Source organism: Ascaphus truei, chromosome 1 (genome assembly GCF_040206685.1).
Source record: "Ascaphus truei isolate aAscTru1 chromosome 1, aAscTru1.hap1, whole genome shotgun sequence".
NCBI classification, from domain to species: domain Eukaryota; kingdom Metazoa; phylum Chordata; class Amphibia; order Anura; family Ascaphidae; genus Ascaphus; species Ascaphus truei.
In genome coordinates this window covers 140,124,550-140,701,265 of record NC_134483.1, presented here as the reverse complement: position 1 = coordinate 140,701,265, position 576,716 = coordinate 140,124,550, and the positions used below count along the sequence as shown (strand labels likewise).

Genomic DNA, 576,716 nt, shown 5'->3' with positions numbered 1-576,716 from the left:
CTGATGTCATTATGCTACTTTGAGATGTGAATTGTATGCCGAAGGGAATCCCTCCTATCCACATGAATTGAATTCTTGTGAGGACCGGATCCATCTGCACCTACACTGCTGTTTAACAGCCTAGAGAAGCAGGCTCATAAGCAGGAGGCGTCTCAGACTCGCACTCACCAACCGGTTCACGTTCTGGAAGTTCCCCCAGCTGACGGTGGCTATTATAGCAGTACCGTTACAAAGATACCTTTATGTGAATTATATTTTTATTCATCTTGTAAGTGGACATTGTCTTCCCTCTTTTTTTATAATAAATCCTATTTATGATGTAATGCACTAGGGTTGTGTGCTATTTCTCATATATATGTATGTGTTATTTATAAAATGTTTACCAGGAAATAATACATTGAGAGTAACCTCTTGTTTTCAAGTATGTCCTGTGCATAGTTGACAAATACATGGTTACATTAAATGAACAGGGTTATACATGATACTGTTTATTAAGACATTAAAGATAATGTATGTTATAGGCATATGGAACCGTTTACAGACAGATTAAAATGTGCTTAACTTTTTTGAAATAATTTAGACTGGCGGCGGATTTGAGATTCTCAGGTAGGTTGTCCCAGTTGTGAGTAGCACAGTAAAAGAAGGAGGATTGGTCAGATTTTTGGTTTAACCTTAGGACTCTGAACAGTCATTTGACATCAGATCTCATGTGATAAGTGCTGCGTGTGGTAGGGGTGAGGAGATTGTTCAAATAGGTGGGTAGCTTGTCCAGATAGTATTTGAAGACAGGAAAAATAATTATTGCACCTAGACTCAAGTAATGGCCAGTCTAGTTCTTTGAGCATTTTGCAGTGATGTGTGTTGTAATTACATTGAGGACAAAGCAGTAAGTTGAATTGTAGAGGGTGTCTATTTTGCCAAGTTGAGTTTGGGCTGCTGTACTGTATACTATGTCCCCATGGTATTGGCATCTGCTGTGCAATGTGCTTTCTGTCCAGCTGCTTTAGAAATGATTTGTTCCTATAAAGTACACCTAGTTTGGCATAGGTTTTGGATGTCAGGGTATAAATGTGCAATCCAAATATTACATGGGATTCAAACCATATGCCCAGATATTTAAAACTAGTGACAGGGAGGACGTAAACCAGAGTGGCCGCATGTCAACTCAGCTCTGACAATAAACGAAATATAAACACCCCCAAAAAAGTTAAAAATGCCCAAAAAACAAAACATAAAGGATGTAAGTCCTGGTACCTTAACATCTTGGACCAGAACAGGAGCCATTCGGGACGCGAGAGCCAGAGACTTGAAAACCACGGGTCCCCCTCTAGCACGGTGCGGGGACTCAAAATTGCCGACAGCTACACATAATGACTCTAACTTAATATCGAGACCCCAGTCCGCTGCAAGTGAGTGGAGTGGACGAGAGTGGGTGCAGGGGGCTGTGCAACCGAGGGGGGAGAAGCAGACCCTAAATAACAGGAGGGGGACCGGACTGCAGATCAGCTCCACAGCCAAGAAAGCGCCAACCTCAGCAGCGAAGTAGCACGAGGGATCTAAGATGGCTGCTGGACCTGCGTGGCTTTGACCCACATACCTGGCGATCGTACAACTGGACAGCGGCAGAGGCCTGGCGGTAGCCAATTGGGGAGGAAGGAGCCGGTGCTTGTCCAGAGCTAAAGGCCCCTTTCCTGATGACCCCACAAGTACATAAGATTGGCTGCCGGGCCTGCGAGCCTCCCGTGAGATCATCGGTCAGGCATCCATCCTACCTGGAGCTAGGTTGGTGATGTCACTGGAGCAGAGGGACTGGCACCAATGGAGTTGAGCAGGATGCAAGTCTGATGGCAGGGAGAATGGAGGGGAGGCGGTTACAGTGAGGCCCTGGCGCGTGTCGGCAAAAACCACAGAAGATGGCCACCACGGGCCTGTAAGGTGGTGGGGTCATAGCGGCTGAATGAGAAGCGGAGGTGGGCCCTTACTCCCCAAGACCACATACGGAGCAGCCACTGTAACTGACAGGCCTGCTCTTCCCTTGGAGCTTAGACCAACAGGCTGGGCAAGAAAGTGCATGAAGAATAGTCTGTGGAACAATACTGATAGCTGAGGGAAACCCAACTTGAGATCCAATGGTAAGTGGGTCACCATCAACTAATTAATCACACAGGACAGGGCTAATAGGACTGATATGCCTTATTGAGACCTAGGTGCTGTGCTAATACCAAGGGTGCCCCCAAAAGCAGTGGCTACTATAAAAATGTACAGAATACAAACTACAGGTTATGATCTAAGAAAATCAAGTATCCTACCACCTATCAAGGGCATGTGGAAGGGGGGCGCGCGGGTGATGCATGTCCGTGCTGGCATGGCTTGGTACTACTTCATTCCCAGGGGACTCACATGAGCGGTTAAATGCTATGAGAAGCTCCTAAATAAAACCCAAAATTCAAACCTACATTAGTGGAATAACCAGAGCCCATAATCATGCCTCCAAAACCTAAAAAAAACAGACGTACCAAACTTCTTTAAAAAGTAAATGCGCGACCACACAAATGCAACAAGGTGATGACTCCTTGCCCACTCAGCCGATTGAGACCAGGAAGAAGACCTGGACCCACAAATATGTACAAAAAAACATACACCGATATATAAACTTGACAAATACCTTTCATTTAGAGGCCCAAAAAGGTTGGAAGAACTGAGTGAGAATATTGAAAAGCTATAGGAGCATACCAATGATATGGAGATGCACATGAAGGAGGCTGCGGCCATGCAAGAGGATCTTACCACAAAATGATCCGAGTTAAGGAAAATGTCGAGGAATTGGTCATCAAGAAGATCAAGATAATAGATTATGTAGAAATAACCTGTGTCTGCGAGGAATACCAGAGGCAATAACGGGTCTCGTGGATTATGTGACCCGACTCTTCCTCATGCTATGCCCAAACACCCCTCAACCACAACTGTTTCTCGATAGGGTGCACAGAACCATAAGACCAAGTCTGCTTAATCCTGATGTCCCTCGAGATGTAATCCTCAGACTACACTATTTTGATGTAAAAGAAGCTATCATGACAGCAGCTAGTAACCGAGAAGCAATAGAAATGGAAGAGGGCAAGATCCAAATCTTTGCGGACTTATCCCCTGCAAAGCTCCAGAGACGTAGAAGCCTCAAAGCAATTATGGAAACCTTGCATGAACACAGGGTGAAATACAAATGGGGTTTTCCTTTTCATCTCATTGTGCTTAAAAATTGACATCAGTATGCCATAAAAGAAATAAAAGAAATAGTGGAGGCGCAGGCTAATGGAGGTGTTGGGTATCTAGACAACAAAGTTCCAGCGACCCTCCGATGACCCGATGGAAGGGGGGAAAAAGCAAGCGCCTTGGACAAAAGTGGGCCCAAAATGCTAGGGTCAGAAGCACACTCAAAGTGAACATACCATTGAGGTTTGCGAAGTTGACCATGACAATTACGACAATTGATGATTGATGTTTAATGGTGATTGATGTTTTGGGTAATTATAGAATTATATGGTGCAAATGAATGTAAAAAGGATATGGCAAAATTATTGCAAACTGATTCATGCTATATGAATCTGCACCATAGATACATAAGATAGAAGGAGGATTATAAGTTTAGTGAGCCTCCTGGGAAGCGCGAGTTTCACGTTACCATGTTACACCCCTTTAGTTTTTCCTTACATAGCTCGTTGCTATATAAATATGTGCCATTGTTGTTGGACAACAGATATGGTACCAACGGACCCAAGCCCTCCTGGATTTCCAGGTTCCCCTTGGGTATGTAATATGTGTTATATTTCCTCTTATACAGTATGTTCTGTTTTTTCCCCATGTGCTTCCTTACCCAATCCCCTATGTATGTATCTCGACACCTGTTCTACAGTTTATCCATGCTCCAAGGTCCCTCTCCACACTAACTCTGGGGTGAAATATCAGTTTCCTGGTATACAGTATAAAGAGCCAATATCACTCTCATGCTAAAATAAATATGTACCTCTAAAACACTCTTTATGGCAGCGGTAAAAATCATCTCCCACAATGTGAAAGATTTCAATAGCCATAAAGAAGAGTTGGCCTCTGCTCAGCCTGTATGATCCTACGTATCTGAGGGGTGCAGCTAGGGATAAAGTATATCAGAAAAGCAACGAAGAGGAATCCCAAATAAGTGCACTCAACCTCTATATTGACAAAGTAATAGTTATAAACTGGTAGGAGATGGGAATCCATCTCCACTAATCCTGATTTTATTAATTTTATAGAAACAAAAGAGATTGTTGTTTAAAACCTAAGAACTAAAAGCGCTATAAGACAATGGTAATTTCATGGTCTGGGAAAACTCGCTGCTCCTTTTTTATGTCTTATATTGCATGCTTCGCTATACTAAAACAGAAGACTCTAATTGCAGAGGAGAATACTATGAAGCAGTAATGTAATACAGGGCTATAGGCTCAAAATGCCAAAGGCTAAAAATGTGCATATATACAAATATTTACAGGGTGATAGTGAAAGAATCATATGATCAGTCCCAGATGTATAAGGGTATAGTGAGTCACAGCTCCTGATACAGAGGATAATAAATGCTGCAGAATTACAATATAAAATCTGCAGTTAGTGTAAGAAAATATTGGCATAAGCAAATTCTCCCTGATTCAAGAAATCTCTGCATAAATGATATTCAAATTCTCTGTTGGTAAATTATCACATCAACATCTATTAAGCTAACTAAATCATAGTATTGGGCTATAAGTACATATGTAGACAAGATTGAATCTATACTGACTACAGTACATGGGATACATGTGATAGTTACCTCATATAGTATAATGTAGCAATTCAGCTTTCAAAGTTGCTACTAACGTATTTAGCCATCTGCACCACAAACTAGTATCAGTGGATACAGAGTAGCTATATATAGTAACGTATTATGGTGAACGTGTACGGAGGCCATTCAATGTTCCCCACACTTGGCTACTGTGAGCCTGCTATTAGCTTAAACTTTCTTTGCTTAATAGAGTTTCAAACAATGGACAAATATGCAAAGCTACAAAGTAACGTGCAACCCGCGTTGCCGTCGCGCTATTGAAAAGAAGACGATGACGTCAGCACTACCCAAAAGTGATTAAGCAAAGAAAGTTTAACAAAGTTGTGGTCTGACGAGGCATCCACTAGCAGATTGGGCTAATAGCAGGCTAACACTTGGGACCATGAACAGTCTTTTGGAGTCAGATCTCAGATGATATATATACACATACGGTATATAATCTGTATGTATTTATGTATGTATGTAAGTGCATATATATTTATATAAGAGATGTAATAGTTATAAACCGGTATATATATATATGTATGTACTTTATGGTTGCTTATATATTTGTGGGTGGGAGGGGGTGGGAATATGCATGTGAGAATTTGGCTCTTTGTTTTTTGAAGTGCTTGCCGGCGCTGGTGAATGCTGCGCATGTGCATATAAACGGCTAAGGCGCATGTACATTTTGTGTGGTGATTCCGCGTAAAAGCGTACAATGAAAATCTGTTGGAATATATGCCCACGATTCAAGTCTGAAGGGCATGTGTAGTAGCTCAGGGGAGCGCGTGCATGACACGTGTACGCTCCTGAAATCCCTGCAACTTACTGGGTCACAGAGGAGAGCGAGTCTGAGTTCTGATGGTTATGTAGGGGGAGGCCGTGCATGGCGCATGAACGCTCCCGAGATTCCTGGCACTTTCAGTCTCGCAGAGCAGAGTGAGAACCGGAGGTGTGATGCGGTGCACTGCGCGCGCACACTCCCCATCTCAGTTTCGTCCAGCCAACACAGACAGAGATGCAGATAACTTGTGCAAAAAAAGATATTGCACTGGTGAAAACACCTGGAGTGCAAGATGGGTGCGCTAATAATACACAGACTACTTCAAACCGTAGATACCAGGGAGGGGGTGTAGCAAAGGAGGGATCCTCCAGAGAGCATAAATCACAATTGAATAATGATGATGAGAGTATTAGACAATACAGTTGCTTACAGTCCTAATGTGCAAAATGATAAATATAAAATAAATAAAAAATAACCACTGATACTTGCAATCCCTAAAAACGGCTCAGCACTAGTTTACCTCCTGTGTCATGCAGGATACTATTGAAACGTCCAATATATAAAGTCCAATTGAAAGATGAATATATGGCAAATCCTCCAAAAATTGGTGAAAGTATCCTTGTAGGTGTACTGTATACTACTGCCTGCCCACACAAGAGGATACCACACCTCTTATAGATAAACCTCAAGGGAAAAGAAAATAAATTAAGTGGAGGCGCAGTAACAAGTAAATTCAACTTTATACTGTATTAACCTATGAAGATCATATAAACATGAAAACTGCACATAAATTACACTAGTGCATAGACACAAACTAAACAACCACATAGATTAAATGTAGTTCTGATAAAAATGAAATTGCTACAGTATAATGATCAGTTCAAGAAATGAACTGATAGTGGTGTGTAAAAGGACAGAGATATTGCCCGTTTGGGTGGATGCTGTCTGGATTGCAGCTCTTGGCTGTCAGTTCCTGTGAAGTCTTTCCTCTCTGGGGTTAACACCAGATAGTTCCTGCTTCAGGGCTGGATCGGGCGTATACACTGTTGAATTTACTTGTTACTGCGCCTCCACTTAATTTCTTTTCCCCTGCAGATAACTTGTGCCCCCCTTCTGCTGCTCCAGTATGCACATGCGCAGTATGCAACTTCCGTTTCATAATAAGTCCCAACTCCAATTCATGTTACCCTATGAGATTTTCCAATGAGCCACTGTCAGCTAAGAAGTTTCACTTCAAGAAGGGTGTTTAATCAATATCCAAATGTATCCAATGTTTCGTAGCCATCTCAGGGACCCTTCATCAGGGGTGTACATGGACAAACACTGACATACAAACATTTATATGTGCTTGAAACAGAAAATTGATACTGCTTGAAAAATGTGCCAAAAAGCAAAACTTTGTGAGTTACTACCTGTTTCTAAGCAACCATTAAAGCCAGTGTAAACAAAAAAAAACAAAACACTACAACCCTGTGATATATTTATATATCACAAGGTTATATGTTGCTAGCAGGAGCAATACCAACATATTAATCCTACATCAGAGCGAGGGCTTGAGAGGATGGCAACTAAGTAACTAGATCAGTATAAGGAATCATGGAACAGTCTCATATCTGTCAGCACAGATCCCAGCCTCAGTGTAACTGAAAGAAGGGCCATCTAAAAGCAGCAGGTGGTGTATGAATATGAGCTGACAGTAAAGGCAAACAGGCATTGGCTAGTACGAGTGCACTGAAGCAACCATATAAATAAAATGTGACAAAGTGACTAATATGAATGTATACTGGGAAGAAAATTATAATAAATAAAGACTGGAAAAAGAAACAAATTGTCTAAGCAAATTAAACTAAAGAAAAATGAAATATGTGAAACATGTACTTGTAACATGCAGTCATCAATACAAGGCACTTATTGAATGGTCCAAAACCACAGTGTGTCAAATAGTGTCTCATTTGTGTATCAAGTATATTAAAAGTAAAAGGGGGAGAGAAAGGAAGGATGAGAAACGAACAAGAAATAGGAATGGGGGGGGAGGGATTGAAAATTGTTATGCTTGAATTGGTCTGATTGGAATGTGGAGAGATGACCACATTCAGACACAGAACCTACAGAGACATTCAAGCCACAGAACCAGAAAGAATAAGAGCTATACAGTACAAGAGTGCTGGTATCTACAGTATACACTCAGGGAGACAATGTTCCCAAGGTGTAGACCCAAAATGTCTCTTATTGGAGAGTGGCTACCTGCACCCCCTATGGAGGTTTATATCTGCAGATGCTGGGAGTCCCTGGAGTTGAAATTGGTGGGGTTCACCTCTGGAGCCCCTCTGCTTCCATACAGTTTATAAAAATAAAAATAACAAAACAGTGAAACCTTGGCTAACTGCTAAGCTAATGAAGGGGTTAACCTCTCCAGCGAACCCCCCCAGAAGATATAACCACCCACCCTGGGGCAACTATCCCCTTCACCCTACTCTTCTACCAACAACAGCACACACAGAAATGGGCAACAGACCTATTAGCCAAAAAAAGCTAATAGCACCTATGCCAATTCAAATATAATGTACAATAAAATACAAATTACATAAAAACTTGTTGCTTACCCCTCCTCATCCTAACCAGCACCAACATCCCAAAAAGGGGCAGATGACCAACCATTAAGTAAGAACTGCTAAAGTATTTAAGGGGTTAGCCCATCCAACTATACCCCCCCCCCAGGTGCCTAACCATTTACCCCAGAGCAGCTAAATAAAAAGTTAAAATATAAACATGCAATATGTAATCATTTCATAAAGATGCATAATGTTTTATACATTTTTGAATTTTCCAATGCTAGTTTTATGAAATTTGTTGATATGTAAAACTGTAGCACTTAAAAAAAAAACTGATGTAGTCAATGTTATTGCAACGCATGGCACGCTCTTGTCAATGAAATGGCTATACAGCCTTGCCCTGTTCTTGTGTGCAGATCCTTTAAAACAATGGCCACTTCTCCTGCTGGCACACGGGGTATGTCCCAATGCAGTGCATCACAGGTTGGAAAAACCTTGGCTACATATGTAGCTAACATTATTGCACACTTTAACATGTGGTAAATAACGAAGTCATGAGATTTTATAACTTTCAGCTCCATTGAATTCAATTGCAAATTGTACGATAACACTTAAAAAGTCACGCAATACAGATATACAGATGTAGTCAGTGTTATTGCAACCATGCGATAACTGGTGCAATCACGTTGGCTACATTTTTATATTGCAATTGCACTAAAGTAAAAACATTGTTTATAATGTATATCTTTTTTCTTAAATATTTAATGCTGAAACCATAATTCCATCCAAAGAAATGTACGATTTTGTAATTAATTAGAATAAAAACACATTATTTGTTACACAAAATAGATCCTAATTAGTCTTGAACTGAAGCAGAAAATACATATAGGTGCCTATGCACTAAGCGCCGGGAAAAAAAATTGCCGGGCTGTTTAAATCACCAGTTTTGACAGCACATATACGCAGAAAGCCCAGAATACCTATGATAGCAACATTTGCAAAACTGGTGAGTTGTTGGCGGCGTAATGATCGCCTCTCTGAAAAGGGCTCACCTGGCAATTTCTTTCTGCTGCAGAGAGAGAGAGCCGCCTCTCCCTGTGCAAATCTCGACATAGATCAAAAGTTCTAAATATAAAATGTAATACTAGTGTATTGTAGCAGGGGGTCTCCGGAGCAGAACCTCATTGATTTGAGGTCCAGGGACCCCATGCTTCCCGAGATACAGGCCCCGTTATGTGGTGCCTGTATCTCCTATGCATTTTATTCCCACAGTCACGTGACACGGGACATTTAGCCCGTTCTTTTATTTATTGAATTGGGGTGTTTAGGTGCTTGTGTATATCTTTTTTTCTTGTGTTATTTTTGGCCTTCATGCTTTTATATTAGGGTGACCATTGAGTATATATAGTACCCTATCATGCCCCTATTATATAGGTATGATATACCACTGTGCCAATCAATAGGTACAGGGTTGGTATAGTGTGTCTGGGGTGGGTGGTTAGGCTACATGGGTGGGTAGCGGGGGATGGGGGTTAACTCCTTAATTACTATAGAGTTTATTAACCGCTAAGGTGATTAAGGGGTTAGGGGCCATTAGATTGTATTATTGTGATGGTAGGGGGTAACAGGCTCTCAATAAAGGTCAAGCCCATGAATGGTTACTCCAGATCCATGTGTAAGGGTTCAAGAAGTCAGCTCTCGAGCCTATCGACTGTCAAAGCATAATGCGTAATGTGTGACAATAAATACTTTTTTGTGTTTTTACCTTTCCAGGGATGCCAGCGAGCAGGGATTGCTAGGGCATGAGTTTCAAGGGGGGGGTTGCAGAGGAATTGTTGTCAGAATTTTCCTAGGTAGTTGGGGTCTGGAGTTGTCGGTTCCCCTAAAAATATACCTGAGAATCATGCATGATTCTCGGATACATGTAGGCACATTGTCCCGGCAATATCTCCCCTTGGAAACGCTTGCACGACTCACCGTTAGGGTTCCCTGCTTCAGCATAGCCCAGAAAGGTAAATGTGGCAAAGGGATGCAAAGAGTCCCTGTAACTATAAGGGGTCCCTAGGTTAAGGGGGATACCCAGTTAATGCCCAGATGCAGATGGGGTGAGTGAAGGGCCAAGTACCCCCTTCTCTCACCCACTTCCCCAATAAAGCTGCTGCTGTTTCTTCACCCCTTCATTGCCTTAGCGGTTACAAGTTGCTTGTAAATGCATTTTTATTGCATGGGATGGGTATTAATGCCAGGGATTAATGGGATAATAATGGGTATTAGCTCCGCAGAACCCCAGCATCAATTTGATGTCCCCTCTCACCGCTTATCGGCAGCTTCTCACCATCTTCCTGCCAACTTTTCCTGATGGGAGGATTTTGTTAGGAATTCTCCATTCTAGAGCCGCAATTAGCCCCGATAAATCGGGGCTTCTAGAATTGCGACTTATTGGGGCTTACTGAATCGCAGTGGGCCTTTTTGGCAAAAATGCCTCGATAAGTGGCTTATCAGAGATTAGTGCATAGGCCCCATAGTATCTTGGAGAATCTGTTGTACTTTTTGAGAGATATTTTAGAAATAAATGTTCACTGCTACCTAGATCATGCGTTATCTTTTTTCAGTCCCTATTCTAAAATTAATGAATCTACTGTACTTGGAATTATAAATTCACAATGTTATTGTATGTATGTCTTTATTTATATAGCACACAAGGTATAACAGTACTGCACACCTAAATTATAAATCAGAAAAAGGCAAAATACTTGCAGTTTTGTACCAGTGTTCTTGGTCCAAGGAAAACCTGCTTACAGAGATCCTGCGCATAGAAGATCTAAGGTACTACATATTTTTTCAAAAGGTTTTTAGTGTCAAAACAGCACACAGCATCACGTTTCGACTTACTCAGAGGTCTTTTTCAAGTGAATGGCCAGTCACATTCTGAGAGACCATGTGGCTACCAAGCTTTGTGCCATCAAGTCTGCACGGTTCCCGATCATGAAAGCCTCAGATGTTGCCAATTTGTTAAAGCCATTTGGGCAGCGGTGTTAATTTCACATCCTGGGATGAATGGAAGTCATTGGACAATAATTTGCCCAGCCCAGACTTTGATGTGCCCAACCTCGCAGAGGTGGCAGGTTGGCGAATTGTCAGATTGTCAGATTCCGAATCCGAGCTTGACTGGCAGTGCTATGATAGGCTGATAGGATTTTTCCCATGCTCGGATTGGCTGGAGTATTTCATGAATGAACTCTGAAATACTATAAGAAAGCAAGCAGTCAATCCATTTGCGAGATTCTAAGCGCCAAGATAACAGCGGCAAATTCGAAATTACCAAAAGATGCTCTTGGAGAAATAGCAGCGAGCCGTCTTCAGAAATTTCAAGGCGAGAAATTGTCCCATTTTTCGGGTCCAAGTTCTGAGAATAGAATGTAGCGGTCCCGGCTGGGAATACAAGCCAAAAAGCATACCAGGATGTTTGGTACTGTCTCCCGGTCAAGGGATTTCGGCAGGTCCGGAGCGGATACAGCGGCGGTATCAGGAACTTCATGCCGATTTCAGTTCCTGGACATTTTGGGACAAGTCACGGTCAACCAAAAGACTTTATTTTATGTGCCATTATACCTAGGAAAGTTCAGTTTTGTAGCCCAGACCCCCAGTATGTGTGTTTTCTTCTGTATTTTGTAATCCACTGTGTGTACGTCTGTTTCTATGGAATTGTTAGGAATGTGAGAACAGAGCGCCACAGGCGGAGCTCACGGCTCTCTCCTTACACTGCTCAGACCCTTCCACTACAACCACGCAAGCCCCCTTCAGCTGCATCACATACCCCTCGGCATGGTGGGACGCTCCACGAGGTACTTCCTCCACGCTCTACACCTCAGCCGTCGGCGCGGAATCGCCGATCCACATGCACGCACCCCACGTTGCTTCCTCTCATGCGCACATTGGACTTATAGTGCACACACAACAGCCCCTTACCTTATCCCCGCTCAGGCTCCGCCCCCAAACACCGCACGGTTACAATCTGGCTCTTGCTGAGTGTCACCTGGGCTCTAAGAACAGCAACCAATGCACGGAAGCTCCCTGGGCTCCTCCAGACACGCCCTCTCTCCTGGTTGGCTGTTCCAGTTTTATATACCCTCTCTGTCTTGTGCTTCCTCGCTCGTCATAGTTTTTGTATGGTTAATTCACAGTGCTTGTTCTTTGATTCTCTTGGTTTTGACGCGGCTTGGTAGACTTCCCCCTTTGGCTCTCGACTTCGGATTGATCCTGTTTACGTACCTTCTGGCTCCCTTCGACCACGGCTCTCACCTCGATTCTTCCATACTTCTCCTACCCCTGATCTCGGCATCGGCAACGACCATTCTTCTAGAAAAAACTGTACCGGCAAGTATTCATGCAATACTCCCCATCTGGCCTGGCACCATCTAATACCACAACCCGGACACGTCCCATCACTCTGTCGGTGTATGTATTCATATCTGCCTCCTCAGTTCTAGGGACAGGTCTAGGGCCGGGCTACTCCGGCGTAACATTATAACGAGTCCACAAGACGCAGACCAGTCCAAACTGACGCAAGCAATCTCTACGCTGATACAGCAAAACCAGGCCATGGCCGATCAGATTGTGGCCCTAACACACCAAATGGCCAAACATTCGGCTCAGGTACTGGAAGCACCTGTTCCTCTTTCTCCTCCACAGGCTGCAGACCCAGTCAGACCCAGCAGTCAAGACGTGAAGATACCGCCTCCCAAGCCGTACGCCGGCAACCCGCAGGAGTGCAGAGGTTTCCTTAACCAGTGTGAGGTTCAATTTGAAATGGCACCCCTTCAGTACGACACCGGCCGGAAGAAGGTAGCCTACACGTACAACCTACTGACGGGCAGCACGCTGGCATGGGCCTCGCCAGTCTGGGAGTTGCGCCCGGACCTGACACAAGACTACCTAGCCTTCAAGGGTGAGTTCCAACAAGTCTTTGATTCCCCTTCACGCCGGGAGATGGCGTCTGTTTCCCTCCTCCAGATAACTCAGGGGCGAAGATCGGTGACACAGTATGCGGTGGAATTTTGCACGCTCGCCGCCGAGACAAACTGGGGACAAGAGCCGCTCATCTCCGTCTTCTGTCAAGGTCTCTTGGAGTCCATCAAGGATGAGCTTGCTCGGCAACCCAGGCCAGACCAATTGGAGGCGCTCATCGACTTGGCCGTACGCATTGATAAATGCATCCAGGTACGACATTCGGAGCATCAGCATGCCCAGCCACTAACCTTCCAAGCATCCTTCCCCAACTCTCCTCTAGTTCCTAGACGGTCTCCTTCACAAAAGCTGGCACTGGAGCCTCCCGAGCCAATGCAATTAGGGCTGCAACAGATCCGGAATCCACTACAACAACACCGCTACGCCGGCGGACTCTGTTTCTACTGTGGATCCCCTGAACATCTGGTCCATGCATGCCCTTTGCGTCCAGGAAATGGGAACACTCAGTGAGTATGGAGGGGCTCTCACTGGGTGTTATCTATTCTCGTCCCCTCTCCAAGGAGGCACTGCCTAAGAAACTTACGATTCCTATTTCTCTCGCAGGCGCTGAGTTTCGCACATCTACTGCTGCCTTTATCGACTCCAGTGCTGGAGGAAACTTTGTAGACCTCGATTTCGCCAAACAGAACTGGATACCTTTGGTGAAGAAGGCCCAACCTATTGCCTTGGTTGGGATTGACGGACGTTCTCTGTCAACAGCCTATATCTCGCTACAGACCGTACCTCTCCTCCTATCTACCTACTCCCACAGCGAGACCCTGGTCCTTGATGCCATCCAGGCCCCAACCCTTGGCCTACCCTGGTTGCAGAAGACCAACCCTCCAATTGACTGGGTCTCACCTACCCCCATCACCTGGAAACCAAGGTCAGGGAAGTCTCCCAAACTCTTGGCTAACACAATGACTCAGGATTCCATTCTTCCCCCGTGTACCACCCTTTCCGCGAGGTCTTTAACAAGGTCCGCTCAGAACAATTGCCTCCTCATCGGTCCTACGATTGCCCCATCAATTTGGTCCCAGGATACACCTTCCCAAGTCCAAGACTTACCCATTTTCGATACCTGAGTCTCAAGCCATAGATTCATACGGTCCTCCAGTTCCCCGGCGGGAGCGGGGTTCTTCTTCGTGAAGAAAAAGGATGGTACTCTGAGGCCATGTATTGATTACCGGGGCTTGAACGGTATCACCATCAAGAACCGCTATCCTCTCCCCTTGCTCACGGAACTCTTCAATAAACTGCGAGGGGCTAAGATCTTTTCCAAATTGGATATCCGTGGGGCTTACAACTTGGTCCGCATCAGGCAGCGCGACGAGTGGAAGGCGGCCTTCAACACTCGCTGTGGGCATTATGAGTACCTCGTCATGCCTTTTGGTTTATGTAACGCCCCGGCCGTCTTTCAGGACTTTATTAATGACGTATTTTGTGAAGTGCTCAACATCTTTGTTATTGTCTATTTAGATGACATTTTGATCTTTTCCAAAAATTTCCAGGATCACATTCGTCACACCTCGTACGTCCTCTCACGTCTACTCAAACATCACCTGTACGCCAAACTAGAGAAATGTACCTTCCATCAATGCTCTACCCAATTTCTGGGCTACATTATTTCGGACGAAGGCTTTTTGATGGATCCAGGTAAACTCCAGGCAGTTACGGAATGGCCCAGACTAGAAACTCTCAAGGCTATCCAGCGCTTTTTAGGATTTGCAAACTACTATCGGAAGTTCATTTGTAATTTCTCCACCCTAGTGGCCCCCATCACGGCGTTGACTAGAAAAGGGGATGACCTTTCTGCCTGATCCGCCAAAGCTATCTCCGCCTTCCAGGCCCTTAAAGAGGCATTCGTCACGGCACCGATCCTGCGCCACCCCAACACAGATCTTCCCTTTGTCATAGAAGTTGATGCATCGGACTGCGGTGCAGGGGCAGTACTATCACAGAGGTTCTCGCCCCAGGATAAACTTCACCCTTGTGCGTATTTCTCCAAGAAAATATCCTCCGCCGAGAGGAATTACGACGTTGGCAACAGAGAGTTTTTGGCCGTTAAGATGGCACTACAAGAGTGGAGACATCTGTTGGAAGGGTCAAGAGAGCTATTTTCTATCTTAATGGACCAGAAAAATGTACTGTATATTGAAGGAGCACGTCGTCTCGGTCCTCGACAAGCTCGCTGGGCACTCTTCTTCTCTCGCTTCAACTATCACATATCCTACATCCCTGGAACGAAGAATGTGAAGGCAGATGCGTTGTCCAGACAATACTGAGGCATCTTTGGAACCTATCCTACCTCACGAAAGAATTTTGGCTACCTCCACCTTCAAATTGCTAGACAAGATCAAAAGAGACCAGCAACAGATCCCTTCAAACACGGCGATCCCCTCTAACAGGCTCTTTGTCTCGCCCAGATTCATTCCAGAGGTCCTATATTGAGGACACTCTTCTAAACCCGCAGGTCACCCGGGATTCAGAAGGATGTTAGACTTAATTCGTCGGAACTTTTGCTGGCCCAGTATGTCTAAAGACATTGCGGAATACACTCACGCTTTTCCTGTATGCGCCCAGAACAAGACACTTCCACAGAGACCTCAGGGCATAATACCTTTATTTACCCCTTCACCGTCACAGCAAGCATAGGCTAAGATATTTAGTGGATCATCTACGGGAGAGATACTGAATTGCAATTACATAAATAACCCCACAAATAATTCTGCTGGTCTGCACATAGCCGACCTGTGGACAAGCAACGGTGAAAATGTTACATTTACATGGATAAATTTAAATAACGAATTAATTGGAAATTATGTATCATGCTTAATGATTTACAAAGAACCCGGAAATTACACGGTACTTGGCACTATTTTACCTAAATTACCTGGACCCGGCACAAGGGGGCTGGATCTGGTCCCGGGTAATTTCCTTTCTGCTCTGCTCCCTTGGTCCTCCTCTTGGAGAATGGCAGCAGAACACTTACAGAAACACTTACCTGCAGCAGGCAGTGGAGGGTGAGGAGGACCAATGAAGAGGGTGAGGAAAACCACAATGACATTGTGGGAGCAGCAGCAGACATCCTGGTGGTGGTGGCAGCAGAGGACGTCATTCTAGAGCCGGTAAGAGCAGCGGAACACATCCTATCACAGTTGATGCCGTTGGGAGTCATGGAACATGTGACTGGAGCAGGAGCGTTACTTTTGGATAGTCATCACCTCCCCGGTTATAACCAGGATGTGTGTAGCTGCTCCCACGATGTTGCCGTGGTCCTCCTCACTCTCCGCAGCAGTCCTCCACACCCTCCATCACTGGCTGAAGGTAAGCCAAAGCTACCCGACCGGGTACCCAGTTCCCGGCCTGCAAAGTTCCCTGAGACCGGGTACCCGGCAATCCTCAGGACCCAGTTCAACACTAATAATGCTTACAGTTTTTGCTGATAGCAACATGAGAGATCAAAAACAAGTTATCAAAAAAGTGTCACTCTCTTTGACATAAAAGTTGATTTATTGTAGATTTTAAAATCTTTTACAGGATCAACATAAGATTTTTTTCATAGGTTAAATTAAAGTGTACAAAGCTTTAAAATCCTCATAGGTTACACATTGTGTGCTCATTTGCATATCAATTCCCAGAACCCCTTGCTGCAGTGGGAGCACTGTATGCTAGGTGATAATGGTTGAAAGGCAGGGTTGCAGACCTGTCTAAGATACTGTATGTGAATGTGCTCACAAGTGATATTCTTTATTGGCTATATGCTAATGGTGGAGGTTTTTTTGTTGCCTTTTTCACCCACCATAACTTATAATATATATGGTAAACCTACCCAGCCTAGAAATATTGCAAAACAAGAATAAACCAACCTCACACTGATGATACTGACAAAGTGAGAATATGAAGTAAGGGGGAGGTCTGACATAACAGCACTGGGATCTAAGCAACCATTTTGAGTCAGCATCCATCTTAGGTGCCTGATATTGTCTATTGTCGGTATGAAAGTGGAATGAACGTTAGTTTAAAATACATTTTTTTCTTCTGAAGTTCCAATTGATATTGAGCGGTTCAGCTAAGCCAAAAACCTTGAGAACAAGAGCAATGTGCCAATGTTATGAAAATACGAGACAGATAGGCACTGTCCGAGGGGGGGGGGCAATGTGTTCTGTATGTAGAGTAAAAGTCACCGGCTTGTATAAGGAATATTAGCTGAGTCATTTAATTTCTAATATGCATCCCATAATAATGCTTTAACTCGATGTGTTCGTGTGCATAAGTTTGTTTACCTTTTACGCTTACGTAGTGACGATACGCAACCTTGTAGAGGGGGCGTGGGTTTAGTATTTTGTGTATAAATAATGCCTGTATGCCACCATGTCTTTGGGAGGGTTTTATTTTGAAACTCTCCTCTGCGTGTGCACCGCACAAGCAATAAACTTATCTGTCATTCTGCAAAATATATCCTCAGACTTGTGTTTTTATTCACAACTTTTAACAGATGGCGCCCAGAATAGAAACCCAGAAATACCGGAAGCTGAGCACCTGGAAAAACCACTCCTCGGTCACTCAAATCTGAGCGCTCGTAAGAATCAAGGTTAAAGCACCTTTTGAGGAAAGCCTGAGTTAAAAAAGTTGTTTTGAGTGATGTGGAGAGAGATGTGTTTTGAAGGGTGTCTCAATCTGTGTTGACGGGTTAACCTAGCAGTGTCAAATAAGTTTATTTGTCTGTTCCTGTATCCATTTTAAAGTGTTATAGATGTTAAGTTTTATTGGGATTAAGGTGAGAGTCCCGTTAAAAGTTTTGGTGTTTTGGTGATGAAGGTGAGTGTTTGTATGCTTAAGGGATTGTTTTTCAGACTGTCCTGGATTTTGATAAATATTTTTGTTTCTGAGCAGGAAGGGTCCCTGATTGTACATTTGCTCTGTCTTGTCATTAACATACCAAATGAGGTTATTTATGGATATCTGTTTAGAAGGTCTTATCTGTATCCATGTTATAAAAGTATAAGGTTTATCAGGACTGGGTTGGACCCGCTGAAGTAATTCAAGTGTTTTTCTTGGGTATAGTTATCTTGAAAAAATCAGAACAATAACATGCCAAAAGAGTTGTACGTGATCAGCGTGCGCTGATTATTGTATCAGGTGTATTGTACAGGTCAATTAAATGTGATTATGTAACAGGAGAATAATGGGAAACCAAAGTTCTAAAAATTTGCCGTTAGAGGTTGTGTGTCTGCAGACAAAAATAATAAGGAATGGATACAGAGAACAAGAAGAGACAATGTAAATATGTTTTGTTGGCCAATGAAAATACATGCAAGTTCAAATGAAAATACACATGCAAGTCCCAGTGAAAAACATGCCACCCCAATGAAAAAAGTTTGTTTGCAATAAATTACTATAGAAGGAAGCGTGAACCTATGAGCAGCCGCACCGGTTTTCTTATTCGTAAGAATGCGAACGCAAGGGCTCATAGTGGAACCTTTTAACTTTCAGTAATCCCTGTGTGTCTGTGGTAGTATAAATCTTTGGATTTTATGAGGTTTTTGTGGCAAAAGCCATGCATGACAGGCCCGGTTGGCGGACGCCGCACAAATCAGTTATGAACGTATCATCTTTTCCTTCCATTTCCCCACAAGAAATAAGTGGTTATAAATCATTTCCTGATATAAACTGAAGTTTCGGTGCCGGCAAGTAAAATTGTTGCGCCCTTAATGGAGAGGGGTTAGATGGATTTGATACCCTGAATGATTACCTGTGTGAAAGATAAACCATGCTAAGTATCACCTGTGTGCACAAATCACCATCCAAAAACTTGCAAGTACGTACAAAAACATGAATATTATTTGCTCACAATAAAATCAAATGTCTCCAAGAAAGAGAATCAAAATCGCAGCAGCACAGAGCGTGCCCCCACTTTTTTTCTCCAGCGCGAGGAATGTGCTAAGATACGAAAGTTAACTCAAAAAGTTCCGGAGCATCAGAGTAGTTTTAAAGTCAGGTTATTTATGAGAGTAAAGAAAGAGAAGGGAACTTTTTTTAATATAGTTGCAGGGTGAAATTGTGGGGTAATAGGGGAGAAATGTTTTTTCTTTTATTTTTTTGTTATTTTTGTGATGTTTTTTGGCTGTGTGTGAGAGAAGTTTTTTGTATTGTGTGTGTTCTGTATTGTGTTTAACGAGTAAAAACACATTTCAATTTTATTTCTATAGGATAAGGATATGTTTGGGAATATTTTGTGTTTAAAAATGTGGGTAAAAGATCATAAGCATTGTTTGAAGTATATATTGTATCGGATGTTTTTATGTATATAACATCATTAATATGCACAGCGCTTCACAGGAGTGGTGCACGTCGTAATCATATAGGTAGCAAATGATAAAGGTAAGAGGTCATGGATTAAGTGATCCAGACATAAAAGTAACATTAAGGAAGAGAAGTCCCTGCTCTGAGGAGCTTACAATCTAATTGGTAGGTAGGGAAAGTGTACAGAAACAGTAGGATTTGATTAGCAGCCAGGAGAGGAATTTCAGGAAGGGAAACGCAGAATCAGAGTTTAAAGAGTAGAGTGATTCTGGCAGCAGCATTTGGGATAGATAGTAGGGAAGACAGGTGAAAGTCAGGAAGCTGGGATAGCAGGGAATTACAGTTATGAAGATGGGAGAGAATGAGGATCTGAATCAGAGTTTTTAACAGTTGAGCAACAGAGGAACAGGTGTATCTTTGTGATATTGTGGAGGAAAAAGTGACAGTTATAGAAATGTTTTGAATGAAAGAGGAGAATATGAGAGAGGAGTTGGGAGTGACCCCTAAGCAGCGTGCTTGAGCTACTCCATGGAAGATTCAAGAGTAATGTGGAAGGAGATAATAGGGTCAGGTTTGGGAGGAAGTATGAGGAACTCTGTTTTTGCCATGTTAAATTTAAGGCAAAGAAGGGTCTTCCAGGATGAGATAACAGAGAGACATTCACAAACTTAGGTTTGTATGGCAGGTGTAAGGTCAGGGGTTGAAAAGAAAATGAGGGTGTTGTCAGCATAGTGGTGATATTTAAACCTAAGAGATGTTATTAGGTCACCTAGAGAGAGTGTGTACAGAGAAAAGAGAAGAGTGTGGTCCACAGAGGCAAATGCTTCAGAGAGGTGGATTAATAGGAGCAGAGTGTAATAACCTCTGTCTGGGGCAGCATATAGGTCATCAGTTATTGTAGTGAGAATTGTCTCCATGGAGGGAGCAGTGCAGAAGTCAGATTGTAGAGGGTTAAGGAGAGAATGGGTGTTGAGACAATGGAGCAAGCAAGAGATTACAAGACAAGTTCAGTAGTTAGAAAGACAGGTCAGGTCAAGCTTGCTATTTTTGAGTCATGGTATAACTAATACATGTTTTAAGGAGAATGGAAATGTAGCAGAGTGAGGGAGAAAGGAGATCCACAGTGATGGTGACACTCTTTTGAGACAGTGGAAAAAGAGTCAAGGAAAGCAGGAAGAGAGTAGGAAGCGAAGTAGGATAGGAGGAAAAAGAGGGAATGTTCTGGTGTATGGATTCAACCTCTTGCTGCAGCAAAAGTCCTGAGGTGAGATAAAGGAAGAGTTAGTGAGGGTTAGACTTGTGAGTGTTGATTAATGGAGAGAAATAGGTTTGTGACGCGTGAGAAAGGACAGAATTGCAACAGGATAGCATAAATTTGTAGTGAATGAAGTCAGTGAAACGATGAAAGTTCAAAACAGAAAGCATTAAAAAGAACTGAGTGTAGGGAGATAGCATGAGCGTGTGAAGTTATTTGAGTGTTAAGAAGTTATATAAATCTTAGCTATATAAAAGCCTGTGGGTTAATTTTTGAGAGGCCATAAAAAATGTAGTTCTTAGGGCTCTGGATAAAGCTCCATGTATTTAAACTTTAAGCAAAAGTTCCATTCCAATAATTGTTATTTTTCAGGAAGAAGCCGTGGTGTACGTTATCTTATCTTTTCAGGGTCAATTGGCGAAACGCCCAGAAACAAAATGGCTTGTTGCCCAGAAACAAGCTTATAATATTTTTTTTCTTTAGTCAGATGAATACGCAGAGTGTCTTTAAAATTATAAAGCTGACCGTGTGCTCAGCACTGTGCAAAGAGATTATATAAAGCAAGACATTAGTGTGAAGTCTTATACAAAATCATTTGTCTATTAACTGAATATGTGATGTATGTTATAACTTTTAACCATTTATTTTTTCCAAAGGTGTCCGTAAGCAGTGGTTATTGTAAAAATTGCTGTGAAATCTAGAATGGGTTTGCCAGGAAGGGGTGAATTTGAGAGTCACCTCTCATTTGTGGGGGTATCTTGTGCATAGGGTTAAATACAGGGGGCATAGTTGCAAAAGCAATTACATAAGTGAATAAGGTATGCTTTATATACAAGGCATTTCAATTTTTTAGCAGAATAGTTACAGTGGAGTGTTTGGGGTAAAAACTAGATAGGGATTGGCTAGGGAAATTTGTATGGGTAAAATAATGGCTTAATTGGGAGGGAATATTTTTTCCATGACAGTGGATAGTATTGGGAGAAGAGAGATTGGCCTGTAGTGTGAGACAGTGTTTTTTGTCCCCACTTTTGAAGATTGGGACAAACTCTGGTAGTTTCCCAAGTCTTAGGGATATGGCCTGCAGACAGGATAGAATTAATTATGGAAGCAAGTGGTTTAGCAAGGGATGAGGCCCCAAAGTTTCAGGAACTTAGATTGTATTGAAGTCAGGTTCACATTGGCTACTTAGTTTTAATTTGAGGAATTAATTAGGAACATTAATAGGGAATACCTCTGTCAATATGCGGATGCTAAGACAGGAGTAAACACATTGATACAAAAATTTAGTTCTACGTATAAATTATCTCCCTATGAGACACATATGGGATGACTTGTGACTATCAACAGTCCAAAGGAAAGAATTAAGGACCATGTTATTGATAATAAAACAATAAGTTGTATGCAACTAATACATTTTTGAGTCTCTCTAGGCAAAGTTGAAAGTGCACCTACTCGAGATGGGGTTAATAGTCACATATTTCCTGCGCAAGCATGCTTTTCATCCCAGGTGAAAAGGCCTAAAGTAATCACCAAGACAGAAATTAAAGTGGCAGAGTCATTTTCCTGGACCCAAAGCACGTAAAGCTCGTTCCAGTTCCACCAAACGTTCCAGCGCCACCAAAGACCAAAGTCACCTAAAGCACAGCCGCATCAAGTTAACGTCTTGCCGAGTCAAAACTCTAACCGTTAACCAACGAGGAAAATAAGACACCAGGCTAAGGCCAGGTTTTATCAGAACATTTCATTTTTTCAGAGACTCAATATTTTTATTCTTTAGAGTGTGTTAAGTTAGAAATTTAAGGTGTATGTACAATTGAGCCTTGATGGGAGGATTGGTTTCCTGGAAGCGTGGCTTGTGAATGCTCTTGTATGTGTTTTGGCAGTACTCATCACTCTCTATGTATGTCCCATGTGCAGCAAAACTTTGATCCAGAAGTGTGTTGCACCTCCACCGAAAGGAGGGGGTCACCCAGGGGCGTGTGTCAGCCACAAGGAAAGGATCATAAGTCAGCCATGTTGACCATCGCAGACATTGTCTGTTCTGATATTCTGAGTGAATGATGTATACAATGCGTGCAGGGTGTGACAGATGGCACTTCCTGGTAACCCTCTTGGGTCCTGCAGGACACCCTCCCCACCAGACCTGGACCAGCATTCAGTATACGACCATTGCTCATTATTCTTGAAGTATGGGTCAGGTGCTATAAGGGTTAATGTTCTGCCGGTGATCCATCCTGTCATCTTAGTTGTCTCTATCCACCTCTAACTAGACCCTTTACAGCAGGTGAGCTGATGTTTTCTTTTACATCTTATACCCTAGAGGGATTTGGACCCGTCTTTGGTATTTAGGTGTGGATGTGATTTTTTAACCTTTTCTAAGCCCTCTCATTTGGTCTCTCTCTTTTTAGGGGCCTGTCTGTTTATTTTTAGCTATTTAGGTATATACCTGAATAGCCTGTCATTGCCTTAATACTTATGTTTTGCCTTCTGTTTGGTTTGGGAGTCTTTACAGGAGCACCCAGTGTGTTACTGCAGAACACTATGTGCTAGCAACAAGAATGCAAGCAGCACAACCTTTCCATCTACTCAGAGGCTGCAAAGATCAAGTACTGTGTGATCGGGACCTTGCACATGCGCAGTGAGAGACAAGCAGCAGGAACATGATTTACATAGCTTCAAAGGCAGCTGAGACAGAAGCACTCTACGCTGTTCAAAGACCATTCATACAGAATCCTGGGCTTGCTCAGTGACATTCCTCATGAGCAGTGAAGGGGAAAAGTATGCACAGGCGCTCTCGTGACTTGCCACGTCTGCAGATTTCTGTGGAGGACCCTGTCAGTGACGTCACCAGCCAGACGACAGGAGCTGTTAATCATCACTACTACTTAAAGCAATGTATTCAGCTTGTTCAATCCCAAGAACTTGACAAGGCACCAGGAAGAGGGTTTGCTTATACTTGTTCACTGATTGATATCTGATATCTGCATATGTTCTGTGTCTTTCACAATATTCTTGTATCTACATTCAGTGGTTGATATTTGATATCTGCTTATGTGATTTGCCCTCTTTAGACTTTAGATTTATATCATTAGCTGAGTGTGGGATCATTTGACAGTGGTGAGGGAAGGCTTATGGAAGTACCTCTGGGACCCTTTGGGACCAGGGGGAATGGGCCAGATGAAGAGGTCACCCCTCGAAACGTCGCCCCCCTAGTTTGCTTTCCTTTTTCTATTTTTGTGATTTTTTGCTTTTCTTTTGTGTTTTTTTCCCCTTCTCCTTCTATCCCCTCTACCCCCTATATTTTCATTTCCTCTATGGTGATATTTATTCTTGCATTGGCGTATTGGCTATTGTTGCTATATTTTCAGTTTATTATTAGTGTCATTAAATTATTAATTTGCCCTACACTGGTATTCGCTTATATCTGTAGCTGTGAGACAGAGAGTGCTGGTACTATTTTTTGAATTGTTAGTACTTCTGAAGGGTATTAGGGTCCCTTCCTGTTCCGTGCACCCTGCAACCTTGCTGAGTCATTGTGTCAGAGTGCTGTCTATCACCCCCCCCTTTCTACCATGTCTGTTAGTGGTTTGACTTGCTTTGCTAGTCCCATGCTGTGCTTTAAAGCTGTGTGAATGGCGATGCATTTGCTTAAATGGGCTCCATGTGAATGGATTTTCCTAGCAAAAGGTGACACATTGTGTGCTCATTTGCATGTCATTTCCCAGAATCCCTGGCTGCAGTTGGTGCACTGTATGCTGGGTGATAATAGTTGAAATGCAGGTTTGCAGACCTGTCAAAGACATGTGGATGTGCTCACAAGTGATATTCTTTAATATATTATATATATATAATTTTTGGCTTTTGCTAAGTTTATAACATTTGTAATTGTAGTTATGTTTTCCTGACGGTGTCTGCTATCATGTCGTTTATAGTTCTTGTTGTACTGATCACTGAGATGTGTAGATTTTTAAAAATGTGTACACTTTAATTGACCAACATGAGAGATCTTCATTGATTTTGCAGTACCGTTCAAGAGCTCTCAAGAACTCTCAAGTCATTTTCCTTGCTGTGATAACATGTGCACTAAGCAACAGTTTACAAAATAAATGTGTGTCCACTTTTATACTTTAAAAACAACTTAGCCTAGGGACAAAGGACAAGATGAAAAGATAAGTATTTAGTGATTTATGTATTACTGACTGGCGCTTCAAGGTTATTTAATAATTCCACTATGTATCCAGTCTACTGTAGCTACCTGTATCTGGATTTCTGTCTTGCTTTGTTTCTTTGTCTCCCATTTGATCTCTTTTGGTGCTGTGAATAAACTTTAAATAGCTCGTAATTATTAATTATATACTACATTGAATCAATGGATTTACATCTGAAGCTTATAAATCAAGCTTTTTCTAGTTCACATTTAATGAGACTTTAAAGTATACAGAAGAATAGAATCAAGTAGGGGTAAGGAGGAGGGAATGGAAAAAATACCATTAATAAATTAAGAATCATCGGCCTGGAGACATCAAACACCATTAAAGTGAAGTTAATATCGCACACGGTCAAAAAAAAAAAAAAGGACCAGTGTTATTATTTCAATTTTAAGTTGGTATTCATCAACATAGTGATAATAATATACCAAGTTCGATATTTGGGTCAAAATCATGATACAAATTTAGCACGACTGTTAATAATGTGTTAATACTGCATCACGATAATATTTCTATCATAGGCTTTGGTAATATCTTTTATTACAGAAGCCTCTGATAGAAATAACATTAAACCGTTTGATGCTTGTGATTACCAAGGTATACCACAGACACCAAACGGTTAATACTATAAAAAACACTACCTAACTCAATTGTCCACCTTAGTGGTTAATAAAGCATTACACTAAGGTAATGAAGGGGTTAACCCCTCCCACCCTCCTCAGATCAGAGCAACTACCAATGTCCAATCATAAAAATAAAGATGATGAACAATCCCAACCCGATGGCCAATAAAAATAAAAAACACAAATTCCATGAAAAAGAATCCCTGCCTGATGGCTTAAAAATAAACAAAAAGTGACAATCAGGTAAAATAGATCAGGTCTTTTTGACTTCTTCCTGCCATCCGCTGTCATCCTGGGTGAAGGTTGATGCATCGTCAGCTCATTCATTCATTTGGTTGAGGTCTAGCCCCAGGGCCCTGGGGCATCTATCTAGATGCAGTTCCGCCTCCTATTTATCCGGCATCACAGATGTCAGCCATTTCATAATGAATTCTTCCACATCTGTTATGCTTTCTGAGACACCACAAACTCTTATGTTATTTCTCCTGTCCCTATTTTCAGCACCCTCTTGCCTGTCAGTGATGGTAGAGATCTGATTTTTAGGTAAGAATTAGTTTTTTTCCATCTAACACACTGACTTTATTGTGGCATTTACAGTAGTTTGGACTCTAGTTCATCTGTCTGGATTCCAATGGAGGTGATGTCTTTCCTCAGTTCTTGCATTTCCTCATGGAACAGGTATTTTAGTTCACAGAAGACATTTTTTAAGTCAGATTTTCAGTGACTTTTTGTGACTAAGTCCTTCTCCCTGCTTTTACTCCGCTCTCTCCCTGTGTCTCTTTCCGAGTCGGAGCCATACTGTGGCCGTGGGTCTGCCCGCCCGTGCCATTTCAGCCGATTGGAAATAATTTGTTAACTTTGAGGACGGTTTCTTCCTTAATGCTTTCTTGGACATCCTTAACTAATCCGAATTTAATTGCCGGGTCCTACGGGTTCGATCGTGTTAGTTTCAAAGTGTTTTACTTTATTTTAGTGCTGCATGGTAATGGAGCAAGGCATCTGTCCCTCCACAGCCGTCGCTCATGTGCCCTTCATTTGTTTGTTTTTTATGACTTGTTCTTTATTTTATTTTTTTCCCCTTTCCCACCACCTATGGATTTATTTCAATACAGTTTTTATATTTAGTACAGTTTTCGATATTTATTTCAGGCACTAGTGTAGCACATTAGATAGAGGGTACGAGATGGGGACTCTAGCATTTGTAACTGTAGCTTTGTTTTTTACTCTCCGCAGCCCCGGACCTCTTCTGATTTAACTGTGCTGCCTCCAAGGTCAGCTGCAGCTTTCTTTTACTGGCTGTGGAGGCATACTCGGGGGGTGGTCCAGCTCCCCGGTTCACTTATAGCTTCATCAATAGCGCAGGATGCATTTGGGGTGTGCGCAGGGGTGTGGGGGACGCGGAAGCAAGTCTGCGCGCTTTGACTGCATTAATTCAGAATGCAGGAGTTAGACCGTTGCTCCATCTCTCTCCTTCAAAGATCTGCAGCGGCCATCTTGACGCTCGATTTGGTCGGGGTCTTTACCGGGAAGACTTGGGCCTCCCCCCACCTGGGGAAAAGGTCCATTGAGCCCACCACTACCCCAGGAAGGAGTGGGAGAGAATTAACTTGCCTTTGCAACACTGACGCGGCAGGGCCTGAAAGAAGATGGCTGCTGTAGGTCTTTTGCAGCTGCTTCCACCTAAGGGCTGACGGTGGCCATCTTTCGGCAGAGCTGGGAAGTAGAATTGGGGCCCAATTTCCCTCATTCCAACCTCCCTTAAGGGTATGGGGGTTCTATCTGAGGCTTCAATCTATTAGGGGAGCTGGTCTTGCTGCATCCGCGACTCCGCATCCAGGTAAAATGTCTTTATTTATTTATATATATTCAGTGTTCATTAATGCTCTTCCCACAGCTTGTAAGGAAGCCTCAATACACATGTATGCAGATGACACAATCCTATATGCACAAAGCCATAGCCTCTCTGACCTTCAACACATACTTCAGTCTGACTTTTTGAGACTCGAAAACTGGATTTCCCAAAACAAACTGTTTTTAAACACTGACAAGACTGTAACAATGGTATTTGGGACCAAGACTAAATTTGTAAAGCTTCCAGTGACTGAGCTCCTGATTAGAACCAATGCTAACACCACCCTAACACCTGTCATTAGTTTTAAATACCTGGGCTTATGGTTTGACTCCCACTTAACATTCAGGATGCACATTGATACCCTGACAAACAAGACCTATGCCAAACTAGGGGTACTTTACAGGAACAAATCCTCCCTAAGTCTCCTGGTCAGAAAGCGTATCGCACAGCAGATGCTAATGCCAATTATTGACTACAGAGACATAGTATATGGCTCGGCTCCTCAAACCCACCTTAGCAAACTTGACACCCTCTACAATTCAATTTGTCATTTTGTTCTCCAATGCAACTACAACACACATCACTGCGAAATGCTCAAAGAACTAGATTGGTCATCACTAGAGTCTAGGCGCAAAGTTCACCTTTCCTGTCTTGCCTTTAAATTCTTCATGGGCAAGCTACCCAGCTAACTGAACAAGCTCCTCAACCCTACCACTTGCAGCACTTATCACCTGAGATCAGACTCCAAAAGACTATTCATGGTCCCAAGGCTCAACAAAGTATCCGGACGTTCCTCCTTCTCCTTCCGTGCACCCAAAACTGGAACAACCTACCAGAGACTCTCACATCCACCACCAGTTTAAGTTCTTTCAAATCTAAGGCTGTCTCACATTTTAACCTGGTCTGTAACTGTTTCATACGCTCATAATATATATTTTCTTTAATTGTGCACGCAATGTCTTGTATATAATGTATACCCTGTTCATTTATGTAACTGTACTTGTAACCATGTATTATTTGTTTTACTCTGTGCCCAGGAAATACTTGAAAACGAGAGGTAACTCTCAAGGTATTACTTCCTGGTAAAATATTTTATAAATAAATAAATAAACAAATATTCTGTCCTCCCCCTGGGACCTCCCCAACCCACAGTGGATAGGACAGCGTACCCTATCTTTCCCGCTGGTCTCTGGATTTGTACCCTTTTCCGGATCGCCGCACTCAAGCTTTAAGATTGTCACTTATCTTTTGCGCATGGCGGCTATTTTTTATTTTCGACAATGCCTAAAGCAACACCGGTTTTTCATTTGTTGACTTCAGCCCCTTGTTTCTTCTGGTATTTCGGGACTCCCTGTGCATACAGCGGGTCGTCTCCTAGCTAAGTTTATGTTTTGTTAGGGTATACACAGGGCCATCTTAACAAGATTAGGGGCCCCCGGGCAAAGCAGTACACGGGGCCCTGCCCACACTGTCGCTCCCAGCCTACCACGCGCTCACTAGCAGCAGCAGGCACTGGAAGTGCTGCACTGCTAGGCTGCGAGTGGCTGTGACGTGACCCGGGGTGCCGGGCGGGCGGAGAGCGAGCGGAGCCGGGGTGCGGGGCGGGGGAGAGTGAGCGGAGCCGAGGAACCGGGGTGCCGGGCGGGTGGAAAGCGAGTAGGGTTGTCCAAAAATACTGGGCATAATGATGAAAGATGCAATGCACGCGAGAATCGTTGGTGGAGAAGAATGTTATTTATAAATGACCTGACTGTCATGTCATTTGTTCTAAATTTCACTCCAAGTATTCACCAATTTATATTCTATTTCATAAAAAATCTGGGGAAAAGTCTTGTGAGGGAGTGCCCTTCCGAGGATTGTTTAGGAAATAGAATATGAAATACTGCAAATTGGTGCATGCTTGGAGTGAAATTTAGAACAAATGACATAATGGTCAGATCATTTATAAATAACTGACCTGCAGTCATACTGTACATAGCGAGCAATACTGATCTTATTGCTCCTCCCACAAATTCCATGATTGTTGCACCCCCTCCTCATCCTCTCTCTCTCTCTCCCCCCTTGTCCTTTCACCCCCCTTTGTCCTCTCACCCCTCCCTTCATCTTCTCTCATCCCACCACCCCTCTTGTCCTTTCACCCCCCCCTTGTCCTCTCACCCCCCTTTGTCCTCTCACTCCCCCCTTGTCCTCTCACCCCCTCCCTTCATCTTCTCCCATCACCCCATCCACCCTCCCTTCATCATCTGTTACTCCCATCCCTTCATTCTCTCCCACCCTCTCCCTTCGTCCTCTTTTACCCCCATCCCTCCATCCTCTCACCCCCCCCCTCCCTGTCATTATCAGTACAGTAGCTTTCAAATTTAGACTTCAAAATCCTGCTTTAAATTGCATATTGAATCATGCCTTTGAATAAGTAACCTGCTCTGCCTTGTGGGGGATGATCTGTAAGTATGAGTGCTGCAGAGATTGCAATGCTGCTGTGATGAGAGCTGAGTTATGGAGCCTTTCTGAGAATTTACAATTGGGGTTATTTTTAATAGATCTTGCTAATGGGAAGACTGTTAGTTGTCAGGACGAGCTCACCACAAATGAGGCGGGGCCGCGGTGCTGAGGTGGGATAGGATATAACGCCACCCACAGCCTCGAGGGCACGTCTTGAGAGTAGAGTGGTCTGGGAGTCCGAGTCGGGGCAGGAGAGGTACGGATGGTAGAGGGTGCTGTTCGCCAAGTCCGGGGTTAGAGAGAGGGACGTAATCGTTTACCGTTTGCCGGGTTCGGGGTACCAGAGGTGCGGAGAGACGTATTGCCGTATGCCAAGTTCGGGATGCCAGAGGTGCGGAGAGACGTTTTGCCGTATGCCAAGTTCGGGATGCCGGAGGTGCGGATAGTCGTAGGGGAAGCCGGTTCGGTACACGAGGAAGACTGCAAAACAAGACAGGACAAGACAGGACTAGGGAGGCAGAGAGTGATGAGAACAACTGGTTCTATGCTCAGCCGACGAGTTAATGAAGCTGCAGGGTATATATAGGTAAGAGGGTCCAATGGCAGAGTAGCAAGGTGGGGGGTGTAGATGGGCCAGGCTGAGACAGGGATAGGTCCAGGGGAGTTCCTGGAGGAGGGACTATCGATCCTAGAAGAAAGGGTACATTTGTTTGCAGCATTGAAAAGAGGAGATGTGCCTTTAAGAGGCTGGAGCGCCTCCGTGTGGCCGCACCTGCAGGCGCGTGACCCGGCGCACGCCCCGGCCCTAGAAGGAGAACGCTGCCGTGCGCACGCGCGCTTAGGCAAGATGGCGATCGGCGTCCTGGAGGGAGGATCACTGCGAGGCGCGGAAGGTCCCGGCGGCACCGCGGGTAAGTGGGGAGCACGCCGAGGGCGGCGTGACTCCCGGGTCCTTATTACTATAGTAAAAGAAAAGTAAGGGTGAGTGAGCAAATAAACAAAGTTGCCAGTACTGTTTGACTGTACACACACACACACACACACACACACACACACACACACACACACACACACACACACACACACACACACACACACACACACACACACACACACACACACACACAAGAACTATAGGAAAAAATGACAAAAAAGAGAAAAAAAGTACAAAAGCCCATAGAGTAGTATAGTCAGTATTTATGAAAATTAAAACACAGTTATAAACACTTAGAAACGTAAGTTGAAACAGGCACTTCGGTACTTAGAAAGACCGCCGGTAGTAGTCCACCTCTCTGATAGCTGGGTGCTTGGAGTCCTTCCTTTGCTTCCTTCCACTCGATCAGCGGCGTGCATCCGCTTCCGCGTCACGTGGCTGGTGACGTCAGCGTCTGTGTCGTCGATCGGGGGTTTGGCTTGTGGAAGACACTAGCTCCCCCTCCAGACCAGACAGACAGGGACTCTATCTGCGCGAAATTCAAAGTGTCCTTAGCGCAAACACAGGCAACCTATAGCAGGAACAGCCCTACACGTTTCAAGGACCTTGTCCTCTTCATCAGGGGCGCTATTACTGCCTGGTTGCAATGATCCCCATATATATGGGTACTGATTAACCCATTAGGGGACATTGTATTGAGCTGATGTATCCAGTAGGTTTCTTGCTGTCTTAGTATTAGTACACGATCACCTCCATGATTATTGGGTTTAATATACTCTATCCCTGTAATTTTAAGATTAGTAGGGTCCTTGTTATGTTTAAAACTGAAATGTCTAGAGACTCCATGGGTCATTACTCCATTTAAAATGTTCCCTCTATGTTCTAAAAATCGCTGTTTTAAGCTCCTTTTGGTCCTCCTTACATATTGTAAAACACAGGTGCATTCTAAAAAATATACCACAAAGGATGTCTTGCAATTGATCAAATCTTTGATCGGATATGTATGGGAGGAATGTTTAGATTTGAATGATGTAGCACCATTAGTAATGTGCTTGCACGTAATGCACCTACCACCACATTTATAGTTACCTATGAGCTTGTTGGGCAGAACAATAGCTTCTGAAGCACTATGGACCTTTTTAAGTTTGGATGGTGCTAATAAATTTTTTAAAGTCCGTGCTCTCCTATAAATTACCTTAGGTCTATTGGTAATAATGGGAGCTAATATTGGATCGCACTGTAGTACATTCCAATGTTTGATCATTATATCATTGATTTGTTTGGCTGCAACATTATATCTGGTAATAAATAGTACATCCTTATTGCCCAAATCTTTTATTCTTTCATCTTTCTTTCTCAACGTAATTGATCTCTCCATTTGAAGTGCTTTATGATATGCTTGGTCAATATTGTGTACATTATGACCCTTATTAAGCAATTTGGTTTTGAGTATACCTGACTGTCTAATGAAATCTTCCTTCCTATTGCAATTACGCCTAATCCTTAAAAATTGGCTATAGGCTATGTTTGTAATCCATCTAGGATGATGGTTACTAGCTGCATCTAAAAATTTGTTACAGTCCACCTCTTTATACATGTGTTGTAGTAATAATCTCATTATTAGCGTTGCTTGTTATCGCCAAATCTAAAAATACTATATTGGTTGGACTACATTTGTGTGTGAATTTAAGGTTAAAAGGATTAAAATTTATGTGGTCTACAAATTGCTTTAATTCTAATAGACTACCATCCCATATAATTATAATGTCATCAATGAACCATTTAAAAAGTACAAGCTGGGCAATGTGGGGATTGTTTTCCCAAATATAAAATTCCTCCCAATACCCCTTCATAAGATTAGCGTAACTCGGGACGAAGGGTGTCCCCATGGCAGTACCTTTTTTCTGGAGATAAAATGCATCTTGAAATTTAAAATAATTTCTGGTCAATATGAACTGCACACTGTCTAAAATGAATTCCCATTGTGGGATTGACAAAGAGACATTCTTCATTAGAAAATATTCTGTCGCCAATAGTCCTTCATTGTGTAAGATTCTAGTGTACAATGTTTCCACATCGCATGTTACCCATATATAATCCTGTTTCCATTGAATATCTTTAAGTAAATTGAGTGCATGGGTGGTGTCTTTGATGTGGTAGAGGAGTTGGATAACATATTCTTTGAGAAATGTATCCACATATTGAGAGAGATGTGACGTGAGGCTATCTATACCAGCCACAATAGGCCTACCAGGGGGTTGTATAAGTGTTTTATATATTTTGGGCAAGTGGTATAAAAAAGGAATTTTGGGATGAGTTATTGTTAGATAACCATACTCTCTTTTATTGTGTATACCCACCGTAAGTGCTTCATTGAGCATCACATCTAAATCTGATTTAAAATCTATTGTGGGATCCCCTTTGAGTAATTGATAAGTTGTGTTATCGTTAATCAAGCGAAGGCCTTCCTCGACATAATCTTTCCTATCTTGCACCACCATTCCCCCCCACATTTGCCAGCCTGCTTGATCACTATGTTGGTATCAATTTTGAGTTCTTCTATGGCTTTAGTTTCCCATCTATACAGATTATTGATCATGACATTAGTATTAAAATCTTGTTCACACATTAATTTAAAATCCCTATATACCAAAGCGAAATACAGTATGTATCTAATTATGTCCCTTTGGATTGTACTGGGTTAAAAATGGATTTGGGTCTAAAAGCGGTATGTTTAAAACCTGCCTCCATATCATTAAAAATCATCATTTGAAAGTATGTGCAGTGAATTTTCATGAATAGTGAATTCACCTTGGTCAATTGGAAACTGATCTACATCATTGGTCATAGAGTTTAAGACTTCTATATTGGTACAATCATTATTAATATTAATTAGATTCTGTATCTTTGAGTAATGAAGTTTTAACGTCATTTTCCTAATGAATTTCTTTAAGTCAATAAATAAATCAAATAATTTGGGTTTGCTTGTGGATGCAAAAGACAACCCTTTCTTTAAAATGTACATTTGTTCATTGTTAATAGCCTTGGAGGATAGGTTAAAAATACCGACTTCTTTAAGCATTTCTTTATTAGGGTACCAAATGACTTCCTTCTTCTGTCTCTTGTCGCATCCTCTCTTTCCCCTTCCTGTACCTGACGAAGAGGACAAGTTCCTTGAAACGCGTAGTGCTGTTCCTGCTATAGGTTGCTTGTGTTCGCGCTAAGGACACTTTGAATTTCGCGCAATCAGATAGAGTCCCTGCCTGTCTGGTCTGAAGGGGGAGCTAGTGTCTTCCACAAGCCAAACCCCGATCGACGACACAGACGCTGATGTCACAAGCCACGTGACGCGGAAGCGGATTCACGCCACTGATCGAGTGGAAGGAAGCAAAGGAAGGACTCCAAGCACCCAGCTATCAGAGAGGTGGACTACTACTGTTCCGGTGGTCTTTCTAAGTACCGAAGTGCCTGTTACAACTTACGTTTGTAAGTGCTTATAACCGTGTTTTAATTTTCATAAATACCGACTATACTACTCTATGGGCTTTTGTGCTTTTTTCTCTTTTTTGTCATTTTTTACACACATACAGTATACAGGCAGAACACAGGACATAGACAGAAAGACAGACACACTGAGAAACACACATACACTCACACACAGATACACACATACAGATATATACACACACACAAACACACAGATAGACAGACACACACATATACAGACAGGACACAGACAGACAATCAGACACACACAGACAGACAGACACGCATATACAGACAGGACACAGATAGACAGACACACACTGAGACACACACACAGGCAGGACACTGAGACACACTGAGATACACACACACACACACACACTGAGACACCCACATGGGAGAGCGAGCGGAGCCAGGGTGCCGGGCGGGGGGAGAGCGAGCGGAGCCGGGGAGCCGGGGTGCCGGGCGGGGCGAGAGCATTGGTGGGCACGCATGGGCCGGGTGCGTGGGGCCCCCCTGTGCTGTGGGGCACCCGGGCAACTGCCCATCGTGCCCATACGGTAAGACGGCCCTGGTATACATGGGTTTTGTTGCCCTTTAATCTCTCTTTTTTGATCCTGAGGGATGGAGCTTTCTTGCTACATGTCCTCCTCATTTGGTGTCTTGGCCACGCCCCCAGACCTTTTGGATCTGGAGGGCAGAATCACCATTAAAACATTCGACCAGAAAAAGACTTTCCTAACACAGAATTCTTTAGGTGCCTCCAGAACAGGGCATTTTATACCAAACACACTATACGTCCACCGTTGATGAATTGTTAAACGCTCTGTGTGCTGGGTAGTGACACACGGGGACTAACATCTAGGATATATAGAGAGGTGATCAGTCCGGGAAAGGACTACTCCCAGAAATGAAGTTTTATGTGTTAGGGCTGTTATATCGTGTGTGCGGCCGTGTGCGCACGCGTGCTTGTGAGAAGGCGTGTGCACGTGTCGCACAAGTTTTGTAAGTATACTGTGAGCGACTGTATGTGTGTGTGTGTGTGTATGTATGTGCATGTATGTGTATGTATATGTGTGTATGTGTGTGTTCTGAGGAACTGGCCTTGTGGGATTTTATTGATCTATCTATCCATCTAGGATTATGGTGACTAGAGGCCAATAGATATGTATTAGCATCTACCTCTTTGTAGAAGATTTTAGTTTGTATAGCCCCCTGCTCAATGAAGAGAGCTAGATCAAGGAAGTCGATCGTGGAATTATTACTCTTAAATGTGAAGCTAAGATTCCAATCTTTTATATTTATTTGACTTTTAAAGCTGTTAATTTGTATTAATGTAATATGTGGGATTTTACAAACACATTAATAGTTATTGTATTGTATTGTATGTCTTTATTTATATAGCGCCAAAAGTGTACTCAGCACTTCACAAAGAATACAGTACAGGGAATTAAAATGATACAATAAGTGCAGCAAAATCAGACAAAATGAAAGGAAATCCCTGCCCCGAAGAACTTACAATCTAAGTGGTATGGTGGGAGACTTACAGAGACAGCAGGTGAGGGAATAAGTGCTGTGTATGGCAGTGCTTGTCAACAATGGGTGGTAGGAGTGGCTGAGTGTGGGACAGTAACCATTTGTGCAGGCTGTTGGTATGCTTAACTTGTGGGATGAGGTTTAAGGTTAGTCAGTATTAAATCAGAAGGTTAACACCATTTACAGGGAAAGAGATGGCAGGCTGCATGTGTGATATCAGGTGTGTGTCTCGGTTCAGGCTTAGGGTAGATCCCCAGCAGCAGGAAGGAGTAGATAGAGGGTATGAATTGAGGATTTGTATGGGTGCTTTTTATTGAGGGGTAAAGAAGTTATTGATTGTATTTGAAACTAGTCACTTTGGTATTCACTGTGCACTTCATATTGGGTTATCACCCATGTAAGTATAATCTAGCCCTTGAATATTACCACCAATTCTATTAATTTATTGTTGTTGTATGTAGCATTGTAGTCAATTCTTTGTTATTTATCACAGGGTATTTCTATTGTTACAATTAGTTTTTTGTTTTTCACTGTGCACTATATACTGTACTAGGTTACCACTTATGTAGCACCAATTTCATCAACCATTGTTTTTGTTTTTTGTAGCATTTTAGGCACTCTTGTGTTGTATATCATAGTGCACTTTTATTGTCACAAATAGTTCTTGCTATATTAGAAGTTAACACTCCAGTATTTTTAATATTTAAGATCGCTTTGCTGTATATTTTCATCAATATTGTTACTAATGAGGTGGTACCTCACCCCAGTAAAACTCTCTAAATTTGTCCCAGGTTACTCCCCTTGTATCCTAAACAATGCGGAGAGCCAGCATACCTGCTACAAATGCGGTGGTCCTGCCCTCGAATAGCCTCACTGTGGAAGAAAATTTGTGATTGGCTAAAGAGGATTTTGGGCCTTGAGATTCAGATTAACCACTGGCTATTTTTGTTAAACAAACCTGAACAGGAACTAGCCAGACCGGAAAACAAATTAGTTGCTCGTTTTGCAACGGCATGAGGTGCGAGATCGCAGCACTGTGGAAACAAAATGCAACTCCATCTATAGATAAGATTCGGAACAAAATTTGGTTTGTTTGCCTGATGGAAAAATTAACAAGTTTGGTTAACGACACTGGCACAAATTTCCAAACGTCTGGCTGCCATGGCTGGCCAGACGGACATACAGGGGGTAAGCAATGCCACTGCGTGGCTATAATAGATACGGGTGCATTCTCCTTTGACTAATGCCAGAGGATATAGCATCAGACGGTCCCTTCCAGGATACACATAGGGACAAATGGCAGATTCAAAAAGACGCCGACGAGGACTCTGGAAAGTGGCTAGAAGGATTCAAAGCTCATCCGTGGTGGAATAAAAATAAAAATATTGCAATTTAAACCCCCCCCCCCCCTGTGTTTTCTGTGTCATGAGGGATGATTCAGACATTTATGTGAGGGAGCTCATGTGATAAAATGTCTGTAATGCCTAAAATTTTAAGTTGAAAAAAAAAGCACAGCTTTTCATAAACACTGTTACTTAATATTCCCATATTTTCTTCCTTTCTGGAAACCTTGATGACTCATTTTATTGACTGCCCTGAGAAAATGAAGAGCATAATCATAACTATAAACACCAGATGGAAGACAATTGATACTGTATATTGAACAAAAGAAATAACAGATTTTGCATTCATACAATCCACAAGAGACAGATAGAAACTGCAGGAACAAGATGGAAATGAAGAAGCAGCAAAATATAGGGTAGCAGAATTTTCCATTTTGAACAAGCTTGTTAATTTTGCTAACAATATATAGTAATGTTCAGAAACAGCACATATCAAAGAAAATGATTTTGCAACAGTGTTTTTTCAAAACCTTTTCAATGCCCATCAACATATTTTGCAATATCTATGTAAAGCATTTTTTTTTTACTTTGAAGTGTTGCTTAATTTGACAGGGGTAGCAGACAATATTACCTTAAATAATGCAAAATAATGTACAAAATAACGTGATTTATAATGCTTGTTTATCTCCTTAACCATTGTTTTCTATAGCGCTGCTGTTTAATAATGCGCCAATCTTAATGCAATAAATCACGTTGCCAGGACCAGTAATGTCTGCTACATTTGTACATAGAACTAAACAAACATGAAAAAGTAGAAAATGATTAATGAATTCAAAGTTAGTACATAATATATGAGTATGTCAGTATTAGGTGATACAGTAGCTTTTTATTTGGACTAACAATTGATATTATAAGACAAGCTTTCGAGAGTTCTCTCTTTTCCTAAGGTCACTCCATTATTATGCATATCATGTATTCATGTGTGGCCTGCAGTTCCCCTGTATAAGCTGAGATCCTAAGCCCGCCAAGTCACCACTTGGGCTAAAAAGGGCCAGGTTTGAAATGCGAAGGAGTTGGGGTTCGTGTGCATATCCCTCTCACAGTTGGGAAGCTTGGTGAGTGTAAGATCCTTTGTTTACAGTAAGACTGAGAGTCCCACTGCTAATTGGTAAAGGGTATAACTGCCTACTGGCCCAAGACACTGTGTTCATCTTTTTTGTTCCCTGGGTACATACACTAAGACCTGCATCCCATGTGAATCGAGTTACCTGCGTCCATACATCTGGTGTCTAGGCTGCACAGAACACCCTCAGAAGGAAGCATACCAGTACTGTTCAGGACCGCATCACTCCGGGAAAGAAGCATTTTTTCTGGACCCATAAATCGATCTTGTGAGGTAAACCAGATACAGTATGGCATTACCCTCTATCTATATCGACTAGGTATTCCCAGGTTTCCCATTGTGTGGCTCGCTCCAAAATAATCACTTTTTGTCCTTCCACTAAAAAGGACCAGAGATATCTTGGCTATGGCAATACCTGGCATCTAGTATAACTAGGTGCTCCCTTTTGTTCCTGAGTCCCTATGTTATATCCTTTGCACTGTATGTATTGTGTGATTTGCTGTTAGCTGCTACTAAATAAACTTCGGGTTGTTAACTGCATTCTTTCTGGCAATCTAAAATCCTTAGTAGTTCGAGCAATCCTGATCGTGACAGATTTTTTCTGACGGGAGCAGTGTGATCGCCAGGCTCAGGGCTGAAATACTCATTAGTATTTCGTAGTCACTAGGTCTCTCTGTCAGTGATCTCAGAACCAGAGTTTACAGAAGCCTTCTACATTGCAAAAGGTTCTTCTCCGTTTTATTATTTTATGGGTTCCTGTTCAGATGAAGATGGATTACAAGTAGAAGACCCGTGGATTGATTTGGATTTTTAGTTTAATGTTTATTTTTTTGTATGGTTTATTATTTTATGGGTTCCTGTTCGTGGATTGGTTCGTGAGTAAGCTGTTCAACGGGAGTCGGTGAGTGGGTCAAATAATGGTAAGTGAACTAAAGAAATGTATTTAATGTAACTGTGTTTTTTGTTGCTTTTTACGTGTGTTTTTTTTTTATTGTACATCATTTCTTGCCACTGTATGTATGTATGTATGTATGTATGTATGTATGTATGTATGTCTAGAGAGATATATACATACAGGGTAAGAAATGATATTGTTTTAAAAGTTTGCTTTGCACTATTTTAAATGATTGTGGCTATGCTGCTATGCATAGATGTGTGTTCAATGTATTTTATAATTAGATAGATGTAATTTTTGGGCTTCTATGCTGTACTTTAGGTAATGGTGAGGCTTGCTTTAGTATATTGTAATTGTTGGTGTCCTATTTTGTATGCTGGTAACTTGTTCTCTGTAACGGTTGCTATAGTTAATTGTGTAATTGGTATGGATGCTATTTTAATTGTTTTGGGATGTAATTCATGTATGTTAATTGATTGATGGTGACTTTATTGGATTACATAGTATACTTCTTTTGATGTAATGCTATTTTATTTGAAATATTGTATTGTTAATATTGATTTGCTGCATCTACATGTAGCTTACATTTTATGCAGCATGTATACAATGTAAATGCAATGTTTTAAGTGGCATGTGAGACTTTGGATTTGCATTGGATGCTTTAGATTGGATAATTACATTTGATTTGTTTAGGAAATTGCATTGTATTTCATTGAGGATGTTATGGATAAGTAGTATTTTTATTGGAGCATGTTTTTGTTAACCCTGACACATTTAGTTGTATATTGGTTCATCATGTGTGTATATATATATATATATATATTTTGTTTCTTTTATTTTTATTTTATCATGATGAAGCCACTGTACAAAGGAATGTGTGAAGGGTGGGTATGTGGCCAGGATGGCTTAACCCCTTAATAACCTTTGTGGTTAGTACCCGATAAGGTGATTAAGGGGTTCATTGATATGTGAATGTCATTGCAATGTATTGGCTATGTATTATTTTGGCAACGGACCACAAGGATGATGCTGGAGATGGGCCTTCTTATTGAAGAGGTCAGTAGAATTTTCTTTATTTTACTATGCTAGTTAATGTGTTTAATAATGGCAAAATAATGTATTATCCCTACCTGGATAATAGTTATTTGTCACATTATTGTACTGTATGTGGTGGGGTGGGGGGAGGGGGTATTGGCCCCAAGGGTTTGTGGTAGGACTCCCTTGTGGGTAGTGGGTGAGGGTGGTTAGGCCTCAGGGGGTGGGGAGGTAGTGGGGGAGGGTATGTGGCTGATGGTGGGTTAACCCCTTAATGACTGTAGTTATTAATAACCGCTATGGTGATTAAGGGGTTAGGGGACATTACATTGGATGTTTTTATTCTTGTGTCTGTTTTGCAGAAGCGGATGGGGCATTAGCAGAATGAAGATGAGGATGGCCTTCATCGTGGCAGCTGGACATGGGTGAGTGCTACATGTATTTAATGTTTTTATTGTTCTGTATGTATTTTAAATGGACACATGCACTATTATCCATTTGTGGATAATAGTCATTGTGCCCATTACTATATTGTATGTTAGGGGGGTATAGGTGTTGTTGGTGTAATATATATATATATATATATATATATATATATATATATATATATATATATATATATATATATATATATATATATATATAGAAACCCTGTCTTCCCATAAGAGAAGGCACAAAAGCAGCAACACTCAGCTAAAGCAAAAAGACATGTATTAGCAGTTACAAAACAGCACACTATAAATGGGTTTATAGTGTGCTGTTTTGTAACTGCTAATACATGTCTTTTTGCTTTATCTGAGTGTTGCTGCTTTTGTGCCTTCTCTTATGGGAAGACAGGGTTTCTATATTGATTTCTATGGAGCATGCACCTTGACTTTACATTTGTTGCTTGGAGTGCTGGCTGCTGCTTTTTGTTATATATATATATATATATATATATATATATATATATATATATATATTTATATATATATATATATATATATATATTTCTTTAGTTAGTGTGGGGCTGTTGTGTGTGTTTTCTTTTTATTGTGGGTAGCGGGGGTGGGTGAAGGGGGTAGTAACCCCAACGGGGGTTTGTTTAGGACTTGCTTGTGGGTAGCGGGAGGGTTTAACCCCTTCATGACCGTAGCGGTATTAACTGCTACGGTCGTGAAGGGGTTAAGCGCACCCGCAACCCCCTCGCAAGCCCTAAACAAACAACAAGGGCCAATTACCCCCTTCACCCACCCCCGCTACCCACAATAAACCTGGCACGGCTGTTTAGCCCCTTCATTGCCTTAGCGGTTAGCCACTAAGGTCATGAAGTGGCCTTTAAATGCATTTTTCCTGCCTCGGATGCATGCCAGGGGGGGGGTCCGGTGCTGGTTTTAATGTATCAGCTCCGGAGACCACCGACATCAATCCCAGCCAGGAAAAAGGCCAGAAATTTTTCGAAGTGCCAATCCGCCACTCATCAGCAGCCTCTCACCATCAACTTGCCAACTTTTTCTTGCGTGGCTGATTCGCCATAAAAACGCCATTCTAGAGTGGCGAATCGCTCCGCTAAGCTACTCGCCACTACTAGAATACAGCGTGGCGGAAAATGTTTCTATTTTTATTGGAAAGTGCCTTCTCGCCTCGCCACCGGCGGGGAAAAAAAACCGCCAACAAAACTGGCGTTTTTTTTTTATTCTCGCCACTTTCTCGCCCCTTACTGAATAGAGGTAGCCATTTTTGGTGGGAAAGTGGCGAGAACTGCTTACTGCATGATGCCCTATGTCCACTGAACCGTGTCTCCCTATTCCTAACCGCTATGCTAGTGACACCCATGAATATAGAGGTTTTCTAAACCAATATGAGATTCAATTCGAATTAACCCCTACTCCTTTTCCCTCTGTATGGTTGAAAGTAGCTTATATCATCGTCCTGCTGACCGGTGACGCCCTGGACTGGGCATCCCCCATTTGGGAACAAAAAACAGAGATTACCCAGGATTACTCTCGCTTTATAAAGGAATTTAAGCAGGTTTTTGACACCCCGGGTCGCAAGATGACGACAACATCCTCTCTCTTTCATATCTCTGGTCTTCGGCCAGTCGCTAAGTACGCTCTCGAATTCCGGACCATCACAGCTGAGACACCCTGGAATAAATGAAGCACTGTCTGCGGCCTTCTGACATGGGTTAGCCAAATCCCTCAAGGATCAACTGGCTGCTCAGGAAAGACCTACTAATTTAGAGGATCTCATTGCGGTATATATCCATCAGGGTGTGGAACTGGGGCGCTCCCCGAAATAAGTGGCTAATAGTTATTTAGACGCCTATGAACATAAAAGACTGTGGCAAAAATAATAAAAAATTGTAAAAAATTGGTATACTGGCCCTTTGTTGGTTTTGCTGCTGCTTGACCTTGAAGAAGACAAATCCCAAGTTCTTCTTATGATTGCAATTGGAGTATGATGCTGGTCAGTGCAAGCTCGTGGAACTCAAGGTAATGGTGAATAATAAAACAGAACGCAGTATTAGTGCATAAATCAGTGTAGATAGGGAGGGAAGGGGGAGGGGGGGCAGGGAACGGAGAGGGAGGGATAGTGGTGAATACCACTAGATAGAAAGTAAATGAAACATAAAATGCAAGTTTCAACGACTCACACGGGCTTGTGTGAGACTTCACCCTCAGCGATGGATGTGATGGGTAAATTAAAACTCCTAAAGCGGAGAAATAATAGATTAAACTCACACGGCCATATGTGAGTTTGTTCCCTCAGTGGGTGTTGTCAGCACACTCAGATGGTGTAGATGCGTCTTAGTGTTCAGTCCCAATGGGTATGGTGCATGAGTGGCTCCTCTCCCAGACGCCCATAAACCAAAGGATGGGCAAAGTCTGAATTAGTCGCTGATAAAGTTTTATTTGTAACAGTATAAAAGGTATATAAAAAACAGTGAACACACTCACACAAAATAACACTGCCCAGCATCAGCCGCGAGGCTATCCGGAAAGACCTCTTCTACCGCTTGTGCTCCCGCTGACGCGTCCGACAGTGGGACCGGGAGAGAGGATCTAAACCGGATGTCCGGCGGTTGTCTGGTTCCCTCTTTCAATGAGCTCCGGCAGGGAACTACGCATTTCGCTGTAAGCTTCGTCAGGTTCCTGCCGGATGCTCACTGTATACGGTATATATAGGCGCAGTGATAGCAACAACATAATTGCTTAATAGATTTTTAAAAACGGTTTAATCGAAAAACCTGACTGTCTATCACCTATGCCCTGCTTCATTTTGTGACTCCCTCTGCAAGGTTGAAAGTAGCCTATATCATCGTCCTGCTGACCGGTGACGCCCTGGACTGGGCATCCCCCATTTGGGAACAAAAAACAGAGATTACCCAGGATTACTCTCGCTTTATAAAGGAATTTAAGCAGGTTTTTGACACCCCGGGTCGCAAGATGACGACAACATCCTCTCTCTTTCATATCTCTGGTCTTCGGCCAGTCGCTAAGTACGCTCTCGAATTCCGGACCAACACAGCTGAGACACCCTGGAATAAATGAAGCACTGTCTGCGGCCTTCTGACATGGGTTAGCCAAATCCCTCAAGGATCAACTGGCTGCTCAGGAAAGACCTACTAATTTAGAGGATCTCATTGTGGTATATATCCATGTCGACCAGCGTCTCCAGGAGAGGAACGTCAAACGCTCTTCCTCTCGGCCTCTCCCAGCCAGACCTTCTATCCACAATCTTTTTCCTATGGATTCTTTACTTTCTGGCGATCCTGAACCTATGCAAATGGGAAGCAACCAATTATCTTTCACTGAGAAACAACGCCGGCGGGACAGTGGACTCTGTCACTATTGCGGTCATCCTGGCCAATAACTATCTCGCTGCACACTTAAACCGGAAAACGCAAAAGCTCAATGAGGTGTAAGGGGATCACATTGGGCACTATTTCTTCTTCCCAGGAAACTTTGCCAAGCCGGATCATGCTGCCCATTCTCCTCAAGGGTGACAACTTCCAGGTCTCTACATCCACCTTAAATGACTCTGGCTCAGGAGGTAATTTTATTGATCAACACTTTGCTCTAAGAAACAGGATCCCGCTTCTTCGCAAATCTGTGCCTATTGGGAAGGAATTGGTTTGGAGTGGAAAGGGAGCGCTCCAGTCAGGGACACATCATGTAAATAAAAAACATAGAAAACAATAATTGTGCAGTATGTTAATTCAAATGTTGATCGGACGTAGTTCTTGGCTCTTGGGGCAATTCTACTTACAGCAATAATGAATATTTAAAGCCTGTATCTGACTTAGTCAGAAGATGTGTAGATTGTTGGTATTGAGCTTTCAATTATTCCCCAGACATTTCTCCCGCAGTTTGGGCTGTTCCAGAGTTGAAGATACTCAAAATCCCATGTGGCAATATGTAAGTGAAGAGATATAAAAAGCCCAATGGTGCAGATTGCAAAAACAGTAGCTTTTATAAAAGTAATGGGTAAATAGATGTACTCACACTTTGTACATACACATTGTACACATAAAGGTGTCTTTCGAAGTACAGTATTGGTGTGTGTGGCGGTGGTTTTTCTCTCCCGATCCTCCTGTGTGTCCAGCCGCGCTGTCGGCAGTGAAGTCTGACGTCACTTCCCTTTCGCGGTCAATCGCATCAGCCGGGAATGGATTGTGACGTGCTGGAGGGAGGTCTGTAGGGGAGTTCCAGCGTCTGGCGTCTTCTCGTGAAGGCAGCTGCAGCAAGGCTCTACGCGTTTCGCTGTTACTCACAGCTTCGTCAGCTACTGTTTTTGCAATCTGCACCATTGGGCTATTTTATCTCTTCACTTACATATTGCCACATGGGATTTTGAGTATCTTCAACTCTGGAACAGCCCAAACTGCGGGAGAAATGTCTGGGGAATAATTGAAAGCTCAATACCAACAATCTACACATCTTCTGACTAAGTCAGATACAGGCTTTAAATATTAATTATTGCTGTAAGTAGAATTGCCAAAAGAGCCAAGAACTACGTCCGATCAACATTTGAATTAACATACTGCACAATTATTGTTTTCTATGTTTTTTATTTACATGATGTGTCCCTGACTGGAGCGCTCCCTTTCCACTCCAAACCAAGACTTCTATCGTGGGAAATCTTAGTACATTTCCAGGAGAGGTTGAGAAGTATTCGGTTGGGTAACACTTCATGGTTATTATATATTTTTTTGTATTGTTTCACCACTGTCATTATTTAAGGAAACGGTGGCGCCAGCGCAGATCATTTAAATACATTGTGCCTATTGGGAAGGAAGCCATCGACGGACGTCCTCTCCAGCCAGCCTTCATCTCTCTGAAGACTTGTGAACTTTCTCTCATCACTAAAGATGGCCATAAGGAGGAGATTGTTCTGGACGTTATTCATACACCATCCGTTGAGGTAATCTCAGGCCTTCCCTGGCTTCAATGACACAACCCACAGTTGGATTGGACCAACAACGGACCCATATTGAGGAGTCCCCAATGTACCAAGTCTTGTTTTTCTCCGAGTCCACAAATCTGCGGTTTAAGCGTCCCTATTGAAAACAAACCTACTATTCCTGAAGTTTATGTTGAGTTTAAAGATGTCTTCAACAAGGTACGCTCCAAGGTTCTTCCCCCACATCGGCCCTTTGATTTCCCGATTGAACTTTTGCCAGGCTCTGTTCTTCCCAAAGCCAGATCATACACTCTTTCTCTTCCTGAGACCAAAGCTACGTTCGAATATATTCAAGAGAACCTGAAGAGGGGATTTATTTGGAATTCTTCATCCCCAGCTGGGGCTGGCTTTTTCTTTGTTAAAAAGAAATACGGGTCTCTCCGCCCTTGTATCGACTACAGAGGGCTCAATAAGATCACTGTGAAGAACCACTACCCCTTACCGCTCATTTCTGAGCTTTTTGATCTCTTACAAGGGTCCACAATCTTCTCCAAATTGGACCTTCGAGGAGTATATAATCTTGTCCATATACGCCAAGGTGATGAATGGAAGACGGCCTTCAATACTTGTGATGGACATTACGAATATCTAGTCATGCCCTTTGGCCTTTGTAATGCTCCATCAGTATTCCAAGAATTCATAAATGAGCTTTTTCGAGATCTTCTCAATCTTCTTGTCATAGTCTATCTTGACGACATCATCATCTTTTATAAATCTCTCTCTGAACACATCCATCACACTAAGCTAGTCTTGTCTCGCCTTCGGGAGAATCTTCTATATGCCAAACTAGAGAAGTAAAAACACAGAAATCACCAGGCGCTCCTAAGGGTGTTCCAGATGGGAGGAATTAATACAATATAATGAAACAAGAATACAGATAATAAAATGAAAATATACAACCAGTGTTCAAATTGCAGCTCGACCTTCAATGGATCTTCCTTGTAGATCCTTAACTAGTTGCAGTGTCAAGAAGTCAGGGAGCGCAGACACCAGGATGAACATGTGGGGAAAAAAACATAACACATATGATAGTGCGATCCTGTGTGATTGGAAAATGATGCAACTGGAAATGCAAACATACACAGTGGACAATGATATGAATTGCCACTACTTAAAACCTGTATGATTGGGTGGAAATGCAAACATGCACAGTGGACACAAAAAAATAAATAAATAAATAAAATAAAAAAAAATAAAAATTGCCACACAAATGTGGGAACAGAAATGGGTTTAGTTGGTAAACATCAGGCAGCACACAGATGCAGTGGGAACTTACAGAAAAGCCCCAGAAATAAGGCAATGGAAATAGAGCTCAGTCTGTGTCCGTTGTGGGAGATGAAACCTGTATGTGGTGAAACTGCTGCAGGGGGTCAAGCTGCGCCGGCGATTCCTCCACTGCCAGCCATCGCAGGACTTCCGGGTTTGGTTCTCTCCACCAGTCTTCTGCACCACGTGACTGCATCACACTGCGGGCACAGCGGGCTTCTATAGGATCAGGAACCAGAGACTCAACGCAAGGGCACTTCTGCGTTTCGCTCGCGGATTCCTCAGGAGTCTTTGGTACATGTCAGGGGCTAGCCTGCACAATATGCAGAGGCACAGCCAATCGGGAGTCGCGTGTGACATCATTCTTCCAATCAACTGCCTGCATCATTTCCACCAATGGTGGTGCGAATTGCTCGATGTTGAGCCTATCATCCTCCAGTGGGGCGGGGCTAATGTCCGATATGAAACACAAATCCCTATTATGATTTAAATGAAAAACGTATATGGATTCCCTATAAGACATGAGACTGGGAGGTAAGCAACATTAAAAAACTGGCAACATTAAAAAACTGTGTAGATAAAACCAACGCCAATCATTTGGATACCAACTTGAAGAGAAGGGATATAACATATCATCCTCCAAGGGGCAGAGCTAATGTTCGTACATATTTATACAAATATAATAATAATTTTAATAAAGCACATGATATAAGGTCGCTATAAATATAATATTAAAGAACACAAAACATAAAGAATGGTCGTTAAAAAGCTGTGAGAGTTAGAACCAGCAACAATCAGATATCAACTTGGGGGGAAGGGAGGGTACAATACAAACAAGAAACATAAAAGTGGAAGATTATATAAAACCATATAAAATAAACCTATGGAGACAATAAAAATGAATTATATATCAATATATTGTTATATAAAAGACATGATCCTATAGAAAGGCGGCAATATCAATATCAATATTAAGACCATCAGGTTACAAAGTTTTTAATTTAAAGATCCAGTAGCTCTCATGCTGGATTAATCTCCTGTCCCTATCCCCCCTCTCCAATGGGGGTCTACACATTCAATAGCTCTATATGTGAGGCCTGCAGGATTACCATTGTGTGCTTGCATAAAATGTTTTGGCACACTATGCGTTAATAACTTCCTTCTGATATTTCCCACATGTTCCAAAATGCGTGTCCTAAGGGGTCTTATAGTCTTTCCCACATATTGGAGGCCACAGGGGCACTCCAATAAGTAGACAACGAAATTGGTCCTACAATTGGCAAAATGTTTCCTTTTAAAGACCTCACCAGTTATGTTTGATTTAAAATCTAATTTATTTTTGGAAGCGAAAGAGCAGGCCTTACAGTTAATACATTTATAACATCCTTTTGGTTTTGTTAGCCACCCCTCTTGTGTTTCTGTTTTGAAAGCGCTTGGAGCCAAACGTTTTTTAAATTGGGGGCTCTTTTAAAAATTACCCTGAGTCTATCTTCTAATACACTACCCAACACTGGATCATCTTTTAAAATGTGCCAATATTTATTGATAATACCTTTAATTTCTGCAGCCTTCCTATTGTAAGGCGTAGTAAAAGCAGTTTGAAAGCTTATTTCATTCTGTTGTCTTAATTTAGGTTGCAGAAGAGAGGCATGATCAATTTCATTGGTTTTTCGCATTGCCTCCATAACGGTTGATGTGTCATACTTTCTATCTAAAAATCTTTTTTGTATAATGTTTAATTGACTCTGAAAGTCTGGCTCCTTACTGCAATTACACTTAATGCGTTTCAACTGCCCAAATGGTATATTCCGTATCCAGCCTGGATGGTGGCAGCTGGATCGTAGAACGTAATTATTGGAATCAACAGGTTTGAAAAAAGTTTTAGTGTTCAGTTGATCATTCTCGATGAAAATTAATAGGTCTAAAAACTCAACTTGGACTGGACTATACTTGCTAGTGAAGCGAAGATTAAAGGGGTTTATATCTAGGTATTGTAAAAAGCAATTTAGGGATGTCTCATCACCTTGCCAAATAAAAAAAAATGTCATCGATATATCTATGCCAGAGGACCAGGTTCAAGCCAAATGGGTTCTGAGACCAGATGTAATCTAGTTCCCAGACGCCCATGAACAAGTTCGCATAGCTTGGAGCGAACCTGGTCCCCATAGCGGTCCCACACTTTTGTACATAAAACATATCTTTAAAAGAAAAATAATTGTGTTCCAGGATAAAAATTATGCTATCTACTATAAAGTCAACTTGGTCCGGCATCAGATCCTGATCTCCCATCAAGGTTCTCCGTATGGCACCTACACCTTGATTGTGATTTTTTGAAGTGTATAGTGACATCTGTTGTCACTAAAAAGCAACCCTTTTCCCATTTTGTTTTGTTGAGGATTTCTAATACCATCATGGTGTCTCTTAAATAAGATCGTATCTTCGTAACGTATTTAATTAAAAAAAAGGTCAATATATTCTGACATATTTTCTGTTATAGACCCAATCCCTGAGAGAATATGTCTCCCGGGCTGTTCTTGTAAATTTTTGTGAATCTTCGGGAGAAAATAAATTACCGGTATAATCGGTTTTGGTACACTAAGATATAGAAATTATTTTTCATTCAAAATATCTTTTTGTTTCCCCTTTAATAAATGTGCATCTAAAGCATCTAAAAACATTTTCGTGGGATCTCCTGTAAGTTTCTCATAGGTTGTGGTGTCACTTAAAATTCTGGCTGCCTCTGTAATATAGTAACTCTTATCCATTACAACCACACCTCCCCCCTTATCGGCTTGCATTATGATGATCCTATCATCATCCATTAATTGTTTAAACGCTGTGCGCTCTGCAGGGCTTAGATTGTTACGAAAAGGCTTATTATCTTGCAATTTGCCGAAGCTTTTTAAGACTAAATGGTAAAAGGTGTCTAGATGTGGACCTTTACTGAAACTTGGGTAAAAGGTTGATTTCCTCTTTAGAGAAGTATGCCTAAAATGAGGACTCGTCTCATTCTCATCTCCTATATTAATGGACTGATTGGTCATGTCTCTCTCATTAGATTGCGAGGTACTATTTTTTAACAGAAAAAATATTTTCAATGCCAGTTTCCGTAGATACTTGTTTGCATCTAAAAATAGCTCAAAGCTATTGGGTCCTATGGTGGGAGCAAAATTAAGCCCTTTCTTTAGGATAGAATTTTATGCTGGGGTTAAAACTATAGTGCTAAGATTGAAGATACTACTCAATGATTCGTTGGTCTCGACCTTTTTCCCCCTTCTTCCTCTCTTTCCCCTAGGCTTCTTTTCCTTTGTGGTTTTGGTGTCTTGTGTTCCCAACTCTGATCCTCCAGTACTGCATACCTGTTCGGGTCTTCCCATCTGCTGTGATGGGGGACGTTGTCTAAAAAATAGGAGTTCGTATTCTTACTACTAACATTCTTCTGCTGCTCTTTCCTGGGACTATGGATAAATCTGCTGGATTTTCTCAATGGTCTGCCTTCTTCTCTCCTTTCTAAATCTTTAGATTTCTCGTCTCTGCCTGATCTATCTCTGGATTTATCCCTTCTAGTTGGTAGGCCTCTCAGGTCTTCTCTATATGATTCTTTAGATTCAGGGGATTTTCTTGGAGATCTCATATCTCGTGTGGGACTATTCTTTCGGGGTAATCTTGGTGATTTATCTCTATGACCCCCTCTATTGGATGGACTTTTGGTCTCTTGTTTATTAGTGGCAGATTGGGCTTCCCCCTGAGACGTTCTTCGTCGAATGGGGGATTCTGATTTAGATGGCTTAGAGTAAGTCACTCCTCCTTTAGCTTGAGTAGGAAAAGGTCTATAATGGTTACTGGGATCTCGTTTATTAAAGAAATTCTTATTATCAGCGATCTTAAGTTTCTTCCAACTTCTATAATTTCCACTAATATAATCCTCTTCATCCCTATCGAATTTAAATGATTTAGCTTCTATAATGCCAATCTCTAATTTATCAATCACCTCTTGTACTTCTTTATCTTTTTTCTTAAACTCTTCTGTATGTTCTAAAGACTCTATTGCAATTTGGATTTTATTGATTTCTGTATCCATTAATCCTAGAGATTTTTTATGATAAGCCGTTCTGAGGCGCATCAACTCGAAGGAACATTCATATAAGGTTTTGTCCCAAACTTTATCAAATTTCTCATCCTCAAAATCAAAAGTAGGATTCTTAATTAATCTCAGGCCCCTCGGGATCCTTCCTTCATCTAAGTATTTTTCCAGAAAGATGAGATCCCACCATTTTCGGGTCTCTTTGAAAAGTAATCGTTCTAATTTATTGAACTCATTTATTAAAAAATCCTGTTTGGATACTTCTGATTTAATCAGTAAAGTTTTGATGTCTCTACTTCTCAAAAGACGTCTTGTGAAGACGTTATCTGTGACACTGTCTGAAAAATCTTCAACAATGGTATCCATTGTATCTGGAACAGCCACAGGTTCAGCCATTAGTGACAGGAAGTGAATGAGAGAACACAGAAATCCCCAGGCGCTCCTAAGGGTGTTCCAGATGGGAGGAATTATTACAATATAATGAAACAAGAAAACAGATAATAAAATGAAAATATACAACCAGTGTTCAAATTGCAGCTCGACCTTCAATGGATCTTCCTTGTAGATCCTTAACTAGTTGCAGTGTCAAGAAGTCAGGGAGCGCAGACACCAGGATGAACATGTGGGGAAAAAAACATAACACATATGATAGTGCGATCCTGTATGATTGGGAAATGATGCAACTGGAAATGCAAACATACACAGTGGACAAAGATATGAATTGCCACTACTTAAAACCTGTATGATTGGGTGGAAATGCAAGCATGCACAGTGGACACAAAAAAATAAAAAATAAAATAAAAAAAATTGCCACACAAATGTGGGAACAGAAATGGGTTTAGTTGGTAAACATCAGGGAGCACACAGATGCAGTGGGAACTTACAGAAAAGCCCAGAAATAAGGCAATGGAAATAGAGCTCAGTTTGTGTCCGTTGTGGGAGATGAAACCTGTATGTGGTGAAACTGCTGCAGGGGGTCAAGCTGCGCCGGCGATTCCTCCACTGCCAGCCACCGCAGGAATTCCGGGTTTGGTTCTCTCCACCAGTCTTCTACACCACGTGACTACGTCACACTGCGGGCACAGCGGGCTTCGATAGGTACAGGAACCAGAGACTCAACGCAAGGGCACTTCTGTGTTTCGCTGGCGGCTTCCTCAGGAGTCTTTGGTACCTGTCAGGGGCTAGCCTGCACAATATGCAGAGGCACAGCCAATCGGGAGTCGCATGTGACATCATTCTTCCAATCAACTGCGTGCATCATTTCCACCAATGGTGGTGCGAATTTCTCGATGTTGAGCCTATCATCCTCCAGAGGGGCGGGGCTAATGTCCAATATGAAACACAAATCCCTATAATGATTTGAATGAAAAACGTATATGGATTCCCTATAAGACATGAGACTGGGAGGTAGACAACATTAAAAAACTGGCAACATTAAAAACTGTGTAGATAAAACCAACGCCAATCATTTGGATACCAACTTAAAGAGAAGGTATATAACATATCATCCTCCAAGGAGCGGAGCTAATGTTCGTACATATTTATATAAATATAATAATAATTTTAATAAAGCACATGATATAAGGTCACTATAAATATAATATTAAAGAACACAAAACATAAAGAATGGTCGTTAAAAAGCTGGGAGAGTTAGAACCAGCAACAATCAGATATCAACTTGGGGGGAAGGGAGGGTAAAATACAAACAAGAAACATAAAAGTGGAAGATTATATAAAACCATATAAAATAAACCTATGGAAACAATAACAATGAATTATATATCAATATATTGTTATATAAAAGACATGATCCTATAGAAAGGCGGCAATATCAATATCAATATTAAGACCATCAGGTTCCAAAGTTTTTAATTTAAAGATCCAGTAGCTCTCACGCTGGATTAATCTCCTGTCCCTATATCCCCCTCTCCAATGGGGGTCTACACATTAAATAGCTCTATATGTGAGGCCTGCAGGATTGCCATTGTGTGCTTGCATAAAATGTTTTGGCACACAATGCGTTAATAACTTCCTTCTGATATTTCCCACATGTTCCAAAATGCGTGTCCTAAGGGGTCTTATAGTCTTTCCCACATATTGGAGGCCACAGGGGCACTCCAATAAGTAGACAACGAAATTGGTCCTACAATTGGCAAAATGTTTCATTTTAAAGACCTCACCAGTTTTGTTTGATTTAAAATCTAATTTATTTTTGGAAGCGAAAGAGCAGGCCTTACAGTTAATACATTTGTAAAATCCTTTTGGTTTTGTTAGCCACCCCTCTTGTGTTTCTGTTTTAAAAGTGCTTGGAACCAAACGTTTTTTTAAATTGGGGGCTCTTTTAAAAATTACCCTGGGTCTATCTTCTAATACACTACCCAACACTGGATCATCTTTTAAAATGTGCCAATATTTATTGATAATACCTTTAATTTCTGCAGCCTTCCTATTGTAAGGCGTAATAAAAGCAGTTTGAAAGCTTATTTCATTCTGTTGTCTTAATTTAGGTTGCAGAAGAGAGGCACGATCAATTTCATTGGTTTTTCGCATTGCCTCCATAACGGTTGATGTGTCATACTTTCTATCTAAAAATCTTTTTTGTATAATGTTCGATTGACTCTGAAAGTCTCTGAAAGTCTGCCTCCTTACTGCAATTACGCTTAATGCGTTTCAACTGCCCAAATGGTATATTCTGTATCCAGACTGGATTGTGGCAGCTGGATCGTAGAACGTAATTATTGGAATCAACGGGTTTGAAAAAGTGATGATAGCATAATTTTTACAGCAAGGATGAAGAGGAGCACAGCAGCGTTTCCCAGCAGCTTCCAGCTAGTAGATCGCCAAAAAATAAGGGTAACTCCAAACAGGGATGAGTATTAAAAAGGGAATGTAATGGTCAGTTGCAGAGAACAAACAATGGCAGGAACGCACCTACGCGTTTCGTCCTTGAGAAAGTCCTTTACGGACGAAACGCGTAGGTGCGTTCCTGCCATTGTTTGTTCTCTGTAACTGACCATTAAATTCCCTCTTTAATACTCATCCCTGTTTGGAGTTACCCTTATTTTTTGGCGATCTACTAGCTGGAAGCTGCTTGGAAACGCTGCTGTGCTCCTCTTCATCCTTGCTGTTTGTGTTTACCTTCAGAGGACAGCACGCTGGAATTGATCCATCAGCCGAGGACACCACCAAGGAAGGTAAAGGGCTATAGCCCATTATACTCTTACCATCCAGTGCTGGACTGACTTGAGTTATTTCCCCAGGGTTGAGTATACCACTATTAGGAGACCTATTTCGGGGTACCCACGTGGGGACCACCAGGCCTCTAGTTTCTCACCCTGGGATGTTATGAATTATACTCTATGTCCTTGAATTTGGATCTATTATGGAAAATGGAATTATTCTACTATTAATGAGCTACTCATAGTGATGCACCAATACACTGCCTGTCTAGCATAATTTTTATCCTGGAATACAATTATTTTTCTTTTAAAGATATGTTTTATGTACAAAAGTGTGGGACCGCTATTTGACCCAGGTTCGCTCCAAGCTATGCGAACTTGTTCATGGGCGTCTGGGAATTAGATTACATCTGGTCCCAGAACCCATTTGGCGCGAACCTGGTCCTCTGGCATAGATATATCGATGACATTTTTTTTATTTGGCGAGGTGATGAGACATCCCTAAATTGCTTTTTACAATACCTAGATATAAACCCCTTTAATCTTCGCTTCACTAGCAAGTATAGTCCAGTCCAAGTTGAGTTTTTAGACCTATTAATTTTCATCGAGAATGATCAACTGAACACTAAAACTTTTTTCAAACCTGTTGATTCCAATAATTACGTTCTATGATCCAGCTGCCACCATCCAGGCTGGATACGGAATATACCATTTGGGCAGTTGAAACGCATTAAGCGTAATTGCAGTAAGGAGGCAGACTTTCAGAGTCAATCGAACATTATACAAAAAAGATTTTTAGATAGAAAGTATGACACATCAACCGTTATGGAGGCAATGCGAAAAACCAATGAAATTGATCGTGCCTCTCTTCTGCAACCTAAATTAAGACAACAGAATGAAATAAGCTTTCAAACTGCTTTTATTACGCCTTACAATAGGAAGGCTGCAGAAATTAAAGGTATTATCAATAAATATTGGCACATTTTAAAAGATGATCCAGTGTTGGGTAGTGTATTAGAAGATAGACTCAGGGTAATTTTTAAAAGAGCCCCCAATTTAAAAAACGTTTGGCTCCAAGCGCTTTCAAAACAGAAACACAAGAGGGGTGGCTAACAAAACCAAAAGGATTTTATAAATGTATTAACTGTAAGGCCTGCTCTTTTGCTTCCAAAAATAAATTAGATTTTAAATCAAACAAAATTGGTGAGGTCTTTAAAATGAAACATTTTGCCAATTGTAGGACCAATTTCGTTGTCTACTTATTGGGGTGCCCCTGTGGCATCCAATATGTGGGAAAGACTATAAGACCCCTTAGGACACGCATTTTGGAACATGTGGGAAATATCAGAAGGAAGTTATTAATGCATAGTGTGCCAAAACATTTTATGCAAGCACACAATGGTAATCCTGCTGGCCTCACATATAGAGCTATTTAATGCGTAGACACCCATTGGAGAGGGGGGGATAGGGACAGGAGATTAATCCAGCGTGGGAGCTACTGGATCTTTAAATTAAAAACTTTGGAACCTGATGGTCTTACAGTAATATTGATATTGATATTGCCGCCTTTCTATAGGATCATGTCTTTTATATAACAATATATTGATATATAATTCATTTTTATTGTCTCCATAGGTTTATTTTATATGGTTTTATATGATCTTCCCCTTTTATGTTTCTTGTTTGTATTGTACCCTCCCATCCCCCCAAGTTGATATCTGATTGTTGCTGGTTCTAACTCTCCCAGCTTTTTAACGACCATTCTTTATGTTTTGTGTTCTTTAATATTATATTTATAGCGACCTTATATCATGTGCTTTATTAAAATTATAATTATATTTGTATAAATATGTACGAACATTAGCTCCGCCCCTTGGAGGATATGTTATATCCCTTCTCTTCAAGTTGGTATCCAAATGATTGGCGTTGGTTTTATCTACACAGTTTTTTAATGTTGCCAGTTTTTTAATGTTGTTTATATCCCAGTCTCATGTCTTATAGGGAATCCATATACGTTTTTCATTCAAATCATTATAGGGATTTGTGTTTCATATCGGACATTAGCCCCGCCCCTCTGGAGGATGATAGGCTCAAAATCGAGCAATTCGCACCACCATTGGTGGAAATTATGCAGGCAGTTGATTGGAAGAATGATGTCACACGCGACTCCCGATTGGCTGTGCCTCTGCATATTGTGCAGGCTAGCCCCTGACAGGTACCAAAGACTCCTGAGAAAGCCGCCAGTGACACGCAGAGGTGCCCTTGCGTTGAGTCTCTGGTTCCTGTACTTATAGAAGCCCGCTGTGCCCGCAGTGTGACGCAGTCACGTGGTGCGGAAGACTGGTGGAGAGAACCAAACCCGGAAGTCCTGCTGTGGCTGGCAGTGGAGGAATCACCGGCGCAGCTTGACCCCCTGCAGCAGTTTCACCACATACAGGTTTCATCTCCCACAACGGACAAAGACTGAGCTCTATATCCATTGCCTTATTTCTGGGGCTTTTCTGTAAGTTCCCACTGCATCTGTGTGCTCCCTGATGTTTACCAACTAAACCCATTTATGTTCCCTCATTTGTGTGGCAATTTTTTTTATTTTATTTTTTATTTTTTTGTGTCCACTGTGCATGTTTGCATTTCCACCCAATCATACAGGTTTTAAGTAGTGGCAATTCATATCTTTGTCCACTGTGTATGTTTGCATTTCCAGTTGCATCATTTCCCAATCATACAGGATCGCACTATCATATGTGTTATGTTTTTTTCCCCACATGTTCATCCTGGTGTCTGCGCTCCCTGACTTCTTGACACTGAAACTAGAGAAGTGCCTATTTCACCAGAAATCCATTTCTTTCCTGGGCTATATTATTTAAGATACCGGATTCTCCATGGACCCTGCCAAACTCAAGGCAGTGCTAGAATGGCCACAGACAACCTCCTTAAAAGCAATCCAATGATTCCTAGGATTTGTCAATTATAATCGCAAATTCATCAAAAAAAATTCCTCTATAGTAGCTCCTATCACAGCCTTGACTAAGAAAAAAGCTAACACCTCCTTCTGGCCACCTGCTGCACTTCAAGCCTTCAAATCTCTCAAAGAAGCTTTTGGTTCTGCTCCTATCCTGTGTCATCCAGATCCCAAACTACCTTTTACTCTGGAGGTGGATGCATCTGGCGTTGGCGCAGGCACCATTCTTTCTCAAAGGAAATCCCCTCAGGCCAAACGTCACCCCTGCGGTTTCTTTTCCAAGAAGTTTACCTTGGTTGAACAGAATTATGACATTGGCAACAGGGAGATCCTCATTATCAAACTTGCACAACAACAGTGGAGACATCTCTTGGAAGGTACTGAAAATCCCATTTTAATTCTTACAGATCATAAAACTTGCTGTACATTGAAAACGCCCATCGCCTTGGAGCTCGTCAGACCCACTGGTCTCTCTTCTCCAGATTCAATTATCTGATTTCTTATATTCCCGGGTCAAAAAACCTGAAAGCTGATGCACTGTCCTGCCAGTTCGCGGTTGAAGACAAGTCTGAAGATTTATCGGAGACTATCCTCCCTTCCAAATACGTTATTTTTGCCAATTCTTTTCACGTCCTGGATGACATTTTGGCTACTTGAACACGCATTCCCGATGGTCTTGAGGTGCCGGATGGTTGTCTATATGCTGCTCCTCAATTTCGTAATTTTTTTTTGACTTGGGTCATTCATCTAAGTCTGCCGGTCACCCTGGTTTAAGAAGAACCTCTATCCTCATCAGACTAACCTTCTGGTTGCCTACTATGCTTAAAGACATTGAGAGTTCATTAAGTCCTGCTCTATCTGCGCTCAGGTTAAACTACACGCAACAAACCACCGGGTCTCCTACGCCCATTGCGAGTTCCTGAACGTCCCTTGAGTCATCTCTCTATGGATTTCATTGTTGAGCTTCCTATTTCCAAAGGAATGAATACTATTTTGGTCGTCGTCGCCAGATTTTCTAAACAGTCTCACTTAATTCCCTTGAAGGACCTACCCAATTCGCTTCTTTAGCAGATATCTTTATCAAAGAAATTTTTCGTATCCACGGGCACCATTGACATAGTATCCAACCGTGGTCCTCATTTTGTCTCTAAATGTTGGCATGCATTCGCCCAAAGAATGGATATTGCCCTTCATTTTTCTTCAGGGTATCACCCCCAGACCAACAGGCAGACTGAAAGAACTAACCAATCTTTTGAACAATATTTACAGATCTTCATTTCCGACGCCCAAGATGACTGGGTGGATCTTCTCCCATTGGCAGAGTTTGCTCACAATTCTTTAAGGAACGAATCTGTACAGGAATCACCATTCTTTATCAGTTATGGATTTCATCCAGCACGGCTTACCATTTCTTCTTCTCCCTCCGTTGTCCCAGCAGCATACAACAGAATCAATTTTTTACAAGAATCTTGGAAAAGGATTCAGAGGACTCTTGTGGAGGCAACTCACAGATAAAAAGTTCAAGCGGACCGTCACCGGCGCAAGGTGCCCGACTTCAAACCAGGAGACAGGATGTGTCTCTCTTCAAAAATATCAGGCTGAAGACACCAACCCTCAAACTGTCTCCCAGGTGCCTGGGCCCTTTTTCCATTTTGGAGAAAATCAATCCGGTTGCGTACCGGTTACAACTGCCTCCTTCTATGAATATACCTCAGTCTTTCATGTTTCTCTTCTTAAGCCTGTGTTTCAAAGATCTCAATTTCCCAACACTTCTTCTACTCCTAAGCCAGTGATCGTACAAGGCCAAGAGGAGTGCAAGATACAGTCCATTATCGACTCTAGAAGATCAAGGGGATCAGTCCAGGACTTGTCCACTGGAAAGGGTTTGGACCTGAAGAGAGGTCCTAGATACCTCATTACCAAGTACATGCTCCCAATTTGTTGAGACGCTTCCATGCCAGGTACCCCCATAAGCCATATTGTAGTCATCCTGAGGCCGTTCCTCCAGGGGGCGTGTAAGAGACGTGTGCAGAGGTACGCAATGAAGACAGTTTAAAGTGAAATAAAATTAGGCTTTATTGCGCCTGTCCCTGTAACACAGCAAAATATATTAAAATAAGCCAAAGAAAAACCTGCTCTGTTTTGGAGACTATCTACACATGTAGTCAAGGCCTCTCTAACTGGGTGGTTAGCTAATCTAATTACCAGCCCATATATATACATACATTATATTACCAGCCATATATATACATATAAACATATGTATACAGTCCCATAAGAAAGTCTTATCTGTATCTTTTAGCTGTAGGGGAAGTCCTCTCTGCTCTCCTTGTGTGCTATAGCAATATCAGGATCCAGGTTTAGAAATCTTCTCCCCTTTGTCTTGTTGTCAGCCTGCAGTCTCTTTGCAGCTCAAGACATCTGTCCTTCCTGGGTCAGACCCAATTGTGGGACTCAGGAAATCTGTCTGTCCATCCTTGGCTCAGCCCCCAATAGTGAGACTAAGGAATCCTCCTTCCTGTGTCTCAGAACAGGCCTTTCTGACAGAGTTCTGATTGGACAGGTGGGGTTTGTTGATTGCAGGTGTGCAATGAACCAGCACACTGCTGGATTAGAGGAATGTTTCTTAACAGTGGTAAGTCCCTGTTACAGGGTGGTACTGTAAGGAATCGGGAAGCACGTACCTTGCAGGCATCTTCCCTCCTTACCTCCTGCTGCACAGCATCCCGCTGCAAATGATTTGAGAGGAGGTCCCCTGCAGTATGCCTCCTCCTGGCCTCCTGCTGTACAGCCTCCTGCGCACCATACAGAGTGCGCGTATCCACGCAGGGCTTTCACATATCCAATGAAGCTTGGCTCCGCCCCGCCACACGCGTGCATCGCTCCCCAGCTGCGCATCAACTCTGAACACCTCACCTATCTCCTGCCTCTCACAGCCTATCCCAGCCTCCGCAGAGGTCGCTCCTCCGCTCCACCCCCTTCTCAAATGGACTCTTGCCTCCATATATGCTCAGCTCTGTCACTTCCTCTTTGGCTGAGCATAGTTATTGGAAGCCCTGTGTTCCCACGTCTCTGTCTCTGCCTTGTGCCTTCTTCTGTGTTTAATCTGTTGCTGCTTGCTTCCTTGTGTACTGACCCGGCTAGACTTTGGACCCTGCTCTGGATTATCGACCCCGGCTTGCCTCAGACCATCCAGACTTCTCCATTCCTGACCAAAGCTGGACCATTCACTACTCTCCTGGCTTCAACTCTTGACCATGGCACTATGGACTCTAACTATCCTCCTGGTACCTACCCACAACCTTGGCAAGTATCACGACTAACCCACTCTCTCCAACCCAGACCCGGCAATCTTGACTATCCACCCTCCAGGCATGCCTCCGCTGCTGTGGGTGTGCAATTTTATACTTTCCCACCCCAGTACCAGGGGCGCCTTGTTCGTGGTGAGCGCAAGCGTTACAAATGATAGAGGTTGGTAGTCTCTGTACGATATACGTTTTTTTGTATATCTGCTTTAACCTGTATTTGTTTGCAGAAACAGGTGGATGGATGGTACCCACATTGGATCCAAGCGAGGCATTGCATGTTTCAACTAGGGAGAGTATAGCCATGGCTGGTCCAGCTATCTCTATACCTTCCCTGTTACGTAAGTTCTAGTAGCACTTGTAGTCCCCTTTCCCCATGGCTAAGGTAACTATGTGTGCAGACTTTACCTTTGGCTCACAGAAGGCCTAACCCTCTGCCGCTGGGAGCCTGGGTGAGCTCTCGCCCTTCTCGGTACAGCGCCTCCACCTGATGAGGGATCCCAACATAGCGGTATAACCCCTCACAGGAACCAATACAATTATAGTAATACACAAATGCAGGTATAATATAACTGTTTACTAACACACTAATAATAACAGTATTGCCCCCAACACCACATCCCCACAATACACTGACCCAACACAATTTTCACACCCTAGTGGGGTTCTCCCAAAATACTGAGGGTGCCCTGGACACCTAGCCACTCCGGTGTCCACAGAGCAAGGCCCACCCAAAGTGTGTGGAGTAGCGCTACCCCTTTGTGAGATCGTTGGTGCACTTGCGATACCTCCCTGGACACTCCTGTACCCAGGTGCCACCGTGGGCATGGGATCAGTCTGGTTCCATGACGTGGGGCCTGCAAATCCACCTCTCGCCTTATCAAGTCCACTGCGTGGGGCAAGCTCCAGCTGGAGGGTCTCACTGGTAGAGTGTATAGTGTGGCCTGTGGTCTGGTCCCAGACCACAGGCTGCAGATCACCGCATGGTCATCCGGTCACCACAGAAGTACTAATGCTGTGCAATAAGGGGAAACGTCCCCATCTGGGGCCTTCCGTACAGGACACACAATCTAACAGGGTTCAGGGGCCTAGCTGGGGTCTGCGTGGGAGATCTGGCCTAGTTTAGGGGCTTCTGGCACCCTGAGCATGTCTTCTCCCCTTCTCTCCTTCCAACTGAGCGTGCAGTCTCTCTTCACGCCAAATCCCTATCTCCCCTGCCATGAGGATTCTTGGACATATAGACTCTTACGGAGCTGTGAGCAAGATGGCCGCCACAACACTGACTGCGCATGCACACGGACTCCTATGCGCATGCACTATGCCCAAAATGGTAGCCCCCTGTGCCGCCGGTCCTCCACGGAGCTCCAGCGCTCCAACACCCTGCAGCCGTCCTCCTCCCTGGCACAGGGGGTAAGAGGGATCCCGGCTACACACGTATTCACATTTAAATAAAAGCAGTTTGATCAGTTGTGAGAGCTGTGCAGGGGGGTGCAGCTCTCTCTGTGCAGCTCTCTATGCAGCTCTTACAGACTGCGGCCAGATCGAACGGTGGAGAACTTTGAGAGAGGCTGAGACCTCATTGCTGCTGTCCTGATCGGTATTGGCATTTTCCTACCTCACGGTTTGTGAAAAGCTTCTTTCTGAATACCGTAATACAAATGACAAATCATTCGGTGGGCACATGCCACACCATTCGAGATGGCAGCAAAGTTATCAAACCTATTAGAATAGGCCCCAAAGAGAGGCTGGAGATAGGAGATTGAGTTGTGCTTTAATGGTGCTGTAACACCTGCTAGCTGAGAGAAGGACGATATCCAGCAGTCTGTTGGTCCTATGCATTAAAGGTTCATAAAAAAATCGCCGGGCCATTTAAATCGCCGTTTTTGTGAGCATTGCTATCACGGTATTCATAAAGCGACGATTACCTGTGATAGTAAAATTCACAAAATGGGTGAGTTGCAGGGGCCTGATGATCGCCTCTCAGAAAAGGCCTAACCAGGCAATTCCTTTCTAATGCAGAGAGAGCTGCTCAGAGAGAGGCGCCTCTCCCTGCACAAATCTCGTCCAAAATGCATGCTTTGTAAAATACATTTTATTACTAGTGTAGATGAGCAGGGGGGCTCTGGAGCAGAACAGTGTTGATTTCAGGTTCGGGGTCCACCTGCTTCCCGAGATAAAGGTCCCGATATGGGGTGCCGGTATCTCCTACGTATGCATTTGAATCCCACGGTCAAGTGACGCAGGGCATTTACATTTATAGGAGATACCGGCACCCCACAACGGGGCCTGTATCTCGGGAAGCAGAGGGTCCCTGAGGCTGAAATCAAAGTGAGAGCTCAGGAGACACCCTGCTCCCACACACAATTAATAAAAATTACATTAATGCAGCTTAATTACCTTAGCGGATATCCGCTAAGGCAATGAAGGGGTTAAACAACAGTGCCATGCTTATTGTGGGTGGCGGGGGTGAGTGAAGGTGGTATTTGGCTCTTGGTGGATGATTAGGCTTTGCAGGGGGTTTGTGGGAGGAGTTAACCCATTCATAACTGTAGCGGTTAATACTGCTAAGGTAATGAAGGGGTTAACCCCTCCAGCTACCCACCAAGTAGGCCTAAACATACATTCTTGGGGCTACTACCCTCTGCACCCACCATCGCTAACCACAATAAAACAAACTACTCACAACAGGCCCACTACCCACCTCCTAGGCCCTCAATAAACCATTAGAATCTTTACATATATAACTGAAAACGTTGTTTGTTTGCTGTGCTTCTGGGCAATCTGATTGGTCCGTTGGTCTGTCACTCAGCCTCTGGCCAATCTGATTGGTCCATGGCCCGGCCCGGACCCCGCTTGCCTCTCATTTGCCTGTGTGGTTTTATGACTTCACATACCCAACTGTCACACTCTCACCCGCCGCCGACACAGCTCCACATGGGGGGGGGGACTAAGACACACAACCACCTGGCCACTCTACCCTTCTCCTCCTCACCCCGCAGCCCGGCGACAAAGGTGAGGGGGGAATGTGACTGTCGCCTCTGCTGGTTCCTCCGTTGCAGGCTCCGTTTTGGGGGAAAACCTCCAGTTTCACTCAGGAGGTGGGGTGGAAGGAGTGCACGCTGCTTCTCCTCACCACCCGCGGGCCCCGTTATCTCTCCCCTCCTCTCAGCGGGGACCGCTGGGAGCGCCAGGGAGGGGTGGAGAGGTGGGAACACGTGCATGGTACAAGGGAGGAGAGAAACACCGCTGGTGGGGGGACATGGGGAGCCTTCAGCCTTCTTCCGCGCATGCCTCCTGCCCCATGTCGCCATTCACAGGTCCCCCCCACCTCACAACCTGGGACGGAGTGGAAGCCACACTTCCCCCTCACCGCGCCCTGCAGGACATCTGTCAGCCCTCCTCCAGAAGCCTCTGCAGGTGGATGGGGATCCCCGCCACCCGCTCCAGCACCTCGACCAGCTTTCCCACCTTCATGTGATGGTTGCAGCCAGGCACTGTGAAGATCTTCCCACTCTCCCGCAGCAGCACTCGCACCCGGTACCAGCCCTCACGGCGGGCGGAAGAATGCGCCTTCAGCAGGTGTGGGGACCAGCCGAGGAATGCTGTGTGAATCAGGGGGAACAGCATGCCACTCCGCAATGACTTCTCGCCAGAACCGCCCGGGCTAGGTTGCACTGTGTACATCCTCCGGGGAGACGCGTCGCTAGGTAACGGGAGAATTGTGCGCATGCGCACTCCCAGCGCGTGCCAGATACCAGAGGCGCAATGGTCCTGGCAGTACTGCGCATGTGCAGGGCGAGTCAGGGCTGTAGCAAGATTCACAAGCACACACCCACCCACGATTCACAATCCACGATTCACAACCACCGACCCACTATTTACAACCCACCCACCCACAATTCATACACCCCCACCCATGATTCACACACAATCCCCCACCCACCCACGATTCACAGTCCTTTTCTTCTTTCTTTATTTTCTTCTGTAAATTGTAATCCATTTTCATCACTTTCGGGGTCTTCTGGGAACTTCATCTGTATCTTCTTCTTCATCTGTATCTTCCGCAGGCACGCCCTTGTCCTTCTATTGGAGGAGGTCCTTCCTCCCCGGCTTCTTGCCGTAAAATGAGGCTGCATAGGCTTTAATAGACCAATGATGTCCCATTTTTGGCAAATGGTTCCCACGGCTCTGTTTGGCCAGTGAAAACCATGTACCTTTTTGTTGGTGACGTCATGTAAAGGAAATGAAGCCAGTTAATCAGAAAATCAGAATTGCTGTGCTTCATTTCCCTTTAAGAAGACGTCACTAAATCCAAGATGGCCGATGTCACATGGTATTTCAGCCAATCAGTTGTGGGAACTATATCCCAATCTGATTGGTTGTTGTAGACCATGTGACAGAGTTTTTTGGGGAAAGGATATGATGTTATCCAGAGGAAGTCACATGGTCTACGGTTTACTAAGGTGTTTTTTTGTGGGTAGCGGTGGTTGGTGAAGGAGGTAGTAGCCCCAAAGATGAGTGTTTAGGCCTACCGGGTGGGTAGCGGGACTCCTGTGGGCCTGGGGTATGAATCCTGTATGTAAAATAATAAATCATGTATTTATGGGGGGGCACAGGGGGTGGGTTATGTATTTAATAAATAGAATGATGTTTATTGTGGGGCAGTGTATTGTTTTTATTGTGGGTACTGGGGGGGGGGGGAAGGGGGTATTGACCCAAGGGTATGTGGGTAGGCCTCCCGGCTTGGTATTGGGTGAGAGTGGTTAGGCCTCACAGGGTGGGGGGTTAATGGGGGAGGGTATGTAGGCCTCCCGAGTGGTGTGTGAGGGTGGGTTAACCCCTTAATGACTGTAGCGGTTAATAACCGCTATGGCGATTAAGGGGTTAGGGGACATTACATTGGATGTTTTTATTCTTGTGTATGTTTTGCAGCATCGGAGGGGGCATGGGCAGGATGAAGATGAGGATGAAGACGGCCTTCATCGTGGGTGCCTGTAAAAGGTAAGTGTAATATGTTTTTACTGTATTTATTGAAAGTTATATGTATTTAAAATGGGCAAATGCATTATTATCCATACGTGGATAATAGTAATTTTGCCCATTACTGTATTGTATGAGTTAGGGGGTGTATTTAGTTATAAATATTGTTTATTATTTTTGGAGGTGCAACATTGGTACCGCAGGCCCGCGGGTACCCCGGGACTCCCTCGGGGACCCCGGGATGACTGGGGGACCCCCAGACTCCTGCGGGGACCCCTGGACTCCCATGGGGACCCCCGCTTGGTGAGCCAGGGACCCCCAGAACCCCGCGGGGTCAGCCGGGGACACCCGCCAGCCTTTTGTATGGGTGTTGCGCATGCAAAAATGTAAAGCAATAATTTTTTCTAAGTCCAGATTTTTTTGTGTCTAACTTGAGCTGATGTGTTCTGATCAACGCAACTTTCGCGTACGCTAAGGTTGCGTTGCTTAGTGCATCCCGCTTAAGGGCAGAATTTAACGCAAACAGGGTAACGAACGAGCAAAGTTGGACTTAGAAAAAATTCCTGAAAAAAGTCTGTTTTAGAGCGCAAAGTGCCTGTTTGCGTTGCTTAGTGCATCGGGTTCAGCGCAACATCACGTTCTAAGAGCACTTTGCGCTCTAAAAGTGACTTAACGGAGCTTAGTGCATGACCCACTTTCTGTCTTAGGGAGTAACACTGAAAGGTCTAACACTGCCATCTATACACTGATTGAAAGAGCATTATGTTGTCTTTGCAACCACTGACAACATCTCAAAATAATGTGATGTGATTGTGGTATTCCGCTGTGAAAGTACTGATCGGGAGACCAGCATGTGAAAACTTACACTCAAGTCAATGGCAGCGTCCTTGCAATAGTTTCCCAATTACCATAATTCCCTAAAATATCAAACCCCAAAATATAGAAGAAAAACATAATACAGTATTTACTTTTGCATTTTTATCAAAACATTATTATTACAGTTTACAGTTGAAACAGGCTCCTTAATATTTTTTTCTAACAAACAGTAACACTGTGATACATGCACAAGAAAATCAACAAAAATCAAGGTAATTGGATACACGGCTTAAGAAAAGGTTCCTTGAGTCCGATTAAGTTCTGAGACTTTAAAATTCAAAATATTTGCAGTATCCTTGGACCCTCCTGAGTTTATTTAGCAAACAATGTTCCTGACTCCCTATGGAGTACTAACACAAATCAAATTAGTGCAGTAAAGGAAAATAGGTCACGTTCACTCACTGTTTCAAAAGCAAAGCCACATTAAAATTCACAAAGTTGTCTTTTCAAGATCAGAAAGAATGTGATTATTTTTCATGCCCAGTTTGGCAGGTGGTTTCAATTAAAATACGATAACTTTGACAATTGTTTCCCTAAAATTTAAACTGACAGAAAAGTGGAATTATATTGTATTGTATGTCTTTATTTAAATAGCGCCATTAATGTACATAGCGCTTCACAGTAGTAATACATGTGGTAATCGAATAAATAACAGATAATATAAATAACAGATCATGGGAATAAGAGCTTTAGACATAAACATAACATTAAGGAAGAGGAGTCCCTGCCCCGAGGAGCTGACAATCTAATTGGTAGGTAGGGAGAACGTACAGAGACAGTAGGAGGGAGTTCTGGTAAGTGCGTCTGCAGGGGGCCAAGTTTTATGTATCATGTGTTCAGAATGTTCACAGTGCTATTCGTATGCTTCTTTAAGCAAGTGTGTCTTAAGGTGGGTCTTAAAGGTGGATAGAGAGGGTGCTAGTCGGGTACTGAGGGGAAGGGCATTCCAGAGGTGTGGGGCAGTCAGTGAAAAAGGTTTAAGGCGGGAGAGGGCTTTAGATAAAAAGGGGGTGGAAAGAAGACATCGTTGAGCAGAACGCAAGAGTCGGGATGGTGCATAGCGAGAAATTAGGGCTGAGATGTAAGGAGGGGCAGAAGAGTGTAAAGCTTTAAAAGTGAGGAGAAGAATGGAGTGTGAGATGCGGGAATTGATTGGAAGCCAGGAGAGGGATTTCACGAGGGGAGATGCTGAGACAGATCTAGGAAAGAGTAGAGTGATTCTGCCAGCAGCATTTAGGATAGATTGTAGGGGAGACAGGTGAGAGGCAGGAAGGCCGAACAGCAGGAGGTTACAGTAATCAAGATGGGAGAGAATGAGGGCCTGAGTCAGAGTTTTAGCAGTCGAGCAACAGAGGAAAGGGCGAATTTTTGTTATATTGCGGAGGAAAAAGCAACAAGTTTTAGAAATGTTTTGAATGTGAGGGGCGAATGTGAGAGAGGAGTCGAGTGTGACCCCTAGGCAGCGTGCTTGGGCTACTGGGTGAATGATCGTAGTTCCAACAGTAATGTGGAAGGAGGTAGTAGGGCCAGGTTTGGGAGGAAGTATGAGGAGCTCTGTTTTAGCCATGTTGAGTTTAAGGCGACGGAGGGCCATCCAGGATGATATAGCAGAGAGACATTCAGAAACTTTGGTCTGTATAGCAGGTGTAAGGTCAGGTGTTGAAAAGTATATTTGTGTGTCGTCAGCATAGAGGTTATATTTAAACCCAAAAACTGTTATTAGGTCACCTAGAGAGAGTGTGTACAGAGAAAAGAGAAGAGGTCCCAGGACAGAGCCCTGGGGTACCCCCACAGAGAGATCAATAGAGGAGGAGGAGGTGTTAGCAGAAGAGACACTGAAAGTACGATGGGAGAGGTAGGATGAGATCCAGGATAGAGCTTTGTTCCAAATACCAAGAGTATTGGGAATGTGAAGGAGAAGAGGGTGATCCACAATATCAAATGCTGCAGAGAGGTCGAGTAATATGAGCAGAGTGTAATGACCTCTGTCTTTGGCAGCATGGAGGTCGTCAGTTATTTTAGTGAGGGCTGTTTCCATGGAGTGAGCAGTGTGGAAGCCAGATTGTAGAGGGTCAAGGAGAGAATAGGTGTTGAGAAAATGGAGCAAGCGAGAGAATACAAGACGTTCAAGGAGTTTAGAGGCAAAAGGCAGGAGGGAGACAGGTCAATAGTTAGAAAGACAGGTAGGGTCAAGCTTGCTGTTTGTGAGTAATGTTATGACTGTTGCATGTTTGAAGGAGGATGGAAAGGTTCCAGAGCAGAGGGAGGAGTTAAAAATATGTGTGAGCGTAGGGAATATAGTAGGAGCAAGAGGTTTTAGGAGATGGGAGGGAATGGGGTCAAGAGGGCAAGTGGTAGAGGGAGAACAGGCGATCAACAGCGACACATCCTCCTCTGAGACAGTGGAATAAGAGTCAAGGAAGGCAGGAGGAGAGTTAGGAAGAGGTGTAGGATGGGAGGAAGAAACAGAGGGGATGTTCTGACGTATGGATTCCACCCTTTCCTTAAAATAGTCAGCAAAGTCCTGAGCGGAGATGGAGGAAGGAGAGGCAGCTGAGGGTGGTTTGAGTAGAGTATCAAAGACAGAGTGAAACCGGATAAACAGGTTATCCCATCAGGTGCATCAGAAAATGATATGGTAGTTGCTGCATACATGAATACATAGTATAAGGATACATAACACGATTAGACGTGATCTCTGTATATGTGTAGTTAGTGTGGCAACTCTCCCAGCTCTGGGCACAAATTTTTGCAGACACTCACGGTTTGGAGAATAGAAATCGCCGTGACTCAGTCCTCTGTATCTTGAATGTTGCACCGCCAACCCTTCCGTGACTATGACGTCACGTAGGGCGGTCGTGTGACCGGCGGTGATCTCCTCCAGGAGCAGCGACTACCTGGCGTGCAGTCCAGCGGGGAAATGCAGGCGAACTCCTCCAGCAGCAGGAGCAGGAAGCAAAGGCCTGAGGGCTGAAACGCGTTAGAGGATCCATCAGCTACACATGTCTGTTTAATAAATCTTTCTAGTCACCACCCACGTCCAAACCCTGTTTGATTTACGGCTGTGCTCCGCTTTGCTTCCTGCTGCTGCTGCTTGAGGAGTTCGCCTATCAAAGACAGAGAACAGTCGGCGTGGGTTAGACTTGAGTATGTTGATTAGTGCAGAAAAGTAGGCTTGTTTAGCTTGCGAGAGGGCAGAGTTGAAACAGGATACCATAAATTTGTAGTGAATGAAGTCTGCGAGAGTGTGAGACTTCCTCCAGAGGCAATCAGAGGAACGAGTGGAGGCACGCAGCATGCGTGTGGGAATTTAGCCAGGGTCTAGGGTTAGAAGGGCGAGTGCGGCAGAGAGAAAGTGCGGCATGTAGATCAAGAAAGGAGGACAAGACAAAGTTGAAGTTCCTGATCAGGTTGTCGGGGTCTGTAGCAGAGCTGAGAGAGGAGAGGGAGGAGCGTAAAGTGGACTCAAAGTCAGGTAAGTGAATAGAGCGCAGGTTTATGCAGAACCGGGGTGTAGATGGAGGTGGAGAAGTGGAGAAGCGAGATAGAGAGAATGAGATGAGATGATGGTCAGAGAGAGGAAAAGGGGAAATGGAGAAATCGGAGAGAAGTTCTTAGTGAAAACCAGGTCTAAGTAGTGGCCATCCTTGTGGGTGCTGGCTGCAGTCCACTGTTGAAGGCCAAAAGAAGAGGTTAGAGAAAGAAAGTGGGAAGCCCAAGGGAGAGAGGAGTCATCAATGTGGCAATTGAAGTCCCCAAGGAGAAGAACAGGGGAGTCTGAGGAGAGGAAGAAAGAGAGCCAGGATTCAAAGTGACAGAGAAAGGCAGAAGGGGGATAAGTAGAGGTAGGTGGGCGATAGATGACCACCACATGAACAGGGAGAGGAGAGAAAATCTGGACAGTGTGAGCCTCAAAGGAGGGAAAAGCAAGAGGGGGAGGAATAGGAAGGGTTCGGTAACGACAGAGAGAGGAGAGCAGGATCCCCACGCCTCCACCCCTGCCATCAGTGCGCAGAGTGTGGGAGAAGGAAAAGCCACGAGCGCATGTAGGAATAAGACAGGGACCAGGATTGGGAGAGATATCCCCAGAAGCAAGGAGGAGAAGCATGGATAGAAAAAGGATGTGTGAGGATGATTTGTAGGGGTGTTTTTTAGTGCAGGGGATATAGCTGTGTGGTGTCAGAGTACGCAGGTAAGAAAGGAGTTCATGTGAACAGAGAAGTGGTGAAAGAAGGAGAGATGGAGATATATGAATAGAGTTAGAGACATACTGAGACTGGTAAAAAGAAGTGCATAATTTGAGAAGAATTGAAGTCACAGCAAATATAAATGTTAAAGGCAGCATCACAGCAGTAATGATGCAGTCTGGTATTGATGATATCCTCCTTTCCAGCGTAGTTCAAATGCAGGAATCAGGGCCAGATGGGGTGTCCACTTCTTCCTCATTTCTTTTGAACTTCCTTTTAAACTTCAGTTGTTCAGTAGTCATGCCACTTATAATGGGCCACTTCCTTTTAAACTTTAGTTGTTCAGTAGTCATGCCACTTATAATGGGCCACTTCCTTTTAAACTTCAGTTGTTCAGTAGTCATGCCACTTATAATGGGCCACTTGGATATGGGCTGCAGGCAGACTAGCTGTTCTGACTGGGTTTATATAGGCCTAAAAAGTCACCTGACAGTGGGGTACTGTCTGCTTAATTAGCACATCTGAGGCACATTCAAACAAATGGTTTTCTACACAGGGTGTTCCCTTTCTCGGTGGCAACACTTAATTTGATTAGGGGTAGACAGAAAACAGCATTCAAATATGGTTTTTACCTAGCCTTGGATCACTTGCATATATTATATAATACACACAGCAAAGGCTTCAATGAGGATTTAGAGATGGTTTTTACCTAGCATTGGATCACTTGCATATACTATATAATACACACAGCAAAGGCTTCAATGAGGATTTAGAGATGGTTTTTACCTAGCATTGGATCACTTGCATATACTATATAATACACACAGCAAAGGCTTCAATGAGGATTTAGAGATGGTTTTTACCTAGCGTTGGATCACTTGCATATACTATATAATACACACAGCAAAGGCTTCAATGAGGATTTAGAGATGGTTTTTACCTAGCATTGGATCACTTGCATATACTATATAATACACACAGCAAAGGCTTCAATGAGGATTTAGAGATGGTTTTTACCTAGCATTGGATCACTTGCATATACTATATAATACACACAGCAAAGGCTTCAATGAGGATTTAGAGATGGTTTTTACCTAGCATTGGATCACTTGCATATACTATATAATACACACAGCAAAGGCTTCAATGAGGATTTAGAGATGGTTTTTACCTAGCATTGGATCACTTGCATATACTATATAATACACACAGCAAAGGCTTCAATGAGGATTTAGAGATGGTTTTTACCTAGCATTGATAGATAGATAGATAGATAGATAGATAGATAGATAGATAGATAGATAGATAGATAGATAGACAGACAGACAGACAGACAGACAGACAGACAGACAGACAGACAGACTATAGTAGCTAATATGCTCACACATAAAGACTAACGCAGTGTACATTTGTTACATTAGGTTATCTGAATTACATTTTAACAAATGTGTTTGTACAGTAAAAATCATCACATTCCAATGCAAATGAATATATACAGTAGTACACTGAATGTGTAAAAACATGTATGAACTCAACTAAATTGTACACATACTGTAATATGCTATAAATAATACAGATTGTGAATTCTCTACTTTTTAAATATGAATAATATAAAGCCTATTGGAATGCTAAGTAATTTTTTTTAGTGCAATTCCAGTATATGTAATTAAGTGGGACTGCAACCTTTAATCACAACATTGTGCTTAAAGAGAATAGAAAAATAAAGTGGATGAGGAATATAGCAGTGCCTCGTGGTTGATGATATAACATCATAGAAAGTAACTTCTGGATAAATGCCCATGTATTACTTCCATAATATATGTTGTCATATTCATTGTTCTGGCATTTCTGCTCATAAAGTGACCACGGTTTCAAGACTAGAAGAGTACTAAATGTCAGAGGAGGTTGTTAATTTCTTCTTTCTTTTGTCCACAGCTTTCTTGCTTTGCTTAAAAATGTAATATCATGACATTTGTAGAGATCTTAAATCAGCTTCATAGATAACAGCCTAATTTTTATAAATTCACAAGAAAATTGCCATGGCTCTTATAATTAAAATGAAAGCACATTCAAATAAATAGCATTCATTACCAACCTAAAACTACCAACAATATTTTGTAATATTAAATATACTTTATAGACTGTGACCTAAAATCCCATTAAGATGCATGCTATAAAATCACATTATGGAACTGTTGAACACTAATTTGAAGAATTTAGTAGTATACAGTGGCGGCCGCCTTTAGCCTCGTGCGGCCGTAGCGGCACAATTCTGATAACCGCGGGCAGATTCAGTATATATTTTTTTGTCCGGAGTGTATTGTGGTATTTTAGCACTCGTAATGTATTAGCATTTTATTATCTCTGTGTGCCATACTGCAATACCATCTAAAAACTAAGGGGGGCGTTCGCGAGGTGTTGTCTTCGAAGTCTAATACTTTAGCAGTTCAACCTACGTCAGTACACAGTCTGTGTGTGCGTGCGCAGTGCTGTACTGTATGTCTCATTTGAAAATTGTTGAAACGCATAGGCGTGTGCTGTAACAGTATCACATTTCGGCATATACAGCGCTCTCCCCTCGTTCGCTCCCGCACACACACAGGATAATTTACTGCACTGCAGTATTTCAACTTATTATCTTATCCACGGTGCAGTACACCTCTCCCACATCATTCCTGTGAATGTGTGTCTTTCTGGTTTCACTCACATTCCTGCTTGATAGCTGATGATTACTGCGCATGCGCCTATAAATTCACCACTGCTTGCTTGCGAAGTTCAAGAGTGAGTGACCAAAAAAAAAATATATATATTTTTTTCTCCTCATTTTTTATTTTTATTTTCTCCACAAACCTGCCTAGACCAACTTGATATTACGATATTCAATCTGTGCTGTGGCTTTTGACTGCGACCCTGTGCGTTTGACTGCACATGGTTGATTTTTCTGCTTTTTATGTACTGTATTTGGGGGTGTAGGGATAAAATTAATATGTTGACCTGCCTTTTGAAATTGTCATTTCTTTGAACTGCAGTACAGCTAATCCTTCATGCAGCTGTACCCTGTACCCCTCCCCCACGCACACACACAAGGCTCGCTCAAGGATTTGAAACTCTTATCGACAGACACCTCTGCCGAGTAATTCAGTTTCTGAAGCTTGCCATTGTGTTTTTAATCTGTCCCTAGCCGTGCATCACCTCTCTGCTGCGCCTGCGTGTAATCCTTTTTGGGATGGGAGCTACTGCTGCGGCCCCTTTTATCCTCCTACATCCCAGAGTTGTTCTCCGATGTTCTCCGTATGCCACGCACGTTCACGCATTCAGCCGCATTCAGCGCTGAACTGCTAGACAGCGCAAATAGCGCTAAACAATGAAAAACGCCTGTGGCGCCTAAAACGGCCGGAACACGTCCGGAACATGCCGCATCTGCCAGCAAGTTTAAATTTCACGCCGAAACTGCCGCAGGAGGCTAAAGGTGGCCAACACTGTAGTTGATGATTACTGCGCATGCGCCTGTAAATTCACCACTGCTTGCTTGCGAAGTTCAAGAGTGAGTGACCAAAAAAAAAATATATTTTTTTTCTCCTCATTTTTATTTTTATTTTCTCCACAAACCTGCCTAGACCAACTTGATATTACGATATTCAATCTGTGCTGTGGCTTTTGACTGCAACCCTGTGCGTTTCACTGCATATGGTTGATTTGTGTGCTTTTTATGTACTGTATTTGGGGGTGTAGGGATCAAATTATTATGATGACCTGCCTTTTGAAATTATGTCATTTCTTTGAACTGCAGTACAGGTACAGCTAATCCTTCATGCAACTGTACCCTGTACCCCCCTTTCCCACGCACACACACAAGGCTCGCTCAAGGATTTGAAACTCTTATCGACAGACACCTCTACAGAGTCATTTAGTTTCTGAAGCTTGCCATTGTATTTTGAATCCGTCCCTAGCCGAGCATCACCTCTCTGCTGCGCCTGCGTGTAATCCTCTTTGGGATGGGAGCTACTGCTGCGGCCCCTTTTATCCTCCTACATCCCAGAGTTGTTCTCCGATGTTCTCCGTATGCCACGCACTTTCACGCGTTCAGCCGCATTCAGCACTGAACTGCTAGACAGCGCTAATAGCGCTAAACAATGAAAAACAATGAAAACCGCCCGCGGCGCCTAAAACGGCCGGAACACGGCTGGAACATGCCGCATCTGCCCGCACGTTTAAATTTTGTGCCGAAACTGCCGCAGGAGGCTAAAGGCGACCAACACTGTAGTTGATGATTAGTGCGCATGCGCCTGTAAATTCACCACTGCTTGCTTGCGAAGTTCAAGAGTGAGTGACCAAAAAAAAAATATATATTTTTTTTCTCCTCATTTTTTATTTTCTCCACAAACCTGCCTAGACCAACTTGATATTACGATATTCAATCTGTGCTGTGGCTTTTGACTGCGACCCTGTGCGTTTCACTGCACATGGTTGATTTGTGTGCTTTTTATGTACTGTATTTGGGGGTGTAGGGATGAAATTATTATGATGACCTGCCTTTTGAAATTATGTCATTTCTTTGAATTGCAGTACAGCTAATCCTTCATGCAGCTGTACCCTGTACCCCCCTTTACCACGCACACACACAAGGCTCGCTCAAGGATTTGAAACTCTTATCGACAGACACATCTACAGAGTCATTCAGTTTCTGAAGCTTGCCATTGTGTTTTTAATCTGTCCCTAGCCGACCATCACCTCTCTGCTGCACCTGCGTGCAATCCTCTTTGGGATGGGAGCTAGTTGATGACTAAAGCGCATGACTCACCCATCCCCCCCCAACCCTTTGAGGCTTTGTTTACGGTAACGCTTTTGAAAATCCCTTCTCGAAATTGATTTGTAAATTTGATTTGCACAGCACTGTGAGAATTGAGAGTTAAAATAACCATTATCTGATTCGTGTTGTTGGTGCAGTAAATTACCACTTTTTGTCATTCTTTCTTTTTCTTTGGTGTAGGTGTGAGGGTGGGTTGTTGTCAATGATTATGATTATCATGAATGTAAATAAATATTTATTTTATTTTATCAGGAACAAAAAAAAACAATATAAAAATAATCATGAATAATACAAAATGCAGTCTTTATTAAGTTCTTCTGTCAGATGGAAATTGAGGGCCGGTGGATAATCATGAATAATGCACATTGATAATAATATTAATTAATTATATATAATATATAATAATATATATATATAAAGTAATATAATTGTTTCCGTCTTTATCTTCTTCCTCATTCTGTGTACAGTACAGTAGTTCATTGAGAGAGGAGAGGTTTTGTGTACATCATGACTGCAGTTTAGATACTCTACACTTAACTGTACAAACAGTTCACAGACTTTACACGATACCCCCCTCTCCCCCAGTCCATCCTTTTTTTCTGAAAAGACAAGAAAACAACAAATGAGTGCAGTTACTGTATGTGCATACTGTATTATGGCATTGTGTGCTGTGTAGTACTGTCAAACTAGTCTATACTGGAAGTACTGTATACTGTGACTACTGTTAAATACTTTGTAACCAGATGGCTGGTGTTGCTCTCTCTGGAAAGAAAAAAATTGAGCAGTTACAGTAGGTGCATACTGTATTATGGCATTGCGTACTGTATAGCTACTCCATATTGGACTACAGTATGCAGTTAGTAATGTCAAACTAGTCTATACTGGAACTACTGTATAGTCTGACTACTAGGAAAGAAAAAATCTGTGCCATACTTACCTGTATCATACTTTACTTGCCCATTACGCGCGATCACAATGGGCAACACAGTCGCAATATGGTCAATATATTTATTGCATCGTTCCACGGTGAGTACATCATTCCAAAAACTCAATATGCCTTGCGCCAACTCATCCTTTTTGGAGGGTTTCACGACTTTTCAGATTTGGTCCTTCAGCTGATGCCAGACAATTTCGATAGGATTGAAGTCTGGCGATCTGTCATTGGAGGGAGGCGGGAAAAATGACAATTAGTTTAAGAGATACAGTACACAGTAAAAACAGTGGGAAAAAATGAGACACGGTTACCGCACTTGCTTTGCTGGCGTCTTCACCCAGTTGATACCGCGCTCAAGGATATGCACTGTTGACGCGGTGTGCTTCGGATCGTTGTCCTGCACACTAGTACAGTACAGTGTGTAAGGCAAAAGCGTGTGACATATATTTTACTGTTTAAAACCAGAGACAGAACATAAAACACAGACAGAGCTCAGTTTTAGCGTTAGGGACCCCTGAATTGTGGTCTGCCGTGCAGTTGGCTCAGGGGCTTACAACAATTTTGGCCAAAAATGTCAAACTAAAAGACCATTTTACTTAATAGATATTTATACATATATATTTAGGCACTGTACCATGTATGAGTTTCACTGGATGTGCTAAAACTGAGCTCTGTCTGTGTTTTATGTTCTGTCTCTGGTTTTAAATATATATTGCCATGCTCAGTAGCACTCCTCTGTGACACTCATATGCTTATATATATGTTGTGGTTATTTTGGGGGTTCAATAGGAGCTTGTTAGGTGTCCAGTATATTTTACAATTGTGTTTCAGCTAGTCTTGGCTGATTGGAGGGTGGCAACCTCCTACTTAATTGAAGCTCACCCCCTCCCACATGTAAATGGTTAAGGGCTCACTCCATAGCATCTTCCACACAGGGGAACTTGTTTGCTTGCAGGATGGTTGTGACAACTCTAATACAGAGTGCTTTTCCTGGTAATGTACTGGTTAATAAAGGCTTCAATCAGACTTAGAACTTTGCAACTAATATTGACAGATTTACTATAAATCATTCTTCCTGTTATTACACAGGTTATTAAGAATTTATATTAGCGGTAGGGACCCCTGAATTGTGGTCTGCCGTGCAGTTGGCTCAGGGGCTTACAACAATTTTGGCCAAAAATGTCAAACTAAAAGACCATTTTACTTAATAGATATTTATACATATATATTTAGGCACTGTACCGTGTATGAGTTTCACTGGATGTGCTAAAACTGAGCTCTGTCTGTGTTTTATGTTCTGTCTCTGGTTTTAAATATATATTGCCATGCTCAGTAGCACTCCTCTGTGACACTCATATGCTTATATATATGTTGTGGTTATTTTGGGGGTTCAATAGGAGCTTGTTAGGTGTCCAGTATATTATACATTTTACTGTACCTTCAAAGATGACGATGCATCCTGGTCCACGCCTAGAGATGGCACCCCACACATGCATCTTCACTGGGTGTTTTGGACGCGGCTTCATAGATATGCGACCTTTTTTGTGGAATGCAAAGGTGGCAAATCTCTCCAGCGAAACAGTAGACTCGTCAGTGAAGATGCAATCCTGGAAAGTTTCTCCACTGTCGATCCATGCCTGGGCCTGGACCATCTCTTGATTTTGTTAACGTCACTTATCATAGGGTACGCTCTGTAATGGCAAGGAATAAATAATTTTAGATGTACAGTACAGTTTCTTAAGCAACACTTTTACCTCCTGTACTGTCCAGTACTAACCTCACACGTCCATATTTCCATCCAATTCTGCGTCTCATCTTCTTTATGCTGGTCTCGGAAACAGTGAGATTGTGATTTTGCTGCAGAGTGTATTTGACCCTTAATGCACTCTTCTCATCATTCTCTTCACTTATTTTGTCGACCAGAAGAGTTGTCTCCCTACAATGTACAGAAAAACAACAATCCGGTAAGTTACAGTGCGGTAGGCCACAAGCACAGCACATAATTTGCAGTAAAAATAATACACAATGAGATAGATCTACACAATATATTGTTCTATAAATATGCAGCAATATAAACAATATATATACTGTAGTTATATAAATATACCGAAATAACTATAACATTAGAGAGATCTACACAATATATTGTTCTATTAATATGCAGCAATATCAACAATATATATACTGTATATATAGTTATATAAATATACTTACACGTTAGTTGCCGTTGGTGTCCTCGTGCGTTGTTTGGTTTTTCCGAGTGCATGATAGCACACGGTGGTTGATGGCACAATGAGGCCAGAAGCAGCTAACCCGCGTTAGATATCTGCAATTCGGTGTCCGCTCGTGTACATTTCCTTAATTCTCATGCTGAGATCCTTTGAAATCTTTTTAACAGGCATTGCTGCAAGTAGAAAGAAATACAAACACAAGAATGTATATTCAATATTTAGTCTGTGTATTCAATGTGCAGTGAATCCACAAAATGGATGGTGTATTTATACGTTAATGACTCACATTAGAGTACGCCCACTTTCAACACCTGTACCTCGTCGCCATGCATAATAGGTTACATACTTTGCATAGCCTCCCACTCGATGATCTGTATCTGAACTTGCCCTTGTCCAGATACTGCATTGTGCCATCTGCTTCCATGGATCAGCCCCGATTCTACGGACGCAGGAAGCCACTCGCCTCTGCCGTGCCTGTCACACAGAAAAAGCGAAAGGCGGCAGCCGTTTCCAAGCCAAGGCCAAAGCGACAGGCTAAGGCCATTAAAGAAAACCTTCTGCTGACCCCAAAGGCTAAGGGTTTTAAAACACGTAAGCCTTATTATGTCAAGAAGAAATACTGTGATGTACACTCAACGCAAAACAAATGGCAGCCAACCCATCGAACCCGCAGACCACTTCCTTCAATACACTTCGACGACTCTGCCGCCGTTCTCCCAGAAATCTTCAGCCCATCTTCTCCACTACTCATCCACGACACTGCCGCTGCTCTCCCGGAAACCCAGAGGCCATATTCGCCACTGCTCTTCGACGACGCTGGTGCCCTTGAAATCCACGGGTCACTTTCTCCATTACGCTTAGACGACTCTGCCGCTTCTCTCCCGGAAATCCACAGATCACTTTCTCCATCCCTCTTTGACGACGCTGCAACTTCTTATCTCCCGGAAATCCAAAGGACACCTCCTCCATCCTTTTTTGGCGATGCTGCCGCTTCTCTCCATGGAACCCCCATCTCATCCTCCGTAGCACCCATCCACCCAGATGTCCACAGCACGCCATGCACAAGAACCAGCTCTTTAGACTGCATGCTAAATGGGTTAAGTGTGGATATCCCCGGGAACTCTACTGTGCTAGTCAAGATAGATCTGCTTCTGAAGACCATGCTAAATATGGATCAACGGATGCAGAAGATGGATCAACGGATGGAGAAGATGGATCGACGGATGGAGAAAATAGAGACTGACATAGCGGGGAAACATAATTTGCTCGGTGTTCATGTCCCTGTATCCCCGATGCCGGAGCAGGAGGGTGGCATGGATGTGATGAATGAGACCTTCGACCACCTTCCATCAGCAAGACAACACCCTCCACCAGAAGATTTTGTGTACATGTATGCCGTTGAGGAGGAGGATAACATGACAACCCTGTCAAAACCATGCCAACACGGCGACCAAGACAGGAGGAAAGCTTCCTCCCAGACAACCTACACTCGCCCGCCGCCACAAGCACACCCGCTCACAGAAGAACACCCGCTCCCAGAACCCAAACTACATACGCTTGCATCGATACGGTGCCTGACATCATCCTGCGCGAGGTGCAACCGGCACTCAGGGAGAAGTATAGGTTGATGAGTGCTGGTTTACCCCACAAGTATTGAGGAAAAGAAGGGATCCAGCGCTCCACGGATTTCTGAATAAGAAAGATTTATTGTGCCACACAACGTTTCGACCTTATGGTCTTTATCAATTGACTAGGCATACATAAGTCAGGATCTACCCAGTATATACATTCTTGACCATTACCCATATACAGGTGAATAACAAGTGAAAAAAACAAGTGAACATTACCCACAGCTGACCCCAATTCGCCTCCCCTGATCAGTCCTTTGCTCATACAGTGTCCATACAATGCTCAAACAGTTCGTGAATGTCTACTTCCGGTTTTCTCTTCCTCTTCCGGTTTTTGCGTTCCAGTGACGTCATCACTTGCGTTCCAGCGTCGTCTCCCTCTCTCCATTGGTCAGGTCTGACATCAGCCACCTCAGTCTGATTGGTTATCCTCTTTTCCTCATCCTGTAGGTAGTGATTCTTCATCCACATGTTCTTTCTTCTTTCTTTGTGCTGCGCTGCAGTTTTAAAAGATTCTGCTTAGTACATCTGTCGTCATGGTTCTGTTGCTGCAATCTTTTTCATCGTAAAAACCTGTATAGTGAGCATATTTCCATGAGTATCAGTTAAATGTCTGTACTTATTCTTTATGGAAAAAATCATTGTATGTGATCAGGGGTGGTAACTTTTAGTGTTTAAAAGTGCCACAAAGATGTAAGTTTTAAAACAACATTTAATAAAAAACTTATGAAGTGCCTGCCAATCTGTTCTGTAACTTAAAGAAAACAACCAGGGAAGCGCTATATTAGTTGGGATCAGGCTCAGCAGCCAATTTTATGTATAAACCACATATAAAACAATAGCATAAAATAGCATGAATGAATACACAAAAATATAATATATAAAATGAGTAACACAAGTCTCTGCCAGTTGGAGATTGTCCAGGTGATGTAAGTGCAAGTTAATGCCCCTGTCTGATGTGACAGACTCGGGCAAGAGTGACCTTTGAGAGGTATAAATCCAGAGTGGTAGCTGGGATGGAAAGCGCTACCAGCTGTGCAGGTAATGAAGTGTGTAGAAATGGGAAGGTGCCGTAGGCATCAAATATGGAAAAAGCTCACCCAGACTTCAAACTCTTTGCGCTGGTGGCTCCTTTTGTTTCCTCCTTCACAGCCTCGCTGCAGAAACTCCGCTGCACAGCTCTCCTGGGCTTGCACACCAGGGATTGAACTACTCACAGGGCGCCGGGTTTCCGGGTATGACGTCACGGCCGGACGTGACGCACCAACCCTTCCCGGCTGTGCCTGGAGCTGCCGCAGCACACAGGGGCTGAGAGCCGAATTTCACACACCTCACACAGCTTCAAAGTTCCACAGCCTCCGCAGTACACTCTCCAAGGGACTCCACGTTAGACCACCAGGACTGGGGCAATGAGACAGGGATGCACAAGAGCTGCAACCCCTCTAGACTCCTCCTCCTACGCGTTTCAGCACGTGACGTGCTTTCATCAGGGATACCATGGGGGTGTTTAGAGTGGACTATAAATACCCATCTAGACAGCGGTCATCAATTAGCCTAATTGGCTTCCAATGACAATCTCACACCCTCAGTACAACAGTGCATCTCAGCACAACCCCCATGTAATGGTTCATGTCACAAAAAAACAAGGTGTATAAAGAAAAATTACAATACAACAACATAACATTTGAATGAATTGATACATTATTATTAAACATTACAAAGTCCCACTGTTTATACTACATAACAAATATGCAAACACTAAACAACACATAAAGAGTAAATGTAAATCCTGAATTCATTAACTCAATTTAACATTTCAACATTACATCTTGGGATATTCCTCAAATTTGCCACAAGTATATAAATCAATAAATGGCATATAATAAAAATGTGCTAAAAATACTATACAACACTCCAAGAGTACACTTAAATGATGAACTCCCTTACTTAATTGGATACCCAATCGGTGAGTCCTGTGATGTTCAACAGAATAGCCTTAAATGCATGATTAAATTGCATCCCATACAAGAAGAGTATGGATCCCCTGGGTAGAAAAAAAAAAAAAAAAAAACACACATTACACTAAAATAACATTTGGAGAACCTAGATGGAGGGGGACGTATTGGATTAATAAAAACATGTTAAAAATATAAATATAGTTTTAAAAATCTGTGTTTAAAACTATATTATAAGATATATAAAAACCCCTCAACTTCATTGAAAGGCAAGGAGATCTAAGTCCTCATTTAGACCTTTGGGGCTTAGTGTCTGTAGTTTAAAAATCCAATACGTCTCTTGTTTTCTCAATTTTAAAAGTCTATCCCCTCTCATATTTGTTTTTCCAATGTGTTCTATACCCGTGACTGTTAAACCTTCTGTACACATATTGTGTTTAATTAAAAAATGGCGTGAAACTCCATGACCTGTGAAGCCTTTTAGGATGTTTCGTCTATGTTCAGTGAACCTTTCTTTAAGACTTCGCTTGGTTCTTCCTATATAGTGGAGACCACAGGGGCAGGTAAGCAAGTAAATAATAAAATCTGTATTGCAGTTGATAAAATGCTTAATTTTAAAACTTCTCCTGTGGTCTTTGATTTAAATTCGATACTTTTATTAGTTATGTGTTTGCAGGTCAAGCAGTTATTTCTTCCACATTTGTAACATCCTTGGGGGGGTGCTGGTAACCACATATTTGTATTTGGTATTGGGGTTTCCTTCATGTCTGGTTCTAATTTCCTTAAAATTGTTGGAGCTAGGACGTTTTTCAGGTTCCTTGCCCGCCTGAACACGATCTCTGGTTTGTTTTTCAGGACTTTACCTAAAATTGGATCATTTTGTAAAATCCCCCAATGCTTAGTTAAAATCTTTTTTATTTCATTTGATGCCCTATTAAATCTTGTAATAAATGAACAGCTGCCTACATTACGTGGATCAATATTTACATCCTCACTTTTTTTGGATTTTCCTGTAATCAATCCATTTTGATTATATTCCTTTACCTTGGAAACTAGTGCTTCTAATTTGTCTTTTTGGTAACCTTTCGCTAGAAATTTGTTAACAAGAACAGTGGATTGTTCTTCAAAATCTGAATTCCTTGTACAATTTCTGCGCACTCTCAATAGCTGCCCGTAGGGGATGTTATTTAGCCAGGTCTTTGAATGATTACTTTTTTGATCTAAATAGCTATTGGAGTCCACCGTCTTAAAAAAGGTTTTTGTTAAGATTTTGTCCCCTTCATTAAATAAGGTTAAATCCAAAAAATTGATTCTGGAAGGGTTATGCTCATGGGTGAACTGTAGATTGACACTGTTATCATTAATATACTTATAAAATTGTAAAAGCTCCACTTCAGTGCCCTTCCAAATAATTAACAGGTCGTCTATGAAGCGTTTATAAAAATATATATTTTTATGGAAGGGATTATTTTTCCATATATTGTCATCCTCCCATTTCCCCATGAACAAATTAGCAAAACTGGGGGCAAATTTTGTCCCCATTGCAGTTCCAATGTTTTGAATATAAAATTTGCCTTCAAATAAAAAATAGTTATTCTTTAAAATGAATTCAATACTTTTTAAGATAAAAGCTCTTTGGTCAGCATGCATAAAAGGGTCCTGTTTTAAAAAATAGTCCACAGCCTCTAGACCTTTTTCGTGTAAAATGCTGGTATACAATGCTGTGACATCGCATGTAACCCATAAAAGATCATCAGCCCATAGAACATTCTTTAAAAGTTGTAAAATGTGTTGTGTATCTCTTGTATGGGATTTAAGTTCTCTCACATGTTTCTGTAGAAAAGAATCCACAAATTCCGACAAAGCTGATGTTAGCGAGTTTATGCCTGAAATAATCGGCCGGCCTGGTGGATTGATGAGGCTCTTATGAATTTTCGGCAAATGATATAGTACAGGAGTGCTGGGTTGCTCGATGTTTAAAAACTTGAATTCTGCTGTATTAAGAACATTATTCGCCAAACCTTCCTTCAAGTGTTTTAGAAGGTTGATCTGAAATTTAGTGAGGGGGTCCCCCACTAGAAGTGAATAGGATTCCCTATCTCCTAGTATCCTTAGGGCTTCCGCAACATACTCTTCTTTGTCTTGGATGACAATTCCACCCCCTTTGTCGGCTTGACGGATAACTATTCCACTATTTCCTTTCAGATCCTCGACTGCTTTTAATTCTTTTGGTGATAAGTTAAACTTTGTTTTCGGTGGATGTTCGCATAAATACTCTAAATCCTTAAAAACCAGATCATAAAACACTTCTACATTAAGTCCTTTTGAATAAGAGGGATAAAAATTAGATTTCGGTTTAAAATGTGTGTGAGAAATTTCATAAGGTTTAGTCATTGAATTAAAAAGTGAAGCTGCTTCCTCTGGCCCCTCGTTTTCTTCAAATAGTGCAACCATAGATTTTACGTATTCCTCTTCTCTCGTTTGAGCCATGCTATCATAGATAGGAACTGGAGTTGTTCCATTTTTCAGAAAATGGCGTTTAAGCGTTAGTTTTCTTGTGAATCTATGTAAATCAATGAACAAATCGAACAATACTGGTCCACTGGTGGGTGCAAAGGTCAAACCCCTCTCAAGTACTTTACTTTGGTCAGAAGTTAAAATAACCTTGGATAGGTTGAAAATACTTCCCTGTTTGCTTAACCTATCTAGTTTGCACTGTCTTTTTCTTTGAATTTCCTTTCCCCCTCTGCTACCTCTCTTTCGAGTTTTCTTAGGTCTTTCTGGGTTTGGATCAGTAACTGCTTCCGTTTCTCCTGAAGTGCTCTTTCTTTCTCCTTCAGATCTTTCAACTCCTTCTCTTTCAGATATTTTGCATCTAGGAGCAACTGTTTTCTTCCCTTTTGGTCTCTCTCTAAAAAAGATACCGCTGTTGAATTTCTAGAGCTATCCACAATTCCCAACCTGATTTTGGGTTTGGCTCCCAGATTAGGCTCAATGTGCGAGACTTCAGTAATTCTAAAAGTATCAGAGGTCGGTCTTGTGGAGTCTGATCCCAGACCTTTTGGTGTTGATAAATGGAAGGCTCCCCTTGATTGTGGATGCCTTATGGTTCCTAAAACTTTATGAGACTTGTTATCCTCAAACCTACTTATATTCTCAGACATAGCTATGGGTTTTCTATGTTTGTCGGTTGGGATATATCTTGGTGAATCAAGAGGCTGTTTGCCACTAACATTAATATTACGATTCTGTTACGATTTTTAGCACATTTTTATTATATGCCATTTATTGATTTATATACTTGTGGCAAATTTGAGGAATATCCCAAGATGTAATGTTGAAATGTTAAATTGAGTTAATGAATTCAGGATTTACATTTACTCTTTATGTGTTGTTTAGTGTTTGCATATTTGTTATGTAGTATAAACAGTGGGACTTTGTAATGTTTAATAATAATGTATCAATTCATTCAAATGTTATGTTGTTGTATTGTAATTTTTCTTTATACACCTTGTTTTTTTGTGACATGAACCATTACATGGGGGTTGTGCTGAGATGCACTGTTGTACTGAGGGTGTGAGATTGTCATTGGAAGCCAATTAGGCTAATTGATGACCACTGTCTAGATGGGTATTTATAGTCCACTCTAAACACCCCCATGGTATCCCTGATGAAAGCACGTCACGTGCTGAAACGCGTAGGAGGAGGAGTCTAGAGGGGTTGCAGCTCTTGTGCATCCCTGTCTCATTGCCCCAGTCCTGGTGGTCTAACGTGGAGTCCCTTGGAGAGTGTACTGCGGAGGCTGTGGAACTTTGAAGCTGTGTGAGGTGTGTGAAATTCGGCTCTCAGCCCCTGTGTGCTGCGGCAGCTCCAGGCACAGCCGGGAAGGGTTGGTGCGTCACATCCGGCCGTGACGTCATACCCGGAAACCCGGCGCCCTGTGAGTAGTTCCATCCCTGGTGTGCAAGCCCAGGAGAGCTGTGCAGCGGAGTTTCTGCAGCGAGGCTGTGAAGGAGGAAACAAAAGGAGCCACCAGCGCAAAGAGTTTGAAGTCTGGGTGAGCTTTTTCCATATTTGATGCCTACGGCACCTTCCCATTTCTACACACTTCATTACCTGCACAGCTGGTAGCGCTTTCCATCCCAGCTACCACTCTGGATTTATACCTCTCAAAGGTCACTCTTGCCCGAGTCTGTCACATCAGACAGGGGCATTAACTTGCACTTACATCACCTGGACAATCTCCAACTGGCAGAGACTTGTGTTACTCATTTTATATATTATATTTTTGTGTATTCATTCATGCTATTTTATGCTATTGTTTTATATGTGGTTTATACATAAAATTGGCTGCTGAGCCTGATCCCAACTAATATAGCGCTTCCCTGGTTGTTTTCTTTATTGTCCTTATTCAGCAAGGTTTGGGTACCTTGCATTGGAAGCTGCTTATGTGTTTGGATCATTTTGGTTCCGTCTGCCATTTTTTGTGCTATAACCACAATTAACCCCTCTCACTCCTAATGGTTCATGTCACATAACCTATTAATGGTATAAAAGTATATGTATTCATAGGATTTAACTACTTACATCATCAAGGTGTATTTTCGTTTCCATTCAATTTATTATTTAAATTTTTTTTTTTTTTCCACCCCCCCCGACCCCTTTTTTTTTTTTTTTTTTTTTTTAATCACACTTGGATTTATTTAATAATCCATTTTACGGTGAGTGGTTTCAGGAACAGATCACCAGGCGCACGAATTTTTCTATTGTTTGCCTTTCTGTAACTTACTCACTTTTAGGCTTTCCACCAACAGCAACCATGCCACCTAAGAAACATTCTATCTCCTATTAAGAAAGCAGTTATATGATATATAGTCATTGAGCCCTTTTGGATATACTGTATCTAATGTGTAAGTCCAGTATGATTCACGCTGTAATAAAGATGTATTTATATCAATGCCCGTGGCCTTTCTTTTTATGTGTTCAATCCCCATTAAACGCAGGGAAGAAACTGGGTGTTTGAACTCTACACAATGATCAATAAAAACAGTATTCTCAGATTTATTGCTAATTCTGCTTTTGTGTTCAATAAATCTTGTTTTTAGACTCCTACTGGTTTTACCCACATATACAAGTCCACACGGGCATTTGATAATATATATGACTTGTGTGGTGGTACAGGTGATCCGTTTCTTAATTTAAAATTTTGCACCACTACTTGGGTGACAAAATGAATCACCTGTCATCAGGCTATTACATACTGAACAATTAAAACACTTAAAACAGCCTGGTTTAGGGTCACTGAGAAAGTATGTTCCTATATAGTGTTCTTGCCGGTCTGCTTTATTAAGAATATCCTTGATATTTTCTCCTCTCTGGTAGGCAAATCTAGGTGTTTCTTTACATATTTGACCTAATATCAGATCTGCTTGTAAGATTTTCCAGTGTCTTAGTATTGTTTGTTTTACAAATCTACTTGCGGTTGTATATTTGCTGACAAAGGTCAGTTATTCTTCTTCATTTTCTGATGATCTTATGTTATCTAGTGGTTCTTTTTCTAATGATTTCTCCACTACCGATGCCTTATGTCCTCTTTCAATAAACCTTGTTTTTATCTCATTCAAGGTTCTGACCAAATGTGAGGGTCTGTCAACTATCTTTCCCGCCCTTATTTTTTTGTGAATAAGGTAACATTCTTTTCAATGGGTCTGGGTGAAAGCTTGACCCATGTAGTGTGGAATTTCTATCCGTAGGTTTTCTGAATAGATCTGTATGCAGTTCGTGTTCTTTGTATGTGACCAAAACATCTAAGTAAGCTATATCTGACTTACTCCAATTTTTTGTAAACTTTACAGGCGTTGGTAGCTCTGCTAAGTACGTAAAAAATTCAATAAGCTCATTCTCAGTTCCCCCCCAGATAAAGAAGAGGTAGTCTATGTAGCGACAATAGAAGAGCATCTTGTTATAAAATTGTGTGTTATAGATGTATTGTTCCTCAAAGTTTGTCATATATAAATTCGCATATGACGGTGCTACATTGCTACCCATGGTGGTACCTGTTGTTTGCAAGTAGAAGTTTGTCTCAAATTTAAAATAATTCTTATGTAAGAAAAAATGTAGTAGGAGCATGATATAGTCAGTTGGTGGACCTTTTTTGTGATATGTTTCTAATTTTTCTCTGACCACATTTAAGCCATCAGTGTGAGGGATGATGTTATAGAGACTCGTGACGTCCATGGTCACCAAAATTATGTCTCTCTCATTTAATTCTGTAGATTTTATTTTATTCAGAAAATCAAATGTGTCTCTGATATAAGATCTTCCCTTTACTACTATTGGCTGTAGAAATGTATCTACAAACATCGACAATGGTTGGTTTATTGAATTTGTAGCCGATATTATCGGTCTACCTGGGGGATTATGGAGACTCTTGTGTATCTTTGGTAAAAGATATAACACTGGACGGCGTGGGTGTTCCATTGTTAAAAATTCAATCTCTTTTTCAGTAAGCCATGTGTTACCTAGGCCCCGTTCTAAAATTTGTTTTATTTCCTTGATATGAGAACGTGGGGTCATGTGTTAATTTAGTGTAGCAGTTAGTATCTGCTAATTGTCTGTTGGCTTCTGTCCTATATTGTGTATAGTTTTGTAGAACTAGTGCCCCTCCCTTGTCAGCTCTCTTTAAAATAATGTTTGGATTATCTGCCAGTTGTTTTAAACACTTTTTTTGACTAATACTAAGGTTGTAATGTGCATGGTGTTTTTTCTTAAAATATGCATTTACATCATATTTTACCAAGTTCATATAGGCTTGTACTGCTGAGTTTTTAACAGGAGGTACAAAATTAGATTTAAGCTTACATACCGTTTCTTTTGTCAAACCTTGTGCGGCTACCGGTGGCTGCTGCTGCTGTATGGCCGGCGTCCTGTTAAGGAAAAAAGATTTCAAATTTAGTTTTCTTTCCATTTTAAAGAGTTCCACCTCTAAGTCAAATCTATTTGCTATAGTGGTGGGTACAAATGAGGGCCCTCTTGATAGAATTTCTAGTTCTATATCGGACAGTGAGTAATCAGAGAGATTAATAACAAGGCTATGCACTCTACTTATTGCCGGGGTCTCAAAATGAGTGGTGTCCGCGGGTTTGTGTCTCCCCCTCCTTGTCTTTTTTCTTTCGCCTTTGTTCCCGTCCCTCTTCCTCCTCCTAAAAAAGATGAAGATGAAGAGGTAGAGGGTCCTGCTGTCTGTCCCCTTATTTCATCAGCAGATGAACTGGCCTCTTGGTCACTGGAAAAATCTTCTCCTCTTTTTTTAATCTTTTTGGCCTTTCCTTTATTTGTGAATCTGGTGCGTTTATCTTGTTTAGTCCATATGTATACACTATTTTCTTTGTAGTCTCCTACTACTTTTTTAAACTTCTGCTTTTTAAAGTGGACTAAATCCTCCTTGAACTTCTTAAGTTTAGTTTTAAGGTCATCCAATAATTTGAGGGTTACATCACTCTGGTGTGTGTGCTCTATTGTAACCTCTAATTTAAGAATCTCATGTCTGGTATTGGATACTTGTTTTCCTGCCTCTTCTATAACTAATACCATCAAGTCCAGGTATGCTCTATTCAATATCTTGCACCAGTTCATACAAAAAATTGGATTATCTATGCCAATGGTTGGACGGTTTCGGATCCTAAACCCTCTGGGAATAAGCCTTTGTTTGTAGTATTCACTTAAGGTGGCTCCATGTGAGAAAAATTCAATTTCCTTCTTTTTTAATCTTTCTAAATCTTGGATAAAATCGGCTGGTCTGTCTGGACCAAACGCCTCCTCTGGAGTAGTTTTAAACAAAATATTGCTTATCTCCTCCTCATTAAAAGTTTTAATCTCAGCTTTATTTGTAAGTCCAAGAGATAGATTGGCAAGCCCTTCCATAAAGTATAGCCTTACACTTGAACCAGCCTAACACTGCGGAAAACTGGAATACACTGGGAGAAATTTAACGTCTCTTATATAAACAATTAAATATAATGATACACAGAAATGAATCTGTAAAGTATCTTAAGTCAATCCAAAAGGATTTTAAAGGGTGCCAGCCCAAAAGACAGGAAATAATCACACTGTAAAAGGGGTTAAGGCTGCACTCCACAAAAAAGAAAATGCATACAATTTACCGGTGCTGCTGGTTCAAGGAAGTACCTGCCATAAACTCCAAAGTACACTGAGGAAAAGAAGGGATCCAGCGCTCCACGGATTTCTGAATAAGAAAAATGTATTGTGCCACACAATGTTTCGACCTTAAGGTCTTTATCAAGTGACTAGGCATACATAAGTCAGGATCTACCCAGTATATATATCCTTGACCATTACCCATATACAGGTGAACAACAAGTGAAAAAAACAAGTGAACATTACCCCCAGCTGACCCCAATTCACCTCCCCTGATCAGTCCTTTGCTCATACAGTGTCCATACAATGCTCAAACAGTTCTTATCTTACATAAGAATTATTTTAAATTTGAGACAAACTTCTACTTGCAAACAACAGGTACCGCCATGGGTAGCAATGTAGCACCGTCATATGCGAATTTATATATGACAAACTTTGAGGAACAATACATCTATAACACACAATTTTTTAACAAGATGCTCTTCTATTGTCGCTACTTAGACGACCTCTTCTTTATCTGGGGGGAACTGAGAATGAGCTTATTGAATTTTTTACATACTTAGCAGAGCTACCAACGCCTGTAAAGTTTACAAAAAATTGGAGTAAGTCAGAGATAGCTTACTTAGATGTTTTGGTCAGATACAAAGAACACGAACTGCATACAGATCTATTCAGAAAACCTACGGATAGAAATTCCACACTACATGGGTCAAGCTTTCACCCAGACCCATTGAAAAGAATGTTACCTTATTCACAAAAAAATAAGGGCGGGAAAGATAGTTGACAGACCCTCACATTTGGTCAGAACCTTGGATGAGATAAAAACAAGGTTTATTGAAAGAGGACATAAGGCATCGGTAGTGGAGAAATCATTAGAAAAAGAACCACTAGATAACATAAGATCATCAGAAAATGAAGAAGAAAAACTGACCTTTGTCAGCAAATATACAACCGCAAGTAGATTTGTAAAACAAACAATACTAAGACACTGGAAAATCTTACAAGCAGATCTGATATTAGGTCAAATATGTAAAGAAACGCCTAGATTTGCCTACCAGAGAGGAGAAAATATCAAGGATATTCTTAATAAAGCAGACCGACAAGAACACTATATAGGAACATACTTTCTCAGTGACCTTAAACCAGGCTGTTTTAAGTGTTTTAATTGTTCAGTATGTAATAGCCTGATGACAGGTGATTCATTTTGTCACCCAAGTAGTGGTGCAAAATTTTAAATTAAGAAACGGATCACCTGTACCACCACACAAGTCATATATATTATCAAATGCCCGTGTGGACTTGTATATGTGGGTAAAACCAGTAGGAGTCTAAAAACAAGATTTATTGAACACAAAAGCAGAATTAGCAATAAATCTGAGAATACTGTTTTTATTGATCATTGTGTAGAGTTCAAACACCCAGTTTCTTCCCTGCGTTTAATGGGGATTGAACACATAAAAAGAAAGGCCACGGGCATTGATATAAATACATCTTTATTACAGCGTGAATCATACTGGACTTACACATTAGATACAGTATATCCAAAAGGGCTCAATGACTATATATCATATAACTGCTTTCTTAATAGGAGATAGAATGTTTCTTAGGTGGCATGGCTGCTGTTGGTGGAAAGCCTAAAAGTGATTAAGTTACAGAACAGATTGGCAGGCACTTCATAAGTTTTTTATTAAATGTTGTTTTAAAACTTACATCTTTGTGGCACTTTTAAACACTAAAAGTTACCACCCCTGATCACATACAATGATTTTTTCCATAAAGAATAAGTACAGACATTTAACTGATACTCATGGAAATATGCTCACTATACAGGTTTTTACGATGAAAAAGATTGCAGCCACAGAACCAGGACGACAGATGTACTAAGCAGAATCTTTTAAAACTGCAGCGCAGCACAAAGAAAGAAGAAAGAACACGTGGATGAAGAATCACTACCTACAGGATGAGGAAAAGAGGATAACCAATCAGACTGAGGTGACTGACGTCAGATCTGACCAATGGAGAGAGGGAGACGACGCTGGAACGCAAGTGATGACGTCACTGGAACGCAAAAACCGGAAGAGGAAGAGAAAACCAGAAGTAGACTTTCACGAACTGTTTGAGCATTGTATGGACACTATATGACTTGTTATTCACTTGTTATTCACCTGTATATGGGTAATGGTCAAGGATATATATACTGGGTAGATCCTGACTTATGTATGCCTAGTCACTTGATAAAGACCATAAGGTCGAAACGTTGCGTGGCACAATAAATCTTTCTTATTCAGAAATCCGTGGAGCGCTGGATCCCTTCTTTTCCTCAGTGTACTTTGGAGTTTATGGCAGGTACTTCCTTGAACCAGCAGCACCGGTAAATTGTATGCATTTTCTTTTTTGTGGAGTGCAGCCTTAACCCTTTTTACAGTGTTACCCCACAAGTATGCCAAGTTAATTTTATGCACCACGTGTCCTACGTGGTGTACTGTGGGTGGGCCTACAAAGTGACTTACGAAGGAAATCGCGAAAAAAGGGCGCTTCCTGAAAATTTCAGAAGGACTATTGTGGAGGAATTGCGGCGCTATTTTTCAATTACAGATCCTTTAATGAAAAGCGTTCGAGACTCCATTAATGGCATTTTGCGCCATACAAGGCATCGGCCCTGGAAGGACAATCTGGTTGTTATCCCATTTGTGTGACTGTTCAACTGTTGTTTATTTTTTGTAAATGTTTTTGTAAATGTTTTGACTTTCTGTACTTTAATAAAGGAGATGTTGCGTGTTTTAACTTGTATTAATAAAGAAATGTTTTTACTTACTGTACACACAGGACCTGCACAATTCCAGTCCCCAAGGGCCGCAAACAGGCCCGGTTTTCAAGGTTATCCTGAAAACTGGGTCTGTTTGCGGCCCTCGAGGACTGGAGTTGTGCAGGCCTGACTGACTGTTTTGTACACCATCCTACTGTAAATGTTTTGACTTTCTGTACTTTAATAAAGGAGATGTTGCGTTTTTTAAATTTCATGAATAACGAATTTTTTTTAATAACACCATACTGTTGTGCTGTACTGTACATGTTTTGACTTTCTGTACTTTAATAAAGGAGATGTTGCCTTTTTTAAATTTCATGAATATTTTTTTTTTAATAACACAATGTGACTGTAAACCATACTGACTGACTGTAAATGTTTTGACTTTCTGTACATAAATGTTTTCACTAGCAGTAAACCATACACCTGTTGATGTTTTGAATTGCTGTACACTTAAAATGTTTTTACATTGCACAGTATTTGTAAATAAATGTTTTTGTACTTACTCCACCAATAAAAGAAAATGTTGATTTGTATTAAATTGTTCCATTGTCTCCTTTTATACTGTAACAAAATACAGTGTTTCTAGAATATACAGTACTATCCATGCATACTGTACTGTATAATGTAGGCATCCTCAGTACTGTACATCACAAGAGTATTAAAATAATACATGCTGTACGGGTATAGAATACACATATGTACTTGAATACATGTAGAATAAATGCATACTTTTTTATTATCTCTGGTTTATTATACAGTATATATAAAAAAAGTATTGTATACAGTACGGTCTGAAAACATCAGCATACTGTTTCAGGTATTCTATCCTAATCAATAACAACGGCCACTAAACTGTAGACTCCAGTACGTGGTTTTTTAAATTCGATTCAGCAATGTGCAGGCATTGTTACACAAAGCGATATTATCCATCGAAATCCCTCCATTTGCTGTTTTCCGCATGAGATGACAAAGTTTTCTTTTCTGAGGAAAAACAAAAGTAAAAGTTTTACTGTAATGGTCAGTCCCCTAAAGAAGTTCCCACAGTCAGTCCCACCAATAATTTTCTTGGGGGGCGTCTCCTGTTCACACGCGCATGCACCAACTGTCGATGTGATGACACGCATATGCGTTTCAAGAAGGTTCCATTGCGCATGCGCCTAGCTTTTGACCAATTGTGCAGTATCTACTGTAGAAGCCACTCAGCCAATGATATTGCTTACAGGAGAATCGCTTGACTTTTGAATCGCACTGATATTGATATTTTCAAAATAAAAAAAACAGGATAAAATACAGCAACATTACTCACCACAGACTTTCCCAATCAGCTGGCGCCGAGCCACTGCCAGTCCTGTATTCTTGATCATACATGTCGTTAACAGGTGACAGCGGGACTACTACACCTGTAGTCAGCTGATGAGGCTGGAAAGCGCTTAGGTACATGCAAGCTTGCTCGAAACTGTATGCGAAATCCGGCTCAGGCTACGGGTATCTGGGCGTGGACAGACAGCAAGGGTTGTCACTGATGGTCAGACCGTTATTGGAAGCCGGTGCTGGTGCTGGCGCATTGCTTGCCAGCGACTGACGTTTCTTACTTGGTTTTAACACGACTTTTCGCCTTTTGCCGTCTGCATGATCATAGATACGGGAAAAACCCGGTGATACACACCAATACCCTCCAATAAAATCGGGATCAATACGAAAAAACATGGATCGCTACATAACTTTTTCCTTATTGCACGCTTCCAAACATGAGGATCTGGTAAAAATTTGTAAAAGTCATAGTTTTCGATAAAATACTGATAAATTTGAACAACTGTTGCCATCTTATCATCTGTTGCATTAATCGCGGCCCATATTAAATAAGCGTACATTCTGTCGGGTTTTTGGAACACGGGCTGCAGTTGTGCACTCATGGCGGGACTCTCTGGACAATAACCAGACCAGAAACTGGTGCTTGTCTTTCTTTAATATGAAAAGCCTAAATTGATACATTTTTGTAACCTCTTCCTTCAGTCCCAAGGCCAATTTACAATAGACCACTGTGGTATCTTTTTAAAGGAAACACCTGCAAGTCGACACATTACTGAAGCGCATGCGCATTACAATTCATGAATATCTGCCATCTGGCGGATATGCGAAGAATTGCAACCAATTAAATCCGAACCATTATCAATAAACACATCAACCGCGCATCAACCGCAGCTGTGAATGCAACATGAATGCGGTATGAATGCGGTCAGAATGTGGCATGAACGTGGTTAAGTGCGGTGAAGTGTGTGGCATTCCAAAAAAAATCCCGGAAAAATGCGGTGATGTTGGAGAATAAAAGGGGCCGCGGCTGTACAAACACGTTGTGGTACTTCCTAGAATATTTTACAAAGGTAGTTAGTACAGTATGTTTTCTGCAAAAAACTACAAAATCCCAAGTAGAAAAAAATGATCAATTGGAGAACAACAATGTTGACAGCTTGTATTCAATTAATTTGGAGCTAATTACTGGCTTACAAACAACTGCCCATCTGCAGTGAACATACTGTATGTAATAAAAATGTGTCCAATCATTTTTTTTCCGTGCAGTTTGAGTTTGACACTATAAGTTGAAACAGCAGTCCTTCCTAAAAATGAACATATCATCTCTTCTCAATTAATTTCAATAAAGATGCACTTTTTATCAGCTTCAATTTATCGGGTAAAAACAATCTGGCACATCCCGCCATCCTACCAAATTCTGAGTTGTTGATTTGAGAAAAGAAGAGGAAGCTTGTCCTGCACTAATAAATTCCTTGCATTTCCTTACATTTCTCCTACAGTAACTATTCCAAGCCTGACATTTAAGCTGCCCCGAATAAATCAATCTATATGGAACCCTTTCATTGAAAAAAATATACTGTAAGATTATACAACATTTATGTTATCAAATTGTCTAAACGTTTGATTTTTCACTCCACCGCTGGAGTTTTTAAAAGCATGTAGGAGCAGGGTTCGCTGTGTGTATGCGTTATAGATTGATTGAGATACTGTAGGTAAACAAAGCTAGTGCAATGTCCTTTCCTGCAGTATTTTATAAATCAATGTATGAATGGGTAGAGAGGGCATTACTAATTGATAGGGAAGATCAGTAGTTGTATATATTGTTAGAACCATTAATCCTTTTTTTAAATCTCTGGGCCAGGCTTATTAGAAAAAAAAGCTTTACATTTATGCACCTAAAGCCTTAACGTGCATTAAGGATTAGTCCTACCTTAGTTAATTACTCTACTCTAAAAAAATCAAATATTAAATTGGATGAATGGAACTGCATCTCCTCAACATACAATACATTTATTACTTTGACCCATGGCAGATTAAGACATTTTAACAAGATCAGACACCATTTGACATGACTTTCAAGAAAACTTAACATTTAAGGCAATATTACTGGGCAGTGCTAAACTATAAGACACCTTATTGTGTCTTAATACACCTTCCATAATTCAAGTGAACCCTTAAAGTGAATGGGCATAAGGTATGTTGTAAGGTATGTTGTAAGGTGTGTTATGTTTTAGCAAATCTAAAACACTTCCATAATCGTCAAGTATTATACAATTTACTTGTTAAGATTACCAGAATTTTTTACTCTTGTGAATCCATATTTCAATAAAATGGGAACTATTAATTTGAACTATCTGGCAGAAGTTTTAATTGCATTTTTTTTTTCATTTTTGTTTGCTCTTTTGTCATATCACTTCCTTTAAAAACATGATATTTGAAAATTATTTAAAAATCTACCAATGTGTTTTATCAGCCTCTAATTTCTCCGCTTCATTTCCCACAGTTGAGTATAGTGGATTTTAAAAGGCAGAGTACACTAGCATTTATTTACTAAGCAGTGCTATACCATAAGGGAGCTTTTGGTGCCTGAAGAATCCCTACAGCCTATTTAAGTGAATGGGCTGTAATGTGCCTTCAAACACCAGAAGGTGTTTTCTAGCATAGCACCACTAAGTAAATATGGCCTGTCACATAACGCTACTGAGCAGACCCCGCAAGTTCATTGGATCACCAACCCAAGACACGGAGTTCAATAAACTATGTTTTTTTGCCAGGGCAGCAGAATGGAAGCAAACAATTGTACACAAAACACACAGTTATCCACTTTGTGACCCACCCCTAACTTGGGAAGGGATTGGATTTCTCCCCACAGAGTAGGTTACCAGGAGGTGGTGCCAGGGGTAAGCACAATTGTCCCTCTGTTTCCGGGTTGGGAAACAGTCCGTTATTGGGAACAGCAATGTCCTGGGGCCGCTGGGAGAGCAGACACACAATGGATAAAGTCTATTAAACCCAAGTGATTCAGAACGGCGCTAGACAACATTAATAACCATAAGTGTGTGGTGAAAAAATAAAACTTGGTGTAACGTGAAATAGAAAGATTCTCAACCTTCACAGGGAATTGTACAGGTTCCTTTGTAAACAGCAATAGACATCTAGGGTATGAAGGGAGCGATTATTCAGGAACACCCCAAAAGAGAAATAAACAATGATGGTGCAGTAAAATCACAAAAATGTGATGAAGCAGTGAAATCTTGGCTCATATGAAATACTTACTTACAACAGGTAAGTGAAGAGTCAGCATTAGCAGGGAACACGATAGGTAGAAGATCTGGAGGGCTCTCACTCAGGATAGTACTCATGAAAAACAACAGTGAGAGACCATGGTGTGGACCAATAGACGAATTTATATCGGTATAAAAGCTTTAAGAAATGTACTCACAATGTGTACATCAATAATGGGAACATAAGATTGTCTTGAGGCAGTAGATCTCACGCCGGGAGAGGTGGTAATCTGGCCATCTTCCTTCGGAACTCCCTCAGTCAGACCGCATTGGACGGCGTCGGACGTCACATCCGTTGCGGACTGAACAGCTTCCGGTTGGATGGGAGAAGGGGCAGATGCACGGCACGGCAGTCTCTACACCTCCGGAACAGGAGCAACTACTTGCGATGTTGAAGCTCTACGTGTTTCGCTGAACTAATGTCAGCTTCCTCAGGATATTCCCCTGCCGCTTTTCAGAATTGAAAACCATGGCTGTCTAGCTTCAGGGTACCGGCAAACGCTGATAGGCTGGTGGCAAAATTCCCATGCTCTGATTGGCTGAGGTATTCTGTGAATGGGACTGAAATCCTATAAGAAACAAAGCAGCCAATCAGCTCAGGAGATTCTAAGCACCAAGACAGCAGTGGCAGATTTGAACTGACCAAAAGATGCTATGTGAGAAATAGACGCAAACTTCATGCCGATTTAAGTTTCAGGCGGTTTGGGACTTACTCGCGGTCAACGTATTTCAACGCTCCGGAGCTTATCAGCGGTGGCGTATGGAACTTCATGCCGAGTTGAGTTCCAGGACGAAATACACTGGTTAGCTGGTGCAAGGGTTAAAGATATCAGCTCTCTGCGGCAGGCAGAAGCTGATGGCTGAAGAAATTCATCAAAAAGTGTTTGGTAGCTTTGGCTTGGTTTCTTGGCTCAGGACGCACCAGAGCATACGGAATTGAGCCCTCACACAGACAGGGGTTTATTTCCGCTAGTCCACTCAGATTCCTCCTGTAAACTGGAACCATAGAACATATAGAACACCCACAAGCTCATATTGAACCCCAAAATAACCACAACATATATATAAGCGTATAAGTGTCACAGAGGAGTGCTACTGAGCATGGCAATATACATTTAAAACCAGAGACGAACATGAAACACAGACATGAATCAGCGGGTCTTGGCTGATTGGAGGGTGGCAACCTCCTACCTAGTTTAAGCTCACCCCCTCCCACTTTTAAATGGTTAGAAGCTCACTCCATAGCATCTCCCACTCTCAGGGGAACTTGCCTGTTTGCAGTGTGATTGTGACAAATCTAATACAGAGTGCTTTTCCTGGTAATGTACAGGTTAATAAAAGCTTCAATCAGACTTTGAACTTTGCAACTAATTTTGACAGATTTATTATAAATCATTCTTCCTGACAATGCACAGGTTATTAAGAATTTATATTAGTGTAAGGACCCTTGAGGTGTGGTCTGCCATGCAGTGGCTCAGGGGCTTACAACAATTTGGCCAAAATGTTAAACTAAAAGACCATTTTATTTAATAGATATCAATACATGTATATTTAGGCACTGTACCGTGTATAAAGTTTCGCTGGATGTGCATTGAGCTCTGTCTGTGTTTCATTTTCATCTCTGTTTTTAAATGTAAACTGGAACAAGTAACTTAGTCTCCAGCAAGAGACTCCCAGCAAGTGACACCCCACAAGGTATACAGATACAGTCTGTCACGGGACACCAATTTATTTATACCTTTTTACCAGGATCATTCATTGAGCAAAACAAGGTAATAAAATAAATTGAAGTTTATTCGTCATAAATTTGCTTACACATAATGGAACACGAAATACAGACAAAAAGACACACTTACGTTGGGACTGGGGTCAAAAAGTAGACTTTCCTAGGTGCAGGGTACTCTATTGGAGTGTTTTTATATTCCAGCAAAATAATCATTTTTCGATTACCAGGAAGGGGTTCCCCGAGACTCTGGGTTTTTCGCCCCTTCTATCAAGGGGTTGGCGGTACCAGAAAGTAGTTGCTAGCCCCAAAGGTTCTGGCATTATAACCCAAAACAGGCTACTTAGGAAATGGCTCCAATCCCACTTAGCCCACAAACAATACAATACAAACACCTTAGAAGGGACAGGAACATACATTCACATGAGAAACACAGCAATAATACATTTATATACATGTTCCCATGATGTGGGGCGTATCTTCAGGGTGCAACACAGAGATATCATAGCACCCCTCATCACATTGCCCAATCTGTTGATAAAGATAAGATCCATTTATGAACAGAAAGACAATATAAAAAATGGAGAAGGGCAAAACTGGGTATGTGAAATCAGAACTACAGGACCTTACATTTCAAAACCAAATACAAAACCTTCAATAATTTTAGACCCAAAATCTAAACCAGAATATGGAGCCAGGTGTGTGTCTCTCTCTCCCTAGTTATTTCACGCCATAATGTCATTGTTATTATAACTGTTTTCAGTTATATTATTTTACTTCTCAATTTTCTTTTAATAATTGTATACATATCTGAGACATGTTCCATGCTTTTTAACATGCTATTTTAGCCATTTCCTCACATTTTTTAAATAATTGTTTTACATAATTATGTAACAATCCCAAACCAAAACGAATAGAACGAATTTTGGCAAAACCAATATCTAAGCATGATAATTTTTTTGAAGAAAAAACATGTTCTAAACCAAACACAACCTTTCTTAATAACAAAATCAATACAGGAGTGAACGTGCCCACACTGTGAATTCCCTTGAATAGTATCATAAGTGCCTGCTATCACATTATTCTTGTATGAAAGTCAGTGACAGATAACGTTTGGTTCTAAATTCCTTGGAAATTAAAGATAATGGAGAGTATTTAAACAGAGTTTTATAGTCAATTAAAGGCAATTGTGGCCATTCTGTATAACAATTGGGTCTGTTGTCTAGTTTATTATCTATTATCACTCTAAGATGCTAACATGCTGGAATCCCAGTTAGTCATATTCATTACTTTGATAACATTAATTACATTTGATATCATTTGGATGAAAAAATGTAAAACTCACTTGAGAAACATGTGCTTTGGCTATGTTTAAACTGAAATTAATACAGTACACCATACCAAATAATTTTTAATGCATACTGTAGAGAGAATAAAAAATGGGCATGCATTTCATTTCCACTGAGACAGCAAAACAAAGATGCTATATCATTTTTCATTCATCCTGGGGTATAAAGTTGTCATTCAATGAAAAACTATAGTGTTGTCATATGATAAATATTCTTTTTCTGCTATAGGTGATTAATTACAGGAATAAAAGTGATGCTGACGCCTACAGCAACCTTGGTCTGTGAATTTCTTCCCTCTATTTATTTACCAAAGCCAAAGTGCCAACAGTGCTTGATTTAGATCTATGTTTCCTAATATTATTTGATGTTGTTTTTTGTAGTCTGGTGTGCCAGGATCATATAATTCAATGAGTACCCATACTCCTGGTATAAAATATTCCTTGTATTTGGTATAGCATTATAAGGGATAAAGTATTAGAGACCTGTTGTGGTAATAATGAAACCCCCCTGACTCTTATCACTTATAATATTATTAGAGCCGCCGACAGTGGGGGACAGCCGGGACAGGTGTCCAGGGCCCTGTGGCGGTGAGGGGGCTTGTGGCCAGCACTGCAAGTTGGCCCCAACCTCTGGCCTGGCCCGGCTGCTGGTCATGGCCAGGCCCCAGCTCTCCATCAGCTGCAGGCTCCTCTTCCTAACTCTGTGTCCCACGCTGAGCTTCCAACGCTGGTGGTGCACAATGAGCCTCTCTGACATCAGCGCGCCGGAAGTAAGCTGGGCCTCAGTTTCCGGTGCACACTGACTTTGGAAGATCAGCGTTGGACAGGTTAAAGAAGAGGCCTGCAGCTGATGAAGAGCCGAGGCCTGGCTACGACTGGCAGCCAGGCCTGGCCAGAAGTCGGGGCCAACTTAACGCGCCAGCCGCTTGGGCCCAGGCAGCCACCAGGCCTGGCCTGACCATCCCCAAGGTAAGTCTATTTTTATATGTATTGGGGGGAGTGTGGGTCTTTTATATGTATTGAGGGGAGTGTTGGTCTTTTTATATTTATTGGGGGGAATAGGGCTCTTTCTATATGTATTCAGGGGAGTGTTGGTCTTTTATATGTATTGGGGTGGAGTGGGAGTCTTTTTATATGTATTGGGTGGAGTGTGGTTCGTTTAATATTTATTGGGGGGTGGGTGTCTTTTTATTATGTATTCAGGAGTGGTTTTTTTGGTCTGTATTTTGTGAGGGGGGATTGAGTGAGAGTGGGGTAATTGACGGAAGGTGGGGGCGAGTGAGTTAAAGAGGGAGTAAGAGTAAGATGCAGGGGAGATGAATACATGCGAGGAAGGAGGGGTGTGAGTGAGGAAGAGGGAGTGAGACGGAGGGGAGAGAAATACATGAGAAGAGGAGGGGAAATAGAGGGGGTTCATGAGATGTGAAATGGGGGGGCTCACAATACCACCGACATGCTAAGGGGGGGCAGGGGGGCCGGACATAACTATAGTCCTTGGCCCTGGGAAATCTCTCTGCGGCCCTGTTTATTATTATACAATGAAAATCCTTTAATTCATTTTTGATTGCGTAACTCAAACAAGTCTATACTGATTCAGATAGAGTATCCCCAAGAGTCAGCAAGCATAACTTACATTCTACTGTATGAAAACTGTAAAAGTACAAAATCTGAAATGTGATCAGGAGCACAAAGCAATCAGTCTGGCTTGTCTAAGGCAATTGTGACCTATTCAGGCTCCTAGATCCCAGGGCATATGATCAGAGAACTAAAAATAACTACAGACAAAAATAATATGTGGAATTATTTTCTAAACTCATGACATTTTGTTTAAAATTACACTAGTATTATTGTTGAATTGTCTTTAAATACATCTAAGTTTAAATGCATCATCAAATGTATTCTGAATTTGTTTATATAATGATTATGCAGCTCATAGATGAGGAGTAGTCGAGTCTATTAGTCTGAACCTGGTTTGAATCTCACTGTCAGTTGCTTGTGATACTGGGCAACTAACACATGCACTTAAAAACTTTATTTTTAGGGGATTGGCCTCAATTTGCAAAAGCCCAGCCTCACAGATGGAAGCTCTGTAGTATAATGACTGAGAAAACAAACTACCAGACGGCAGAGACAAAAATGAAAACTCTAATTTATCAGAGATGAAAATTTGAATAACTAATAATAATACTTTATCTAGACATAGGAGTTAGTTAATGCTAATTGCTTTCCATGTTGAGGGATGGGTATTTAAACCCCACATCATGATGGGCTGACTCACTCCAGAAGTAGAGATGGGATCTGCAGTCCAAAGGAACTGGCCAATCTGCTATGGATCCAAATTAGCTCCAACAATTTGCTTCTCTCTACCTGAAAGTAATGCCTTCTAGCGAAACACACGTTGTTTGGGCTAGCTACCTCCAAGCTGTCTTTAACGACATAATGTCGCCTGGGGCGAGAGGGCATTGTACAGCTGAGCGCTGATCTTTCCCATCTAGTTCAGCATGATATCTTTACTACTTACACAATTCTCCTTCTCTCTTTTAAGGCAATACACTCTTCTTCTAAAATGTCAGCCCCAATTTCTCACTGTAAACCCTCCTGACTCATGTATTCTGCTCAAAGATGTCTTCTGTCTACCCATTTTGTTTCTAAATTCCTCGCCTGCCTAAAACCTCTCTCACTCACCACCCCACACCTCTGGAAGGCCATTCCCCTAAATATCCGACTAGCACCCTCTATCCACCCTTAAGACCTAGCTTAAACTACACCTCCTTAATAAAGCATATGGGTAGCTCTGTGGCTGATTCTATACACCTCATACAACTACTTCGGCCCTTTGCAGACATACCAGCACACCATCCTATTGTCTCTGTTAGTTCTTCGTATAACCACTTAGTTTGTAAGCCCTTCAGGGCAGGTACTTGTTTTCCTAATGTTACTTATGTCTCAAGGGCTTATTCCCATTATGTGTTATATTATTATGTGCATTACAAAATCCAGGGGGAGCCTGTAGGGAGAAAGACAATAAAACGCAACAAACTAAGTGTAGACAATAATAATATGTGCATACATTTCTATTCAATCTTGGCTCTTCTGTGCAGCCTACTCACAAAATATCAGTGGTTTTAGGGCAACATCAATTAACTGTGGTGAGTATATTCTTCTGGACTCGGGGAAAGGATGTACTCCATATCAGATTCCGACAAAGTGTGGAGATGCAAAGAAAATATGCATCCATAGTGCAGATCAATATAGTAAAAGGTATACATTTTATATAGCACCACAAAAATGCGCACTTACAGACGAGACCACGACTATTCTAAAGCTTGCCTTAAACTAGCCCGGTTACATTCTGGGTATGTGCTGGACTAGTTTAAGGCAAGTTTCAGGCATTTCTGCATTGACTAATGACCCATAGGATTAACACAGCAGGGGTCCCTGGCAGTCCCATTCAGTTTGAATGGGTCTGCCAGGGACCCCCGCTGTTAATCTGATGGGCCATTAATCAATGCAGAAATGCTGGGGCTAGTTTAAGGCAAGTTTAAGGCATGTATCCAGCATGTACCTGGGTCTTTTTGGTGATTGCCACTGGTTTGTGTTAGAATAGTCGCAGTCTCTGCTGTACTGCACCGACACACTTTATTCGAGCAAATACCCAGTATGTACCTGGCAGATACCTGGAATGCGCCGCTCCTCACCTCTGACAAGCCCCATTGCATTTGCCTTCCCAGCCTGGGTTCATGCTTGGCTGATGGGCGGCTGATCTGTTAAATGATAATGATTAGGATTTAATAGGCTGCAATGCTTCGCGTGTCTACCAGATGGCATAAATTCATGAATTGTAATGCAGTATATATATATATATACTGTGCAGTATTGCAGCCAGCGGGAATAAAATGCTTCAATCCCTGCCTGGAAAATAACGCAATGCACTCGGGCAGAAAACAGTCACAAACCTCAATACAACCGGGTATACCCGAATTCGTGGGACTAGCCGAGCTCGAATAAAGTGTGTCGCCAGTGTACAATAAAACAATGTAAAATCAGCATGCATCAATAATTGTGATAGTAGGAGAGATCAACCAGTGTCGGGGCTCACCACACCGCCTTTGTTGGATGTCTGCTATGGTTAATGGGGACTCCGTGTATAGCTGTCTGTCTCCCGATCGCTCACCAGGACTCAATTCCGTCGCAGTCTCTCGGATGGTGCGTCACTTACGGTTAGACAAAATTCTACTGTACATTTTGGGGACGAGTGAAGACCATACCAGTGGGTTTGAGCAGGGAGTCACAACGTTTATTTATTTATATCACTGTTTTTGCACATTTATTGTCACTATTTTTCACGAGTGCAAATTAATTGCTGTTTAATGTTTATTGTCACTTTATAGTTAGTGACCACTTTTAGTGTTTAGCACCTTCTTTTCACACCATCACTTAAATTATGAAGTCACATGTATTTAGGGTTGGCTGGTGTCCATTTTTCAACTGGACAGGCCGGTGTTTCTGATGCCTGTCCGGTATAAAATCGGATATAATCGGACGTAATACCGGACACATGCGCTTCCAACCATTTGTATGGTTGGAAGCGCGAGGGAAGCAAGTGAGGGCGGCGGTCTAATGCGATGACAAGCTCGAGGATAGCGCAGCTGAAAGAGCTGGCCTGGTGCTGAGACTGGAGACGAGGGGGTGGGGGCGCGGACGGTTGCCAGGCACAGTCAGTAACACTCATGAGTGTCATGGGCAGCCTGTCCCTGATTGGTGGAGCAATCAGCAAATCAGAGGACAGCAGGGGAGGAGCCCACACCCCGGCGGCCCGGAGAAGTCTGCGTCCTGCCTGGAAATAAGGTAAGAACACAATTTAGGGGGGAATAAGATGATGGGGGTCCAGGATGACCTGAGATGATGATGGGGGCCAGGATGAGATGATGTGGGGAAATAAGATGATGATGATGGGGGGTGGGGAATGAGATGATGATGGGGGTGGAGGATAAGATGATGATGGGGGCCATGCTGGTGGGATAAGATGATGATGGGTGGCCAAGATGAGCTGAGATGGTGATGTGGCCCAGGATGAGATGATGGGGGGGATAAGATGATGATCATGTGGGGGTGGGTCATAAGATGATGATGGGGGTGGGGGAAAAGATGATGCTGGGGGCCAGCCTGGGGGGATAAAATGTTGATGGGTGGCCAAGATGAGCTGAGATGATGATTGAGGGCCAGGATGAACTGAGGTGATGAGGATGGGGGGCCAGGATGAGCTGAGATGATGACGGGAGGGCAGGATAAGATGATAATGGGGGCCAGTCCGGGGGGATAAGATGATAATGGGGGGGCAGGATGAGCTGAAATTATTATGATTGGGGCCAGGATGAGCTGAGATGATGATGGGGGAGGGGTGGAGGATAAGATGGTGATGGGGCCAGTCTGGGGAGATGAGATGATGATAATGGGGGGCCAGGATGAGATGAGGATGATGGGGGGGGGGTAAGATGATGATATGGGGGGGATAATATGAGGATGGGGGACAGCCTGGGAAGATGAAATGAGATCATGATGATGGGGGCCAGGATGAGATGGGGATGATGGGGGGATAAGATAATGATGATGATATGGTGAGCCCCTGCATCCACTGACCCCCGCCACCTCTGCAGCCACCGCCCCTCCCCCACCCTGCAGCCACCGGGCCCGACCGGACACCATCCCAAGGTAAGTCTGAATTGTGTATGTATTGGGGTGGTGGGTGTAATTTTTATATGTATTTGGGGGGGGGGGTATTTTTTATATGTATTCGGGGGGGTTTGCATCTTTTATCACTGTGTCCAGTATTTTTGGACAAGCCACATGTATTACTGCTCTGGAGCGCTATGTATACAGATGTGCTATATAAATAATGACATACAGGCATAGTGAAGATAGAACAATTTCAAGACAGAATAATAAAGACGCTATATTATCTAAATCCATAGAAATTATATTGGAAAATTATGCCTCTGCAAAGATAAGGCATAGATCAGTCTGAAGGCAGGTGTACAAATGTTTTACGCAAGTCAAGAATCCATCTTGTTTTATTCATTTCCATTTTGTATAAAACATGGTATGTTTAATGTCTGCTGAGTTGAATAGTATAGGGTCATGAGTTTGGAATGTGAGGGCAGCTAGAAACAGTTGGTTAGTAGAAAAATATAATAGACTGATCTGTATTTATTTACTTATATGCATCCATCTAAGAAGCAAATTTCACATACAGTAGTAATGTTTTATATACATTAACAGCCAGTCCTTTTCTTTCCTTTTTTTTTTAAATTGCTGGAAACATACAGTAGGGAGGAAGGCATGGCAGCAATGATCCACACAGAGAAGAAAGCAACAATATATTCCATGATAGATTGTGTAACAAAACCTGTGTTTTATCAGGTTTAAAGTAGTAAAACACAAAAACAAAAAGCAGGAGACTTAGCATATGAGAAGCAGTTTCTAAATCTCTCTCTATCGACGCCGCATATTATTTGTGGTCAGCGACCAGACCACCGCCGCGCGATACAGAGACTCTCTTCACGATAGGACACTCCAGTGGGAGTCCACCCCACGTAGAGGCGGATGCCATCGGTGACGGCGTGGAACCAGGTGGCCTCTTTCATCAGTTGGTGGTACCGGGTGCCAGAGCACCTGGCAAGTATCACATCCAAACAAAGTGCACCAACGGCCAAACATACTGTGGGCAGCGCTGTCACACACATTTGGGGTGTGAGTGACAATTGTGGGCTGGACACTGGGACACTGGTGCCCCTGCACCAAAGTACTGTGGAGATACTTTGCAGGTCTATGTACATATATGTATGGTGTGTGTTGTATCGCATTCTCTGTGTTATAAGTACGTGCCCAGTAAATATTGTTATACCATACTCTGTTGTGTATTACATAGTAATGTTACATAGTAGATGAGGTTGAAAAATGACATACAGTACGTCCATCAAGTTCAACCTATGCTATATTTAGACAACAGATACATTATCCTATATCTATATTTCCTTATTGATCCAGAGGAAGGCAAAAGAAAAAAAAACCCTAGTGACATATCATCCAATGAAATCTCATAAGGGGAAAAATAAATTCCTTCCTGACTCCATGAATTGAGAATCGGATTAATCCCTGGATCAACATCCTTCCCATGTTTACGTATTTGTTATATCCCTGTATACCTTTCCTTTTTAAAAAGATGTCCAACCTTTATTTGAACAAATCTATTGTATCTGCTATCACAGTCTCCATGGGTAATGAATTCTACATTTTTTTTTTCTGTTGCAAATGTTTTTATTATTTTGTGAAAACAACATAGGAGTTATATGAAATTATCTATACTACAGCACAGTAAATGCCACTTTTAACATTTTTTTTTTTTAAACTTCTGGAAACATACAGTGATATTAGATCAAAATAATTTTCTAAAGAAAAAAGGTTATAACTTATTTGTGCCATTTTCTCTTATTCACTTTGTTCTTGTGATTTGCATATTTTTCCCCTATTACATTAAACACGGATGATATTATAAAAAGAAAGGAAGTAAGAAAGGACCGAGGAGAGGGGAAGAAGAGAGAGGGGAGAAAAAAAATTGGGGGGAAAAGGGCTCAGATAATAGGGGAGTGGAATTCTACATTTTAACTGCCCTTACTGTAAATAACCCTTTCCTTTGTTGCTAGTGAATTCTCCTCTCATCCAACCTTAAGGGATGCCCTGAGTTCTTTGTACTGTACTTCCCTTGGGATGAATAGTTATTTTGAATGCTCCCTGTACTGTCCCCGAATATATTTGTATATAGTTATCATATCCCCTATTAGACGCCTCTTTTCTAATGTAAATAAATCTTATTTAGTTAGCCTCTCCTCATAAGTTTGATTCTCCATATCCTTTATTAATTTGGTGGCTCTTCTCTCCATTCTCTCTAGTTCCATAATGTATTTTCTATGGAGTGGTGCCGAAAATTGGACTCCATATTCAAGGTGTGGTCTTACTACTGCTTTGTAAAGGGGCATAATTATGTTTACTTCCCTTCCATCCATTGCCCATTTAATGCAAGATAAGCTATCGTTTGCCTGTGCAGCTACTACATAACTTTGGGCACTATTGCTAAGCCTGCTGTCCACAAGCACTCCTAAATCCTTCTCCATCAAGGATTCCCCCAATTTATCCCCATTTAATGTGTAAGTTGACTGTTTATTCTTGCTTCCCAAATGCATAACCTTACATGTATCTGTATTAAACCTCATCTGCCCTTTACCTGCGCAAGTTTCCAGTCTCTCCAAGTTCTTCTGAAGAGAAACTACATCCTGCTCTGACTCTACTACCTTACACAATTTAGTATCATCAGCAAAGATGGAGACTTTGCTCTCGATGCCAACCTCAAGGTAATTAATAAACAAGTTAAAAAGCAGGGGTCCCAGTACCAATCCCTGGTGTACTCCACTCACGACCTTAGACCAACGTGAAAAAGTTCAATTTATGACAACCCTCTGTTTGTCCTTAAACCAGTTTTTAATCCAGGTGCATATATTTTTAATGAGACCAATTTGCTTTATTTCGTACACCAGCTCTTGTTTGGAACCGTATCAAATGTCTTTGCAAAATCTAAGTAGACCACATCATCTGCATTACCCTGTTCTAAATTCCTACTTACCTCCTCAAAGAAACTAATACGGTGAGTTTGACATGATCTAACCTTCATAAATATATGCTGACTATTACTAATAATTTTGTTTTCCATTAGGTATTCCTGAATAGTATCCCATATTAAACCTTAAGTAGTTTCCCCACTATTGAAGTCAAGCTTACAGGACTGCTATGCCCCGATTGTGATCTAGCTCCCTTTTTAAATATTGGCACCACATCTGTTTTACGCCAATCTTGTGGTACTGACCCTGTGCTAATGGAGTCCTTGAATATTAAGTGTAATAGTTTGGCTATTTACTTTACATTTTTCAACCTATGAACTTTTTCCTCAGTTACCCAATTGTTCATTAATATGGAGGTTGTGGCTTCCTCCTGCAGCACTACTATTGAAATTGATTATTCCCTGGTAAACACAGGGCAAAGAATTTGTTTAATACCTCTGGTTTTCCTTATCGCCAATAATCTGCCTGTCCATCTCACACAGAAAGGGTCCTATATTTTCTTTACTCATTTTTTTTGTTATAAAGGTATTTAAAGAACTTGTTAGGGTTGATCTTACTTTCTATTGCAATCCTTTTTTCAATAACCATTTTTGCTAATTTGATTGCTCTTTTGCAATTGTTGTTACATTCCTTATAATTCTGATACGATGCCTCCGTCCCTTGTAACTTAAGAATCTAAACGCCTGCCTCTTCTTTTCCATTTCCTCCCCTACCTGTTTATTTAGCCACATTGGTTTTGTCTTGTTTCTTTTATACTTATTACCCAAGGGTATACACTGATGATTGTGCTTTTTTTTAACAATGTTTTAAAGACTGCCCATTTATCTTCTACATGTTTCCCTGCAAAAATATCATCCCAATGTATTACTTGTAGATTAGTCCTCAGTTTATTAAAATCTGCCTTTCTAAAGTTTAAGGTATTTGTTGAACCCAAGTAATCTGTTTTTTGATAATTTATTTAAAATGAGACCATGTTATGATCACTGTTACCCAAATGTTCTAGGACTTGAATATTTGCCATTCCTTCCACATTATTTGATATTACCAAATCCAGTACCGCCCCTCTTCTGGTTGGTTCCTCAATAATTTCGGTCATATAATTGTCTTTAAGCACCCCCCAAAAAACTGTTTCCTTTTGTTGTAATGCTAATCTCATTGCCCCAGTTTATTTCTGGATAATTAAAATCACCCATTATGCAGACATCTTTTTATGTCTAGTTTTGATGCCTTCTAAATTTGCAAAAGTATTATAGCTTCCTCAATCTCACTGATATTTGGTGGTTTGAGGCAAATCCCTACAAACATTTTCTTTATACTGTACTTTACCTCCACTGCTAATTTCTATCCACTAGGTCTCTACTTTTTTATCATTCCCTTCATAAACATCTTCCCTTATAATAGGTTTTAAAAACGATTTAACATATAAGCATACTCCAACTCCTCTTCTCTTTGCTTGATCCTTCCGAAAAAGGGAATAACCCTCTAAATTAACTGCCCAGTCATGAGTTTCATCCAACCATGTTTCAGTAATGCCTATGATATCATACTGCTCCCTTGCAGCTATTAATTCAAGTTCCCCCATTTTATCTGTCAGTTTTCTTGCATTAGTAAGCATGCATTTAAGTTTTTTTTCAGCCTGTACTATTATCTTATCTGCTTCTTCCTTTCTCCACCAACTTGGATTAGTCTTTAGAAGTTTTCTAGTATTATATGTGTTTATTATGAGCGTTTCGCTGCTTGTCAAATTAGAACTTGCCCCAATTCTACCTCCATAACCCCTTGTTTCATCATCTATTCTATTTAGTTAATTATCTGTTTCATTCCCCTCCCCCCTCCATCAAAGTTTAACATCTCCTCCAACCTTTTTATCATTCCCCCCCCTAGCACAGAAGATGCCTCTTCATTGAGATGTAATCCATCCCTAGAATAAAGATGGTACCTCTCAGAAAAGGAGTCCCAGTGCTCTGAAACCCCCAAACCCTCCTTCCTACACCACTTTCTTAGCCATGCATTAACCTCCCTAAGCTTTTACTGTCCCCCTGCAGTAGTGCATGTCACTGGTAGTATTTCAGAAAATACTTCCTTGGAGGCCCTTGCCTTAAGCTTTTGGCCTAGATCCCTGAAATATTTTTTTAGGACCCTCCATCTTTCTCTAACTTTATCATTGGTGCCAACATATTCCAAGAGCATCTGGTCAATCTCAGCCTCTCCCAACAATCTGTCTACCCGATCCATAATGTACCGAACCGAAGACCCGGGAGGAAAATAACTGTTCGGTTCATGCGGTCATGGCAACAGATTGTCCTAATAATTGAGTGCCCTGCCACCACAATCTGCCTTGGTATCTGAGCATTCTGAGCCCCCTCTGTGCTGGAGGAACTATTCCCCTGGCTGCTAGAGGAATCAGTCTCACCCAGCCTTGCCACTTCTACCCTGACCCTCCCAATATCTTCACTAAACATGGCATATCTACTGCTGCGGCAGCTTTATTTTTACAAATCACTGGCTTTTACCTGGCTTGTTCCTGGAATGCCACGCTGTTCACCTGGAGCATGCCGTGCTCCTTTTGCCGTCCCAGCCAGGGTCATGCCCGGCTGACGTGCGGTTGATGGGTTTATTGATAATGGTTCGGATTCAAATAGGCTGCAATGCTTCGCATGTCCGCCAGATGGCATACATTCCTGACTTGTAAAGCGCTGAATCAGTAATGTGTGGGCTTGCAGGTGTTTCGTTTAAAAAAGATACTGTACCACAGTGTGCCATTATAACTTGGCCTTGGCCTTGAGACTGAAGGAAGAGTTGCCAAAATGTATCAATTTAGGCTTTTCATATTAAAGAAAGACAAAGACCAGTTTCAGTTTGTGTTACACTATTCTGCAGAGACCCACCATGAGTGTTCAAGTGTAGCCTGCTTTCCAAAAACCTGACAAAAGTAACGCGTATTTGATATGGGCCGCGATTAATGCAACAGAGGATAAGATGGCAACAGTTGCTCAAATTTATCAGTATTTTATCGAAAACTATGACTTTTACAAATTTTCGCCAACTCCTCATACGTGGAAGCGTGCAGTAAGGAAAAGGTTATGTAGTGACCCCTGTTTTCACCGTATTGAGCCCCAATTTGTTGGAGGGTATTGGTGTGTATCACCGGGCTTTTCCTATATCTATGATCATGGAGGCGGCAAAAGGCAAAGGGTCGTGTTAAAACCAACTAAGAAGCGACAGTCGCTGCCAAGCAATGCACCAACACCAGCACCGGCTTCCAATGACGGTCCCACTGTCAGTGACAACCCTGAGCCTGAGCCTGAGGCTGAGCTGGATTTGGCGTGCAGTTTTGATGAAGCTTGCATGTACCTAAGCGATTTAAAGCCTCACCTGCTGACTACAGGTGGACTAGTCCCACTGCCAACTATCGACGTGAATGATGAAGAAAGCTGGACTGGCAGTGGACCGGCGCCGGCGCAAGCTGAATGGGAAATTCAATGGTGAGTACTGTCTTGTTGCCGTATTATTTTGGTGGGGCTGGCTGGGTACTTCTTTAGGGGGCTGACCATTACTGTACATTAAAACTTTTCTTTTTTTTTCCTCAGAAAAGAAAACGGCTAATGGGGGGATTTCGATGGATAATATTGTACTGTATGCTGATGTTTTCCGGCCGTACAGTATACTGTGTAATAAACCCGAATAAATAAAACTATGCATTTATTCTACATATTCAGTATCGTTTCATTATGTGTCTTCCACAGTATACTGTACAGTGGTATACAGTGCCTAACATCTATGGGCAAAAATAATTTTATTCCTAGGTGCCCTAGAACAGAAGTTCCCATGCCAATTGCCCATGAACTTGACCGCGGCCCTAAGTAGTTCCCACGCCAATTGTGCGAATATAATGTAAAATAACCCGTTCTGTGGGTCTGAGCGGGTTGAAATTTACCTGGTCCTCATGCGGGAGGACCCTTGCCATAGTGGCAAAATTTCAGCCTTCCAAGACCCCTGAAACCGGAGATACAAAAAGACAGTTTAAAAGCACATTACCAAAGTGGCTTTTTTTCTGCCATGCAAGTCAATGGCAGAAACCTGAAATTTAACATCACCCTGACTCCGTTCTGTTGCCACGAGAGGGTCGCAATTTGTCATGCAATCCTGCCGCAAGTAGGATTACATGGTCACCGAATCTGAGCCCTCTAGGTCGAACAGAACCGGAGTTGTGGGTTCCAGGTTTCTGCTCATTCTGACTTAGCCGGTTCAAAGCTTTCTCCGCCATTGCGCTCAATGGTAGGACCCTCCTCACCGGCGTGACCCTTTCTCGTCGCCATTACTGCTGGGACCCTGTTGGGGTCAAGTGAGGAGGTTCCTAACATCTAGGGGCAAAATGAATTTTATTTCTAGGTGCCCTAGAACAGAAGTTCCCACGCCAATTGACCTAGTTCCCACGCCAATTGCCGTAGTTCCTACGCCAATTGCGCGACCAGCCAGTTAAAAAACAGTGCAGCAAGCCTCTACAGTACATTTGTTACACTGGCAAAGGAGCAAATGGAAACAATGTGAGGCATTTCAACATGGTCTTTTATTGGTGGAGTCAGTACAAAAACATTTATTTATAATATTGAAACATTTAAAGTGCACAGCAATTCTAACCATCAACACACAATAATACATTCTGCAGCCTTTATTAAATTCTTCTGCCACAAAACATTTTTGGTGCATGGGGCAAAGGGAGTTAAAGTGACATTTTAAGTAACATCTCCTTTCTTAAAGAAACCCAGTACTGTATACAGTACAGTACAATGGGATGGTGCGCAACACTGTCAGTCAGACCTGCACCAGTTCAGTCCTAGAGGGCAGCAAACAGGGCAGGTTTTCAGGGCAACATTGAAAACCGTGCCTGTTTGCGGCCCTCAGGGACTGGAGTTGTGCATGTCCTGAAAAAAAAACACACAACAACATCTCCTTTGTTTGAGTACAGCAGGTACTGTAGGGCAAAACATGTAGAGTACAATACATTCAGCACAACCGTATGGTCTCACTGACAGTCCTCCACATTGTCCATCCATGGCCGATTCCTTGCATGGCGCAAAACGCCATTAATGCAGTCTCTAACGCCTTTCATTACAGGATCTGTAACTGTATAAAAGCGCCGCAATTCTTCCACAATGTTTTTCCTTAAATTGGCAGGAAGGGCCTTTTTTATGCGATTCCCATCGTAGTTCACTTTGAACACCCATTCGCAGTACAACATGTAGGGAACATGGTGCTTAAAAATGATCAAGGCATACTTGTGGGGTGCACCAGCACTCATCACCCTATACTTCTCCCTAAGCGCCGCTGTCAGATCGCGCAGGGTGATGTCGGGCACTGTTTCGATGCGAGCGGGTGTAGGTCTTTTGGGAGCGGGTGTGCTTGTGGCGACGGGCGATGGTAGGATGTCTGGGAGGAAGCTTTCCTCCGGTCGTGGTCACCGTGTTGTCTCCTGGCGTGGTCTTGACGGGGTTGTCATGTCCTCCACAACGGCATACATGTACACTACATCTTGTGGTGGAGGGGGGGCGCTTGGTGATGGAAGGGGGTCGAAGGTCCCATTCATCACATCCATGTCACCCTCCTGCTCCGGCATCGGGTAAACAGGGGCATTAGCACCGAGCAAATAATGTATGCCCGCAATGTCAGCCTCTATCTTCTCCATCCGTTGATCCATCCGTTGCTCCATTTGTAGCATCCGTTGCTCCACATTTAACATGGTCTCCAGAAGCAGATCTATCTTTGCCAGCACAATAGAATTCCCGGGGAGATCCACACTTATCCCATTCAGCATCCGGTCCAACGAGTTGCTTCTTGTGCATGGCGTCTGGACATCTGGGGGGATGGGTGCAACGGAGGATGAGATGGGGGTTCCATGGAGAGAAGCGGCATCGATGGAGAGTGGAGGAGGTGACCTGTGGACACCCGGTAGAGGAGAAGCGGAAGCGTCGAAGAGGGATGGAGAAGGTGACCTTTTGATTTCCGGGCGAGAAGCAGAGTCATCCAAGAGCAAAGGAGAAAGTGACCCGTGGATTTCAGAGTCGGCAGCGTCGTCAGATGGAACAGGAGAAGATGGGGGTGGAGAAGACGGGATATAGATTTCCGGGACAGCTAAAGCAGAGTCGTCGAAGCATATGGGAGGAAGTGGTCTGCGTGTCCGATGGGTTGGCTGCCATTCGTTTTGCGTAGAGAGCGTATTACCGTATATCTTCTTCACATAATGAGGCTTACGTCTAAGAAAACCCTTAACCTTTGGGGTCAGCAGAAGGTTTTCTTTATTGGCCCTAGCCTGTCGCTTTGCCCTTGGCGTGGAAACGGCAACCGCTTTTCGCTTTTTCAGCATGACAGGCACGGCAGAGGTGAGAGGGTTCTTGCGTCCATAGAACCGGGGATGCTCCATGGAAGCAGGTGGCACGATGCAGTACAGTATCTGGACAAGGGCAAGTTCAGATAAAGATCCTGGAGTGGTGGCCTATGCAAAGTGTGTGACCTTTTATGCATGGCTGCCAGGTACAGGTGTTGAAAGTGGGCGTGTGAGTCATTACCGTATAAATACACAATCCATTTTGTGTATTGACTGCACATAGAATACACATCGACTAAACATCGAATATACATTCTTGTGTTTGTATTTCTTTCTACTAGAAGCAATGCCTGTTAAAAAGATTTCAAAGGATCTCAGCATGCGAATTAAGGAGATGTACAGGAGCGGACACCGAATTGCTGCTATTCAACGCTGGTTAGCTACTTCTGACCTCGTTGTGCCATTAACCACCGTGAGCTATCATGCACAAGGAAAAAACAGAGACCGGAAAAAGGCACCAAGGGTAACAAACGCTTAAGTATATTTATAAAACTTAACAAAAAAAAATATAGAAAACTGTACTGTACATCTACAGTACAGTTCTGTATCTACTGTAATACTGTTGTTATTTCTGTTGATTTATATTACAACATACTGTACAGTAGTTTGTCTATTTATATTTATAGTACAGCAGTATACATTTTTTGTATATTTCAATTAATCTTACAACGGTATATACTGAATAGGATGTACTGTATATTTATATTGATATTACAACAGTATATTTGTTTTGTATATTTATATTTATAGTACAACAGTATATATATTTTGTCTATTTATATTTATAGTACAGCAGTATACATTTTTTGTATATTTCAATTAATCTTACAACGGTATATACTGAATAGGATGTACTGTATATTTATATTTATATTACAACAGTATATTTATTTTGTATATTTATATTTATAGTACACTGGCGACACACTTTATTCGAGCTCGGCTAGTCCCACGAATTCGGGTATACCCGGGTGTATTGAGGTTTGTGACTGTTTTCTGCCCGAGTGCATTGAGGTATTTTCCAAGCAGGGATTGAAGCATTTTATTCCCGCTGGCTGCAATACTGCACAGTATATATATATATATACTGCATTACAATTCATGAATTTATGCCATCTGGTAGACACGCGAAGCATTGCAGCCTATTAAATCCTAATCATTATCATTTAACAGATCAGCCGCCCGTCAGCCAGGCATGAACCCAGGCTGGGAAGGCAAACGCAACGGGGCTTGTCAGAGGTGAGGAGCGGCGCATTCCAGGTATCTGCCAGGTACATACCGGGTATTTGCTCGAATAAAGTGTGTCGGTGCAGTACAAAAGTATATATATTTTGTCTATTTATATTTATAGTACAGCAGTATACATTTTTTGTATATTTCAATTAATCTTACAACGGTATATACTGAATAGGATGTACTGTATATTTATATTTATATTACAACAGTATATTTATTTTGTATATTTATATTTATAGTACAACAGTATATAAATTTTGTCTATTTATATTTAATGTACTGTATATTACAACATTACATTTACAGTATATACATTTTATATTGCTGCATATTAATAAAACAATATAATTTCTTTACATTGTAAGGAGACAACTGTTCTGGTGGACAAAATACTGTAAGTGAGGAGAATGATGAGAGGAGTGCATTAAGGGTCAAATACACTCTGCAGGAAAAGCAGAATCTGACTGTATCCGAGAGCAGCATAAAGAAGATGAGACGCAGCATTGGATGGAAATATGGACGTGTGAGCTTAGTACTGGACAGTACAGGAGGTAAAAGTGTTGTTTCGCAAACTGTACTGCACTGTGCCGCAATTTTTTTTTATTCCTTGTCATTACAGAGTGTACCCCATGATACGGGACGCAAACAAAATCAAAAGAGTGCTCCAGGCCCAGGCATGGATCGACAGCGGGGAGACTTTCCAGGATTGCATCTTCACTGATGAGTCTACTGTGTCGCTGGAGAGATTTGCACGATTTGCGTTCCACAAAAAAGGCCGCTTATCTTTGAAGCCGCAGCCAAAACACACTGTGAAGCTGTATGTGTATGTGTGGGGTGCCATATCTAGGCGTGGACCGGGATGCATTGTCATCTTTGAAGGTAAAATGTATCAAATATAATGTCGCGTAATGCACTGTACTTGAATAGTGTTGCCTTACCGTATGCACTGTACTGTACTATTGTGCAGTTTTTTGAGCACTTTTCTTTTCTTGCTATAGGAATCATGAATAAAGCTTTCTTCCAAGACAACATTGTGCAATACATCACACGCGACTTCCCAATGGTCACCGCTTCTACCAGGACAACGATCCCAAGCACACTGCGTCAACGGCGCATATCCTTGAGCGCAGCATCAACTGGGTGAAGACGCCAGCAGAGTAAGTGAAGTAGACCGTGTCCCATTTTTGTTCCCCACTATTTTTAGCTCTTAAACCAATTGTCCTTTCTTTCCAATGACAGGTCGCCAGACTTCAATCAGATCGAAATGGTCTGGCATCAGCTGAAGGACCATATCCGGAAAGTGGTGAAACCCTCCAAAAAGGACGAGTTGTTGAAAGGCATACTGAGTTTTTGGAACGATGTACTCACCGTGGAACGCTGCAATAAATATATAGACCATATTGCCACTGTGTTGCCCAGTGTCATCTCGCGTAATGGGCAAGCATCAGGAAAGTAGTACTGTGCTGTAGTATTGTAAGTACAGTATGTTACAGGTAAGTATGGCAAAGATTTTTTCTTTCCAGATAGTAAGAGTACTAGTACTGTATACAGTAGTTAGTTTTTTCTTTACAGAGAGAGCAGCACCAGCCATCAGGTTACAGTACATAGAATTTAACAGTAGTCAGAGTATACAGTAGTTCCAGAACAGTATACAGTACACTAGTTTGACAGTACTACAGTAACTACCTACTACAGTAACTGCCCCATTTTTTTTCTTTCCAGAGAAAGCTGCACCAGCCACCTACAGTAGTTCTTCCATAATACAGTACAGTAACTGCACTAATTTTTGGTTTTCTTGTCGTTCCAGGAAAAACGGTGGCCTAGGGGGATGGGGGCGTTGTGTCCAGTCAAATCTGCTTGTACAGTCAAATGTACAGTATATAAACAGCAGCAATGATGTACACAAAACCTCTCCTCTCTCAATGAACTACTGTACTGCAGACAGAATGAGGAAAAGATAGAGACTAACGAAAAAATAATTTTACTATACAGAATATACAGTACAGTATATTAAACAGTACATTACAGTACTGTACTGTATATACTGTAGTATTAAATAATATTCTTATAAATGTGCATTACTCATGTTTCCCCATGTTTTACAAAGGTTTTCCAAATGGTTATCCAATTTCAAGCTGCCAAAATAACTTAATAAAGACTGCATTACTTTATGTATTATTCCTGATTATTTTTATATTTGTATTTTTTGGTTCCTGATAAAATAAAATAAATATTTATTCACTTTCCTGCGAATCATAATCATTGACAGCCACCCCTACAGTGCACCAATGAATTATTTTATTTATTTATTTATAAAATATTTTACCAGGATTTATATATTTTTATTTTAAAGATATTAAAGAATGTACTGTATTGTAGTAAAAACATGTGACTGTAAACCATAGTGACTGACAAATATTTTCACACCCTGATGAAATACTGTATCAGTGTACTCTCAATTATCACAGTGCTGTGCACATCAGATTTACATTTCAAATTCGAGAGGGGATTTTTCAAAGCATTACCGTTCAAACAACAGGCCTCTAAGGGTTGGGGGAGGGGGATGGTGTGATTAGACGCAGGCGTGCTGAGTGTTTGTAGCTCGGCTATGGGTGGATTAAGAACACAATGGCAATATGCAGAAAATCAACGACCCAGTGGAGAGAGGGGGATGGTAGGCTAGGGTGACTGAGCCGATTGACGCTTGGCTAGGGAAGGATTAAAAACTCTGGAGGTGTGTGGCTGAAATAGTTAACAGCAGTGTCATTTCAAAAGGCAGTTCATCATAATAATTTGATGAATAAACCCCCAAAGACAACCCCCAAATACAGTACATAAAAAGCAAGTCACTTTAACTCCCTGTGCCCCATGCACCAAAAATGTTTTGTGGCAGAAGAATTTAATAAAGGCTGCAGAATGTATTAGTGTGTGTTGATGGTTAGAATTGCTGTGCACTTTAAATGTTTCAATATTGTAAATAAATGTTTTTGTACTGACTCCACCAATAAAAGACCATGTTGAATTGCCTCACATTGTTTCCATTTGCTCCTCTGCAAGTGTAACAAATGTACTGTAGAGGCTTGCTGCACTGTTTTTTAACTGGCTGGTCGCGCAATTGGCGTAGGAACTACGGCAATTGGCGTGGGAACTAGGTCAATTGGCGTGGGAACTTCTGTTCTAGGGCACCTAGAAATAAAATTCATTTTGCCCCTAGATGTTAGGAACCTCCTCACTTGACCCCAAAAGTGTCCCAGCAGTAATGGCGGCGAGAAAGGGTCACGCCGGCGAGGAGGGTCCTACCATTGAGCGCAATGGCGGAGAAAGCTTTGAACCGGCTAAGTCAGAATGAGCAGAAACCTGGAACCCACAACTCCGGTTCTGTTCGACCTAGAGGGCTCAGATTCGGTGACAATGTAGTCCCAGTTGCGGCAGGGTTGCATGGCAAATTGCGACCCTCGCGTGGCAACAGAACGGAGTCAGGGTGATGTTAAAGTTCAGGTTTCTGCCATTGACTTGCATGGCAGAAAAAAAGCCACTTTGGTAATGTTCTTTTAAACTGTCTTTTTGTATCTCCGGTTTCGGGGGTCTTGGAAGGCTGATATTTTGCCACTATGGCAAGGGTCCTCCCGCATGAGGACCAGGTAAATTTCAACCCGCTCAGACCCACAGAACGGGTTATTTTACATTATATGTACTTACAGTACATACAGGATTTATATATTTTTATTTTAAAGATATTTTAAAGATATTAAAGAATGTACTGTATTGTATTAAAAACATGTGACTGTAAACCATAGTGACTGACAAATATTTTCACACCCTGATGAAATACTGTATCAGTGTACTCTCAATTCTCACAGTGCTGTGCACATCAGATTTACATTTCAAATTCGAGAGGGGATTTTTCAAAGAATTACCGTTCAAACAACAGGCCTCTAAGGGTTGGGGGAGGGGGATGGTGTGATTAGACGCAGGCATGCTGAGTGTTTGTAGCTCGGCTATGGGTGGATTAAGAACACAATGGCAATATGCAGAAAATCAACGACCCAGTGGAGAGAGGGGGATGGTAGGCTAGGGTGACTCAGCCGATTGACGCTTGGCTAGGGAGGGAATAAAAACTCTGGAGGTGTGTGGCTGAAATAGTTAACAGCAGTGTCATTTCAAAAGGCAGTTCATCATAATAATTTGATGAATAAACCCCCAAAGACAACCCCCAAATACAGTACATAAAAAGCAAGTCACTTTAACTCCCTGTGCCCCATGCACCAAAAATATTTTGTGGCAGAAGAATTTAATAAAGGCTGCAGAATGTATTATTGTGTGTTGATGGTTAGAATTGCTGTGCACTTTAAATGGTTCAATATTGTAAATAAATGTTTTTGTACTGACTCCACCAATAAAAGACCATGTTGCATTGCCTCACATTGTTTCCATTTGCTCCTTTGCCAGTGTAACAAATGTACTGTAGAGGCTTGCTGCACTGTTTTTTAACTGGCTGGTCGCGCAATTGGCGTAGGAACTACGGCAATTGGCGTGGGAACTAGGTCAATTGGCGTGGGAACTTCTGTTCTAGGGCACCTAGAAATAAAATTCATTTTGCCCCTAGATGTTAGGAACCTCCTCACTTGACCCCAACAGGGTCCCAGCAGTAATGGCGACGAGAAAGGGTCACGCCGGTGAGGAGGGTCCTACCATTGAGCGCAATGGCGGAGAAAGCTTTGAACCGGCTAAGTCAAAAAGAGCAGAAACCTAGAACCCACAACTCCGGTTCTGTTCGACCTAGAGGGCTCAGATTCGGTGACCATGTAGTCTTAGTTGCGGCAGGATTGCATGGCAAATTGCGACCCTCTCGTGGCAACAGAACGGAGTCAGGGTGATGTTAAAGTTCAGGTTTCTGCCATTGACTTGCATGGCAGAAAAAAAGCCACTTTGGTAATGTGCTTTAAAACTGTCTTTTTGTATCTCCGGTTTCGGGGGTCTTGGAAGGCTGATATTTTGCCACTATGGCAAGGGTCCTCCCGCATGAGGACCAGGTAAATTTCAACCCGCTCAGACCCACAGAACGGGTTATTTTACATTATATTCACGCAATTGGCGTGGGAACTACTTAGGGCCACGGTCAAGTTCACGGGCAATTGGCGTGGGAACTTCTGTTCTAGGGCACCTAGGAATAAAATTATTTTTGCCCATAGATGTTAGGCACTGTATACCACTGTACAGTATACTGTGGAAGACACATAATGAAACGATACTGAATATGTAGAATAAATGCATAGTTTTATTTATTCAGGGTTTATTACACAGTATACTGTATGGCCGGAAAACATCAGCATAAAGTACAATATTATCCATCGAAATCCCCCCATTAGCCGTTTTCTTTTCTGAGGAAAAAAAAAGAAAAGTTTTAATGTACAGTAATGGTCAGCCCCCTAAAGAAGTACCCAACCAGCCCCACCAAAATAATACGCCAACAAGACAGTACTCACCATAGAATTAAAATTCATTTTCCCCCAGATGTTAGGAACCCCCTCACTTCACCCCAACAGGGTCCGAGCATGTACAGTACTGTACTTTAAAATAAATTAAATATGCAATTTTACTATTACTGCGCGCGCACGCACAGACTGTGTACTGTAGGTTGAACCGCGAAGGTATTAGACTTCAGAGACAACAGCTCGCAAACGCCCCCATGCGTTTTTACATGGCATTGCAGTATTGCAGACAGCGGGAATAAAATGCTTAAATCACAGCCGAGAAAATAACGCTATACACCCCGAGAGAAAACGACACAAAACCGCATATCACTGGGATCTTCTGAAATTCGCGGAGCTAGCCATGTAAGAATAAAGTTGGTCGTCAGTGTATTAGGATGGGTCAGCTCAGAACTGAGCTGCCTCTCACTATTGCAGCTGCTTCCCCTTCTAACTGTTACCCAGCTACCTACCTGCTCCTCACTAACAGCGCCACCATCTGCACCACTAGTTGAAGCAAGGGCCTGATCTGTGAGCACTAAACCCTTTTCAAGATTGTCAATGTCCCTCAATATTGCAAGTTTCCTCTTCAGATCGGCAATCTCTGACTTTAAAGAGACCACCTGCTCACACTTCTCACAGCAGTATGCTCCCTGAAATGACTGTTCCAAGTGCACATACATGTGGCAAGATATGCATTGAGTGGCATCTTCAATCCTGCTCATTATAGCAACTATGAAGTTTTTAAGTACTAACAATAAACTGTACTTTAATATACTATACCTTGTTTAACTCCTTCCTTGTTCAAACTGCTTCTAGTTCTAACTGCACACTTTATACAACCAGCACTTGAAATCAACCAGCCACAGAGATCAGGACACGCAAGCTCAGGATTCGTGAGCAACCGCGACAGACACCAGGTGTGCTAGGTTAGCAATCAGCCAAACACAGCCACTGCTGGCTCAGGCAGAAGAAAATTTACTGGGTATATTGTCTTGGGAGGGGCTAGCCCACTGTGTGAGGATCCTTCTCAAGTGGGGGCGCTGGTAGAATACATGTTAATTACACCCCAGGCTCCCTGCAGTGGAGGATCAGGCCTCCTGTGAGCCATCAGGTAAAGAACTGCACGTAGTCACCCTAGACACGGAGGAAAAGGGGCTACATATAGTTGGATCTGACCACTTTAGTATCCTGCAAGTTGTAGCAGATGTTTTTGCACCGATTAATTCCATGCTTTATTTAATAGTAGTGCTATTGAAAATGATGGTTAAAGACGAAATCCATGGTTAGTTTTTTTCCTCTTCATTTTTTAATACAGGGAGGAAGGAGAGGGTCTCCGTAGCTGAATTAATTTCAGCTCCGGAGACTTCTGCATCAAGAAATTCTTACCTCCAAAGGGTGTGCTGGTATCTCTTGCAGTTTATTGCCACTGGTAACATGGGCCACACTGTGTAATGTCATGGCTCTCTATTGGCCCGCAGGGCCCAGGAGCTTTGAAAAGCAGCTATAAAGTTAAGCCTGGCGTGGCTACCGGCACAAACTACGAGGTAAGTAACTCTGGATGCAGGGTGTCCCCGGAGATGAAATATATGGGGTTCAGCTCCGGAGACGCTCTGCTTAAATCCTGTATTAAAAAAATTAAAACAAATAAAACCTGGTTTTGATTGCCTCTTTACGGAGATAACATCTGTACATCCAAAATCCTTCCATTATAGATATGGGAATTTCTCCAAGTATTTTGGACTTGTGTGAGAGAGATGCCACCAACATTACAGTACTGTTAACCAAATTGTAGTGAATTGAATAAAGGGCTGCTCTTTATTACATAATGGTCAATAAATGAAGAAAATTGACATTAGCATTATTTAATTCCAATTTCATTAATCGACAAGTCCACTAAAGTCATATAATCAATGGTAAAGCAGAGATAATGGACTTCTTACTTAGGCAATATTTTAGCGATAGTTTTAATTCTAGTGTATGCAAATAAGTAAGTAAATAAAATCATTAATGCCTAGGTACTTACCATATTCACATGCAGTTGAATAAAGTATGATATCTAACGATATTGGGCTGCTGCCAAGAAAGTATCGACTATGTAGATAATGGCAGGATACGATTAGTTAACCTAGAATAGATTATCAAAAACCCTACAGTAATATTACCATTGTAACACATAATAATACAGTATATTACCCCATTAGTAGCTCAACTGGCCAGCTACTGTACTCATGAATGATCAACCCATGTCTTGCTGGACACTTGGGCTATTTTGTGATTAATCCTACTGTGTGTTTCTAATTGCAACCTTCTTCTCTGCTTCATATTGTACCTTTTGTTATTACTTTGTTGATGTCCCATAAAAGTTTGATTAGTGGAAAAATTCTGCCTACACCCCTGTGACTCTCCTTAGTTTTTTGCGTTGGTTTGCTGCTCCCTGTGTATGTCCTATACCTTTTCCAAGGCTGTCTAATATTTGCCCTTCCTGTCTCCACTGCTCTCTTTCTTTAAAACGGTCTCATTCGTTGATCACTTCTTTTGGTACTCCCAAACCCTATTTTTTTTTTGCCAATCTCCAGTTCTCTCCATTTTCAAGGCCCATCTAAAACCTCACAATTGTAAAAATAATTTTTATTAAGAAATTATTTTATCTCAATGTGTGCATTAATTTTATGCATTTGTTCTTATTTATTTCATTCTTTTCATCATTAGAGCTCTGAATAAAACAATCTAAAATATTTATGCCAAAATTCATAAATATTATTAGCTTTATTTCAATAATTCAATTATTTCAGTCTTTTTGCAATGTCATTTTCATGTTTTATGAGGAAATAAACTATGTACAATTAGTTTCATCTTATAAAAGTAGTAAGTAGAAAAGATAAATCCTCCACTTACTTAGTATATCGTCTGGGTTACATTTTTGATCGGGAGTTAAACTGTTAATAATTTACAGTATATCATATATCTATTTTGTCCAATAGTGCAGCTAATAGTGTCCCCATAACATTGAATGCAATCTCACAGTTTAGATGGACATTTTCCATTCTGTCTTTGATGTGTCAAAAATAATTGAGTGCATTCAGATAATTAGTAGGAGATGGTTTACTGTAGGTCCCTTTTATAGAAAGGAAAAGATATGTGAAATTTCTGAAATGCATGCTATAAACATGTGCAGTTCATACTAGATATACTTAACATAAGGAATACAAGACCAAATAATGATATGAACAGTCTTGAAACATACACATCTTTCAGTACTAAGTATTAGGGCATTCCTATTAAATTACTAGAAATATAAGATAATAAAAAATAGATACAGTAATATTCTTGTGAAAAATGATTGATTGATGGAAAAATTTGAGGAAAGGCAGTCTTTAACACATCAAATCTATCTGCTGCCTTTTCACAACGGAATGGTTTCATTTTCAGAGAGGCATTTGTTCAAACTACTTTCTCAGACATAATGTATGTTTCTTTTTATGATGAATGTCATGATGAATTGAAATATCAACTATACTAGATCAGACAAAAATGGTTCGGAATCTATCAGACATACGTGTCCTCCTATTGATACAGGGATTAACTTGGCAATACAGACAAAGCAAAAAATGCTATATGCCATTAAACCAAATTATTTTGGTCTTGAGAACAAGCAGATAAAAATTGATAGACTTATACTATGATTATACTGGCCAACTATCGCTGTTTATGTGGGAGATTCCTCATAGTACATTAAAAAATGTATCATTTACCTTCTCCCTGAAATTACTCTATTATTGTCAAGTCAATGGAATTGGAAAAGATCTCCTGCATTTTTCCATAAAATGTCCCTGTCACGTACGGCACCCTGCGAGCATGCGACCTGCATACGAGACAAGGGTTAATACTCACGCCCTCAAGCGCTCCCATTTGTTACCTTCGCAGAGGTCCCTCAAATGGACAATATCTCCCCTAAATGACATGGATCAATACACAACCTGCAAGCTGCCCCACTTTTTACCTCCGCAAAGGTTCCTCATATGAGTTCTATCTCTCCTGAATACGTCCCAATATACCACCGCCACAAACAGCACACAAGTGAGCACATGACTTAGATATGCCAGCAGGGTTAATACACACAGCCACCCTAGCCAACTCACCTTTTGCCTGCACAAGGTACCTCCAGTGAGTTAATATTAATCCCTACTCAATTGCAAATCATATCTATCCACCGCCTCCACCTGAGATAGTTATTCAAACAAAATATGTAAAATTATTATTTGCCAGGGGACCAGTTGTAGCAAAATGTGTCTGAAAATGTATTTACTTTCTCATGAGCGTGCAACAGTTCATTCAGACCTGTACTGGTAGAGAAGTTGAGGTCTCATGGATTTAGTCCTAAATCCACCTCTGTTGATATCTAATTGTTCATCATCTTTCCTTGGAATATAAATCCAATTTTTCCCATTGTCCTAACCTAGACCCACCCCGTCATAAATCGGCTGTGAGATTAACAGTTTTATGACAGAGAGACAAAACATCATATTTTCTTTGAAGCTGACAGAGCCCAGTTGGCTTATTGTTTATGACCTTCTAAACATCAGTGTCACCTCAAGTGGGCTATCCTCCATAGCCCCCTCAATTAAGTCCCTTTGAAGCTCTGCACCAAGCCCTAGAGGGTTCTGGCCTTTTACAAACCCAGATATAGGGGTCTATTCTTGTAGCCTCAAAGAGTTAGCTGCTACATCGCAAGGTTTGGCACGTTTTCGCCAAATGGTTTTTCAGTTGTTATCACAGTACAGGTAGTCCTCGGTTATCCGACACAATGCGTTACTCAAAATGGCGTTGTAAAGCGAAACGTTGTAAAGCGAAACACGTTTTCCCATAGGAACACTGTTTAAATGAAAGGTTCCGTTCCTGAAGGCATTTTTAACACTAAAACACACCAAATATTTTATGCAGGCAATAAGATATGCAGCACACACATAAATTATATAGTGTATATACTGTATTATATATATAATATAACATAATAAATAATATATTATATAATATATAGTATAATATTATATATATACGCTCTTAGGACGCTTTGCAACGTTGTTTATGTGAATGTGTATATATATACACATATACACAACGTTGCAAAGCGTCGTAAGAACGTTGGATAAGCCATTTTGGCGTTGTAAAAATGAATATAAGTATGCATTGCATAGCGTTGGATAAGCCATTCGTTGTAAAGCGAAGTGTTGTAAAACGAGGACTGCCTGTATTACGAACGAATCTGAAACCATGCGACGGGAAAATGCTTAAACCGTTCGGCAAAGCAGCAAACTCATCTCAGCCTCTCTCAAAGTTCTCTCCATACAATCTGGCCCAGCTGCATAGAGAGCAGCACAAAGAGAGCCACCTCTCCCTGCACAATTCTCACAGGCGATTGCACAGTTTTAATTAAAAAAATTATACTAGTGGGGTTTCCAGAGAAGAACCGTGTTGATTTCAGGTTCGTGGACCCCCTGCTTCCCTAGATACAGGCCATGTTATGTGGTGTCGGTATCTGCTCTGCATTTAAATGTCCCGGTCACGTAAGGCACCACATAACAGGGCCTGTATCTCGGGAAGCAGGGAGTTCCCGGACCTGAAATCAATAAAGTTCTTCTCCGGAGACCCTCTGTTCCCACACACTACTATTAAAATTTGTAATTAAGGGGTTAATACCGCTACCCACCTGAGGGGCCACTATCCCCACCCTCTACCGATTGATTGGCACAGTGGTACATAATGCTCATATAATATGGGCATGATAATCCACTCTAGCAGTCAGTGGACAGCCTAAAAAAATTAACAGGCCCAAAAATACACAACAATAAAATAAATGTAACGTCTAACAAACAGAACAATTAAATTAAATGCCTAAACTATCCAAAAATGTAATAACAAAAAGCCCATAAATACATAACAATTAACTTAAAACAATAAACAGAAATAGAACACATAATAATTAATTCGAAACAAGCATTTGCCAAAAAATGCATTGTCTGTCACTGTATTTATCTATGCCCCAAAGGGGCATAGATAAATACATTAGCAGTCAATGGGCAAGCAAAAACATAAAAATACATTAAAAAAAAACCTGAAAATTTAAAATTACATACATTCAATATTTTTTTAACCTTTTAGATGCCTTCACCCTCTGAATCCCGGCGTATCAGGAAGCTCTTGATCGGCCACAACATCCTCTAACTTTGTAAGAACTACAGATAGTTGATTTTATTGCACCCATTATTACACATTAAGGCACCAATTGGCACGTTGTGGTATACAGATATTATTTGGTAACTCGTTGCTCTATTTATTGCAAAAGACCCGATAACGCAAATCAGCTGGTAAAACGTAAAATGGAACATTAACAGATGCAATTATGTCTGCTATACCGGTATGGGTGGATGACTATGCCTTAAACAAAACATTCAAAACATAACTTTCATGCTCTCATACAAACCAGATTTTGTTAACCCCTTTTACAGTATATCAGTTAGTCAATAAAGCTACTTGTCATCCAGTATCATGATTCCTCTATCTACATTTACTTTCACATTCTTTCCCTTACTAAAATGTGCCTTTTTTCTTTTGCAATATACTGTACTACAATTCTCCACAACATGCTACCACCTGACCTTTAATGAATTGCTCTACAACTAAAATGCTAATCCATGTACTCAACCTTTCCTGCTTTGACTGTTGCAATCTTCTATTAACTGACCATCTTGCATCAAAGCTCTCTAAGGGCCTCATGCACTAAGCGCCGAAAAGGCTTTTATCGCCATTTTCTCGCCAAAATTGCCTTCCCGATTCAGTAAGCCCCGATAAGTGGGAAAAATCGGCAATTTTTGTTCCCAATAAAAAATTATCGGCAGCCGGGTGCCGATAAGCCACTTATCGGCACTTTTTGAACTCGGCTGAATTCAGGTAGCCCCGATCAGCTTTTCGCTGCTGATCGGCATTCCAGAATTGAGAGTTTTATGCCAATCCGTCCCGCCAACTAAAGTTGGCGGGTTGGTGGTGTATAAGCATTGGCAAAAGAGACACTTAGAAAAAATCAGGCCTTTTTCCTGGCTGGGATTGATGCCGGGGGTCTCCGGAGCTGATACCCATTAATACCAGCACAGGAGGCCCCCGGCATGCATCCGAGGCAGGAAAAATGCATTTAAAGCTCACTTCATTACCTTAGCGGCTAACCGCTAAGGCAATGAAGGGGTTAACCCACCGTGCCAGGTTTATTGTGGGTAGCGGGGGTGGGTGAAGGGGGTATTTGGCCCTTGTTGCTTGTTTAGGGCTTGCGGGGGGGGTTGCGGATGCACTTAACCCCTTCACGACCGTAGCGGTTATGACCGCTACGGTCATGAAGTGGTTAAGCCCTCCCGCTAGCCACCCGCAAGCACTAAACAACCACCATTGGGGCCAAATACCCCCTTCACCCACCCCCGCTACCCACAATAAAAAATTACACACACAACAGCCCCACACTAAATAAATAAATATAAAAAAATATATATATATATATATATATATATATATATATATATATATAAAATCAAAAAATAAATAGATGATACCGTTCTGTGGCTAACAAAATGCTTTTATTTGTGCGAGCTTTTGAGATACACTGATCTCTTCTTCTGGCGATGTTACAATGAATGAAGCAAAAGGTATACTTAAAAACAGTGTCTCTTGGAATGTTATCTGTGCTGTTCCTTCCCCCGGTGTGGATGTGTTTTATGGCTAGAGGTGTCAAAAGGTTACTGAAAGCAAGTGAAGAAAGAGTGTGTATGTGTATCAATGTGAATAAAAATGAATGGAGAGCCCACAGTATATACAGTGCTTTACACAAGGTGTGTGTGGAGTGGGAGTGGATATAAATGGTGTGGGTGTGGAAATGTGAGAGTTTGTAGCACAACTAAAAGTGTGTGTGGATACTTAGTGGTCCCTATTGGTATATATGGATGGAAAAACAAGGAGTATTAGTATGTGTGAGAGACAGCTGTGTGTGCATACATATAGCACAGTATGTACAGACATGGCCTTTAGCGCTCATGGGACGAGAGTTCACTACTGTCAGTAATGACTCATAAAATTTCGATCTCTGTTTAGGCCACTGCTAAGTGTCCCGAACAGTTGCATAAATTTGTATTCATGCAACCGTCTCTCTTTCGGGGTTTTAAGATTACCTTTGAGTATTGCAACCCTCAGATCGTTCATCTTATGGCCAGAGTCAGAGAAATGTTCGCCAACAGGACTGTCTCTTGTACCGCGTGTGATGCTGTGCCGATGCAGGTTCATTCTCTTGTTTAGCCCCTGCCCTGTCTCACCTATGTAGTAGCAGCCCCCTGGGCATTTCATGCACATGATGAGGTACACGACATTGCTGGAAGAACAGGTGAACCTATATATATATATATATTACCCCAACAACCCCTATACCCCCCTAACATACACATATATGCACATGAATGATACTAGAGGCCGGCGGGGGCCCTAGAGTGTTACCCGCAGGCCTGCACTACCAATTCTGTGCTCCCCCAATTAATGTCAAAACACATACAGTACATACTTATAAAGAAATTACCCCCCCCCCCCCATAACACATACAGTATAGTTATGGGCGCAATTACTATTATCCACAAATGGATAATAGTGAATGTGCCCATTTTAAATACATAAAGAACAATAAATACATTAAATACATATTGCACTCACCCTTGTCCGGCTGCCACGATGAAGGCCATCCTCATCTTCATCCTGCCCATGCCCCCTCCGCTGCTGCAAAACAGAAACAAGAATAAAAACATCCAATGTAATGTCCCATAACCCCTTAATCACCATAGCGGTTATTAAACGCTACAGTCATTAAGGGGTTTACCCACCCTCACCAACTACACGGGAGGCCTACATACCCTACCCCACTAAACCCCCACCCCGTGATGCCTAATCACCCTCACCCAATACCCAGCCGAGAGGCCTACCCACATACCCTTGGGCCAATACCCCCTCCCCCCACACCCAGAACCCACAATAAAAACAATACGCTTCCCCACAATAAACATCATTCTATTTATTAAGTACATAACCCACCCCCTGTGCCCCCCCCCCCCTTTTGCATACCGGGTTAATACCCTGGTGGGCCTGACGGGTCACCTCACAGACCTACAGGTTACCAGCAACTTGTTTCCTACAGGTTCTGGAGGCCTATTGGTGGGTCCCGCCAGGTGCCATGGCCCACCAGGTGGTCTCCGTGGGTCACTGTGGGCCACAATTGGGTCCTCACGGTAGGCCTGCGGATGTATGGGAGCCTGAGTCAGACCCACAGGTGTCTCCCCACGGGGGTCTGGGGACACACGGGTGGGCACTATGGGTCCGCGGTGCCCCCATAGATGTGGGGCCACCGGTTCTTCCCCACACACTACGGGTCCACGGTGCCCCCACCGATGTGAGGCCATCGGTTCTTCCCCACACACTACGGGTCCGCGGTGCCCCCACAGATGTGGGGCCACCGGTTCTTCCCTGGAGGTGTCCCTCGTGGACCCACCAGCCTGATACCCGTGAGATACCCGAGGATACCGCAGGTGGTCTCCAGGGGTCTCACGCAGAACCAAAAGGAACCAACCCTGAATGTAAAATAAATAACCCTGACCTATACATTCAATACATCAATCCCCCCCCAACACATACAGTACAATAATGTGCAAAAAAACTATTATCCAGATAGGGATAATAGATTATTTGCCCATTATTAAACACATTAACTAGCATATTAAAATAAATAAAGTACTTTGGAGTTCCCACGCTCTGATTGGCTACCGTACCATGTGAGGCCGGCCATCTTTCTTTTCATGACGTCATCTTAAAGGCAATTGAAGCACAGCCATTCTGATTGGCTGTGCTTTCATTGCCTTTAAATGACGTCATCATTTTTTTTTCTCAGCCAAAGCACATGGTTTTCACGGCCCAATTAGGGCCGTGGGAACCATATAACGAAAATGTGACGTCATAGGCCTATAAAAGCCTATGTCGTCTCATTTTGAAGACACCGAGGAGGAAGGACCTCCTACAAAAGAAGAAGGCCAGGGTGTGGCCGAAGAAGACAAGAAGACCCCGGAAGAGACCGCTAGAAGATACAAGAAGGAAGAATACAGATGAAGATGGATTACAAATAGAAGATCCCTGGATTGTTTTGTTTTTTTAATTTAATGTTTATTATTTTATGGTTTATTATTTTATGGGTTCCTGTGCGTGGATTGGGTCGAGAGTAACCTGTTCAATGGGAGTCGGTGAGTGGGTCAAGTAATGATAAGTGAACAAAAGAAATGTATTTAATTTAACTTGTTAATTTTTTTTTGTTTTTTTACATGTGTTTTTTATTTTTTTTGGTATATCATTTCTTGCCACTGTATGTATGTATGTATATGTATGTATGTATGTATGTATGTATGTATGTATGTATGTATGTATGTATGTATGTATGTATGTCTAGATTGATATATACATACAGGGTAAGAAATGGTGTTGTTTTAAAAGCTTGTTTTGCTGTGTTTAAAATGTTTTTGGCTATGCTGCTATGCATAAATGTGTGTGTCATGTATTTTAAAATTAGATAGATGTAATTTTTGGTCTTGTGTGGTGTACTTTAGGTCAGGGTGAGGCTTGCTTTTGTATATTGTATTCTTTGTGGTACTAATATTTTCTATGAGGATAACTTGTTCTGTTTAACGATTGAAATAGTTAATTATTTAATTGTTATGGATGGAATTTAAATTGTTTAGTGATTTAATTAATGAATGCTAATTGATTTATGGTTACTTGATTGGTTTAAATAGTATACTTGTTTGGATGTATTGGTATTTTGTTTGGAATATGTTATTGTTAACATTCATTGGCAGAGTGTACATGTTCATAGATTGTATGCATCATATATACAATGTAAATTCAATGTTTTGATTGGCATTTGAGGCTTTTGATTGGCATTTGAGGATTTTGATTGGCATTTGAGGATTTTGATTGGAAGATGAGATTGGATTTTTTTAAGGAAATATAATTTTACTGTACTGTGTCTGTATGGAAAAGTGGTATTTGTAGTAGAGCATGTTTTTGATAACCCTTCTACATTTATTTGTATATTGGTTCATCATGTGTGTATATATCTCTATATCTCTCTCTATATATACAGGTATATATATATGTGTGTGTATATATATATAGTTGAATGATGAAGCCACGGTACAAATTAATGGGTGAACGGTGGGTATCAGGCCAGGGTGGCTTAACCCCTTAATTACCTTTGCGGTTATTATCCGATACGGTGATTAAGGGGTTAATTGATATCTGAATGTAATTGCAATGTATTTGCTATTTATTGGCTATGTATTTTGTGGGCAATGGAGGACAAGGATTTTGCTGGCGATGGGGGTTTCTTCTTGATGAGGTCAGTAGTATTTTATTTATTTTAATATGCTAGTTAATGTTTTTAATTATGGACAAATAATCTATTATCCCTATCTGGATAATAGTTTTTTTGCACATTATTGTACTGTATGTGTTGGGGGGGGATTGATGTATTGAATGTATAGGTCAGGGTTATTTATTTTACATTCAGGGTTGGTTCCTTTTGGTTCTGCGTGAGACCTCTGGAGACCACCTGCGGTATCCTCGGGTATCTCACGGGTATCAGGCTGGTGGGTCCACGGGGGACACCTGCGGGGAAAAACCGGTGGCCCCACATCTGTGGGGGCACAGCGGACCCGTAGAGTGTGGGGAAGTATCGGTGGCGCCACATCTGTGGGGGCACCGCGGACCCGTAGTGCCCACCTGTGGGTCCCCAGACCCCGTGGGAACCACCCGAGGCCCCACAGACATCTTTGGGTCTGACCCGGGGCTCCCAGACATCCGCGGGCCTACCGTGGGGACCCAATTGTGGCCCACGGTGACCCACGGAGCCCACCAACAGGCCTCCAGAACCTGTATGAAACAAGTTGCTGGTAACCTGTTGGTCTGTGAGGTGACCCGTCGGGCCTACCGGGGACGCATGGGCCTGGGGTATGAACCCTGTATGTAAAAGGAAAAATCATGTATTTATTGGGTGGCACTTGGGGTGGGTTATGTACTTAATAAATAGAATGATGTTTATTGTGGGGCAGTGTATTGTTTTTATTGTGGGTACTGGGGGTGGGGGAAGGGGGTATTGGCCCCAAGGGTATGTGGGTAGGCCTCCCGGCTGGGTATTGGGTGAGGGTGGTTAGGCTTCACGGGGTGGGGGTTAGTGGGGGAGGGTATGTAGGCCTCCTGAGTGGTGGGTGAGGGTGGGTTAACCCCTTGATGACTGTAGTGATTAATAACCGCTATGGTGATTAAGGGGTTAGGGGACATTACATTGGATGTTTTTATTCTTGTTTCTGTTTTGCAGCATCGGAAGGGGCATGGGCAGGATGAAGATGAGGATGGCCTTCATCGTGGCAGCCGGACAAGGGTGAGTGCAATATGTATTTAATGTATATATTGTTCTTTATGTATTTTAAATGGACAAATGCACTATTATCCATTTGTGGATAATAGTAATTTTGCCCATTACTGTATTGTATGTTTTAGGGGGGGTGTATTTATTGTAAAGTATTTGTGTTGTTGTATTTTTGGGGGGGGTGGGCATAGAATTGGTACTGCAGGCCTGCAGGGAACACCCGAGGGCCCCCACAGGCCTCTAGTATCATTGCTGTGCATCCCAAAAATGAGATATATGTAATGGGGGTATAGGGGTTGTTGGGGCACAGGGGTGTATATTGTGTATTGCAATGTTTATTGGGGGCAATTGTCCCCAATAAACATGCTATTATGCCTTAACCCCTTCATTGCCTTAGCGGCTATCCGCTACGGTAATGAAATAGCATTAATGTATTTTAATAATATTGCGCGGGAGCAGGGGTTTCCCTAAGCTGAACCGCATTGATTTGTGGCTCAGGGACCCCCTTCTTCCCGAGTTACAGGCCCCAGTTTGGGGCATTGGTTCCAGTGTCACCGCCATCTTTATAGCATCCAAGACGCGCCGTGGGCTCTATAAAGATGGCGGCGACACTGGCATCCGATGCCCCTTACCGGGGCCTGTAACTCGGGAAGAGCAGGGGTTCCCTGAGACACAAATCAATGTGGTTCAGCTCAGGGGACCCCCTGCTCCAGCACACTATTATTAAAAATACATTAAGGCTGCTTAAATACCATAGCGTATAGCCGCTAAGGTAAGGAATGATTGTTTATTTATATGTGTGTTTTACTTATAGTGTAGATGTGCAGAGGGTCTCCGGAGCTGAACCGCTTTGGTTTTAGGTCCAGGGACCCCCTGCTTCCCGAGATACAGGCCCCTCTAGGGGGTGCTGGTATCCCTCTGCTTTGTTTACATTCCGTGGTCACGTGATCGGGACATTAAATGCAGAGGGATACCGGCACCTCATAACGGGGCCTGTATCTCGGGAAGTAGGGGGTCCCCGGACCTGAAACCAATGCGGTTCAGCTCTGGAGACCCCCTGCACATGTACACTATGAATAAAATAAAATTTGTTTGGAAAGATTTTTAATGTGCCGATGTTTGCGCAGAGAGAGCGGCGGGTCTCTCTCTGCTGCAAACACATATCGGCATTAATGGCCTATCACCAGGCTATCGGGAGCCAGGCTCTTTTATCACTGGCTCATCTGCATTTTGCTTTAGCAGAAATTTGGCAGGGATTCGGCATGGATTCGGCCCTTACTGAATACTTCGAGGGCAAATCGCCAAAATCATGCCGATAGGGAACACTTGGCGATTGCACTTTTTTGGCGCTTAGTGCATGAGGCCCTAAGTTACAGTCTATTTAAACATTGCTGTTAGGCTCATGCCACTGTTTTTAAGATCTGTCTCTACCTTCCCCACTGTGAAATTTTTTTGCACGTTTCCTATTCGTTTCTCCAGAAAGAAAATAAAGACAACAGAAAACTGGAACCTCTTAATAAATAACTAGAACATTCAAAAGTCAAAAATATTATAATTTATTTCTATCTGTTCAGAAGAAAATTCAGATTGATTAGAAAAAAGTTTAATACTCTGTAATTACAAAATTTGTTTATTAAAAAATATAGATACTGTTACACACATACCGAAAAATTCCTATAAATGCTCACATCAAATGGTAATGTTACCAACCTCCTAATACACTCATAATTATACAAACATATAATAAAGCAAATTCTTTGTGAGTTATGTATAATTTGTTTCATTTTATTGGAGATTGAATTTTAATTTGCATCAATTTTCTCCAGCTCCTCAAGTACAGTTTGAAGCTTGTGTGTATCTTCAATCTCATTGAGTAAAATAGGCCAATGCCCACCCAAGTCTTAAGGAATAAATTGATACAACACTGCCCAAATTTTCATACATACATTTATATAATTGGTCCAAGCAACTCCTCTTCTAACTGCTTCCAATCGCAAACTCATGCAAGTGTAGCAAAACTAATATGCACACCAAACATTGATACAAGAGTGACACAAAAAGTACAAAAGGTGCAATTTGCATAATTTGGGAAGCAATGCAACATATGTATTCCAATGCAACCCATCATACTTATCCCTTTGATTTTATGGTCCCTATACCGTTTTGTTTTTCTTTCTTATGGACACCAATGCTTTTTTTCTAATTTCAGTACAGCTTTGTAAGTTAGTTACCTCAACCATGTTTTATTCTCTTGTACCAGCATCTTACTAATAGTGACACTAAAAGGAGCAATCCTTTATGTGTGTTTTTTTTCTTCTTCAATAAATCAGCTCTATAGTATCAGATAATACTTGCCACAGGAGACCAGGACTAATACCAGGGATCAAGTCGCCATACAGAAACACAAGAGTCTATCAAATTAATTTACTGAATAAAGTATCCACAACTGACATATAAACAGACAACACACTATAGCAAATGGTTCCCTCTATGACGTGCTGTGTAACATGCGGGGAGTCACGCCGCCATCGGCGTGCTCCCCACTCACCGGCACCACTGCGGGTCCCCCCGTACCATGCACGTTAGCCTCCCTCCATGCCACCCGATCGCCACCGTACTAAGGCCCGCACGCGCACGCAGGCAACTCCTAAATAGTGCCGGCTCTTGGCGTGTACCCGGCAACGCACACGGAAGCACGCTCCAGCCTCTTAAAGGCACAATGTCCCGGATGGCACTCGCGCAATCAGTTGCATGGACACTACTCTGCCCTCCCTAGCTCCATCCCAGGTAGCTCACCTAGACCTGTCTCCTATCACAGCCTCACTCGTTCACACACCTCCATATTGCTGTTCTGCCACTGGACCCTCTCACCTACATATGCTCAGCTGTGCCACTGGCACTTCGGCTGAGCATAGATCCTGTTGCTGTACTCATCACTCTCTGCCTCCTTAGTCCTGTCTTGTCTTTCAGTCCTGACCATGTGTACCAAACCGGCTTCCTCCTCAACTACTCCGAACCTCTGGCACCCGACCTTGGCTTACGTCAATACGACTACTCTGCTCTCTCCGCTCCCAACCTTGGATACGGCAATACGACCACTCCGCACTCTCCGCACCCGATCTTGGCTTGGTAATATGACTACGTTCCTCTCTCTAACCCCGGACTTGGCTAACAGAACCTTCTACTAACCATACTTCTCCTGCACCGGCCCAGATATCCAGACTATTCTACACACAAGACGTGCCCTCGTGGCTGTGGGTGGTGTAATATCCATTCCCACCTCAGCACCGTGGTCCCGCCTAGTTTGTGATGAGCACAGCGTGACACACTGCCGTTTGCCCAGGCTCTTCGTGACACAGTCTTCAAGGATTTAATTTGTAGCAAAGGGGAACAAACACGTGTATACACACAAGAGGCACTCAGCCCTCAACCTTCAGCGGTTTATTTTTCCATTAGTGACACTAAACATTTTAAACATTGTCACTTTAAGAAACAAAATAAATCATTAAAACAAACATCTACACCTGTCAGGAGTCTAACTCACATCTGCAATGTTGGCTGTCTAAGCCAGTTACAAACTTTAAATAAAACACAGTTAAACATTGAGTCATAACTGTCAGATGGGGACAGCATCCCAGTAGATCAGGCCTGCACAACTCGTAAAGCGAGAAAAGCCGAGGAAAAAATCTGTTCCAAGGAAAAAAAATTGGGCTGCCTGGATACAATCATCATCATCATCATCATCATCATCATCATCATCATCATCATCATCATCATCATCATCATCATCATCATCATCATCATCATCATCATCATCATCATCATCATCATCATCATCATCATCATCTCTCCTCCAGCACCACTCATCATCATCATCATCCTCATATATCTCCCCCAGCACCCCTCATCATCATCCTCATATCTCCCCCAGAACCCCTCACTATCAACCTTTGCGATACTCCCCATCTATCTCTCATACCCCCATCTCTCCCCCTCACCCACACATAATACTCCCCCTCCACATCAAACACACAATACCCCCCTGCACACCACACACATCCCACCCCCCCTGTACCTCACATTTTTCTCCCCCCTGCACCTCACATCATTCTCCCGGTGTGCACCTCACATTGTGCTCCCCCTGCACCTCACATCATTCTCCCCCCCTGCACCTCACATATCTCTCCCCCCTGCAAATCACATCACTCTCCCCCCTGCACCTCACATCATTCTCCCCCATTGCACCTCCAATCACCCTCCCCTGCACCTCCAATGACCCCCCTTACACCTCCAATGATCCTCCCCTGCACCTCCAATCACCCCCTTGCACCTCCAATCACCCTCCCCTGCACCTCCAATGACCCTCCCTTGCACCTTCAATGACCCTCCCCTGCACCTCCTATCGCCCCCCCTGCACCTCCAATCAGCCCCCGCACCTCCAATCACCCTCCCCTGCACCTCCAGTGACCCCCTCTGCACCTCCAATCACCACCCCTGCACCTCCAATCACCCCCTGCATCTCCAATCACCCCCGTTCATCTCCAATCACCCCCTGCACCTCCAATCACACTCCCCTGCACTCCAATGACCCCCCCTGCACTTCCAATCAACCCCCTGCACCTCCAATTACCCCCCCTGCACCTCCAATCAGCCTCCCTGCAACTCACATCATTCTCCCCCCCTGCACCTCACATCATTCTCCCCCCTGCACCTCCAGTCACCTTCCCCTGCACCTCAAATCACCCTCCTCTGCACTTCAAATCACCCCCCTGCACTTCAAATCACCCCCTGCACTTCAAATCACCCTCCCCTTTGCACTTCAAATTGCCCCCCACCTTGCACTTCAAATCGCCCCCCTGCACTTCAAATCGACCCCCTGCACTTCAAATCGCCCCCCCCCTGCACTTCAAATCACCCCGCCTGCACTTCAAATCACCCCCCCTGCACTTCAAATCACATCATCTTGCCCCCCCTCCCTTCCCTACCTTATCTTACCTTGCGGTGGACGAGGCGGCGGAAAAGCAGGCAGGACTGCACACACGCTCTAGCAAGCAGCAGGCAGGAAGTGCCTCAATGCAAGAGCGTGCTGCTACTCTGCGAGGGGGAAAGCGGGCTCGTGGGGAGGATGACAGCGGGCTCGCGGGGAGGGTGACAACACTCTCGCGGGGTCGCGGGAGAGCGGGGGCGCGGGAGAGCAGAGGGGGAGAGCAGAAAGCCGCCACGGGCCACACAGTGAGTGCAGGCGGGCCCCATGCGGCCCACGGGCCGCGTGTTGTGCAGGCCTGCAATAGATCCTTAGATGCAGCAACACTTGGGGGGCCGTCTACCCCGAACTGGACCCTGGGAAGCAGCGTCCTCCCAACTTCAGGCTCTAAGCGAGACTGAAGCAGCCAACCTAACTGCAATATATACCTCTTCCTCAATTTGGAGAGCAGGTGAGGGAAAACCAGAACCACTGTAAACTCTGGCCTGAAGTTTCTATCCTACAGTCTCAGCAAATGTGAAACTGTGGAATGGATCATTTTTTCCTTTTTTTGCACTTTCTGCCTTAAATTGGACAGACAGCTGCCAAATTTTCTGCGACTATGTTACAGCACATACTCACACTAATGAAACTGTGGATACCCTGCAGGCATAGTCGCAGAGACCTCCCTATGGAGATTTTCCCCATTATCCCCCACTGCAGTGCTTACAGGAACTGTTCTTGGACCTGACACGGGGATATGGATACAATGATGTCTCTATGGCCTTGGAACAGGCCAAAAGCTTTGATAGAAGCAGATTGCTGATACCAAAAGACAAAAAAACAGACGATAACCGATTTAACATCAGAAGCACCTTCAGTACGGCCTCTGGTTTCATCAAGAGGACCATTCGGAAACACAGCTATATTCTGACCAATGACAAGGCTATTGGCAAAAAAATTGTCAAACCACCAAGATTCTGCTATCACAGAGGCCGGAACCTGGGAGACTACCTCATGAAGGCAGACCCCACAGCTAAGTACCCTGTAAAACCAACATGGCTGACTAGACCAACGGGCGTGTACAAATACCACGGTTACATAAATTGCCAGTATATGATACTGGGGAATTCATATTCACATCCGCATAATGGCAATCGGCTAAAGATGAAGGACATAATGAACTGTATATCGAAATATGTAGTGCATTTCATTCGATGCCCATGTGGCCTATATTACGTGGGCAAGACAATGAGGATGCTCAAAGAGTGATTGTGCCTTCATCAGTCAATATCCAGAAGTCACTGGCCGAAACTGAAGACAAGGAGGCTTTGACACATCATCCTGTGGCCAGGCATTTTAAAGAGAAGAAGCATGGACTATCTACCTTGTGCTGCATGCCAAACACCCAGGTTCCTACTGTACCTCTGGGACAGGAGGTAACCGCAACAGAATATTGTTGCTGCTGGAAGCAAGATTGATTTTCAGCTTGGTACTCTGAGCCCTCGAGGCTTAAATGAGGACTTTAAACTCAGCTGCTTCCTGTAAATCTGTGCCTGTCACAATACGTTGCCCGCTGATACTAGGGATCCTTACCACAGCGGAACAAGTACATATTTTCGATGGATGTTTGCCTGTCAGCCACATTCTAACAATGTAAATGACTCTTATTGGGCGCTGAGGGACATTGGCAATCATCTGCGCTTTGATGGACTACTACACCCTCTGGACTATAATATATCTGATGAACACAGCAGCAAATATGCAATCCATACCTATTGGCATTTTTCTGAATTTGGCAATCTGCATTGGCATATTATTACATTTGGTCATTGGTATACTATTGATACCTCTATTTGTCACATCTTTATTCTTTTTACAGCAACTATGCGCTCATGCCCTTAGATTATCTCAGAACATCTTTTTGGACAGGCCTTGCTTCATGTGTACAGACACTACTTAATTGCAATATTCAGCAAATTGTGTACCACATTACTTATCTATACTCTTTATTGTTTTTAAATGTATCATTTTGTGCCAGTACTTACAAGATGTGTACAATCCACTATTTAGTCTCATGGAGCTTTGACTGTGGGCATCACTGATACATATTGTAATTTGTTTCACACACTGATAGACATTGCGTGCCCAACACTTGATGGATTCAGCGTACGAGAAATTCCATACAGCCACGTCATCCTTGTGTATATACATTTTATCCCTACACGATTCTCTGCACTTTTTTGGTGAGCACATTAGGGGTTCCAAAGTATTTGCTTCTGGGAAGATTCGCAACTGTCTTGAATGTTTTCCACTTTTGAATAATCTTTCTCACTGTAGAATGATGGACTTTAAATTGTTTGGAAATGGCCTCATAACCCTTTCCAGATTGATGGGCAGCAACAATTGCTTCTCTAAGATCATTGCTGATGTATTTCCTCCATGGCATTGTGTTAACACACACCTGAGTGCTCCAGACCAGCAAACTGCTAAAACTTCGGCTTTTATAGAGGTGGTCACACTTGCTGATGATCAATTAATCAAGGGCATTTGATTAGCAGCACCTGTCTGCTACTTAGCATCTTAATTCATATGGAAGCAGTAAGGGTGTACTTAGTTTTTCACACAGAGCTTCTCCATTTTGGCTTTATTTTTGTAGCTGATATTATGGCTTCTGTTATTTTCCGTTAGCAAGGGAAATAATTGTGGCAAGTGGGAAGCATGGTATGGTACAAATAAAGATTAAGATCGCTTGCTGCCCATGCTAGTCATGATGGCGACCCAGCCAAAGGTCAATCGGTCATCTCAGGGCTGGAAAAAGGCTGCCTGCCCTACAGTAACTGTGTGTCTCATTGTGTGCCTGTACTAGGGACAATGGCTTGCATGAGGCACACAATGATTCACAGGGCAAGCCTTTGTGTAGAGTCAGGTGCAGTTCTTGCACAGAATGGTAAGGTGGGTGAGGGCTAGCCCACATGCTGGGACAGAATACACTCCAAAGGCGGGACATTGTTCTCTCCTCAGCAGCAAAGTGTCTATCTCCTTCAATTTACCTACTAAATAACCTAGTTTTTGTACAGCATTGGAACCAGACGGTCCTCCAGAGCTGAACTGTACTATTTTCAGCTCTGTGGATCCCCCCATTCCAGAGCTACAGACTGGTGGTCCCACTATTACTTCCTGATTTTTAAAGGGGATTTAAATGACCATCCAATAGAAAGTCACAACCAATGATGTTCAGCTTCCTATTGGCCCAAAATGTTGCAGTCATTTTGTTTTTATCCAAATAAAAGATAATAGCACTCACCTGAATGTAAATTTATTAAATATGAAAAATACCCATAAAGCGCATAATTTTGGTGAGATAAAGTAAACAGTGCAGACAAAAAGTTTTAATATAGTATTGTGTTTCCTCTGATGGATATATGAAACCAGTAACTTCACCAGTAAGTATCCTGGGTTCCAGGAGCTAAACATAATTGAGTTTGGCTCAGGGGAAACCCTAGTTCCCACCCTGTGAAACAATTTAAGATAGGCACTAGTAATAGATATATGCAGGAAGAACTGCCCCTTTAATAAAGAATAAGTAGGATTTCTCATCAACAACCTTTTCTTTTTTGTAAATGATATTTTAAGCATTTTTATTTACCTACTTGAAAACAAATTTCCTTTTGGGTAATTTGACACAGAGAGAGGCTGTGTGTGTGTGGAATGGTTCATAGCTTCTTGCCAATAGATACTTTGTTCTTAACTCACACGGTATAATTTTGCTTGTTTGTTCAGTGGCTTAACGTATCATACCAAATGCTTTCAAATTATGTTAACTGAAAAAATACAAAATGAGTTTAATGGCTCACATATGCCCAAGAGAGTGTAAGCAGAACACTTTATATATGAGTGTGCAGCCACCTGAAGTAATCTTGGTGAGAATGATATTAATTTATCTGCATGCTTAGCTTAAATAATGTTGTTTATGATGTTGTAGAAGATGTGGGGACCTACAGTAATTGTAATGGCAATCGATGCATTATGACAATGGCACCGTTTCTGATCTGAAATCTAATCGTTATAAAATGGATGCTCTCATGTAACCTATTTTTTAGAATATAATTACAAAATCACAAATGATTGTAATCTTTACACAGAAATTTACAGGATGAAATACTGTAAAATAAATTAATCTATGATTAATATAAGGATAAGTGCTACATGCATAAATGAAAATAAATGTAACTCCACATTCTGGAATGATTTCAATTTAAGGTCTAGATTTCCTAAATTCTGTAAGGTAGCACACGTAGATCATTTATCTCCAGAGGGACTTGAATAGACTGGATACTTGGGCAGGTAAATGGCAGATGAAGTTCAATACTGATAAATGTAAGGTTATGCTTTCAGATGCAAGAATAAATAGGCTATTTACAAATTAAAGGTGTCAGGGGAATAAAACCCCAATTGAGCCGAAGTCTGGAAAGCAGAGGTTTCATAAAAATTATTTATTGGACACAGAATACAAGGAAACACCAATGATCCCTAAATCCCTATAATAAAAACATTTCATGTTATGAAGGATTCCGTGGATACAGAGGTGCAAATCTCTTTCAATAAACAAGTTTTGTGGTATAATTATATACTCATAGAGAATGCTGCCATACACCAGTTGTATTAATTGGTCCTACCTAGGTTTAAATGTATTTCCATGTTGCAAAATGAATTGCAACACTGATGTAACTGTTGTTATAGAGATGATTTGCTACTTGGAAACTCTTGCAAAAGTAACATGTGATTGATTTATAAAGTGTCAAGATACATCATCAGACAAATGATGTTAACAGGCAATTCTAGTTCTATGCACATGGGCTAGACTAGAGCAGCAGTGCGCAAAGTGGGGGCGCTAGATTTTATAGGGTGCGCAGCTGTTACAGGGGCCCCGCACTTCCCTGAAGGCATTTAAATACATGCCGGGAATCACGTGAGGCCTCTGTAAATTCTTAATTTACCTTGGTTCCATTACAACCGGCATCAAGTGACGCCATGGGGGCATTGATGCCAGAGCCGTGCGGGGTGGGGAGAAAGGGGAGCGCATGAAGGTAAGTTTGTGCACCCCTGGGCTAGAGTACTGATGATTCCAAGGTCATAAAGAATTTCATAAATTGGGGTGAAATCTCAGTATAGCGTAATATTGTCACAGGACTATAGGAGTGCTCACCACAAACCGGACTGGACCGCGAGGCCGAGGTGGGGATACAGGAAAACCACCGCCCTACAGCCACGTGAGCGGGTCTGGTAAGCAGAGTAGTGTGGATAGCCTAGTTCGGGGCAGGAGAGTGTAGAATCGTAGAGGTACTTGCCAGATTCGGGGTCGGAGAGATCAAGAGTAGTCGGAGTCCAAAGCCAAAGTCGAGGAGAAGAGAAGGTAGAAGTCCGTAGGTGAGCCGGGTTTCGACGGTGCCAGAGGTCGGGAGTACAGATTCAAGCAAGGGTCTGTAAATGGAAGACAAGAGCAGACTGCGAAGTAGCTTGTAGCAAGCACAACTAGAGACTGACTATGCTCAGCAATCAGCACAGGGCTGGTAGCACTAAATACTGATAGGAGCCAATGAGAACCCCCAGCGGTGATGTCAGATGAAGGTAGAGCGCTGATAGGCTGAGGCAGGATGCAGGACAGGTGTGGGAGGAACAAGTACATTGGCGGCAGTGGAGATGGACATAGTAGCGCGTGCATGCAACGCGCGCGACGGAAGGGGCGGAGTGAGTCTGCCGGGAAGGAAAGCCGGAACTGTAGACGCGCGCGGGGGTCTGCCCCGGCGGCGCGCATGTGCAGCAGGGCCTGCAGGGAGAGAGGAGAGGCCACGGGACCGGACGCCGCGCGACCCGACGGCAGAGGTAAGAGCCGAAGCGGGCACCGTGGGTAGCGCATTACAGTACCCCCCCCTTCAGGGTCGGACTCCGGACGATCCATACCAGGTTTAAGTGGAAATTTGAGATGAAATGCCCAGACCAGCCTGGGAGCGTGTACCTGGACTTGCGGAATCCATGCCCTCTCTTCGGGTCCAAAATCCCTCCAATGCACCAAGTACTGGAGACCTCCTCTTGAGATATGAGAATCCAGGATGGACTGTACCTCAAATTCTTCTTGTCCATTGACCAGTTTGGGACGAGGTGCGCTGTGTCGGATCTGAAAATTGGGTATGAATGGTTTAAATAGAGAACAATGAAAGATAGAGGGAATTTTCATAGTTGCAGGTAGTTTCAGTCAGTAGGTAACCGGATTGATCCTCTCCAATATAGAGAATGGGCCGATAAATCGGGGTGCCAGCTGTGGAGATGTGACTTTTAACCGTATGTTCTTTGTGGATAGCCATACTTTCTGACCCGGGGCATAATTGGGTGGTTTCAGACAATGGCGATCAGCCTGCCTCTTCTGCATAGCCGTGGCCTGTTTGAGATTATCCTGAATCCTAGACCAGGAAGCTTGAAGATCCCGAATCCTCTCCTCCACGGCCGGAACTCCTGTACTAGGTCCAGACTGAGGAAGGGCGGAGGGATGAAAGCCAAAATTAGAAAAGAATAGAGACTGTAGTGTGGACTCATTCCTGAGGTTATTATGAGCGAATTCTGCCCAGGGGAGTAGGTCGAGCCAATTGTCCTGAGAGTCAGATATAAAACAACGAAGGAACTGCTCCAGGGACTGATTGGTTCGTTCAGTTTGACCATTGGTCTGTGGGTGGTATCCAGAGGAGAAGTGAAGCGCCACGTTAAGTTTCTTACAGATGGCCCTCCAGAATCTCGAAACAAATTGCAACCCACGATCAGAAACTATGGTTTGGGGTGACCCATGGAGCCTGAAGACTTCCCTCACAAACACCTCGGCAAGTTTAGGGGCGCTAGGTAGGCCTTTGAGTGGGATAAAGTGCGCTTGTTTTGAAAAGCAGTCGACCACTACTAGTATAGTGTCCATACCCTTATATTTGGGGTGGTCGACAATAAAGTCCATTGAGAGATGTTCCCATGGTCGAACGGGAATGGGAAGGGGTTGCCGGAGTCCTGGAGGTTTATTCCGTGGTATCTTGTTTTGTGCGCAGGTGGGACATGCAGAGACGAAATGTTGAATGTCCTTGCGCATGCCTGGTCACCAAAAGGTTCGTTACAAGAGGTTGATAGTCCCTTTGATCCCTGTGTGACCTGCCATTTAGGTGGCGTGCCCCCATTGATTACCTTCTGGTGGAAGGTAGGGGGTGTGAGCACCCTGAGACCCTGAGGGATTTGATCTTGAACCTTGGTGATCTCCGTCAGTGCGTCAAAGGTATTGGCAGACAGGACACATTTAGGAGGAAGGATAGTCTCTTGAGGGTCTTCGGTTTTATCTTCTACAGAGAATTGACGAGACAGAGCGTCAGCTTTAATATTTTTAGAACCAGGGAGGTATGAAATAAGGAAGTTGAACCGGGTGAAGAAGAGGGACCAAGGTGCCTGCCGGGCACTCAGACGGCGGGCAGTCTCAATATATAAGAGGTGTTTATGGTCCATAAGGATGGTGACGGGGTACTCAGCGCCCTCCAGCAGGTGACGCCACTCCTCCAAGGCCATCTTGATCGCGAGGAGCTCACGGTTACCCACGTCATAGTTCCGTTCTGCTGCGGAGAATTTTTTAGAAAAAAATGCACAGGGATGCAATCTGGCCTGTGGGTTCTTCATTTGGGATAAGATCGCCCCTGTCCCAATGTCCGAAGCATCCACCTCGAGAGTGAAGGGTTTTGCTGGATCAGGATGCACCAAGATAGGTGCTGTGACAAAGGCTTCCTTGAGAACCTGAAAAGCCATGATGGCCTCGGGGGACCACAGTGCGAGATTGGCGCTCTTCTGAGTGAGGGCTGTAATGGGTGCGACCAACGTGGAAAAGTTCTTTATGAACCTGCGGTAATAATTGGCAAAGCCTAAGAACCTCTGTACCGCTTTCAGAGAGAGGGGTCGGGGCCAATCCAAGACAGCTTCCACCTTGGTAGGGTCCATCGCGAGTCCAGTGTATGAGATTATGTAACCCAAAAATGATGTGGATGACTGGTGGAACTGGCATTTTTCAAGTTTGGCGAACAGACGGTTCTCCCGCAACCTCTGAAGAACTTGTTTGACGTGCCGAGTATGTTTAAGGGGATTCTGGGAGAATATAAGGATGTCGTCTAGGTAGACCACCACGTGTTGATCCAGAAGATCTCTGAAGACGTCGTTAACGGAATCCTGGAAGACGGCTGGTGCGTTACAGAGACCGAAGGGCATCATGAGGTACTCATAGTGCCCATCACGCGTGTTGAAGGCCGTCTTTCACTCATCTCCCTTATGAATCCGAACCAGATTTTAGGCTCCCCGGAGATCCAGCTTGGAGAAGATAGTTGCGCCTTGTAACCTGTCGAAAAGTTCGGCAATCAAGGGAAGTGGATACCGATTCTTGACAGTCACCTTGTTGAGGCCACTATAATCAATGCAAGGGCAAAGTGTGCCATCCTTTTTCTTTACAAAAAAGAAGATCCACCTCCTGCCGGAGAGGAAGACTTATAATGAAGCCTCTCTGGAGGTTCTACTGTATATAAAGTTTCATAGCCTTGGTCTCGGGGGGGGGGGGAAGCGGGTAGGTACAACATCTGGGGGGAATCGCGCCAGGAAGAAGGTCGATCGGGCAATCGTAGGCGCGATGGGGTGGTAATTCCTCCGCCTGAATTTTATCAAAGACATCTCTGAACTCCCAGTAGGCGTCCGGAAGCAGGGAATTCTTGGATTCTGGATGTGTGGCACTGTGACAGGGTAAATAAAAGCCACCAGCTATGCCTGGAAAACCTATGTCTAGTCTGCAGTGCAGCACTGACTAGGTTAACTTCAGCTGGGAACCTCAGGACAATTAGTTTGATCCCAGCTGCCTAATCATGGTGTGTTAAAAACCCAGGCTGTAGACACATGGGGCTGGCTGTTGAGGAGAGAGGAGTAAGCTACTGAAGAGATTACTGATACAAGGTCTGTGAGCAAAGTAGATAAATTATGAACTGTCTGTCCCCTGCATAGAAAAGGGTAGCTGCCTTATTTTTAGACTGTCTGCTAAAGAGAAACTGTTTTGTTTGGTCTGCTGAAGAAAAAGCCATTTTTCTTTTGTTTGCTGATGAAAAGCTATTTTTGTTTTGTGTGCTGTATATCTTTTAAGGCTAAATAAATAAGCCTTGTCAAGAAACCCGCATGTGTAGTTGCATGTACCCTGCAACAGGCACCTACTAGGGCCTTAGGCGAATCCAGACAAATGTCTTGACACCGGTCTCTCCAGGTGATGGTTTGTGACTGGAGCCAGTCGATCTGGGGGTTATGGTGCTGGAGCCAGGGAAGACCCAATATCACGTCTACAGCCGGCGTGTGGATGGCATCCAACTGAATATGTTCGGAATGATGACCAGTCATCTTAAGACGGATGGGGAATGGTCTGCTGTGAAATGAATGCGGGCTGCAAAGGCCTACCGTCAGTGGCTTCAAGGCCCATGGGCCAATCCTTGGCTACCAGAGGAATTTGATTCTTCTCCACAAAAGCCTGATCGACAAAGGTCTTACCAGAACCGGAGTCTAGGAAGGCCTTCGTGGTGATGTCCCCAAATCCTCCTGATAGGGTTATAGGAAGGAGTATCTTGGATGGTAGTTTGGGAGAGGAAGGAGAGGTTACCATGCCCAGTGTAGTTCTCCCAGTACTCACTGGGGGCTGGTGTTTCCCGACTTGGAAGGACAGGAACTCACCAGGTGTCCACTATTTCCACAGTAAAGGCAGAGGCCCGCCCGACGCCGGCGTAGTCTTTCTGTCAACGAAAAACGAGTCCCACCCAGCTGCATGGGTTCTTCGGAAGATACGGCGACGGACTCCCCTGGAGTTGTATGTGAGAAGGAAGTGGGTTTGGTACCTTTTTGACGCTTCCCCTTCTCTGCTCTTCGCTCCTGGAGCCGCTGGTCCATACGGATACAAAGCGCGATGAGTTCCTCCAACGATGTAGGATGCTCCAGGGCTGCCAGTTCGTCTTTGAGGGAGTCATTTAAACCCTGCCAGAACACTGCGGTGAGTGCTTCATCATTCCACCTTGTTTCTGCCGCAATAGTGCGAAATTCAAGTGCTTAGCGAGCCACCGAACGATTTCCCTGCATTACATTGAGGAGAGAAGATGCGGCTGTTACCATCCTACCTGGTGTATCGAACACCCTCCGGAATTCAACACAGAATCGGTCCAGGTTGGAAGTCAGATCCGGCCGTTGCTCCCATATGGGTGTAGCCCAGGCCAAGGCATCATCGGTCAACAGCGAGATAATGTACGCGACCTTGGAACGGGGAGTAGGAAAATGAGAGGGTAGAAGCTCAAATTGGATGGAACACTGCCCCAGGAAGCCACGACATGCTGAAGGCTCTCCCGCATAGCGATTGGGAGTAGGTAGGCGAGGTTCAGGAGGGTGAGTTGGAGGTACCGGCGGGGAGAAGATAGGAGCAGGAGGAGCGGCAGCAGTATCGGGAGAGGACAGAAGGGATTTGAGTTGCTCCGAAATGGTACCCAAGGAGTTTTGGAGCAGTTCCATACGCTGGTTATTTTGGGAGAGACAAGTCTCTACTTCCTTGAACAGGCCATCGTGTTCGCTTAAGCGTCGACCCACCTCGGCGGAGTCCAGGTCTGTTGGGCTGTGCATAATGTCACGGGACTATAGGAGTGCTCACCACAAACCGGACTGGACCGCGAGGCCGAGGTGGGGATACAGGAAAACCACCGCCCTACAGCCGCGTGAGCGGGTCCGGTAAGCAGAGTAATGTGGATAGCCTGGTTCGGGGCAGGAGAGTGTAGAATCGTAGAGGTACTTGAGAGATTCGGGGTTGGAGAGATCAAGAGTAGTCGGAGTCCAAAGCCAAAGTCGAGGAGAGGAGAAGGTAGAAGTCCGTAGGGCGAACCGGGGTTCGAGGGTGCCAGAGGTTGGGAGTCCAGATTCAAGCAAGGGTCTGTAAATGGAAGACAAGAGCAGAATGCGAAGTAGCTTGTAGCAAGCACAACTAGAGACTGACTATGCTCAGCAATCAGCACAGGGCTGGTAGCACTAAATACTGATAGGAGCCAATGGGAACCCCCAGCGGTGATGTCAGATGAAGGTAAAGCGCTGATAGGCTGAGGCAGGATGCAGGACAGGTGTGGGAGGAACAAGTACATTGGCACCAGTGGAGATGGACATAGTGGCGCGTGTGCGCGACGCGCGCAACGCGCGCGACGGAAGGGGCGGAGTGAGTCTGCCGGGAAGGAAAGCCGGAACTGTAGACGCGCGCGGGGGTCTGCCCCGGCGGCGCGCATGTGCAGCAGGGCCTGCAGGGAGAGAGGAGAGGCCATGGGACCGGACGCTGTGCGGCCCGACGGCAGAGGTAAGAGCCAAAGTGGGAGCTGTGGGTGGCGGCATTACAAATATACACCTGATGGTGACAGAAGCAAAGTTGGGCCTTGTTATCTGCATTTAAATGAAAGGTGAAAATGTGTATCCTTTTGTTAAGGCTCTTAGGAGGTAGTGTTTGAGGGTATAAATTTACCTTGCTTTCTTTTTAAGCAGTTCTTGATCCCAGTCGCCCTTTCTGATGCGTATATACAGCTGGTCAATGACTTTAAATTTTAATACTGAAGTGTCACCTTAATGGCACCCATTGATGTGTTTCAAAATCGACGTGTACCCAATAATCTTTTGTACACATATCCTGCAATCTTTGGTCCCACGCTTTTTTCCAAGACAGTTGCACCGCCATCCACGAATTCCTGCATCTTATACTCCTTTGGTAGGAGCACGCCCAACAGCACCTGGACCTCTAGCAAATTATTCATGTGAGTTTACTCCTATTTGCTTTTCAGTTTATCCAATTTTACTGCATCATTGTACCTTTAGCCAGTGACACCCATACAAGATATACCTACTCTAAAGGTTAGTGGGAGTCCACACAGAGTGGCTTTTAAGGGTCTGCAAGTGATATTACTGATTGGAAGGTCTGATTTCAAGCATGCTGTTTGTTTCTGGAAAGACAATTGTGATATAAGGACTTATCTATACATGGACGTTCCCTGTGAGCATTGCATAGGAGTTAGTTCTCCTATTCTATCACCTTGATCAAAATTGATGTGTCAAGTGTATTTGTTTTTTGTCCAGGAATCATGGATAAAGTCCATACATTAGGCAAGAATTCCCATCTCGTCACTGGTTCTTCCAAGACAACGACCCAAAGCACAGTGCCTTTGCCACCTTTATTTAGAAATGTGGAATTAACTGGCTCAGAAAACCGCCAGAATACTGTAAGTATTGTGACTGTTTTGAGCAGTAATACTGTATACTATAAACTATAATGTACTGCTGTGTGTGCTTGCTTTTTTTCTTGTTAATAACTGTACTGTCTTCGTCTCTGTTTGCAGATCCCCCAATTTGAACCCTATAGAACTAGTGTGGCATGCTATGAAAAGTCACCTGAGGAAATGTGTCAAGTCGGCACACAAAGAAGAATTCACAAGGGAATTCTTAGTTACTGGAATGAGACTCTAAATGTCAAAATGTGCAATAATTAGACAAATCATATAAATAATTTTACCCATTGTTTTATAATGTGCTACTAGAATGTGATAATATTTGAGTATAAAAAAAATTATAGTATTTTATACTAAACTTATTTTTGTACTCTTCCAGATTCAGGGTTCTGTGGCAGCAGCCACAGGTGTCCGTTTCTGACAGCAAGAGTATTGGCCACATCTAATGATTTGTCAACAATTTGGAGATAATCTTTCAGCAATTAGTGAGTCATACCTGATGAGCAGTAATCCTAGGGGATAATATAAGAGTATAATAATCCACCTTTTCCAGTTTTCAGGTTCCTCAAGTCAGATATCATGTTGAATGTCCAGCCCACTTCATACCTACTGTTGTGTGTAGCTCCAGCAGGATAATTCTTGATTGGGGGTCATTGTGGTCCAGGGATGATGTCACATCCTTTAAAAAAAACTGAAAGTTGTCACATGGTTTACTACAACCAATATGATGAACCCTAATCCTATTGGTTCTACTACCATGTGATGGCAGCAATTTTGGTTTTGGTGACGTCATCTTAAAGGGAAGGAATCAGTGCCTTTCTGATTGGCTGGCTTCCCTACATTTTAATGTTACATCCGTAAAAAAAAACTGTCACATGGTAATCCAGCCAATCAGATTGGCTGGGAACCATTCGTCAGTCAAATGTGATGTCAGGTCTTATATAAGGCCTGTCCGTCTCATTTGATGTCAAGAAGCTGAAAAGTCAACAACTCCCCCAATTGGATTAAAAGTACAGATGAAGATAAAGAAGAACCACACGTTGATTTCAATTACAGATGAAGATAAAGAAGAACCCCAATTGTATTACAATTTACAGATGAAGAAAAGAAAGAATTAAAGAATTAAAGAATTTACCAGTGGACCGTTGCTGTTGAGGAGCATTGCATTGTGGACCAGGAGTTGCTGCTGCTGCTACTGCTGCTGCTGCAGCTGGAGTTGGATTCAGTGGGTGAAGACATCAAAAGTAAGAAAAACATGGATTGTATTTTATTACATTTTGCGTTTTGTTTTAGGTTGGCATTTGCAGTGGCATTATTTTTTTTATTCCAATGTAAATGTCTTTTGTTTGGTGCTTGTTTTTTGATTTGCTGGTGATCATAAAGCATTGGTGTGGCACAGTGCCAATCAATTGGTTTATTGGCCTTTTTTTTCACGGCAATGCAATGTGGTTTTTATTTGCTAGAGGTTATTTTGTTTTGGAGGTGACCCATTGACTGACATAGTGACAAACCATGCCCAATAGGATGTCCATATATACAGTTAGGTCCAAAAATAATTGGACACTGATAAAAGTTTTGTTATTTCGGCTGTGTACCAAAATAAATTAAAGTTACAGTTAAATAATGAATATGGGCTTAAAGTGCAGTCTATCAGATTTAATTTGAGGATATTTACATCCAAATTGGAGGAAGGGTTTAGGAATTACATCTCTTTAATATGTAGCCCCCTCTTTTTCAAGGGACCAAAAATAATTGGACAATTGACTCAAAAACTGTTTCATGGACAGGTGTGGGCTATTTCTTCGTTATTTCATCATCAACTAAGCAGGTAAAAGGTCTGGAGTTGATTCCAGGTGTGGCATTCACATTTGGAAGCTGTTGCTGTGAACCCACAACATGCTGTCAAAAGAGCTCTCAATGGAAGTGAAACAGGGCATCCTTAGGCTGCAAAAAAAATAAAATCCATCAGAGAGATAGCAGAAACATTAGGAGTGGCCAAATCAACAGTTTGGTACATTGTGAGAAAAAAGAACGCACTGGTAAGCTCTGCAACACAAAAATGACTTGACATCCACGGAAGACAACTGGGGTGGATGATCGTAAGAGCCTTCCATGGTAAAGAAAAACCCCTTCACAACATCCAGCCAAGTGAAGAGCACTCTCCTGGAGGTAGGCATATCATTATCCAAGTCTACCATAAAGAGAAGACTTCACGAGAGCAAATACAGAGGGTTCACCACAGGGTGCAAACCATTCATAAGCCTCAAGAATAGAAAGGCCAGATTAGACTTTGCTAAACAATATCTAAAAAAGCCAGCCCAGTTCTGGAACAGCATTCTTTGGACAGATGAAACCAAGATCAACCTGTACCAGAATGATGGTAAGAAAAAAGTATGGAGAAGGCTTGGAACGGCTCATGATCCGAAGCATACCACATCATCTGTAAAACACGGTGGAGGCAGTGTGATGGCATGGGCATGAATGGCTTACAATGGCACTGGGTCATTAGTGTTTATTGATGATGTGACAGAAGACAGAAGCAGCAGGATGAATTCTGAAGTGTATAGGGATATATTGTCTGATCAGATTCAGCCAAATTCAGCGAAGTTGATTGGACGGCGCTTCACTTTACAGATGGACAATGACCCAAAACATACTGCGAAAGCAACCCAGGAGTTTTTTAAGGCAAAGAAGTGGAATATTCTACAATGGCCGAGTCAATCACCTGATCTCAACCCGATCGAGCATGCATTTCACTTGCTGAAGACAAAACTTAAGGCAGAAAGACCCACAAACAAACAACAACTGAAGACATCTGCAGTAAAGGTCTGGCAAAGCATCACAAAGGAGGAAACCCAGCGTTTGGTGATGTCCATGCGTTCCAGACTTTAAGCAGTTATTGTATTAATCAACAAAGTATTAAAAATGAACATTTTAATTATGATTTTGTTAATTTGTCCAATTACATTTGAGCCCCTGAAATAAGGGGACTGTGTATGAAAATGGTTGCAATTCCTAAACGTTTCATACGATATTTTTGATCAACCCCTTGAATTAAAGCTGAAAGTCTGCACTTCTATTGCATCTCGCTTGTTTAATTTCAAATCCATTGTGGTGGCGTACAGAGCCCAAATTATGAAAATTGTGTCAGTGTCCAATTATTTCCGGACCTAACTGTACATCTATATAAATCTGGTGTCCCTTGGCATTAAAGTGTCAGGGATATGGCCTGCATGCGCTGTTGTCCCTAGGGGTAAAGGACACGCACATGTGGTCTGTACACAGATCAAAGAGAGAAAAAGAAACAGTTCCTTTTCCTGCATTTTAAACCCCCTTCTAGACTCAGCTGGGCTCGTTAGTAATCCTGCCTTGTAAACAGGCTTGCCTGTGTTACACTTTGTAATAGTTCAATGATGATTGTTAAGCTTGTCAGAGCAGTGATTACTTTTTCCCTCATATTTCCTTTACTATATTATCATTCCCAATATTCGGATGCATCTATGTTAGTTCCATGCAGCTCCACATAGTTGAAGTGACACTGCAAACAAAATATGCATACATTTTTATTACAGCCTAGATCCGAGTCAGAACATTCTTAGCAAGGCAAATATGAAATTACGTTACATATATTATATAAATAAATGTCCAACTTTTCTTTTTTCAGGCGCTTTTAACTCCATTCAATAATGATATTAACAATATTAGCTTCCCTTTAACTGAGTTTGATGTATCGGGGCCTTAGATTCTTATATTATGTTGCAGATTTCTTAAGAAGCTGTACAGTCCTTTTTAAATTAAGTGCTACTCTATGTTGCATAGATACCACAGATACAGTAGTAATCAGACATGGAGATGCTCTTATAAACCTAATACATTCAACACACTAGCATTAGAAACACTACCTACTGAAGCAGCATATATTTTTCACATTTGCAATACAGTTGTCAGATATAATTTTAAGTACATTTAAAGTACAGATAAATAACTTCAGATCAGAAAAAAACATCAAAAGTAACTTAGATATCAGCATTCCACATGTATATTTTTTAAGGTCATACAGTACATACACATCCAAAGCAACAATCACCAAGATAAAAGGCCCCTTATTCTTTCATTTCTCTCAATTTCTACATCTTTATTCATGTTTTCAGTACGTTATTGATTATCTACATACAACCACAACAAAGATTATATACTTTCTAATGTACTCACAAGCAATTCCTAGTCTTTACGAGCTAGAGGAATTCCCTCTTGGTTTCTTTTGACAGCTCATTTTTAATAGCGTGACTATTCTAATCTCATCAAACATCAGGGGCCATAAGGTTGATATAGTTCCTTGTTGGCCTACAATATTTCATCATAACCCCCAACCACTCTGTGTAAAATTCAAGTTTACTGCCATGTACTGTACGGTACTGTATATAATTGCAATGCACAGGCTGTGATGGAGAACTCAGGCTACAAAATCAGTAGTGTTCGATTTCACCATAATAGATCTGTCTGTATTATGTGAAGGATAACATCATCACAAATTCTGTTGTTTCCTTCTAAAGTTTTAACCTGCTATGCACTGGCACCCCTTCCAGCATCCTTGTTATGTGATCACTAGTATAGCAAGCAATGGCTCTGACATTGGAAATGGAAGATAAATAAGTCATCTTATTCCATTCTGATGATGAAACCTAAGGTTATGGTCATCTATAAATTGGCAAACATTTATTGAATTAGGGCAATGTTATATGGAGCATCATAGGCCCACCAGGGTGCCGCGTAATATTATTTGCCCCAAAATAATTGGGCATTCAAATAGTTAAAGCTCCTCCATATAAAACATTACATACCTCATTATCCCTTTCAATTGATATGGTTCTGTAAAATCTTTTTTTCAACTTATTTTTTAAGGTAACATGTTTGTCATTAATGTTTTGCTAATTTCTAAAGGAGAAAAGGACCGGGTGCAATATGGAAATTACGATAGGTATGTGTTAATTAACTTCACTGATAAATAGGCGTTAATTTCCGCTGGCGATGCAATATAGGAGGGTCATCTAATTTGCCTATACCATTGGGTTGTGTAATAAGAGTTACCACAAACCAAATAGAAAAAATACATAAGCCCCTTTGATGCCCAAGGCTACCAATGCATCACACATGCACTAAAATGGTTCATAGCATTCTTAAATTTAAACTACCTACCCTCCTTGCATACCTAAGAGGCTAGTAAGGCATTGTATGACAATGATTTACTAATCAGTAAGGCAACCAAGTGGTTAATCTCTACCACCTTTCCCTATCTGCTCTTCCTGGGTCACCTAACACATCACTTACCAGCTCTATCCTACACACTTAGGACCTAACAAACCTGTTCTCTAGGAATAGCTAACAGCCCTATTACAGTAACTATGGGCCTCATGCAGAGAACAGCGCTAATAGCAATCTCGCCATTTTCCGGCAAAATTCGCGCTAAAAACAGCCGAAAATGGCGAGATTTGAAAAAAGCGCCATTTTTATTTTTTTTCCCTTGAAATTCGCCGCGCGGCTGGAGAGTTTCTAATCTCTCCAGTTTTTTTTTCTGCCGTATGCAGAGAGCCGCGATCGCCATCTAGTGGCTGTTCGCGCCAAAAAAATGGCGCAATTTTCAACATTTTTCCTCTCCACCAAGCAGCTGGCGCTCCGCGGCCGGTGGAGGGGAAAAAAAAAAAACGCAATTTTTTCCCCACTAGTTTCAACAGCGCTTATAGCGCTGGTTGAAACTCTCCATATGCAGAAAGGCTTGTAAATGCAGTTTTCTGCCCTTTCTGCATATGGAGAAAAAAACTCTCCAATAAAGCTAAATTTTATTCCCCTCTCCAATTCTAAAATTCGCTGCTCTCTGCATGAGGCCCTATGTATTTATAATAAAGCACTGATAGACAAAAGGACCACTTGAGTGCCTGTGAAGCTACCTACATGGTAGGTCACCCCATTTGGCACCAAAGAGGTTAATTCAATAAATATCTATAATTTACCCTCATTTGTAGGGTTCAGGTACCCTGGAAATATTCCATTAAATTGCCAAAATACGTATATATTAGACTACAGCGCTATTACCCATCTTTGGGCTATACAGTATAATCTTATCATCTTTTCCAGGTTGGTTTAGGTTATATCTTACCTATACTGTATGCATATAATTACCATTACACACGGTACATTAGGCAATATTTACCCAACTCCAAACTGGGGCAGGCGATAAAAATTTACGGAAGATTTTAACGCTAATATCGCCAGAGATCGGAGACTAATGAGTAGCATCAAAATAGCATTATTTTCTCATTTTGAAGCTCAGTTACGATATATTTAAAGCACAAGTTAAAATACTGTATGTCATTTTATGATGTAATAAGTTGATGACTTGCATACTTAAAAGGATGCATTTTTTTGTTAATTGCGACCTTTACATTATTGCCTTTCATAATTCTAGGGATTAGTGAAGGTGGGTTACTAAGATTCAAAATTAATGTTATCTTGAAATTAGTATAGTGTGCCAGTGAAAAGGTTGATGTATAAAATCTCTTCAAATATTTGAACGTCCTCTTGCATTACATGTATTTATTATTATACTGTTGTTGACAGGGTTTTTTTTCTGCAAGACTTTCCCAAGTACTCAAGTGTTGGTTGTTGCTATGGAAACATTTGTGACTGAACTACTGTAAATTTTTTTTTTTTTTTTTTGGAACAATGGCAGTAAACCTAAATGTCAGCAGTAAGAAGCACAAATGTATTTTAAATAAATATTGTACCAGTACCAAAATAAAATAAATGTGTGTATTTATTTCAGGAAGGAGAAATCAATGTTACTCTTCTAATAATAAAAATAGTTTGTTCTTGTATAGCACTGCTTGTTTTATGTAGTGCTTTACAGAGACATTTTGCAGACACAGACCCTGCCCCATAGAGCTTACAATCTATGTATTTGTGCATGAGGCACAGGGAGATAAAGTGACTTGTCCTAAGGTCAGATGGAGCCAACACCAGAAATTGAACCAGGTTCCCCTGCTTAAAACTCAGTGTCAGAATCAGTGTCTTTACTCACTGAGCCACGTCTTCTCTTTTTTTAATGCAGATCTGACTAAGCAGAAATGTATTTGATACATTTGATGACATTTATCTGCTGTAATACTAGGACATTTGTATTGGCTTTAATGGAAATTACTAAATTGTAGAGATGGGCACATTTTTCTTTGGAATTTGAATCCGATGGGCCAGCTCTTTTCATCTGCGGAATTCTGTGAATCAGTGACAAAAGGATCACTTTCCCCAGGCGTTTCAGGCTGTGAAATATGGGTTTTGCTGGATAGGGGTCAATTTGGCTAGAGTCCCAAGCACAATACAATAAAACCTACCTTCAAACAACACATGGTGAAACACCTCTGTGCACAAAAGGGAGCACATGTGAGATACTTCGGATATATGTTAATAGAATATGTCAAGTATATCTAAATGACACCTACAGTATTAGTATAAGTCTCAGGTGAGTGTGCATCATGTATCCCCACAAACCCACCTTCAAATAACACGTGGAGACACACCTATGAACAAAACGGATAACATCTGTGATACCTGCAATATAATCTAAAATAAGTCATTTAAATTTACTTTGCATATATTCCAGATAATTTACAGTAGATGTGCCCACTTTTTAGCCACAGTTGTCTCTCCATAACTTAGAATAGTTTTCTAGTCCTCCTCCTCCCCCCATTCGAAATGGAATGTCAAAACATTCACATTTGAATGTCTGGTGGCAGCTGATGATATTACGTACAATTGAACAAAGGTAGTCTAAAACCAAGACGCGAATATCCGTGGCTGTGAAAAAATTACACATTCGCAGCAAAATCTAAACTTATCAAAAAACTTGCACATTTCCAGTTTCCAGGCAAAATCTTAGGGTATGAATTTCCCTTCTACACTGATGAGAGTTATGTAAACTTCTAAAGCTATCCCAATTATCTGTACGTACTTTGGTACAAAAAAATTTGGAGTCTGGGGAGTCGGCTTAAGAGGTATATACTGTATATGTATAATATGCTTCTATATTTAGCTACCTTTCCTATTATAAGCTACTAGATCTTAAGCAGCATTTGGTACTTCCCAGCAAAACAATATCGCTAGACTACCACATACTATTAGATACATATATACTGCTGCAGCTAGCTCCTTTCTGACAATCAGTGCCAAAAAATCTCCCCCCCCCCCCACATGTTTTACTATAACCACCTGCTCCACTATATTCTCTTCACAACTGTGCAGTTTCCGAACAACCAGACATCTGGAACAGAGATAATAGGATAACCTTTAAGAGAAGTGCCGTTAATGTGTAGTGTATAAAGCTAGATTTCTGATTCATACATTCAGAATCATATACATATACTTATAAGTATCTCTGAGGCAGCTCTGGTTTTATTACTTTATTTATTAACTTAGGTGTTGGGTCTTGGTATACATTCTATGTGTATGTTTGCTATACATTGTTTTTCTGTCTGTCTGACCATCACATATAAATAATAATAGCAGACATCAGTCTCAAGAGACAAATTAGTCTCTTTATTTTACCTATACTTTTAAAGGTTACTTTTTAACTCACTCATAGACCAACCCAGGTGTGCACCAATATAGGATTTTGCTTCTGTGCCTCGCATACACCACTTTACAAATTTGACAAACAGTAAATCCTAGGCAGCACCCTTTCTGACCCTTTCTCACATTACCTTTTGGTTGAGCAAGATTAAACCACACTTCCCCCCACCCCCACTACCACCACCCCATTGTATATGATTCCTAAAGCTGTACAGTACAATCTACCCTATTCGAGATATCCCTGCATTATTAGCAATACATACAATTTAATCCTTATATTGAATGCAAAGGAAGTGGTTTGATTGAAAAAGCATTTGTTCTTTGAACCAAATCCTCACTTTATGCTATGTGGAGTAGGCCTATAATACATTGTAATTGTATTGTATCTATCAAGGTTTAGCTGTGATGTTAAATGTCAAAGCTATTTCAATACCTGAGTTGTGTTAGTTTATAAAATGTAGCTGGCAAATCAACATGCAAAATGTTAATGCATCTATTAAAGGTTAGTGTGAGCTTCAATGTCAAAGCTTTCTTTTTGGATAGTTTTCTGCACAATAAAGTATGCACATTTGATATATTTTCATGTAATAATCCTCATTCGTTCAATATTGTATCTGTTTGTTAATCTGCTTTGGTGGGAATTTAGGAATGTTACCTGTCTGGTACTGGTATATACAGTATATGAAAATGTTAAAATAAAACATACTGTAGTTGCTGAAGGACACCTCTCATGTGGTTATTCATTAAACTGTTCTGGGCACTATCGCACGGAAACTGCAATTGTAGTCAATCAGTATTTCAGTGAGATATTGCTACAAACTGTACTATCACAGCTTAATAAATAAGCCCCTTTAGTCTTCCATATTTACAATACTAATTTGCTATATTATGCAACACAAGTGGCATTGCCCATTACAACAAGCTTGTAAAGCATGGGTTATAAAATTGTTTCCTGAACCACATTCCATGAAAAATGTGTCTCCATTTTCATGGAGTGCAGACCATGTGATACAGCAAGCAATTTACACAATGTAGAAGCCTTCATTATATGCGGTATGTTGACATCTACAGTACTGTCAAAATGTACCATTCAACACTATAGAAACTGTGAGTTATACTAGGATATGTTGTGTTACCTGGGGCAACAAAATCAGGCACTACATCTAGAGATTGGGTCTTTGGGGAGCAGTTGAAATACTATGTATCCCCTTATGGTTAGTAACACCATGCATTGAAATGCCTTACTAACCTATTTAGTATTTTAAACCAGAGACAGAACATAAAACACAGACAGAGCTCAGTGCACATCCAGTGAAACTCATACACGGTACAGTGCCAAAATATATATGTATAAATCTATTAAATAAAAGCATATGAGTGTCACAGAGGAGTGCTACTGAGCATGGCAATATATATTTAAAATCAGAGACAGAACATAAAAAACAGACAGAGCTCAGTGCACATCCAGTGAAACTCATACACTGTACAGTGCCTAAATAGATATTTATACATATATATGTATATGGTTTTAAATATATATTGCCATGCTCAGTAGCACTCCTCTGTGACACCCATATGCTTATATATATGTTGTGGTTATTTTGGGGGTTCAATAGGAGCTTGTTAGGTGTCCAGTATGTTTTCAATTCTTGTTCAGCTAGTCTTAGCTGATTGGAGGGTGGCAACCTCCTACCTAATTGAAGCTTACCCCCTCCCACATTTAAATGGTTAAAAGCTCACTCCATAGCATCTCCCACTCTCAGGGGAACTTGCTTGCTTGCAGTATGATTGTGACAAATCTAATACAGAGTGCTTTTCCTGGTAATGTACAGGTGAATAAAAGCTTCAATCAGACTTAGAACTTTGCAACTAATATTGACAGATTTATTATAAATCATTCTTACTGGTATTGCACAGGTTATTAAGAATTTATATTAGTGTTAGGGACCCTTGAGAATGTGGTCTGCCGTGCAGTGGCTCAGGGGCTTACAACAATTTGGCCAAAATGTTAAACTAAAAGACCATTTTATTTAATAGATATTTATACATATATATATTTAGGCACTGTACCGTGTATGAGTTTCACTGGATGTGCACTGAGCTCTGTTTGTGTTTTATGTTCTGTCTCTGGTTTTGAATATATATTGCCATGCTCAGTAGCACTCCTCTGTGACACTCATATGCTTATATATATGTTGTGGTTATTTTGGGGGTTCAATAGGAGCTTGTTAGGTGTCCAGTATGTTTAACCTATTTAGTATTAAAAGGTTTAAGTAGAATGATTGCAGTTTAGGGTATTAGTTACATTAAACTCTTATTAATTCATTTAATTGGGAAGGGATGCTTTGGTCATACCATAATCACCACTGTGGCAACAAAGAATGTAATAAATAACATTAATTATGGAATACATTAATTGTGTATGCTACTATAGCAAGGCCTCATGGACAACTTGTTTTTTTTTTCTTATGGTGGCAAAACAAAAATTGCCAGTTTGTCAATTCTGTCTTAAATAAAATAATCTAAAAGTGAAATGAAGACGAGTGATCCTGCCATCGAAGATCTTTACAGTTTATTCATTTGTTTATTAATTAATAAGTGGTTTTGTTTAAAAAAAATGTATTTAGATGATCATTTGTAATTTTTGTTTTAAACATTCCTTTAACAGAATGATCAATGTAGCATCATATTGGTTTTCCCACAACAATTCCCTGACTGAAATCCAACAATACAGTACTGTATGTTTTCATATAAACCCAGGAGCATACTGTACCTGATACAGTATGTCTCTTGGAGTATATACACAGTAATAAAACATGTACTGTACTTTGATGGCAGATTGCAACCATTTGGCCAAATTGTTTAAATCAAAGTACACTACTGGACAATTCAACGTAATTTTGGGGATCATATTTAGTAAAATAAATAATTTTTAATAAATCCATAATTTCCTTTTCTCAAGGCTTCTATTTTATGTCTGTTGGTCATGCCACTGAATGCATAGTTATCTACATCCTAATTGTCTCCATGCCCATCAAATAAATCAGTAAATACAATATAAAAATATTAGTACATACATAATTTTATAAACAATAAACAAAATATATATAGCACTAAAAAGCACTTGATATACAAGTGGTGACCAGGGTGAACTGTCCCTAATGATTATGCTGCTGGAATAAAATGACTGTTCCTCTGTACATTGTAATTGTAGAATAAAGAAGAAATTCCAGCACAGAGATTGAGGGGGGAGGGGCGGGGGGGAAATGGGGGGGGGGGGCAAGAAAGGGAGCAAAATGGGGGAACATAAAAGGAGAAAAAGGAGAAATATAGTGTCATATGTATTTTAATTATCCTTGATATCACAAAATAAAGACATTAAACTCACATTTAGTGCCTTGAATATTGACATTCATTCACAAGGTGAATCTCCATGTTTTTTTGTTGCAGACTTTTGTCACAGGGAACATATGGAGGAAATAAGAAAACTGGCATGGGGGGGGTTGTTGGGGATAGAAGGGGTGTATGGACGGGGTAGTTGCCTCAGGGTGGGTGGGTATGCCTAATGGGGGGTGGTCAGGGTGTAGCGGGAGGAGTTAACCCCTTAATTACCTGAACTATTCCTACCACTATGGTACTTAAGGTGTTGCTTTCCATTAGACAGTATTTTAATGCTTTGGCATCTACCTTGTCTTGGATGTTGGTGCCAGTGAGTATGAGGATGAGGAGGAGGAGGACTGCCTTCATCTTGGCAGGAGTAAGTTAATTTGCATATATGCATTTATTTATTACAGGGCATCCATTGATAGCCAATGTGGGTCTTTATGCCCTCGTTAATGGCAGTGAAAATCAATGGATTAAAAGGCCAGTGTTTGTTTTAATTGGAATGAAATTTGTATTTTATTGTATTGTGTATCTGAATGGGCAAAAGCGCTAATAGTCCTATTTGGCTGATAGGGCTATTGCCCATTACTATGTGTGGTGTTGAGGGATGAGTTTGTTAGGGGTAAAGTGGGTGCCTTAGTGGGTACTTCCCCTGTGGTCAGTATTTAAGCCATCCCCTTCAATACCTTAATGGTTAGCCACTAAGGTAATGAAGGGGGTAATTAATGTTTAAGGTTTTACTGTATTTTATTATTATTTTTTTTTTTTACGGTATTAAAGAAGGGTGAACCTCATTAATTTCCAACATGGGGACTTCTGCTTCAAGAGATACAGATCTCCGTAGGGGGTGCCGGTAGCTGCTCCTGCTGGGCCCACGTGGCATGGCACGGGAGCTTTAAACCCCAGCCAGAGCGGCTACAGGTTCCCCCTATGGAAATCTATATCTCTGGAAGCAGGGGGTTCCCAGAGTTGAAATTAATGGGGTTCACCTACAGAGACCCCCTGATTCAACAGTACATAAAAATAATTAAATATTCGATCGCTGTAACAGCTGCCCAAGGAGACACAGAGAGAGACAGCTTCTCTCTGGGACTCCTCTGCGGAGCTATTACAGACGCGTAGCTGGCCTGGTAGAATTACCTCAGCAGTGGTTCTATTCAGTGGCAGGTACACAAGTTGATTTAATCATCTGGGTCATTTCCTGGTTGTCGCCCTGCCACGCTCTGGTGCCGCAACCTCACGCGCCAGAGGCAGTACATTTTGCTACAACTGTACTAGTGTACATTATATTTTTCCATTCCCCCTTAATCTTTGCGCTGGAAATTTTCTTTATTCTTTATTGTAGACAATCAAAATGCACTAAGGAATAGTCCTTTTATTACAGCAGCATAATCATTTGGAACAGAGCTCTATATAGTTTTTATTTGTAGACCTATACATAATGGAAGGCTTTCTAATGTTATTACTGTATACAGTAATGCACTCATCATATTCATTAGTGTTTATTTAGGTTTGTGGGGATCAACACTGTTTTTAGCATTGTAGAAAACATACGTTATTTAGTAGAATTTTCTATGTATATTTTTAGTAGCATACTGACACATCTATATTATCAGAAATCTGGTATATATATATATGTTCACTATCATTTTACACTTTGAATCCTTTTGTATTTAGCCATGCAATGCGATTAGTACTATGAGAAAGCAGATTTTCTAAAATAACTTCTGAATAATAATTATTTGGATGGGGCTGTGCTTCATATCATATACTGTACTTGTAATGAAGCAGGCTATGCAGTTGGCAAAATTCAGCATTGGCTTATAGTAGCTATTGCAGTATGGCATAGTCAGATTTAACATTTTGGTGACATAAGCCAATAATAAAGCAAATAAACCATCTGCTCAAAGATTATATGGAATTGCACTTAGTAAATTGGCACCTGATCTCTCACTCTACTTGTTCACTTCAAGAGAATATTATTAGTGGATAACAAAGTGTTTTCTTCTGCATTCTGCAATAGTTTTATAGGGTTACCTTTAAACAAGTTATTGACATGTCTTATCTTGGGATACTAAGGTAATTTAAAAGGGTAATCTAGAAAACAGAATATTTGCATATCCCTTCAACCAAGAGAAATTAGATAATTGATGATTTTTTTCAAATAACTGCAATACAGTATAACTAAAGCATATACATCAGTATTTATATCAATGTATTGTAATCTACATTCTGGTTCTGCATGTGTTTTTGTCAGTGTTGAGGTTTCTCCATAGTCAGATTTCTCTTTCACTCAAAACACGGCACAGTGCTATAAATAGTCTATTCATTTGGCAGTAACCATGGTAACCCAAAGGCTTCGTACATTGATGTTTAAGGCATATATCAGGCCGACAGTATTGTACAATAGCATGATAAATCCTCCTTGACATCATTGCACTTGGCATTTGTGGGCTTCATTTAACACAGCAATGTATTTTATGTTTTTGTCCCTGGAGAAGAGTGGTGTTGTAACTAGTTGGGTTCAGATGGGCAGCACAAATTAATTTTTCAAGAACCTTAACCTGCATTTATTAGGATATGGGGCATTGAAGATCAGACACCAGATGTTTTTTTTTTCTTACAAGATAAATAAATGGAGATACATATATATTTTTTATGAAAAAAAAATCCATCTGGTTAAATGCATTGTATAAACAATTTGTCAATTAACCTGGGATTCAAAAATCAGATAACATATAAAGAATACTCACAAAGGCAATGAACTTACCCTCGAAGGAGGTAAGTATCTCAGGAAGCAGGGGGTCCCTGGAGCTGAAATTAATGTGGTTCAGCTCCGGAGACCCCCTAATTCCTACCTGGTGGAAGGGGAAAATGTTTTAAGGAAAAACATTTTTGGGAGTGTAAGAGATGTGTGCAGAGGTATGCTATGGAGACTTTTTAAGGTGAAATTAAAATAAGGTGGGGGCGTGGTCTGGAGCCTGACCAAGATGGCTGCTTTAAAGTGAAGCTCCTTGAGTAAAGAATTTCAATCCAGAGTAATCATTGCTCCTATCAAGTCATCCTAAATAAACCTTACACAATGGGATAGCCCCAGAAATAGGGATCATTGAGAGCCCGCAATTGTTAAATTTGGACATAATTTAGCCAATAAACCAAGAATGTGACTTGAGGCCTAGTTGTTGAGGCCAGATTCCCTGAAACCAATCTGTTCATAATTTTGGACCACCAGGGTCCCCTGCCATCCTGGAGTCACCCGCCTGGATGAGCAACCACAGAGGAGGTGAATAATAATAAAAGAAAGTGTAAATTATTGATTCACCTCCCCTGGCCTTCCCCCCCTCCCCCTAAAAAAAAGGCAAAAAACCCAGAAACAAATTTCAGAGAGGCCATATACACAGAACTGGGGTCTCCAACTCACCTCCTGTACTAGTACTACAAATATAAACACCCACATTCATAAGTGGTGGGTGTCCCAGAGGTTTCCCCCCCCCCCCCAACAAAACAATAAACTTTAACATTCACCTGCTTATGGTGGACGCGGGAGATCAGGAGAGAGGGATTGAGCATCCATCTAGTCCCCTAAAGGCTGCTGTGGGGGAGTGAGCCTCATCCACCAGGCGTTTTGGAGCCACTGCTGGGTCTGGTGATCAGGAGCCCCTGGGAAGTCTGGCAGTCCCTAAAAGAACATCAGTAGAGGGCCCCGAGGACTCCTTCTCCTTTCCCATTTGAAAATAAATAAATACAAATGTTCCAAACTGAGGTCTGTGCCCCTCTGCCGGCCGACCACGACCCTGATCTGTGGAGTGTGGAGAGCTCGAGAGGACGCAAGACGCCCTCCTCCCCCCCCCAGGGTTCGGGGCTTGCTCCAACGGGCATGCGCGGCTCTTTGAGGTGCAGTGCCATTAACAAGATGTAAGGAGAAGAGGAGGTGGGCAACCGATCTGCCTTGGCTCCAGCTGTCACAGGCAGGGTGATCGCAGGGGAGAAGCGTTGGCTGATAAACCCTGCTCCGGGACTCAAAGGGCACGGGGGTGCCATCCTGTCTATGCGTTCCAGCCTGAGCTCCACCTGCGTTCCATCTGCATTTCAACAGTATCCAAGATTGCCACCGCCAGCCAGAATTAAAGGCACAGCCCACCCAGACCATTGGAGAACAAAACAAGAGAGTGAGAAAGTAGCTCTGCTCTGATAGTCCCCTCTTCCTATCATATTATCAATAAATTTGATTCCTTCTCAAACGACCAAAAACACCAACAAACCATAAAAATTGCCGAACATCCTAGGATGCAAACGGGAGCACCAAAAAGAAAGAATTTGAGGGATTTTAAGTCATATTTTCCCACCGCTGAGCTGACAAGAGTGGGAAGGTTCCACATCGAGATCAGAGTGTGGTTCCGACTCAGAGATGGATTCGCAGGAGGGCAGAGAGGACAGTGAAAACATGGATTTGATTACCAGATGTGACTTGAAAAAAGACCTAAAATCCCTGTTTAATGATCTCAAATCACTTTTCCAATCTGAGATTGCAAAACGAAGAAAATACATTAATCAGATCGGGGACAGGACTGATGAACTAGAAAAGAAAATGGAGACTACAGTAAAAGCTGTAAGGAAAAATGAAAAGACAGCTTACCTGAAAATGCAGTTAGCTAACATTGTGGAGTGGCAAAAGTCGCTGAAAATCAGGATAGGAGGAATAATATCAGAATAAGGGGGATCCCAGAGGCGATTGTTATCCTGGAGGCGATTGTTGATACTGTACAGAATGCTTTGTCTCCAAGTGGGTGAACTCAGTTTTACCAGACAAGACTGAGGCAGAGATCCAACTTGATCACTGCCACAGAGCACTTAGAGCCAGACCACAGGCAGCGGAGTCACTCTGGGACATTATAGTTCAAGTTCACTATTACAAAATAAAAGAGGCTCTTGTGCAGGTTACCCGAAACACCCTCAGCAACTCCTTTTGAAGATATAGACTTTCAGGTGTTGCAGGACCTGTTCCCAAGTATCTTAGATCGGAGATGCAGGCTGCAGCCCGTGACCAAAATCCTGAGGGGAAATGACGTCCATTATTGCTGGACTTTCCCATTCGGATTATTGGTCATTAAAAACGGCCAGGCTGTAGCCATACGATCGCTGGATGAAGGAGAAGATTTCCTAAAGGAGCTGGAAATTAAGTAGTCCTTTACTCACCATTTTGCAAAATTAACTCATCAGGGCTTCCCATTGGATTTATTTCAAATCAAGAATGGTACCAGGCAGGGGTGTCCACTCACCACTGTTGTTCACCTTATGCATGGAACCACTAGCAGCTCAAATTAGAAAAAAAAACAGATATATCTGGCATCCAAATTAATGACCAAACCCATAAGATTGCTCTGTATGCAGATTATATCTTGCTTACATTATCAAAACCTCTCACCTCCCTGCCTAACCTGTTTAGTATTCTAGGCAAATGTAATAGACTTTCAGGCTTCAAAATTAATTAATCCAAATCCGAGGCCCTAAATGTGAATCTACAAAGAGGTGGAAAAGCTCATATCATTAAACTTTAATTTCAGTTGGCAACCCAAAGCTATTAAAGACCTAGGGATCTATATTACGAATAGTTATAGGACACTGTAAAGAGCAAATTACCTTACACTGCTACAAACACTAAAAATAGATATTGGGCGGTGGTCATCATACAGCTTTTCTTGGCTGGATAGAATACACTGAGCTAAAATGAATTTACTACCTCGCCTCCTTTTTTATTCCAAACCCTGCCAGTACCAGTGTGTAACACTGTGCTCACCACAAACACATTGGGGCCCCGGTACTGAGGTGGGAATGGATATAAACGCCACCCACAGCCACGGGGGCTCGTCTGGAGTGTGGCTGGTCAGGAAGCTGGGTCAGAATTGAAGAGAGAAGAATTATTAGGTACTTGCCGAGTTCCAAGGTAGGAGCTGGTAGAATGGTCAATGTCCGTTTAGCCGCAGTGAGGGGTTGGAACCAATAGAAGCGTAGAAGACCGTAAGCCGTGGTAAGGATTGGAGAGATGCAGAAGGTCAGAGGTAAGCCAGGTCGGTAAGCCAGAAGTGCAGGGTCCAAAGTAATAGCCGGGTCTGTACACAGGAGGTCAATCTTAAACAAGGAGCTAGGAGACAATGTGGAGAGACATCTGACTTGTTGCACATGCTGTGGTCTTGCCCTCGTCTGAAACCCTTATGGGAACAAATTAAAGATTGGCTAAAGAGGGTTTTGGGCCTTGTAGACGGACGTTCACAGAGGTACACAATTTGGAGACGTTTATAATGTGAAATTATAATAGGCTTTATTGTGCCTTTTCCTTTTTATCAGGAAATTATCCAAACACAGGGGGGGAACAAAGCTTCCATTCACTTAGGAGTATTTCTAGTGAAATCCTTGCAATTAGTTCACATCTCCATTAGTTAAGCTTTTCCCAGCCAAACACATAACATGAAAATAAGCCGATATAAGCAGTCTCTTAATAATGAAAGTCTTATCTGTTTAGTTGCTGTAGAGTAAGCTTCTCTGCTCTCCTGGAACCGCACCCGTGCGTGCACAGAAAAATATCAGCATCCAGGTTTAGAAGTCTTATTTGGTGTCTTGCAATCAGCTCTGCTGTGTGGCTGGCAGAGCTCAAGACTGGTCAGCTCCAGAGATCTGGGTTTCTTTTGGTCAGTCTCTCCTGGGACTCAAGAACCTCTGCTCTGTCTCTCCAAAGGTCAGCTCTCAGTCAGAGCTAAAGAGAGTCACTTCCTGTCTCAAAGGCAGGCTTTTTGTAAACAATCTAATCAGGCAGGTGGTGTTTAGTAATTAACTACCATACTGCTAGATTAAAGGAACATTACTGAACAGGGATAAGTCCCCTGTTACAGGCCTCAACATTCTCTTGGACCCCTGAGTATTTTTACTGAACAGACCGATACAGGGTGTTTCCATATCAGGACATTTCAATGCATAGGAGATACCGGCACACCATAACGGGGCCTGTATCTCGGGAAGTAGGGGGTCCCTGTACCTGAAATCAATGCGGTTCAGCTCCCGAGACGCCCTGCTACATTACTGCAATGTTTAAAATTAAATAAAACCCTGCGATCGCCTGTGAGAGGTGCATAGTTAGATTGAGTGATTCAGCCAATCTCTTACTGCGCCTCTATTACAGACAGGCAGACCCCGGTAGGACTCACAGAGCAGGGATCTCTGCTGTGTTAATCCGATGGGCCATTATAGTCTGCCCCGACAAAACTTGTGAGGATCACGGACAAATCTTGAAATCCATTTTGAGATTTGTTCGAATAGCGGCCGCTGCATCAGTAAGTAAATTTTCGCTTTACATACATGCTCTGGACCCATTGCGCATTTTAATGCGGGGTATGCCTGTAGTTCACTTGACAGGGATGTTTATGCATCCTCATACCACTGGAAATATTAAAACACATTATTTAATGCAAGAAAAATAAGAAAAATGACTATAAAATATAGATTTTGATACATTTTATCATAATATTTGAACCACTTAAAGCAGCAAAAGATTTGAAATCTTATATGGTTTATTTTTTATTTTTTAATATAACTGTTCTGTAGTATTATACAGCAGTGACTGTGCTTTTTTTTTTTAATTCGACACCTAATGCCAATCCCAATGAGCTTCAACACACCAAAAACCTCCCAACCTCTACAGCAAGCCCCAGCACACCTCCCCAGCAGCACAGGACACCCGCAATACCCCCCTGCCCATGATGCCCTGCCGACAATGCTCCCAACCATCCGAGCTGCAAACTGTCCAAACAGTAAATGCCACCCCAACAACACCAGGAAATATTGCAGCTCCTGAGCGACACCGACCGAAGGACTGACCGAAACCGAAAGGCGACCACTATGTTAGTCACACAATCAGGATCCTTACAGTTGCTCAACAGGAGCACCAAACGACTGCCATGCCAGGTAAGAATGTAGAATTATACATGGCCACATGCTTCACACATTTACACATTTTAATATATGCAGTATTTTAATATATACTTATTGAAAACTAATCACCTACGCTGCCGTTCAATTAGCTCCCCCGTGACGGATCAGCAAAGATCCTGCTAACCAGGGTTCACTAAATGGCCGCCCCAAAGCTCCAATGAACCATCAAGCCAGTGCAACTCAGCAACCACAATGCACTCCCACATTACCAAGGCAACATTATCCACTGTCACAGCCCGCATCCCAGATGGCCGGGAACACCGGCAACAATCTATTCCAATCAGGAAAGTGTCACAAAGACCCTGCACCCCCAGGGATGCGTGCCAAAGCCCGCCACAGAAATCAAAGGACACTCTGCATACCAAAGCTCATCAAAAATGACACCATGAGCCGAATAATTTTTTTAGGAAGTATTATATAACAATATACAGAACTGATTTAGTTTAAACTCAAATTGTCTTGATTTTTAACAAGTTCATGGGGATACAGAAAATAAAATAGAGAGGGGTGAGGGAGGTTACAGAATAGTAAAAGCGTAGTGTACAGTAGTCAGAGAAACATGTTGTCTCGCAGGACGGCTCAGTAAAATGTAAAGGTGGGTTATGAGGATAGACAAAGGTAGAGGTTGGTGGGATCCAACCCAAACCCAGAGGGGTACTTACAATTTGTAGGTATGTTCGGGCACATCCCTATCTGCCATGACAAATGACAACCAAGCATGCAGCTCTGTAATCTACTTCCCACCTTTTATTTCGGGTTAGTGGAGTGGGGCGTTAAAAGATCGGTAGAAGCCTCCCTGTGGACTTATAAAACTGGAGCCAAGGTTTCTAAATCAGCGAACATGAACGATAGTTGTCATTTAACAAGCCCGTCAAGGTGCTCATCTGTCATTCATACCATATTTTATTCCTAATCTGGGGCATGGATGGTATTGACTGCCTTGACCAGTAAGTGACTATTGCACATCTAGTGGCCATGACAATCTGCGTGATCAATTTATTTTATTTTCTGCTGAATTTTACTGACAGTCTGCAGAGCAGAAACATCCATTGGTCCAGATCACATGGTTGAGAGGTTATTCTCTGGATCCACCTCGTTACACCAGCCTAAATCTTTTAGATTTTTAGACAGTTCCACCACATATTGATATAGGTTTCCCTGTTATCACACCGCTCCAAAATCTCATTCCCTCTCCTTGATAAACTTGGGGTTTCCACTGGGGGAGGGGCCCACTGCTAGATCGTATAGGGACGAGATCAAGCCCTTCGTGCTTGCTGCCTCTAGGCATAGTTTCTCAAATGTTCTGAGGGTGTCCCTAGGATTCTTTTTCCTGTAAAACTCTCTAAGATGTAAGAAACTAAATGCCTCCCTTCTCTGGCTTGGTATGTCCAGAAAGAAGTCCGCAAGTTGTTAGTATCTTCTCTACCTTTCAAATCTCTCAGGCGAGTCACTCCCACTTTCTGCCAGTGGCGAAAATCTAGTCTCGATTGCCTCGGTGGGAATTCAGGATTGTCGTAGAGGGATGTTAGTGGGGAGTTAGAATCTGTAAGACTCTTCCTGGTGGAATTAGACCTCCAGCACCCCAGGGCATGTGATGTAATTGGAAGGATCCCATGCATCTCCTTTCTCTAGGCCCTGGCAGCCATAATATAGATTTGGAGATACTGGGCTCATTAGGTTAGATTCAAGTTGTACCCTCTCCTCAGGGATCCTTCCTCATGCCAATTGACCAGGTGGTTAGTTTTGCTTCCTAATAGGAGTACAGACATGGCTGACCTAATCCCCTTTGCTGACAGCAGTGTCATAACATTTTGCTTACTATAGGTCTTTTTCCTGACCAAATAAAATTAGTGATAATCCTTTGGAGGTTGTTAAAGTCATTAACTATTAGGGGGACAGGCTGGTCCAACAGGCTGGTCCAATTAGGTACTGTACAACAGAAACAGATGAGACTTTCTTGTTGGACAGGTTTATGACTACATGATTGGGGTGGTAACTAGTTTAGCTAGCTATCCAGTTAGTAAGGGCTGGTGTAAATATTTAGTCAGACTCCTGAATAGGAGCAAATATTTGTCAGGATATAATTTCATCCTAATCGGTCTCCATTAAATGTACCACTGCACACAATACTGTTCATGTTATTTTATCACTTAAAAAACAAAAACATCCATCAGTGAACATGAAAGAGACAGAGAAATCTAAAATGTAATGTGTCACCAGTTGTGTGTATGTGTGTATATATATATTTATATACCTGTCTAAGAAATACAAATTAGCCCACAGTAATATTTCCATTTGCTATAAGCTTTACGGTGTAGGGTTTTTGTCACATTTTTACCCACCATAACTTAAATAATGTGTGGTGGATGCCTGTCCAAAGATTCAAATTGCAAAGCCAGTATAGTCAGTGTAACCAACCCCACACTGATTGCACCCAAAAGTTGAAACAGCTGTCTGTGGGTAGGTTTACTGGCTATGCATCTTAACCCAGGCTGTACTGAAAAGCTGTGCAATGCAGCAAGCATAAGCTTATAGGGATCCATGTCAAAATGGATTTGAAGGAAAAGGTGGCACTGTGTGCTCATTTGCATGACATTTCCCAGAATCCTTTGCTGCAGTGAAAGCACTATATGCTGGATAATAATAGTGAAAGACATGGTTGCAGACCTGTCTAAGACATGCAAATGAGCACACGGTAATATTTCCATTTGCTATATACAGTATATATATCCCCTCAAATTAATTAAAGAGACATGCCTGTGCTGAATAAGAAGCACACCTGAGATATGCAAAGTATATTTAAATGAGTCCCATCTGCCATTTGCTAAAATAATTTTTATACCAACTATATAGTTTATAAACCTAAGGCACCAACCTAATGACTGAAACAGTATCAACCCCAATAGGACAAAAAACTCTGCTACACTTCCCAAATGTGCGCTGGGAATATTTAAACCTGGCAGAAGAATTTAACACAGTATTTCATATTTAACACTGACAGAAGAAAATTAATTTTCTACCCATGTAGATAAAAGGATAGATATATACACACATACCTGTACACCCACTTCCAGATACTCTGAAGCCACCCCCTCCAATCTTTTGGGTCTAAACTGATGCTATTAGAGGCATACAGTATCTCAACGTGCATCTGGAATTTTGGTGCATACTGTTTGCTGAAAATTGCATTTAGCAAAGTCTCTACATAGAGGTTCACCATAGATAACTATGATAGTGGTGATCTCCAATTAAAAGACATTACAACAGTTCACTTTTAATATTTTTGATAGGCATTATATATCCTTGAGTTAATTTATTTTCATGCATAGTTCCCCCTTTTTTAGTTTGCTTGAAAACATAAAAAATTATATTTTAATATAAATCACTCATTTTCATTAACATATATTGTGTAAAGAGTGCTCTATCCTTGGATTCTCTCTTCTTTTGTGTCACTGTTTGTGTAACATCCCATTAGAGCACCTTTGTTTAATATATACGTCTAGGCTGAGCAAGGAGATATTTCTCCTTTGCTATTGAGATTCCTAGTATGCCACATGCAATAAATAAAGATTGACAATTACACCTAAATTATAATCTTTACGGAGGAAATTGTACCATGCCCTGTTCTTCAAAAATGGTTTCAAATTATTTATATTATAGGGAACAAATTCCATTTGGAGATCTACATTAATTAATCTTGTGTAAAAAACTGTGTGGATTTGCACCAGTATGAACAAGTAATAAACAATGAAAACATCAAGCATCAACTAGTTTCCATGTGTATAAATATAACATGATTATATAGTGGAAGACAACCAAAACTTTGGTGTCTCGTGTTATCATCAATCATCCTACAAAGGAATTTAAATATTCATTGTATTTCACTATGTATTTATACAGTTTGAATATAAATTAAAACAAAAATGGCTTGCTGTGATGTTTTTGTCATTGCTTATCCCATTTTTATTTGTTAAACTCAAATTTTATCCTTTCTTTATTATGATTTATTTTTAATTTATGCAGACTTCATTTAGCAACCATTTGGTAATTTGCAGAGGAATGCAAACAACACAATTGTTTGGAAGAAATTATTGATTTATTATTAGTGAATGAGGTTTGACCTGGAAAGTAATATATTTACATATACACAGCCGATACATGCCAACTCTTGGCAGCTGGGATATTTGGTCCTACACATTATATTATTCACCATGCCCCAAAATATGGACTAGTCCGACCCCAGAAAGACTGCCATTCCCGCCTCTCCATGCTATATATGGGCCTATGCACTAAGCTCCGATAAGTCACTTATCGCCATCTTATCACCAAAAAAGCCTACTGCTATTCAGTTAGTCTCGATAAGTCAGCGATAAGAGAGCTTTTCGCCCAAAAAATTTGCAGAGAAAAAAAAATCTCAAACTGAGCGGCGAAAAGCCACTTATCGCCACTTATCGCCAGCTTTTCAAACCCATGCTATTCTAGTAGCCCCAAGTAGCCCCAATTAGCTTATCGAGGCTAATCACAGCTCAAGAATTGATATTTCCTCTCAAAATTGTCTTGCCAGGAAAAGTTGACAAGAGGGTGGTGAGAAGATGCAGATAAGCGGCGAGACAGGACTTTGAAAAAATTATTAATTTTTCCTGCATCAGATTGATGCTGGCAGTGTCTGGAGCTGATTAATAGCAGCACTGGAGACCCCCCGGCATCAATCCAATGATATAAAAATGCATTAAAAGTCAACTTCATTACCTTAGCGGCTAACCGCTAAGGCAATGAAGGGGTTAAGGAACAATAGCAGCTTTATTGGGGGCAGAGGGGGTTAGTGAAGTGGGTACTTGGCCCTTCATTCCCCCCCTTTTTCCCCCAATAAACATTACAATATGTTCTATCCACCAATACACAACCCACCCACTTTGCCCCCACATAAAACCATAAATTATTTTTTTATACACAGGATTGATACAAGAGGCCAGCGGGTGTCCCCGGTTGGTCCCCGCTGGTGTCTGTGTGCCTCCAAGTGGTTTCTGAGGGTGTCTGGGGATCATCGGGTGGTCCCCGTGGGTCCCCTCTGGCCTGCGGTACCAATCCTGTATAAAAAAACAAGTGGGTGTGCTGAGCACGTGCATTTTAAGTGAAACTTCTTAGTCTTTTGTCACTGTTTTGTCATAGAAATTGTATTTGTAATGGTGATGTTTTTAATTAAAAATCAAAACACAATGTCAGTGCCAAAACGCAATGAAGTTTGACTTAGACATGTTTTAGCTATTTGCACTTCTATATTTATAATAACTGTGAATTCCTTGTGTGTGTGTGTGTATGTGTGTGTCACTCAGTGTGTGTGTGTGTGTGTGTCAGTCAGTCAATGTGTCAGTCAGTGTGTGTGTGTGTGTGTGTGTCAGTCAGTGTGTGTGTCAATGTGTGTGTTATTCTCAGGGTCCTGCCCCTATATATCCTGACTCTCTTCACCCCCCGGCAGAGCTGCAGACATGGCTGTGTGTGCTGGTGCCTTCTGTTGGAGCAGCCTCTCATCCCAACCTTAGCGGAGGTATGTAGACACCGGGAGGGGAGGTCTGTCTGAGTGCCCCGGAGCAGCCCCCACTCTTTCCCCTGGCGGAGCTGTGTCCTGCTCGGCGGAGGTACACAGGGTGTTCATAACATTTTGCTTACTATACAAATGTGTGGTGGGAATATTTAAACCTGGCAGAAGAATTTAACACAGAATTTAATATTTAACACTGGCAGAAGAAAATTAATTTTCTACCCATGTAGACAAAAGGATAGATATGCTCGGCGGAGGTACAGGGACACAGGGTGTTCATCGGCTGATGGGAGGGGGGGTGTCCTCGGCGGCTCCCTGGGTGGGGAAGAGTGTGTGCTCAGTGGCTCAGTGGGTGGGGGTGTGTTCTTGGCAGGGATGTACCGGGGAAACAGTAACCAAGCTGGTGCAGGTGAACTCCATATCCCCGCCGCTGTCTGAGTCCCGGAGCAGCCCCTATTCTCGCCCCCCCCGTTGAAGCTGCGGCCTGAATTGTTTGTGTGTGTCAGTTTGTGTGTGTGTGTCCATCCCCATCCGTCCAGCGCTGCCTCCTCCAAGTGGAAGCTGGCAACACCGACGGCCTCTTCTGCCAGGAGTGGTCACTTTCGTCACCACTGACTTCCGTCTCCAATCAACTGCATTCACGCCGCTAAAGAAGGTTCACTTCAAAAATAAAATTTGGCATACATTGCAATAAATACACCTCTCTCCCCCCCCTCCCCCAACACATTCAGTACATTAATGGCAGAATAACTATTATCCAGATAAGAATAATAGCTCATTTTCCCATTATTAAATTAAACATTAGCCAGGCAGTATAAATAAAGTAAATAAACCTTTCTACTTACCCCTGCCATTTTGAAGAGCATCCTCATAAGCATACTGCAGGGCCATGTCCTCCGTTGCCAGAAATAATACATTAAATAAAACAATCTAATGGCCCCTAATCCCTAAATCACCGTAGAGATTAATAACCGCTATGGTGATTAAGGGGTTAACCCACCCTCCCCTGCTACCCACCTGGGAGTCCTAACTACCTATCCCTGACCCAGTATACCAACCCTGTACCCATTGATTGGCATAGTGGTACATCATACCCATATAATATGTGCATGATAAGACACTATAGCAGTCAATGGTCACCGTATTAAAAATACATGAAGGCCCAAAATACAATAATACAACATACACAATCACCTAAACACCACAATTCAAGAAATAAAAGCACTACAAATTCAATTAATAAAAGCACTAAGAAACAAAACAATTAAATAATTTTAATTAGTAACCAACCCATCAATTAATTAATAATTACGTCAACAAAATAATACATTAATTTAAAATGCTAATCAATAGAAAAAACATAAAAACATGCCATCCAAATTACAAACAAATGAATCCAAACAATCAAAAAAATAGAAAAAATAGCACTAAATAGATAAAAAGCATTTGGCCAACAATTCATTGGCTATCACTGTATTAATACAATATGTTTCCTAAACGGTCACAGATTAATACATTAGCAGTCAATGGGCAATGAAAAACATTAAAAGAAAGAAATACAATAAAAAAACCTGTGGGGAAACAAATTACATGCATTCAATATTTTACTTACCTTTAGAAGCATTGACACTCTGAATCCAAGGGTATCAGGAAGCTCTCGTACCGCGACGTCATCCAACTCAATCCGACACCATCCACCTTAATGTTCCGGACCAAGTAACAAAATTCTTCTTTCTTTGATCTTAAATCACCTTCTTTCTTGATCTATCATTATTTCTGTCTTTTTTCATCTTCTTTCCTTATCTGTTAATCCAAAAACCCAATGTTAAATCCACAACATGATGTTGACTCGTTAGGTCAGATGGTATAGCTCCAATTTGATTGGATGCTGTTTCATGTGCCCGCCTCTTTTTTTTGTGAAGGATGTGACGTCATCTCCAAGGGAGGGAAAAAGGTTTATTTTTTTTATTTATGCTGCCTACTAATGTTTGATTTAATAATGGGCAAATGAGTTATTATCCAAATCTGGATAATAGTTATTTTGCCCAGTACTGTATTGTATGTGTTGGGGGAGAGGTGTATATTTATTGCAATGTAGCAACATTTTATGTTTTGATACATGATTGGTACTGCAGGCCAGCTGGGACCAACGGGGACTACCCGAGGACCCCTGTACACTCACTGGGACCCCCGAGGACACCCAGACACCCACGAGGACAACCTGAGGACCCCTGTACACCCGTGGGGAACACCTGCCCCCAGACACCAGTTGGAATCACCCAAGGGCGCCAGACATCCGTGGGGACCACCCGGATACCGCATTGGGGCCCCTGGATTCCCGCAGGGACCACCTGGAGGCCCATGGACACCCGAGGGGACAACCCAGGGACCCCTGCTGGCCTCTGGTATCAATCCTATGTATAAAAATATCAAATCTGGTTTTATGTGGGGCCCAGGGGGTGGGTGTTGTATTCGTGTTTAGTACATATTACAATGATTATTGGGGGCAGAGGGGGTGAGTGAAGGGCCAAGTATCCGCTTCACTCATCACCTCTGCCCTCAATAAAGCTGCTATTGTGCCTTAACCCATTCATTGCCTAAGCGGTAAAGGTATTGAAGTGCTGTAATGTAAATTTTTATTATTAATGTGTGGGGCAGGGTGTCTTCTGAGCTGAACTGATTTTTTTACAGGCCCAGATATGGGGTGCCGGTATCGCCTTCATTATTTAAATCCCCTGTCATGTGACATGGATGATTTAAAAATGGCGGCGATACTAGCACCTGATGCCCCACACCAGGGCCCATAACTCGAGAAGCAGGGGGTCGATGAGACTGAAATCAAAGCGGTTCAGCTGAGGAGAACCTCTGCTCCTGCACATTATTAATAAAAATTACATTAAAGGAGCTTCATTATCATAGCAGATAGCCGCTACGGTAACAAATGTGTTGCAATTTTAATTAGGGTTTTAGTACTAGTGTATTTTATTGGTCTCCGGAGCAAAACCTTGTTGATTTGAGGTCCGGGGACCCCATGCTTCCTGAGATACAGACCCCAATATGGTGTGCTAGTATCTCCTATACATTTCAAAGTCCCGCATCACATGACTGGGGGAATCAAATGCATAGGAGATACCAGCACCCCATAACGGGGCTTGTATCTTGGGAAGCAGGGGGTCATCGAACCTGAAATCAATGTGGTTCTGCTCGGGAGACCCCCTGTTACAACACACATTAATATAAGGTAAATTTAAAAAAAAACATCTCTCTCTCTGCAGCAGAAAGAACTTGCCGTGTGAGCCCTTTTCTGAGAGGTGATCTTCACGCCACCAGCTACTTATCATTTTTGCAAATGTTGCTATCACTGGTATTCAGGGATTTCTGCATACCATGACAGCAACACTCTCAAAAATGGTGATTTAAAAACCCTGGTGATTTTTTCTATCGGAGTTTAGTGCATAGGCCCCATAGTGTTTTCTTTTGCCTCCTCCCTCTTCCAAATACAAACATATGTAATCTCCTGGGATCAATTAAACTTGTCTGGTAGGGGCATATTCATTGTTAATTTTGTGCTCTGCAGGCGTTTGGAAGAGTCAGGGGTAAAAGAGAGAAGGAGGATGATGAGTAACATCAAAATCAGGAGTCTCCCTCTGAAATCGGAAGGTCTGGTGCGTATCACACCTAGAATCTGAATATCTTGAGTTTGAGAACTGTATGGTACTGTATGTTCGAGATGAGGACAGTCTTGGAATACTTTTTGGATATAAACATTCATATTAACAAGATCTCGCTGAAGCAAGGAAAGCGCCCCTATAGTAGCACTCAATTCTTTTGTAAAATTAATGATCTAATAAATATCTTTTATTGGGTCTGTAATATAAAATTAGGGTACACCACCCCTTCCCCCATATCCTATTTGTTGGATGTAAACATTCAAAACATCAAAAGCTTCAACAACTTTTGACATATTTTAACAGATTTAATGATTAGTATAGATACGTGTATCTATGGCCACATCAATACAATGAGTTAGAAGATTAGAATATTAAAAAATGTCAAATTATAAAAATGCCTTTTAGGAAATGTAGACTAAACTGGAAGAAGCAGCAGGCAGTTTCCTTGCTACTCAGCAGCTTTTGCTCCCTTCTCTCAAAGCGACAAATAATAAAAATTACTGTATTTGCACTTCAGGTAAAGTACCTGGCAATCTTGAAGAACTGAGTTAATTTACAAGCTACTAATTGGAATACTAATACATTATCCTACCCAATGTGTTTTTGAGGTACTGTTGTATTTTATCAACATTATGCAAAATAGATTTTTTTAAATATAATCTACTGAAATCGTTCCCCGCAAAGAGAACCAGTAGATATGTTTTTAGATGGGATCTATATAACATCATATGCTATGTATTTTATATTTCTGAGAATGGACTCAGGCCTAAATATCAAATCAATGGAAAGTCTTTATGGTTTAAAATGTTCACAAGTGGAAAATTTCCCAGCAGTTTGTATGAGCTGAATATACAGAAAGTATATAGATTAAACAGCAGTGAAATATGAATGTGGTGCAACGGGAACCTGGTGGGACCCTATACCCTCCTTCAAATAATATAACAAAAGAAAGGGGGAGTTCCAAGCACTCAAACCGATAAATGAAGAAAAAATGCTAGAAATAGCTTTTACTAGAATATATACAAATATACACACAGGGCATAGATACTGAAAATATAATCAATGTTAACAGCACAATTGATCAGTGCAAACAAGGTCCATATATCCTCCTAATGAGATACCACAGCATATAATGCAACAGAGATCCACAGCAGTGGGCCCCCACTGCTTTAAGGTGTTAAACACTGTGATGAATACTTGCTATATCCTAAATGTAACGCAGACTGTACTGAGTATAGCAACATAGGGATAACAAGGATACAATTCTGAACAATAGTGGTGCCTATTCTGGGAGAGATATATACCCCCTCACTTGTAATTCATATATAGACTGTGTAGCTGATATCACTGATCTCACACTAAACTAAAACAGCTCCATAACGGAGACTGATGATCTTCCCCGTCATGAAACACGTAGGGAGGAGCCTAAGGAGACGCTGACCTGTTCACTCATTCAATCACTCTTCTGGCACGGAGGCGGTGACATCATCACGTTTGCGCCGGAACAACGCAAGTCACACGCAGTACCGGCAAGGACTACCAGAGACTGGGTGTTGATGTGTAACCAGGCCAGGCACTTCTTTTTCGATTTTAACTCACAGGTTTTTGTGAGTATACTGTATTTCTGTTTTAGTCTTAGGAGGCGTCATTAAAGTTTTTACGTTATTGCGCAATCCCCTGTTTTTCTTTATATCCCTTGTTGGAGATTTTAACACAGGAATTCTAGGACAGACTCAGGAGAAATATTTTCCTGAGAAGGAGGTTCTCTCAGTATCCATCCGAATCGGGGACACCATGTGGGGTTCGTGTTACCCTGAAGACGCCTGAATCTGGAAGAACCCACATACAGTTTCTCTCCACGGCATGTGACCTACCTTCCTCTAGTAAGTAGACATTTTTTTGAGTTTCATATGTGAGGGCTTCATTGCTGAAAAACAATACTGCGCAATGTGTTTTCCCTGGTTTATGTCTCAATCTACAGGATAACAAATGCTGTGAGGAGGAACTTTTCAGCGTGCTTTGAGAACGGAGTCTATTCTCTATTCAGTAACCATCCATTTTGGAAGAAAGGACTCAACTCACTTCAGTCACATATATCCTTTATTGGACTATACAGTTTTGTGTTTTTTCACCTATTTGTTTATTTTACAATTTTGTATACACACATGCGCCAGGTTTATTTCTATTTTTGTATTTTCTTGTAATCTACTACTGCCTGCTTGTGACTAAGCACACTCACCCCAAGAATAATCTTTAAAAAAAAAAAAAACATGTTTAAATACTGTACTTACAGTATACTGTACTTGTTTTGCTTGTAGCATTTGTGAAAGACAAGCTGCTCACCAACTGTTTAAGTGTTGTAAAGCCTAACCTCTATTAATTAACAATCTGTTCTTACGGTTAGTGGGATAAAACAGATTCCTAGATAACTGGAGACACATTGTTTAGTGTGGTAGCTCCTTGTATAAAAGAAATCCAGGAATTAGATTTTGAAGCTTTGCATAAAATTGAAGAGCAAATAATATAAAGAACTTCCCATGACATTGCACTTGCCATTTAGCGTTGCATAAATGAATACTGATTTAAAATTCTTCTTTCCATGCAATTAACAATATTACCCCCTAACCATCCAACTTCTTAAAAAGCCTGTGAATATTCAAAATACCAGAGCAGATGGTAGTGCAAATTCTTTCAGGGCATAAAACGAAAGGGAGATGAGGAGAAAAATGTTTAAAAGTAAAATAAGTAGCTCTAAAAATGTAACCATTGCACTCATATGTGTAGAAGGTTTTCAGGCTTTTTAAATTTGGTGCTGAATGTTCTGTGGATACTTTGCATACTCTGTGTATTCTTCCCAGTATACCTCATGACATATAAAAGGGATGGACGTACTGTAGTGCAAAAAATATTTTACAATTCAAAGGCAGAACATACCCTGTACAGATGTAGAAAGACTTGCTGTTCTCTGTGCCGGTGTACAGATACAGCGGCCATTATTCGAACAAATCTTGAAATGGATTTCGAGATATCATCGTGAACCGCAGAAGTTTTGCCGGAGCAGACATAATGGCCCATTGGATTAACACTGCAGGGGTCCCTGCTGTGCGAGTCCTGCAGGAGTCTGCCTTTCAGTAATACAGTAGATGCGCAGTAAGAGATTGACTGATTCAGCCTCTCTGCTGTGCGCCTCTCACAGGCGATCGCGGGGGTTTTATTTAATTTTAAACATTACAGTAATGTAGTAGGGGGTCTCAGGAGCTGAACCGCATTGATTTCAAGTCCGGGGACCCCCTACTTCCCGAAATACAGGCCCTGTTACAGGGGTGCCGGTATCTTCAATCCATGCAGCATAAATCAAGTAAATAAAATAGTTCTACTTACCTCTTTAACATGACGTCACACTGGTCTACTACAGCCAATCAGATTGGGCATATAGTTTCCACAATCTGATTGGCTGAAGTACCACGTGAGGGCAGCCATTTTAGATTTAGTGATGTCATGTTAAAGGGAAAGGAAGCACAGCCATTCTGATTGGCTGGCTTCACTTCCTTTACATGACGTCATTCCCCCCCCCAAAAAGGCACATGATTGCCAGAGCCAATCACAGGCGTGAGAACCATTTGTCAATCAAATGTGACGTTACAGGCCATATTTAATGCCGTGACGGCTCATTTGAGCTCAAGAAGCCGTTGTGGCAACATTGTGGATTTAACATGGGGTTGGATTGACAGATGAAGAAAGAAGATAAAGAAAGGAGATAAAGAAAAAAAGAAATGGTCACATAGGAAGAAAGAAGATGGTAATACCAGATGAAAGAAAGTAGAATTTTGTTACCTGGCCCGGATCTTCACTGTGGATGGCATCGGATTGTGTTCCGTGATGTCACCGGAGGAGAGCTTACTGATTCCCCGGGATTCGGAGGGCCAACACTTCTAAAGGTAAGATCAATATTAAATGTATGTACTTTTATTTTTACAGGTTTTTGGATTGTATTTTTCTATTTTTATGTTTTTCAATGCCCATTGACTGCTAATGTATTAATCTGTACCTGTTTATGGTACATATGAGTACAGTAATAGCCAATGCATTTTTTGGCAAAAGCATTTCTTCTGTTCACTGTTACTGTATATTGTTTTGTTTTGATTAAATTGTGTTTAATTGTGATGGCTTTTTTTGCTTTGTATTATTTTACAGATTGTTTAGCGTTTTTATTTAATCATGTAATTTGTTGTCTAATGGTTACATTTATGTGTTGACTAGTGGATGTATTAAATAGTTGATGTGTTGGTTACTGCTTTTATATATGGAATGTTTTGTTTAGTTAGTGGTGTGAATTCTTGAATTGATTGTCTAGTGTTGGGACTTATTCGTTGGCTAGTGATTTTATTTATGTAATTGCTTGATTGCCTATTTAATTTTATAGTTTGGGGTTTAGGTGCTTGATGTATACTGTAGGTTTTATTATTGTGTATTTTGGATAGTCAGGCTTTTGTATTAGAGTGACCATTGACTGCTATAGTAGCGTATCATGTCATATTATATGGATATGATGTACTACTATAACAATCAATGGGTACAGGGTAGGAATAGTGGTTCTGGGGTGGGTGTTAGGCCTCCTAGGTGGGTAGATGGGCAGGATGGGTTAACCCCTTAATTACTATAATGGTTATTAACCACTAAGGTGATTAAGGGGCTAGAACCATTAGAATGTATTTTGCTATGTGTTTTTTCTGGCAACGGAGGACATGGACCTGCAGTAAGCTGACGAGGATGCCATTCATATTGCCAGGGATTAGTAGAACTGTTTTATTTACTTTATTTATTCTGCATGGTAATGTTTTGTTTAATAATGGGAAAATAATCTATTATCTATATCTGGATAATAGTTATTTTGCCCATTACTGTACTGTATGTGTTTTTTTTGGGGGGAGGGGTGTTTTTATTGAAATGTAGGCCATGTTTATTTTTTTTTAAATACAGGAATGGTACCGCAGGCCTGCGGGGACCCACGGGAACCCATTCAGTCCCATTCAGTTCCATTCAGAAGCAGGAACACCCGCTGTGTTAATCCCTTCAGGGCAGCAAGTATTACTGGCCTTATGGGCGTGGGAAACTGCGATTGGGCCGGGGTCAGAATCAGTATGAATTTGTCAGCACTTTTCCTTGTGCCCACACCAAAAGTAAATAGCACCAGAGCTGTAGCAGAGAGTGTGTTGTCAGTATGCTTTTAGACCTCCCATGTTACTCAGCCATTAGATATATATTTAGTGATGTGCTGGTTTTAGAATTTAAAGAGGGAGTGGATCCGTTCTTAATAGGAGTGAACAAAAGAATATCAAGTGCAACTTACTTAAAGTCTAGAAGTGAATAAAGTACTTTATATAGATTAATCTAATTCTTTGAGACCCACATAAAAATGCAAATGTAGCTGATCTAAACCCTATTCTAAACCCTATTTAATTAGGTGCTGCACTGTGAGCACCTTCCACAGAGTAAAACAAACGCAATTTTACAGTGCTTCATTTTGCAGTGCTTCATTTTATAGTATTTAGTTTTAATAGGGACTTTTTTCTCTCTCTATCCCCTATAACTTCTATAATAATATGGTTCAATGATAGTTATCCTTTAGTATATTTATAAGCCTATGATCTTATATTTATAAGCCTAAGTACTGCAGCATTAACAGACATTACTGTAGATACTGAAATAACTACTACTGTACAACCTAAAAGTAGCAACCAATACTTAGAATTAGATGCATTGCTTTATACTGCTCTATTGAGACTAGTCTGCTTAGCAACAATATTATTGCTCACTCTAGACAAATCAACTCCTCATCCCTTACCTACTGTTACAGTAGCATGAGTGAGTTGTTTTTAATCAACCTGCTGAGGTGAATTAATTCTATTAAAGTAACATGACCCTTAGCTCAAAGAGCCCCGAAGAAAGAGATGAAGAGGAGGGGGGAAGGACTAAGTTTTTTTAAGAGGCGTTTGACTTGTGCCTACCTCTTTCTCTTCCTGCTCCCACCTCAAAAGTTTCCTGCCTGCCCACACAATTTGTAGGGTAAGGTGTAATTTTATTGTATTAAGTGTTTAATTATATTTGTTGCATTTTATTAACAAATTATATGTATATATAAAAATAGGTATTATGAAATGTGATAGTGGTTGGTGTTACATTTGTTATAGCTGGAGGGTTGCGGACTGGTCAGTTTTGCCCAGGTGGGTAGTTTGGAGGAATGTTAGGGTTTTGAAGGACGCAGGTTTAGGTCAGGGCCAGGTGCAGTATGCCTATAGGTGTCCTCCTAAAAGGAACCCCAGCTGTTCTGGCACTAAGACTGTTCACTGGGTCAAGAGCGGCAGTGAGCTTGATCATGTTCACAGGTTTTGGGGTTACTTTCTGACCAGGGATTATTTTGTGGTTGATTATATGGTTAATAAATTGCTGTGCCATGTGAATCCAAATTAAAGGTGTCTGTTTATTGACATTGGTGGGTACACAAAATGGTGTGAAGAGTCGAGGGTGCAAGGGTCTTCATGTTCATGGTTGTATCGCCTATGATAGTTTCAATCTATTTAAAATATATATTTTGCGTACTGGGATATCGAGCGCTGTAATTAGGGGCCTTGGTATCACTTAAATCCTGAGGGTATTATTTTATTGCGATTGTTCATCACTTAACCTTAGTGCACCTATCCAAGTTATTTTGAGGTTAAGCTTGTGTTTGTGTTTTGTGTTTAGACAAAATCTTAATAGCAATATAAAAAAAGAATTAACATCAAACAAAAGATAATATTCTTAGTGTCAGTGAGAGGCTTAAAACATTTACATGATTAAAAATGACACATAGAAGACTATTAAAGTAATCTTTCTGGTCTTGAATAAAAAATGTATAATGTATAATGTGTGAGACTTTCAGTAATATACTGTAAATATATAGCATCAAGAATTAAACATGATGATGGAATAAAGTTGCTCCTTTCAAACATTTACTGCTTCTGACAAATATGTATTGAATGTTTCAACCAGGCTTATACGCAACTTTAATTGCTCTAAATAATTAAGTTAAGAGATCTGCAAACATTTCCAATATTTCTCCCAAGTTATTGTGTTATACTCTTTTAGTGCTGCAAAAACAACTAATTAATTAGTAATGTTAGTCATGTTTTGTATCTGCAGATGTAGCAACCTTTAGAATTCCCAAAGCCATGGGGTGAGATGTCAAATTATGCACCAGGAGATATCTCCAGTTCCATATTTTCCCAATATAGAGGCGCAGCACCAAGGCCACATGCAGTGAGGCTTTGCAAACTCCACACCATAGTACAGTATATCTTTATCATTAATGAATAGTAATATCAGGTGTTTCTTTGTGTACAGTATTCATTTTTATTTTTCAGTTTGTCATCATTGGCTCTTAGGATGATAATATGTGAGTGTTGGAGTTCCTGTAAATCAAATGTCTTATGTGGCTTACACTAGATTTCTTTATTTAACATATGTGTTACCTTTGCAAAGTTAGGAGAATTGTATCCTTGTAACTTAATGAAGAAAAGAGCACTTGTCAATGCATAACTCCCTAATTCCTCCATTTGTGATATCTAAATGTTATTATAGTGATCATGATTAGTGGGGTTCATATTTTGAATTTTGATTTATGGGGAGCAAGTCTTGTAGCATCAAAACTGCAAATGATGTATATTATTATTAAGGTAGAAAAAACAGGATATTCAGCGCTCGTGCTGTATGATGGTGTGGATGATCCCTTTGCAGCATGTACATAAAGCGTCTCCCCAGAAACTCTCAAATCTAGGTGAACCCCCCTTAAAAAGGGGGGAGAGCACCCTGAAATACAAGATAATAAAAAATGCACAAATGCGCACCAGGGATTAGTGGAAGGTGATTTATTAAAAAATACACACAAACTCTGAGGGGATCCAACCCCACCTCAGAACAGCTGTGCAGCTGGACGGCTAAGTACTACCCAGGAGAACACCTGATGGTGACTAAACCCTAAGCTGCACAGTATACAAATACAGTAAAATTTATATAAAAACACATGAAAGAAAAAAACAAACATGAAAACAACCTATCAACAGATTTGTATAGAAACCGCCATAGGGTTGGGCACTGGCAAGGGGAAACGGACACTCACACTGAGACAGTCAGCAGACTTGCGGTGGCTGCACAGGATCCGGATCTCGGCACCGTGGAGATGGATAAAACCGCTGCTGTCTCCTGCAGGCTCCGTCTCAGCTTACCAGCATACACGCGCAGGATGACCTGTCGTGACCTCTACGCGTTTCGTACCAAGTACTTCGTCATTACTATTTATTATTAACTATTATGTACTGCATATGAAAATGTTGGACATTTGACCCATGTAATGCAGAAATGTCCACTTCCAAGGAGTGGGATTTTGGACCAAAAGGTGTTATTTTGTTTAAACAATATTGATTAATACCAGTGAGGCTCTATGGGAGCACTTATGCTCAAAAACAGTGAGTGATTCAAAATCAGTGAAACTCAAAGAAAATGAGTGAGAGTTGACATATGAATGTTCACTGCTAATGTAGTTATTGTGGCTATGAAAATACTGTACTATTTGGAACCCTCGTGGATAACTCTTAACCTTTCTGTACCAATTGGATATTTCTTGTTGACTTATCACATGGAAAATAAATGTTAACATCATTGAGCTTAGCATTAAATATTTATGATTGAAGTATATTTTGAAATTATGTCCTTTTTAGAATAAATCTGAACACATCAATCTCAGTCAAAGCAGTTAAATCAGTCATGTCCATTGTACTATGGGTCATTGCTTGAGTCAATTAAACCTTTTTCTCTTTCCAATGAAAAATATCACAATTCTAAAGCCATTAAAAATGTATTATCATTCCACTCTATCATACTGCTGTTATGTACTATAAATATGTTATTGTATTAAGTTGAAGTAATATAACTATATTAGGCTTTTCCTTGTTCAGAGTCTTGGAGGCAGATACATTTAACTAACAATGAGAACTGTCATCTCAAATAGGAGCTTGTAATGAAATTGGTCTCCGAACAGTGCCAACAACCGTCCATTTACTCTAAATGGACATTTCTAATGTGGAAATGTGTGGGTACATTTGGAATTGTGTTAAGATAAATAGTAAGCACAGGTTGGTGGGTGCATACAGCATCATTCAGTAAGTATAGTTGTGAAGCAGCACACTGACCTGTTTCCCTGCTAATCTCTTTCAGCGTTTGAGGGAGCTTGCAATGCTTTGTATGCTATTTCAAACAAGCTCATCAGTCGTTAATTACAGTCAGGGTTTGTGCAACCACTATGCGACAGGGCGGCATATTTTTGGGGGGTGGCAGTGGCTGCGTGAGGGAGGCCAGGAGCAGAGCAGGGGGGGTGAGAGAGGGAGGGGTGGAGGTGGTCAGAGAGAAATGAGTGGAGGGAAATTGGAGAAAGATGGATGGAGGGGCTGTGAGAGAGACAGAGAGGGGTGGAGGGGTGGAACAGCGAGGTTGGGAGGGGTGAGTTAGAGAGGGCTGGAGTCGATGAGAGAGACCAGGGTGGAGGAGTGACATTGCCTATGTGCAATTAACCAGCTCAGTGCTGGATTTAGAGACAGTTTCTCTCAAACAGTGATAATTCCCTGTTTGTGGGAAGCTCGGGCTTATCACAGCCGAAGCCCATCCTTCCACTCTCACTCGAGATATCCCTGCTGCTCGAATGAGAGAGTGGATGGAGAATGAGATCCCTCAGTCCCGCTGGGATTAGAGCCCTTTCTCCAGGTTATTAGTGTCTGCTCCAGAAGGTGAGATCAGCACCCCTCAGTCGCTCGAGATCAGCACCCCTCAGTCACTTGATGAGGACTTTTTCCAAGTACAGTCTTTCTTCTGACCGCTTGGTCAGGAGTTTTCCCCAGCGTTGGGCGATCGTTTCTTTATAGGCAGACTGTATGGTGACAGTCGAAGAGTGTTTCCACTAATAGCTTTCTCTCGCCATCTTTTCCATGGACTCAAATTTAGCACTAAATGTCCATTCCTTGTAATCCTTGCTCAGGTCTTGCAAAGCTTCTGTCAGCTTACTTTTGAATTCTGAAACAGAAAAATGTGAGGCGCTTCTAATAGGCTCAAAATAAACTGTGAATTACACTGTGAACAATTATTAAAGGTGCTCAAATGTGATGCAAAAAAATATAATATAATAAAATGTAATGAATGGTGAACTTCGCTGCTCGACCCTCTGTGGAGGAGATCCAGTCCTCCTATCATGGAATGGTGAAGAGAAGCTTGTGGGGAGCGCAGATATCACCACATACAGGGAGAAAAAAAATATATACAGTGCAGAGTGTATATACAAATTAGGCACTTGAAAATCGTGATTTACTTTTCAAGTGCCTAATTTGTATATACACTCTGCATAATATATATATTTTTTCTCCCTGTATGTGGTGATATCTGTGCTCCCCACAAGCTTCTCTTTGCCATACTTTTGAATTCTGTCTGATGTCTAATCTTTTTCTACTATCCTAGAATCGTGCCATTTCATGGTATCACTTAAAGAACATTCAAGAATAGTTCAGTTTTCAGCTCTTAAAACTGTCCTTTTTTTCCCACTCAATGCAGTTTCTAGTTCAGCTTCTTTGGAAATAAGTCGCAATTCAACATCTCCCAGTAGACTCAGAGCAAGACTTAAATCTGTTTCCTTTACTCTATTTCTGACCTGAAGCTGCTGGTGCTTCTCCTGAATGTTGTCCAGTTCAAGCCTGGCCCTCTCATTGGCCATGTGGTCCAGTAATTAGCGGGCATCGGCCATCTTGGCCTCATAGCACAGATTCAGACTGGCACTTGACGAATGGACCATTATTTACTCACTTCCTTTTTGGCAAGCTGTAACTTGAGCTCAGCAATCTGTGTCTGCAGAGCTGTAAGTTGCTGGGATGTGTGTTTAGCAGCCAGCTTTAGCACTTCCACTTCTAGGCTTTGCTGCAAGATCAACTCATCAGCGAGAGATCCCTGTTTCTTGAGTGCATCCTGCAATTCTCCTCTCAGGGTCTTCATCTCTTCACTGTGCTTTCTCTGAGCTTGCTTCCACATATCCATCATATTTTGGAGCTTTGCAGATATCCCCAGGGTTCTTGCTGCTTTCGATTTACATGACTCTTTCTCCTGGGCGTACTGACTTTTGGGGATGGAGCAGCCACTCTTCTTCTTCATCTCTTGCTCTAGTTTCTGGACCATCTCGTGCTCCCTCTCATACAGAGTCACCTGGCCTCTAAGCTTGGCCTCCAGCAATGCTCTGGTGATGCTCACGTTATCCTTCAGTTCTTGATGCTGTTCTGCAAGGACATACTTGGTTCTTAGACGTTCCTACAGCACTTGTACTTTTTTAGCAGCCTGCAGATTTTCTTCCTGCAGAGTTTCCTGCTTCTCCTTGGCATTCTGTAGGTGCGTACGCAGACCTTATAGTTGTTCTGCAATAGGTAGGTTCTCTGCTTGTGTGCGATTCTCCAATGCTTCTAACTTTTCATGTTTCAGCCTTGTATTTTCTCATTTTACAGTCTCTATAATATTCAGGGCCTCCTTGCAGTCCTCCTTCCATGTATGTACTTCTGAGTTGAGACTCCCCGTCTCCTGGTGTGAGACTTCTATCTTAGGGTTGAGGGTGTGAGTCTGAGAGACTTTAAGATACATACTTAGACTGTAGATAGCTTTATGAGAGATGTCCAGGTCCCCATCGAGACTGTGAAGAAGTTCCTTTTCAAAGACTTCTATTTCTGTATGGCTGAGAAAAAAGGTGATTTCTGGCGCACAGCCAAAAGTGTGTCCCAAACAATTTGAATTCAAAATATTCTTTTATTAATCCATCTAAAAAGGTGGAGGCACACACCCTCCTACGCGTTTCGTGTTGAAGAACACTTTATTAAGGAGTATATATTATCATAACCATACTTCCTTATATACCCATTCAAATTGCCCGTTTTCGCGCCACAGGTGATGACGTAGCCACGCCCACACTGCGTGATGACATCACGCTCCCCTCGGACATGCTCCCAAGCGCTCCCGAACGAACCTGGAGTGCTAAACCCTCCCTGTACAGCCACATAGGCATCAAAGCTCTGCGGAAACAGACCCCAAACCCCTGTACTCACCACCGTGGAACCGCTAATCCGGTGAGTGCGGCGACACAGAGTACTTCCCCGTTCGTCGCATCAGTAGTGGTAGTTGTAGTACCGAGTCAAGGCACCTCCACCCTTCATGGGGTATTTTGTGGGGTTTCTCATTTTGGGTTCCCCATAAGAGATATTTTCATCGTTATCGTATCCTCATAGAACCAGGAAGAGCCACTCTTCCATGGGGTGGGGTTCATTCAGAAACGCCACATCTTGTCCTCCATTTTGGTGGCATCAGGTGTATTTTTCTTCCTGACCTCAGGAGGCGCTATTGCAGCTGTTTTCACTGTATTTGTTGATGGTAGTTGACTGGTAGGCCTACAGGTTAGCAGACTTTGTTTGCAGAGTTTGTTGCTCTCACAGGCGTCTCTGTAGACTTTTTCTTTTTCTTCACTGTTGCAGATTCTGAGACATCAGCAATGCTGTGCACACATTCTTTCTCATCAGTGATACTGGATGTGCACTTGCTAAGAAAAACGTCTATATTTTTCTTGTGACCACAGTGCATTTCTTGCTGCTGCAGATTCCTCTGGCCACTGCCCTTTTAATGGGGCCAAATAGAAATCATCCTCATCATCCGAATAAGTCCTGAAGGGACACTGCTCTGAGTGGCTGGGCTCTTTAAACCAGAAAGACATTTTCTTCCCCATTCCTGCAGAGTCTGTATTTGAAATCAGCTGAGCGACCATTTTAAAATCGCTTGGGGTTTTTTTTTCTATCACAAAAGTGGCGGCGTAAACTCAGCTCACAGCATCAGTACCTTGTTTGGGTCACCGTCAGTCACAGTCCTCCCAGTCAAACTGTAGAGTTGTGGCTTTCTCTAGTGCAGTTGTAGTTTTTCTGCCTGGATGTGTAGCTTTTAATTCTGGTCACTTCTACATGTGATTCTTTATTTTGCTGCTAAGGCTGTTGTAGGAACTTATGCAGGCAAAAGCACAACATTGCCTGTGAAACATTCTCCGTAGGGCAAACAAGGCAGCCAGCCCTGAGTCACGCTGCACCACAAAAATGTAAGGAAAGGGTTTTCCTCAGCCTCTTCTCAATGCTATATGTTGTTAAGGATTCTGGATACTAAAGATTTATTTTCTATTGAAACACCATTTATTAGAGCCCCAGTCATCTTCACTGTGTGAGGGTTATCTACAGTCTCCGGAGGGCTACCTCTCATTCCAACTTCTGACACCATATGTAAGAGATGTGTGCAGAGGTACATAAAATGGAGACCGATTTGCTTGAAATTATATCTTGGCTTTATTTAGCCTGTTCCCTTATCCAGGCAAAACATAAATAAAACAACAAAATAACAAACCCCCCCTTTGTAAGGGCTAACTTACTTCCCCAGAACCTATCTCCAGGACTGGAAGGATATTCCAATTACCTGCCTATCACCCTAAAATCTCAGGAGGTACCTTAAGCAGGTGGCCCTCCATGTCAGTCTCTGTCAGGTTCCTGGGTCTTCTGTGCGCAGAAATATAGGTCTCTGGGTGTCTTGATCTCAGCACAGCCTTTGTGCTCAAGACAGTGCGTGTGTGCATTTCTTCTGTCAGCCCAAATGTGAGCAAAGGAATCTTTCTCCTGTGTCTCACATCAGCATTTTCTCAGAGTCCTAATCAGCCAGGTGTAATCTGGTTCATTGCCTGTGTGCAATTAACCAGCTTGCTGCTGGATTTTGAGGCTGTTTCTCTTAAACAGTGATAACTCCCTGTTACTCTGATTGTGTGTTTTGTGCTGTGCTTGCTGGATTCAGCTACAATAAAACATTTTTATTGAATTGCTTTGACCCATCTTGTCCTTTGATTCCTGGTTTATTTCAGGTCTACCTTGACAATAGGGACTGATTCCTTGTTTTTAAGTCGGACAACCATACTGTTTGCATTTTAACATTTTTTATTGCTTAGCTTCATCAGTTTACATGAACACTGGAAACTTGGGAGACAATTAATTTCATTAGGATACTCCTATATTGTGTGTGTAGCCCTCTTTCCCCCTTAATATAGAGACTACTGGTACTGCCGTTACCTGTTGGCTCACAAAAGGCCGGAGCCTCCACCACAGGGAGCCTGGGGTGAATGGATAACCACCTTGGTGCAGCGCCTCCACCTGAAAGGGATCCTGATGCAGCAGGATAAGCCCCTCCAAGGAACAATACCAGTAATACAGTAATACTGTTGATTGGCGTGCGCTCCCAGGCTTTGTGGGTGCGCGGCCAGGCTCTATATGAACCCGCCCCTAACGAGCAGCCTCCCTTGTGATTGGTTGAGGCTCCTGCTCGCCACTGATTGTCTGCTGCTCTCCGCTTTGTTATCCGGTGGCTCCTTCCCTTTTTCAGTTCCGGGCCCCGCCTTGCTCTCTGCACACGCGCACACTCACCCGTCTGCTGATTACCCGCCGGCGTTGTGTGCCAAGTCTTGTGCTCCCAGCCAATCGCCGCCTCGCATTGCATCCTCACGCCGTGCCCCGTGCTGTGATTGGTGGGTTCCCTTCCCCTGGTCCCGCCCCTGCTCAGATTTTCCACTGTCTCCCTTTCTTCCAGCTGTGATTGGTGTGCTCCCTGCTCTGAGCGGATTGGCCACTGGTTCGCGTGGTGATTGGTCACTCTCTCTCCGTGCCGGCGCGCGTCCCCGCTGTACCGCCTCCCCATTGCGGGTCCGTGGACTGCAAACCCGTCAGCCCCCGAGGAGAGGCCTGGACATCGGGGAGCAGAGAGGCCTCTGGGAGGTAACGAGCGATGTCAGAGGCCCTGAGCAGAGAGGAATGTGGGAGCGGAGGAGTGACGCGGGGGTGAGAGACCCAGGAGAGGCAGAGCGAGTGTACAGGAAGGTGTGTGTGTGTGAGAGTGTGTGTGTGTGTGTGTGAGAGAGAGTGTGTGTGTGTGTGTGTGTGTGTGTGTGTGTGTGTGTGTGTGTGTGTGTGTGTGTGTGTGTGTGTGTGTGTGTGTGTGTGTGTGTGTGTGTGTGTGTGTGTGTGAGAGAGGTGTGTGTGAGAGAGGTGTGTGTGTGAGAGAGGTGTGTGTGTGAGAGAGAGTGTGTGAGAGAGTGTGTGTGTGAGAGAGAGAGTGTGAGATAGAGAGTGTGTGTGTTAGAGAGTGTGTGAGAGTGTGTAAGAGTGTGAGTGTGTGAGTGTGTGTATATATATATATATATATATATACCTGGTCAGGAACTACAACTCTGCCTTATCTTCCTCTCTTGATCATCATGCCCCGCTTTCTCTCTGCCGCCCTGGCCTTCTAACCCCAGACCCTGGCTAAACTCTCGCACACGCATGCTGCGTTCCTCCACTCATTCCTCTGAACGCCTCTGGAGGAAATCTCATACGCTCGCAGACTTCATTCACTACAAATTTATGCTGTCCTGTTTCAACTCTGCCCTCTCTCAGACTAAACAACCCTACTTTTCATCACTAATCAACACACACAAGTCTAACCCACGCCAAAACATTTCTGTCTTTGACTCTCTACTCAGACCACCCTCGGCTGCCTCCTCTTCTGCCTCCATCTCACCTCAGGACTTTGCTGACTTTTTAAAAGAAAATGTGGAATCCATACGTCAGAACATCCCATCTGTTGCCTCCCCCCATCCCACACTGCATCCCAACTCTCCTCCTGCCTTTCTTGACACTTTTTCTGCTATCTCGGAGGAGGATGTGTCATTGCTGATCTCCTCTTCTCTCTTTACCACTTGTCCTCTTGATCCCATTCCCTCCCATCTCCTAAAACCTCTTGCTCCTTCTAGGATCCCTATGCTCATACAGATCTTTAACTCTTCCCTTTACTCTGGTACCTATCAAGCATGCAACCGTTATACCATTACTCAAAAACAGCAAGCTTGACCCTACCTGTCCTTCTAACTATCGACCTCTCTCCCTCCTGCCTTTTGCCTCCAAACTCCTTGAACGTCTTGTATTCTCTCGATTGCTACACTTTCTCAACACCTATTCTCTTCTAGACCCTCTACAATCTAGCTTCCGCACTGCTCACTCCACGGAAACAGCCCTCACTAAAATAACTGACGACCTCCATGCTGCCAAAGACAGAGGTCATTACACTGTGCTCATATTACTCAACCTCTCTGCAGCATTCGACACCGTGGACCACCCTCTTTTCCTTCACTTTCTCCATACTCTTGGTATACGGAATAAAGCTCTAGCCTGGATCTCCTCTTACCTCTACCATCGTACTTTCAGTGTCTCTTTTGCTAACACCTCCTCCTCCTCTATTGATTTCTCTGTGGGGGTACCCCAGGGCTCTGTCCTGGGACCCCTTCTCTTTTCTCTGTACACACTCTCTCTAGGTGACCTAATCACATCTTTTGGGGTTAAATATCACCTCTATGCTGACGACACACAAATTTACCTTTCAACCCCTGACCTTACACCTGCTGTACAGACCAACATTTCTGAATGCCTCTCTGGAATATCAACCTGGATGGCCAACCGCCGACTGAAACTTAACATGGCAAAAACAGAGCTCCTTATACATCCTCCCAAACCTGGCCCTACTACTGCCTTCCACATTACTATTGGAAATACGATCATTCACCCAGTAGCCAAAGCACGCTGCCTAGGGGTTACACTTGATTCCTCTCTCTCATTCTCCTCTCATATTCAAAACGTTTCTAAAACTTGTCGCTTTTTCCTCCGCAATATCACAAAGATACGCCCTTTCCTCTGTTACTCCACTGCTAAAACTCTGACTCAGGCCCTCATTCTCTCACGTCTCGAATACTGCAACCTCCTGCTGTTCGGCCTTTATGCCTCTCACCTTTCTCCCCCACAATCTATCCTAAACGCTACTGCCAGAATCACTGTACTCTTTCCTAAATCTGTCTCCGCATCTCCCCTCCTGAAATCCCTCTCCTGGCTTCCGATCAAATCCCGTATCTCGCACTCAATTCTCCTCCTCACTTTTAAACCTTTACATTCTTCTGCCCCTCATTACATCTCAGCCCTAATGTCTCGCTATGCACCATCCCGACTCTTGTGTTCTTCTCAAGGATCTCTTCTTTCTACCCCCTTTGTATCTAAAGCTCTCTCCCGCCTTAAACCTTTCTCACTTTCTGCCCCGCACCTCTGGAATGCCCTTACCCTCAATACCCGACTAGTACTCTCTCTATCCACTTTTAAGACCCACCTTAAGACACATCTGCTTAAAGTAGCATATGAATAGCACTGGATAATCATGGACACATGATACATAAAGCTTGGCCCCCTGCAGACGCACTTACTAGAATTCCCTCCTACTGTCTCTGTACATTCTCCCTACCTACCAATTAGATTGTAAGCTCCTTGGAGCAGGGACTCCTCTTCCTTAATGTTACTTTTATGTCTGAAGCATAAATCCCATGACCTGATTTATATTATTCATTATTTATATGATATGTATTACTACTGTGAAGCGCTATGTACATTTATGGCGCTATATAAATAAAGACATACAATACAATACAATATATATATAATACAGTGGTCGACAAATCACCCAACAATCTACTCGTCGAACAAAAAAGTCTACTCGCCACTTAGCCCCGCCCCCAGCCCACCATTAGCCCCACCCCCAGCCCACCATTAGCCCCGCCCCAGCCCTGTTCTTTTTTTTAATTGAATAAATTCCTAGTAAGAACATCATTCGTTTTTGACATAACAGTTTATTTATTGTATTACATTTATACTTTACTACAATTAGTCCTTGATACATAATTGTGTATGTGTGTGTCTGTGTGTCTGTGTGTAAATGTTGGATCTAGAGAAAAAGCCAGATGTGAATTACTAGTTTCCTGAACCCTTTACCAAGTGCCTGGATGTCCACGCTTCACAATATCTAAATCCGCAATCCCACCTGGGATCTTACCTGATTCGCAGTCCCTCAATGTCCAGCTACCCTCATTCCCGCAATATTATACATTGGAGGGGAGGTGTTCCCTACCTGTCTTTTGAGTTAGGGGGGATTCCGCTTTCTCCCGTGTGAAGCTCGAGAATTAGATCTGGAAGAAAGCAGTATAGGTTATTTCGGTGTAGATATAGGGCAGTTAAGATATATAGGGTAAATAAGATATCCAGATCCAGAGTGTGAGAGAGTGTGGGTGACAGACAGAGAGAGAGAGTGTGGGTGACAGAGAGAGAGTGTGGGTGACAGACAGAGAGAAAGAGTGTGGGTGACAGAGAGAGAGAGAATGTGGGTGACAGACAGAGAGAGAGAGAGTGTGGGTGACAGACAGAGATAGAGTGTGTGGGTGACAGACAGAGAGAATCGGTGCGACAGAGGATGACAGAGAGATGGTGACAGAGAGAGGGTGACAGAGAGAGGGCGACAGAGAGGGTGACAGACACATACAGACACACACACATACACACACAGAGACACACACACAGAGACATACACACACACACACACACACATACAGACACACAGACAGACACACACAAACCCAGACACACACACTCACAGACACACACACACTCACAGACAGACAGAGACAGACTCACAGACACACACAGACAGACTCACAGACACACACAGACAGACTCACAGACACACACACACACTCACAGACACTTGCACCCAGACACACACACACACACACACACACACACACACACACACACACACACACACACACACACACACACACACACACACACACACACACACACACACACACACACACACACACACACACACACACACACTATCTCACACATACACTCTCACATACACACACACACACACACACTCAGACACACACTCAGACACACACACACACACACACTCAGACATGCACACACCCTCACACACACACACACTCAGACACACACACACTCAGACACACACACACACTCAGACACACACACACACACAGTGGGTGCGACAGAGGGTGACAGAGAGAGGGAGACAGAGATGGGGCAACAGAGAGAGGGCGACATAGAGAGGGTGACATACACACACAGACACACACAGAGACACACACAGAGACACACACACTCACAGACACACACACACTCACAGACACACATACACAGACACACACACACACACACACACACACACACACACACACACACACACACACACACACACACACACACACAGAGACACACACTCAGACACACACACACATTCAGACACACACTCAGACACACACACTCAGACACACACACACAGTGGGTGCGACAGAGGGTGACAGAGAGAAGGTGACAGAGAGGGCGACAGAGAGAGGGCGACAGAGAGAGAGAGAGGGCAACAAACACACAGACAGAGACACACACAGAGACACACAGACACTCACAGACATTCACACTCATACACAGACAGACACACACACAGACACACACACACACACACACACACACACACACACACACACACACACACACACACACACACACACACACACACACACACACACACACACACACACACACACACACACACACACACACACACACACACACTCAGACACTCAGACACACACACACACACACACTCACACACACACACACACTCACAGACACACACAGCCACTCACATACACACACACACACTCACACACACACTCACAGACACACACAAACACACTCAGACACACATGCACTCACACACACACATACTCAGACACACACACACACAAAAAGACAAACACACACACTCTCTCAGACACACTCAGACACACACACACACACACACAGACACACACAAACACACACACACACACACACATATACACACACACACACTCACTGGGTGGGTGACTGGGTGGGTATTCATTGGAAGGGAGGGGGTCCACCTGTGCAGTTCATCCAGGGCTTGCTCGTCCTCCACATGCAGCCAGCTGGGCAGCCGGACGCGGGGGTCAGGCAGCCAGACAGGGGTGCGTCAGGCAGCCGGGCGGGGGGGACTGAAAGCCGGGTGGTGGGGACTGAAAGCCGGGTGGGGGGACTGAAAGCCAGGCGGGTGGGACTGAAAGCCAGGTGGGGGGGCCTGGAAGCCGTGCGAGAGGTGAAGGAGGGCCTGGAATCCGGCTCCAATCGGTGTCTTGTGCTACCATGGCTGCCTCCTCAGCTCCTTGATGCTGCGTGATGTCACGAGCATCATGTTGGCATGGCAACGCGGTGTCTGACGCCACACGGCCATTGCAGTTGCAGGAGGCAAATAATAATGCCCATAGAAGCGCGGACTCATAGCGCGAGCAGGGAAAATTGCGTGCGCTGCCATGTGGTCGCCACAGGGTCAAATCCAGTCGCCCCGGGGCATGCGGGCGACCGGATTTGTAGAACACTGTATATATAAATATATATATACACACAGAAAATACAAGATGTTAAGGGCACTCACATAAGTTAAAGGGAAGGATAAAATACTTATCTTGAGATCAGGGTGCCAGCAGTGCAGCCAGGCCACCATCCAGCAGCAAAATTAAAAGCACACCAGTCAAAGAAATCTGCAGCACTCTGGTAAAATTGTAAATAGAAATCAGATTTAATGCATCAGGAAGCATAAGGGGTCAGTTCAAGAATGGGGGAGTGGCGTTTCAGACCTCCCGGTCTTTTATCTAGCTCCCATCTCAATGTACAGCACACTGGGTATACATATAGTGAGTGAAACAATCAAACAATCAAAAATGGTGCCAAATCGTAGTCCGTCCAGCTAGGTATGGTGCTCAAAGTGGTCAACCTTAATGACCTTCGCACATGCACAGGCGCGCTCCTATCAAAAGCTTACAAAGTAATATGACTAGGATGGTATAGAGAGGGCAAGAAATTTTTGGGGTGCTGTGTCTATTTTAGAGGGTAAAATGTCCTCACTGTTGTGAGATTCCATGCCAGCTGGAGTGGAATTTAAGGAATGACATGGGGTTTTGACCCGGTTCGGTCTGGGAAGGGAGTAACAAAACATTAGCTTACAGCTTGTGTTACTCTAACCTTTGGTTTATTATGCTAGATGTGGCCACTTAGCAGTAATGTCAGTGGATGGAATATTTTTTAAGGCTATATTAGAGATGTTACAGTACATATGTTAAAGTGTTTAATTGCTAATAAATGTTGTGGGCGTTTTTATCCAAATTAGTGTCTTATGTATTATTTGGTGTAGGGTGGGACAACCTTTTGGGAAGAATATGAAGGAATCCAAAAGTCAAACGAAAATGCTGGCAGCAGAGCAATTCATAGATAATGAGGTAGCAAGTGAGGCATTTGGGGGAAGACCGAGGAATTCAACATGTGATTTGAAGAATAAAAGGAACAGATTGTTTTGTCTATGATGGAAATAAAGGCAATAGGGCCTACAGTATATAAGCAATGAATAACGAGAAGCCTAGTCTTGGACATATTAATATTTGGATATTTTAGCACTTATAAGAAAATGTTTTTGAAAAGTTGAAGCATATTGTATATTTTGGTAGAGATGGGTGGATTTTTTGCTGACATTACAAATTCCCAGCAAATATGGTGTTTCTGTGGAGCCTTGGAAATTTGTAGCTTGGTTTTAAAAAGTGATATTCGCCTACCCTCTTTCGAGTGTATGCAATAGCACTGCACATTCTATTCATCCTAAAGTTCAAGGTCCTGGAATATGTTTTTTTTTTTCTGGGGAGGTGGAGAGATGCAGGGAGGAGAACTATTTTACTAAAATGTAATGTGCTATACAGTACACATCACCTCATACCTACCTACAGACAAGTGGAGAAACACCTGTGCACAAAAAGAAGCTTACCTGAGATACCTGGGATTATAAAAGGAGTCAATTAAATTTACTTTGCGTATCTGATTAGCATAAATCCAACGTGTGCTCCTTTTTGTGCTCCATGTGTTGTGTGAAGGTAGTTTTTAGGGGATAAATACTGTATAGCACTTCAAACTCTATTTAAATAGAGTCTGTCTCCACAGAAAAACCCATATTTCAGGGTCTGCACATTGGCCCGCTACTATTATGAAATTCGCAGGGGGTGGGTTGGGGGGTTAAAATGACCCTGTTTTTTATGGTCAAAACAACCCTTGAATGTCACACTGAATGTTACTGGAAAAACAGTAAAACATTTGAGATTCGTGTTGACACATTTGCCCATCTCTATATTTTAGTATATTTTAGGCTAAGCATTTTTCCTTACCTTTAAGCGCCTCTCTCACTGTAAACAATGCTGAAACTCATTATTTACTGCAACAATAAATACTCTTCTACCAGACATTACAATGATGCTGCAGTATTCCTGTGACCTATTTTCCCAAATGCAGTCACAAGGGATCATCTAAAATGTCATCAGACTAACACAATGGGAATAATATTTCTATGATCATACAGATAAAATATTTGTTAAGAAATACAGTAGGATCCAATGTACTTCTTTCCATTAACATGATACAGTACAGTATATGAATTTGCTATTTGTTACAGTATTGATTAATTTGCAATATATTTGACATTACACAGAGCTTCGTTGAAGAGAATGCATTCATGTTTTACACAGACCACTATTTTATGGGACAACCAAAATGAAAAACAAGACAGTGCATTCAATTTCACACCAGCCCAACAGTATATATTTGTGTATAGTTTTTACAGTATATATTGGCAGCAGCTAGTTCTTCACATTCTTCACAAGCTGTCCTGTTTTCCTTAAAAACAGATTCTCAGTATGGGGTTTCATACAAGTACTTTAGTATTTAATTGAATAAACCTAGAAGATTCCTTTGTGTTACAATGTTGAATTAGGCAGCTGTTCTTTCACATACAGACTGGGACTAGGGCTATTTTCATCCAAAATTAGTTGACTTTAGAGTTTGTCATACCACTGAATGTATACCACCCCTCTCCCCTGTATTTCCATTAACATTTGTTGTAATGATATTGAAAGGATTCAAATTATACAGACACTTATTATTTATCTATATCTCATCACTTGAAGCCTTCACATAACTAATACTAATACTCACTAAAATATTCAACAGAATAAAACAAAGGTATCTGTACTGTATGTAAGTAGGAAAACTTTAATGTTTGGCCCAGTGAAGTATTTTCTTGTTTGGATTCTAAATATGCAAATAAAAGTACATTTGATATGCATTGCTATCTACATTGTCAATGCAATCAGAATCTATTATTTCATGGTTTGCCAATTGCCATACAGTACTATACAAAAAAAACATACTGTATAAAATCAAACAACATAATCCTGTTGCTCTACAGATGTAGCATGCTATATACTGTGTGATAATGGGAGATGGAGTAATATTGCGCACATAAATAATAACTCCTGCTACATTTGTATTATATGTAGCCCCCTTTCCCCGTAACTGTAACGCGCGTGCTTGCCACAAACCGGGACCGGACTGCAGGGCTGAGTGGGGATGTGAATACACCGACCTTAAACCATGAAGCCGGTTCTGGATTGCGCAGTTCATAGTCATTCGTATCCGGTTCAGGGTTGGAGAAGGCCAGGGTAATCCAAGGGCGAGCCGGGGTCAGAGTTGGAGACATCAGAGTAGTCTATGTCCAGGCTGGAGTTCGGCAACAGGGAGTCAGGTACACATCGCTTCAGCATAGCAGCTGAAGCGCGGGAATGGCCTCTGCGCGAGGAGCGGGAGCGGCCCATGATAAGGTCTCTGCAAAAGATGAATGGAGGTCACAGGAACAAGGCAAGGCTGGCGCTGGGGATCCAGCATTTCCGCACAGGTACCAGGAAGCAGACCTCTGCCTGGGGTGAATGCAGGAGGTCTCAGGAATAGGGTAATGGTAGCACTCGGGATCCAGTGCTTCAGCGCAGGAACAGACCTCTGCCAGGGATGAGTGCAGCGGGTCACAGGAACAAGGCTAGAGTAGGAGTGTTGTGGCAAAGACTATTACATCCAAGTGAACTTGAATTATGCTCAGCCATGAGTCAAAGGGAGAAGCCAGTATAAGAAGGGCAGATAGCCAATCCCAAGACAGGGGTGTGTGGGAATTCTTCCAATGCCAGAGCAGAGAGACAGAGCTGCAGTGATTGCAAGCACAGGTGAAAGTGATAGCAATTCCAAGGGGAGGTTTGTTTGAAAGCTCACCAGCTCCCGCCAAACCCAGGAACAGATTCCTCACAGTAACTAAAGGAACTACGCGTGCTGTCTTTACCTGTGGCTCATAGAATATCTAAGCCTCCGCCACTTGGAGCCTCAGGTGAGCTTGTCTATCTGGATACAGCGCCTCCACCTGGGAGCGATCCTAGAATTGCTGGACAACCCCTCAAAGCACCCAAATACAGTAGCAAGAAATACGCATACAGGTGTAGTATAACAGTTCATTAACACACACACCCTAATGATAACAATAACCATATACAGTACACCGACACAATACCCACAATACAATGACACACACAATGTTCACCACCCCAGGTAGGGTACCCCAAAATACTGAGGGTGCCTGGGCACCTAACCACCTTAGTGTCTACAGACAATGCCCACCAAAAGAGTGTGTGTGTGGAGTAGTGCTGCCCCCTGTGTAAGGCTGTTGGTGCACGTGGGTACCTTTCCTGTTCTTAGGCCACACCAGGACAATCTGGAGATGGTTGATCCGTAGGACTGCACTTTCAGCCCACGACGCGGAATTCACCAAATATTCTTGTGACGATAGCCTATGACAGGTTGTAATTTACACAAATAACTGGGTTTGAACTGAACGAGGCTTAGATATAATAAATTGTATTTATTCCTTTGGATAGGTGAACACACGAAATTGTACAGTAACAAGACAAGAAGTACACTTACTTTGGGGATGGGGGATGAGAAGTATGTTGCATAGCAATTCTCTCGCAATCAGGTAACAATTCAGATGATATCAGAAGACAAAGGATAAAGGGTGGACAACAGTTTATAAATCTTTTGTACCCTATCCTTAACATTGAGTACAGGTGATTGGTCTTCACCCCCTGTCACGCATGTGCGATATCCAAAATGGCATCCCCCTGTGCCACCGTGTACTCCGTGGAGCTACAGCGATCCAGTCGCCCTGCAGCCTTTCCCACCCGCCATGGAGGTAAGCGGGGACCTAGCTGCATATATTTATAGTAATCTTAATAGTAATGGACATGCTAGCGTACTGTATGTAACAGTTTTCACTGGTACACACAAAACACACAAAACAAAATGTACTGTATGTAATAATGATAGCTTGAAACTCCAAGGCTGGGTGTTTTCAATAACATGGAAATACTTGAGTAATATGCTTGTGGTAGAAAAAAGCAAGTGACCTTGGACTTTGATAATGAATCAGCATCTCATTTTGGTCCTACACACTATATTGTTAAATAACAGTACATTTCCTACACAAAAACTTACCTACATAAACACAACCATTCACTATAGCTTTAAGAATTCTTATCACTTGGATTTACCCAATGTCTTTTGGCCTTAGTCTCAATCAAAATCCATTGATTCGTTTATTGATTTGTTCTGCAACATTGAGATTTTGGATGGGAGTAAAATTGTGAAATAGATTAATAAAAAAAGAGAGTTATGGGCCTCTCTCTAATGGATGTATACTTTACTGAAAAAGTAGTTTACTGTTTGGGAAAAAAAATAATGTTGTAGCAGTTTTAGAGCGCTAGAGAATGACCAACAGTGTGATTTTCAGTACAGTAACAGTCATGAACACTCCAAGTTATTTTAATACAGTAAATGTAATTTAGATGGGACATGCATGCGTGGTTTTACTTTGTTGCAATTCCAATATACTGTTCATTGGTAAATATGTGAGACTGCCTTTATCTAATCTGGCAATTGTGCACCAAATCAGTGTCTTTCTCATTGATACAGTAGACTAAACCTCCAGAGAAACATTACAAATATCTTCATGGCTTTATAATAAGTGCAAGTAATTATTTGGTGACCAAAAAGTCAATTAAAAAGCTGGGTAAGAGGGGACTATGATTGGAATGAATATTAATAGCTTCCAATTACTCGGTTTATGGCACGCTCGTGAAATTCTGTATGACAAAAATATCATGATTAAATACAAACAAGTAAATAATAAAATGTATATTGATTTGCTCGAAGTCTCAAAGATCAGGACTTTAACCACCATATGTAAATTAAGCTTTAATTTCTCTATCTTTTTACAAGTACAGTACAAACACAAACAGAACAATTATTGGAAAGTTACTTTTTAATGAGCTTATTCATTGATACCGTTATAGCAAATATTTTAAGCTATCCAAGCTCTAACAATTTGAATATGTTAAGACTTAATGTATGAAATGATCATCCCTCTGTACACTTGCATACAGGAAGTAGTTGTAGCATAATAGTACGGGGGGGCAAGGAGTACCATTACTTTTTAATGTACAATCCTAGAGTACTACTTTTTATTGACAGACTAATGGTTCCACTTTCTATTTAAAGAACAAATTAATTTACTTTAGGAAGCCTTTTTCCCTTTCTGCTTTCTAAGCATAAATGTTGTATAAATCATTTAAAAAAAAAAAAAAAAAAGCGTTTCCTGAATGTTTAATACATTTAGAATTTTTTAAGACTGGCACTATTACTTTTGTTTTAGCACCCTTGCTCCACTTTCAATGGGTATATAATATAGTTAAACTATCTCTGAATTTCTGAATAACTGTCTCTAATTCTTTAATGCTTACTGGCAGCTTCCAGTTTCCAGAAAGCCACAACTAATTGATCAATGATAAATTATGCTTCCATTAATTCTACTATGGCTTTCATATTTAGTCTTTAGTAGAATGCTGTTAACATGTAAACTCAGTTTTTTTGTGGAGCAAAATGTGGCGCTTATGGCATGATGGGTGATTTAATGCCAGTGTTACCAGGATTGAATTGAGCAAGTATAAGGAATATAAATATGCATGAAGATATGCAAGAAAGAAATTTACATCCTTTGAGGATTGAGAAACAGAGCAATCCTACTTGATTGATTCCCCCGCTATCCAACAAGTACATACAATTGCTATCCAAGTAAATTAATTTGCTTAATAGAAGCAGTGGCATCTGGTGATAATTCCAACAGTCTAAGTAAAAGTGTTATGAGTGTGCTGACCCTCAGAGCTGGTGGGTCTTGCCAGAGCCGTATCAAAATAAAAAATAGACAGCACTAAAACAATAAGATACCGTAAATTTAGATGGTGCAGCGTGGAACAAGGAGGAACCCTATTTCCTCCAAACAAACAATAAACACAAATATAATGTTCCCAGCACTTATTAAAGACAAATTGGAAAAAGAATAAGCCAAATGTTTTAATGAAGAAGAAAAGCACAACCCATAAGGGGTATAAGTAAATCACAATACCGGAACAAATGTGATAAGGGAGAAGGGAAAAAACAAGGTGAAGGGAAAGGCTGGGGAGGGGTGGGGAAGGGGCGAGGGGGATTTGTGCAAACAAGGTGAAAATGCAGGGAAAAGGGGGCAACTTTTTGGGGTTAGGACCCCTTCTTCAGGCCCGTTCCCAAAGGACAACAAATAATGTCCCCCTTCCCCTGCATTTTTACCCTGTTTTCACAAGCCCCCACCTCACCCTTTCCCTTCACCTTGTTTTAAGAGAACTGTGTTTCCTCTGCCCTTGGACTCTTCCCTCTTACCCAGACACATATACTACAAGTACGGGAATATAAAGATTGACTATTCTTACCATCACTTACACCAACCTATCTCAAATTTGAGCATCTTTTATAGCGTGCCCAAAGCGAAGAAGTTTAGTACTACTACCTTTTTCTCATTAACACATTTGACTGCCACATACCATCAGCTGGACTTCATTGGTTTTATTGATATAACATGTTTATGTGATTTCTCCTTGGAGTCAGCTATTTGTGATCATCCGTGTTGGGTTCTGTTTGTACCACCTAGGGGTTCACAAAAAGGATCCAATAGTCTTAATTGTTCCCCAGGGAGGACGTACAAGCTCACCATAGAGATCACTAATACTGCAGACAATCTAAATGTTTATATATACAGTATGCATGCAAGTAAATATATGTACTCAAGGGGTGCTTTCTAAAGTGAAAAGTGCCTGCGTTTTAAGAAGCTTATACTAAGATAAATGTTTTATTTTTAGTTGAAATGCTTAATATTGTGTTGGTGTAATTTGCACCCCGCTGGGACAACTGTTTTTTAAGTATCAAGTTTTTGTTTTATTTTTATTAAAATTAATTTTATTTGTACCACACACATCTAGGGTGAGGTCTTATTTGGAATTCCTTGGCCTCTGAGATAGAGGGTTCTCTTTTCAATTGATTCCATGCGCTGAAGTATATTTTCTTTTCATTTATTCTTTATATACATATGGGAATTGACGGCTCCCTTCTAATATACCTCAGCAGCAGACGTCATTCCTTTTATATAGTGATAACAAAACCATTACTACCATTGTTGCAAGCTCATTTAGCGCCATCTTTTTCCTTTCATTTTTGCTATTGGCTAAAATGGGATGAGAATGAGGAGGATAGTGGTAGAGCAGGAGGGCAGCAGTACTGGTGTGAGGTGGCAGAAGATGGCAGAGTGAACCTGCCCCTGCGGTCTCACCCCAAAGTCAGTGAAGAAAGGACACCTGCAGAAAGGAACTCCCCCACTCCACTCCACAGCCAGGTAGGGACTGAGAGGGGGCTGAGGGAGAGAGAGAATGAGAGAGGAAGGGGCAGAGATAATGAGAGGAGTGGGTGAGAGACGATGAGTGAGGAACGGGTGGAGAGAATGAAATAGGAGGGGGTGGGAAAAAATAAGAGAGGAGGAGGGGGAGAGAGAATGAGAGAGGGGGAAGTGAGAATGATAGGGGGAGGGAGAAGGAGAGAGGGGGGAATAAGAGAATCAAAGGGGGGAAATGAGAGGGGTAGACAAAGAATGGGAGGGAGAATGATAGGGGTTGAGGTGAGTTAGAGAATGGGGGAGGGAGATAGAGAGTATGGAGGGAGAGAAAGATAATGGGGGAGAGTAAATAGGGGCAAGAGGGAGTGTGTGTGAGGGACGGGGTTTTGTCAGAGCCGAGACAAGTCTCAGCAACATACACATTTTTCACAAATAATGTTACAAATTAGATGATTGCTTTGCCATGGTTCTTTAAATTAGGGCCAGGGGTGCAGTTGGTGGAACTTGATTGTGTTTAACAATGCACGATATACAGTATACGTCACTCGTATATATTGGATGTTTTATTTGCAGAAAGTTAGAAAAAATTACATTGGTTATAAAATTACAAAATTTCAGTTTACTTGACATCATGGCAGATATCATTTTTTCCCCCGAATGTTTGTTGCGGGGAGGAGAGGCGCAAGACTGAAGGCTCGCCGAATAACTTTGCCCCTAACCTGGCTCTTGTAAGGCATGATATGAAGGCTTCTGTAGCTCTGAAAAATAAACCCAGCTGTATTAAGTTTTTTCTGTATTCTTTTTTCATTCCCTAAATATGTATGTCATGATCTCCCCCCTAAACAAAAATATTTGTATTCTCTCTAGATTTATATTGAGGGAGAAATGCGTTCTATTTCAATTAGTTGTTTTATTTGTCTTCATCTAGTCCTTTTAAAATACCAATGCAGGTGCCATTAAAATCTAGTGGACAATGAAGTTGATCTGCTATAATATATTTAATTATTGTATCCTGAGGGTAACATATAAATGTATTCATTTTTGGAGTAATTCCTAAACCTTTCCTCCAATTTGGATGTGAATACCCTCAAATTAAAGCTGATAGACTGCACTTTAAGCCCATATTCATTATTTAACTGTAATTTGAACTTATTTTGGTACACAGCCAAAATAACAAAACTTGTATCAGTGTCCAATTATTTCCAGACCTAGCTGTATTTAAGAGGTTGTTAAGAACTTTTGCTTGACTTGAATACCCGTCCACGAAACGCGGTTGTAGCCGCAGAAACTGTTGTACTGCATGCGAAAGAATACTGAACATATATATATATGTATACACAGCTCCCCCCACCCGGTTATGCACGACCATGCCCTCCAGTAACCACCAACCCGGTCCACACACTGGCAATATAGTCCCACAAAGTCCTGAGGGGCCCTCGGGCACCCAACCACCCTGGTGTCCCGAGTAGCAACTCCCGCCCAAATGTGTGAGACAGCGCTGCCCCCACTAATGTGTTTATAGTTGGTGCACTTGTAGTACCTGCCAGGTGCTCCGACACACGGTAACACCACACTGAAAGATAGGATCCAGGGATTGCGGTTGTCAGGATCCTTCAAGGAGTGTATCACCTTTGCAGATAGTCTCTTAGTATGGTGGTCGGTTCCCAGACCACCGTATCCCCATTCCACAGCAGCGTCCTTGCTGTGACCCTGAGCTGGGGTGCTAATCAGGCAATTTCCCTACCAAAGGGCAATTCCCTAGCATAGCCACAATCTATGTGGGAGTTGGGGCCTAGCTGGGGCCTAAAAGGTCTCTGGCCTAGTGCAGGGATCACTGACACCCTGCACATGCACACGCTACCCCTCCCTTGTCCCAGCTCTGACTAGTATGCTCCCCTGCGTGCAAATGTACAATTCTCCAGACAGGAGAATCTGGCCATGCTATTGGCTGCTGCAGCCCATGTGGTCCGTCGCCCTAGTACATCCTGGGAGCTGTGGACCCCTGCAGATCTATTCTTCCTAATTTCCGCCTCGCGCACCTATACTGCGCATGTGCTGCATCTTGCGCTTGCGCAATCAGGACCAAGATCGTGGCGCCACCTATAAGGGGCGCTGCCAGTAACCTCCAGCGATCAAATCACCTGCAGCAACCTCCCCATGCTCTCCCCCATCCTCTGCTGCCAGACGCAGCTGCAGCCAAAGGTAGGGGGGCCCAGGCTATATAAGGTTTATCAGAAATGCAAAATCTAAAGAAATTAAGTTCTTGCAAAACCAAAACATGTGTATATTTTTTAACCAGAACCACATTCAAAACACCAGTCTTTAAGAGCCAAAACACCACAGGAAAGTGTCCACCCTCATAATATACTCTACGGTATAATAATGTGGAAGTTGGTTGATATTTGTAATCTGAAACATAGCGCCCTCACAGCAAATCTGAGTTGATTTTACTATCTGGAGACCACAGCTCCACTGGGAAGCAAATTTCAGGAACTTCAGGAAATAATTGGGGTTGTCAGCAGCACCATGTAGTCAATCAAATTAATGAGAGCAGTGCTGATATTGTTGCTGCATTCTCCTTATTGATTGACATTCATTCATTTTGGTACAGGCACCTTGCTGGTAAAGAAGTAGAATAAACAAAGCATATGGCTACTAGGGGAAATAAAAGAAAAACACAATCTACAAAGTGCAGAGAATCCAACAAAATTAGAAGCAAAAAGAGAAAAAATATTAAAAAATAGGAGGTATCCCACTCACATGCTGCAAGATGATAACAAGCATATATAGATAAATCTCTAGATGGAACTGTTGATTCATGACACAGTAGATGTAGCAGGATGCACCAAACTTCCAATATGTGGAAAAAGAAAGGAAGAAAAGAAAGGAAGGCAAAAATAGTGCAAAAATGTTTGCATTGAAAAGAAGAAATCAAGTAATGCACTTTTAATAAGACAAAAAGTGAGCCTACACAGAGTCAGGGGAAGGAACGCTGAATCCTCGTGGGACCCATGCCGTGTCTGCTCAGCTGGTATTCGCGGGGCCCTGGCGATCCGATGACGTCACAGCTGCAGTCGGAATAAAGCAGAGGAATAAAGCAGAGGGAGAGTCAGTTAGCGCAATTTTTGCACTTGTTTTCTGCCCTCACCTAGCTGGTAAGACCTAATAGTTTTTATTATAGTTGACCCCCCAGTTCAGGGTAAAAGCCTAAAACAAGACATCCATGAGGATTACTGCTGTTAGAATAGTTATCTCAGATACTTTCCAAAGGGGAATTTTTTTGTTTATAATACCTTGTGCTATTAGAGTTCTTTATAGATTATAGTGTATAGAGCTTGCAAAATATCATGTCTCTTCTTCAAATTTACTCTACTAATTGCAGAGTTTGAGTAGTCCTCGGTAATACAGTGAAATGCTAGAATCAATATATTTTACAGTTACTATGTTAAGAGAATCTGCTCAAAAAGAAACATTAACATAAGCAAATAGTGCCATCTTCTAAAGTAGTCGCCTAAAAACTGGGTACAATTTTAATGTGCATATTTCCTTTCCACAGATGGGAACAATTTGAAAACTACAGGGGTTGTACCTAAATTAATGCCGTAGAGTTTATTCTGCTGAATCCCATTCTGTAAATCTTTTTACATGGTTACATTATTTATGATGATTAATAGCAGTGTCTGCCTTATCCACATAATAACAACAGAAATAACTTATTCATGCAGTGATATTGTCTCTTTTGACAAGATAATTTTTACACGCTGTGACTTAGGGGGTAACCAGGCTTTCAAATAAAGGTTAAGCTCGTTTTGGTTACCCCTGATCCGTGTATAAGGGTCCAAGAGAGTTAGCTCTGGGGCCTGGTAACAGTGTACCATTCCTATATACTGTTTGTAATAAAAGTATTTTTTGTGTTTTTCCCTTTCCGGGCATGCAATCAAGAAGGGAGTGCTAGGGCATGAGTTTCAAGGGGGGAGGGGGGTTGCAGAGGAACCATTGGCAGAATGTGCCTAGGAGGTTGTGGTCTGGAGTTGTCGGTTCCCCTATAAATGTACCCGGGAATCATGCCTGATACTTGGATACATGTAGGCACCTTGTCCAGCAATACCTCCCCTTGAAAACACAAGCGCGACTCACCACTAGGGTACCCTGCTTCAGCATAGCCCAGAAAAGAGAATTAGGCACACTGATGAAACATATATTCCTGTTGCTGAGGGAATCCCTATGTTGAGGGGGTACCCCAGATAGTGCCAAGGTGACCCACATCCAGAATAGGGTTTGTGGGTGCCCCAAACATATATAAGGTTGAGGGGGGAGTCTGAGAGTCCAGACTGAGTCCAAGGGAAAGTGTGTGGGGATTAAGGCAGATAGAAATAAACCTACAATATTTTTTCTTCTCTGTCCCCTGTAACCAGAGACTCAGAAGTATATGAAAATATACTTTAATGTAATGTAATGTGCTTTTTACATTCAGAACCAATGTCCAAACAGGCTGCCTGAGCTAACCCATAGGCACCGGTAAGTCTGCTGGACATCGGAGTACAAAGCAGCCAGAGGAAGCCCAGAGGTGTGAATAGCATTTTGTCAGCGGGGAAAGGCGGAGTACTAGGTCCAGAGATCAATAGCAGTCCTCCGGGATGCCACTTGCTCTTCCAGACCTGGTGGAGCCTGCCCAGCGGGTGGCAATGAGATAGCCAGGGAGAGAGGTAGCAGGCTTGCGCATGTCTCTTGGCTGTTTCGGATTTCCTGCTGACCTGGTTTTTCTAGCCGGCTTGGCTCTGATTGGCTGCTTGGGAAATTTCCCACACAATGATTGGCTGTTCAGTTTTGTGAATGAAACTGAAAATACTATAAGACTCGATGAGCCAATCAGATTAGCTCTCCCCAGTTGTAAGAGTGCCGGCGGGCCTTTCAAAGTTGCTTCTATACGAATAGCAGAGCAACCGGCTTTGAGTTTGAGCCTGAGAAGCCTGCCCGCCAAAGTCTAAGTCTCGACTTTTGCGCCCAAGTTATCAGAAACGATCATAGCGGATGCGGCTGGGATTTTATGCCGATTTGAGTTCCAGGACGTTTGGGCTGACTCGCGGTCAGGGGGACCAAGTTGTCAGAAGAGGCCATGTCCCGGTCAGGGGGAAACTTTTCTATAGAATTCCCTACACCAAGGAAAGTCTAGTTATCGACCCCAGTCCCAAAGTAAGTGTGTCTTTTTGTCTGTATTTTGTGTATCATTGTGTTTAAAGGAATTTAAGCCGAATAAATTACAATTTATTTCATTGCCTTGTGGCAAGGGGAGATTCCTGGAGCAGGTAGGACCTCGGTGACCAGAACAATGGGGAGCAGGTAAGGATTGTTGGGGTCACAAGCAGGTTTTGGTGGCAGGAAGAAAGCAGGATTGTTGTGGTCACAAGCAGGGTTCGGTGGCAGGCAGCAAGCAGGATAGTCAGGGTCACAAGTAGGGTTCAGTGGCAGGCAGCAAGCAGGATGGTCATGGTCATGGGCATGGTCAGCAATAGGAAGGCAGGAGCAGGGAAGGGGAGCAGAAACTGAGACTAGGGAGCAGGAACAGGAGTGGGACTTAGTAGCAGGAAACAGAATAGCAAGGGCATTTAATAAGTAATCTGGACTACAGGATACAGGGAACAGGTATCACTTAATGAGCATTAAAGACCAGCTATTTGAGTTTTCAGCTCGTGAAGCTGTCCTTCTGCATTTATTTTCCCACAATGCAATTGCTAGTTCAGCTTCTTTGGAATTGAGTCGCAATTCCACATCTCCCAGCTGACTCAGAGCAAGGCTTAAATCTGTTTCCTTTTCTTTATTTCTGACCTGCAGCTGCTGGTACTCCTCCCGGACCTTGACCAGCTCCATCTGCAGCCGGGCCTTCTCACGGGCTGTGTCGTCCAGCAATTTGCAGGCATCGGCAATTTTGACCTCATAGTGCAGAGTCAGGCCAGCCACTTGACGGATGGACACCTCCTCTCTCTTCCTTTTTGGCGAGCTGTATCTTGAGCTCAGCGATCTGCACCTACAGTGATGTGAGTTGCTGGGTTGTGTGTTCAGCTTCCAGCTTTAGCTCTTCCACTTCCAGCCTTTACTGCAACTTCCACTCCTCTGTGAGAGACCACTATTTGAATGCATCCTGCAATTCTCCTCTCAGAGCCTTCATCTCTTCACTGTGCTCGCTCTGAGCTTGCATCCACGCATCCTTCATTACGTATATGAGCTCTGCCAATTCCTTTGTTAGGGTCCCAGCAGCTTGCCTTTTCCAGGTTTCTTTCTCCTGGATGTACTGACTGTTGGGGATGGAGCAGTGTCTCCTCTTCCCTAGCTCTTACTTCAGTTTTTGGACAGCCTCGTGCTCCCTCTCATACAGAGTTACATGGCCTCTAAACTCCTCCTCCAGCAAGGATCTGGTTATGCTCAGTGTGGCCTTCAGCTCCTCATGCTGCTCTTTGAGGACACATTGGGTATTCAAGTGCTCCTGCAGAATTTTTACTTTGTTAGTATTCTGGATACTTTCTTCCTGAAGAACTCGCTGCTTCTCCTCAGCATTAACCTGTTTCTCATTGGCATCCTGCAGACTCGGACGCAGTTCTTGCAGCTGGCTCTGTAGCATGTTTTCTGCTTATGTGCACTGCTCCAAGGTGACACATTCTTATTGCTTTATTGAGTGTTTTATCGTATATGTGTTTGTATTGATCCTACTATTGGGGTTATTAATAAACTAGTTTGTGTCCCTCAGTGCGCCTATCTGCCTATTTTCTTTTCTTGTCTGTGAGCTCCCATTCAGGAGCTCACGCTTGTAGGGGTTGTGGAGTCCCTTAGTCAGACGGCAGCAAGAGGGACCTTTCCAATTGGCAGCACCAGCGCGGAGTGAGTCTTCTGTACCTTGTATAGCATTAGAACATATATTTATCCCAAAACGGGGAGATAACAGGGTTAATCTATTATATCAAAGAACGGCTTTTTGGGTCTTCACCCATAACACTTTATAACCTCACGGGACCTTAAATACTTTCTCTGATTCCATGTATAGCCAGGTGTCCCCTCTGGTCTCCTCTCTGGTCTCCTGGTCCTTCGTTACCCCTCCCTTACCTTGGCTGTGCGGGTGGCGACGGGCTCGCCGGCGGCTCCCTCTGCATGGTGCCTCCATGTTTTGTGCGCACGTGTGAAGGTTCACACATGCGCAGAAGCAGCGGTTCGTCAGATAGGGGCCTTCCCAGTTTGCGCATGCTCAGGGCACCCCCACGGTGCCCATTAGGAGTTGCGCAGGCGCAGCACGCCATGCGCACGTGGCCCCCATGTAATACAGACCCTTTGGGGACTACAAGCCCCATAGTGCTTAGGGGCTGTGTATCACCTGATGCCAGGGAACCAATGAAATGGCTGGGTTTCTCCTGGAAAGGGAAAGAGTATTGCATGCTGGGCAGAAAGAAGGGGAGTTTTTTAAAAGATCTGTGCAGAAAGGGTGCAGAGGACACTATTAGCTGTCCATCTCATAGGGAGGTGAAGGAGGGGCCAACCAGCAAAAAGAGTAGGATCATTATGGAGGAATGTACCTGCTCTATGTTATGTGAGATCTGCATGAAATAAAAACCATGAAAAGACAAAGAAGTGTGTTTAATATCTGCTGCTGGAAAGGAGAGTGTCAGTAGGAGCCATCCTCTGCTCAATCCCAGAGGATCCCTACTGTCTGGAGGCGCTGCATCAAACAAAAACTAAGGTAATCTGCACCCGTCCTGTTTCTCCCCACAACACTGCAGAGCGCTCAGCCCTCCTGTTTCCAACAGATACACAGCACAACACCTAGAAGTAGCTGGAGAAAGCATACCCACCCCAATCTCACTTAGGGTGGGGGTACAAGGGCTACACATGTATTATACATTTCTCCTTAGTGACGATCCTCAAGATAATATATTTATAGAAATGGTCATAAATTAGGTGAGACTTATCCCGTCTGAACATTGTCAGGATTATTAGAATCAATATGGCTTTAATTTAACGCAAATTTTTATGTACAGGTATGTCTATATGATTTTTCTTGTTCTTCAATAATATAGCATTTCTGATTGAGTTTCATTGAACTCATTCACTAATGTCTATAGAAATGTATTATTCATAATCACACAGTATATGGTGTATATACACATATATTGTAATAATCAATTATATTTAAGTTCATATTCTTCCTAAAAATGTATCAATTTTAGACACTTTCACATGTTATTGTGATTATTAAATACTATTATCCAGACGGGTCAGATCAACTCAATTATCTACTTTATCTACAGAGATCTTTTATTAATAGTAAAAGTATACATGGTCTCAGGTGTAGATCTTTGGGAACCTTTTCATCAGCTGGAATCAGGATGTGTGTCCTTTTTAAATTTAATAGCATTTTCACTGTGTTTTAATGACATTCAACTGTGTCTGATTGTTTTAATTTTTGTGGCTCTATCAATGCTCCCCCTCCGACCAAAAGAATTTCTTGAGAAAGTGCCACAAAGGAGATTTATTTCTGATCAAGACCACTATTTTGTGTACGTATATCCAAATAAAGCATTTAATATTTTTTCACTTACCTGGGTTCCCGTGCTATCTTCGGTGTGATTTAACTGACACGCTGCTGTTCTGAATCTTCTCTCTTCATATGTCTACGTCATTATCTATCCAGGAAGCACGCAATCAGGGAGCTACAAAAAGTCCAGACCACTGCAGTAGACGCTACTGCATGGATGGCCACTAAAACACCATCAATCCTGGGTTCACAAGAGGAGGTAAGATCATCTTATATCTTCCTATAGGACCCGGGTAGGTGTATGAGAGGTGGATGGACTTTGAATTCATTATCTCAATGTGAAACCCAAAACCATATGAAAACGCAAGTACTAAGTCTTCTCCTGAGCGCAGAACAGTGGACTTTTTCAATCTTATCGAAGCTACCTGAATAGGTCCCTATGCGTGTTATATCTATGTGAATCAATGTATTGCCACTAGTCTATTAGCATTGAGTGACTGACTATGAATGAGTTGAGTAATTCAGTAATAACACGTAGTTAACACAACTCGTCAGAGGCAGACAGTCTTAGATAAACTAAAATTAGCTAAACTTTCTGGCTGCATAATTAGTAAAAGACTGACTTGCAACTGTGTCGGTCAGTGTCACTGTGTGCTGTCAGTGGCTTGTTGTGTGTTGTTCATCTGCTCAAAGCAACAACATCTATCCCCACCAGTACACCACCAACATCATTATCCATCATCATCATCATTATCTTATTGCTAAAACCAAAATGTGCAAATATGGCATCATGAATGATATTAGTTACAGTATATGTTTTTTGAACTGTCCATGTAGTAAGTACCCAAACAAGACAGCACACAAACTTCCGTGCTATGCTAGGTAGTTCCATAGCATAACATCTAGGGTAGAATAACTGACACCTCACACTGATTTGCAGGATGGCCAGCAGCCACAATTATGTTGTTTAACATTTGTATGTCCTAAACTACAGTTACTGTTCCATTTCTTAATAACACATGGTTGGGAAGGACATACTGTACTTCTTTTATTATTTTTTTATTTGACTCACAATAATTGTTAACTTGTGAATACTAAGGAGTAAGGAATGGATACATTAAGCACCAGTAAGGGGAAAATGCGATGTTATTTCCAATTTTTTTTTTTAATATAGAGCAATACTGTACATCAAGATTGCACTGCTAAAAATAGCACATTTTTTATCGGGTCTGTTATAATATCAGATCTGTCCTAATACTGCATTTGTAGGTATTATCATGAGCTGTATCACGTTCCAATATCGGAATTTGATTAACGCCAGAAAAAGCACACTTTTTTATCACCTACTCCAGGCTGGCATTGCAGTAAATATTAACCCCTTATTAGTCCGAGTGGTTAACTAGTTTCCGTGACTAGCTAATGCTTAAAAGGGGTTAATATCAACATTAATCTACACTACCTACTCCCCTTTGGCCACCTTAGTAACTGCTAAGGTAGAAAAGGGGTTAACCCCTACCATTAGCACCACTCCTCAGCAGTCCTAACCCCCAAACCCAAGGCCACTAACCCCATAACACACCCTCCTATACCTACCACCCCCAACAAACATAATCCTCACCCCTAGATTTATGGCAATATTCTATTAGCCAAATGTGGCTAATGGAGCTTTTGGTAATTTCGAATAGAACAATACTGCTGCGGCACAGTTTATTCGAGCATTTGCCCGTTCTGTGCCGCAGCAGTAGCCTGGCGCGCGCCCGAGTGTGACGGGCGCGCGCCGAAGCAGCGGAAGAGCGCCCTCCGATCGGGGCGCTCTCCCTCCCGCTGCCGGGTCCGCCGGGTCCCCCGGAACCCCCTGCCGCCGTCCCGCAGATCGCGGGACACCAGGGCTCCCTCGGGGAGCCCTGGACGCGCGTGCAGGGGGCGCAGGCTCCCGAAGACGCGTGACCGCGCGTCTATGACGCGCGGCACGCCGAGGGGCGGCCACTAGCAAGCCGGGAAATCTCCCGGCTTGCGGATCTGGCCGCACTGCGATAAAGTGTGTCGCCAGTGTAACTGTCTTAAATCCTTCCCACTACATAATAAATAAATAATATAGCCACATTAGCAATCAATTGTGAACTGTAATAGAAATATGATTACTTACCAACATTACAATACACTACCTAACCCCCTTGGCCACTTTACTGGCTAGTAAAGCATTGCCAAGCATATTTTTATTGTGTATGTTTTTTATTATGTGGGTTTTTGTTGCTTTAGAATGGCTAAATGTGCCATTGCCTAGCAGTCTAGTGGGGGTAAATTTGCTGGGAGGTGCGGGGATAAGAGGGAAGGGTAATGGAGGTTGTTTCCCCTTGGATGGGGCATTAGGCCTCCTGGAGGGAAAGGGCGGGGGTGGTTGGGGGGGGGGGGGTCTATGGTGTAATGTGATTAATCCCTTTATTACCTTAACTGTTAGTAAAGTATTGAATAGCAATTATTTGGTAGCCAGTAAGGTAGCCATGTGGGTAGTTGATGTAGTTTAATGTTGGTACGTTATCACATTTCTATTTCAGGTCACAATTGATAGCTGCATTTGCAATCTAGGACCCATTGAGAGACCCTATATATCCATAGTGGCAATCAATGGATTTATTGTTTACACTTATTTTTTTATTATTTGTTACTGTATGTTGTTTTTTTTGTATGTGGAATGGCCAAAAGCCACATTTGGCTATTAGGGCTACTGGGAAGGGGGGAGGGGGGGCTCTGTTTGTTGTTGGCATGCGTAATGGTGGTAGTTGCCAAGAGGAGAGTGATTAGGCCCCCTGGGGGGGAGGGGTGACTGTAATGGTTAACCCCTTGTTTGCCTTAGCAATGCTTTACTATGCATTAAGATAGCCAAGTATGGTAGGTAGTGATTATTTGGGGTGCCCCTTTGATGCCCTTGGTAGCCACAGGCATCAAAGTGCTAATGTTATTTCTACCATATGGTTTTGTAATAAAGCCTATGATAGAAATAGTAATGTGATCATACACCTATGGAAGTACCAGCACTCTCTGTCTGACAGCTAAATATTCTAATGAATACAAATATCATGAAGGTGAATACATTTAATGACACTAAAAATAAACCAGAATCATAGCAATAATAGCAAATGTATGAGGAAAAAATAAAGTGTCACCATGGGAAATGTCTCAACGTGAGGGGTGGAGGGGAAAGAAGGAGAAGGGGGAAAAAAATACATGAAACATAGGAAAAACACAATATGGAGAAAAGAAAGCAAGCTAGGGGGGCGGTATTTCGAGGGACTACCTCTTCATCTGGCCCATTCCCCCTGGTCCCAAAGGGTCCCAGAGGTACTTCTCTAAGCCTTCCCTCCCCTGTAGAAAGTCAGACCAAACACCACTGCAAATTGCTATTAGTCATACACTGTAGGCAGGACAGAGTTCGCATAAAGATACAGACATCCAAAACAGTTAATGTGATAAGCAGTCAAACCCTCTGTCCTCTGCTCCTCGTGTTCTGTGGAGTGCTGGGGACCGAGGTAGCTGTGTTCACTTCTCTAAATAGTGGAGCAGGCTGCTGTTCTGCTGTGTGGGGCTGATGACGTCACCACAAGGATATCCAATGAGGGCAAACCAGCTCCGTGACGTCACTGGGAACAACCCTAGGATTGCCCCCCACGGCCCGAGTAATATGGCCAGGGGAAGCACCCGCTTTCCCTCAGCCTCCGCGCGCCTTCACACAGCTGCACTCTTTATGGACGCAGTTGAAGACAGCAGTTGAGTGTTATATCTGTGTGACTGAATGCTCTGTCCACTGCCACTACTCTAGTAGCAATGAGTGACTGCACTGTCCACTGCCACTACTCTAGTAGCAATGAGTGACTGACTCTGAATGAGTATATTATTGAGTAGTAGATTAAATTCAGTAACAACAATAAGTAAATAACAGAACGGGTCAGAGGGGCTGTCAGGCTGACTGTCTGACGTAAGCTACAATTGGGTAAACTTTATGGCTGCATAATTGGCCATGGACTGGCTTGCCACTGTCACTTCTGTGAATTCCGTGTGTGTTCAAACACCACCTCCACCATCATCAATCATCATCATTTATCTCATTGCCATTGCAAAACCAAAATGGTCAAATATGGCATCATGAATGTGATTAGTTAGATTTTTTTTTGTTGATCTAGTGAGGGCTAAAAACAAGTCAGCACACAAACTGCAGTGCTATGTCAGACAGTGGCACAACATGACAATTAGTTTGCAAGTGACATTTGGCAACTGGTACTGCAGTTCAACTAACCGCCATCAATTACATAACATCCATGAGGACACGCAGTGCTTGGCTTGTTTAATATTATGTATATTTATGTCCTAAACCACAGTTACTGTTCCCTCTTTCAATAATGCATAGTTGGTAAGGAGGTCCCCAGGACATACACCTTTTTATTTATTTTTTAAACTTATGTTGAAAAATGCTTCATCTTTGAATGCATTTTTGCTGTTATCTTTGACAATCATATTGACAATTATGTAATTGTTTGAAAGGTTTTTCACATCACTACATTATGCTGTCGATTTCTTAATATGTTGGCAACTGTCTTGTTGTATTATTGTTCTATTTTGTGCTCTAACTCCACCACAACTAAATTATTAAGCTTATTCATCAGCAATTCAGCCCATCACAATTTCTACCTCTAGAATAGTGATCAGAGAAAATTAGTGAAAGCAAGTAGTGATGAGAGAGTGAGACTGCGAAAAGTGAAGCTGCTGCTAGTGCAGTCAGTGATGATAAGTATTGATTTGAACGGTGAACTGAGGGGCTTACTAACTGAATTGCCAATGCCCATGGTGGCAAAGATGGTGCTGTCTTTTCCACCACATCAACTGTAGTGTTTCTAGTCAACTACACTCACTGACAATACTGTAGTTAACAAATAAAACTGTCACTCCCAGTGCCAGTCACTGTCTGCAACACTGCCACCACCACCGATCCATCATCATCATAATCTCATTGTCAAAAATTAAAAATGGCATTTTATTTTAATTTGACCAACTAATGGGGGCCCAGACAAGCCAGTACACAAACTGCCATGCTATGCCAGGTTGGCTCAACATAATATCTAGGTTAACTTGCAATTGACACCTGGTTGGTACAGCAGGTCGGCTACCAGCCCCCATTATGTAACACCTAGGTTGGCAGTTGTTACAGTACAAATGGTAAAGAAGTCAAGGACTGAAAGTCCAAAAATGAATTAGTGTTTCATCTCTCAGTAACACATTTCTCAATAATTTATATTTATTACACTGTGAAAAACAATCTTGTTTTGAGTGTTATACATTATGTGTGAATGACACTGACCCAGCCACGGCCAATCAATATTATTCACATGTATAGGGTTGATAAATATAATTTAGATAATCATTTTTTTCTTTAAGTAATAACAGAGAGGAATAACAGAAAGTCTCTCAACATAGGAGAGAAGAAACTCATGCTCCCTAAACTTCTAGACTCTGCATCAAGTGGCTTATCTCAACTAGTAGTGACTTTGCAGAGTCCCTTTTGGGCTTTGAATAAACCTCTTCAAAGTCCCGGAATGAGGACTCCAAGCCACTGAGTCTGGCATCATAGCAGACATGTGCTTAGCTCTATTAAACCACAGAGGGAGACCCCTCTTCCCCCATCCCTAGAGTCCTGAAACCTAGAGTCGTGACTCACCCTTGGAAGTCTGCCCCAAAACTTTTTGCCAATAATAGTTCTGGCCAGTGCGATGCCCAGTGTCCTTTTACTTTTAACGTGCTTCCTTTACCTCACTTATTTAGTGCACTATATATTCCAATTACAGTGCACTTAATTATTGGTTTATTTTATTCTGTTTAAGTGGTTCTCTTTTTCCTATATTGTCCTTACAAAACAATTGGATTCCAGTGCAACTGATGAAACCATTATACAATAATAGACTGCTACAACAGCCATCACTGTAACAGCTGGGTTGGTAAACTTAATATGTGACTTGGAAGCACTTTACACAGACAGGACTCTGTCTCATGTGATGTGATGTGATGTGATGAGAGAGAGAGAGAGAGAGAGAGAGAGAGAGAGAGAGAGAGAGAGAGAGAGAGAGAGAGATACATCAAATCTAATGTAATCCTTCATGATGAAACTGATGTCACACTCCTACATAATATGATTTTACCAAGATACAAAAATATAAGACTGACCCAAAAAATGAATTGGAGAATGGCGGGTAAACGATTCTTCATAATTAAACATAATAACTTCAAATCGTGTTCCTTTTTCATGATTTACAATTTAACATAAGTCCAACTTGTTGTTTCTTTCTTCTTCTTTTGTTTTTTACATTATCAACAACTAAGAGCACTATTACAATGTTTTTGTAATAAATTACATAACATGTAGTAGTTATTAAATATGTCAATGATTGAATGCCATTAAATGCAATTCAATATATTGCATATTAATCAGAAAAAAGGCGATTAACACAGCCTTGAACTAGAAAAACATAATTAATGTAAGTATAAGTGTATGCCCTCTGTAGGACTGGTTATGGTACCAGTGCAGATAGGAGAGACCTCATATAGGATTCATCATTTTCATAATATTATTACTATAGCTGTATACAGTCTATAGCACCATGCATTATACTTCTATGGTACCAGTGGGAGTCACGAGGTACGACTACACCGTTGGGCTCCCCGCTATGAATGGGCAGCCTGGAAGGGGTTGATAAGAAATGTAATATTTATAAGTTAATAAATTCAATAAAGCAGTGACTTTGTTCTTCCAAATTAAAGTAAGTGTCCGGTATTGTTATTGGTTGGAGGGGAAGAGTGCGGGTGTTAACTAACTATGGCTTCCTTAAACAAATGTAACAATGCCTAAAGCACACATTTGGCTTTTTTTTTTGTTTCTTTGGACATTATACATGATTTAATTTTTCTATGTAGTCTTCTGAAAGGGGGATTGTTTCTCAATCAAGTGTTTGCTTTTCACTTGTTTTTATGAGAGAGACAATAATTGTAAGGGAGAGGGAGAGAAAAATATCGGCCGGTGGAAACTGACATTGGAAAAAATGGAGCATCAGAGGGAAAAAAACTCCCCATCTCAGATCACCATGTTTAAAAACTAAATTTAAAAAATACATTTTCGAATGTTTACAGGTGTCTGATATATACATATGTATTCCCTTTACTATATCACTGCACTTTAGTCCGATGAAGGACTGCAGCTTTTTAAGCATGTTTGCTCATATACATATAGGTAAACAAAAACATTAGAAGGATAGTGTAGCCCTCTTTCCCCTTAATAAAGAGTCCACCGGTACTGCCGTTAACTCTTGGCTCACAGAAGGCCAGATCCTCCACCACTGGGAACCTGGGGTGATCAGATGTCCACCTCTGTGCAGCGCCTCCACCTGAATGGAATCCTGATGCAGCAGGATAAGCCCCTCCCAGGAACAGTACCAGTAATGCACACACACCCACTAGCAAGGAAAGGGGCTCACTCAGAGTGTATTTTCAGCGTGCAGGACGCTCTCAGCTACCCTAGCTGGTTGCCAGCTGATCGTGTGAGTACCATACACTCGGTGCCTCCATGATTCAAAGACACCACTGATCACACACAGTGGATATATTCCACATGCTATGTTACCACTTTGGGATACATACAGTACCTATCACCTACACACTCTACCCCTATTTACCTTCATAAGTTAACTGCCAGTGTGTCTATAGGTACAGAGTTCGGGCAGAAAAGAAATATGTCTAGCAGATTACTATAGGCCTTGCACTAACAGATAGATAGCTCTTAAAATTTGAATCATCTACAGCTGGGTTCTATTGTACCTTGGGCTATCTATATTCTCTGGCTCCATATGGCATACAGCTAGCTATTGACTACACAATGTCTATGAGTCAATCTAGTACTATATGCCATTTATGGTGTAAATGTTAAGTGACTGACACTCCGAGTATATCTCTGAGGGTGTCCTCTAAACCAGGTCAATATTATATTGTTTAAAACCAGAGACAGAACATAAAACACAGACAAAGCTCAGTTTTAGCACATCCAGTGAGACTCGTACACGGTACAGTGCCTAAATATATATGTATAAATATCTAATAAGTAAAATGGTCTTTTAGTTTGACATTTTTGGCCAAAATTGTTGTAAGCCCCTGAGCCAACGCCACGGCAGACCACATATCAGGGGTCCCTAATGCTAATAAAAAAATTCTTAATAACCTGTGTAATAACAGGAAGAATGATTTATAGTAAATCTGTCAATATTAGTTGCAAAGTTCTAAGTCTGACTGAAGCTTTTATTAACCTGTACATTACCAGGAAAAGCACTCGGTATTAGAGATGTCACAGCCAAACTGCAAGCAGGCAAGTACCCCTGAGTGGAAGATGCTATGGAGTGAGCCCATAACCATTTAAATGTGTGAGGGGGTGAGCTTAAATTAGGAAGGAGGTTGCCACCCTCCAATCAGCCATGACTAGCTGGACAAGAATTATAAAACATACTGAACACCTAACAAGCTCCTATTGAACCCCCAAAATGACCACAACATATATATAAGCATATGAGTGTCACAGAGGAGTGCTACTGAGCATGGCAATATATACTTAAAACCAGAGACAGAACATAAAACACAGACAAAGCTCAGTTTTAGCACATCCAGTGAGACTCATACACGGTACAGTGCCTAAATATATATGGATACATATCTAATAAGTAAATGGTCTTTTAGTTTGACATTTTTGGCCAAAATTGTTGTAAGCCCCTGAGCCAACAGCAATATTATATTGTGTCTGGTGTATGGTCACCTAACATCAAGGTCTGGGAGTTATCTATGGCAATTCTGCCCATTCAGCTGTTTCAGTGTAGCGCTATCTTAAGGTTTTAATCAGCTTATATTTATGTATATCAATAAAATTTTATTATTTTGACTGACAATCAGTGAGTGCATCTATAGGGATTCTTTTTCTGTATCACATGCATGCCCTCACCCTTGATAGCACCACTCGTAGTTTCTTCTCACTTAACCGCTGAGTAGGGTCATCCAATTCTCTCCCCTTACCCTCAATATTCAGAATTACTAGCCAGCCAGCTTCAGTAATTTCAAGAAAAAAAGTCCTATATTTCGGGGCCAAGTTCTGAAAAGAGAACGTAGCAGTCGTGGCTGGGATTGCAAGCCGAAAAGAGTACCAGGTTGTTTGGTACTATCTCTCGGTTAAGGGATTTTGGGAGCTCCCGAGCAAATACAGCGGTGGCGTCAGCAACTTCATGCTGATTTGAGTTCCAGGACATTATGGGCCAAGTCCCAGTCAAACTAAAGACTTTGTTTTATGGACTGTTTCACTAGGAAATGCTAGCTTTGCAGCCCAGACTCCCACTAAGTGTGTTTTCCCTTGTATTTTGTAATCCACTGTGTGTATGTCTGTTTCTATGGAATAAAGGACAATTTATTTTACTATTTGGTTTTGCTCAGTGATATGATCCCAGTATAAAGATGTAGAATGCCTGGTCTCCCGTGACACCGAGGGGAGAGAAATACATGAGCAGAAGGTGGGCAAAAGAGGGGGCTCGTGAGGTTTTAAATGGGGGGGATCGCTATACCGCCGGGGGGGGGGGCAGGGCCCGGACATAACTCTAGTCCTGGGCCCCGGAAAATCTGTCTGTGACCCTGCATTTCAGTATTCTAAACAGCACTGGCTTTGGTGTCCTCTCAAATATCATATCTGGAATAATTTTATGTCCATTTCCCAAATGTGTATCCGTGACATGTTATGTTTCCTTGATGGAGGTTTGACTCTGACCCATACGTATGTGCACTTTATTTAATCTTGTCCGTATACTCTTCAAAAAAAAAAAAAGAAAGAAAACGTGGCAACACAATATGAAAAGTAAGCAATAATTCAAAGACTGTTCATGAGCTGACATATGTTTTACTATTTTTAGGCTTATTATGCGACATCAAGTGGGCAATGTTGTAGACTAAAACATTGTAGGCGATCTAGTAACACATGTCAAATCCTGAGATGAAAAGTAAATGTCGGATTGGGAGGTGTATGCAGTTTTATTGTTTAACATAACTTTCTCCATCGTTAGTTTTATTTTAATGCGTATAAGATTTTTAAAAAATGTTAAGAAATTCAGAAGCATGCAGGTAATCTATAATATATTTTATAGCCATTTTCTTTACTCTTTACCCAGTGGAGTGTTTGGGTGCCTGAAAGAGAGACACTAATGATCTCAACTGCGCATGCTTATTGTGCTTCTCAATACCCCTCCTCCTCCTTCTCTCCCCAGCAAGTAGCTCTCTAATTCCTGCCATTAATACAAACTGGGGAAGCCTGATAAACCTGGACCTATTTGAAAGACGGAGAGAAAGAGGTAGAAAAAAAGCAGCGAGCGGAATGGTTGAGGCAAACAACCCGGATTAAAAGTCAGAAGCATCAGCATTAGCAGCAGCAGCAGCAGCAAAAAAAAAAAACGGATCACAGAACAGGGATCAGGATGCATTTATTTGGGATTTTGTCTCCTGCAAGTTGGACAGGATATTGGGATTCCTAGCTTGACAGACTGGCTGGAAAGGAAAGAATTCAGCGAAGGTAAGAGGCACAAAGAGGTGTTATGACAGGCACACGGTGTGCATAAGGAATAATGCTATGAGGGTACAAAATCAGGCACTTTCGTAGACACTGGTAATTTGGTATTTTTCAGTATAACAGGGAATGATGCTGTGTATCTGACACGCAATATGTCAGTGGTTTACATGGAAATGGTTTGACAATGTGTATTATACTGTAGTTCACAAGGATAATAAAAGAATATATGGTTTATATAAAATTAACACAACATGCACCTTCTTTATGTACATCAACATTTTTTTTGTTGTCATTTTGAATTGCCCAGGGAATTGCAACCTAGGATATGACCTACAATATAAGATGTATCATCTGCCAAAAAACAGCTCATTCAGCTCAGCATAAATAGGTCCTGTATTTGCCTTTTTGCAATAGTCTCAGATCTAGAATTTGGGAAGACAATTTCCAGCAATTGAATGACTGGGATCAAATGTCCAGTCAGAATGAACTAGCAAAGGAGCAGCTTTAAAATCATTGTGAAATTGTAAATCAAAGAGGGATTTTTATATATATAAATAAAATTATATATATAAATTATATATGCCTTATCTTGTGCTGGATTGAAAAATAAAAAAACCGTGATACTGAGGTCAACAGGAGACATGAGTTATTCTTTAAGACAACCACAAAAGGTCTGAGGGCTTGTGAAATAAACTGGGGGCTGGTGTTGCTTTCAAATAATGATCGGTGACCAAACTCCCAAAGGGAAGGGGAGGAGGGGAACGAAATCTGCAGAGTGAAATTGTGTTTCACTAATGACAGGGGTAGAAGATGTGAACCAGTCTGGTCATTCATATTTAATATGTTCCAAATATTAATTTATCTACTGTATGTAGCTTATTCCATGTCTCACAGTTCATCTTTCCATACCTATATAATCTAGAGCACATACCTCTGCTTGCAGAATCTCCTACATTTATCGTCATTTGTCATATTCACGCATCACCAGTTCTCTCCATTAATTAATTTTTTTTTATACAGAATGATCATACTGATGATAGGCAAAGAAAGGGACATTATAGCTTGGGAAGCGGTGGATGGATATCCACTATGTGAATTCAAGTTGCATCTGCTGTGTGTACATTTAAGATGGGAATGCTGTGTGTGTGATCACTCTCTGGGGTAGGGACAATGGCTAGCCTGGCTTTGAATGAAAAGGGGGCGGATCTGGTCTGCTCAACAACAACTTGAAAGAGTTTAGATTAAATTTGATCCTGCTTGTTAGTGGATGCACAGATAACAGAGTGAGAAGCAAATGTTACATAACCTCAGTCTGTTGTGTTTACAATTTGACTGATTTTTATGTATTTATTTATTTGATTTTACAAGATTCTGTACCATATTTGTTCATGAGGACATAGTGCAGAGCATGATATTATATACTGTAATATATAAGAAAAAGAAAATATGCATTCCTATTAGATACATGTTTTTTTAATTTTAATAATTAATGATGTAACAGCATGAAATCGTAATTGATGCTTTGAAAACATTAACTTTAATAGGAAGATAATGGTATTTACACAGTAATTTTCATTAAAATAAGATTACATTAATAAATAAGCACATGCAACATGAAAATAGATTTGTGGTATAAAAATGTCTGTTGTACAGTACATTGATATATATATATATATATATATATATATATATATATATATATATATATATAAAATTATACATATGACTGTCTGTTTTATGTTATTGATTAACAGTTTTTCCACTTTTAACCATTTAAGTTGTGTAGGTGAACTGAAGCACGTGAAGTAGTGTCTGCAAGCTTCTTAAGCACTGTAGGGGAAAAAAACATTGTTTAATGGCTGCACCCAGAGTCAGTTTCCATGCTGAGACATATTTTGGGCTGTTCAGTAAATACTTGTAGTGAATTCTGACAGTTTTTGACACTACTACCAAAATAATGGTCACCTACTGATTATGGGATACTTTGTAATATGGAAATAAGTAGAATGTCATCCTTCCCTGTTGTTCTATGTTTTTGGACTTATTTAAGAAAAAAATAATTGTAGCTTTGCTGGTCCCTTACTTCATGTGAAAAATAAAAAATTAAATGAATAAAAGGTGGTATTATGTCTTATATTGGACCAAAAATTGTTTGGAACTGTAAAGGAACCCTGAGAGGGTTTAAAGATTGTATACAGTACATTTTCAATTGACAGTCTAATGAAAGATCTCATAATGCCTATTTTTTGGTTTATTTTCCTTTAGTCTTGTTACCTTTTGTCAGTAGTAGTGTCCTGAAGGAAACTTCGATACTGCAGGTGCTAGAGAGCTCAAGCATTACAGAAAATGTAGGAAATTCAAAAACAGTGCATCTGTGTATCATGCAATGTACACTTTATCACTAAATAACAATGTTTGACCTCATGTTTTCTATACTATACAGTGTATACACCTTATCAGTTTTTACATGCAGTACTTTAATTTAAAAAGCCCAATTCAGGAAGGAATTTATTTTCCCCCTTATGAGGTATCATTGGATGGTATTTAACGGGGGGGGGGGGGGGGTTTGTTTGCCTCATCTTGATCAAAATACTGGAAATATAAATATAGGATAAAGTATCTGTTGACTACATTTAGCATAGGTTGAACTTGATGGATATACAGTGTCTTTTTTCAACCTCATCTACTATTGTAACTTTGTAACTTGTTCAGATGAAATAGAAGGTTTGTAAATCACACATATGCAATTTATGATTTACATGTGTAGGGATGGTTTGTTCAATAGTCTATTTGTAACCATAGAATCACCTAAAAATAATACTAATCAGGATGTGTGAAAAAATGCAGTCTCAAAATATTTTTAAAAAAAATTCTTTAAAGAGCTAATTATTTTGCAGAAACCACACACATTATCACAATTTGAAGTTTTGTTAACAAATTACAGCTCTGTCATGGTTCACAAGTGATTCACCAATAAGTTCACACTATGAAAAAGGGCAAAAACGGTGGTGGTGGTGGTTATGTAGGAGAAGGAGGATCTCATATGAACGTTTTGCACATCTCCTATTACTAGTAATCGTCTTAGTTCTGTGTGTTTTAGTAATATGATTCTGGGTGCATAGCAATTATATTCGACTCATCGGGAGCCACTATTTACTGCACTCCACAAAAATGAAGTGGTAGAGAAATCTGAAGCATAACAAAAACAAATTAGTTGTTTCTTCAAATTAGATCACTTAATTATATACTCCCCCTCCCCATTCTAAATTAGACTGGGCTACTAACAGCAAGGAAGTAAATATCTATGAAATAGAAAAGATGTTGCTAAAATCATACCAACAGAGATTAAATCATTATGAAAGCAAATGTATCCAAATTCCAGAATACTGAAAAACAGTGCCTGTAAACGTTTTGTGAACCACTTACTGGATTTTGTTTGACAATTTTTTTCCCCACTCGCTATTAGAGTACTTTACATTACTTGCCTTTTCAAAGATAGAACATTGTGACATATAGTAGTTACAAATGATAAAACAGTGCTTCATCACACCACACACTGACAGCCAGTGCAGCATGGGAGCTCCTGCCAAGTTTAAGATATCGAAACTCACAATTTGCCAATAATATGTTTCCCACATTTGATTCAACTAGGGTCATCAAAAATTGAATAGTGGGTAAAACGTACTTTTTCTGTGCATTAATTCACAGGCCCCACAAAGTTTTTTCATGTGACCTCTACATTGTTTCCAAGAGGTCTATCACATATGGTTAAAAACCCTACAAATCTGTTGCACAGATGTAGCAAGCAGAATTGCAAACTGCCAGCATGTGCATTGAGATGTTAGTCCTGCCCTCTTCTCGCTAGTGGCTAATTCACAACAATTCTCCCTCTGGCACATGGTGTATATACTGATGCAACACTCTAGTGGGAATAATAATGTCTTCTATTTGACGATTGTACCCTTGACTCTTGCCCATTCCATGTATTAACTGACCCAAATAAACACAAACACATTGATTGAGTACAAATGTCCACAGCCTTTATTAAACATAAACACCAACACTCTTAGATCCGGTCAGCAAGTTGTGAACATGATTATGCTCACTGCTGCTACATGACCCAGTGAGCACCCTTAGGTCGTAACACCTGGGGTCGCTCTAAGGCCGAGTCCATAGCAGGGGAGGCCACGTTGAGCCGTGCTGATGCTCCGCGCTGAGCCCCTGCATCCTCCATGAGGATGTCTTCAGAGGGGGCTCACGTGAGCGTCCGCAGGCATGCTGAGGCGCTGGATTTTTCAGCCGACAGCCAAGCTGTTTTTCAGAGCGCTGTCGGCTGAAAACATCCAATCAGCGTGGAGCAGCATCAACATCACGGCGCCGTGACGTCGGCGCTGTGACGTTGACGTCTGTGCGTCGCAGGCGATTGGCCCAGCGACATCACTGCCCCGCCTCCCTCTGTCTCTCCCCGCCTCCCGATCGCGCCCGCTGGCTCGCCTGCATGGGCATGAAATCGCGCAGATTTCAGCAGGCGAGCCTCAGCGTCAGCGCGCCTCAGCCCTGCTACCCCCTCTATGGACTCCGCCTAAGGAGTACTACCTTCGAAAATCCGCTCCTGGCCCTAACCAAAGACTGCATCCTTTGACCCCGTCACATTTCTCCAAATTAACCACCTGACAAAAACTGACTAGTCCACACAACTTCATCTGTGACAAACGTGATAACACCACCGACCAGTTTTAACTATACATTGCTTTCTCTTTAACATGAAAAAAATATGTAACAATGTCATAACAAAACAGCTTAAAATGTAACATTACCCAATAATCCTGAACCCCAAAAGGAGTTGTGTGGATGGGAAGCTTGTGCAGAGGGCACAAGAGCAGTAGGGTACAAGGCAACGGCCTCTTAAATAACCTAACCCTCCCTCTCCAACGCATTGCTCCATGGCCCAATGGACCATGGCTCATGCCTAACTTCCCCTTATTGGGCAGAGTTTTCTAACTTGTCTGATCTTTATACTATTTTAAAGTCTTAGCTCCTGTCTTTAGCAATGTTTTTTTTTCTTTAATTATTCTGTAGTAACATTCTAGAGACATCTGTTGTTGAAAATGTGCCTTTTAGGAAAGTAAAAATGTTGACTGCCGTTTTACACATGAACATACAGATTATCATGGTAACAGCTGATGCCAGTTACATCCTAAACAGGTGAATACTTTGCTGAATATTCTTTTTCTAAAAAATGAACACAAAAAATAGATCCTTAGATCATGAACCATGACTGTATGTTACTTGATTTTTTTGGTTTCTTTAAGGCAAGTACTGCTTCAAAAGGTGCAGCAGAGGAAGGAATATTCTATGCCTCCAACTAAATTAGTTAACAGATTGGCATTCACAAATCAGTATTGAACTAATGAGTTCACACATTTTAGAGATGATTAAGCTTGCATAGTCTATATCATGATTGCATCATAAGCGCAAACATGTTTTTTTCCATTTGACTTAGCTTACCAAAGAATCTATTTTTGTCATGATATGAGCATTCTGATGCAGGCTCATCTCAAGTGGATGTATTTCAGTTCAGTCAAAGGATATGTATTGATTAAGACAGGCAAAGTCGAATGTATGAAATCAGAATCTACAGTACCAGAACCTTACATTCTAAAACCAAATACAAAAACAAATCCATTCAAATTTTTAAAAACAAAACACAAAAAAAATTTAGAACCAAAACCAGAGCACCAGACCAAGTGTCCATGTCTAGTTGTTTCAAGCCATATTTTTGATGATTTTATACTTTATTTAATCATGTTTCATGCTTTATTATGCGATTTCAGCACTTTCTTGCATATTTAGATTCTTTTTCATATTTTAATAAATATTTCAAATCAAAATACAAAACAAAATGTAGAACTAAAATCATATCCAGAGTAAAAGGGCCCACTTTAATTGATACTGGTAAGTTCCTTTTCATTGCCCAATGCATATATATATATATATATATATATATATATATATATATATATATATATATATATATATATATATATATATATATATATATATATATATATATATATATAAAGTTGTATATATATATATATACCTAACAGTTGCAGTGCGCAGTTGGTGTCTCTCTCACACAGACTCTCACACTCTCACACAGACTCTCACCCAGACTCACACACACACACAGACACACACACACACACACACACACACACACACACACACACACACACACACACACACACACACACACACACACACACACACACACACACACACACACACACACACACACACACACACACACTCACATACTCACACACTCTCACACACTCTCACACACTCTCACACAGACTCTCACACTCTCACACAGACTCTCACACTCTCACACAGACTCTCACACTCTCACACAGACTCTCACACTCTCACAGACTCTCACTCTCTCTCTCACACTCTCACACAGGGCTCGCCCCCCCCCCCCCCCACACACGCTCGCCTGCACACTACACTATAGAACGGGCCACATCCGCCGCTTGGCTTGCCGACGGCCACCCGCAAATTGTCAACCGGACAGGCATCAGAATTATCGGCCTGTCCAGTTGAAATCGCGGTGCCCCTCTAGCCAAGCCACAGCGCACCAGGACGCCGCGGCGCACAGTTTGGGAACCACTGCTCTAAATAGATGTAAAACACTTTTTAAAATTCAGTGGATCTCTACAAAAAAACCTTTCAATAATTAAAGGATATTTTCAGAGTTTCTTTTTTTTTACATGAAGATTAATTACAGATGCAGCCACCAGCATCCGATGATTTGCCTTTGAAAATCTGGGGCAATCTCCCAGTAAACTGCAACATTTCTGTGAGATTTCTGCAGCCAGACTAATGGCCCATTGGATTAACACAGTGGGGGTTCCTGAAGGTCCTTCGCTGTGTTAATCTGATGAGACATTAGTCTGGCTGCAGAATCTCACAGAAATGTTGCAGCATTTACTGTGAGATAGCCCCAGTATTTTCACAGGCAAGTCATCGGATACTAGTGGCTACATCTGTATTTAGGTTTCTTTTACTGAATTGTAAAATATCAAGACCTTGTTCGCAAATAATATAATATGACCCATATTTTACTTCTTAAAATATTTTAGTAAGTGGACTGTAAGGTGTTATCTGGCATAAACCACTTTGTAAATGTGAGCCAGATACATAGGGAGGGGAAACTCTCAGCTCTTGGATTGCTATCAGGACATCATCTACATTGAGCAGGGTTGTGCAAACTGGGGGGCACAAGATTTTCATTGGGGGGGATGAAAGGCGATAACAGGGTCCCACGTTGTTCCCCAAAGCATTTAAATTAAATGTCGAGGGAGCACGCGAGGCCTCTGTGACTCATTTACCTGACGTCAGAAGATGCCGGAGAACAGCTAGGGAGGAAGAGGAGGCGCGAGCAGTGGGGGGAGAGCAGACAGGGGAGCGCAGACTGAAGAGTTTGCACACCCCTGACATAGAGTATCCATTTCTGCAGCACTGTTCATGTAGATTTTGGAAGTTTAATTGGGGAAGAATGTTAGGTTACTGTAGCAAGAGTTTGCCGAGATTTATACCTAAAATTATCAGGAATCTACACCAACAAAGAGAAAATAGGTTTTGATGTAGACACAGAAGAGCACAGAGAAGTTATGAAATGGATCAAGACATCATTTGATTTACATTTCAAATAATTTATCTGAAGCGTTTTTCACAGGGAAGTAATGTTCTGACATTTTCCCATTAACCCTGGTTTTTAGGGTCACAAAGCAGGTCTCTGGATTGTCGCATTGTTAATTTTATTGTAATATCATGGAAGCAGCAGTAAATACATTTTGCAAGTGCTTTTTATTTGGTTACATGTACTGTTAAGGATTTATAACTTTAGTTTTATCATGGAGAATCTGGTATGGGGTATGCATTTTGGCCTCTTATCTCTTATACAGTACAGTCCTCAATTATGTGTTTAAAAAATAGTTAATTAAAAAAGTTCACTTCGAAAGAGAGGAAGGGAGATACAGAACATGTATGAACAGAAATCCTCATGGGAACTAATGTACGTAGTACTAAAAGTTGTTTGGCTAGGTCCCCACTGCAGCCAGTGGTGCATGACCGCACGTCTCTCACCAGCCCCTAACCTCCTCCCTAGCTGTCCCTGGTGAATCCTCGCTTCCTTGGTCACTGCATACTATGATGTGTCAACCAGCAGGTGATACAACTGGATTGTGTTCCCATGTGGCAACGCATCACATGGTGCGCCAGGGCGCCAATTAGAGACGTGGGTCGCTCCTGCCCCGCCCTGCCCCTCCCATCACATCACCTCGTCCACTTGCAGGTCCACTTTGAAACTTTTAAACCCATTCACATGCTTGATCACCTCTCTGCTATTCCTCTTCAGCTTCTTGATCTCGGTGATCTCTTTCATCTTTCATTCAGTGGCTTTTCCACGGCCCCTCGTACAGCATTTTCAAGTTTTTCATTTTGGGGGGGGGGGCGAGGGGGGGAAGCGGTGGGGAGAAAAAAGCTGCTAGTGCCCTTCTGCTATACTGCGCTGTGCAGCTGCAATGGGGAGCAGTGTGTAGTATTTACTATGTATTAGTATCTCATGAAGTAGGGGACCCCATGAGTGATTCTAATGCGGTTCAGCTCAGGAGACCCCTTCTCATGTACACTAGTATTAAAATCTATATTTTTACAGTACGATCGCCTGTAAGAGTCGTGCATGCAGACGCAGCGCCTCCATGCAGCTCATACAGGCTGCTTTTTTTTTCTATCAGCTGTCGTGCTCTACAAGTATAAGCACGATAACAGGGGGAAAAAAACAGCTTGCGCGATACAGCAGTTTTGTGATCGGCCTTAACAAAATACCCTTCACTTTATAGTGAATCCCGCCCCTGGCTTCATTTTTTTTAGTACGATCACAAAATGCCTATGCGAAAACAAAAGCTCACTGCTGAGTGCATAGTCCCCATAGTCATTTCATTTCTCTTTCATTCATCATTAGACTCTGCACCTGTGGCAGAGGTCACACAAAAAACATAATTTTGTTATAAGAGGTTCTTACACGGCAAAACTATGGAGCAAGGGTGCGCTTTTCTGGGGGGTGCGGGCAGTTGTTGAGGGCCCGCACTCTTCCCCAAGACATTAAAATTAAATGCTGGGGGATCGTGTGAGGCATCTGTAACCTCAACTTACCTCGCTTCAGCGGCGTCTGGAAGCATCTGTATGGCAACGCAGGGTCATGCGTCGTGATGTCACACGCGCATTACCATAGCAACATGGCATCAAGAGGCAGAGGGGCGCAGGAGCAAAAGTTTGCGCACCCCTGCTATTGAGTATGTCCGAAGGTCGTCCTTCCCACTTTTCATAACAGATGGAACAGTTTGTACATATAATCTACAAGCCAAGCACTGTGACAACCTAGATGTTATGTTTGTGCTTGGCAAAGCTGTACTGTATGAGTGCTGCATTGTTTGGGCCACCACAAAATGGTTACTAAAAAATAAATAAAGGGGTGGTGGTGATATCTGCCAAGGTTGGATGGCACTGGTGGCAGCTCCGTCAGTTCTGTTGTCTGCCAATCAGAACATTGTAATTTAATTTGGGAATAATTAACTAAACAAAACAATTGTACACAATATGTAATCTGTAATTTAATCTGCTTCCTCCAACATAAATTGTTGACATGGAGATCATCTTATCATAGTCTTGGGAATTGTTATTAATGTGCGCATACCCACACTGCTACTGGACTAAACGATCTGTTATGATGGACCCAGCAGTGCTGAACATTCATTCAGATAACACTCTGGCTGGTGAACAGCTGAGGCATTCTGGTGACACACATGCAGCTCATGCCACATTTTTTTTTCACCCTGTAATTTAGACAGTCATTCAGGAACGAGATATGTTATTTATTTTGCTCCCAAAACTTCCTCTGTTTGGGTCCCTCACACACCAAAATAACATGGACACAATCCCACAGGGAACAACCTTGGCTACTGCTACAAACATTACAGCCAGTACCACTATCATGCCCCTCCCCATACCTTGGCTTGATGTTGGGTTACTGCGTTGGCTACTACTACCAGGGGTGTCCATATGCCCACTAATCTCAAGTGATGGTTCTGTTTGTTTAGAGGTTGCTGGCGTGTTTGAGCATTGATTCCATGCCCTTAATTTTCCTCCTCCGTCCTTTCCCTCTCCATCAACGTTTTCATTCTACATACATGTTTCATATAGCAGACATTATTGCTCCCGCTGACGTGTTGTAGCAGGTCACACACAATGCAAGGGCAGGCACCATTGTGTTTGAATTAGGCGCAATTGCAAAAAAGGAATGCAGCACCCGCTGCCTTAAGCAATAATACCTGATACACAGATGTATCTGTACTGTGCTACTGACTGTTTCCCCTTAGACAAAATCTTTAATTTTCCCTTTGAAGCAAGGGTGTAGAGAAGGGGACAGAAGATATTCCTTAGTTTCCACAGACAGTGCCTGGGAATAATTTCTCAGCCAGTAAAGCATGCCTTCCACGAGCCTCTATAACTTAGCATTATCATTACTCTCCCATTCATGTTGCATGCAAACATGTGTCTTGTCTAGTATGTGGGAATACTTGGTTTATGCCAGCTTTGTCTCTGCAGCCCAGAATGGTAGCCTCATCCAACAGCCTCAGAAACCCACATAGCTCCCCCATCAGATACATCAGATGCAACAAGTACGAGCTGATGTACTCCATGAAGTAATCATTCAGTGCTTTGTGCTGATCATGATGCTGCTTTGTACCGGTTTGATACCGAGAGGGTTCCTATATTTTGAGCGTGTGATATTAGAGATTTTTAGGCAGAGTGCCATATGAGCTACGTAGAAGTGGCTAGAGTGGGCACAGATTTTTCAAGATGGTGATAATATTAATTGCACTTCCTCACAAAAGTCTAAGAAATGGTAAACAATCTAGTTGGGTACATGGGCAAAGCAGGGAATGTTCATAAGCTTGCCTTCAGATAATGCTTCTATTATCTCCAGCGACTAGTCAAACCACCAGGAACCCTAGAGAAAGGCAGCTATCACTGCTTGATCACTGTCTACATTGTGTAAAACTCTAACTGCCTGAGCACCCTACCAAAATCACATGGTGAATGTTCCCTAATTATTGTCTCAGCATTAAGCAAATCTAGCGATCTTGGAGAATTTCCCAATTTGGCTATACTGAAATTTGCGATCTACAGACATTGACTAATTGGCCAGTGGCACATCGCTTGCAAACTGGTGAGACTTAAAATATTTTTGCAGAAAAAATGGCAAATTTTGCATGGTTCCAGACCTCCTACAAAAGATTCACAAATATTGTCATGATGGCCATTTATGTCCAGATTTGCAGTGATATCTCCTAGCACAGGTTTAATACCTCTCATGTCAATCTATATCACGCTAATATTGCATCAAACACTGTCTTGAATGAGTGATATATTACAAACACTAGAGGAGACTTAACCTGTTTTAGCTGTTAAGCTAGAGAAATCAACAGTATGGGTCTCTCCTATATTGAATATATATGTGTGTGTGTGTATATATACAGTATATATATATATATATATATATATATATATATATATATATATATATATATATATATATATACAGTATATATATATATATATAACAAAAGTCTGTTAGCCGGCACTCTGAATAGTGATGTATAGTGGCGGTGCTAGTCCCAAATAAATTATGTAAACAATATTACCATTCTCGCCTCTGGTAAGAAGAGACAGCACTCACATCCAGTAATCCAAAAATCATTGTATTAGGCATATACAAAAAGACACCCAATCTGACGTTTCGGTCACGGAACGGGACCTTTCTCAAGGGGGGTGCAATAACAAACTGACAGAGAAGGATACAGTATATATACATTCACCAAATGTGTTCAACCACCTGTGCTTAATTACATACTGCTGCTGAGAAGCCCGCGAAAATCAAGGTTAGATGTGTAAACGGAGCTGCCATTTGGAGGGGGCCGTGTGCCGTCTCAGCATTACAACCGCCCTACGCATCAGCAGCATCCTGGTTACCAAGGTAACTGCAATGCGCATGCGTGATAGAATAAGAGAGTCTGCAAAGCCATATGAACACATAATAATATAAACTTCCTCAATATGGCTATAGCTAGTATTATACTGTTCACTGCCACAACGCCCAAACAGATCCAACATATACTGGCTAATTATAGTTGCCCTGAGGGAATCCAGCGCAAGATCCTATACATTGTCGCTCCCTAATAGGCGGAATAATGGTAGTGCACGCACTCAAACAAACAGGTTATAGTGGGGTACTTAACCGCTGTTGCGCTGGTTCCGGGGAGCTCCTAATGTCCCAAATAGATCCAGTGAAGAAGAAGAATCAGGCACATGGTCTTAATCATCAATGAAAAGGGGGGGTTATTGTGCCAAGGAATCCAACGTTTCGGCAGTAATACTGCCTTTCTCAAGGTGTATGCTACACCTTGAGAAAGGCAGTATTACTGCCGAAATGTTGGATTCCTTGGCACAATAAACCCCCCTTTTCATTGATGAATAAGACCATGTGCCTGATTCTTCTTCTTCACTGCTCACTAATAGGCACCACATACTATGTCTCTACCAAGCGAACACTTCTATGTTAAAAGGGTGGCCTCAATGCGCATGTGCACTACTATAAATGGCTAGAACGGCCAAATACAAGTTTCTAATGCTTTGTTACATACATCATATATACATATAAAGCACTTGATACCCCAGTGCCTGGTGCCATTAAAACATTATCGCTCTTAGTGTGTCTAAGCTATTCTGAAGTGCCACAAAATTGTATGCAATTATATGCAAAATTGCACCAGATCACCTACCACACATGTATACATACCTGTACTGGCGTCTGTGGTCCACTAGCTATGTCAGACATTTACTACAATACAACCAGCACAAAAGAGTCTGTCAGCCAATGTATGTGACAGATTACAACTAAAATTGACTAATATCTATCTGATTTTTAGGGCTTCTCGTAAACCAACATATGTGAGGATAATGGGTGAGGAAACAGAAAGGAATCCTACATCCAAACATAGATAGGAATATAAAAAAACACCAATGAGTCATGCAGTGTCTGAATAGTATCCAAAGTTTGATAAACCCAGAGAGAGATGTAGATATCATAAAAGATATACAGTATTTATAAAAAACTACAGACTGCGAAATACAATTAGTTGATCCTGCACCTAGCACCATGTTCCATGAGGGACAGCAAATAGACAACGAGATAGGCAAAAATACCTGCCCCTCTGTACATTACAAGAAGCAACCCAAATTGAAATCTTTGTTAAGACCCTTTGGGATCATTGTATTTAAACTGTATATAAACTTTGCTTCCATCTGTAATGACATTTTATTCCTATTTCCACCTCTCTCATGGAGTAAATAAGTAAATATATTGTGACAATAGGAAAGAAATACAGTGCGCAGCTAATATAACCTATATAACTATTATCCTACTATAAGGGAAATGTGAAATTATTTCGATATAAACCTTAGTGACAACCCTTAACCTTAGAGTGTATAATGAAACATACAATATCTGTAATAACAATTGGCGGCTGCAGCTGTAGTATTTCAGGGTGGCTCAACACTCCGACAGCACTAGACAGACAAGAAACAAAAAACACAGCGCAAAACCGCATAGTGAAGTATATCAAAATATATAATTATATAAAAATGGTGAGTATTCAGCGTACATTAGGTAGAAGAAACAAGTGCATTGAGTGCATTAAGCACAACAGGTTACCACACTGTAGCAGATGCCGTGATTCACTGGTAATCTCCGTTGGAAAGATTTGTGATGTCAGCCCCACGTTCTCGGTAGATGGTGTTACAGGAACTCCGTCTATCCTATGGTCTCAACCCCATCAAAGGAGGATTCCTCTCGGGGATATCGGTGTGTAAGTGCTCATACTGCAGGATCGCGTTGCCACTGGGTGACGTCACAGTCACATGGATGATAGTCTCTTCCGCATACATAGTGCAGGAATCAGTCCAAGGCGGAACAGAGTATTGATCTCACCGTAGCAGTGATAGTAAAAAAGTTACTAAGAGTCACGAAACTGATAACTAAATCAGCCACTTAGCATATAGCAGCACTGGAAGTTGGGCTAAAAATCGTTGCAAAAGAAGGACTTATACTACGCGTTTCGAAGCAATCAGCGCTAATTCATCAGGGATTTAAAGCTATAGACAGCATAAGGATGAATCGAATACATATTTATTTGCTGATTAAGGTTTGACTACATGGTTAAAAAAGCCTCTTTGGATATATGTGGACTAATATTCTTCATTGTAGAACTAATTTACAAACACTGTAGATACTACAATATATAGGGTTAAATATCTATATGGAGGAATGCTGTAGAGTTTTTCAAGACACATTCCAATTTAAATTAGCTATAGAACAATAATTTATTTGGAGTATATGTTAGACCCATGGCGATCTTCACTAAAAATCCTCATGAAATAAACTTCATTAAGAAAGTCACATTTGCATGTGATTATAGAAATTAGGGACCTATTTCTAAACATACAGATCTAGGAAATGAATAATGCATTTTAGACGTGTATTTATATGCTGATTTTATAATATTTGTACTGTGTCCATCTTTAGCCATGCATATTTTCACATGTATTTCCCCAATGTGTACTCTATCTGTAAAAGTATCAATAAAGTTAATTATAGAGTAGCGATAGACAGGGTACATAAAGGAAACAGGATAACTCACAATACAAACCACTAAGGAAGAAGGAACGCCTTTCGAAACGCATAGGGTTGCCGGGGGGACCAGTTTGGAGAGCGCAGTGAGCCACCGGAAGTGACGCAAGATGCCGGAGGGAACGGCAAAAGTTGCTGTCTATGAAGCGAGTTTGTGTGTGTTTGTAGCTGGTTTCCCTCTAAAACACTATGTAAGTGTGAACGTGTCCTTTATATAAAAGTTGAACTTTTTAATCAACAAAGGCTTCGGAGCTCATCTGTATTTGTTTGCAAGCTGAGAGAAAAATAAACCTTTACTTGCCTAGACGTAAGTGCATATCTCACCAGCCCACATATTTTAATAGAGTTGCAAGGACGTGCATCACTATTTTCTTTTCTCTGCTTTTTATTTTTGAGGTGCACTGATTTTCCTTAACAAATCTTTAACTCAAGAACTGGGAACAGTTCTTTCTTCAAGCAGCACCTTGTCACTAGTTTATTTAGTTTAGACATCACCATTTTGTAAGCGCTTCTTTATTGTGTTGTATTTAGGGATTCACTCCTTACTTTCAAATGTTCGGGCGAGAAGCACGGTTCCTGTAGATATATATGTCTGAGGGCATCTACGGGGTACCCAACAGCACTCACGTCTGATATGTACAGCGGCTCCAAGAAAGCCTGCAACGAGCCTACCAGCTAGAAGAAAAAGCTTCCACTCATCTGAATACCAAAAACAAAAGGCGCTACAATCATAAGGTCCGCCATCGGGAAATTTGTCCTGGTGATTCTTTTCTCCATAACGTTGGGATCCCCGGCAAACACAAATTGGCAGAGCATTGGCATGACGGGGTATTCAAGGTCGAATTACAGATGCCGGGCCTCCCTGTCTTCACATAAAAGATGTGAATGGCCGGGTAAAGGTCTGGCACCGCAATCATCTTCTACCTATCCCACAAGTGAGGCTTGACGAACCAGAAACAGAGGTTTCACCATTGGCCAGTGAGCCAGAAGAGACACTAACTGAAACAACTGAGGATCCTATGGAAGGACCCTCTAGTAACGCAGACCAAAGTCAAGGGGCACCTCCCAAAGGAACAGCGGGTAATGGTCTCAGGCAGCAGACTCCTACTCAGGTGGTTCCAATGAGCTCTCCTCTGGACCCCAGAAGTCCTTGTTTTATACCTGACAGAGACATTTCAGAGACTGTAGTACCCCCAAAGAGAAAGACTGAGCTTCAAGATTACGGTCACTACTCCCCAGAGGGAGTTGAAGAGCTTCGCTGAGGCCAGCGTGTAAGGTATCCTCCCAACTGGGTAGTCTATGATTAATTTGGGGCACCTCACTATGAGGCTAAGCAGTGGTCTCAAAGCAAAATTAAATCGGTCATTTTGATGTTCACGGAAATGTATAACTTGATGTAGAGTTATGACACTGTGCTAAGTTGTATATATTGAAATGCATTTTTATTATATCATTTGGTTGTGATTATGGGTTATATTATTTGGTGTGGTTGTTGCCTTATTATTCCTAACCTCATTTGCATGCAGTAAACTTTTATCTATACCAGTGTGTGTAGTTTTTGTATTGGGTCCTGTGACGGGGTAATCCAACATAGTGGAGGCGCTGTTACCAGACAGATCAGGTACACCCCATGCTCCCAGCAGCGGAGGTTCAGGCCTCCTGTGAGCCACTGGTAAAGCACCACAAACTCAGTAACCACCACATCTCCCATAGGGTGGAGGAAACTGTGCTACATGTATGAGGTGTTAATTATCAGCCATGGAGCTACTCATATGCTTCCTTAAGCAGATGTGTTTTAAGGTGAGTCGTAAAGGTGGATAGAGAGGGTGCTAGTTGGATATTGAGGGGAAGGGCATTCCAGAGGTTTGAGGCAGTCAGTGATAAGGGTTTAAGGTGGGATATGGCTTTAGATACAAAATGGGTAGAGAGAAGACATCCTTGTGCAGAACGCAAGTGTCAGGATGGTGTATAGAGAAAAATTAGGGTTGAGATGTAAGGAGGAGCAGAAGAATATATAGCTTTAAAAGTGAGGAGGAGAATTGAATGAGTGATGTGGGATTTGATTGGAAGCCAGGAAAGGGATTTCAGCAGGGGAGACGCTGAGACAGATTTCGGAAAGAGTAGAGTAATTCTGGCAGCAGCATTTAGAATAGGTTGTACTGTAGCTGAGACAGGTAAGAGGCAGGATAGCCAGAAAGCAGGAGGTTACAGTAGTCGAGACGGGAGAGAATGAGGGTCTGTGTCAGAGTTTTTGCAGTCGATCAACAGAGGAAATGGTGTATCTTGGTAATATTGCGTAGGAAAAAACAACAGTTTTTTGCTACCTTTTCAATGTGAGCAGAGAATGTGAGAGAGGAGTCGAGTTTGACCCTTAGGCAGCGAACTTGGGCTACTAGGTGAATGATGGTACTTCCAACAGTAATGTGGAAGGAGGAAATAGGGCCAGTGATTAGGTTACCAGAAATTATATTTACAAATGTCTGCTTCAAACAGTATGCAGCTAATGCAAACATATTATGTTTGTCATTGTAGTTGCAGAGAATCATGTTCAATAAAGCACATTTTCACAAATATCAGATAAGGATTTTTTTTTATATATTTTTTCCTTTTAATTAAGCACATGGAATTTTTCTTTGCCATGCTCTATTTTGGGCACCAATCCTAAGAAAAGACATTATGGAACTAGAGAGAGTGCAGAGAAGAGTCACCAAATTAATAAAGGGGATGGACAATCTAACTTATGAGAGGCTAGCTAAATTAGATTTATTTACATTAGAAAAGAGGCGTCTAAGAGGGGATATGATAACTATATACAAATATATTTGGGGATAATACAAGGAGCTTTCAAAAGAACTATTTATCCCACGGGCAGTACAAAGGACTCTGGGCCATCCCTTAAGGTTGGAGGAAAGGAGATTTTACCAGCAACAAAGGAAAGGGTTCTTTAAAGTAAGGGCAGTTAAAATGTGGAATTCATTACCCATGGAGACTGTGACAGCAGATACAATAGATTTGTTCAAAAAAAGGTTGGACGTCTTTTTAGATAGGAAAGGTATACAGGGATATACCAAACAAGTATACACGGGAAGGATGTTGATCCAGAGATTCATCCGATTGCCAATTCTTGGAGTCAGGAAGGAATTAATTTTTCCCCTTATGAGATATCATTGGATGATATGACTCTGGGGATTTTTTTTTGCCTTACTCTGGATCAATAAGTAAGTACTGCTGCGGCACAGTTTATTCGAGCATTTGCCCGTTCTGTGCCGCAGCAGTAGCCTGGCGCGCGCCCGAGTGTGACGGGCGCACGCCGAAGCAGCGGAAGAGCGCCCTCCGATCGGGGCGCTCTCCCTACCGCTGCCGGGTCCGCCGGGTCCCCCGGAACCCCCTGCCGCTCCCTCGGGGAGCCCCTGGACACGCGTGCAGCGGGCGCACGCTCCCGATGACGCGTGACCGCGCGTCTATGACGCGCGGCACGCCGAGGGGCGGCCACTAGCAAGCCGGGAGATTTCCCGGCTTGCGGTACCGACCACACTTCAATAAAGTGTGTCGGTAGTGTATAGATATAGGATAACGTATCTGTTATCTAAATTTAGCATAGGTTGAACTTGATGGACGTATGTCTTTTTCAACCTCATCTACTATGTAACTATGTAACTATATTCCTTGCTATGCATCAACATCTTCAAGGAAGGACTACAGTATATGGAAATGCAATACAATTTGTTCAGTAAATTAATTAATTTAATTTATAGAGTTCAACTAATAATTCTTCATCCCAAACCAATTTCAATTTTTATTATAAAATACAAATTGCATACTGGACAATGTAATTTGTCTGATACATTTTTCCTAAACATTGGCATTTTAATGTACTGTATATACTGTGTATTAGGATTATAGATGTGAAAATGTTATGCTGAAGTACTATTATTTTATATTTTAAATTCCATGCTTTGTAAAAAATACGCTAAGCATTAAAAGTCAATGTGCAAGGTCACGTGGCTGTGTACTGCTATTTAATGGTAAATTCTGGAGAGAAGTGGTGGAATTCTAGTCAAATTTCAAACAATGTGAACTTTCACAAGCATTTTGCAAAAACACGAGATTTAAGAGAAAAATGCTAAAACAATTCAGAAACAAGTTTAAAGACATTCATTTAACAGAGATGTTATTTACAACTATTCTATAAATTAAAATACAGTATCTTCACTAAAGCCGCAATTGCAATTTCTGTGAATTTATTATTGATTACACAAGCTGGAAGATTGAGATGCAATAGTTCTTGCAAACACATGCAACTGTGACAGGTTCAATTATTTTAATATTTCCTACTGAATAAATCCTGCAGATTATTCAAATATACATCGACCCTCACTTACAGTATGTGCTTAGATGCAAAGTTTGAACAACCCTCACAAAAAGGCTCAGCATGGGATGATAACGTCAAAGTGGTTAGAAGCCAATTTTCATTTGTGTCACCCTGATAAATGGGACCATCATTTGTCAAAGCACATTGAATAGGTGTGGATAAGCCTTATAATAAATGGATAGAAAAATAGAACTTATGTAACACCATAACCTTAAAAACATAACTTCAGTTACATAAGTGACTAGGGCACAGGTTACAATAAACAACATGTAGATATTGTTTACCCCCAAAATTAACTTGTTCAAGTAGGAAATCAGATTAATATTGGCAACATTGTGGATCCATAATGAGTATTGCTCAAATCAATGAAAAATGTGTTTGGACAAACACTTGAAATGGGTGTTGAAAGAGTGGCTCTATGTGAAACAATGATCCTGACTTTAAAGTAGGGTTCTGGGTTCAAATCCCAGCATTAGTTCCTTTTGACATCAGATAATGCACTTTATGACCCTATGTCTTAGGCACTAAAATTAGATTGTAATATATGGACTGCAAAATTCTATGCACATTGATTCACGCACCATTAGTGCTGTTTCAGAAAAAAATATGGTTATGAAATAAAGACAAATTATCAATAGATGCTCTACCTGACTCATCAAATCCTTACATATGTAGCCCCTCACACGGCCTTGTGCAAATGCTTGCGCATCAAGGTATCTTTACGTCCTCACTTCTTTTCCTTGTGGATTCGATCTCCGCCTCTCGTCTAAGCTCTTTCTTTCTTTCTTTATTGGTGTGATGTCACCTTCTTTGCCTTGTAGGTTCGGTCTCCGCCTCTCGTCCGTGCTTTTTCTCTCCTTTTTCTTATGTGTGGTGTCACCCTCGGAATAAATGCATATAAATAGGAACAAAATATGAACAAAACAAGAACAAAATGTACAAGGGAACAATATAACCAGAGGTTATACTCTTCAAAATTAAGATTTGTTAACAAACACTCACACGGGCATGTGTAGGTGCGCTCTAAGGGGTGGTATCTTTGGGCTCCCAGGGGTAGTCCCACTGCTCCAAATGGCAAAACTTGACTAAGTGGCAAGTAGTAGGGGGGATGAAAAAGATATATCAAAGTATTACTACTCACACGGCCAAGTGTGAGTGCACACTTGGAAAGGTATCTTTAGTTGTTTCTATCGTCCTAGGGTGGGGAATTTGTAGCAGCCTCTGGTGTTGATTTCTTACTCCCAGAATGATGAATAAAATTATAAGCCCAGAGTCAAGGCTAAAGTCTTTATTCAAAAAATTAAAACAATGATAAACAACAGACCCCCCGCTTACTCAACTAGTGAGCTGCGGTGTGGGATGGGATTAAAGGCCAGTCTCTAGGGGATGTTTAGCAGGGCTCGTGGTGCTGCAGTAGCTCGCTCCGCATCCGGATGGAGCTCTGTACTTCCCGTGTCCTGCTCCCGACGGTGGCCGCAACAGATCAAACTGGCTGGGGGATTTTGAGCAACGCGTTTCGCCCTATGGGCTTCCTCAGGCTCCGTAGTTAGAATGGGTATGGCACGCCGCTCCCCCTTTATATACTGCGGTCATCCAGACTACTGAGGAAAAAAGAGAGATCCAGCGCTCCACGGATTTCAAGATAATGAATTTATTGTGCCACACGACGTTTCGACCAACAGGTCTTTTTCAAGTGATAAGGCCTTATCACTTGAAAAAGACCTGTTGGTCGAAACGTCGTGTGGCACAATAAATTCAATATCTTGAAATCCGTGGAGCGCTGGATCTCTCTTTTTTCCTCAGTGTACTTTGGAATTTCCTGGCAGGTACTTCCTTGAACCAGCAGCACCGGTAAACTGTATGTATTTATTCATATATTGTGGTGTGCAGCCTTAAACCCTTTTACATTAGTCATCCAGACTACTACACCCCCCTCAATCTTCTAAGAACAGCTGGTCTAAGTGAATTATTAGACATGTAGTGTATGTAGTTTAGCCTGATTTGAATCATCCTTAGATCGATTTTCATGACGTCACAAACGCCCTAACTCAGTAAAAAAAAAACATGGTACTTTCTGTGGCTAAAGAAAAGTTATCTCTGATTAAAATATGGTTGTCTCTGCTTGATCTCGTTTTTATCTTAATATGATTAATACATTAACATTTCCAAAAACATTTGAATAGATAGTAGAAAGTATGTTTATCCCCTAAAAAGGTTTAAACCATTGTCATTTTTTAATTCAGCAAAAAAGTGGAATGTAATTAAGAGAATCTCAAAGTATAAATGAAAATCTTGTGCACAAGTCATCATAAACATCATTGATGGCCGCAAATAAAGTTTATATCCTATGCATATCAATATAATAAAATACCTTAAATGAATTAATATTTAAAAATTGCTGTAAATTTTTTTTACTTAAAAAAAATTAATATGTAGTCGTAGCTATGTAAACCCTTCACCTTAAAAATAGTGTATTTGATGATCCAAATCTGCAAGATGAATCAAAAACATAATTAGTACCCTATAATTAGGCATGACGTATATCGTGTAGAAATTAGACTAAGGAACGGGGGGAAAGGGGGGGGGGAGGGGGGGGAGGGGGGGGGAAAGGGGGGGGGGGAGGGGGGAGGGAGAGGGAGGGTGGGGGGGAGCTGGGAGGGGGGGGCTGGTGAGGGAGAAATGCACTGGAACATGCAGGGTGAACATCTAAAAATAATAGACTCCTAAGATAGTGGGAGGGATGATGTGAAATACTGTCTGCTCAATAAAATGCCCCTACTGTAAGTCTATGTCTATGTTAAGACCCTTTGGGGCTAGAGTCTGGAGTCTATATATCCAGAACGTCTCGCGTTGTGCAAGTTTATTGAACTGGTCTCCACCCCTCCAATGTACCTCAACTTTCTCTATGCCTTGAGGCACATTGGAGGGGTGGAGACCAGCTCAATAAACTTGCACAATGCGAGACGTTCTGGATATATAGACTCCAGACTCTAGCCCCAAAGGATCTTAACATAGACATAGACTTTTGCATTTTATTGAGCAGACAGTATTTCACATCATCCCTCCCACTATCTTAGGAGTCTATTATTTTTAGATGTGCACCCTGCATGTTCCAGTGCATTTCTCCCTCACCAGCCCCCCTCCCTCCCCCCCCTCCCCCCACCCTCCCTCCCCCCCTTCCCCCCCCCCTCCCTCCCCCCCCTCCCTCCCCCCCTCCCCCCCACCCTCCCTCCCCCTCCCCCCCCACCCTCCCTCCCCCTCCCCCCCCCCTTTCCCCCCGTTCCTTAGTCTAATTTCTACACGATATACCTCATGCCTAATTATAGGGTACTAATTATGTTTTTGATTCATCTTGCAGATTTGGATCATCAAACACACTATTTTTAAGGTGAAGGGTTTACATAGCTACGACTACATATTAATTTTTTTTAAGTAAAAAAAATTTACAGCAATTTTTAAATATTAATTCATTTAAGGTATTTTATTATATTGATATGCATAGGATATAAACTTTATTTGCTGCGATCAATGATGTTTATGATGACTTGTGCACAAGATTTTCATTTATACTTTGAGATTCTCTTAATTACATTCCACTTTTTTGCTGAATTAAAAAATGACAATGGTTTAAACCTTTTTAGGGGATAAACATACTTTCTACTATCTATTCAAATGTTTTTGGAAATGTTAATGTATTAATCATATTAAGATAAAAACGAGATCAAGCAGAGACAACCATATTTTAATCAGAAATAACTTTTCTTTAGCCACAGAAAGTACCATGTTTTTTTTTTACTGAGTTAGGGCGTTTGTGACGTCATGAAAATCGATCTAAGGACGATTCAAATCAGGCTAAACTACATACACTACATGTCTAATAATTCACTTAGACCAGCTGTTCTTAGAAGATTGAGGTGGGTGTAGTAGTCTGGATGACCGCAGTATATAAAGGAGGAGCGGCGTGCCATACCCATTCTAACTACGGAGCCTGAGGAAGCCCATAGGGCGAAACGCGTTGCTCAAAATCCCCCAGCCAGTTTGATCTGTTGCGGCCACCGTCGGGAGCAGGACACGGGAAGTACAGAGCTCCATCCGGACGCGGAGCGAGCTACTGCAGCACCACGAGACCTGCTAAACATCCCCTAGAGACTGGCCTTTAATCCCATCCCACACCGCAGCTCACTAGTTGAGTAAGCGGGGGGACTGTTGTTTATCATTGTTTTAATTTTTTGAATAAAGACTTTAGCCTTGACTCTCTGGGCTTATAATTTTATTCATCATTCTGGGAGTAAGAAATCAACACCAGAGGCTGCTACAAATTCCCCACCCTAGGACGATAGAAACAACTAAAGATACCTTTCCAAGTGTGCACTCACACTTGGCCGTGTGAGTAGTAATACTTTGATATATCTTTTCCATCCCCCCATCTACTTGCCACTTAGTCAAGTTTTGCCATTTGGAGCAGTGGGACTACCCCTGGGAGCCCAAAGATACCACCCCTTAGAGCGCACCTACACATGCCCGTGTGAGTGTTTGTTAACAAATCTTAATTTTGAAGATTATAACCTCTGGTTATATTGTTCCCTTGTACATTTTGTTCTTGTTTTGTTCATATTTTGTTCCTATTTATATGCATTTATTCCGAGGGTGACACCACACATAAGAAAAAGGAGAGAAAAAGCACGGACGAGAGGCGGAGACCGAACCTACAAGGCAAAGAAGGTGACATCACACCAATAAAGAAAGAAAGGAAGAGCTTAGACGAGAGGCGGAGATCGAATCCACAAGGAAAAGAAGTGAGGACGTAAAGATACCTTGATGCGCAAGCATTTGCACAAGGCCGTGTGAGTGTTTAAAACTATTTTAGATTTAAAACATCCACCTTAGCATTTCAGAGTCATACACACCTGAATCAGACTGTACCATACTCTATTATTCCACCAGTGCTCCCCCATCCCCTTCTCCTGTCTCCTTTATTTTGAAGGATCCTGGGTAGATCCTCCTTTGGGGTCGTTAGAGTCACAGGAGGAAAAGAAACAGAGGGAAACTTTGCCCACTACCAAGGTTGTTATTACACCCTTATCCAACTTTTAATTATCTACAGGTAGCGCCCGGGTATTTCTCTTCTATATGTAGCCCCTGTAAGAAATAGTGGGCTACCAATCCTTCTCCTACTGGAGTAATCCCTGGTAAGGGCAGGCGCCAGTAGTAATCATGGGTTTTCCCCCCACCAAGCCCTGCCTTGCTTGATAGAGGTAGGCCCCTGACTGTGGCAGGTCTGAGACAGAGGGCAGGTCCTGCTGACATCATAAGGGGCAGGGCTGTATCTATTTAGTGGGCTGCTCCTGTGTATGTCTGGATCAGTCTGTTGAAGTGTTCAGTCAGTGTGCAGTCAGTTGTTGAAGAGTCAGTAGCTGGAGTGTGGAGGTCGTGAGTCTGATGAGAGAGGAGAATGTGACAGATAGTCCAGTCTGTCCTGGGAGCTGATGAGCGGAGTATGTGAGCTGCACAGTTCAGAGAGAAAGAGCTGAGTACATTTGGAGGAGACAGGAGAGAAGAACTCAGAGCCCATCTGAGTAGAGCTGATACAGTTATAGTGGACCAATGCCCCTCACCCTGCTGAGGGGGTGATGGGGGAGATCTAGCCTTACCCAGAGGGCTTGCCCTCGGGTGGAGGTAGGGGTATTGAGGCCCCATTACAGCCATCCTGCAGGGGTACAAATCCTGGAGGAAGAGGAGAGGAGGTCAGATACCTATGTACTGCCGTGACTAATACTGCCCATCAACTGCTGCTGTGTGTTGCATCACTGAGAAAAGACAATAAAGACATTGCTGTTTTATATAAGACTGTGTGAAATTGGAATCTCTCGCCCTGAGACCAGGGCTTTCTCTGAGAAGATTCCAACCTATCCCCTAGGTTTCACCAGAGAATGGAGGCGCTGCACCACAACCACTAAAGAAATTAGGCATATACCCCAGAAGCCTGGCCTTGTCATCCCCCATACCACCGCGGGAGACTCAGGCCCTCCTGTTCCAAGCAGGTACGCACCACACTAATACATGTAGCCAGCCCTCAATACACCCTAGAGGTCCAATCTGCGACCGGGGGGGGGGGGGAAGAACATGGGCTACACATAAAAAAATATATTTTAGCTGTCTACAGGACCCACCACGTCCTATTATAAAAAGAGACCCTCTATTGTCTTGAAATATTTGCTTTTCTCCTATTCCTCTTCTGTACCCGTAATTTTCTGCATTTAAGATTATTTTATTAAGACCTTTAAAAAAACAAAAACATTTTTTATATTGGCAGAAGTATGTAAAAATAATACGTTAATAATGTTATATGATATCCATACTGTAGATACAAAAATAATTAAAAATTAAAATCAACAAACTGAATCAACTGTGAAAATGCATGTCAATGCTAACGAATCTATTGAAAAGCCATTATTTACATATGGATATGGTTGATATTTACAAAGCTTTAGAATCTCCATGTTTTCTACTATCTACAATAAAGGAAGCATGGAATTAATAACTGGTGAAAATCATAACCATTTAAATGAAAGCTAGGTAAATTTGCAGGTTTAGAATGCATGAACACATGAACAGGGGAGTGACCCAAATCCAGGAACTGGTAACACTCACTTTCCGGGTTGATTTGGACATTGTGATCATAATTACATAGAAAACTCAAACACTGTAGAAACAAAAACCAAACCTAATTTTTGGTTTCCGATCGGATCTATTCTTGTTATATTTACAGTTGTGTGAAAAGAAAGTGCACCCTCTTTGAATTCTATGGTTTTACATATCAGGACATAATAACAATGATCTGATCCTTAGCAGGTCTTAAAATTATGTAAATACAACCTAAGATGAACAACAATACATGACATATTACATCATTTCATGATTTATTTAACAAAAATAAAGCCAAAATGGAGAAGATATGTGTGAAAAACTAAGTACACCCTTACTGCTTCCATAGGAATTAAGAGACTAAGTATCAGACAGATGCTGCTAATCAAATGCCCTTGATTAATTGATCATCAACAGGTGTGACCACCTCTATAAAAGCTGAAGTTTTAGCAGTTTGCTGATCTGGAGCATTCAGGTGTGTGTTAACACAATGCCAAGGAGGAAAGACATCAGCAATGATCTTAGAGAAGCATGTTTTGCTGCCTATCAAGCTGGGAAGGGTTAAAGGCCATTTCCAAACAATTTAAAGTCCATTATTCTACAGTGAGAAAGATTATTCGAAAGTGGAAAACATTGAAGACAGTTGCCAGTCTTCCCAGGAGGGGACGTCAAAGCAAATTCACCCCAAGGTCAGACCGTGCAATGCTCAGAGAAATTGCAAAAAAAACAAGAGTTACATCTCAGACTCTAAAGGCCTCAGTTAGCATGTTAAATGTTAAAGTTTATGACAGTACAATTAGAAAAAGACTGAACAAGTATGGTTTGTTTGAAAGGGTTGCCAGGAGAAAGCCTATTCTCTCTAAAAGAACATGGCAGCACGGCTTAGATTTGCAAAGTTGCATCTGAACAAACCACAAGACTTCTGGAACAATGTCTTTTGGACAGACTAGACCAATGGGGAGATGTTTGGCCATAATGCACAGCGCCACGTTTGGCGAAAACAAAACACAGCATATCAGCACAAAACCCTTATACCAACTGTCAAGCATGGTGGTGGAGGGGTGATGATTTGGGCTTGTTTTGCAGCCACAGGACCTGGGAACCTTGCAGTCATTGAGTCGACCAGGAACTTTTCTTTATACCAAAGTAGTCTAGAGTCAAATGTGAGGCCATCTGTCCGACAGCTAAAGCTTGGCCAAAATTGGGTCATGCAACAGGACAATGATCCCAATCACACCAGCAAATCTATAACAGAATGGCTGAAAAAGAAAAGAATCAAGGTGTTGCAATGGCCCAGTCAAAGTCCAGACCTCAACCCAATTGAAATGCTGTGGATGGACCTTAAGAGAGCTGTGCATAAACAAATGCCCACAAACCTCAATGAACTGAAGCAACGTTGTAAAGAAGAGTGGGCCAACATTTCTCCACAACGATGTGAGAGACTGATAAAGTCATACAGAAAACGATTACTTCAAGTTATTGCTGCTAAAGATGGTTCTACAAGCTATTGAATCATAAGGTATACTTAGTTTTTCACACATGGCTTCTCCATTTTGGCTTTATTTTTGTTAAATAAATCATGACACGGTGTAATAAGTCATGTGTTGTTGTTCATCTGAGGTTGTATTTACCTAATTCTAAGACCTGCTAAAGAACAGATGATTGTTATTATGTCCTGATATATAAAACCATAGAATTTAAATAATAAATAATAAATAAATAAAAATAAATAATACAAAAATAATAATTTTATATATATATATATATATATATATATATATATATATATATATATATATATATATATATATATATATACTGTTCAAATGTTAACCTAGACGCAAACAGTAAAGGAAGAAAAAACAACATGGTGTAGTATATCAAGGATATATTATGAGACTGATACTTTATTGGTGTTGCACTCACTGATTTTCCAATTTAGTTTTAAGTGTGATATTTTATTAAAGTTAGGAATGCATGTAAATGCGTCAGTCGGTCCTTTTAGTGTCTGCAGCACTAGATTGAAAACCAGGAAATAGTGTAATACTGATAAAATATATTTATCCACAGTAATAGAGAGTAACTTGCAATCTTGAAGTTAAAACTGGCATTTGTTGGGAAATAGTCCAGCACAGCCAGAACTGCAAACCCAAGAGTCTGCTATTCCTCATCTCTGCAAAATGATGTCAGTTGAGAAGGCATTGGCTTGTGCTGCTGTGAGAGTCTAACAAACTGTGTATCCTTAGAGGTTTTCAACAATGTCCAGCGAGTTAACCCTCTGTGTTTCACTGGAATAGCTTCATCAGGGGTATTTGCAGTATATAAGCATGCACCTTTCCTTGCTTCCATTTTGCTTTATCGGAATTGTGGATGGGAGTGGGACTACACTGTTGTAGGCTGTGTACTTGAGTATATATATATATTCCCCCCCCCTCCTTACCACCCTCCCCTTTTTTTCCCCCACAGAAAATTTATATATATCTATATACATATTAAGTCTTTACACATATTTCTATTTATTTCATATTTTATTTTTTATATTTTTCATTTTTTTTATTATTCATTTTTTCCAATTCAATATTTGTATGTCCTCGTCATGGTCGCTTGTCCTCTCTCTTTCTCTTAGCCTATGGGCCCCTCTGATATTGTTCATTGATATATTGGGCTGTATTTATGATTTAATCTGGGGCCGCTTCTGTATTTTCTACATCATTCTCTTGTTAAACTGTCTAATAGTATATATATATGTATACATATATATATTTTATTTTTTATTTTTTGGGCTAGTATATATTTTATATTTGTGATTAACTATCACTCTATATGTATATATGTATATATAGCTTACTAGAATCAAATAGTTAGGTATTTTTTTAATTTTTATATTTTATTTTCACTTCTATTTTTGTTATATGATTTATCATTTATAATATCTATATTCTCTGGTTGTATTTGCAGTGTCTAATATGTTTATATTTAACTATATTTGTATTCATTTATTCATCTTTTTAATTTTTGTGTGTAAATGTTTTTATTAATATATGTATTTGTGTTGATATGTTTATATATATATATATATATATATATATATATATATATATATATATGTGTGTAAACGGCTATGCAATTGAGGTGTTTCCTCCACTATAATATCCTTCTCATTATTGTTATTATTATAAATGACCTAGGTGTCATTTGTATGTTTATTGATGGCTGGAATTTTTTATATCATTTATATCAGTAATTTTATCATTTTGGTTCTATTTTTAGTCATTTTTATGGTTTTATTTTTGTAGTTTATCCTTCCTATTACGTGCTCTCCATTACTTTTAACTGTGTACCTGTGCCAGTGATTACATAATCCACCTAATATGGGACCTTCAGTCTCAGCTAGAATTTAACAGGTTAATATATCCCGCGTCAATTACGGGTTGCCAGGCAACCAACTGGCTATAAGTATACTGAATCTCTGTCCATTCACTATCAGCCCTTTGAGAAAGTCGCCCTCTGGTGACGAAACGCATCAGGGAATCCGATTGCGTCATTACGTCATCACGACGCTGCGCACGCGCACGAGGCCGCACTGAGAGCGGGACCAATACTGCGGCCATTCAAGTTTGAGAGGCGATCTCTGGGACCTTCATACAGTAGACTGATTTCCAGTCGGCGAACTACACCTCTGGCCTCCTGTGAGCAGTACCATCTTCACGCAGCCCTGAGGGAGATTTCATTTGCACACGTTTACAGTGCAGAGACCGGATGGTGGTGATTTATTCACAAATTGCTTTATTGAATTTTACTCTTGTGAGTGCATTTCTTCCCCCCCCCCTTACCCTCCCTTTTAACATTAAATCTACCATTTTACGCTATGGGGCGTGCGCTTTCTCTTCTTTTTCTTTTCTTTTATATATATATGTATATACAGCTCAACCCCATTATAGCGCGATTCGCTATTACACACACTCACAGCACCAGCACACACTGCACACATGCACACACTCACAGCACACTGCACACACTCACTGCATACTGCATACACTCACTGCACACACAGCAACAGCACACACTCACAGCACACAGCATACACTCACTTCACACAGCATACACTCACTGTACACAGCACATTGCATGCACACACAGCATACACTCACTGCACACAGCATGCACTCAATGCACACTGCACACACTCACTACACACTGCACACACTCACTGCACACAGCACACACTCACAGCACACAGCATGCACTCACTGCACACTCTCACTGCACACATCACACTGCATACACTCACAACACCAGCACACACTCACAGCACACAGCATACACTCACTGTACACTGCATACACTCACTGCATGCTCTCACTGCACACACAGCACCCACACCACACCACACACACACACAGCACCCCCCTCCTACCTTTGGTGTCACAGCCCACCTTTGGGTGCATTGTGGGGCTGCTGGGTGGGGGAGGGAGGAACAGCGCGAGGCTGGGGAATCTGCGTGAGGCTGGGGTGGGGGGGGTGCGTGGATTAGCGCGAAGTTGTGGGGGGGCGGTGCGGCGATCGGCACTTGGCTGGGAGGGGGCTTTTGGTGCGGGGATCGGCGTAAGGCTGGGGGGGGCGGTGCAAGGCTGGGGCCGGTGCGGGGATCAGTGGGGGAGGGGAAATTGGTGCGTGGTTGGCTGCTGAGGGGAGTGCTGGGGAACTATTGTGGCTGCTAGGGGCCATGTAGGGCTGCCGGAGCCTCACTCCTCCTCCCTCCTCCCCCCGATTGGGCACGCGGCGACTCCAGTTAGAGCGCGGTCGGATTGGGTGGCCCCCGAGTACCACGCTATAACGGAGTTGAGCTGTATGTATGTCTTTATATAGAACCATTAATGTACATAGCGATTCACAGCAATAATACATGTGAGAATCAAATAAATCGGGTGCGCAATCTTTTCCCTCTGTGCTCTCACTGCCGGCTCTCCCCCACTCCTTAGCTTGGCTCTGGCGCACTGACGTCACAACATCAAGTTGCCATGGCGGTGCATCGCCTTAAGCCGTCTGAGCCAAGGTAAGTGAAGTTACAGAGGCCTTTGACGCTCCCCTGGCATTTAAGTTAAATGCCTTCGGGAGGCGTGTGGCATCTCTGTAACCACTGCGTCCCCCCAAGTTTGCGCACCCATGATATAAATAAATAATACATAATGGTTCAATATGATATCTGAGTCCAGATGTACACAGTCCCTTATTATTAGGGTAGTTGCTCTAATACCAATGGTGCTGTCAGTCATTGGTACAAGTGAATTCAAAATTAGCCACTATTTGATGCTTTAAATAATAAAATGAATAAAGGTACTGTAGTGCCCACGGTTATTCTAACACAAACCAGTGGCAATCGCCAAAAAGACCCAGGTACACCCAGGTACCTGCTGGATACATACCTTAAACTTGCCTTAAACTAGACCCAGCATTTCTCCATTGATTAATGGCCCATCAGATTAACAGTGGGGGTCCCTGGCAGTCCCATTCAAACTGAATGGAACTGCCAGGACCCCTGCTGTGTTAATCCTATGGGTCATTAGTCAATGCAGAAATGCCTTAAACTAGCCAGGTTACACCCAGAACATACCCAGAATATAACCGGGCTAGTTTAAGGCAAGCTTTAGAATACTCGTGGTCTCGTCTGTATGTCAGTGCCTGTCATTATTGTCTGATCTATGATTTAATTAGAACTTGGAAAATTAGTTAATAACCATACCAGGTAGGTGTTAGAGGAGTTAGAATGTGCATCATGAGAAATGTGACTAATAGTATCCTGAAATTTGATAAGTACAGACCAGGACTAATTGGGCTAAACACAAAACCTTCATTGAGCCCTATAGGTGACAATGCTTGCAGCGTATAAATCCACTGTGCCTCTTTCTGAAGTATAATGGAATCCAAATCACCTCGCCTTGGACCGGTGGAAAATTGGTCAATGCCTATGAATTCAATGGCCTCTTGGTCACCAATATGGCGATACGCTTTCTGACCAGCAGACTTAGGGAGGATTTGTTCCTATAAAATTCACCTAGTTTGACATAGGTTTTGGATGTCAGGGTATCAATGTGCATCACAAATGTTAAGTGGGATTCAAACCATATGCCCAAGTATTTAAAACTAGTAACAGGAGTTAAGGTGGTTTTAGCTTTGGTTCTGATCTGGAGCTCAGTCATTGGTAGTTTTAAAAATATAGCCTTTGTCCCAAATACCACTGTTACAGTCTTGTCAGTGTTTAAAACAGTTTGTTTTGGGAAATCCAATTTTAAAGTCTCAAAAGTCAGATTGGAGTATGTGTTCAAGGTCAAAGAGGCTAGGGCTGTGTGCATATATGATTGTGTCATCTGCATACATGTGCATTGAAGCTCCCTTACAAGCTGAAGGAAGATCACTGATGAACACTGAGAAGAGAAGGGGGCCGAGAACAGAGCCTTGCGGGACACCACAGGTGATATCCAAGGAGTCAGAGTTAGAGCTTGAGATAGACACATGTTGGGATCTACTTGATAGGTAGGAATGAAACCAGTTTAAAGCATGCTTCCCTATTCCAGAGCACTGGAGTTTGTTAAGCAAAATAACATGATCAACAGAATCAAAAGCCTTTGCAAAATCTAGGAATACTGCACCAGTGAGTTGTCCCAGTTCCATTCCACACTGAATTTCATTTCAAAATTTTAGCAGGGTAGTTACCAGGGAGTGTTTGGGGCGAAACCCAGATTGGAATTAGCTAGGGAAATTTGTCTTGTTATAGTAATCGCTTAGTTGGGAGTTAACACATTTTTCCATGACTTTGGATAGTATTGGGAGAAGAGAGATTAGCCTGTAGTTTGAGACAGTGTTTTTATCTCCACTTTTGAAGATTGGGACAATTCTGGCAGTTTTTCAGGTTTTAGGGATATGGCCTACAGACAGAATAGAGTTGACTATGGAAGCAATTGGTTTAGCAATGGCTGGGGAACCAAGTCTTAGGAACTTAGATTGCAGTAAATCAGGTCCACACTGGCTGCATAGTTTTAATTTGAAGAGCGCTTGTGTAATCTCCTCTTCAGATTCTGGGACAAATTGAAAACTGTGAGCAGTGTTGGGAGAGGGTGGGGCTATAGGGGTACTCTGAAAATTAGGTTCATGTTTGTAGTTTGGGTTGCGTTTCGCTAATAAGTTTGTAGCGCACCCCACAAAGTAATCGTTGAATGCATTTGCAATGTCACTGGGATTTGTCAGCATAATATCCTCCTTAGTGATATTTCTTGGTTGTTAATGGCTAGAAGGCTGGAATATATTGTTGATAACCATCCAGAAATTAGCTGGGTTTGATGTATTCTGGTGAAGATTGTCAGCGTAATATTGTGCTTTTGAATTTCTTGTTTGCCTTGTGCACATATTCCGCAGGCATTGGTAGCTTTGTAGCTTTCCTAAAAAGCATCCCTGAAATGGTAGAGATCTATAAGGTCAGTTGTAACCCACGGAAGGTGGGCCCCCTGTACTCGTATTCTGTGTAGTGGTGCATGGGTATCACAGAGTTTTAAGAACTCGGATTGGAAATAGTAGAGCACAGAATCAGGATCGGGAATTAAGTCGATTCTGTACCAAGGGCAGTTGGTAAGGTCTGCTAGAAACTGTTGTCGGTTAAATTTTCTAAACGTTATAGTGAGGAGAACTTTAGGGCTTGATTTGGGTGGTTTAATTTTCCATACACAGTACACTATTGCATGTTGACTTAAAATGTCAATAAGGATGCCAGAGGATTGGATTCTGCTGGGATTTGAGGAGAGAATCCAGTCTAGCAAGGAATTGTTGTAAGATTTCAGGTTTGTCCGTGTGGATTGGGAAATGAGTTGTGTTAGGTCAAGTGACTTGAGTTGTATCTGGATTTTATGGTTTTTTGGGTCGAGTCAATTGTAGTTGAAATTCCCAAGAACAAGCAGCTCACTCTTCTCATTCAGAGAGGAAATGGAGGCAAGAAACTGGGTGATATCAATCAGGGATTGTAGAGGGGCTTTAGGGGAGCTTAATTATATGCATCAGTTTACTATGATTCTGAGTCTAAGCATTATTGTACTGTAGATTGAGCTCAATAATCCTATCCTGGGGTTATTTAGGTATACTTTGAAGATTATACTGTGGTGTTTAGTTCAGGGAGTTGTTCTATAACTTTATCAACCTCTGAGGTACCTTATCATGACCATGATTATACTCATGGCACACTATTTAGCTGCAGGGTTCTTTATTTAGAGAACATAACTTCTAATTTATAACACAGTTTATCGTATAGTTGCGGTCGCCTTTATTTTGAACACAGGAGTTCTAGCAGTGTTCTTATTAATTACGCAGCTGTTCCGGATATCCATTGGACACAGGGTATCCATGTCTGCATAGATCTATCATCAAAGATCCCTGCTCACACGTCTGTTTGCGGTTTTTATACGCATGAACTCATTTATGTGTAGGCAATCATCTGCTAATAAGATCATTGCCCACTCGTTTGGTAATATTGGTTCACCTGTACCGTAGTATGTTTACAGTTATCTGACACCACAGATTATTACCAACACATTGGATAACGTGCAAACCACTGTGTACTGCATACTGCTGCGACACATCTTATTCTTACATTTGCCCCTAATTGACCGGGGTTTTACTCCGGCTGGTGCTGAAACTAGACTGCGCGCCAGCCGCATCTCCTCCGTGCACCCCCTCCACTCGCGCGCATTTTTCTGCCCCTTCCCGACCCCCTGGCTGCTCCTGCTGTGCTCCTTCTGCTTCCCCGTACCCCCGCTTACCTTCAGGGGATGGTCAGGGAAGCCGGGGAAGCCGGGCGCGCCACGTGGCAGTTATGTCACAGAGACGAGCGGACATGCCGCGTCACCACGTGGCCCGCACGCATACTGCCGTGTGGGCAATGTTAGAATAGGATGTGTCGCCACTGTATATACGTTTACCTATTTATTAGGTTTCTTTAATTGTGCAACAATTAGTCACTCTGATCAGCTGCTGGCATTTTAATCATGGTTTTTAGTCACATTTCCCTTCTCTACCCCTTTCCCTTGGTGGCTGATCTTCATACAGATAACACCAAGGACAGTGTTTATTATGAAAACACGGTATCAAGCATTGTCCAATATCCAGTGTTATAACACTCCAACTGGATTAACAATGCGCTATGTAATTGTTTATTTTAAAGCCCTGTATTTTATCATTTGTTCATATTAAAATATATTTTATTATACAGTAATCATTCGATTAGGTGAGAGAGTGCTACAAAATTAGAGTCCTTTTCCTCTATAGTTGCTACGTCATTTTCGCCCCAACTAGGACCATCACCTTTACTACATCATTATTAAGCTGAAGCGGGGGGTTCCTCTCTAGTTTATCTTATTATTATTATGTATTATCTTCTATTTCTGTGTTTGACGCTGAATAAAGGATGGGATGATAATTGTTGCACATGAAAAAGAACAGAAGAAAATGGTGTTCGTGAATCATGTGTCTATAGATATAGGAAATATTTAAGAAGTGATCTTCTGCCATAAGAAACCTTACAGAGCTGGTGGATACCTTACGGCCCTTTCAAATCAATAAAGGTATTTTATGGCAGAAGACTGCTTAGTAAAATTCGGCCATAGTCATCACAAGTGAAAAATAATAATAATAATAATAAAATGTTCTTGTATAGCGCTGCTAGTTGTATGCGCTTTACAGAGAAATTTTGCAGGCACAAGTCCCTGCCCCATGGAGCTTACAATCTATGTTTTTGGTGCCTGAGGCACAGGGAGATAAAGTGTCTTGCCCAAGGAGCCGACATTGGGAATTGAACCAGGCTTCCCTGCTTCAAACTCTCAGTGCTAATTAGTGTTTTTATTCACTGAGCCACTCCCTCTCCCAGAATGAGTAAACATACTATAAACACTATAAAAAAAAGCAATTTGGTTACTCATGAAAACATTAAAGGTTTGCAAGAAAAATTATTTAAAAAAAAATATGTATTCATTTATATACTTATATGTGTAGCTTGGTAAGAAATTGGGCTATATGTCTTTTTTCCTTCTGGTATAAGCCCTGGTAAGGGCAGGCTGCCAGAAGTTATCATGTGTTTCCCTCACTTCAAGCACTGCCCTGAGTGGTGGAGGTAGGTCAGCAGACCCTGTGTCTAAGGCAATAGACACAGGGGAGGGGCCTGCTGAAATCATAAAGAGCAGGGCGCTGCCTATTTAGTTGGTCATTCTGTTAGTTAGTCTAGTGAGTCTGAGGTTAAGAGTCTGCTGAGCCTGTCACCTGGCTGGGCCAGGGTGACAGAGAGAGCCATATATCAATTGGCAGTTGGAGGAGGAGAGCCATCAGCCTCTGAGTAGAGCTGATTCCACTTTAGTTAGGGAGGTGGACCAATTCCTCTCACCCTGTTTAGGGGGTGAGGGAAGAGCTAGCCCCACCCTGGGTGCCCTTGACCTGGGGTTGTGGCAGGGATACAGAGACCATCTTGAGGGAGAACAGTTTGGAGGAAGAAAGACAACCTGTACCTGATTGACAGTTGTGTTGCTGTTGTTGCTGCTATTCTGCTGCTGTGAAAATAAAGAGCTGCTGCTGCTTTTAAGAAAAGACTGTGTGAGACTGGAATCTCTCGTTCCCGAGTGGGGAACTCTCTGGAAGGATTCCACCCCGCGTTCCTGGGGCTTACCAGAGATGGAGGCGCTGCACCATTAAATGAGACGGAGGCATTCACCCCAGAAACCTGATCCTGTCCTCCCCCATACCATCGTGGGAGACTCAGGCCCTCCTGTTGCCAGCAGGTATGCACCACCCTAAGATACGTAGCCAGACCCTATCACAGATGAGGGGGGCCGATCTGCGATTGGCCCCGGGAAGGGGGGCTAGAGTTGGAAGCACTGCTGAGATAAACAGGACAGGTTTTCAGCAAAGCAGAGCTGGAAGCGTTAGTTACACCTTCCAAGCAAGTGCTACAGAGAGTAGGGCATGTTTGCATACTAGGGGAAGTCAGGAGAGAAAGTCCTCTTACACAGTACGCCCTGGGTGCCCTAAGAGGGTGTGGTAAATGTGGGTGACATGGCTATAGCTGTCCTAGTCCCTTGAGGCAGATAGTGTGAGACAACTGGGGGGGTTAGCCTGTTAACTTGTCCAGGGACCATGGCCCAGGGTCCTCGCTATGAGTGGCCAAAAGTAGGAGACGCCCAGTACTTAGGAGATGCCTAGTTCCCTAGCCAGTACCCATGAACACACCACAGAGTGCTTGTGGAAAACCGTCAGCGAGTGCGGTGTACTAAGAAGGAGTTCTGCCTAGCCTTGGGTATGCCATACGTTTTATTCGTGGGTTAGAGCACCAGAGAGCATTAGAGAGCACAGTCAGTGTCTAGCAACGTGTTGCACAGTAGACACTGAGAGAAGCGCTATTGTGGGCTTAGAGGGCTCATTAAAGATGGCGGACAGAGATACATGTGCTCTGCGGGGCTTAGAGGAGGTTAAAATGGCGACAGCAGCGTCATTCACTACAACGCGGGTTGCAGCCGATCCAAAATGGCGATTCCTGCCGAGTCTGGAGCGCGCACATGTGGCGTGCAAAAAGACTGTGCAAAATATGTAGCGAGAGATGTGCAGGGGTTTGGCTCCAAACCCAGATCCCCAGGAGAGAGAGCGGAGCGGCGCAAAAGCCGAAAGCACGCCCACCTGTGCAGTGACTGGCCGACAAACGAAGCCACGTCACGCAGAGCGAGAGAGTGCCCCTCCTCTTGTTTCCACCAGAGGGAAGGGGCACACCAAGAGCCAATCAGAGCTGTCCTCTCCAGCAGAAGGAGGGACAGGAAGTGAGAGCGAGGAACTTCACTTCTGCCTGACCATTGAAGAAGAAGGAGCTAAGAGCGAGCTGAACTACTCAACCCCCGCGCAAAAAGATGGCTGATCTGAGTTTGACCACCAATCAGTTTCCAGGAGGCTTCCTGGTTGTGGAGGTTGATGGGCAAGAATATCTCCGGTGCCTGTGTGTACACTGCAAGACACCCGGAGCGGCCCCGAGCTCAACCGCACGATGCCCCCAGTGTGGCAGGTTCTACTTATGGCCCGTCGAGCCATGGCCTATGCTTAAGACCCCGCGAGGTGCCTCTGCAGGAACCCTGATCGAGGTGGCGGAGGCCGAGGAGAAGGCTCTCCTGGTCCCCTATATCACCCCTGAGGCAGGGACAGAGTCCCAGCCAACCAGAGATGTTCCGGCGGCGGAGAGCGCGACCACAGTGGAGGTACCGGAGCGGGCCTGTTTCATACCACTACCCACTGGCGGTGTGGCAAGAGCTCAAGGTGACTCCCAAGCGGAGGAACCGTTGCGGTCCTTGTCAGCGGAAGGAGATGGCCTATCATCGGTGGCGATGCGCCTGCCGGCGAACCACCCCAGCTGTAATAAAGATGCTGTTCCACTTACCTTTGCAAAGGAGCAGACGAGTCCGGAGACCCCCCGACAGCGAGCACTGATGCGGCCTGAGCCGCGTAGCAGTCCCACTGTCGTGGCGACTCCCAGTGCGGTGGAGATGGGATCCGAGATGGCTACGGAGGAATCGACAAGCATCAGCCAGCAGCGGAGCGGTAAGGAGACACCACCCCCCCCTTACTCTCACCAGGCGAAGACGGAATCGGAGTAGAGAAAAAGGCTTGCGGCCAACCTGCCCATCCGCAATCCAGATGGTCCACCACCGCCCCTTCCAGTCCTCTACGCACTTCCGATGCGAGACCACGGAGCGGATGGAAATTCCGCGGGCACCAGCGGTGACGTCACTTTTGGATCCGACTGGCGCAGAGGCCCGGAAGCTTTGTTCTCTTCAATGAGGAGAGCGGGAATGGAGGCAGAATTTGAAGAATTCAAGGCCCAGATAGCCAAGCGAGGAGCACGAAGTGTGGCAGAAAGGGCAAGTAGGAAGATACCTACCGGTCGTGGCATTGCCCGACTCAGAGACACTTTGCAGGAAATTGCTGATCCCATGGTCACCACCCTTAGCGCCATTGCCCCGGCCACTGCACCTGCCCCATCACGTGTCATGCCACCGGGTCCTAGTGGGGTTAAGCGGGGATAGACGACCAACTATTCCACAAATTGGAGGGATTGGGAACTCAGTGATGGAGGGTCTGATGGGGAGATACCGGTACTCAATGTTATTGATTCGTCATCTGGGTGGGACAGTCTGATGTGTACGCACTGATTAACTTGTGTTTGTAATCCACAGATTGTTCGCCTGCAGGATGGTACAGTAAATTAAGGTCCAAGTGGGGACCATTGGATTCCACCTGAGGGAGAGTGTAGCCCTGGTAAGAAATTGGGCTATATGTCTTTCCTCCTTCTGGTATAAGCCCTGGTAAGGGCAGGCTGCCAGAAGTTATCATGTGTTTCCCCCACTTCAAGCACTGCCCTGAGTTGTGGAGGTAGGTCACCTGACCCTGTGTCTAAGGCAAGAGACACAGGGGAGGGGCCTACTGAAATCATAGAGCGCAGGGCAATGCCTATTTAGTTGGCCATTCTGTTAGTTAGTCTAGTGAATCTGAGGTTAAGAGTCTGCTGAGCCTGTCACCTGGCTGAGCCAGGGTGACGGAGAGAGCCATATATCAATTGGCAGTTGGAGGAGGAGAGCCATCAGCCTCTGAGTAGAGCTGATTCCACTTTAGTTAGGGAGGTGGACCAATTCCTCTCACCCTGTTTAGGGGGTGAGGGAAGAGCTAGCCCCACCCTGGGTGCCCTTGACCTGGGGTTGTGGCAGGGATACAGAGACCATCTTGAGGGAGAACAGTTTGGAGGAAGAAAGACAACCTGTACCTGATTGACAGTTGTGTTGCTGTTGTTGCTGCTATTCTGCTGCTGTGAAAATAAAGAGCTGCTGCTGCTTTTAAGAAAAGACTGTGTGAGACTGGAATCTCTCGTTCCCGAGTGGGGAACTCTCTGGAAGGATTCCACCCCGCGTTCCTGGGGCTTACCAGAGATGGAGGCGCTGCACCATTAAATGAGACGGAGGCATTCACCCCAGAAACCTGATCCTGTCCTCCCCCATACCATCGTGGGAGACTCAGGCCCTCCTGTTGCCAGCAGGTATGCACCACCCTAAGATACGTAGCCAGACCCTATCACAGATGAGGGGGGCCGATCTGCGATTGGCCCCGGGAAGGGGGGCTAGAGTTGGAAGCACTGCTGAGATAAACAGGACAGGTTTTCAGCAAAGCAGAGCTGGAAGCGTTAGTTACACCTTCCAAGCAAGTGCTACAGAGAGTAGGGCATGTTTGCATACTAGGGGAAGTCAGGAGAGAAAGTCCTCTTACACAGTACGCCCTGGGTGCCCTAAGAGGGTGTGGTAAATGTGGGTGACATGGCTATAGCTGTCCTAGTCCCTTGAGGCAGATAGTGTGAGACAACTGGGGGGGTTAGCCTGTTAACTTGTCCAGGGACCATGGCCCAGGGTCCTCGCTATGAGTGGCCAAAAGTAGGAGACGCCCAGTACTTAGGAGATGCCTAGTTCCCTAGCCAGTACCCATGAACACACCACAGAGTGCTTGTGGAAAACCGTCAGCGAGTGCGGTGTACTAAGAAGGAGTTCTGCCTAGCCTTGGGTATGCCATACGTTTTATTCGTGGGTTAGAGCACCAGAGAGCATTAGAGAGCACAGTCAGTGTCTAGCAACGTGTTGCACAGTAGACACTGAGAGAAGCGCTATTGTGGGCTTAGAGGGCTCATTAAAGATGGCGGACAGAGATACATGTGCTCTGCGGGGCTTAGAGGAGGTTAAAATGGCGACAGCAGCGTCATTCACTACAACGCGGGTTGCAGTCGATCCAAAATGGCGATTCCTGCCGAGTCTGGAGCGCGCACATGTGGCGTGCAAAAAGACTGTGCAAAATATGTAGCGAGAGATGTGCAGGGGTTTGGCTCCAAACCCAGATCCCCAGGAGAGAGAGCGGAGCGGCGCAAAAGCCGAAAGCACGCCCACCTGTGCAGTGACTGGCCGACAAACGAAGCCACGTCACGCAGAGCGAGAGAGTGCCCCTCCTCTTGTTTCCACCAGAGGGAAGGGGCACACCAAGAGCCAATCAGAGCTGTCCTCTCCAGCAGAAGGAGGGACAGGAAGTGAGAGCGAGGAACTTCACTTCTGCCTGACCATTGAAGAAGAAGGAGCTAAGAGCGAGCTGAACTACTCAACCCCCGCGCAAAAAGATGGCTGATCTGAGTTTGACCACCAATCAGTTTCCAGGAGGCTTCCTGGTTGTGGAGGTTGATGGGCAAGAATATCTCCGGTGCCTGTGTGTACACTGCAAGACACCCGGAGCGGCCCCGAGCTCAACCGCACGATGCCCCCAGTGTGGCAGGTTCTACTTATGGCCCGTCGAGCCATGGCCTATGCTTAAGACCCCGCGAGGTGCCTCTGCAGGAACCCTGATCGAGGTGGCGGAGGCAGAGGAGAAGGCTCTCCTGGTCCCCTATATCACCCCTGAGGCAGGGACAGAGTCCCAGCCAACCAGAGATGTTCCGGCGGCGGAGAGCGCGACCACAGTGGAGGTACCGGAGCGGGCCTGTTTCATACCACTACCCACTGGCGGTGTGGCAAGAGCTCAAGGTGACTCCCAAGCGGAGGAACCGTTGCGGTCCTTGTCAGCGGAAGGAGATGGCCTATCATCGGTGGCGATGCGCCTGCCGGCGAACCACCCCAGCTGTAATAAAGATGCTGTTCCACTTACCTTTGCAAAGGAGCAGACGAGTCCGGAGACCCCCCGACAGCGAGCACTGATGCGGCCTGAGCCGCGTAGCAGTCCCACTGTCGTGGCGACTCCCAGTGCGGTGGAGATGGGATCCGAGATGGCTACGGAGGAATCGACAAGCATCAGCCAGCAGCGGAGCGGTAAGGAGACACCACCCCCCCCCTTACTCTCACCAGGCGAAGACGGAATCGGAGTAGAGAAAAAGGCTTGCGGCCAACCTGCCCATCCGCAATCCAGATGGTCCACCACCGCCCCTTCCAGTCCTCTACGCACTTCCGATGCGAGACCACGGAGCGGATGGAAATTCCGCGGGCACCAGCGGTGACGTCACTTTTGGATCCGACTGGCGCAGAGGCCCGGAAGCTTTGTTCTCTTCAATGAGGAGAGCGGGAATGGAGGCAGAATTTGAAGAATTCAAGGCCCAGATAGCCAAGCGAGGAGCACGAAGTGTGGCAGAAAGGGCAAGTAGGAAGATACCTACCGGTCGTGGCATTGCCCGACTCAGAGACACTTTGCAGGAAATTGCTGATCCCATGGTCACCACCCTTAGCGCCATTGCCCCGGCCACTGCACCTGCCCCATCACGTGTCATGCCACCGGGTCCTAGTGGGGTTAAGCGGGGATAGACGACCAACTATTCCACAAATTGGAGGGATTGGGAACTCAGTGATGGAGGGTCTGATGGGGAGATACCGGTACTCAATGTTATTGATTCGTCATCTGGGTGGGACAGTCTGATGTGTACGCACTGATTAACTTGTGTTTGTAATCCACAGATTGTTCGCCTGCAGGATGGTACAGTAAATTAAGGTCCAAGTGGGGACCATTGGATTCCACCTGAGGGAGAGTGTAGCCCTGGTAAGAAATTGGGCTATATGTCTTTCCTCCTTCTGGTATAAGCCCTGGTAAGGGCAGGCTGCCAGAAGTTATCATGTGTTTCCCCCACTTCAAGCACTGCCCTGAGTTGTGGAGGTAGGTCACCTGACCCTGTGTCTAAGGCAAGAGACACAGGGGAGGGGCCTACTGAAATCATAGAGCGCAGGGCAATGCCTATTTAGTTGGCCATTCTGTTAGTTAGTCTAGTGAATCTGAGGTTAAGAGTCTGCTGAGCCTGTCACCTGGCTGAGCCAGGGTGACGGAGAGAGCCATATATCAATTGGCAGTTGGAGGAGGAGAGCCATCAGCCTCTGAGTAGAGCTGATGCCACTTTAGTTAGGGAGGTGGACCAATTCCTCTCACCCTGTTTAGGGGGCGAGGGAAGAGCTAGCCCCACCCTGGGTGCCCTTGACCTGGTGTGGTGGCAGGGACAATGAGACCATCATGAGGGAGAACAGTTTGGAGGAAGAATGACAATCTGTACCTGATTGACAGTTGTGTTGCTGTTGTTGCTGCTATTCTGCTGCTGTGACAATAAAGAGCTGCTGCTGCTTTTAAGAAAAGACTGTGTGAGACTGGAATCTCTCGTCCCCGAGTGGGGGACTCTCTGGAAGGATTCCACCCTGTGTTCCTGGGGCTTACCAGAGATGGAGGCGCTGCACCATTAAATGAGACGGAGGCATTCACCCCAGAAACCTGATCCTGTCCTCCCCATACCATCGCGGGAGATTCAGGCCCTCCTGTTGCCAGCAGGTATGCACCACCCTAAGACACGTAGCCAGACCCTAGCACAGATGAGGGGGGCCAATTTGCGATTGGCCCCGGGAAGGGGGGCTACATATGAATGACTATTTTAGTCTCTTAAGAGAAATGTGGAGGGGAGGGCAGTGATTTTTATTGGGAAAATGGGAAAGCGTTCAGGAAAGACAATAATAAACAAGAAGTGATCTGCTATGATTATAAAAACACTGGCTGTGGTATAATGACAGCTTTGTGATTAAGAAAACATTATGGTAATTTGTTAACATGCTAGCCAGAGCCACCAAAAGAAATCTTGTGGGCCAGGACAAATTAATAGAGAAGGGCCCCCCTAAATGGGAATCCCTGATGGAGAGAGAAAAATATATGGGTCTCGGGGGTTGGGTAGGAAACATAAGGAGATAAGGACCTGGGGTGGGTAGTTATAGACTTGACGGGGGAGGGGTTTGGAAGAGGGGGAGTGAGAGAGGGGAAGGAGAGAGAGAGGGGAAGCGAGTTGGTGGGAAAACACGGCGGAGAGAGATGGGAAAAGTGGGTGGGAAGGGAATGGGTGAGAGGAGGGTGAAAGTGGGACATAGGGGGAAAGACAGAGAGAAGGGGAAATAGAGAGAGGAGGGGAGATGGGGAAAAAGAGAGACGAGGAAAAAGAAAGGGAAAATAGAGGAGGGCCTGGAAAAAGAAAGAGGGGGGGGAGAGAAAAAGTGGAAGAGAAAGGGTTTTGAAAGAAGAGGGAGAGAGAAGGGGGAGGGGAGAGGTGGAGGAAAGTAGTGGGTAGAGAGAGAGAAGCAGGGGAAAAGTGAGGGGGGAGAGATAAAGTGGAAAAGGAGGGGGAGGATGGGGGAATGGAGGGGCGGGAGAGAGAGGGAAAGAGAGATCGGGAGAGGGAGGGGGAAAGAGAGAAAGGGGGAGGAGGGAGAAATGAAGGGTAGAGAACGGGGTGAGAGAAAGGTGGAAAGAGAAGGGGAGACAGGGAGGAGAGAGAAGAGGAGGAGGAAAGTGGGAGAGAAATTGGGAAATACGAGGAGGAGAGATAGAGATAGAGAGAGAGAGAGAGAGAGAGAGAGAGAGAGAGAGAGAGAGAGAGAGAGAGAGAGAGAGAGAGAGAGAGAGAGAGAGAGAGAGGAGCTGAGTGTACCTACTTCCTATCTGCAGCCCTGGGGGGCCTGTAGAGGGAGCCTGCAGAGCTACCTTCCACCGACCTACAACATACTGCCTTAGGCTGCATCCACTGTTCTGCTGAGCGTGCTCATGCTTGAGAGCAGTGACGTCCCCAACTCTCCAAGCATGAGTGCATACTGTCCTGCATAATTTTGGAAGCGTGAGCGGGGGGACATGGATCGGAGCTATTTCTGTGGGTAATGTGTGTGGCTGTGTGTGTGTGGCTGTGTTCTGTGTGCATTCACTGCTGCTGAGCGCGCATAAAAGTCAATTTTCTTTGTCTCCCCAAGCGCCGAGCTTTGGAGGGCATATGTGCCCGTGCACGAGCATGGGCCGCGTGAGCGTGGCCGTTCAGATTCACTGAAGCAAATGCGTCAAGCGCGGTCAGCAGAACAGTGGACGCAGCCTTAGAAAGACACCTTCAAAGACAAAATTCAGCAGGCCCCCTCTGCAACACCCTCCAAGAAGCTTCTCTGCTGATCTGGCCACATGTTATGGTCAAAAAACATACAGAACACCTACAAGCTCAAATTGAACCCCCAAAATACCCACAACATATATATAAGCATATAAGTTTCACAGAGGAGTGCTACTGAGCATGGCAATATATATTTAAAACCAAAGACATTCTTCCTGGCAATGCACAGGTTATTAAGAATTTATATTAGTGTAGGGACCCTTGAAACGTGGTCTGCCGTGAAGTTTGGCTCAAGGGCTTACAACAATTTGGCCAAAATGTTAAACTAAAAGACCATTTTATTTATTAGTTATTTATACATGTATATTTAGGCACTGTACCGTATATAAGTTTTTCTGGATGTGCACTGAGCTTTGTCTGTGTTTTATGTTATGTCTTTGGTTTTACACATGTTATGGTCACCAGCAGGGGGCCCGGGCCACTTTATTCACAAGGCCCGGGATAGGAGTCCTTGCTGTATAGCCCTGTTGCTAGCAGTTTCTTATAAAATGTCAGATTTATGTTATTGAATGGTGTCCTAAACAATATTGCCTACATTTACTAAGCAATGCTATTCCGGTGCCTGAAGTGAATGGGCCATTATGTGTTGCCCAGTGCTGGATAGTATTATATGTGTAGCATAGCCCCTGGCCGCTACCTTTTTCCTCTGGTCCCTAACAGTATAAGTCCTGCTAGTGACAGGCACTGGTGGGGTTGAGTCCTCATGAAGGCCTAGTTTGCTATTGCAGCCTTGGTTATACTTACTGTATCCAATGGCGGGTGTAGCAACAACCTGATTGTGTCAGTCTGGGGGGGGAGTATACTAGCTGGGTTACATGAGGTTGCTGGAACTCTTGTCATTATTAGACCTGCTCTGTTATGGGGCTGGGTTACAAGCCCAACCCCCCAGGTTATATACTGGCAATCTCCAGAAATCAGTGTGTCTCTTTCCTCCCGCTGTGGAGTGGACAACAACTACCCTGTATCCCACAAGGGGATACAGGAGGAGCATCAGAAGTGAACCTAGATGGGCCTCAAGCCTTAAGGTAACTGTCCAGGAGAAGCAAAGCATGCTGTAACTCTGCTGAGTGCAATAAATACCGGTTGAATCATAACAAGGTGTGGTTAACTACTTGGAGAGAACATAGTGTCATTATGGACCATCATGCACAAGTTCCATAATCCATGCTGACTTGAGGCGCTGCCAAAGAATGAAGTATCCTAAAAGCCTGTCCTGATTCTCCCCACACTATCGCGGAGCAACTCAGAGCCCTCCTATTGCCTCACAGGTATGCAGGCACCATGGAACATACAGGTAGCGACCAAACCTCACAGAGGGTGGGGATAAAGGGGCTAAATAGGGATAGAGAATTCCAAGCTTTTTGCAAAAGTACGCAAACTACAGAATTGCATATTTTTTGTAAAAACAAATTGAAAACGATATTTAAAATTTTGCAAATACAGTATGTAGATCACATTGATCAAGTGACCTCGTTGTTATAATGCAATGAATGAAAACATTGGTGAAAATTCCAAACGTTCACCATACAGATGCAGTGGCCGTTATTCGAACAAATCACAGAGCCGTTTTCGTGTGCTCTGCTGTACGCTACGCGGCCAATCACGCAGTTTCTTTGTTTGAATTTCATGGATTACGATTTCTTTGGGCCGCAATTCTTCGCTTTTCCGTGGCAGAAATGAATGAATTGTGATTTGTACAGTACAGCACTGTGTCAATTTTGCAGGTTTTTAAAAACCAGAACACTAAAATGCCATTTTCTGCACTAGATAAAAACTAGTCACGACACGGTAATGACGCGCCACGACATGGGTATTCCGAGGTATACAACGCGTGAAATGTTCGAATAACCGCAGCTGCATCTGTATTCAGCAAATGAAAAAAGGAGAAATGTAGCCTCTTTTTTGCATTGGAAAACGTTTGTCAAAATGCTCAAATACCTAGCCTGCATGAAAAGGTAATAAGTCCCAGAGCATAGGTAGGTGTATTCAATATACAAGTTAGTAGGTCCACAGCCAAATGTAACCAGAGCTCCCTGAAAACTGAGAGTTAATGAGATAAACCCACCACTCACAATTTCATTGGGAATGATGAGGCAATAAGGCAATAATAAGGTTACAACTCACGAACACCTCCTTATAGGGAAGACGTGCTGATGCTGAAGTAGTCCAAATCGAGATGAGAAGAATAGAGCACAGCCAAAGAACGGGAGTCAGGAAAGAATACAAAATACAAAAATCTTTAAAGGAGTGAATACAGCATAGGAAAAAACCTCCTACGCGTTTCGAACGTCTTGTTCTACAGTATATCAAGGAGTAAAGAACTAGTGCAGATCTGTCTCCTTTTAAACACAGCTGATCCACCGTCATTTCACGCCAAAAGAACAGGCAGTTGCTGTTTTTCTTCCTTCTGTTTATCAGTGGGAATGGATCGACAGCACCTGAGATTGGGCATTTTGTAGTCTCTCACAGCTTTGCTTCTTTTATTTTTGTCCATTGTGGCGATCCGTCACTGCTCTGCCCAAGGGAAGCTGGATGATTGAACTTTCTTCTGATGCGCTCGCACTCAGCTGGATGCGGCTGTGTTTAAAAGGGGACAGATCTGCACTAGTTCTTTACTCCTTGATAAAGAACAAGACGTTAAAGATTTTTGTATTGTGTATTTTGGATCCTCTCCTGACTCTCGTTCTTTGGCTGGGCTCTACTCTTCTTATCTCTTTTTTGCATTGACTTGCAAAACTTATTTATTCCCAAAATAAATTGTGAACAGAAGACCAGCAATTTGCACAACTCTATCTATGGAATAGCACTAATTGGTATACATAGGCCTATATCTATTTTTTTAATCTGCTTTCAAGATTTTCCCAAAAAATCCAATTTATTAAATAAATCAGGTAAATCAATGCATTTTGATTTTAAAGAAATAAAAACAGAGATCATGGTTTGTGATTCTTTTGACAATTGCATAGCTAAATGTTGGAATATCAGCAATTGCATTAAATAAAATGTAATCATTGTGTTATTTATTATCAATTATAATACACAAATGTGTCTGATTCCACCTCCACAGAAATCTACCTATGAATTGTATTACATACAGTTACTGTAGCTAGCATCACTCTTGATGCAGTCAAACACTGTACAACTTGTGCTTTCATTCAACTTTAGTCCTTGCCTGCATAGGCAAAAGCCATAATCATGAATCTATCATTCTGGCAGTAACATATGGGTCAACTTTAGGTACCATCTTTTTCTTTGATTTTGAGATGATGATATGACTCAGCTAGTGTTAAAAGGAGAGCATTCTGTCTGTGACTGATGATACTACAGTACAGTATATTTGTTCTTGCTGCCTGAATGGCTTTCCTCTTAAAACTGCTAACCCGTGTTGCAATTCTTCATGTGATTGCAATGCTTTAGCAACAGAGTCAAACCATCATGCTTCCAAGCAATACATCCTATAGAACAATGATCTATGAATTTACTGACACAACCTTTATATCATATCACCTGTTATACTGCTATATATCTCATCAGTGAAAGGGGGTATCTAAATGAAGGGCAAATAAAGGTTTATTTTGACCATTTTCTCAAGTTGTGGCTTGAATGTGCAACAAATGTAAGCTGGGCTGGTGCAATGGTATTCAGAACCCTAGGTGAACATTCAGCCCTGCGCCCCTCTCCCCCCTCCTCCTCTTCCTCAATCACCCGTCTTCCCCCCTTCCTCTCACCTCTCTGTCTCTCCTTCCTCTTTCACCACCTCCTTCTCTTCTCTAAGCCCCCTTCTCTTTCTCTCTCATCCTCCTTCTCTTTCTCTCTCACCCCTCCTCTCTCAACCCCATCCTTCTCATCTTCCTTTCATCCTCCTCCTTCTCTCTCACCCCCATCTTTCTCCTCTTCCTTTCACCCCCTCATTCTCTTCTCTCATCCTTCCTCTTCTGCTCTCACCCCTCCTCTTCCATCCCTCCTTATCTTCTTCTCACACTCCTTCTCCTCCCACCCGCCCTCCTCTTCCTCTCTCACTCACTTGGCTTTGGTGGAGATGGGCAGCAGAGGAGGACGAAGATAGGTGGCAGTGGGTGAAGAGAACAGGAGGAGGATATCAGGTGGTGGGGGGAGAAGAGGATGGAGAATAGCAGGGGCAGGGCAATAGAGGAGGAAGATGGTGAGTGGCAGCAGAAGAAGAGGACTGAGTACTGTGGGAGCAAAGCAGGTTAGCAGAGGAGGAAACAGTGGGTGATGGTGGGAGAACAGGACTGAGGACCATGTGAGTGGAGATGTGTGGCACAGGACAACAGCCTGTGATGAGCTGAGCTATAGCAGCAGCATACACCAGAAGTCAGTAAAGACTTCCGTGTTAGATCGCTAAAACGTGCTCCTCTCCAGCCTCCATCCTGTGCCACCCTGCTCCATCACATGGTCCTCAGTCCTCCTCCCTCCATTACCCACTGTCTTCTTCCTCTGCTTCTCTGCTTAGCTCCTGCCATCCCCCTCTCCCACCACTGCCCGCTGTCCTCCTCCTCCTCCATCCTTTTCTCCCACAGCCGATGGTCATCATCCTCCTTTACTTCCAACGCCGCCCAAAATGTGCCACCCTAGTCACCTAGTGGTAGCTCTGGCATAACTTGGTGCACTTCATTATAATCTGAATATGAAACTCCCTCTCTCCTCTGACACTCCCTAAAACACACACTACAAACATTATAAACTGACATTGTCCATACAGTTTTGCCTGTAAATACGTAGACTCTACTAGATTACTACTTTCATATTTAGGATAGCCTTGTTTCTATCCCAAGTGTTTTATAAACCTCCGAATATATGAGTATCCCAAACAGAGGTGGTAGAGATTAATTAACACCAACAGAAAGTATACAGGTAATAATGGACTAGAGAGTAATCCACATGTCCGGTGCTCTAAAAACGTTAGAGTAATGTTAAAGCTAGACCATAGCAGTGCGTTTTTTAAATGGATATTGTCATGTCTCCTGTATATATATTGTGAGAATCCCCTGATGTACCCGCTGATAACGGAAAAGGGAGTAGCCTGATTGTATACTGCTAGTTCAGCTAAAGTTATGAGATCAATATATAGCCCAAATGCAACTGGCTTAGCAAATAAAGCCCAATGATATTGTTGCGGCTTTTACTCACGGCACACAGAGGCGGACTCTGATGGCTTCAGCACGACACGGTCTCCGGCACAGCAAAAATTCACTCGAGAGGACCGGAAGGAACGTCCAATCCTAAGCACCAAAGCATGCAGCAAACAGCAGGTCTAGCACAGTGTGCTCCCAGGCGGGCAATCAGTAAAGATAGAATCCGAGTAGGAAGCCGGTGCACAGCTGAAGAATGTAACTTGGACGGAAATGACCATTGAAAAATATTTATTCATTAAAAAAACTTACAGGTAGAGTTCTGACAGATCCTCTGACGCATTTCACGCACAGGGCGCTTTGTCAAAGAGTGATCTGTCAGGATAAAAAGTGCATTCATATAGTGTCTTGCTGATGAATCCGCTGGATCTAACATAATTTCGCTATCACTAGTACACCTGTGTAAGATGTCAAAGTACTATGATGCACAAGAAAAACAAGGTATAACTATAAATAAGAAAAATACATTCAAACAGATGATCTGCAATTAATAGATTAAGCAGACTTACCTCCAGTAGAAAAATCATAATGAAAATAAAACGTGTGCAAAACATAATAAAAAATAACAACTGTTAAAAGACAAAAACTATGTAAACAAAGCCAATAACCACCTAATTACTAATAGGAATAAAAAAAACTGAATACTATACAGCCTAAGTTTAAATATAAAATTTCCTCCTTTATCAATTGTCACAAAAGTTATGTAATTTATGTCATTGTGTGTGGCTGTGATAAAAAAAAATATATGGGGAGGACTATTAGACCTTTAAAAACTAGAGTAGAAGAACATGCCAGATTGATTAAAAAGAAGGATATTATACATCCAGTGTCTAGGCATTTTTCTGAATGCAGATTAGGGGGTATACTGTAGATAACTTTTCAGTTTTTTTGGTGTTGAACACACCAAACAACACAATAGGGGGAGATGACAGACTTAATTCACTGAATAAAAGAGAAATGTACTGGATCTTCACCTTAGACAATCTTGTTCCCAAAGGTCTAAATGTTAAATGGCAACTTAAACATTTTTTACATGACTGAACATTTCTTCGATCTTTAAGATCATATTGAATTATAGTGTCCATTATTCTACATTAACTTTGAGTCCCTTCTTTTTCAGTTATATTATCTGGTTCTATATTAGGAGACCCATTGTTCTTCCATATTTTTAGATTTATATGTACTTTTTCCAATATGCAATTTTCTCCATATACTGTATGTATATATATTCCTATTAGTAAGTAGGTTGTTATTGGCTTTTTTTTTACATAGTTTTTGTCTTTTAACAGTTGTTATTTTTTATTATGTTTTGCACACACTTTATTTTCATTATGATTTTTCTACTGGAAGTAAGTTGCACAATCTATTTATTGCAGATAATCTGTTTGTATGTATTTTTCTTATTAATAGTTTTTTTTATACCTTGTTTGTCTTGTGCATCATAGTACATTGACATCTTACACAGGTGTACTTAATGACTGTAATTTTTTTAGATCCAGCGGATTCATCAGCAAGACACTATTAAGACACTTTTTTATCCAGACAGATCACTCTTTGACAAAGTGCCCTGTGCGTGAAATGCGTCAAAGGATCTGTCAGGACTCTACCTGTATGTTTTTTATTGAATAAATATTTTTCAATGGTCATTTCTGTCCAAGTTGCATTCTTCAGCTGTGCACCGGCTTCCTTCTCGGATTCTACCAACAGAAAGTAGCCATTTTTTGCCAGTACATTTATTTTACACCTATTTTACTCTGACCATGCACAGTATATTCTAACTAAGTTTTTTTTTTGGGGGGGGGGGGGTTAATCCATTGTACTATAACATCGCCCAAAGAAGAGATCATTGTATCTCGAAAGCTCGTGATAGATGAAAACAAGAGATCGAGTGCAAAATACTGTCTATAGAAAAGTATAAACTTGATGATAAATATTGCGTAAGTAGGTGAATAGTCCTGTGATGGGTGCAGCAATGGTGTAGATTCAATCCAAATCCACTACAGAGGTTGCAGTAAGAAGGGTCCGAAGCTCACTCTCATCCAGAAAAAATAGAACAAAAAACAGGAAAGGCACAAATAGTGTAATACTGCAAAAAAATAATAAAAATTGTAGAAAGTATGATGATTATACTCACATTTTATGAGAGCAAAAAAAGCAATTCGGTTGTTCCAAATAACCAACTTATATGATGTGATGAGACATCACTGGAAGGACAGAATACTCCCGGCAAACGAAAGCAGAGGACACAGGGATAATGTAGAAAACTTTATAAATGCAATAATAAAAAAATTGCAAACACATACGGGTAAGTATGCAAACATAGACAGTAGGACACTCTAGGTCAGGTGGTGGGTGGTGCAGTCCTGGAGAAACCCTTATTGTAGCAAACCCTCGTGGTGGCCACCCACAAAAAGTCACTTTAAATAGAACTTCAAATGTCCTGTTGATCCTCCACACTCCCTCTGGTTCAGTAGGCTATACTTCATCTCTGCAGTGAAGCCCTACACATTTTTTCACATGTGACTTCTTCAAGGGGCGCTCTGATCCTTCCCCTGGTGTCCTCTCCCTTAAATCTTTAAAATTTGCGCCTATTCTCCTTCCTTGGTGACGTCATTCTATCAGCGTGTCAAGTGTTGCGTTCCATTGCCAGACGTGTGCCAACATATTCCTAGGGATGTGGGAGGAAGACTTCATCCTACACAATAATCCCTTTGGTGCAAACCTTGTCCTATGGTGGCGCTATGTTGATCATATCATTTTTATATGGAATGGCGAAGAAAATACTTTGAAATTCTTTTTAAGCTATCTCAATATTAATAATCTTAATATTTATTTTACGTCCAGTTTTAATAAAACAGAGATTTCCTTTTTAGATCTTACAATATATGTTAAAAATAAAACCATTCACACCAAAACTTTTTTTTAAATTCGTCGACTGTAATAATTTTATATTGAATAATGTCTGGTTAAACAATATCCCCCACGGGACATCTAAGAAGAATTAAACGTAATTGTTCAGAAGCTGAAGTATTTCATGAACAAGCAGAAATCCTTGAGAAGAGATTCCTTGAGAAAAAATATGACAATATAATAATAAAGAAAGCTAGGGATAAGGTTGATGCAATGAGCAGAGAGAATCTTGTAACAATACACATTGAGAAGAAAAAATGAAAGACAATTTTATACCATTCATTACATACTTTAATTGCGAATCTCATAAAATACAAAAAAATATCAAACAACATTGGCATGTCCTGAAGAGAAATCCTTTCATGTCTGACTTTCTCGCAGAGCAACCTCAGGTGGTGTTTACACGTGCCAAAAACCTAAAGGATGTTCTTTCCCCAAGTGCCCTAAAAAAAAAAAAAAACAGTTAATAGAAATGAGACATGGCTACCAGCTCCACCAAATGGTTTCTATAAATGCATCACATGCAAAGCATGTAAAAATGGACACACTAAAACTGACACAATCAATTCAAACATCACATGAAAGTCATTTAAAATCAACTCCTTTAATTGTAGGAGTATGCACATTGCTTTTAGGAATAGCTAAGAAATATTACCTTAGGTGTAGAAAACCATAGTGTTTCTGTGCCTTTTAAAAAACATCATAATTCAGACCCTACAGGCCTTATTTATTTGAGGGTAGAGCAGGTCCAGACACACTGGAGAGGTGGTAAAGACTACAGCAATTATCCCAAAGAGAATCCTTTTGGATATATGAACTAAGAACACTGCAACCTAAGGGACTAAATGTAGACTTCAATTTTAATGCCTTTTTAATGTAATGTTTTATAATCATTCTAAAATATCTGCTTTTTTTTGTCTCATGTAAGGTTTTATATCCGAGTTTTGTTCTTAGTCTATATCTATATATGTATTGGCTTTTGCACTGATTGGATCTTTGCTTTTATATTTATATATTTTACCATGTGTGCTTTTATGCTGCTTTCTAGAACTATTATTGTATCTTTATTTATGACTCTGGGAGTTTGTATATACTATAACGGAGCTCTCTGTACAAACGGAGCTCTCTGCACTAACTAGAGGCATCTCCTATTGGCTACTGTGCTGGGGGGCAGGTGCTACCATGTCACACATCTGTGACACGCACACGTCTACACGTTTAGTCACAATACAACAAACTTGTGATCAACTTACCTGTGTGCTGTCCCTTAATGTCGTGCTACCATCGGTATCGTATGGTATATATATATATATATATATATATATATATATATATATATATATATATAAATATATGTGTGTGTGTGTGTGTGTGTGTGTGTGTGTGTGTGTGTGTGTGTGTGTGTGTGTGTGTGTGTGTGTGTGTGTGTGTGTGTGTGTGTGTGTGTGTGTGTATCTGTACCGTATACTCAGGAAAATAGATAGACAGCACTCTATACTCTAATATTGAAAGTAAAAGTGTCTTATAGTTTAAGTGATAAATAACCAATGGAAACATATAAATATAACTTAGGTATGTAAATATAGCACAATATGTGAGGTGTACCCAATGTACAAAATAAAGATATTAGCTGTGTACCAAAGGTAATACCAGTGAATGATAAAAACATATATGAAAAGTAATTTCAATAAAGTCTTGATAATGTACCGTAGTATAACAAGTAAAAAAATGTAGGAGATTCAGGCTGTTTCTTCAAGGATTAACCACTTCCTATGATGATACTTACTGTATAAAAACAAGAGAAGAATGTGCACGCTCCATGTGTAAAATCAATGAGATATTTTAATTATATGAACAAATCAAAAAACATTGCACTCACAAACACTGGATAATTTGGAGCATTTCAAAAAAACCTCTAATTTTTAAATTATCAAGAATTTTCTAATTAACCCATTGTATCCAATAAATTATTGAATATATAGACTTTATAGAGACCATGCCAACGAAAATGACTCAATATAATATTAATATATAGTGTGTTTATAGTCACTTTAGCAAATCACATTAATTTATAAAGCAGTAACATATATATATATATATCTACTGTACATTCACAATATATATTATTTACAGTTATAAACACTCTATAGATATTACAAAGGATATAGCATTTTTATATTCCATTTACAGTGTATTAATAATACATTTTAAATGTTTATCCTATATTTTTACATTGTTGACAACTTTTGAGTTTTCGCGTAAGAGGTTTCATGGTAGAGATTTAATCACCTTTCATATGTTAAAATAAGCATGTTATTTATAATGTCACACAGACGAATACTGGTGTGGACATATTAATTTAAGTGTAGCTGATGCTGCAAAATTGCTACTATGATACTACTTGTCAGTCAGTATGTTATCAGTTTTTCTTCCAATTCTACCAACTGGAAAACACTTGTTTAATTGCTAGTAAAGTAATGTTTGCCGTAATTAAAGACAAAGCTTCAAAAAGAACACTAGAGCAAGGATCTACAAAATTTAGAGGATTTAAACATTGTGATATGAAATTGTAGGTCGTATGTTAATCCAAAATGAAACCTTTTTGCAGATGTTTTGATTTAACAAGCTAGCACGTCACTGTAGTATGGTTATAAATAATTGAAAAATTACAAATGGCTAACGTGTATCTTCCAAAAGCTACTGAACATCGTAACATTTCCTTGATCACTTTAACTTTGTACAGCCAAAAGCAGTTTTACTTTCATGGAATAGAATGTCTGAGGTAAACACGTGAGGGACCATGGATACCAAGACAGATCATTTGGAACCTGGGTTTAAACTATGGAATAATTAACTGTTTATACCCCTATACACCACAGTGGGGTAGAATACAGATAAGAAGGGTGTTTGAATATCACTAGCAGCTGAATGTGTTTCAGGACAATACAAGACCACCCCAGTAAAAACTTACAGTACCGCCAGAAATGTGCATTGTGAAAACTTATCTAGAGCTCCTATATGATATGAGATCGCGTTGCCATGCCAGAATCTTGCATGGGCACAGGACCTTGCATAGATGACATCCTATCCTCACCCTTCTTTTGATTAGTATCTGATGGAATCAAACCAATTTAGTGTAAAGGAAACATACTTGGACAGTGCATTTTCATTCTTCCAGATGAGAATAAACACATTCCAAATGAACCCAAGGAAAGTCATATGTTACTGTAAGGAACATTACAAATATTTAAGGATGCCAAGTTTTTGGAAAAGTTATTGACTTTATGACCTAAGCAGGACCCCATCTAGAAAAAATATACAAACCATATTACCAGCAGTAATATATATTCCTAGCAGTCATTTAACTAAATGCCTGTACCCAGGGCTGCCAACAGAAATCATGGGGCCCAGGACAAATGAAAGGAGACCTTGGCTCTGCACATGCGCAAGGGGATCGCCGGCATTTTTTCCCCTGAATTTTTTTTAATAAAACGGGCATGGCCGTGCAGGGGGCGCAGGGGGCCGGGCCCCTGACTTACGGGGCATGGGACGCCAAGCCCCGGCAAACCCCCCCCCCTGTTGGCGGGCTTGCCTATACCCATCACAAACTGCTATCTCTTAGTTAATAACATTCTACTGTTATATTGCTCTGTGTAATAATTTTGTTGTTATTTAATAAACAAATGTCCCTCCACATTGGTTGTTAGATAACAGCTAAATATGAAAGCCACAAATCGTTACATTTGTCTTTAAGCAGCAATCCCTCTACTAATCAGCATGACGTTTGCTTGAAAATGCATTTTTTTACTAAGAAAATATTAATTTGTAATCTGCATTTTTGGAATAAAATGATCTATTTCTACATGATTTAACGCACATGGTTAATGCAAGTGAAAAAGTGTGCCTGAAAAAAATGCCTATTGCAGCATTTCTCACTGTCTGCTTGAAAGACAATTAATTTATCTAATAGAAGCATTGAATTTCTTCCAAGACATAATCTGGCTAACAGACTGAAACCTCCCTGAGGTTTTGATGTTTATGAACCTTAACAAAGGATAAGAGGAGAAAGCTCAATGCTTTGTTTCTCTAAATTAAGACTTTTTTTCCTATTATAAACTCTGCATGGTGCACAGTGGAGGAAATGTTAACCATGGAAATGTTAAATGAAATGTTAACCAAAGCAAATTTGACTTACAAGGCAGTTTATATTTCCCTAATTACAAGACAATACTGCAATACAATTATATTTCCTTAACAACTGCTGCAATAGCAAAGGTAGGGAATGGAAACCGCTCTTGGTATTTGTACAATTGCAAGTAAATTGCTATTGGTGATAATTAACACATGCAACAACAGTAAAACACAATTACCTGAGAAACTATTTAATGCATATGTTCAAATTTCTTCATATACAATTGAATCTATTCTTGTGAACTGTTCGTTATGTTCTTTGATGTTGGAACATGTTGGATCCTTTTTGTTGCATTTGGGTATTCTTAACTGGTTAAAATGTAGAAATAACAGTTTGCAAGCATTACAACATTGGTTTCATAAACTGAGGATGTTCCACTCCTGTAATTACTTCATAGTCGACAACATGTCCAGGAATGAAAACACGAGCATTACAGCATTTATACATCAATAACATTCAAATTGGTCAGAGAGCCATAGACTTGCAGCTGTATACATAGAAAAACATTTATAAATGAAACATTGAACACTCATTGCAATTTGCATGGTTTAAAACTGTAAACTGGGCATAGCCAACCAGTGTGTTAGTTAGACACGGTGGTCTAGTTAGCCTCCCAATCATGGAGTAGGCTTTCATTTTATGCTTTGGTATTTTCCTTAAAGGGATAGTGTGCCTGAGTTATATTGTCTGTCATTGTTATGAAGCACAACCCACTAAAGGTTAAGGACTGAGTACCTCAAATGTACTATATACCAGTGAAAGTTGCGGTCCCTTAATGGGTCAGAATAAAACAGGCCAAATGATACAATATTGTGCTGCGTGTTATCCCTTTGTCTGTTTAGCAACCCTAGAAGACTGTGTCATAAAGAGCCCAGACAGACAGCAGCGCCACGTAAGGGAGCTGTTGTCACAATTATAAACACCAACCATTTTTTATATGTATTCAACACAATATTATTACGATTTTTCTACATTCCTACCTGGCAGTTACTGTCTCGTTCATTGATATTTATTATTATGAAGCTTGCGGGGCGGACTGTGTATTAACCGAAATTAAACTTTGCTCTGGTGTGGGCTGCGTTCTATGGTAATATGCTACATTACTGTCATCACTTGCTCTAGGGATCGTGACTTTGTGGTGTGCGGGATCCTTTCACTTTTGGTTTAGTTTTTTCTTTATATTCTTGGTGTTATATATATATATATATATATATATATATATATATATATATATATATATTATATAAAACACAAAAAGAGAGCCTGCAACAGACCATAGGTAAATAGTGCTAAAGCCAGTTAAATGAAGTTTAAAAAATAAACACTACTGATGGTGCTAGGGATAATAAATATATGGAAACAGAAACAGAAAAAAAGAATCCCGAATACAGCACTCTAGCATACAAAAAATATCAAAATATATTCATCACATACAACAATAAACAATAAAAAGTTCTGCGATGTCCACAAAGCTGATCTAACACTGAACACTAAATAGGTAAGTCAGCAATAAGCTACAAACAGCTGTGTATAAATGCCACAAATCCTAATCTGAATAACAGAGTATCCTAACCCTCAAGTGTGGAGACAAGGAGAAAGGAAATGAGCAATGAGCTAAAGGTAACTATGTATACAAATACCACATATCCCAAAATGAGAGCCAAAACGTCCTAACCCTCAAGTGTGGAGGCAAGGAAATAGCCTCCTATCACTTGGACCGGCTGGTCATAAGCTCTAGTGATACTGGCCCTAAAGGTTAAATGCATGTGAGAGTTAGTGCATAAACATGACAAGGTCACAGTATAAGTTAATATAGCACACACAGTGGGGCAGCAGAGCTAGAGACAGATGTCATCAGAGCCAAAAATGGGGCAAAGAATACTTAGCACAAGTCCAAAGGGGTGAATAGTAGTCACACGTCCACAACTGGAGGGGTGGTTATAAGTTCAGAAGAATTTAGCCGCCACAGTACGCATGCTCCATAAGCAATGAGTGCGTCAGAGAGGAAACCGGAGCGGGGAGAAGTAGAGCAGCTTTGGACACAAACAAACAAGAGAGGCCAGACACGCACGTTTCGCCACCTGCTTCGTCCAGGGGCTTAACGTAATGACTAATTACAGCCGTTTATGTAGTCGCTGTTGTTATGACGTACGAACTATCAGATGAGTGATTCAGCTGGAGATGGCAAGACTGATAGGTTGGCTCCAGAACTCCTCCTTCATGGGAGGAATGATTGGAGCAAGCCTGAAATTGAATGCCTAGATGCAAAACAAAGACACACAGGAATTTAAAAAGAAGGCCTGTTATAAAATAGAAATAGCCATAAGGGATATTCACAATCAAGGCAAATATAGTATAAAAATCTTGATCACAATTAAATGCCTAAACACAGAGATCTCTAGACATAGTAATACTGAGGTATTACTGTCTCACAGAATTATCAGAAAGGATAACATAGTCTCTTTTAATACGAATATAAACTATTATAGGAGAAACATAAGATAAATGTAAGTATACTAGAGCTGCCCTAAATCTAGATAATCCAGTGACTCACTTTTCTCAGGAATTTTAATGTATATTCTGTGTATAGCTGTCTTTATTTTCCTTTTTAATATACTTTGCAATTTTATTTGAAAAACTTTGATGGGCCTTCCCACCCCGTGTTAACATATCCTTTACCCGCACTGACCTGTATCTCTAATATATTTGGGGACAGTTCAAGGAGCTTTCAAAAGAACTATATATCCCAAGGACAGTACAAAGGACTCGGGGTCATCCCTTAAGGTTAGCGAAAAAGAGATTTCACCAGCAACAAAGGAAAGGGTTCTTTACAGTAAGGGTAGTTAAAATGTGGAATTCATTACCCATGGACACTGTGATGGCAGAAACAATAGATTTGTTCAAAACAAGTTTGGACATATTTTTTTGAAAGGAAAGGTATACAGGGATATAGCAAATAAGTAAAAATGGGAAAGATGTTGATCAGGGAGTAATCCGATTGCCAATTCTTGGAGTCAGGAATTAATTTATTTTCCCCCTTATGAGATATCATTGGATGATATGTTTCTGGGGTTTATTGCTTGCCTTCCTCTGGATGAAGAAGTCAATATATATATATATATATATATATATATATATATATATATATATATATATATATATATATATATGATAAGTATCTGTTGTCTAAATTAGCATAGGTTGAACTTGATGGACGCATGTCTTTTTTCAACCTCATCTACTATGTAACTATGTAACCGATAAATTGCTAAAAGAATTTAATGGTATCACATGGCAACCACAGCAAAAAAGGGTGATGTTTCAGACCCCACATTTTCTTTATCAAGCTCCTGGTATATATAGTGAGTGTTTTGTCGCCAAAACGTCCGTAATTGGAACTGTCACATAGTAAACAGGTGTGTATGACTAAGGAAAAAACACATAATGCATATGTGCAAAGTTAAAAATCCACAACAGTGAGCCAATTAATTAATTGGTCACACCTTCCATCCACCATTGGCACTCAGGATATATTTATCCACTCTAGCCATATTGTATTTTTGACCTGGGTAGGATACCCCTCTGACACCACTCCCTTAGCCATGCCAGGAGTCCCACACTGGTTCCATGGGACTCCCACTATACCCATGACCCCCTGGACCATTCATGGTAGAGTTCTACCACTCCATCCTTTGAGTCTCAAATTTAGCTTTTTGGCACTAGACTGGAGATGTCTCTCTCAGTACTGCCTGGACATACATATCCATGTACATAACCCTTGAGACAGTGTCCAGAACTGTTACACATCCCTGTGAAACTTCTGTTACACATTCCCACATTTCCATGTCTCTATCCCCTTTTTCTTTGACATGTAACTGTCCACTGCCATTGTTTTATATCATTTTGTTATTGGCATGCTTTACTGTCACATTAGTGTATTTTTGTACCTATCCACATGCCCAAATCCATAGCCACAATGCTGCTCCACTTAAGCACATAGCACTGACTTATTTCTCAGAGGTGTGCTGTTAGTAAGGACTCTCGTGAATATCGCTACTATCCATTTCCAGGACTGATTGGTGATCCTTGTCCTTCTGCTTGCACCCCATACTAAACTAAGATTTTACCTGCTCAGACAACAGTGTGCACCAGATGTATTTGTCTCTCTGTGTGTCTCTGTGTGTCTGTGTGTCTCTGTCTTTCTCTCTCTCTCTCAAAGTTTGTGCACTGCAATGATAATTATGGAAATTCCATTCTCTTTCCATGATAAACTTCTTGAAGCCAAACCAGTCTTTTCTTAAATCTCCAATATAGGAATAGGGTTTATATGTCCATCTCTTTTAAAGCAAAGTATGTATGAATTAGACAAACAATGAGTAATTGTCAGTGTGAAAAAATGAGTGAAACCCTGGTTTTATCAGCAAAATTAAAGGGGAGAATTAGAATCAGGTGTCTAAATAATTAGATAGATTTTCAGGTGTGAGTTTGGGAGGCCCCACCCTATATGAAGATCCAAAATGTTGTGAGTTTGGCTTTCACCATACAGTTGTGTGGAAACACATCATGCCACAATTAAAATAAATCTCTGATAAACTCAGAAAAATTGATATTGATGTTCATCAGTCTAGAAAGGGTTAAAGAACATTTCTAAGGATTTGGGGCTCCACCAATCCACTATCATACAAATGGAGAACGTTCAAGATCGGTAGGCTACTCTCACGCAAGTGTTAGTGTTCATTACTCAACTATCAGAAAAAGACTGAACTAGAATGGTGTTCATGGAAGGATAGCCAGGAGGAAAGCACTGCTCTCTAAAAAGAACATTGTGGCCTGTTTGAAGTTTGCCAAAGAGAACATAGATGGTCTACATGACTTCTGCAACAATGTTCTCTGGACAGATGAGTCAAAGATAGAACATTTTGGCCTCAATAAGAAATGTTGTGTTTGGCAAAAAAAACAAACATTTCATTCGAATAGAAGAACCTCACCCAACTGTCAAGCATGGCAGTGGGAGTGTGATGGTTTTTGGGCTTCTTTGCTGCCTTAGATCCTGGATGGTTAGCCATCATTGGCACAACTATGAGTTCTGCATTGTATCAGAAGATTCTAGAGGAAAATGTCAGGCCACCCATCTGTGAGATAAAGCTGAAACAAAGTGGGTCATGCAGTAAGACAATGATCCTAAACATACAAGCAGATTGCCAAAGAATGGCTGCAGAAGAAGAAATTCTGCATTTTAGAATGGCCTAATCAAAGTCCAGATCTAAACCCCATCTAAATATTGGGGCAGGACCTGATGTGAGCTGTCCATGGAAGTACATGCCCTCAAATGTCACTTAGTTAAAGCAGTTCTGCATACATGCCCTCAGATGTCACTTAGTTGAAACAGTTATGTAAGGAGGAATGGGACAAAATTCCTCAAAACCAATGTTTGAGACTGACCAGCAGTTACAAGAAATGCTTATGTAGCCCTCTTTCCTGCTGCTCTAGAGTGACTACTGGTACTGTACACACCTGCTGGCTCAGCGAGATCTGGGCCTCCGCTAACTGGGAGCCTGGGGCAATAATAATACTTTTGGCAGCGCCTCCACTTACCCAGGATCCCCAATGAGTGAGATTCCCCTACGCAAGAACAATAGTAACACACTTCAGTATGGTAACCGTTTACTGATACGCATAAGTAGAACCTTATCTTATAACTATAAGTAATAACACACATATGATATAGCATTGAACTGACTGACTTGCAATAACGTCAACAAGTGGCTCGGCCACTCTCCTATAGAGAAATGTCACTTCCCCGCCACCGCGTGCACCCCACACCGTGTCCATTGTTATGTATAGATATATATGCGCAGTTCTCTGGTCACTCAACCCAGTGTCCCAAAGAGTCCTCCCCCAAGGCGGGATCAGCGCCTGATGGTACCGGTGTTGGTGCACTTATAAAATACCTTCCGGTCACTGCGGTGACAAGCAACAAACTTCGAAAAGGATCCGCCGATCCAGCGCAGTCTCCCATGAGTGGATGATGTCCAGCAGCTTGGGCCCAAACGACTGTCACCACTGCAGCTCCGCGACACTGTGTCCCTATCTGTCTATGCAGTTAGTGACTAGTTGTCGCTACCTATATAGGGCGTCCCTGCAGCACCACAAGCTTATGGTGACTCAGGGTCTACACTGGGGCCTGAGGGGAAATCTGGCCTACGCAGGTGGGTACCCCCTGCACACACACACAACCTCTCCCCTTGCTCCTCCGGTGCCCTCTGGCTAGCGTGGTCTCTCCGCCACGCTTCCCTGTCCTGCCTGTCAGCAATCCCTGCAATCCTATTCGCTCCCTGGCGTCAGGTGACTCCTGGGGTTTGTAGTTTACTGCAAAGCCTCTCTGTGATTGGCCAGCCGTTCGCGCGCTTTGCACTGCGCATGCGCGAACTCTCTCCGCTCTGACAGTTACCCCTACTATTGCACAACAACATTGCAGTGCCCTGTGCTGCCGGGCCACCGCGGAACATCCGAACACTCCCTCAAGAGGCACCCTGCAGCGGAGGTAGACAAGCAAACCAGGACATCCCTACACTCAGTTGGGGTTATTGCTGCTCAATGTGGTGTCACCAGGCACTGAATCTAAAGGGTCACATAGTGTGTGGGTGTATATACATATATGGTATATGAGTGCACACACACACACACATCTCTCTCTCAAAAAAGAAAAATTGAGCTCCATTAAAGAAAGTGCGTAAACAAACTAGTATTAAAAAAAATTGCTAAATGGGGTAACTATGTGAATAAGAAAAAAAAATAAAAAGTGACTTGTGTGAAATATTCAGTGACGTGATAAGTTATACATAGGCATACTGAGGATGAAATACCTCTACTAAAGTGAGTGCTAGGGTATGCTACTGTGTGGTGTAGACCACAAATGAATACTTAAAGTGAAAGTGTATCCGAAAAGGTGCTAGGATGATAAATAATAAAGACAATATGATAACAGTATAGATATTGACCTATATTCCCTTCAGCTCTCATAGGGAGAACCAGTCCAAAAAGAGGATAGAGAGAAAATGATTTTTAACATTAAATGTCTATCTGTAGCTGTGGAATTTAGCCAATTATATGTAATGTATCTATTGATGACCCAGTTTATGTTCCAGTATATAGGAAAGGGTTAAATCATGATCTTATATATTAGTTCACACCACCTGCTGTATATTATCCAGGTGTAGATACGTTCTGCCCCTATTTAAATGAACTAGCCTCAATACCCAACAACCCTGATGAAGTCACCTGACAGTGGGATGAAATGTGTTGGAATTGCATCACAGACTTTGCAATACTGAGTGTGTTAGACTGTGGTTTGTCTCACTCAGTCTTATCCATATTGGAATTTTTACGTAATGCAATTGTGTAGCAGCCTGGAAATCCTATAGCTGTTTTTTACTACAGTATATCAAACTGCATCATACCAGTGGAATTGGAAGACGCACAGAAGGGGTAACTAATAGACCACATTGAAGCAAGGCTTACTACAGTATATACCTGTCATTCACTTTCACTCTCTGGTTTCTATGAGCTCTGAAGTTTTTCTTTATTACATCACTGCTGAAGAAATGTCTGTGCGCTGATTGTGAGAGACTTAAGGAACGTCTTACTCTCAGCACTGATGCAGTTTTTAAGGTGCTGCTTTAACACACTTCCAGCTGGGAGTCACATGTATCAGACTGCACAAGTCTGCAAATCTCTATTTTCAGCAAGTGCAAAATTGCTAATACTGTACATCTAATTCTCCACTTCTGAGATATATATGGACAAAATTTTATCCATTCATTGTATGATGACTTTATCTATCAATTTTTTTTGCACTTTTATACTTTTAATGGACTTTTAAAATGTGAGTATCATTGCTAACAATTTATACAGTATGTATTATTGTGTCATTAAATTGTCTTATATACATAGGGGAAAAGGGTAAGGTTTGAGCACTGCATAAAGCTGGGCTGGAGGCGGGTAAAATGTAATTATTTAATGGGCATATAGTCAAACCACAAACATACAGGTGTAACGGTTTTTCTGAACTGGCCTGACCCACCCAATCTCACATTGGCCCCTGTGGTCTAACCAGTCCCCATTACATGGTAGTGTCTTGTGGTGCACCTGTTGGCAACAGGACTCCTGAGTCTCCCGCATGATGGTGTGTGGGGATTTGCCAACCCAGACAGGCAGCTGAGATAGTGTGCTTGAGTCCTACCTAGATCCAGTGCAGCGCCTCCACCTCATCAGGATCCCAGCGTCCGCTTGGGGATGAGTCTGATGAGTAACTCCTCTGTGGTGCTTCTCTCTGTGCAATAACTCCACACTTGCACACGAGAGTGTTGTTAATCAGGAAAATCTTTATTAGAACGGTGGGCCAGCTGCCCTCCACAATGGGGTGTATCTAGCCCTCCATTGTTCACCGTACTTCCATTTGAAAGGTATGTCTTCCCTTAATTGGTGGGTTCCCTATCTCACCTTTAGGGAGATAGTCCCTGTGCCAGGTCCCTGGTCACAGTCTTATAAGCTGTCTCCTCCCAAGCCTGCACTCAGACTTGCTCCTTGTCTAATAGCTCTTACATAACACTCCAACAGCTTTTCTCTGTCTGCCTTGTGCTGCCAGACTCACAGCTCTGCATCAGCCTACTGCAACAGTGTTGCAGACCTCCATGTGCCTCTTACTGAAAAGAGGCAGCACAACAACAGGAACTCAACTAACTTTAGACAGTGCTGTGTATTATATCACCTCGGAACAGGCACATCTCTGATGTCACTAACCGTGGACACTCAGCATGTTGTCACTTCCTATGAGACATATGACACCTCACCAGGGTGTGAGGGCAAACCTCCATGATAACTGCTGGCATGCCCATAACTTACCAGGCCTTACCGTCAGCAGGAGAGATGACTGCAGCCATTTTACAGCATGGTTACATTCTCCCCCTGGTGAATCCCACCTTCCCCGGCTGGGACCTAAATTTGAAGTACCTTTCTTCAGGAAGCACTGTAAAATGGAAAACACACATAATTAGTCACAACATCTCTTCTTCATAACATAATAACAGATACATCCTAACGTAGATGTGTCACAACCAGGATTACTCCATGCTGGAGTATCCATTACTGGTACCCCCCATAACCTCTTAAGGTGGCTTGCGCACAGCATGGTCCACTGGGCTTAGAGCAGCAATGCTGTAACCCTCTGGGTGACACTTCTCATGTAACCCGCCAGGATCCCAATCTTCTTCCCCTGATCCTTCCTCCTCATCAGTACCATATCCCCTATCCTCTGCCTCACTCTCCTCCATAAGGGGTTCAGGTACATACGGGTACTCCAACCCGTGGGACGCTTGTATTTGGCAATAATGGCCCTCTTGGCCTGGCTACACCGGGTTAGCTCAGCATTCCCTGCCCGTCTGATAGGATGTCAGGACCCATGGGCTCTATTTCCTTGCGCTCAATTTTGAATCACCTCTCTTGCAGCTCCCTTTCCCTCTGCGCGGGTGTGAACTCTCCTACTGCCCACCAGTAATCCACTATATCCTCCCTTCGGATAAGGAATCGCGTATGATCCATCCAGGCCACATAGCCCTCAAATAATGGGGCCCACCACCGGGTTTCTTTACCTTTCTCTGACTCTATTGAGTCCCCTTCCTCTGCATCCCCCCAAGAGGATATCCCCGAGGTTCTTTCCGAGCGAGGCTTGGACCATGGGTATGATCCCGGTACCTTTTCCTCTGCCGAATCGGGTACATTAGGCACCCACCGGTCCACCGATGCCATACCCAGTTGCCCTCCACCCCTGGAACCCCCGTCTGAAGCGTAACTGTTCAGTCTCTCCCCAGTCCGTTCCTCACCGGTTCTCTGGGACCCTCCCGACATTCCCAAACTGGACGTGGACCCACGGGAAAAGGTGACTGGGACAGGGGCTTTATCTAGGGCATGGGTTTGGGCGTAGGGACGGGCAAATGGTATCCGCGGGGTTCCGACCCGCTCTCTACCCTTTGATTGTCCCGGATCACTGCGAGGACTCACCGCTGGCTGAGCCTCACCCTTCTCGGCTCTCCTCGCAGCCTGCCTGCTCTTTGTTGTCACAGGTGATCGGGAAGCACTGCCCGATCGCCGAGGCGTTGTGGTTCTCTCTCTGGTCGTTCCGCTACCTCCGCCGGAAGTGACGTTATCACCGGAACCGGATACTCCGCCATCTTGCGATGGATCCCCATGCGGGATCTCTTCCTCCACAACGACATCCGCCGCCGGAAGTGATGGTTCTGCTCTCCGCTCCGCTCGGGCCCGGACTAGGCCTTTCTCCGCCGTTGCCACCACCGGCGCCTGGGGAGGGTAAGGATGTATCTCACCGCTCCGTCGGCTCGGGATGGGATCTTTTCCTCCTTCCGCGCTGTAAGTCACCACGGCCGTGGGACTCCGCCCGCTCCGGTTTTCTCCGCACAGGCGATCTCGGCACCTCGAGACTCCGCTCCGCTGCGACACAGGTAAGTGCTGGTTCTTTTGCAGCACCGCTGTAGTGGTCCGCCGGTAGGCGCATCACCACCGATGTCGGGCTTGCCTGCTCCTCATCCGATGAAGCAGACTCCGACGCTAGTAGTGGCACTTCCGCAGGGGACCGACGGTGAGGTTCCGGGTTCTTACCACGGTTGTAGACCCCTTTCTCTCTAGGCTCCGTTGCGATCATTAGGAGCGATCCCCATTCTCCGGGATCAACTGGTTCGGTGCAGGCTGCCCGCGGGGCTTCAGCCGTCAGCATGGCTGTGTCCGCTCCCGCCTTGACTACCAGGGAGCCTCCTGGCAATGAATAGGGATATACCCCAATGTCCATCTCGCTATTTGTTGTGCTGTTTACGGGAGACACTTTGCACATTGGTCTCTCCTGTCCACCAGATCGCAACTGTGGGCCAGGAAGCTCACACCCAGCTCCTCCCTCAGACAACTCGGGTCTTGCCGGGCAGAGATAGAGACCCCTCCCCCTGGTGAATATTTGGGGAGGGTCCCACAAGTTAATTGGATGCCCCGGCATAGGGGCTGAACTTTTCACAGTCCTCGGGGGTGTGGCTTCAGGTTTCGCGCCAACACCCAAGCACCACTCCTTATTTGGCGCCATCCCCAGCCAAATTTGCTCAGTCTCTTTATCCTTTCCCTCACACGCAGCACCAATTATAGGGATTACATTCTGTAAGGGTGCGGCCGGCTCACCAGTTCCTTGCTCCGCTGGATTCATGCCCACGGGGCATAATTGGAAACCACCCCCCCTGGTTGAGATTAGGGGCGGGTCCCACAACGGGATAGGATGTCTTTAAATTAAGGCCGCACCTCTTTCATTCCTAGTGGCCGCGGTCACAGCTTTCGCGCCCTTATCCCCAACAGGGTGGGGTTCCTCTTTTGCCGCCAATTCCAGCCGTTTTCTTTCAGCTGCCTCGCGTGCAAAGTACCCTTCCTTTTTGCACGCCACTCCAGCAGCCGGAACTACTTCAGGTAATTGCGCCGTCAGTGCACCAGTTCCTGGGTCCGCTGTACTCATGCCCACGGGGCATAATTGGAAGCCACTCCCCCTGGTTGAGATTAGGGGAGGGTCCCACAGACTAATCGGTTGACTCAACACGGGGGCTGAGCTGGTCACTGTCCATGAGGGCGCGCCCTCAGCTATCGCGCCATACCCCCCAAGAGGGCGGGGTTTTCCTGTTGGCGCCACTCCTGGCCAACTCTCTGCAAGTTTTGCATTTGCAGAATTCTCTGCACTCGGGCCACGCGGCCTCCCAGGGAAGCGGGAGCTGCCATTTTGGGTTGCACTGTCAGTCTGTTCAATGAATGAGATAGCGTTCATCTGTTTGTATGTCGACTGACAGTCACTCTCACAATGTTCTCCACTTGTTACAACAATGTCCTCCAGGGTAGTACCCTGCGGTCCTAAGATGGACGAAAACGGTGCGGCTACAGCCTTCGCTCCATTCCATAGCAAGCTTGTGAAAGACATGTCAGCAACAGCTTGCTCTTCAGTGGGGCGCACGCCACGTGTGCTTTCCCCATCAGCCTCCGGTCACCATTTTGGACTATCCGCATCGCGCGGATCCTCCATTCTTGCGGTCGACATTCTCTCGTAGCAGTTATCGTACATGGGGCTCCTCTCTGCGGGGCAGCCACCACACCGGTACAATAAAGATTGCCTTGATGCACCACCTTGTGTACCTAATGTAGGCTGGACTCGTGTTGCACTACCTCAGGCTAGGCTCACTCTCTCAGTGTCTGCTGTATCTCCTTCCTCCCAGTCTGTGCTCCCTTCGGTGAGTGGTCTGGAATGGGCTAGAGTACTCTGGGGCTTCCATGCAGTACTTGGGCGTCTACCTATCTTGGTCAGCCTAGCGCAGACCCTCTCCAGGATTCCTGACCACGTTAACAGGCTATCCCTTTAGGCATCCTACCAACTAGCACTGCCTCAAGGTGACTAGGACAGCTTTAGCCCGGCTCCAAACCCCTCACTCCTTTCAGGCCCCTAGGTCGTCCCTGCGAACTGACAAACTCCATCAGCCCCCTAACTACCCCTAGGTCCATCCCAACGCAGCACAAAGTGGCAGCAGACACTCTCCCTGTTTCCCAGTGACCTAGCAAAAGCCTGTCCTGTTGACAGGTCTATCTCAGCAGCGCCTCCAAATGTAACGGGTTTTCTGGACTGGCCTGCAGCGCCTCCACCTCATCAGGATCCCAGCGTCTGCTTGAGGATGAGTCTAATGAGGAACTCCTCTGTGGTGCTTCTCTCTGTGCAATAACTCCACACTTGCACACGAGAGTGTTGTTAATCAGGAACATCTTTATTAGTACGGTGGGCCAGCTGCCCTCCACAATGGGGTATATCTAGCCCTCCATTGTTCACCGTACTTCCCTTTGAAAGGTATGTCTTCCCTTAATTGGTGGGTTCCCTATCTCCCCTTTAAGGAGATAGTCCCTGTTCCAGGTCCCTGGTCACAGTCTTATAAGCTGTCTCCTCCCAAGCCTGCACTCAGACTTGCTCCTTGTCTCATAGCTCTTACATAACACTCCAACAGCTTTTCTCTGTCTGCCTTGTGCTGCCAGACTCACAGCTCTGCATCAGCCTACTGCAACAGTGTTGCAGACCTCCATGTGCCTCTTACTGAAAAGAGGCAGCACAACAACAGGAACTCAACTAACTTTAGACAGTGCTGTGTCTTATATCACCTAGGAACAGGCACATCTCTGATGTCACTAACCGTGGACACACAGCATGTTGTCACTTCCTATGAGACATATGACACCTCACCAGGGTGTGAGGGCAAACCTCCATGATAACTGCTGGCATGCCCATAACTTACCAGGCCTTACTGTCAGCAGGAGAGATGACTGCAGCCATTTTACAGCATGGTTACACAGGTAATAGTCCTCTGACACATTTCCAGTCTCAACGGCACTTTATCAAAGAGTAACTACATGTTCAGAAACAGATCCTTAACTAGACGCCTCCCTGTTTGCACAGAACCACCTACTCTGCCCCTTATCAGACAAAAATTGTCTGAAACCAGGTGATAATCCATTTCCATCTCTTACATGAAGACTACGGTCTCTTTCCACCAGCCTAGATATAAATTGGCATAGGTGTGTGTGACCGTGGTCCCCATGGCGGTTCCCTGTGTTTGATGATAATATCGATAATTGAATAAAAAATTGTTTTTTGTAAGAACAAATCTGAGCAAATTGGTCACGAATTGATTAGGCTTGAAAGAATGTATATTACGTGATTTTAGGAAATGTTGAATTGCCTGAACACCAGCATCATGTGGGATGCTGATGTATAGATTCTCCACATCCCTACCCACCATAAAAGTTTAACTAGCTGACTGCATTATTGGCAATGTTGATCTGGGGCTGCAGCGTGCTTTAATTTTAGTTGATTGCACGGTGGATAGTGCGGAGTGGTGGCAACATGGGATGTTACATTTTGCGCATTAATATAGTTAATATAGGTGAAAGTATATATCTAATCATTATGCTAAATACATTTAATGATGACCAAAAACTATTAGTGCTCCTAACTATGTGGAGCTCAGACTGCCCATACAGATCATTATACAGTTGTGTTATTGGTAATGCTGAACTGGTGCTGCAGTTTTCTCTTTTTTATCCTAGCTGATTGCGCTGTGGATGGTGTTGAGTGGTGATAACATCAGTTGTTCAGCCTGGAGAAAAATATAGCCAATACGGCCTTAAGCATACACTGAATTATTGTGCTAAACATCTCTATTGATGGCTACTAACTAACAACGTCTATGGCTATGTGGGACTCAGGCTGACCACACGGATTAAAACACAAGCTGACCACATTACCCAAAATATAGGGGTTTACTGCAGCGAGTCTGTGTTTTTTACCTGATTGCGCTAAGGACTATGCTGCTTGATTACACCAGATACTTGGCTTTAATAACCAATTCGAGCATATACAATACATATGTGACACCAGTTACTATATAGTAATATAAATAGGTGGTTATGTATTAAGACTGAACTGCTCTATGTCAGATCTTAAACCTACTACATGCTCGGTGAACCAGCTGGACAATTGGAACATCACCTGGCTATCTGCGCTAATACTGTAACCATTGCTATATCAGATACTGAGGATATATACTCTATGGCTCTATAGAAGCAATTCCTTACATGACATAATATCTATTGTTGGGAATAGACATAGTCTTGCTGTATTTCTATGTGGAGTTATATACTATACACAGCAGACTACATACCAGCGCAGATACATATAGATCAGGCATCACTGCTATACAAGTATCAGGATTCAAGGCTGGTTAGGACTATATTGACAGAATAATTTGTGATGTCAATACAATGTATAGCTAATCACTAAGAGGAGTTATGTAGTGATATAACGTCCAATTTATAGCCAACTCAATATGAGTAATATTCATCCTACTGCATGCAATATGCTCCTATTTTTTCGGTTAATAGTTGGATCATAATCTATTAGAAGTTCTAATCATACAACATTGGTACTAAAATATTTACATACCATCAGAATCATATTGCAGTCTCTCACATGGGGAATTGTTATCACTTGAAAATAATACATAGTCGTTGATTGATTTAATACAACTTTATTATGTTCATTTTAGTGGTGCATAGGAGGATTACTATACAATAAAATATTTCCTCCTTTAGGATATTGATTTTCTTGGGATTACTATATCTCTGTTGTAAAAGAATGTACTTTGAGTGAAAATTATAGGGATCTTGATGTGGGGATTCTTTCTCCACATATTAGTTTACGATTTGACAAATTTACCCCTGTGCACTTCAGTCTACCAAATACAGTGGCGGCCGCCTTTAGCCTCCTGCGGCCGTTTCAGCACGAAATGTAAAACCGCGGGCAGATGCAGTGTTTGATGCGGCATGTTCCGGTATTTAAAGCCGCGGTCGCGTGCATTGACAGTATTAGCGCTGTGCTTATTTCATTGTTTTCAACTGTTTTCAACATTACAGTCTCACAGTTATGTGAGGTCTGTATTAGGCTGCGTCCATAGAGGGGGTAGCAGTGCTGAACCGCGCTGACGCTGAGGCTCGCCTGTTGAAGCGGGTGCGATCGGGAGGCGGGGGGAGGCTGAGGGAGGAGGGCAGTGACGTCGCTAGGCCAATCGCCCGCGACGCACTGACGTCAACGTCACGGCGCCGTGACATTGACGCTGCTTCGCGCTGATTAGATGTTTTCAACCGACAGCGCGCTGAAAAACAGCTTGGCTGTCGGCTGAAAAATCCAACTCCTCAGCACACCTGCGGACGCTCGCGTGAGCCCCCTCTAAAGACATCCAAAATTGAGGATGCCGGGGCTCAGCGCGGAGCGTCCGCACGGCTCAGCGCGGCTTGTCCTTCTATGGACGTGGCCTTAGAGGTACAAAAGCAAGCTACTTGTAACATTATGGGCGGCGTGCGTGCAACATTATGGGCGGCGTGCTGTATACAAACTTTCACTGATAACTATAGTACTATTGGCACTGTCTCGGCATGAATGCGGCATGAACGCAGTGAAGTGCGTGGCATTCGAAAAAAAATACCCAAACAAACCGGAGATGTTGGAGAATAAAAGGGGCCGTGACAGTATATACATTTACTTATAGGCATTTAGGATTGAGCAGCAAGTTTTCTCTATACAAAGTTATTGCAGTCCAATAGGGGTAACCGAAGCAGCCTGGGAGCAGTCTATCTTTCAGCACCTTACAATAAAATACGTATGTAAACCACTTATTAGGAAAAGTTGCTCACAGTACCGCTCATATCTCTCCTAATATAGTATGATCTATGCACATGTATAATACATGTTGCAATAAAGGCAACATATTAACCCAGCAATACTAATGTAGCCATTTAGTAAACAATCCCTAAATAGAGAAACAATTTAAAGAATCCAAAATAACCCAACACCATAAAATCTGAACATAAAATATAACCAACACTACATTTAAAAAAATACAAAAATCTGTATATAACCACAAGAGGTAAATTGATTTGATGAACATGATATATATAATAAACATTTACTTTTATCTTGTCATATGTTGAAAGAACACCCTACAAGGGTAACATAACTAAGAATATACTGTATATACATAGTTGATCCCCTATTAATGAACCACATTAATTTTGGAGTACTATAAATTCTATTGAAGTCTATTACTGACTAAAAGTATCCTCCGGTGTGAGTCCATAGGTAGTCCAACTCTGACCATATACTGTATATACATAAATAAATCCCAATCTACGAGAGACAATAATAAATCATGTACTGTATGGTCAATGATAATCATAAAGCACACTTTGATTAATGGACTTCGTATATAGGTGTATAGGCATACCATGTATCAACCACATATTTAATGGACATTTGTACATGGATGATCTATTGAACAGAAACAGCATTATGACACCATTAGGAGACCTATATATAATATAATTAATCATAATAGAGTACTACATGAAATTAAAATAGACGACTCTATATTGGTATCAACATCACTGATATATACAGTACAATAGCCAATGTATATGACATCAGAGTCCTAATAACCTTAAGCAGCAGAATATATCTATGATCTAGCTTGATATCTGAGTTTAAAGAGAAGTACATATATGATTCCGAGATGGAGTGAATAGAATAGGATCAAAAGCTAATTAGCGTAAAAGACTTTCGTATAGTCTCCCATTATAAAAAAATGTGTGTTCCCAATCTAGAATACTATAATTGTACCACACAACACCGGGCTATTCTGTAGCATGTATACAGCATGATAATTGTTTATGGTCCATTCTGTCCAGAACCTGGTAATTTGGGAATACTTATTTGATATACATGGACACATTGCAGGACATTAGAAGCATCCTTTCAGGATTTACGTCCTACTCCACATTTATATACATATGCCCTACTGTGTGCGCGCTCTTCCTGTCTCCCTCTCCATACACAGTAAGTGATTGGGATATTATGGATGTACATTAGCATTAAGGTTTTAAAGACATCTATTATAAAGCCCCTTTTTCAGTTGCTTATAACTGAAAAATTCACCACTGCGACTGAAATTTGGGATTTCAGGTCGGTTTGGTAAAGTACATGTTTGTGGAAAGTTTGAGCTCAATTGGTTGTACCCATTTGATACAATTTTACAACATGTCATTGCAAGGTATCTATTCTCTCCTAGATTCTCCTCAATCTGGTTTCCACACTGCTTATTCCATTAATACAGCCCTCACTAAAATAACTAATTACCTCCCTGCTGCTAAAGACAAAGGCCATTACACTCTTCTCATACTACTTGACCTCTCTTCAGCCTTTGATACGGTGGACCACCCATCTGCTCCTTCATATTCTCCATACCATTGGTATCCACAACAGAGCTCTATCCTGAATTTCCTCTTACCTCTCTCATTGTACTTTCAGTGTCTCATTTACTAACTCCTCCTCCTCCTCCTCCTCCTCCTCCTCCTCCTCCTCCTCCTCCTCCTCCTCCTCTGTAGACCTCTATGTGGCCATACTCCAGGTGTATGTCCTGGGACCTCTTCTCTTTTCTCGTACCAGAATGCCCTCCTACTGTCTCTATGTTCTCCACACTTATCACTTAGATTGTAAGCTCTTCAGGGCAGGGACTCCTTTTCCTATTGTTTGAAGCACTTATTCCCTTGTGTTATATTATGTTATGTGTATTGTAAAGCACTATGTACATGGATGGTGCTATATAAATAAAGATATACGTACAACAATTTCATAGTGAAATATTTGAATGAAAGAGTCCTTGTGATCAATTGCTATACTGTGCATGGTTGTAGGAGACGAGTGCAGAGACATAGATTTGGAGGAAATAAATATTGGCTTTTATTTAGCCCGTATCTTCAAACAACACAGCTTTAAGGCAAGATAAAAAAAAACTGCCTATCCCTTTGTAAGGGCTAACTCATACTTCCCAGTCCCTATCTGAAGGGCCGGGAGGATATGCCTTTTACCAGCCTCTGACACCAAAGTCCATATAGGTACATGTAAGCAAGGGGCTCTTTATATCAGTCTCTGGATCTGAGTTGGTGTCCATGGAGCGCACTGTCTGGCGGGTTCCAGTGACCTAAACAAACTAGTGTTCGTGGTGCAAAATTAATGTGAATATAACAGTGCAATATAACCGTACAATAAACCCAATGAATATAAATAGACACTGATATCACTTATATTGCAACTCCATGGAACATGATCATCCAAAGAGGTTCTTTCTTGAAAAACCTCTTGTAGAAAAGAAACCACAGATGCATGCAATATGGTGCATTAATATTTGACTTTCATTGACAAACAAAACAGGGAGGGAAAGGATAACTCACACTTTCCCAGCTGGTCAAAAGCAGAGAGTGACTTTGGGTGCACGCTAACCCTACTCCAGACTTAGCTCCAGACTCGGCTCCTTGCTTTGTGGGTACCCACATGCACGGCTTCCCCTTTCGGCGTCTCTCACTCGCTTCCGGGGTTGCCTTGCATCAGCCTCGCATCATCCGCTCTGGTGGAGTGGGTACGGTGGCCTCTGCAGTCCAAAATGCCCAACGTGAACACGTTTCGTCTGTGTATTGACTTCTTCTTGGTTTCCAGTGACCGCTGTGACCTGGAATAGAGTGTCTGTTTCCTTGGGATTCCTCTCTGTCAGCATACTCTTTCCATGTACTAGAGTGAGAATCCCCGCAGATTAAGCAGGAGGCTTTTCTATATGACTTATGAGCCAGGTAGAGACTGGTTAATTGTCTTTGGCTGCGATTAACCAGCTCCCTGCTGGACTCATCAGCCAGATACAGGCTTTCTATTTGGAACCCTTTTAGATAGGGGTTAAGGTCCTGTCACATTGGTCCGTATGATAAAAATCATGGAAATTAAATTGAAAAAAAAAAAAAACTTAAGTAGCTAAGGTTTGTAAGCAAATCCTACAAAAGTCTGGACATTTCGAAGTTAAGGTGATATGCAACCTTTAGTCTCCCCACCATACCTGACATACACAGTCTTAGCAAGCTTAAACCCCAAACCCCAAATATATATATATATATATATATATATATATATATATATATATATCTGAACCCCGTTATAACACTACAATGAGACCACATTATAACCGGGATCGCGAAATGGCTGCTGCACGAGGACTTACCCGGCATCTGCAGCTCTCTCCTCTCTGCAGCTCTCTGAAGCTCACTCCTGTCTCCCTGCTTCTCTCCTGATTATAGAGACAATGTCATCACACCAATCCCATGGTGTAGCAGGTAAAGAATTGCTCCCAGTGTATGAAGGATCATGGGTTCAATTCCTGAATGGCATACTAAAATTATTAGTGGTGGGGGTGAGGTGTGTGTGTGCGTGTGCGTGTTTGTCCGTTAGCAATAAAGCATTGAATGCTCTAAAAAAAACTTGGAGATATGCGCCGCGCATGTGGACGCAGCCTGATGAAGCAGGGAGAGAGGAGAGAGCAGCAGGTCCTCGCACGATGGCCATTTTGCTTAAAAAAAAAAACAAACAAAACAAAAAAAAAAACTAAATCGGGAGCCACACTCAGACCGCATTATAAGATGATATATACGGGTTGTGCTCATTTGCATGTAATTTCCCAGAATCTCTTGCTGCAGTGGGAGTGCTGTGTCCTGGGTGATAATGGTGAAAGGCAGGGTTGCAGACCTGCCTAAGACATGCAAATGAGCATACAGTTATATATCCATTTGATATATAAATATACATATACAGTGGCGACCAACTTTATTCGAACTCGGCTAGTTCCGCGAATTTCAGCATATCCCGGTGATGTGCGGTTTTGTATCGTTTTCTCCCGGAGTGTATTGCGTTATTTCGCGCTCGTGATTTAAGCATTTTATTAACGCTGGCTGCAATACTGCAATGCCGTGTAAAAACACATGGGGGCGTTTGCGAGCTGTTGTCTTTGAAGTCTAATACCTTCGCGGTTCAACCTACAGTACACAGTCTGTGCGTGCGCGCGCAGTAATAGTAAAATTGCATATATAATTTTATTTTAAAGTACAGTACTGTACTGTACATGCTCGGACCCTGTTGGGGTGAAGTGAGGGGGTTCCTGACATCTGGGGGAAAATGAATTTTAATTCTATGGTGAGTACTGTCTTGTTGCCATATTATTTTGGTGGGACTGGCTGGGTACTTATTTAGGGGGCTGACCATTACTGTACATTAAAACTTTTCTTTTTGTTTTTTCTCAGAAAAGAAAACGGCTAATGGGGGGATTTCGATGGATAATATTGTACTGTATGCTGATGTTTTCCGGCCGTACAATGCATTTATTCTACATGTTCAGTATCGTTTCATTATTTGTCTTCCACAGTATACTGTACAGTGGTATACAGTGCCTAACATCTGGGGGCAAAAATAATTTTATTTCTAGGTGCCCTAGAACAGAAGTTCCCACGCCAATTGCCCGTGAACTTGACCGCGGCCCTAAGTAGTTCCCACACCAATTGCGTGAATATAATGTAAAATAACCCGTTCTGTGGGTCTGAGCGGGTTGAAATTTACCTGGTCCTCATGCGGGAGAACCCTTGCCATAGTGGCAAAATATCAGCCTTGCACGACCCCCGAAACCGGAGATACAAAAAGACAGTTTAAAAGCACATTACCAAAGTGGCTTTTTTTCTGCCATGCAAGTCAATGGCAGAAACCTGAACTTTAACATCACCCTGACTCCGTTCTGTTGCCATGAGAGGGTCGCAATTTGCCATGCAATCCTGTTGCAACTAGGACTACATGGTGACCGAATCTGAGCCCTCTAGGTCGAACAGAACCGGAGTTGTGGGTTCCATGTTTCTTCTCATTCTGACTTAGCCAGTTCAAAGCTTTCTCCGCCATTGCGCTCAATGGTAGGACCCTCATCGCCGGCATGACACTTTCTCGTCGCCATTACTGCTCGGACCCTGTTGGGGTCAAGTGAGGGGGTTCCTAACATCTAGGGGCAAAATGAATTTTATTTCTAGGTGCCCTAGAACAGAAGTTCCCACGCCAATTGACCTAGTTCCCACGCCAATTGCCGTAGTTCCTACGCCAATTGCGCGACCAGGCAGTAACAAAACAGTGCAGCAAGCCTCTACATTTGTTACACTGTCAAAGGAGCAAATGGAAACAATGTGAGGCAATTCAACATGTTCTTTTATTGGTGGAGTCAGTACAAAAACATTTAATTACAAATACTGTACAATGTTGAAACATTTAAAGTGCACAGCAATTCTAACCATCAACACACAATAATACATTCTGCAGCCTTTATTAAATTCTTCTGTCACAAAACATTTTTGGTGCATGGGGCACAGGGAGTTAAAGTGACTTGCTTTTTATGTACTGTATTTGGGGGTTGTCTTTGGGGGTTTATTCATCAAATTATTATGATGAACTGCCTTTTGAAATGACACTGCTGTTAACTATTTCAGCCACACACCTTCAGAGTTTTTAAACCCTCCCTAGCCAAGCGTCAATCGGCTGAGTCACCCTAGCCTACCATCCCCCTCTCTCCACTGGGTCGTTGATCTTCTGCATATTGCCATTGTGTTCTTAATCCGCCCATAGCCGAGCTACAAACACTCAGTACGCCTGCGTCTAATCACACCATCCCCCTCCCCCAACCTTTAGAGGCCTGTTGTTTGAACGGTAATGCTTTGGAAAATCCCCTCTCGAATTTGAAATGTAAATCTGATGTGCACAGCACTGTGAGGATTGAGAGTACACTGATACAGTATTTCATCAGGGTGTGAAAATATTTGTCAGTCACTATGGTTTACAGTCACATGTTTTTAATACAATACAGTACATTCTTTAATATCTTTAAAATAAAAATATATAAATCCTGGTATAAATCCTGGTAAAATATTTTATAAATAAATAAAATAATTCATTGGTGCACTGTAGGGGTGGCTGTCAATGATTATGATTCGAAGGAACTCCTTTCTTACCTGCATCCTCTGTCACCACACAACTATACACCCTGCACTAAAACACACCCCTATAAATCATCCTCTTTCTATCCATGCTTCTACTCCTTGCTTCTGGGGATATCTCTCCCAATCCTGGTCCCTGCCTTATTTCTACTTGCTCTCGTCCTCGCCTCCCACATACAACTTCTACTCCTTCTGGTGTTAACCCCTCCAACCTCATACCCATCCCCTGCCACCCTCCCTCCTCTCTCCCTTTCTCCTGTGCCCTATGGAATGCTCGCTCCCTCTCTAACAGGTTCCTCTCTGTGCATGACTTCCTTCTCTCTCACTCCCTGCTTCTCTTTGCTATAACTGAGACCTGGCTCACTCAGTCTGACTCTGCTCTGTAAGCTGCCCTCTCTTATGGTGGCCTTTCCTTCTCCCACACTCCGCACCTTGATGGCAGGGGTGGAGGTGTGGGGCTCCTGCTCTCCTCTCTCTGCCGTTACCAAACTATTCCTATTCCCCCCTCTCTTGCCTTTCCCTCCTTTGAGGTTCACACTGTCCAGATCTTCTCTCCTCTCCCTGTTCATGTGGCGGTCATGTATCGCCCACCTACCTCTACTCATCCCCCTTCTGCCTTTCTCTCTCACTTTGAATCCTGGCTCTCTTTCTTCCTCTCCTCAGACTCCCCTGTTCTTCTCCTTGGGGACTTCAATTGCCACATTGATGACCCCTCTCTCCCTTGGGCTTCCCGCTTTCTTTCTCTAACCTCTTCTTTTGGCCTTCAACAGTGGACTGCAGCCAGCACCCACAAGGATGGCCACTACTTAGACCTGGTTTTCACTAAAAACTTCTCTCTCTCTGATTTCTCCATTTCCCCTTTTCCTCTCTCTGACCATCACCTCATCTCATTCTCTCTATCTCGCTTCTCCCCTTCTCCACCTCCATCTACCCCCCGGTTCTGCAGAAACCTGCGCTCTATTCACTTACCTGACTTTGAGTCCACGTTACACTCCTCCCTCTCCTCTCTAAGCTCTGCTTCAGACCCTGACAAACTGGTCAGGAACTACAACTCTGCCTTGTCCTCCTCTCTTGATCTACATGCCCCGCTTTCTCTCTGCCGCACTCGCCCTTTTAACCCTAGGCCCTGGTTAAATTCCCACACGCGCATGCTGCGTTCCTCCACTCGTTCCTCTGAATGCCTCTGGAGGAAATCTCATACTCTCGCAGACTTCCTTCACTACAAATTTATGCTATCCTGTTTCAATTCTGCCCTCTCGCAAGCTAAACAAGCCTACTTTTCTTCACTAATCAACATGCACAAGTCTAACCCACGCCGACTGTTCTCTGTCTTTGATACTCTACTCAAACCACCCTCAGCTGCCACTCCTTCCTCCATCTCCGCTCAGGACTTTGCTGACTATTTTAAGGAAAAGTTGGAATCCATACGTCAGAACATCCCCTCTGTTTCTTCCTCCCATCCTACACTTCTTCCTAACTCTCCTCCTGCTTTCCTTGACTCTTTTTCCACTGTCTCAGAGGAGGATGTGTCGCTGTTGATCGCCTCTTCTCCCTCTACCACTTGCCCTCTTGACCCCATTCCCTCCCATCTCCTAAAACCTCTTGCTCCTACTATAATCCCTATGCTCACACACATTTTTAACTCCTCCCTCTGCTCTGGAACCTTTCCATCCTCCTTCAAACATGCAACAGTCATACCATTACTGAAAAACAGCAAGCTTGACGCTACCTGTCTTTCTAACTATCGACCTGTCTCCCTCCTGCCTTTTGCCTCTAAAGTCCTTGAACGTCTTGTATTCTGTCGCTTGCTCCATTTTCTCAACACCTATTCTCAGAGGAGGATGTGTCGCTGTTGATCGCCTCTTCTCCCTCTACCACTTGCCCTCTTGACCCCATTCCCTCCCATCTCCTAAAACCTCTTGCTCCTACTATAATCCCTATGCTCACACACATTTTTAACTCCTCCCTCTGCTCTGGAACCTTTCCATCCTCCTTCAAACATGCAACAGTCATACCATTACTGAAAAACAGCAAGCTTGACGCTACCTGTCTTTCTAACTATCGACCTGTCTCCCTCCTGCCTTTTGCCTCTAAAGTCCTTGAACGTCTTGTATTCTGTCGCTTGCTCCATTTTCTCAACACCTATTCTCTCCTAGACCCTCTACAATCTGGCTTCCGCACTGCTCACTCCACGGAAACAGCCCTCACTAAAATAACTGACGACCTCCATGCTGCCAAAGACAGAGGTCATTACACTCTGCTCATATTACTCGACCTCTCTGCAGCATTTGACACCGTGGACCACCCTCTTCTCCTTCACATTCTCCATACTCTTGGCATTCGGAACAAAGCTCTATCCTGGATCTCATCCTACCTCTCCCATCGTACTTTCAGTGTCTCTTCTGCTAATACCTCCTCCTCTATTGATCTCTCTGTGGGGGTACCCCAGGGCTCTGTCCTGGGACCTCTTCTCTTTTCTCTGTATACTCTCTCTCTAGGTGACCTAATAACATCTTTTGGGTTTAATTATCACCTCTATGCTGACGACACACAAATATATTTCTCAACACCCGACCTTACACCTACTGTACAAACCAAAGTTTCTGAATGTCTCTCTGCTATATCATCCTGGATGGCCCTCCGCCGCCTTAAACTCAACATGGCTAAAACAGAGCTCCTCATACTTCCTCCCAAACCTGGCCCTACTACCTCCTTCCACATTACTGTTGGAACTACGATCATTCACCCAGTAGCCCAAGCACGCTGCCTTGGGGTCACACTCGACTCCTCTCTCACATTTGCCCCTCACATTCAAAACATTTCTAAAACCTGTCGCTTTTTCCTCCGCAATATAACAAAGATACGCCCTTTCCTCTGTTGCTCGACTGCTAAAACTCTGACTCAGGCCCTCATTCTCTCCCGTCTTGATTACTGTAACCTCCTGCTGTCCGGCCTTCCTGCCTCTCACCTGTCTCCCCTACAATCTATCCTTAACGCTGCTGCCAGAATCACTCTACTCTTTCCTAGATCTGTCTCAGCATCTCCCCTCATGGAATCCCTCTCCTGGCTTCCGATCAAATCCCGCATCTCACACTCCATTCTTCTCCTCACTTTTAAAGCTTTACACTCTTCTGCCCCTCCTTACATCTCAGCCCTAATTTCTCGTTATGCACCATCCAGACTCTTGCGTTCTTCTCAAGGATGTCTTCTTTCTACCCCCTTTGTATCTAAAGCCCTCTCCCGCCTTAAACCTTTTTCATTGACTGCCCCTCACCTCTGGAATGCCCTTCCCCTCAGTACCCGACTAGCACCCTCTCTATCCACCTTTAAGACCCACCTTAAGACACACTTGCTTAAAGAAGCATATGAATAGCACTGTGGCTATTCTGAACACATGGCACATAAAGCTTGGCCCCCTGCAGATGCACTTACCAGAACTCCCTCCTACTGTCTCTGTACGTTCTCCCTTCCTACCAATTAGACTGTAAGCTCCTCGGAGCAGGGACTCCTCTTCCTTAATGTCTAAAGCACTTATTCCCATGATCTGTTATTTATATTATCTGTTATTTATTGGATTACCACATGTATTACTGCTGTGAAGCGCTATGTACATTAATGGCGCTATATAAATAAAGACATACAATACAATACAATACAATACAATACAAAGTGAACTACGAAGGAAATCGCGTTAAAAAGGCCCTTCCTGCCAATTTAAGGAAAAACATTGTGGAAGAAATGCGGCGCTTTTATACAGTTACAGATCCTGTAATGAAAGGCGTTCGAGACTGCATTAATGGCGTTTTGCGCCATGCAAGGAATCGGCCATGGCTGGACAATGTGGAGGACTGTCAGTGAGACCATACTGTTGTGCTGAACTGTATTGTACTGTACATGTTTTGCCCTACAGTACCTGCTGTACTTAAACAAAGGAGATGTTGTTGTGTGTTTTTTTTCACAGGACATGCACAACTCCAGTCCCTGAGGGCCGCAAACAGGCACGGTTTTCAATGTTGCCCTGAAAACCTGCCCTGTTTGCTGCCCTCTAGGACTGAACTGGTGCAGGTCTGATTGACAGTGTTGCGCACCATCCCACTGTACTGTACTGTATACAGTACTGGGTTTCTTTAATAAAGGAGATGTTACTTAAAATGTCACTTTAACTCCCTTTGCCCCATGCACCAAAAATGTTTTGTGGCAGAAGAATTTAATAAAGGCTGCAGTATGTATTATTGTGTGTTGATGGTTAGAATTGCTGTGCACTTTAAATGTTTCAACATTGTACAGTATTTGTAAATAAATGTTTTTGTACTGACTCCACCAATAAAAGAACATGTTGAATTGCCTCACATTGTTTCCATTTGCTCCTTTGCCAGTGTAACAAATGTAGAGGCTTGCTGCACTGTTTTTTTACTGCCTGGTCGCACAATTGGCGTAGGAACTAGGTCAATTGGCGTGGGAACTAGGTCAATTGGCGTGGGAACTTCTGTTCTAGGGCACCTAGAAATAAAATTCATTTTGCCCCTAGATGTTAGGAACCCCCTCACTTGACCCCAAAGGGTCCGAACAGTAATGGCGGCGAGAAAGGGCCACTTTGGTAATGTGCTTTTAAACTGTCTTTTTGTATCTCCGGTTTCAGGGGTCGTGCAAGACTGATATTTTGCCACTATGGCAAGGGTCCTCCTGCATGAGGACCAGGTACATTTCAACCCGCTCAGACCCACAGAACGGGTTATTTTACATTATATTCGCGCAATTGGCGTGGGAACTACTTAGGGCCGCGGTCAAGTTCACGGGCAATTGGCGTGGGAACTTCTGTTCTAGTGGACCTAGAAATAAAATTATTTTTGCCCCCAGATGTTAGGCACTGTATACCACTGTACAGTATACTGTAGAAGACAAATAATGAAACGATACTGAACATGTAGAATAAATGCATTGTACGGCCGGAAAACATCAGCATACAGTACAATATTATCCATCGAAATCCCCCCATTAGCCGTTTTCTTTTCTGAGAAAAAACAAAAAGAAAAGTTTTAATGTACAGTAATGGTCAGCCCCCTAAAGAAGTACCCAGCCAGCCCCACCAAAATAATACGGCAACAAGACATTACTCACCATTGAATTTCCCATTCAGCTGGCGCCGGCGCCGGTCCACTGCCAGTCCAGCTTTCTTCATCATCCACATCGATAGTTGGCTGCGGGACTAGTCCACCTGTAGTCAGCAGGTGAGGCTTTAAATCGCTTAGGTACATGCAAGCTTCATCAAAACTGCACGCCAAATCCAGCTCAGCCTCAGGCTCAGGCTCAGGGTTGTCACTGACAGTGGGACCGTCATTGGAAGCCGGTGCTGGTGCTGGTGCTGGTGTATTGCTTGGCACCGACTTTCGCTTCTTAGTTGGTTTTAACACGACCCTTTGCCTTTTGCCGCCTCCATGATCACAGATACGGGAAAAATACGGTGACACACAACAATACCCTCCAACAAATTGGGGCTCAATATGGTGAAAACAGGGGTCACTACATAACCTTTTCCTTACTGCACGCTTCCACGTATGAGGAGTTGGCGAAAATTTGTAAAAGTCATATTTTTCGATAAAATACTGATAAATTTGAGCAACTGTTGCCATCTTATCCTCTGTTGCATTAATCGCGGCCCATATCAAATACGCGTAACTTCTGTCAGGTTTTTGGAAAGCAGGCTGCACTTGAACACTCATGGTGGGTCTCTGCAGAATAGTGTAACAAAAACTGAAACTGGTCTTTGTCTTTCTTTAATATGAAAAGCCTAAATTGATACATTTTTGCAACCTCTTCCTTCAGTCTCAAGGCCAAGGCCAAGTTACAATAGCACACTGTGGTACGGTATCTTTTTTAAACGAAACACCTGCAAGCCGACACATTACTGATTCGGCGCATTACAATTCATGAATTTCTGCCATCTGGCGGACACGCGAAGCATTGCAGCCTATTAAAATCCGAACCATTATCAATAAACACATCAACCGCGCGTCAGCCGGGCATGACCCTGGCTGGGAGCCCGGCATGCTCCGGGTGAACAGTGTGGCATTCCAGGAACATGCCAGGTACAAGCCAGTGATTACTTCGAATAAAAGCTGCCGCTGCTGTATATATATATATAAATATATATATATATATATATATATATATATATATATATATATGCAGTGGTCGACAAATCACCCAAAAATCTACTCACCGAACAAAAAATCTACTCGCCACCTAGTCCCGCCCCCAACCCTGCTCTAGTCCCGCCTCCAACCCCGCCCGCTTTAAAAAATCAAATCAAATAAATTTAATAAATTCCTAGAAAGAACAACATTAATTTTTAACATAAGTTTATTTATTGTACTACATTATACTACAATTAGTCCTTGTTACGTGTGTGTGTGTGGGTGTGTGTGTATGTGTGTGTATGTGTGTATGTATGTGTGATCTTACCTGATCTGCAGTCCAGGTACCTCATTCTCGCAATGTTATATGTTGAAGGTGAGGTGTTTCTTACCTGTCTTCTAGGTTAGGGGGGATTCCAATGTCTCCTGTGTGAAGCTTGAGTCAGATCTGGAAGTAAGCCTTATAGGTTATTTCAGTGTAGGTATAGGGCAGTTAAGATATATAGGGTAAGTAAGATATCCAGGTTCAGAGTGTGAGACAGTGTGAGAGAGAAACAGAGAGTGGGTGAGAGAGAGAGAGTGACACAGAGAGAGAGAGAGAGCGAGAGCGACACAGAGAGAGAGAGCGACACAGAGAGAGCGACACAGAGAGAGCGACACACACAGAGAGAGAGAGAGCGACACATAGAGAGAGAGATAGAGCGACACAGAGAGAGAGAGAGCGACACACAGAGAACGACACAGAGAGAGAGCGACACACACACACACACAGAGAGCGACACACACACACAGAGAGCGACACACACACACAGAGAGGGTGAGAGAGAGAGAGACCAAGTCAGTCATCCTACTCTCACACACTCTCACACACACTCTCACACACACTGACACACACTGACACACACACAAACACACACACTCTCTGACAGACACACACTCACACACACACTCTGACAGACACACATACACACACACACTCTCTGACAGACACACACACACTCAGACACACACACACTCTGAAAGACACACATACACACACACTCACTGACAGACACACACACACCCACCCACACACTGACAAACACACACACACACTCTGACAGACACATACACACTCTGACGGACACATACACACACACACACACTCTCTCTCTGACAGACAGACACACACACACACACACACACACTGACAGACACACACTCTGACAGACACACACACACACACACACTCACACACACACTCTCTCTCTCTCACACACACTCCCACACACACTCTGACAGACACACACTACCAGAAACGGCGTCGGGAGTCCAGCTGACCATCAGAGGTATGCTGGAGTCATCGGGGGCTGCGGGCAACATCGGGAGCTTGCGGGAGACATCAGAGGTTTGAGGGGGCCTGCGGGGCATACGACGGCCAATGGCAGTATGCGGGGGCCTGCGGCGGCAGCAATTGGGGGTATGCGGCGACCATTGGGGGTATGTGGGAGCCTGTGGGGTAAGCGGGGGGCATTGGGAGGTATGCGGGGGCCAATGGGGATATGCGGGGGCCATTGGGGATATGTGGGGGCCTGCGGAGGCACTCTCTGGCTGCTACAGGGAGGATAAACGTGCTCAGAGAGGCGGGGGAGGAGGGAGGGCACTGCTCAGGGTGCCGGAGGCGGGTTCATGTTGCTGCAGGAGCTTACTCCGCTTTTTTTTTTTCCTCCAGAGCGAGCGGGGGAAATTAAACAGCAGCGTGAGCAGGGAAAAATTAAAAAAAAAAACATGTGTGCTGCTTGGGCCAATAGGAGCTCACCATGGTGTTAAATCCACTCACCCGTGGCGTGCAGATGTATAGGTTTGTCGAACACTGTATATATATATATATATGTCATTTGGATTGCTACTGGGTTTGTAACCAAAATGTATACAAGAGAGAAAGTCCCCAATAAAACATCCAAATCATTTAGTACATTAATACAGTATGTATTTTATCTGTATTCTTTGTTCATAAATTAGTCATTTAATTCAATATTTTGCTCAAAATATTTTAAGCCTACAACCACATTACAATAAACCCATTTCAGTAACAACCAATATTACCCTGTCTTATTTATTTCTTCCACTGCATAGAGAGCAGAGAGGAAACAGAAAATACTGCAGCCAGACAGATATGCGATACCTAAAGGGTTACAATTTAAGAAACACTAAGGGGCTTATGCAGAGAGGATCGGAAAGTGAATTGCGCCATCTTCTGGCCAAAAAACTTGCCAGAAAACCTTTTAGTCAGGAGAAAATGGCGCGATTTTTAAAATCCGCCAGAACAGTTTTGTAAAGTGTAAAAGTCGCCACACTCGTGGCGAGAACCTGGAACTCGCCATGCTATTTTAGCGTGCAATGCCAGAAGGACCGAAGCGCTGGAACGCGCCATTCTGCCCTTTACTATGGCGTGTTCCAGGTAGCCAGGAAAACTTGGCTATTTTACTAACATCTGCTAAAAGAAGGTAAAGGCGCTTTCTGCATACGGCCATAATTTATCCCAAATTTGTGGATATTTCATTGCCATTTTCCCTGTTAATCTCTATCCTCTCTGCATAAGCCCCTAAATGTGCTATGTATGAGCTATAGTGCAGTTAAGTGTGGAAGAGAAGAGGTGGAAGCAGTTCAACCCAATGCCGTGTCTAAGTGGATATACATTTCCATAACATATTTTTAAGCGTCTTATTAAACCGTTCAACTAGTCCATCTGTTTGCAGATGATAAACCGAGGGCCGTACCGACTTCAATTTTAACAGACCACAGACATCCTTCATGAGCCTGGACATAAAATTTGTTCCCTGGTCTGTTAAAATTTCAGTAGGAAACCCCACTCGGGAGAAGACCTTAATTAATTTGGTCGCTACAACCTTAGCGGATGTCATTCTCAATGGAATAGCTTCTGGGTACCTTGTAGTATAATCTACTTTGATGGGTATATACTGGCACCCTGCAGCACTTTTTTCCAGGGACCCACAATATCCACACCTATCCTTTTGAAAGGGGTCTGTACTATTGGGATAGGCACCAAAGGGATCCAACATTCTGACACTCAGGGCATGAATCACAGAAGTCCCTTACCGCTCTTTAAATTCCTGGCCAATAGACAAACGTTCCATGAGGTGGATTCGGGTTTTCTCCCTTCCCAGATGCCCTGAACAAGAAAGAGTATGAGCTAAATGTAATACCTCTTTTCTATAGGGTCTTGGCACTAACAGTTGCATTTGTATCTTTTGAGTTTGCTTCTATTTCTCAACTCGATATAAGAGATCGTTATACAACTCAAAATGAGGAAAAATACTGACTCCCTGTGGGTTTATTACTTCCTTGTCTACCACTGCCACATGGTCATATACCCGGCTTAAGGAATCGTCATTTTTTTCTCTACCAGAAAATTTGAAAAACCCAACAACATCTCAGCCTCTAGTAAGTGAGGGTTATCTATTCCCTGCCCCTTCACCCATTGGGGAACACATTTCTGACTAGTTTGGGGTACCTCTAACTGTTGGGCGGTACAACTCTTACAACCTGGCGGGTACCTTTCTTTTTTTTTTCTATCCTGTGCTGATTTTTGGATTCCGGGGGCGGAACCTGGAAGGAAACAGTTCTAGGTCACTAAAAGGGACCAATTCCCCCAGCATTATCTCTGTATTTCTCGTCGCCTGGGGGCTAAGGGACAAAAAGAAGTTGTGAATAATTTGTCAAAGAACCTCCAATCCCAACCTAAGATCACTGGGTATGAGATTTCTTTGCCGACTCCCACCAACAAACCTTTGTGTGTCCTCCGACCGTTAGTTTTACTTCTTCACCAGGGAACTCCTTGACATCCCTATGTATACATTCAATTCATACCTGGGACAACCCTTTAAATGTATATAAGGCCACCAGGTCCTGTTGTACCAGTGTCTGGCTACAGCCAAAATCCACCAACCCCTTCACCTTAATTCCTTCTACTTCCAAAGATATGAGGAATTTAATTCTGGCAGGGCCTATTGCCTCCCTCAGGGTCAAGTAGGCATTTGCATAGTTACAGTCCATTTGGGGACAATGTCGGGACATGTGACCCGGTTCACCACACGAAAAACACACTATGGGATCTGCGACAGACACCAACTTCCTTCCCGCTTCTGGAGCCTCTTGTAGCCTCATGGGACAACCCTCTAGTAGGGCCTGGTTGGCGCATACAAGGTCCCATATTGAATGCAGCCGGAACCCTCCATTTGGCCCCTGAGCCTCTTCCTGGTGGAGGAAAATTGCCTTTTCCAAATATTCTGGGTGTCTTTAATGGCCACCTTTACCCCCCCCCCCCTCAGACCATGCGCACAGGACTGTTCTGCAGCCAAAAAGTTCTCCATTAGTCTGGAAGCTTCAACGAGGGTCATGGCTGAATGCCGACAAACCCATTCCATTCCACCTAGCAGCAAAACCCGCAAAAACTGTTCTAGGATGACTAACTCTTGACCTTGAAGGAACTGTGGGTCTCTGGTTTTAGCCAGCAACAGCAGTAGTCCTGTACACTTTGGGCTAGGACTTGGGGTCGCATACCTGGGGTATACCGCTCTTCTCAGAAGTGTTGACGATAGGTATTCTTTGTTATCCCTATGCGATCCAGGGTTGATGCCATGACTTGGGTGTAGTCGAGTGCTGCTGTATTGTCAAGGGCACAATATCCATGACCAGGCGGGCGGTCCAGTTCTCCTTGGGTTACCGTGAACAAAATGCCGCTCACTCGAATATTATGAGGTAGGCTGTCTGTCTTTTAAACCTCCCCTTTACAATCAGCTAGCAGACCTACCAGGTAGGATGTGGTTCTTTTGGTCTGCTAAAGTGAGAGAGTTTTTAAACATCTTGTATACTCCCTCACGTGCCCTAATAATTATAATGAACAAAAAAAGAGAGCGCAAAATAAATCATATATATATATATATATATGTAGCCCTTTTTCTGAACCCTCCCAAAGGAACTACTGGTCGCTGTACAACACCTGCGGCTCCAGGAGATCTGAGCCTCCGCTAGCTGGGAGCTTGGGGTAACACTTACACCTTTACATAGCGCAGCGCCTCAACTTACCCAGGATCCCCGTGACGTGAGATTCCCCTGGGCAAGAAATACAACAACACACATACTAATACTTTACTAACGTACATAGAAAACATAACACAACATAACCTGCACAGAATGACGGGTGTCCCTCTCTGGAGGAAACACTAGCTACTATGCCTCGCAGGACACTTCCCCAACACCAGGTGATCCCACCCAGTGTCAAAAGAACCCCACCCAATGTCCCGCACTCTTGCAGAGATCGTGGGTGACTGCGCAGTCACAATTAAGCTAAGGGCCCGGTGGTACACTTATGTATTGTAGATACCTGCCGAGCACTCCGGTGCTCGGATCAGCAACGCTTCACAAAGGGTCAGACGTACAATGAATCCGTCTGATCCTATCCTGGCGATATTCTCTGTGGACCCCAACGTGGGTCCGAACTCCGTCACTGGAACCGCAGCATCCGCTGAGTCCCTAACTATCTAGGTGGCATTCGCTACACTATAGGCCGTCACTATAGCACAGCAACCTGTAGTGACTTTGGGGAAACTCCTAGGGGCCTACAGGGGTTAATGACCTGTCCCACTCCCCTAACTCTCCAAGTCCCCTAAGCCTCACTAACAACTAGCTAACTAACAGCGCCTGCAGCAGACACACTGCACACACAGTCAACCTGCAGCAACAGCAACACACGCTGCACACACTGTGCCTACTTGTCAGGGCTCACAGCACTACCAGCCGTGATTCACTGACAAGCCTGCACCCTCTCACACCTAAGGGCAACCTCCCTATCTCGGGCCGTCCCTTATCAATTACCCACTACCCTAACAGGGAATGGGGCCTGCCTGGGACTTGGGATCCTTACCTGGTGTAGAAGCCACGTGCTCCTTACACCCTTCCTTCCCCTTCCTGTGCCCAGCTCCAACTCCTGTAAGTGACAGAGCCCCTATCCTTAGGCTATCCCTGGCAACACTTACTTCACTGAGCGACTCAGAGCTATCTTGGGCCTTGGGAACTGCTGGCCTAGTGCACGGAGTCACTCCCTCCTGCACCCAACCTCCTTCCCTTGGCTGCGCCTCGTTCTCACTGCCTAGCGTGGCCTCAGCACGCGAAATGTATCTCTTCTGGCTGTCTGGGAATCCTTGGCCCTCATTGGCCACTATCAGACACCTGGTGCCTGCCTCCCTATGCCTCCTGGGAGTTGTAGTTCCCAGGAGGCTGCTAAAGCATTGGGGCCGCGTGCGCAATTCTCCTGCGCATGCGCGACCAGTCTGGGTCCTTCCCTGCGCATGCTGGCCACTGCGCATGCGCGAACTATCGCGCAATGGCGGCACCCCGTTCCGCGAGCCGCCCGGACCCCAGCAACGCGATCGCGGCCCTAACAACGGGCCGCTCGCGTCCCCGGCAACCGGCCGCCTCAGGGAACAGCGCCCGGCTCCCTGCACTAGCCCCTACCCTCGCGTTATGCCGGCGGGTCCATCAGTGGCAACGGCGGCACCCGCGATCGCTCGGCACTCGCGGAGGGGGCTGCCAGAGGGAGAAAACAGACCAGGGCTACATATATATATATATATATATATATATATATATATATATATATATATATATATATTGTCAGTAGCAGATACAGTACAACTCCACCCCTCCCCTTGGGGGAGGGGGGGGGGGGATGAAGAGATCTCTTAATAAGCTATTCATTCACATTTGTGTGCAAGGATCCAAAGATTTAGTGGGATGCGTGAGCTTAACCAAAGGAATAGGGTTCACGTGACATCCCAAAATTGTTACCAATTTACCTAGACATGCGCAATTTATCAAGTACAAAGCCCAAACCTATTTCATTGTATATATTACCTGTATTTGTATCATTTGGAGTGCTACTGGATTTTGACTAAAATGTATACAAGAGACAAACATATTTTTTTATCTTTTTATGCTATTTCCTCCCCAAACTTACTTTGGAAAGAGGAATTACACAGTCCTGATATTTGCTAGGAATTTACTCTCTAATAAACCGTCGGTGTTCTGAGAAGGAGCTTAGTGTATCCAAATAAGGCCTCTGCAAGCAGGTAATGTGTTCAGGTTTCTATAGAACATTCACAAGTAACAATAGTCCTTGAAAAGGCTTAATACTGTAGTTACAATTTTTGAGTCCCAATCAAACCATTCCTGCTTTGTACAATATGATGAATCATACAAGGAAAGAAAATAGTGCCTTTGGCTTCTTCAGTGTAATATACTGTACATGTGCTCTGTATTTGAGAAATACATATTTTCAAATCCCTTAATATAATGCATTGCGTCCCTCATTCTTGCACCTGAAGCAAAGGGGTTAACAAAACAAAGGAAATTCCAAATCAGATCATGCAGGCAAAGCAATTCTTCTTTGTTCTGCTTTGGCATCTGAGAAACCACCTAAACAGTAGGACTCCACTCTACAGTACAGGTAATTAATCTTTTCTGCTAGAAGCTAGGATTTCTATGTAGGAAGTCAGGGATTTGAGTTAAGTCAATGACAAGAGCTACTGTTATAAAATAAGAGATGGGGATTATGGGCCAGTTTTCACTACATAACTTTTCTGATGAAATGTCACAACTATTTAGACAACGCTTATGATGCCAGCTAATCTTTAAGGTTGACTGAGAGTAGCAACCCTCCCCAGAAGCCTTTGGAGCCTATTCACTAATCTTTGATAAGTGACTGAATGCTGGTTAAGTTCACTTTTCAAGTGATTTTGCATTCACAGATCTTTGATAACATGGCAAAATCGCGTGAAAATTGCTTTGTAATGAGCGTTATCACTCTTGCTATAACAATTAGTGCGGTAGCTAGAAAAATGCCCCAAATCGATTTTTTTTTGCAGTAACTGCTATTCACAAAGCTCTGAGATGCAAATCACTGGTTAAACAATCATATTTTTTTCTCACTATCTAAAGGGTGGTGAAATCGAAAACGTGTGTAGCCCTGTGTTGTTTGGGCTATAGTTCTGCCCTCCTCCTGGCAGTAATCCTTGCGTAAGGGAGGTTTGCCAGGAGTTATCATGGGTTTTCCTCACCTCAAGCACGTAAACTGAGACAGTGAAGGCAGGTCACCTGACTCTGTGTCCAATCAAGAGACACAGGGGCGGTGCCTGTTGAAACTACTTAGAGCATTACACTTCCTATTTAGTTCAGTTGAAGTGTTGGAGTGGAGAGAGGAGTGAGAAAAACAGAATTACACTACCGACACACTTTATCACACTGCGGCCAGATCCGCAAGCCGGGAGATTTCCCGGCTTGCTAGTGGCCGCCCCTCGGCGTGCCGCGCGTCATAGACGCGCGGTCACGCGTCTTCGGGAGCGTGCGCCCCCTGCACGCGCGTCCAGGGGCTCCCCGAGGGAGCCCTGGTGTCCCGCGATCGCGGACAGCGGCAGGGGGTTCCGGGGGACCCGGCGGACCCGGCAGCGGTAGGGAGAGTGCCCCGATCGGAGGGCGCTCTTCCGCTGCTTCGGCGCGCGCCCGTCACTCTCGGGCGCGCGCCAGGCTACTGCTGCGGCCAAGAACGGGCAAATGCTCGAATAAACTTGGCCGCAGCAGTAATTGAGCTCAAACCTGCCCCTATAACGAAATGTATCAATGACCCTATACCTTTATGGAGAATGGAGCTGGAAAATAATTGTCGATACATTTATGGAAAACAAATATTCAAATCCTGTAATCCTCCCAAATTGGCTTGCAATTATTAGTGAAATTCTATATTCCATCACATACCATCTTGCTTAAATTGCTTTTGCCTCACGAAGTCCAGTATGCTGATTTGAAGCTTTTAAAAAGTAAAGTTGACAGAAAGCTCTTCCAAAGCTTGTTTTGGGTATGAGGTTGAGCACTAAGCACTTGTCCAAACTATGCGGCAATGGTTTTTTGATGCAATTTGATGCTTGCTGTGTAATTTTATGCCATATGCTAATTTTGTATGCAAGTGAGGCAAACCCTAAAATTTTAAGACTCCAATTTAATATGCTGTGAAGTCACTTCACAGTGTTGGAAAGCGAGCAGCTCCATTCAAATGAATGGAACAAACTTTCTGCTTTGACACCAAGAAGCAGTTTCACAGCATATTAAATAAGGTCCTAGGAATAAGATCTGGCTAGAGATAACAGATGTAAGTTAGTTTTGTGGCATTTGGAAGGAGAACTCAAAGAAATGTGAACTAGTCCATTGAAGCTATCATGTCATGCTACTGTATATTGCAAGTATGTATGTGTACGTATAGTGTGAGAGGCCATGGGAAAATTGCATAGTCTTTCTGGGTACAAATTCCAGACAGAATGGTACAGCAAGGACAGATGTTTTGGTAATTTGAGATACAGTATGCAAAATAATTGCACAAATTTGCAAATTTGGCACATTTTGATATTATCAGCCACTCATTAATTAAATTACAAGGCAGAAAGAAGGCCAGCATTTATTATGATTTTGTTACTGTATACAGTATATATATAAAATGGTAACTATCAGCTAATATTTAAACATGCTATGCATATACATTTACCTACCTAACCCACGTTGGCAGTAAACTATTAAATTAACTTATTCAGAAAAGAGAAAGCGACTGGTTTCATTTTTCACTATGATTAGTAACAGAGCATGGGTTAATTGTCACAAAAATTGCTGCTAGCTATGAGAGGATTAATGAACGATATATTCATATAGCCAGTGGTCGACAAATCACCCAAAAATCTACACGCCGAACAAAAAATCTACTCGCCACCTAGCCCCGCCCCCAGTCCCACCCCTTTAAAAAAAAAAAATTACTAGTAAGAACAACATTCGTTTTTGACATTAGTTTATTTATTGTATTACATTATACTACGATTAGTTCTTGTTATGTGTGTGTGTCTGTGTGTGTGTGTGTGTGTGTGTATGTGTGTATGTGTGTGTAAATGTCGGATTTAGAAAAAAAAGCCAGATGCGAATGACTAGTTTCCTGCACCCTTTAACCAGTGTCTGGACGCCCCCGCTTAACATTAACTAAAGCAGCAATCCCACCTGGGATCTTATCTGACTCGCAGTCCCTCAATGTCCAGGTACCCTCATTCCCGCAATGTTATAAGTTGGAGGGGAGGGGTTCCCTACCTATCTTCTGAGTTAGGGGGAATCCCGATGTCTCCCATGTGAAGCTTGAGTCAGATATGAAAGAAAGCAGTATACGTTATTTCAGTGTAGGTATAGGGCAGTTAAGATATATAGGGTAAATAAGATATCCAGAGAGTGAGACAGAAAGAGTGTGAGAGAGAGTGAGACAGTGTGAGAGAGTGAGACAGAGTGTGAGAGAGTGAGACAGAGTGTGAGAGAGAGTGAGACAGAGTGTGAGAGAGTGAGACAGAGTGTGAGAGAGAGTGAGACAGAGTGTGAGAGAGAGTGAGAGAGAGAGTGAGACAGAGTGTGAGAGAGTAAGACAGAGTGTGAGAGAGTGAGACAGAGTGTGAGAGAGTGAGACAGAGTGTGAGAGAGTGAGACAGAGTGTGAGAGAGTGAGACAGAGACAGTGTGAGAGAGAGTGAGACAGAGAGAGTGTGAGAGAGCGAGACAGAGAGAGAGAGACAGAGAGAGAGACAGAGAGAGAGCGAGAGACAGAGAGAGAGCGAGAGACAGAGAGAGAGCGAGAGACAGAGAGAGAGCGAGAGACAGAGAGAGAGCGAGAGAGAGCGACAGACAGAGAGAGAGCGAGAGACAGATAGAGAGCGAGAGACAGAGAGAGAGCGAGAGACAGAGAGAGAGCGAGAGAGAGAGCGAGAGACAGAGAGAGACAGAGAGAGAGCACGAGAGACAGAGAGAGAGCACGAGAGACAGAGAGAGAGCGCGAGAGACAGAGAGAGAGAGACAGAGAGAGAGACAGAGAGACAGAGAGAGAGAGACAGAGAGACAGAGAGAGAGAGCGAGCGACAGAGAGAGAGCGCGAGAGACAGAGAGAGAGCGCGAGAGACAGAGAGAGCAAGAGATAGAGAGAGAGAGAGCGACAGAGAGAGAGAGCGAGAGTTGTGCGACAGAGAGAGACAGAGAGAGTGAGAGAGACAGACAGAGCGAGAGAGGGAGACAGAGAGAGCTTGAGAGAGAGGGAGACAGATACTGGGTGGGGGGGTGACTGGGTGAATGGGTGGGGGTGAGGTGACTGGGTGACTGGGTGGGAGTGGGGTGACTGACTGGGTAGGGGGGGGGGGGGGTAATTCTGGTGTCCTGCACACACACACTCACTTTCTCTCCCATACACAGACACACTTTCTCTCTCATACACAGACACACGCTCTCTCTCATATACACAGACACACTCTTTCTCTCATACACACACACACACACATACACTCATATACACACGCATGAGGGGCGTAAAGTGCAGGGGGAACTGCAGCAGAGGAGTGGAGGGGAAAGGGTGCTGCTGAAGGGAGGCTCTTAGCAGCTGTAGGTGGGGGGGGGTGATCGGTACCTGGGCACCCTGGGGGTGGTGGTATGTGGGCTGCCAGGGAGGGGGGTCTCAGAAGGCTGTGGGGGACTATGGCTCCTTGGGGGAGCGGTGAGGGAGGGGATTCCTGCAACCGAAGTCTCTCTTACCTTCATGGCAGTGGCTGGAGCCGGCTGGCTTCTCTCTCTCCCTGCAGTTCTCTCTCTCCTCTTCCTCTCCAGCAGGCACCGGAGTGAGGCGAGGGGGGGGTGGCTGGCTTCCTATTCCTGCTGCAGCTTCTCCTCTGTCCCTGGCTGCCGGTAAAGGAAGGAGGGGGGAGATTCCTCTCCGTGCTGCAGCTTCTCCTCTGTCCCTGCGGCTGCCGGTGCAGGAAGGGGGGGGGGAGATTCCTCTCTGTGCTGCAGCTTCTTTTCTCCCTGCCGGTGTAGTGCGGTGGGCTGGTCTCCAGCACAGGACGGATGGGCTGCGAGGGGGAATCCACACACAAATTTTCAGCGTCCCTGTAGGCCAGCCACGCGGCGCACCGATTGGGAACCACAGAGCTAGAGAAATTTTTTTTTTTTTTTTTTTTTGGTGCAGGGGATTTTTTTTTTTTTTGCAGAGCAGGGGAAATCTACTGGCCACGAGCCAATTTCCACTCGCCAGGTGCGAGTGGGGTAATAGGTTTGTCGATCACTGCATATAGCACTGAGAAGGCTAACTAGCTCACTAATTAAAGTAGTGGGGTCAGGTTATCATGGAAAGATTTATTATTACTGCAACCGAGGGATTATTAAAAAGTTGACAACAGTTTATGAGCCAAATTGACTGAGGAGTTTTTTTTAGGAAAAAGATGGTAAATTTCCGCCCCCCCCCCCCTCCCCCAAAAATGCTAGGTAAGGTGATCGAAATATGAAGTCGCATGACTCTGCATATATGGTCATCTGGCAAAAATCAATAATGTTTTAATTTTTTTACAGCTTTTGGGGAAAACTTCATCAAAATGATGACATTTCACCCATTTTGGAGCAATTTTAGCTGTTGAAAAAAATGTCTGTACAATTTGCTCCACAAGATTGCATACTACAATTGCCATTTCTGATACATTATGTGAACACCTGTATGTTACATGTCTGGGTAAGGCTAGCATGTTTTGTTATTTATAAGTATAAATATGACATAAAATGAAAGGACTGAAATGAGGTGGGTGGCCTCTGATATAAGCTACAATAAGTCACTTGAGTTATATAACACATTTTATTGGTCTGCCGTTTTCTATAAAACCATAATCCATGAGGATTTCAAAATAGTTACATATTTCTTTTATTTCTTTAACAATGTTTGAGATTGTATTAACAGCTACAGCATGAAAATGCATCAACATTAGTAGGTAAATTAGGTATTGTAGTCTGTGATGTTCAATATACTGCTGTTAAAATCACAAAGTTTTTCAGGTAGTATGCAGAAGGCAGTTTGGATTGTTTCAAAAATGAGTACAAAATCAGAGGAAGATTCACCTGTTCCTACAGCAATGTCGTCTACCTCATCATGTGCATGAAATGCCCAGGGGGCTGCTACTACATAGGTGAGACGGGACAGGGGCTAAACAAGAGAATGAATCTGTATAGCCACAGCATCACACACGGAATAAGAGACAGTCCTGTCAACAAACATTTCTCTGACCATAAGATGAACGATCTGAAGGTGGCCATACTCAAAGGCAATCATAGAACACCGAAAGAGACAAACGGTTGCATGAATACAAATTTATGCAACTGTTCGCGACTCTTAGCAGTGGCCTAAACCGAGACCGAAGTTTTATGAGTCACTACTGACATGAGAGAACTCTCTTCCCATGAGTGCTAAAGGCCATGTCTATCCATACAGTACTATGCTATATGTATGCACACAGCTTTCTCTTACACATACAAATACTCTATGTAATTCCATCCCTATATACCAATAGGGACCACATAGTATCTGCACACACTTTTAGTAATGCAACACCCTCTCAAATTTCCACACCTACCCACACCATTGATATATTTAGGGAGGGATGATCTCTAGTCACATTCCAAGATGCACTGTATTTGAGTAAACCCTCTGCCTGCTTTATTCAATGTAACATCGCCGGAAGAAGAGATCAGTGTATCTCGAAAGCTCGCACAAATAAAAGCATTTTGTTAGCCACAGAACGGTATAGTCTATTTATTTTATATATATATATATATATATAGATATATATATGAACAAAAAACAAACAAAAGCGCAAGCTCCATAGCATGTAACTGAGTAATAAATAAGGTACATTTATTTAAAAAATCAGCAACCCATAAGAATGTGCACTTACAGGATTTCAAACAGAACCATTCGTGGGAGAGAAATCTCTATTGTGGTCATCTGCGGTGGTAGGGTGAGTTCCAGGTTTGCAGAGTGGATGTAAACAGCCCAGGTTCACCATGAATTGGCAGCAAGATATAAAGGCATCCAATGCCTGCACGTCTTTTGCTTCCTCATACAATGATTGCTAACACTTGAAATTACCGCCAGCCGGAGCGCAGGGAAACCAGGGACTCCATATACACCAACACAAACGCAATGACGTCACAGCTCTACGCGTTTTGTCACACTGCGGCGACTTCCTTATTTTTTACTCAGTTACGTGCTATGGAGCTTGCGCTTTTGTTTGTTTTTTGTTCATAGATTCCAAAAGTGGTTGGCTATACCACTCCCCTTAAAGCTGCAAAGACGCTCCCTGGATCTTCTATTGGGACTATATTTCTCTCTGGATTTTTTGTTTGAGTGGAACATTCAATTTGGATTTTCCTTTTTTTTCACTATCACGATATGGTTTGTAGATATTATTAGGTTAATTGTGGTAATTTTAATTTATTTAAATATTTTAAATATGTTATTATAATTTATCATTTATTAGGGTTATTTCACATCCTCTTTAGTGCTACTTAATTTTTGTGTTGTCTTTGTTAGATATATATATATATATATATATATATATATATGTATATATATATATATATATATATAGAGAGAGAGAGAGAGAGAGAGAGAGAGAGAGAGAGAGAGAGAGAGAGAGAGAGAGAGAGAGAGAGAGAGAGAGAGAGAGAGAGAGAGAGAGAGAGTAAGGTTTACAAAATGTGTACAAACAATATCAGATTGTATCAATGGATGCTGCCACAAGGTATAAGTTATACTCATGACAAGAGTTATATAAGAAAAAGAAACAAATGGCGCAAACCGAAAATAGATGGATGAAAAATAGTTAAAAACCACCTACAGTGGACAAATAGGAGATCTGGCACATATTTGGTGGTATTGTCTAGTAATGGTTATGGATTATGGATTTATGACAAGTTCCTATCTTCCTTCATTTCTACAATTCTACTCTGAGTCTACACTGATATTGAGCGTCAGTCTTCACATCACTTTACAATTGTATTGTCTAGTAATGCAGACGTACTGGAGGATAGTTCTGAAACTAATAAAGGATGTGACAGATATCATGATCCTGTTAGATCCAATTCTAATCATTCTGTAGCAGCAGCATAGAAAAAGACACTCCCGTCCTCCAGAAGAGGTAATCAGAAGGGTCAATGGTGTTCTATTAATGGAGAAACTTACCTCATTCTTGAATGATACCACAAGGAAGTATGATAGGCTCTGCCAGCCCTGAGATGTTGGATAGAGGTATGACCCCGGAAGGAGAGAGGGTCTGGGAGTGCTGAGTGTAAAATATGTTGTTTATCAAATGTTGTATGATATGTAATGTGACTGTTGTGTTGGTAAGAAATGTGATACACAATGGTTGTCTCTCCCCCCTTTCCTTTTTTCTTTTTTGTACCCCTTCCTTTCCCATTTATGTTTGAAAAATCTCATTAAAATATAAGTAAAACAAAAAAAAAACACCTACAGGGACATTGATACAATGAAAGTCCATAAATAATTTCAGGATGAGGCAAGACCTAAAAAACGAGAGTTGCCAAATATAGTGAAGTAAGCTGTATTAGGATTACAGCGCACGTACAGAAGCTACTTACAATGTAGCAGTAGGTATCAAGCGTTTCAGGATAAAATCCTATCCTTGCTGCAATGGTGAGCTGTGTAGCTTTGGGATCAGGGCTCCATAAGGAACTCCATTTGAACGCCGTAGCTAGCACTGTCACTCCAGTTCCCCTCCTCCTAAATCACAAAATCTTGCGATATTTTTACAAGGATGCCCCCTGCATGGAGCCCTTAAATAAGCAGACTCTAGCTATGGTACTGTATGCTGGAGATCCCACTGGTTGTACCAATCACAAAAGAGCAGTATGCAGGTGATAGGCATGTACAAACTGCATAAATAATGATTAGTTAATAGGAACACTTTTATAACTTAACAGAGTTAATAAAAATTCATATTTTATACTTTATTGTAAACTAAAAAGGTATAATAAAAATATAAGATATAATAAAAAGGCAGATGGAGGTACTATATGTCAGTATTACAGAAAGGTATATTCGAAGTTGCAGGCATTGTGAAAATTATATAAAAATTCAATTTATAGGTGATTGGCCATAGCCTATCTGAATACAATTTAATGTGTTTATTCAGTAAAAAATGCACCTAAGTCAGTGTCCAAATTGAGACCTAAAGGTACTACAGTTCTCATAGTGAGTATCCATCTAGTCTCAAGTTTGGATATGGCATTGATAGTCAGCAATTGTTTATGCAGTCTGTTAATGCCTATCACCTGCATTCTGCTCCTTTGTGATTGGTACAACTATTGGGTCTCCAGCCTATCATAGCTTGAGTCTGCCTATTTAAGGGCTCCATGCAGGTGACAAGACATACCCCGAAGAAGTCTTTTTAGAAAAAACGCGTAGGGTTAAGGTCTACTGCAAGATCGTTTCCATTTAGCTCTTCCACTGACTTTTTATATACTTATATATGCTGCATTAAGGCAATTGGGACTGCAAATATTAATTTCCCAAGAGAAATGGAGACACTTCCGGGTTTTGACGTCATCCTCGCCAAAATATAAAGAGATTTGGTGTTTTAGGAGGAGGGGTACTGGAGCATCAGTGATGGCGTTCGAACGGCATTCCTCATGGAGAACTGATCCCAAAGCTACCCAGCTGACTGCTGAAGCAAAGATAGGATTTTATCCTGAAACGCTTGAAACCTACTGCTACATTGTAATTAGCTTCTGTACTTGCGTTGTACTCCTAATATAATATACTTCACTATATTTGGCATCAATCTAATTTTTTAGGTTTTTAGGTCTTGCCTAATCCTGGTATTACAGCTAAACCCCGTTATAACGTGGTGCTCGGGGTCCACCCCGAGTCCACCGCGTTAGTAACGGGGTCGCGCTAATTAAAAAAAAAAAATGGCCGCCGCGCTCCTGATCGGGAGTGAGGAGGGAAGGAAGTTAAATAAATAAATAATTTTTTTTTAAAAATGGCGGCGATTCATCCGTCCTCCCTCTCAGCCCCCTGGTTTTGCACGTGTCTGTGTCCTCCCAGCGTGTGTGTGTGTGCGTGCGTGTGTGAGAGAGAGACAGACAGTGTGTGTGTGCGTGCGTGTGTGAGAGAGAGAGAGACAGAGTGTGTGTGTGTGTGAGTGTGAGTGTGAGTGTGTGTGTGTGTGTGTGTGTGTGTGTGTGTGTGTGTGTGTGTGTGTGTGTGTGTGTGTGTGTGTGTGTGTGTGTGTGTGTGTGTTTGTGTGTGTGTGATGGTGAGAAGGGGTGGGCAGGGTGAGGAGACACTAATCTCTCTCAGGCTTTAATGCAGGGTCCCCTACCTGTTCGTCATCACCGCTACGCCCTGCATCAGAGCCGCTGTGCGGGGTCAGGGAGGGTGTGACAGATACCAGCACCTCGCACAGCCTGCGGGACTTGGGTTAGCTGCAGCTCCGGTCACTGAGTCCTGGTGAGCGGCGGGAAGGAGGGAGAGGGGTGGGGAGGAGAGGCTGGGAGAGGGTCCCGGAGTGCGAGGCTCCCCCTCCCCGGCCGGGTCCACCACGCCCGGCTCTGACTCACCTCCGCCCACCCTGCACTGCAAATCACCCGGGCAGGAGGATTTGCCATAGAGACAAAGGGGGGTAAAGGATGCAAGCCAGGCCCACTTACATCCTCCTATATGGCACCAATGACTGCAGAACAAGCATCCCACATCCGGGCACTCTTACTGCCTGGCCTCATTCAGTCGCCCCGCCCACAGCCCTCTTCTTGTCAATCAAGCCGTCCGCTCTCCGCCCCCTGCGGGTGATGTCATTATTCCAACCTCCACCGGGCTGGTGGGCTGCTGACATGTTAAAAACTGGCTGGTGGGCTGCTGACATGTGAAAAACTGGCTGGTGGGCTGCTGACATGTGAAAAATGGGCTGGTGGGCTGCTGACATGTGAGAGGGGGGGGGGGTGGGCTGCTGACATGTGAGAGGGAGGGGGGTGGACTGCTGAAATGTGAGAGGGGGGGGGTGGTCTGCTGACATGTGAGGGGGGGGGTGGGCTGCTGACATGTGAGGGGGGGGTGGGCTGCTGACATGTGAGGGGGGGTGGGCTGCTGACATGTGAGGGGGGGGTAGGCTGCTGACATGTGAGTGTATTGTGAGAGCTGTGTGCAGTAAGTGTGAGCAATGAGCAGTGTCTGTGCAGTGTGTGTCAGTGTGTGTCAGTGTGTGTCAGTGTGAGCAGTGTGTGTGCAGTGTGCAGTGTGTGTCAGTGTGAGCAGTGTGTGTGCAGTGTGTGTCAGTGTGAGCAGTGTGCAGTGTGTGTCAGTGTGAGCAATGAGCAGTGTGTCAGTGTGTGCAGTGTGAGCAATGAGCAGTGTCTGTGCAGTGTGTGTCAGTGTGTGCAGTGTGAGCAATGAGCAGTGTCTGTGCAGTGTGTGTCAGTGTGAGCAGTGTCTGTGCAGTGTGTGTCAGTGTGAGCAGTGTGCAGTGTGTGTCAGTGTGAGCAATGAGCAGTGTATCAGTGTGTGCAGTGTGAGCAATGAGCAGTGTCTGTGCAGTGTGTGTCAGTGTGAGCAGTGTGCAGTGTGTGTCAGTGTGAGCAATGAGCAGTGTGTCAGTGTGTGCAGTGTGAGCAATGAGGAGTGTGTGTGCAGTGTACAATGTGTGTGCAGTGTGTGCAGTGTGAGCAATGAGCAGTGTGTGTGCAGTGTGCAGTGTGTGTGCAGTGTGTGTGCAGTGTGCAGTGTGTGTGCAGTGTGTGTGCAGTGTGTCAGTGTGTGCAGTGTGAGCAATGAGCAGTGTGTGTGCAGTGTGCAGTGTGTGTGCAGTGTGTGTGCAGTGTGTCATTGTGTGCAGTGTGAGCAATGAGCAGTGTGTGTGCAGTGTGCAGTGTGTGTGCAGTGTGGCAGTGTGAGCAATGAGCAGTGTGTGTGCAGTGAGTGTGTGCAGTGTGTGCAGTGTGCAAAAAAAAAAAAATGTAAAAAAAAAACTTTTTTTTTAATTTTTTTTTTTTTAAAACGAGAGCCACGGGAAAACCGCGTTATAACCGAATCGCAGTATAACGAGGCGCGTTATAACGGGGTTTAGCTGTATCTATAGACTTTCATTGTATCTATGTCCCTGTAGGAGGGTTTTTAACTATTTTTCATCCACCTATTTTTGGTTTGCGTCTTTTGTTTCTTTTTTCTTCTATATATATTTTAATTTGACATGTGCATTTTTCATTGCAAACCCAAGGTATCAGGATTTATTAGGAAAGTAACAGATAATATAAAACAAAAATACGTATATAGAGAGAATGACTTACTAGGGAAGTAAAAGTATTGAAGTTGAACATAGACAAATACTCATATCTACATAGATATACATTTTAAGTTATGGTGGGTGAAAAAGGCGACAAAAAACCTCCACCGTTAGTATATATATATTGAGTTAAGTTATGGTGAGTAAAAAAAAGTGGCAAAAACCCTCCACAGCAAAGCAAATATGCAAATGTAAATACAACTGTATGCTCATTTGCATGTCTTAGGCAGGTCTGCAACCCCACCTTTCACCATTATCACCCAGCACACTGCACTTTCACTGCAGCAAGGGATTCTGGGAAATGACATGCAAATGAGCACACAGTGCCACTTTTTGCTTCAAAAACCATTTTTAACATGGTCCCTAATAGGCTTAAGCTTGCTGCATGGTCACAGCTTAGAGCACAGCCAGGGTTAAGGTGCATACCCAGAAAACCCACCCACAGACAGCTTTTTTTTTTTTTTTTTCCCGAGAGGGTAAACCCTCTCGCTCATCGGATCCCAGTCCACTTCAGTGGATAGGGAGCTTGCCTTTGGACTGTCCAACCGAAGTCAGACCCACCCTCAGTGCACAGTTTCCCTGAAGGTTTCAGCCCGAAAGCCTAGGTCTCCAGGGACATTGATGCCTTCCTCCGTTAGGATTCAGGACATCCGTCTCTTCATCCCTCTGGCCCGAGGCCCACAAGGGAGTTCGCATCATCTCCCCTCTTTCGAGGGTTGTGTAGGTGCACCCCAACCCCGAAGGGCTGGTTGTTCAAATGCCATCCCCCCTCAGGGGTTCTGTGGTCCGGGGTCTGGACACCACCTCTCAACGAGCTAGAGGGCCAAATGCTTGCCACAGACCTTTCCTACTGAAACCCCAGATAGGATAGTACTGCATTTGGTCATAGCTGTGCAGGTCCAGAGGAGCACTCATATTGCCTTGATCTAAGCCAAAGGGCCAAGGCACCCACAGACAGCTGTTTCGACCTTAATGGGTCGCATCAGTGTGGGGTTGGTAAACTGGGATGCAGAGAAGCTAAAGGACGGGGTTTATCATACTGAGTTAAGTTATGGTGAGTAAAAAAAGTGACAAAAACCCTCCACAGCAAAGCAAATATGCAAATGTAAATACAACTGTATGCTTATTTGCATGTCTTAGGCAGCTTTGACCATGCAGCAAGCTTAAGCCTATATGGAACCATGTTAAAAATGGTTTTTGAAGCAAAAAGTGGCACTGTGTGCTCATTTGCATGTCATTTCCCAGAATCCCTTGATGCAGTGAAAGTGCAGTGTGCTGGGTGATAATGGTGAAAGGTGGGGTTGCAGACCTGCCTAAGACATGCAAATGAACATACAGTTGTATGTATATATATATAATAGTAGGTAACATAGATTAGTAGGAGAAACGATTGAGCTTGTACATTGAAAATACTCATAACTATATCTATTGACAATGTTGCATGCTTTTCTATCTATACCAGTGAATTAAGGCAGCACACTGTCTTGCCCTATTTTGTCACTTACATTGTTTCCATGGAGAAGAATTAGCAGTTTCAGGCTTCTCCTTATTCATTAGTATGCCATAGTACACATTTTTTAGAAGCTTGTTAAATCACCACAGCATATTACCAGAATCCAGTGATTCTAAATCTACCTATAACTTTACAGTCAATATTTTGAACTGCGTGCAAAATTGACATAATTTGCCTTTTTTTGTTGCTTTGTGCCATTCTGCAGGGCTTGAGAAACTTCCTATTAATATCCAGAGAATAATAGTATTATAGCCTAGAGTATATTAAAATTAGTACTGTAGATCAGGGTGCATAAGACAAGCATATGATGTGATTTAACATGATTTTTGAACCACCATACAGTATACTGTATCACGTTCATACTCGCCCACACAGACATGTTTGTAACAGAAAATTGGTCATTCAGTTGTCACTCACCACCCCACAGGAAACAAGAATGAGTATTCACATCTCAAAAATACTCAAACTGCACCCCAATTATGCTGCCAAGACCACGATACAATTTATATAGTAACCTTGAGGGTTTACACCTAAAGAGTCAGCAACTTTAACAAAATTTCAATGCAACAAAAGAGGGTGGTAAAACATGTCTGAAAATGAGGACAGCCACTGTGAGTGCTAATTTAACCTGTTTACATTCAAAGACAGTGCTTATTACATTTTAGATTTAATGTGACAAAAAGAGTTAAAGTGCTGATACCTAATGATTACAAAATAACATACATTAAACCAATACTATACAGTTTATAAAATAAAAGGGAGTAAAGCAGAAAGCATATCATTGCCAACTGAAGTCTTAACAGGTACCCAAGATGCCTTGTGATAGTCTTGCTATAGGATCATATGGTGAAAATGGGCAATTGACACACCTGCAGGTATATCCCCAAGATTAATTTAATTGTGATAGTCTCTGAAATTAATTTATGTAACCTATTTATTTTCTGCGCAGAGATGATCTTTTGGGGGTCGGGAGGTCGGGGGGTCCTGAGGCTGACAATAATTTGTCACATCCCAATACCTACTTGATAGTTTTACAATGTGGCAGCTGGAAGGGAATGATTCTTTTATATCCAATTTAACATCTCCCAATAATTACCAAATTCATTTTGGAAGTTGCCTACTATTTAGGATAACATCTCCATTTTAAATGTAGCCCCCTTTCCCCTGTGACTAAGGGGAACCACGTGTGCTGCCATTACCTGCGGCTCACTGAAGGCATGAGCCTCTGCCACTGGAGCCTGGGGTGATCTGTCATTCTACCTGATGCAACGCCTCCACCTGGGAGAGATCCTAACGCAGTAGAATAAACTCTCTCAGGAACCCAATACATAAAGTAAATACTCACACCTGTATATAACAATTGGTTTACTGAATACGAACACAGTAATATAATATACAGTACACTCACAATATACTGTCCCCACAGTAACACCACCCTGGTGGAACCCCCAAAGTACTGAGGTGCCTGGGCACTTAATCAACCAGTGTCCGCAGACTAGGCCCACCCAAAGAGTGTGTAGAGTAGCGCTACCCACGATGCATTTATGGCCATTGGTGCCTTGATGCGATACCTTCCTGGTCTTAGTCCAGACCAGGCCGCCTTGGCTGAGGGTTCGCTGGTCCGCAACGTGTCCCATGCCATGCGGATCCTCAGGCGTTCGGTCAACCTCTGAGGGTGCTCCCGTTGGAGTGTGTCCCTTTTCAAGTGTCTCTGATAATAAAGGCCCAGGTCTGGTCCCAGACCATAGGCCAACATTTATCATATGGCGTCTGTCACCAGTGCAATGATAATATATAGTTACTGTGGAAGCATCCTTACCTATGGGCCTTCCCTGAAGCAACCACAACCTATAGTGAGTCAGGGCCTAGCTTGGACCTGGGGGGAACTCTGGCCTAGTCCAGCAGAGCACTGCTCCCTGGACACTACCTTCCTCCTCTCCGTCCTGCTCCCGACTGGCGTGGTCCCCGCAGAATGCCAAATATATCCTTTCTACCAGCTCCCTGCAAACTCCCCTAAGGCTCATGGGACTTGTAGTTCCCTTGCGGAACCATGGGCAAGATGTCTGCCACATATTCCTTCTGCGCATTCGCGAGTGTCCTATCGCGCATGCGCGATAATACAAAATGGTGACGCCGTGTGCTGGCGTCCCATTGCGGAACTCCGGCGCTCCGGATGAGCTGCAGCCTCCACTGCACCCGCTACAGAGGTGAGCGTTAATCCGGCAACATATACATATGCAGTGTTCGACAAACCTATACATTTGCTCGCCCGGGCGAGTGGATTTAACATCGTGGCGAGCTCCTTTTGGCCCAAGCAGCATACGTTTGGTACTAGGTGGCGAGTAGATTTTTTTGTGTGGCGAGTAGATTTTTTGGTGATTTGTCAACCACTGTACATATGCATTGTAAGAGCCTTCTTTGCAACCTTAAAGGTGAAATAATTGACCTGGATAATTGTCTCAGGGGTGACAGTTCACAGACTTATAAGGGGTACTCAAAGGTTTGAACAAAACTAATACTGTTCTAATAGTTATGTTTAAAGCGGAATATATTCTTAGTCTTCCTGAAAAAAAAATGGCATTTATCACCAACTGGCGAGCACTACAACTGCCACACTTGTAACAAATGCTCTCCAATTATGAGTCAGTACTGTTTAAATTGATTTACTGTAACTTAAACAATCATGAATTGAAGGTTCCATTGAAGATTACAACATTTTCCTGGTGGATTTTCCTTTGGATTTTACAAATAAGAACATAAGTCACAGTCACTGTACAAAGCCCTTTTGACATTATATTTGGGGATACTATTTTAATCTTTTTGATCTTCTGCCCCTGAGTCCTGAGGGTTACAGATGGAAAAACTAGTCCAAATCCATTACCCGGAATTCTGTGGGTTTGGTTAGACCAATAATGTCCACACCCCCACCAAAATCCATCTACAGTTTGGGTACTAAAAAATGCAAGCGGATTAATTCAAATCCATCAATGAATATAATCTGGATGTATTTTAGTGAAGAAGTGTATGCTGTGACAATTGTGTAAACCATTAGCTAGTTTATCTGACACTACTAAAGCTGTTGTTCTGAATAACAGAGGTTGTGTGGAGCCTTATTAGAGCTTTATTTATTTTAAAGTATTTCAATTCAGTATGTGTCTGGCACTCTGGCAAATGGCACTATAAATATTTTTGTCCCTGTTACTGTATGCTATACCGTAGCCACCTTTGTACATATCCATCATGTAGCACTAAATGAGGGCTCATACCTGTCTGGCTTCCTTTAAAAGCAGACCACTTCCTGGTTGACAGTATAATGTTCCCTGTGGAGTACACCTGAGATACATGTGAGATATGATAATCGCTGGATTAGCTTCATTTGTGAACTGTGAGCAGCTCAAACGTATGATGTGATAGGGATACTACCCATCCACTGGCTTAGCTCACACTACTAGAGTTGCTGCCTAGGAAAGCAGTGGTTATGGGTTCTAGTCCTGTTGTTTCAGAGACCAGTACACCATTCCATTCATTAAGTTGGAGCCTTACGTTTATGAACTCCATATATTCTTTTAGAAAGTGTGGGATGGAACTAATTTAAATATACTTTTTATAGTTATTAGTATATCTCCCAGCTGGATATTTATGTTTGAGGGGATATATATACCACTGGAGACACTGCTAAATTGAAAGTCTCCCTGCCCAAGAAAATAAATAAAAATGAAATGGGAGATGGGCCTTTTTTGAGACTGATCCGCGTTCCAAAGGAACCGGCTGATAAAATTGTCTATTTACACTGCGGATGTTTGTACCCCCTAAGTGCTGAAGACATTTTGGTGCTAGCAAAGATCAAGCCACAATACTGATAATATTCCTAATATAAATCTAAACAAATCATATATTATTTTTGCAACAGCACCTAAAGTTTATAAATCCATGACGTAATGTTATTTTCTGATATTACATACAATTCAGTCTAAATTCTGAAACAATGCATTTAAAAAAAATGTAATGTTAAGTGAATATCAACTTGTATAAATCCTTTCTTTAGGGGTGTCAGATTTGGTCTAAAAAATATCTGGAAACTTTGGGAAACGGATTTTGACTTGTTCGCCCACCTCTGTTAAACAGTCACAGATCAAAACCGAAAAAAAGTTAGATGTTAGTTGTTTTGTTTCAGGGGACCATTATGAGTTCATTTTATTATTTTATTTATATATTATTTGATTGGACGCAGGTAATGCACAAACATCAATGATCTAATTGCAAAATGCACTGTTTATTAATTACAGTGAAATTATTGAATACAATGATGGCAATAATCTGAGAAGAAAAATACACATAAAGCGCACCAGAGATTAATATGTATACTCAAAATATAATATATATAAATAAAATCAAATGAAGGAATGATTTGGATAATAACCACTTTAATAAGTGGTCTAACTAGACCATATATGTTAAAATTCATTAAACACACAGCATCAATACCGCTACGACAGGGAAGTATATACTCCTACTACATAACATATATAAATTTAAACAAACACAGTACACATATGCAGAGACTAAAAAATCTAAAATGGCAACAGACTAGCAGGTTAACACTCAAATATAGTGTAATGCAAGGACTGGGCGGTGGAACTGCATAGAGGTAAACAGGCACTGACCCAAGAAAGGGCGAGCAGGTGACCTCTTGCTGGCGCTGATATGTCCAGACCGCACCAACAGCGAAGATCGCTACTCCACCTGAGCTTCCTGGTTGTCCTGTCTCAGCCAATCAGTGAGTGCGTTGAGTGGCCTCTCGTGACCTCAGCGGGTTTTGCAACAGCGTTCTTCGTCAGGTGTAGATAATGTGATATTAACCTTATATAGCAAGGCAGATTTCCTGTTTGTTTTTTTTACTACTGTAAGCATTGCCTGGTTATAAGGTATGTTTTATTAAATTGAGAGTGTTAAATTAGCTACAGAAAATGAAGAATAAAGGTGATAATTTTTAATCAATGTTCAATGAAGTTGTAACCATATATTCAAATGATTTTTTCTTTTTTTTTTAATAATAGCAAGCAATATTGTACATTTCTGACTTACTGCACTCTGTGTGTACTGAACACATCACTGTTCAAGTCAAGCTGATACAACAAAAATACTACAGTATTTTATTTTTGAGGGGGAAAAATTATCCCAGAAATTACACATACGTTCTTGGCTTTTGATTCCCTGACCAGTACATTCATCATAAAATAAAGAGTGATGGCTTCTAGGGCATAAAGGTGCCTTATAGCAGAAGACTGCTTAGTAAATACTGTATGGGCCTTTGTCTCTACTTTCATCTATGGCTAAATTTATTTCATACAACCATTCTGTTGAATTGCCAAAAAAAAGTACACTAATGGTTAATTTGCATGTAAATATATCATAAAGCTACCAGGCAAAAAAATGCTTTAGTTGCAATACTAATTTCTTGATATAGCAAATCACAGCTTTTCTGGTAAATGTTAATGTTTGTTGAAACAATTATTGCAGAAAACTACGATGCTGCAAATTTGAATTTCACAGATGTTGGGCACTCGTATTATGTTACCAGTATGTACGCAGTCAGCTGGGTATATCACACAGTCAGCTGGGTATATCACAGGGTTACTGTGGAGGGTAAATTGGAGGAAAACTGAAGCAATAATGTGGCTCCAAGTGTATCAAAGAAAAAAATCCCATTGCTTTTAATGGGATTTATTTTCTTTGAGAAATCTGGTGCTGTTCTTTGCTTCATTTGTGCAACAGGGAGGCTTTGATAAATATATCCATAAGTGTGTTTATATCTGGTACATATTCTAATGATTTACAAACCCTCAACAATTTATTCCGATGCTAACTTTATATACAGGACTAGCACCAGATCAGACCTGTCAATTTGTAATAATGATTTATCAACTAATGAACCGCTACCAAGTAAACAATGACATGTACCAATATTAAACAATGACATGTAACAATATTATTAACTTGTGTGCAATATAAAAAAACTTCCAAATACAGGGCAATTACAAATAGAAGAAATCATAGTAAACAGTTTATTTATCAACTTTTCAACGTGTTCTGTTTCTTTTTGCATATCTTACAAAATGTCTTACTTAGAAAAAGAAAATACAACAAAGTTTTCATTTTCTAAGATGTCTGATGTTTTTAAGACATCACATTATTGCAAGCATTAAAAAAACAAACATTTATATTCGCTAACTGTCACGATTCGGGGTTGACCTGACTACTAGGGATCATAATCCTCACCAGGTATAACACAGGTTAATAAACTGTAATGTATTCGGTCATAGCCCACAGTGAGCAATGCACGCTATACCCCACAAATAGGGACTTACGAGGGCCTACTAGCTTGCAGTGTGCTGCAAAAGCTAGCTTACCCTAGTTGCTGCCTTAATAGTCTTTTTGGAATATTCAGTCACAAGGGATGACTGTCCCAGGTCCACAGTCCTCAGCTAGGGTTGCCAGGTGGCTTCTCCAAAAATACTGGACACATTGGAGAAAAGTGTAATGCGCTCAAGAGACACACACACTCCTCTCACGCTCCATGCTGTTTCATCCTCTCCTTGGCCCCATCACCAGGATCATGATACCTCCTCCTGATTGGCTGCATTATCCAGCAGCAGCAGCCACTCAGGATGGAGAAAGCTTCTCAGCCCCCTAACAACACCCCTGCTCTCTCCCTGCTTGGGGAAATCATGCAGCCCCCCCCCCCCCCCAAGCCGGGCAGGTCACTAAATCCAGAGAGGTAACACATACATGTCCAGTATTACCTCTAATTTTTAACTGGACAGAGCATCCAAATACAGGACAGTCTGGTTCAAAACTGGACACCTGACAACCATATAACTAATGCAGTGGGTCGCCATTTTGACTAGCAGGGTTATCACGCAAGCTTAACCTTTATTTGGAGATGCCATGCTGCCCGTGCAATCACACTAACTTATGCATGTACGGTGTTAACAAAACTAATTTAAGATACATATGTGCCACACTGGGGAGGGTTATGGTGGGAAATTATAAAGATTGTAAAGGGTGTTAATGTGTTTTGAAATTAAATCAATTTAAATTTACTGAGAAAAAGTTAAGGTGGATCTCCAAACTACAGTATGTGAAACAAATGTGTCTACAGTATTTGTACCCTGTGTGTTTTGACACATGGAATGTACAGTCCCAACAATTTAAGCATATTCATAAAGGGTATCATTACACCATGCTGCCAAGACAAAATTAACAAACTGGAATTGAGTAATAAAATAATTCTCTGCAGTTGTAAAATGGAAGTGAGCTCCCTGGAATATATGTTAGTATTTTATAAACCACTCAATATGTTTGCAGTGCTATAATATTAGTGCTGAATAAAGTGTAACTTGTCAATTAAGTAAAATAACACTTATCTGCAACTGACATTTATCTATGTTTTTCTCAATATGTAACACATTAGAAATATACAGTATATGCTCATTTAATACAAATGGTAAAACCTTATGATACAAGACTTTCAGCTTGAAAGCACTCATCACTATAGAATTCTACTGTAAAGCAAGTTAAACATGGGTTCTGCAGCAAACTGTGAAGATAATAGTTGTATTACGGGGACTAAGCCAAACTAGGCTGAAAGCTTGAACGTTGTCCGATAATAATTTATTTTGTTTTGTTTTCCAGACATTTTAAGTATCACAGACCAATACGTTTGAGAAATGGCTTTAGAGAACACGCATCGCAGTTTCTCAATTATACCATGCTTCATCTTTGTGGAGGTAAGTATAATTTTTAGTAGGGTGGGCCCTTTTTCACGTGTGTTTTGGTTAAATAAAAATGCTTGTGTTATGTTCCTGTTTTGATTTTTGCCTGAACTCGATTTAATTTTTTTTAAATCTGACACATTTCCCCCCCAACGAAAAAAAAAACACAAAACAACTAATCTCCAAGTCCCTGAGTTCTGACACAAACAATGGCCTCTCTTACCCTCAGCCGATTGAAAGGGAGTGGCGGTGACAGGCGCCTCGTGGCATCCAATTACATATTTAGGCAACTTAAATTATCTTGAAAAGCTGCTGATACATACTGTAGTATTCAATATTTCTGAGTTTTACTACTACCCAGAAAACTGGACATTAACATCAAAGAAAAAGATATAGTGTAGCAGATAGGTGTTTATGTAAATAATACAATATTAATATTGGTATATTTTGCTCCTTATTACAAGGTTAATTTTAACTATTGTTAGCAAAATTTCTTTTAATCCTTTTTTGGTCATATAATATTGGGTGACATTTTTTAAGAGCATAAATACATTATATTATAAAATTGTATATGTTGGTGTGTATCATAAATGGATACTTGGACTTTGCCCACTTTCTTTTTTTTCCTGTGTAGAATTGACACCTCCCACCCCCTCCATGAGATATTTGGTGGAGGTGTCAGTTATTAACAATTAAACTAAAATTGGAATAGCCTAAAACTCTGAGCAATCAGTTTCTATTGTATGTGTGAATTTGAATGTTGGCAAGAAATGTGCCCATCTCTAGTCATAATTTTACTAAACAAATTGTAAAAACAGACACAGATATTCATAATTAAAGGTACTGTACTGTATACTCAATTGATAAACAAATTGTGCAATCTCAGTGTGAGCAAGTATATGAAATAAAGATAATTAGAATTCTTTAGCTGGAGTACACTTAAGGTATCAATAGATGAGGTAATCTCCTATGAAACCAATCAACTGGTAGTATCCCACATTGCATTGTAGTAAGGTATACACACAATAAAGTGTGCAGACACATATATGAAATAATATAGTGTGATGAATGGTAGAAGAGATATAATTCTCAAGGACTCACATGTAGTGCAGCATCCTTGGGTGATGATTAACGTCCTCCACGTCCTCACCTTGATAAAGAGCTAACGCTTGAAACATGTAGGTGGCGGCTTTTTTTTTTGCCTCTGTATGCTGTATGTATCCATGCTGCTAATAAATTAGCTCTGTTTTTCACTTTGGGAACGCTCTCCCTGCTTTTTTGATCATTTCTACCTGCTGGAAAGTAGTGCTTTGTCTTTTTTGGTTCCTGGTACTGTATACTCAGACATATTTTATACTGATTCCCTAAAGGCCACTATAATGTAAGGTATTTTGCCTTAGAGTGGACCACGGAAATATTATATATAGTATTGGAATTGTACCTTATGTCAAATAATTTACTGAACTCAAGCATCACAATATAAAGTGCATAACGTGTACCTGCTGTGTTCTTTCCCTTCAATGGGACTTTCTATTCCAATGCACTTTACACATAACGGCCATAAAAACGTAGACTTTTACAGCAGTTAAGAAACACTTTGACAATCATGTTTGTTATAAAACTCCAGACCCTTTTTGATCCATGGTTTTCTTTTATATTTAGTATAGATGTCTCTTCCAGCCATTTTATAATACCCTTACTGTGTCGGTCTCACCATTACTGTTGGGATCTATTCCACAAATACACAACCCTTCATGTGAAGTTCTCACTCACATTTTTCTCTGTGTTTAACAACTTGCAGCTTCAGAGCATGACCTCTTATTATACTTATCTTTCTCTGAAATATGCTTTCTCCTGTGCTTTTTACCCTTAATAAATTTGAACATTTCTATCATATCCCCATCTCCTGTCTCTCCTCCGAGCTGTACATATTGATGTCATTCCTGATCAGTTTTATGATGGAGACCAAGGGTGCGCAAACTTTTGCAGCTGCACCCCCCTGTCTGCTGCCCTCTGTGCTCACGCACCCCTCACGTCTATTCCCGGCATTAAATTACGCTGCGTTGTCATGACGACGCTTCAACACAGTCATCTGAATCTCTACATTTAGGTTGCAGAGGCCTCATGCGATCCCCCGGCATTTAATTGAAATGCCGTGGGGAAGAGTGCAGGGTCTCTGCAACTGCCGCGCCCCCCCAGATAAATCTCCCGCCCCCCAGTTTGCCTGATGTAGACCATCCATAATTTTAGAAGCCCTTTAATATATTTACAGTCAGCCCTTCTGCAGATATGGTTCCAGAACAGAACATAGTATTCTATGGCCTAGATTAATTAAATGTCAATAAAAGAAAATAAAGCCAATCTATACTAGGTGATAAAAATACATCACTTTCGGGGCGTGGAAAGGACGTGGAGCAGGGAAGTCGCAAGTTAGATCGGCTCCGTCCTAAAGTCAGGGTTAAGCGGGAGAAAATACCCTTTTAAACTCCCTCAAAATAAAGATCTATTAGCTGCCCAACCACCCGGAAAGTTTGGCCCCACTCTACAAATAGTGTGCTGCTCTGGCGAGTGCTTGGAGACCCGCGGCCACCGGTGACTTATCTCCCTCTGTCCCCGATTCCGCGTGGTTCTCCTGAGGATCGGCGGTTCAAGTGTCGGCTGAGGTGGCTGGGGCGTACGGACGGGAGAGTTCCAACCCCCGGTGGTGATCCCCCTCGGCTACAACAAAACGGGGGGATAGTGAAACTGGCCCTGCAGTGACAAAGAGTGACGTCCCCCCAAAAAATGGCCGCTGGTCCCGCGCTGCAACACTAGAGCACCCGCAGGGTGATCACCTGTCCGGGGGGTAAGATCTGCGCTCTCATCTGAGCTGAGCTGCTGCCTTGCTCCGTGCATTCCAGCCGGAGCCAAAATGGCCGCTACCGGTCTGTATTAAAGGCACAGCTTCCCCAGGAAAATAAATCGGAGCCCAGGTGAAGGGGGGCTATTGGAGCCTTGACGCCACCTAGGGGGAGCGCAAAGCTGCCTCCCTTTCATCCCCTCCCCCAACTGAGATCTGACAGTAGTCCCTTGGGGCCGCACAGAATCTGCGCCCCCCCCCCTCTGTCCCCACTGCTTCAAAAGACCAATCAATAGGGAAGAGAGACTGACATTAATACATTAAAAATGTTTATTCGGAGTCTTCCCATGCCGTCGGCCTTGATGGTGGCCTAGGGAGCTAGCTCCAGAGCCCCCTCACAAAGAAGCTCTTAGAAAAGCACCTTTTCCAGATCGCTGATGCACAAAAACAACTTTAAATGCTAGACGAAGCAACAGAGATGTCGAATAAATATAGCAAAAAGAATCAACAAAGCGTCTCAACTTATTTCCAGCCAGGACCGCGACACCTCCCCCCAAGTGAATCCTCACAAGATGGCACTGCCACAGATGCTCCAGGGACACTTGAAAACACCCCCCTATTGGAGCAAGGCCCAGAGAAAGGAGCCCTTGACAGGGACTACATGGAAGACCTATTCACTCGCATGCGTAGAGGATTTCAAGATGATTTGACCGCAGCAATAAAAGACCAGCAATATAAGATATGAAAGCTGAAATACACACACTGACGGAACGAACAAATGCAATTGAATGCAGAGTGGAGGAGGTGGGGGTGTCGCAATCTGCCATTGAGGATGATATGTCCCGATTAGGAGTTGAACTGAGAGCTCTGAGGGATCAGGTAGAAGAGCAGGAGAACCGGGAGAGGAGACAAAACCTCTGCATTCATTATATCCCCGAATAAATTACAAGTGACCTCCTAGAAGATTTCCTGAAAGACCTGTTGATAGAACTGGTCCCTACCTTGAACAGATGCTCAATAGAAATTGACAGGGCCCACAGGGATCCAGGCCCAAAGCATGCAGACCCCAAGAGAATGAGAGACACCCTTGTGAAATTCTGTCTGCAAGTCGCTAATTCTGTCTGCAAGTCGCAAAAAGTCTGAGTTACCTTACCGCGGCTCGCTGCTCCAAATCAACAGCGATCTCTCCAGATCCACGATTGACCGCAGAAGAGAGTTGAAACCGCTCACTGAACTACTGCGAAGCAATGGAATCCGGTATAGGTGAGGATTCCCCTTCAAAATCACTGTTCCCCAGAATGGCAAATTCTACACGCTTTCCTACCCAGAGGACACACCGAGGCTTCTCAAAAACCTAGGCCTCAGCATCAGACAATACACGTAAAATTATAAACATCATCAACCATGTACATCTCTCTAAAACAAAGGCTTTTATTTTTGAGCCTCGATGCTGAAAAAGCATTTGATAGAATTAGATGGGACTTTTTAGATCACAATGATCAAATTTGGCTTCCGAGGTCCTTTTCTCGAGGGAATCAGTGCTCTGTATAAAAACCCGTCTGCATTGGTGAAGCTCCCGGGCGGAGGCTCAAGTCAGGTAATAATAAAAAACGGTACAAGACAGGGCTGCCCCTTGTCCCCTCTCCTCTTTGCCCTATCGATCGAACCCCTGGCGGCCACCATCCGATAGGATATCAATATAAAGGGAATTAAAATAGGCCAAGAGGAATACAAGATATCCCTGTTTGCCGACGATGTAATATTGTCTCTGGTGGAGCCCCTGACATCCCTTCCCAACCTTTAATCACAGGAACACCTCGTGGAGGAGAAGAGCGCGATGCACTGCCATGCAAACAGAGCGAAGGCTGGTCAGGTGATACAAAAACACTTTATTGCTACAAGTGTGGAGCTAGTCAGATACTTTGACGCGTTTCAGCCGGTTGGCCTTTGTCAAAAAGCCAACCGGCTGAAACGCGTCAAAGTATCTGCTAGCTCCACACTTGTAGCAATAAAGTTTTTTTGTATCACCTGACCAGCCTTCGCTCTGTTTGCACGGCAGTGCGTCGCGCTCTTCTCATCCAAGAGGTGTTCCTGTTCATCTACTTCTCCCGGTCGCACGCCGGGTTGCTGGATCGGCCGCATTTCCACACACTGCCGGTCATAGACCACATTCACGACGGACGAGTCGTTCGAGGGTTGGCGGTGCAACACATCAAGAAGATTGCTACAGGCACGGCACCGACAGCTACACCAGGGTGAGTCCTCCATACAATTATCATAGTGCTCCGCAGCCAATTTAATGTGAGAGACAATAATCACCTGGTGAGCTTTGCCTAAGTCCTACAACATACATATATAAACTGGCCATTTCTCAGCAACTGATGTATACTTCTTGAGCACCTACTTGGTCCACTCTATGTGTACCTGTTTTAACAAACCTTTAATCACAACTAGAAAAATTCGGCCAGGTGTCAGGATATAAAATTAATAATGACAAATCTGAAGCCTTAAATTTATCGCTGACACCATCCGAGGTAAAACTTTTACAAATTAATTTCAGCTATAAATGGAACTCCTCCCATATTCGATACCTCTGAATTAAAATGACGAATTCATGAGACATTGTTTAAGCATTATTTCCCCCCACTATTTGCAAAAATTAAAGGAGATCTACAGAGCTGGAACGAATACCATATCTCCTGGCTGGGTAGAGTTGCTTCAGTAAAAATGAATATCCTCCCCAGAATTCTGTACTTATTCCAGACGCTCCCAATCCAGATCACAGGAGCTGAACTCAAAAATATCCAAAAAAATACTCCAATTTATTTGGAATGGGAAAAAGTCAAGAGGGCAAGATCGGTTATGATGGCCCCAAGATAGAGTGGAGGTCTGGGAGTACCAGATATTTCCAAATACTATCTTGCAGCCCACCTAAAACAGGATGGCACTTTGAATAATGACCCAGCGTCTAGCAGCTGGTTGGAGATTGAAGCCTCCTACATCTCTCCCCCCTCCCTTTTTGTTGGCGGGTTGGAGGTGGGCGGTGGACAACGCCGGGCAGGATGGGCCTGGGAGCAATGGAGGATATGGTCAAAAACAAGAATTAAATTTGGCCTATCATCTTCCCCTTCAATTTTGACCCCCCTTTTGGCAACCCGGACTTCCCCCCGGGTTGTGACCCCAGGGACTTCAGACGGTTCAAAGCAGCCAATATAACAAAAGCGTCTGATCTCCTAATCAAAGGACAGCCTATGAAATTCTCCGAAGCTCAGGAAAAATATGCCCCCTTATTCGCTTTCCTCCAGATCAGGCACTTCTTAACACGATCTCCCACAACTCCAAGTTTGAAAACTCCTCTAACTTTTAAAAGATATGTGCAGTAGGAGCATATCGGATGGGTCTGATCTCTGAGATTTATATGGGACTCGCACGCTCCCTGATACCCGTCAACCACAGCTATATGCTTAAGTGGACTGCAGACCTCAATATAGAAATAGATAGAGAAGACTGGGAGGATATCTGGGATGCCGCAACCAAAACCTCAATTTGTACCACCATCAATGAAAATTTTATTCCACTGGTACCTCACCCCGAGTAGGCTGAGCCAGACCTTCCATGGCCTGTTAGACCTCTGTTGGAGGTCCCCTCTTATGCCGCTCCACCCCCCGCCTTCTTCCCTCCCATTCCTCTCCACCTCTCTTGCGTGCCTCTTTCTTCCTCTCTTCCTTTTAACTATCCTCACTCCACTTGAAAAAGAGGGAAGGGTGCACATTCATAACACCCCCCCTCCGGACGGAGGGGCGGGCCTGATACTCTTGGATCTTAACAGGTTGTGCGGAAGCTATTTCATTGTCAATTTGTTCAAAAAATACCCAATGACTTCTGTACCAGCTTGTTGTGACATGATATGCTGTACCCTACCCTCTGAAAAACCCAATAATTTTTTTTTGAAAAAAAAAAAATACATCACTTTAACATAAAAAAAACTATTCATTTATCAACCCATGACTAGCTGGCCAGTTGGACTCTACTAAGAAGTTAATATTTGCACCTTTAGATGTAATCACTTTTGTTTTTTTTGTATGGTGTTTATGTTTATTTTAACAAGGAACACAAGAAGAGATGGGGGAGCACAGCGTGAGGAAAGATGGGGTTAAAGTGTGTTTTCTCTCGCTGATGGTCAATGGGGTGCTCACACCTTCAATGTACCCTCAAAGAGAGATGGGCAACCCCTTGGATGGGGGGTTGACGTATATGGGTAAATGTGTCTAGGTTCACAAATTAAAATCAATAAATGAATAACTTACACGGCCTTGTGTAAGTTGAATCCCATCAAGGTTTCTTTTGTATTCGTATCTTTCTTCTAGGAGATGGTTCTTCTTGCTTTCTGATCCTCTCTTCTTGTCTTTTCCTCTTACTCCGTCCTTGATGATTGTCGTTGGGTAAACAGATTCTTCACAGTAGTTCGCCTAGTCGCGAGCTGCCCTCAGGCGCTGATTGGTGATGTCGAGTTGGCTGCGGTTGTCCGATTCTGTTTTTGTATGGCTCCTCTCTCTTCCAGATACTCCGTCTCCTTGTTCATTCAGAATCAAGAAGCATGAGGTCACATGGGAATTCCCCTAGAAGAAAGATACGAATACAAAAGAAACCTTGATGGGATACAACTTACACAAGGCCGTGTAAGCTATCCATTTATTGATTTTAATTTGTGAACCTAGACACATTTACCCATATACGTCAACCCCCCATCCAAGGGGTTGCCCATCTCTCTTTGAGGGTACATTGAAGGTGTGAGCACCCCATTGACCATCAGCGAGAGAAAACACACTTTAACCCCATCTTTCCTCACGCTGTGCTCCCCCATCTCTTCTTGTGTTCCATATTTATCAAGGGTCCTGGATAGACCCTAGTGGGGTCTTTTGAGTCACACAAGGACATCTCAAGCGAATTATAACAAGGTTGTATTACACCTTTTTCTGTTTAATAAGATATTTAGATCTAACACAAACCACGGTCAGAGTTAGCGCCCAGGTAACACACTACAAGTATTTTAACAAGGACTAGAGTGGAGCAGGAAAGCACTGGAATGCCAAGGAAAGCACTGGAATGCCATTCTGGAACTTATTTTAGAAGCTGAAATGTCATTCTGTCTTTTTGGAATGCACTATGCCTCCTGTCCCAGGTTATACCTGGGGAAGTGGGTGCAGAGTTTTATATCTACCTGACGGGAGAGGTGGCCCACCCCGGAGGTCTGAACTTGCAAGTTAGGCCCGGCCAGAAGTCGGGATAAACTTGTGGTTTTGGCCACCTAGGTGGGACCTCCTCCATCGCTGAGAAGCTCCGCACCAACATTACTTAGATAGGGTCTGGAGATTTGTGTTGGAGTAAAAATAGAGGTAACTGTGGGGAGTAAAAACAGAGGGATGAAGCATGTAAGAGACTGTGGGGGAGAAAAGTGAAGGGAGAAGAATAAGAGTGAGAAAAAGGGGGCATGTTGGGGAGAAGCAGATGAGGAAGCTAGCATGTTCAGGGAAGAAGCTGGTGAGGAGAGAAGATGCAGGTGAGGTGGGGAGCATGCGGTGGAGAAGCAGGTGAGGAGGGAAGTACTGTATAACCCTGAAATATTCTGTTTATTATACTAGGAAACTGGGGGAAAATATTAATTGCTGTATTTATTGTGTTGTTGGGGGAAAAAGGAGAGTTACAGCACGTTCCTTTAGTATTCTTGCACTGATGTTATCCCTAAAGACATTCCGTTTCAATACATTGACATCCTTTGGCATTAAAGGGATTAATTTTTTTGCCATGAGGTTTTGTGATAGAGGATGATACCATGTACGGTATAGTAGACACTCAGAAAGGAAGACTTTGGTAATAAAAAAAGAACAAAAGTAAGAAAAAACTGATAACTTTTATGGATAATAAATGTTTAAAAAGAGTGTAAAATATCAGGACCACTCACATTTAGGATTATTTTTTATAAAGACACATATACAAATGTACTCAAAGAATGGACTTGCACTCTCTTTAAACATGTATCAGCTGTGAAAGGTATTTATTCCAGGGTTTATTTTCTATTACATACCCCTCATGCAAGATTTGTAACTCAATTTTACCTCAAATTTAATTAATCACAAAAAAAACTGCATTCTTTTTACAATGTGTAACATCAAATTATATGGTATTAATTTTCATGATATTTTGGAGATAAAAATGCATGACTCTTTTCTTTTACAGTGTGCGATATTACTGAAACTTAAGGTTAATGAAGGTCAGTAAATATAGGCCTCTCCATTTGTATTCAGCAGCACTGCTCAAAACCTGTCAAGTTTTTACCAAACACCTTGTTAGACTTAGACATCTTACCATAATTGCTTGTGTAGCCAGGACACCCCCCTTTTCCCTGCGACCCCCCTTACCTCCGTGGCCAGGATCGATGGTGGGTGCTGCCGGAGCCAAGCGGCAGACCCGACGGCCATTCGGGAGGGTGGGGGCCGAGCAGGGAGCGCTTCGGTGCTCCGGAGGTCCCTGGCGGCTCCCGTGAAGGGCGCTGCCATGTTGCGCGAGGTTGCGCATGCGCAGTGATTGCCGGCGGCCCTGAGTAGTCGCACATGCGCAGTGATAAGCACGCGAACGCTAGCCTACCAGGGAAGGCTCTTGGAAGGGACTACAAGTCCCATGAGCCTCAGCAGCGCCCCATGTGATGCCAGGGAGCCAATAGGGCTGAAGGATTGCCCTGCAGACCTGAAACTAGGCCAGCAGCCCCTTAGGCCCCAGATAGCCCTGAGCCACCAGTAGTGTTGTATTGTTTAAGGGACAGGCCCCAGGTTAGGGACCCTGCCCCCTTATTATCCAAAGTCAGTTAGGGACACAGCGGACGCTGCGCGTCCATCCAGAGGTCTGGGCTCAGACTTCGCTGTTGCTGCAGCAGCCATCCGGGTGGGATCGCCCCGGACGGTAGTTCCTGTGGTCAGCGGTCATCGGATCCTTTGTGATGCTCCTTGGCAGGCCCAGGCACTGGAGTGCTCGGCAGGTAACCATCACCAAGTGCAACAACTGTACTCTATCATACTTACACGGGACTAGTGGCTGCGCAGTCACACATATCTATCTCACGTGAAGGGACATATTGTGTGGGGTTACTGGACATGGGGTGGGATCACCCGGTGAAAGGGGGTAGCATCCTGCGAGACGCAGTAGTTAGTGTCTCCTCTAGAGAGGGACACCTGTTGATATATATGAATAAGTACGGTTGCTACAGTAAAGTTATTGGTTGTTTTACATGCTGTGTGTGATATATATATATATATTGTCCTGCGACGAACCACTTCCCCCTCCGGTGGGAGCCATCGCAGGTGGAGGCGCTGCACCGAGTACGAGGTTACTCCTATTATTTATATGTGCCCCAGGCTCCCCGTGGCAGAGGTTTAGGCCTCCTGTGAGCCTAACAGGTAAAGCACCACACTTGGTAACATTAAGTCCCCCGCACACACATACTATATGCTATTGGGTGGGGGAATACCCATTACATTTGGAGGTGCTGCTGAGATTCTACCTGGGGTGCCCTATTCCTTATCAAATTGTCCAAATTGAACTCCATCATGTCCGTGCCCTCAAAGCAAGACGTAATCGACTGGGCCTTAGCGCGCCGCGTGTCCCCAAGTCGTGTGGTTGCAGTGGCGGGAGTATCCAATGATACGGGCTTCTACACGTTACGCACACAAGCAAGAAATTTTCCGGGACTGGCCACTGCACGGGTGGTAGACTATAAACTTGATGTTAACGGCCGGGGAGCCACCTACCTCATGGCCACTGAATGTGACATATGCCCAGAGACTGTTCCCCAGGTATTAAACCTACCAGAACCCTCCACAGAGGACTGTCCCATGATATACCCTGACCCACAGGCTCCCGAAGAACCGTCCGCCAGTGCTGCGCCAACCACGAACCCTCGGATGACCAGTACGCCTCCCGGGGTAAATCCCCCCAAGGTCTCCTTCGCTCGAGCGGCTTCAGGGGAGTCAGCAGCTGGGCGGGGAGTCCACCCACCTCGCCTACTCCTGAGAGATGGCCAAGCGGCCTCCCAACCATGCCTAGCGTAGGAGCTGGAACCAGTAGTCAGCCCCTTAGTGGAGATCTTTCCTTGAATGTGATAGCCTCCCAACTAGTAGAAGCTGTAACCATCTCGACCCAAGCACAGAACTACAGGAAACTAAAGGCCTTTTCTGGGATTCTGCCGACGCCTTCAGGAGAAGAAGGGATCGAGACATGGAGGGACCATACTCTCCAAGCAATAGCGGAGTGGTCGTGCTCCGAAGCCAGCAAAAGGCAGAGGCTGGTTGAGTGCCTCCGAGCCCCAGCCTCCCAGCTGGTACGGACGCATCGTGAAGTGGAAGGAGAAGTTACGGCACAGAAACTGGTGGAAATGCTCACTCAGTCCTATACCCGAGAAGACGACGAGGATGAGCTGATGGCCCAGTTCAAAGCTCTTCGCCAAAAAGAAGGAGAGGATTTGTCTGCCTTCGTCCGCAAACTACAGCTGTCACTGGGGACCCTCCTATCCAAAAACATCATTTCAGTCGCCGAAGTGGACCGGTACCGATTCAAACAGTTACTAAATGGGTCATTGCCTGATCACTACATAGCTATAATGATGCGGGCCACCCCGATCGCTGCTGTACCACCCAGTTACATGGAATTGTTGCATCACATCAGAAGACAAGAGGTGCAGCTACATTTTCATGAATCAAAAAAAACCAAGGATACCATCAAGGGTGACACCTCTGCTCCCTCCGCCCCAAAAGGCAAGAAATCTTCCAACCAGGGGGAGGAGGTGGCTCACAAATTGCCTGCCTTGAAGGGCCGTACCTCCGAGAGATCAGCCTCTACGTACAAAGGTCACCCTGAACGCCGCGAAGCAGTTTGCTATAACTGTGGGAAGAAGGGCCACTTCTCCAGCGATTGCCCGGAGACGGAGGACTCTCCGGAGGAAGAACCTCCCGATAGAGAAAATTCAGCCCGGTCAATGATCTGCCGCGTACAACGGGCAGAGTCTGACCCAGAAACTCCTACTGGAAACGAAGATGTTCCTTCTAACTCTGGTTCCAGTGATGACGCCTTACCAAGGGAAGCTTACAGTCAAGTAGGCCCCTCGGCCATCGTGCCTGTTGTCCTGGAAGGGATCTATGCATCTGCCCTACTGGACACTGGATCTCAAGTGACCATTATATACCCCAAGTTCTATGACCAGCACCTTAGACACTGCCCCGTGAGGTCGGCCGAACACATGAAGGTTAGGGGGTTAAGTAATGAAGACTACCCCATCGATGGGATTGTAAGGGTTCAACTGGAAATACTCCAACTGAACACTGGCAAGTGACACCCCATGCATGTAGCGGCAATGGTATGCCCGGAGCCCCAAGACCAGTGCAAGTATCCGATCATCTTGGGAACCAATACTGATATAGTACAAGCTGTAATCAGAGCATACCTGAAAGAGACCAATGAGTTGCCGCTAGCCAATTCGCTCCTAGACCCCGAGAGGAGTGCAACCGGGTATATGCCTTGGAGCGTCACGGGGATCTCTACAATCGTCAACGCGGACTGACGACCATATTACCAGGGGGAGTGCAACGAATGGCCATCTGGTGCTGTTATCCCGAGCGAGATGAGAATGATCAGCTCTTCTCTCTGGAGAGTGCCCCTGAGGAAGAAGTTCAGAGAGGTTATAGGGTACTACCCGAAGTAAGGGAGTGGACGACTAAGATCCCTCTACGAACTTACGTATATGTACAGAACATCTCCCCATTCCTGATGGAACTTGATGCCGGACAGAGTCTGGGTTGCATATATCTGGTCAGCCCTGTGGAAACCACTCCCCAGGTGAACGCAGTTGCAGTGGATGAGCGGTTAGTCGATTTGGACTTCAACTTCGGTGAGTCGGCATTGCCCAGTGAGTGGAAAGAGCGGCTAACGACCAAGTTGAATAAACGACGGACGGTGTTCTCCACGAGTGAGATGGATGTGGGGTGCAGTCGCAGCGCTCAACATGCCATTAGACTGAGTGACACCACTCCGTTCCATGAACGCTCTCGTCGCATCGCCCCTAGAGATGTGGACGATGTAAGGAGCGTCTTGCAGGAAATGGAGACCGCTGGGATATTGACGGAGTCTCTGAGTCCTTACGCCTCTCCCATAGTGGTGGCAAGGAAGAAGAATGGATCCGTACGACTGTGTGTCGACTATCGAACCCTGAACAACCGTACGATACCGGACCAGTACAACCTTCCTCGCATTGAAGAGATCCTGAATGCTCTGAATGGAAGCCAATGGTTCAGCGTGCTCGATCTACGATCCGGGTACTATCAGGTACCCATGAATGCAGAGGATCAGGAGAAAACAGCCTTCGTCTGCCCACTGGGGTTCTACCAATTTACACGTATGCCCCAAGATATATGTGGGGCCCCTGCTACTTTCCAAAGACTGATGGAGAAGACTATCGGGGACATGAAACCTCGGGAGTGTCTCGTCTACCTGGATGACATCATTGTCTTCGGAAGGACCCTGGAAGAGCACGAAAAGCGGCTGCTTAAAGTGATAGACCGTCTTGGGAATGAAGGGTTGAAATTGTCCATAGACAAGTGCCGGTTTTGTCACACCTCGGTGACCTACGTGGGACACATCGTGTCTGCTCAAGGAATCGCCACTGACCCAGCCAAAGTGGAAGCGGTCGTGAACTGGCCGCGTCCTGAGAATGTCACGTAACTACGATCCTTCCTGGGGTTCTGTGGGTATTACCGTCGCTTCGTGGAAGGGTACTCTAGTAGAGCTTAACCCCTGAACAATCTGTTGAAGATATACCCCAAAGATACAGGACGGAAGGCCGTATCGGCCCGCCAGCCATTTTGTGATAATGGACGTCTGAGTGTGAACAGGCCTTCCTGAAATTGAAGAAGTGCCTGACCAAAGCACCAGTGCTTGCGTATGCTGATCCCGAACAACCATACTGTACGTTCTGCATGTGGATGCCAGTCTCAATGGACTGGGTACCGTCCTGCACCAGAAGCACCTAGAGGGCCTTCGGCCTGTAACCTACATCAGCCGCAGTCTGACACCCAGTGAACAGAAATACCCCGTCCACAAGTTGGAGTTCCTGGCTCTCAAGTGGGCGATCACTGAGAAGCTCCACGATTACCTTTACGGTGTTACGTTTGAGGTAAGGACGGATAACAATCCCCTCACGTACATCAATACCTCGGCCGAATTGGATGCAGCAGGACACCGATGGCTGGCAGCTCTGAACAATTACCGATTCTCCCTGAAGTATAAGCCGGGACCCTTGAATGTCGGGGCTGACGCCCTCTCCCAACGGCCAGGGCTAAGGGCTACTCAAGATGATGAGGAATGGGAAGAACTTCCAGGACCAGGTGTGCGAGCTATGTGTAGCACCGCCGCCATCATCAACGATCATGTGGCCTTCTCAGAATTACGGGTTGCGGATTCCTTGGGATGCCAGTCGCAGGCTGTCCAAGCCGCCTACTGCGATCCGAAGGGGATGAACATAACTCATGACAAAGTGCTACGGTGGAAAGATCTGGTAGACTACCAAATACGAGATCCTGTCATTAGTATCATCAGGCAAGCCGTTGAAAAAAAGAATCCGGCCCTTCTGAAGCGTTCTCCCAACGACTTGGTTGCCTCGCTCATGCGGGAAGCGGACAAATTCTAAATAGACAACTGCTTACTCTATCGGGTGGTGCAATACCACAACCACCTGGATAGACGACAACTAGTCCTCCCTAAGAACTTGCAATACATGGTGTTAAAGTCCCTACATGATGAACATGGACAGCTCGGTGTGGAGAAGACCTTTGGGTTGGTCTGAGATCGTTTTTTCTGGCCCAAGATGCGAGAGGCCGTAGAACGCCATTGTTGCCGTTGTACTCTGTGTATACAACGCAAGACCCTGCCTACCAGAGCAGCCCCCATGGGCCATCTGAAGAGTTCTGGCCCAATGGATCTTGTGTGTATGGACTTTCTGTGCATTGAACCTGATAGCCGGGGAATCTGCAATGTGCTGGTCATCACGGACCATTACACCCGGTATGCCCAGACCTTCCCCACGAAAGACCAGAAAGCCATCACAGTGGCAAAAGTATTATGGGAGAAGTACTTCGTTCACTACGGTCTTCCCAACCGCCTTCACTCAGACCAAGGTCGGGACTTCGAGAGCACGTTGATCCGAGAACTGCTCAAAATGCTGAACATTTCTAAATCACGAACGACCCCGTATCATCCCGAAGGAGATGCGTTGCCAGAACGATTTAATCGAACCTTACTGGACATGCTCGGAACTCTAAAGGGTGCTCAGAAGACTGAATGGAGTCTACATGTAGAGGCCTTGGTTCACGCGTACAACTGTACCCGACACGAGTCAACTGGATTCTCTCCCTACTTCCTCATGTTCGGACGAGAGGCGAGACTGCCAGTAGATGTACGCCTGCGCGTATCGACAGATGGGATACACAATGCTACCCATTTCAAATACGTGCAAAGACTCAAAGACAGCTTGCAACAGGCTTACCAACATGCTGAGAAATCTACAGCTAAGCTGAATGCTGACAATAAAAGGCGATACGACCATAAGATCAAATATCGGAAACTTCGTCCTGGAGACGCTGTGTTACTTCGCAATCTGGGAGTCCCGGGAAAACACAAATTGGCCAACCGATGGAGAGACGGTGTATATGAAATAGAATCTCAGATGCCTGGCCTCCCGGTCTATCGCATCAAAGACACTGAAGGCCGGGTAAAGGTATGGCACCGTAACCACCTCCTTCCCATTCCACAAGTGGGAGATGAGCGGTGTGGCCAGTAATTCCGTTTCCTCAACGGTGAGTCCGACTTATCAGAGATGGGTCAAGAGACTGTCAATAATGAAACCCACTCTGAAACTCCTGAAGATCCTATGGAAGGACCCTCTCAAAGGGACTACTCCACAGAAGGGGCATCCCCAGAGGAGCTACGGGTAAAGGGCCCCGTAGGCCGAAGCCTACTAAGGTGGCACCAACAGGCCAGCCTTTGGATCCACAGAGCCCGTGCTTTGTGCCTAATAGAGACTGTTCTAAGACATTTCTCCCCTCAAGGGAAGAGGCTGAGCCTCAGGACTGTGTTTATTACTCCCCCGAGGGAGTTGCAGAAGAGCAGCTCCGAAGGAGCCAAAGAATTAGGTACCCTCCAAATCGGGTAACCTATGATCAAATTGGGGCACCCCATTATGAGGCTCAGCAGTGGTCTCGGAGCAAAATCCAATCTGTGATTGTGATGCTCACAGAATTGTGTAACATTGTTTAAAGTTGATGCAATGTGCTAAGTTATATTCGTTAAGAGGCATTTTTATTATATAACGTTTGTGTATAATAGTAAGTTGCGGTCCAAGCGGGGACGTTGGGGATTTTACCAGGGGGAGGATGTAGCCAGGTCATCCCCCTTTGCCCTGCGACCCCCATTACCTCCGTGGCCAGGATCGATGGTGGGTGCTGCCGGAGCCAAGCGGCAGACCCGACGGCCATTCGGGAGGGTGGGGGCCGAGCAGGGAGCGCACCGGTGCTCCGGAGGACCCCGGCGGCTCCCGTGAAGGGCGCCGCCATGTTGCGCGAGGTTGCGCATGTGCACTGATTACCGGCGGCCCTGAGTAGTCACGCATGTGCAGTGATAAGCGCGCGAACGCTAGCCTACCAGCGAAGGCTCTTGGAAGGGACTACAAGTCCCATGAGCCTCAGCAACGCCCCATGTGACGCCAGGGAGCCAATAGGGCTGAATGATTGCCCTGCAGACCTGAAAGAGATACAATTCGTGGGGTTTTTGGAGACAGGCAGTTGGTGACCGGAGCAGCTAGGGGAAAAAGGTAGGGTGCAGGAGTCTGTGACTCCCTGCACTCGGCCAGCAGCCCCCTAGCCCCCAGATAGCCCTGAGCCACCAGTAGCGTTGTGTTGTTTAAGGGACAGGCCCCAGGTTAGGGACCCTGCCCCTTATTATCCAAAGTCAGTTAGGGACACAGCGTACGCTGCACGTCCATCCAGAGGTCTAGGCTCAGACTTCGCTGTCGCTGCAGCAGCCATCCGGGTGGGATCGCCCCGGACGGTAGTTCCTGTGGTCAGCGGTCATCGGATCCTTTGTGAAGCTCCTTGGCAGGCCCGGGCACTGGAGTGCTCGGCAGGTAACCATCACCAAGTGCACCAACTATACTCTATCATACTTACACGGGACTAGTGGCTGCGTAGTCACACATATCTATCTCACGTGAAGGGACATATTGTGTGGGGTTACTGGACACGGGGTGGGATCACCCGGTGAAAGGGGGTAGCGTCCTGCGAGACGCAGTAGTTAGAGTCTCCTCTAGAGAGGGACACCTGTTGATATATATGAATAAGTACTGTTGCTACAGTAAAGTTATTGGTTGTTTTACATGCTGTGTGTGTGATATATATATATTGTCCTGCGATGAACCACTCCCCCCTTCCGTTGGGAGCCATCGCAGGTGGAGGCGCTGCACAGAGTGCGAGGTTACTCCTATTATTTATATGTGCCCCAGGCTCCCCGTGGTGGAGGTTTAGGCCTCCTGTGAGCCTAACAGGTAAAGCACCACACCTGGTAACATTAAGTCCCCCGCACACACATACTATATGCTATTGTGTGGGGGAATACCCATTACACTTGGGAAAGTGAATGCAATTTTGTATGAAAGATTCACTCTTCTTTCCCTCAGTAAGATCACAACAACCCCCGAAAAGGACAAACCTGATCAGCTTTGACAAAAAGATCCGTTTCGATTTCTAAAAGGAGGGGAGGGAAAGACCTTCGATATTCAGTGAATTATGCTGCAAGTGAAATATTAAAACTAACAATTTTAGAACATGTCGTAATAAAACCAGAATTACTGTAGAGCAATAGTTTTATTTTGAATGTCAGTTGAAAACTGATCTGTTATAAATAAAGTATATTTTAGTCAAGTTATTAAGTGACTATTGTGCATTTTATCTTCCCTCTCCCAAAAATATCTCACAGGAAAACACTGTAATCTACATGCATTTAAAACACTGCAGACATTTTAATACCTCTGGTTTGCTGCTGCATATAACATTGCAGGAAGATAAACATTTTATTGGTAGATAATTAACAAAAAATATTTTCAAAATAATATCAATATATGCACATTTTAATAACATACTGTATAGAACTGTGCATTTAAATGGTCTCTCGTAACTTTGCTCCTGTGCCAGGAAAAATTACCATTAAGTAATTGGTAAATGTTGTTTAATGGCTTTTTAATACATACATTTGAGCTTGAATGCTGAATATCATTACTTTTACATCAGCTATTGCCTCAAAGTGTTCATATCCAGTGTCCTATGGTACAGTAGTTTTGGAGATATTGGGGGTGAAAGAATGTGAAATCTAATTGGCAAAATGGCCACCAGGCAGTTAACCAATAGATGACGGTAATGTTAAAATTTGCATAATACTTAAGCTTGATATTTCTGGAACCATAAAGTATGATTTCCAGCTTTAATACTGTTGCTATCATGTTAGAATTATTTGTATAATCCACTCTATGCTGGGAGAGACATACAGTACATAAGTAAGAGACTAAACACATTTTTCTTTTCATCTAAACTGCTGAAAACCCTACAGACATAATTGAAAGTATGGCTGCACAATTAGCATACTCTATCACTGCAATAGTGCTATCATTCATAACAGCCCTTAGTCCATGTGATTTGCTCAAGCTGAGCCCAAAGTGCACTCCGGAAAAAAACAGTCCTCCGTTAACTTTACCACCCTCCAGGGAAATAATGGGCAATGAGCCTTCTTACTACCTAGCCCTGTGTCGTAAGGAGTGCTACCCACTGAAGCTGGATTCCCCAAACAGAAAAAAACCACCAAGAACATCGCCTTGGAGGCCACCAGAGCTTGTCTCTCTAGTTTGCTCTCCTCCAGGAGAGACTGCTGTATTCGCAGTTGTGCTGATATAATCCATGGGGATCTCTCTCTGATGAGACTCACCCCCAATAATTCCTGTAGTTGGATTGGTTCCAGCAGGAAGACTGCCCACCCAGAGTGCAGACTCTTTGTGCTGAGGATTCCCTTCCAAGAACTCTCTGCTATCTCCCAATACTGCTATCTTGTTTACGAGCACCCAGCTCTGTCAGTCACATCAGGCCTAGCACCAGCTCTCCTCAAAAACCTCTAGTGAATTCCTGAAACTCTTTATTGGGCATGCCTGGTATAGTCTCCCCGTCACATTCAAAATCATGAAAGAGGCAGGTTCAGCCTATCAGGATCATCCCTTTAAATACTTCACCACTCAGTATAGAGGTGGGAGGCTAAAATGGGCCAATCTAAGGAGGGGCCACGGCTACATCTGAATACTATACCCAGGGGTATTATCATAGAGATATTGAATTGGGTTAATCCAAGGAGGTTCAACATAGCCCCTTATCAGCCTCATCAATCCGGTCCAGTGTTCCAGACAACCTTCTGTGTATGGTGCAGTGTTGCCCAGTTTTGTTCTGTTTGGTCTCCCAGAAAGCAGTCAACCTCTCTCTGGTTCCTCAATAATGGGCACATAAAAAAGTGTCAATATAGCCAAGCCACCAAGACAACATGAGGCTACATGCCCATTCAATGGGCTCCCCTTCCCAGACATACAATGCCTGATATTCACACAATTAGTGATTAAAAGCCCCTTTGCAGCAAGAGTCTAGGTTAACCCCTGCATGTCGACAATCTCCTGCACAGAGCGATATCACTGCTTTTAAATATTTGAATCCATAAATACATAGGCACCCCCCTATTAACCCTTGGTTGTCCACATTAATCCTGATGAGAATAAGCAGCAGGTCAGGGCATCACCTTTATTTTATATATAAAAATAAATGATTAAAGTAAGGCAGATAATCAACATAACAAATGATTATCATGGTGCATATCCCTCCCATTGTACAAAATGAAGGTGCAACACTATTCTCACTCCATGTGAAGCGCATAAGAATTGAATTTTTAGTGCAACCCCCAAAATCAATGTCTGATTATCACAAAGCATGCATCGCCCCACAAACTCGCACTGCACTAAGAATGCTATGTGCTGTAGGAAGGGGTCATAGTGAAACAGGCTTCCTGACACAATTTTATTTCTATGATTGTATGAGTACCATTGATTGATAGAGTTTCGAATCCCAGTCAATCAAGGGTACTTCTAAATTTGTTGGAGTCAAATAGTTAACAAGGTGTCTTGTAGAAAGGAACTACTGTACAAACATGTGCTTATGCATTGGCACATACTGTACAATGTATCTCAGCACTTCCATTTCACGGGACCCCACAGGCACATTTTTAGTCCTACACATATGGAGTCCACATTCATTGCGTTTGGTAGAATCCTGTGTGATTTCATGTTATTCCCATATTTGTAAGGATAAAACTATGTTGGGCAGGGAGCATCAATGTGCACCCACACTCTAGTCACCTTGATACGACAGTTCAAAGTGACCATCCCAGGATTCCGCTAATTGTCTACTTTCAGACGATATAAGTTTTGTCTGGGTGTATTACTGCTTGGTTACTGTAATTACTTAAGCGGTTCATCAAAATCAGAATGGCTGTGCTTCATTTCCCTCTAACATGACGTAACAAAATTCAACATGGCTGCTGCCACATGGTCTACTACAGCCAATCATATTTGGGATATCATTGATTGGCTGAAGTACAATGTTACGGCAGCCATTTTGGATTTTGTGACGTCATGTTAAAGGGAAATTAAACACAGCCATTCTGATTGGCTGGTTTCAGTCGCCTTACATTACGTCACATTAAAAAAAAGGGGGGCACATGGTTTTCACAGCCAATCAGATGGTGTGTGAACCATTTGCCGCCCAAATGTGACGTCACAAGCCATATTTAAGGCTGTGACGTCTCATTTGAGCTCAAGAAGCGTGGATTTAACATGGGGTTATTGGATTAACAGATGAAGACAGAAGATAAAGACAGAATATAAAGAAAATAAAGAAATAATCACAGATGAAGAAAGAAGAAGATGATATTAGATTAAAGAAAGAAGAATTTGGTTACCTCTTTCGGATCTTCACGGTGGATGGCGTTGGATTGAGTTTCATGACGTCATGGTACTAGAGCCATTTTGATTTCCCAGGATTTGGAGGGCAAACGCTTCTAAAGGTAAGATAAATATTGAATGTACAGATGCAGCCACCAGTATTAGATCACTTGCCTTGGAAAATCTGGGGCAATCTCACTGTAAATGCCTCAACATGCCTCAACATTTCTGTGAGATTCCTAATGGCCCATCGGATTAAGACTGCTGTGTTAATCTGATGAGCCATTAGGAATCTCACAGAAATGTTGAGGCATGTTGAGGCATTTACTGTGAGATGCCAACGTTTTTAACCAGGTAAGTGATCGGATACTGGTGGCTGCATCTGTATGTACTTTTATTTTTAAATGTTTTTGTAATGGAATTTATTTATTTTATGTTTTTCATTGCTCATTGACTGCTAATGTATTAATCTGTGCCTGTTTAGGGTACAGATGAATACAGTGGTAGCCAATGGATTTTTGGCCAAAAACATTTTTTCTATTGACTGTTATATTCATCATTTCTGTTTAATGTTTAGATTACATTGTTTTGAATTGTGATGGCTTGTGTATTTTTTTGGGGACAGATTGGTTAGCGTTTTATTAAATGATGTATTTTGTTGGGTACTGGTTTTCATTTATGTGTTGCCTAGTGGTTGTATTAATTAATTGTTGTGTTGCTTACTGCTTTTATGTATTAAATGTATTGTTTAGCTAGTGGTATGTTTTATGTAATTGATTGTCTAGTGGTTTTAATGATTTTATTGAATGCCTATTGTTTTACATCTTTAATTGATTAGCCAACCAAGTGGTTTTATTTAGATAATTGATTGGTTGGATAGTGCTTTTGATTTTTGGTTATGGGGGTTTAGGTGCTTGTTGTATATGTTTGATTATTGTGTATTTTGGACATACATGCTTTTGTATTAGGGTGAATATTGACTGTTATAGTAGCTTATCATAGAGACAATAGGAAAAAACCTGGCGCTTACCTTAAGCTTAATATACAGGATGTGCTTATAATGTGGCAGTTAGTTAAACCACGGCTCTTTGGCAGATGCTTTGAGCCAGCATGAAGTTCCCTTCTGCTTCAACCCCAGGAAAGGGTTAATCCAGAGCCTTTACAAAGATACAGAAACATACAAGCAATGGGGAGCATGGGATTATAAAAACATACAAGAATAATATAAGAACAATAAAATTACTGTGGTTACAAAAATATTGCTGGGGGTTGGTGAAATTACTGAATACACTTACACGGCCATGTGCAAGTGGACACGGTATATGGTTTCTTTAAGCAATTCCAGTCACTTCCAACATCAGGTTATGGTGGTTCAGAGGGTTTTGAAATAAATATATAAATATATCTGTACTCACACGGCCGAGTGTGAGTCCTTGCAGGAAATTGGTAACTTTGGGGTTAAATTAACCCATCCGCATCTCCCCCCAGTGTGGACTCTTCTTCAATTGCAACCAGCATGGGGTTCTAACCCCGGTCTTGGGCATCAGATGGGGACTCTCCCCAGTGGTGGTAATAGGGGAGGGTAGTTAGAGAAAGTGAGGCACGTTGTCAGTGGGGTTTAAAACACATTTATTAGTTTAAAAGCAATTGATAAAACAGGACTCACATACATACATAGAGGTTGGACCTCTGGCCTCCTCGTGCAGTCCAGGATACAGTGTAAGCAGCCGTTTTTGCCGATCACGCGTCCGTGATGCAGGAGAAAAAAAAAAAAACCTTTCCTCCTTGGCTGCAATGGCTGCTTGGTCGATCCGGCTACCGGGAGCCACGTTGGGTCAAATTCAGCTGGGACTTAGAGCTACGCGTTTCGCTGAGTCATCGGCTTCCTCAGGCTCATATGCTGACGTAGGGGGGGTCTCTGAGTTTTATATAGACCCCCTGTGTAATCAAAGTCTGATTGGGGCGGGCTGTATTTAATGAAGCCCTCATTACAATGTTTTTCTGATGAGATTTACATATTTAATGTTCTGTAATCACACTGTATTGTCTTTCAGAATTGGATTAAACTAAAACAATCATGTATACATAGATTAATATCCTACCTATCAGGGGTTAATTTATGAGTGCAGTAAATTACATGCTTCTTAATTCTTTTATAAGATAATTTGATCAGAGCCTTATTAGATCTATTTTTAAACTTCACACACATTTCAACAATTTTATACAAATTCCATTAAAATTAACAGGTATTGTGATTTAAGACCTCCAATGAGGTCCATCTAGTCATATGGCAGAATTGGTCATATGAAGTTTACAGCTCACAGTGTACTTGCTTCTTAAATCTAAACATTTTTAGAATTACTCCCATGTAAATTTACAACTACATATAGATTGGTTAAAACATTTTGGCTGTAAAATTGCCCAAATCCTTTAATGTAAAAAGCAGATAACCCATCTCTGCCAGGGTTATGCAGTAGTTAAAAACAATTATAAATGGATCATACGCAATATGTTCCATATTTTAGATTGATCCCTTTTCAATATATTATAAAAAACAGGACTGACAACTAAAGAGAGAACTAACGCTCTTTGTTCAGCGTCAGTTCTCTCTTTAGTTGTCAGTCCTGTTTTTAGTTTTTTAGTCCATAGTTGTTAGATTTTAAGTGATTATAATGTTTTGTGTGATTTGACTTTTATAATATATTGAAAAGGGATCAATCTAAAATATGGAACATATTGCGTATGATCCATTTATAATTGTTTTTAACTACTGCATAACCCTGGCAGAGATGGGTTATCTGCTTTTTACATTAAAGGATTTGGGCAATTTTACAGCCAAAATGTTTTAACCAATCTATATGTAGTTGTAAATTTACATGGGAGTAATTCTTAAAATGTTTAGATTTAAGAAGCAAGTACACTGTGAGCTGTAAACTTCATATGACCAATTCTGCCATATGACTAGATGGACCTCATTGGAGGTCTTAAATCACAATACCTGTTAATTTTAATGGAATTTGTATAAAATTATTGAAATGTGTGTGAAGTTTAAAAATAGATCTAATAAGGCTCTGATCAAATTATCTTATAAAAGAATTAAGAAGCATGTAATTTACTGCACTCATAAATTAACCCCTGATAGGTAGGATATTAATCTATGTATACATGATTGTTTTAGTTTAATCCAATTCTGAAAGACAATACAGTGTGATTACAGAACATTAAATATGTAAATCTCATCAGAAAAACATTGTAATGAGGGCTTCATTAAATACAGCCCGCCCCAATCAGACTTTGATTACACAGGGGGTCTATATAAAACTCAGAGACCCCCCCTACGTCAGCATATGAGCCTGAGGAAGCCGATGACTCGGCGAAACGCGTAGCTCTAAGTCCCAGCTGAATTTGACCCAACGTGGCTCCCGTAGCCGGATCGACCAAGCAGCCATTGCAGCCAAGGAGGAAAGGTTTTTTTTTTTTTCTCCTGCATCACGGACGCGTGATCGGCAAAAACGGCTGCTTACACTGTATCCTGGACTGCACGAGGAGGCCAGGGGTCCAACCTCTATGTATGTATGTGAGTCCTGTTTTATCAATTGCTTTTAAACTAATAAATGTGTTTTAAACCCCACTGACAACGTGCCTCACTTTCTCCAACTACCCTCCCCTATTACCACCACTGGGGAGAGTCCCCATCTGATGCCCAAGACCGGGGTTAGAACCCCATGCTGGTTGCAATTGAAGAAGAGTCCACACTGGGGGGAGATGCGGATGGGTTAATTTAACCCCAAAGTTACCAATTTCCTGCAAGGACTCACACTCGGCCGTGTGAGTACAGATATATTTATATATTTATTTCAAAACCCTCTGAACCACCATAACCTGATGTTGGAAGTGACTGGAATTGCTTAAAGAAACCATATACCGTGTCCACTTGCACATGGCCGTGTAAGTGTATTCAGTAATTTCACCAACCCCCAGCAATATTTTTGTAACCACAGTTATTTTATTGTTCTTATATTATTCTTGTATGTTTTTCTAATCCCACGCTCCCCCATTGCTTGTATGTTTCAGTAGCTTATCATGCCAATTATGTGGGCACGATGTACTACTATGCCACTCAATGGGTACAGGGTGGGTATAGTGGGTTCAGGGTTGGTGCTTAGGCCTCCCCGGTGGATAGCGGGGGAGCATGGGTTAACCCCTTAATTACTATAGCAGTTATTAACCTCTAAGGTGATTAAGGGGTTAGGGGCCATTAGATTGTATTTTTTATGTATTCTTTCTGGCAACGGAGGACATAGCCCTACAGTATGCTGACGAGGATGCCCTTCATAATGGCAGGGGTAAGCAGAATGGTTTTATTTACTTTTTTTATGCTGGCTGGCTACTGTTTTGTTTAATAATGGGCTAATAGTTTGTTTGCACATTACTGTACTGTATGTGTTTGGGGGGGGGTGTATTTATTGAAATGGAGGCCATCTTTATTTTTTTTTACAACACGAATGGTACCACAGGTTAGCAGGGACCCATGGGAGACCACACGAGGGCTCCCAGATACCCGTGGGGACCAACTGGGGACCCCCGCCGGCCTGTAGTATTAATCCTGTGTATAAAAAAATTAGTTATGCTTTTATTTGGGGGCACAGGGTGTGAGTGGGTTGTGTATTGGTGTTTATTACATATTGTAATGGTTATTGGTGGCCTAGGAGGTGGGTAGTAGGGCTGTTGTGTGTATTTTTGTTTATTGTGGGTAGCTGGGGTGGGTGAAGGGGGTAGTAGCTTTAAGGATGGGTGCTAAGGCCTACCGGGTGGATAGCGGAATGGGTTAACCCCTTCATTACCTTAGCGGTATTAACAGCTAAGGTAATGAAGGGGCTATGTCCACCCGCAACCCCCCCGCAAGGACTAAACACCCACCAAGGGCCAAATACCACCTTCACCCACCCCCGCTACCCACAATAAGCATGGCACTGGTGGTTAACCCCTTCATTGCCTTAGCAGTTAGCCGCTAAGGTAATGAAGTTGACTGTAAATGCTTTTTTATTGCATGATATTCATGCCGGTGATCTCCGGTGCTGGTATTATTGGATATAATCAATCTGATGCAGGAAAAATGCATTTTTTTTTCTAAGTGCCGTCTCGACTCTTATCTACAACTTCTCACCACCTTCTTGCCAACTTTTCTGGCAGGACGATTTGGAGAGGAAATCTCAATTCTAGAGTGGCGATCAGCCGCGATAAGCTTATCGGGGCTACTAGAATTGAGCGAGTTTGAGAAACTGGGGATAAGTGGCGGTAAGTGGCTTATTGTCGTGCGTTTGGCGATTTTTTTTTCTTGGCAACAAAAAAAACGTGATTTTTGCTCTTATCACTGGCTTATCGTGGTTTACTGAATCACTGTAGGCTTTTTTGGTGATAAGATGCCGATAAGTGGCTTATCGCTGCTTACTGCATGAGGCCCTAAATGGGAGTTTGAAGGCTGATAGGAGTGCATCACACTGTCTATAACAGGCAACTACAGTACCATCAACTACAGATGAGACACCGAGTATTCTAAGGCTTGCCTTAAACTAGCCCGGATATGTGCTGGGTACATGCTGGGTGTAACCTGGCTAGTTTACAGTAGATATTTTCTGTCCTCAAACAGATATGTTAGTAATTGGATACTAGTTGCAGCTTAGCGGTATTAGTGCAGTGGGGGTTGTTGTTTTAGTTAATATTTACACAAAAAGTTAGAGGGCGAGAGCATATTAGGGCCTCCGCCTACCAACTAGAAGCTCACTTAACAAACGCACTCCTGGGCGGTTAAAATTTAGCATTTAATAATTGTCATACTAAAATAAATCCTACACACAGATTATTGATAATAAACACACAATGTACTTATACAGGGAGGGACATGGAGAGGTGGTGTTGGGCTAAAGGTGTATAATGCTATGGCGTATATCTGAAATGAATCAGAAGAGCTAATTACCACCTAATATAGCCTATGAATATAGAACACAGGATCTCTGGTTAACAACTACTAACAAGACTCTAATCACTATAACAACATACATGTGTTGTGCGGCATAAGGCGTAGCATACCGATCAAACCAACCTGTAATTGTGGAATGTAGCACCTAACAGTCTCTGGTTGTTAATACACTTTTGCTCTAAACTAATAAAACATAATATATTCACTGTAGGTGCAACACAATAACAAGTTGGTGGAACGTGGATTGACTCTACGCCTAATGACGTTGATATACACAGCACACAATTAAATCACACATATAGCTGATAGGAAATATAAAAACCTGAGAACAGCTGAGACTAAACACTCTGCTAGATAGATATAAGCAGCATATAATTAAAGCTGTGGTATACGGACATGCCGTCCAAATATAATCAGTGCTACTAAGACTATGTCCCAGATGGAGCAATCAGCATCAAACAATCATATATGTTACTGTGCAAAACCGTGCTTAAAGGTTAATAGCACTCAATGATGGTGTATTGGTGCACAACAGCCCCGCAATATGTCAGCAGTAATGGTACAAATCAGCATGGGTGTAAGTCAATGCATAGCGTTGAGCCGTCTGACATATATACAGAGTAGCACTGAGACAGACACAACCATTAGCCACAGTGTGAAAGACAACTGCTGTGCCAGGACACAAACGCAATTAAAATAAGTCTGTAGCAGAGACAGAGATACAGTGTACCAACGATACCAGACTCTCTTTGTTCCCTCCCTGATGACGTCACACGCCAAACGCCAAACGCGTTTCCCTCCTACATGGAGATTCTTCAGCGGCGAGTGATGAACAGCTGGTGTCGGGAGTGTGTATTTATAGCGTCACGGGTTGCCATAGCGACCCGCGGCCAATCGGAGAGTCACAAAATGTTTAATTCAGACTGACAACAGCGCGATCCCGATCACAAATTTACTGCATGCAACTTACTATAAGCTTACTGCATGCAGCTTACTATAAGCGCACACGGCGCCGGCAATGCATTTGTTTTCGGGCAAGGTTGCGTCGCTGGCACTATAAGAGCAGCCTTAGGCTGAGGGCATACATTTGATACACTAATCCTATCTCATCATAGTATTGATGCTGGGCTGACAGATTATTTCAAATTAGAGAGTGCTTTATTGAAGTTTCATGTTTATGCAACTTGTTGTTGCTTTTGGTACCAACAGAGGATTGCGTGGGTCATCTGGGCTCACTGCTGCTAACACTTGGGTCAATGGATACATAATTTTTTCACCATTAGTCTTGAGTATTGGATAATATATAGTTGTTAGATATATTGTTTCTATACATTAACAAAAGTTTTGTTCATATAATTTCTTTATTTTTCTATTGCTTCGACTTATAGTGCATGCACGCGACGTCACACGGGCAAAACATGCACTAGGCTGGAGCCTATTGTGAGGCGATCGGGAGTCGTGGCGCATGCGTCACACGGCTGTTTTGCCCTCATTGGTTGAACCGCTCACTTGACGCAACTGTGACGTGGCCATCGCGCGAAAAAAACTATTTGAATTGTGCTTTTTAAATTTGAGTGCGTGGTCACTCTGCGTGCTTGCCTCACTGGAGCACACATTTTTGTTCGCGGTGCGCAATGTTGCACGTGCCTGCACTATAATCGCGGCTTAGAGTTCAGTCAATAATATATTAAAGCAACGTCAGCATAGGGGATTGATCACTTAACAAGAGGCTGTTTCAATAATACATCTTCTATAAGTAATTCAAGGCAATTTAGAGCTATCACTTACAGTGTACAGACTCACTAAGTTGAATATGGGTCATTTTGTAATTTGATTTAAAACATTTGTGGACAAAGGTCAACACAGTTTTTAATTGTGTTGTGTTACAATTTCTTTTATTGTGAAGATTGTAGAAGGGATGTTTTCTTTTTTTATTGCCTACTGTATATTTAAATGACTCACACCACATAAAATATTTCCACAAGGCCTTTTTCCTAAAGCACCTTATAAAGGGGTACTGTCAGGCCCAACTATGATGGTGAAGAGGTAGCCAGGCTCACTAATAAAGGTTAAGCCTGTTTGGTTACCTCTGATCCATGTTTTGGGGGTCAGGAGTGTCAGCTCTTGGACCCAACTGTTGTAAAAACATTATCTGTAATTGTGCGACTCACCACAGCCCAGAAAAGTAAATGGGGCATATGGATGTTAGCTGTTCCTGAAACAGTCAAGTGGTCCTTAGGTTAATGGGATACCCAGTAAAAGTCCAGGTCACCCAGAACCAGTATAAAGGTTCTGGGTGGTACTCCAATCATCTATAAGGTTTTGGGGGGACTTAAATGTCCAGCCCTAAGTTTATTGTATAGTGTGGGGAATATGGCTAGTAAGAAATAACGTGCAGCTTCTTATTCTATTTCCCATAACCCACAGACTTAGGATATTTTTAACGTGTACAGTATATTTTATTGAACAGTGTGTTTTAAAACATATGCTTTGTGCACAGTAAAATGAGGTACAGGGATGAAAAGTATCCCTGTAGCTGAGGGAATCCCTTAGTTAAGGGGGTACCCCAGTTAGTGCCAAGATGTCCCATTGCCTGTATTGGGTGTGTGGGTGCCCCAACAGAATATGAGGTACCCCAAAATGTATTCTGTCATAAACTATGGTTCATAGGGTATTATACTGTATGTATAAAAATCCATATACAGGCATACCCCGGTTTAAGTACACTCACTTTAAGTACACTCGCGAGTAAGTACATCTCGCTCAATAGGCAAACAGCAGCTCACGCATGCGCCAGTAAGCACGTCCTGAACAGCAATACCGGCTCCCTACCTGTACCGAAGGTGTGCACAAGCGGGGAGACTATAGAGCCTGTTACAAATGCCTTATTTACATCAGTTATGCACGTATATGATGATTGCAGTACAGTACATGCATCGATAAGTGGGAAAAAGGTAGTGCTTCACTTTAAGTACATTTTCGCTTTACATACATGCTCCGGTCCCATTGCGTATGTTAATGTGGGGTATGCCTATAGTCAGCCTAAGCATTTGCATAGGAGACATGGTGTCTGCCTAGCCATCTGGCCTCAAAGGGAATCCAGGATGACGAGGAGTCTGGTCATTTGGTAGCAAGGAGGGGCAGAAGATAATGCCCTACAGTTCTTTCAGACTATCCGGAGTCTTCCCTGCAAATAGCCATGCCTCTTTCTTTGACATCATCAGCCAGCTGAGCCCTGTTCTTATTGACGGCAAATACATTTCTCTCGTTTTAGATTGGGCTATAGTATTTTTTTTATGAAAGTCAGCGGTTTTATAACCCCTTACACCCATTAGATAGTGTGTTTTCCAAGTATTCCCTCAAGGTTCTAAAGATTCTCAAAGTTTTCTTCTAAATTTCAATTCTCTAGCAAGAAAAAGGCTGCTTCAGCTAAAGCTGCCTGGAATATTTTCTGTCCTGTTTTTGCAACTGTTATCAGGGGGAAATCCTTATTTGGATTCCCTGCACCTAGAAGAGTCTAGCTTTGTACCCCTGTCCCAAGTAAGTGTGTTTTTTGGCTGTATTTTGTGTAACATTGTGTGTTTGCCGTTTCCTGTGAATAAATGTACAATTTATTTCATTATCTTGTTGTCCTCAATACTGTATATGATTCAAAAACAAGGTGTAATTGCCTGGTCTCCTGTGACACCAACAAGATCAGAACCCACTGCCTTTCCTATTCAGGCAGCAGTTCTAGAAGTAAACTAAACTAGCTGGAGATCCCCACCTCCCTTCTTTCCCCTTTCCGTCTCTCCCTTCCCCCCCCCCCCCCCTCAACCCCCCACCACTCTCTTCAGCAAAACCCATATTTCAATGTCTGGGCAAATCAGATTTATTATAACATCTGATTAAGTACTGTACATAACAAAATCTGTGCCGAAAAAAATCATATGGCAGATTCTGATGTATCTGTCTGAATACCCAATCCGCCTTTGGATGTTGGTGTGCAGATTGGATTTTGGTAAAAAATCAGTGCATCCAATTTCCCCTCATTTGCCATGTCTAGTAATTTTGGCTATCCAATGATGGTGAGCCCTTTCTGTGTTCAGTCTTAAAATTCAGGTGCGGTAGAGCCTCTGTAGTCTTAATCATTTGGGACCTCTTTTTGACAAAATAATGTCTACAGCATTACATAACTGATATCAGTGGAGCCAGAGCAATGCCATTTTAGACTGTGTAAAAAATGACACTGAATAGGTTTGAGCTATTTTGGTGCAAAGTTTGAAGTTCATGGTCTTCATAAATCTACAATGTTTGAAACAATGAATCTCAGCTGCAGCTACCTATATTTAAATTCCCTGGGATATGCACTTTCAGAAAATCTATAATTTTGTGGGGGTATTTTTCTGCTAGGGCTAGTTAATGATGTTAGGGGATCTAATTTCTTGAAATTCTATCTCATCATATCTCTTCATAATTTATGAACTCTTCATTTGAAGAACACTTCAAATAAATATTATCACAGTTAGTACCAATGTAGCCCTTTTTTAAACTATATTGTTGGAAAGTGTAATTGTTGTTTTGTTCATTGTTGTACTCACTGGAATACTCAGACATTCTACCATATGTAGGCAATTCAGGGATTTTTTTTCTTTTGCCTTTTAATGAATTGTCTCCCTTATAGTTTTTTTCTATCTCTAACTACTTTCCCGTTAAACAAATAATAACAATTTCTGTGGCACATTTTAATTTTTCATAACAGGGTAATTTAGAGTTCTCTAGACCCATTCTCACTTAAGAATCCAATTACAATTGTCTGTAGTAATCGATCACGTAGATTGCACAAGGGATTTTAATATGGTGCGCTGCTGCTGCTGGAGCTAATCTTGGTTTATACTGCCGCTCACATACCCATTGAAGCAAAACATTCCAAGTATGCTTCATTTTCAAGTTCTCCAAAACATATTTCAAATTAGACTATTACAGTGTTCAAAAAGAATAAGCGCTTTTGCAACTCAAGTTAAATTGTTACACATAAAATGCAATTATTTATTTATTGCAAAAGATGCACAACAGGGTATATTCTAAATGAGAAAGGGAGCAAGACAGCTGGGTAGATACAGTGATTTATTACATTCATCTGGATCTCAACAATTACATTAGGGGATATCTAATGAGCATTTATTTTGTCGTGTTTGCTGGGACATGTTAATTGTGTGTGAATATGATTTTGTCTTGCCAATTCTTTATTCAGGAGAAGATTGCCAGGTAATATACTGTAGCAAGCAGTGGGGTTCTTCTATAGACTTTTAACTTACTACTGTATGTTAGAGATATACAGCCCTGCCTTAGAAGTAAATCATATGATGTCAACAGTTTAGGATATAATGGTCGGAAATTTAAATTTAGAACTTGTTTTTCTGTAATTTGTAATGAACCATGCCACAATTGCTAAATTAAATTGTATTGGGTAATTAGTCACGATGGGAGAGAATGAAGGACTGTGTCAGAGTTTTAGTAGTCGAGCAAAAGAGGAAAGGGCGTATCTTTGTTATATTGTGGCGAAAATCTAGAGGATTTAACTACCTTTTGAATATGAGAGGAGAATGTGAGAAACAAGCTGAGTATGACCCCTTGGCAGCGTGCTTGTACTACTGGGTGTATGATAGTGCTTCCAACAGTAATATGGAATGAGGTACAGATGCTGCCATGAGTATCCGAACACTTTTCGGATTAACATCCGATGGGCCATTAGCAAGATGCAAGATGCCATTAGCATTGAGCAAGATTAACATCTAATGGGCCATTAGTCTGTCTGCAGAAATGTCACAGAAATGTTGCAGCATTACTGGGAGATTGCCCCAGATTTTCCAAGGCAAGTGTTCGGATACTCGTGGCTGCATCTATAGTAGCGTCAAGTTTGGGAGTAAACATGAGGAGCTCTGTTTTTGACATGTTAATTTTAAGTCGGCGGAGGGCCATCCAGGATGATATAACGGAGAGACATTCAGAAATGTTGGTCTGTACAGCAGGTGTAAGGGCAGGGGTTGAAAAGTAAATTTGTATGTCATTAGCATTGAGGTGATATAGTATTTGAACCAAAGAGATGTGATTAGGTCACCTAGAGAGAGTGTGTAAAGAGAAAAGAGATGAGGTCCCAGGACAGAGCCCTGGGGTACCCCCACAGAGAGATAGTTAGAGGAGGAGGAGGTGTTAGAAAAAGAGACACTTGTCATGGGAGAGGGGGTTTGGCCCAGTATTAAAGGGGTTACACCCCATTTGGCCACCCCATGCTCTCACTTGGGAAGCAAGGGGTTAACGGGACTACGGTCCAGTAATGTGTTTTTACCCTGCTTCAGTACCCAAATGTGTATTCCCCTGTAAATATGTATTGTTCCCATTCCAGTGTCTACACCAACACATACACTGGGGTTGATGCGAGAGGGAAGGGGTTAATAGTTAAGGAGTGATTATAGCCCTTTGTTCCTTTTTCCCGCCTTTGCAGGCTCCATTTTGCAGTTTCTCCATAGGTCGACGTTGGGGCTCAATACAACCCTGTGGAGATTCCGGCGATTTGGGCCCGTTTCCGTAGAAGACCTGCAGGTGGCGCCCGAGAGGAGGAGCGGCGGTTCCCCATTGTAAGTCAATGGAGCCATTCATTTCAATGGGGATTCCTAGACGCTGACCTCCAGGAAGCGGATACAATATCTGAAAGAGAGCTTTGATCACACTGAGTTCAAGTTCAAATACAATTGGCGTGGGAAACTTATTTTCTAGGGCACCCAGAAATAAAATTAATTTTGCCCCTAATCCACTGGAACCCCCACACTGGACCACCACCGGGTCCAAGAAAAGGGTCCCGTAAAGGGTCGCGCTCGTAACGAGGGTCGCGCCATTGACTCTAATGGTGGAGGGAAGAGCCGCGCGTAAAAACGACTAAGTCAAAAAGTGTAAACAGGGTAAGCCCATATCTCCGGTTCTGTGAGGACCAGAGGGCTGGAATTTTGGTCGCATGTAGTCACTGTTCCGGCATGACTGCATGGCAATTCCAAGCCCTCTCCGATCAACCAGACGGAGTATGGACAAATGTGAAAATTATAATTTTACTATTGACTCCAATGGGAGCGGAGGTCCCATTGAATCCTATGGCGGCGCCGGACCATGCATTTCCTATGACGGCGCCGGCCATATTAATTCCAATGGGGGAAAGCCGAATGGCGTTAAAACGGCTAAGTCCGAAAGGGTAAAAAGTGTAAGCCCATATCTCCGGTTCTGTGAGTACCAGAGGGTTGGGATTTGGGTCGAATGTAGTCACTGTTCCGGCATGACTTCATGGCCATTTCCAGCCCTCTCCAATCAATCAGACGGAGTATGGTCAAATGTAAAAATTTTGGTTTTCCTATAGACTTCAATGGCGGAGTTGCTCCATTGAAAGCCTATAGCGGCGTAGCCCGTTGATTTCAATGGGAGAGTGAAAAGCAGAGATTTCGTTTAGCTATAGCGGAGAATCCTGCATTAAAGTTAATAGGGGATTTTAACTTATTTTTGGTTTCTCCGATTCTGGGGGTCATGGAAGGCTGAAACTTGGCCACTATGGCAAGGGCCCTCCGGCATGAGGACCTGGCAAATCTCAGCCCGTTCAGACCCACAGAACGGATTATTTTAATATAGTTAGATATTAAAGAATATACAGTTTTGCAAGGCTGGTATAAAAGCCCGGGAAAATTACTCGCTCTGCTTTGTGTTAATGTTCAGGGGGGAGACAAGTGGTCTACATTAAACCCTCTGATCAAAGGCTGACCACTCTGGTTGTGTACAATAGGGCGAGGGAACGCAGAGCCTGAGTTGTCTGTAAGTGTCATAATTCACACTTACAGACAGAAGGGTTGCCTGACTTCAAAGGAGTCTGCTAGACATTTTGGCGCCCCAAGGTTAAGGTATGAGGGCTGCATCTCCATGTAAACGAGTGTAAGCCCTATACCCATTGTCTTCGTGTCTTTTCGTGATTCTTCATCTGAACCTGTATTGCTGAATGAAGTAGCAATCCTATATCCTGATTGCTTCATTGTCCAACCCTTAAGTAAGTGCTAATTCTCGTCTGTTATTTTTATATCTTGTGTGTTCACCTTTTTTAAGGAATAAACTATATTTATTGTATCTAAGTCGTGTTAATTCAACCCAGATATTTTGGTGTGTATTATAACCTATCACTAGCTACCGTGACAACACTGTAAGTACAATGGGTGAGGTAAGAGGATATCCAGGATAGAGGTTTGTTACAAATACCAAGAGTATGGAGAATGTGAAGGAGAAGAGGGTGGCCCACAGTATCAAATGCTGCAGAGAGGTCGACTAATATGAGCAGAATTTAATGAACTTTGTCTTTTGCAGCATGTAGGTCATTAGTTATTTTATTTAGGGCAGTTTCGGTGGTTTGTTTTAGAAGTTAAGGTTTGGTAAGAATATCCTCATTTTGAATACCCTAGGATATAAAAATAAAAACACTCATGGTATAGTACAATATATAAAAACTGTAATAAAAAAATAAACTACGCACAAATGTATTCACACTTTCACAAATTGAAAATGGCGTAGTAATATTTTCCTGTAAGTGATGCAGACTGAATGCAGGAGAGTGCCTCTCATTTCAACAATGTTTCTGGCGTCTGTTTGGCATCTGAGGTCATATCCTGCTTTTTGGATCCACACTTTGCTCCCAGTTACTCCTCAACCTATGTGTTTCACAGGGAGTTCTGTTTGATCAGGGTTGATTGATTTATTTTTTGTTATTTTTTGCTTTATTTTGTGTATTTACTATACAATATAAATTTTGAACACATTAATATTAATATATAGTTCTAATACTAATGCCAAAATTATTGATATCCATATAGATCCTGAATATGAGAGAACAATACAATTTGAATCAGCACTCCAATGTGTAAATGTAACAATATTTAGTGGTGCAAGGCAACCAAAGGGACTTATACAGAACAATAGACCTCTCTTCCGAACTACATTTTTTCACTATGTGAATAAAGTTGTACATAAAGTAGATTTTAACTTTAGTCTAGGAGACTGAGATCTACCCTTTAACCTGGGTCATTTATTAAGTTCATGAAGATGAAAATGGGAAGTTTTATATTCTACTGAAAAGTGTAAGAACAGTAATGTAAAAATACAAAGTTATTTGGAGTGCAGCGCCTGTAAAGGGAATTACTTTTATCTCTCTACGTACTTAAGGAAAACAAAATAGTTATGGATTCCCTTGGTAGCATCCAATTAAAGAAAATTCACTCCCACACTTGGCAATAACATTCAGTTTGAGCGAGGTAAGCTTCACCTGTGTTCTGATTGGTATATATTTTTATTATGTGGATGCTCTGGAAACAAATGTTTCTATGGACCTTCTGGTTCATGCTAGTTGAAATACTTCAGCACTGAATATTGGGACAGAGTTTGAGTTGGCAGGAGGTATTGTAAATAATGTTTATTAGAGGAATATACTGTATATGTTTGCAAGAATGCGGGAGAGATGGACAAGTGAATTTTGAAATTGTCATTTTCACCTAACACAAGTACTATTAGCATGAGTTTCTTGAAGCCCAATGTCTAACGGTCAGTTATTTTTCACTTATGCCATTATTAGAGAAGTCAGATGGGGACAGATGTACTTTACACATACTGTACATTAATTGCTTTTGACATCTAAATACTTACCTCCATTATGGCCTTTATTTACATACATAAATGTCTACCACTGCTTTAATTTCACTGATTTTTTTTCACTTCATCTTGTTCAGTGTACTATAACATGTACCATGTTATACTTGGATTCAGTTAATATGGCTATAACTGAATTAGAGGTATTAGGAGCCAAGGCTATGCATCAAACACATCACATTTGTGCACTACAAGATTTTTCCTTTTCCATCAGTTAGCACCTGTATTTGATGTGGATCTTTTGGGTTTCTAATATTGTAGCTCAAAATGGGCTTTTTGTTTTAATATACTGAATAGGAGAAAACATGATGGTAACACACTAATATATAGAATGTATAAAGAAACTTCCTAACTCTTCTATGCCAAGATGCATTACGCTCTGTTAAACTACTTAATAGAGCATTTGCTTACCTTTAAGGAAATTCAATTATCTATGCTGCCGATCAATCCGTTCTCCCATGATCGATCAGTGAAATCCTGCTTTCCATGGCAAACAAAAAGGCTGCATTTTACAATAGAGGAAGTGATGTGCTTTTGTAAATGGTTGATATAGCAACCCAAAGAAGCTTAGTACATTAAAATGCATAAAGAGTTGGGATGGAGGTGGAGTGAAAAATGCAGTAAGAATGATCTACTGTAATACTACAAAACTGATTTATTTAAAAAAAAAAACACATAGAATTTTGAATTAATTGCTACTTGTTTGGAATGTTGAGATTAAAATGAAATAACAATTCATTGTGTAACGGGTATTCCCTCTTGTCTGACCCACCCAATCTCACATTGGCCCGTGTGGTCTAACCGGTCCCATTACATGATCGTGTATGGTGGTGCACCTGCAGGCAACAGGGCTCCTGAGTCTCCCGTCTTGATGATATTAGGGGATGTCATACAGACAGGCAGCTGAGGTAGTGGGTGCGAGTCCTACCTATATCATGTGCAGCGCCTCCACCTCATCAGGATCTGTAAGTCCGCAGGGAGATGGTCCTGGTGAGGAACTCCTTCTTGGTGGTGTCATCCACTGTTGAGTAACTTCACACTCACACAGTAGGGGTATCTTTAAACAGGGCATCTTTATTGACGATATCGATGGGATAGAATGCCCCTTGCAGCTGTCAGCTCTAGCGGCACATTTCTCTGTGCGGTCCCTTTGCCAGGTACGCCCTCCCAATTGGAGTGGGATCCACTCTCCTCGTAGGGAGATCACCCCTGTGCCAGGTCCCTGGACACAGTGTGGCCTTGACAGGCTTGATTTGGAAACCCGTGCCACTAGTTACAGCACTAGTGGGTCCCAAGCTATCCTGAAATCCCTTTCACAGGAGCCAAACACATCAACAACAACAAGTAACTTTGACAGTGTTGTGCCTTATATACCTGAGGGGGCAGGCACATCTCTGATGTCACTAACCAGGGACTCAGAGCATGCAGCCACTCCCATCCATACATAGGGCACCTCACCAGGGTGTGAGGGAAAATCCTCCATTACTACTGCTGGCATTCCTGTATTACCAGGGTTTACTGCCAGCAGGGAAGATGTCTGCAGTCCATTATTATGCATGGCTACAATTGTTATTACTGTACATGATTTCCTATTTACTAAAGTCCCTTAACGTTACTTTATTTAAGTCAGCACTAAGATTTGCGTTACTCCCTCAAAGACCGTTAAATAGAGCTTTTGCAGTATCTGGACGGGTGCAACGCATGGTTAGGCATGATTTCAATACCATAGCATTATTTCCCAGCATTATTTCCCTCTCGCTCCACTCCAGCAAAAAACGTATTTCATGGTCTAGATAGGAGCTAAGGCAAAACTTATAGAAAGTTACATTAAGTCTATCCTAAGGAGATGTAGTACAACAATTCTTTTTGCATATAATTAGCTATGTGGATATGATGTTAACTCAGGTAAAATACAGTATCGTCCATTCCTGATTCAGGTAATGTTACTGTATGTTCCTTGATGCTTTGTGCATCTAGACCCTAGTTTCTTAATATATCAACTTCCCATATTGTTACTACATATTGTGCAAAAATTAAGCAAGGTACAGTACTGTACCTTGAAACATTGACACTAAGCAGATGAAACAATTATTGATGTAGTTAGCATGTTTTTGGTTCTTTGCACACATGCAATGAAGCATCATACATGGCCAAAATATCTTGGTGTGTTGCTAGACATCAATGTGTGTCTCTCTCAGTTTAGAAGGCAGCATATTGTTTTAATGATATATTCATAATTGTATTGCATACAGTATATAATTTCTATTGATATTGTGTAATACATATGTAACGGTTATTCCCCCGCACCCAATCGCAGATAGAGTGAATGTGAGGGGGAACCTATATGTTACCAGGTGTGGTGCGTATACCTGCAGGTTCACAGGAGGCCTGAGCCACCGCTGATGGGAGCCTGGGGTGCTTCTCTGGAATGTTTCTTCAATCAGCGCCTCCACCTATGTGAGATTCTAGGAGTGTAGAATGGCCCTCACATAGGAACATCCATAAAGTAACCAGCCCACACCAAAGGTTATGGCTAAAAGGGTTTACTATAGGGATCAGTAACATAACACACAGTATCATCATATAGAGTATCAACAGCTCTACACATAACAAAACATACATTGGGTGCAAGGGCACCAATATCCCCTTGGTTAAGGCCCTTGGCCTCCCCGCCCAATAGTAACACAACCATACAGTACCCACAATAATCGGGTGCTCGGCACCAGTTTCCCAGTGTCCTGAACCCCCACCCAGATGTGTGGCAACACTGCTCACGTGTGTATAGTTGGTGCATGTATAGATACCTGCCCGGGCACACGTCCGTGCCCAGGTGTAAAGCTCTTAAAAAAGTGTCTGACGCAGGAAAGGGAATCCGCCTCTGCGCGAGGTGTCTCCCTCATGGAGCATCTCACCCACAGAATGTCTCTTGTAGTAGAACCTGTCTGAGCCCAGACGCAGGCCGCGATCACCGCATGCAACTGGCACCGGTGATATCACATAACACTGTACTGTAGAAAGCAACGCCCCCTTGCACAGAAAGGGGCCTTCCCTGAAACTGCTAAACTAACTGCTGTGGCTGCACTCAAAGCCACACTGTCTCTTCTTGTCAGAGCACACAGTACTGCAGCTGTGTCACTGACTAGACTTACACTCACCTAAGGGCAGGGTCCCTACCTAAGGGGCCTTCCCTATGAACTTACCCACTAACCTAGTGGGGAGTGGGACCTACCTGGGGCCTGGGGGTAACCTGGCCTAGTGTAAGAAGCCACTTGCTCCTTACACACTTCCCCCCCTTCCTTCTCCCATCTCCAACTGACTAGCGTAGTCTCTGTGCAACATTGTATCCTTCTCCAACAGGAGAAGCTGCAAACTCTATTTGCTGTCTGGCTGCACGTGATGTGGGTGAAAGGGCAGTCCCCAGAGGCTGCTGGGAGTTGTAGTCCGTTATGGCCCTCTTTAACATTAGTGCCGCGTGCGCTATGTCTGCCGCGCCTGTGCAACCCTGTAATGGCCGCCACTGCTCTCTTCTGCACCTGCGCGACCTTGGGGAGTCCCTGCGCTACGGAGCGCCATCTCTGCCCATTTGCGCTCACTATATTGGCTGTCGCATCGCGTCTGCGCATGCGCGAGCCTCCGTGCCCGTGCGGACATAACAAAGATGGTGGCGCCGTGCCTCTGATACCACCGAGAGACGCGCTCGCCCCCGCAACTGCCTTCTCACTGGTGAAGGTAAGGGGAAGAGGAATGGGGAACCGAGGAGCCAAAGGGGACCTGGCTACACATATATGTTCAAGTATGGCCTAATCTAGATGCATTAAACTATAAACAGTGCTCTTTGCTAACTCAGAACAATATGTACAAACCTTCAACTTCAATAATTTAGCAAGTTCAGTTTAACTTTTAATAGTTTACTGACAATATGGACATATTTTGAAGCCAAGTACAGTATGTCATAAATCTGTGGATTTCTTGCCATGCAAGCTATGTGATACTTTATGCGCCTCTTTGTAAAGCAATTCCAACTAGTGGATATTTTTGATGAGTATTGTGGTCAAAGGTTTATTGAATTATCACAAGTTTTCCTGGAAGTGGATGGTGGCTGCTCTGACACCAGATGTATGACTGCGAGGTTATGCCAAAAAGCTTGGCTGGCTTTCTCATGTTTTAATCCAGTTAAAAGCAATTTTCTTATTGCTGCTGAATATAGTTAAATTTAACTTTAATTAATTGAATTTGTAGCAAACTTTTTTAATGAAAATATAGATATAGGTGACCAGCGCATCAGAAACAGATTGATCCTTTTCATAAAGTATAAATCTCTGCTTGTACCATCCACTATATAGTGTATAAATACAGCATCCCTGGCAGGGGATAGGGGACTAGTACCTAGTGCTTTCCAGCACACATGTTTAGTACAAATAATGTCCCTTATATAGCTGGTAAGTATATAAATCCACAGGGGTAACTCACTGTTGGGGTTCCCAGGTCCTCGGTGCGTTCCAAACGGCGTGCAGATCCACCAGAGGATGAACAGGAGAAAAATGGAGAAGGGCAGCGCACTTCCAGAAAAAAAGGAGGAGGCTCACAATAATATCATATACAGGTCATAACAAGGTCATATACACCTTGATAAAGGGCACATGGCCCGAAACACATAGGTGTGGTGATTTCTGAGCTCTCTAGGGGTTCTGTTGGATCCAGTTCAAGAATAAAGGATTTATTTTATTGTGAGCCTCCTCCTGTTTTTCTGGCAGTGCACTGCCCTTCTCCATTTTAATGAAAAGTTACCCTACTGATTAGATTTCAATAGTATGCAGATATAATTTACTCTACCCATTAAAGGTCAAAATAACTAAGTGGTACTATGCCATCATAGACCTTGCTGTAATACATTCTCTTTAAATAAGGGAAGTATCCTTTGGCTCACTCTCTACTTCGTCCTCAACTTACATAGCTACATAGTTGTTGAGGTTGAAAAAAAGACAAATATCCACCAAGTTCCACATACAGATGTAGCAGCCATTATTCGATTATTTCTCAGCACCGTTTTTGCTGTATTCCGAGTGGCATCTACTCATTAATCTTGCGTGAAGGCTGTCAATGACACACCTGTTTACCGTTGTTGATTTCCGTGATTACTGTGATTGTGATTTGTTTGGGTGCAGTTCGGCATGTTTCTGACAGATGGCAAAAGTGAATCCCTTTGCACAGGGCAACCAGTGAGTTGTGTGTAGTCAATTTGCAGGTGTTTAAAAACTAGATAAAAAGAGTGTCCACTACAGTCATCCATTGTAAATTGACCTTGGTCACTGAAAATGCTATCAAATTTAGATGTTTCATAATTAAAATCTCCACAGGATACACAATGCTTGTCCCGTTATTCTACATTGCTATCCCTGCAGTTGCTGAATGGACATCATGTCAAGTCAAGTCAAGTCATGTAAAGTCCTTATACCAAACCACAATATAGTTACGCATTTTTCATATTTTCTGCAATTAATGCTGGAACAGATAAGAAGGCGACTTTAGCAGAGATACACAACTATAATTGAAAAATATGAATTCTTCAAAATTTCACCGAACCAACGTAGCTGGGGTACATTTACAGATTATACGACAACTCCAGACCCCAACCTTCTAGGTACATTCTGTCAATGGTTTCTCCGCAAAAAAAACCCTGAAACTCATACCCCAGCAATCCCTGCTTGCCTGCATGCCCGGAAAGGGAAACACACTAAAAAATACTTTTATTACATACAATATAACACATTCATACATTGTTACAAGGTCCAAGAGCTGATCACGCGGATCAGGGGTAACCAAAACGGGCTTAACCTGTATTTGAGATCCTGGTTACCACCCACCGTCACATTTATGCTATACTGTTTCAACTCTGCCCTCTCTCAGGCTAAACAAACATACTTTTCTTCACTAATCAACATGCACCAGTCTAACCCACGCCAGCTCTTCTCTGTCTTTGACTCTCTACTCAAACTACCCTAAGCTGTCTCTTATTTTCCTCTATCTCACCTCAGGACTTTGCTGACTATTTTAAGGAAAAGGTGGAATCCATACGTCAGAACATCCCCTCTGTTTCCTCCTCCCATCCTACAATGCTTCCTAACTCTCCTCCTGCCTTACTTAACTCTTTTTCCACTGTCTCAGAGGAGGATGTGTCACTGTTGATCACCTCTTCTCCCTCTACCACTTGCCCTCTTGACCCCATTCCCTCCCATCTCTTAAAACCTCTTGCTCCTACTATAATACCTACACTCACACACATTTTAACTCCTCCCTCTACTCTAGTACCTTTCCCTCCTCCTTCAAACATGCAACAGTTATAACATTACTCAAAAAATAGCAAGCTTGGCCCTATCTGTTTTTCTAACTATCGACCTGTCTCCCTTCTGCCTTTTGCCTCTAAACTCCTTGAATGTCTTGTATTCTCTCGCTTGCTCCACTTTCTCAACACCTATTCTCTACTAGACCCTCTACAATCTGGCTTCCACACTGCTCACTGCACTGAAACAGCCCTCACTAAAATAATTAATGACCTCCATGCTGCCAAAGACAGGGGTCATTACACTCTGCTCATATTACTAAACCTCTCTGCAGAATTTGATACCGTGGACCACCCTCTTCTCCTACATATTCTCCATACTTTTAGTATTTGTAACAAAGATCTATCCAGGATCTCCTCTTACCTCTCCCATCATACTTTCAATGTCTCTTCTGCTAACACCTCCTACTCTATCGATCTCACTGTGGGGGTACCCCAGGGCTCTGTCCTGGGACATCTCCTCTTTTCTTTGTACACACTTTCTCTAGGTGACCTAATCACATCACTTGGGTTTAAATATCACCTCTATTCTGACTACACCCAAATGTATTTTTCAACCCCTGACCTTACACCTGCTGTACAGATCAAAGTTTCTGAATGACTCTCTGCGATATCATCCTGGATGTCCCTCCGCTGACTTAAACTTAACATGTCAAAAACAGAGCTCCTCATACTTTCTCCCAAACCTGGCCCTACTACCTAATTCCACATTACTGTTGGGAGTACTATCATTTACTCAGTAGCCCAAGCACGCTGCCTAGTGATCACACTCGACTCCTCTCTCACATTCTCCTCTCACATTCAAAAAATATCTTAAACCTTTCGCTTTTTCCTCCGCAATATTGCAAAGATACACCCGGTCCCCTGTTGCTCGACTGCTAAAACTCTGACTCAAGCCCTCATTCTCTCCCGTCTCAATTACTGTAACCTCCTGCTGTCCGCCATTCCTGCCTCTCACCTGTCTCCCTTACAATCTATCCTAAACGCTGTTGCCAGAATCGCTCTGCTCTTTCCTAAATCTGTCTCCGCGTCTCACCTCCTGAAATCCCTCTCCTGGCTTCCTATCAAAGCCCGCATCTCGCACTCAATTCTCCTCCTCACGTTTAAAGCTTTACACTCTTCTGCCCCTCCTTTCATCTCAGCCCTAATTTCTCACTATGCACCATCCCGACTCTTGCGTTCTGCTTAAGGATGTCTTTTCTTTACCACCTTGTATTTAAAGCCCTCTCCCACTTTAAACCTTTCTCACTGACTGCCCCACACCCCTGGAATGCCCTTCCCCTCAATACCCGACTAGCACCCTCTCTATCCACCTTTAAGACCCACCTTAAGACACACTTGCTTAAAGAAGCATATGAGTAGCACCATGGCTAGTACTATACACATTATACACTTGGCCCCCTGCAGACGCACTTACCAGAATGTCCTCCTACAGTCTCTGTACCTTCTTCCTACCTACCAATTAGATTGTAAGCTCTTCGGAGCAGGGACTCATCTTCCAAAATGTTACTTTTATGTCTGAAGCACTAATTCCCATGATCTGTTATTTGCATCATTTGTTTTGTATATGATTGTGACATGTATTACTACTGTGAAGCACTATGTACATTAATGACGCTATATAAATAAAGACATACATACATACCTACAAGTTAAAAAGCAGGGGTCCCAGTACCGATCCCTAAGGTACTCCACTCACAACTTTAGCTCAACCTGAAAAATTCCATTTAAGACAACACTCTGTTGTCTATCCTTCAACCAGTTTTCAATCCAGTTGCAAATATTTTTACCGAGTCCAATTTGCTTTATTATGTTACAAAGGTTACAGGCTTTCAATTCCAATACAATCACAAATAAACTAACCCACCGTACAGTCCCCAAGTTAAGCCACCGCTGCTAGTATACACTTGTATACACAGCACAGCACTTCCCTTGTGGTTCTAACTCCACACATAATACAAACAGCACTTGAAATCAAACAGTATTTCAATCACACAGATCAGGACACACAAACTAAGGATTTGTTACAAGCCTGTTATAAACCTTGAAAAATGTTGCTCAGTTCAACCAAAACATTAGATTTTGGAAAATAAATTTAAATACTTAAGACCATTTGTGACCTCCTCTTCGTCATATCACCTGTGTCTTCTGGCTTAACAGTGCTTAGTAACCATGGCACTAAGACTTTATAATTAGAGATGGGTGATATTTTGCCAAGATTTGAATCCACCATGAATTTACTAAATCCTTCCAGCTGATGATTTTTCAGCGGATCAGTCGCAAAAAGGTAGATCGTTTTTTTTCCCCCTATCATTGAAAATCCACAGATGGATTTGGATTTTTAAAAATCCAAAAATTCTAATCTGTTAGAGAATGACTGCAATTCTTGGCAACAGCTCTAGAAGTGTGAGCTACACCAGGTGCTGGGTATCTGGTAGATATGCTAATAACTATGGATAGCTGGTTTCTTACTACTAGAGCTGCTGCCCAGAATAGCAGATGTTGTGGGTTCTGATCCTGTTTGGCCATACACCAATACATCTTTCCTTATAACTGTAAGGTGCCATAGGTTTGTCAATATTGGTCTAATGGAAATCCTTTAAGGAATTGTTGAGTTTGAGTCATTTAAATATACTTAGCATATCCCCCAGGTATCTAAGGTCTGCTCCTTTTTGAGCACAGGTGTCTCTGCATATGTTATTTGGAGGGAGGTTTGAGGGACTATATCTCTCTACTACCCCTTTCTCTCTCCCCCTTTTCTATCTCTCCATCCACCACTTTCCCTTTCTCTCACCCCCTTTTTCTCTCTCCCTTGTTTTTCTCTCTCACCCTTCTCTCTCTCCCCCATTCTCTCTCCCCCCCTCTTTTTCTCTCTCTCCCCCCCCCCCCACTCACATCCTTTTTCTCCCCCTCATGATCAGGGTCTGAAACTGAATGTTGTTATATTTGTAAATGGATTGCATATAAAAATCATTGGGCAGATTTGATAAAATCTGCACAAATTGAATATGATGGCGGATTCAGGAGTTTTCACACATATATTTCTGGACAATATGCCTACAAATTTCTTTCTGCTGATCGAGTTTTTGACTAGTTCGTCTATTTCTGCTAGATACAGTACCTCAACATAACCAGAAATGTCTCAGAATATCACAGAGTTTGCATAGTATTTCATTGTAATATTGCTGCAAAATACTGTATACAGTACCTGTAACTCAAAAAAGTGAACATTTAAAATAGCTAGATCTGTATTATGACATGGTATATTTGAAACTACAATCTAATACTTTCTAATTAATGCAATGCTCTTCGTCATACTGTAGCTTGTGCATTACTTAAGGCAACATTTGGCACATTGTTATTTAAACAAGTGTTGATGCACACAAAATGACATGCCACCGGGTGTCTTTAATGCATTTTCTTTATCTATCAATGGGTGCCATAACGTTGGCTACATCTGAAATTAAGAATCCACATAATGAATCACATATCATACCCAGTAACCACTGTGATTGCTGTTAAAACTTATTTTAATTGGTCTTAGTTGAAATAACTATGCTTGATCTAATCATTTGTATACAATGTTACTAGAATGTAGGTACACTTCAGCACAGTTTCAAAGGTTAATGATTTATCCCACAATAAAAAAGGAGTGGCTCAGCTAAAGCTAGTGCACAATGAGTAGTGTAGAAAACATTGGGGAATGGCCCCCATATAAATCTGCGGCTACCAAAACCGAGGTAGTAGATATATCAGTCCAATGGTAGCAGGAGAAAGACACCACTTAGTTACTGTTTTAAAACACTTAGAAACTGCATCCAATCGAACTAATACAGGGTGGGGGGCTAGCAAAGCCGATAGAAGTACAGATGGACACGTCCAGAGAAATGCCCAAAGGTAAGTCTGTGAAATCCGGTAAACATAAATCTCACCTGCACCCTGTGTCCTCGGATGTTTAAATCAGCGGTCAGTACTCACGATATACTTCAGTGATCTGCCTATGATGCTGATTGTTGAGCAGCACGATTGCCTGCTGTACAGTATGTGGTGTCTGCGTGCTCCAGCCAGAAATGACGAACAAAGTGAAAGGAAAAAACGGGTGTCACCCGTTTTTTCCTTTCACAATGAGTAGTGCTTCATCAATAGTGTAATGGTCTATTACGGTTAGAATTCAACTCAGCAACCTGTCAAGTAGCCATCATTTAGCATCTAATGAGGGAGTATTTGAGGTTATTCCCACTTAAATAAATACAATTCTAATAAAGTCAATATGACATTGAAAAGAATACTTAATACCTTAACATCACATAACATATTTAAGATATTTTATAGCCTATTTGTAAAATTAAATTTTGCCAGCTTCAGCATTTATCCATTTTAGGACTGTTGTTAAGGAATGATCCCTGAGAAGGGTAGTACTTAAACTTTTAGGATACTGTTGCCAGATTAAGCAATTGGTCCAATTTTTAATGAAACTTCAATAAGCAATTAGTTTATAGCAGGGCTGTAAAATGCACAGGTTTTGCCATGTGGCCTGCACCCACTGAGCTGATAGGGTGAGAGCTGGGACAACTGTCCCATGTCCAACTGCGGGGGACCGGCCAGCATTGGAAGTTGTGTCCGGCCCTTCTATCCCCCCACTGGTTCCAGCCTATTCCCCATATTGTGCATGCCAGAAGTAGGGAACAGCCAGAAGTTGGGCCCCATGCCTGTGGCCACATGGCATCGGAGACCCCCCCAAGGTAAGGTGTAGTGGAGAGGGGATATTGTGGGGTAGAGGGGCTACTATGGGGAGGGAGGCTATTGTGGTTCAGTTGGGACTATTGTTGGTGTACGGGGGCACTGTGGACTATTGTGGGTGAGAGTAGTATTGTGGGGATATTTTGGGTGAAGTAGGGCAATTGTGCGGGAGAGGAGGTATTGTGGATCTATTGGATAGGGAGGATATTGTGGAGGAAAGGGAGTATTGTGTGTGTATTGTGGGGAGGTGGGGGTATTGTGTGTGTGTGTGTGTGTGTGTGCATTGTGAGGGAGGGGGTATTGTGTGTTTGTGTATGGTGAAGTAGAGAGACAGAGGTGGGGGAGAGAGAAGAAGAGGTGGCAGAGAGAGAAAGGAAGAGTGAGAGAGTGAACAAGAGAGAGGGGGCTTCTATGAATGGGGGAGAGAGAGAGAAAGAGAGACAGATGACATGAGAGGGAGAGAGAGAGAGGGGATTGGGAGAGAGCAAGGCTGGGGTGAGAGAGAGAAAAGATGGCAGGAGAGAGAGAAGGGATGAGGAGAGAGAGGTTATAAGGGGAGGTGCAATCCGGGTCGTACAGTTGGATGTAGGAATTGGCCCCCAAGCTATTCTGAGTTTGGCAGGCCTTATTTACAGTCATAGTAATTATTGCATAACTTTTCAGTGTTTATAATTCCAAATAACTTCCCTAATTGAAATTCTATGTCAAGCTGTTTTTTTTGGGTTTTTTTTAAATTCCGGCTTGAGTAATTAGTGAGCACTAGTTGGGAAGCCTATTAATCAAAGGCAAAGGCACTTGAAGCTGTAACCTTCCCAAATTATATAAACGTAAATGTTATGTTAATTTCCACAAAAATACTATTATCATGTAACGGTTGCTTGGTTACACACCACATTGTTAGTGAAATAGATGACTGATCTTCGTTTACATAACACCTTTTTTTGACAGTCTCAGCATAATTTTTTCTTAAAGACTCATACCTTGCACCATGAGTATTCATGTATAACTATGTGAATTAGCAAAATATGACTACTGCTGACCAGTGTTTAAGCAATTGTCTTGTACATTAAATATAGCTGAAGTATGCACCTAAGGGATGTAAACTGAGACAAAGCAGAATATGCACAGTATGTTCTCTTAGCAAGCAATCACAGCAAAACCTAGAGATAGAAAACAGCTGTTTCTCATGTTGGGAAAAATTGGTAACACAGAGGAATACAAATTCTATATAAGCACCTATGGTTATTACCATAATAGACAGTGATTTTGTTCTGCATTTATATTATCAATATCTATGAAAAACAAAATATTTGGACTTTATGGACATTTATGTCACCCAACCACCAAAAAAGCAAGAAAGACCAGAATAAAAGATACTATTGTAGAATAATGTGTTATTTAGTTTGTGCCACTACAATCAAATTCTCATCAAAACATCTCAATTTTGTGATGTTACAGTCCACTCCATATAAAATCAGTCTACATAAAAGAGAGCAACACATACAGAAGCCAATGATTCAGATGAACAGTGGCTGATATACATATTTTATTCTTTATACTGACAATTAAATATAAATGCTTGCAAAATGTTTTTTTTCTTCCGTTTGAATAGTACAGTAGTTATGTCATGTACACATAGTTCAAAGTATAAAACCACGCGGAAAATACGGATTGAGTTAAACCAACGACGCACACGCATTAAGATAATCGGTTTTGTTCAGAACTACAGTATTGCCTCCTTTATCAGAAGGTTTGATAATTATATTTTTGTCCTCTTCTAGGTCCTTAAGGGCTGTCATTTCATCTTTAGACATATTGCTTTTACTCTGACTGGAGCCCTTTGTGTAGCTGGGGTCAGGATGCCTCTCAGTGGAGTGGATGATATGCAAGTGAAAGAAACCACAAATAGTGCATACTGTATAAACTATAAATATGTATTAGTCACAAATATTAAGGAAACTCACATTTTCCATAAATTAAATGGGTGGTGGAGAGAACCGCCGATAGAAGGGTGGTGAAGTGTAAGGCTGCTGCCCGGTGCTTCACTTTCACTTACACCTCACAGTGTAGTTCCGCATCAGTCTCTGCCGTCGCGTCACTTCCGGTTTCGCGTCACAGGTGAGAGCAGGAAGCCAAAATGGGTCTTGTGTCTGCAGTAGATTGCCAGTCCTTCAGTGATCATACTCCTGACGAAGCAGTGTGCGAAACGCGTAGAGTTAGAGTTTGGAGAGAATTTGCTCACTGAAGGACTGGCAATCTACTGCAGACACCAGACCCATTTTGGCTTCCTGCTCTCACCTGTGACGCGAAACCGGAAGTGACGCGACGGCAGAGACTGATGCGGAACTACACTGTGAGGTGTAAGTGAAAGTGAAGCACCGGGCAGCAGCCTTACACTTCACCACCCTTCTATCGGCGGTTCTCTCCACCACCCATTTAATTTATGGAAAATGTGAGTTTCCTTAATATTTGTGACTAATACATATTTATAGTTTATAAAGTATGCACTATTTGTGTTTCTTTCACTTGCATATCATCCACTCCACTGAGAGGCATCCTGACCCCAGCTACACAAAGGGCTCCAGTCAGAGAGAGATGGATCTCTGACATGCAGTAATATAATACGATTTTTGTGAGTTCATTTCATATATTGATTATCTTTTTAGCAGTGATCTACCATCTGCACTATATATATTTTTATTTTTTCACATATCACAAGCTTATCATGCGCTCCTCCTCAACCCCAAGAAAAGAAAATTCTACATCCTGGGACTTGGAACTTTCCCACCAGAGGAAGTTGAGCTGCACTTGTACACTATTATTTTTATTATCACTTTGTGGTGTAAGGTTTATTTTGTGTATCTAAGGTGTGTCACTAATTACACCAATCTAACATTAATTGGGAAGCGCCCAGTCCATCCACATTCCCCACTCCCCCACCCACTGTCACATATTGCTTTTACTCCTTACATTTCTATGTAAACTCATGATGTCATTTGTGACAAGTCGTGTAAATACGTCAACATTCGTACATGTTTCCAAAGCTGGCATAAATCTATTTCTTGCGACTGTGAATAGTCCCCTCCTGGTGGTTTCTCTCTTTCAGCGAGTAGGTCACCTAAAAGACGCATATTCATGAGATCTAGGTGATCGTAATTCTCCAAAGATGTATTCATATTTAGGCGCTTCTGTCGTCTACTATGAAATTTAGGTAGGAGTAATTTTCTTGAAAAATGATTAAGATCTTTAATGCATTCAAATTTGTCTGGGGCATTAGTAGGACAAAAGGACATCCCTTTTGATAGGACCTTGATATGTGCTGGACTCAAGGTCTTATCTGAAAGATTGATTATTTGTGTTATCTCCATTGTCTCCGACCTCCCCTCCTCCTTCTGATATTCTGTGGTTGGTAGCTCCATCGTTCCCAATATCTTAGGAAATTTAGATTTGCCCACTCGCCTAGTCCTCTTCCTCCGGAATTTATATTTGAGGGGGCGAAATGTTCTAAAAAATCCTGAGATGTTTGGTATTGTCTATAATCAGAGGGGGAGTGGAATGACTAGAAGGTCATAATGTGTGCACCTTGCACTATACTAATGTGAAAGGAGGAAAAAACCTAAATGATATAACCTGTGTGATATAGGAACAAAAACTGCAATAAAGTGTATAAGTGGTGCTGGCAGGAAAAAGGTTAATGTTGATCAAAAAGATAAAGAAAAGCTCCCTGTACGCCGCACTAGAGATCACCTATATCTATGTTAAAACTTAATATTTATTAGTAAACAGTTAAAATTTGTTTATTGCAGCAGTAATGTGAACCAAAGTAATTAAAATAATGAAATAAAAACGGAGAGGTGAACTGTGTACCTAATAGAAATGACAGTGTAGAACAAAAACCACTATTGTCAATTAGAGTGTCCCACCACTATATAATTATACTAGAGGTGGTAGTGATTAAGCTACAATATTCTGTCATATGAAACCTACTCCTAGATGGTAGTGAGGGGTGTAACCTGAATTGATATGTACGCTTGGTTTGACAAGTAGATACAGTAATAGATCAGGTATACATACACATTTGTGCCAGACCGTCAGGTTCAATATTTAGTGAGCCTGTGGGTCTGTCATGGTGAACACTAGCAGTTGATGCAAGATCACAAAGTATGTGTCTTGTACTGTGAACCATGAACCATAATAGTTAAGGAGTAGTCAGAGTGTTGTGCTTCCTAATGAAGTCTCCGAAACACTCTGAAAGGAATAGGCAACAGACCTCTCCGATATAGCCAGCGTACTAGGTGGTAACGCTTAGCTTGCCCTACATATGTTTCACCTGTAGTGGCTTCATCGGGGGCAAAGACAGAGTGATTCCCCTGCTTATTTATACACTTTATTGTTACCTTATTGGTTAATGGGTTCCAGGCTCTGATTGGTCCTCAGATAAATGTATCACACCCATACTTCAGAAACAAGAAGGAAAAGGCTCTGATTGGCCCTGTCAAATCACATGGCCAGTCACATATCTGTGTACTTCTAGTCATGTGTGCCAAAGTTCCCTTTCCAATGGTAGCTGGGAGTTGCGTCGCGTCATCAGCGCGCGACATCCCAATGATCTCGGCAAACTGCAGTGTGTTAAATGTCACTCGCTCTAAACTGACGGTATCCAGTGTAGAATAAGCTGTCACGGCATAATGTCATGGGGCTATATTGTATCCCTGAGTTGATATGATTTGGATGATTGCTGCCCGTGATATCTTAAGCCTATTGGTGGGAAGTAGCGTCGCGTCATCAATGCGCGACGTCACCATCAGTGGTGTTTACATTTCAGTCAAGGTTTCTTCCCACGTTATTATGTTTGTGGTGTGGTTGCCATAGCAACCCGCGATGCTCTGTCCTGATTGGTCAGAGATTCCGTCGCGTCATCGAGGCCCGATTTTAGTTTCAACTTTAAAGCTGGATGCCACTGCGATCGATATGCTTTATGGTCAAGTCAGTACATTTAGAAAGTTGTAGATCGCTAGCATGTTACTCCACATATTTGGAATATAGTGTAGTGAGGTGGCAAAAATTGTTATGATGGTGCTTCATAATGCCTTCACTCCCTGGCTGATAAAAATGTCCTGTTGGACAGGGAGGGCTACTAGTCTGCACTCATGTACACTCTACATTTCATGTCAGTGTTTTTCTTACATGTACCAATAAAATGATATAGCTCAATAATGTATTTCTTAATGACCATTTGTGTAATGTGACATCAGTTAGAGCTATTGTTTAAGAACCTTGTAATAGCGTTTGCTGTTCATTTAACATGAAGTATGGGGATGTGTGTTCCAAAGGAATAATGATTGTTGTAGAGGTGAGTTAATAGAAGCAATCAGGGTTGTATCTCAATTAATCGGTATCACAAGCGAATGAATGCATGAATGAGTCGAAAAAGGGGAATGAAAAAGTCAGATCTGTATTTAAAGATCTGTATTAAAGAAAGGGGGTGAAGAGGAAGCCCTCATTCAGACCTGTTGGGGATAAGGTGGAAAGTTGGTATATCCACCGGGACTCTTGTTGTAAGAGAGTTTTGTCCCAGTCTCCTCCTCTCATATTGGTTTTGAGGCAAAAAATGCCTTGAAAGCTTAAGGAGTTAATGTCCCCCCCGTGGTGTCCCCGTACGTGGCATGATACCGGGGTATAAAGCGCATTGCTAATCGACCCAACGTGTTCCAATATGCGTCTGCGGAACTGGCGACCTGTCTTGCCTACATATTGCATCCCGCATTTGCAAGTGATGAGGTAAACTACATGTGTACTCTTGCAGTTTATAAAAAAAATTATTTGGAATTTTTTGTTATTAGAGGTACTTTGGAAGTTTTTGCTTGTATTGATATATGTGCACGCTTTGCATGTTCCACATTTATAGGTACCCGTTGTTTTTTGTGGAAGCCACGTTTGGAATTGTGATTTATTTTGGAAATGGCTGTGGACTAATGAGTCCTTTAAGTTCTTTGATCTTTTTGGCACCATTGTTGGATATGGTTTTAGCACTTCACAAAGATCTTTGTCCTCCAAGAGGATGTGCCAATATTTCCTATAGATGGATTTAATCTTATTCCATTGGGCACTGTAGGTACCTATGTATCTGATTGTTTTATCCATGACCAGTTCCCTTTTTGAGTACAATAGTTTTTCCCTATTGACTTGTTCTGCATTTTTGTAGGCTTTTTTAACATGTGTTTTGCTGTAGCCTCTATTCAGGAATTTTTCCTTCATCGTTTCTGCTTGCCGATGGAAGTCTGCAGAGTTGGAGCAATTCCTCCTAATACGGAGGAACTGGCCCGTCGGGATACCTTTAATTAATGAGGCCGGGTGGTGACTGTCTGCCCTTAAATAGCTGTTTGTTGCTGTTTTTTTTGCGTGTGATACCGTATTTATTGTTCCATCATGATTGATGGAAATTTTTAAATCCAAGAAAACCAGAGATCCTTCACTGATCTCAGATGTTAGGCGTAGGTTATGACTATTCGTATTCAGAGTTTTCACGAAGGTATTAAATAGTTGTTTGCTACCCTTCCATAATATCAGAATATCATCTATATAGCGAATCCACATAGTGATATTATCCGTGAAAATGGTCATGCTCTCATTAAACACACTATTTTCTTCCCACCACCCCAGGTACAGGTTAGCATATGTTGGGGCGCATGTTGTGCCCATTGCAGTTCCCTGTACCTGGAGATAGAGTTTATTATTGAATGTAAAGTGATTGTGTGTTAAGACAAAAGATAGGAGATCACATACAAACTCGTTATGCTTTAGATATCTGATGCCCCGAGTGGAGAGGAAAGAGGCTACTGCCTTTAAACCTACTGGATGCTGGATGCTGGTGTATAGTGACTCAACATCCATGCTACATAAAACGTTATTTGCATCCACTGTAATTCCTTCTAGGCGTTTCAAGACATCACGAGTATCCTGTACATGTGAAGGCAGAGATTTAACAAAAGTTCTCAGTACTTTGTCCACATAGGTGCTTGGGCCCTCAGTGAGATTCCCAATGCCCGATACAATTGGGCGGCCCGGTGGGTGTGTGGAGTTTTTATGCACCTTTGGTAGACTGTAAAAGGTTGCTGTTTTTGGGAATGGGTTATACATGAATTTATGTTCTTGTTTAGATATTACTAGATCTTCTAGTCCTTGATCTAACAGGATTTTGAGTTCTTTCATAAAGATTGGATTCGGATCCTGATCTAGGATTCTGTAACAATTGATGTCACCTAGAAGTCTCAAATTTTCCTTAACATAGTCATCTGTTTTCTCTATATAACTATATTCCCTCCTTTGTCTGAGCTTTTTATTGTGATGTCTTGCCTATCCGATAATTCTTTGAGTGCTGCCCTTTCTTTTTGGTCCATATTTCTCTTTGTGTTTTTCCCCTCTATTACTATGGATTCTATTTCTTTGGACACCATTTTAACGAAAGTTTCAACATTGCTGCATACATCCATTTGGGGAGTGAATTAACTCCTTGGTTTGAGTTTTGTGAATGGGCCTGTTCCCAATGGTCTTTCACTTTCTTCACATAATTCCAAAAGAATATCTAGATTGTCTAGATCAGCTGTACTCATTTCCTCAGAGTCCAAATTTTTGGATCTAGCTAGTTGAATTTTTTTATAATATTTATGCAGCAATAATTTTCTGGCGAATAAATTGGTGTCCTTTATGCAATCGAAATGATCCATATTAGAGGTGGGAGAATATGAGAGGCCTCGTTTCAGGACTTTGATATGCTCTGTGCTTAGTGCAAAATCAGTGAGATTCATAATGAATGTGTCGTGTGAGCGGTCTGGTGCTAGTGATACGTTCCCTTCCTGCTCTTGTTGTAACCTCTGCGTTTGGTTTTTCTTCCTCTCCCCTCCCTTTCCCCTTCTCGTTCGTTTAAATAGAGATCTAGGGTTTCTGATGTTTTGGGGAGACCTAAAAAAGAGGTGGATTCCTGACTAGTTGTTTTGGACCTAGTGGTGATACTTGATCCTATGTCAGATTCCTGAAACCTCCTATGTGTAATTCCTTGGTTACTGGGATTGTCAGTGTCTGAGGATTCCTGATCTGTAGTGGAATCACTCTGAACAGTTGGTTCAGCGTATTTTTTTTGTTTTTTTTGGAATTTATATATAATTCCCTCCTGATAGTCAAGTTTGTCACGAGCAAACTTCCTATGTTTCCTATCTTTTAGGTCTCTTGTAAATTTATCAATATTGGCCTGTAGTTGTAGTTCATATTTTTCAAATTTTTCATTTTTACTCCATACTTCTACTTCCAATAGTGATTTTTTTAGATCTTTTTTTATTATCTCTAGTTTTTCTTTTTCGTGTTTAACTATGAGAGTCATAAGATCTTGTGAACAGGTGGCTAGAATATCCAGCCAAGCCTTTCTAAACTCAGTGTCTTGAATTGAGTGAGAAGGGGCTATATTAGCTCTTAAACCCCTTGGGATAATATTCTGAGCCAGATATGCTTCTAAGCTTGTGATATCCCACCATAGTTTAGACCGATTCCTATAGTTTTTATCTAGGTCTCGGAAGAAATTCTTTATTTCTGATATGTTTTCAGTTTTTTCAGTTTGTACATAGTTACCGCTGAAAACTTTATCAGATTCACTGTGCCATGAATCAAAATCTACTGAGTTAGATAGGAACCCTGTCATTGCACGAGACCAATAGTATGTGCTAAGGTGCGCGAGAAAAGGTTGAAACAACCTTCTCATTCATTCGCTTGTGATACCGATTAATTGAGATACAACCCTGATTGCTTCTATTAACTCACCTCTACAACAATCATTATTCCTTTGGAACACACATCCCCATACTTCATGTTAAAGGAACAGCAAACGCTATTACAAGGTTCTTAAACAATAGCTCTAACTGATGTCACATTACACAAATGGTCATTAAGAAATACATTATTGCGCTATATCATTTTATTGGTACATGTAAGAAAAACACTGACATGAAATGTAGAGTGTACATGAGTGCAGACTAGTAGCCCTCCCTGTCCAACAGGACATTTTTATCAGCCAGGGAGTGAAGGCATTATGAAGCACCATCATAACAATTTTTGCCACCTCACTACACTATATTCCAAATATGTGGGGTAACATGCTAGCGATCTACAACTTTCTAAATGTACTGACTTGACCATAAAGCACATCGATCGCAGTGGCATCCAGCTTTAAAGTTGAAACTAAAATCGGGCCTCGATGACGCGACGGAATCTCTGACCAATCAGGACAGAGCATCGCGGGTTGCTATGGCAACCACACCACAAACATAATAACGTGGGAAGAAACCTTGACTGAAATGTAAACACCACTGATGGTGACGTCGCGCATTGATGACGCGACGCTACTTCCCACCAATAGGCTTAAGATATCACGGGCAGCAATCATCCAAATCATATCAACTCAGGGATACAATATAGCCCCATGACATTATGCCGTGACAGCTTATTCTACACTGGATACCGTCAGTTTAGAGCGAGTGACATTTAACACACTGCAGTTTGCCGAGATCATTGGGATGTCGCGCGCTGATGACGCGACGCAACTCCCAGCTACCATTGGAAAGGGAACTTTGGCACACATGACTAGAAGTACACAGATATGTGACTGGCCATGTGATTTGACAGGGCCAATCAGAGCCTTTTCCTTCTTGTTTCTGAAGTATGGGTGTGATACATTTATCTGAGGACCAATCAGAGCCTGGAACCCATTAACCAATAAGGTAACAATAAAGTGTATAAATAAGCAAGGGAATCACTCTGTCTTTGCCCCGATGAAGCCACTACAGGTGAAACATATGTAGGGCAAGCTAAGCGTTACCACCTAGTACGCTGGCTATATCGGAGAGGTCTGTTGCCTATTCCTTTCAGAGTGTTTCGGAGACTTCATTAGGAAGCACAACACTCTGACTACTCCTTAACTATTATGGTTCATGGTTCACAGTACAAGACACATACTTTGTGATCTTGCATCAACTGCTAGTGTTCACCATGACAGACCCACAGGCTCACTAAATATTGAACCTGACGGTCTGGCACAAATGTGTATGTATACCTGATCTATTACTGTATCTACTTGTCAAACCAAGCGTACATATCAATTCAGGTTACACCCCTCACTACCATCTAGGAGTAGGTTTCATATGACAGAATATTGTAGCTTAATCACTACCACCTCTAGTATAATTATATAGTGGTGGGACACTCTAATTGACAATAGTGGTTTTTGTTCTACACTGTCATTTCTATTAGGTACACAGTTCACCTCTCCGTTTTTATTTCATTATTTTAATTACTTTGGTTCACATTACTGCTGCAATAAACAAATTTTAACTGTTTACTAATAAATATTAAGTTTTAACATAGATATAGGTGATCTCTAGTGCGGCGTACAGGGAGCTTTTCTTTATCTTTTTGTCTATAATCAGTATAATTTTTAGTCTTATGTGGGGCGTCAGTTTCGTTATCACTCGTTTCACATTCAGCGGATGAATCACAGACTTTATCAATTTCTTGTGATTTTGGGGGGTATTGTTTATATCTAAAAATCTTTCCTTCCATGTATCACTTCTTGATACTTTTTTAAACATTTTTTCATTACATGTATGCACTTAGAAGAGTTTAATAAAATGTTATTGTTTCGGTTTTACCCCTCCTGTATTGCTCATGAATAATTAATCAGAACATTAAGATTTTTTATTATCACTACTATTATTTAAGGTAGCGTGCAAGCCATTGGGGCTTCTTTCTGTGGTTTTCTTTGACCATTTGGTGTCGTCGCTGTATATTTCCCATCCACCCCTTACACATTCCTATTCTGGAGTAATAAAGTTGAGCACTTGGTCCTCAATTGTTTTCTTGATTTAAACCAAGAAAGGTAATGTTCCCAATATGGTTATATTTCAAAGTGATCGGTGTATTGGAATTAGGGAAAACCCCAAAAAGGAAAAGGCCTAAATACATGTGTGGCCAGTTTCCCCCTCTGGGCTTCTCTACCCCCTTACCTCAGGGAGCGCTGCGGGGGCGCGGGGCTGCCGGCGGAGGAGTGTGTGGGCACTCGGCAAGTGCTGGTAGTTGCGGGGAAGGTTGCAGGCAGTGCGGGCCTTCAGGATGGCGAGCGGGTCGTCGGAGGCTCCCGGCGGCTCCCTTTGCAGGGACCCGTCATGTTAATTATGCGTGCGCAAACGCAGAAGCCTTGCGCATGCGCAGAAGCAGAATAGCGGCAGCCATAAGACACGCAGGGCTCCGCGAGGGAGTACAATTCCCAGCAGCCCCCGGAGTTGCCAGATCACATGCTGCTAAAGAGCCAATAGGGCTGCCAGGAGTCCCTGCACAGAGTTGGATACATTTGGTGCGCTGCAAGGACCGCGTCAGTCAGAGCTGGGACAAGGGGAGGATAGGGTGTGTGTGCAGGGTGTCTGTGACACTTGCACTAGGTGTGAGACTCCCCTAAGGCCCCAGCTAGGCCCTGACTCCCCTAAGCTTGTGGTTGATGCAGGGACAGGTCCACTGCCCCTGTAGTGCCAAGTGTGAGGGACAAAGCCAGGACGCAGTGGCGACCTGGGAATTTGGTGGTCTGGGACCAGATCACCCCAAAGATAAGAGACCCCTTCATGGTGGAACCCTTCAGCTGGACACCACTCCACGTGGAGGCAGACTCATCACTGATGGCGTGGAACCGGACGGCTTCCCCTCGTCTTCAGTCAGTGCTACTGGGTGCTGGAGTACCCGGCAGGTATCACACCTTCACCTACGAGAGCACCAAATTTAACACGGGTTATGGGTAGCGCTATCGCACACATTGGGTGGGTTGACACCAGGCTAGTTGGGTGCCCAGGGGCACCTCAGTACTTTGGGGTATATCCCATCAGGGTGTGGACACGGTGTTGGAGGGCACTGTGGGGTTACGGCCGTACGTGGCCTATTTGGTGCCGGTGTTATATTGTTATATTGTTATTCCCTTTCTCATATGCATGCAGTCAACTGTTATCTATATCAGTGTGTGTGTTATTACATTGAGTCCTGTGACTGGGTTATCCAACATTGTAGGATCCCGCACAGGTGGAGGCATTGTAACCAGATGGATCAGGTACACCCCAGGCTACCCGCAGCGGAGTTTCAGGCCTCCTGTGAGTCACAGGTAACACACCATACACACAGTAGCAGCCATATCTCCCATAGGGTGGGGGAAAGTGCACTACACATGAAAATGCTGTCAATAGTGCAGCTGTGGAGAAAGATAAAACAATGCAGATTTTGTGTAGGTGAAGCTAAAAATAAACCATATGGGGGACAGCGAGCCGAGCTCCCCTTGTGTTGACAGTAATATTAGTTTATTAATATTTATCAGCCATTCTGGAAGAACAAACTCAGACTGTATCATTTTCTGGGATCTAATAAGTTGGCTATAAGGTTGTTTTTCCTAATACAGCACCTTTCAGATAACAACAATGTACTCCAGTAAAGTCTAGGATATAAAGTATATTGTATTGAATCCTTCGGGTAGTATGGAAAACAATCAGTAATGTAACGGCACTGTTACTTTGCTGATATAAGCAGGGTTTAGCATAAGCTCCCTTTCTTGCCATATACATTCTATGTTGCATTAGATATAATTAAATCAAATTATATCTGCTAATAGTGTATTCCAGCACCGTACAGTGTCTTATGGAATGTCACGGCTTAGTAAACATGGCCTATTATTTCCAATACCTCATAAAACTGTTGATCCAAATGCTGATGGTTGACTTTTTCCCTCCTCAATTGACAATGGAATCTAAGCTGGATATGCCCATTGCCCATGGCACAGCTTCCCTACTCCCGGTAGAGCTAACAGACAATGGTCCTTTTTGTGATGGGTCATTGCCCCCAAAACTATAGATATTGCATAATCGTGACTCTAATGTCAGTGTTATTTTATGTCAATTGCCTCATTGTCAAGTGTTTTGCATTGGCACTGCCAAGCACAGGCTGTAGCACCATCCTGCAGCTCACCATTGAGTATTACCGATTTATCCATGAGAGGACACCAGCACACCTTGTCCCCTAGCACAGGCAGCGCCTCGGCTAGTCCACCAAGGACAAGTGGGGGAAAGTTTATCTCCTGCCGAACAGATCTTCAGTGCATTCCTCAATATAGATTAGAGATGACTTGCCTTTGTAACTATTATAGCATCTTTCAGTTGCACATCATATCAATTGCATATCATACAGTATTTTATTATTTTGGCATTGCATTAATCCAGTTTTTCAACTTTTTTTTTTAATGTGTAACAGTGTCCCCCTCCCCTCCCCCCCCCCCAATCACATATTGGGGCCATTACTGGGTGTTTGTGGTGCATACCTGCTGGTAACAAGAATATATAATTCAGATATCACCGGAGATAGTCCCTGGACAGTCACTACGGGTCTAGGGCAGCCGTCCTAGCTCTTCCCCACCTCCCTAGCAGAGGCAGAGGTATAGAAGAGCACATGGGAAGGCCCCAATCTCAAGCTCCCAGTCGTAACCTGCCTTCCTCATGGGGAACGAAAACCATCCAACTTTAGGGCAGTCCTGCCCCTAAGTACAGCCAGAGGGCGGGTATCCCGTTGGCCCAGCCACAACATGATATGCCACCCCCTGCCGTCACTCAAGCGCAACACCAAGGTTGAAGGGGGGAAACCCCATGATAACTACTGGCAAACCTGTGAACACCAGGGTTTACTGCCAGCCCATTGGGTAGATTTAGTATCCAGGGGGTACCCCGCTACAAATGTTTGTCTTTTTTTAATTATTTTTAGGCATGAATAGTCCTGTCACGTGTCAACTGCTTCTCATTGCTATTCCGGCATTTAAGTTAAAGAAGAGCTTGATTTGCAATTTCTGTGATCAGTTTTTCCTTTAGGGGAATATCACAAATGTCACGTTAATTCTCAGAACAATATAAACCACCTAAAAATATATACAGTAGTTAAATGGCGATGTGGATCTGGCAGTCTAGCACCTCTGTAACAGAGCTAATTCTATCTAGCAATACACCTGCAGTTTCATTTTCATTTGGTGTTTTCTTGCTAAATTATTATTCATAACACACAAAAGAAAAGTTTTGCCGCTGCAGACATAATGGCCCATCAGATTAAGGGGTCCCTGCTGTGTGAGTCCTACCGGGGTCTGCCTTTCTGTAATAAACGCGCAGTAAGAGGCTTGAGCAGTCACTCTAACTGTGCGACTCTCACAAGCGATCGCGGGGGTTTTATTGAATTTTTTTTTCTCAAACATTTTTATTAGGCTTTAATAATTTTTACAGACATTGTAATACAGATCATGCCTAATACAATAAGAAGTTTTTCAGGTTGGAAAGAGACCATTGAAGGTATTCGCTCGAGGTGTGAACGAGCCTCCAGGGCCACTGCTTGGTCTACAGATCCAGATAGAGAGGAAACAGAGTGGGAAAGAGGGAAAGTGGGAAAGAGGGGGAGGGGATGGGAGGAGGGGGGGTAGGGACCCCCTACCCCAGGACGCCGGTCCTTCTTTGTTTCTTTCTAGGGTCTCACCTTTGCTGGTTTTGCTTAATGAAATATGTTTTGTACGGGGTCAATGTATCAACCAAGGTTCCCATATTTTATAGAAGTCCTCTGTTGAGCGTTTAAGAAAGGCCGTCAGCCTTTCCATGAGCATGACTTTGTTTAGTCTTTTTTTTACATTTTGTTTTGTGGGGGGGGGGTTTATTTAATTTTAAACATTACAGTATTGTAGCAGAGGGTCCCCGGAGCTGAACCCCATTGGTTTTAGGTCCGGGGACACCCTAATTCCCCAGGTACAGGCCCCGTTATGGGGTGCCGGTATCTCCTATTATAAGTAATAAGTATAAATGGGACTGCCAGGGACCCCGCTGTGTTAATCCGATGGGCCATTAGTCTGTCTGCAGAAATGTTGCAGCATTATTGGGAGATTGCCCCAGATTTTCCAAGGCAAGCGTTCGAATACTGGTAGAACAAGTATTACAAAAATATATTCTATTTGGCGTTGTGCGCTGTTTCCTTTGTTTCCATTTCTTAGAGTGTGTGGGGTGCTGAGCCACCCCCTGTGTTTATAGCAGCAGACGCCCGTATCAGTTACACGGTTATGTGATATAATTTATTTATTTTCTAAACACTTTCACTGTGGTATTTGTGGTATATTCCTTTCCACTTATTTATAGGGTTCAGTCACTGCACTGTATATATATATTTATAAGGTTAGATAGTAGCGCACAGTATCATTTCTGTTTCGGATACTGGTGGCTGCATCTGTGTGGCATACAAATTTCCAAAATTACAACCTCAATTTAGTGCATTTTTTTAAACATCCAAATAGGGTATAACAGATCACGACAAATAACCTAAAATTTTATTCTTCCCAATTACAATATGCTTAATAGTCGTCCAAAGTCCATAGACCGTGAGAATAAAATCAACATCACTAAATGTATACACGTTACTGTATACTGTAATAGTTGGATTTGTTTGTGAATCTCTACTGACATCTACTGTTATAAGTGCAGTACGTAGTTAGTGCTCAGTATGCTGACAATAATTCCATGCTTCCAACTGATCTTTTTTTATTATTATAAATAGAATATGTTAAAGAAATAATTTTGGGATTGAAGTACAACTCATAACAGAAAAGATTAAATGGCAACTCATTCAACTGGAACAGTAATCACTAATGCCCTCTTGTGCTGGAATTATTACATTACTAAACTACTGTACTTTATAGTGACAACTGTATCAGCAAGCGTTCATTTGCAACTGAAACTTTGGAATTATGCATAAATACAGTATAGGCAACATGTTTGGAAATGCCAAATGAAGGTCATTAATGGTAATTAATGGCCAACATTTTTGTCACCTTCCCAAATTTGAATTCCAGACAATCATAGCTCTGAGTTAAGCAGTTCTCAGATAGGGAAAGAGAGGAGGCTTTAGCAGCCAAAGATTGCATGTGAGAGAGAGAGAGCAGCACAGAAGGAGAAATACTAAAGAGTAGAGATGGGTGAATCTACCCAAAGTCGTTTCCCAGATTATCTCACATATTCAACCCAAAATCTGTTTCACAATGTAAAATCCGCAAACGGATTTGTTCGGTTTTAATCCGCGCGGGTTCATCAAAAACCGCCATTCTATACAACCCGTCGGCGGATTCTTAAGAGTCTGCCAACGGATTGCTTAATATGTGGATTCTACAAATCCATTGACGGGTTGCGGAATCCAGTGAGTGTATTAATAATAACAATGAAAAAATCCACAAAAGCGAATCACACTTTTTGAAATTGATCCGCTGAAATCCATGGATAAAAGGAACCGACCCATCCACTACAGATCTAAATTTACCCCCCAAAATTGCCCATCTCTATTGAGGAGGTAGGAAAGTGTCTATATGATTACACCGTGTTCAGGAAAAAAGGAACACCTTTCATTTTTCATCATATTTTATATATTTCTCGCTCAATCCCCATGAAAATGTGCACAATTGTAGTTCTACTATGTAGATTAAGACTAAATAAGAAGCACAATTTAGAAAAATCAACTGATGTCTATTAAATTGATGTCACTCTATTTTGTCAACAAGTAACAGATACACTGCGGTAGGTCCATGTTCATTAAACGATAAATAGGAAATGCTGCTTCATTGCCATAGCTGATAGCCGCTAAGGCAATGAAGGGGTTAACACACCGTGCCCGCTTTATTGTGGGTAGCGGGGGTGGGTGAAGGGGGTATTTGGCTGTTGGTGTGAGTTTAGGACTTGCAGGGGGTTGCGGGTGCGCCTAACCACTTCACGGCCATAGCAGTTAATACCGCTATGGTCATGAAGGGGTTAACCCCTCCCGCTTCCCCCCTGCAAGCCCTAAACAACCATCATTGGGGCTAATACCCCCTTCACCCACTCCCGCTACCCACAATAAAAAAAATTCACACACAGCAGCAAAAAAAAAAAAAAAATCTAAATAAATAAATACATGAATATAAATAAATAAATTTAAAATACATTTTTATTCATAGTGTAGATGTGCAGGGGGTCTCCGGAGCTGAACCGCGTTGGTTTCAGGTCCGGGGACCCCCTGCTTCCCGAGATACAGGCCCCTTTAGTGGGTGCCTGTATCCCTCTGCTTTGTTTACATGCCGCGGTCACATGATCGGGACCTTTAAATGCAGAGGGATACCGGCACCCCATAAAGGGGCCTGTATCTCGGGGAGCAGGGGGTCCCCGGACCTGAAACCAACGCGGTTCAGCTCCGGACACCCCCTGCACATCTACACTATGAATAAAAATGTATTTTAAATTTATTTATTTATATTCATGTATTTATTTATTTATTTAGATTTTTTTATTTTTTTTTTGGGCGGCTGCTGTGTGTGAATTTTTTTATTGTGGGTAGCGGGGGTGGGTGAAGGGGGTATTAGCCCCAACGATGGTTGTTTAGGGCTTGCGGGGGGGTAGCGGAGGGGTTAACCCCTTCATGACCGTAGCGGTATTAACTGCTACGGCCGTGAAGGGGTTAAGTGCACCCGCAACCCCCCCGCAAGTCCTAAACTCACACCAAGGGCCAAATACCCCCTTCACTCACCCCCGCTACCCACAATAAAGCAGGCACGGTGTGTTAACCCCTTCATTGCCTTAGCGGCTGTCAGCTATGGCAATGAAGCAGCATTTTTGTATTTTAAATAATATTTTGCAGGAGCAGGGGGTCCCCTGAGCTTTGATTTGTGGCTCAGGGAACCCCCTGCTCACTGTACAATATTATTAAAAATACAGTCATGCTGCTTCGTTACCATAGCACATAGCCGCAAAGGTAAGGAACGAGTGTTTATTTATATATGTGTTTTATTCATACTGTAAATGTGCAGAGGGTCTCCGGAGCTGAACCGCTGTGGTTTTAGGTCCGGGGACCCCCTGCTTCCCGAGATACAGGCCCCTTTAGGGGGTGCCGGTATCCCTCTGCTTTGTTTACATGCCGCGGTCACGTGATCGGGACCTTTAAATGCAGAGGGATAACGGCACCCCATAAAGGGGCCTGTATCTCGGGAAGCAGGGGGTCCCCGGACCTGAAACCAGCGCGGTTCAGCTCCGGAGACCCCCTGCACATCTACACTATGAATAAAAATGTATTTTAAATAATTTTTAATGTGCCGATGTTTGCTCAGAGAGAGCAGCGGATCTCTCTCTGCTGCAAACACATCTCGCCAGGGGACAGCCTATAGTATCATTGATGTGCATATACAGTACTGTATGTGTACAGTACTGTATGTTAGGGGTTATAGGGGTTGTTCTTATACAGTATATATATATATATATATATATATATATACTGCATATATATACTGCATTACAATTCATGAATTTATGCCATCTGGCGGACACGCGAAGCATTGCAGCCTAGTAAATCCTGAACCATTATCAATTAACACATCAACCGCGCGTCAGCCAGGCATGACACCTGGCTGGGAACGCGGCATGCTCCGGGTGAACAGTGTCGCATTCCAGGAACAAGCCAGGGACAAACCGGTGATTTGTTAGGATAAAGTGTGCCGCAACAGTATGTATGTATGTATATCATTATTTATATAGCACCAAAAGTGTACTCAGCACTTCTCAAAGAATACAGTACAGGGAATTATAATAATACAATAAGTGCAAAATCAGACAATGTGCCCTCGACAGTGTGGAGAGTCGGCTGACCTGTTACATATGCTGTGGTCTTGCCCACGGATCGCCCCTCTATGGGAAGAAATTAGAGATTGGACTCAGAGGATATTGGGCCTCCCAATTCCCCTGGACCCGTGGCTGTTCTTACTGAATAGACCGCTGGCTGGTTTTATCAAAAGCAAATAATAAACTAATTGGGCATTTTGCCCTGGCGACCCGGTGCGAGATTGTAGCAATATGGAAACTTAATTAGATTCCTTAAATATCCAAGATTCGGAACAGGATTTGGTTTGTCTGCCAGATTGAGAAATTAACGATTCTGGTTAATGACACTGGCATCAATTTTCTAAAAGTCTAGCTGCCTTGGCTGGCCCAGACGGACCTCCCATGGGTGGAGCGTGCCACGATCTGGCTTTGATAGCTCTAAATGCATTCTCCTTTGACTGAAGTGGCTAAATTAGGGATTATCCCATATCTGTGTTTAGACTTCTCAGCACAGGGCAATAAGGCTCGACGTAGGTTGGAAACGTAAGAGGAGATAAGACACGAGGAAGTGCAGACTCTGGATGATCTTACTGGCATGGCTACCCTCCTAGTCCCTCATCCCCCCATGTCCTACCTTCTTACCGACCCCTCCCCCCCATAGCCCCGCCCCCTCCCTTCCCACTTTGTGTTAAGATACGTTTGGTCGTGTTGGAATACAACTGTCTAGTTATATGTCGTCTTGTTATGTCCTGGTCTGTCTTGTATGGTATTGTCCTGTGACCATTACCAACAGATTTTGATACTGATGATGATTTCAGAAGATGTATAAATTTTGATTATGCTCATGCTATGTCATAAATATATCTGAACCTTATTTGAATAAAAATATAAGTTACAAAAAAAAAAGTCAGACAATAGGAAAGGAAATCCCTGACCGAAAAGCTTACAATCTAAGAGGTATGATGTGAGACCAACAGAGACAGCAGATGAGGGAATAAGTACTGTAGATGGCAGTGCTTGGCCACAATTGTTGGAGTGACTGTGGGTGTGGGACAATAGCCATGAGTGCAGGTTATTTGGATGATGATTTGTGAGGCAAGTTTTAAGGTTAGTCAGTATTAAATTAGATAGGTTGAACACCATTAGCAGGGGAAGAGGTGGCAGGGAGGCATGGGTGAGAGCAGGTGTGATATGGTTGGGTCCAGGATTAGGAGAGATATCCCCAGCAGCAGGAAGGAGTAGATAGAGAGAGGGAGTAAATAGAGGATTTGTGGGGGTGCTTTTAATTGAGGGGTAAATAAGTTGTTGGGAAAGAGGTCTATAAATAATGGTGCAGTGTATGGGCACATGCATAGATGGAGGAGAGGAGAGATGAAAAAATGTGTATAGGAGGAGAGTGTAGAAGTTGGAGAGAACATAAACGTTTACAAAGGAGTGAGGAAACAGTAAACAGAAAAAGCAATAGGGAGGGCATAGTGAGATGCCGGAGGAGCATTTAGAAAGTCAAGTTCTCACTATTGTAGTGCGGAGTCCAGATCTTCCCGTAGTCTTCACCTCCAATTCTAACTGCAGTATTAACTCCACAGACACGTTATACAGTATGTGACACTTAAAATGTTACACAGCCATTTATTTGTTTGATTGCCCTTCTAGCCATAAACAAGTAACGTTTTAAAACACAGGCCTGCATTGCCAGGACAAAAAATAACAAACACATGACAGCACCAAAACACATGTAAACACATGTAAGCAATCAAACATATCAGTGCACCAAGACAACAGGAATTCCCCAATATCTTATTTGACTATAATCTTTTGTTTTGCGTTCCTATGTTTAATGTCTAAACCCCATGTTGTCCTTAGCTGCATTGATTAGGCTATCATTAGTGACAGGCATATGCTCTTTGATAAAGTAACTGCTTAAGGCATATATCCCTCTGTGACCCATGCTGAGCCCTAACTTCGATCAGAAGCATTCAATAAAGCTGTTTGCCAAAAGGTTTATGCAACAGATATCACACAGCATATGCAGATAAACCAACACAGCAGCTCCAGTGATGGAAAAGCTGTCTGAGTGATGGGGGGAGTTTTGGTTTATAGGATCTGCTTTCAGGAGAAACTTCTTGTGTTAATCTGTTTTAACTTACCATGCTTTATTTTCAGCTTGTCATCATGGCTGGGACTGTTCTGCTTGCTTACTACTTTGAGTGCACAGATACTTTCCAAGTACACGTCCAAGGTTTCTTCTGCCAAGATGGAAATCTAATGAAACCGTATCCAGGGACTGAGAATGAAAGCTTCATTTCCCCCCTGGTGCTCTACTGTGTGCTGGCATCAACCCCAACAGCTATTGTAAGTCATTGATGTGCTAAATGTTCCTAATACTTTACTGTAGGTGATTGAGGTTGATATTTAGTTATCACAATGGGCCATGTCAGTTAGTGTATGTTCATAAAATATTAGGGACATCAATTTACTATAAATAAAAAAATTATCATAACAAAATTGTTTATTTAACTACAATGACATCTGCCGCTCTATTTAGAAACCGACTTTGAATGATCTAGTAAGTAAATTTTGGGAGGTGACAAATGACATCAGCAGACGGTAGCAAATTTAAAGGGAGTACAATAAAAATCTCAAATAGTACTAGCATGTTTGAGTCCAGACTAAGAAATGCAACAAATAATCCCCAATAGTATAGCTACTTTTTGCCATTATTTGAGAAGGGGTATTAGATCATATTGAAAAACTATGATAGATTGCCATGTGCATTAAGGTACTTGACATTGACAGAAGATTTTCTCCTACTGAAATGACTGTACTTACTGTAAGTTGAATCTGTGTTTTCCAACATAGCAGCAGCACCTATTTCCACTGTTGCTTTTAAAGTAACGGTGGACTCTTGTTTATTACTTTTCTGAAATGTGGGTGGCATTATTTAACTTCACAAATATTGAAATGCTAATTATAAGACAATAATGTAAAATATTTGAAGAAAAAGATCTGCCCCATTTTTTGCAAAAGTTGCCCTAACAATGGATATTGTTATTGTATGCACAAAGTAGAAGAAGCCACTCCAACATATTATCTTATGGAAACCAGTGACTCAGAACTGAGCAGTCAAATAAATTAAGACATTTGGGACTACTGGTCAAAATCTGCTGGGTATAACTGTAGCAGCAAAACTACATCATGTGTATTAAAGAAAATAAATCCCACTGAAAGCCATTGTTTTTTTAATCTGGGCAGGGCAGAATAAGGTAATACCTAATACTAGACAACTTTACAGTTCGTTCCGGTACTATTGTAGTAGTTTATATGTACCTCAAGAACGTCTTTTATAATAGCAAGATTGCAACCAGTACTAACCCCCTGTTTGAGTTACCAAGCTGTAACTGAGGATATTTGTATTCTGTTGTGCATTCTTTCAATATATTTTAGTAATCTCTCGTTACCTTACATAACATGATGGCCCTCCTTTATTCTTCTGTATTCTGTCATAATATGCCTCCTGACACTAGAATTGTTCCAGTTGGACACACATAAAGGAATATTATACAGTGATAAATGTCATATGTATTGCATCCATCTTCTTCAACCAATGTATCAATGTATATTTATTACAATGTCCAACAGTCTTTTCAGTTTGTTAAAATAAAGAATACTTATATGTAACGGTATTTCTGGCCCGGCCTGACCCACCCAATCTCACATTGGCCCCTGTGGTCTAACCGGACCCCATTACAGTGTGAATATGCCTGATGGTGCACCTGCTGGCTACAGGACTCCTGAGTCTCCCGCATGATGGTGTGTGGGGAGGACCCGTCAGACAGGCAGCTGAGGTAGTGTGCTGAGTCTCACCTAGTTCCAGTGCAGCTCCTCCACCTCACCAGGGTCCCTGCGTCCGCAAGGGGATGATCCTGGCGAGGAACTCCTCCGTGGTGCTCCTCTCTGTACACTCATTCCAGATAGATACACGAGAGGGTTTCTGGCTGAACTCATCTTTATTGACACGGCAGGGCAACTGCCCTCCACAAGGAGTATCTTCAGCCGCTCATCTCGCCAGTGCTCCCTTTTGATAGGTATATCACCTAGATCAGGGATTCACTATTCCCGCAGGAATCACTGTCCTGTGCCAGGTCCCTGGACACAGCCTCCCATGGAGTTACTATATCATAACTGACAGAACTCCTCCTCAACTGGACTTGAACTAGACAGCAACTCAGGTAGAACTTTCCAGCAACTCCACAGCAACCAACTAACTTTAGAACACAGTGCTGTGCCTTATGTAAGCTTCTGAGGCTGACACACCTCTGACATCACTAACCATGGAGTCAGAGCATGTGACCAGTCCCAGCCATACACAGAGCACCCCACCAGGGTGTGAGGGAAAACCTCCATGATTACTGCTGGCATGCCCACACTTACCAGGCCTTACTGCCAGCAGGAGAGATGACTGTAGGCATTTTACATGACCGCTACATTCTCCCCCTGGTGAATCCCATCGTCCTCGCTGGGACCTAAATTTGCATACCTCTTTCCAGGAAGCACTGCAACAGAAAACATAATTAACATCACACAAATTTCCTCATAATACAGTACACATGAATACAGTCATCCGCCAAGCCCGCCCCGACCAGCAGCCACGAACCCGCGTAATGTCTCAGTACCCCCTTAATAATAGTGATCTGGGTCAGGTTTCCTCACTTCCCGGTTACCCATATCCAGGACCGTAACATAATAATGCCTAGGTGATCCTCTCTCTGGCACATAGGTCACCCTATGTTTGTGAACATTTCTCCCTATGCTCCACACTCGCATCAGGGTGTCTATCCTTTCTTCCGCCTTCTTACCTACAATGTCACTCCCCCTATTGGCTAAATACAGCTCTATAGTTTCTTGGAGCCACGTTTCCCTATTGTCCTCAATTTCATCCATCAGGGGCTCCGGAACATAGGGATACTCCAACCCATGGGATTTTTTATATTTGACTATTATAGCCCTCTCCGCCCTACTGACCCTGGTCAGATCAGCATTACCTGCCCTCCCAGGTAACACCCATGATAGGGGCTCATCAGGATCGACTGGATCTGATAGTGTGTCGGGACCCATGGGCGCTATGTCTCTACGCTCCAGCTGGAACCACCTCTTCTGTAGTTCCCTGTCCCTCTGCTCGGGTGTAAACTCTCCCTCTTTCCACCAGAAATCTACCACGTCCTCCCGCCGGGTGAGGAACCGAGTACGGTCCATCCATGCGGAGTACCCCTCAAATAGTGGAGCCCACCACTGGGTCTCCTTAAAGGGATTAGGCCCTGGTTCCCGGTCGTCATCAAATGAAAATACCCCTGACGACCTTGTGGATCGCGAGTTGAACCACCTCGGGGACCCCGGAGCCTTTACTGCCGGTTGGGGTGCTGTATCCGCCACCCTCAATTCTCCCCCTCCCCGTAAATCGCCTTCCGTAGCTCCACTGAGCTGCCTCTCCCCAGTCCGTTTTTCCTCCCCCCCCAAAGGTATGTCCACAAGTTCCAAGCTGGGCGGTGAACCCGGTGACCGTGTGATAGGGGTAGGGACATTAGCTAGGGCATGGGGTTGGGTATAGGGGCATGGGACGGGACCCCACGGGGTTACGACCCGCTCCTGGCTGTCCGTAGACTGGTCCAAGGATGATGTCTCACCCTCCTCAGTCCTGAGATCGTCTCTCCATTTTCTGGGCAATACGAGCGGTCGGGGACCTTCCCCCAATCGCCGAAGCGTCGCTGCTTCCCCTTCCTGGGTTCCGCCGTCGCCACCGGAAGTGACGTCCTCCCCGGAACCGGAAGCGTCACCATCTCGCGTTGGACCCCCATGCGGGATCTCTTCTTCCACGACGACATCCGGTTGCTCCGCCGTCGCCACCGGAAGTGATGCCGTTCCTCCACGTGCGCGTTGGGCCTGGCGCGGCCCTTCCAGCGCTTCGCCGTCTGTTGTGACCAGGTAAGAGATAGGGCTTTTTGGCTTACCCGTCCGCAGGGGTGTAGGCGTCTCTCTCCCATCTCCGCCAGGTCCTGGGATGGCGGGACTCCGTCGGTCGGATCGCCGATCTGCGGGGGACGTCCGGTCACTCACCCCACGGGGCGTCGTTCTTCCCGTCTGTCTTTTCCGCTCCGTTTTTGCTACCGCCAGCTCACGAAGGTCCTCATCAGAGTAGTCCCCTCGCCCCGACCTAGGGGTCGCGGGGCGGGGTGAAAGTCTCTTTGCCCCTGTCGCGGGGTTTAATCCAGCCGCCTCAATGGCCAGTGACCCAGCCGACTTGACCGGCTCCAGTCCCCTGTCTCCGGGACTCGCGCGGTTGATCCACAGCGCGCCCGGGGACTCAGCAGAGCGCCGTGTCACATCCACCGGGGGGTCAGCAGGCTGTATTGGGACGAATGTGGGCATAGGCCACAGATACAAAGTCCCGCAATGAGGGCAACGTGCCATCGTATTCACAGTACCTCCGGGCAGCCCGCATTGTAGGCAGAGCCCGACCACCGTCTCAGTATTGGCCACCCTCACCACCAGCACCCCGCCGGGCACTGAGTAGGGCTGGGTGGAGACCATAGTGCCCACAGTGGAGGAGCAGGCCATTCTTTGTACAGGAGTCACTTCCTGTACAGGTCTCTCCTTCTCTGTGGTTCCTCGCAACTGACTGGTGGAAGTTGCTGGATCCGCCACTCCCTGCTTCGGCTCCTCCCTTCTCTGACAGAGTTGGAACCCGCCCCCAGGGGTTGCAATAATGGGCGGGTCCCACAGGGGAATATCATGCCCCTTAATTAAGGCCGCACCTCTCTCAGTCCTGGTGGGCGCGGTCTGCGTTTTCGTGCCAATTTCCTCCCCAGAGCTGGAGTCCTTTCCCGCGGCTAGTTCCCGCCTTCTCCTTGCAGCAGCTTTTTGCGCAAGGTACCCTTCTTTCTTGCAAATCACCTCCACGGCCGGAACTACTTTCTGTAGTGGCGCCGTCTGAATATCAGTCCCTGGGCCCAGTGGGTGCATCCCCACAGGCCATAATTGAAAGTCACTCCCCCTGGTAGAAATCAGGGGAGGGTCCCATAAACTCAACGGTTGACTCAGCACAGGGGCTGAATTAGTCACTGTCCATCCCGGCGCAGCCATAGCTTTCGCGCCATGCCCCCCATCAGGGCGGGGCTCTGCTGTTCGCGCCATTCCCGGCCAGCTCTGTGCAAGTCCTGCAGCAGCCATTTTTTCTGCGCCTGGCCCATGCGGTTTCCCTAGCAAGCCGGAACCGCCATTTTGGTTGGTTTTGGCGCCCAAAAAGTCCATTCGTTCGCTCTCCTCACGGGGTTCTCCCCCAATTATGACAATTTCCTCACACTCTTCAAGGGTGGCCCCTCGCTGTCCCAGGCAGGATTAAAAACGGGGCAGCCACGGCCTTTGCTCCGCTCCAGAGCAAACTCGTTAAGGACAATTCAGCGACAGTCTGCTCTTCAGTGGGTTGCACGCCACGGGTGCCCTCCCCATCAGCCTCTGTCCGCCATTTTACGTTCTCCGCGCCACGCGGATCCTCCACTCTCTCATAACAGTTGTCGTACATGAGGCTCCACTCTGCGGGGCAGCCACCACACCGGTACAATAAAGATTAGCTCAGATGCACCACCACATGTGTACCTTATCTAGGTGTGACCCAGTGTTGCACTACCTCAGGCTAGGCTCACTCTCTCAGTGTCTGCTGTGACTCCTTCCTCCCAGTCTGTGCTCCCTACGGTGAGTGTCTGGAATGGCTAGGTACTCTGGCTGGCTCTGCCATGCAGTACTTGGGGCGTCTACCTGTCTTGGTCAGCCTAGCGCAGACCCTCTCCAGGACTCCTGACCAAGTTAACAGGCTGTCCCTTCTGGCATCCTACCAACTAGCACTGCCTCAAGGTGACTCGGTCAGCTATAGCCCGCTCCAGACCCCTCACTCCCTTCAGGCCCCTAGGTTGTCCCTGCGAACTGACAATATCCCGTCAGCCCCCTGACTACCCCTAGGTCCGTCCCTACTCAGCACAAAGTGGCAGCAGACACTCTCCCTGTTTCCAAGTGACCTAGCTAAAAGCCTGTCCTGTTGACGGATCTGATCTCAGCAGCTCGCCTCCAAATGTAACGGTATTTCTGGCCCGGCCTGACCCACCCAATCTCACATTGGCCCCTGTGGTCTAACCGGACCCCATTACAGTGTGAATATGCCTGATGGTGCACCTGCTGGCTACAGGACTCCTGAGTCTCCCGCATGATGGTGTGTGGGGAGGACCCGTCAGACAGGCAGCTGAGGTAGTGTGCTGAGTCTCACCTAGTTCCAGTGCAGCGCCTCCACCTCACCAGGGTCCCTGCGTCCGCAAGGGGATGATCCTGGCGAGGAACTCCTCCGTGGTGCTCCTCTCTGTACACTCATTCCAGATAGATACACGAGAGGGTTTCTGGCTGAACTCATCTTTATTGACACGGCAGGGCAACTGCCCTCCACAAGGAGTATCTTCAGCCGCTCATCTCGCCAGTGCTCCCTTTTGATAGGTATATCACCTAGATCAGGGATTCACTATTCCCGCAGGAATCACTGTCCTGTGCCAGGTCCCTGGACACAGCCTCCCATGGAGTTACTATATCATAACTGACAGAACTCCTCCTCAACTGGACTTGAACTAGACAGCAACTCAGGTAGAACTTTCCAGCAACTCCACAGCAACCAACTAACTTTAGAACACAGTGCTGTGCCTTATGTAAGCTTCTGAGGCTGACACACCTCTGACATCACTAACCATGGAGTCAGAGCATGTGACCAGTCCCAGCCATACACAGAGCACCCCACCAGGGTGTGAGGGAAAACCTCCATGATTACTGCTGGCATGCCCACACTTACCAGGCCTTACTGCCAGCAGGAGAGATGACTGTAGGCATTTTACATGACCGCTACATTCTCCCCCTGGTGAATCCCATCGTCCTCGCTGGGACCTAAATTTGCATACCTCTTTCCAGGAAGCACTGCAACAGAAAACATAATTAACATCACACAAATTTCCTCATAATACAGTACACATGAATACAGTCATCCGCCAAGCCCGCCCCGACCAGCAGCCACGAACCCGCGTAATGTCTCAGTACCCCCTTAATAATAGTGATCTGGGTCAGGTTTCCTCACTTCCCGGTTACCCATATCCAGGACCGTAACATAATAATGCCTAGGTGATCCTCTCTCTGGCACATAGGTCACCCTATGTTTGTGAACATTTCTCCCTATGCTCCACACTCGCATCAGGGTGTCTATCCTTTCTTCCGCCTTCTTACCTACAATGTCACTCCCCCTATTGGCTAAATACAGCTCTATAGTTTCTTGGAGCCACGTTTCCCTATTGTCCTCAATTTCATCCATCAGGGGCTCCGGAACATAGGGATACTCCAACCCATGGGATTTTTTATATTTGACTATTATAGCCCTCTCCGCCCTACTGACCCTGGTCAGATCAGCATTACCTGCCCTCCCAGGTAACACCCATGATAGGGGCTCATCAGGATCGACTGGATCTGATAGTGTGTCGGGACCCATGGGCGCTATGTCTCTACGCTCCAGCTGGAACCACCTCTTCTGTAGTTCCCTGTCCCTCTGCTCGGGTGTAAACTCTCCCTCTTTCCACCAGAAATCTACCACGTCCTCCCGCCGGATGAGGAACCGAGTACGGTCCATCCATGCGGAGTACCCCTCAAATAGTGGAGCCCACCACTGGGTCTCCTTAAAGGGATTAGGCCCTGGTTCCCGGTCGTCATCAAATGAAAATACCCCTGACGACCTTGTGGATCGCGAGTTGAACCACCTCGAGGACCCCGGAGCCTTTACTGCCGGTTGGGGTGCTGTATCCGCCACCCTCAATTCTCCCCCTCCCCGTAAATCGCCTTCCGTAGCTCCACTGAGCTGCCTCTCCCCAGTCCGTTTTTCCTCCCCCCCCAAAGGTATGTCCACAAGTTCCAAGCTGGGCGGTGAACCCGGTGACCGTGTGATAGGGGTAGGGACATTAGCTAGGGCATGGGGTTGGGTATAGGGGCATGGGACGGGACCCCACGGGGTTACGACCCGCTCCTGGCTGTCCGTAGACTGGTCCAAGGATGATGTCTCACCCTCCTCAGTCCTGAGATCGTCTCTCCATTTTCTGGGCAATACGAGCGGTCGGGGACCTTCCCCCAATCGCCGAAGCGTCGCTGCTTCCCCTTCCTGGGTTCCGCCGTCGCCACCGGAAGTGACGTCCTCCCCGGAACCGGAAGCGTCGCCATCTCGCGTTGGACCCCCATGCGGGATCTCTTCTTCCACGACGACATCCGGTTGCTCCGCCGTCGCCACCGGAAGTGATGCCGTTCCTCCACGTGCGCGTTGGGCCTGGCGCGGCCCTTCCAGCGCTTCGCCGTCTGTTGTGACCAGGTAAGAGATAGGGCTTTTTGGCTTACCCGTCCGCAGGGGTGTAGGCGTCTCTCTCCCATCTCCGCCAGGTCCTGGGATGGCGGGACTCCGTCGGTCGGATCGCCGATCTGCGGGGGACGTCCGGTCACTCACCCCACGGGGCGTCGTTCTTCCCGTCTGTCTTTTCCGCTCCGTTTTTGCTACCGCCAGCTCACGAAGGTCCTCATCAGAGTAGTCCCCTCGCCCCGACCTAGGGGTCGCGGGGCGGGGTGAAAGTCTCTTTGCCCCTGTCGCGGGGTTTAATCCAGCCGCCTCAATGGCCAGTGACCCAGCCGACTTGACCGGCTCCAGTCCCCTGTCTCCGGGACTCGCGCGGTTGATCCACAGCGCGCCCGGGGACTCAGCAGAGCGCCGTGTCACATCCACCGGGGGGTGAGCAGGCTGTATTGGGACGAATGTGGGCATAGGCCACAGATACAAAGTCCCGCAATGAGGGCAACGTGCCATCGTATTCACAGTACCTCCGGGCAGCCCGCATTGTAGGCAGAGCCCGACCACCGTCTCAGTATTGGCCACCCTCACCACCAGCACCCCGCCGGGCACTGAGTAGGGCTGGGTGGAGACCATAGTGCCCACAGTGGAGGAGCAGGCCATTCTTTGTACAGGAGTCACTTCCTGTACAGGTCTCTCCTTCTCTGTGGTTCCTCGCAACTGACTGGTGGAAGTTGCTGGATCCGCCACTCCCTGCTTCGGCTCCTCCCTTCTCTGACAGAGTTGGAACCCGCCCCCAGGGGTTGCAATAATGGGCGGGTCCCACAGGGGAATATCATGCCCCTTAATTAAGGCCGCACCTCTCTCAGTCCTGGTGGGCGCGGTCTGCGTTTTCGCGCCAATTTCCTCCCCAGAGCTGGAGTCCTTTCCCGCGGCTAGTTCCCGCCTTCTCCTTGCAGCAGCTTTTTGCGCAAGGTACCCTTCTTTCTTGCAAATCACCTCCACGGCCGGAACTACTTTCTGTAGTGGCGCCGTCTGAATATCAGTCCCTGGGCCCAGTGGGTGCATCCCCACAGGCCATAATTGAAAGTCACTCCCCCTGGTAGAAATCAGGGGAGGGTCCCATAAACTCAACGGTTGACTCAGCACAGGGGCTGAATTAGTCACTGTCCATCCCGGCGCAGCCATAGCTTTCGCGCCATGCCCCCCATCAGGGCGGGGCTCTGCTGTTCGCGCCATTCCCGGCCAGCTCTGTGCAAGTCCTGCAGCAGCCATTTTTTCTGCGCCTGGCCCATGCGGTTTCCCTAGCAAGCGGGAACCGCCATTTTGGTTGGTTTTGGCGCCCAAAAAGTCCATTCGTTCGCTCTCCTCACGGGGTTCTCCCCCAATTATGACAATTTCCTCACACTCTTCAAGGGTGGCCCCTCGCTGTCCCAGGCAGGATAAAAACGGGGCAGCCACGGCCTTTGCTCCGCTCCAGAGCAAACTCGTTAAGGACAATTCAGCGACAGTCTGCTCTTCAGTGGGTTGCACGCCACGGGTGCCCTCCCCATCAGCCTCTGTCCGCCATTTTACGTTCTCCGCGCCACGCGGATCCTCCACTCTCTCATAACAGTTGTCGTACATGAGGCTCCACTCTGCGGGGCAGCCACCACACCGGTACAATAAAGATTAGCTCAGATGCACCACCACATGTGTACCTTATCTAGGTGTGACCCAGTGTTGCACTACCTCAGGCTAGGCTCACTCTCTCAGTGTCTGCTGTGACTCCTTCCTCCCAGTCTGTGCTCCCTACGGTGAGTGTCTGGAATGGCTAGGTACTCTGGCTGGCTCTGCCATGCAGTACTTGGGGCGTCTACCTGTCTTGGTCAGCCTAGCGCAGACCCTCTCCAGGACTCCAGACCAAGTTAACAGGCTGTCCCTTCTGGCATCCTACCAACTAGCACTGCCTCAAGGTGACTCGGTCAGCTATAGCCCGCTCCAGACCCCTCACTCCCTTCAGGCCCCTAGGTTGTCCCTGCGAACTGACAATATCCCGTCAGCCCCCTGACTACCCCTAGGTCCGTCCCTACTCAGCACAAAGTGGCAGCAGACACTCTCCCTGTTTCCAAGTGACCTAGCTAAAAGCCTGTCCTGTTGACGGATCTGATCTCAGCAGCTCGCCTCCAAATGTAACGGTATTTCTGGCCCGGCCTGACCCACCCAATCTCACATTGGCCCCTGTGGTCTAACCGGACCCCATTACAGTGTGAATATGCCTGATGGTGCACCTGCTGGCTACAGGACTCCTGAGTCTCCCGCATGATGGTGTGTGGGGAGGACCCGTCAGACAGGCAGCTGAGGTAGTGTGCTGAGTCTCACCTAGTTCCAGTGCAGCGCCTCCACCTCACCAGGGTCCCTGCGTCCGCAAGGGGATGATCCTGGCGAGGAACTCCTCCGTGGTGCTCCTCTCTGTACACTCATTCCAGATAGATACACGAGAGGGTTTCTGGCTGAACTCATCTTTATTGACACGGCAGGGCAACTGCCCTCCACAAGGAGTATCTTCAGCCGCTCATCTCGCCAGTGCTCCCTTTTGATAGGTATATCACCTAGATCAGGGATTCACTATTCCCGCAGGAATCACTGTCCTGTGCCAGGTCCCTGGACACAGCCTCCCATGGAGTTACTATATCATAACTGACAGAACTCCTCCTCAACTGGACTTGAACTAGACAGCAACTCAGGTAGAACTTTCCAGCAACTCCACAGCAACCAACTAACTTTAGAACACAGTGCTGTGCCTTATGTAAGCTTCTGAGGCTGGCACACCTCTGACATCACTAACCATGGAGTCAGAGCATGTGACCAGTCCCAGCCATACACAGAGCACCCCACCAGGGTGTGAGGGAAAACCTCCATGATTACTGCTGGCATACCCACACTTACCAGGCCTTACTGCCAGCAGGAGAGATGACTGTAGGCATTTTACATGACCGCAACATATAAAATAATTTTCTTAATCAAACAAAAATATTATGATTGTTTTTGCTGTAGCACTGTTGTAAAGAGTAAAGGACAGTAATCACATATAAAAAGCAGGTGATGGTGATAGATTGGTAGCAAATACTGTTGGTGGCACGTGTTTATTTTATAACATGTTAGAAGGTTATTCCTTCCCTCCTGGCTCTGGCATATGTTTTTTTCTCTTCCATAGCTTTATAATTGTCTGAAATGAATTGTCCATTGTCATTTTAAAATAAAAAGGCTTCCGAGGAAGTAAAACACAATTTCCGGTGTAATGATAATGACAAAGGAGTTTTATCAAGAAGATATTTATTTTGATTTTGTATTTATGGAAACAATCAATGTAGTTCATGTTTAATGTACATTTAGGGCAGCCACCACAGTAATATGACACATAATATTCTGAATGTTATATTCCATGGTGTTCATTCATTGTTATTTTTTTTTTTCAGATCTTCATTGGTGAGATTACTACTTATTTCATAAAGTCTAGCAGAGAGAGTCTGATTATTCAAGAAAAAATGATTTTGACAGGGGAGTGCTGTTACCTGAATCCATTAATTCGAAGAATCATACGGTTTATAGGTAAGAATCAGTTAATCAAAGACATACAGTAGAGGCAACGTTTATTCTAACATTTGCCGTATACTAGCCGGGTTACATTCTGGGTATGTGCTGGGTATGTGCTGGGTATGTTCTGGGCTAGTTTGAGGCACGTTTAAGGCATTTCTGCATTGACTAACGACCCATAGGATTAACACAGCAGGGATCCCTGGCAGTCCAATTCAGTTTGAATGGGACTGCCAGGGACCCCCGCTGTTAACCTGATAGGCCATTAATCAATGCAGAAATGCTGGGGCTAGTTTAAGGAAAGTTTAAGGCATGTATTCAGAATGTACCTGGGTGTTTCCTGGGTTTTTTGGGGAATTGCCACTGGTTTTTGTTAGAATAAGAGTTGCCTCTACTGTATAACTCACTTTAATCTTGCATCTAGAATAAATAAAATGTTTCCACTGAACATACACAACTACTTCTACTTCTAACTACTTCTAATACATCTATAATCATCTATAATCATACATAATTCTAAGCAGCACATTTCATGTTCAATTATTCACTAAGCTCAATGGATTTGTAAAACCTAAATTAAAATAAACATACAGTACATTCTCATAGATTGCTTACATTCAATTATTTGCTACTATCACTGTCAAAAATATGCAGTACCGTACACAAATATACTGCTTATCAATAATTACAATTATTTAAATATCTTAATACCTTTCTTTTTTAATACAGAAAATATAGAAATGTTAGTGCTACTCATATACCGTTTTAAAAGAACACATTTACTTTTTCCCTCTTTCTGAAATCTGGAGGCTATGGAATCAAAATGTTTTTTTTTAATACCATACAGAATGTGAGTTATTTGTTATTCTGAAAAACAAAAAAGGACAAAAGCAAACATTTCTTATTAAAAAACATTAGGTGCATTAAAAACCACAATAGTACCCAATTTTCACTAACATCAGAGGTACAGTAAGAACAATCTTTTTTGCAAAAGGATGGACATCAGTATGAACTCCATTCTTTGTTTTATTTATTAACACTGAACTTTGTTTTATTTAAACTCATAGCCCTCAGTACATATTATTATTTTGAGCTTCAAGTCATTTCAAGGTTACAATAAACCAAATAAATATCCTTTGGAGGTATGCTAGTAGTAGATAGTGGTGTACTGCTAGCCATCAGCTGGTTTAGCTCACCCTGCTAGAGCTGCGGCGTAGAAAAGCACTGGCTTTTCTCCCCCTCTCTCCTATCTCTCTCTCTCCCCTCTATCTTCCCTTCTTTCTCTCAAAGGTGCATTTTAAAGTTTTTATCTTGAGAATTATTGCACTTTAATCTTAAAAACGGCACTTATGCTGATTTACTCTGTGGATACAAATACAAAACCTGCAGGCAGCCAACTTTTTAAAGATCCAAAATCCAAAAGCTTTATATAAACTTTGCTCACATGATGTGTCAATTTGATATTTAAATTATTAATATTTAAGTGCTCTACAAATTCATTTAAATAAATCCTATTACCTTCCCAAAGGAATAATACCCCATCTATATAGCAGCTAGTTTATTGAAAGATGTTCAAAAGGAGGAAGGAAACACTTTGTTGCCCACTTAAACCATGGGGTAATATTAGGTGCAATTAAGTGTAGTGTGCAATTATACGGATCAACAAAAAACGTTTACGTCACCATCAGGAAGGAAAATAAGGTGGCAAAAAATTAAGCGCAGAGTATATTGGGTTGTGTAATAAAGGGAATAAGTGAAGTGACCTAAATAAAGCATAAATATGTGATACAACAAACCAGTGAGTTTGTGTGATAAGCAATTGTATAATAAATATAACCCTGTCTGGGAAACACTGCTCTTGAGACATAGAATGTTTCCTGAAATTTGAATAGAACGATAGAACATAGAATCCAGAGTGCAGAAATCTCAGGGTAAATATGTGGAAGAAAGAAAGAAAGAAATATACTGCAATATGCAAGGCACTGGGCAAATGTACATTAGATGGGAAAAGGGCACACTAACATGCTGCTAGATATAATCAGGCATTTTTGGATATCAATCCAAGGAGTAGATAGGTAGAGATTCTGTAGTGCTGTTTGCCAGGGTGTGCAGTCAGGTGAGTCTCAGCATTAGTTTACGAGACATTGCAGTCATAGTGTAAGACTGACTTTATGTAGAAATATATAAACATAACAGGTGGAAATGCACTCACACTTTCCACAAGTAAAGAGAACTTGTAGACCTCACAGGGCCAAAAAGAACAATGGCGTGGAGCTAGGTTGGTTAGTTATCCCTGAAAGAGATCAGTTTCTTTTCCTTGTTCATTTTAGGTGAAATGAGAGGCTGGTCATATAGCTTCTCATTATGGCCTTGTGTGCCCCCCTGTTTGTTGATAGGCTTACCTATAGCTATATATACGATTCCAGGAATTTAGTGAGATGAGAGAAGTATAACAAGTGCCGTTATTCCCGAGTCGGTATAATAATTGGCGATTAAAATATAATAATATATTATTTAATAATGATAACATTACTTTAATAATATAATTAATGGCGTAATTGAGTCATGCAACACCAGACCTCCATGCTGCAGGAAGTTTCCGCTCTGTAACACAGCCCAATACAGAAGGTATTACCTCTGCTGCTTACATAACTATTGTTATTACTGTATATTTGTCTCACTGTTACTATATAAATAGGGGTGATATGCTCCAGCACTTGTATCTTTTAAATCTTCTTACATTAGCTTGTTGCGTTGCTAATTCTACTGGAATAATAAACATACGGTATGTATGGTTATTACTTTTAAACACATTGTAAGTGCCCTATGTTTGGAAGATTTCTATATCTCTTCTTTAGAGATATTTTCCTAATTTTTCAGTCTTTAAAACGCCAAGTTAGAAAATATTTTCAAAAATTCTGTATGTCAGGAGATATGTTTTTTTTTGCTCTCTCTAAATTGTTCTCCCTATAAAAAAAAAGGTGGGGTGTTATAAAAGAGGTTCACACAACCCTAGTGATTTTGGCATGAAGTGAAGAAAAAAAAACTGGAAACTTTCCAATACAAAATGTATTACTTACAGTACAGTAACTCCAAATTAACTTCCTGAGCTGCATACTGATTGACATCGGGAAATATACATGCAAACTGACTTTGGTGGTCATGTATAAAAATGTCCTAGCTGCAAAATTCAGGGGGAAAAGTTAATAAAAAATTCTATACCAGATTTATTTAAAAAAAAAAAAACCTTTCCATTGGTTTAAATTGTTTATCCTTGTTAAGTCTGGTCCGTTTTTTCTGCCCCACTTTGGAAGACAGGAGTATTTGATAAACAGATCCCATAGACACAGGGTGAAAGGCGTTTACTCCAGTATGGCCTTGATAATGTGACAAGATAAGTTTTTACTGTATATTCTGACAATTCCTTTCCCTTTTTCTGAGCATGTGACAAGTTCATTTAAATAACTTTGAAATGTCCTTGAACTTTCATTGTCCCTGTGCAAGTATTGATGGCTGGCAAATTGCCACAAACAGAATAGAGTATGTGGGAATCCCTTTGAGTACCATGCTATGTGCTTTACTGTCAACTCCAGCATATAACCACAAATTAATTAAATATTCTTGCTCGTGGGGAAGTGTTGATCAATTTAGAAATGTAATTATTGGTTACACAATGTTGTAGATATCACTGTCACTTTCCATATAATCTGCTGTTAAGATGTGACAATGTTTAATTAATGCTTTACCAACTTCTATGTATAGCAATATATCAAAGGAGCTACCAATGAAATTAACTCTGTGTACAGTAATTGGGGAATGTTTCGTAGTTTGACACAGAAAAAACACGAGTATCTCTGCTAAGCAAGAAAATAAATTGAATAAGTTCTAACTACAGTATGATTTTTTTCTTTTGATGTCATTTTTTTATTTTAAACAAAGGGATTTTTTTTTAAAATGCACAATAATCTGAAAATCTGTCATAATTACAAAGAAGTGTCTATAACTGTTATTAGTCATTCAAGTGTATTTAAATCAGGTTATGGGGGGGAAAGCACCCACCTTACAGTACATATTACATTTTTAATTAATGTATTTTTTGCAGGAGTTTTTGCATTTGGACTCTTTGCGACAGACATTTTTGTTAATGCTGGCCAGGTAGTGACAGGTAACTTGACTCCTTTCTTCTTGACGGTGTGCAAACCAAATTACACTGCAGCTGATTGCCATGCTCATCATCAGTTTATCAACAATGGAAACATATGCACTGGTGACCCAGAAGTAATTGAGATGGCCAGAAGGTCTTTTCCATCTAAACATGCTGCTCTAAGTATTTATTCAGCGTTATATGCAACGGTAAGTGATGTGTATCATTAATTACTTTTTCAAATGTGTGGCTTCCACGAAACAATTAGAATGCTTCTAACATCATCTTTTTAGTTGTTTAATGGCTTTCTTCATGCTGCTAGTCAGTCAGCAGGATTAAGTGAATTAATTGGTAATTACTCTTGTAACTTCAATTTAAGAAGATACATTTGTAAAAAAATTCTAATTTTGACTATCACAAGTTATATAAACAGAGCTATCAAGGGTGTTTACTCTGCAGCATAACACTGACCGTGAAATACGGTATGTGTGAGACCAATTCTCACCTCTTGAGCAAAAGTATCTGTCTGGGATGAGGTTTAACGTCGGTGGCAGGGTCTGTGACATTGTGGGTGGCATTAAAATATTTTGGGGTCGGGATCTGTACATCGAAGGTGGGTTTACAACATATGGGAAAAAAAGGAAGCAGCACTAACCACTGTGACATGTTCTTTGAAAATATATAATATATATGTAACAACCCTACTCCTCCCCCCCCCTACTCCTCCCCCCCCCCCCCCGGCAGCAGATAGGGTGTACATGTGGGAACCGGGTTCAACCCAGCTCCCGATGGGATTAGAGTGTTAGCTCCTCGGCTAGTTACCTGGGATCTCAGGGTTCTGTCTGGCAGGTGCAGGCCTGGACTTTAATGGAGGATTGTTGGTGGTTGTGAGCACAGGACAAGAAATAAGGTGCCAGGATCTATTGCAACTCAAAGGTGTTTTATTGACAGGCACATCAGTCTCACGGCTCCAGCTTAGTCACGAGCACTCTGGGTATCAATTATTATCACATAGAACACAATACCTCATTTGACAGGTTCCCTGTATAATGCTTTCTTTAGGGAAATTAGTGAGGGGGCTACATATACAAGGGTATAAATATACATATAGTTTACTCAAATTCCCACTGCTACAGTCGAAGAAGGGAGTTCCACATCCCTCAAGAAACAATTTGCAGAAAAAGAAATGTTCTCCAGCGCGTTGACTCAGGCAATGATTCCAATCATGTGAGATAAAGAAAGAAAAACAGGAAAACACAGTGGTATATTATCGATATTAGCAAACCCAGTGTTCACTAGTTTTACACGTTAAACACTTAGATGGTGTCTCAAATACATCTGAGTTAATACTCCAGATCATCCAGTAAACGGCAATATCTTAAAAAGTAGAGGAAAAGGAACATGGCATAATTAAGTTTAATAAACAATAAAACTGGTAATAAAAACAGGTGGTACTCACAAACGGCTAATTCACATGAGCATTGTGAATAGCTATCCAGCAGAGTCAAATTCAGCCAGACTAAGCCCTTCCAAGCCTTCTCCTTAGATGGTATGTCTTCCCTTGAGACGTTACTTCTGCACGGCCCCCATCTTGGCTGTACACAAGCCAGGGGTGCAACAGAGACAGTCACACCTAGAAGAGAGGAGGAGAAAGAGGTTTAGGAATGGAGTCCACGCAGATTACATACCATCTAAGGAGAAGGCATGGAAGTCCTGAGTCTGACTGAATTTGACTGTGCTGGAAAGCTACTGTATTCACAATGCTCATGTGAATTAGCCGTTTATGAGTACCACCTGTTTTTTTTACCAGTTTTATTGTTTATTAAACTTTATTATGCCATGTTCCTTTTCCTATACTTTATAAGATATTGCCGTTTACTGGATGATCTAGAGCAGCGGTGCGCAAACTGGGGTGCGCGAGGCTGCCGGCGGGGGAGGCACGCGATTTAGAGAAACCCCGCGTGCTTCCCAAAGGCACTTAAATTAAGTGCCGGGGGAGCTGCAGGGCCTCTGTAAACCTTTACTTACCTTGGCTCCACATGCGTCGCCATGGCAATGCGGCGTCAAATGACGCAGCGAGGTAATGTGATTTCACGTTGCTATGGCAGCATGGCCTCATGACGCCGGAGCCGAGGTAAGTGGGGGTGAGTGGGGGCGTGGGGTGAGGTGACCGCCAGCAAGGGGGCACAGGGAAAAAAGTTTGCGCCCCCTGATATAGAGTATTAACTCAGATATATTTGAGACATCATCTATCATAACGTAAGTGTTAACAGTTTAAAACTAGTGAACGCTGGGTTTGCTAATATCGATAATATACCACTGTGTTTTCCTGTTTCTTTCTTTATATCACATGATTGGAATCATTGCCTGAGTCAACGCGCTGAAATACATTTCTTTTTCTTACAACATATGTTGTATTGAATGTCTTTATTTATATAGTACCAAAAGTGTACTCAGCGCTTCACAAAGAATACAGTACAGGGAATTATAATAATACAATAAGTACAGCAAAATCAGACAATTGGAAAGGAAAACCCTGCCCCGAAGAGCTTACAATCTAAGGTTTGAGGGGAACTTACAGAGACAACAGGTGAGGGAATAAGTGCTGTAGATGGCTGTGCTTGGCCACAATGGGTGGTAGGAGTGACTGGGTGTGGAACAATAGCCATGAGTGCAGGCTATTGGGATGCTTGATTTGTGGGGCGAGTTTTAAGGTTAGTCTGTATTAAATGAAAAGGTTGACACCATTTGCATGGGAGGAGATGGAAGTGAGGAATGAATGAGAGCAAGTGTGTATGTCTGGCTTCAGGGAGATCCCGAGCAGCAGGAAGGAGTAGATAGAGGGTGTGAATAGAGGATTTGTGTGGGTGTTTTTTATTGAGTGGTAAAGCAGTTGTTGGGAGAGAGGTGTATAAATAATGGTGCAGTGAGGAAGTTGGAGAGAACAGAGACATTCACAAAGGAGTGAGGAAACAGTAACCAGAAAAGGCAATAGGGAGGGCATAGTAAGATGCAGGAGGAGAGACTTCCCAGGTACTGGAGGATAGGAAGAGTACAAATAATCATAGCATTTAGAAAATAAAGTTCTCACAGTTGCAAAGTTGTTGTGTGGAGTCCAGATCTTCCTCAATCTTCACCTCCAATGTCAACTCCAATGTTAACTCTGCCCATCACTTCAATATGACACTTTAAGATGGGAGACACAGCCATATGGCTCACAGCCAATATAGCTAGTCTTAAATAATCTAAAACACAGTCACTTGAATAACAATTAAGGGTGGGGTCTGCCTAATCAACTCACAGATACATACCAAATGGTTAATTACATTAACCATTGGTTAACCAGTGGTGGGTTATTGATGTTGAGTCAGGGTTAGAACTATGCTCAGGGTCTCCTAGCACCGTGAGATTTACATCACACTATGTGACACAGTGAGACACACACAAATTGATTGAGACTTAACAAACTGCATAACGTCAGCATGAACTTTGGGAATGTCAGCATGTGGTGTCTCAAATTGACTGTTATACTGTTGCGCAGTGGTTCACAATCAGGGTCTCATCAGGCCACCTTTAAATGTCCAAGACACAACAGAAACGATTGGTATAAAGAAAACAATTAAGATATGATTTTAGAGTATAACACAAGAATGCATTTACATATTACGGTTGCAATAATAAAAACAAATAGAAACTTATAATTGCATTTGCAAACACTGTCAACATGGAATCATCATTAGTGTTATTATTATTTGTTGTGCATGCATTACCTGGTACTTGAATAAGTACAGACAGAGTGGTGCAGTACATTTGCAAAATCAGTCCATTTTGGCATACATTGTGCAAAGGTTATGTGCTAATCTAGTGTGTAATTCATTAAAACAAAGTAATTTGTAAATTCTGCAAATCACCTCTCTGCAAACCTACTCTATTGAATCTATTTTCAATGTTGAAACAATCTGCTTTAAAGAATTAAATTGGCTTCATGTCTGAATGCCACACCATAGTCTAATTCCTTCATTGCTACAAATTAGTTCATTACAACAGCATTTCTATCTTCTTAAAATCTATGTTAGGCATAACATATTGATGTGAAAGTAGGATTTTAATGTCTAATGAAAAAGGCCTAAAAAGAGCAACGTGAGAAGATTTGAAATGAACACAAACCTTTTTTTTTCATTGCAAGTGCAATTATATAACATAGAGGTTATCACTGCTTTTTAACTCCATTTGCTCCGCACATGGACTGTCAAGATACTGCAACTTTTCATAATTAAATAAATGTTTTGCCTTTATAATTCACTATGTTGTGACATACTTGATTAAGTCTGAAAAACAAAAATCCGTCATTAACCCTTTTGATGTAATCCACATTGTTCTTTGATCTGTCACAGTGTAGGGTTATGTATTACACATAAAGACACAGTCCACAAAGCTGGCTTAACATCACATTAAAACTAATGGCGTATCTTCAAATGACTGTAAAATAATGTTAAGTCATGTTTTCCCGCATAAAGAGCTTTGCCTTAATTATAGTTGCTGTTAGTGGTAATGATATGAAAATGAAGTGTTATCATAACATTGAATATCGATTAGTCTGTTATTCTATGTGGAGGACAGCACCACGTCACAAGAAAGAGTCTGATGAATCCTATACGCTGCCCTTATCACTTTGTTGGGAACTTACAAATAAATGATATATACTCCTGAAGAAGTACTGAGGACATAGATCCTTTCTACATTAAAGTTGAATACAATTAATGTAGGGAGTTAACATTACATTAGGTGATACTATACCTAAACTTGGTGTTAGTCATGTCTCTGAAATAGGGCTTTTTACAGGATCTGGATGGATATAACACCTAGGTTTGGTATGATATAACTAGCCTAGCCTTTTATCCCTCTCCACAATTTCTCAGCTTGAGCTGAAGCCCTATTTCAGGATCTGAATGCTACAATAGCATGACGTTAAGCCTAAGCAAGTTCTACAGTTGTTTTTGCATTTAATTAGCTTTGAGGATACCATGTTAACTCGAAGAGTGACACACTGTGGTCATTTGCATGTTATTACCCAGTATCCCTTGCTGCAGTGGAAGCACAGTTTGCTAAGCGATAATGGGGAAAAACAAGGTTGTAGACCAGTCTGAGACATGCAAATGTAACCATAAGTGGTATTTTTATTTGATGTTAACTCAGTAATAATAACATCACTACTTGTTTAAGATGACGTCACGTTATGAGCCCTGATTTAATGTCCAGTAGCTTTGTGGATTTTGCACCAAAGAAGTTTGATTGTTTACAGATTATTTTGTTTGCATTAAGTGAATTATGTAAATCTTTTTACTGCCTTGTTTAACCATTTAAAATTTTAAGTTAAAAGACACGAGGTTTACTTTATAACATATTAATAAAGTATGAATAAAGCATGGCTGCCCTCTTGTGCACATTTTTGGCATTACCATAGATAATATTTTTGGAAAATAGCATGTACTGTATAGATTATTTGGGAGACAGTTGCCTTATTTTTCTTAATTTTGCAAAATCACTCCAAATTGTCTTTGATTTCTTATACATTTTTATTTTCAAATTAAAATTATATTGAAATAACTGTATTTGTGCCATTCTTTGTTTTGCTACTTTAATAAGAAATCAGTATATAATCTGTTTAAAAATATATTTTTAGTTTAATTCCTAATAACTAAAAATGTTCGAAAACAAATGTTCAATATAAAATTACGTATTGCATAAATCTAAAAATGTAATTATTAAAAAATTTATATTTTGTCTTTGAATTAACTAAAATTTTTCTATTGCATGACATTATTCAGTTACACATAATTACATTATACGCAACATTAATGAAAGCCCTTATTAAAGAATTTGCTAGATTGTCATTAATGTAAACACCAGATAACATGAATATATTTATTGGTTACAAGCCCCTAGTATAAATTTGATGATAAACTTACTGTATACTTTATAAATCAATGTGTATATGTCCTGATTAGCTGGAGGCTCTAAAGTTAGGAGACAGAGCAGAGCTCTAAAACATTGTGGGCCACATTTACTAAGAAGTGGTAGTACTGTAAGATGGTGATGGTCAAAAGAGGATTTGATAACTACTTACAAATATATTCAAGGTCAATGCAAGAATCTTCTTGGGGAACTTTTTGTCCCAAGGACAATAGAAATTTCTATACTGTTAGGGCATTTAATATGTGAAATTTAGTACGGTCTACTGTGATGGTAGATAGAATATATAGCTTTAAGAAAAGGTTAGACATAGTTACATACATAGTTGCATAGTAGATGAGGTTGTCAAAAGACATATGTTCATCAAGTTCAACTTATGCCAAATGTAGACGACAGATACTTTGTATTGTAATGTATGTCTTTATTTATATAGCGCCATAAATGTACATAGCGCTTTACAGTAGTAATACATATCATATAAATAACATATAATATATATTACAGATCATGGGAATAAGTGCTTCAGACATAAAAGTAACATTAAGGAAGAGGAGTCCCTGCTCCGAGGAGCTTACAATCTAATTGGTAGGTAGGGAGAACGTACAGAGACAGTAGGAGGGAATTCTAGTTAGTGCTTCTGCAGGGGGCCAAGCTTTATGTATCATGTGTCAGGATTATCCAGTGCTATTCATATGCTTCTTTAAGCAGATGTGTCTTAAGGTGGGTCTTAAAGGTGGATAGAGAGGGTGCTAGTCGGTATTGAGGGGAAGGGCATTCTAGAGGTGCGGGGCAGAAAGTGAGAAAGGTTTAAGGTGGGAGAGAGCTTTAGATACAAAGGGGGTAGAAAGAAGACATCCTTGAGAAGAACGCAAGAGATGGGATGGTGCATAGCGAGAAATTAGGGCTGAGATGTAAGGAGGGGCAGAAGAGTGTAAAGCTTTAAAAGTGAGGAGGAGAATTGAGTGTGAGATACGGGATTTGATCGGAAGCCAGGAGAGGGATTTCAGAAGGGGTGATGCGGAGACAGATTAAGGAAAGAGTAGAGTGATTCTGGCAGCAGTGTTTAGGATAGATTGTAGGGGAGACAGGTGAGAGGCAGGAAGGCCGGACAGCAGGAGGTTGCAGTAATCGAGACGTGAGAGAATGAGGGCCTGAGTCTGACTTTTAGCAGTCGAGTAACAGAGGAAAGGGCATATATACTTATCCTATATAAAGTGGCGGATTACCTATTAGGCCCGATAGGCCCAGGACTTGGGCGGCAAAATTTTGGGGTGACAAATTTCCCTCTCCCCCCCCTCATATACAGAGGCCCCGCTCTGTTCCCCACTGATTTCCGAGGGAGAGCATAGGGCCTCTGTACAGTTCTTACCTTCTCCTTCATGTCGCGCTCTTCCTTTGTGCCGCCCTCCACCTTCTTCAGCATCACATGACACTGAGACGTCAAATGGTGACGTGCTGCCATGGCAACTTGACACCACGTGATGTCACAGCTTCCTTTGACACTGAAGAAGGAGGAGGGCGGCACGAAGGAGGAGCATGGCACCAGGTAAGTGCCTAAGGGCGGCTGTTTTGTAATTCCGCCACTGCCTGTATTTGTATTTGCAGTATCTTGATTCAGAGGAGGGCAAAAAACTCCAATGAAACATTGTCCAGTGCAGTCTCATAAGGGGAAAATATAATTCCTTCCTGTCTCCAAATAATCAGATTTCTCCCTGGATTAACATCTTTTTAGAAAGGACAGTTATACGGGAATATGCCGTCCCAAATAAATTAAACATAGGAAGGATATAGGGAAAGATCTTATTGCTATTACTGGAGTCAGGAGCTAATTTATCTGTTTCGCCTTTTGAGACATATTTGGCTAATGTTTCAATTGAGTTTTTTTGTTTGCCTTCCTCTGGATTAGTATAAATACAAATAGAGGATGAGCAGATCTCAGCGGAATATATTTCAAATAGGAGGAACTCAATAGACAGCTTTTTTCAATCTCATCTACTATGAAACTATGACTTCTGATAAGTCTCTTTGAACTCTATTACTCTACCACAATGTTTTCTGATTTCAGTATGGCGTGGTAAACATATGGTTCTATACAATGACCCACCACAGTAGACCTCTTACGTGTTTACCTACTACTACTATGCTGTTTGCTGTAAATTATATTGACTCAAGATATGCTTCTTCTTTTCAGATGTACATCACAAGCACAATTAAAACAAAGAGCAGTAGACTAGCAAAGCCTGTACTTTGTCTTGGGACTCTCTGCTCTGCATTCCTTACAGGACTTAATCGTGTCTCTGAGTACAGAAACCATTGTGTAGATGTCATAGGTGGCTTTATCCTAGGAACAGCAGTAGCTTTGTTCCTGGTAAGTACTGTACAACTGTGAGTGAATCAGTGATAGAAACTGAATATCAGAGACATATTGTACTTACTATGTAGTAGCACAAATACATTAGTCTTTAAAATGAAATATGGAAATATGGTATTGCTTCCTTACCGTTCACAAAAATGCATGCAGATACAGTATATTATTATATAATTTTCTACTAAATGAGATAACATACATATAAAAGCTTGTACAGCTCAACCCCCTTATAACGCTGGGCTTGGGGTCCAAAGAATCACATGCGCTGTAAGCGGATCGCGTTAGAAATAATGTACATTTGTATGCGTTGTACAATAAAGTATTTAAGATAACAATAATCGTGTTGTAAAGCAGCAGTGCGCAAACTGTGGGGCACGACCCCTTGGGGGGGGCGCAAGATTATGTAGGGGGGGGCGCGGGCTGCTTGCAGGGAAACCTTGGGGCGGGCAGAGCTATGCACAGGTGGCCAGACGCTCCGTGCTGCTGCTTCTATGTGTCTGTGTCTTGCAGAGGGGGCGGGGCTACTCTCTGCACACAGACAGCCCTCCATCTCTTCCTGTCTTCTTCCCGCACCAGTTTTCATCAGCATGGGGGTTGGGGGATCGGAGTGTGTCGCCCCCCAGGTGAAAGTGTGTGTGTGTATGGGGGGGGGTTGTGTGTGTGGGTGGGGGGGGATTGTGTGTGTGTGGGGGGGGATTGAGTGTGTGTGTGTGGGGGGGGGGTGGGAGGGGGATTGAGTGTGTGTGGGGGGGGTGGGAGGGGGATTGAGTGTGTGTGTGGGGGTGGGGGGGGATTGAGAGTGTGTGTGGGGGGGGGATTGTGTGTGTGGGGGGTGGATTGTGTGTGTGTGTGGGAGGATTGAGTGTGTGTGTGTGGGGGGGGGATTGTGTGTGTGTGGGGGGGGATTGTGTGTGGGGGGGGGTTGTGTGTGTGTGTGGGGGTGGGGATTGAGTGTGTGTGTGTGGGGGGGGGGTGATTGAGTGTGTGTGTGTGTGTGTATGTGTGTGGTGATTGAGTGTGTGTGGGGGGTGGGGGGGATTGAGAGTGTGTGTGTGGTGATTGAGTGTGTGTGTGGTGATTGAGTGTGTGTGTGGTGGCGTGGGGGGGATTGAGTGTGTGTGTGGGGGGTGGGGGATTGAGTGTGTGTGTGGGGGGGGATTGAGTGTGTGGGGATTGAGTGTGTGGGGATTGAGTGTGTGTGGGGGGGATTGAGTGTGTGTGGGGGGGGATTGAGTGTGTGTGGGGGGGATTGAGTGTGTGTGTGTGAGGGGGGGATTGAGTGTGTGTGTGTGTGTGGGGGGGGTTGAGTGCGTGTGTGTGGGTATTGAGTGTGTGTGTGTGTGGGGGGGGATTGAGTGTGTGTATGTGGGGGGGATTGAGAGTGTGTGTGGTGATTGATGGAGTGTATGTGGTGAGTGTGAGTGTGTGTGTATGTGGTGATTGATTGAGAGAGAGTGCGTGTTGTAATGCAGTGGTGCGCAAACTGGAGGGGAAATGAGGCGCAAGATTATTTAGGGGGCCGCAGGCGCCGTGCGGCAAAAACTGGGTGCGCGGGCCGGCAGACGCTGTGCGCGGGAGGACGAAAAAGCTGTGCGCGAGGGGCGGCCAAGAAGATGTGCACGGGCGGGCAGCCGAAGATGTGTGCGGGTGGGTGAACAGGTTAGTGCAGGTGGCGGCCACGTGATGGTCTGTGTGCGCACGCGCAGGGGCTTCAGAGATACGGGGAGGAGCACGTCCGAGCTCGGTGAAGTCAAACGCCCCTCCTTCCGGTGTCTGCCCTGCAATAGCGCTGTGGTCCTGCTCTCCTCTGCGTGCAACCTGCTTCACTGCGATAATCTGCAAGTGAAAGGGTAGGCTGCACTATATCAATCATACTATGAATGTACAGAAATAATGTAAAAAATAAGTGAAAACACAACATTGAAAACGGAAAAAAATTAATAATACTGTATGTAGGAGTGTGGATGACAATGGGGATAGCAAGTCAAAGAGCAGGGAGGGGAAGAAAAAAAAGGGGGGGGGAGAGGGAAGGGAGGTAGCAAAGAGGTGGATGAATGCCCCCCAAAAGTATTGCCTTTGAGCACGTACGCTCTCCCAAGCTTGGCGCTTGGGGAGACAAACAAAATTGACTTTGAAGTGTGCTCAGCAGCAGTCAATGCACACACACAGCCACACACAAACACATACAAAAATAGCCCCGATCCACGCTTGCAAAATTATGCAGGACACCCTGTGCTCATGCTTGGAGAGTTGGTGATGTCACCGCTCTCAGCAGCAGCGTGGACACAGCCTAATTTTGCAAGTGCGAGATGTTGAAATATGTAAGTATTTAGACATATTTGGATTTATATTGTATACCGTTTAATAAAGGGTTTTTTTGGGGGTTTTTCAACGTGATTTTGATTACATCAGGCAGGGGGGGCCCGAGAAATTTTATGGATGAAAAGGGGGGCTCGGCATAAAAAGTTTGCTCACCCCTGTTGTAAAGTACAGTACTGTATATACTGTATGTAATGCTATACAGGCATACCCCGCATTAACGTACGCAATGGGACCGGAGCATGTATGTAAAGCGAAAATGTACTTAAAGTGAAGCACTACCTTTTTTCCACTTATCGATTCATGTACTGTACTGCAATCGTCCTATACGTGTATAACTGATGTAAATAACGCATGTGTAACAGACTCTATAGTCTCCCCGCTTGCGCACAGCTTCGGTACAGGTAGGGAGCCGGTATTATTGTTCAGGACGTGCTGACAGGCACATGCACGAGCTGCTGTTTGCCTATAGGGGGACTTGTCCTTACTCGCGCGTGTACTTAAAGTGAGTGTCCTTAAACCGGGGTATGCCTGTATCTACCTTTTCTCATAACAAAAAAAAACGGAGACTTTACAATACAAATTGCTTCTGAATTAGAGCAAGTGGTTAGTGTCGTGCATTGTAGCTGTTTCAACGTTAACTGATCAGTGGAACAGGTTTCAGAAAATCAAATTGGGTTGTATGTTAGTAGTCTATACAAAATGATTTTATCATATTTATGCTTAATGGAAAATGTCTGGATGAAACTGTTGGTAATATAATCAGAATAAAACAGGCAATTTTTAAATTACAGTATTTGCTCTAATTAAATGAAACTGCACGTTTAAAACAAGAAGCAAATATTTCTTTACTGTAATAGAAAAAAAGTACTTTGCCAATAACACATTCTCTGCTAAAATGATTTTAAGTGACTTCTTATCCAAAACCATCATCTACGGGTGGATTACATGGATATACTGTAATTAAATGTAATAATTGTTTAACTCTAGATATTTGGCTTATGTGGGACAGTTGACTGATTATTTAGTACAAAACAAAACACAAAGGGAGCCCAGAGCTACTTCCAATATGACAAAAATACACAGTGAAATACATATATATATATACATATATTGAAAAAAGGGTCATTTAGTTTAACCCTTTGACCAAAGCATTATAAGCCTGCGAGCCACTTCAAGGCATGACCACAATATCGCAGGTCCTAACACTGACTGATTAAAATTCTTATTTACCTATATAATTATAAGAAGAATGATCTGCATTGGATCTGTCACAAACAGCTGCATGAAAAGACCTGTACATATGGAAAGTGGGGAGAGGCAAGGTTAAAAACGGGGATGGAGGGGCCACTAACCTCCAAGTTAGTGGCCCCTCCTCCCCAGGTTTTAAACTCGCCGATAGGTGAGGGATACTCTCCCAGACATCCTGGGCTTGGCTGTAGACAACTTGGGCGGAGGGTACTCCTCAGTGCTGTATGTCTCCTTGGCTTTCAGGGCCGATGCCCCCTTGGATTCACCCATGAGGGGCTCTTTCATCTTTATGGGGCATGAAAGTGTTGCTGGACTTCGTGCTTTCGGATGTGCCGCATTAAGTCCATGTAGCTAGGGGGTACGGCGGTGGCAGGGGCGCCTCGCATCAGGAGAGCTACGAGATGTGAGGATAATGATCCATTCAGCAGTTGCTTGAACCGGTACTGCTCCACCACTGCGGCCGAAATGATACTTTTAGAGAGCAACGTCCACAGGGATAGTTGGAGCTTGCAGACGAATGTGGATAATTACTCTCCCTCTTTTTGGCGGAGAGCCAGAACTAAGCCAGGAACTCGTCTTCGTCGTCTTCGCTGGTATAAGGTTTGGTTAAGACTTCCAGTAACTCGTGAGCGGTGACTTCTCCCTCTGTGTCCCGGTGCATCCGTATCTGTTGAGTGGCCGGTGGTTGTTCACATTCGGCCAGCTGCTGTCTCTTGACTGCCTCAGAGCAAGACCATGTCTATCATGTAAAGAGCATGCTCTCTCAAGGTCTCAAACCCTTCTTCTCCTAAAGGCGTGGGCACTATGATGTCCCTATGATGGTTCTACAGGGGCAATATCCCTAACTGATGGGCCTGTCCCTGCAGCAACCACAAGCTGTAGTGAGTCGGGGCCTAGCTGGGCCCAAGGGGGTCTCTGGCCTAGTGCCGGGGTCACTGACACCTGCACACACACACCCTACCCTTCTGGTTCCGACTGGTGTGGCTGCAGCATGTGAAATGTATCTATATCCCCCTCCAGGGGAAGCTGCAGCCTTTTTGGCTGGGGCTGCTGGGGTTTGTAGTTCCCCATGCAGAGCCTATTTCCCTAATGGCTGCCACTACTGCCGCTCTGCGCATGCATGCACAATCTAAGATGGTGGCCCCCACTAGCTGGGTGGGCCACGAAGCTCCCGGTGACTGGCTCACCTCTCCAGCCACCACCGCAACCTCCCTGACTGCTGTAAGGTCCTCTGCTGTAGCGGAGGTAAGCGAGGGGACCGGGGAAATGGGGGAAAGACCCTGCTATAAGTATAAAACATGGAAATACAGTGACTATAAATCTCTAACACATATACAAAGTAGAGATTAATACAAGCTATGTCTAAAAACATGGATAAATGAGTGAATGGGATACACATCAGCTAATACCTTATAATATGCAAAAAGATGTACAAAAATGCAAAAAAACAGCTGATTCACAAAGAGGGCAAATGCAAAAAAGAGCAGCAATTATAAAAAGGGGTCAACGTTTCAGGACCTGATGTCCTTTCTTCTTGCCCATTTCCATGCATAAAAACGCAGTACTTCCCTTTTGTGCCCTTCCTAAATAATCTCAATGTTCAAAATTGTAGAAAGCAGCCACATTCAGAGGCCTATGCACTAAGCGTTCATAAGCCACTTATCGAGCACTTATGGCCCCAAAAGGCCTACAGCGATTCTGTAAGAGGTGATAAGTGAACGATAAAAGACTAAATCACCCAAAAATTTAGTTTAAAAAAAAATCGCAGAGCGAGCGGCGAAAAGCGACTTATCGACACTTTTCGGCAGGTTCAGAAACTCATTCAATTCTAGAAGCAGCGATTAGGTTTTTGACGCCTATCGCGGCTCTACAATGGCGAGTGTCCGTCAAAATCATCACACCAGGAAAATTTGTCGTTAAGGTGTTGGAAACCTGCTTAGAAACAGCAAGATGGGACTTTGAAAAAAAAAATGCTTTTTTTCCTGCATCGGATTGATGCCGGTGGTCTCCAAAGATGATACCTATTAATATGAGCACCGGAGACCCCAAGCATGAATCCATGCAATAAAAATGCATTTACAGTCAACTTCATTACCTTAGCGGCTAACCGCTAAGGCAATGAAGGGGTTAAACCTTCCCGCTACCCACCAAGGGCTAAATACCCCCTTCACCTACCCCCACTACCCACAATTAACTTTGCAAAATGAAATAACCGACAATACACAACCCACCTACCCCCTGTACCCTCACATAAAACCATAATTTTTTTATTTTAACACAGGATTGATCCCAGAGGCCAGCGGGTGTCCACGGGTGGACCCCACAGGTGTCCGGAGGTTCTCATGTGGTCCCCGGCTGGTATCTGTGGTCCCTCGGGTGGTCCCTGTGAGTGTCCGTGGGCCCAAGGTGGTCCCCGTGGGTGTCCGGGGCCCCACAATGGGTCCACGGGTTGTCCCTGTGGGTGTTTGGGAGCTCCCGGGTCATCGACATGGAGTCTGGGGGCCCTTGAGTGGTTCCCACAGATGTCTGGGGGCCCTCGGGTGGTTCCCACAGGTGTCCGGGGGCCCACAGGGGTCCCCAGGTGGTCCCTGTGGGTTTCTGAGGGTCCTCGGGTGGTTCCTGTTGGCATCTGGGGGTCCTCCGGTGGTTCCTGTGGGCATCTGGGGGTCCTCGGGTGGTCCCCATAGGCGCCCGGGGGTCCTCGGGTGGTCCCCACAGGTCCTCACTGGCCTGCAGTACCAATCCTGTAGTAAAATTAATAAAGATGGCATACATTTCAATAAATACACCTCCTCTCATGCCCACCAAAACATACAGTAAAGTAAAGGGCAAAATAACTATTATCCAGATATGAACAATAGCTCATTTGCACATTATTAAAGAAAACATTAGCCAGCCAGCATAAATAAAGTGGAGTAGGAAGGGTGGTGAGCGCACATGTAGAATATATAGGAAAAATATAGATCAGTAATACAGTCTCATACAAATACAGAACAGAGTTCAATATATAGCAGCCCTATGGTAAAGTTTATGTGCTGTAGAAGTGGAAAAGAAGGGAGCCACACGCCCCCTGGTGGCGCTACTCTGTAGATACCGGAAAAGAAAACGTCTTTAACACATTTGAAATAACTTTAATCACAGCAGCTGTTGTCTCATGGTGTCCCCCGTCGTCACATAAACACAGTGACCTGTTAAACCCAATAGCCTCTTGGCAGAGGTAAGTCTTGTATGGGTAACCAATGTATATAAACAGAATGTGACTCACTGTTTGCTGCATAGGGACGTCTGGTAGCTGTGGCGTGCTCCAACCGGAACGGGTTTGTAGCAGTAGCAGGTAAAGCGGTGCAACTGCCCAGTGATGAAGAAAACAGACCGGGAACACTCAGATGACTGCAAAAGCTTTAATGGTACAAAAGCAACATAGACCCACTCTTACGCGTTTCACACGACTTAGCGCGCTTTATCAAAGAGTACAAATAACAAATAACTGATTCGGCTTAAAATACCCAGCCTGCCCAGCGGAATAGCCAATAGGAGCTAAATGAGCACTTAATATCATACACCTGGTGGAAGATAAACTCCTCCGAGTGTCACAAGACGAAAGATACAAGACGTAAATACAACCACAATGGCAGGGGGAGACAGTGACATTTAAAACATTAACCTAAGGGAGAAACTGTGAAACTTGAACTAATAGCTATAGATGTGAACCAATATAGTCTAAATAGATAAAATACTTTAGAACAATATAATCACAAAATACTCCCATGGAAATACTTTCAACAGTAATAAAAAAAAAAGATTAAAAACAAATAAAACATTGCTGCAAAAGATCATAACGGTACATGAAAAATAATAATAAAGCCCACGATATTGTTAGCAAAGTAAACATAAATAGCATATATATACCTAAAGTAAGACAAAAATGAATATAAATCTCTCAAAAGAAAACATCCAAGAACAGACATCTCCATGCATTGAAAAAATATTTAAAAGTTTTTCTGAATCTGAAAAAATCTTTAACTATCAAGTTTATAATCCTTCAATCTTTTGGAACTATCACCTGTGTCATACTATCCACAAGTATATATATACCATGACTATAAAGTTCTCCAATGCATAGGAATGTCTATATCAACATGTCATGGACAGATGGAAGAAATACCACATTCTTCTAAAGAAACACATGTTCCCAATCCTAAGTAACAAAAATTAACTAAACTAACAATTAAATTAACATGAAACCCAAAGGGGAAAAGGAGGGAAGGAAAAGGGGGGGGGGAGTGGGGAGGGAGGAAGGGGGGATGGGGGGGAAGGGGAGGGGTAGTAATGGAAGGAGGGGAAGGGGAAGGTAGAGGGGGGAGGGGAGGGAAGAAGGAGAGGAGGGGGAAGGAAAAAAGAAGGAGTAGACAGAAACATAACATCATAAATTTAAATTGTATCTAAAACACTATATAATATATAATCAATGCAAAAAATGTTGAAGCTCCCAGTCCAAATTCATTCCAAAAGGACTGAGAGTATCTAAAGAGAATATCCAAGACATTTCTTTACGATTGAGGAGATTTAACCTATCTCCTCCTCTTTTTAACGCCGGAACACATTCGACCCCTCTAAAGTGAAAATTTCTCAAACCACCCTGACTACATTGTATGAAATGTCTTGATACAGGATAATTTAAATCATTGTTCTTTATAGACCGGACATGTTCCATGATGCGTTGCTTAAGGGGTCTTGTTGTTCTCCCAACGTAACCCCTAGAGCAACCACACCAAATATAGTATACAACAAACTGTGTGTTGCAATTAATAAATGACTTAATTTTAAACATTTTTCCTGTTTTATTCTCTTTAAACATTTTGATGGGACATGCATATTGACAGATTTATTACTACTACAGTTATGTGCTGTAGTACTGTACACGGAGAGCCACCATAGCCGTCACGTGTTTTGCCTGTTGCGGTCCTGCAGTCACACGCGGGCAGAAAGACACTGTGCCAGAGCTAACAAGATGGCTGTTCGGAGCGGAAGTGTAAACTTATATGTGAGTTTATATTTACTTTTTTATGGTAATAAAGTGTGTACTTTTTTTTAACTCCCTGCCTATATCATCCTTTTTGGGACGGTACGCGGGACATGGGACATTGCACATTATAGATGACAACATTCTGTTCATGAAAGACATTGTAAAGATACCATTTGCTGAGAAGGGGCTCACACACGGCCGTGTGAGTAAAGCTATACTATCACGTATACTAGCCCTCGTTTTTGCAGAAACCTGCGCTTTATTAATCTACCCGCTTTTGATTCCACTTTATGCTCCTCCCTCTCCTCTCTCAGTTCTGCTTCAGACCCTGACAACCTAGTCAGGAACTACAACTCTGCCTTATCCTCCTCTCTTGATCTACATGCCCGCTTTCTCTCTGCCGTCCTCGCCCTTCTAATCCAAGACCCTGGCTAAATTCCCACACATGCATGCTGCATTCCTCCACTCGCTCCTCTGAACGTCTCTGGAGGAAATCTCATACGCTCGCAGACGTCCTTCACTACAAATGTATGCTGTCCTGTTTCAACTCTGCCCTCTCTCAGGCTAAACAAACCTACTTTTCATCACTAATCAACATGCACAAGTCTAACCCACGCCGACTCTTTTCTGTCTTTGACTCTCTAGTCGGACCACCCTCGGCTGCCTCCTTCCTCCATCTCACCTCAGGACTTTGCTGACTTTTTTAAGGAAAAGGTGGAATCTATACTGTACATCAGAACATCATCTGTTGCCTCCTCCCATCCCACACCGCTTCCTAACTCTCCTCCTGCCTTTCTTGACTCTTTTTCTGCTATCTCGGAAGAGGATGTGTCACTGCTGATCTCCTCTTCTCCCTCTACCACCTGCCCTCTTGATCCCATTCCTACCCATCTCCTAAACCTCTTGCTCCTTCAATCATCCCTATGCTCACACAGATTTTTTTTTCAACTTTCATTTTATTTGTGGGAAGCATATATACAGAAACTCACCTCCCATAGGCATACATTATAGACTCGCCACAGTTTTATGATGAACAGCTGTTGACTTTAACAGCACTAGACGCACCACATGCAAATACAAAAGACGAGACATACTTGACTCACAGTACTGGGGGGGGGAGGCAACACTAGGGGTGGGGGGGGGGAAGGGCGGGGGAAGGTCCCCTTCGTTGCTGGAGGAGGGTCCGAGCGGTCCTGAGATGTATAGTTGTCAGCATTTCCAGATCTGTTGCGCCATATAAGTGTTGGGTGGCTCTGACTAGCGTGTTCCTACGTCTGATTCTAGTCTATCACATCCAAGGAGAACCCATCTATTGTTATTAATGCAAAATTGAGGCGGCGTCCAGCCCCGGGATGATAACTTGTTCCAGCCAGGGGTTCCATATTTTTAGAAATTTAGTGCCAGAGTCGTTGACCCAACTCGTCAACTGTTCCATCTGGCAAACATGCCAAATTCTGTTCCTAATTTTGGGGATAATTGGGATCTCATTCTGCTTCCACAATGCCGCAATCTCGCAGCGGGTGGCAGTCGCAAAGTGCATGACCAGTTTGTGCGTCGTTCTAGACATGCCCCGGGGCCGCCTGCCCAACAGGAACAGCCACGGGTCCAGGGGGATCTCTAAGTCGAGCATCCCTTGCAGCCAATCTCGAATTTTTTCCCAAATCGGGACCACCCTTGGGCAAGACCACAGCATGTGTTTAAGGTCAGCCAATTCTCCGCACTGTTTAGGGCAGAGCGGAGAATAACCTCTGACAAATTTAGATAATTTGACTGGGGTGTGGTACCACCGCATGAGGACTTTATATGCGTTCTCCTTTAATGTGACACATATTGAACTTTTCGCTGCCGTTTGCAATATGTATTTCCAGTCATCGTCCTCTAAAGTCTCCCCTAGCTCTGTCTCCCACTGTCGTATGTATCGTAGGCGGGGGGAGTCCTTACCAGCCGGACAGACTACCTCCCTGTACATCCGAGATGTCAGTCCCCGTGTGTCCGTTGGTCTGGAACACAGCTGTTCAAAATTAGTTCGTGCCGGACGAACAGGGAATTTGTTATAAAATGCCCTGACCTGGAGGAATCTAAATAATTCTGAATTTGGGAAATTGGATGCCTCTTTGAACCAATCGAACGTCTTGATAGATCCCTTACGCCCCAGGTCCTTTAATCGATTATACCCTGCCTGCGTCCATTTTACAAAATTATCACTCGACAGCCCCGGAGCAAAGTCCGGATTGCCCCATAGGGGGGACATTAGTGTGTGGGGGGTGGTTAGGTTAGCTTTGAATTTAGATGTCTCCCAGACCGCCAAGGAGTTCGCCACTGCGCAGAGCGGAGTTCCAATGCCCTTTTTGCATCGTTTTGGTAGCCAGATCAAGTTATGGAGTGCAACTGGCGCACAGCATTCTCCCTCCAATTCTGTCCATCTTCTATTTGTGGGGTCCGCGTGCCACAGAATAATTTGGCTTAATTGTGCCGCTTTATAATACGCCAACAGGCAAGGTACCGACAGTCCTCCTTTTACTACTGGTTTAGTCAGTAGATTTTTTGCAATACGTGGGCGTTTTTTATTCCAAATAAATTGGATGATGTGAGCTTGAAGGGCTTGGATCTCAGATTTAACCAGCGGTATTGGTAGGGTCTGAAACAGATATAGTAGCCTAGGCAGCAAGTTCATCTTTACACTACTAATCCTGCCAAACCACGATATCCCGTAACCTGCCCAAACCCTGAGATCCTCTTTGAGCATCGTCATCATCTTGGGGAAGTTTGCCTTATATAAAGTATTATAATCCTTGGTGATATATACCCCTAAATATTTGATAGCGGAGGGTTGCCATTTGAAATTGAAGTTTAGTTCTAATAATTTTTCCGTTGGTTTTGGCAGATTGATATTGAGCGCCTCTGACTTGGCCTGGTTAATTTTAAACCCTGAGACCATGCCAAATGTGCCCAGGATCTCAAAGACATTGGGCAGGGTTGTCAGTGGCTTAGAGATCGTTAGGATCACGTCGTCTGCGTACAATGCAGCTTTATGATGCTGACCCCCTGTCTGAATTCCTGTTATATTGGGGTTTAATCTTATATGGGCTGCAAGGGGCTCAATGCAAAGGGCAAAGAGTAGTGGGGACAGCGGGCAGCCCTGACGGGTCCCGCTCCGTATATTAAACAGATCCGATGGGAAACCTTGGTGTCTTACTCTCGCAGTGGGACCTGAGTATAGGGCCATTATGGCCTCCAGCAGGCGGCCCCCAAACCCAAACACTCCCAGCGTCTCTCGTAAGTAAGACCAATCAATACGATCAAATGCTTTCTCGGCAACCAGGCTCAACACCATTGACGGAATATCTTTCTTTTTTGCCAAATCAATCAGGTCTATTATCCTTCTGGTGTTATCTGCTGCCTGTCTGCCTGCAACAAAGCCCACTTGATCCGGGTGAATCAGACCCGGAAGGACGCTACCCACCCTGTTAGCTATGAGTTTGGAAAAGATTTTAATATCCGAATTAATCAGGGAGATTGGCCGGTAGCTCTTGTAGTCTACCGGGTCCTTACCGGGTTTGTGGATCACTGAGATTGACGCCTGGAGCATCTGGGTCGGGAAGGGCTCTCCCTCCAGGATCCCATTAAATAGTTTCAACAGATGGGGGGCTAGGACCTTACAAAAATTTTTATAGTATAAATTGGAGTAGCCATCGGGGCCCGGGGCTTTGGCTGGTTTAAGGGACTTAATTACCTCCGTTATCTCTTCCAAGGTGAAATCACCTTGTAAGGCCTCTTTCTCCGCCCTGCCCAGGGTCGGGAGCTGCGCCTCCGACAGGAACCTCGTTAAGGTAGCTGAAGTTTTTGGACCGTGGGCAACCTTGTCTCCATCATATAGTGTAGCATAATATTTCTGGAATGCTTCCACTATCTGTTTTGGATCGGAGGTAAGGACGCCCTGTTGTGTTCGAATTGTAGCTATCCTAAAATTTGGGAGCTTGTTTCGGAGCTTATTGGCTAGTAAGGTATCTGGCCTGTTGGCTTTTTCATAAAATCTGCGTTTGGACCATGCTAACTCCTTCTCGGCCTGGGAGGATAACACCAAATTAAGGGCCGCTCTAGTATCAATTAATTCTTGCCACGTGTTCTGGTTTTTGTCTGCGGAATGTTGTGCAGTGAGGAGTGTTAATTTCGCCTGCAGCTCAGTTGTTTTAGAGGCTTTTTCTCGTTTCCGCTTACCGGCTATACTCATAAGGAATCCCCTGAGAGTAGCCTTATGGGCCTCCCAGAGTGTGGCCTGCGACTGCACGCTTCCTTCGTTTTCTCTAAAGAAATCCTTTATCCGGTCCTTAATCGCCCTCTCGGTAGCGGGGGCTTTGAGGAGAAGCTCATTTAGCTTCCAGTTTGCTCTGGGTCTGTCTAGGTCTGCTATCCTGCACCTCAGCTCGATAGGTGCGTGGTCGGACCACGAGATCTCATGGACCCCTGTATGGCCCACCACTGGAACCACTCTGCTTGACACTAGGAAGTAGTCTGTTCGGCTGTATCTGTCATGGGGGTGCGAGTAAAAAGTGTATTCTCGGGTCACGGGGTGTTGTCCTCTCCACACGTCCGTCAACTGACAGTCGTGGAGGCCCTTGCGTATGGTTAATAGGTCCTGTCTATGGGCTGTGTTAATTTGAGTGCATCTGTCCAGGTCGGGGTCCATTGTGCGGTTTAGGTCACCCGCGAGAAAAATACTGCCCTTGGCTATTTTATGTAATTTGGCAAAGAATTGTTCGAAGAAAACGGGGTTTTGCTCACAAGGGGCATATAGTGAAGCTAGAGTTACCTGTTGGTTTTGTATTGTGCCCGTTAAAATTATGAATCTACCTTGTGGGTCTGCATATTGTTTGTCGATGGTCAGGGCAAGTCTATTGTGTGTAACTATTGCTACACCTCTTTTTTTGACATCCGCAGATGCTAAGTACAATGTTCTATAGCCCTTATCTAGAAATTTTGGATGGTTTAGGCGGGAAAAGTGAGTTTCCTGCAGGAAAATAATATCGGCCTTTCTACGGTTATATTCTCTGAAGGCAATTCTTCGTTTAATGGGACTATTGAACCCCTTCACATTATGTGAAATCATAATAATGTCACTACTCATCTGGGCGATGTATTCTGGACCGTCTGCTTATCAGTTGATCTGAAGTAATTGATGTGGATATTCGGCTTATCCTGCTGTGTCCCGCTCGGGTATCTCTCCTTCTTGGTATCTGACATCGTCCGACCTCCTTCGTTCCATATCTGGATCTGTAGGGACTGCGGCCCGCGGCCAGGGGGGGGCGACACATATAGGGAGGGGGGAGGGTAACATGTAGACAAACAGAGAAAACATTTATTAGAACAGTGGTCACTTGACCTCGGTAACAGTACCGTGGTCTCGTGATCCTCGCCCCTGGGCTCCCGGCGGGGGAGAACTGACGCGCACCCATCTGGCGCCCCCTCCCCTCCCGTGCCGCCCAACCCTCCCAGGGGACTTTGCCGGGGACCCCGGATGTTGTCCACCGAGGCCCCGACATGGAGCTCATGCAGAGGACAGAACCGGCTTGAACCCCACCGCCCGTCCCCGCCCTGGAAATGGTCTTTGCAAAAACAACGGAAAATACTAACATTAACATGTCAACTTGAGGCTGCACTAAGCCCCTACTCCCTCCATAGAATTTTCTGTGTTCTGGACATACTGTCCCCTCAAAGTACGGGGGTCGTTAGGGTATAATTTCCCCCCCTCTTCCCCCCTCATCCTAGCTGTGTATATTCCACCCTCCCGTGGCCGCGGACTTCTATATGTATCCTGATCTCCTCCTTATGTCAGCTATTGGGCGGATCGGTTTATTGCCCCTATCTGATCGCGTCTGGTTGCTCTTGGGGCAGAGGGAGTGTAGCTATTGCTTGCGTCCCTTCACTATGAACCTCATCCTCTCCTTGTTTGTTCTCTATAACCTCCCCCTACAATCCTATCAACCTCCTTCTTCCCATTTACTTTCCTAACCTAGCTTATATCTCTCATTTCGTGACAGCCCGTGACTGCTAGCCTTCCTTTCTTTCACCTGAATACCTTCTTGCTTCTGCTACTTGCTATCTCCCGCTATCTACTTACACATCCCTCTCATTCCGTCTTCACTCCTATCTAAACTTGCTTATCCCTCGTCACTTTCTAATGCTTTCTCTCTCTGCTCTGATTCTACCTGTGTGGTCACTTTCTCCGTCCATCTTTCTTTCTTTCAGTCTCTTTTTGTCCTACCGCTATTCTGATCCCTCCTCTACTCCTCTCTCCTACTTCCTTTTCCTTCTGGTCCTGCAGTGTGCTGTGCGAAGCCTCCCCCTGCCCCTCGGGACGGTTCCCCTCCCCCTCGTGTCCCTGGTGGAATGGCCCTCGGGACACCGGTTTTCTGTTCCTGCAACTGCTTTTGACCTCCTCTCTGCTGCTGGCGGACTCCAGGTGGCGCTGCAGTATCCCGTGGTAGTCTCGGAATCTCCTCGGTTCCGTCTGTCTTCTCCGTCTCTCTTTAGTGCGCGCACTCCATTTCCGCCTCCTTCAAGATGGCTGTCTCCTAGACCCGCCCCTTCCGCTGACGTTTTTCCTTTGGCCGCCATCTTGGAATGGGCCGTCCTCGGGAGAAGAAGTGTCTGCTCCTGCTGCTGCTGCCACCCCCTTCAACAGGGTATGTTTCCCGCTAAGTGAGCGCTTCCCGCCTAAATTGCTTCCGCGTTCTGCGTGTCATGCTGGAAGCTTTCCTTACCCCATTTTGGCTGTCCTTTGGGGACCACGAGGTGAGTGTAAATTCTGTTTGCAGGGCTTCTGGATATGGGGATACCGGCCAGTCAGCGTCACGACGAAGGTCCACAGGCTCGGGGGTATTTGTTGGAGGGAGATCTTTAAAGTTCTATTTGGGGCTGTGCAGTACTTATAACGTGTAACGTGTAACTTTAGGTTTTAACTGAGCAGTTTATTCGTCTGCTAAAATCTACTAGCTTAGCTAGTTCTTGTGAGGTTTGGGTCCTGGGCAGCCCTTTTCTTAGCCGTTTTCCCCGCTGAGGACCACGAGGGACCCGGGCTGGGCTCCTCCGTCTCCCCCTCCGCGGCCACAGGCCCTGTGCCCAGACCCAGTTGTTGTAGGAATCGTGGGCCTTCTTCTGGGGATTTGAGATGGATCGGGCGGCCATTACGTAAGACCACGAGGCCAAAGGGAAATGTCCATCTGTAACGGACAGCTTTCTCTCTCAGGGCCCTTGTTATCGGCCATAGGTCTCTCCTGCGGGCTAGGGTGATGGGGGAGAGGTCCTGGAAGACCAAGATTTTGGCTCCCTCAAATTCCATGGAAGGGGTATTGCGAGAGCATTTCAGTATTTCCTCCCTCGTGCGGTAGTAGTGCAGGCGGATTATTATATCTCGTGGGGGGTCCGCAGGTTGCGGTCTGGATCTGAGCGCCCGGTGGCAGCGGTCCATGTGCAATAGGTCTGCGGGGGACTCTGGGCATATATGCTGTAGCCATCTTGTCACAAACTCCTCGCAGTCCCCCACAGACTCCGGGATCCCCCTGAGACGCACATTATTGCGGCGGTCTCTGTTCTCGGCATCCTCTTGCCGCTCACGGAGCTCGTTTATCTGAGCTTGGAGATCCCCCGTTTTTTTAGTGTTTTTTTCCGTTGCCCTCACATTTGTGTCCAACTGCACCTCTATGTCCTGGACCCAGGACCCCAGGCCCCCCACTTCTTTGGCTAGAGCCCGGATCTCTGCTTGCAGGATTCCTTTTAGGTCGTTGTACAACCGTTCAATATCGCAGCGGCGAACCGGTAGGAGTCCTTGATCACTCGGCTCTCCGTCTCCCTCTGATTCAGAGCCCGCGCAGGAGGTGGGGGCCGCCGCCGCCGATGTGCTGCGGAGTCTCCCCTCTCCAAAGTACTCGGGGAGACCCTTCTTGTTAGGGGTCTTAGACGTTTTTTTTGACATCTTGGGGTATCTGCTCGTTGTTTGGGGGAATTATAGTTGCTTTTTGTGAGTTGATCCGTGTTTTTTATATTGAATTGTCAGAGCGGGGCACGGAGCATCAGGGTTATGCTGCCATGCTATCTGACATCGCGCATGCGCTCCTACTTGTTCCTCGCTCACACAGATTTTTAACTCTTCCCTCTACTCTTGCACCTTTCCATCCTCCATCAAGCATGCAGCCATTATACTATTACTCAAAAACAGCAAGCTTGACCCTACCTGTCCTTCTAACTATCGACTCTCTCCCTCCTGCCATTTGCCTCCAAACTCCTTGAACGTTTTGTATTCTCTCGATTGCTACACATTCTCAACACCTATTCTCTTCTAGACTCTCTACAATCTGGCTGCCGCACTGCTCACTCTACTAAAACAGCCCTCATTAAAATAACCGATGACCTCCATGCTGCCAAAGACAGAGGTCATTACACTCTGCTCATATTACTCGACCTATCTGCAGCATTTGACACCGTGGACCACCCTCTTCTCCTCCACATTCTCCATACTCTTGGTATTCGGAACAAAGCCCTATCCTGGATCTCCTCTTACCTCTTCCATCGTACTTTCAGTGTCACTTTTGCCAACACCTCCTCCTCCTCTATCGATCTCTCTGTGGGGGTTCCCCAGGGCTCTGTCTTGAGACCCCTTCTCTTTTCTCTTTACATACTCTCTCTAGGTGACCTAATCACATCTTTTGGGTTTAAATATCACCTCTATGCTGACGACATACAAATTTACCTTTCAACCCCTGACCTTACACCTGCTATACAGACCAAAGTTTCTGAATGTCTCTCTGGAATATCATCCTGGATGGCCATCCGCCGACTGAAACTTAACATGGCAATAAAAGAGCTCCTTATACTTCCTCCCAAACCTGGCCCTACTACCTCCTTCCACATTACTGTTGGAAATACGATCATTCACCCAGTAGCACAAGCACGCTGCTTAGGGGGTACACTCGATTCCTCTCTCACATTCTCCTCTCACATTCAAAACGTTTCTAAAACTTGTCGCTTTTTCCTCCGCAATATCACAAAGATACGCCCTTTCCTCTGTTACCCAACTGCTAAAACTCTGACTCAGGCCCTCATTCTCTCCCGTCTCGATTACTGCAACCTCCTGCTCTCCAGCCATCCTGCCTGTCACCTGTCTCCCCTACAATCTATCATAAACCCTGCTGCCAGAATCACTCTACTCTTTCCTAAATCTGTCTCCGCGTCTCCCCTCCTGAAATCCCTCTCCTGGTTTCCGATCAAATCCCGCATCTCACACTCAATTCTCCTCCTTACTTTTAAAGCTTTACGCTCTTCTGCCCCTCCTTACATCTCAGCCCTAATTTCTCGCTATGCACCATCCCGACTCTTGAGTTCTTCTCAAGGATGTCTTCTTTCTACCCCCTTTGTATCTAGAGCCCTCTCCCGCCTTAAACCTTTCTCATTTTCTGCCCCGCACCTCTAGAATGCCCTTCCCCTCAATACCCGACGAGCACCCTCTCTATCCACCTTTAAGACCCACCTTAAGACATATCTGCTTAAAGAAGCATATGAATAGCACTGTGGATAATCCTGGACACATGCTACACAAAGCTTGGCATCCTGCAGACACACTTACTAGAATTCCCTCCTACTGTCTCTATACGTTCCCCTACCTACCATTTAGATTGTAAGCTCCTCGGAGCAGGGACTCCTCTTCCTTAATGTTACTTTTATGTCTGAAGCACTTATTCCCATGACCTGTTATTTGTTATTGGGTATTTATATGATTACAGCATGTATTACTATTGTGCTACAGTATGTACATTTATGGCATTATATAAATAAAGACATTCAATACAATACAATAAAATTCAATACATATCTATAATTGCTTATCTCATTCCCTGACCCCAGAGTAAGGTGTATACCTTTACCGTAAGGCTGCTATATATTGAACTGTGTTCTGTATTTGTATGAGACTGTATTACTGATTTTTTTCCCCTATATATTCTACATGTGCGCTCACCACCCTTCATACTCCCCTACCATTTGATGATCAAGGGATGATCCCCCTCAGGTTGAGCTACAGAAACAACTAAGGACCAGTATAAATATCACTATCTGTTTTTCCTTTTTCTTTTCTATATGGTGCATATTTTGATCTTGTCGCCTGATATAGAGGCAAGGATACTAAATATGTCCTAAAGTATTGTGAGGGAGCACTGTAGTGATCTCTATTTTCACATTTAGAATAAATAAAGTAAATAAAATCTGTTCTACTTACCCATGCCATCATGAATGGTGTCCTCATCAGCATACTGCAGGGCCATGTCCTCCGTTGCCAGAAAGAATACATACAAAAATACAATCTAATGGCCCCTATCCCCTTAATCACCTTAGCGGTTGAAAACATCTATAGTATTAAGGGGTTAACCCAGCCTCCCCCACTACCCACCCAGGTGGCCTAACCAGCCACCCAGGAAACTACCCCCACCCTTCACCCATTCATTGGTACAGTGGGTACATCATGCACATATAATATGGGAATGATGTAAAACTATAGCAATAAATGGTGAAACTAAAATAAAAACAGGCCCATAATACAACACATTACATATAAAAAAATCAAATCAGTACAAATGCCAATAAACCAATTGATTGGCACACATAATTTGGGCATGATTTAACACTATGCCAGTCAATGGTCAACCTATAAAAAAATCAATCACCAACAATAACAAATGCAATCCAATGAATCACCAAATAAACAAAAATAAACAAGCAAACACAACAAAATTACTACCAATCAGTTAATCAAATACCAAATAAACACCAGAATTAACTATTCCAACACCAAAAACAAAACCATCAATAAATAAAATAAATCTCCAAATAAACACCATCATTGAAAATCAAAACACCAAAAATAAACCACTATTAAAATGCAAACATCAAAGAAAACCCTGAAATCTGTTCTACTTACCCATGCCATCATGAATGGTGTCCTCATGAGCATACTGCAGGGCCATGTCCTCCGTTGCCAGAAAGAATACATACAAAAATACAATCTAATGGCCCCTATCCCCTTAATCACCTTAGCAGTTGAAAACATCTATAGTATTAAGGGGTTAACCCAGCCTCCCCCACTACCCACCCAGGTGGCCTAACCAGCCACCCAGGAAACTACCCCCACCCTTCACCCATTCATTGGTACAGTGGGTACATCATGCACATATAATATGGGAATGATGTAAAACTATAGCAATAAATGGTGAAACTAAAATAAAAACAGGCCCATAATACAACACATTACATATAAAAAAAATCAAATCAGTACAAATGCCAATAAACCAATTGATTGGCACACATAATTTGGGCATGATTTAACACTATGCCAGTCAATGGTCAACCTATAAAAAAATCAATCACCAACAATAACAAATGCAATCCAATGAATCACCAAATAAACAAAAATAAACAAGCAAACACAACAAAATTACTACCAATCAGTTAATCAAATACCAAATAAACACCAGAATTAACTATTCCAACACCAAAAACAAAACCATCAATAAATAAAATAAATCTCCAAATAAACACCATCATTGAAAATCAAAACACCAAAAATAAACCACTATTAAAATGCAAACATCAAAGAAAACCCAGAAATAAACAATTAAAAACACCGCAAAAAATGCCATAATAAAACATGAAAATGCAAAATACATAGCATACAAATTGGAAAAAAAATGAGCCAAAATACATATAAAACACATAAAAGCAACCATTTGGCAAATCAACCATTGCTTCTTACTGTATGTATTTACAGCCCTAAACGGGCATACATAAATACATTAGCAATGAATGTGTCAACAAAAAAAAATCCAATACCAATAAAAATACAGTGAAAAAAACTGTAAAATAAAAATTAACATACATTCTTTTTTTTCCTTACCTTTAGGGTGAAAGGTGGGGGTAGTTTCTTGTTGAGGGTGGTTAGGCCTCCTGGGTGCGTTGTATGGGAGGGGCGGTTAACCACCTTAATTACTATAGCAGTAATTAACCGCTATGGTGATTAAAGGGTTAAGGGCCATTAGATTATATTTTTGTATGTATTCTTTCTGGCAACGGAGGAAATGGCCCTGCAGTATGCTGACGAGGACGTCCTTCATGATGGCAGGGGTAAGTAGAACGGTTTTTATTTACTTTATTTATACTGCCTGGCTAAAGCTTTCTTTAATAATGTGCAAATGAGCTATTATCCATATCTGGATAATAGTTATTTTGCCCATTACTGTACTGTATGTGTTTGGGGGGGGGGGGGGTGTATTTATTGAAATGGAGGCCGTCTTTATTAATTTTACTACAGGATTGGTACTTCAGAACACCTGAGAACCCCCAGATGCCCATAGGAACCATCCGAGGACCCCCATATGCCCACATGAACCACCTGAGGCCCTTGTGGGGCCCCTGGACACCTGTTGGAACCACCTGAGGGCCCACGGACGCCCATGGGAACCACCCGAGGACCCCCGGACACCCATACGGACCACCCATGGACCCCTGCGGGGCCCCCGTAAACCTGTGGGAATAACCCGAGGGCCCCCAGACATCTATGGGAACCACCCGAGTGCCCGCAGACACCAATGGGATGACCCGTGACCCTTGTGGGGCCTTCAGATACCCACGGGGACCACCTGAAGGCCAACAGACACCAGCAGGACCACCTGAGAACCCATGGACTCCCCAGGGAAACACTCGCAGGCACACAGACACTCGCAGGGATGACCCGAGGACCCCCAGACACCGGTGGGAACCTTCAGTGGACACCTGCCAGCCTCTGTTATCAATCCTGTGTTAAAATAAATAAATAAGGATTTTATGTGGGGGCACAGGGGGTGGGTTGTGTATTGGTGGTTATTACATATTTTAATATAAATTTTAATACTAGTGTAGATGAGCAAGGGGTCTCCGGAAAAGAACCTTGTTGATTTGAGGTCCGGGGATACAGGCTCGGTTATGGGGTGCCATTATCTCCTATGCATGTAAATGTCCTGCGTCACGTGATGGTTGGATTAAAATGCATAGGAGATACTGGAACCCCATAAAGGGCCCGGAATATTTGGAATCAGGGGGTCCCCGGACCTCAAATCACCGCGGTTCTGCTCTGGAGACCCCTGCTCATATACACTAGTAATAAAAATTAAAAAACATTTATTTCTGACAAGATTTGTGCAGGGAGAAGCGACTCTCTCTGTGCAGCTCTCTCTGCAGCATAAAGGAATCACTGGGTAAGGCCTTTTCAGAGGGTCGATCTTCAAGCCGCTTTCTACTCGCCCGTCTTGTGAATTTTGCTATCAAAGGTAATCGAGGCTTTCCGAAAACCGTGATAGCAACGCTCACAAAAACGGCGATTTAAAAGGCCTGGCAATTTTGTTTTATGAACCTTTAGTGCATAGGCACCTCAGTCTCTATTGATCTGTTATTCCCGTGTATCTACATGTGTGCTTTTGTTTGGTTTGACCTGTTTTTGGTCCCTCTGGATAGTTTTGGGACTTTATTATGCTAGTTTTGAGCTGCAGGTCCAGCGGAAGTTGTCGTTCCAATAATTTTCCGTGTGATCATTTTAATCCAGTTGCTTTAGGGTTTGATGGGTTTATTGTATACAAATGTTTCCTCTGATTGCCTTAAACACACAACTATGCTTTGTAAAAAAAAAATCTTTACTTTTGGACTGTTCTTCTTTAATTTCCTGCAGGGGCTGTGTGTTGTGCACAACTTTAAAGGAACACATGGAACTCCATCCAAACCTAAACCTGAAGATCCCAGGGGGATGCCCCTAATGGCTTTTCCCAGAGTTGAAAGTCCTCTTGAGACATTAAGTGCACAGGTATTGTATTCATTCCTATACATTTTTTCTTTGAAACTTCACTTAAAAGTAATTTGTTATGTTGCTCAGCATACAGACTAAGGACTGCATCCATAGTCGGCAAGAGCATGACTAACCGTGAGGGGGCGCGCGGTGTGCGAGGAATCAGTTAAATTTGATTCCACGTCACGACAACCAGGTTACATATGTGGTTCATCCAATCAGGGCGAACCAGCTCCATCACGTCACGGACGTGCCCCCGACATGCCTCCATGTGGCGTCTAGCCTGGCCACAGATCACTGCAGCTAAAAAGCGGGTGACGGTACACATGTGGACACGAGTGCGTAGTCACCATGGACCCATAGCTTAGACATGGCCCGATTCATCTTCTCCAGAGCCGCAGGAAACAAAGCATTTTCCTTACTCTGAAGAAGTTCAGCAGAGCCAAAGGCTTCATGTTAGTGAACCAGCTACTTTCCCCAAGGATTTCCAGGGGAATATTGACTGAACCAATCCCCGGCTCCAGCTGGGCTACATATTTATGCAACAAATCTATTTGTTTTTCTATTCTTTATATTGATACATATACTGTGCAAGTATAATGTATACCATCTCGTTATCCATTGAAGAAATAGCAGTTATCCTTATGCCCTATTACAAACCTCTTACTCCAATAAATATCATATCAGCTAAATTCCTATCAATTCATTTGATTGTAGGCTTTATTTTCCTTTCTGTGTATCTACTAGAGTTGGGCGATAACAGAAAAAAATCCCACATTAACGATATCAATAAATTTTTCACGATAACAATATGTATATCGTAATACATTTTTTCAAATAAAAGTCTTAAAATGTAAATCGAAAATAGAATGTGTTCTCAAAATAAATACAATTCGCAAACCCTTTCCAGGTCTGCACTTCACCTTTTCTCACCTACACTGATCCCATCACCCTAACATCCCCCTCATCCACCCACCCCTCATCCCATCACTCTCACCCGTAGATACTCCCTCCATTAAAAAAAACACATTTAATTTAAATGTAATGGGTATTCCCTGTGAATACAGACGCTACTACTGCTGTGTATAACTGTGTGGCTCTCAGGAGCCTAAGCCTCCGCTCGGGGAGCCTGGGGTACATACATATAATACAATCTCGTGGTGCAACGCCTCCACCTGGGAGGTATCCCAATGGAGTGGGAGGAGGCCCTCACAGGAAACAATCACGGTGAGCAAACGGTTGTAAAACAGAACAGGCTTTACTGCATATAGGAGCATAACATATACTAATCACACTAAAGGTTAGCACTGCATAAGGATATCACATAATCCCCACACCCACCACCGTGTACCCCCACACCATGTCCACAGTATGACCCCCCTTGTCCCGTGGTCAGCGCTGCCACTATGTGAGAGTACTCTCGTGTGTGCAAATGCGTAACGTTACCTGCCCAGTGCGACGGCACCTGGGCATTAAAGATTCTTCACAAAGGATCAGACAAGCTTTCTGGCGATGTCCGTTTCCTCCGGTGAGAAGATCTGTGAGGGCGGTCCACCTTTGGTACAGCTCCGCTCACTCTGCTGAGCAGGCTTGAGCTCAAGCCTTGGGATGGGAAGCGCAGCGTCTGCTGTGTCCCTAACTAACACTTGATAGTAAGGGGCAGGGTCCCTAACCTGGGGCCTGTCCCTGAAACAACTCAAGCTACTGGGTGGCTCAGGGCTAGCTGGGGCCTAGGGGGCTGCTGGCCTAGTGCAGGGAGTCACCGACTCCTGCACCCTACATCCTTCCCCTAGCTTCTAATGGCGCCGACTGCCTTGCTCCAAAACCTCACGAAATGTATCTAATCTCCTCTGCAGAGAGATGCTACAGCCCTATTGGCTCCCTGGCATCACGTGAGGTCCCCTAAGGCTCATGGGATCTGTAGTCCCTGCTTAGAGCCCTATTGTCATTGGTGGCATTCTCGCGTGCTTGTACTGCGCATGCGCGAGCTTTAGGGGCCTCCCTTCGCCTCGATTCGTACTGCGCATGCGCGAGGCAATGAACAATGGTGGCGCCCTGCAACGGGAGCCGCCAGGAGCCTCGCAACGCGACTGCGGCCCTAGCAACCGGCCGCACGCGTCCCCGGCGACCGGCCGCATTCTGGGAAGAGGAGCGCTATGCACGCACACGCCCCCGGACCTCCCCGCGAGCGGCTGCTCTGCTTTCGACTGCCGCAGTGAGTACCCAGAGGGGGGCCCCGCAAGACAGAGGGGAGACCTGGCTTCATCAAAAAAATTAAAAATACATAAAATATGTTTTATATCATTTTTAAATGTTCCTCTGACATGCTCCCTGACCAGTGTACATTTCATCTTACTGTAGGTCCCCTAGCAAAACAAGCAGGAAATTAATGATGTCGCTACTGTACGTCATGGGACTACTGGAATGCTAGACCACATGACATAGTAGCTACATGTACACAAAATGGAGCACCCCTGTGATACCTATAACAATGCAAAGTATATTCAAATAGGTTAGATTTTCTCAGGTGTGCTCCTTCGTGTGCACAGGTAAAGTATCACTCCACATGTTGTTTAAAGCTGTATTTTGGGTGGTATATAGCAATTGAGACCGTAAATACCTCAAAATTGGTAAGATCTCTCGATCTCTTTCATAGCAAAGTTTTTTTTAATCAATCCCCACATTTTGCACTTGCAAATAAATGTAATATTTGCAGAGAATAATTTGCTCATCTCTACTGCAGAGGAGGAAATTGGGATCATTTTGTAGTTTATATGCAGTCTAGAAGAGCAGGAGATGATTCAAACATTTTTAAGAGATTCTAAGGCAGAAAGGTTTGAGGCAACTAGGCCAAATTGTTGCAATAATCAATACAGGAAAGAACAAGAACATGCATTAGTGTTTTTGTAGTGAATATCTCTGCAATGGAAATGTGTTTGTACATTTTACTAAGGGTCAAAATATCAGGTGTTTTTTTTTTTTTTTAGGTGTGTGACAGAGAAGAATACAAACATTATGGAAAAGAGCAGATATTGACATTTAGAAGAGAGGATTTTATTTGTTTTAATTATTTTGTTCGTGTATAGCACTGCTAGTTTTATGTAGCACTTTACAAACACAGTCCCTGCCCCGTAGAGCTTACAATCAATGTTTTTTGGTGAGATAAAGTGACTTGCCCAAGGTCACAAAGAGCTGAAACCGGGAATTGAAACAGGTTCCCCTGCTTCAAACTCAGCGCTAGTTAATGTATTTACTCACTGAGCCACTCCCTCTCCACATGATACCATCTTACTACAATAGGGTATGGTGTAAGAGAAAGAGACCATCATACAATAGCTGGCAAGTCTTAGGCCTCGTTCAGGGTGCTGGCTTCAGAGGGAGGGCGTGCTGACGTGCGTGCTGCCGTGAGCAACAAAGTATTCAATTTGAATACTGGTTTTCAGGGTAGCAACTGCCCTGCCTCCGAAGCCAGGAGTTGCCGCTGACTACAGCTTCAATAAACGAAAATTTCGTTTTTTGGAGCTGAAGCAGCGTCACAGGGACCAAGGCAGCCAATGAAATCATTCTTCAGAATGATTTCATGACTGCAACTTGGATACTTACCCTGCCGTCTGTAACCCCGCCCCCTCCCCAAAGCTGAAAAGTCTGCTGGGGGATAATCACATGTCGCCCAGAAAACTGCAGCACTGCCTCCCTCACGCCCTCCCTCCGAGTCCTCAGCTGGCACCCTGAACGAGCCCTTAACAGCAGACTCATGTTACATACAGTTAGTTAGAGCTACTTTGCAGCCTACAGAATAAGGTACTTGATTACATTTATTATTGATTGAATAAGAACCACTATACACAATAAAGAATTTTGCTTCCTAAAAGTTAGTGTGATGCTGTATTTCTCATATTTTCCTGTCTTTCAGAATCACTCTTCTTCTATGACTGAAGTTACCTGAAAATGCCAGTGGAGAAAAAAAATGGTTTTTATATTACCCGCTAGTGCAAGAACTCCAAGAAACACAGTTACTCAATGTAAAACTGTGCTTACCAGTGTTATGTTATATCTAGTTAGAGGCTGATGTTTTGTACATTTTTGTTTAAGGAAGTGATGTAGCTTGCCCTGATTTCTTTTTTTCAATGTCAACTTCAACATTCTGTGCTTCTGCCATAATTTGACTTTCTCCTCTTATGGTATATGGTGCACTGAAATACAGCATCTTTTGAATTGTTGATGTTATGTGATCATGTTTGTATACAATTTTTGTATTATTTTATATGCATTGAATTGCAATGTAAATTACAGTAAATGCAATCATATACTTTTACTTTTGTTTCTTTACTGACTGGACGATTTTCTACAAGAATTGTGTACAGGAACGAACATAACATTTTTGCCTTGTGTAATGTGCTATTTAACAGATTTGCAAAGATTTTTTTTCCGTAGGTTTAGGAACGTTTAACTACAGGAATGCGTATCTCCATACAATACTTACTGTACAACTCAACTTATTGCTGAGTAGAATATGATTTTGTTAGTGTTAATAAAACAAATATTAGGAAGTGGGACACTTCTAAACCCTCTTTTGTTTCAATGTTAATTTGGCACTTTAGATTTTTACAGAATACCTAATTCAAATGATTTTATTTGCAGCTGATTTCGATATTATCTACTGTTATCATTTCAGAGAATAAACATATGTTTGTACATTTACTGAACTCACTTTATATATGAAAAAGATGAAAAGATATTTACAGTGCTCACATCATTTAAAAAAAAAAGAAAGAGGTTTGATGAACATCTGGTTACTGTATGGATTTCTGTTGTGTTAGCGCTACTTACTTTTTTATTTCCAGCATGATGACCACTGGTTTGTCTCAATTTTATAAAGAAGACAATGTATGATGACTAATGGAAAATATGTATAAAATGATGTAATTGTTACCAGGTTCTATTATTTATGGTTGTTTCCTAAAATAACAAGTTAAACAAAAGTTTAAATCTTGAAATCTTAAATGTGAACATTTCTATAAAATAAGGTCATAGATTTTCTTTTCCTTATACCATAAAACACATTTTGGTCAATTTTCTGTACAGTACAGTACATGCCAAGATATATCACTTTCGTGTTTTGAAATGAATGTCTGTATTTAATTCTGGGTAATCCAGTGGTAGTTGGTGATGTTTACATTTTAAAAATTTCTTGAGCAATAAACTGTTCAGTTTTACTCAGTTTGTCAAAATTGTTTTATTGAAAAACATTTTAGACAACATGAAATTGGAGTTTAAGGAACAGTATGTAGGAAATAAACTTGGGAAAGTCTTTCAAATGAAGATGATAAATAGGGGATATTAATACTTGTTTTTACTTATACAATGAATGGGGAAATTGATTTAAAGGGTGGAGCATTTCAGTTCTTACAATTAGAAGGAACAGACATATTACCTCAAAGCTATAGATGAAGACAAAAGTAACAAAAAAGCAATAACAATAATTTGAAAGGAGTTGCAGTAAAATGCAGCAGTAATGTAAAAATTATATCTAAAAAAATATGTTGCTAATAGGTATTTAAAAAAGAGAATATAGACTCTTTTGGGCATAAATTATCCACAGTGAAGTTAATGTGGGGGAATATATACAAAAATGAGTTATGGAACATATTATTTGCCTCATTACAGTGTATGGAATAGTGGAACCCCTACACAAAATCTACAAATCCCTAAAGTTTAATAAATGATGAGCAAATTAAGCCACTTTAGCTTTAAAATTCAAATTGAACAACCAACATTCTTACTTTCCTTGCAGTTTCACTCCCAGTGCAGATGGAATGGATACATTATGTTGCTTTTTTTCCTTCCAGTCTGTCACACCCCTGGTTGCCCTGGCAACATCTCCAGTCCTCCAAGTTAATGGGCTTTCCCATTCCCCCCTGTCCCTGCTGACAGTTAGTTTGGCCTGACCCCTATCCCTGTGTCACAAGCAGTACCCACTGTCTTTACTTCCTGACATTGGCAGAGTGAGTACATTCATGTTACACCCCTATGACAAGGCCAATTCTTTTCACCTGCCCTTAACTACAAAGCATCCACAGAGATACACCTTTCCAACACAAACATCTTATCCACAAGTGCCTGTTTTTATTGTTGCTTTCCTAAATAAAGTGAAGAAAATGTACAGGACTTGTTGTGCTTTGGAAAGAGGGCTGAGTTGAAGCTAGCTGGGTTCATTCATACCCTAGACATGACCCTGGATCCAGAATATGCTTTTTTTCAGACACCATTAAATAGATTTAATTTCCATGCAGTCAATTATTAGTTCTACAAGATAAAGATGCAGCAGCACTTATTACCCCGTTAACATGAATTATAGGCTAAACCAGTGATTTTCAACCAAGGTTCCACCAGCACCCCTCAGGGGCTCCGCAGCCACTGGGGGTATAGCTGGGACAACTCTCACAGCTGTCCCAGGCCTAGCTGCGCAGCAGGACCCCACACAGCAGTGACCCGGTCACTGCGATCCTCTCCCTGCTCCTCTCGCTTTCAACTTCTGGCCAACAGGATGCTGGAGCTGCGGATTGGCACAGCACTGCAGCCCCGAGGTAAGAGAGGTGTGCTGGCGCACACACTCTGTTGTTCTCACTGCAGGGATTTTTCCTGCACGCACCTGCAGCTCCCATAAAAATAAATAAATAAATGTGGGTGTGTGTGTATGTAGAAGAGGAAGCATAAGGGGGAGAGTGAGAGAGAGCGAGAGGGCAGGGCCGTCTTAACAGCATTATAAGCCCCCGGGCAAAGCAGTGCACTGGGCCCTGCCAACTCTCCGCTACAAGTCGTAATTTTTCTCCTTCTACCGAGTTAGTGGGAGATTTGAATGTTGAAGCGGGTGATCGGAAAATGAGTGTTAAATTCTGGTCTGTGCATAGATTTTAGCATGGGGCCCCTATGCTCGTGGGGCCCCCGGGCAACTGCCCAGCATGCCCATGTGTTAAGACGGCACTGTGAGAGAGGGAGAGGAAGTGTAAGGGGGAGTGTGTGAGATTGGGAGAGGGAGCGCAAGGGGAAGACGAAGTATAAGGGGGAAAGAGCGTAAGGGGGGAGTGTGGGAGGGGGCAGATGAGAGACAGTGAGGAGAAGGTGGGGGTTCCTCAGAATTTCACAATGTAAGTCACATTTTTTAAATATTTTTTACGTCTATTTAGACATTTTATCAATAAATGACAATTTATAGTATTTTATTTATATATATATATATATATATATATATATATATATATATATATATATATATATATAAATATAATACCATAAATTGTCATTTGAATATCATTTCCCATAATCCCTTGCTGCAGTGGAAACACACGTGATCTTTTTTTTATATATACATATATATATATATATATGTACTAGCTGATATACCCAGCATTGCCCGGGATTGCAGGGGTGGGGGGCGTGGAAGGGCAGGGAGGGGCAAAAGGCAGAGAGGGGCGAAGGGCAGGGAATGGCAGGGCGCAGGGAATGGGGAGGCGCAGGGAATGGGGGGGCACAGGGAATGGGGGGGCGTAGGGCAGGGAATGGGGGGCGAATGGTGAAAGGCAGGGAGGGGTGAAGGGTGAAAGGCAGGGAGGGGCGAAGGGTGAAAGGCAAGGAGGGGCGAAGGGTGAAAGGCAGTGAGGGGAGGGTGAAAGGCAGGGAGGGGCGAAGGGCAGGGAATGGCGGGGTGCAGGGAATGGGGAGGTGCAGGGAATGGGGGGACACAGGGAATGGGGGGCGTAGGGCAGGGAATGGGGGGCGAATGGTGAAAGGCAGGGAGGGGTGAAGGGTGAAAGGCAGGGAGGGGCGAAGGGTGAAAGGCAAGGAGGGCGAAGGGTGAAAGGCAAGGAGGGGCGAAGGGTGAAAGGCAGTGAGGGGAGGGTGAAAGGCAGGGAGGGGGGGTGAAAGGCAGGGAGGGTGAAAGGCAGGGCGGGGGGTGAAAGGCAGGGCTGGGGGGGGTGAAGGGCAGGGCCAGGGGAGGGGGTGAAAGGCAGGGCGGTGGGGGGGGTGAAAGGCAGGGCCAGGGGGGTGAAAGGCAGGGCTGGGGGGGGTGAAAGGCAGGGGGGTGAAAGGCAGGGCCGGGGGGGGGTGTTGCATGAAAGGCAGAGACGCGTGAAAGATCCCTTCCCCTGTGTTTCCTCACCTTGCACTCCTCTTCCTCGTGCTCCTCGGCAGTGCCCGTTACCCCCGGCAATGCAGAGCTGAGACACTCCAGTGAGGAGGTGCTGTGCCCCGCTGGCCCATACAGCTCCCGGCTCCCATCCCGCCGTTGAACATGTCCTTCACTGTCCTCCCACGCTGCAGGTAGGAGCCGGTGAAGTGGGAGGCGGAGAGAGCTGGAGGAGCGCTCTCGGGGATGGGGAGCTGGGGGAGTGGCCTGTGGGAGGTGAGAGCGGAGAGAGCGAGGGGGGGAGTGGGAATGATCTGTGGGAGGGAGAGCGCCGGGGAAGGGTTAGCGCCAGGGAAGAGTGAGCGCCGGGGAAGAGTGAGCGCCGGGGAAGGGAGCGGCCTGAGGATTTAATGGTTTTGTTGTTTATGTTTGTCACCATGTGCCATATATTTGTCTCTAGTCCTTCATTTGTAGCTCATTTGCATGTGATATTTTTTGTTTTCAATATTGTTTCTCATTATTGTGTCATGCATTGTTATTGTTTTATTGTTTTATGATCATATGTTTGTTAGTTTAATAAGTTGATGTTTTTGCTTGTAGTTTACACTTGTGGTAGTTTAATATATTCATTGTTTGGTGCTATGTACTGTCAATGTTTTATGTTTTTATGATCAGTTAATTGTTAGGCTGCGGTACATTTGTGTAACGCTAATTGGATGGGTTTGAGTAAATTATCTGATTGGCTCTAGTAGATAACTCTGATTGGCTCTAGTAGACCATGTGACAGAGGCTTGGGGAAGAATGGATATGACATCATTGAAAGCCTGTCACATGGTACTAGAACTATAGGCTAAAATACAACTTGGCTCTGGTACTTAAACTGTGCCTGAGGATCACAAGACTAACCCCTGATGAAGTGTCGCTTTGACACGAATCACGTTGTGGTGAGATCATATGCAGCGACGTGATGCCCGAGACGACGGACATACGGAAGCTGCTATCCAAGCATACCACGAGGACGCCGACGAAATGTTGTATCTGGCACTTCACCATCATCTTTTGAGCTGGACTTTCCTCCCCCCTCTTTTTTTTCAATATCTGGATCTTATTGAAATCTGTATACAGTACATGAAGCAGATGAGGGCCTAGATTTACTAGATCTAGTTGTAGCATACAGTACTGCCCCTTCACTAGAATTGACCTCATAGCATGCTAAGCTTTATATCATAGTAGAACACAGGCCCATATTTCATAAGTCAACTTCGTGCCAACTTCTTTATTTCTTGAGCAATATAGATTATAGCCAGAGAATTAAAAAATTGTGCAACCTACAAAACTATTGTATTTAGCTTTACAGATGTACTGTAGCAGCCATTACCAAACCTGTAACATTATAAGTTAATGCTGCTCCATTAAAAGTAACACATGCCATATTTCCTTTTCACACACAATATTTATTGGGTAATATCTGATATTCGAATGCAGAACATGTTTTTTTGTAATCCACTTATAGACTGAAATGTACTATCAATTTATATTTGATGTTTATTTAAAGAGTATGTGTAGACCATTATAACATTCAAACAATCAAAACCTTGTGTGCATACTGTAATCTGCAAAGTATACTGTAGGAGTAGAGGGTAAAATCCTGCTGAAATGTTGTAGTTCTACAGAGGGAGTTGTTTGATAGGAAGGGTTTTCGGAGAATTGAGACAGACACAGACACAGGAGAGAGCGGGGTAACTCTTATATCTTATGTTGCCAGGTCCCCTACCTCCTGGTCTTTGGCATGTGAGGGAGGCGCCGGGTACTGCCGGAGTGGTGGGTGGACCCGGCATAGGTGCACAGGGACACGGCTAGTTGGGGTATGATGTGGATGGTCAGTGGGGCGAGCTCCGCAGCATATTTCGGAACAGGGCGCCACCATTATGTAGATACTCGCTAAGACAGTGAGGGGGTAACCAGGCTCAAAAATAAAGGTTAAGTCCGTTTGGTTACCTCTGATCTTTGTATTGGGGTTTCAGCTCTTGGACCCAGTGATTGTCTATGCATTGTAAATAATTATGCGACAATAAAGAATGTATGTGTTTTTACCTTTGCAGGAGTGCCAGCAAGCAGAGATTGCTAGGCTATGAGTTTCAAGGGGGGTTTAATGGAGAAATTCTTGTCAGAATGTGTCTAGCTAGCCGGGTTCCAGAGTTGCAGGAAACCCCAAAAATGTACCTGGGAATCAGGTTGGAATTTCGGATACAGTGGGGCACATTGCTCTGGCAACATCTCCCCTTGAAAACACTTGCACGAATCTCCGCTATGATTCCCTGATTCAGCACAGACCAGAAAGGTAAATGGGGCATAGGGATGTGAGGTATCCCTGGAACGGTAATGGGGTCCATAGTTTAAGAGGGGATGCCCAGTTAATGCCCAGGTCACCCATAACCCGGTATAGGGCTTCTGGGGGTGCTCCAACCATACATAGGGTTGTGAGGATTTTTAAAGTCTGTCTAGTATAGTGTGTGGGGAATATGGCTAGTAGGAATAAAGTGCAACTTTTATTCTATTCCCCATAACCATAAGACTTAGGAAAAGTATATACATGTATGATTTTATTGAACAGTGTGTTTAAAATACTTATATGCTTTGTGTACTGTAATGAGCTGGGACTTTCAGATCCTATGTCCTGAGTGAGTCACTGGGCTACCAAGTTGGTGTCACTGTGTCTACCAAGACATCAGACATGAAAGCCTCAGAAGATGTCAGAGGTATGAAGAGCTTTTGGGCAGGAGGTTTAGGCTGAGCACCCACGTCCTGGGATGAATGGCAAGTCATCGGACAACCATTTGCCTTCCAAGACTGAGTGGAGCCTAAATCAGTGGGTGGCTTCTGCATACTATGTGGCTGAAGTGCCTTCTTGGTGCATGCCCTGGGTAGATGCCAAAGATCCGCTTGCCTGGCTTCCAGAGACTTGCATTGCTCTGATTGGCCGGTAAGAAATTTCCCATGCTCGGATTGGCTGTAGTATTTCAAGAATGAACTCTGAAATAATATAAGAAACCCTCAGCCAATACAGAGAGCAGATTATAAGCGCCCGAACAGCAGCGGCAAATTTGAAACCACCAAAAGATGCTCTTGGAGAAATAGCAGCGAGCCGGCTTCAGAAATTTCAAGGGACAATATTTTCTAAGTCCCACTTTCGAGGCCAAGTACTGAGAATTGAACGTAGCGGTCCGGTTAGGATTGCAAACCAAAAACAGTTCAAGGACGTGTGGGACTAGTTCCCGGTAAAGGGATATCTGCACCTCCGGAAGAAACAGAGCGTTGGTGTCAAGAACTTAAAGCCGATTTGCCAATTTGGGACCAAGTCCTGGTCAACTAAAAACATTATTCCTTTGCCTATTTCAAACAGGAAAAGCTAGTTCTTTGCCCCAGACCCCCAGTAAGTGTGTCTTTCTCATGTATGTTGTGTTTCACTGTGCTTTAGCCTATTTTAAGTGAATAAATGACAATTTATTTTACCAACTTGTTTTGCTCAGTGTTATGATCCCAGTATAAAGGTGTAATTGCCTGGTGTCCCATGACACTCGAGCATGCACAATAGAGCATATGCGCAGGTGAAGTGCCCCATTAGTTGTGACGGACATTAAAATAGGCTCTGCAGAGGAGACCTAGGGACTGCAAGTCCCAGCAGCCTCAGGGGCTGCAGCACCACATGGGGAGCACAGCCAGTAGGGCTGCTGTGGTATCCCTAGCCAGAGAAAGAGATACATTTGGCACACTTGGGGAAGCACACCAGTCGGGAGCAGGACGCAGAGGAGAGAGGTAGTGTCCCAGGTGCAGTAGCCCTGGGACTAGGTCAGATTTCCCCTGTATGCCCAGCTAATCACTGACACAGTAGGTGCCAGCTCATGTGTAGGTAAGGCCCTTTCAGTTAAGGACAACCCCCTTTAGTGTGCTGTTAGATCTGCTCTTTCTGCCCCCTTTGTATCTAAAGCTCTCTCCCGCCTTAAACCTTTCTCACTTTCTGCCCCACACCTCTGGAATGCCCTTCCCCTCAATACCCGACTAGCCCCCTCGCTATCCACCTTTAAGACCCACCTTAAGACACATCTGCTTAAAGAAGCATATGAGTAGCACTGGATAATCATGACACAAAACTTGGCCCCCTGCAGACGCACTTACTAGTATTCCCTCCTACTGTCTCTGTACGTTCTCCCTACCTACCAATTAGATTGTAAGCTCCTCGGAGCAGGGACTCCTTCCGTAATGTTACTTTTACTGTATGTCTGAAGCACTTATTCCCATGATCTGTTATTTATATGTGTTATTTATATGACATGTATTACTACTGTGAAGCGCTATGTACATTTTATGGCGCTATACAAATAAAGACATACATACATACATACATACATACATAGAGCTATGCAGCGATTGGTGGCCTGCGGCTGGGACTAGACCAAAGACATTTTTTAGAGACACTTAAAAGGGACACACTCCAACAGGAGCTCCCTCAGAGGTGGACACCTTCGTGGAAGGAGTGGATAGATCACTTTGTGGGATCAATCCACGCTCCGACGGATCCACGCTTCAGTTTGGCCTGGTCTGGCCTAAGACCAGGAAGGTATCTGCAAGTGCACCAAAGGCCACACACAGGGGTACGCTACTCCTCACACACTTTGGGGTGGGTCTGTCTTGTGGACACCAGGTGTTTAGGTGCCCATGGCACTCTCATAACTTTGGAGGAACCTCACTGGTGTGTGAACAAGGTGGCTTACAAGGTGGCTTACACTGTGGAGGTACTGTGTGGGTATGGCTTTGCATGGCCTTGTGATTATAATGTTGTCTATTTATATGTCAGTAAATACGTTGTTATATACTCTGTGTGTGTTTACTGACTATTGGTTCTTGAGAGGGGCAATCCTACACGTTAGGATTTCTCTCAGATGGAGGCGCTGTGTACCATCAAATTTGATCACCCCAGGCTCCCAGTGGCAGAGGATCAGGCCTCCTGTTAGCCACGCAGGTAATGCCAGCACAGGTAGTTTCCCTTATAAATAGTGAAATGGGGCAATACTTACACTCCCATTTAATAGCTGCCTGTGTTTATTGTGGTTTATGTGGGTGCATTATATAATTGCGAAAGGACACTTTTTTGGAGGTATTAGTATTGCAAGCACATACGTCTTTTTTTTCAACTGATCTATTATTTTGTTATTGCAATTTCTTTGTCCAAGAGCCTGCGTAATTGGAGGCCCAATTTAGATTATGTGCGCACTTTCGTATAGTGAAAGTCTGTAGTTCAGAATCTGCAGTCTCTCTGATGTGCATACCCTTGTCACTGAGTCTAAATGCAGCCTGTATTATTCTAATCTACTTGCTCCCAATAATATTAGTTTCAGTAATAGATCTATTAAATTACTTGTCTTCTGATATTTTGGGGAATGTAAAATATTATTTTGCTTATTTATGAGCGCTGGTCTTCAGAGCATACTTTTATTTTGTTAAAGTTTATTACAGACAATGTACCTACGTAGTTATGGATGCATATAGTATGCCTATATTTTTTACTTGGGCCCAGGATCATAAAAGGCAATTAATATATATATGCACAGATACCCAGTAAGCTCATAAAAAATCATATACTGTACACCTCTTCCTAACTCTCCTCCTGCCTTCCTTGACTCTTTTTCCACTGTCTCAGAGGAGGATGTGTCACTGTTGATCTCATCTTCTCTCTCTACCACTTGGTCTCTTGACCCCATTCCCTCCCATCTCCTAAAACCTCTAAGTCTTACTATAATCCCTACGCTCACACACATTTTTAACTCCTCCCTCTACTCTGGTACCTTTCCCTCCTCCTTCAAACATGCAACAGTTATACCAGTACTCAAAAACAGCAAGCTTGACCCTACATGTCCTTCTAATTATCGACCTGTCTCCCTCCTGCCTTTTACCTCTAAACTACTTGAACATCTTGTATTCTCTCGCTTGCTTCATTTTCTCAACACCTAGTCTCTCCTAGAACATCTACAATCTTGCTTCCGCACTGCTCACTCCACGGAATCAGCCCTCACTAAAATAACTGATGACCTCCATGCTGCCAAAGACAGAGGTCATTACACTCTGCTCATATTACTCGACCTCTCCGCAGCATTTGACACTGTGGACCACCCTCTTCTCCTTCACATTCTCCATACTCTTGGTATTCGGAACAAAGCTCTATCCTCGATCTCCTCTTACCTCTCCCATTGTACTTTCAGTGTTTCTTCTGCTAACACCACCTCCTCCTCTATTGATCTCTCTGTGGGGGTACCCCAGGGCTCTGTCCTGGGACCTCTTCTCTTTTCTCTGTACACACTCTCTCTAGGTGACCTAATAACATATCTTGGGTTTAAATATCACCTCTACGCTGACGACACATACATTAAATTTCAAAACCCGACCTTACACCTGCTGTACAAACCAAAGTTTCTGAATGTCTCCCTGCTATATCATCCTGGATGGCCCTCCGCCACCTTAAACTCAACATGGCAGAAACAGAACTCCTCATACTTCCTCCCAAATCTGGCCCTACTACCTCCTTCCACATTACTGTTGGAAGTACGATCATTCACCAAGTAGCCCATGCACGCTGTTTAGGGGTCACACTCGACTCCTCTCTCACATTCTCCTCTCACATCCAAAACGTTTCTAAAACCTGTTGCTTTTTCCTCCGCAATATCACTAAGATACGCCCGTTCCTCTGTTACTCGACTGCTAAAACTCTGACTCAGGCCCTCATTCTCTCCCGTCTTGATTACTGTAACCTCCTGCTGTCCGGCCTTCCTGCCTCTCACCTGTCTCCCCTATAATCTATCCTAAACGCTGCTGCCAGAATCGCTCTGCTCTTTCCTAAATCTGTCTCAGCGTCTCACCTCCTGAAATCCCACTCCTGGCTTCCGATCAAATCCCGCATCTCACACTCGATTCTCCTCCTCACTTTTAAAGCTTTACACTCTTCTGCCCTGCCTTACATCTCAGCCCTAATTTCTCGTTAAGCACCATCCCGACTCTTACGTGTAAAAATAAGTGTATACAAGCGCTAGTGCAACAATATTGAACAAACAGGAAACACAAAACCTGGGATACAGTCCTAGAGAGTAGGTAGTCCTGGAGCTGCCGTGGAGGTTTAATCTGGGATCTTCCAACCAGATATGCAAGATGTGGGTGGTAAAACCTCTGATGGCGCTGAGGGTAAGTGGCTGGAACAGAAGTCTTGTGCTGAGGTGTCTTTGGAATGGCTCAGAGAGGGAGACAAGAGAAATACAAGAACCACTATGGTGTATTACCCTTTAAACAATGTGAGACATATGCATGGAGATATGGAGCATTTAATGGTTAAAACAATTGTTAATACAATTGATGTAAAATATGAACTGTATGATATAAAATCTCAACTCAACTGTTTATTTTACAGTTCATATTTTACATCAATTGTATTAACAATTGTTTTAACCATTAAATGCTCCATATCTCCATGCATATGTCTCACATTGTTTAAAGGGCAATACACCATAGTGGTGCTTGTATTTCTCTTGTCTCCCTCTCTGAGCCATTCCAAAGACACCTCAGCACAAGACTTCTGTTCCAGCCACTTACCCTCAGCGCCATCAGAGGTTTTACCACCCACCATCCCGACTCTTGCGTTCTTCTTTCTTCCCCCTTTGTATCTAAAGCCTTCCCCCGCCTTAATCCTTTTTCACTGACTGCCCTGCACCTCTGGAATGCCCTTCCCCTCAATACCCGACTAGCACCCACTCTATCCACCTTTAAGACCCACCTTAAGACACATTTGCTTAAACAAGCATATGAATAGCACTGTGGATAATACTGGACACATGATACATAAAGCTTATCCCCCTGCAGACGCACTTATCAGAACTCCCTCCTACTGTCTTTGTAAGTTCTCTCTACCTACCAATTAGACTGTAAGCTCCTCAGAGAAGGGACTCATCTTCCTTAATGTTACTTTTATGTCTGAAGCACTTATTCCCATGATCTGTTATGTATATTATCTGTTATTTATTTGATTACCACGTGTATTACTACTGTGAAGCGCTATGTACATTAATGGCGCTATATAAATAAAGACATACAATACTATACAATAAATCCACAAAATTACTACAAAATATATATATGTATATAAGTGTCAAAAGGAGTGCTACTGAGCGTGGCAGTGAGTACTACAAAAAACAAAACACAAAAGGGAACCCAGAGCTACTTTCAATATGACAAAAATACACAGTGAAATACATATATATATATATATATATCTTGAAAAAGGGGTCATTTAGTTTAACCCTTTCGTCAAAGCATTATAAGCCTGCAAGCCACTTCAAGGCATGACATATTGATTGATATATATATATATATATATATATATATATATATATATATATATATATATATATATATACATATATAGATACACTGATCTCTTTTCCGGCGGTGTTACAATGGATAAAGCAAGAAAGGTTGTTACTTAAAAACATCTTGGAATGGACTGAAGCCTATCCCTGCCCCCGTGCAGTATGCAATATATGACTTATGACTTAAGGTGTTAATGGTCCTTGAATGTTAGTGGTGTGTGTGTATGTTTGTATGTGTGTGTAAATAAAAATGTAGAAAGCGCCCTCAGTGTATACAGTGCTTTGCAAAGGGTGTGTGTGGAGTGGTAATGTATACCAATGGTGTGGGTAGCTGTAGAAATGTAAGAGGTGTTGCATTACTATTAGTGTGTGTATTGTTGCGCCCCCTTTTATTCTCCTACATCTCCGAATTGTTTCTGGGGCTATTTCCGAACGTCACGCACTTTACCGCGTTCATGCCGCATTAATGGCGAGACAGCGTTAATACAATGGACTAGGAAAATGCGCCCGCGCGCCTAAAATACCGGAACAAATTCTGCATCTGCCCGCGGCTGCCCGCGGTTTTCAAAGTTGCGCCGATACGGCCGCACTAGGTTAAAGGCGGCCGCCACTGTAGATACTATGTGGTCCCTATTGGTATATAGGGATATAATAACATTGTACATTAGTGTGTGTAAGAGACAGCTCTGTGTGCATTCATATAAGGCAGTATGTATAGACATGGCTGTGACTGTGAAGGGGTAACCAGGCCATCAATAAAGGTATTATGCCCGGCTGGTTACCTCTGATCCCTATTTCAGGTTTTAGGGGTTCAGCTTTTCAACCTGTGTATTGTGCCTGCAATGGATGTAATTGTATGATAATAAGATTTTATGTGTGTTTTACCTTTCCAGGAGTACTAACCAGTGGAGATTCTCAGGCTATGAGTTTCAAGGGGGGGGGGGGGGGGGGGGTTTGCAGTAAAAGTGTGGTCAGATTTTGTCTAGGTAGCCGGGGTCCAGATTTGCTCTTTACACCAAAAATATATCCGGGTATCAGGTCAGATTCCCGGGGACATATAGGCACATCACTCCGGTCAAAATCCTTCCTTGAAAACAGTTACGTGACTCACCGCCAGGTTTCCCTGCTTCAGCAAAGATCACACACATTCCAAGCATGCCCAAACTCCAAAACCCACCACATTATATATATATATATATATATATATATATATATACATATATATATATATATATATAAATATATATATATATATATATATATATATATATATATATATATTGTGACAGAAACCAGGGGATGGTAATAAATTCCATATATAGGGCTCCCAGGATACTGAACAGTTTCTATCCTGTCTGGCCTGGGAGTGCAGCCTTATAATACATGCACTCCATCCCACAGTTTTGGGCAAGCGCTGGAACTGAGGGATTTCTGTCACCTGTCATGCTAATTAGAAATCAGGTATGTAAGACTGATTTCCTGTTTGCTCTGGTCTCTTCTCCAGAGCCTGGAAGGCTGCTGAACACAGTGGGGAGAAGCCCCTTCCCCACACAGGTTCAATTGTTCTATTCATTTGGCTAACTCTGCAAAAGTACCTTGTTTTGTTGTTGGAAAGTGGAAAAGCCACTTCCACCCTGAGTTAGGGAAATCTAAGTTAAGTTATCGCTCAGGTGAGCAGCTTTTGTTTTGATGTGTTTTATTGTATGCACTGTGGCAGTCCCAGTGCCTGGGACTGAATAAACCAGGCACAGCCTATTTAAAGGAACAGTACGTGACGCCTCCTCATTTAACCTACCCCAAAAGACCGTGTTCTAACCGTCCCGGACAGACAGCGGAGCCCCGGAGTAAGCTGTTTGTCACATATGGTGGAGAATGCGGGCAGAACACTAAAAGGTCTGGGGGTTAAAGAACTTTAAAAAAAAAAAAAAAAAAGTTTTTTTTTCTCTCTCTCCAAACAAGATGGAAGACGTGGTGAGTGCGCTGGTACGCAATGTCGCTGTCCAGAAAGACGCGAATGAAGCCCAGCAACAGGCGAGTGAAACCCAGCGACAGCTGTTAATAGCCCAGCAAGAGACTAATGCAAACCAGCAAGAGACAAACCGCTTGCTGAGAGAGGAGCAACAGCGGTTCGCTCAGGGCTTACAGCAGGAACTCGAGATCCTGAGGGGGACTATCAGTAACCTTCCACTGGCAGCGGCAGCCCCAGTTCCGAAAATGACCAGGGCAAGCCACTACCTTCAGAAGATGGGACCCTCGGATGATGTGGAAGCCTATCTTCTCACGTTTGAACGCACGGCACAGAGAGAGGGATGGCCAGAAGCTGAGTGGGCTGGTCAAATCGCACCCTTCCTAAGCGGCGAACCCCAGAAGGCTTACTTTGATCTAGAGCCAGCCGAAGCTAACGTCTATGCAAAATTGAAGTTCGAGATCCTCGCCCGCCTCGGCGTAACCACGGCTGTTCGCGCCCAAAGGTTTCACGCATGGTCCTTCACGATGGATAAAGCCACCCGAAGCCAGATGTATGACCTCATCCACCTCGCCCGGAAGTGGCTACAACCCGAGATCAACTCAGCAAGCCACATCATGGAACGGTTGGTCATGGACCAGTTCTTGAGGAAACTTCCCTCTGCCTTACGCCATTGGGTCAGTCGGAGTGACCCCCACAATGCGGATGAGCTTGTGGCCCTCGTAGAAAGGTACAATGCAGCAGGAGAGCACCCGCAACCCACAGTCGTGGAGCAACCCCACTACCCGAGGTTCCAGGACTCTTCCAGAGACGGTAAAAGGGTACCGGGGTTAAGGGGAGCTGAAGAGCGGCGACCACCTTCACGCAGCACCAGCAACAGTGGTTCGCACACTAAGGGCAATAGCCAACATGGGGAGCCGGGAAAAGGCTCTAAGTGGGACACAGACTATGTACCTAAATGTGTAAATTGTCATGAGAGGGGCCACACAGCAAAAATCTGCCCACTAAATGATGAGCCCATGCAATGCAACAGCGTGGAACCTTATTCGCTGTTGTCCCAATGTATGCGCCCTAGCCCAGAGGACCCCTTGAATAACCATCTGTGGGCATTTGTAAAGGTTAATGGTAGGAGGGTTCGGGCACTTCTGGACTCTGGGAGCATGGTCACACTAGTGTCCGAATACCTCTTGCCCATTAAGAAGAAACAGGGAAACAGTTCACAAAGAATGGCAATTTGTTGTATACATGGGGATAATCATGAATATTCCACTGTTGATGTTTTTTTTGAAACAGAGTTTGGTTCTTTAGATTTCAAGGTGGGTATTGTACCCAAACTGGCACATGATGTGTTAATAGGGACCGACTTTCCCCATTTTCTAAAAATGTGGTCCCCCGCTCAGAATAGCGCCCAGAGTTCAATAGCGGACCATAACGAAGTATTAGAAGAAATAAATCCTTTCCCGTTTTCAGAAATGGAGGTTGACGAGGGCCCAAATAAGAAGGGGGAAAAGGAGGAGTGCTGTAAAATTCCCTTCCCCATCACTACTTTGGTAGGGAATACCCCAAATCAGGATGTTGATCAGACACTTACCACCCCAGAACCGGATAAGACCCTCGCTGACCTAGAGGTCAGTCCTGGGAGTTTTAAGAAGGCCCAGTGGGAGGACCCCACATTAGAGGTAGCAAGGGGAAATATACGGGACCTGAATAGTACTCTTGGCCAACCAGATAGGTCGCTTGCTTACCCCTACTTCGAGGTAGAGAACGACCTAGTATATCGGGTTGATAAAAGAAAATCAGTTACAACTAAACAATTGTTGGTACCACGGACATTCCGTAATGTAGTGTTACACCTCGCACATAGTCATCCATTGGGGGGACACCTAGGGGTGGAAAAGACAAAAGAAAAGGTTCTCCGAAGCTTCTATTGGCCTGGGGTTCTGGCAGAAATTACGAATTATTGTTCCTCATGCCCAGCATGTCAGATCACCGCCCCGTTCAAGGCGTACCGCAGCCCATTGGTACCCCTTCCCATAATAGAGGTACCATTTGACCGGATTGCTATGGATCTAGTAGGACCCCTAATAAAGTCTGCTAGGGGACATCAGCATATATTGGTAATATTAGATTATGCCACCCGATATCCGGAGGCAGTTCCCCTACGTAGCACCTCTGCCAAAAACATAGCAAAAGAGTTAGTAGTTCTGTTTTCCCGGGTTGGAATTCCTAAAGAGATTCTATCTGACCAGGGAACACCGTTTATGTCCCAAGTAACAAAAGAGTTATGTAAACTCCTAAAAATCAAGCATCTCAGAACCTCAGTCTATCATCCACAAACAGATGGTTTAGTGGAAAGGTTCAATAAAACCTTAAAGAGCATGTTACGGCGGGCGGTCGATAAAGATGGGAAAAACTGGGATTGTTTGTTACCGTACCTGTTATTTGCCATTAGGGAAGTTCCCCAATCATCCACAGGCTTCTCCCCGTTTGAACTATTGTATGGCCGACACCCAAGGGGCTTACTGGATATAGCCAAAGAGACTTGGGAACACGAGGTTACCCCTTACAGAAGTGTAATAGAGCATGTTGCCCAGATGCAGGACCGCATTGCTGCAGTCCTACCCATAGTGAGGGAACACATGGAGAAAGCTCAAGAAGCACAGAGGAATACGTATAATAAGGGTGCTAGGGTCAGAATTTGTTTTCCAGGTGATAGGGTACTAGTTCTGGTTCCCACCGTGGAAAGTAAATTCCTTGCTAAATGGCATGGGCCATATGAGGTATTGGAAAGAGTGGGAGAAGTAAATTATAAGGTAAGACAGCCAGGTAGGAGGAAACCTGAGCAAATTTACCATATAAACCTACTCAAGCCCTGGAAAGATAGAGAAGTCTTGTCAACCCTAGTAACCCCAGGTCCGTCAGAGAGTCAAGAAACTGACCCAGAGGTTAGCATAGCTGAAACCCTGTCCGTTCATCAGAAACAAGAGGTTCAGAATTTAGTGAGCAGAAACAAAGAAATCTTCTCTACACAGCCAGGTAGAACTAGCGTAATTGAACATGACCTAGTCTCTGAACCGGGGGTCCGAGTTAACCTTAAACCGTACCGAATCCCAGAGGCCAAAAGAGAGGCTATAAGTTTAGAGGTTAAAAAAATGCTAAAACTAGGCGTAATTGAGGAATCCCAAAGTGGGTGGAACAGCCCTATAGTCTTAGTCCCAAAGCCAGATGGTACAACAAGGTTTTGTAATGACTACCGGAAACTAAACGCGGTGTCAAAATTTGATACTTACCCTATGCCCAGGGTAGATGAACTTGTAGAGAGACTGGGCAAAGCCCGATATCTCACAACCCTAGACCTAACAAAAGGGTACTGGCAGGTTCCCCTCACAGAAAGGGCAAAAGAAAAGACAGCCTTCTCAACCCCAGACGGCCTCTTTCAGTATAGGGTGCTGCCTTTTGGCTTACATGGAGCTCCCGCCACATTCCAAAGAATGATGGATAAAATTTTAAAACCACATGCTCGGTATGCTGCTGCCTACCTGGATGATGTGGTAATCCATAGTGAAGATTGGCAATCCCACCTTCCAAAGGTCCAAGCTGTGCTCGACGCAGTTCGGTCTGCTGGACTAACTGCTAACCCCGCTAAATGCACCATTGGTCTGGAGGAGGCCAAGTATCTGGGGTATTCTATTGGCAGAGGTTTACTCAAACCCCAAACACTCAAAGTGGAGGCGATACAAGGTTGGCCAAGGCCAGTTACAAAAAAACAAGTAAGGACCTTTTTGGGGTTAATTGGGTACTATAGAAGGTTTATTCCCAATTTTGCGACTAAGGCAACCCCACTAACCGACCTCACAAAAGCAAGAGGACCACTTATGGTAAAGTGGTCCCCCGAAACCGAACAGGCCTTTAGAAGCCTGAAAGAAGCTCTCTGTGCCCAACCAGTGTTGGTCACACCTGACTTCTCCAAAGAGTTCGTAGTCCAAACCGACGCATCTGAGGTAGGGCTGGGGGCGGTACTCTCCCAGGAGTCTCAAGGTGAGGAACACCCCATCCTTTATTTAAGTAGGAAACTAAATCCCCAGGAGAAAAATTACTCCATAGTAGAGAAAGAGTGTCTCGCAATAAAGTGGGCTGTAGAGACGCTCAAATACTACCTGTTGGGGAGAAAATTCCGGTTGGTCACAGATCATGCACCCCTTACCTGGATGTGTCAAAACAGGGAAAAGAATGCTAGAGTGACCAGGTGGTTCCTAAGCCTACAACCCTTTAAATTTTCTGTGGAACACAGGTCAGGGCACAAACATGGCAATGCTGACGGGTTGTCAAGGATGCACTCCCTAATATCCATGGTCGCTCATCCCTCAGGGTCTGAGCTGGGGGGGAGGATATGTGACAGAAACCAGGGGATGGTAATAAATTCCATATATAGGGCTCCCAGGATACTGAACAGTTTTTATCCTGTCTGGCCTGGGAGTGCAGCCTTATAATACATGCACTCCATCCCACAGTTTTGGGCAAGCGCTGGAACTGAGGGATTTCTGTCACCTGTCATGCTAATTAGAAATCAGGTATGTAAGACTGATTTCCTGTTTGCTCTGGTCTCTTCTCCAGAGCCTGGAAGGCTGCTGAACACAGTGGGGAGAAGCAACTTCCACACACAGGTTCAATTGTTCTATTCATTTGGCTAACTCTGCAAAAGTACCTTGTTTTGTTGTTGGAAAGTGGAAAGCCACTTCCACCCTGAGTTAGGGAAATCTAAGTTAAGTTATCGCTCAGGTGAGCAGCTTTTGTTTTGATGTGTTTTGTTGTATGCACTGTGGCAGTCCCAGTGCCTGGGACTGAATAAACCAGGCACAGCCTATTTAAAGGAACAGTACGTGACGCCTCCTCATTTAACCTACCCCAAAAGACCGTGTTCTAACCGTCCCGGACAGACGGCGGAGCCCCGGAGTAAGCTGTTTGTCACAATATATATATATATATATTTATGTCAACAAAGACCAGAAAGGTAAATGAGGGATTTATGTATCCCGGGTACAGTCAAGGTTCCATACTGCACCGACACACTTTATTCGAGCAAATACCCAGTATGTACCTGGCAGATACCTGGAATGCGCCGCTCCTCACCTCTGACAAGCCCCGTTGCATTTGCCTTCCCAGCCTGGGTTCATGCCTGGCTGACGGGCGGCTGATCTGTTAAATGATAATGATTAGGATTTAATAGGCTGCAATGCTTCGCGTGTCTACCAGATGGCATAAATTCATGAATTGTAATGCAGTATATATATATATATACTGTGCAGTATTGCAGCCAGCGGGAATAAAATGCTTCAATCCCTGCCTGGAAAATAACCCAATGCACTCGGGCAGAAAACAGTCACAAACCCCAATACACCCGGGTATACCCGAATTCGTGGGACTAGCCGAGCTCGAATAAAGTGTGTCGCCAGTGTATGTTAGTGAGGGACCCCAGTATAAGCCCACGTACCCGCAGAATTGGTATAGAGGTTCTGGGGGTTTTCTCCAACGGTATATTAAGTTGTGAGAGGTTTAATGAAAACTAAGTCCTAGTTTCAGTAAAGGAAAGAGATACAGTCCTGAGAGTGTGCCTAAGTGTTTTTTGGTTCTAAAGAAAATTAGATTTTCTTAAAGGAAGGAGCTACAGCTCTGAGATTGAAGCTAAGAATCTTTTCATTTCACTGTGGGACTTAGAAGAAAATGGGAAATATTTTTCATGTTTCATAAAATGTTTAATAGCCAATGTGGCTGTAAGGTTTTTACAGTCTGTCAGGTTTACAGTGTGTGAGGGATATGGCTGGTGGGAATAAAAGTATACAGTCCCATTCTACCCCTATAGCACAAAAGGCTTAGACAAGGGAAAAGGGAAAAAGTATATTTTTATTAAATGAGTTGTTTGTAAATGTATTATACTTATAAGCTGGGACTTTTAAAGGCGGTACTCTGAGGGGGGCTAGTGGGCTACCAATTTGTGGGACCACTAAGTCTGCCCTAGGTCCGTACTTGAAAGCCACAAATGCTGCCAGAAGTGTTAAAGCCATTTGGACTGGATGGTTAGGTGGAGTACTCACGTCCGGGAAACAATGCTGGCCACCCGGCTAGCATTTGCCTTCCCAGACTGGGAGGCACCTAATCCAGTGGGTGGCTTCTGAATAACAAGTGGCTAAGGTTGCAAACTCATGCATGCCCTTGTTACATTCATAAGAACCACTTGCCTGGCTTTGAAAGACTGGCAGCCTTCTGATTGGCTGGTTGTAAAGTTCCCAGGCTCGGATCGGTTGTAGTATTTAATGAATGAATCTGAAATACTATAAGAAACCCAGCAGCCAATCCGGTCCTCAGATTCTAAGCGTCAAAACAGCTGCTGCAAATTTGAACTCACCAAAGATGTTCTTGGAGAAATAACAGTGACCGGCTTCAGAGATTTTAAAGTCAAGAAATTTTCTAATTCCCACTTTTGGGGCCAAGTTCTGAGAAGAGAACGTAGCGGTTGCGGATAGAACTACACGCCGAAAAGAGTACCAGGACATTTGGTACTATCTCCCGGTCAAGGGATTTTGGCATCTCCGGAAGAGATACATCGTGGCGTCTGGAAACTCATGCCGAATTGAGTTCCAGGACTTTTCGGGCTAAGCCCGGGTCAACCTAAAGACTTTTTTTTATGGACTATTTAAACTAGGAAAGTTTAGTTTTGTAGCCCAAATCTCCAGTAAGTGTGTTTTCTCCTGCATATTGTAATCCACTGAGTGTACGTTTGTTTCTAAGGAACAAATCACAATTTGTTTTACGTCTTGGTTTTGCTCAGTGATATGATCCCGGTATAAAGGTGTAAATACCTGGTCTCCCATGACAATGGCCTTTAGCACTCATGGGAAGAGAGTTCTCTTATGTCACGGTAGTGACTCATGAAACTGCAGAACCAGATTAGGCCACCGCTAAGTGTCCCGAACAGTTGCATACATTTGTATTCATGCAACCATCTCTCTTTCGGTGTTCTAAGATTGACTTTGAGTATGGCCACCTTCAGATCATTCAACATGGCCAGAGTCAGAGAAATGTTAGCCGACAGGACTGTCTCTTGTTCCGAATGTGATGCTGTTGCGATGCAGATTCATTCTCCTGTTAAGCCCCTGTCCCGTCTCACCTATGTAGTAGCAGCCCCCTAGGCATTTCATGCACATGATGAGGTACATGACATTGCTGGAGGAACATGTGAACCTTCCTCTGATATTGTACTCCAGATTTCAGTGTGGTATTCGTATTGTGCCCACTGTGTGGAGCATTGCGCAAGTTTTACATCTTGCATCCTGGCATGGTCTTGTCCCACATTCAGTTGTACTGTTGAATTCTTTAATCCTCACCATATTTTTCTTGAGATTATGGGGTTGTCTGTATGATAATAAGGGTGTTTCAGGGAAGACATTTTGCAATCTTGTATCTTCCTGGAGAATGGTTTGTAGTTCCCTGGCGATCTTGCACAGGACTTCTAGGTGTGGGTTATATGTGACCACCAAAGGTACCCTGTCGCTTGTCTCTTTCTGTCTGTATTCAAAGAGATCATTTCTTGGAATTCTGGTGCCTTTATGGATTGGCTGGTCTGCAATTCTGTGGTTATATCCACGGTTATCAAATCCGATCTCAAGGCTGTAATCCGTTGGCCACTGTCTGCTGTGTCAGAGAATATACGGTTGTATCGTACAGCTTGACTGTAGATGGTTGCATACTTAGTGTGTGTGGGGTGGAAGCTGTTGTCCCTCAAATAACTGTAACTGTCTTTAGGTTTGCGGTATACAGAAGTCTGTTGTTGGTTGTTCTTTATAGTAATGGTGGTGTCTATGAAATATACTTCGTCTGGGGAATGGGTGAGATTGAGGTTGATTGTTGGGTGTAACGTATTGAAGTTCTCATGGAACTGTATGTTCACCAGAGGTCCAAATCAGGAGGATGTCATCGATGTACCGAAGGTATGTAAGGGGTTTCAAGTGACAGGTGGAAAGAAAGTCACTATCCAGTTTTGCGCAGAACAGATTGGCATACTGTGGCGCCATATGAGTGCCCATAGCGGTCCTGGTTGTCTGGAGGTATGTGTCATTTCCAAATTTGAAGTAGTTATGGGTCAGAATAAATTTGATGCATTTAGTCACTGTCTCTGTGAGTGGCTCCTGCAGTCCCAGAATGTATCTGGAGGCTACTACTCTATATGCCTACTGTGTTTATTTTATACTTTTTACCCTCCTCCAACTGAATCCCCCTCCCTTTTTGTTCCCCCTTGCTTACTATTCATGTATATTTATTGTTGTCTATTTACTTATTTTGTTTTAATTTATGACTGCCTAGTCAGTTTGGGTTGTTCTTTTCTATAGATGTATTATGGCATTTTTGGAGGAACACATATTCTGTTAGGTCAGGGGTATCTGCCAGACATTTTAACTGTGGGTGAATACTTTGTTACACTCTTTCAGCTGGTGACATCACATTGTTTTGTTATATCTCCGCATTTAGCATGTTGGGTGTCCTTACTCATGCTACAGCACCACAATTTTTTACACGCATCGGTAGCCAGTGTTTGCTTTTTACTAGGCTCCACCTCTATTTCTATTAGGTCCCTTCCTTTGCGCATGCACATGAACACTCTGTTTGTTGCTGGTTGTTAGGGACGCCAGCGGGTCTCCAAACGGCAATTTGTTGCGATCGCCATACTGCGGAAGGTACTCCCATAGTTCTAACACTTTAGGCTAATTGACTTGTACATTTATTAGCTTCTACCATTGGTAGTGTGTGATCTGGGAATTAAGTAGGTACTGTAGTAATGTATGTTATTCTGTGATTTATGTGCATGCTCAGTTATGTTATGTAGACAAGCAGCATTGATTACACAGCTGCTTCTGGTTTAATGATTATGACTCTGATGCCTTTTTTTTATGTGTGTTCCCCCTATATATTCTGTCCCTGCTTCAATGACAACATAGAGCTTGAGAAAAGACCTTGTGTTCTGAAACTTATGTCACTCTGGAGGTTTTGGTGATGGCCTGATGATTTATTGAGATCAAATAACTTTTTTCTGTTGAGTGTGCTGCAGACTTTGTGTGTGTGTGTGTGTGTGTGTGTGTGTGTGTGTGTGTGTGTGTGTGTGTGTGTGTGTGTGTGTGTGTGTTTGTGTGTGTGTGTGTGTGTGTGTGTGTGTATATATATATATACTTTACCATCAACACTCCAAAGTAGTATTTTCTGAAATACTACCAGTGCCATGCGCTACCGCAGGGAGACAGTTAGAGATCAGGGAGGTTAATGCATGGCTAAGAAAGTGGTGTAGGAAGGAGGGGTTTGGGTTTTTAGAGCACTGGGACTCCTTTTCTGAGAGGTGCCATCTATATTCTAGGGACGGATTGCACCTCAATGAAGAGGGATCTTCTGTGCTAGGGGGGAGAATGCTTAAAAGGTTGGAGGAGATTTTAAACTAGGATGGAGGGGGGAGGGGAATGAAACAGATAATGAACTAAATGGAATAGATGAGGATACAAGGTGGTATGGAGGTAGAATGGCGGCAAGTGCAAGTTTGACAAGCAGTGAGATACCCATAGTAAATAGAAATAATACTAGAAAACTTCTAAAGACTAAACCAAGTGGGAGCAGAAAGGAAGGAGCAGATAAGATAATAGTACAGGCTGAAAAAAAACTTAAATGCATGCTTGCTGATGCAAGAAGCCTGACAGATAAAATGGGGGAGCTTGAATTAATAGCTACAAGGGAGCAGTATGATATCATAGGCATTACTGAAACATGGTGGGATGAAAGTCATGACTGGACAGTTAATTTAAAGGGGTATTCTCTTTTTCGGAAGGATCAAACAAATAGAAGGGGAGGTGGAGTATGTCTATATGTTAAACCAGATCTAAAACCTATTATAAGGGATGATGTCTATGAAGGGAATGATGAAAATGTAGAGACCTTGTGGATAGAAATTAGCAGGGGAGGTAAAAGTATAAAGAAAATGTTTGTGGGAATATGCTATAAACCACCAAATATCTGTGAGATTGAGGAAGCTAAAATAAATTATTTTATAAAATAAAATACATTTGCAAATGGAGAAGGCATCAAAACTGGGTCATGTTTGCATTATGGGGGATTTTAATTATCCAGACATAGACTGGGGAATTGAGATTAGCGTTACAACAAAAGGAAACAGGTTTTTGGGGGTGCTTAAAGATAATTATATGACCCAAATTATTGAGGAACCAACCAGAAGAGGGGCAGTTCTGGATTTGGTCATACCAAACAATGTAGAAGTAATAACAAATATTCAAGTCCTGGAACATTTGGGTAACAGTGATCATAACATGGTCTCATTTGAAATAAATTATCAAAAAACAGATTACTTGGGTTCAACAAAGACTTTAAACTTTAGAAAGGCAGATTTTAATAAAGTAGTAATATAATGGATGATGTTTTTGCAGGGAAAAATGTAGACGATTAATGGGCAGTCTTTAAAACATTGTTAGAAAAGCACACTTATCAGTGTATACCCTTGGGTAATAAGTATAAAAGAAATAAGTCAAAACCAATGTGGCTAAATAAACAGGTAGGGGAGGAAATGGACAAGAAGAGGAAGGCATTTAGATTCTTTAAGTCAGAAGGGACAGAGACATCGTATCAGAATTATAAGGAATGTAACAAAAATTGCAAAAGGGCAATTAAATTAGCAAAAATGGATAATGAAAAAAGGATTGCAATAGAAAGTAAGGTCAACCCTAAAAAGTTCTTTAAGTACCTTAATAACAAAAAAATGAGAAAAGAAAATATAGGACCCTTTCAGTGTGAGATGGGTAGGCAGATTATTGGAGATAAGGAAAAAGCAGAGGTATTAAAAAAATTATTTGCCTCTGTGTTTACCAGGGAAGAATCAAGTTCAATAGTAGCGCCACAACCTCCATATTAATGACCAATTGGTTAACTGAGGAAGAAAGTAAAGTGCAGGATTTTCAGCGCTCGTGCTGCAGTTGTTTTGATAGGATTAATCCCTGTGCTGCACGTGCATGGAGCGTCTCCCCAAGAGCTCCCACTTCAGAGGTGATCCCCCCTCGAAGGGGGGGAGGACACCCTGAGAAACAGAGAAGAAAAAAAATGCACAAAAGCGCACAAGGGAAAGGATTAGTATTAATTTATTAAAACAAACACATAAACAGCTGAGGGGATCCAACCCCTCCTCAGCTCTAAGGAGTAGCTGCCTAGAAATATAAAAACCATATATATGGTCTCTAAACATATACAAATCTAACACAGTAAACCATACACAACATAAGAAAAAACACACAATCAATGTAAAATAAACAAAGAAAGTATTAACAGCTCAAGGAAGTAAGGGTTAAAACCGCCATAGAGAGCTATAATACTGCTGACAGGGGGAAACGAACACTCACACTGAGGCAGAGAAGGGGGACCTCTGATGACCGTATGAATCCGGATCACGGCATCAAGGAAGAATGGAAACAGCCACCTCTGGAGCCTCAGGCAAGCTCCGTTTCAGCCTCTCAGCAAACACGCGCAGAATGACCTGTCGTGACCTCTACGCGTTTCGCACCACGTGCTTCGTCAGGAGGTCACGTACAGCGTCATCTGCGCGTATTTATAGGAAAAAGGGAATCAGTTAGGACGGCCCCCTTATGACGCCAAACCCAATGCCCTTAGAATGCCAGTAGTATATTTAAAGTGATGCTACCTCTTTCCCTTGCAATGTCATGTGTTACAGCGATCACGTGTTGCAGGTTTAACAGACACATATACGAATCCGAACCTGCAATGCTTACATGGACATGAACATAACATAACTTAAGATCATCAACTTATATATATACACTGAATTAGAGCCAAAACAAATTTATATTTTACACATTAATTGCACATAATAAGACTATATTTCATCTTTAAAGTACCCAATAAATTAAATTTGATACATATAGTGCTTTAATTAAAACATATAATGTTAATACATATACCATAAAAATGAGAGACAAATATAATATTAAACAATTAATGAAAATGAAGATGAAATTAAACATACATTAAACCAAATATTTTATCTTAAAAATGGAGTAAGCTCAATAAGTTCATTAAAACCAATAGGATGTCTAGTTTGCATTTCATAGATCCAATACTGTTCACGTTTTAATAGATGATTATCTCTATTGCCTTGTCTGCTGTTCATTTGGATATGTTCAAGCCCTTTAAATGTGATGCAACTGGGGTCATTGTTGTGGATCTCTTTAAAGTGTTTTAAAAGTGGTGTAAGCGGCATACCTTTAGCTGTACTTTTCGGTATGTTTTTTACGTTTCTCAAATGTTCTAAGGTCAAGACAGAAACTGGTAGAAGATATGGTGGGGAAACTGAAAAAACATGAGAAAGGGATCATGTTGAGGAAAAATAAAAAATTCCTTAGAGATAAAATTGATTACTTGGAGAACAGGCAAAAAGATTGGAAAGACAAAATAGTCAAAAGTGCTAATAAGGATATAACCTTACATGATCAGACTCCACAAAAGTCAGTTAGCACAAATCCATCTAAAATAGAACCAATGAAAAAGGATCAAAATCGATCCGGTGCCATTCCAAAAACCAATAAATCTCTAAAAAAATCCTCAGAATAATGAGAAAGCCAATAAAATGAATAAAAATTCAAAAAGACCACACTATGAGAACAAAAAAGATCACTCTAAGGAAGGGCCCTATCAACAATACAAATATAGAGAGAGACGCCATAGTGATAATTGGTCAACAGTGGGCAAAAATGGGAAGCCAAATGATATCAAACATAAATATAAACATCCAAGGAGAGAACAATATACTCCTAAGGAAGACAAACATATAGAATTTGATATCCCGGTTTCTAACAAATTCTCAAAATTAAGAGGTAAGGGAAGTGTCAGTGAGAATGATGATAATAATGACTGTTTTTTTCAGAAAACAACAAAAAACAAGCTCAAAAGACCGAGCTGGGATCTAGACAACCCTCCCTCAAATCCCCTGACAAAAGTGAACCGCAAAAGGGGATACTCAGACGAGGTAAGAGAGGAGGGAGAAAGCCCGCCCACAAAGAGGGGATCCCTGAGTCATTAACATTAATCGCTAGCGGGATATTTAACCTATCTTCGCTCACTATAGATCACCATCTCTTTCAGGTGCTAAAGAAGGGGCTCACCTTTGCACCTACAAGGGATGCAAAAGAGTTTGATCTATACATTGACCTTCAAAAATATTTGAGGAAAATGACATTACAGCGTCATTTTAGTAGCTCTGGTGACAAACTAGCTAACACTCAAATTAAAAAACCTATAGAGCATGATATTGAAGATGTAGCACTAATTGAGGACCTTGAAGCCCTTTTAAGAGAAAGTGACCCAGATTTTGTCAATTTCAGTGGTTATCTTCATACAGGATTTAAGCCCAATTCAGTCTTCTACCCATATGCCTCTAGAGGACATAATATTGACCTATTTGGTAAAATGGTGGAAAGGGACTTTAAAGAAATGTGTAAAAAAAGATCCTCCAAACACCATTCCAATCTTACCTGGGAGGAACGTAAAAGTATAAACACCCTGAAAGCCAACCCAGATATTGTCTTGAGGTCAGCTGACAAAGGGGGTGGAATAGTCCTCTTGGATAAAGAGGACTATTTTAAAGAGGCTTACCGTATTTTGGAGGATAAAACCACCTATGTTTCTTTAGAGCGAGATCCAACTCGAGAATATTTGGGACTCATCAAAAAACATTTGACTGAGGCTCTTGCAATTGGAATTTTGTCTAAGTCAGAATATGAATATATACTCATTGAGACACCCACAGTCCCTATCTTTTACTACATCCCCAAGATTCATAAATCCCTCACTTCCCCACCTGGACGCCCTATTATTTCAGGAATCGATTCTATTACATCTAATTTGTCCACGTATATTGATTTTTATTTACAATCACTAGTCACATCACTTCCATCTCACCTTAAAGACACCACTATGGTTTTGCAGGTTTTGGATAATTTTGTTTGGAATGATAGTTGTAGATTAGCCACTTTAGATGTGCAAGCATTATACACAAGCATCCCCCACCAAAAAGGTATAGAGGCAACAAGACATTTTCTTATGAACCCACAATTATTACCTATAACCCAAATTGAATTTATTCTCACATCAATTGAATTCATTTTGGGTCATAATTATTTTATGTTTGATTCCCTTTATTTTCTACAAATCTTGGGGACGGCGATGGGGACTACGTTTGCCCCATCGTTCGCTAACCTATATATGGGACTGTGGGAGTCGCTTGAGGTATTTCGATGTTCTCCTCCACAGCTGAGGCTGTGGAGGAGATATATCGATGACATCATCATTGTGTGGGAGGGAACTGAGGAATCCTATCTTGGATTTGTTGATCAACTAAATACAAATCAATTTAATTTAAAATTTAGTGGTGTCAACAGTCCAGTTAGCATTAATTTCCTCGATTTGGAAATATATATTGAATCCAATACAGTTCAGACCAAAACACACTTCAAAGCTACTAACGTCAATTCTTATCTTGACCCTCTTAGCTGTCATGACAAAAGATGGGTTCAGAACATTCCCTTTAACCAGTTTCTAAGACTAAAGAGAAATGACTCCAAGGTTGAGGAATTCGATATACAATCTAAGTTCCTCAAAACAAGATTTCTCGATAAAAAGTATAATGAGGAACTGATAGATTCCTCAATAAAGAAACTGGAAAAAATAGAAAGGAAATCACTGATGAAATATAATAAAAACAAGAGGGACAAAAGTAAAAATACAAAAATCCCTGCTTTTATAACTCAGTTCAGTGATATGCATAATGGGGTCAGGAAAATCCTAAAAAAACACTGGGGAATACTGAAAATGGACCCTGTATTGGGCCCTCAGTTAAATTCACAACCTGGGATAGTGTTTAAACGTGCGCCAAATATAAAAAACATGTTGGCCCCAAGCCAAATCACCAGAAAAGCCATTGCTTCTGGTGACATTAAAGATCGCTTGGGTATTAAAGGCACATATAAATGTGGGAAGTGCAAGGCATGTAAACATATCTGTAAAGGAAATACAGTCATGTCTTGTGCCACTAAGCGGAGTTACAACACCAATAGTTTCATCAACTGTCAGACTACGCATGTGGTTTACGTCTTGCAATGTAACTGTAACTTACAGTACATTGGTAAGACAAAACGGCCACTGAAAATGCGTATGTTAGAACATTTGAGAAACGTAAAAAACATACCGAAAAGTACAGCTAAAGGTATGCCGCTTACACCACTTTTAAAACACTTTAAAGAGATCCACAACAATGACCCCAGTTGCATCACATTTAAAGGGCTTGAACATATCCAAATGAACAGCAGACAAGGCAATAGAGATAATCATCTATTAAAACGTGAACAGTATTGGATCTATGAAATGCAAACTAGACATCCTATTGGTTTTAATGAACTTATTGAGCTTACTCCATTTTTAAGATAAAATATTTGGTTTAATGTATGTTTAATTTCATCTTCATTTTCATTAATTGTTTAATATTATATTTGTCTCTCATTTTTATGGTATATGTATTAACATTATATGTTTTAATTAAAGCACTATATGTATCAATTTTAATTTATTGGGTACTTTAAAGATGAAATATAGTCTTATTATGTGCAATTAATGTGTAAAATATAAATTTGTTTTGGCTCTAATTCAGTGTATATATATAAGTTGATGATCTTAAGTTATGTTATGTTCATGTCCATGTAAGCATTGCAGGTTCGGATTCGTATATGTGTCTGTTAAACCTGCAACACGTGATCGCTGTAACACATGACATTGCAAGGGAAAGAGGTAGCATCACTTTAAATATACTACTGGCATTCTAAGGGCATTGGGTTTGGCGTCATAAGGGGGCCGTCCTAACTGATTCCCTTTTTCCTATAAATACGCGCAGATGACGCTGTACGTGACCTCCTGACGAAGCACGTGGTGCGAAACGCGTAGAGGTCACGACAGGTCATTCTGCGCGTGTTTGCTGAGAGGCTGAAACGGAGCTTGCCTGAGGCTCCAGAGGTGGCTGTTTCCATTCTTCCTTGATGCCGTGATCCGGATTCATACGGTCATCAGAGGTCCCCCTTCTCTGCCTCAGTGTGAGTGTTCGTTTCCCCCTGTCAGCAGTATTATAGCTCTCTATGGCGGTTTTAACCCTTACTTCCTTGAGCTGTTAATACTTTCTTTGTTTATTTTACATTGATTGTGTGTTTTTTCTTATGTTGTGTATGGTTTACTGTGTTAGATTTGTATATGTTTAGAGACCATATATATGGTTTTTATATTTCTAGGCAGCTACTCCTTAGAGCTGAGGAGGGGTTGGATCCCCTCAGCTGTTTATGTGTTTGTTTTAATAAATTAATACTAATCCTTTCCCTTGTGCGCTTTTGTGCATTTTTTTTCTTCTCTAACTGAGGAAGAAGTTTATAAGCGACTTGAAAAAATTAAAGTAAATAAGGCACCTGGCCCCGATGGCATACATCCAAGAGTTCTTAAGGAGTTAAGCTCAGTAATAGCAAAACCATTATATTTAATATTCAAGGATTCCATTTCCACAGGCTCAGTACCACAAGATTGGCGTAAAGCAGATGTGGTGCCTATATTTAAAAAGGGAGCTAGATGACACCCGGGGAATTACAGACCTGTAAGCCTGACTTCAAAAGTAGGGAAATTACTTGAAGGTTTAATACTGGATAGTATTCAGGAATATCTAATGGGAAACAAAATTATTAGTAATAGTCAGCATGGATTTATGAAGGATAGATCTTGCCAAACTAACCTTATTTGTTTCTTTGAGGAGGTAAGTAGGAATTTAGACCAGGGTAATGCAGTTGATGTGGTCTACTTAGATTTTGCAAAGGCTTTTGATACGGTTTCACACAAGAGGTTGGTGTACAAAATAAAGAAAATTGGACTCAGCAATAATATATGCACCTGGATTGAAAACTGGTTAAAGGACAGACAACAGAGGGTTGTCATAAATGGAATTTTTTCAGCTTGGACTAAAGTCGTGAGTGGAGTACCTCAAGGATCGGTACTGGGACCCCTGCTTTTTAACTTGTTTATTAATGACCTTGAGGTTGGGATCAAGAGCAAAGTCTCCATCTTTGCTGATGATACTAAATTGTGTAAGGTAATAGAATCAGAGCAGGATGTAATTTCTCTTCAGAAGGACTTGGAGAGACTGGAAACGTGGGCAGGTAAATGGCAAATGAGGTTTAATACAGATAAATGTAAGGTTATGCATTTGGGATGCAAGAATAAAAAGGCGACTTACAAATTAAATGGAGATATATTGGGGGAATCCTTGATGGAGAAGGATTTAGGAGTGCTTGTAGACAGCAGGCTTAGCAATAGTGCCCAATGTCATGCAGTAGCTGCAAAGGCAAACAAGATCTTATCTTGCATCAAATGGGCAATGGATGGAAGGGAAGTAAACATAATTATGCCCCTTTTCAAAGCATTAGTAAGACCACACCTTGAATATGGAGTACAATTTTGGGCACCAATCCTAAGAAAAGACATTATGGAACTAGAGAGAGTGCAGAGAAGAGCCACCACATTAATAAAGGGGATGGGCATTCTAACTTATGAGGAGAGGCTAGCTAAATTAGATTTATTTACATTAGAAAAGAGGCGTCTAAGAGGGGATATGATAACTATATACAAATATATTCAGGGACAATACAAGGAGCTTTCAAAAGAACTATTCATCCCACGGGCAGTACAAAGGACTCGGGGCCATCCCTTAAGGTTGGAGGAAAGGAAATTTCACCAGCAACAAAGGAAAGGGTTCTTTACAGTAAGGGCAGTTAAAATGTGGAATTCATTACCCATGGAGACTGTGATGGCAGATACAATAGATTTGTTCAAAAAAAAGGTTGGACATCTTTTTAGATGGGAAGGTATTCAGGGATATACCAAATAAGTATACATGGGAAGGATGTTGATCCAGAGATTAATCTGATTGCCAATTCTTGGAGTCAGGAAGGAATTAATTTGTCCCCTTAATGGGGTTTTTTGTTTGCCTTCCTCTGGATCAATAAGTAAGTATAGATATAGAATAAAGTATCTGTTGTCTAAATTTAGCATAGGTTGAACTTGATGGACGTACGTCTTTTTTCAACCTCATCTACTCTGTAACTATGTAACTATGTAACACATACATACACCCACTACTATTGTATTTTCTGGATCTGATGTCTCTCCCCAAAAGTTTTTTGTGCTAAATCTACACATGACTGTATAGCTATACAAGCTATATAAGAATACAAGTACTCATATAGCCACAGATATAGCTACAAGTGTACATCCATTGTAGCAGCACATATTTATTTAGGTGATAGCAATTGTATAAGTGTATCAGTTAAATAACAACCAGGATGTACAAAAGTTAACATAATGGCATGTCATAGTATTAGATGAGTTAATGAAACAATGGTGAATTTTTTAACTATATATGAATGATTGCCTTGCAATCACTGTTTTTATGCCTTAATAATTACACGTTTATTTCATGTCATAGTACTCACCTTCTTGATCCTAAACATCACTAGGCCCTATGTCCCTTGTCCCTCCCGTACCAAACACTAGTTCGTAGTCCATTATACTGTATATTTTCTCTTCATACGAGTATAGAAGCAGAGATGCAGGAGGACAGCCTCCTGTTTGATATGCGTGTCGACCAGCCTTAGACATTTTTCTTTTTTCATTCTTCTTGGTTGTTTTCCGCATGCACACACAAATGTCGTCCCAGAGCTGGGTTTTGTGCCTGCTTTTAGTTTTTGCTGTGTATATATGAAATATTCTCTAAATACATGACTCTAGGCTATTGTACATTTAACTACTGTGATTTAAGAATTTCGGCAAATATATTAACTATTGTAGCATAGGAAAGGGATGTTGTAACAGATACAGGTAAACCCCGTTATAACGCGCCTCGTTATACCGTGATTCGGTTATAACGTGGTTTTCCCGTGGCTCCCGTTTAAAAAAAAAAAAAATTAAATTTAATTTTTTTTGCACACTGCACACACTCTCACTGCACACACTGCACACACACTACTCACTGCACAAACACTGCTCACACTGCACACACTGCACACTGCACACACACTGCTCATTGCTCACACTACACACTGCACACACACGGCTCACACTGACACACACTGCTCATTGCTCACACTGCACACACTGCACACACACTGCTCATTGCTCACACTGCACACACTGCACACTGCACACACACTGCGCATTGCTCACACTGCACACACACTGCTCATTGCTCACACTGCACACACTGACACACTGCTCATTGCTCACACTGCACACACTGCTCATTGCTCACACTGCACACACACTGCTCATTGCTCACACTGCACACACTGACACACTGCTCATTTCTCACACTGCACACACTGCACACTGCACACACACTGTTCATTGCACACACACACACACACACACACACACACACACACACACACACACACACACACACACACACACACACACACCCAATACACATATACATAAATCACCCTTACCTTGGGGATGATTGGTGAGGCCTGTGGCTGCAGGGGGGGGGGGGGCGCTGCGTGCCGGTGGGGGTGGTGCTGCAGTGGAGGGGGATGATGGCTGTGGGGGCCCCCGATGCTGCGGGGGCTGGTGGGATGGCCCAGTGCAGCGCGGGGGGGCAGGTAGGTGGGGGTAGGTTGGCGGTACGGCCCAGGGCGGGGGGTGCGACATCATTGTGCTGTGGGGGGGTGGCGGGGCCCTGCGCTGCGGCGGAGTGGCAGGACGACCCTGCGCTACGGCGGGGCGAGGGGGCCCAGTCCTGCGACGGGGGGTGATGGTGCTGGGGGAGGGGAGGTGACAGTGCTGGGGATGGGGGGGTTGGTGCTGCGGGGGTCCAGGCGGCTGATCACCTGTTCCCCGGGCCTCCCTCTTATGCCGGAGCTGATGACTTCCGGCAGACCGGCACTGTCGATAGGGAGACCAGTGCCGGTGCAGTTTTTTTTTTTTTAACATATACTGTACTGTATTAAATTAACGGGCATGGCCCTTTGCCCTGGGAGGGAGAGGGAAGGGGCTGGGAGGGAGAGGGAGGGGGCTGGGAGGGAGGAGGCATGTGGCCCGCATGTAGGGCTTCCGGACACCTCTTCCTTCCTTCCCTCCTCACTCCCTCCCGAACAGGCATGCGGCGGCCATTTTATTTTTAATTAGCGCGACCCTGTTACTAATGCGGTGGTCTCGGGGTGGACCCCGAGGACCGCGTTATAACGGGGTTTACCTCTAGTATGAGTATTTGTGTCAGCACCAATTTTGCATGTAGTTACAGCCCCCCATTTGTCTACTTGATGAGTGCATTTGTTACAAATAAAATGTGTACATACAACAGCACACCTCAGTTATAGCATATGTGTTTAACATCTCAACGGTACATTAAGAAATGTGAAACATTTTTTTGGAATACTGTTTAGGTACATTACATTATTAATGAGTAACCTTAACTTATATTGTTTCTGTTCTTACATGCTAATTGGCCATAGAGTTGACTAAACGAAGCCATGACACCATCAACCAGGATATAATTTTCTCTATGGGAAAGTGTTTGTTTCTTATGCCTTCGATGCGCCGGTTGCGGGCTGGAAGCTATTTATAACTGCATCATCCTGCTCGGCCTCAGTTGTTGGATGCGCTAAACTGTCCACAGCCTGGGTTAAAGAAGTGCACAGCCAGTAAGATTACAAACAGATAGTTGTTTCAAACTTTTGGGTCTTATTAGTGAAGACCGACAGAGGGTGAGTGCAAATTTGCATGTCATCACCCAGAATCCCTGGCTGTAAGAGATAATACTGAAAGGCAAGTTTGCGGATTTTTTCTACAAAAGCGTAAGGGGAGCGGTGGTAGATGCCACGTAAAAGAATAAAATCACATAGTACAATACAGTAGTGCAAAAATAATTATTAAGTGAAATAAACTTATGGAATTCCTACTCACAATATAAGGCAGTGTCCCAAACAATGGCAATGTTGTCTCCAGCTTGGTAAGATGCAGGTGGTCCTGTGTATCTCAAAGAGAAAGAGACAGACCCACAGTGCAGATGCATAAAAAGCAATTTATCAGTTTTCTCACAAATGGAGGCTTACACTTAGGCGCTGATCAATAGGCAGAGGAGGAAAACCAGTATCTCAGTGTGGTGAGTAGCGATCTAACCACTTCCTCATCCGTCTGTGCCTCCAATCACGTCTGGTCACGTCACAGCCTCCCACGTCACTTCTGGTATCTCGGGCCTTCAGCGCGTCAGAAGATGGTTGTATTGAAGTTGAAGACCTGTCTGAGACATTCAAATGTAGCCACAAGTGGTATTTTCACTTGAAGGTTTACAAACTGTAGGCACTTCATGTAATGAACACAAGGTGGAAGTAGTGATCCACACATTTGCTGCCTTGTTAGATAACGTATTTATTTTTCTGTGAAGTCTGCTGAGCTTGTCCATAAATGGATACCATATATTCTGATTTTCTTATTTGGTCATAATGAGAATAAATGCATACTGTACAGTATCCAATTGAAAACACCCTTGAAAATATAGAACTCCTGCAGAAGATAGGGAAATAAACCTTATAAAGTTGCAAATTGGCTTTTGTGGCAATAGAAAAGCAGCAATTCTTAAACTGTACAATATATGCTTTGAAAAATCACTAGAGGATCTTTTTTCCCATATTTCATGCATACCCTCTACATTTGGAGTTTGGAGTCTTATCTTTTGTTTAACCCTATTGCCAGAGGAAAAGAGAGCAGTGTGACAGATGATCAACCAGAAATGACCCCGACATTAGTATTGTATTTAACCCTCTGCATGCTGGAGGGGCCACGGCACAGCATGTTACAGCCCTGTGGCACTAAGTGATCATGTTACTACGGCGTTACTGATGACGCACAGCATGAAGTACTGGTAGCACCTTCCCCATTAAGTATCTCCAGAACAAGGAGGTCACAGGATTTGAAATGAATGTGGTTCAGCTATAGAAACCCTTTGCTTCCTGTTCATGTTAAAAAAAGGTCTGGGGAAAAGAGGAAACTGTGGCTTTAAGATTTCTAGAACCAACCCCAGGTTTACCATTGATAGGTGTTTTTCAAAATATTTGTTTTAGTTTCTATTTATTTATACATTATAATTGTATATTTATATTAAGTATATTTCTTGATTTATATGCTATGTTAGCATTTACTTTCTTACTGTATATTGAGTTTTATTTTCATCATTTGATAAAAATTAAAAACCAAACCTAAACAAAGCAAGTTTTGGCAAAACCATAACTAAAATACAGTACCAATGTTTCTCAAACAGAAACCATGTCCAAAATGGAAAGTTTCAGAACTCAAACCAAAACAGCACTGCTGCTCCTTTGTATTTAGTACTCCAAACAAAGAGGGATCATTTATTTTTACTGACAAAAGTGTGAAATATAGAAAACAACTATCCTCAATTAATTAACAGGCCACAAGTCTGTATGTTTAAAGATCCCAAAAACCGATAAACACATGCAACTGACCTATCCCCTCCCCCCCGCCCACCCGGCTGCCTGGGATACGTTGTACAAATATATATCACAGTCTCTGATCTTTTCAGACATGGTTTAGACCTGTTCTGCTAGGGCGTTTGCTCAGTGAGTTACCTTTGATCTCAGGGTCTCTCTTCATGGGTTCAGGCCAAGGCTGTTGTGGAGTGAATAATAGAACAGGGCGCCCAGGAACTTTTCAGCTAGAGTATTTATTGGGTCACAGATCAGCATACAGTCATGGACAGAATAGTTATTTTCCCTCTTGCAATTGAGATAGTTCACCTCACTGGTCCCTTCGTAACACAGAGTGATTACCTCCACCTTTCCCTTCCAATCCTTACTTAAACTGTGGGAATGATGGCCCTCACCCTGTCTCTTCCAATCCCTACTTAAACTGGGAGATAGGATGAAGTACTCTTTCTTGCCTCAGGAACTGTCACTTTTTGGTTGGAGAGGCTTCCAGTGGCTTGAGGCCTTGGCCCTCTCATAGGACTACAGTCACAGGTCCCTGTCTTTCTCTCTTACCCTTCCCTTGGGTAGGACTACACTCACCCCCCTCTGGGGAAAGTTACAACTCAGGAGGAGCCAGACTAGAAATGGGGGTATCCACACCCAGGGGTCTCATCCACCCCCTGGGAAGAACAAGATAGTCTTCACCCCTGAGGGGCTGGAATGGAACAGCACCCCCTCAGAACTAGAACTCTAATCAGGAGGAATCACATATTTATACCAGTGGAGTAGCCAACCCTCCCTGCCCCAGTAACTGCCTGCTGACAGATACTTATTCTATATTTGTGTTTACAGTATATCGGTCCATAGGAAAGTAAACAAAAATAACCCATGAAACATTATCCATAAGGGGAAATCAGATGGCTGTTAAACCAGTTCCAGCCAAAAGCAAAAGCAAAAGACGTCACAAGCCCTATTTAAGGCCGTGACGCCTCATTTGTGCCCAAGAAGATGATGAGACAACATCGGTTGGGATCTATCATGGGGTTTTATGGATTGACAGATGAAGACAAAAGATAAAGAAGATCAAGAAATAGTGACAGATGATGATAGAAGAAGCTGATTAAAGATAGAAGAAAGAAGATTTGGGTACCTTAACCGGATCTTCATGGCGGATGGCATCGGATGCTGTTTGAGGCATTCCTGATACGTGAGCTTCCTGTTTCCCCGGGAGTCAGAGGATCAGCGCTTCTAATGGTAATATATTGAATGATTGTAAATGTATTTTTTTTACAGGTTTTAACATTGGATCTGTATTTTTTTGGTGGGCACATTGACTGATAATGTATTTATCTATACCAATTTAGGGTACAGGTCAATACATTATTAGGACAATTTTGGGGGGATATTTCTGGGTTTGTATGGATGGTGATTTTTGCGATGTCACTTTAATATGTGGATGTCATTCTTTGGTATTTTGCTGCATTATTTAAATAAAATGTTTGCAATTGATTTTTGATTTTAATTAATGTCTTGTGTTGACTAATGCGTCTAATGGTTGTAATTCAGATATTTTTAAATAATGAATGTCTTGGTAGGTTAATATTTATATTAATTAATTGCTGTTGTATTAATTAATTGTTTTGATTGGTTACTGTTAGAATTAATTCCGAGTTGTTATAGTAATTAATTGGTTTGATTGGTTACTGTTTGAAATAATTCTGATTTGTTTTATTAATTTAGTGCTTTGATTGGTTAATGTTTTAATTAATTCATTGTTGATGTGGTTATTGCTTGTATTAATTGGATTAGCTGGCTAGTGTTTTTATTTAGTGAATTGTGTTTTTTTGAAGTTGTGTTATGTTTTATTATTGTGGGTTTTGTGCATTAATGTACATTGATTAGGGTGCCCATTAAGTGCTATACAGGCTTATCATGCCCATATTATTATATGGGTATGATTTACCACTATACTACTCAATGGGTACAGAGTGGGTATAGTGGGTCCGGGGTGGGTGTTTAGGCCACCCGAGTGGGTAACAGGGCAGGGTGGGTTAACCCCCTTAATTACTATAGCGGTTATTAACCGCTTAGGTGATTAAGGGGTTAGGAGCCATTAGAATGTATTTATTATGTATGTATGATGTCTGCCAACGGAGGACAGGACCTGCTGTATCGTGAGGAGGACGGACAGCATATTGCTGTGGTAAGTAGAACTGTATTTATTTACTTTATTTATGCTGGCTAATGTTGTGTTTAATAATGGGCAAATAATCTATTATCCATATCTGGATAATACTTATTTTGTCCATTACTGTACTGTACGTGTTTGGGCGGGGGGAGGAGATTGATTGAAATGTAGGCCTATGTTTTTACATACAGGGTTGGTTCCTTAGGTCTGTGGGGACCTATGGAGACCACCTGCAGACCCACGGGGGACACCTGAGTGGAAAAACTGGGGGCCCCCACATCTGTTTGGGCCCCACGGACCCGCAGGGACCAACCGAGGGCCCCAGACCCCCATGGGATCCACCCGAGGGCCTTCAGACACCTGTAGTGCTGCCCCGGGGACACCCAGACACCCTCAGCCCCACCAGTGGACCCCATTTGGGGCCAACGGTGATCTATGTGGACCACTTGGAGGCCCAAAGTGCCTAGCGGGGACCACCCGGAGACCCCCAGACACAGTAAGCACACCCCTCTGGTGCACTGTGGGGCCTGTGGCCACCCATTGGGACCACTGGGGACTACTGTAGGCCTGAGGTATTAACCCTCTATGTAAATAAATAAATAATGGTTTTACATTATAGAGGGGCACGGGAGTGTGTATTGATGCTTAGTAAATGTTTTTTTTAATATACATTTAATTCATAGTGTAGATGTGCAGGGGTTCTCCAGAGAACAACCGCGTTGGTTTTATGTCCGGGGACCCCTTGCTTCCCAAGATACAGGCCCCTCCATGGGGTGCCGGTATCTCCTATGTATGGAGATGTCCCGCATCATGTGATCGGGATATCTCCATGCATAGGAGATACCGGCACCCCATAAAGGGGCCTGTATCTTGGGAAGCAGGGGGGCCCCGGACCTCAAACCAACACGGTTCAGTTCCGGAAACCCCCTGCACATCTACACAAGGAATAAAATGTATATTAAAAAACATAATTTTCGAGCGAGATTTTCACTGGGGAGGCGGCTCTCTCTGAGCAACTCTCTCTGCAGCAGAAATGAATCACTGGATTAAGCCTTTTCAGAGGTTCGATCCTATCATTGGCAGCAACTCGCTCGTTTTGGGAATTTTGCTATGAGCGGTAATGAAGGCTTGCTGAATACCGGGATAGCAACGCTCCAAAAAATGGCGATTTAAATGGGCTGGCGATATTTTTTATCAACCTTTACTGCATGGGGCCCATAGTCTGCTACTATAGGCAAACTGTGTGTATATAAATAAACCGGATGCATGCTATTCAGAGCACTTACAATTGTGTGTATACAGAATATATATATATATATATATATATATATATATATATATATATATATATATTTATATATATTGTGACAGAGTCACTGACTCAGTAGGCTGGAACAGTGAATGGAGAGATGCTGCAGCCAGTTCACAGTGTTAATCTCCTCAGACAGAGAAAGCACAGCTGAAGACTGATTAAACAGGGGCTGGACTCATCAGTGAAACAAGTGCTTTAAAAAGCAGGAAGTTGCTCACACAAGTTGAGCTTGTTTTCCCACGTGAGTGTGAAGAGACTTCTCCCGGCTGGGAAGCCGTAGCTGTTGCTCTGGTCCCCCAGTCCTGCGAGGAGCTATGCTGCTGGGACCAGCTGGGACCCCAACCCAGGATAAATATAAAGATTGCTGCGAGCTGGACACAGCCTGCTCCCCGGAACCGTGTTCCTGTTTACTGTTGGAGCTGCATCACAGATAAGACTTTATTATTATACTTATTGGTTATACTTTGTGTAGCATATGTTTTGGGCATAACCAGATTAGCTGGCTGTCCTGTTAGTAAGGGCTCAAGAAGTGAGTTAGTTTCCCTAACGGGAATAGGCTTTATTTTCAAGAAAGTAGTTTCTTAAAGGGACAGTGGACCCGTACTTATTTTGGTTGTGGCTAATAAACCACTAGAGTTTAAAGTTTCCCATTGTATCTAGCGTCTTACTGACCCCCACCGCGAGGCCTTCCTGCCACAGGTGGTGTCAGAAGTGGGATGCTACGCCTCTGGGGGTCAGTAGATGAAGATGTGTTGAGACACTGAACTCAAGCGGAAAAAAAAAAAGCGTTATTTTGCTGAAGCATTGAATTTACAAGTGCTGAATGTAAAATTTGCCCCGTCGGGTATGAAAGGATTGCTGTGTAAAGCTAATGCCTTTTGCTGAAGCGAGTGAATTTGCAGCTAGCAAGTGCTGTGTGTAAAATTTACCCTGTCTGGTATAAAAGAAAGTGAAAATTGATTTTTGCAAAGAAGTTGCCCTAAGAAGAACCCAGAAGGTTCAAATATTATAAAGCAAGTACAACTTACGTGTATTGTGCAAAGTCTGCCCTGTCGGGTGTGGAAAAAAACAAACAAACAAAAAAAAACGGGGTTTTAAAATGGCCGCCATCAAGTGTCAGTTTTGCAATGTACATAACCATACAAAACAGTGTCCCTTCAGGCCATATGATGATGATTATGATGACGACGCATATGTGGCCCCGAGAAGAGAGACGTACCCGCAGATGAAAGCTGCAAAAGTGACCAGTGTCCAGAGCGCAGGACCCCATAACCTTGGAGTCGGTGACCAGGAGTTCGGAGCCATGCCGGCTAGAAGGAAACCAGGTGACTTTCTAAAGGATTCAGTATGCTGGGCCTGTCATGAACCAGGACACACGGGAGGGGTGTGTCCCCAAATTCTCAAATATAAACAGTGGCAACAGGTGCAACATGATGAATATTGTCTCCCACAGCTGCAAAAGCAAGCAACGCATTGTGGGTACAAGCAAAAGGTGGAAGCTGATACCAGTGTCTGTGTGCCCAGTACCACTGATGTCTCTGGATCTAATAAAACAAAGAGGAAGAAAAAGAAAAATATTTTTCAAGTCACAGAGGAAGTGACCGAACCACTTGAGCCTGCGATATCAGGACAACAGGCGTCAGCAAGGTACCGAGATGTGCTGCAGACCGGAGTGATGGACAGAATTGTCACAGGAACGGTGGCAAAGGAAAAGGAGGAGCAAAGGGAAGCTGAATCCTTGATCCAGGAAAAAAAGGCCTTAATTTCTGCACTCCAAACTGCCCACCGTGATTATGATGTCTTGCAGGGTCAATTGAATAGGGAGCGAGAAGCGAACGCCGAGGTACAGAGGTGTATACTCCCAGCTATACTTGAGTATGAGGCGTTAAAGAAAACAGAGCGTCTCTTACAGAGTGAGTTGGAGGAGCTGGAGACAAGTTTGGATAAGGCCAACACCGCAATTGCTAACATGGAATCAGAGAGAACAAGTCCTGACTGGAGACTATGCTATAAGATGTCCCAGAGAGATGTGCAAAACTTCATCAAAGACTTAGAAGTTTCTCACCAAGAGGCTTGCGCGCTCAAAACAGAGCTGGAGTTCTCATGCCAGGAGGGCCACTGTCTAACTACAGAGCTGGGTACTTTGAAGAAAGCCAATGAGACGGTCCTAAGGGATATAGAGACTGTGAAAATGGAGAATATAAACCTGAAGGAAGAGGTTTTAAACCTGACTGGTCAGGTCAGTGATGGGACTGAGAAGCTTCACCAAGCACAGAAAGTGAAGTCGCAATTGGCGCAAGAAAAATTAGAAGTACAGGCTACACGGAAGAATGCAGAGAAAATGCTGAAAAAGAAAGCCTCGCCCTGGAGCAGCTGAAGGTCACGTTGAGCACCACAAGAGCATCGCTGGAGGCGGAGCTTAGAAGACAGGTGACTCTGTGTGAGAGGGAACATGAGAAGGTCCAAAGACTGAAGCAAGAGCTGGAAAAGCAGAGAGGCAGTGCCATCCCAATGAGTCAGTATACCAAGGAGAAAGACGCCTGGAAAACAGAAGCAGCAGCGACCCTAGCAACAAGAACTGCAGAGCTCAAAAAGATGAAGGAGGCGCTGATGCAAACCCAGAGTAAGCACCGGGAAGAGGTGAAGGCCCTGAGAGGGGACTGGCAGCATCAGACTGAAGAGTTGCAGATGCAGATGGCTGAGCGCGAGATGCAGCGTGCCAAGAGGGAGGAGCACCAGCAGCTGCAGGTCCAGAATAAAGAAACAGAGACAGATTTAAGCCTTGCTTTGGGTCTGCTAGGAGATGTAGAATCGCGACTCAATTCTAAAGAAGATGAACTAGCGGCCGCACTGAGTGAAAGAAGAAATGCAGAAGGACTGCTACAAGACCTGAGGAAGGACCTGGAGTCTGAGTGTGCTGGCCGCAAGATGGCGGAGAAACAAAAGTCTGACCTACTCAAGGAGCTTGAGGCTCTGAAGACTGAGTGGGACACTACGTTGGACTCTACTGCTGCCCAGCAGGAGGTTTCTCAGATGAAGCTGGAGGAAAAGCTTACAACCCCAAGACAGACGTTTGGGTCACTGAAGCAGTCCAAGGAAAAGGTAGCAGTAGAGATAAAGCAAAGGAGACGCACCAGGAAGCATGACCGTGATACCGTTGCAGTACTACAGTCTACTTTCCACAAGTCACGGAAGGCGAAGGCCAAGTGGCGATGCAGTAGCACAGTAAGAATCCAATCATACTACAGTGCCCAGGGGACCCAAAGTGGATTCCTTGCCATGAGGGCAGCCACTGTAAAGAGACAGTCGCGAATGAGATGGAATTGTACCCGTGATCGTAAGAGGCGAATGACCGCACAGATTGTCCAGCGACTCTCTCAACAGAGTAAGTTAAAGAGTCATGACAGAAAGGCCCAATCCTATGAGACTGCTGACAGTAAAAGAGAGGTGCCATGGAGTGCACTTCGGGTTAATAAGAATCCCGACCAAGTTGAAGTACTAAGGATAAATATTGTGGAACCCAACACTGAAGGTACGCTGAGGGAGAAAGGTCCAAAAGCCATCACCGCAAAAACAGAGTTGCTGTCATCACAAGAGAAGGCCAAACAGTCACTGGCGAGTGTATACAATGAGCTGACCGAGGTCAAGGCTTTTCTACAGGGTAAGGGAGACTCTGAGCACAAGAGAATGATGCATCTTCAGGATTTGCAGATCAAGGTCATAACATGGCGTAGAGTCCTGGCAGAGAGAGCTAATAGACAGTAGGATGCTCAGGAACCTTTGCAAGAAAAGACACAACAAAAGCAGAGCATCAACCTTAAACTGACAGAACACGGTGATAATAAGGTACCAGTCCCCAGGCCCAGATGGCCTGGTAATTACCCCAAAAAGAAAATGCCTAAATTAGAAGGCAAGAAAAAAAAGGGGGTGGGAAGGGCCGACGTCAGACATTTTCGACAAAGATGCTGGTGCACGGGAAAGGTGCACGGGCCGCTCTACAGGACAATGTTTCGCTGGGGAGAGGGATATGTGACAGAGTCACTGACTCAGTAGGCTGGAACAGTGAATGGAGAGATGCTGCAGCCAGTTCACAGAGTGTTAATCTCCTCAGACAGCGAAAGCACAGCTGAAGACTGATTAAACAGGGGCTGGACTTATCAGTGCAACAAGTGCTTTAAAAAGCAGGAAGTTGCTCACACAAGTTGAGCTTGTTTTCCCACGTGAGGGTGGAGAGACTTCTCCCGGCTGGGAAGCCGTAGCTGTTGCTCTGGTCCCCCAGTCCTGCGAGGAGCTATGCTGCTGGGACCAGCTGGGACCCCAACCCAGGATAAAGATTGCTGCGAGCTGGACACAGCCTGCTCCCCGGAACCGTGTTCCTGTTTACTGTTGGAGCTGCATCACAGATAAGACTTTATTATTATACTTATTGGTTATACTTTGTGTAGCATATGTTTTGGGCATAACCAGATTAGCTGGCTGTCCTGTTAGTAAGGGCTCAAGAAGTGAGTTAGTTTCCCTAACGGGAATAGGCTTTATTTTCAAGAAAGTAGTTTCTTAAAGGGACAGTGGACCCGTACTTATTTTGGTTGTGGCTAATAAACCACTAGAGTTTAAAGTTTCCCATTGTATCTAGCGTCTTACTGACCCTCACAGCGAGGCCTTCCTGCCACAGGTGGTGTCAGAAGTGGGATGCTACGCATCTGGGGGTCAGTAGATGAAGATGTGTTGAGACACTGAACTCAAGCAGAAAAAAAAAAAAGCGTTATTTTGCTGAAGCATTGAATTTACAAGTGCTGAATGTAAAATTTGCCCCGTCGGGTATGAAAGGATTGCTGTGTAAAGCTAATGCCTTTGTCTGAAACGAGTGAATTTGCAGCTAGCAAGTGCTGTGTGTAAAATTTACCCTGTCTGGTATAAAAGAAAGTGAAAATTGATTTTTGCAAAGAAGTTGCCCTAAGAAGAACCCAGAAGGTTCAAATATTATAAAGCAAGTACAACTTACGTGTATTGTGCAAAGTCTGCCCTGTCGGGTGTGGAAAAATACAAACAAACAAAAAAAAAACGGGGTTTTAAAATGGCCGCCATCAAGTGTCAGTTTTGCAATGTACATAACCATACAAAACAGTGTCCCTTCAGGCCATATGATGATGATTATGATGACGACGCATATGTGGCCCCGAGAAGAGAGACGTACCCGCAGATGAAAGCTGCAAAAGTGATCAGTGTCCAGAGCGCAGGACCCCATAACCTTGGAGTCAGTGACCAGGAGTTCGGAGCCGTGCCGGCTAGAAGGAAACCAGGTGACTTTCTAAAGGATTCAGTATGCTGTGCCTGTCATGAACCAGGACACACGGGAGGGGTGTGTCCCCAAATTCTCAAATATAAACAGTGGCAACAGGTGCAACATGATGAATATTGTCTCCCACAGCTGCAAAAGCAAGCAACGCATTGTGGGTACATGCAAAAGGTGGAAGCTGATACCAGTGTCTGTGTGCCCAGTACCACTGATGTATCTGGAACTAATAAAACAAAGAGGAAGAAAAAGAAAAATATTTTTCAAGTCACAGAGGAAGTGACCGAACCACTTGAGCCTGCGATATCAGGACAACAGGCGTCAGCAAGGTACCGAGATGTGCTGCAGACCGGAGTGATGGACAGAATTGTCACAGGAACGGTGGCAAAGGAAAAGGAGGAGCAAAGGGAAGCTGAATCCTTGATCCAGGAAAAAAAGGCCTTAATTTCTGCACTCCAAACTGCCCACCGTGATTATGATGTCTTGCAGGAACAATTGAATAGGGAGCGAGAAGCGAACGCCGAGGTACAGAGGTGTATACTCCCAGCTATACTTGAGTATGAGGCGTTAAAGAAAACAGAGCGTCTCTTACAGAGTGAGTTGGAGGAGCTGGAGACAAGTTTGGATAAGGCCAACACCGCAATTGCTAACATGGAATCAGAGAGAACAAGTCCTGACTGGAGACTATGCTATAAGATGTCCCAGAGAGATGTGCAAAACTTCATCAAAGACTTAGAAGTTTCTCACCAAGAGGCTTGCGCGCTCAAAACAGAGCTCAAAAGAGTTCTCATGCCAGGAGGGCCACTGTCTAACTACAGAGCTGGGTACTTTGAAGAAAGCCAATGAGACGGTCCTAAGGGATTAGAGACTGTGAAAATGGAGAATATAAACCTGAAGGAAGAGGTTTTAAACCTGACTGGTCAGGTCAGTGATGGGACTGAGAAGCTTCACCAAGCACAGAAAGTGAAGAAGCAATTGGCGCAAGAAAAATTAGAAGTACAGGCTACACTGAAGAATGCAGAGAAAATGCTGAAAAAGAATGCCTCGCCCTGGAGCAGCTGAAGGTCACGTTGAGCATCACAAGAGCATCGCTGGAGGCGGAGCTTAGAAGACAGGTGACTCTGTGTGAGAAGGAACATGAGAAGGTCCAAAGACTGAAGCAAGAGCTGGAGAAGCAGAGAGGCAGTGCCATCCCAATGAGTCAGTATACCAAGGAGAAAGACGCCTGGAAAACAGAAGCAGCAGCGACCCTAGCAACAAGAACTGCAGAGCTCAAAAAGATGAAGGAGGCGCTGATGCAAACCCAGAGTAAGCACCGGGAAGAGGTGAAGGCCCTGAGAGGGGACTGGCAGCATCAGATTGAAGAGTTGCAGATGCAGATGGCTGAGCGCGAGATGCAGCGTGCCAAGAGGGAGGAGCACCAGCAGCTGCAGGTCCAGAATAAAGAAACAGAGAAAGATTTAAGCCTTGCTTTGGGTCTGCTAGGAGATGTAGAATCGCGACTCAATTCTAAAGAAGATGAACTAGCGGACGCACTGAGTGAAAGAAGAAATGCAGAAGGACTGCTACAAGACCTGAGGAAGGACCTGAAGTCTGAGTGTGCTGGCCGCAAGATGGCGGAGAAACAAAAGTCTGACCTACTCAAGGAGCTTGTGGCTCTGAAGACTGAGCGGGACACTACGTTGGACTCTACTGCAGCCCAGCAGGAGGTTTCTCAGATGAAGCTGGAGGAAAAGCTTACAACCCCAAGACAGACGTTTGGGTCACTGAAGCAGTCCAAGGAAAAGGTAGCAGTAGAGATAAAGCAAAGGAGACGCACCAGGAAGCATGACCGTGATACCGTTGCAGTACTACAGTCTACTTTCCACAAGTCACGGAAGGCGAAGGCCAAGTGGCGATGCAGTTGCACAGTAAGAATCCAACCATACTACAGTGCCCAGGGGACCCAAAGTGGATTCCTTGCCATGAGGGCAGCCACTGTAAAGAGACAGTCGCGAATGAGATGGAAGTGTACCCGTGATCGTAAGAGGCGAATGACCGCACAGATTGTCCAGCGACTCTCTCAACAGAGTAAGTTAAAGAGTCATGACAGAAAGGCTCAAGCCTATGAGTCTGCTGACAGTAAAAGAGAGGTGCCATGGGGTGCACTTCGGGTTAATAAGAATCCCGACCAAGTTGAAGTACTAAGGATAAATATTGTGGAACCCAACACTGAAGGTACGCTGAGGGAGAAAGGTCCAAAAGCCATCACCGCAAAAACAGAGTTGCTGTCATCACAAGAGAAGGCCAAACAGTCACTGGCGAGTGTATACAATGAGCTGACCGAGGTCAAGGCTTTTCTACAGGGTAAGGGAGACTCTGAGCACAAGAGAATGATGCATCTTCAGGATTTGCAGATCAAGGTCATAACATGGCGTAGAGTCCTGGCAGAGAGAGCTAATAGACAGCAGGATGCTCAGGAACCTTTGCAAGAAGAGACACAACAAAAGCAGAGCATCAACCTTAAACTGACACAACACAAGGTGATAATAAGGTACCAGTCCCCAGGCCCAGGTGGCCTGGTAATTACCCCAAAAAGAAAATGCCTAAATTGGAAGGCAAGAAAAAAAAGGGGGAGGGAAGGGCCGACGTCAGACATTTTCGACAAAGATGCTGGTGCACGGGATAGGTGCACGGGCCGCTCTACAGGACAATGTTTCGCTGGGGAGAGGGATATGTGACAGAGTCACTGACTCAGTAGGCTGGAACAGTGAATGGAGAGATGCTGCAGCCAGTTCACAGAGTGTTAATCTCCTCAGACAGCGAAAGCACAGCTGAAGACTGATTAAACAGGGGCTGGACTTATCAGTGAAACAAGTGCTTTAAAAAGCAGGAAGTTGCTCACACAAGTTGAGCTTGTTTTCCCACGTGAGGGTGGAGAGACTTCTCCCGGCTGGGAAGCCGTAGCTGTTGCTCTGGTCCCCAAGCCCTGCGAGGAGCTATGCTGCTGGGACCAGCTGGGACCCCAACCCAGGATAAAGATTGCTGCGAGCTGGACACAGCCTGCTCCCCGGAACCGTGTTCCTGTTTACTGTTGGAGCTGCATCACAGATAAGACTTTATTATTATACTTATTGGTTATACTTTGTGTAGCATATGTTTTGGGCATAACCAGATTAGCTGGCTGTCCTGTTAGTAAGGGCTCAATAAGTGAGTTAGTTTCCCTAATGGGAATAGGCTTTATTTTCAAGAAAGTAGTTTCTTAAAGGGACAGTGGACCCGTACTTATTTTGGTTGTGGCTAATAAACCACTAGAGTTTAAAGTTTCCCATTGTGTCTAGCGTCTTACTGACCCCCGCCGCGAGGCCGTCCTGCCACAATATATATTAAAGTTCACTATATATATATATATATATATATATATATATATATATATATATATATATATATTTGTGGTTTCTATCAAATATAGAACATTTTTGATTTACTTACCTGCGTGCTGTCCCTTGATGTCGTGTTGCAACCGGTATCATATGGTATATATATATATATATATATATATATATATATATATATATATATATATATATATATATATAGTGAAGTTTAATTCATCCAGGAGTGTTCCTTACTCCTCCTGTGCAACTGAGTGGCTTAATTGAAGATTAGAGCCTTTGCCTTTCTCCTGCTTTCCCCACCTCATCTGATTATTGTATCACTAGTGTTAGAGGAGGCGGGACCATTAGGAAGAATGTCTTCAGGCCCACCTTATCCCCCACTGACCCCTAATTGCACCTTGAAGCAACAGCAGGGGAATTGAAGGGGGCCTGAACCAAATCTAAGGCAGAAACAAGGTTTCGTTTTTTTCTGCCTAGGATTTGGGCCCATAGATCCGAGCCCTGGTCCAGAATAAACAGATCAGTGAGACTCCCAAACTGTGGGATTAAAGGACTGTGGTGCCCCTCCTGTTCTTTGGGGTTTGATTTCCATAACTTCCGCACCATGCATTTGTAGTTAAAGGGATTTGGGTAGTAACAAGTGGTAAATCTGGGACCATAACAATATATTTACCTATCTCAACTAAGAGTGCAGCTACTGTAAGTCTTTTCTATAGTATACAGTATCTCCAATTAGGAGCTGTCCTGGACCAAGATCTAAATTCCTTTCTTTCATTTATATCTGTCCAAAGAAGCATTCCTTAATTATGGCAACCAAAGTGAATCAAGCATACAGTATGTTCTTATTCTCCCCTAGTCAATATGAAGTTCCTCATAGTGCATAAATATTTAGACGTTGTACCCCTGTATGATATTTCTGAGTCCTTCTCCTCCCACCAATAAGGAATGGTTGCATTTGTTTATTTTATTACACTTCTTGGATCTTGCTTTATTCATTCATATTCTGATGTCCTAATTCTCCTCAGGTGTTTAGCTTCGTATTATGGTGTAATGTGTGATACAACATACTTCTCTGCTGGGGCTTGTCATAACCTGTTCAGTTCTGGTTATGCAGTTACCTGCACACGGTGGTGGTCTTTTTCAGAAGAGTTACCCAGTGCTTCAGAATCCCTTTTCACAGGGACAAAACTACAGATGGCGCTTCCGGTGCAGAGCACCTGGACCTGCAATATTAAGGGCCCACTGAAACGTGCTGCTGCTATGGATGAGGCAGCAGGCAAGAATCATTTATCAAAGCTGCTGCACTGCTGCCTCAAAGACAGTCTGGTGTCTATCTACCGCCAGAACTCAGGTTTATATCGACTTTACAACTATTTTGGGCATGATGTAAGACTTATTTCTTCCTTCTGGCTTTTCCTGTCTAGCAAAATAATTATATATAATTTTAGTTTGGTCATAAAGTATTGTGGTGCCCCCTTCAGTGGAGGTATGTTTTTACTTAAAAAATAAATGATGATGACGATGAGGTCCGAAAACCTTGTTCTAATCAGGTAGTCAACTACGAATATTTTTATTTCTGTCAGTGACTTACCTTACATGAGACTTGGGTTTAAATTTACTCAGATTTCACTTGATGCTAAATTAACTCAGCTGTCTAATTCCTGCACAGGTCAGATTTAACCACTTTATCACAAAAGATGATGTATGACAGAACCCGGTAGCAGAAACATAATAAGCCTGCAGTTAGGTAGGGATGGGTCACACATTTGTGTTCAGTACTCAGACTGGGAGATCGCCCTGCCAATAATTGGTCGGATGAAATTGGTCCCATGGTTTTGGTTGGTTACATCTGGGGCGCAGTATGGTAGTGATAATCCAAATTGGGGGTTTCTGTATTCTTATTCATCCAAGGGTGCAGATGAGGGAATATTTCAGAAAACTAGCCAGGAAATAGAGGTGGAGTAATTATATTCCAATGGTGAGAGGAAAGCTGAGAAGATTTTGAATGTTTCCTGTCTATGACTGCAGATATGCTATAAATGGCTATAGAAGCAGATTTCTAACCTTTGAATACACCGAGGGGAATGTAAATTAAAGTAGGAAGAAATGTTAAACCATCGACACAAGTACTACATGAAAGTCAACAATTTGTGGTAACAGAAGGTACCTCATTTTTTAATCTGCAAATAGAACTACATCAGATTGATTGGTAGAGGATAGCTAAGAGAGATGGTGCATTCAATATTTGCCTATCTACTGTAGATAAATTAAGAAATGGCTTATGGTACATTGTCATTTTGGTAATTTGATTTCCTATTATTCCAGAAACACTTCTTAAAAATAAGGATAGGTAAGTAATAAAATACATATATTACACAAATAAAAAATATTCGTGGCCCCCAGGAGGAACACTCAGATGATTGCTCAGATGGCACATTCAGCGATGTTTGGAGACTGAAAGCCTGTGATCTGCTTATGATGGTAGGGGCAGCCTAGCATGCATATTAGATACTGGTTGCCCCTACCCTTCACTATGGTGATTAATTGAAAAGGTTAACCTCATGGCCATTTTAAGTAGCCAAAATGGCTGCCCAGTACATGCTTTTATTCCCCCATGTAAAACAGTTTATTTCACATGCCTGGATGCAAGGTAACTGCTGCCTCATCCCTCTTGCATATCTCCCAAGGTTCCCGTTCCGTGGCCCTTCGAGAACTTCGAGTTCCGAACCATTGCCATAGAGACCGGATGGAATGATGAGGTGCTAACGGCTGCCTTCTGGCAAGGTCTCTCCAAGAAAAACCTTATGGGATACCTGGCGCTTAATACAGTAGAAAGTGTCCATACAGTGCAGTCCTTTAAATGTCCAAATGATGTTCCCAACCAAAATGACGATTGCAGTTGGATTCATTAGACCCCCCTAATAAAGGGTTAAAGAAAAAACACAAATTGCGCCGTATATCTGGACAGGTGCATACAGGACAGTACGACCACAGTGAACTACTTACAAGATAAATCTTGCAACTTTCAGTTGAGAGGATCTGTGCTTTAACCTCTTCCTTGCTGTGATTACGAATCCCACGCGAATCTTCTCAATCCTCCTCTTCTTTAGCCTCTCCCAAGTAGATATTCGGAAGGCATGATAAGGAGAGAAAACAGCGAGATAGTGTGGAACGTACAAGACAATTTATTAAAATATATAAAAACAGCCAAATGTAAACTCACATATGGATGCAGTAACACGTGCAATACTAGGATGCCGTCCGCAGCTTTCTAAGGTGTCCCTTTTGCTTGTTACAAATCAAGTACAGCTGTTTGGCTCCTCTCAGCAGCAACTCAGTGCCCAGGACTCTCTTCGCCCTCCCTGGTGTGTTCCGGCGCTGGTCCCGCTGACGTCACTGCCTGAGCGCCATTCAGACAACTGGGAACCTCCTCTGCAGATGGTGCCTCTAGAGGAGTTCTAGAGTGTAGTAGTGTGTAGGTTGAGGAGATAACCTGCACTGTGGGACAACTTAGGCTGCTTTATTTGTTTGTTTTTTAGTTATCACGTTCACATGGTATTGTTTGTGCACTTTATTATATTGTAGGTGCAATTAAGTATGCACATCATTTAATTTAAGGCACATTTTTTTGTATTAGCTCATTAAGGTTAAGCGCTGTAGTTTTGGTGTATTAGTTAGTTATTTACATTAAAAGGTCTCTCCGAGAACCTAAAGGATGAACTTGCTGCACAAGCGCGCCACACCAATCTCGAGGAGCTTGTCGCTTTATGCAAAAAGAAGCCAACTAGAATTCTAGTCCCCGTTACACTAACCGGTGATGCCTTCCATACCACCACACAAGCCTTTCTGGATTCCGGGTCAGGGGGTAATTTCATCGATCAGGGGTTCGCTGAGAGGAACAAAATTCCCCTGGTACACAAGAAGCATCCAGTCAGACTGGAGACCATCGACAGATGGCCTCTACAACTGGCATTTATTTCCCTGCAAACCGCTCCCTTCCAATTGTGGACAGGAGAGTATCACATGGAGAGGATCCAGCTGGACGTCATCCATACCCCTTTGGTCGATGTTATCCTTGGACTCACATGGCTCCAGGTACACAACCCACGAATAGACTGGACGGATGCAGAACCTTTCCAATGGAGCTCTCCTTGCCTCTACATCTCCTCCGTCTCCACCACAAAATTATGCAGGGTTTCGGTACCGGAACAAGAGAAGATACACTTACCTGAGGCCTACTCTGAATTCCAAATGTCTTTAATGAAGCACAATCTGATGAGCTACCACCTCACCAGTCTTTCGAGTGCCCCATCGATCTGCTTCCTGGCTCGATGCCCCCGAGTGAGTGCTCCTATTCGCTTACCCCTCTAGAAACCAAGGCCTTGAGAATCTCCAGAGGGGATGTATTTGCAAATTCTCGGCCCCCGCAGGAGCAGGTTTCTTCGTTGTAAAGAAGAAGGACGGATCCCTCAGACCCTGCAATGACTATTGGGGTCTTAACAAGATCACCATAAAGAATCGGTACCCCCTACCACTAATCTCTGAGCTCTTTGACAGACTGCAGGGGGCCACCATCTTCACCAAGCTGGATTTAGAGGAGCCTACAATATGGTAAGAATCCGCCAAGGTGATGAGTGGAAGACAGCCTTCAATATCCGGGACGGACATTATGAGTATCTCTTCATGCCATTCGGCCTATGCAACGCTCCTGCAGTATTCCAGGATTTCGTTAATGAACTTTTCAGGGACCTTCTTGACCAGAACATCATAGTCTTCCTGGATGATATATTGATCTTCTCCAACTCTATACAGGAATATTCTGGTCATGTTAAACACCCTGTGCCTACGAGAAAGCCACCTCTTCGCTAAATTAGAGAAGTGTCAGTTCCATCAAACCACAACGGCCTTCTTGGGTTACAGTATATCATCTCTGATACTGGCCTTGCCAAGGATCCAGCCAAGGTAAACGCGGTTCTGGATTGGCCTCACCCCATGAAAGCCATGAAAGCCGTACAACGCTTCCTAGGCTTCGTCAATTACTACCGCAGATTCATCCTGAACTTCTCCTCTGTGGTAAAGCCTATTACGGCCTTAACACAAGATGGCGCGGATCCCGCCTCTTGGTCTTCTGCTGCTATCCAAGCATTCGACAGACTGAAAACAGCCTTCGTCTCTGCACCCATCCTCGTACACCCGGATCCTTGGTTACCTTTCAGTCTAAAAGTAGACTCATCTGAAGCCTGGGCCAGAAGCTATTTTGTCACAGAGGAAGACCCCACAAGCACAACTTCATCCATGCACGTTTTTTTTCTTTTTTTAAAGTTTTCTACCGCCGAACAGAACTTTGATGTAGGCAATCGAGAACTCCTAGTTACACGCACTGAGTGAAAGAAGAAATGCAGAAGGACTGCTACAAGACCTGAGGAAGGACCTGGAGTCTGAGTGTGCTGGCCGCAAGATGGCGGAGAAACAAAAGTCTGACCTACTCAAGGAGCTTGTGGCTCTGAAGACTGAGCGGGACACTACGTTGGACTCTACTGCAGCCCAGCAGGAGGTTTCTCAGATGAAGCTGGAGGAAAAGCTTACAACCCCAAGACAGACGTTTGGGTCACTGAAGCAGTCCAAGGAAAAGGTAGCAGTAGAGATAAAGCAAAGGAGACGCACCAGGAAGCATGACCGTGATACCGTTGCAGTACTACAGTCTACTTTCCACAAGTCACGGAAGGCGAAGGCCAAGTGGCGATGCAGTTGCACAGTAAGAATCCAACCATACTACAGTGCCCAGGGGACCCAAAGTGGATTCCTTGCCATGAGGGCAGCCACTGTAAAGAGACAGTCGCGAATGAGATGGAAGTGTACCCGTGATCGTAAGAGGCAAATGACCGCACAGATTGTCCAGCGACTCTCTCAACAGAGTAAGTTAAAGAGTCATGACAGAAAGGCCCAAGCCTATGAGTCTGCTGACAGTAAAAGAGAGGTGCCATGGGGTGCACTTCGGGTTAATAAGAATCCCGACCAAGTTGAAGTACTAAGGATAAATATTGTGGAACCCAACACTGAAGGTACGCTGAGGGAGAAAGGTCCAAAAGCCATCACCGCAAAAACAGAGTTGCTGTCATCACAAGAGAAGGCCAAACAGTCACTGGCGAGTGTATACAATGAGCTGACCGAGGTCAAGGCTTTTCTACAGGGTAAGGGAGACTCTGAGCACAAGAAAATGATGCATCTTCAGGATTTGCAGATCAAGGTCATAACATGGCGTAGAGTCCTGGCAGAGAGAGCTAATAGACAGCAGGATGCTCAGGAACCTTTGCAAGAAGAGACACAACAAAAGCAGAGCATCAACCTTAAACTGACACAACACAAGGTGATAATAAGGTACCAGTCCCCAGGCCCAGGTGGCCTGGTAATTACCCCAAAAAGAAAATGCCTAAATTGGAAGGCAAGAAAAAAAAGGGGGAGGGAAGGGCCGACGTCAGACATTTTCGACAAAGATGCTGGTGCACGGGATAGGTGCACGGGCCGCTCCACAGGACAATGTTTCGCTGGGGAGAGGGATATGTGACAGAGTCACTGACTCAGTAGGCTGGAACAGTGAATGGAGAGATGCTGCAGCCAGTTCACAGAGTGTTAATCTCCTCAGACAGCGAAAGCACAGCTGAAGACTGATTAAACAGGGGCTGGACTTATCAGTGAAACAAGTGCTTTAAAAAGCAGGAAGTTGCTCACACAAGTTGAGCTTGTTTTCCCACGTGAGGGTGGAGAGACTTCTCCCGGCTGGGAAGCCGTAGTTGTTGCTCTGGTCCCCAAGCCCTGCGAGGAGCTATGCTGCTGGGACCAGCTGGGACCCCAACCCAGGATAAAGATTGCTGCGAGCTGGACACAGCCTGCTCCCCGGAACCGTGTTCCTGTTTACTGTTGGAGCTGCATCACAGATAAGACTTTATTATTATACTTATTGGTTATACTTTGTGTAGCATATGTTTTGGGCATAACCAGATTAGCTGGCTGTCCTGTTAGTAAGGGCTCAATAAGTGAGTTAGTTTCCCTAATGGGAATAGGCTTTATTTTCAAGAAAGTAGTTTCTTAAAGGGACAGTGGACCCGTACTTATTTTGGTTGTGGCTAATAAACCACTAGAGTTTAAAGTTTCCCATTGTGTCTAGCGTCTTACTGACCCCCGCCGCGAGGCCGTCCTGCCACAATATATATTAAAGTTCACTATATATATATATATATATATATATATATATATATATATATTTGTGGTTTCTATCAAATATAGAACATTTTTGATTTACTTACCTGCGTGCTGTCCCTTGATGTCGTGTTGCAACCGGTATCATATGGTATATATATATATATATATATAGTGAAGTTTAATTCATCCAGGAGTGTTCCTTACTCCTCCTGTGCAACTGAGTGGCTTAATTGAAGATTAGAGCCTTTGCCTTTCTCCTGCTTTCCCCACCTCATCTGATTATTGTATCACTAGTGTTAGAGGAGGCGGGACCATTAGGAAGAATGTCTTCAGGCCCACCTTATCCCCCACTGACCCCTAATTGCACCTTGAAGCAACAGCAGGGGAATTGAAGGGGGCCTGAACCAAATCTAAGGCAGAAACAAGGTTTCGTTTTTTTCTGCCTAGGATTTGGGCCCATAGATCCGAGCCCTGGTCCAGAATAAACAGATCAGTGAGACTCCCAAACTGTGGGATTAAAGGACTGTGGTGCCCCTCCTGTTCTTTGGGGTTTGATTTCCATAACTTCCGCACCATGCATTTGTAGTTAAAGGGATTTGGGTAGTAACAAGTGGTAAATCTGGGACCATAACAATATATTTACCTATCTCAACTAAGAGTGCAGCTACTGTAAGTCTTTTCTATAGTATACAGTATCTCCAATTAGGAGCTGTCCTGGACCAAGATCTAAATTCCTTTCTTTCATTTATATCTGTCCAAAGAAGCATTCCTTAATTATGGCAACCAAAGTGAATCAAGCATACAGTATGTTCTTATTCTCCCCTAGTCAATATGAAGTTCCTCATAGTGCATAAATATTTAGACGTTGTACCCCTGTATGATATTTCTGAGTCCTTCTCCTCCCACCAATAAGGAATGGTTGCATTTGTTTATTTTATTACACTTCTTGGATCTTGCTTTATTCATTCATATTCTGATGTCCTAATTCTCCTCAGGTGTTTAGCTTCGTATTATGGTGTAATGTGTGATACAACATACTTCTCTGCTGGGGCTTGTCATAACCTGTTCAGTTCTGGTTATGCAGTTACCTGCACACGGTGGTGGTCTTTTTCAGAAGAGTTACCCAGTGCTTCAGAATCCCTTTGCACAGGGACAAAACTACAGATGGCGCTTCCGGTGCAGAGCACCTGGACCTGCAATATTAAGGGCCCACTGAAACGTGCTGCTGCTATGGATGAGGCAGCAGGCAAGAATCATTTATCAAAGCTGCTGCACTGCTGCCTCAAAGACAGTCTGGTGTCTATCTACCGCCAGAACTCAGGTTTATATCGACTTTACAACTATTTTGGGCATGATGTAAGACTTATTTCTTCCTTCTGGCTTTTCCTGTCTAGCAAAATAATTATATATAATTTTAGTTTGGTCATAAAGTATTGTGGTGCCCCCTTCAGTGGAGGTATGTTTTTACTTAAAAAATAAATGATGATGACGATGAGGTCCGAAAACCTTGTTCTAATCAGGTAGTCAACTACGAATATTTTTATTTCTGTCAGTGACTTACCTTACATGAGACTTGGGTTTAAATTTACTCAGATTTCACTTGATGCTAAATTAACTCAGCTGTCTAATTCCTGCACAGGTCAGATTTAACCACTTTATCACAAAAGATGATGTATGACAGAACCCGGTAGCAGAAACATAATAAGCCTGCAGTTAGGTAGGGATGGGTCACACATTTGTGTTCAGTACTCAGACTGGGAGATCGCCCTGCCAATAATTGGTCGGATGAAATTGGTCCCATGGTTTTGGTTGGTTACATCTGGGGCGCAGTATGGTAGTGATAATCCAAATTGGGGGTTTCTGTATTCTTATTCATCCAAGGGTGCAGATGAGGGAATATTTCAGAAAACTAGCCAGGAAATAGAGGTGGAGTAATTATATTCCAATGGTGAGAGGAAAGCTGAGAAGATTTTGAATGTTTCCTGTCTATGACTGCAGATATGCTATAAATGGCTATAGAAGCAGATTTCTAACCTTTGAATACACCGAGGGGAATGTAAATTAAAGTAGGAAGAAATGTTAAACCATCGACACAAGTACTACATGAAAGTCAACAATTTGTGGTAACAGAAGGTACCTCATTTTTTAATCTGCAAATAGAACTACATCAGATTGATTGGTAGAGGATAGCTAAGAGAGATGGTGCATTCAATATTTGCCTATCTACTGTAGATAAATTAAGAAATGGCTTATGGTACATTGTCATTTTGGTAATTTGATTTCCTATTATTCCAGAAACACTTCTTAAAAATAAGGATAGGTAAGTAATAAAATACATATATTACACAAATAAAAAATATTCGTGGCCCCCAGGAGGAACACTCAGCTGATTGCTCAGATGGCACATTCAGCGATGTTTGGAGACTGAAAGCCTGTGATCTGCTTATGATGGTAGGGGCAGCCTAGCATGCATATTAGATACTGGTTGCCCCTACCCTTCACTATGGTGATTAATTGAAAAGGTTAACCTCATGGCCATTTTAAGTAGCCAAAATGGCTGCCCAGTACATGCTTTTATTCCCCCATGTAAAACAGTTTATTTCACATGCCTGGATGCAAGGTAACTGCTGCCTCATCCCTCTTGCATATCTCCCAAGGTTCCCGTTCCGTGGCCCTTCGAGAACTTCGAGTTCCGAACCATTGCCATAGAGACCGGATGGAATGATGAGGTGCTAACGGCTGCCTTCTGGCAAGGTCTCTCCAAGAAAAACCTTATGGGATACCTGGCGCTTAATACAGTAGAAAGTGTCCATACAGTGCAGTCCTTTAAATGTCCAAATGATGTTCCCAACCAAAATGACGATTGCAGTTGGATTCATTAGACCCCCCTAATAAAGGGTTAAAGAAAAAACACAAATTGCGCCGTATATCTGGACAGGTGCATACAGGACAGTACGACCACAGTGAACTACTTACAAGATAAATCTTGCAACTTTCAGTTGAGAGGATCTGTGCTTTAACCTCTTCCTTGCTGTGATTACGAATCCCACGCGAATCTTCTCAATCCTCCTCTTCTTTAGCCTCTCCCAAGTAGATATTCGGAAGGCATGATAAGGAGAGAAAACAGCGAGATAGTGTGGAACGTACAAGACAATTTATTAAAATATATAAAAACAGCCAAATGTAAACTCACATATGGATGCAGTAACACGTGCAATACTAGGATGCCGTCCGCAGCTTTCTAAGGTGTCCCTTTTGCTTGTTACAAATCAAGTACAGCTGTTTGGCTCCTCTCAGCAGCAACTCAGTGCCCAGGACTCTCTTCGCCCTCCCTGGTGTGTTCCGGCGCTGGTCCCGCTGACGTCACTGCCTGAGCGCCATTCAGACAACTGGGAACCTCCTCTGCAGATGGTGCCTCTAGAGGAGTTCTAGAGTGTAGTAGTGTGTAGGTTGAGGAGATAACCTGCACTGTGGGACAACTTAGGCTGCTTTATTTGTTTGTTTTTTAGTTATCACGTTCACATGGTATTGTTTGTGCACTTTATTATATTGTAGGTGCAATTAAGTATGCACATCATTTAATTTAAGGCACATTTTTTTGTATTAGCTCATTAAGGTTAAGCGCTGTAGTTTTGGTGTATTAGTTAGTTATTTACATTAAAAGGTCTCTCCGAGAACCTAAAGGATGAACTTGCTGCACAAGCGCGCCACACCAATCTCGAGGAGCTTGTCGCTTTATGCAAAAAGAAGCCAACTAGAATTCTAGTCCCCGTTACACTAACCGGTGATGCCTTCCATACCACCACACAAGCCTTTCTGGATTCCGGGTCAGGGGGTAATTTCATCGATCAGGGGTTCGCTGAGAGGAACAAAATTCCCCTGGTACACAAGAAGCATCCAGTCAGACTGGAGACCATCGACAGATGGCCTCTACAACTGGCATTTATTTCCCTGCAAACCGCTCCCTTCCAATTGTGGACAGGAGAGTATCACATGGAGAGGATCCAGCTGGACGTCATCCATACCCCTTTGGTCGATGTTATCCTTGGACTCACATGGCTCCAGGTACACAACCCACGAATAGACTGGACGGATGCAGAACCTTTCCAATGGAGCTCTCCTTGCCTCTACATCTCCTCCGTCTCCACCACAAAATTATGCAGGGTTTCGGTACCGGAACAAGAGAAGATACACTTACCTGAGGCCTACTCTGAATTCCAAATGTCTTTAATGAAGCACAATCTGATGAGCTACCACCTCACCAGTCTTTCGAGTGCCCCATCGATCTGCTTCCTGGCTCGATGCCCCCGAGTGAGTGCTCCTATTCGCTCACCCCTCTAGAAACCAAGGCCTTGAGAATCTCCAGAGGGGATGTATTTGCAAATTCTCGGCCCCCGCAGGAGCAGGTTTCTTCGTTGTAAAGAAGAAGGACGGATCCCTCAGACCCTGCAATGACTATTGGGGTCTTAACAAGATCACCATAAAGAATCGGTACCCCCTACCACTAATCTCTGAGCTCTTTGACAGACTGCAGGGGGCCACCATCTTCACCAAGCTGGATTTAGAGGAGCCTACAATATGGTAAGAATCCGCCAAGGTGATGAGTGGAAGACAGCCTTCAATATCCGGGACGGACATTATGAGTATCTCTTCATGCCATTCGGCCTATGCAACGCTCCTGCAGTATTCCAGGATTTCGTTAATGAACTTTTCAGGGACCTTCTTGACCAGAACATCATAGTCTTCCTGGATGATATATTGATCTTCTCCAACTCTATACAGGAATATTCTGGTCATGTTAAACACCCTGTGCCTACGAGAAAGCCACCTCTTCGCTAAATTAGAGAAGTGTCAGTTCCATCAAACCACAACGGCCTTCTTGGGTTACAGTATATCATCTCTGATACTGGCCTTGCCAAGGATCCAGCCAAGGTAAACGCGGTTCTGGATTGGCCTCACCCCATGAAAGCCATGAAAGCCGTACAACGCTTCCTAGGCTTCGTCAATTACTACCGCAGATTCATCCTGAACTTCTCCTCTGTGGTAAAGCCTATTACGGCCTTAACACAAGATGGCGCGGATCCCGCCTCTTGGTCTTCTGCTGCTATCCAAGCATCCGACAGACTGAAAACAGCCTTCGTCTCTGCACCCATCCTCGTACACCCGGATCCTTGGTTACCTTTCAGTCTAAAAGTAGACTCATCTGAAGCCTGGGCCAGAAGCTATTTTGTCACAGAGGAAGACCCCACAAGCACAACTTCATCCATGCACGTTTTTTTTCTTTTTTTAAAGTTTTCTACCGCCGAACAGAACTTTGATGTAGGCAATCGAGAACTCCTAGTTACCAAAATGGCTTTAGAAGAATGGACACGAACAACATCAAGCATTATTTAGAGTGATTTAACTAAATATATGACTTTTAATAAAAAAAATCTAATAGTGCAAAATGTGATTAATGGAAAAATAATACAAAATATAAAGTCTTATCTCCCAGCTCGGACCCTCTGGTAGGACCTGTCTTCACTGGTTCCAAGATGTGCGAATGTTTGTCTACAATCCAGGGGGAGCATATAGGGATTAAAAAGACAAACACAAACAATTTTTAAGTGTAGATGTTTTCAATTGTGGGTTGGCAATGATGGTAACTTGGCTCTATACACAGCCTACTCACAAGACAATGGTGATTTAAAGTCACTTTCAAATAAAGCTGCGACTGACAAATCTTTCAGGGTGTACAGGTGCGCCGACGAGTATTCTAAAACTTGCCTTGGAAAATCTGGGGCTATCACCAACAAGATGCAGGTACATGCTGGGTAAATGCTGCAAACATTTCAGTGACATTTCTGCAGAGACCAATGCCCATCGGATTAACACAGCAGGGGTCCCTGGCAGTCCCATCAATCCCCATCAGTTTGAATGGGACTGCCAGAGATCCCTGCTGTTAATCCAATGGGCCATTAGTCTGTCTGCAGAAATGTCACTGCAATGTTGCATCATGTACCCAGCATGTACCTGGGTCTTGTTGGTGATTGCCCCAGATTTGTTTTAGAATACTCGTCGGAACTACAGAATAGTGTTCAGGAATCCCATCCAGTGACTCAGGGGTGGTAGTATCATTAGGGACAGATAGAAAGAGAGACTACATAGCACAGATCATGGGTTAACACAGATTCCCAGCAAGCTCAAACTCCCACACCCACCACAAAGTGAATATATATTTATGTCAACCAGAGCGCTATTGAGCGTGGCAATTGTATACAACAAGAGACAGGGGGTACCCAACGCTGCATCCAAATGACAAAACATATAGAGTAAAATACTTCAATAATAATAAAATACTTGGTTATTTAGTTAACCCTTTATTTTACTCTATATGTTTTGTCATTTGGATGCAGCGTTGGGCACCCCCTGTCTCTTGTTATAGCACAGATCAGTCTTATAAAAAAGGTTTTTATGTATAAAATATGAAATGCGCACTTACAATTGTGCAGTTAAAACAGGGCATGTAACACTTATTAGCGTAATACAGGATCACCACACTGCAGTGTCTCTCACCGCCTCCTCTCAGTCAGATGCCTCCAGCTGTCGACGGATACTCGGCGGGGACTGTGTCTTTGCTTCGTCACGTCCGTGGGAGCTGTGACGTCACCCCTGCTCCCATGGTGTGAGAACAGCTTGGTTCGGGTCTCCTGTGCAGCCTGGCGTGGCAAAAAATCCTCCCAATCTATGTGTTTCACCAAGTAGATTGTAGCTTGTTACCATTTAATGAGAACCGTGAGAGACACCAACAATGGCCTTTTGAGGCATATAAGGGCTCATCCCAGGAAGGACAGACCGTCGGGGATTGACATTGCTCCTGCTTGAATGTTCTGTTGTTCAAAAGTTTTAAAATTATGTTTTTACTCAAAAAAAATAAAAAAGTTGATTTTTTTAAATGTTTTTATAAAACATAAGTATAACATTTCACATAATGGTTGGTTAAAATCAGTCAGTCCCTCAAGGATACAAGAATTTTCATGTATGGCTCGGGGGCGGGGAATGTTGATAAGCAGTTGCATGACCGTAGTCTTGTTAGTAAGACTTTGCATGCGAGGTGTGTTGGGGGTGGGGAACTCTCTTTTTCACATACACGCATGCGCATAAATGTGATAACACGCTCAGGAAGATTAAACTAAGCCACAAAAAATATTGTCAACAGCTACAATAATAATAATAATAATAATAATAATGTTTTGAACCCCACACCCCCAAATAAAAATCACAGTATGCCACTACTAGTGTAGAATTAAAAATCTACAGTAGTGATTGATTCTCAGAATATCAGAAAATTGTTATGCAAGCCCATGTCGAGAAATGAAAAAAGGGATTTTTTTCAGACTTGAAATTCAAATTGAATGAGAAGTCATACACGCATGCGCATTAAATCAAAAAAGAATTAAAACAATACATATAGAATACTGTACATATACTGTAGAATAAATACATACTGTATAGAATAAAAGATTATAACTTTTTGGGTGGGGTTTCTTATAAGAGTTAATTAAACGTGCAAGTGTATTACAGTATGTAAAAAAGTATTGAATCTGAAAATAGCAGCATATTGTTTAAGGTTTTCTATAAAGCTCACAATTATTCTATCCTAATCAATAAAAATTGCACTGTCACTAAATTGATGCCTCCAGTACCTGGATTTTTAAATCAGATTCATCAATGCGCAAGCAATGTTTCAAAAACGCGATATTATACCGTAGGTCTATCGAAATCCCTCCATTTGCCGTTCTCCGCTTGATGACAAAGTTTCTTTTTGGAGGAAAAATAAAATTATTACTGGTACAGTATATTATATATTTCCGTTATTGCTGCTGATTGATTGTTCTGTTGTTCCAAATTTATAAAATAATGTTTTTACTCCAAAATAATTTTAAAAAAGTTGACTTTTTAAAATTGTTTCATTGTGTCACATTTTATAAAACATACAGTACGTACCATATAACATTTCACATAATGGTTCCTTAAAGAAGGCTACAAGAATTTTCATGAATGGCCCGGGGTGGGGTGGGGGTTGATAAGCGGTTGCATTAGTGTTGTCGTGTTACTGTAGTAAGACTTTTGGGTGCGAGCTGGGCGGGGGGTGGGGATGTGATGATACGCATATGCTTTTCAACAGGGTACCATGAGACATACACGCATAGTCCTAGCTGTCCACCAATTGTTCAGTATCTACTGTAGAAACTGCTCAATCAATCATTTTGCTGGACTACATTTTGTAGAATTGTGAATAAAATAATAGAACTAAATAACCATGAGCAAAGTGATTGATTACAGGAGAACGGACCGATCTGCAGTATCTAATCACTTGTCTGTGTGCAAAATGTATTGATATTTTAAAAAATTAATAAAATACGGCAGCTTGAACTGCAGGTAGTGTAAGTAATAAATGTAGTGTAATACAAATAGTGTAAAACAGGTAGTTACTGTAGAAAATTATACTGTATTTACTTTTATTATAGACTTTGCCAAATGGGTGGTGATGAGCCACTGTCAGTCCTGTAGTCTTCATTATACACGTAGCTGACAGGTGACAGCGGGCCTGCTACACCTGTAGTTGAAAAGCTGATGAAACTGGAAATCTTTTTGGTACATACAAGCTTGCTGGTATCTGTACGTGAAATCTGGCTCAGGCTGGAAGTTTTGCAGGTATCCTGGCGGGGACAGATAGCAAGGGTTGCTGGTGACCAGTTTTTCACTGACGGTCGGACCGTTATTGTAAGACGTGCAGGCGCTGTTACATTGCTGGCCTGGGATTGACGAATCTTATTTGGATTTAACATGACCTTTCTCGTTTTGAAGTCTTCATGATCAAAGATATTGGAAAAATCAGGCACCACACACCAATACCCTCCTCTAACTTTGTGTGCAGGGGCAATATGAAAAAAACACGGATCGCTACTTAACTTTTCCTTATTGCACTCTTCCACACACGAGCATCAGGTGAAAATTTGTAAAAGTCAGACTTTGCGATGAAATATTGATAGATTTCACAAACTGTGGCCATGTTATCAGCTACTGCATTAATTGCAGAACATATTAAAAATGTATAAGTATAGTCAGGTCTTTTGCACACGTACTGCGGTGTACTCATTGCATCCGTTCGGTCGGCAATCGTGCAGGATAGGAGAAATAATGTAAAAAAGACACAGTGCATTGAGTTTTTATTATGAAACGCTTAAATTGATACAGTACCTTCTACAGTACCAAGGTCAATTCACAATGAACCACTGTGGTAAACTTGTTTTTTTTAAACATCTGCAAGTTGACACATTACTGTAGCACAAGTAGTGTACACATTAGAATTCATTACAATTCATGAATATCTGCCACCTGGCGGATACGCAAAAAATTGCACCCAATTAAATCCGATCAATTTTAATTAATTCAGATCAACTGTGGGTGCTGGGCGGCGCGAATGCGAACGCAATGCCTCCGAGAAGTTTTAGAATAAAGGCTGGCACAGCAATATGCTAAATCAGTATAGGGTTCTGTTTACGGACAAGTCGGGTCAGAATACATATCACAGATCATCCAGTGCTTACCGGTGAGCTGAGACCTCTGCATAAGCATGCCTATCGGGTATCAGCAGAGGTGAAGAGAAGTATAGAGGGGAAATAGAGGAGATGCTGGCCCTAGGGGTAATTGTACCATCCCAGAGCCCTTGGGCTTGTCCGGTAGTCCTAGTACCTAAGAAGGATGGGACCCCCCGCTTCTGTGTGGGCTACCGGCAGCTCAATGCAGGAACGGTGTCAGATGCTTATCACATGCCCCACATGGATGAGCTATTAGATGAGCTCGCGGGGGCAAAGTAACTGACCACCATGGATCTGAGCAAAGGGTATTGGCAGACCCCCTGACACAGGAGGCTAGGAAGAAGTCAGCATTATTTACTCCAAGTGGCTACTATGAATTTCTAGCAATGCCATTTGGTATGAAGAATGCCCCGGCTACCTTCCAACGTCTGGTCAATAGGTTACTGGAAGGGATGCAGGGTTTTGCACAGGCATACATTGCAGTATTTAGAGGGACGTGGGACAGTCACCTAGTTCATGTAGCAGCAGTGTTGGGCAGAATTAGGGAAGCAGGGCTTACACTGACACTCAGATTAACACAGCAGGGGTCCCTGGCAGTCCCATTAAACTGAATGGGACTGACAGGGACCCCTGCTGTGTTAACCAGATGGGCCATTAGTCTTTCTGCAGAAATGTCACTGAAATGTTGCAGCATGTACCCAGCATGTACCTGGGTCTTGTTGGTGATAGCCCCAGATTTTCCAAGGCAAGTTTTAGAATACTCGTCGGCGCACCTATACTGCGGCGTGGCTAAACTCCTGACAGACCTGACACAGAAGACGTTTTAGATCTTAACCTTTTTAATGAGGAAGCCAAGATCTGTATGAGAACACATTTTAAAACAGTAGACACGAACAATTATTTACACTTCAAAAGCAACCATATGAAAAAATTGAAATCAAATATTCCTTACGGACAGTTCTTACGAATAAAAAGAAACTGCTCGAAAGATGCAGATTCCGAACAACAAGTACTCTTATTAAAGAAAAAATTTGAAGAGAAAGGATATCGTAAAGAGGAAATAGAACGGTCCCTAATTAGAGTAAGGAATTTAAGTAGGAATACACTTATCAATAACAACAAAGAGAAAGGAGTACCCAATGAAAACAAAATAGAAAATAAGTTCCTATGTATCACAAAATATAATAAGTCGGCCAAAACCATTGAGAAAATCATTAACAAATATTGGCGTTTACTGTTAAATAATCAAATCCTGAGACTTCCGGTGACGCTGAGGGGTTCCAGGAAGACCTAGAGGGCCTAAGAGCGGACATACACGGCCTCACGAAACACACAGATGTTTTGGAGCGCAAAATAGCAGACGTGATAGGATCACAAAATTCTACAGAAGATGAGGTGGTCAGATTGGGCCAAGAGGTCAGCGAACTACGCGATGCCCTGGAGGACCAAGAAAATAGAGACCGCAGGCAAAATGTACGCATACGGAATATCCCTGAAGCGGTTTCCTCTGACGTTCTCCAGAATTACCTCAATAAAACTTTTCCTGTCCCTGGCTCCTGAGTTGTCTGACCACGATCTCCAGATGGATCGAGCACACCGGGCACTGGGCCCCAGGTCCACTGACCCAAACCGCCATAGAGACATGGTGGTGAAACTTCACATGTACTCGGCCAAAGAAAAAATTATGGCCGCAAGTAGGAGAGCAGGCGACCTGCAAATAGAAGACAACGCAATCCAGATCTTCAGTGACCTGTCGAGAGCTACGATCACAAAGAGGAGGGAGATGAAGCCCCTCATCAATATCCTCAAAGAGCATAACATCACCTACCGCTGGGGCTTCCCCTTCAAATTGATAGTTCTGCGAAATGGCCGCCATCACATCATATCCAGACCAGAAGACTCCCCGTCATTCCTTAAAGAACTGGGTCTAAGGCCGCCGCATGACTGAAGAACGGCCTTAAAGACCGCAGCACACTCGGAAGAAGCAGAGGCCCCCCGAGCCTCGGAGCTATTAGCTAATCAGAGGCTCCCCAATGCTACTGACTAACCCATACATCTCCCGCAGTGTCCCCTATCTAATCGAGGGCCCCCCCTCCCAATTACCTAAGAATGCTTCATACACTGGCGACACACTTTATTCGAGCTCGGCTAGTCCCACGAATTCGGGTATACTCGGGTGTATTGAGGTTTGTGACTGTTTTCTGCCCGAGTGCATTGCGTTATTTTCCAGGCAGGGATTGAAGCATTTTATTCCCGCTGGCTGCAATACTGCACAGTATATATATATATACTGCATTACAATTCATGAATTTATGCCATCTGGTAGACACGCGAAGCATTGCAGCCTATTAAATCCTAATCATTATCATTTAACAGATCAGCCGCCCGTCAGCCAGGCATGAAGGCAAACGCAACGGGGCTTGTCAGAGGTGAGGAGCGGCGCATTCCAGGTATCTGCCAGGTACAAACTGGGCATTTGCTCGAATAAAGTGTGTCGCAGCAGTAGAAAGCCGTGGAGTCACCCTCGCTGCAAGCCTCCCCAAGATTTTAACCAACACCCTGTCGGTATCTTCCGAATCCTGATGGAAGATCTGTGCAGCATGGATCCTGTATCCTGCTTTCCTCCAACCACAGTGTCCGCGACAGAGTACTACAACAGAGCCTACAACACCTGGCCCAGGTCCTGGAACCCTAGGAAAAGATACCTCCATGTAAAGCAAAGCTAGCCCTAGCGCTCCCAAGTCCCCCCCCCCCTTTCTTCCCCTTCCCCCTACCCGCCTCCCCTCCTCCCCGGTCCCGCTCCCCCTTGTTTTTCACCCCACCTCCCCTCTATCCCCTCCCATTCCCGATCCACTACTCCCCCTCTCTGGCCCCCCTTCCCTCCCCCCCACTGCCCCTTCCCCCTTGACCCTTCAAGGCGCTCCCACCCCCCTCCCCCACCGACAACTCAACCTCCTCTGGACACATGGAGCTGCTGGCTCCCTAACATCTTCCCCCAAGCACTCGCCTCTCTCTCTGAGGGACGCGGCTCCTGTTCGGTGCCCTTACCTTTGTCTGGTCCGGATGCCCACTGAGCCTCTTCCCCCCTGCAAACCCTGTTGCAGCCCAGCACTGGTCGTGGCAGCTCCCGGGACTGTTGCCTCGCAAGCCTCCCTCCCCAGAAGCTCCCGTGGTTGATGAGCTGATGAAGAGAACCCGCACCTGGATATTTCCCCCTGATCTGCCCCCCCTTTAACACGATGGACGGATCTCCTCACCTCCCCCTCACATGGACTTCCAATCGCCAGCTACGAACTACCTCTCTGCGGACCGGGAGAGTAAGGTTGTATATATCTCCCTTACCACCCCCTTCCCCCTTAGTAATTATTATATGTGTCCCTGATAGCCCCCCGCAGTTTCCAGAGAACCAAAGTGACATCGAAGTGCCCCCACTTGCTATCACTACCCCCCATCCCTCACACCCTCTCCTCCACTCCCCCCTCCCCCCGCTCCCAGAACCCCCCCTGCACGCTCCCAACATTCCCACCCCCCTCCTTGGATCCCCTCCCCCTGCACCCAGATCCCCTGCCCTCACCCTGATCACCCCCCCCCCACCTAGAACCCCTTAGACCCAACCCCCGAAACTAAGCAGGCTCCCCATGTCCCAATGCTCTACATGTCCCAAAACATTTCCCCAAATCAGCCAAGGTCTATATACCCACCTCCACAGCCCAAAAGCACCCCCCATATGCTCCATCCCCAATTAATCATATCAATCTCTCACCTCCATATCAAGCTCACGGTCCTCCCGAAAACCACGCCCACACAACACCAAGGGAATTATTGGTTTCTCTCCAAATATCAGTGAATGCAATAGAAGAGAGATATGGTAGAGCACAACCGTAATTATCCAAAAAAAAGAATTAAAAAGAGGAAAGTGCGTTATACATAAAAGAGTTTAATAGTCATAGAAAAAGGGCAAGGCATTACCCTACCAACATGTTTCTTGCTACACAGAGCACTTTATCAAGTGCCTTTTTCCAAATCAATACAGGCTCCGTCTCAGCCCCAGCAATGCTGTGAGAGCCTCATAAGGCCTCGATTAGAGGCGACCTAATTTCTATTGCCGCTTATAAGAAGAAACAGAAACTTAAACTCCAAAAAGACCTCACAGACAAGATCACACAACTAGAACAACAACACAAGATCACGGCATCCAAAAAAACACTTAAACAATTAAATCAAACTAGAATGGCCCTCAAACCAACACAGCTTGAAGAGGTGGAGAGAGTACTGAGGTGGACCAGACAAAAGTTCTACGACAGAGGCAACAAGGCAGATAGACTTCTGGCTACAAAACTCAGAGGCACACGAGTCAAATCCCAAATCTCTAGAATTCGTACCAAAACTGGGCAAGTCTCATACGCAGAGAAAGAGATAGCACAGGGATTTGCAGATTTTCATTCTGACCTCTACAACCTCAAACCCCCAGAAAGTGACCCGGTATCCCCCGAGATAATCTCAAGATACTTGGAACAATGTAATCTCCCTTCCCTCTCTAATGAGGAATTAGAAAATTTAAATAAGGAAATCTCCCAAGAAGAATTAGCGGGAGCCATTGGCTCCCTTAAATTAGCCAAAACACCTGGTCCTGACGGATTCTCCAACTCCTACTACAAAACATTTTTGCCGACTCTTTCCCCCTACCTGTTGGATATGTTTAACTCCTTCCTACAGGGAGAATCGATCCCCTCCACTATTACTGCAGCAAAGCTAGCCATTATCCACAAGGAGGGCAGAGACCCCCTCCTCTGCTGTAATTATAGACCAATATCACTACTAAACACTGATCTCAAAATCTACAGCAAGATCTTGGCCAACAGGCTTAACCCAATTCTCCCCCGTCTCATCCGTGCGGACCAAGTAGGCTTTGTGTCAGGCAGACAGGCCTCTGACAACACCCACAAAATTGTGGATATTATCGACCATGTGCACCTCACAGGAACCAAAGCAATGATTCTCAACCTCGACGCAGAAAAAGTGTTCGACAGAATCAAATGGTCCTTCCTAGATCAAACAATGCGGAAGTTCGGTTTCAGCGGCCCTTCCTGGAGGGGGTTAGAGCCCTCTACCAAACCCGAACAGCATATGTTAAGATTTCTGGTGGCTATTCGGACCCAATCACCATCAGAAACGGGACCAGACAGGGTTGCCCGCTCTCCCCACTGTTATTTGCTCTAACCATAGAACCGCTTGCGGCCAAAATAAGAGAGATAAAAGCATTAAGGGGATTCGAATAGCCGAAAAAGAATACAAACTTTCCCTGTTTGCTGATGATGTGATTCTGACCCTCGCTGACCCCCATACCTCCCTTCTCAATCTCCATAGATTATTACACCAATGTGGCACAGTTTCGGACTACAAAATTAATATGGATAAGTCAGAAGCCCTTAACATATCCCTTCCAGTCCCGACGTGGACACTCCTACAATCTACTTATAAATATAAGTGGAGTACCACTCACATTAAATACCTTGGAGTTAGAATTTCAAGCACCTACGGGTCCCTATACCAATACAAATACCCCTCTTATTTGACCAAATAAAAAAGGGCCTGGAATCATGGAAAAATCTCCAAATTTCCTGGTTCGGAATAATAGTTCCTATTAAAATGAATGTCCTCCCGAGACTACTTTATTTTTCCAAACCCTCCCCGTAGTCGTCCCAATGGCAGCCCTAAAAAATATTCAGGCCCTACTGTTCCAATTTATCTGGAATGATAGGAGACCAAGGGTCCCAAGATCGGTGATGCTCTCCACAAAAACGAACGGAGGTCTGAGGGTAACCGATGTGGTCAGATACTATCTTGCGGCCCAGCTGAGGCAGGCTGTAGTTTGGAATTACGACCCTGCCTCCACCTGCTGGCTAGCAATAGAATCACATAATGCAGCTCCCATTCCTCTCCAGGTCCAACTATGGTCCCCGGGGGGATGGGAAGGAGTACCACGGAGGTTTGATCTAGGGGCAATGAGATGCACATGGGACATCTGGCTTAAGAGCAAAGGGAAGTATGGACTGGTAGCTACCCCGTCTCAACTCACCGCTATTTTTGGAAACCCACGCTTCCCACCTGGGTGTTCTAAAAGGCAATTTGACCAATTCCAAGGTCTAGGGATAAGGCTGGTTGCTGATCTGCTGAAGAAAGAGGAGATTATCTCCTTCCAGGAACTCCGAGACAAACATCAATCCCAAGATCTCCATTTGTTCAAGTTCCTGCAAATTAGGCACTTTCTACTATCACTCTCCAAAAATTCCAAATTCCCCCACTAACCAGATTTGAATCCCTATGCATTAAAATCACCTATCAGAGAGGCCTAATTTCGGAGATCTACAGGGGGATGGAGTCGGCAACCGACCCCCCGACCCACCACTACTGTACTGTATATGCAAAAATGGTCCGAAGACCTTAACATACCAATAGATAGGGATGAGTGGGAGGATATCTGGGAGTTGGCCGCAAAGACTTCAATCTGTTCAGTGACAAAAGCGAATATTTACAAAATCTTATTCCAGTGGTACCTGACCCCGGCTAGGCTGAGCCAGATCTTCCCCGGCACCCCTGACCTATGCTGTAGAGGATGTAATCAAAAGGGCGACATGGCCCACATTTGGTGGTCGTGTCCAGAGATCCAGAGGTTCTGGACTAAGGTCCAGACGTTTCTCCAAGAGACCACGGGGCTTCTTTTCCCCCTAGACCCCCTGACCTTTGTGCTAAGCAAACCCATTGATGACCTTCCCCCCCCCCCCCTCTGAGCAGACTGGTCTCATCCATTCTGACACAGCTAGATGCTCGGTCGCGGCGGCCTGGAAGCAGACTAAGGCCCCCGCGAAAAGTACGGTAATCAGAAGAATAGATGAAGTAATGACAATGGAAAAGCTCACAGCTATGCTCCACAAAAAAATGCCACAGTTCTGGAACACTTGGGATCCCTGGATCAGAATGCTGGGCTTGGGCCTACACTAGATTTGGAGAAACCAGACACAGGCAGAAGATGAGGTCGGAGACCCCTGATACCTTCCTCCCCCCCTGTTTGTCTGCCCCTCCTTCTCTCCCCTACTTCTCTCCCGCCCCCTTCTCCCACCCCCCACTCCCCCCAACCACAATTTCCCTTGGCCAACATACTGTTGTACCCAGTTAAGAAATGCTGTCACGTGCCTATGATACTTCTGTATCCATGTCTGTATTTGTTGCTGCCAATAAAAAAAGATTGATACACAAAAATGATCAAATCATGAAGGAGGAACTGGAGGAAAAACCCTCTGTCATCTTTAAAAGAGCAACATCTCTAATGAACATAATTGCACCAAGTGTATTGCGCAAGAAAGAGAACAAATTAGGAATAACACCAAACATGAGAGACACATGGTTACCAGTCCGTCCATCTGGTTGTTTCAAATGCGGAGGCAATAGGTGCCTTACGTGTCAATATATTAAGAACAAAGAAAATACATTTAGGTCTAGGGCCACACAAGAAGTGTTTAAAATAAAACAATTTATAAATTGTAGTACAACTCACGTGATATACCTGTTAACCTGCCCATGCGGGTTACAGTATGTTGGGCGAACCAAGTGGCGGCTGCAGGAAAGGTTCCTGGAACAGAAACGTAGCATTATGAAAGGGTTCATGGGACATGGAGTATCCAGGCATTTTGCTTTAAAACACTCAGAGGATCCCCAAGGTTTGAATATACTGGGAATTGAGAGTATCAACAAGGGGACTGCAAGAGGGGATAGATTCTAGAGACTCAGGCAGAGAGAATCTTACTGGATCTTTAAAATACAAACCATGCTACCAGAAGGTGTTAATGAAGAACTGGACCTGCTTGCGTTCCAGTAAACTATCACAGTAGCTAGCATCCCTGCATAAGACAAGAGCATGCAGGAAACGCACTCATGCATCAGCTATGCCATATTCTATTATTTAGATACGGAACACAACAAGCAGGGGGCAGATCCAGTCACATAGCCTTTACCTACATAGTGGACATTTGAGGATAGTCAGGTTGAGGACAGCCACATCCAGCCCAGCAAAACATAAATAGATTATGCATGGGCTGTTTAGCAACTGGAGGCTTTAGTGACATTGAGGGACAAATTCCCCTTACACAGAAACATAGTAGAGAAAGAATACGGAGACAGTTAATAGGACACCCCACACAGGAAGACACAAAACAACTTTATTAAAGGGTTAGAACTTGAAAAAATACATGGCCTCCCGATTAGACTAAGGGAGATCAGTACTCACTTTATTAGATGTATATTATGAATAGGGGGTCACACTGTGAAAAGAAGGGTTGAATCTGAGATTTCTGTTTTAATTACCTATTGATATGATTTTATTTAGTTCATTAATAAAATGAATACTAATATGTTTATGTATATATTTATCCTTTATGATGCAAATGGCTAGTACACACTTGTTAAAATGTGCATGAACCATATTAGACTATGGAGTACTGCCTAATCAAGCCTAACACATCCCAGTGGTGTGATATCTATTCAAGAACATAGCAAGTGATCATGCGGTGAGCAATTACTATTCAACGCACTAACCAATAAGAAGGCAAACCCACGATTCACTCACAGATATAAAAGGTGGATTAATCAGTGCTCCATTACATCCCTGACGAAGGCTCAGTCACCCGGAAACGTGTAGGACTACTAGTTCACGAATCACTGACCTAGACTAGTTTGCAGTCACCAACTGAAGATCAAGCTAATATTCCATTATAATTGACTAAAGCCTGAGAGATAGCCGAATAGAGAGAGGAGAGCTGAGCAATTCCTGCCAGAAGGGGAATCCCCTAGTTGGAAAACCCGGAAGCACGCAGAGAGCGCGTCAGCAGAGAGGAAGCAGGAGTTAACCAGGATGCCAGCAACTGCATGAGCGGATCTCCAGGAAGCAGCGCAACACAAGCAGTACACCCGAGGGACGAGCGAGGTGGATGGAGAACCCAAAGCAGCAGCAACATTGCTCCTGGTGCGGCTTCAGCTCCGGTGAACCAGAGGGACACTCCAACCCGTGCTCTAGGGAGCAGCCCATGCTATCATCCAGATCGGACAGAGAAGGCTACAACTCACACAGACAATAGTTTTTAGTTATTTATTCAATTGTTCTATTTTGTAATTTATACAGGTTTTTCAATTTATATTATTTATTTAGTCCAATACAACATTTACATTTGCTAAAAGCAGCCCCCTGTTTTTGTGTTTTGTCTTGGTATCCACATTCAGGATTGGTTATCCGTGGTGTTGGGGCAGCTCACAGCAGCAAATTCTATGTGGACTGGACTTGGTTTGCTCAAGAGTATCACAACAATTAGAGTGAGTGGGGCAAACATCACCCCTCTTATTTATGCATACGGACTTTAAATCATTATTTTGTAACACATTGTGTATTACACGCATATGACTTTTTATTGCCATTATTCATCTGCTGGAACTAGTTTAGCACAGGTTCAGCCAACACTTAGCCTAATAACAGGCATATGGTTCATGTCATTTACCATAAAACTATACCCAGCAGCAACAGCTAGAGCACTTGCTACGTGGTTAATGGTACCTACCAACAGCAATGTCAGTGGGATCTGGTGTACCCCCATATACTAGCAGTGGTCTGTCTAGTGCACCCTCACCCCCATTTTTTTCCTCCCCCATATTTCTCGAATACTGTACTACTGTATAGCAGATACAGTATCTAACGTCTCTGTGAGGAAATGCACTGTATCTTACTGTACAGTAATTTAATTAGGAACATAATGACACACATGCGCAGAAATATGATGATATGCATATGCGTTGCAACAAGGTTCCAATTTGCCACACACGCATGCGCGGTATAAGCATTTTACATTCGGAAGAGGTGACGTTGTATTTTTGTATTATTATTTTTTCCTTTATTATCCTGTACAAATAAAAAAAAATCATTCTTTAAATATACATTTAGGTGTGTTCATGGTTTCACTGTCTAGACCAGTAGTTCCCAAACTTTTTCCGCTCAAGGCTCCCCAAGGCGATCAGGATTTTTTCAAGGCTCCCCAAGGCGATTAGGATTTTTCTGCAGCACCCAAAGTAAAAACAAAGTTGTATATAGATACCTAACAGTTGCAGTGCGCAGTTGGTGTCTCTCTCAGAACCACTCTCTCTCTCTCAGACACACTCTCTCTCAGGTGGCGGTTTTGGCCAGGGGGGTGGGGTGTTAGTGCTGCTGGGAGACATGTCTCCTGGTGCTGCTCCTCCAGCGCGCGCAGGGAGAGCCGGCGCCGGGTTCAGTGTTTTTTTTTTTTTTTTATTTGCTGGCCCTTGTTTCCCGCTGCTGGTGGCACTGATCGCGGCACCCCTCTAGCCAAGCCACGGCGCACCAGGGCGCCACGGCGCACAGTTTGGGAAACACTGATATATAGGGTAAATAAGATATCCAGATCCAGAGTGAGAGACAGAGAGAGTGTGGGTGAGAGAGACAGAGAGAGTGTAGGGGAGAAAGACAGAGAGAGTGTGGGGGAGAGATACAGAGAGAGTGTGGGGGAGAGATACAGAGAGAGTGTGGGGGAGAGAGACAGAGAGAGTGTGGGTGAGAGAGCCAGAGAGAGTGTAGGGGAGAGAGACAGAGAGAGTGTAGGGGAGAGAGACAGAGAGAGTGTGGGGGAGAGAGACAGAGAGAGTGTGGGGGAGAGAGACAGAGAGAGTGTGGGGGAGAGAGACAGAGAGAGTGTGGGGGAGAGAGACAGAGAGAGTGTGGGGGAGACAGACAGAGAGAGTGTGGGGGAGAGAGACAGAGAGAGTGTGGGGGACAGAGAGAGTGTAGGGGAGAGAGACAGAGAGAGTGTGGGGGAGAGAGACAGAGAGAGTGTGGGGGAGAGAGACAGAGAGAGTGTGGGGGAGAGAGACAGAGAGAGTGTGGGGGAGAGAGACAGACAGAGTGTGGGGGAGAGAGACAGACAGAGTGTGGGGGAGAGAAACAGACAGAGTGTAGGGGAGAGAGACAGACACAGTGTAGGGGAGAGAGACAGGGAGGGGAGAGAGACAGGGAGGGGAGAGAGACAGGGATGGGAGAGAGAAGGGAGGGGAGGGAGACAGGGAGGGGAGAGAGACAGGGAGGGGAGAGAGACAGAGAGGAGAGAGAGGAGATAGAGGGGGACTGACTGATGGGGGGGAACTGGGTGAGGAGATGGTGACTGACTGGGTGACTTTGACTGACTAGGTGGGGGTGTGACTGGGGGTACCTCTGGTGTCACACACACACACACACACACACACACACACACACACACACACACACACACACACACACACACACACACACCCATATACACACACCCATATACACACACACACACACACACACACACACCTATATATATACACACACACCCATATACACCCATATACACACCTATATATATACACACACACACACCCATATACACACACACACACACACACACACACACACACACACACCCATACACACACACACACACACCCATATACACACACACACACACACACACACACATATACACACACACACACACACCCATATACACACACACACACACACACCCATATATACACACACACACACACACATATACACACCCATATATACACACCCATATATACACACCCATATACACACACACACCCATACACACACACACACACCCATATACACACACACCCCCATACACACACACACACACACACACACATTCATATACACACACACACTTTCTCTCCCATATATACATACACACACACACACACACACACACACTCTCACTCTACACAGACGAGGGGGGATCGGAACAGAGGAAAGGCTGCGACCAGCACCACCACCCGCTCCCCACCCTCCATGCAGGCAGCGGGAGCACCGGGCACGTGGGGGGATCAGAGGTAAGCGGGGACCTGAGGGACATCCCCGCTCCCATCTCCTGCCCCGCGGGCTGTCACACGGTAACAGGGGGAAGCGGGAACCCGAGGGACATCCCCGCTCCCATCTCCTGTCCCGCGGGGTGAAGGGTGCTGCGGGGGGGAAGGTGATGATGCGCCGATGCTGCCGGCGTGTGGCGGTTTTGGCCGGTGGGGTGTTTGTGCTGCTGGCAGACATGTCTCCCGGTGCTGCTCCTCCAGCGCGCGCAGGGAGAGCCGGCGCCTGGTTCAGCGTTTTCTTTTTAAAATTTGCTGGCCCTTGTTTCCCGCTGCTGGCGGCCCTGATCGCGGCGCCCCTCTAGCCAAGCCACGGCGCACCAGGGCGCAGCGGCGCACAGTTTGGGAAACACTGGTCTAGACGCTTACAGTAGTAGAATATCTAAAGTTCTACAGGCATTTAAATATATAAACGTGTTATTGATATACTATACAGAATACAGTATGTATAAAATACTATATCAATCTAGAAAATAAAAGTGTTTTTACTATTTAGATACACTAACAGCAGTACTTTCGTGCAGTACTGTACAGTCTTAATACTGTACTACTGTCTAGCAGATATCTAGTGACTCCGTGAGGAAATGCACTGTATCTTCCTGTACAGTAATTTAACGAGGAACATATTGACATGCATGCGCAGAAATGTGATCACATGCATATGCGTTTCAACAAGGTTCCAATTTGCCATGCACGGATGTGCGTAATAAACATTTTACATTCGGAAGAAGAGCCAACGTTGTATTTTTGTCTTATATTTTTTTCCTTTATTATCCTGTATAAATAAAAAAAATCATTCTTTAAATATACTTTTACAGTAGGTGTGTTCTTGGTTTGACTGTCTAGACACTTACAGTAGTACTATACCTAAAATTCTAAAGGCATTTCATATAAAAATGTGTCTTTGATATACTGTACAGAATACAGTATGTGCAAAATACTATATAAATCTAGAAAATAAAAGGTTTTTTTTTATATTTAGATACACTAACAGCAGTGCTTTCATGCAGTACTGTACAGTCTCAGTAATGTAATACTGTCTAGCAGATATCTAGCGACTCCGTGAGGAAATGCACTGTATTTTACTGGACAGTAATTTAATTAGGAACATAATGACACACGTGCACAGAAATGTGAAGACACGCATATGCGTTTCAGCAATGTTCCAATTTGCCATACATGCATGCGCAGAAATGTGATGACACGCATATGCGTATCAACAAGGTTCCAATTTGCCATACACGCATGTGCAAAAATGTGGTGATAATCTTCTACAGATTGGTACAGTTTGTGTATGGCTAAGGAGCCTCAGAAAGGACTTCTTTCCCATGAACAGTACACAGTATGAACTCGAAACATTAATCTTCAAATTACAATTACACACACTTGAAGTACTGTACAGCAATAAAAGACAGGTTGAATTGCAATTAGATTTTTAAGACAACAACTAACGATCACCCACTTTAGTTTCTCGATGGTATTGCAAACAACGATAAAACGCAATTTTCTGCACTTGATCAAAACTCTAGAAAACTCGCGTCTTAATGTGGGAAAATTTCAAGAAAGCATGCTCCATGTACAGTATGCAAAGGAATATAACCTGAGAAATTATCGGATAATGGCCGCTGCATCTGTATGCCACATTTACAAATCACAGAGTCCATTGGTTACCCACGGCCGAACTGCAAATCATCATCTGGTGCTTTAAGCCTGACGGGCCTAAAAAACACAAACAAAATCTTGGAGAACACTTCCATACCAAATCCAAGTAGGACACCACTTCCCCATAACACATCTCATGAGATCCACCTACTCCATCAAATGGAGCCAACCTAAAAGGACCCCACAACATACCAACACACCCCCTCACCACATGCAAGGTTAATCTCACAGCAGCTGCTATCAAAACAACAGACTGCTTAAGGCTCATTTGAAGATCAAGGTTGAAAATATCCATAGCTATATCTGACATGTGAACTCCGTCCCCCCTGGAAGAGCACTGCCTCCAGGTTCACATGCCTCACTGCTGTGCCACCAAATTCTGATACAAACTGAGTCAATAATGCTATTCATTTTTTTTACAAGAGCTTTCCACGGCCCTCGCATTATAACACCATGCCAAAACACCCTGGATGTCAACTCTGACCATAGCAACAAGGAATCACGCAGCATCGCATCAGCTGGTCTAAATCCCCATACATTTCCCTTATCAGATCTAGCAACTGAACCTGAACAAGGTAATTGCCCCAACATGCAATACCAACACATCCCCCACCTCCTCTGCTGCTGCAACCAGGGTCATCTCTCTGCCTGCTGCTGCAAACACATTGGACCCACTTTGCATCTATCCAGAAATTACTGTGAGGCCTGCAGAATCGGAACCCCCTCCCTCTTTTCACTCAACGACCTACCTGACCACCATCTATCCTCACTGCTCGGTGTAACGGATCGGGAGACTAGTGCTTCCCAGTGTGTCCCCGTCACCCCGGGTCCCACAGAGGCTAGCTGCCCGCTCCCCTATGTCCCCAACCTCTATCCTCCTCCCTGAGCCGTTCCTCCACGGCACGGTCGGCACACCCAGGCACTCGTTCTGCGCACGTGCGCGTGCTCCCGATTGATTGCCTCCTATCGAGGTACACGTGCCCCTCGGTGTGCCTCCATCATCCCAGCCCTTTCCCTACCTGGTTCCGCCGCTCCTCCTTCCCCTCTGTCTCTGTTGCCGAGCGCCTCCTCCGCGATGCTTCCCCCATGCTCTGGTGCACGCGCGGTGCACGCGCATAACAAGGTTACAGCAGGCACGCGCACCCGCTCCAGTTATCACCCATCCCCAGGCACTGGCTCCGCCCCCCGTCGGTTGCAGGCTATTACCTTAGATTACCTCCCTGTCCTTCCCTACTCTCACAGACCTATCTCTGCAATTACCTACTCAAACCTCTGCTCCTCCCCTCACCTTCTCCCCATATAACCCCACTCCTTCCTCTCAGTCCTTGCTCTGCATTGCTTTCCTGTAGCTCCTGTGTGTGCAGTGTCTATGCCTAGCTCCCTTGTCTGTTTCAGCTCTGGTTCCTGTCCCTGTCCCTGTTTGGATTCCCTTGGTTTGAACTTGAACTCTGCTTTGGACTTGACTACGCTGCTTTCTCCTGCCCTTGAACCCTGGCTTTAGGACATCACTACGCTGCTCTCTCAAACCCCTGAACTCTGGCTCTTGGACATTACCTTCTGACCTCTGGCACCCCGGACTCAGCAAGTATAATGTTAACGCTTACTCACCAGGCCCGGCAACGCAATTAACACACTCCGGGCATGCCCTCACTGCTGTGGGTGCGTGTTATACCCTTACCCACCTCAGTACTGGGGACTGGCCAGGTCTGCGGGCATACAGGCGTTGCACTCAGACTGTGAGCCTCCAAGCACAGGGTATCCTGCAGTCTCAGTCCATCCCTCTCTTGAGCCACCTTGTCCATTGTCCTGATGATCCACATCCTGCAAAGGCACAGTAGCTCCCCCCATATCCAACCATAACCACAGCTCCTGTCTTTCCCCTAGGCCTAGCTCTGCTGTCAGCCTCACATACCCCTCCACTTCTCTACCCCCTGCATACCCTGCTCCACTCTTGTGTTAGGCTTTAACCCCAAGTCTCCATCATGTATGCTCCCTGCTCTGGAGCCATCCTACACCTCTTCCTGGTGTTTTATTCCTAGCTGCTCCCCCTCTCTTACCCCCTCTCCACTCCTCATTGGGGATCAGCTGCTTCAGAGTCCTGGAGCACTACCTGTTCCCTCCTCTGGCTGCTTTTACACCCCTCCAAGCCAGGAGACTTAGGCAACTGGCGTTCCAATTGGCCATCTCGGTCCCTACAGGCTGCCATTGTCTAGGCTGCAGTTCTCCTCCCCGCTGCTTGTGGTGATCCCAGCACTTACTACACCAGCCACTTGACCTCTTCTCCTTCAGGTTGCAATAATGTTGGCAACATCTGTTATTATTCAATGTCCTTAGGACGGATTTACTCATCACATTTTCTCATAAACTAATATATTCTGAGTAATAGGGCAAAGATATAGAATATACTAACCTCAGTAAACCGAATGTTTGCTAGGGGTTTCAGTAATCATATGCACTATAAGTACAAACGTTCTGAAACCCTTAATATTGCAGAATTATGCTATTTTTAGAGGGGAACATATGATGCCAAATGTATTTTGACCTGTGTTGTAGTCGTGGTTTTATGGGTCAGGTGGTTATTATTTAAATATTTGGAGTATATGGAAATATTGATTTGCAATTTGTCACTATAAAATGTACAGTACATAAACCCAATGATTTAGTTTGCCGTAACAATTACATTAATTAGAAATATTAGTTGCTACAAACCTTTTATCAAAAGATCACAAAAAGAATGTAATTCTCTCATATTACTGAAGCAGCTGTCAGTCAATATTAAGGTATTTTATGAAATTTCCCCTACTCATAAATAAGGCCAGAATATCTGTAATTCAGCAAATTTCCAGATTCTAGCAAACCCCAATGATGTTCTGATGAAAAATGGAGGAATACTCGACATGTAATCAATTGTGTCCTATAGTAATCATTATGTGTTCTTCTATTGGTATCGGTATAGATATCAAAAGAAATACATACTGCAGATTGTTCCTCCACTTTGCAAGGTACAAATAACCTACTGTATTTCACATTTTGCAATTCCATACCACCAGGTATTAATTTGATATAATTCACTGTAGGAGTAGGCAGCATTACAGAGACTCAAGCAAATGACTAAGTATGAACACAATTTAAAGAATATTGTAAGTGAGATTTTCCTATGAGTAGCCTCCTATTGGTTCTGGTAAAAGTAACAATTTCCCATTCACTTGCTTAACTTTTAATCACCACATTCTTATGTGGGAACTCTTCAAATATCTCTGCAAAAACAATCTATATTATTGTCTTTTACTGAACTCTTCAAAAAAGTAATCAATTTTGTGTTTCATCAAATATTGTGCTGTGCTTCTCTCAGAAGTCCATTACAGTGTAGATGAGTAATTAATTTTTCACCCTCGTTCACTACTAGCCTCAAACTGCTGAAATTCCAATTTCAAAGACACATATTAAATGCAAATTTCCTTCATAAAAGTTAAAAAATACTGGCAAAGGACACAGCAGAGATAATTCAAAATCATTTTAGTTTTATTAATGCACATTAAAGGAGTTAGAAGTGAAAACCTTCATTTAATGCCATAGAAGGGATACGAGGGCAGGTGGATTTTTAAAAGAGTCCAAGGTCATATTTTCATACTGGCTAACAGGTCACACAGACTAAAGAAATACAGATTGAATCTTACAAAAAGACAAACAAATCTCATCAGACTTAAGGAAGTGCTGCAATTTACTGTCATTTGCCTGGTGGTAAAAGGATCTCCGATGATCACACACTGCTTCTACCTTTGACATTTACTTTCTTACTGATTATAAATGTTCTATTTTGTTTAAGATTCCATGTAGTGTCCTAAGATTCAGCAGTCCTGTTTGTCCTCTGGTACTCTTCAAGTTCATTTTTCCTGTTCATGGCTATCTGCAACTCTTGCTTAATAACCTGAATCTGTTTCTCAAGCTCTGTTAGCTCTTGCATCACAGAGTTCCTCGCAGTGCTAAGGGATTCAGCCTTGCCATTTGTGGTAAGTAAGGTTGGAGTCTCTCTCCTTAATTGGGGCAAAGGCAAATCTTGCTGGTGTCTGAAGCTTAATTCATTGTGGGCTTCATTGAGGATATATTTTCTTCTGTTGCAGCTACTTTGGTTGGATGTATTCCACACACGCTGCTGACTATTCCCTGTATTGCACCTAAAAGAAAAAGAATACACTTTACTTTATACGATAACACTAATAGTATAGTCCTCGCTACTTAGCTGAGGGTGAGTTAATTTGAGGGCTTCATTAATGGACATACACTTTTCAAGCAGTACAAACTTTATCTACTGAATAAATCAACTACTTATGTTTCTGTACAAAAGCAAACTTGTTGGCTCTGTTACACCTTTTCTAACAGCAGTAATTCTATTTATTACAGTAGCCTTTACTTACTCTGTATGCAAAATGTAAATAGGGATAGTGGGTTTATAGAGCAAATGGTGCATTTAATTGAAACGTTATCGTGCATTACATATGACTGTTAAAGATCTGAAGTGTTGTTTGCACAGTAATTAACCTATCTTCTGCTTTAAAGAAAGTTTGTGCTTACGCACTGCTAGACTACACAAAAATGGAAATAAATTTCATTCTAAACAGTAATACTTAACATGTAGTTATTCAATGCTATTAGCAAGGGGAAAAAAGGTTAACACAACAAAGCAGAAAAATGTAAAATGATTACATATATCAATTAATATGAAGGCCCTACACATGCTTGGAAGTGTGGCGTACCAATGCAAACTTGATGAATGGCCATAATACAGTATAATGATATGTTATAGTAAACCATACTGTACCATTAAATCCTTTAGCAAATCTGTGATAAACAGTATTGATATGTACGCCAAGTTACTATTGTACAATACTACAAATCAAATCTGCAATTAAATTTTGCTATAAAATATTTGACTTACAAGAATAAATATCATTTTTGGAGTACTGTAAGCTATCTGTCAGACACTGTTGGTGTCTGAACCATTCTAAATTATGTATTGAATATTATTATTTTACTAAGAAGGTATTCTAATTTTCTTTAACTTCAGAGCATAAAATATGATATATATATATATATATATATATATATATATATATATATATATATATATATATATGTTTTAAAGCTTTGGACTTTTATAATACTATTACTGAGATGTGCAAAAGTGTCAAAATTGGATTCACAAACATTGTGGAATTTGCCATCATAGCAAAATGTATATATTTCATGAAAATTCTAACATAAAAAAAATATCTTTATCTCTCAATAGTCCTGGTAAACATTGCTGAATGTTGCCAGCATAAATGTATATATTTCAAATTCTTATTATAAATAAAAAATCTACATAATTGTGTTTTAATTTAAATAGTAACAATCACGTAACATGACACAATGTATCAAAAATCATTTAAAGAATATATTATGCCTCATGTATAAAGTCTCCTCATAAATGTGAAGCACAGTTTTATGAAGGTTTCTATTACTTTTTAACACTGAATTTTTGAAGCGCCAAAAAAATTAAAATATAATCTTAGTACATTTGGTTTATTTGCTTACTTTTCAGAATGGCTAATAATACATAACTGTTTATTTTTTGTTTCCATTAAATAGCTAGATAGACAGATTCAACTCAAAGTACACATGATGTAAAGGTTGTTGTAATAGATTTTACTACGTTGTACAATGTTCATTCAACATTATAATACTAATAAAAAAATATGTGTATTACCTCTTTTCCAGTCGTTTTAATTTCTGCTGAAATTTCTCTTCATTGAATGATGTGTTTAAAGCTCTGTGTAGACGCTGTGTTTATGAAAGGAACAACACAATTTAGATTTAATAAGTCAATTCAAAGCCACTTTTATACAACATTGATACATGCACCAATAACACTTTATCAGCATCCAACGGGATTGTGCAGAACAAAACTCTAAAGCAGCAGGAAATTATTAATGACAATAAAAATATGAATACCATGCAAATACTTGCATTGAACACTTTAGACTACATTACGGAAAATATAATATTATTGAGAATGTATTCGCAGGTTTATGGGTTCAAGAGTTTGAGTCAAATTAAGGAAGGAACATTAAAAGCCAAGTGAAATTGGAGCCAAAACCAAATGGAGGCTGATCCACCAAATAATTTCTCTTGTTTGTGTAAAAAAAATAACAATAATCAATACAATGGGCAACGTTTTGAGTTTGCTAATAAAAAAAAATAATGTGAAAAAATTGACTTTAAAATACAGAATACATACAGTATTAAAAGGCAATTCTTAATGTTACTTCAGAGACAAAAGTGAAGAAAATTATATTAGAACTATTATAAAAATAACTAACTATGGTTAATCAATATACACGCGTTTCCCTCTCAACCACCATTTACACACATTTAGAAACTGTTAGTGTGTTCAATACATCAGTAGAAATATAATTAGATTTATTTACAACATTCTCTTCATAATTATCCAACCTTTCAGTGCTGCTGGCTTCATTCAGTAGATTACTGTACATTACGATGGACAAACACACTTACCTTTACACAGGGTTTAATAAATAGACACGCATCAAGAATGGAAATAATACAATACATAGCTACTTTGTATAATTTAGTAAAACATGGACATTTGTGTTACGGAAGCATGTAAGAAATTGCACATTTGAATTCAATCACACACAAAAAAAGCAACACGTTTGTGGTAATTCAGTGTTATATGCACTTCACTTGCACAATGGAAAACAAAATTATTAGTAATAGTCAGCACGGTTTATGAAGGATAGATCGTGCCAAACTAACCTTATTTGTTTCTTTGAGGAGGTAAGTAGGAATTTAGACCAGGGTAATGCAGTTGATGTGGTCTACTTAGATTTTGCAAAGGCTTTTGATACGGTATCACACAAGAGGTTGGTGTACAAAATAAAGAAAATTGGACTCAGTAATAATATATGCACCTATATTGAAAACTGGTTAAAGGACAGACAACAGAGGGTTGTCATAAATGGAACTTTTTCAGGTTGGGCTAAAGTTGTGAGTGAAGTACCTCAGGGATCGGTACTGGGACCCCTGCTTTTTAACTTGTTTATTAATGACCTTGAGGTTGGGATCAAGAGCAAAGTCTCCATCTTTGCTGATGATACTAAATTGTGAAAGGTAATAGAATCAGAGCAGGATGTAATTTCTCTTCAGAAGGACTTGGAGAGACTGGAAACGTGGGCAGGTAAATGGCAAATGAGGTTTAATACAGATAAATGTAAGGTTATGCATTTGGGATGCAAGAATAAAAAGACGACTTACAAATTAAATGGAGATATATTGGGGGAATCCTTGATGGAGAAGGATTTAGGAGTGCTTGTAGACTGCAGGCTTAGCAATAGTGCCCAATGTCATGCAGTACTGTAGCTGCAAAGGCAAACAAGATCTTATCTTGCATCAAACGGGCAATGGATGGAAGGGAAGTAAACATAATTATGCCCCCTTACAAAGCGCTAGTAAGACCACACCTTGAGTACAATTTTGGGCACCAATCCTAAGAAAATACATTATGGAACTAGAGAGTGCAGAGAAGAGCCACCACATTAATAAAGGGGATGGACAATCTAACTTATGAGGAGAGGCTAGCTAAATTTAATTTATTTACATTAGAAAAGAGGCGTCTAAGAGGGGATATGATAACTATATACAAATATATTCGGGGACAATACAGGAGCTTTCAAAAGAACTATTCATCCCACGGGCAGTACCAAGGACTCAGTGCCATCCCTTAAGGTTGGAGGAAAGGAAATTTCACCAGCAACAAAGGAAAGGGTTCTTTACAGTAAGGGCAGTTAAAATGTGGAATTCATTACCCAAGGAGACTGTGATGGCAGATACAATAGATTTGTTCAAAAAAAGGTTGGACATCTTTTTAGATGGGAAAGGTATACAGGGATATACCTAATAAGTATACATGGGAAGGTTGTTGATCCAGGGATTAATCTGATTGCCAATTCTTGGAGTCAGGAAGGAATTAATTTTCCCCTTAATGGGGTTTTTTGTTTGCCTTCCTCTGGATCAATAAGTAAGTATAGATATAGGATAAAGTATCTGTTGTCTAAATTTAGCATAGGTTGAACTTGATTGACCTATGTCTTTTTTCAACCTCATCTACTATGTAACTATATTCACCCATATTTATTATGCGGTGCTATGCCATAATACTGTACCTCTTCCAGCTCTGCAAGAAACCTTACAGCAGGAGTAGCCAACTCCAGTCCTCAAGGGTTACCAACAGGTCAGGTTTTCAGGATATCTCTGCTTCAGTCAATTAGTGATATGCGCTCCAACATAAAAGTCCAATCCTTGTGTAAATCCTTTAGGTAATAATGTAGAAAAATAGGTACTGGGGCTAGTGAGGTATGTATTCATAATGTAGCATATACCATTAACAAGAACTCTAGCCCTGAAGGCTGAAGGCTGAAATATGAAGAAATCAGACCTACAGCCTCATTGGGGGAGTCCAGAGGTAGGTAGAAAGAGGAATATCTACTCACAATTTGTATTGCCCCAGTCCTGTAGTTCTTGGTGGGCGTGCAGCCAGAAGAATGCAGAGAGATCCAAGGGAAAAAAAACTCCAACGTACAGCCCTGAACAAAGTAGGTCCCACAAAACTAATAAAAATATATCAAATGCTTTATTCTTCCATAGTTTAAAAAAACGGAGGTAGGTACCCTCCTATTCGGTTCGGGCAATCCGCCCTTTATCAACTTGTTGTTGAGGGCTGGATTTGGCTACTCCTGCCTTTCAGGCTATGCCCAGAAGCTGTCAGTAAATATTGTATCTCCCTTTACAGTACCTTTTATTGGTCTACAGTATGTAACATTTTCTCTTTGGTCAACCTTTCATGAGAACCAATAAAAAGGAGACAGAAATGTTGAAACATGTTGTTTTGCACATTTGGATAACAATTAATATCTAGAATAAATGTGTTCTTCAGTATTAGGTGATACCTTTTTTTATTTGGACTAACAATGTACGTGTATGTCATAAGACAAGATTTCGAGAGTTTTCCTCTCTTCCTCAGGTCAGCAATACTGGTATACAAAGGTTTCTACAACTTAGACAGGGATTGGGGGGGGGGGGGAGGAAGAATAAAGAACAAAGAGGCACTGGAAGGGTGTTTAAACAGAGATAAGGAAGATAATTAATATCTACATAGACTTAAAAAATGTAGTGTTTTAAAGGGAAAATGCCACAGAGCAGGTAGAAAATATATTAGTACATTATGAGTGTAATTGGCCTCTGTAGAAAAATGCTCTTAAAGTAACTGTTTTACTTATTTATATTTTCTGAGAAAAGGTCCCAATCAGCTCCATTAACCTATAAAACATACCACTGTCATTAGTTCCCTTTTGTCCATTTTATGTTCACAGTGTGCAGTAATTAGGAATATATTGCATTGCAATTTATGTGATTTCTCTGCAAAAGTTATAGGTTGAATTGAATTATGTAAATCAAATTTACTTTTTGTCCTGGATCACTAGGGCTAATAGATATAAAATGATGCTTAATCATTTTATTGAACATTCTCACCCATTTTTCTTAAATTACATGCACTGAATGCATTCCAGTGTACAAGACGTTTAGGTGATTCTTGATAATTATATGATTTAAGGGTGCAGCAGCCGACAAGTATTGAAGCTACAATAATGGCAAAGGCATTCCTCTACAGTATGTCTCCTATTGTCTGTCATTTTATTGATTTCTTCTCAATTTAAGATACGTTTCATTTAAAAGATAGATGATAATCAATGTAAGCAAAACAACAACATGCTGTAAATTTTTTGCTGATTATGTAATTATTTCTAGATTTACAATAATGGTTAGTACGTTTTTGGTGAATTGTCACAAAAATGAAAATACAGTACTGAATTAAAAGGACTTGATAAAAAAATCCCCTAAAAGTCTCATACTGTACATTGATATGGTTTAAGTTATGCTGGGAAGGAGCGTACCAATGTATATTGATCTTGCAAGAATGTAAAGGACCTCCACCATGTAAGACTTTCCCTAAAAAGTTTATGGTTGCTTCTCAATTTAGGATCCATGTTTTAAAAAAAAATGAGAGAAAACAATTATATTTCAACTGATCTGCATTAGCAAGTATTCAAAAAACAAAAGGACAAGATTGGTTTTCCAGTAGATAAAAAATACATACCTGACTAGTATGCAGCCAATATTTTAGTTTGGATTTCTTTTTAATTCTTGGTAGTACCAGCCTGAACACGATATGTTCTCCAATGGTAGTGAGAATCGATAAGCCAAATCCAATACAGAGCATCACAAACAGCCCCGAGAAGTGTGTTATGCCCATTTGCAAGGTCTGTGAAAATAATATGCATAAAGAATCAATGAACATACTAATGATAACTGCATATTTTTTTAAGCTGGAGGGCATTAATGTTACTGAATATAAATACTATACTGTATTTTGAAGCCAACGGCTTTTAACAGTGTATGAGGGATTCTAGTTAAAAAAAAAATAGCTTATGGCTATTGCTAGAGTAGAAAAATATATCTGTGTATACAGTAGGCATTGGCCTTGCATTTACAAGTTTATTGGTTCAATGTTTCTCACCTATCACCTAGGAGTACCCCAACCAGATCAGATTTTAGGGAAAACCAGTACTAGCACACATGTAATGCACTTATATTATATGTTAATGTTTGATTGGTTGGTTATATCTCTAAAGCTTGTCATGAGTTGGGTGTCCTGAGGAGAGGTTTGAGAAACACAGATTAAGTTAATGTCTAAATAATGTGTGATCTACAGTATGTCAAATTTCTATATTTTCATGTGTCTTTATAGGAAGAGTTTGAAAACACAAATTTCTCAGTATAAGTAAAAAATGGAATAATAGCTAAACGTCTTTCTTCCATCATGCTAAATATAATGGATTATGTAAAGGAGTAAGGTATAAATATGATAGTGGTAAGATAGTATTACATAGTATTACAAACTCTGGCCTGCATCTGAAGGAAATAAACTTTTGCTTGTACAATTTCAGATTAAATTAGGAAACCATTTTCTCCTATACTCATTTTCTGGCACTTGACATTTATGTCCTGGCCTCTCCAACCAAAAGGGAAAACTTACATATGCAGCCGACATTATTACCCTGTTAAAGCATCAATGTTCTTTATAAAGAAAGCATGAAATGACACCATGAGTTATTTTGCATGCATCAACATTTGTTTCAATGGCGTGCGTCAAATCTCAATTAAATGACCCCCCCACCCTTGGTGCACAGCATCACGTTAACAGGTCCAATAACCTTGGATACATCTGTACCTGTATTGCTTTTCTGCTGATTTCCCATGCATTGTTTTAGCTGCTGCTTATTTCTATATTGGCACAACGATAAATTATCTTTGCTAGTTGTGTTATATTTAATTTAAAAAATAACAATATGTATATGTAAAATACAACTATGTCATTTACGTGCTTTAAAATTACAATATGTCATCCATTTTAAAATAGTTTGTATCTGCTTACCACAGTTGGGAGCACATACTGTACTGTAGTAGAGATGGAAATAGAGATAAACTAATGATTTTGGATAAGGATTTTCAATAAAATAAATCTGCCAGGTTTATGTGGTATTATCTTCTGCTCCTAAAATATCTATCACATGTAAGAAACAAAATCAACATATGTCACTGGTGTCAACAAGTGACACCCTGATGCATATCCCTCTTTGCGTGGGTGGTGCTGGCAAGACAGTGAATTTGTCTTTCAGAAAATTAAAGCCTTTGAATGACTGCTTGCAACCACATAATCTTTTCTGTCTTTACAAAAAGTGATCTATACATCACTTATACAATAGGTACAACAATCTATGTTGTGGTATTAGGAGAGGGCCATAAACCCTGTACAGTATAAATACTTTTTGCCATGTTTTATTATGTTTTTATATGAACCAGAAACACCTCCGCATTTGAAAAGGGGATTGTGATCACGGAACTTCATGCAGATACAGTATGTATGAAAGGCAAATTATAGCAATATCAGCCACATAAAGTATATTCATGATCACCTAAATTGTAGTCCTTTGCTGTTAGACGGTCCTGCAAAACATTGATTTGCTATGCACTTTAGGCATGTACAGTAAGGCAGAGAAGGGAATAATAATATTGTGCTTGATCTTGCGTATACTGTAACTCTGCTTTAAATAGTACTTACATTCATCACTAATTCAGTTTGCTAATTATTTAAATTCGAAGGTATTTTCTTATTCTATTCTTGTATTCAGAAACAATCACAGAACTTTAATTGTATAATGAGGAAAATTTGTAACATGGGTTGCAGATAATATTTAAAGATTATGGCAACTATAAATAATATTTTGGACTTACAAACCAAACCCTTCAGGTACAGTATCTTTAAAATTATTTCCTGAAGCTTTCTTCAATATCAAATTAAGTAGGCCAGTGGGTTGATGGAGAATACTTTCCAACAAACTAGTACTGCATGTTCTGAATCAATCCATCTTTGTTACACAATGAATAATTTGTGCACAGTGAGTACAGAGACATACTCAATTTGTCTATCAAGTTCTCATGGGACAGTACTTTACATTATAAAACAAAATAATAGTCACAATTTTCGATTTTTTAAATAAGTAGCACATTCATTTTAGACCTCACTACCTACTCTCAAGCAGAAGAAAAATTGCTTTAGGGAATGGCAAGCAAAGTGACATACAGACCCCAATGGAATCATATAACGTTTATAATCCTATCTACTCCATTTTTACATAGCTCTAATTAGGTGAAGTACCAAACAGCTCTTTGTTTTTGGTAGAAAAGACAGCATTGATTTATAGGGCAAACAATGGATTTCATTCACTAAAAGTGTGTTAAGGTGATGCCTCTTTAGCAGTATATATTACACTTGCAATACAGTGAAAGTGCTCAGCAATGTAATAATTCTACTGCTATTTTAATGGCTGTGGCATGATTTAAGTTATGTTTAATAGCTTTGCAAATTAGTCTTAAAAGTTGAAAAACACAATAAAATATGTAATGGAATATACAATGAATACTGTTTATCTTCGGACCTAGTTATACTCTGCTAAGGAACGAATTTGGAAGTAGCTCAAGAAAACACTACTTCTAGAAAACACTTATGGTTCTACTTTTTGATTCTCCCTTCAAAATACTAGTTTTCAAATCTGCAGTACGTCTATTTTTCCAAAAAAGTAAATAATTGGATCATTTCCCAATAATGTACTGTATTGGTAATGTGATATGGTTGAAGGTAATGTATACATATTTTGCTTACTGTAACTTGCAATGTGTTGCAGGATCTTCTGGTAGCAAAGGGTTTAAAAAAAACTAGCAAGTGGAATCTACAAATATGAATCAATATTTAGACATGCCTCTAAAATCTCAACATGTGGATTCATTCCAACTCACTGGAAGTAAGACATTCTTTTTTGTTTGTTTTTCTACGATGATCCTCAGTCCCACTTTTTGGAGTCAGAATACCTCTATCTATAATTGGTGTTACTTTTTATTTTACATTGCTACCTTGGCTAGCCTAAAGATTTCAGATGTAGGCAAGTAAGTCAGGTTTGTAATGTTTCAGAGAAGAAGGCAGTGGAGGGATCAGGAGATAAGGATATTACCATTCTTTGTGGTGAGAAAAAGTTTGTGAACCCCAATGATAATTTCAGAAATTCCATAGTTTTTCCATGATAACCTTATTAAATCAAAAACAGACTTTTCTTAAATATCCAATAGGGTTTTCATTAACCAATTCCATTGTCGTTTGAAAAAAAATGATGTATGAATTTATCAAACAATGAGTAATTAAGAGTCAGGGTATGTGCATAAGTGAAACCCTTTTATAATCAGCTAAATTAAAGGGGATAATTAGAACAGGTGTTTAAATAATTAGGTAGATTTTGAACGGTGAGTTTGGGAGGCACCACCCTATATAAAGATAGGAAACATTGTGAGTTTGGTCTTCACCATACAGCTGTGTTGAAACATGTCATGTCAAGATCAAAAGAAATCTCTGAGATCCTCAGAAAAGCAGTTATTGATGCTCGTCAGTCTAGAAAGGGTTATAAAACCATTTCTAAGGAGTTGGGGCTAAACCAATCAACTGTCAGATAGATAGTTCACAAATGGAGAAAGTTCAAGACCACAATCACTATCACAACTATCAGAAAAAGACTGAACAAGAGTTGTGTTCATGGAAGGATAGCCATGAGGTAACCCCTGCTCTTTAAAAAGAACATTGCTGCCCATCTCAAGTTCACCAAAGAATACATAGAAGATCCACAGCACTTCTGGAACACTCTCTGGACAGAAGAGTCAAAAGGTAGAACTTTTTGGCCTCAATAAGAAATGTTATGTTTGGCAAAAAACAAACACTTTGTTCGAACAGAAGAACCTCATCCCAACCGTCAAGCATTGTTGTGGGAGTCTGATAGTTTGGGGCTGCTTTACTGCCTCAGAACCTGGACAGCTTGCCATCATTGACATAACCATGAATTATGCATTGTATCACAAGATTCTAGAGGAGTATGTCAGGCCATCTGTGATAGGAAAATAAACCAAAAGTGGGTCATGCAGCAAGACAATGATCCTAAACATACAATCAGATCTACTAAAGAATGGCTGCAGAAGAAGAAATTCCACGTTTTACAATGGCCTAGTCAAAGTTTTCACCTAAACCCAATCGAAATGCTGTGGCAGGACCTGAAGCAAGAAGTCCATGCAAGGAAGCTCTCAAATGTCATTGAGTTGAAGCAATTCTGTAAGGAGGAATGGGCAAAAAATCCTCAAAACTGATGTGAGAGACTGACCAGAAGTTACACGAAATGCTTCATTGAAGTCATTGCTGATTAAGGGGGGCACCAGGTACCGTATCTAAAAGTTCACATACTTTTTCACACATGGATATCGAATGTTGAATCATTTGTGGATAAATAACTGTTGAAAAAGTATCATGTTTTTGTGCAATTGGTTTGATCAGATTATCATTATCTATTATTAGGACATAGATTAAGATCTAATAAAATTTTAAGTTTGAAATATGTGAAAATCATAAGGGGTTCACAAACTTTTTCTCGCCACTGTATGTATGTATATCTTTATTTATAAAGTGCCATCCTGGTACATAGCGCTTCACAGCAGTAATTCATGTGACATAATAATAACACAGTGGAAATAAGCACTTCAGACATAGCATATTAACAATAGGAAAGGGAATCCCTGCCCAGAAGAGCTTAAGTGGTAAGTAAGGAGAATTTACAGACACAGTAGGAAGGTGTAATGTAAGTTCATCTGCAAGGGGTCAAGGTCAGTACATCCAAGATGTATAGTATCATCCAGCAGAGCTACCCATATGCTTCGTTAAAGAGGTGTTTTAAAAAGGTCCTGTCAGATATTGAGGGGAAGGACATTCCAGATGTCTGGGGCAGTGAGTTAGAAAGGTTTTAGGCATGAGGGCTTTAGATACAAAAGGCGTAGACAGAAGATATCCTTGAGCAGAACACAAGAGTCGGGCAGGTGTATAGCGAGAAATTAGGACTGGGATGTAAGGAGGGGAAGAAGATTGTATAGCATTAAAATTGAGGAGAATTTTGTAAGTGATTCAGAGTTTAATAGTAAGCCAAGAGAGGGATTTCAGCAGGAGAGATGCTGAGATAGATTTAGGAAAGAATAAAGTGATTTTAGCAGCAGCGTTTGGGATAGATTGTAGGGGACACAGGTGAGAGGCAGAAAGGCCTTACAGAAGAAAGTTACAATAGTCAAGACAGGCGAGAATGAGGGCCTTCGTTGGAGTTTTAACAGTACAGGGACAGAGGAAAGGGCATACCTTTGCAATGTTACAGTGGTAAAAACTACAGGTTTTAGCTACATTGTGAATGTGAGAGGAGAATGTGAGGGAGGAGTCAAATGTGACTACTAGACAGTGTGCTTGTTATACTGGGTGTATAATGGTGCTGCCAATAGTAATGTAGAAGGGGCAGTAGGGCAAAGTTTGAGAGGAAGTATGAGGAGCTCCGTCTTAGACCTGTTAAGTTTGAGTCAGCTGCGTCATCCAGGATGATATAGCATAAATACATTCAGAGACTTTGGTCTGTGCAGCAGGTGTAAGGTCAGGGGTTGAAAGGTAAATGTGTGTGTCATCAGCAAAAGAGAAGAGGTCCTAGGAAAGCGCCTTGTGGTATACCCACATAGATATTTACAGAGAAGGAGTTGTTAGCAAACGAGACACTGAAAGTACGGTGGCAGAGGTAAGAGGAAATCCAGGATAGAGCTCTGTTACGGAGTATGAAGAATGTGAAGTAGAAGAGGGTGGTCCACAGTATCAAAGGCTGCAAAGAGGTTGAGAAATATGAGCAAAGTGAATTGACCTTTGACTTTTGCAGCATGGAGGTCATAAGTTATTTTGGTGAGGGTTGTTTCGAGGAGTGAGCAGTGCAGAAGCCAGATTGTAGAGGGTCTAGCAGAGAGAAGGTGATGAGAAAATGGAGCAAGCGAGATAATGCACGGTGTTAAAGGAGTTTAGAAGCAAAAGGCAGGAGGGAGATGATGATAGTTAGAGAACAGGTAGGGTCTTTTAAAAAAGATCCTCAAAAGGACATATTTTTAGGGCAAAAAATATAACTACAAACGTAAGTGAGTTAGAGATATGTTAATTGTTAAAATAAAGGAATATTAATGAAATCTTGAAAAATGTTCCGTTTCACTTGAGGACTGACCTTTGAAAGCAGTTTTAAAACTATATTCTTAACAGGTTAAGTTGGAAACTAAACAAAATCTTAAGTATATGCTATGTGGATGTCATTATCCTATTGCATTGTTCTAGGGAGTGAGTTGGCATATCGTACATCATTCTAATTAATGTAATATATAACACAGTAAATTAATTATATTGAATATATTATAGATAATCATTAAGTGGCTTACCTCTGTAACTGCGAAGCTTCTTTTTCCACATGGCACTACTTTATACCACTTGTCATGCAACATATCCATAAATCCACTTGACTTATATTGACTGACCAATTCTGATATATTTGATGTCAGAGGAGAGTTTGGGGGAAGACCAATACCATATCCTAGATAAACAAAAAATGAAAAGTGTTGGTCTGTAATTACAAATAACAAAGATGTGCAATAGCACTGCTTAATGAATATCTGCAATTGGTGCTTGAAATTAAATGGGGAAAATGCTACAGTACAAGTTGAATAAAAAAAGTTATAATTTTGAATGTGACAATGTTAACAGTTTTTAGCAAACAGTTAAAGGACATTGGAAAAAAATATATACAGATCTCTCTCCCTCTCCCTCTCTCCCTTAAACACACAACAGCAAAGGGATTTTGTTACTATGACGATACCATTAGAAATCAAGAACAGTGAAGAGCAGGAAATTATTGTATTGAACAATCATTTTATTTTGCTCATTGGTAACTGTAGTCAAGCAATGGAGAGGGCTGAAGGTCCCAGTATGTTTTCTTAAAAAAAAAAAAAAAACGTATTGGGTTGTATTGCATGTAACCTCTGAATACTATTTAAGGTTATCTATCATTAATAATTATGCAAGATTAGCTAGTAATGGATGAAACTAATCAGAAAAGAGCACTTTAATTTGACACAGTATTGTAGCAATACTTTACACAAAAGTGACCTTTAACGATTGGTTATTATAATGCAGAAGATTTGCATAAGTTATTGTACGCATTAGAGAAATTAATCGCTATTTACAGGGTAGATTTTGCCTCTCAGCAAGAAAACTAGTAACCTTCAGTGTGTGTAGTCTTAGAAATATTTTGGTTAGCGTCTGGATACTAAAAAACCTTAAGTCAGGGTTTTGAAGCATTGTTTTTTGTATGCAAGCTGACATATTCCCTCTTTGTTGCACTGGCTCTTCCTGACGATAATGTTACACACTATTCAAGTACAGTATTCAAGGGCACAGATTCTTTTTTTTAACGACATCTCTGAAGAGCATAAAGAAGCAAACGTGTTCAAATTTAGATTAGTAACGTTAAACATAATTATCTCTTTACATATTATTATATTTCTAGCCGTATCAAATTAGCAGTATGTGTGGTAATAGAACAATCATTTGCCAATTATATAAGAGTTTAATATAGGTTCTATACTTTATTCTAAAGTTACGGTCATATATTTTCGAGTTGCAGAAAACAATACTTCACAATAATTGCCTTGGGATTTTTTATACGTACTTTTTACCAGCATTGATTAATCCACTAAATGATAAAAAAAATACTTTACTTTTATATTTCAATTTTCTTATTTTTATCTGTTATACAATACATTATGATTTTATCAATTTACCTCTGTATTGCTGTAAAATTCAATAAATGTTAAATTAGAAAGAGGTTGCAGACAAAATGAAAAATGCAGTTGAACTTTGAGAAACTATATGCTGCATGCACCATTGGGGGAATTGTATATGTATTCATTTATTTGATGGATTTTCTTGCCTCAAATTGTTTTCCATTGGGAAAGTCTCTCCATACACACCTGCATCAGTGTGAAAATTGGTGACTGTGAGATGCAGCTTCTTAACCTTATTGTAATTGACTCAATGTACTGTGCCAAAGCAAATCAACACCTGCTATGAATACCATGTAAACAGGACTTGTTGGTTACATAAACGAGATGTATTTGCCTTGACTTATAATTAAAAAATACTTTTTTAGTTTTAAATGGAGAGAGAGAGAGAGAGAGAGAGAGAGATGAGAGAGAGATACATGAGAGAGAGTGGGAGGGGCTAGTAGAGGAGAGTGAAAGACTGGGGATAGTGGGGGAACAGAGAGGAGTGAGAAGAAGCGGGTGAGGGGGATACAAAGGGAGTGAGAGCAAGGATGAGAGAGAGGGTGAAGGGCAGTGAAAGGAATGGGAGAGGGGGTGTGAGAGGGTAATAGAGAGAGAGAGAGAGAGAGAGAGAGAGAGAGAGAGAGAGAGAGAGAGAGAGAGAGAGAGAGAGAGAGAGAGAGAGAGAGAGAGAGAGAGAGAGAGAGAGAGAGAGAGAGAGAGAGAGAGAGAGAGAGAGAGATGGGAAACAGAGGAACTCCTTTGCTGATCCTTATCTTGGTTGTATCTTCATGTAATCTAATGTTTGATGTAGTATTCTCAGAAATGTTCCTTATAAAATAAATGTACACTTCTTAAAGTCTTTGTCTTCTTAATGTATTTAATACTGCTAATGTGTAGACAGAATAACATGTTTTTTCATAATTTACAAGTCCTAAAATGAGAAATCGCTTATTGTACAAGTTGGATGTGGTATCCACTGCGAAATCCTGCACTCTCAAGGCGGGGCAAAGTTTAAGATCTATTGGAGCCGATTAGTGAGTTAGGAAGTAGGCTCATTAATCATCTGTGTCTCCATTCTTAAGGATGAGAATAACTAAGGCATTACGCCACTGTTCTGTTGTGTTTCTATTCTTCAAGCCGCATATTAAGAGTTTTGGAAAAATGTTCTCTGCTTTTTCCACAGCTTCTTTCAAGATTTCCAATTTAATTCTATTTTCGCCAGGGACCTTCTGATTCTTCACGGATTTTATTGCCTATTCTTCTGCAAGAAGGTACATTACTGGTGGTTTCTTCTTGCTCTTCGCCTGCTGGATTATGCACTGTTGTATTGTAATGTCCGCCATATAATCCGCAGATTATGTGTTGTTAAAAGTGAGCAAATAGGGCTCTGTGGATTACCTACTTCCGCAGGTTATGTGCATTTTTTCCCCCAACAAAGTTATTTACCTCAGCCCACAAGGCTGATTGGACAGCTGCATTTTATGGTTTTGCACCAATGACATGCTGGGTCTTTGATTGCAGATTCCAGAATCACTACAGCATTTACAGTAGAGTATTTCTGGGGAATGTGGGTCTATTCTTGTCAAAAATACATTATAAAATACATTACTGGTATTTACATTATTTCCAACATGTCAGGAAAATGAAAACGTGCAAGATTTATACCACTGAATTTAAAGTTGTAAAAAAGGTGGAAGAGGTCAGAAATCGTGAAGCGGAAAAGTTATTTGGAGTGGACGAAAGCAAACATTTGTCTTTGGAGACAGAACAAAGACCTGCTTGCAAAAGCAGAAAAACAGTGACGAACACAACGCCACGGACTCCCAGCCTGGCAGATCTTAGAAGAAAACCTTTTTAGATGGATCACTGTTCAACGATTAGCTGGTCTCCTAATCACCAATGTGAAGATTCAGATCAAGGCTCAAATAATACGTCAAGAAATGGGACTGCAAAGTTTTCCATGCCCATGTGGTGTATTATTGTTGTACTGTGTCTCAAAAATATAAGGATCCGCCACAGAACAACCGGTCAAAGGCTTCCGTCGACTGGGAAAAGAAGGCAAAGCCTTTTCTGAAATTTACAAAGATGCTGTCAAGAGATGTAATTATAGTCGTATTCAAAATATAAACATGGACGAGGTATCGCTTGGTTTTGATTGCCTTCCAAGCCATGCTGGTGATGCTTGTGGAAGTAGCACTATTTCCATTAAAACAACAGGCCATGAAAAATCAAACTATACTGTTGTTTTGGCATGCTCTGCTGGTGGAGAAAAGATGGATTCTCTGATTATTTTTCAAAGGAAAACTATATCCAAAGAAGAGTTTCCTAAAGGTGTTATAGTTGAAGCAAACGAAAATGGTTGGACGAACGTGAGTATTATGACAAAGCAGCGTTTTTTTAATCTAAAGGTCTCTTAATAATGGACTCTATGGGTAGGGTGACCACCCGTCCCCCTTTTGCCGGGACAGTCCCGGTTTTTCGGTTGCTGTCCCGGTTTCCTGTGTGTCCCGGAAATGTCCCGGTTTTTCCCCGTGTGTTCCCGTTTTTTTTTTAATGTCCGTGGCGGTGCGCGAGTAATTAGCTGCAGTGCGCGAGTGAGCGGCGGCGCGGAGGAGGAGACTGCAGCAGCCCGGCGGTGAGTATTTTTTTTAATGCCAGGGGTTGGGCTTCTCCTGTAGAAACATGCTGGGCCTTGCTGATTGGAGGATGAAGGCCCGGCATTGAACAAAGTCCCGCCCCCGGCATTTGCTACCTTGGCCAATCCCCTGCATCCCGGCATTAAGCCCACCCACGGCATCATCGTTCTCCAAGTCCCGGCATGTGGGAATGGAAAGGAAGGGTGCCTTGAGGCAGGGGGCAGGGGGCAGGGCCGGTGTGCCTGGGGGTGGGCAGGGACAGGGTGCCTTGGGGCGGGGGGCAGGGCCAGGATGCCTTGTGGCAGGGCCAGGGTGCCTGGGAGCGGGACTTCCGCTTCCTGCTGCAGAGCACATGTGGTGTGTGTCTCTGCCCGCTCCTGGCTCCTTTGCGCGGTGTCTCCCCCCCTCTGCCCGCCCGGGGTGATAGGAGGTGGGTTTTTCTTCCTTTGCCTCCTGTCCTGGTGCTCCGGTCCCCTTGGTGCTGGAGATGGGCGCGGGCAGTGGTGGCTGCGCGGTGTCCCCCCATTCTGTCCAGGGATCCCGTGGCTGCCCGCCGGGGGAGGGGAGAGGGGGGTGGGCGGCAGTTTGTACCTTTGCGTCCTGGGCCCGGCGCTCCCATCTACCCCCCCCCCCCTTGGTGCGGGAGATGATCGCGGGCGCAGGGGTGGGTGCAGGGGGAGGCGGGGAGCCGCCTGCTCGTGGCTGCCTCTGTCAGTACTCCAGTGTGTGTGTGTGTGTGTGTGTGTGTGTGTGTGTGTGTGTGTGTGTGTGTGTGTGTGTGTGTGTGTGTGTGTGTACCAATGTGTGTATGTGTACCGGGGTGTGTGTGTGTGTGTGTAGCAGTGTGTGTGTGTGTGTAGCAGTGTGTGTGTACAAGTGTGTGTGTGTACCAGTGTGTGTATGTGTACCAGTATGTGTACCAGTATGTGTACCAGTATGTGTGTGTGTGTGTGTGTGTGTGTGTGTACCAGTGTGTGTGTACCAGTGTGTGTGTGTACACCAGTGTGTGTGTGTGTTTACCAGTTTGTGTGTGAGTGTACCAGTGTGTGTGTGTGTGTGTACCAGTGTGTGTGTGTACCAGTGTGTGTGTGTGTGTGTACCAGTGTGTGTACCAGTGTGTGTGTGTGTGTGTGTGTGTGTGTGTGTGTGTGTGTACCAGTGTGTTTATCAGTGTGTGTGTACCAGTGTGTGTACCAGTGTGTGTGTGTGTGTGTGTACCAGTGTGTGTGTGTGTACCAGTGTGTTTCTACCAGTGTGTGTGTGTACCAGTGTGTGTGTGTACCAGTGTGTGTGTGTGTGTACCAGTGTGTGTGTGTACCAGTGTGTGTGTGTACCAGTGTGTGTGTGTGTACCAGTGTGTGTGTGTGTACCAGTGTGTGTGTGTGAGTGTACCAGTGTGTGTGTGTGTGTACCAGTGTGTGTGTGTGTGTGTGTGTGTATGTGTGTGTGTACCAGTGTGTGTGTGTGTGTGTGTGTGTGTACCAGAGTGTGTGTGTACCAGTGTGTGTGTACCAGTGTGTGTGTGTGTGTGTATGTGTGTACCAGTGTGTGTGTGTGTACCAGTGTGTGTGTGTACCAGTATGTGTGTGTACCAGTATGTGTGTCTCCCTCATCCCCTGTGTCCCCGTCTCCCCCTCTGTCCCTGTCTCCCTCTCTCTGTCCCTGTCTCCCTCTCTCCCTCCCTGTCTCCCTCTCTCCCTCCCTGTCTCCCTCCCTGTTTCCCTGTCTCCCTCCCTGTCTCCCTCCCTGTCTCCCTCCCTGTCTTCCTCTCTCCCTCCATGTCTCCCTCCCTGTCTCCCTGTCCCTCCCTGTCTCTCTCCCTCTCCCACCCTGTGTCTCTCTCTCTCCCTCCCTGCGTCTCTCTCTCTCCCTCCCTGTGTCTCTCTCTCTCCCTCCCTGTGTCTCTCTCTCTCTCCCTCAGTGTCTCTCTCTCTCCCTCCCTGTGTCTCTCTCTCTCCCTCCCTGTGTCTCTCTCTCTCCCTCCCTGTGTCTCTCTCTCTCCCTCCCTGTGTCTCTCTCTCCCTCTCCCTCCCCGTCTCCCTCTCTCTCTCTCTCCCTCTCCCTCCCCGTCTCTCTCTCTCTCTCCCTCCCTCTCCCTCCCCGTCTCTCTCTCTCATCTTAACTGCCGTATACCTACACCGAAGTAACCTACCCTGCTTTCTTCCAGATCTGACTCAAGTTTTACGCGGGAGACATCGGAAGACAGGTAGGGAACACCTCCCCTCCAGTATAGTACCTTGAGGGTCTGCGGATTAGGTAAGATCCCAGGCGGGATTGCTGCTTTAGAAATTGTGAAGAGGGGGCATCCTGACACTGGTTAATGGGTACAGAATCATTCACATCTGGGTTTTTTTTGGTTCGATTAGTGAGGTACACGCACACGCACGTAACAAGGACTAATGGTAGTAAAGTATAAGTGTACTACAATAAAAAAAAAATGTCCCGGTTTTTAATTTTCAAAATCTGGTCACCCTATCTATGGGGTTGTTCACTAAACTTTGATAAGTGCATTAAAGCTGATTAAGCGCCCTTTTAGAGCGATATTGCATGTGTACAGGTGCACTGACGAGTATTCTGAAACTTGCCTTAAACTTGCCTAGAAAATCTGGGGCTATCACCAACAAGACCCAGGCACATGCTGGGTAAATGTTGCAACATTTCAGTGACATTTCTGCAGAGACTAATGGCCCATCGGATTAACACAGCAGGGGTCCCTGGCAGTCCCATTCAGTTTGAATGGGACTGCCAGGGACCCCGCTGTTATTCCGATGGGCCATTAGTCTGTCTGCAGAAATGTCACTGAAATGTTGCAGCATGTACCTACTGTAGCATGTACCTGGGTCTTGTTGGTGATTGCCCCAGATTTGTTTTAGAATACTCGTCAGTACTACAGTAGCTATTCACATTAAAAAAACACGTCATTTTCACACTAAAATGGCTTTTTAATGAGCTATAACACTAGATATAACAAGAAATGTGGTAGTTGAAAAAATGCCCAAACTTGAATTTTTTGCCAGCAACTACTATTCACTATACACTGATATGCATATCGTACTAAAAAACTTGCATTCTTTTCTTGCAACCCAAATGGTGTCGAGATCAGAATTGTGATTTGAATATCAAGGAGATTCATTTATATTTACTGCATAGGATTGATACCCCGGTGTATCCGGGGTTTTACGGGGATCTCCGGAGACCTCGGATTCTATCCTATTTAATAAAAATAAAATTACAGCCAGTTTCATTACCTTAGTGGCTAACCACTAAGGCAATGAAAGGTTTAAATGGCAGGAACTGATTTGTTGTTGGTAAAGGAGGTGGGTGAAGTTGGTAGTTGTCCCAGACTGCGTGTTTAGACTTTGCGGGAGATTTGCAGTAGAAGTTAACCCCTTCAGTACCTTAGCAATTACAACTGTTAAGTTACCTTATCTTAATAACACTGCTAAGGTAATGAAGGGATTAACCCCTCGCGTTACCCTCCCGCAAGGCCTAAACACAATCATGGGGAAAATACCACCTTCCCCCACCTCCTCTACCACCAACACCACACTGCAATGGGTAAAAGTGCTATTAGCCAAAGATGGCTAATACCACTTTTCCACATTAAAATAAAAAAACATTACAGTGCAATACAAAAATAAAAATAATATTAATAATAATAATAATAATAATAATAATAATAAATTTAGCATACAGTCTAGACAGACCTAAAGAAATGAAGCAATATCCATGTATATATTAATTCCAGCATGCGCTAATATCTGGAGAGTGTAAATCCAATAGGATTTCCTTTGGTAAATCCTTTGGATGTTATCACCCCCCTTCTAATCATGGGTCATCTGTTCAATCCAATAAAACTAAGACATTTGGGATCACTATTGTGTGTTGTCCAATTGTGATTTGACACACTTTGTGTTTCTATTCCCTGTATGATATTCCTTACATGCTCGCCCAATCGAGTTTTAAGTTTGCAGATAGTTCTACCCATGTACTGGAGTCCGCAGCTACACTCCAGTACGTAGACCACTCCTTTACTCTGGCAGGATATGTTGGACTGAATCTTATACTTCATTGATGTATTAACAGAGCTGAATTCCCTCAACAGATTCCTGCTTCCTGTTGTTTCTGCAGGTTCTATAATTGAGGCATCTAAAAAAGCCCTTAGTACTCGTACTCAGCCAACATTTCTGTCTATTAGATTTCAGAAATCTAGGTACTAACTTGTATTTTAAGTTCGGTGCCCTCGAAAAGATCACTTCAGGTTTGTCTTTAATGATGGTTTTTAATAGGTCATCTTTTTGAAGAACATACCAATGTTTTTTTTAAATTGCAGTTATTTTGTACGATTCGTCACTAAATGTCATGACGAAAGGTATAAATTCTCTATCTGACTTCAGTTCTTGTTTTTTGTCCTTATAGACTAACATACTGGCCCTGTCAATACCCTCAACTTTTTCAAGGGCTTTGTTTATAGTTCCCTATTTATACTCCTTTTCCAAGAACGTATTTTTCATAGGTAGAATTTTTCTGTCATAATCAGCTTTCCTTGAACAATTTCTTTTGAGACGCCTGAATTCACCAAAGGGTATATTCTCTGACCAGTTTCTTTTGTGACAACTGCTGGCTTTGATGTAATTGTTGCAGTTGACCTCTTTAAAGAAAGTCCTGGTATTAATCTTTCCTTTTTCTATATTAATCTCCAGGTCAAGGAACTCCAATTTAGTTTTTCTTGACACATGTAAATTTCAAGTTGTATTGATTGTGGTTAATTTCACCAAAGAAAGCATCTTCCTGGCTACCTCACCATATTATTACTATGTCATCTTTATACAGGGCCGCTTTATACATTAGGCCGACTAGGCACAGTGCCTAGGGCCTACAATATTTCACTTGAAAAAATACCTAAACAAAAAAAATCACAAAATAACAGAAAACAGCAAATTTTAATTTAAAATGCCTTCGAAGTATCGATACCTTTAAATATCGAAACAAAAGTATCGATGCTAAATATCGCTAGTATCTAAAGAAACAAACAAACAAACAATAAAATTAGCATAAGAATGAGTAAAAATATCGGACACACAGGCCTCTAGAAATAAAAGTGCCTAGGGCCTACAAAGGTCTTAAAACCACACGGTCTATATACCTCCGCAAGAGCACCAGGATTGCATCATATGGTATCCAAAAAATTGGAGTTTTTTTTTAGGCCGTATGTTTAAAATCATCATTTTCATCCAATGTGGCCACATAGGATTGGCTCTATCTTCATGCCTGGACCTTAGAAAATACATTTTCAAGGTAAGTCTTCTTATATGTTTTTGTGTGTCAATGAAGGTCTGGAATTTTGAAGGGTTATTGGTGGGGGAAAAATTGAGACCCTTACTCAGCACTGAGACGTCACTATCATCTAGTGTCACACTGCTGAGATTAAAGATCCCAATTGCTTTTATAGGCTCATTTATCTTCTCTGCCTTCTTCTTTCCCATCTACATCCTCTCTGTCTTCCTCCCTTCTTCTTACATGTGACACTGGCGACACACTTTATTCGAGCTCGGCTAGTCCCACGAATTCGGGTATACCCGGGTGTATTGAGGTTTGTGACTGTTTTCTGCCCGAGTGCATTGGGTTATTTTCCAGGCAGGGATTGAAGCATTTTATTCCCGCTGGCTGCAATACTGCACAGTATATATATATATACTGCATTACAATTCATGAATTTATGCCATCTGGTAGACACGCGAAGCATTGCAGCCTATTAAATCCTAATCATTATTATTTAACAGATCAGCCGCCCGTCAGCCAGGCATGAACCCAGGCTGGGAAGGCAAACGCAACGGGGCTTGTCAGAGGTGAGGAGCGGCGCATTCCAGGTATCTGCCAGGTACATACTGGGTATTTGCTCGAATAAAGTGTGTCGGTGCAGTGATGTTATTTCTGAGTTCTCTCTATTTTCATGGATAATACATTTGTTTCTCTCTTTGTCTGTAATTGCCCCTTCCTAGCTCTAAAAAAGGGGTTCCATAGTTTGTGTATCTTCCACCCACTCTAATGTTATCTCTTCTATCGGAATCTCTATAGTCCCAGTATCTTCTATCCCTATCCGTGTCTGGTCTACTGTATATCTAGGTTCTCTTGTGTTCTCTTGTTCACTTCTATATGAGATCTGATTATCATGGTATGGATGATGTCTAGGGCTCTGTATAGGTCTCGTTTGTGACTCTCTATGAGTCCAATCTAATTCTTTCTTTTCTCTGTGTTCCTGAATCTTATAGGATGTATTTATTAAATGAACACAACTGAAACTGATTGAGTTGTATATATATTGGTCAATTAATTAATTATATCTGTTTACCAAGTGTAAACTGGTAGAGTATGGTCTGGTGGTACAATACAAATACAATAAACATGTAAGGATGGTACTTATAGAGTGGTGAAATGGGGATCTCATTCTCTATGCCTAAGGAGTACACACCCATTATATTATATATATATATATATATATATATATATATATATATATATATATATAAATATATATATATATATATATAAAACATGTTATTACATAAGATGAGAAAAAAAGGTGTTAACTGTTAATCCAACTAGAAATTACTGATTAATATAGTTTAGTCAAATATATACAGTATAGACACTAGGAGACAGATCAGATGGCACAGTTGTACTGTATATGGCGGATAACCTAGATAATTACTAAAGTACCCAAGAATTTAAGTAGGGAAGGCTGTTAAGTGCAACTGGTTGACTGATATAAAATTATAGATCATATAATGTAGTTTATACTGGTGTAGAGAAAGTTGAGACAGGTCAGATAATGGTAGTCAATACTGCCAACCAACTGTAAATAGCTATACATGTAAAAACTGGCAGAATAGAGACATCACAGATGGTATTAATGGATTTAAGCCTTGGAGTAAATTTGATCTGGATCCCAGAAGTTTGGGGGTATTGGGATTTCATTAATCCGAACTCGCTAATTTCTATTATATATGTTGATAATATGCAATTGTAGTGAATGCAATTGTTGGCTGATTATTGATTATTCTAGTGCTTTTAAAACCCGTATTCATCTTCATTAATGTGTGCCCATGAAATATTCATGCAGTGAAAATTTCTGTACTATATAAGACACCAGAGTGATGTGTTTCTAATTTCTCATTTTTATTTTAATTGAGTACAGTATGATTAGCTTTCAGTATACAGTATATACTGATTTAAAATAACATTATAACTACAAATATACTTTATTTTAATTGTTAGTTTACTTAGTGTGAAAAAAACTTGAATTCTAATATACTGTACAGAATTCCACTTCAGAGAAAATCATGAAGAATTATTAATTTACTGTATGAATAGATTAATGAATCAACAAGTGGAATTTCTGGTATACCAGTATGACAATAAAGCCTGTAATGCATGTCAATTGTCTTTTTAAAACAATGCTGCAGGTAAGTAAAACAATAAAAACTATTATTCTAATGGGTTATTTATTACATAACACGCCTAAAAATGTCTTTGATAATTTTCTTAGTGTTCTTGTGCAGAAAATATAATTAAGACAGAAAGATTAAACAAAAATATACCTTCAATTGCAAATGGTTTTCCAACTGTCAGTAGCTTGCAGTCAGCATCTATTGACACCTCGTAATCCAAGAGTGCTTTATCCATGATGAAAGCATCCAATGTTTCTGGATCATTTCTGTATACAAAATAAAAGTATGGTATGAAAGAATAGAAATTGGAGGCAGCAAAATATTAAATGTGTACATTAAAGTAGTGTTTGTTAGCTGCACTCCAAAGTACTGTACATACAGTGTATTACATAATCTACTGATTATTACTACAAAGTAACAGCACATACTGTACAGTAGCTTCTCTCTAATGCCCTTTACAGCTCTTATAATGCTAGTAAAAATTCTAATATAGTGGGTAAACATTTTCCTCTTGATTAGTATTGTGGCTAATAGGTCAGTGATGCAAATGCTACACAAAATAATCATGCCATACTGTATATGGCTCTCTTAGTAAAGTGAGCTTTCTGGGTTAGCAACATGTCTTGAAAGAGAATAGTATTGCACTTGGTTTTGGACCTTACCAACACACATGACATTTTGCTTTTCAATTTACTGAACTCTATTTATATTGACAATATTGCTATTTAACCTCGATCGTGATTGCCTTCTTTGGGGATTCATACTTTTTAGACTTTTCTATGTTTAGACAAGTGATTAAACTTGTGGTCCACTTTCATATAAAATAAAGATCTTTGTTTATTTGGTTCTCAAATCTCCCATCCGGCCCTGGGCAAGACCATGTTTTTGATATCACAAACCAAATGCAAAGGAGGCGCTTTCCCTTGTGTTCAAATGTCCTGTTTAAATCTAAAACCTTGTGTGGCAATGGTCCTCAAGGGGATGTATGATAATCATTGGCTTATACATTTAATGACCATAATAGGGTTTATATGACTTTCTAGGTGTGTAACAGGGACGTATCCCTGTTAAAAGAAACTTGCCTCTAATCCAGTAGTGTGCTGGTTAATAGCATTGTAAACACAGGGATATGCTGCACGCCAAATTTGACAAATGAAATACATACAGTTTACCGGTGCTGCTGGTTCAAGGAGTACCTGTCAAAAATATTCCAAGGCAATACTCATGAAAAAGGGAATCCAACGCTCTACGGATTTGTAGCAAACTAATTTATTGTGCCACACAACATTTTGACCTAAATAGGTCTTTCTCAAGTGACTAGGCACTTGAGAAAGACCTATTTAGGTCAAAACATTGGGTGGCGCAATAAATTAGTTTGATACAAATCTGTAGAGTGTTGGATTCCCTTTTTCCTGGTTAATACTGTAGTGCCGACGAGTATTCTAAAAAAAACCTGGGGCAATTACCAACAAGACCCAGGTACATGCTGGGTACATGCTGCAACATTCCAATGACATTTCTGCAGACAGACTAATGGCCCATCGGATTAACAGTGGGGGTCCATGGCAGTCCCATTCAAACTGAATGGGACTGGCAGGGATCCCTGCTGTGTTAATCCGATGGGCCATTAGTCTCTGCAGAAATGTCACTTAAATGTTGCAGCATGTACCCAGCATGTACCTGAGTCATGTTGGTGATAGCCCCAGATTTGTCCCAGATTTTCTAGGCAAGTTTAAGGCAAGTTTTAGAATACTCTTCGGTGCACCTGTAGCATACCAGCAATTAACCAAATCCACCGGGCTGATTAGAGCTCTCTCAGAAATAGCCTGTTCTGAGACAGGAAGGAGGATTCCTGAGCTCACAATTGGAGCTGACTCCGGAAGGACAAACCAAGGATTCCCTAGTTCACAACTGGGCTGACCTGGCGAACAACAGATGTCTTGAGCTGCAGGCTGACAGCAAGACAAAGGGGACACGATTTCTAAACCTGGATCCTGACTTTGCTATAGAACACAAGGATGCGGACCCAGGAGAGTTGAGAGGCCTTCTCCTTCTGCTACAAGATATATATAAGACTTTCTTATGGGATTGTTGTATATCTGTATATATGTATATATTTTTGGACTGTGTAACAGGGGACTTATCCCTGTTCACAATTGTGCCTCTAATCCAGCAGTGTGGTGGTTAACTGCTGGTAGGCAATTAACTAACACCACCTGGCTGATTACAGGGGTTAGAAAAAGCCTGCCTCTGAGACAGGAAGTGAGACTCCTTAGTCCACAACTGGGCTGAACAAGGAGACAGGCGTCTTGAGCCTGCCAAAAGAGACTGCAAGCTGACAACAAGACACAGGGGATAATACTTCTATACCTGGATCCTGACATTGCCTTATCACAGACGGGTGTGGACACCAGGAGAACAGAGAAGCCTTCCCCTACAGCAACCCAGCTAACAGATAAGACTTTTCTTTTAAGACTATTATCTATGTCTATCTAAGTATATGAATGTCTCTATGATTTGGGCTGGTGAATCGCTAGGCTAACCATGCAGTTAGTGAGCTGGATCAAAAGTGTATATATACTCCAGAGTGGAGCGGATTTTGTTTGCTGATTTACATGTTTGCTGTGTTTAAAGCAACAGGCGCAATAAAGCCTTATTTTAATTTCACCTTAAAACAGTCTCCATTGCATACCTCTGAACACATCTCTTACAGGCTGGTAATTAGCTTAGCACACCACCCAGTTAAAGAGGGCTAGACTACATGTGTAGATATTCTCCAAAGCGGAGTAGGTTTTTCTTTGGCTTATTTTGAATGTTTTGCTGTGTTAAAAGGACAGGCGCAATAAAGCCTAATTTTAGTTTCACTTTAAATGGTCTCCATTGCGTACCTCTGCACACATCTCTTACAAGGTGAAATAACAGAGCTACTAAAACTGATGAAAATGTACATAGTAGATGAGGTTGAAAAAAGACATACTGTGTGTCCATCAAGTTCAAACTGTGTTAAACTTAGATGGAGATAAAGTATTCATCCTATGTGAACAATACTATATATTGATCCAGATGAATGCAAAAAAAACCCAGTGAAATATTACCAAATATCAATAGATGAAAAATAAACCATTTCCCTCGCTCCCTAGATCAACATCCTTCCCATGTTTACTTATTAGGTACGTCCCTGTATACCTTTACTTTCTAAAAAAAAGTGTAATCTTTTCTTAAAGATACTCTACTGTATCTACTGTATCTACAGCCATTTTCTGTCACAAGCAGCAGGAGATTTAGATAGGAAGACCACAGCCTAACCTAAAGCAGTATACTTAATATTATCTCCATCTGAGGTTTATATGAACTTTGTGCTTTATTGTGCTCTACTGTGCTGGACTTTTCACTTTTTTGTTTATTATTGCTATTTAGCCCCTTTAGTTGGAACTTGCTTGTACTTTAATTAGGATTGGGATTTATTTGTATATATAGGGTATAGAGAAGTACCATAGGTCTTTTTAACCTTTGGGAATGGGCCTGAGGAAGGTGTCATTACTCCGAAACTTTGCACCCCTATTTTCCCTGTTTGACCTCCTCCCACCTGCCTTCCCCTCTCTCCCCCCCCACCTCCCTGTATGGTTATTCCTTATTTCCCTCTCACTGTCCCTGTGTATTTACCCTTCACCATTTCACTGAGAACACCTATAGTACAATGTGCTGCTTTTGTGTTTAGAATTTTTCAAGTTATATACTGTAATTTGTGCTTTTTTTTCACTCTATTGCAGCCCATATCCATGTAGCCCATTATAAGTGGCATGACTACTGAACAACTGAAGTTTAAAAGGAAGGAACTCTTACCCTAATGGATCTTATCCTTCTTCTCTCCTCAGGTAAAAACCATCTCTAAATCATCATTGAAGCCTTTGCTGTGTGTATTATATAGTATATGCAAGTGATCCAATGCTAGGTAAAAACCATCTCTAAATCATCATTGAAGCCTTTGCTATGTGTATTATATAGTATATGCAAGTGATCCAATGCTAGGTAAAAACCATCTCTAAATCATCATTGAAGCCTTTGCTGTGTGTATTATATAGTATATGCAAGTGATCCAATGCTAGGTAAAAACCATCTCTAAATCATCATTGAAGCCTTTGCTGTGTGTATTATATAGTATATGCAAGTGATCCAATGCTAGGTAAAAACCATCTCTAAATCATCATTGAAGCCTTTTCTGTGTTTATTATATAGTATATGCAAGTGATCCAAGGCTAGGTAAAAACCATATTTGAATGCTGTTTTCTGTCTACCCCTAATCAAATTAAGTGTTGCCACCTAGGCAGGGAACACCCTGTGTAGAAAACCATTTGTTTGAATGTGCCTCAGATGTGCTAATAATATTGTCAGGTGACTTTTTAGGCCTATATAAACCCAGTCAGAACAGCTAGTCTGCTTGCAGCCCATATCCAAGTGGCCCATTATAAGTGGCATGACTACTGAACAACTGAAGTTTAAAAGGAAGTGGCCCATTATAAGTGGCATGACTACTGAACAACTGAAGTTTAAAAGGAAGTGGCCCATTATAAGTGGCATGACTACTGAACAACTGAAGTTTAAAAGGAAGTGGCCCATTATAAGTGGCATGACTACTGAACAACTGAAGTTTAAAAGGAAGTTCAAAAGAAGTGAGGAAGAAGTGGACACCCTATCTGGCCCTGATTCCTGCATTTGAACTACGCTGGAAAGGAGGATATCATCAATACCAGACTGCATCATTACTGCTGTGATGCTGACTTTACCATTTATATTTGCTGTGACTTCACTTCTTCTCAAATTATGCACTTCTTTTTACCAGCCTCAGTATGTCTCTAACTCTATTCATATATCTCCATCTCTCCTTCCTTCACCACTTCTCAGTTCACATGTACTCCTTTCTTACCTGCGCCCTCTGATACCACATAGCTATATCCCCTGCACTAAAAAACACCCCTACAAATCATCCTCACACATCCTTTTTCTATCCATGCTTCTCCTCCTTGCTTCTGGGGATATCTCTCCCAATCCTGGTCCCTGTCTTATTTCAACTTGCTCTCGTCCTCGCCTCCCACATTCAACTTCTACTCCTTCTGGTGTCAACCCCTCCAACCTCATACCCATCCCCTGCCACCCTCCCTTCTCTCTCCCTTTCTCCTGTGCTCTTTGGAATGCTCACTCCCTCTCTAACAAGTTCCTCTCTGTGCATGACTTCTTTCTCTCTCACTCCCTGCTTCTCTTTGCTATAACTGAGACCTGGCTCACTCAGTCTGACTCTGCTCTGGAAGCTGCCCTCTCCTACGGTGGCCTTTCCTTCTCCCACACTCCGCGCACTGATGGCAGGGGTGGAGGCGTGGGGCTCCTGCTCTCCTCTCTCTGTCGTTACCGAACCCTTCCTATTCCTCCCTCTCTTGCTTTTCCCTCCTTTGAGGCTCACACTGTCCAGATTTTCTCTCCTCTCCCTGTTCATGTGGCGGTCATCTATCGCCCACCTACCTCTACTCATCCCCCTTCTGCCTTTCTCTCTCACTTTGAATCCTGGCTCTCTTTCTTCCTCTCCTCAGACTCCCCTGTTCTTCTCCTTGGGGACTTCAATTGCCACATTGATGACCCCTCTCTCCCTTGGGCTTCCCGCTTTCTTTCTCTAA

At 42.8% G+C, this 576,716-nt stretch overlaps 2 protein-coding genes across 3 annotated transcripts in view; one reads left to right on the top strand and one right to left on the bottom strand.

The window, feature by feature from the left end:
* The first annotated feature begins 228,974 nt into the window (after positions 1–228,974).
* On the top strand, positions 228,975–464,112 carry PLPPR1 (phospholipid phosphatase related 1). 2 transcript variants are annotated; one of them, XM_075595309.1, is made up of 8 exons: positions 228,975–229,301; positions 343,501–343,595; positions 412,152–412,340; positions 423,843–423,975; positions 428,063–428,313; positions 436,269–436,445; positions 458,783–458,914; positions 462,810–464,112. In XM_075595309.1, the coding sequence occupies exons 2-8, from the start codon at positions 343,536–343,538 to the stop codon at positions 462,840–462,842; spliced, it is 975 nt and encodes a 324-aa protein (XP_075451424.1). In that variant the 5' UTR covers positions 228,975–229,301; positions 343,501–343,535; the 3' UTR covers positions 462,843–464,112. The 2 variants fall into 2 exon arrangements, with proteins under 2 accessions (XP_075451424.1, XP_075451433.1); XM_075595318.1 differs by lacking the exon at positions 228,975–229,301 and adding an exon at positions 376,996–377,128.
* An 82,016-nt stretch (positions 464,113–546,128) lies between these two features.
* GRIN3A (glutamate ionotropic receptor NMDA type subunit 3A) overlaps positions 546,129–576,716 on the bottom strand; it is a 278,357-nt gene continuing 247,769 nt past the window's right edge. Inside the window, exons 5-9 of the mRNA XM_075595296.1 lie at positions 571,201–571,316; positions 559,581–559,732; positions 552,808–552,972; positions 548,341–548,414; positions 546,129–546,769 (exon numbers count right to left, since the gene is read on the bottom strand). Of these exons, the coding sequence (XP_075451411.1) occupies positions 546,436–546,769; positions 548,341–548,414; positions 552,808–552,972; positions 559,581–559,732; positions 571,201–571,316 (841 nt within the window). The 3' untranslated portion in view covers positions 546,129–546,435. The remainder of the gene's footprint in view (positions 546,770–548,340; positions 548,415–552,807; positions 552,973–559,580; positions 559,733–571,200; positions 571,317–576,716) is intronic.

What these genes read in the sequence shown, in the direction of transcription:
- PLPPR1 (XM_075595309.1), top strand. Translation starts at nt 343,536, where the DNA reads ATGGCTTTAGAGAACACGCATCGCAGTTTCTCAATTATACCATGCTTC. An exon ending in ATTCAGCGTTATATGCAACG is followed by an intron (nt 428,314 to 436,268) that starts GTAAGTGATGTG and finishes TCTTCTTTTCAG; the next exon opens with ATGTACATCACAAGCACAAT. An exon ending in CAGCAGTAGCTTTGTTCCTG is followed by an intron (nt 436,446 to 458,782) that starts GTAAGTACTGTA and finishes AATTTCCTGCAG; the next exon opens with GGGCTGTGTGTTGTGCACAA.